The 481,565-nt window shown below is 38.0% G+C and overlaps 42 protein-coding genes and 1 long non-coding RNA gene across 92 annotated transcripts; 25 read left to right on the plus strand and 18 right to left on the minus strand.

The window, feature by feature from the left end:
- Positions 1-483: 483 nt before the first annotated feature.
- cldn15la (claudin 15-like a) lies at positions 484-2,758 on the minus strand. The gene is made up of 5 exons (XM_079453323.1): positions 2,376-2,758; positions 1,499-1,663; positions 1,305-1,386; positions 1,005-1,118; positions 484-901 (listed from the first exon to the last, which is right to left on the minus strand). Exons 1-5 carry the CDS (start codon positions 2,590-2,592, stop codon positions 823-825), a joined length of 657 nt encoding a protein of 218 aa, XP_079309449.1. The 5' UTR covers positions 2,593-2,758; the 3' UTR covers positions 484-822.
- Positions 2,759-6,019: 3,261 nt separating this feature from the next.
- crfb16 (cytokine receptor family member B16) lies at positions 6,020-11,010 on the plus strand. Its single transcript, XM_079453318.1, has 7 exons — positions 6,020-6,327; positions 6,939-7,062; positions 7,459-7,646; positions 7,736-7,860; positions 7,972-8,113; positions 8,563-8,714; positions 8,862-11,010. Exons 1-7 carry the CDS (start codon positions 6,264-6,266, stop codon positions 8,982-8,984), a joined length of 918 nt encoding a protein of 305 aa, XP_079309444.1. The 5' UTR covers positions 6,020-6,263; the 3' UTR covers positions 8,985-11,010.
- Positions 11,011-11,180: 170 nt separating this feature from the next.
- Positions 11,181-14,782, minus strand: parla (presenilin associated, rhomboid-like a). The gene is made up of 10 exons (XM_079453305.1): positions 14,622-14,782; positions 13,962-14,142; positions 13,744-13,857; positions 13,538-13,667; positions 13,314-13,409; positions 13,069-13,218; positions 12,575-12,645; positions 12,192-12,293; positions 11,999-12,096; positions 11,181-11,673 (listed from the first exon to the last, which is right to left on the minus strand). The coding sequence occupies exons 1-10, from the start codon at positions 14,699-14,701 to the stop codon at positions 11,547-11,549; spliced, it is 1,149 nt and encodes a 382-aa protein (XP_079309431.1). The 5' UTR covers positions 14,702-14,782; the 3' UTR covers positions 11,181-11,546.
- Positions 14,783-15,901: 1,119 nt separating this feature from the next.
- mb21d2 (Mab-21 domain containing 2) lies at positions 15,902-26,427 on the plus strand. 2 transcript variants are annotated; one of them, XM_079453302.1, is made up of 2 exons: positions 15,902-16,022; positions 24,266-26,427. In XM_079453302.1, exon 2 carries the CDS (start codon positions 24,268-24,270, stop codon positions 25,534-25,536), a length of 1,269 nt encoding a protein of 422 aa, XP_079309428.1. In that variant the 5' UTR covers positions 15,902-16,022; positions 24,266-24,267; the 3' UTR covers positions 25,537-26,427. The 2 variants fall into 2 exon arrangements, with proteins under 2 accessions (XP_079309428.1, XP_079309427.1); XM_079453301.1 differs by lacking the exon at positions 15,902-16,022 and adding an exon at positions 21,138-21,469.
- On the minus strand, positions 17,759-20,668 carry LOC306892299 (uncharacterized protein). 4 transcript variants are annotated; one of them, XM_079453297.1, is made up of 4 exons: positions 20,472-20,668; positions 20,226-20,344; positions 19,574-19,738; positions 17,759-19,410 (listed from the first exon to the last, which is right to left on the minus strand). In XM_079453297.1, exons 1-4 carry the CDS (start codon positions 20,594-20,596, stop codon positions 17,969-17,971), a joined length of 1,851 nt encoding a protein of 616 aa, XP_079309423.1. In that variant the 5' UTR covers positions 20,597-20,668; the 3' UTR covers positions 17,759-17,968. The 4 variants fall into 4 exon arrangements, with proteins under 4 accessions (XP_079309423.1, XP_079309426.1, XP_079309425.1 ...); XM_079453300.1 differs by having other exon boundaries at positions 20,173-20,310; positions 20,472-20,615; XM_079453299.1 differs by having other exon boundaries at positions 20,226-20,315; positions 20,472-20,605.
- A 1,335-nt stretch (positions 26,428-27,762) lies between the features above and the next one.
- On the plus strand, positions 27,763-55,183 carry fgf12a (fibroblast growth factor 12a). Of its 2 annotated transcripts, XM_079453319.1 has the most exons (6): positions 36,670-37,525; positions 38,214-38,261; positions 40,084-40,194; positions 45,075-45,178; positions 52,343-52,541; positions 53,685-55,183. In XM_079453319.1, the coding sequence occupies exons 1-6, from the start codon at positions 37,330-37,332 to the stop codon at positions 53,798-53,800; spliced, it is 774 nt and encodes a 257-aa protein (XP_079309445.1). In that variant the 5' UTR covers positions 36,670-37,329; the 3' UTR covers positions 53,801-55,183. The 2 variants fall into 2 exon arrangements, with proteins under 2 accessions (XP_079309446.1, XP_079309445.1); XM_079453320.1 differs by lacking the exons at positions 36,670-37,525; positions 38,214-38,261 and adding an exon at positions 27,763-28,133.
- Positions 55,184-59,113: 3,930 nt separating this feature from the next.
- Positions 59,114-62,324, plus strand: LOC306892340 (uncharacterized protein). Its single transcript, XM_079453378.1, has 5 exons — positions 59,114-59,404; positions 59,691-59,723; positions 60,514-60,597; positions 60,707-60,882; positions 61,327-62,324. Exons 3-5 carry the CDS (start codon positions 60,514-60,516, stop codon positions 61,619-61,621), a joined length of 555 nt encoding a protein of 184 aa, XP_079309504.1. The 5' UTR covers positions 59,114-59,404; positions 59,691-59,723; the 3' UTR covers positions 61,622-62,324.
- A 1,263-nt stretch (positions 62,325-63,587) lies between these two features.
- Positions 63,588-67,015, plus strand: cwc25 (CWC25 spliceosome associated protein homolog). Its single transcript, XM_079453375.1, has 9 exons — positions 63,588-63,802; positions 64,100-64,272; positions 64,439-64,675; positions 64,792-64,861; positions 64,950-65,089; positions 65,174-65,240; positions 65,434-65,627; positions 66,069-66,233; positions 66,568-67,015. The coding sequence occupies exons 1-9, from the start codon at positions 63,785-63,787 to the stop codon at positions 66,680-66,682; spliced, it is 1,179 nt and encodes a 392-aa protein (XP_079309501.1). The 5' UTR covers positions 63,588-63,784; the 3' UTR covers positions 66,683-67,015.
- A 191-nt stretch (positions 67,016-67,206) lies between these two features.
- On the minus strand, positions 67,207-67,956 carry sst2 (somatostatin 2). Its single transcript, XM_079453225.1, has 2 exons — positions 67,749-67,956; positions 67,207-67,576 (listed from the first exon to the last, which is right to left on the minus strand). Exons 1-2 carry the CDS (start codon positions 67,884-67,886, stop codon positions 67,391-67,393), a joined length of 324 nt encoding a protein of 107 aa, XP_079309351.1. The 5' UTR covers positions 67,887-67,956; the 3' UTR covers positions 67,207-67,390.
- Positions 67,957-74,154: 6,198 nt separating this feature from the next.
- Positions 74,155-75,672, minus strand: LOC306892285. Its single transcript, XR_013786452.1, has 3 exons — positions 75,542-75,672; positions 75,212-75,330; positions 74,155-74,965 (listed from the first exon to the last, which is right to left on the minus strand). It is a non-coding gene; the product is annotated as an uncharacterized lncRNA (long non-coding RNA).
- A 4,615-nt stretch (positions 75,673-80,287) lies between these two features.
- nyap2b (neuronal tyrosine-phosphorylated phosphoinositide-3-kinase adaptor 2b) lies at positions 80,288-100,552 on the minus strand. 2 transcript variants are annotated; one of them, XM_079451639.1, is made up of 7 exons: positions 100,007-100,552; positions 98,407-98,612; positions 94,645-94,934; positions 88,390-89,481; positions 82,625-83,653; positions 82,439-82,527; positions 80,288-82,355 (listed from the first exon to the last, which is right to left on the minus strand). In XM_079451639.1, the coding sequence occupies exons 2-7, from the start codon at positions 98,583-98,585 to the stop codon at positions 82,125-82,127; spliced, it is 2,910 nt and encodes a 969-aa protein (XP_079307765.1). In that variant the 5' UTR covers positions 98,586-98,612; positions 100,007-100,552; the 3' UTR covers positions 80,288-82,124. The 2 variants fall into 2 exon arrangements, with proteins under 2 accessions (XP_079307765.1, XP_079307764.1); XM_079451638.1 differs by having other exon boundaries at positions 82,439-82,542.
- Positions 100,553-103,257: 2,705 nt separating this feature from the next.
- mffb (mitochondrial fission factor b) lies at positions 103,258-109,803 on the plus strand. 2 transcript variants are annotated; one of them, XM_079453723.1, is made up of 7 exons: positions 103,258-103,809; positions 104,251-104,465; positions 104,561-104,736; positions 104,914-105,002; positions 106,843-107,010; positions 108,675-108,762; positions 108,845-109,803. In XM_079453723.1, the coding sequence occupies exons 2-7, from the start codon at positions 104,255-104,257 to the stop codon at positions 108,974-108,976; spliced, it is 864 nt and encodes a 287-aa protein (XP_079309849.1). In that variant the 5' UTR covers positions 103,258-103,809; positions 104,251-104,254; the 3' UTR covers positions 108,977-109,803. The 2 variants fall into 2 exon arrangements, with proteins under 2 accessions (XP_079309849.1, XP_079309850.1); XM_079453724.1 differs by lacking the exon at positions 103,258-103,809 and adding an exon at positions 103,876-104,109 and having other exon boundaries at positions 108,845-109,505.
- Positions 109,804-109,912: 109 nt separating this feature from the next.
- bpnt2 (3'(2'), 5'-bisphosphate nucleotidase 2) lies at positions 109,913-113,652 on the plus strand. Its single transcript, XM_079452511.1, has 5 exons — positions 109,913-110,714; positions 110,818-110,977; positions 111,318-111,413; positions 111,673-111,834; positions 112,046-113,652. The coding sequence occupies exons 1-5, from the start codon at positions 110,376-110,378 to the stop codon at positions 112,306-112,308; spliced, it is 1,020 nt and encodes a 339-aa protein (XP_079308637.1). The 5' UTR covers positions 109,913-110,375; the 3' UTR covers positions 112,309-113,652.
- Positions 113,653-129,035: 15,383 nt separating this feature from the next.
- Positions 129,036-131,361, plus strand: penka (proenkephalin a). Of its 2 annotated transcripts, XM_079453875.1 has the most exons (3): positions 129,036-129,285; positions 129,549-129,686; positions 130,204-131,361. In XM_079453875.1, exons 2-3 carry the CDS (start codon positions 129,552-129,554, stop codon positions 130,789-130,791), a joined length of 723 nt encoding a protein of 240 aa, XP_079310001.1. In that variant the 5' UTR covers positions 129,036-129,285; positions 129,549-129,551; the 3' UTR covers positions 130,792-131,361. The 2 variants fall into 2 exon arrangements, with proteins under 2 accessions (XP_079310001.1, XP_079310002.1); XM_079453876.1 differs by lacking the exon at positions 129,036-129,285 and having other exon boundaries at positions 129,545-129,686; positions 130,204-131,333.
- A 1,345-nt stretch (positions 131,362-132,706) lies between these two features.
- Positions 132,707-141,865, plus strand: sdr16c5a (short chain dehydrogenase/reductase family 16C, member 5a). The gene is made up of 7 exons (XM_079452534.1): positions 132,707-132,942; positions 133,174-133,513; positions 134,028-134,159; positions 134,305-134,404; positions 135,259-135,403; positions 136,726-136,851; positions 140,876-141,865. Exons 2-7 carry the CDS (start codon positions 133,193-133,195, stop codon positions 140,970-140,972), a joined length of 921 nt encoding a protein of 306 aa, XP_079308660.1. The 5' UTR covers positions 132,707-132,942; positions 133,174-133,192; the 3' UTR covers positions 140,973-141,865.
- Positions 141,866-144,658: 2,793 nt separating this feature from the next.
- slc44a5a (solute carrier family 44 member 5a) lies at positions 144,659-186,510 on the plus strand. Its single transcript, XM_079453473.1, has 22 exons — positions 144,659-144,903; positions 167,445-167,493; positions 174,509-174,582; positions 177,333-177,417; positions 178,284-178,368; positions 178,477-178,605; positions 179,656-179,716; positions 179,905-180,028; positions 180,396-180,479; positions 180,663-180,775; positions 181,023-181,154; positions 181,238-181,337; positions 181,647-181,739; positions 182,030-182,117; positions 182,458-182,720; positions 182,801-182,895; positions 183,553-183,656; positions 183,791-183,864; positions 183,944-184,014; positions 184,182-184,270; positions 184,379-184,463; positions 184,935-186,510. Exons 1-22 carry the CDS (start codon positions 144,867-144,869, stop codon positions 185,045-185,047), a joined length of 2,148 nt encoding a protein of 715 aa, XP_079309599.1. The 5' UTR covers positions 144,659-144,866; the 3' UTR covers positions 185,048-186,510.
- Positions 186,511-187,050: 540 nt separating this feature from the next.
- On the minus strand, positions 187,051-190,716 carry lhx8a (LIM homeobox 8a). Of its 2 annotated transcripts, none has more exons than XM_079451981.1 (8): positions 190,556-190,716; positions 189,419-189,556; positions 189,063-189,184; positions 188,504-188,724; positions 188,319-188,422; positions 188,149-188,244; positions 187,742-187,925; positions 187,051-187,657 (listed from the first exon to the last, which is right to left on the minus strand). In XM_079451981.1, exons 1-8 carry the CDS (start codon positions 190,607-190,609, stop codon positions 187,581-187,583), a joined length of 996 nt encoding a protein of 331 aa, XP_079308107.1. In that variant the 5' UTR covers positions 190,610-190,716; the 3' UTR covers positions 187,051-187,580. The 2 variants fall into 2 exon arrangements, with proteins under 2 accessions (XP_079308107.1, XP_079308106.1); XM_079451980.1 differs by lacking the exon at positions 190,556-190,716 and adding an exon at positions 189,769-190,222 and having other exon boundaries at positions 187,195-187,657.
- Positions 190,717-213,888: 23,172 nt separating this feature from the next.
- On the minus strand, positions 213,889-216,449 carry tyw3 (tRNA-yW synthesizing protein 3 homolog). The gene is made up of 6 exons (XM_079452464.1): positions 216,026-216,449; positions 215,665-215,745; positions 215,490-215,588; positions 215,335-215,406; positions 215,080-215,213; positions 213,889-214,700 (listed from the first exon to the last, which is right to left on the minus strand). Exons 1-6 carry the CDS (start codon positions 216,194-216,196, stop codon positions 214,502-214,504), a joined length of 756 nt encoding a protein of 251 aa, XP_079308590.1. The 5' UTR covers positions 216,197-216,449; the 3' UTR covers positions 213,889-214,501.
- cryz (crystallin, zeta (quinone reductase)) lies at positions 216,285-218,924 on the plus strand. Of its 6 annotated transcripts, none has more exons than XM_079452461.1 (9): positions 216,285-216,436; positions 216,618-216,781; positions 216,854-217,006; positions 217,108-217,271; positions 217,579-217,630; positions 217,714-217,863; positions 217,944-218,045; positions 218,112-218,207; positions 218,363-218,924. In XM_079452461.1, the coding sequence occupies exons 2-9, from the start codon at positions 216,674-216,676 to the stop codon at positions 218,522-218,524; spliced, it is 987 nt and encodes a 328-aa protein (XP_079308587.1). In that variant the 5' UTR covers positions 216,285-216,436; positions 216,618-216,673; the 3' UTR covers positions 218,525-218,924. The 6 variants fall into 6 exon arrangements, with proteins under 6 accessions (XP_079308587.1, XP_079308588.1, XP_079308584.1 ...); XM_079452462.1 differs by having other exon boundaries at positions 216,333-216,436; positions 216,613-216,781; XM_079452458.1 differs by having other exon boundaries at positions 216,379-216,460; positions 216,668-216,781.
- A 998-nt stretch (positions 218,925-219,922) lies between these two features.
- Positions 219,923-224,720, plus strand: lrrc53 (leucine rich repeat containing 53). The gene is made up of 6 exons (XM_079452440.1): positions 219,923-220,048; positions 220,243-220,358; positions 220,523-220,642; positions 220,978-221,796; positions 222,095-222,535; positions 222,718-224,720. The coding sequence occupies exons 2-6, from the start codon at positions 220,352-220,354 to the stop codon at positions 224,067-224,069; spliced, it is 2,739 nt and encodes a 912-aa protein (XP_079308566.1). The 5' UTR covers positions 219,923-220,048; positions 220,243-220,351; the 3' UTR covers positions 224,070-224,720.
- A 91-nt stretch (positions 224,721-224,811) lies between these two features.
- Positions 224,812-228,603, plus strand: fam151a (family with sequence similarity 151 member A). The gene is made up of 8 exons (XM_079452441.1): positions 224,812-225,145; positions 225,357-225,506; positions 225,694-225,843; positions 225,923-226,082; positions 226,230-226,454; positions 226,953-227,089; positions 227,171-227,305; positions 227,398-228,603. Exons 1-8 carry the CDS (start codon positions 224,971-224,973, stop codon positions 228,054-228,056), a joined length of 1,791 nt encoding a protein of 596 aa, XP_079308567.1. The 5' UTR covers positions 224,812-224,970; the 3' UTR covers positions 228,057-228,603.
- acot11a (acyl-CoA thioesterase 11a) lies at positions 228,305-235,577 on the minus strand. Of its 2 annotated transcripts, none has more exons than XM_079452442.1 (16): positions 235,241-235,577; positions 234,553-234,738; positions 234,163-234,232; positions 233,627-233,687; positions 233,381-233,482; positions 232,929-233,076; positions 232,644-232,800; positions 231,941-232,060; positions 231,689-231,827; positions 231,498-231,553; positions 231,146-231,212; positions 230,490-230,573; positions 230,272-230,405; positions 230,047-230,178; positions 229,770-229,896; positions 228,305-229,675 (listed from the first exon to the last, which is right to left on the minus strand). In XM_079452442.1, the coding sequence occupies exons 2-16, from the start codon at positions 234,719-234,721 to the stop codon at positions 229,484-229,486; spliced, it is 1,758 nt and encodes a 585-aa protein (XP_079308568.1). In that variant the 5' UTR covers positions 234,722-234,738; positions 235,241-235,577; the 3' UTR covers positions 228,305-229,483. The 2 variants fall into 2 exon arrangements, with proteins under 2 accessions (XP_079308568.1, XP_079308569.1); XM_079452443.1 differs by having other exon boundaries at positions 234,527-234,738; positions 235,241-235,572.
- A 287-nt stretch (positions 235,578-235,864) lies between these two features.
- Positions 235,865-268,639, plus strand: ssbp3a (single stranded DNA binding protein 3a). Of its 9 annotated transcripts, none has more exons than XM_079452448.1 (18): positions 235,866-236,067; positions 236,537-236,609; positions 236,714-236,775; positions 236,979-237,063; positions 261,749-261,838; positions 263,238-263,312; positions 263,513-263,572; positions 263,676-263,730; positions 263,979-264,052; positions 264,321-264,406; positions 265,157-265,205; positions 265,287-265,322; positions 265,402-265,468; positions 266,615-266,682; positions 266,776-266,845; positions 266,936-266,964; positions 267,108-267,209; positions 267,319-268,639. In XM_079452448.1, exons 1-18 carry the CDS (start codon positions 236,012-236,014, stop codon positions 267,346-267,348), a joined length of 1,167 nt encoding a protein of 388 aa, XP_079308574.1. In that variant the 5' UTR covers positions 235,866-236,011; the 3' UTR covers positions 267,349-268,639. The 9 variants fall into 9 exon arrangements, with proteins under 9 accessions (XP_079308577.1, XP_079308574.1, XP_079308572.1 ...); XM_079452446.1 differs by having other exon boundaries at positions 235,874-236,067; positions 265,269-265,322; positions 267,319-268,593; XM_079452447.1 differs by having other exon boundaries at positions 235,874-236,067; positions 265,287-265,334; positions 267,319-268,593.
- mrpl37 (mitochondrial ribosomal protein L37) lies at positions 268,637-273,265 on the minus strand. 2 transcript variants are annotated; one of them, XM_079452445.1, is made up of 8 exons: positions 272,981-273,263; positions 272,747-272,904; positions 272,021-272,204; positions 270,628-270,743; positions 270,324-270,509; positions 269,926-270,077; positions 269,074-269,277; positions 268,637-268,804 (listed from the first exon to the last, which is right to left on the minus strand). In XM_079452445.1, the coding sequence occupies exons 1-8, from the start codon at positions 273,061-273,063 to the stop codon at positions 268,727-268,729; spliced, it is 1,161 nt and encodes a 386-aa protein (XP_079308571.1). In that variant the 5' UTR covers positions 273,064-273,263; the 3' UTR covers positions 268,637-268,726. The 2 variants fall into 2 exon arrangements, with proteins under 2 accessions (XP_079308571.1, XP_079308570.1); XM_079452444.1 differs by having other exon boundaries at positions 272,747-273,265.
- cdcp2 (CUB domain containing protein 2) lies at positions 273,182-276,643 on the plus strand (the record flags this gene model as incomplete). The annotated part of the gene is made up of 6 exons (XM_079451939.1): positions 273,182-273,239; positions 274,309-274,656; positions 275,154-275,495; positions 275,572-275,925; positions 276,041-276,219; positions 276,341-276,643. 6 exons carry the CDS (start codon positions 273,182-273,184, stop codon positions 276,641-276,643), a joined length of 1,584 nt encoding a protein of 527 aa, XP_079308065.1.
- Positions 273,919-278,049, minus strand: tceanc2 (transcription elongation factor A (SII) N-terminal and central domain containing 2). The gene is made up of 4 exons (XM_079451688.1): positions 277,814-278,049; positions 277,598-277,739; positions 277,311-277,507; positions 273,919-277,043 (listed from the first exon to the last, which is right to left on the minus strand). The coding sequence occupies exons 1-4, from the start codon at positions 277,910-277,912 to the stop codon at positions 276,849-276,851; spliced, it is 633 nt and encodes a 210-aa protein (XP_079307814.1). The 5' UTR covers positions 277,913-278,049; the 3' UTR covers positions 273,919-276,848.
- Positions 278,050-278,229: 180 nt separating this feature from the next.
- On the plus strand, positions 278,230-282,506 carry cdc7 (cell division cycle 7 homolog). Of its 4 annotated transcripts, none has more exons than XM_079452796.1 (12): positions 278,230-278,419; positions 278,719-278,818; positions 278,997-279,083; positions 279,247-279,382; positions 279,569-279,662; positions 279,743-279,885; positions 280,152-280,389; positions 280,638-280,721; positions 280,809-281,032; positions 281,113-281,195; positions 281,328-281,477; positions 281,602-282,386. In XM_079452796.1, the coding sequence occupies exons 2-12, from the start codon at positions 278,743-278,745 to the stop codon at positions 281,922-281,924; spliced, it is 1,638 nt and encodes a 545-aa protein (XP_079308922.1). In that variant the 5' UTR covers positions 278,230-278,419; positions 278,719-278,742; the 3' UTR covers positions 281,925-282,386. The 4 variants fall into 4 exon arrangements, with proteins under 4 accessions (XP_079308922.1, XP_079308924.1, XP_079308925.1 ...); XM_079452798.1 differs by having other exon boundaries at positions 280,152-280,215; XM_079452799.1 differs by having other exon boundaries at positions 278,261-278,419; positions 278,705-278,818; positions 280,152-280,215.
- On the minus strand, positions 282,103-287,053 carry glmna (glomulin, FKBP associated protein a). The gene is made up of 19 exons (XM_079452795.1): positions 286,894-287,053; positions 286,388-286,454; positions 285,910-286,035; positions 285,707-285,820; positions 285,492-285,600; positions 284,972-285,209; positions 284,795-284,894; positions 284,493-284,674; positions 284,347-284,400; positions 284,236-284,266; positions 284,047-284,136; positions 283,892-283,933; positions 283,724-283,797; positions 283,391-283,475; positions 283,189-283,298; positions 283,049-283,112; positions 282,846-282,981; positions 282,697-282,773; positions 282,103-282,610 (listed from the first exon to the last, which is right to left on the minus strand). Exons 2-19 carry the CDS (start codon positions 286,424-286,426, stop codon positions 282,515-282,517), a joined length of 1,767 nt encoding a protein of 588 aa, XP_079308921.1. The 5' UTR covers positions 286,427-286,454; positions 286,894-287,053; the 3' UTR covers positions 282,103-282,514.
- rpap2 (RNA polymerase II associated protein 2) lies at positions 286,382-295,936 on the plus strand. 3 transcript variants are annotated; one of them, XM_079452792.1, is made up of 13 exons: positions 286,382-286,630; positions 286,915-287,073; positions 287,167-287,212; positions 287,717-287,831; positions 287,921-288,019; positions 288,314-288,379; positions 288,495-288,583; positions 288,717-288,752; positions 288,842-289,742; positions 290,412-290,503; positions 290,761-290,841; positions 291,748-291,816; positions 295,382-295,936. In XM_079452792.1, the coding sequence occupies exons 2-13, from the start codon at positions 287,019-287,021 to the stop codon at positions 295,533-295,535; spliced, it is 1,803 nt and encodes a 600-aa protein (XP_079308918.1). In that variant the 5' UTR covers positions 286,382-286,630; positions 286,915-287,018; the 3' UTR covers positions 295,536-295,936. The 3 variants fall into 3 exon arrangements, with proteins under 3 accessions (XP_079308918.1, XP_079308920.1, XP_079308919.1); XM_079452794.1 differs by lacking the exon at positions 286,382-286,630 and having other exon boundaries at positions 286,926-287,073; positions 288,506-288,583; XM_079452793.1 differs by lacking the exon at positions 286,382-286,630 and having other exon boundaries at positions 286,932-287,073; positions 287,720-287,831; positions 295,382-295,719.
- Positions 295,937-296,516: 580 nt separating this feature from the next.
- Positions 296,517-298,796, minus strand: gfi1aa (growth factor independent 1A transcription repressor a; the record flags this gene model as incomplete). Of its 2 annotated transcripts, XM_079453189.1 has the most annotated exons (6): positions 296,517-296,864; positions 297,081-297,246; positions 297,340-297,477; positions 297,590-297,975; positions 298,066-298,248; positions 298,360-298,796. In XM_079453189.1, the coding sequence occupies 6 exons, from the start codon at positions 298,463-298,465 to the stop codon at positions 296,680-296,682; spliced, it is 1,164 nt and encodes a 387-aa protein (XP_079309315.1). In that variant the 3' UTR covers positions 296,517-296,679. The 2 variants fall into 2 exon arrangements, with proteins under 2 accessions (XP_079309315.1, XP_079309314.1); XM_079453188.1 differs by having other exon boundaries at positions 296,518-296,864; positions 297,081-297,477; positions 298,360-298,465.
- A 1,284-nt stretch (positions 298,797-300,080) lies between these two features.
- evi5a (ecotropic viral integration site 5a) lies at positions 300,081-310,023 on the minus strand. Of its 4 annotated transcripts, XR_013786343.1 has the most exons (17): positions 309,590-310,023; positions 309,057-309,203; positions 308,724-308,877; positions 308,426-308,650; positions 308,259-308,333; positions 307,954-308,079; positions 307,583-307,726; positions 307,304-307,393; positions 306,860-306,951; positions 306,722-306,782; positions 306,534-306,587; positions 306,333-306,452; positions 306,082-306,219; positions 305,660-305,810; positions 305,357-305,500; positions 302,908-302,997; positions 300,081-300,855 (listed from the first exon to the last, which is right to left on the minus strand). XR_013786343.1 is itself a non-coding variant. In XM_079451612.1 (16 exons), the coding sequence occupies exons 2-16, from the start codon at positions 309,125-309,127 to the stop codon at positions 300,808-300,810; spliced, it is 1,623 nt and encodes a 540-aa protein (XP_079307738.1). In that variant the 5' UTR covers positions 309,128-309,203; positions 309,590-310,023; the 3' UTR covers positions 300,081-300,807. The 4 variants fall into 4 exon arrangements, 3 of the variants coding, with proteins under 3 accessions (XP_079307738.1, XP_079307737.1, XP_079307739.1); XM_079451612.1 differs by lacking the exon at positions 305,660-305,810 and having other exon boundaries at positions 306,860-306,942; XM_079451611.1 differs by lacking the exon at positions 305,660-305,810.
- A 452-nt stretch (positions 310,024-310,475) lies between these two features.
- Positions 310,476-317,075, plus strand: rpl5a (ribosomal protein L5a). The gene is made up of 8 exons (XM_079453193.1): positions 310,476-310,594; positions 311,046-311,115; positions 311,215-311,330; positions 311,482-311,616; positions 311,833-312,035; positions 314,376-314,553; positions 316,345-316,433; positions 316,895-317,075. Exons 1-8 carry the CDS (start codon positions 310,592-310,594, stop codon positions 316,992-316,994), a joined length of 894 nt encoding a protein of 297 aa, XP_079309319.1. The 5' UTR covers positions 310,476-310,591; the 3' UTR covers positions 316,995-317,075.
- A 91-nt stretch (positions 317,076-317,166) lies between these two features.
- Positions 317,167-325,126, minus strand: dipk1aa (divergent protein kinase domain 1Aa). 3 transcript variants are annotated; one of them, XM_079453190.1, is made up of 5 exons: positions 324,716-325,126; positions 320,723-320,857; positions 319,698-319,805; positions 319,419-319,595; positions 317,167-319,087 (listed from the first exon to the last, which is right to left on the minus strand). In XM_079453190.1, exons 1-5 carry the CDS (start codon positions 324,767-324,769, stop codon positions 318,275-318,277), a joined length of 1,287 nt encoding a protein of 428 aa, XP_079309316.1. In that variant the 5' UTR covers positions 324,770-325,126; the 3' UTR covers positions 317,167-318,274. The 3 variants fall into 3 exon arrangements, with proteins under 3 accessions (XP_079309316.1, XP_079309318.1, XP_079309317.1); XM_079453192.1 differs by lacking the exon at positions 324,716-325,126 and adding an exon at positions 322,815-322,877 and having other exon boundaries at positions 317,174-319,087; XM_079453191.1 differs by lacking the exon at positions 324,716-325,126 and adding an exon at positions 322,795-322,867 and having other exon boundaries at positions 317,174-319,087.
- Positions 325,127-327,059: 1,933 nt separating this feature from the next.
- On the plus strand, positions 327,060-335,663 carry mtf2 (metal response element binding transcription factor 2). 8 transcript variants are annotated; one of them, XM_079452810.1, is made up of 16 exons: positions 327,060-327,401; positions 327,933-328,134; positions 328,854-328,935; positions 329,289-329,363; positions 329,782-329,874; positions 330,006-330,106; positions 331,264-331,412; positions 331,862-331,957; positions 332,051-332,119; positions 332,473-332,596; positions 332,687-332,754; positions 332,836-333,006; positions 333,135-333,237; positions 333,336-333,394; positions 333,460-333,582; positions 333,676-335,663. In XM_079452810.1, the coding sequence occupies exons 1-16, from the start codon at positions 327,397-327,399 to the stop codon at positions 334,061-334,063; spliced, it is 1,908 nt and encodes a 635-aa protein (XP_079308936.1). In that variant the 5' UTR covers positions 327,060-327,396; the 3' UTR covers positions 334,064-335,663. The 8 variants fall into 8 exon arrangements, with proteins under 8 accessions (XP_079308936.1, XP_079308937.1, XP_079308939.1 ...); XM_079452811.1 differs by having other exon boundaries at positions 327,063-327,401; positions 333,475-333,582; XM_079452813.1 differs by lacking the exon at positions 329,289-329,363 and having other exon boundaries at positions 327,114-327,401; positions 333,475-333,582.
- Positions 335,664-335,834: 171 nt separating this feature from the next.
- On the plus strand, positions 335,835-349,556 carry ccdc18 (coiled-coil domain containing 18). Of its 2 annotated transcripts, XM_079452818.1 has the most exons (29): positions 335,843-336,095; positions 336,269-336,390; positions 336,520-336,685; positions 337,366-337,515; positions 337,707-337,816; positions 337,906-338,034; positions 338,137-338,233; positions 338,323-338,444; positions 338,693-338,981; positions 339,515-339,602; positions 339,897-340,114; positions 340,261-340,371; positions 340,469-340,600; positions 340,679-340,813; positions 340,941-341,018; positions 341,196-341,312; positions 341,427-341,594; positions 342,475-342,617; positions 343,233-343,286; positions 343,382-343,545; positions 343,737-343,950; positions 345,543-345,642; positions 345,728-345,844; positions 345,930-345,998; positions 346,936-347,076; positions 347,829-347,966; positions 348,062-348,274; positions 348,462-348,951; positions 349,201-349,556. In XM_079452818.1, exons 2-29 carry the CDS (start codon positions 336,290-336,292, stop codon positions 349,206-349,208), a joined length of 4,062 nt encoding a protein of 1,353 aa, XP_079308944.1. In that variant the 5' UTR covers positions 335,843-336,095; positions 336,269-336,289; the 3' UTR covers positions 349,209-349,556. The 2 variants fall into 2 exon arrangements, with proteins under 2 accessions (XP_079308945.1, XP_079308944.1); XM_079452819.1 differs by lacking the exon at positions 343,233-343,286 and having other exon boundaries at positions 335,835-336,095.
- Positions 349,557-352,508: 2,952 nt separating this feature from the next.
- Positions 352,509-363,087, plus strand: scinlb (scinderin like b). Its single transcript, XM_079453064.1, has 17 exons — positions 352,509-352,631; positions 354,607-354,792; positions 356,107-356,261; positions 356,901-357,062; positions 357,144-357,293; positions 358,035-358,124; positions 358,202-358,334; positions 358,643-358,731; positions 358,931-359,146; positions 359,834-359,967; positions 360,082-360,172; positions 360,463-360,633; positions 360,814-360,988; positions 361,078-361,193; positions 361,386-361,463; positions 361,560-361,620; positions 361,728-363,087. The coding sequence occupies exons 2-17, from the start codon at positions 354,612-354,614 to the stop codon at positions 361,886-361,888; spliced, it is 2,163 nt and encodes a 720-aa protein (XP_079309190.1). The 5' UTR covers positions 352,509-352,631; positions 354,607-354,611; the 3' UTR covers positions 361,889-363,087.
- Positions 363,088-363,880: 793 nt separating this feature from the next.
- On the plus strand, positions 363,881-378,518 carry wls (Wnt ligand secretion mediator). Of its 2 annotated transcripts, XM_079452977.1 has the most exons (13): positions 363,977-364,221; positions 366,128-366,235; positions 366,302-366,400; positions 370,208-370,332; positions 370,419-370,580; positions 370,888-371,024; positions 372,121-372,289; positions 374,980-375,077; positions 375,177-375,240; positions 375,423-375,566; positions 375,708-375,791; positions 375,916-376,069; positions 377,541-378,518. In XM_079452977.1, the coding sequence occupies exons 1-13, from the start codon at positions 364,116-364,118 to the stop codon at positions 377,651-377,653; spliced, it is 1,563 nt and encodes a 520-aa protein (XP_079309103.1). In that variant the 5' UTR covers positions 363,977-364,115; the 3' UTR covers positions 377,654-378,518. The 2 variants fall into 2 exon arrangements, with proteins under 2 accessions (XP_079309102.1, XP_079309103.1); XM_079452976.1 differs by having other exon boundaries at positions 363,881-364,221; positions 366,128-366,400.
- Positions 378,519-379,354: 836 nt separating this feature from the next.
- gng12a (guanine nucleotide binding protein (G protein), gamma 12a) lies at positions 379,355-394,496 on the plus strand. Of its 3 annotated transcripts, none has more exons than XM_079453445.1 (3): positions 379,355-379,443; positions 393,072-393,180; positions 393,266-394,496. In XM_079453445.1, exons 2-3 carry the CDS (start codon positions 393,076-393,078, stop codon positions 393,389-393,391), a joined length of 231 nt encoding a protein of 76 aa, XP_079309571.1. In that variant the 5' UTR covers positions 379,355-379,443; positions 393,072-393,075; the 3' UTR covers positions 393,392-394,496. The 3 variants fall into 3 exon arrangements, with proteins under 3 accessions (XP_079309571.1, XP_079309569.1, XP_079309570.1); XM_079453443.1 differs by lacking the exon at positions 379,355-379,443 and adding an exon at positions 379,553-379,807; XM_079453444.1 differs by lacking the exon at positions 379,355-379,443 and adding an exon at positions 383,495-383,576.
- A 1,024-nt stretch (positions 394,497-395,520) lies between these two features.
- On the minus strand, positions 395,521-397,895 carry gadd45aa (growth arrest and DNA-damage-inducible, alpha, a). 2 transcript variants are annotated; one of them, XM_079453440.1, is made up of 4 exons: positions 397,669-397,895; positions 397,087-397,188; positions 396,759-396,975; positions 395,521-396,317 (listed from the first exon to the last, which is right to left on the minus strand). In XM_079453440.1, the coding sequence occupies exons 1-4, from the start codon at positions 397,707-397,709 to the stop codon at positions 396,204-396,206; spliced, it is 474 nt and encodes a 157-aa protein (XP_079309566.1). In that variant the 5' UTR covers positions 397,710-397,895; the 3' UTR covers positions 395,521-396,203. The 2 variants fall into 2 exon arrangements, with proteins under 2 accessions (XP_079309566.1, XP_079309567.1); XM_079453441.1 differs by having other exon boundaries at positions 397,087-397,216; positions 397,669-397,854.
- Positions 397,896-435,116: 37,221 nt separating this feature from the next.
- dmbx1a (diencephalon/mesencephalon homeobox 1a) lies at positions 435,117-441,227 on the plus strand. The gene is made up of 5 exons (XM_079453855.1): positions 435,117-435,308; positions 438,588-438,753; positions 438,857-439,035; positions 439,149-439,542; positions 439,629-441,227. Exons 2-5 carry the CDS (start codon positions 438,600-438,602, stop codon positions 440,045-440,047), a joined length of 1,146 nt encoding a protein of 381 aa, XP_079309981.1. The 5' UTR covers positions 435,117-435,308; positions 438,588-438,599; the 3' UTR covers positions 440,048-441,227.
- Positions 441,228-444,886: 3,659 nt separating this feature from the next.
- nsun4 (NOP2/Sun RNA methyltransferase 4) lies at positions 444,887-448,331 on the minus strand. Of its 2 annotated transcripts, none has more exons than XM_079453075.1 (6): positions 447,961-448,331; positions 447,522-447,883; positions 447,293-447,447; positions 447,027-447,187; positions 446,736-446,860; positions 444,887-446,604 (listed from the first exon to the last, which is right to left on the minus strand). In XM_079453075.1, exons 1-6 carry the CDS (start codon positions 448,051-448,053, stop codon positions 446,331-446,333), a joined length of 1,170 nt encoding a protein of 389 aa, XP_079309201.1. In that variant the 5' UTR covers positions 448,054-448,331; the 3' UTR covers positions 444,887-446,330. The 2 variants fall into 2 exon arrangements, with proteins under 2 accessions (XP_079309201.1, XP_079309202.1); XM_079453076.1 differs by having other exon boundaries at positions 445,897-446,604; positions 447,522-447,838; positions 447,961-448,088.
- Positions 448,287-457,055, minus strand: pif1 (PIF1 5'-to-3' DNA helicase homolog). 2 transcript variants are annotated; one of them, XM_079453074.1, is made up of 14 exons: positions 456,752-456,817; positions 454,956-455,180; positions 454,615-454,892; positions 454,373-454,502; positions 454,138-454,263; positions 453,575-453,728; positions 453,070-453,184; positions 452,832-452,938; positions 452,405-452,544; positions 452,085-452,191; positions 451,915-452,002; positions 450,996-451,141; positions 449,522-449,713; positions 448,497-449,381 (listed from the first exon to the last, which is right to left on the minus strand). In XM_079453074.1, the coding sequence occupies exons 2-14, from the start codon at positions 455,170-455,172 to the stop codon at positions 449,328-449,330; spliced, it is 1,854 nt and encodes a 617-aa protein (XP_079309200.1). In that variant the 5' UTR covers positions 455,173-455,180; positions 456,752-456,817; the 3' UTR covers positions 448,497-449,327. The 2 variants fall into 2 exon arrangements, with proteins under 2 accessions (XP_079309199.1, XP_079309200.1); XM_079453073.1 differs by having other exon boundaries at positions 448,287-449,381; positions 454,615-455,180; positions 456,752-457,055.
- Positions 457,056-477,325: 20,270 nt separating this feature from the next.
- Positions 477,326-478,896, plus strand: ptger4c (prostaglandin E receptor 4 (subtype EP4) c; the record flags this gene model as incomplete). Its single annotated transcript, XM_079453861.1, has 2 exons — positions 477,326-478,165; positions 478,294-478,896. The coding sequence occupies 2 exons, from the start codon at positions 477,326-477,328 to the stop codon at positions 478,894-478,896; spliced, it is 1,443 nt and encodes a 480-aa protein (XP_079309987.1).
- Positions 478,897-481,565: the final 2,669 nt, after the last annotated feature.

The following is a 481,565-nucleotide window of genomic DNA, read 5'->3' on the forward strand; positions in this document are numbered from 1 at the left end:
TCAGTTTAATCCCAGACAGTCAGTGTCAGCAGTGTAAAACCCTATTGAAAGCTGAGGAGGGATTACCTCAATGAGAGACATGAAGTAATTGTTATCTAACTCTGGATCACAGCTATCGGCATTGTGCATATTTACTCAGAAGCCAAGCAGAGATGTGCACAAGTTTTAGGATTTTAGTTAATTTTGTGTATATACAAAATTAAAAGATTTCTCCTCATTCTACTTAGTTTCGAATATTGCATGTTGATATTTTGAATTCCAGTTTTTGTTTAATGCTTAACATTTAGATCGAAATTACATTTGTTTCAATGTTTCTAAAAGGCCAAAACATAATACTACATCTGTAAAAGCTGTAAAAGTAGATGGCCCGTATAAAAATCAATTACTTAGTAAATGTATTGTTATGTAGCATAACTATTTGAACCATCTTTTCAAGTTTGTGACGTTTCTGATAAAAGTTGTTTAAAAAAAGAACTTCTGAAATGTTTTGTTATATATTTTATTCACATTTATTTGACATACCATCATCACAGTAGATAAAAATAATGTCTAGTAAATTGGATTTTAAATGGTCTCTTCTCTACCTAAGCATGTTTATACATTAAAAAACCCTCAATACATTAAAACCCCCAGATCTAGGTTATCAAAGAATTAAGATTATATTTATAAAAGAAGATTTTGTTCCAAATGTTTGGCATAAATTATATTCCATGATGATTCCATTTGATTAATTTTCACATTTATCATTTACACAATGTATGTCTTATACTAGTAAAAAATAATGGAGTTATATAAACATCAACGTAACATGACCCTGGTAACTCAAACGTAGGCTCTTGCAGTTTCTGATTCCGGAGCTACTGTATAGACTGGCTTTGGTTTATTACTTGGATAATATGCCCTGTTAAAAAAATAGAAAACACATAAACAAACAGACTGAGTTCAAAAAGCAAGATTAGCCAAAAAATAAACCTATTGATTAAAATCTAAAGTGTGAATTTTACCCTTTGGGGTTTGCTGGAGAGATTCTTTTAAAGGCACAGCACAGGAATGAACCGCCCAGTACAGCCAGAGCTACACCAGCCCAACCTATATAGAGACCAGCACCCAGCTCAAACCTGCAAACACAGACATATGGTTTGATAAAGTACGCTTGTGTGTGTGTAAAGTGAGTCAGTTACTGGAGTTACTTTACTCTCATAATTGATATTTGAACCTAACCGAAGACCCATCCCATTATGTTGAAAGCGACACACACTGACATAAAAGTGTTTGCACTTGAGAATGAATGAGATTCTTCTCACCTGATGCCACCAAAAAATGGGTCTTTGAAGTCTGCGATAACCCTTGAGGCATACCAAGATGTAGCCACAATAGAGCAAAGACCTGTTGGGAAAATTGTATGTAATAATGCAATATCCAATTTTCAACAAGGATAAATAATACTAACAGAAATAGTTTGTCAAAATACTGTATATTTAATTCATATCGTGCTCACCTCCAAGGATACAGAGAATGCCTCCAGTGAGTGCAATTTTGCCTTTGGATTGATCGCTTCTACTCCCAATGTTAATGCACTTCATCCCCATGGTGGATACAATTAAAGAGAGCAGACCCAAGATAAGGGCGATGATCATCAATGCTCGACATGCCTGAATATGAACTGAAAATGAGACAAAATCAAGGGCATGTTCTGACCTTTACCAATAAAAATGAACACATGTCCACACATATTTATTGAAATGTATCGGTTTAAGGCTAGAAAAACTTTTATTGAAAAGTATATATTACCATTTATATTTTATACATTACATTTATTTGTATGGTATTTGATAAATACGTGTGTAAATGTGTCCTCTGGTGTGGATGCAAAAACTCACAAACAAAAACTAGCATAAGAGAATATCTCAAATAATATATATTATTTTATGTCATAAACAAAAAAATCTAAAATAATATATTATTATTATTAATATAATGTTTGCTGTCACACCAGAGAAAACATGTATGGTATATTTGTCCAATATCCATATACACTTATTTAAAAATGCCCATCACATTTTCAAGGATGATTTATTATTAAACGTTAGAGTAGTTGTATTATTTAAGATGACAAAACAGAAGAAGGAAATGATCTCCATCTTATCTGGCAATTGCTTCACAAAATGGCTGCCAGAGATTGATGAGGGAAAAGTTTTTCCTTTTAAAAGTAATTTAAAAAATTTCAAATCCAATTGAATTTTTATCCTTCTTGTTGTGCCCATTATTATTCTGAAGCACTTTTACATGTGCTAGATATTAATGATAAACTTTTAAACTGAGTAAGATTTTATCCTTTGACATTTATATCCTTGTTTCATTAAGATGTCGCCTACCTGGCAAGGCCAGCATGGACTGAAAGTCTCGACACTCCGCTATCCCAGAGCTGTCCTCAGCACAGGAATGCCACAGATTCTCATACTGACGTGTAGAAATGATCACACTACCCGAAACAGTAGAAATCTTCCAGTAGTCATTAGCCAGAGAAACGCCAGTGACCAGCCAGCTGGCCACACACATGATGAATCCAGTCACTTCTAACGCTGTAGACATTTTCAACCCCAACTTCTCACACAACGTGAGCGATAATCACAAGTAATATTGTTATTATTATGCTAGACTCAAACTCAGAAAACACAACTCAACAATGAAGCGTTTGTACAGTGGTGCTATCACTGCTCCTGTTACCTGGGTTTGAGTTATCTTTCAGTTAAGCAGCAGGACTTCAACCTTTGCAGAGGGTCATAAAGCCGTTGCCACACCTTAGAATTCACTCATCTTATGATGACAATACCATGATGATGGGTGTGATCGTTTCGTCTGTGGGGGCCAGAGACACACATTTACCCAATGACACGTTTACCATGTTTGGTTATCACCAATAATTAAATCTTACTCATTTTTGGCTCTTTCTGTGACTATAATGGACTTCATGTTAGAGATATGGCAGAAGCCAAAACAAAGGTTGTGATGGGAAATCTTTGCTACAAGTTTGTGGGAAAAAAGATTATCTGGAAAATAACAAAAATACATGTATCATATCTGTATTCTTTCTTATACATTTGAATAAATTCTGGATTATGTTCAATGCATAGTTGGATCAAAAGGAGACAAACCAAGCTGTTGTGTTTAATTAACACAGAAAATGTTTACATTTGACCCAATAATGGGTTAAAACAAGAAACCAACCCAGTTTAATTTACAACCCAACAGTTGTATTAGTCCCTTTTTGACCCAACACTGGTTGAAAATAACCGAGCAGTTTTGGGGTGATCTCTAAAAATGTTTTAGAAATGTTTTATTGGAAATGTTATTGTCACTTCAAGGTAATCTCATTAGTAGTGAATTGAACCTGGGCAATTCCAGTGTTATGGACGTGACATTTCGCATTATGGATGTGACCGGAAAATGCTCAGATAATGAATTTGTTACGAATATATTGAACCATCTGTTTGACTAAACTCTTGTTGATAGAGTCTAAACATAAAAAAATGTAAGTCTATGAAAAAAAAATATTTAAAAAAAAGGAAATAAACATGTGTTATGGATGTGACAAAAAAATGACGCGTTTCTCGGGAGACAACAAACTTTGTAGGATTTCTATGAAATAAAATGCACAATCCTGAAGCAATAATATCCAATGAATGTAGAAGGGATGCCTCTTTATAGAACATAAAATAGTTACTTTATTTTCATTTTCATGTGTCCATTTATGAGGAATGTGAAGCATTGTGGATGTGACAATCCTGAAAATGGCACTTACCTGACTATGTATCATGCACTAGAAATAAAACAAATGCTTTACAAATTTGAAGATAGATCTGACATGGGTATTTGAACCACCAAATGTTCATATCTGTGCTTTTACCATGGTAAAAACGTTGGTCAAAAGTAATTATTTTCATGGTATGGTTGACATTTTCATGGATATGCCCACTTTATTGGGTGATGGGATTACCATGAAAATAATTGCGTTATTATTCTGAGTTTATCTATAGAGAAACTGAAATTTCATGTGCTTAATGACTCATGACACAGAGAGAGAGGTTTATGGATTAGATATCAGCTCACTGTGAACTCCTCCTTCGAAAAGTGGAAGTTGGCAGGATTTGTTTACAGGATATTTACAGTTCTTCCTTCAGTTAAAACAAAGTTTGTATCGTGGAAAATGCCCATTCAAAAAGATACCAAAATTACATCATGTCGATCTACTGAAAAGATCTGAGACACAAAAAGTCTCATGTGTCATAACGTAATCATTTTAGTAACTATATTCCCATGCTGTCAAATCAAAGTGACACGGTTCAGTGTAAGTCAGTGTGTGTCTGTATTGAGGAACATTGAGGAAATAAAAAGAGAGGGTATATGTAGGCTACATAACTACCACATCAAACTCAGCCCTGAATAGTGTAATATTTTTATTTTAATTCTCTTCTCTTACTACCACAAGAAAGCATGTGTCATTCTTATACAAAATACCTGATTTCTATAACTAAAACAATAATCACATGGTTTTCTTAAAATATTTTTGTCAGTTGCCACTAATGAAGGGAATAAATCTGAGTGGACAGAATACATCAAGTTTCACATAGTCTGGTTTCGAGAGTCACTGCCATGTTTTGTAAAGAATATGGCTTTATGGCTTTATGACTTGGCAGTTAGTGGATGATTATCATTTGAGCTCAAAGTCCACAGTCTCTCCATAAGCCTTCAGGTTCTCTCTTTCCCTCTCATTCTTGCTTATATTGATTCACTACCTCACTATCTGTTGAAAGTTTTAGTTTCGATTAAACACCTTAATTAACAGCCTTTGGTGGTTATCCTTAAATTACATCACTGTAAAAAATCCTTAAAAATAGGGAACTATATAAATATCAAGGAACTTGATAGTTTCGAAAGTTACATCACTGTAAAAAATCCTTAAAAATAGGGAACTATATAAATATCAAGGAACTTGATAGTTTCGAAAGTTGTTTCAGTTGTTTTACCTGTATTTAAATTTAGCACATTGCGTGTTTTAACATTAGCGGAGTACAATAAGATACTGCCAGAGAATTACCGGTACATTTTCAGATTTTTTTACAGTGCATACAGTAAATACAGTATACCTCTAGCTTTAAAAATTTCAGGTGTTACAGAAACCACTGCCAATGACTGTTAATGGCCACAGTGGTCATCAAACTGGGGTCCTCGTAAGGATTGCTCAATCCACCCAGCACTTGGTACATCAATAGGATATTTGAGACAATTTTAAAGGTGCCTTAAGGTTCTTCTACTAGGCGGTCTTAAATATGAGTCATAAATTGAGGACCATTCCAACATATTTGTGGCTTTGGCTCATGCACAGCATTTCCTCTGAAAATTAATTGTTCCAAGGAAACTCAATGCAAGACTCACTTCTGCCATCTTTAGTATCAACTGTTTCATTACATGTCACAAACAGTTTCCATGTGTTTTGAATGGGTGATGTCCTTAAGATAATTGGATTTAACTAAATATTAAACATTTTGTTGATATACAAACATTTCTTTACTGATATTTTCTTAGCCTTTCTCACCACTTCTGTATTGGGTTATCTTGGTCATAATTCCTTTTTTCATATCTCTAACTTTCTGCTCTCTCTCTCAATTATCTTCACATTAACACATTGCTGCACTTTGCAAGTTGTCACTCTGGGGATTGTGTTTTTCAATGATTGAATTGAAGCGCATTTCTTTACTTTTTTAAAGTACTTAGATAAGATTTGACACTATGAGATTATGAGCAACATTCCTAAATAAACTACACCTCCAAAACCATTTAACATTATGGCACAGCCCTGTTTTAATCTACACACCTCTAATAGAAGGGACTCGCTTTGTCTATTGTCGTTTTAAATTGAAATCATTATCCATTTCAAACAGGTCCTACTGCATGGCTTCAATTCAGTTGACATGAGGTATCTCACCCAACAAGTCACTCTGTTTCTCAAACCTTTGTCAGTTCTCGGCTTCACACTTCACAACTATGTGTACAGGTACATTTTACAACAGAGAAACAGATAAATATACCTCCCAACACAGAAAGTGTTGTTATGTCTAACACACTGAAGAAATCATCTTACTCAGGTACACTCTGAAAACTTGCGGCATGAAAATCCTCAACTCTTTCAGTTTGAGACCAACGGATGCTTCAGGGCTTGATCAGGACTGCTGATTCACAACGAAAAGGGAGAAAAGGAGGTTATGTTACAGCTCACCCATTTGATTAAGAGCCTATATCTTCTGCTTCTGCATTTCAAAATTAACTGTGAGTATCATTAACCCTTTGATAAATATAGTCACAATAACATTTACAGAATACTTTTACATGTTATATAAAACTGAATGTTGCCCTAATATAATAAGTTCCATTTTCATTTTTATAAAGTTATAAATACAATCATTGCAGATGCATTTCTGGCCATTTACAGTTACATTTGGCCTACATTTGACTTAATATGTTTCAATGCGAGTGGGACGATATTTTAGCTTAATTATCAAAGGTGATCAATGTGTAAATTATTATTATTTATTATTAAAAATAAATGTTGCTTTATTAGATTAAAGGGTAACACTTTACAATAAGGTGCTATTAGTTAACATTATTAAATGCATTAGTTAACATTTGCTAACAATTAACAGCTTAGTGTTTCAGCATTTATTAATCCTTGTTAATGTTCAATGGTCATTTCAATACAGTTATTCATGTTAGTTCACGGTGCAATGTATTAGTAAATGCTGAAATCAACATGAATTTATATTAAGTATTGTTCATTATTATGTCATGTTAATTAATGCATAATAATTGTTAACAAATAGCACCCCATTGTAAAGTGTTACTGATTAAAGTCTTAAATGTACAAAATATATTTCTTTTAGATTCAAGTGAATTGCCTGCACATCTCAACATTTCAATGCAGTCTGTAAATATGAAGCACATTTTGATATGGAGCCCTTGGCAGGTGTCCTGTTCCACTGTCAACTACACTGTGCAGTTTCAGGGGTAAGCACGTTTTTAAATAAATCTTTTTGGCTCTGCAAGTACAAATCATGAGCTAAAGCATTGTATCTAGCCATTTAAAATTGAAGAGATTTTTGATTATATACAATAACAAACTGTCAAGCAGTGTTTTCGTTTACTGAGATGAGCTGTTTGAAGCATGCTTCATGACACACAATAAAACAAAATGAGTTTCTAATGCTTGAGGCATTTTTCAACAATGACGTTTGAACTTTATTCTTCATTGCACACAACCTGGCAGAACAAGTTCTTACACTATCAGTCTCCACCCATCACTTCATGCCAGAGCATGTTAAGGGGATTTCATTAATATAATTAAACATTACAAATGCATACTTTTCCGTTTAGATTAATATTACACTTTTGTTTATAACGCAGAGAATATGAGTTACACAAACTAAACGGAACTTGGGTGGATGCATATGATTGTCAAGAGATCAGTGAAAACCAATGCGATCTAACTTCTGACCTGGCCTCTAACTCTGACTACTGCATCCGTGTGATGACAAAATGTGATAACAAGACGATATGGACACGGCAACCACTAACATTCAACAGGAGAAACAGTTAAGCATTACTGCAATAACAATTCTTGAAGTATTTAGAGACATCAGAAATGAATGCAATGCTAAATTGAATGCTTTTGTTTCTATAGCTGTGCTACTGGCTCCCGAAATGACATTGGGTATAGAGGGAGACCTTGTTCAGGTGGGATTTAGCACAACTCTTCCTGATATGACTGTATACATGGAGTCCTGGAGCGAGGGAGATGATCAAAACGTGAGATGTTGACATACTTTCATTTCACCAACCACCAGTTACCTGCTGAAGCATTGAAAGAAGTCTGATGTACTCACTAGTAAATGTCTGACCAATATGGTTTATTTGCAGGCTCTAATTCATGTGATCAGAAACTATCCATATCATTTTTCCATTGGCACCCATCGAGGAAAAAAGATGTGCTTTAGGGCAGAAGCACTTGTGGAGACCATTAACAAGAGCTGCAGCATTCATCCACAGTGCATCAGTATGCGTGAGTGATTCTTGCTTGGATTAAACAAATAGTTTAAGTATGTAAATACAATTCCATATATTCATAAGAGTGCATTGGAAATACAACTGGCTAGAAGTTAAAGTGCAAAAAGGTAGACCTGAGGATATTATGTTACTAAACAAATAATATTGCGATTCTTTATTTTGTGATTATTTAGTTTGAAGTTATTTAAAACTATAATACATCGCAATCTTTGACTTTCTGGTTTCTTTTTCATCTTCATTGGACGTTGGTCTTCAGATCAATTATATTCGTAACTCGTTGGATTTTGTTGAAATTGTTGTGTTGACCTAATCAGCTATTTTGCAATGCAAGAATTACTTTGAATCTCCCTTTTCCTCAAAACACTGTATAATGTAATGAAGATTCAGATTTATGGCATAACAATAGTAATAAGACAATTGCAAAGTAAAACATTTTCTTTTTAGGGAAGACAGCAGACTTTGGAATAGCAGTTACAGTGAGCATAGCGGTGGTGGTAGTCGTTGCCTTGGCTATTTTTCTGGGATGTTCAGCATCATGTTTTGGTCCATATATCAAACAAACCATATGTCACAGAGAGCTGCTTCCCAATGTACTGGTGAGTGTGTTTTAACCTCATTGATAATACCTGCGCAAATATCTAAGAAACCACTGATATTCTTAATTGAAAAAGTGTGCACACTCATATAATGTTCCAAACTATTTGCTTTGTGTATTGACTGATTATTGCCGTTTGTTTTTCCAGCTTGATGATCGGCCCATCAGCACTCCAATCCTGTATATAGATGTTTCTCTGGAGCACACAGACCCAATTTTGCTGTTCTGCTCAGCAGACAGTCATTACACAGGTGTAGAGGAAACCGGCTGAGTGAAGCCAGTAACAAGAGGCTGAAAATTTAACTAAAGTTTGTTGTGTAGATGGAAAGCTGTTACTGTTTACAACCAAATACAACAAAATAAGTATTAATTTAAAAAACATGTTGAACATAAGGTTGGTGGAACAAGTTACACTTTTAACAGAAGAAGGTCTACCTCTAAGAACATCATTTCGGATTGTGTTGGTCAAACAAATTCTGATATCTATCCACTGCCAAACAAAGTTTTGACTTAATGTTTTTATACTTTATACATTTGTTGCAAATTACTCATCACATGAATTTGCAATCAGCTCTTTGTGCTGATAATTTGCTTAAATTATATCAAGATATCATGCTTTCTGGATGCAATGGTGTACGCACAACAAAAACATAACTGATAAGCACTTACTACAGACATTTTTTTTAAAAAGAATGGAAGGCCAGAATGTCAAAAGGTTTACAAATGTAAAAGTTACAATTATTTTTTGTTGATATTTTTAGTTTGTATAATAAAACACAGGGACGTGCACAGGGGGGTTGCTCAGGTTGCCCGGGCAACTGTCCATATGCCCTTCTCGATTCACGTTGCCCTTCCGAGGTGGAAAATAAATAAATCATACAATGGATGCAGAATTTCACATACGTCTAGAGAAAAAAAAACGCGAAAAGCCTCATTCACTTCCGTATTCGGGCAACAAAAGTAAAAGTCAGAAGGGGAAGGGCAAACTCTGTTTACGTGGGTGCAGCGCTGCACGCGACCGGCACCTGAGCTGAGCCTGCATGAGCGGCCCTAGAAGGAGATTGTCGCAGTTATCGGGTGATACGACTCAACGTTGTCTAGGATGGCCATACTTCTGGATTTCGTCCGGACAGGCAGGATTTTAAGCCCCCTGTCCGGCGTCCGGGGCAGCCTCAAACCAGACACTCATTTGTACTCGTTTTTGGAGTTGTCCTGAATCGGCCTAAACAAAACCCGCTTTAGAACATTTATTGGGACGCAGCAGCATAGCGTCTGACGCCGTAAGATCTCCGGTCAAACAAATGATTGGCCGAAAGAGGTGTCAAATAAATATCTGATATATCATTGGTTAATAACGTAAACAAGCCTCCACGACGTGGAAGTGGAGTCCACATGCTGGCTTCGTCACATCATAACGGTAACTTGCTGAAAGGTCAGACATCATTTAGTCCGGAATGGACAAAAGAGCACAACTTTATATAAAAAAACAGTAGAGACACTTTTCATGGATGTTGCTGTGAAGTGGACGTTTGTAGTCAAGGGACCTGCGACATGCCAGCACAGAAAAACAAAAGTAACCGACGAGCTGCAGGTACATCTTCCCTTAAGCTTAGGTCAAATATTCATAGCCAGACAATTTAAAAAAAACGAGTAGACTGTTTCAGAATCACTGTATCATGAGACCATCGATATGATGCACAAAATTGTATTGAAGTTGCGAGTACACCAGAGTCCTATGCAATTATTCTTGCCTCACTAAATGCTGCAAAGTGTCCTTTTTTGTGTTATGGAAACAGCCACCATAACGTTGTCAGAAAAGGTGAGTTTGTGATGTATAACAAACGAACGATCATCATCATCAAGTTTTATGAAATGAATTAAAGTCTTCAAAAATCCAGGCTGAGTTTGCCACGTTTAGCCTAAATGATAAGACAGATAGCTTGCAGACAAGCAGCCTAGGCTACTATTTTTTGTTGCTAGGTAGGCAAACTAAGCTGCATGTCTGCTGATAGTTAGTTTCTCACATTTCGTTTGAGCAAGAAGAATTAATGATGGAAGCTATGCATCACATTAATTATTTTATTCTAAATGGTTAAATGCCTAAATCCTTTCACTATTTTGGGTATTGTTTGAAGCCAAGATGCCCACTGAAAAGAGGCTGATTCAGGAGAGGGAGAGATATTTCAGGGAGTTATGTTTTTCTGTGATATTATTAGTACTAGTTAAGGTAATTGAGTGCTGCATTTCAGTGTTTTACTTCTTTATATATATATGAATAAAGATCCTGTTATTCTCAGTCCTTCATATAGCCTGTGAGGTTTTTTTTGGGGGGGGGGGGGGTTGCCCTTTTTTCAGGTCAGAGCAACTGCCCCTCAAAATTCCTGTGCACGTCCCTGATAAAACAGGGTTACACTGTTGGAACTTCTCCAGCAGTTCCCTAAATATTAAGTAGTATTCTGCAATGTTTGTACCAAGTTTGTGTCTTTGTTTTAATGTATTTGTACATAATGTGTCAACTTCAGTACAACACTACGAAGTAATATTCAGGAAGTTTAAGAGCAAGATTGTATATAAAAGTCATCATTAAAGTAATGATTATAACAGCATGTGAATTACTTTATTTTACTATACTTCTCTAAATACATCTCCTGAGAATTGAACATTTTCATTTATGTTAATTATCTAATAAATATGTTTTTTAAATTTCATATAAACATATATTATTACAAATTATATTATCATAAAATTTAAGCGAAAAGTTTAAATAACAATCAATATGAACTGGAACATCTGCTTACACTTGGTATAGGTTTTATATGAGTTTACTACCCCTCTAAACTTGCCCACCACCTCCACCTGGACGGGCTCTCCCAGAAGACCCATTCCTTAACTCATGCCAGAACTTCACCAGTGGCTCACGTTTTCTCCAGATCATGTCATTACCATACAGGATGTACCAGCTGAAAGAAGGGAAAAAGGGGAAATATGCTCAATCCAGAATGTAGAAACCATCTAAAGGAAATTTAAATATCACAATTCCTCATGTTCATGCCAGGGGCACTGCTGTGAAATAAAAAACCTGATAATATTACACACTACTTTTACTTTACCTTGCTTACTCCAGCTTTAATCCTCCTAGTAGCATGGCCTTGTTAACTAACAATACTGTTTAGTGTGTTGACAAAATGTATAGATGCTCTCCTAATTGTAAGTCGCTTTGGATAAAAGCGTCTGCCAAATGAATAAATGTAACATCTGTGATGTGGAGAACAATGAGACACTCACGCTCCGAAAAGAGCACCCCCGAGATGGGCCGCATGGTCGAAAAACCTCCAGCCTAAGAGAAGACCAGCTGTATCCATGGCAACAACAGCTTTCAAAGCCTAAAACACATCAAAAGGCATTATTAGTATAGCCCTGCTGCCCCGCACACAGTTGAATGCACAAGATAGACATGAATGCGCTTACACACACTTACATTTCCAGCACTGAAGCTGACCACAGGAAGTAAGATGATGCCTAGTTTAGCTTCTGGTATCTTTGTGCAGACAGCAGCCAATATAGTCATGATGGCCCCCGACTGCAGGATACAGATCAATTACTCACTTCTAGCTTCTATCACAAATTAAATTATACTTGCACCGAAGAACACTGGCTGTACTTAACATTCACTCTTATGAAATCTTCAGATTACTGAACTGTCTAAGCTGCTTTAAGTACATTATTGTAGTATAATTTATTTGAATAAAGCTTTTTGAATGTCTGCCAGTACATAAGGGGACAGATTTACAGCTTTTTCCTGTTTGCACTTATTGAAATGGCATTTAAACTAGATTTTAAATTTAAGATACAGGAACTCACAGCTCCAAGAGATGAGCCCAGACGTCTCGAAGATGTTTTGAAAACGTAACTGGTAAATGTGGAGATAACACCTTCAAATGAGAAAAATAAGGTTCCAGATTAGTCTAAAGCAGAAATATATGTAAAGTCAGCTGGCCTGACACAATGACAGGCACAACAGGAAACGAAGGGGTCTTGTTTCACAATGTTTTTTTATTCAAAAATGACCACCTGACTGTACATTTCCAACTTAAACATCACTACTTCAGGAAAGTTAAAATAATATTATTATGTCAGAAAAATTATATCTACATAGAGTGATACAAGAGACAGGCCAGTAACACAGCTATGCATGAAATCTGTTGCTTGGGAAAATACAGAATGCTGGGACTGGCCAAGAATGATCAAGTTTTTCAGAGACCAGTATAAAATAACAATACAGACAACATTTTGAGGTAAATTATCATTATTTATATTTAACATAATTTATTATTAGAAGAATAAACAATTAGTACCTGCAGACAGGTAAAGGGCCAGAAACTGCTCCTTCCCAAGCAGGGAGACAATGCTAGAGGAGAAGGTCCACAGCACATACATATTAGCCATCATGTGAATGATAGAGTAGTGACTAAAGGAAGAGAGGACCATGGGAAAACATCGTGTCCCTGAAACAAAAAGCAAGAAAACCCATGGCATACGTAAAAAGCAATTAACTCCTAAAATTGTAGACTCCTAGAAACATCTTCCAGTGTTCACTTACTGGACGCAGGGTTAGAGGTGAAGTACTTGACCATGGTGCGCTGCATTGAAGGTATTCTCCAAAAACATAATACCACCGTGTTTATTGCTATGATACCTTAAAGAAAAGGCCAATTGGATGTTATCTCGAATTAGAACTAATACATCAGTTCAGCCCTAGATACAATGGCTTATAGTACTAGCCCTCTTTTTTATCTTGGCACAAGATCTATGAGTGAGCAGAACCTGTGACTGTCTTCTGTCCTTCACTGAGCCCACTCCACCACTCATCGATGCCAGACATGCCAAGAATCACCTGCTTCTGGAAATCGGACAGCTGATTCCACCAGTTGTGCCAGTATGTTGTGTCATGAGCCTGCACAAAACGCAGATGACACTGTAATGATTTTCATGAATTTATTAACTCTTCAGAGATCTGTTGCGACTGATACCTCAAGGAGTTTGTCCTGTTGCTCCTTGTTTTCCTCTTCCATTGCGATTTGGACTCGTGACTTTATTGATTCATACTGCAAGATGGCAGCTGCGCCGAACGAGCAGCCTGTAAACTAAAACAACGTTAGCTAAACCCTCACATGATCCGTCTATCTCCAGAAAAAACATCAATACTCATAAAAATATTTTTGTTTTCTCGGTAAAAAGGAAGAACTACCCCCACGGTGAACACCAGGGGCCTAAAGAGTCGATCTGGTTTCCTGAGCGGTACAGGTGCCCCTGGCTGGGTCCGCACACCATCTTTATATCCCCCCGCACCTGCCTTCTCTGGAGCATTCCCCTTCGTTTCTGATTGCCGCTGAGCTTTCCGGAAGCCACATCTTTGCTGAGGATGGCATCTACCATGAAAACATAGGCCAGCACTTGTGTTATTTTCAGTATGCAATGATTCATGAACGTTACACATTTTCCAATTCGTCCAGCTATCACATCAGTTTGACCTTTAGGTTGCATAAAGGGGTAGGAACATAAAGGCAGCAAAACATACAAAATGTCAATTCAAATAGAATAGATGAACGATGACAAGGTATGAGAAACTATTCAAGGGCATGTTAAAATACTCCACCAATCTTCTCTCACGTAACACACTGCATATAAAACTGTGTTATGTCTTTTATACTTTGCAACATTGGAGATGGATGAATACATATTAAAAGCTTGATGCCAATGTTATAGCAATAGCGACAAAAAGGCTACTTATGCAAGATCTGTACCATGTGTTATTCGAAAATAGTGCAACATTGGAGATCATGTTTGAAATATATTCATCGATGTTATAGCAATAGCGACAAATAGGCTACTTATGCGATATCTGTACCTTGTGTTTTTCGAAAACAGTGAAGATCCATTAATCGAATCTAGTTTTGTCCATTTATTAAAGGAACTCCTCCATGCCATGTTCTGATGAACTACTCTACTAACCACGGGGTCGGAAGTGTTTTGTAATGCGCTAGACACTCTCTGCGTTCCATTCCAAAGTGATCATCCCTACGCCCTACTCCCTTCGAAAAGCTCTTGATGTGTAACTTTAGAGGGTAAAACGGAACTGGACCTCTTAATGTGTCCGTTTAAGATTCACTTGGCAAAAGGAGCAATAAAAGTAACGAAATTTTCTGTATGGTGTCCCCTTCCCGAAGGGCCCTTCGGAGGGCGATCTATCCCGTTTGAAACGCACCATGTTTTGCCGACATCAGGAGTCACGTGGTACAAGCTAACCACAGTTTACCATGTTCATGATGGACATGAGCCTTACGTAACGTAGTGACAAAGTCACCGTTAATAAAATAAGAAGGTGCAATTAATGGATAGTGTGAATGTTTAAGAACGTCATGTCTGCGCAATCTCGTTAACAGTTGGCCACTGACATAAATTATATTACTTTTGGGACTACGGTCTCTAAACCACTGCCTGTATCGCGAAGCCGGTTTTGGGTTATTACCCAGGTAAGTTCACGTTTAGTTTGAGGATACTCCGAGTTTCGGGCGCAAGAAGGTGAGTTAGTTTCGTCGCCATGGTCACTAAAGCTACACGGCTAACCTGCTCCGAAGCAGGTTTTATTCTGGGTTAGAGATCGCAAAACAAAACTGGACCAATCAACTGTGAGAAAGTGACGTATATACGCAGTGAAGCCACTCCCCTATGTATCTCTCGCTCCAAATTAAGCGATGTTACGTTAAAGGAATAGTATTTTGCTGCCAAGTGTTAACTTGTATATTTACATTTATTGATTATAATTAAAAACACATTCACATAATTATTATACGAGTTGATAATATTAATGAATATTAAACATTGCGATTAATATAACTATATTCGTATAAAACAATCTTCTATGTATAAAGCATTTTATAGTAGTAAAGCATACATATTATCTTTTGATCTTATTGTAAACCTATATAAATAATTTAAATTCAGTTGATTTTGCAATGATAGTGTAGCTGCCTTCTCATATTTTCAGCAGTGTTTATTCCTGCCTTGTAAATGTGTTTCAATTCATTTTTCATAATGATCTCTTCATCTTCAACCAAAAAGTGAATTGTTCTGATTCTCGCGAGAAGCCAATCAAACTAATGACGCTTTCCATCTTCCATGTGATTTGCCGTTTGCCGCAAGTGTCACACTTTCAGGAGCACGCGCATCACAAACTCTGGATCAGACCTTAGTTACGGAGAACGTTTATACAAAGCGTTGTGCTACAGCAGATCCTGATCTAAACCAGGTTTGTAAACTCAAAACTTACTCTGCTCTGCTTGACAAGCCTGGGTCTTTACAATTCCTTGTGAAAATGAACAAAATCCCAATATCGAAATTCAATGTAAATGTAGAAATGACTTTGCACTACACGAAAATCGGAAACCATTCAAATCGGTTGAGAAATGTAACTGTTATTGTGCTTTTTAGTCTCTCCTGTTTTTTTGTATTGAATACCAATATTATGAGCAAAACAATTAGTGTAACCAATATATGTGTGACCATTGGCTTAAAAAACTTTCCCACTTTAAGACATTTCAACTTAAATAGATGACTACGCCACTTTTATTATTGAAGATGAGAAAATAGCCCTACTCAAGCAAATTAATGAGAAATCAGAGTTCAGTTATAATTTATAAGAAAAGTTCAAATATAGCTTAACGATCATTAATGGCTGTCATAGCCCCCCCTACTGGTTCACAATTTAACAACAATAGATGTTTTACTGAAAATCTCACGATACATGGCCCCATTCATTCTTTCCTTTACACTGATCAGTCGTCCTGGTTCCCAAAGGATAATGTTTCCACCCCCATGCTTCACAGTAGGTATGGAGTACTTTGGATGCAACTCAGCATTCTCTCCAAACACGACAAGTTGAGTTCACCAAAAAGTTCTATTTTGTTTTCATCTGACATTCTCCCAATGATCCAAATGCTCTCTAGACAGGCCCGGACATGTCTGGCACTGCAGGATTTGAGTCCCTGGCGGCATAGTGTGTTACTGATGGTAGACTTTGTTACTTTGGTCCCAGCTCTCTGCAGGTCATTCACTAGGTCCCCCAGTGTGGTTCTGGGATTATTGCTCACCGTTCTTGTGATCATTTTGACCCCACGGGGTGAGATTTTATATGGACCCCCGGATCGAGAGAGATTATCATTTTTATCATCGTGGATTTACATTTAGCAGACACTTTTATCCAAAGCGACTTACATTGCATTATCCTATACATTTTACATAGGTATCTGCAATCCCCTGGGATCGAACCCACAACCTTGCATTGTTAACGCAATGCTCTGACCACTGAGCTACAGGCATGTTTGTCTTCCAGTTGCTAATAATTGCTCCCACAGTTGATTTCTTCACACCAAGCTGCTTACCTATTACAGATTCAGTCTTCCCAGCCTGGTGCAGGTCTACAATTTTGTTTCTGGTGTCCTTTGACAGCTCTTTGGTCTTGGCCATAGTGGAGTTTGGAGTCTGACTGTTTGAGGTTGTGGACAGATGTTTTTTATACTGATAAGAAGTTCAAACAGGTGCCATTAATACAGGTAACGAGTGGAGGACAGAGTAGCCTCTTTAAGAAGAAGTTACAGGTCTGTGAGAGCCAGAAAACTAGCTTTTTTTTGCAGGTGAAAAATACTTATTTTCCACCATAATTTGCAAATAAATTCTTTAAAAATGTGATTTTCTCATAGTTGAAGTGTACCTATGATGAAAATGACATGCCTCTCTCATTTTTTTAAGTGGAACTTGCACAATTGGTGGCTGACTAAATACTTTTTTGTCCCACTGTAGCTATTTACGAACCTTGGGGGAGTGTATCGAGCACAGAAATATTATGTAAGTCCAACTTGTTTATTGATAAATTGACCATGTCAAGCATGAGAAGACAGCACGTTTAACAATGTAAAGAAGTCAGAATGCATAAAACACTGTTGCGCATCCCCTTTAGAATAAGTACTTAGAGAAACAAACACAATAAAAAGAATAAAGATACTTTTTAATAGATTTCACATATATACAAATAAAAAAATTATATTATTTTAGTCTGGAATGACACAAAACTGTTCTTTTATAACAAAAACGTCTTCCAAATGGCACAGTTAAACCTATAAAACACACCTGACAGTTTGTCTTAAAATCTTCAAATTAGTTAGATGCATTTTTTACATTACCAGCTTCAAATCACAGTCACAGTTTATCTAGCAACTTTGTCATGAGAGCCTCAAAACCCTGTTGAGCAGACCTTAGCTGTGCTAGAGTCTCCTCATGACGCCGTTGACTAGCTTCCTCTGACTCCTGCAAAAATTGCATCAATTCACAGTCCACCTTTTGACGCTTACAAGGAGGTGATGATGTAGAAGTTGGTGGTGTTGTTGGTGAAGTGACACTGCCGGAATCTCCTAATGCTTCAGGTCTGCGTTCCTCCACTCCCACGGACATGCCAACAGCAGGGAATTTTAACTCATGCTGCTCTCCAAAAAGGGCATCCATTTCGGAATAAAACTGAAAGCGGATGGTCCCCTTCCCTCTAGTTTTATTGCTCTCTTTTATTTTTTTGTAGGCATCTATAAGTGTATACCACTTCCTGGCAACCTTGACAGGGCAGAACGGCAGCATGAAATGGCTGGCCAGCTTATCTGCAGCATCTCTCCATAGGTCTTTTTTAGTGCCCCTTGGAGATTTAAGCATTGCATTCAGCTCTTCCAGACTTTTGGGGAGTCTTTCACCTTTACTCTCAATACGCTTCCGCATTAAGTTAATCAAAAATAAAGTTTGATCTTTGTTCAAACCATCATTTTCTTGCGCTGGCGAAATTGATGGTGATGTGCCATCAGCAGGCATGACCACATCATCCTGTCCTCCCAAGAGGCCCTCCATTTCTGTGTAAAACTGGAAGCGGATGGGCCCCTTGCCTGTAGTTTTATTGTTATCTTTTACTTTTTTGTAGGCTTCAACAAGTGTATACCACTTCCTAGCCACCTTGTCAGGGCAGAAAGACTGCATAAAATGGCTAGCCAGCTTATCTGCAGCATCTTTCCAAAGATCTTTTTTAGTGCCCCTCGGAGATTTAAGCAGTGCGTTCAGCTCTTCCAGGCTTTTGGGGAGTATTTCACCTTTACTCTCTATGTGCTGCCGCACAAAGTCTATCAAAAACAAGGTTTGCTCTTTGCTAAAGCTCTCACTTGCTATAATTTGCACAGGTGAAGCTGATGTGCTACCAACTGGGGTGACCACATCATGCTGCCCTCCAAGAAGAGCCTCCATTTCTGAATAAAACTGGAAGCGGACGGGTCCCTTCCCTGTAGTTTTATGGCTATCTTTTATTTTTTTAAAGGCATCAACAAGTGTATTCCACTTTCTGGCCACCCTCTCAGGAGAGAAAGACAGCATGAAATGGCCGGTCAAGTTATTTGCAGCATCTTTCCATAGATCTTTTTTAGTGCCCCTTGTAGATTTAAGACGTGCAATCAGCTCTTCCAGGCTTTTGGGGAGTCCTTTACCTTTTCTTTCAATATGCTGCCGCATAAAGTCGATCAAAAACAAAGTCTGTTCTTTGCTGAAGCTCTCATTTGCTGTCACAGGCTCAGGTGATGTGCTGGGTGAAGCATCATTTTTCTCTTGGCAGATTTCTGAAATACACATAAAAGCTAAATGTTAGTATGCACAACATTAATAACATTATTACTATCGTCTATTATTAAATTTTCCCTCATTTTTATTCCTACTATGGAAAGTGAAGGGGCACATTTTGAAGTGTACTACTCCATTAATTGTATTAATTGTTTATCTCACCTAATTTGGTGTTCAAATCTTCATCTTCAACGATGTTTATCATAACTGTCAGGTCCTCATTCAGGTAGTATGTGGTGGGGTCTGCTTCCTTCTGGTACAAGGGACCAGGGAATGGGGTGCTCTTCTGGGGATCCTTGAACATATTCATGTTGCTGTCCAAATATACTAGAAAAATGCACACACTGTTATCTATTGTTTTGATATAGTTAATTCACTAGATTATTTTGTTCTTTCCAATGAATAAACTTAAACACTTAAGTCAAAAGTCAACAACAGATCAAGTCAACCACATATCAAATTGTGAACAATTTCAAAACCTCTTCCCAGTGGTGGAAGGGTGATTTACTGTATTTTTTACTGGGTGTTTTTACGCAAAGCTGTATTCTGCACAGTTAATGCTTAAACATTGTGCACCCCTGACACACAGCTCATCATGGAAGTGACATCAGACTGTGACAAAGTTTTGCAACAGTCAGTTACAGTTCAGTAACAGTACTTTCTCTTTTTATCCAACTTTTTTACCAAACCATTTAAAACTATTCCCTGACCAAAAGCAGTTCATTCAGTGTAGTGAAGTGTCTCGTCCATTTCCTACCTACCGCAAGCTTGCGTTTTTTGATAACTTTGGAGGCGCGGCTTTAGTTTCACTTACTGTCGACGCTCTCAGCAGCCACGTTGGATTCTGAAGTCGGAATCGTTGCTGTTTCTCCGACTGTTTCAGTCTTTGCTATAAGTTTCTGTGCTGACCGCAACACAGAGGACATCAGTATCCTAAGTCAGAGAACTGTATTTAAGTAAATAATATCTGTCATTTAAATATTACAGTAGCAGTTTTTATTTTTACTTCAATCTCAAGGGCTCTGACTTGTATAAAGTTGGTTCAAAATAAGTTTAGTACCTTCTTCTTCGTCTTTCCTCTTCCATTATGTTTTTTAGGTGGACGTCATATTTGTTTTTTAGTTGTGTGTATTCCTGAACAGCTAGCACAACAAACGTTTGCTTGGATGCATCCATCTTGTCCATCCGACTTGCGGACGAGAACGCGTTCTACTAGGATGTGACGTCATACCCAGCTCCGACTTCCGATGTAAATGGTACAACCCCATTTGTACGTTTCATTCAATTTTTTAACCCTGAAATATAAATACTTCTATATCGTATGATTGTAAATATTTATTTTGTAATGTTGGGGATTTTTATTTAGGACATTTAAATAAGACACGTTTTTTAACAACAATGTTTGGAAGGTTCTTATAAATTCTTGTTATAGGCTATTAATGAAAGGATTTTCATTAAGGAATCAGAAATAATATATCGATTTTACGGGGGTAATTATCGTCAAATTAATTTATCTAAACTATCAAATTATTAATAAACAATCGATAGATTAAATCGTAGCAAGTGGTCTTCCTTAATATTTTCACCGTAGGCATGATGTATGAAAACAAATTCATAATCTTTCATATAGCCTCATTGTATGTGTAGCTATATGCAGTGGATTAATGTAATTTTACGGCATAAAGATGTAAACTGGATGTGGATTGCATGACATCACAAGCCCCATTCAAAGACCACCTGATGTATTATAAAGGACGGGAACCCACGAGAAACGTTGCATCCCCGACGATTTCTATAGTGTGAAGATGGCGGTCCCAGCTCAATACAACCGGACCGAATCCGTTAGCAGTCTGGGAAACAGTCCAACGTCAACACCGGGCGGCTTAAACAACAACCACAAACTGTGGTGCTGTCATGAGCTTGATTTCAGGTCTGGAGTAAAGATTGAGGAGCTCAACCGTCTTATTCATGAATTCAGTAAACAAGACCAACGCGAGTATGATGACCAGAGGGCATTGGAAATACACACAGCCAAGGATTTCATCTTCTCCATGCTCGGTAACAGCATCTCCCATTTAAAACTCTTTGTGTTTGGATAAAATACACATTGTGCATTTGTGTATCATTCAATAAAATCGATTATCATTGTATACGGTGTCTTTCTATTAAGCATGCAGGCTAGAAATCAAAGGTGTGCGCAATAATGTTGTTCATTTGCTTAGGGTATTCATACGGGATTTTATACCTCAGAATCACGAGTGTAACGCTCTCCATCTCACACTCTTTATCCGACAATTGAATCCATTTTGGTTTGTTGTTGAGCGGTTTTATGTCTGACCCTTGCTTATATAATAATTTCACAGTAGTCGGGTACCAGTATCTTCTAATCCGTTTGACGGGATCAGAAAGATTACGTCCACATGTTGAATCTGTTGAACATTTAATGAAAAACTGGAGTTTGGAAAAATTTATCAGCGTTGATAAAGGTCAGTACCATGGACAGAGCAGATGTGCATAAATGGCTTATGAGTGTGCTGGTCATGTTGGTGTTATTTTAAAAAATAGGTGAAAATTATTGGCAATTATGTGTAATCTCCACAGTTTTTATTTACATTTACCCAAACTCTTTCAACAGCTATCATACCGTCTCTTGTTTAAATAAATAAAATAATTTTTAATTTACTCCCATGCCACTCAGCAGATGTTTTTGAGCATCTTATAATACAATAATTGTAGACTTTCCTTCTAGTAAAATAACAGCAATTGTAGTTTGTGGAGCTCTCTTGTTAAGGAACCCTTCTCCTATATTTACAGTGAATGTATATTTATTTATTTATATTCACGTTAAGACCTCTTTAGCATAACATGCTCTAAAAACAGTCGGGACCATGTGGTCTGAGATAGATTTAGTATTGTGAATATTTTCAGTGGCAAATCAACAGGCCTGTCAAGTATTTTTGATTCTAGACTCTGCGGAAATGGTGATAAGGCAGCATTCAGATGATTGTGGGAACCTCATATCCATTGAGGCAGAAGTAATATACAGCCCTCACATTCTGTTCTCACAGTTTTAGTCTCCACCATTCACCCAGGCTCAATTCAGAGAGCAGGAGGCTGATTGGCCAGCAGTGTCTGTGTATGCAAATGAAACAGATGGAACAAAAGTGACACTGGATGTCTTTGAGAAAAAGATTGAAAGGAAAATAGGAAGGGGCGGAGAAGTCGGGGAAATAGTTCACAATAGTTCTTCTTAAGAACTGACTGGGGTCATGGACACATAAGAAGACTTGACGGAACAAACACTAATGCTCATTGGCATCCATAATGTAATTTTATTGAGAATAATCTCTCCTGGAAATCGCAAAATAACAATGTTATAAGTTTTTCACCAAACCAATACGCATATATGGTGTATCTAGTGAATAAACTAAACATCTCACACAGTCTATAATCAAGATAAACAAAATTAAAAGCTCTCTCACATACTTATCTTGAGCATCCATCTTGGATTAAGCACTTCAAAGCCTCCTTGGTTATGTAAAGGGTTCAACTACTGTATAAAGCTCCTGAAAAATACTTGAATTTTAATTAATCTGTGTGTTTATTGCTGGTCTCTGTAATTGTCATGTGATTCAGTGACTATCAACCATAATTTACACCCACAACTGGTATTTTTAGCAAGGAGCTTCTGTTGGTGCAGCGGAAAAATCCCCCCACCCAGAAATTTGCTAAATCTGGCATGTTTACCTCAGCTGTAAATGTCATGAAAACTATACTTTATAGAAACATAAAAAACATACCATTATGACAATGCTGATTGGGGGATGGCACCACAAGTACACACAGTCTTGATGACCTTCCTAAACTAAAGCAAAGTCAATGTTATGCTTTTCAAATCTCTTCAAATTAAATATTTTCTATACTGTAATTAAATATTAGCAGATGGCTTCTTTTCATTTAGTCGTCAATGAAGGAACTAGATAAAACCATAAGAAACCAAATACTGTAATGTGATGATGTAGTTACAGCATCTACCACCAGAGGCCAACAGCCTCATGCCAACCCTCTAAATCTTTACCTCTTCATTAACAGCATGACACTCAATTGAACACACAGTTTATGTGAAAATTATATTTAAAAGGGTTTTTAAAAGTATTGTAAAGTGGAATAAAACACGGCCATATGATTCCAAGAATATGGTTCCAAACTGTCCCATCCAGAGAACAGATATAAATATTTGAGTATATTCCCATCCCTAAAGGGAATAGAGCACAGCTTGGTGTGGGCCTGGCTGTTTAAGAAAGATAAGGCATGCATGAGAACAATAAACTGCTGCCTGTCTATACTCAGCAACAACTGTGTGTATCCCTATATCTCTTGTGCTTTAAAAGCCAGTACATACACCGTATAGAATGAAGACAACAGTAAAGGATGTAGAATTCTCTATTGATCTTGTGCTTCTTCCTAGCACTGGTGTTAGCTTTCAGGGTTCTTTTATTGATCAGCTGGAAATAGATGCAGAGGAGAGTGCTCTGCTGCCTGCAGAGAAGTGGACGAGCTTTGGTCATGTGACAGGAAGTGTTCACTATCAAAGTCTGAATAAGTGGTTGTACAGGAATGCAAATGTTTTATTCTTAGATTCTTCTCGTATTGTTTAAAATAACATTTAGAACAAATAAATAATATGTTTCTACAGAAATAACGAATAACTTTTAAAGCATTCATTTTTAGTTGCGCATTAACTTCTTCAGCATTATAATATTAAAACTACAACTGAAATATTAACAGAAAACTATAAAAAATGAAATTATATAGAAAAGTAACATATCTACATCTGTTTTGTTTCTGTTTCAGGCATGGTGCAAAAGCTCGACCAAAAGTTGCCGGTCGCAAACGAGTACCTGTTGTTGTCCGGTGGTGTGCGAGAAGGTGTGGTGGACATGTATCTTGATGAGCTCGGTATCTATAACCGTGGCTCCGAATATGACATGGCCTTCACTCTGTTGGTTCCTGCGTTAAAGCTACACGACCGGAACCAACCCGTCACACTGGATATGCGTCATTCAGCGCTGGGTCACTCTTGGCTTAGCTTAAGACTTTTTGACGAGGGTACCATCAACCGCTGGAGGGACTGCTGCACACTGTCTGACCATCTGAATGGCACCACTAACTACTTCTTCTCGCCCACGCTGGTAGCTGACTGGTTCCAAGAAGCAGTTGGATTAGTGCTGGCAGAGTTACAGCGCAAGCCGCAAAGGGGCACCCCAAGGGTGGAACGAGTTGAACGACATGGCACGCTGCTGTCCATGGTTTTAGGTGTGGGCAGCAGCCGCATGCTTTATGACATTATTCCTGTGGTGTCTTTCAAAGGCTGGCCAGCAGTTGCCCAGAGCTGGTTGATGGAGAATCACTTCTGGGACGGAAAGATCACAGAGGAAGAGGTTATCAGTGGCTTCTATTTACTCCCTGCCTCCTCAGCCTCCGGTTGCCGGGACAACGAGTGGCGTCTCTCCTTTGCCCGCAGCGAGGTGCAATTAAAAAAATGCATCTCCCCAGGACTCATGCAAGCTTACCAGGCTTGCAAGGCGATTATTACGAAGCTGCTTGCCCAACCTACAGCCGTCAGTCCATATTACTTACGCAGCATGATGTTGTGGGCCTGCGACCGGCTACCTACAAGTTATCTGGCACAGGAAGACTATGCTGCACACTTCATGCTCGGTCTCATTGATGATCTGCAGCACTGCCTGGTTAATAAAACCTGCCCTAACTATTTCATTCCCCAGTGTAACATGTTAGAGCACCTATGTGATGATACTGCCATGTTTTATGCTCGTAAGCTGGTGCTGGTACGATCTGATCCGGCAGAGCACCTGCGTTCTATCATTGAGCAGGCTAAATCAGCCAATAGACTTACACAGGAGATGCAGCGCCGTGGAAGCTCCTCTGGTCTGCCTTCTCCGCTGGCCGATCCCTCCTCTGCAGATCACCAACAGCATGATGACAGGCTGGCCAAGAAGTTACAGCAGTTGGTGACCGAAAATCCAGGCAAGTCGATCTCCGTGTTCATCAATCCTGATGATGTCACACGACCTCACTTCCGTATCGATGATAAGTTCTTCTGAGATCCAAGGTCTGTTTTCCCTTCTTCTTTGCTCTTCTTGTATTGATCATGATTGAACCTGGGGATGTGCATGACACTGTACTGAATACGGAGCCGTGTCCCTGCACACAGCAGAAGTGACTGGATAAGAACCTCTGCAAGACTGTTATGAAGAATCAAAGATGTATAAATCTGGCCTTACTGAATGGAGAATGCCAACCGGCTGTTTGATTGTAGAATCTACAGCTGCCTGTGTTTTAAAGAAAGTGAATTTCATATCACTGAGACTCAGAACTTGAAACATACAGTATGATAGTATATGTGCTCTAGATTGTATTGTATTCTGAAAAAACAAATGTAACAAATATTAGAATCAGACATTCCTTTTCTTGTGTTTATCTGTGCTGAATCTACACTTGTATGTTATCTCTTTGTGTTTGTATCTGCCCTGTTATTTACTTCAAAGAAACAAGGGCAGATCATCTCAGAGGATGCCAAACATTTTTCTCTCTGTAAGGGATTAAAATCATGTTCCATAAGTGCAATTACTAGAATGTTAAGTATCCCTATTCTGAGTGAGAGATTTTGTTTGATAAAAACGTTCAACTATAAGAATGCAGAAAAAGGCTTTTTTTGTAAGGTGTGAAAATGTCTTGATGTGAGGGTAAGTCTTAGCCATACACATTTGCTGCTACAAGAAAGCATATCCTTTGGCTATTTTACATTAGATTTTTTTAAGGGAGATCTATTCACAGTGACGAGCAGCATTTTAAGTATCAAATCCAAGCCCGCTAATGTTGAGGGTGGCACTAACAAAAAATACACAATAGGACATTAGTCATGTAAGTTGTACTGTATCTATAGCTTTTAGCTTGACTGTGTTGTTCTACCTGTAAATAAAGAATTAAAGAGTATTTTGCGAGTTTTGTTTAATTTGAAACATTGCTTAGTTTGTTCAAAATACGTTCTTTACATTTGAGCAATCTATAGTGCGGTAATAGTGCAGTGAGTGCAATAATAAAAATGAATACAGGAATAAGACGGTTTCAAAGCAACAACATAAACAAAAGTTACTGTGCATGCTTTTGTGCCCCAAACTTAATTTCTGACACAAATAACAATAAGATTACATTACCTAGCAAGTTAACAGTGCGTCTAGCCAGTATTATTAAGAACTGTACTTGGCAAAATTTAAATGAGACAAAGTGACACAACCCATTCAACAAATTGTATATTATATTATTAAAATATAAATAAGTATATTATTAGCCAGTAGCCAGACTGATAAACAAACGCAGACCGGATGTTAACTTCGGGCCAGGTGTGTGTGTCAGTCCGAAGAAACTGTCTGTAGGAAATAACCTTTTAAATGTAAATTTAACAACAATATTTTCACTAAATAGTTTTAGTCAATTATTGCATCATTACTGAAATGAAATACAATGAAAACCTTTAGTTTCCAAAAAAACTAGATTTTGCTGAATAAGAAATGAATAATTTTAGCTCACATACGTCACCACAGGAAATTGCCAGAATGTAGTACCATGTATTCGGAACTCTATAGAGTCAGCTTGCTCTGACATAAACAGATACAGTGGACTCTGCAGACACGCTGAGTAAGCGCATTCTGTGACATAATATCCTAGCCTGTTCCAATCCACATAACCACAACAGCAGCCTCGACCCTGATGATGAACAATCTCATACATTTACAGCAGCACAAATAGACCCATCCACTGTCACCTGTCTCTCTGTGATACCCTGACAGTATTTCTCAGACCACTTCCCCCCAAACACAATACTACATGACTTCCTACCCTTCTAAACCATTATGCTTCCACACGTCCTGGAAGACATCGAGAAGTCATTACAAATGACCCTGTTACATATTGGTGTTTGACATTTCAATGGTATCAGAACAGAACATCTTATAGCAGCATCTAGTTATTTTTATAACAGCAGGGCTGTAACATAAGCTGTTATTCCCTTGTCCCTGCATACTGCTGATCATGCCGTTCTGCAGAGTTTGATCAATGAGGCCATTACAATTTTAGCTTACTAAAATACAAAGAGAAAATATGAAAGTTATAGAGAGGATAGAGTGGGCACAATAAAGACTGTCCCGTAATAATTTCAAAATATATTTTTCTAACACGTCCTTTGTGACATTGAATAATAAAATGATTGGACTTTAACATGCAGTGATTATTGAACATTTTGATATGCTACTGGGGTACCACAAAAAAGTCCCACAGTAGGTGAACAGCTCTGTCGGCAGCTGTTCAATACTAACACAGTCTCTCTCTCCCCTCTCTCTCTCTCTCTCTCTCTCTCTCTCTCTCTCTCTCTCTCTCTCTCTCTCTCTATGTGTCTCTCTCTGTGTGTGTTGAACGAAAATACATGCACAAGTACAGAGCACTCCCACCCTCTGTGTATGGGATACAAACTCACTCATACTATTTCATCAATAGCCTCTAACGACTGCTCTCTGCCGCCGGTCCCAGCGAGATTCAGCTTTCTGTCCACTGAAGCGCAGAGGCATCCCACAACTGCTCCCAAGCACAGCAACCGCACAAACTCAATTCCAAAGACAGCGCGACATGGATAAAGGAGATAAAGGTAAGGTTTTTAAGTGTTTATTTGCTCGCCATGAAAGAGTTAGATGGAGTGAATGTTGTTGTGAAAGTGGACTGCGGATCTGACCGACTGGTTCGGGAAGTGCTGGGGCTGATTTGATGCTCAATGCAGTATCCGGAACAAAAAGCTTAGCAGGTGCGAAAAATGCTGTTCACAAGGGTACCTCATCGTGATCATTTACTCATTTGATCTTTGTAAATGTTTTTTTGTTGCTCTTAAGTGGATATATGTGATAACGTTAGCGTTCAGAGAGTGTGCCAAGAAACAGGCAGGGAGAGCTTCCTGTGCAGATGCTCAGCAGAAAAGAATCTTGTCGACATGCTACATTCACGAAAGGCAGAAACCCGCAAATTTGATTGGTTTGTTACTTAAGTTAGCTCAAATCCTATAAGGAGAACTCCGTATTTTTACATTTGAGCATAAGCTGACTTTTGGGGGGAGGAATTATTTCTGCCAAGTAAGGGCTGGGCCAGGTGCTTCTATAAAAAGTGTTGCCTGTCCATTTTTTGGGGGAGAAATTATGTGTGTGATGTGACTTTTGTGACACTGGGCCGCGGATCAGCATTTGCAAAACAGTAAAGTCTCTTTATGGAATTCTCTACAATGCAACATTGCAATTTATGCCAAGGAAGTAGGCTATAACTGTACCATGGGCGGACATTAAGTCATATAGAAAATCAAAAGGTTATGAGTGTTTTAAGTGCATAATGTCTACATAGGTTTGTATAGATCAGTGTGAGCTGGGATCTTAATGCTGGAAAAAGGCACATTGACTGACATGTCAACACATTTACACACATACACAGAGGGAAGGTTTGGGGACATACTTTTTGCTGTGTACAGTAACAGAACAAATATTTTCACTCTGCTTTCTTAGCTTCATTATGCCTTAAATTTTTCTGCTGACCTACACGTTTTCTGTTTGTCCATCATTTTCTTATAAAGAAGTGCACTCAGTCCTCTGCATCTTGCTGCACTGTAAAGTAAAATTGTTTTTCCAAATCCTGTTAAACTGATGGTAAAAAATTCACAAAAATACAGAATGGCATTTTAGTGCATATGTTTCTGCAAACTTTTTATAAAACTAATATAATACCAGCCTGATATACTAAAATATGCTTTCTACCTTATTATACATGTACAGTTAGTAAAATTGAAGACATGATGAAAGTTCTAGTGGCCTTTCCATAGACCATTGACAGTTTTGCACAGTGATCGAACACAGTATAATATAAACTGCAAAAGAATGAACATAAGATAAGGTATATTTACTTGACAAGGAAAGTGAACCAAAATATGTAATGTTGTTTTCTAAAAGAAATATACAATTAGCCTATAAGTAAGTTTATCTGCAGTGGATTAAGAACAATAAACATGCAGCAAGCTTTACATCTTTATTAAGTACTTAATAAAAAAACAACATTTAAATCTTAGTACACGTTTCTTGTAAGTGTTTTTGTACTATAAAACAAGATAATAATACAAAGTAAGAAGTTCATTTTTTGTGCCAAAACACCCAGAAAACTCAGAAATTCTGAAAAGTTACTGTTAAAGTTTTCACTGTAACATTTTAGGTGTCTATTACTGTATATGGTAAATTTAGTGATTAACCAACAAACAAGATTTCACAACCTTCACATTTGTTTAAAACATTTGTCATGTCTTGACATTTGTCATGATTTGTCTTGACTGATCTGTTCTTTCTGTGTTTCTCAGTTGCTTTTGTACATTTCTTAAATCACAGTTAAAATTAAGAAACACATGCACATACATTTCTAGTTTGTCTGTAAATGTATCTGAATTGATGTTAGGTATTTCTGGACTTTCATTAATGAATGGAAAACATTCTGCTCTCATTCCCCATACAGCACTGAATTTACAGTTCTGTTCATGTGCTGTTTCCTATGTTTATCTTTCTACTTTTGCATTTGTTTTTATTTTGTATTGCAGTGACATAGCCTACCAACAGTAAACGTGTAGTGAATCCTGTCCCATCTCTTGCAATCAATATCAAACATACAATAATGTGCAACTTTGCAATGGTAATATATATATGCCATTAATGTGCGACTTTAAAAATGTTCAGTCATTGTCATCAAAACCATAGCCATAATTAATACCAGAAAATACTGACAGCACACAGGTATGTTGACAACACAGCATTTTGACATTTTTGACAAGCATCTTGGTCATGGGTTTGATCACACACTTTTGCACATACTTACACACAAATGTATTGTATAATGCAATGTCGCTTTGGATAAAGGCTAAATGCATAAAAAATGTATAAGTAAATGTTTGTGAAAATGACACAAGGACTCGTTATTGTGTTGGTGACAATATGTTATTTGACATAAATAGGAAGAGTTTGGTTCCAAAATGAGATAACTTGATAATTTTCTTTTTTAAATCATGTTTTTTATTGTGCGGTCCAATTAATATAAATCAAACTGCAGTTGGTTTGTTTTAATTTGAGTTATAATAACACACAAAAACATACAGCTAAATAACACAATAAAAACATGTTAACATAATAAAAGAAACGTTCTTTTTTAAAAGTTACTAATTTTGTAACCAAACTCTTCATAAACTTTTGAGAGATCAAGGATTGTGGGCAAATTACATTCTTTTGTTTTGTCCGTTGCATGGTGCTGATTTTACAAATTGTTTCGAAAACTGCATTTACTGCGGACTGAGGAAATATGCTTATAATGTAGACTGTTGTAATTCAAGATGGATGTAGAGTTAGATGACACTTTGCCCTGTTAGCAGGAAATGATCCTCTCCGTAGCACAATGTTAATGGCTATGTTCATTCTATCCTGTTCTTACTGTCCTAATACATTGTCCATTTTTGTTCCCTATTCACCTCTTCTTCTGTCTCTCTAATGATGGGATGATTCAGTTATTCTGCTGCAGAGACAACACACAACTCTGCTGCAGTTGCAGGTCATGCAGCAAGAAGTGCAATCTCTTTCCTTACTTTCCTTTTGCGATCAGTGTTTGATAAACTATTTCAAACCAACTTGCTCAAAAGGAATGTTGACTTTAGATTAGTTATTTCAGGCCACTACATGGTCAATATTTGCACCTATATTTTGGGGGCTGCATTGTGTGGTCTTGATTGGATTTACTCTCAAATGTGCTATCTGATTGTGTTGATGTCTGCAATGTTGTTATGACTTGAGTGTGGAATATACAACGTAATGAAACACATTGACTACATTAATGTCCTTGCATGTTTCAAACTCGGATACCAATAGGCCTAGTTCTGCAGGACTTTTCTTAAAATTGGGTTTATTACAGGGGTTCATGAATTATTTTATATGATGGTCAGAACTAGTCCAGCATGATTTTCCCTTTTGCTGTCGTTGATCGTTTTAAACTCACACGTGACTTCTCTCAATCACATCTTTGTGGTTTGTAACTCAAAGCGTTGGTTTGGCGCGTCCTCTAGCGGTAGTATTAGCTCACAGCGAATGCGAAACTTCTTGACCATGCGCTAAAAAATCTTTGTCTTTAAATGTAGGCTGCATCTGACGTAGGCTGTACGCCTCTCTCCGGTTCCCCATGGACACGAAACAATTGGCTTTTTAACCCAACTATATTTGCCGCCGGTTGCCCGTGTCTCCAAAATGCATCGCCTCCATTACCTCATCGACGGCTGTCCCGTCACTCATCCCTGCAGTTTAACTTTCGCGTGGACCGGTCACTCATTTCACGTCTGCTAGTAAAGACTAAAGCATGGGCACCAGAATGTGCAAATTACCCTAACGTCCTTGCGCAGCCTGCACCCGAAGCTAACTATGCTAAGGCGAGCACTTAATAGTCCACTACTGGAAAAGAAGAGTATGATGCGCTCGAGATGCCTCGTACGAGACTGTTTCACTATCCGCTGCTCCTTTGCCCTTTGCTGTTTTTGATGCTCTGAACGTAGAAGCCGCACTGTACAACCACTCGAGGGGCTCACAGTCACCCTCTGTTGTGACCCTGTGCCCGTTTGCGTGGATTGACGAGGGACCCATACCAAGTCAAATCAATGAGGATTCTGAGGCTCTTCCTGAAGAAAGGAGCGCATATGCTGCAGTGTCTCTGTGGACAACGATCGGAGCCGACCACAACCACCAGCGGTGAGACATTTAGCTGTGCATGCTCTCCTTTGAGCGATGAAAAACGCTCTCATTGGCCGCTGGCGCTTGTGAGCACATCTTCCGTGTCTGCGGTACTATGCGCTCCCACTCCACGCATTTGTGCTAACTTGTTTGCGAGGGCTCGACTTCAACGACCCGCTCATGTCATTCCATCACACATCTTATGATACGAAACGCATCGTTATCATGGTCATGGGCAAAAGCCGCCTCCGCTCGTTGCAGTCACAGTTTAGTGCCGAAATCCCTATCCATGTCAAGGACGTTCCTTATGCTTACTGGAAACAAAGAATGCAGGGTAAATGTAGGAAACTATTGATGCATATGCAGCAAATGCGGCTCGCGAGGGAACGGCAGACAGAGGCGTCCCGAGCTGCTTTGAGGTGAGCTGAGCTTTCTAAAGCAGGCACCGGCAAAAGAGCTCGGAGGTCTCGTGTGTCCGCCAGGACAGGGAACTTCTGCACGTCATTCAGCACCTTGGACAGCCACCCAATTCCGCATCGCTCCCAACTCTTCCGCCTGTCTCACTGCACATTTCAGTCCATCAGAAGGCCTGTCCTTACCATTATATTATCTAAAAGCTGTCTCAATTAAAAGTTTTAAAGATTCATAATTTTATCAGAACCTTAATACAAGTACTCGGTACAAGACATGACATAAAAATTATTTCTAGCTATCTGTTGCTGGAAAGATGTAATTAATTACATGACAACTGTTTTGATTTACATCCCTAAATATTCCTAAAAGCTTCTGACCTCTTGGTCATAAGACCTTTAGGATTTCACACTCAAGTCTGTCTTTAATAAAGCTCTATTGAGTTACATCAAACAACTATTTTTATAGTCTAGGCTGTTTTCATTTGTATAAAAATATGCCATTAAAATAGCTTTCACACATGTATGCAGTAGCAGAGAGTGTGCATAAATGTGCCGTGTTGCTGCTGTGTGAACCTCCTCTTCATTTGGCTTGACAAGATACACAACTTTTCTGTTTATCCATTGTTGCAGGCAACTTAATTTGGCTAAGGTTCAGTTCATACAGCTGTGCCACACATAATAATTTGGGGATGTGTCAGGCTTTTGTTTGTTTTTATTCACATTGTCATGCGTTCTGCTGATGTGCTGGATATTTCTGATTGTATTATATATAGGTTTATTTGTCCATACGTTAAAGCTTTCAAACATTTTTGAAGTTAGATATTGCAGATCTACTATTTGGCAAATGCTGGCTGAACCTGATTATTAAATCATACTTTTTCAATAGAGATGTAGATTACATTTTTGGTGCTTACTTTCATCACACGGACAAACAGATAGCTGTGAAAACCTTTTATTTTATATACAGTAGATTTTAAATATAGAACTTTTATTTTTAGTTATTGATGCAGCATTTAGGCCAGTCACTGTGAGACACGTTGTATATTGAGGGTTCACCCTCAGCTTGGCCAATGACATGTGATAAGTTGATGAAACACTTTGTGCTCTATCTCTTTGGTTTTTCACTCTCAGGTTTTGATTGCACATGACTCCATGACTAAATGAGGTTTTGAAACCAGGACAGCGGTTCTCAGGAGCATGTTCAGGAGACATACACAAATCACGATGTCTGCCATATGTAATGAGTTACCGCTCTTCCCTTGAATTTGCGTCTTGGGAGACTTCAAAATAAGTGTACCATCAACTGCATATGATGGAATTTCTTTCATATGCTTGACATTCTCATTGCATTTCAATGCACTTAATAAACCGTAGAAATTCCTGATACGATCACCATGAAACGGAAGTTGCGATTTACTTCTTCTCCACATCATGACGTGTATCCCATTGAAACGGCTTCTGAAATTAGATAAAAACGAGGGCGTGGCTTTATTTTGCCCTTCCCTTTTTGATCGGTGTGTTGTGAGTTGGGCCTGGAGGGGAGGGGTAAAATGCATTGGACGTTCAGTATTGTTCTAACTCTTTTTTTGTTGCTGACATCAAGCGGCGAAGAGTTGTTGTTGAGAGGGAGAGGAGCTTAACGTTTTTGATTAAAGATTAAAAGTGCACATTACTAAAAAAAAGAATGGTCTTCATGGATGAATCATTTATAAGAATCAATGCAAAACTGTGTAAAACACTTACAATTGTCCTGTTTGATTGCATGGTGACTTTAATGTTGTTTAAACATTTATGTGATAACATGCTTATCACACTATTGCATTAATACATTATAACAATGATTGAGTAGTGTTAGTTCATAATAATAATGATTGAGTAGTGTAAGTTCATAATAATAATGATTGAGTAGTGTAAGTTCATAATAATAATGATTGAGTAGTGTAAGTTCATAATAATAATGATTGAGTAGTGTAAGTTCATAATAATAATGAATGAGTAGTGTAAGTTCATAACAATAATGAATGAGTAGTGAAATTTCATAACAATAATGATTGAGTATTGTTAGTTCATAATAAAAATGACTGGCTCAGCTAATGCAATTTATCGTGGTACATAATACAGTACACTTTCATTACAATAAAAGCCAATAGGTTGCTGAGCCAGTGCATTCCCCTAGCGTGGACACTAGATGGTAGTGTATACTTTAAGTTGGCTCGACCTCCCTTTGAGTCTATGTGAAATACAGGCTTTGTGTATCTGTATTGGAAAATGTACAGCTAGTACAGCAGCTATCTCTGTTTATTCAATATAGTGGTCAGTTGCAAGCGCTTCTGTAAGCTCATTTTCAGAAGCTGTATTGAATTTATGTTATGAGTGTAATGCACCTCTTGAAATGTAAATCACTACTGTATGTTCAGCTGGAATACACTGAAATATTTTTTGTAATATTTGTAAAGGAAATAGCCATTTACAAAGTATTTCTGCAATGACTTACATGGAAAGATGTCCAAAACACTTGACATATCACTCACAATCCTGTTTCCTATTGATATGATAGTTCAAACCTTTCAAAACAGTAATGGATATAGATGGTAGTTTTATATCCTTAGTGACATAAATATACTGTATATACTGTAATATACACTATACTGTAAAAATATCAACATATTGTTCAACGTAACTTTATTTTGGAAGAGAATTGTGACAAATGTTACCCAATGGTACCCAATCTGTCTCAAAGATTGCTTTTGTGCCAAAAATGAATTAGAACAAAATGCTGTGTCATTCACAAAGACCTCTGTAACAGAGGAACTTGGTTGTAACTAATAAATGTACCATTGTACAGTAGATTACCTACAGTTGCAAATGATGATTTATGATCCATTGCTGTACTTGCTAAATAATTGACAACGGTTAAAAACAACAGTGGCGAAGTGCCTCTGTGCTTAAATGCCATTGTATAGCCCATGTTGATGCAATGAGACTAAAAGTCAATTCTTAGCACCACATTCAATTTAGAAGAATGAAGGAGTGCGCTCTCAAAACGGAGTGAATCTTTAATACTGCACTTTCACGTGAGGCAAGGAGCTTTTCGTGTCCAAGCCATGTGATACACCCACTTGGTGACTGCAGAGTCAGAAGACAAGCTCCCCCATATGAAGACATGAAACCCCTCATTTTTCCCGTCGTGCACACCCTCTGAAAACCAGCTGATGGACGAGAATTTCAAGCCACAGTCAGTGTCTCTGCTGCGTGACATAAATGCAGCATTCTGGTGTTATAGTTGTGATATTTAGTTCTGACTGTGTCTCACAAGGTGTGGTGTTCCCTCGCTGCATCACTAACTAAAGTAGAATGTTACATCTCTGCGGCAGGCTTATTCCTGGATATCTGTGGCTGTATCTTGCATAGTGTTGTCTTGGTTTAGCGTCTAAATACAAAAGCAGTGTCAGTGCAGTGCAGTTCAGTCATTCAGTGCAATCACACATATTGGCATAACAAATCAATTAAATGCTTACCTCTGCAAGCTGCGTTCCAGGCATTTTTATATAAAACGGGAGGTTAGAAATGGTAGTATTTGGTCTTTTGTACAGTGGATGAAAATGAATTTAATGGATTGTATCATTCAGACCTGCAATTATGGGCTTGCCACATTAGAAGCAAATCTATTGAACAATAATAACAGTGACAAACAATCGAGGATGATACTTGGCAGATGAATAAAAGCAGAACTGGAACAGAGATGGTTCTCTGTTACAGGATGTGCCACATTGAACTGAAACAGAGGTGGCCATCTGTTGGACAATCCTTTCCTCTAACCATTAATGTCTCTTGATCGTTTTCTCTCTCACTTGCTCTCTTTCGTTTACCCCTGCGAATTCCTCATCCAAACCTCAATCACGTACGATTGCGTTGAGAGAGAGAGAGAGAGAGAGAGAGAGAGAGAGAGAGAGAGAGAGAGAGTCTATCACACCCCATTCATTGCCTCGCTTCCAGTGTACCACATGCAGCACCAGTCTAGGGGGGATTTACAACATTCCATCAAATGTCTTCGATGGGGTTATTAGCGTTCTCGCTTGACATATGATTTACATTTTGTAACAAAAAAACTCTAGCAGAGGAACTATGAACAGCTTCAACATCATTTGTTCAGAGAGAGCTCCGAGATTAAGCGAAGTTGTAGGCACGTCACTCACATTCCCTTATAGCGCATGAGAATTTGCACTCTTGTGTCATGGGCTACATACATGAACTGGATTCATGCAAAGTTATCTTTACGCGTTTGGAATGAGCAAGACATGTGGATCATGTAGGAGTCGCATGGACGAGGAATTGCGCGTCTGATGTCTTCGTCACCTGGAATACCTGAGCGACAGGTTACATACGTTCACACGGGACGTCTTTTTCTCTAAACTACATTTTTGTAAACATGCAAAACAGAAAACGTGCATGATATAATCTCGTGCGAAACTCCTGGGTATATACAGCCTGAGAAGAAGATGAATTTTCAACCCTAATTCATGGGATCCTCTGGATTTGTCGCACGGGAATCGGAGATCTTGGTAGCGGACAATTCAGTTTCATCTCATTCAGTCCCAGTTATTGCGCTTACAGCCCGCACCAGTCGAGCAGCTCGTTTAATTTGATAGTCGAGATGGCCGCGATCGCCAGTTCTCTCATCCGACAGAAACGCCAGGCGCGGGAATCCAACAGTGACCGAGTGTCTGCCTCCAAACGCCGCCCCAGTCCCAGCAAAGACCCCCGCTCTCTGTGCGATCGACATTTTCTGGGGGTCTTCAGTAAAGTCCGCTTCTGCAGCGGCAAGAAAAGACCTGTTCGCCGGCGACCAGGTCAGTGCTGAATGTTTTTTAAGACTACCGCCCCCATCCGAAGCCTGTGCTGCAGTTCAAATCTTCGTCTACACCGCTGGATGAACATATCCTCCTTTGCATTTAATCATTATTATCGAACAATGAAAAGAAAAGGAAAATACACCTCTTTCACAGTATATGTGCATCAGTATTCACCAAACGTTTCCCATCGAACCAATCTGAATGCACAAGTTGTTTTCTGTCTAAATAGTCAATATATATGTTTGTTTTATTAATGTTATCGTTACTGTTATCGATTTATTCAGTGGTCTGCAAATTTAATCCGAGGCTATGCGATCATGTCTGTAAGAAGTTTGTCCTTTAAATAGTGCAAGAACGCAATTTGTAACAGTCAGAATCCAGAGGCACTGCAGTGCACCAGGGCTTTCTTAGATGAAATGTTTAATGGTAAATGTTTATCACTGCTTTACTGCAGTGGGGAGGGATGGCACGGTTAGTTTTACTGATGGACACTGTTTCATTGCCCACTGAACCATGCTGTCGTCCTTTTTTCGGCACCCAGAAAATGGCACAAGCGTGTCTCTCCTCCCTCACGATGTAGGACAAGCAGAGTGTTTCCCCTCTCCCAAATATATAATCAGTTATTTAACGGCTGTTGCTCTAAAATCTGTCTGTAAAAATGTTGTTTTTCCTTCTCCCCCGTAAGATGCGCCCTCGAAACCTCCACAGGTGTCCCGTAAGGGCGTCAGGCTAGGTCAGTAGCTCAGCCTCCATCCATGTGCTGTGTCGTCCAGTTACCCACCCCATTTCGTGCTCATGGGAGAATAGCTCCTGTCTAACGGCAGTCGCCGGTGTCTGCCTTGTCCTTGCAGTATGCTTTCGAGTATTGTTCTATCTCTCTGTCTTTATATTCTTTTAATGTATGTCTTAACCCTCCTCCTCCTTTGTTTGGTACCTTCTTTCTTCTGATCTCCCTTTTCGATTTCTGTCTATTTATGTTTTATTCCCCTGTTATCTTGTATGCTTTGTCTCCACCGTCTGCAGTGAGGCTCATGTTTGCTCTGTGCTGCTAATGTGTCGTGTTTTTCCTGTTAGTTTTGGTGATTTAAGAAGTCGAGGTGACCATTCACCATTTCATGATCATGACATCATCTCTCAACATATATTCAATTATAACTGTTTCTGTCTATGGAATGGGGCGATATGGATTATATTTGCATTGTACAGGAATATGTCCAAGTGGTGATGCAAATATGACATGGATTATGTAGCGGAATAGACACATACTTAAATCCACAAATGAGATTTTTAACTGTTTTTATTATGTCTATGAAATGGGGCAATATGGAACATGGAAGAATGAACAGAACAGAACTATATTGTACATGAATGTGTCTAAACACGATGCAAATAGGACATGCATTATTCAGTGGCACGTACAAGTGCATTGCCACACATACACTGCATGCACACAGTGAATCAAACCAAATCTGACGATAACATGTCCTGGTCATATTTTAAAGGAACCCCAAAAATTAAAGGAACAAAATCATTTTGAAAGAAAAACCCAATTTAGGGCCATTAAGAGCTTTTTGCATTAAAATGTTTACTGTATTACAATACTGGGAGTATCACTACTGGGAATTTGAATAAAATTATAAATATAGACCACAGAGGTGAAATATCTTAATGCCTTAAACTAATGAGAGGCAGAGAATTGGGGCAGTTTGCAAAAACTGCAATGCAAAAAGTCTTAGTGGGTTATAAATCAGCCGCCATTTTCATGAAATTTCTTTATTTTGTGTTTTATTTTGTTGTGGGAAATATTGTGTCCTGGACATGTTTTTGTTAGATTCCTCCCCATATGGACATCTGATGTATGGACTATTATCACTTTTGTACATATATGCCCATATATCAAATTTCCGTATGGAATCTACAGGCGCACACACGTACGTGAGTAAAATAATAAAATAAAATTCTCCTCAGGTTAGGGGTTATTTCCTAAAGGGAAGTCTTTATTTATGGAGGTGTGGATTGTGTGTGTGATTTAGTAATGTTCTTATGGATGGATATAGGTAGGCTCGTTCGTGTGAGTGATGGCCCTTCCGGCCTGTCAGAGATATTGGGTCTGCAGTGGATAGATGAGGTCCATGATGAATAGCTGATCATGACTATCATGGACATTCACATTCTTTTCTGCGCTCTGGTCTTGATAGCTGTGGAACTTTGCTGCATGTCAGACCATCCATGTGCCCCTCTTCACTTCTACAGGATGTCTCAGGCCTGCCTTCAAAGAGTTATTGTACCTGCTTGTACAGGTCACTGCTCCACCAGAAAACACCTGTTACTGCTCCAGCTGGTCTTCTAAACTCCAGGTGTCCATAGTGAAATTGATTAATGGGGTCACAGAGAGCAAATATTTACAGCTTTATCAACACAGTCATTCATAAGTGCATACACTGCAATCACGGGATAAAAGCTTATTACAATTTCCATGTACAAAAATGCACTGTTATGGGGCGGAGTCTGATAAAAGTGTGGGCTGGGGGCGGGGCTGTTTTTATTTTTTTCAGAGCCGCAGCTGAAAGGCATTGTGACACGACTGTTCAGCCAGCAGGGTTTTTACCTGCAGATGCAGCCAGATGGAAGCATCGATGGCATCAAGGATGAGAATAGCGACCACAGTGAGTAATTGAAACTGCAGTTCCCATCAAGCATCAAATGTGCAGTACATGCAGAGCCATTGTACCCAGGCCCGGATTAAGAATTCAGAGGCCCCTGAGCACCAGTGTCTTATAGACCCCCCCATACACACGTGTCAGCACAATAAAGTTTAAATTAGCCTCTAGGGTTCAACGTGTAGGAACACCTCTATCTTATACTGAATTACATTGATAAGTTACAAACTATGATCACAATCTGAAGGACAATATCAACACCGGCAGATCCTCCATCATACAGGATTTCCACCACATGATTTCAGTATGCAAGGAAACACCACCACATCAATGTAAAAAAGACTCTTACCCTGTACCTTTTAAGACTTAAGACAACTGCGAGGGTAGATCAACTCATTATATTTACAACAATAAAGCCATTCGCATTGACATATTTTCAGTTTCTGTTGTCAGTTCATGACAACTCACCATAAAAGGTGGTGATTTCCCCTATATGTTCTTTCACACAGCCTCATGGTAACCATGAGCATATGTACAGATGAACTGTGTTCACATTTATATATCCAAACAGTCGATAAGAGTGACAGGTTGTTGAAAACGCTGTTTTGTACTCATTTTATTAATGAGTCACCTGTCATACGGTGCTACAGTGTGTACTGTACAGAGTGACGCCAAGAGAATGGATCCCTGCGCCAGGCATAATGCCCATGGGATAATCCGGCCCTGATTGTACCCCGCTAATTTCGCAGGGAGGGGGGATACAGGCAGGGATTTATTATGTGCCCCTGCTCTGTGGGGGATTTTGAGGGTTGCGTATATAAAGCTTATAATCTTATTAATTGACTGTAAAATATAAGTTGAGAGAGCCCTCTCTGCGATTATCATTAAAATGCTGGTCAAACTCATTCTATATGCCAACAGTTTACAAAGCTACATGTGATAAGAATAAAATCTTTCTGTAGGCCTGTGCCCTTTCTTTGTGTCAATATCAAATATCTTCATTTTTTTAATGTCTACAGAATTGTGTGTATGTACCTATGTATTCCCAGTACTTTTCTGTCAAAACTTACATCATTTGGAAGTCGGGCCTTTCTTCTTCAAAAAACGTTGAGCAAGAAGCTGCGCCATGCGTCATGTCTACAACTCCCAAATACTGTAGGCAGTCTTTTCATTTAGGTTTACTATCACTCTAACAAACATATGTTAAAAATATTATACTGTTATTGCCATTATGTGATACTATAGCCTACACTCTAAAATTGATTCGTTGTCTCAACAACCATATTGTATTATGTTAAGTAGCTTCTAAGTAGTTGTTTAAAAATATGCAACATTACTTAAAATCCATCCCAAAAAAATTACAAGGAAAGGTCAAACGTATACATAAAGTGAATGGAAAATTGTGCAAACTACAGTTAAAATGAAGTAAAAACTAACATATATTTCCAGTGCCATGGACTTAATATTATCAGTACAAATGCTATGAGGAATACCCATAAGCCCTTGCACCTGAAAAGTTGGATAATTCATGCTTTTTTAAATAATAAGCACTTTTGGTGCATTTTTATAGATGTTAATAAGATGTATAACGGAAATTTAGATTAGTACTTAATATTATTGATATTGTTTTGTAGTGAATAATCGTTTTCTGTGAAGTTACCATTCAGGTGATTCGTGTTTGCTTTCGTAAGCATAGATCCTTTTTAACTCATCATATTTCATACCTCAATTAGGAAGACACATATTAGAAATGCAGTATGTTGTTTGCGTCTGTGGAGAATCATTCAATGACTGACATCAAATCGGTCATCAATTATTTCAAAACAGTTTGTTATAATAATATACTTCACTATGCTATATGAACATTAAGGTAAATTAATGAAATATTTAAGTACAGCCTACATGAGCACTGTAAGTTGAACTCGTGCTACATAATTGTTTAGGTCAAGAAGGTCTGCGAACCTTAGAAGCGAACTGATATATTTATGTAAACGCAACAAAGATTCTCTTTTTATTTTGACTTGGTGGATCCTTGGGTGTAGAGTGATGTATGGCTTAATATATGAACAATGGCATTTGCTTTATTATTGTGAAATAAAAAAACAGTGTAACTGTCACAGTATTCATAAACTTTGAAAAAATATTTTCGCTTGTAGGCCGTCATTTATTTTGCGTCAAAATGGTTGAAACCTAAACCTGTTCTCTTTCGCAACAGCTAAGCACACAAGTTTTCCATATATAACAGTAAAATATGACACTTTAAACAAGGAAAAACTTTTTACTTGTTTTTTTTTTAAACTTTTAATAAGATCAGATATATAAACACAGAGGGACAGTAGGTGGCGGTATGTCCTCTTGACACAAGCCAGACTGCCTGCCACAAATGAAGAACACGTTCAGTATCAGTAAGCGTTGGCTCAAGGTAAGCCTGCATTAAATCATAGCTCTTAACTACCGCCTTTAAATCATTTAAGAATATTTAAGACATCAGCATCCACCATAATCGTTTACTTCATACATTATGAGAATATACTGATAAACACAATAATAAGATGCTTGCGGTTTGCTTATTTACTCTGTTTTAGAACACACGTGAATATTAGCCCTCCTCAGCTAATGACCGAGGAAGAAAAGATAATAGGCAACGTTAGGCTACTGATGTTGATAAATTAACATCAAAAAGTCGAAATCTGGATAAAATGCATTGTATAATGGCTAAAACATCATGTATATAATAAATTCGAAATGATTTTGGTCATTAATATGTATGTTTGTATTGTTTCTAACAAACAATATAAAAATATATGAAAATACACCAAATAGCGTCTTTATTTTCGTTCTTATTTAAGCATTATATGTATGTATAAAATCTCCTTAAGTTGAATTTGGAAAATGGAAATTAATTAAATAAATAGTATAAAATTCTTACATATTAAACAACTTTCCGTAACATTTAAGAAGAACAGCCCCTAAAATGTATTATACTTAAAAATTTTTTTAATATTTAATATTTAATTTAAGGCACTTTCAATAAATAGGCCATACAATGAATATTAAGCATTTGTGAAAATGGATCATTTTTATGTGTTCTAGACTTTTTGAGCTTCAAAAAAATTCAAAATACTACAAATACACAGGGGAGAACAAGATAACAAGACACACCTGGGAAAGACTAATCAACAAGAAAAACTACAAAAGACTAATAACATGGCACAGGAAAGGAAATAACCTGAAAGTCCACAGACTACAGGGAACACAGACTGAATCATGACATATATATTTTAATGTTTATTTCACATAAATTAACCGCAACTATGATGTATTTGTGTTGTTTTATCTGAAAATAATTATTCTAAGTTGAGTGTAGAATGTGTGACAATATGAATTGTGGGCAATAAGGAAAGGTAGAACTCACCTGACATAAAGCTCTTCTCTGTTGTCAGAAGATCTTTCTATGAGTCATCCTTTTCTGTGGGGCTTCCTTACAAAGCTAATAAAGAGGTCCATAAAAGTGTGAAACGTTTGCATTTTCTGCTAATTGTGCAGCCTCTTTTGCAAGAATCCGCTGCCCAGAGTATTTAAGATATGCATCTCCTGAAGTGAGTCCTGGAGTTTTCATGAAAGGTGTTTCTTTCTATAAGGAACAGTGGACCATTGTGGGTAGTTTTGTGATTATGGGAAATGGCCTTTCACTTGTATGGCCATAAAGGGTAGCTATAACCTTTATAAGAAAACATTAACATCACAGTGGGTATTTAGCACCTACACCATTGCCCTTTCAGAAGACAAAAAAAAAAACAATTCTCTGCAAGACTGGATTCACAACGAATGAACTGTACTCTCAAGGGCCATGCAGGTCAAATCCCTGTCCTACGTTTGTGCAGAAAAGACCTTTCAAAACCTTCTAAACAGTATCAGTAAGTTTCCCAAAGGCATTTGCTAGGAAGGATTTGTCACAGCACTTTCACATTTAAAATTCAACCGGGAAATGGTTTTGCATTACTTTCACATTTCTAGAGAGCGCGAAAACTTTCAGTGTGACGATGATGAAAAACTGTCCTGTTGGCTAGCTAAAAACAAAGAAAGAATAATGAGAGAAGTGAGCTTCTAAAATAGCCTCAAGTGGTTCTTTTAAATTAGATGAAATTTTCCTTTTCTCCTATAATACACCGGGACTCAGCCCAAATATTTTTTGGGGGGGCGCCATACGGGCAGGAGGACCAGATCATCCAGCGGGCCTCCTGACAGTCCGGTGGTCCCGGCCTTCCAGCCGGTGTCAAGTCCTGCACCCAGTCCTGCCCAGCCGGCCTTCCAGCCGGTGTCAAGTCCTGCACCCAGTCCTGCCCAGCCGGCCTTCCAGCCGGTGTCAAGTCCTGCACCCAGTCCTGCCCAGCCGGGGTCAAGTCTATAGGAACTCGCCGTATATGTTTTACAAATAAAAAATAAAGCCATATCCTACTGTATTACAAATGGTCTTGTGCGTAGTCAAAAAATGCACGTCTTCCACCCCCCCAGTTTGGTATCTGCAGCCTTTCAAGTGAATTTACACTCCAGAGCAGAAGGCAGTCATTTTTATCAAGTGAGATTGAATCAACTCAATGGAGTTGTGCATGCTGGCATTGCGCCATGCTCCGCGGCATCCGTAGACCACGGCTCAAAGTGCCTTGGCTCGAAAAATCTTTTAAAAAACATAGAGTAGCCTACGCTCACTACCCACGTATTCACCACTTTTTAATAACCTAACCAACATCATTTTCCGATCATAAATTTCCATTACCAATGCTAAAGCAAAACTTTAGATAATGGAGTCCTGTGAAGAGTTTGCTTGTGAGACTAGCAGTGCTACATTCTATTATATTATGTAACTTTTGCTTATATTTCTCCAGCTCTTTTCAACCTCATCCCCGTTGGCTTAAGGGTGGTGGCTATTCAAGGAGTGAAAGCAGGTTTCTACATCGGCATGAATGCAGAGGGCTTCCTCTACAGCTCAGTAAGACCCGCATTACTCTGTTTGCATGCCTCTGTGTGTGTGTACGTGAGAGAATGCTGCATGCGGTGCATATTGTTTTCCGGGAGCTCATTTATATTTATGCATGTACTCCGTGAGCTCAGCCTCATTAGCACAAAAAAATGAAAGCTCTTCCCGCTGAAAAACCTAGTCTTTAACATCTAAATTAAGTTGTTACATTTGTGCTGTATAAAATCCTAGAAAAAAGGGCTGCATATAGCATGTTTTCCCTGTAGGGTTTAGCTGAGTTATAGTGGATGACAGGCATATGCTCTTGCCCCCACTCAGCCTGCAGTTGAAACAGGTTTGTGGAAGCATGTCAGAGTGAGTTATGAATTCCTGACAGCTTATATAAGAGTCGGTAACAGAACTCTTAATCCTGTTAAAGAGAATCTGAGAAAAAAGGAATACATTTGTTTCCTGTTGCCACCGCCATGCTGTGAGTTGACATGGATTTGGTTCTTTGATTTCTGTTTAGGCCAGATGAATCTTGAACTGCAGCAATTCTCCATTTGACAATAGTATTAAGCCTTAGTTCTGTTATTAATGCATTTCTGTAATAAATAATCAAACTCCACTCTACAAAATATTCATCACATTAAAAAGTTAGTCTGTGAAAATCCATTTAAAGTCATTTTTGGTGGTTTACTGTCTTCCACATAAACTCATCCTATCAAAATACTACCTTGATTTCATTATTATTGACTGAGTGAGGCCATGTCAAAATCATAGTGGTATTAAGGGTTGAAGTAAAACTTTGATGGTTGTTATCTTATAATTAGATTTTTAAGACTTCACCCAAAAATAAAAATTCCCTAATATTTACTCGCCCCAGAACTGTTGGCTGTCCTACATTCTTCAAAATGTCTTCTTCTGTAAAAAATTATCAAGTCATTTTTCCTACTATGGGAGTCAATGAGTGTCGAGATCTGTTTGGTTATAAGCATTCTTCCGAATATCTTTCTCTGTGTTCATAAGAACAAAGAAATGTAAACACATTTGGAACAACTCAAAGGTGAGAAAATTATGACAGAATTTTCATTTTTGGATGAAGTATCCCTTTAAACCTTAAGACACAGAGACTTTCAGAAAATCCAGAAATGTAAAAATGTTTATAGTCGGAGGTCACTTGTTCATATTTAAATCTCAGTTAAACCGTGGATTGTTTGGAGCGTATTTCTTTGGAAACTAAATTGACTGGATTAAAAATAATGTTTGAAGTGCAGCATAAGGCGGGGGTTTACACAGCTTTTACTAAAGCTAAACAGATTGTCACCAAACATTAAGCAACTGGTTTATGTTTATCACCAAGTGGTGTGTTACAGATTGGCACTAGCTAAAGCGAAATGAGAACATTAAGGTTTGTGGCTTGAGAACAACTTTTTAAATTAAAGGCGGAGTGTCTGATTTATCTTAGCTGTTGTTGATGTTCAAATCACCAAATCAAACACACCCCTACCCCCATCTTTCACTTTTAAATGAAAGGAAAACTTTCCTGACATAAGGAGCATCTGTATTTGGGCATTTATTGAGGGAAATTTACATATTGAAATAAGTCATAAAAATCTGTGGATTTCACATGTGCCTATTTAAGTGGCTGATTCCATCACTTAAGTACTACTCAGAATGTTTCTGGTTCAGTCAGATTGAGTACCAGAACAGTCCGTCATATTTTTATGTTATGTGTGTTGTTAATTTCCTTTTCTTTTTAATGTAACACCTATTAAAGCGTGGTTCTTGCTGCAAAAGTGGCTAAATGTCCTTTTTGGGAACCGTAAAGTCTTTCCTATTGGTTTCCCCCCCAAAAAGCACATCAATGATTTTTTAACCTCAGTTGCTTTAAAAGCAGTGTTCAATCAAATACATTTTACAGCAGACATATTTACGCTTATATGTGATGATAATTATTCAGTAGTATTTGAATGTAAGCTTTCTAACTCATTGCCATGTTCCAGGTGGCTTTCTTCCCTAACAATATACTAATTTAACGTCTTTAGTAGTTACAGCAGAATATAAGTTCTTTTTTGCATGTCCTTTGTGGAGGTTATTCAGTAAGACATGGTTAGTTTCCTTTTGCTCATTTGCTCAGTTATTATAACACTGTTGGAAGTTTAAGTGGGAGTATTTTAAAGGGGGAGTCTATGATGCATGTGGGTTCCTAATCTCTTGACATCTTTAAATTAGTGTAGTTATTCATCTATGATTAAGGCACGTTGATGTGTTTGAAATATTAGGCCATACATTTTTTTTTTCTAATTTATACATTTCTGAAATCAACACATTTATTTGTTCAGTCTCAAGCGATAGAGTTATAGTCTGATTGAGAAGATACATCCAAATGCTGCAGGCTTTTTGAAGGAATTTATTTGGTCACTGCAGAGATGCTGTTTTAGTTCTCCAGGGGGGCAATTACTTTAGGAAGTTTCCCCAGCTATGAGTCTCATTATATCTGCCCACCCCCCAACCCAAGCCCCCGAAGAAATGTGTGGAGGAGGCTGTGATTTGTTCCTTCAGGAGCTCAGCGAAGTCTTTGCTGTCTTCTGCCTTCTGCTTTAATGATTTACATATAGCTCCTACTTGCTTTGATCCTCTTCAGCTCTGGATTCATCAGCAACATTCCAAAATCCCAGAGCCTCCAGCTATTGCTGTACAAGGTTTGCTCTATAGCTTTTCTAGTCAAAACAGTTGGCATGGTTGTTTCGATATAGCATTACAATGTCTTTAATCATTTCAAGTTTAGAATGATCTTTATTTGAAAAACATTCTGAATCACTAAACACGGTGGGTCTTATTCACTTATAAATGTATTCTTGCACAGAATTGGTTTGAAATGGATCAATAAAGCAGGATTTTATGAAGCTCTATACACTGGGACTTTGTATATTCTATTGCTCAGAGTAGTGATTCATCAAAGGGATGTCATGATGTCGCCTTCTTTCCTCAGAACATCACTTCATCCATCTGTTTGTCATCATAAAATTCCAAAATCCAATTTGTCACTTGGCTTAAATCTCACCGGAGCTTTGAGAAAGAGTTGTACTATTTGAAAGTCATTAGTGTGAAGAATGTTTTAGAACTTATCAGAGTATGCGAATACATTTCTATCAACACTCACCCTCATGGCCTAGAATATTTACGCAAATTTTTATACCTCACTTTTGGAAAGAAATTGTTTTAGTTCACCACATAATAATAATTCTGTCACTGTTCAAAACATAATAAAAGTGTAATAATCCTTATTTATGGGCTTGTTAAACTCCGAATGTTACAAAAAGAATCCAAAAAAAATTACTAAGCCAAAGCCACAAATGCATAAAAGTGGATTATGTGGGTTGTGAGCTGTGGGTTTTAATGGCTTTTTGAATTAGCCTATTTGGAAAAGTCTGACAATTCTCAAAATATGAAATTAATAAAATGGGCTATGGGTTTTGGAAATAACATATACATCTGGGAGATGTCTATTTGATGTCTGCATTTACATGTGTGAGATGTATTTTTTGACGTCTGCTGTCAGATGTCATATGGACATCTAGAAGATTATATACCACATTGAAGAGAGAAAATTTTAAAAAGTGCCAAACCCTGCAACATGCTAACAGGACCAAATGCTATGATCTGTAAACAATCTAGCTAAGATTCTAAGATTAATTAACCAAATTAAGCAGAAAAGCTCGATCACTTAGACTCAATCCTCCTTGTTGCGAATAGCCACAGCTGCATCCAAGAACCGTCAACCAAGCAGTCAATATTTGCTGGGGGCATGCAGTGCATTTAAACACACATTCTAATTTCAGCTCACAGGCATTGTGTTAGTCATGCTCAGAGCTGATGGTTTGTAGTGCTACCGGTTGGCTTGAGTGGGAGTTTGGTTTTAGCTCTAGTAAGTATTCATCCTTAATTATTTATCGCTCTTTCACTGTGACCTACTTTACAGCACAGCGGTAACCACAATTCTGCCTGTATTTCAAAATGCATCTTTAATTAACATACAAGGACACCCTCTGACGCAGGGACAACGATAATCTTTTCACGTAGTTTACTTGCAGACATACATTGAGCTGTTTTGTGGATTGATCATTTATACATGATATCATGCCAAAACATCTAAAACAATTAAATGGCTCATGGTCCATCATGCATACTCGTAGATAAGCTTATGAGGTAGTTGTGCACAAAACTTTTACGTCCTTGCACCTCAACATTCATTGTGTACGCTCAGTAGTCCAGTAGATTTACTGCATTTCCTTTACTGCGGTACACCCCTCAGGCAGCAGATACGACTTCTAAAATGTGGATTTTAGGTTTCATCTGACATGATTTACATTATGTACACATATGCATACCTTGCATGCAGGCCTGAATATTAGCCTCTCTGCTCTAACATTAGTGGAATAGGTTTGATTAACACAAGGGTTGTAAATGTTGATTGCTGTTAGCATGGAGTACATCAGATGGCTAAGTAAACTGGGCCCCATTAAAATCTTCTAGAATAGACTGGGTGTGATTCAATCTAATAAAGTTGCCATTATTTAATTGTACGCCGAGCCTGGTCAGAGTGGTATGACCCTATAGATCACTTTATAAGACTTTACTGAATGCGTTTCCAGCATTATGGTCATTGGTTAATGTAAGTGTTATACTTTGGAAGTGATGTGAATGATTGACTCGATTTGCAGAATGAATCGTTTGCTGTATTAGCTGATTAGATGATTGACTGGAATTTATGCAGATGAACAGCAGACAGCTACATTAATTACATTTTAGATTAATTAAACAGATCAAAACGTTACATTCATGAAATGTTTGAATAAATCCTCTTATCCCCAGAAAATGTATAGAAGCAATTATTAAGCTTTCAACCTTTACCCCAAGGACTGCTAAATTGGATAATCTAATCTGGCAAACACTTTAATCTAGTTTCGAATTTTCTTTTGCATTCTTAATCCCGGATTTAGTGAGATGTCCTGCATAAAACTATTGTGTGCTGTCTTTGAACTTTCCTTCATTCGCTGAGATGGAACTGTGTCCTTCTCCAGTCTCCCAATGTGAATGAGCCAGCTGTCTAGACGTTGCTCTGCCTGACTTTATCCTTGGAATAGTAATGACCTGTCAGATGAAATTTAAGAATAAAGAATTCATCCTGTTTAAACACCTCTGTCTAATCCAGACGCACACAAATTCATCTCTCTTTACCCTTTTTTATACCTAAAGTGTCAGGGCTTTTGCATTCCTCTCATGGCTTTTGTATATATTAAGCATACATGTCACGAATTTAGCAGTCTATTAGGTATTTCTTAGTGAAATATCTGGGCCATTCTGCAAACTCTACAGCATGTCGTTGGGTTAAGCAAATGTCTGCTGCAATGCTTATGGTCCAATGAATCAGTCTCTTATTCTTTATTCTCCCCCAATTTAAATGGCAAATGCATCGTTCTACTTTGAATTGTTAGCTTTTTCGTCTTATTGGTCCTTGATGGCCTCATTTGCCCGTTCGTAATACACTCTTCAAAACAATGAAAACAAATGCATATAGCATTGTGCTCAGCACGCTCAGTGGCAGGTGAGGAAGATTATTCTTATTCTATTATTCCAGAAAGTGCTAAGGGGTCCCCAGAAAACATCTGAGAAAATCTCAAATATTGTCTGTGTTAGTGAGCACTTCCCCTTTGCCGAGATAATCCATCCACCCTCACAGGTGTGGCATATCAAGATGCTGATTAGACAGTATGATCATTGCACAGGTGTGCCTTTGGCTGGCCACAATTGGCATTTGCAATGTCCACTAGAGCTGTTGCCCATGAATTTAATGTCAATTTCTCTACCATAAGCCGTCTCCAATGGCGTTTCAGAGAATTTGGCAGTACATCCAACCGGCCTCACAACCGCAGACCACGTGTAACCACACCAGCCCAGGACCTCCACATCCAGCATCTTCACCTCCAAGATCGTCTGAGACCAGCCACAATCGGCTGCAAAAAGCGGTTTGCATAACCAAAGAATTTCTGCACAAACTGTCAGAAACCGTCTCAGAGAAGCTCATGTCCATGCTCGTCGTCCTCATCGGGGTCTCGACCTGACTGCAGTTCGTTGTCGTAGCTGACTTTAGAGGGCTCACATTCGATGGCGTCTGGCACTTTGAAGAGGTGTTCTCTTCCTGTATGAATCCTGGTTTTCACTGTACAGGGCAGACAGCGCGTGTATGGCGTCGTGTGGGTAAGCGGTTTGCTGATGTCAACGTTGTGGATCGAGTGGCCCATGACGGTGGGGTTATGGTATGGGCAGGCATATGTTATGGACAACGAACACAGGTGCATCTTTTTTTGGGGCATTTTTAAGGCACAGAAATACAGTGATGAGATCCTGAGACCCATTGTTGTGCCATCCAACCACGACCCTAACCTCATGTTGCAGCATGATAATACATGGTCACACCAGATACTAACTTAGAATGATCTATTTCTGGATACATCGCGGGTCCCCTTACATGGAATTCGTCATGTTTTTTCTACAGTAGCCTTAAACCGACAAACTGCTTTAAAGAGCTGGTTCCCGTCTCCTTCCTTCCCTTCTATGGATTTTCATTACACTCTGTTTTTGTTCTGGTCTAATTTATCCACCCTTGTTGTTTTATGTACCTAAATTCAACAAAATATGGACAAGCTCAGTCTTGTTGGGAAAGGTATATACATGTATTGTCTTTAACTCAAAGGTAATACTGCAGTGAAAAGTACACTGCCCTTGTGGACAGGTGCAGGACGGATCTCTGCCTTGTGGTAAGGTGGAGGTCTTGGGTTCATCAGGTTTGGCAAGGGCCCTCCAAGCCACACTTACCTCTGCAGCATCCCCAGCAGGTAGCGTCTGCTGTGTGACAACAAGTCACATGACCCAGATAAGTGACACTAACTCCTTGTGCCTCTCTCTGACCTCCACAGATCAGCGGCTGTTCTCTACAAACACACACACACACACACACACACAGTTAGTCACACCAAAACACACACATACACTTTAGCTTCAAGCCACTGTACAGCACTTGGCAGCCTCCCTAGGGACTCCCCGATATAACAGTTTGACCGCCTTTTCTCCTCTACTCACCACATTAAGGAGTAAGTTATGTCACATACTGTTATTGTTTTTTATCCTTAGGAGATGTTCACACCCGAGTGTAAATTCAAGGAGTCGGTGTTTGAGAATTACTACGTTATCTACTCATCCACCATGTACCGCCAACAAGAGTCGGGTCGAGCCTGGTTTCTGGGCCTCACCAAGGAGGGTCAAGTCATGAAAGGAAATCGAGTAAAGAAAACAAAGCCCTCTTCACACTTTGTACCAAGACCAATTGAAGGTAGTGTATGTTTTTTAAAAGTGTTAGTTCACCATCAAAATTAAAATTCTGTCCTTTACTTATCCTGTTGTCATTTTAAACATGTGATTTTTTTTCTTCCGCAAAACTCAAAGGAGATATTTTGAAAAATGTTGGTAACCAAAAACACTCGTTGACTTCTATTGTATGAACACAAGACCAATGCAAAGTCAACTTTTTTCAAAATACAAATTTTTGTTCTGCAGAAATAGAAAGTCATACTGTTTTGAAATTACAAGAGGTCAAAATAGGTGAAGGTGAACTATCTCTTTAAAGGAAAAAATAGCTGTTTATCAACTCACCCACAGGCCATCCGAGATGTTGGTGACAGTAGATTTTTTTTGGTAAATCTGCAGCCCTCTTTGCCTCATATAATGGGAGTCTATGGACTCCACCTGTCTAAGAGTTCCTAAAGCACATAATTCCAAAAAGCAGCTCCTGGCGACATGTTGACGTCTTGTGAAGCTAATCGTTCAATATTTTCATAAAACTGAACGTCATTTTTAAAAATATTAGCCATACTGTGCAGCCTCTGCAGACGTCCAGATCGCAATCTTCTTGTAGAATTTGGTAGTGGATGGTATACCAGCGTCTGGTGCGTTTAGCCCCACCTTCATTAAGGGAGTTTTGAGCGACTGTCGCTGAAATTACGCTCAACACTCCCTTTCTGCAGGAGCATTCGCTTCACAATATGTCATGTCACCAGGTGCCGCTTTTTGGAATTATAAGAGCATCCCCATGTTCAATGTGACTTTGCATTAAAAATGAAATAATGACTAAAATACCAAAAATAAATTGTACTTGTAATTAAATGTAATTATATAAATGACAATGAAAACCTTCTGATGAGTTGAGTTCAACACATTACAACACTTGCTTGTTGACATTGATTGAAGATATAAATGATAAGTCACATAAGTAATAATAGATGATTTAATATGTTAATTTAAATAATAACTCTTTACCATTTTAACAAATCTTTCTTTAACCTTCTTTAACCTGTCTTTATGTTGTTTTCTTCTCCTCTAGCTATATTAATATTCACTTTGGGTAAAGGTGTCTGCTAAATGAATGAATGTAAATGTTACAAATATGAATCTCCTGACATATGTTTGCATTCTGCAGTTTGCATGTACAAAGAGCCTTCACTGCATGAGATTGAAGAGAAGCAACGCTCCAGGAAAAGCTCAGGAACTCCAACAATGAATGGAGGCAAAGCAGTCAATCAGGACTCCACATAGCAGGGCCCAACACAGGAGGCTACTACAGCTCAGTAGCCCCTCACCTCTGCTTCTTGGGCCTCCAACCACGGGAACGGAACCACACGCTACAACGAGACGACGATCTGAACTCTTGCCTGTGAAAACTTTTAGAAGAACACAGAGAGGGAAAAAGACACAAAAAAGTTACAGCTCTAATCAGGACTTGAACATTTTATGCAAAAAAAAGCTCAGTGGTTAGTCATGCGATTCACAACGATAGTATTATTTTTTTGGGGGATTTATGCTGCGTGAAATGAGCTTTATAACATTCTTATCTGTTGATTTTCATGTTAATGCTCTAGCATCATGCTTTACTCTTTTACTGCGAACGTTTCTCTCTTTGCTGGGTGTCGTAACTATTAATTTTGTCTTTGGATTTTATGGAGATTTTGCTTTTTGTGTTCTTTGAAAGGCATATGCACTTTGGGACTCAAGACAGGGATGTTAAGTGGGTGAATGTAGAGCTTGTTTTAAAGCAGGACATAGTTACTTTCAAAGAGGCATTTTTGAAGGTTTTCGAAGCATTACGCTGCTTTTTTATTTGGTAAGTGTCACTATTCATGCCACACTTTCTTCAGAAGTCTTGCCCTGATGCACATTATGTCCAGCACAAGTGCGTTTGTGTGCGCGCTTGCCCTATTCAACTCCTCTTAACTGCGACTTGGTTTCAGCTGGAGTGCAGCACTCTACGATTGATAGCTTTGAGTTGAAAGTAGGATGTTTCCTGTGAATTATTCACAATTTCAGTGCGTTAAAGCAAACCTGAAAAAATATGCAAAAAATCAACCCCTTATAATTTAGATCACAATCAGACTAATACGAATTTTAAACTCAAAAAATCGAATGTGTGGCCAATACACTAGCCCTGTCCAGTTCTAAGCACAAAGAAGGCCAGTTAGGTCCCCACAGAGGAGTTTCATAGCAGTCGACCTGGACAGGGCAGGTGAATTGTGGGTAGCTGACCAGGTGAAAAAACCTGTCGTTTATATGTCTTCCACTAAAGATAGCATGAGAGCTGTGGCCAAGTCTGCAGCAACGAGGAACAAAAAAACTATGACACTTAAAATGCATGAGTCATAAGAGAGAGTCTATGCTTAACGGAGAACCGGTCAAATGGACAGTATGTAAAAAGTGTGTTAAAACAGACACGCCACAATAATGTCCAGCTCTGATGGGTTTCCAGACAACACGATTAATGTTAGTGTTTCCTCGTGTACAAACAGAACTCTTTATTTTTCATGTTTGCAGATGTTTTCACCTTATATGCATTATGAATAATGGGATGTACAAAACATGCATTGATATTATAAAGCAGAATGAAATTAGGATTGTTTAAGAATAAAAGTATGATACTTAAAGCTTTCAAGCTCTCTGTTTTTGCTTAACTATTGTCCAAGGACTCTTATAAAAACTGATCAGAGAATTCAAAATAGTTATAGGCGAAAGCACACGCTGGCCCAAAGTTAACTTCTGGTCTGAGTTTGTATAACAACTATTTAACATAATATAAATTGTTATAATATAACAATTTATTTTATATTTAATTTATATCAATATTCATTTATTGTAATATTAATTTGTATATTCATTGTATTCAGTTGCATTAAATCTACTGAACAGTTAGATTCTTTGCGGAGGTTTACTGGAAGTTAAGTTTGGGCCACACAACGTTTGTTTATGTCGCTGCCGCTGAAACAGTCTATTGTTGTATTTATAAACATTGTTCAATGCTCCATAGAGGAGGCATAAATGGATTTACACAGGTATAACAACAGCTGAAGTAATGTTTACTGTTTATTAAATAAATACTATAAATTACTTGAATTTTAAAGGAATAATTGTAAAGATCTGTTTCATTAACTGTTAACCACCCTATTATCTGCTTTTATACAGTGAAACAGCAAAAAATGCATTGCAGCTTTTGTTTTTCAGTGCTTTGCAATGTCTCGAGCACAGAAAAAAGGACAAGTTGTCTGTGCGGACTGCTTTCATGAAACTTTCATTGTGTTTCTTTGAAGGTGACACTACAAATCCACAGAAAAGCCTCAAAGCATCGGTTGTGTTAGAATGCCTCATAATATTAAAATGTATCGATAAATTATAAGTCCTGGTGCAGGAGTGTGAAATCCAAAAGTTAAAGCACTCAGCCACCAGTCCAACTTGTCATTTTGGGACAGCAATCCAATGCCCTTAATTTTCCTTGTTGTCATGGAAACAGACTTTCCCTACTGTCTGTAAGAAGAATGAGGAGGGTGGGGGATGATTTTAGGGAGATTATTAATTCTTCTATTTGCAGACAGCTTGTATTTGTGATTGTTTCAATTTTTGTCTTTTCAAAGTCACAGGCTGTACATGTGGAGGCCTAATGGCAGTGATGTACCACTACAAGTGTCTGAGGGAAAAGACGGTGTGTCTGTGTGTAGCTGTGTGAGAGTGTGTGAAGACACAACCAGAGACAGGTGCCTCTTAAGATATTATATAAAAAATAATGTCCAATTATACCCCTCAGCAAACCTGTTTGAATCTTTTGTTTATGTGTTGTGTTGTATAACCATAACCTGCATTTATCCACAAAATCTGAGCGAAAGTTGAACTGATTCTGTCGGTACCTTCTGTCAGTATCTCAATAAGATCTGGTATAAACCCCAAAGCACTGATCTGACCAACGTCAACCGAAAAGGGTTGGCTGCTTTCCTGTATATCTGGTTGTTTCCTAAACAATATTCACTACGCTCTTCCATTCCGTCATTCTCAAATTGATCTCCAGTCTTTCATGCAACTTTTGTTTTCATCTTTGCTCGTTCTGTTGTTTGGTTAGAGGTCTGATCCTGAGGGATTGCCTTGTTTTGTTTATCAACGTTCTTGGTCCCTCAAGAGGGACAGGAACACCCTTGCAGACTTGGAACATTGAGTTCTTTATTAAGAAATAATTGGTGTCCTTTCAATTAACATGTCTGGGCTGCTCTCTGTGATCCCCCATCCATGTGAAAGAGCATGGAAGATTTGATCATATTGAGATGGTTAGAAGCTACACAGCAACAATGCAAGTTGTGTTAATGACATGTGTTAAAGCTATACTCTATGAATGTTTAACTGAAATAGCTGAACCAAAAGTTTTTATGATGTCCTTTTATATAAAAATACCTCTAGGATTGGAAGTTAGAGCCATCACCATTTTTCTCTTCCATATGTCAACAGCTCAAGAGTAAAGTGAATTGATCCATTACCCACTCTGTGAGGACAAAGTCTGTGTCCTTCCTGGGAGAATAATGGGATATTTTGTCAAGGGTGTATTTTCCTTCATGCAGTCATATTTTACAGGATGGCCCTTTGAGGTTCCATTTACATTCATATATTTGGCAGATATTTTTATCCACAGTTACTTGCATTGAGAATCAAATACATAATATTGACTTTGCCAGCGCAGTATACACAACTGTAAGGAGCGACCATATAACATAAAACCATTTTATATGAAACTACAAAATACAAACTACCATAAGCCAAAAATTACACTTATTTTAAAGACTCTATTACAAAAATTTCTTATTATTATGTTGTTTTAAATGCGCACTAACTTACTGCTAAGAACATATTTATGTTTTTACAAATGATTTTACAATCGACATGTAATGTGTATTTCAAATCATTTCGGTTTAGTATCACCCTTACAAAATTTAGGCAAACTATATGTTAGTGCAAGGGAGGTGCTAGAATAAACAATAAGGGGTTTGATGCGGGGACAACGCACAGAATTATGCAATTTTACCAGGCCACAGGAACATTACTAACAAACGACAACAGCCGACATGACATGAGCAAGCAAAGTAACATTGAAGCAGCAGCTAATGGAGAAACAGTGTCCCAAAATAACTGCAAAGGAAACTTTAACAGGGACAATGGAGCTCTGCAGTGAGAGTCCATGTGACTTCTTTCATACTCAGATTTGGCAGAAACTGCAAAACCAAATATTTGAGGCAAAATGGGCAGCCAAATTTTCTGTATGGGTCTGAGTCCAAGGAGAAATTTCAAGGGAGATGAAAGGGACTTTCCAATTACATTAATTCCACTTCAATATGTAGAGGATTTCCATCTTTTTTTGCCTACTAAATCGCCTCCAAACGCAGTTTGCAAATTTCATACATAAATTTAGGGACTTTTTGATTTAACAATATACAATTTTTCCCAACACCGCTGAACAATGAACATTAGTAAATGTAGGCCTATTCATTATTTAATAGAACAGAAATTAGAACAGCGTCAATTATGATCAAATTATATTTTTGCGATTAAACCCTATAGGGATGTTTTACCTAATTTGAATCTGACAATTGCACAGTCAGTGAATATAATAACACATGCTGCTTACAGTTTGCCCAGGGCACCACAACAGAGAGAGTGAGTGAATGGAAACTGGCACTGACAGATATAAAAGACCTCATTCCCTGCCAAAAATATTCCATTTGTTGCCTGACCACAACACTATAGATCATTAAACACAAAGTATAGCAAAGCAAACAAATGGTATGATGTCACATTTTATTTCAGAATTTAATAAAAATGTTAATAAGACCAACAATATTGTATGTACAATATAATATTTACATTTTGTTGTTTAATATGAATGCACCATCAAAGAAAATATAGTTAACAACATAGTAACATATTTGCCCTAAAAACTGTTTAGACATGACAATTGTCTTCGCAGTGAGACTGATGTGATCAAAACATTTGCAGGACATGGACACCCTCTGCTGGTGAAGGAAGGTGGCTTGGGGTTTCTATCTGCACCGAACACCAGCTGTTTTTATCTCGCCAACATTTTTACAAATATAAGGACGGCACTCCTTGCCAACAATTTTACAAATATAAGGACGGCACTCCTTGCAATGTAATATCCAGGTCATTTGTGAGATATACATATCCAAGCTAAAAATATGCTGGTCAATGTTGATCCATTCAAAGTCATCACATCTTGCGTTTGAACTGGACTCCCCAGAGACATTTACGTTGTATTATTTTATGTTTGTAACATGAAAAACTAACGCCTGATACCTTTTATTCATACCTGCATGCAAGTTAATGCTGCTGCACTGAAAGGCATCAGAGGGCAAATGTCACAAGTGTGATTTTATTGAGCCCCTCGCACACATATACGCAGAGGGCCATTCAAAGGTCAGTCTCAGTCCGACAGACTCTGGCATTGGTAACTGTGTCTAATAAAAGAAATGGGCCCCAGCAGTCTTCTTAACTAAGAGGCTGTAGCTTAACAACCAACACAGCTCAACCCCTAGTTTATAAGAACAAGGTGTCAGACATGCAGCTGAAGGCTCAGTTACATGTAAAAGAGATAAAAGACTACAGTTACAGACACGTTTCTACCGTGCATCTTTACGTTTCCTGACAACATTCGTAAGTGTGATTATGATGGTGATGATGATGTCATCAGAATAGAGGGTGCCGATTGGAGAGTCTGGGATCCAGGGAAATCTATAAAATAGTTATTAAAGGCATGCAGGAACGGAGCAAGGGGAGGAAAGAAGACAACTTTCATGTCAATATCGAATCCTGCGGATGAGAAAGGTGAGAAAATAGCAAAACATTTATTTTTAATGGAGCAGGGTAGAATGAGGAGAAAAGCATTGTCTTGTAATGTGTATAATCTCACCTGTACTCCAATATTGTACTTTTATATTTTTACCTTTAAACTTTTAAAATATTTAAAATATTGTTACTAGAATAGCTGTGATACAAAATCTCCAATAAAACACAATAAATTTTCCTATGCTTTGATTTTATAATGTAACAAAATATTCATTGATTTTTATTATTTTTTGATTTTGTATTTGTTCTATATTTCTATATTTAGGTTTAACTGGATTGTTTCGTATGAACTTAGAAGGTTGGTCTCCACTGCACTGCATGTATTAAAAAATATAAAGATTTGCCATTAATAATAATGCATGATTGTACATTATGATGTCCTAAAATGAAATGTACATTGATTGAAAAACATTTATATCACAAATAGTTAAATATTAGTCTTATATTTTATTTTAGGGCATGCAGTTAAAAGGACATTCTCTAGTTAAATAATTTTTACACTGCAGAAGTAATAATATGTATATGTTACCTCAAAGATCTTTATTTATTCTTTTTCTTTTTAATCTAAACTTTAAAATGACTAATGCTTGTGTAAGTCAGTTTCATGCAATCATATCAAATACCAATTAATCCATTTATACGTACTACATAAGGCACATTCTTTTAAGTATTTCAATATTTTTCACAGCTAATGCCCGAATTGTTCACTCTTGATCGTTCACTTTTTAATCAGATCTGGCTCACTTATTTTATTTCTTTATTAACAGAATGTTCCTGTTAAACTATTTCTGGTCGGAATTTTTGTTTAGCTGATTAGCACATTGTTCTTTGCCAGCGTCTGTGCAGATGATGACTGGATTTATTTGCCTTCTATGAAAGTTGGTCCTCACAAGGGGACTCTCCTTGGGGACACAGTGCCCCTGTGGTCAGAAATAGCTGCATTATTTCCATCTCTTTGACCTTTTCTAAAGAGACATCAGCGGAGAACATGTGCTGGGAAGGACAGTTCCAAATTAATCAAAGATGTCTTATTACTGTGTTAATGTTAACAATGTCACATTGCTGTTGTGTTTGTGTGTATCTTTTAGATGCAGATTTGTAAATGGCTGATTCCCTCTGTTATGTTTGTGGTCACCTCATCTTACTGCAATGCCTTAAGCCTTCCGCAGAAGGTAAAACAGACTAAAGTACAAGGACAATCCTTTTCAAAGTCATTCTGGTAGAGATTCATCAAAGTGAAAATGTATGCAGTATACTTGTAGGTCTTTGTTTTGCCCTTAGAATCAAACTGAACACCTGGCCAGTGAGTCTCCTCTGGCTAATGTTACTGTGCACCAGCAAGGTCACTTTGAGAACAGCTTCAAAGCACAAGGACTACGCAGGAATACCCCTGAGTTCAGTGCACCTCTTGATCCCCTTTCGAGAACCTTTTTGAAAGTAAAGAAAGACAAAAGAAGGTACTTTTTGAATCTCTAAGCTAAATTTCATAGCTAATTAAAATCTATTTGGTAGATCTGATGTGGCCGATATGACAGACGTCCCAAAGGCCATCAGGTCCCAAAGGCCATCAGGTGTTGTGAATGAACTTTCTTTTGGAGAAAACATTTCTTCATAACTTCAGTCATCTATGAATGTAGCTATCACTATGTACCAACACCAGTAGAGCAACTGCTTTGGTCTAAGAATAAAACAATGGATCCGTTTAATATGATCTAATTATCACGGTAGGCATGTTCTTAAATGTTTCCTAAGCTACAATCTAATTTGATTAATACCTAAATGATGATGTCACATGAAATTTTATCATTACAACTTGATATTTTTTATCGAAACTGTCATTTGAAAGAAAACCTGTCTGACACTTTTATTTTGGATAACAAAAATGCATTTTCTCCCTTTAGGCAAAGGACAATGCCTCAAAAACAGCCTGGACAAAAAGGTGGGCAGATTAGGCCTGGAGAGAGCAGCAATTTCAAGATTCTCAGGGCAGGAGACGAGGTTCAACTTGCTGACAATGTTGAAAGCACTCCAATGCAGCAGCCGAATGCTAAACCAAATGGCCACACGGACAAACTAGCATTTCAAAGGAATTCTACTCACTATGTCAGAACAAAGGCTGCAAAAAAGAGGGGCCAGTCAGGAACATTTGGCCTCCCAATTGATCGCATTGGACAATTACCACAACAAAGAGGCTAAAAATTATAGATGTCTGTATTTTCTTTTATTTGAACGATTTTGAATTTCTGTTTGATGTGAAAACGATTTCTGAATATACGTAAATAACTGATGGGTTAAAACCATCTGTAGACAAGGCAGCAAAACCTGCTATTGTTACTATTCATAGATAATTTTTATATTACATCAAAACTTCTATCAAAGAAAACAGTCAGATCAAGTGCATTTTTATTGCGTAAATAATCATAATTTTTCCATAATACCATTATCATTTAAATAGAATGTACAAATCCTAAAGAGAAAATCTGCGCACCGTGACATCATATAATGTTTACAATCAAAACCTGAAAATTTCGGTTACATTTCAACAAGCCGTCCACGTTTTCCAGTATAAAAACCTGCAGCCTTCTTTTCGTCTAGCTTGTTTAATCTTGTTCAAGTCTTCAGAAGTAGAAACAGATGCATTCTCCTCATGTCTTTTCATCGGACCCTTTTTATCCTTCAGAGTTCCTCTGAAGAGTCTGTTAATGCCCTGTTCAGCATCATTTTGATTTAAGAGCAGCATGAGCAGTCCTCGAATGTAGCCTTCGGATTCCTTAAAAAATACATACACAATTATACATATTATATAAAACAAATTGCACGTTGCATAGATATAAATATACATGTAAAGATTGTGTCAAATTAAATACAATTTTCTGAATAAATTGATTTGGACTCTCTGTTTAGATCCAGCATTCATATTACTGACATTTAAAACACAGCCTCTGCTTCAGCACCTTGGAGAGCCACACTTAAGCACGTGTCTACTGAAGATCGTCATTCGCAAGCTCAACTTAAAGAGCATTACAAAAAGTGTAAATCCAACCTGTTTGTCTATTGAAGTCATGTGTAAAGTTTCCATGGCTCTTTTGACCAATATTGGCTTATCAGGTGCACCTCCGACTGGCAGCAGCAGAGAAATAAGTACAAGAGCAACATAAAGCATTTTATCCAGTTGTGTTGAAACGCACTGAATTCTGTTAAGAGCCTCTGTTGCAGTTTCAGGAGTGAGGCTAATTCGTTGATTTAAGCCTTTTTAAAGGGACTGGGCCCATGGTGTACGTTTGTATACTGACGTCATTTGAAGTCTGTTTCGAAAGGGCAGCAACAATCCAGAATCCATCTGCTCTGTTATTGCTGTTGATACATCAGGACATTTGAACCTTTGTACATAAGCTATAAAAGGAAGTTTTGGACCTAATGATAACGATACACCAAATATGTTATTTTTCAAGCCTTAATATTTCAGAATCAGATCATACAATTAATTTACGATATGCAAGTTAAAACAGGTTTCAGCCTGCCTTTAACCTTTCAGCCCCAACTGGCTCACTTTCCATCACAGAGCCATGACATATTCTCATCTCTACAAGCAAGCGGTCATATTTTCCTCATTCCTGGACAGACTGTGTTCATTCATTCGAAATGAATGCCTAATTACCATCCCTATGATGTGCCTCCAAAGTAATGGAAAAAGTGACAGGGACATTTCCCAGCTCATAAAATCTGATGTAGTCTACTTACGTTTACAGAACGACAAGAGGATCAGAGAAATTACTTGTTGTAACAATTGATGTGGAACGGTGACGTAAAGAAGTTGAAAATGGACCAACAAATGGACATCTAACATTTGCTAACGTGGCAGTAACTCTCGCGACAGCATTCTTTGCATTATATCATTATAAAAGTATTATATTTTGTATTATAAATGTATAAAATATAATATATTTTGGGGTCCGTTTGGAAAGTATATGAAAGTTTTACCTGGCGAAGAGAAAAGGCAAGTTCTTACAAAGCATGCTGGGGTGGCCTTCTGTTACCTAAGCTTGTTGACCTTGAAACGTTATGGATTTTATATATTTGTTTGATTTTACATTTGTACTTATCCAATTTTTTTGCTCAACCCAGTTTAGTTTAAATTAAGCAGCGTCCAATACAGCATTTTATTGACCGCAAGCTAAGCATTGTATTGTATTGCATTATAGTAGCAGGGGACTTCTATTTTGAAACCATCCTAATCAAGCGGAAGTACTTCCGCGTTTCGCTTAACAACAAAAATGGACGCATGATCCACGTTATCGACTTTTAAAGAGCTTGTTGAAAATAAACACGTTAAAATATAACTGATTTGAGCTCAACATCATGGGAGGCGGTGATCTTGTAAGTACAGCTTCTTATTTTGTCTCGGTTATGTTAAAACCTTTTCAAGCCAGCTGATGATAACCAGTGTCGTCTCACATATTTTGGGATAAGTTAACGTTACATTGACCCCTTCGCAATCCGACTGCTTATCAAATATTGAATCTTGGCCATGTCAGTGTGCTTGCTTTGTATAAAAGCTTAGGTAAATAATTTGAACTAACGTTACGTGACTAGAAGAAGATCGTCCATTTAAACGTGAGTTGTTTGTGTAGAGCCTTCCTTTACTTAAGTGTCTTATACTGCGAATCTTACCAGAACTTGAAGAAGAGTTGGCACCCGCAAACTCTGAAGAACATCGAGCGGGTGTGGAAAGCGGAGCAGAAGCATGAGGCGGAGAGGAAGAAGATCGATGAGCTACAGAAAGAACTGAAGAATGAGCGTGCACGAGAGGAGATGACCCGATATGCGCAAGAGAAAGGCGCTGTGAAGTGTGTGACATGCGTCTTCATGTTTAATCACAACATTTGTTTTTATTCAAGCTAAACACTTATACCTAACCCTAAGTGTATTGCTTCCCTCTTTTTATACACGATTATGTTGTAAAGCATATTTCAAAATACAGAGTGTACAAACCTCTTTCCTGTCAACTTGCAGGAAGAAAGATGACCGTTTGGACTGGATGTACCAGGGTCCAGCGGGACAGGTCTCTCGGGACGAGTACCTTCTCGGTCGCCCTATTGACAAGCAGATCACTGATCAGTATATGGAACAAGAGAGCGGACCATCTGCTGAGACAGGTCTTCTACCTGGATCCATTTTTAACCCCACAAGCGCTGCCTCCACTAACGATATGGCTGCCAAGATCAGAGAGGATCCGCTCTTTGAGATCCGGTGAGCTAAATTGGTGCTGTTTCACTACAGATGTTAAAAGTACAATATAGGGTTTGTATGGGTAAAAGAAAATTGTGTAATTGTGTTTTAAAGAAAGGACTCACTGTCATTTTCAGCAAACGTGAGGAGGATAAAAAGAGAGGAGTTCTTACCAATCCAGTGAAAATGAAAGAAATCCAAATGATGGTAAGCAGTTTAAATGTAGTTGATGTACTGTACTGGTATAAAAATGATTCTGTACAGTTTGTGACATTCTGGTTCTCTGCACCCAAAGTTGCGTCAAAATCTTGAGAAGGATAAGAAAAAGAAGCGCAAGAAGGACAAGAAAGAGAAAAGAGAGAAAAAAGAGAGAAGAAAGGAGAAAAAGCACAGAAGGAAAAGTTCAAGCTCTGATGATGAGGATAGGAAGCACAGGTACATATTAAGTTAGTTTTATGTTGTATTTTATTCTCTTTGGATCAGCTTTCCAATTATGTTTGTGTGTGTTTTACCAACCAGGAGAAAAGAGGAGCGATCAGACCTCACTGTCTCGAACGGACATCACAAATCAGGCTATGGACTCCAAGTAAGTAATTAATTCTTTGGCTTGTATTTAAGGGGATGTAAGGAGCTAACATTCCTAACCTTCTGCTAACACATTTTAATCCACTGGAAAAATATTTATACATTTAACATATTTTGTCATTCTAACATGCTGTTGTGAATGCATTATTGTGTGCCTTTCTGTATAATTAGTTGTTTTCCCATCTGTCTTTCAGTTACCAGCAAGCAGATCTCATCACTCTTCAGTGTCAAACCACTCAGAGCTCCGTTCAAGAGACAGGAGCCGGTCCCCACTGTCCCACAAAGCAGACAGGGACAATCACTCCAAACAAAGACCAAAAACCAAGGACCCCAGCCCACCAAGAAACAAAGAGCGTTTTCAGAGGCCACAGTACACCAATTACAGCAAGTATGACACTTAATGGTATTGTTTTATCATACTATTACATTAATGTCATATTATTGCAAGGACCTTTTGGGTTAGTCGTGACGGGGCAGTCGTGGCCTAATGGTTAGAGAGTCGGACTTGTGACCAGAAAGTTGCCAGTTCGATCCTCAGGGCCGGCAGGTAACGACTGAGGTGCCCTTGAGCAAGGCACCTTACCCCTACTTGCTCCCCGGGCACTGCCCACTGCTCCGGGTGTACGTTTGTTCACGACTTGCTGTGCGTGTGTTCACTACTCTCTGGATGGGTTAAATGCAGAGGGCACATTTCAGGTATGGTTCTCCATAACTGACAAAATAGGTCACTTTCACTTAAGAATAAATATTTTAACCAACAGTTCTTTGAACCACTGTAGATGACATTTTTTGTAGAATGTAAGTTTAACAGAGTGTTTTCTTTTCACAGGTGCCTCTCAGCTGAAGAGTTAGAGAAGAAGAGAAAAGAAATGATGGATTTTGCCTGTGAAAGAGAAGTGGAGAGAGAGAATAATGTACAGAGATACAAGCGACAAGAAGAACAGGAGAAAGCCAGAGAGAGTACCAAAAATAGCAGTCATGCTGCTTTCATACAGTAAGTATACAGTCAGACGTCCATTAAATGTTGCGTGTTACACAAATAGGTTTATTTGTGGGATGTTTGTCTAATTCTAAGATGGTGGTTAATCATTTGAAATAACATCTGAAAGATCGAAATGAGTAGTTTACACAATAATACAAGTTGTGTGATTTACCCACCTGCTTTTTATAAACCCATTTATTTTATGGTACACTAAAGGCAGATCTTTTGCATTTCCCTAGAATAGATGTAAGTGGTTCGAACATGCAAAGGATGTTTTGGGAGTCCCTATAAATCCACCAGTCTGGTGGGGTTTGTTTCAGTAATTCATTTGTAACTCTGTCAACAGTGACATGAAGCTAGAGAGTGCTGCCACGTCCTCTCTGGAAGACCGTGTGAAGAGGAACATTCACTCCATTCAGAGGACCCCTGCTGCTCTGGAGAAGAACTTCATGAGAAGATGAGACCATCGCAACTGAGGAAATGCATTAAAACATTCTCACTTGTTTTAAAATGATGTATTTTAATGAAATGATACCACCCTGTAAATAAAATTCATGAAGTTGCTACTGTCAAATGTTTAGACCCACCCAACCTTTTCCAGTCACCATTACTTAATGTGTATATCATTTGAAAAAAAAAGATCTGGTATACTTTATTTTAACATGTTCTGTACTGTGTTTTTAGGGGGTGGTTTGGTTATATTTAATTTTTGGTAATAATGCTTATACTTTTTGTTTTACCCTTGATATGTTAGACATTAAGCTTTGTCTCTAAAATAAAGAGACTAAAATGTTCTTTTGGACTCTTGTGCATTTTTAAAACAGATCTGCGTGCTTATTTTACCCTAGTCGGAGCCGAAGCTATATTTGTTATTTTCAACTGAGAGAATCTATTAATACTTCATTTCCAAAGTATCGTTTGGCCTAAAACTATTTTTAAACTTAAAACTCGTTTTAGCAACACACAACATAACACTCATATTTATGCTTAATTCTGTTTATTGCAAGCCTTCAATGCTTCAGAGCAAGATGATAATACTGAGATTGAGAAACACTGGTCACAGAAAGACTTTTATTTACTGAGGCGTTTCATTGAAGCCAATGAGAACATGACCGGCAGTATGTCAATTTTGGTGGAGGCTAAGGTTTAAATCTGACGGTTGCCTTTGGTTAGCATGCTGTTCTGGATTTCCAGAAGTAATTCTTGCAGCCTGGCTTTTTTTCTCCATTGTCTCTTCTCATCAGGTCCAGTCCATTCTGTAATAAACCCAGAGATGAACTGTCAGACTGGATGACTGCTGGATCAGAGTTACTGAGTAGCCACTGGAGCTCTGGAAGAGTGTATCTCTCAGTCATCTGAAAGAAAAGGGTAAGAAATAAAAAGACGACTTCATTACACTTGTTAAGAACATGCTTTAGGGATGGTGTTCTGTCATAAGCGGCATATTGAGCAGCCGATTTAAGACAAAATGTTGGAAGTGTTTAAAGTGATGATGATGTAGTGTCGAGTTATACTAAACAATCTTACCTCTTCATCTGGTGCTGTGCCTCGAGATTCTTCTAGAGCAGGGTTCAAAACCATATGAGACCGGCCGCATGATATGATGCCCGCTGTCATGGCCAAACAGAGCAGGGAGACAGTGAGATGAAGTTGAGAGGAGGCCATCTCTGCTGTCTTGAAGAACTTGGCTTATTCAAACTTGGTTCAAGCCTTTAGAATGCAGTGCTCCCTGTGTGTCTTGTGGAATATCTGGTCTATCATTTATAGTGGTGCCTTCTCTTGCATAGAGTCCAAATTAATAACGCACCAAGAAATTTAACAACATAAATATCAACTGATAATTAAGCTGAAGTGGTCCAAGCTAATGTGTGCGTCATAATCTTCAAACAGAGATGTAACTTTAATTACAGGTCCATCTCTTTTTATTTGTATAGTTTCCTAGAGAAGTAAATTTGTGTTTTCCTAAACAAACAGTGCATCCACATGAAGCGGGACCCCAATAAACTGAGGATTAGCCCTCATTACATTGATCTGTTGCTGGAGTGATGTCTTGGCCAAAATGTTGGGTTATAAATTCTTGGCGGCCATCATTAGGAAATGGATGTTGCTGGGAAACAGGTCAAAGAACATGCTTCTTACCTAGTCTGCATGTCTATGACTCTATGAAACATTGTTATTAAAATGACTCTTTTTTTAGCGTTTACTACTGCTTTTGGTTTATAAATTAATTTAGTAAGTTTGTAATGCATGTATGATGTTGATATAACTTATTTTACACTGAGGTCAATTAAGAGATTCATACATAACAACAATAAAAAATACAGACATACACTGATGTCATCTTTTCTTCTTCTTGATCCTTTTCCTTGTCCCTCCTTCTACTCTCACTCCAAAATTGGCCTCTAATATTGCCAATACAGCCCAAAAATATTTGTATTGTTCAAGCTGTTGTGTATACTGTAAGTGAACAAAATAAGCAAGACGTGTTTTCATACATAAGCACAGTGTGTCTGTAAATGAGTGTAGAATTTTGAATATCAATGAGAAACAAGAGTTTTAAACAGTCTTGGTCTGAAGATTAATTCATTTTATAAATGGACAGAAATCACTCACTCATAAATAGGATCACTCACTCATTCTTTATTGATATTTTTTCACATTTTAGAATAATAGTAAACTCATGAACAGCATGGAATAATACAGTTTCAACTATAGTCAGGAATTTTAATGTGACTAAAAGCATTCAAAATAAATTAACTCTACCTTCTATTCTAGCACCTTCAAATCATCCTTTGACTACAATTTGCAAAATCATTCTCTTGAGACAGCTTCTTGATATCTCAACCTGGGATGCTTTTTAAACAGTATTGAAAGTATTTCAATCAACGCTGGACTCTTATTAGCTGCTTTTTATTCACTAGTTTGTCCAAGTAATTCATTAAAACAATTCTAGAAAGAAATTAATATATTGGCACAATTATATTTTTGTCCGCAAAAGTAATTTCAAACATTTCAGATGAAAATATTTTTTAGAGCATGAGAAACATTTTTGTCAAGTGATCCCAATCGTTTGACCAGTGGTGTAAATGAATAGATTGTCTATTTAGTTAAAACTACATATGAAGGCACAGCTCTTTATATTTTATAAAGAGAGAAAATAATAATAGAAAAATCAACAACATTTATGTGCTTTATGATGCTGTTTTATTTTTTCAATGCAAGCTTGACAGATATAATGGAGCAATTAGAAAAAATGGAAAGAGGCACAAGTCATTTTAAGTTCTGTAAATTCATGACAGGATTCAGTCTGAACTGCATGTAAAATCATCAGGGAATCAAACAGGAATATTTCAGGTGTTTTACACAGTGTTGCAGTGTTTATTATAAATGATTTATCCCTGCACACCATTATTATTTTTTTTATTCATTTGCACTTCTTTTCATCTTAAATCAAAAACTTTTAGCTCCTCTCCCCCTCTTAACAAGCACTCTTGACCACATGATGTCAATAACAAAGAAGAGGTTGGAATATACAATTTTCTAATGGCAAAATAAAGCCCCACCCTACATTTTTTCTGATTTCAGAAGCTGTTTCACATCGTGTTACGATACGGAAAAGAAGTCAATCGTACAAAGATTCATAAGCAGAGCATTTAGCCACCCAATTCTTGACCTCATGTGATATCTTAATACTGTGACAGTTTCTAATATTAGTGCTTTGGCATGTCAAAAAGACATGGGATTTTTGCTAGGTCATCTTCAGCCATGCACTCATAACAAGTGTTCCTTCCAAGGGGGCAACGGTATACAGGGACATTTCCCTCATAGGTATTGATATTTTGAAGTATTTGTAACATTTGCTTCCTATTTGTTTTCCTATTTATTTGTCATAATGAAACAGGTCCTGAAACCCAAAAGCAACCCAGTTGTTATCTAGATAAAGACGTTTAGATATTGTAGAATTCTGAAACAGTGTTCTGGGTCTGCACATTTTGTTCCACATTTACATTTAGGGATTTTGCAGACACTTTTATCCAAAGCATCTTACATAGCATTATCCTACACATTTTACATGGGCATCTGCAATCCCCTGGGTTCAAACCCACAACTTTGCCTTGTTAACACAATGCTCTTATCACTGAGCTACAGGAAAGCTGTAGTGAGTTCAGAGTGGAGAAAACAGTGCATGATGCCTCCAATTGCCATGTGTTTATCAACTTGTGAGAATACTCTGATTAGTTACCAGTAAGCGATACTCAGAATGGTCAGTGGGTCCTTGAACTCTTAACAAAGGCCTGGCTGCAATTACCCTATAAGTATTTTGACCTGTATTGAGCTCCTGCTGAATTTGTCATGTGCCCCTTGGTGATTTGCATTCATGTTGTGGTTAAACAACAGCAAAAGAATATTGATTAGTTATGTTGGCCCTGAAAAAGAATCAACATAAAAATGTATTGTGACACATGTAGCCAGTTGAATTTAGCCTACTAGTCTTTTTACATTCTTCTAAAGTGACTAATTAAAAGACCATTTAACTAAGCACAACGAGATGGAATAAGTAGCCTGCACTGTAACTATAAGTCCCCAGTTTTGATGCATTATCAAAGTCAATCCATTTGTGGTTGAGCATAAAGCAGGTAGAATATTATAGAATATACACATTTCTGATATCACTTATGATGCTTGTCATCACATTAGGATCTATATATCCACTCTGCTTTGTGTCCAGAAACAGAGAAGATGAAACAGTACACTCCTCTAATGATCACACTCATCTGACAGAAAGAACAAATAACAGCACAGTCATAGTGATAGAAAGATTCAAAAAACATCCTGACACACCACAAACATTTTTTTTATTATGTCGCCATTATATTGCATAACAATGTATAAGAAAAATACACAGAAATGAAAAAAAAAACAGAATAAAAAAGCAGAACATATTCGTTGTGGTATCATAGAGATAGCTCATTTTGGGATGTTACCTATTTTATCAGAAACTTAAGAAACAGTATTAGGAAACATTCTGTTACGCAGCAAAGTTCCCATTTTCAGTGCAAGTGCAACAAGAGTTTAAAGAAGTGGTGTAGTCTGGGCCACACGCGCTCATATGCTGGCTTACTTTTTCCACGGCACTGTTTGCGTAACGGAAAACGTTTTACAAAATGCACAGCTTCTGGCGCTTATGTTGTGAGTAACCAGTACATTTTATTTGCATTGCATGAGCATGAAAGTTAGATAATCTGATTGACCAACAGAGAGACACATGCATTTCAACAGGCATACATTTCCAACATGGAGGTCAATGGAAGAATTGAGGGTTGACGATATAACTAGTATGTAAGCACTTTGGCTTTGCAAATGTTCCATTGGATGCAAATTAATTATTGTTTCAGTGAATTTGATCTCTTACAAATGCTTAATTGTTGGTGAAATGCGTGTTTTCTTCTGCAGTGACTGAAATTGTCCACAAGGTGTCTCTTTGCTGCTGAGGGATTGATGTTTGTTGAAACACACCCAGGGCATTCACATAAAACTGCACATCCAAAAACCGCTAGTTAGCTCTGTTTACATGATGAGTGACCTATCTGCCAAAACCTGTTGGAATGGCCACCATTGCATATAGAATGTTGCCAGGAAACGTGCCAAAGAACATTTTTCTTTTATATCTCAATACCTGCTCTGTCATATGTTCCCATTCATTTTAGCATTTGTGAAACATGTTATTTTTTTATTTACTGCTTGTTCACATGTTTGTTTTGTACTGTGGGTGACATATATATAGATTTGTCATGTCGAATAAATATTCTAGTTTCAATTTTAGTTTATTTATATCGAATAAGGTTGTTTTTGTGACATTTGAGATGTCTAATATAATGGCAAGGTCTTTGCTGAGGTAACAGTGTATCTTTCTATCTGCAGGTTGTATCCTGATATATTCTGCTTACAAGTCTTTGGTCTGAAAAGTAATGTCTAGAATTTTATGGAGGAATTATTTAGTCAGAATGTAAACTTAAAGTCTAAAAATAAAAGTCTTAAACCAAAACTAAAAGTCTAAATTTGATCGAAAGTCAAATTTCGAAGTCGAAAATCAATTTGGTATTTAGGATAGGGCATTTGGTATTTAGGATTGGGTATTTCATCATTTAGCCATTTAGGGTTAGGGTTAGGTTAGGGTTAGTTAGATGATGATCTCTAACTAACTAAATGATTAGCTAAATGATTGAATGCCCAATCCTCAATCCTCAAATTCCCAATCCTAAATCCCCAAATCCTCAACCCTAAATGGCTAAATTATTAAATGCCCAATCCTAAATACCAAATGCCCAATTCTAAATACCAAATGCCCAATCCTAAATACCAAATTAATTTTCGACTTGGACTTTTAGTTTCAAAATGAGACTTTTAGTTTTGGTTTAAGACTTTTAGTTTTAGACTTTCAGTTTGAAATCTGACTAATTAATCCCTCCATAGAATTTAATAGAAGAAAATTACTGGTCATCCAATGTTTTATGTCTTAAGGAAACTTAACCAGTTTTGTTGGTTTTGAGACTAGGAATGAGAGGACTGATGCTAATAGGTTATTTTTAGCATGATTTCCATGTGATGTGGCCTAATGCCTGACTGCAATTTTTCATGCCGGTCGGTTTTTGTAAAAAAAAAGAGCACAATTGCACAACTACTCGATCTAAAGTTTCCTAATTCACCAATGTCTACGGTTTCTTAATAAGAGGCTTAATAACGGCCAGTCTTTTTGGACCATGAGCTATTGTAGAGCTAGTGCAGAGTTAATAATATTAAGATTAGGCTCTATTGAAACTGGTAGCAACTCTTTCAAGCTTGCTGTGTATGGGGTCTTAAACATGTTTAGAAGCTGTAATAAGTTAAATGATCTCTTCCTGTTCTAAAGTTAAGAAGCCAAATATATGCATGTTATGTGTAGAGTCCTAACATGAGCTCTATAAAATCATACAATTATTTATGGCTTTATTAGTGTTTAAATAATTTTGATTGGTGATCATTGGAGGGAGTAAAAGTCATGAATGTCACATATCCCAAAGATATAATACATATTTTGGTTTGTGGTTTTTGAAATGTGATTGAAAAGCACATGTACTCACATTTCAGACAACGTTTGCAACCAAATTAATCTTGAGACTGAATAGTAATTGCTTTATGCTGGTGTTTTATTGTGGATCAATGAAGTGATAAAACAAAAGGGAAAAAATGACCTTATTTTTTTTGTCTTGTTCTTCTGTGTTGTATTTTGATGTGTTCCCATATGCAGATGCAGGCGGAGATTGTTTGAAACAGATGGACGGCGCGGTCCCAGCGCTAAAAGATACCAGACATGAACGGCACGCGTTTAGTCAAACTGAGTCATATGTCTGTGTTTTGTTAGCAATCGGTGCGTACATGCATAATGTAAAAAACACAAAGTGATAATGCATCTATTGTGTGCTCGTCGTACTTAAGGGAACCTTTAAGGGTACCACCCCAGCGACAGTGTACTGGAGACATTGTGAAATTTTATTTGTTGAGCAATTCCCATTTTTTCTCAATTTCCTGGCGGCCACCAAAAGCATATGGCAGGAAAAGGGTCAAAGAACATTTTTCCTTTTATTTTGTATTACCTCCTATGCATGTCATGGATCTGTATTTAGTATTTGAGAAACTATTATTTTAATATTTACTGTTTGTTTACATGTCTTTTCTTTGCATTCTATACATGTGGATTTGTAATGTTGTCTTAATACATGTATGTTATGTGTAGAAATAAAAGCTAACAGTATAAAATAATATAACTATTTTTATGGGTGCAAGTCTAAATGTCACATACCCCAAATATGTAATACACATTTCTGCATTTTGACATAATTGAAAAAGCACATTTCAGAGGCTGTTTGCAAATAAATTAATCTCAAGGCGTATTAACTGCTTTATGCTGCTGTTTTATTGTTGATTTATCTCAGTTCAATGAAGTGATCAATCAAAAGGCAAAACAGAAATGTCTGTTTCTATGTATCTGGCTTTGCTGGTACAAAACGTGTGCATATAATTTTAAGACAGCGAGATTAAAAAGCAAGAAACCACAGATGCGTCAGCGGAGCATTTCTTAAACCAGTTTTTGATATTGTGCTGTATGTTAATAATGGGGCATGCCTTCAAGACATTGGTTGGTGACTGGGTTTGGATCAGCCATACAATCAATACAAACATTCCTTCCAAGTGGACAACGAAACACAGGGATATTTCCCCCATTCAGATGGATTCTTTGAAGCAATGCCAACATTTCTACCCTGGTCGTGTAAGTTTGTTCATAATGGAAAATGTCCTGAAACACAAAGGCAGCCCAGTGGGGATCTAGATTGTCAAAAATATATAGATATTGCAAAATGTTATAATGATGGTCTAGGTTGGTACATTTTGCTCCACACGGTGAGTACAGAGTAAAGAAAACAGTACAGGATGGATCTGATTGCCATCTGTTTAACAATTCCCTCATGAGACTGGGTTCATTGGCTAGTAAGCGATACTCAGCGTGGTCAGTGGGTCGATTATCGTTAAACATAGGCCTGGCAGCGATTACTCTGTGTATAGGCGTACCCTTATATATACGACTGATACTGCTGAGTCCACTACGAATTTGTTGAGTACTGTCATCAAAGCTGTGTATCCCCTGATGGTTGCATTCTTCTTGTGGTAAAACAACAGCGAATGAATACTGATTATTCCAGTTGGTCCTGCGAGAAAAATTATGATTTTGATTTAAAATAAAAAATGTGCAGTGGCAGTGCTTACAGCATCATGATGTTTCATAGGTATAGATACAATTAACTGAAGATGGATTCCAAAATCTAAAAGCCATGAGGAGAGTTTAAGGGTTTCCATTATAGGACATCTTATACGACATATATCACCACAAATTATATAATCAAAATTAGATTATGGAGTCAATTAATTGTTAGTTACAAAGCAGATATACTTACACAGCTCTGATATCACGAATGATGCTTGCCATGACTCCAGGATCTATGGCATCCACTCTGCTGTGGGTCCAGAAACAGAGAAGAGAAAGTAGGACTGATCCTCTGATGATCGCATACATCTGAGAAAAAGAACAGATAACACAAAGGATACAAGTGAAAGAATGATTCAAAATTCATTCTGACAGACCATAAAATAAAAGTTATTAGGTCATCATCAACATATTATATAAAAATGTGTGGTTTATGAAAAAACATAAAAGCTAATTTTCTCAGAAACAAATAGACATAATGTAGACTAATATTAATATTTTTAATAGCTTTTCGACTTACTGTAAGATGCTGTCAATAGACAATAATGCAACCAAATAAAGATGTATTCGTTTTGCAATTTGGGCTTACGGTTTTATACATGGTCCTTATCTCCGGTTTTATCTTTAGGAAATTGTGAAATTACTTTTACAACACAGCAAGAAAGAAAGAAAGGTCTGCGTAAGAAAGAAAGTAATAAAGATCAAATAACAGCAGTCAGTCAAGTCATGATGAAGTAGACATATTTATAGAAAGACCAGATAAAAAACATATAGGAACTTTATTTTAGATATAAATCCACCTTGTTTTGGCATTTTAATAATCATTCTAGCTTTAGGAATTACTTAAAAATGCAAAATGAGATTATGTAATGAAGAATGCAACTTAATGAAGCTGTATTTGACTCTGCAATTCAGGGGGCTTTAAAGTGGTGAGAGGCCCCTTGTGCTGTGTTGACATATTTTTTGGGTATAAAATGGAGACATTGTGATATTTATTTGTTATGTAGCAAAAACAGTTCAATGAAACAGTTGAATCAAATGCCCAGGGTTCAATTCTTGGTTGAAGCGTCTTCAAATCATTCTAGGAGTTACTTAAAATAGTGTTTCTTTATTAGGCTATGTTTTTTATTGAAATTATGGCTTAACATGCGCAGTGCACATAGGGCCCAACAACGGTTGTTCTGTTCACTTTAATACCTGTCAGGTTTGCCTCGGACAAGAACGGACAGTCCAGATTGCTGAAAAGATCATTGGTGCTTTCTTTCCCACTTTTGTAAAGTGCAATCATTAAAGACTTGATACACCCTGGACACAACATATTTGAACTGTTGACCTCGGGCTGGTGCGTCCCTCTGGCTGGAGGACTAGAGCATCAGGACATATTGCTTTTAATAAATTTGAATATTCACAAATTATTTTAGCCAAACGGTATATTACTTCTGATCAATTGTCTATTTACAATTTTATTTCATTTATATTTTTATAGAATTTCTACTTTGTTTTATTATTATATGTCTGCTGATGTATTTGGAAGTCTGCACTGGAAACTTCAATTACCAAATAAAAAAAATCCCTGTCTGCAGCAGGCACACCAACAATAAATTGCTGTCTTATTTAGACTTATTTTGGCATACAAATAAATTGTTTAACTTTAATTAACAATTTTTATTTCAGCAGAGACAAGAAGAATCACATGGTAATTTACAACATTTAACCCATCGATCAGTTTCTTTAAGCCAATGATTTAATTCTCTGAAAACTGAAAACAAATAACGTATATATATATATATATACAATCGCATTTGAGTTGAGTTGCATTTACACCATTTTAACTAGTGGATGTCAACAACGTGCACATCTCAATCGAAATGATTGCAGTTATTTGTCATCACAAACGTTGATTATTAGAATGCATTGTCATTGATAACTTACAAGTAAGGATCTAGGATAAAACTATATCATATCTTGAACGGTTAAAATGTTAAACATTGAAATTCTACTTTCTTGTCCTGCCCTACACATTTATTTTTTTTACTGAACACAAATTAAAATATTTTTAATGAAATTTTGTGTTTAAGTCAATGGTGACCCAAAATGACTTCAATACAAAATAACTTCATTTGTGTTCAGTGCAACGAAGAAACGTATTCAAGTTTGTAACAGAGGATGAACAAATTATGACAATTGTCATTTTTGGGTCAACTATTATTTTAAGCACAGTTGCATAAACATGAAACATATTCTCTGTAAACCCCAGACAGCTTGATACGTGGAGCATTTCCGCTCTTATTAATTATGTAGGTTAGTTTGGAGTCACTGCAAGTTTTGCTGCTTTATGATCTAAATAGTCCCTTCCATTGATTGTCTGAGGCCAGTTCTCTGACACGTTAATATGTAGCAATAAACAATGAGGTGTTACACAAATCGCAAGTCTAATACGGTGTACCACAGGGCTCAGTCTTAGCGCCTATGCTCTTCGTATTATACATGTTTCCTCTAGGAGATATAGCCTAATAAAGCGACACCGAGTTAGCTTTCACTGTTATGCTGATGATACGCAACTTTATATTTCCTTGAAGCCTCATGAAACACAGCAATTCCATCGAATAGTGGAGTGCATAGTCGATATAAAAAACTGGATGAGTAACAATGTTTTATTACTGAACTCGGACAAAACAGAAGTGTTACTTATTGGACCGAAAACTGCCATACGTAACAACCAAGAATACTGCTTAACTAATGTCGGATGTTCCATAGAACCCTCGTCCTCAGCAAAGAATCTTGGCAATTTATTCGATAGTAGACCTACTCTGTCATTTGAGAACCAGGTCGCCAACACCTGTAAAATAGCATTTTCCATCTAAAGAAATATATCGAAACTACTAAATGCTGTCACCATCAGATGCAGAGAAGTTCATTCATGCATTCATGACATCAAGACTAAATTACTGTAATGCACTATTAGGTGGTTTCCCTGCAGGCTTATTACAAAAACTCCAACTGGTCCAAAATGCGGCAGCCTAAGATCTTACACGTACAAAAAAGTATGAGCATATTAGCCTGGTTCTGTCAACCTTGAACTGGTTACCTATAAAGCATCGCATTAACTTTTAAATCTTGGTTATTGCCAATAAAGCCCTACATGGTTTAGCTCCTCACTTCTCTTGTATTACAGTCCCTCACGTGCACTACTCAGGCGTCTGATCAGTTGGTAATACCTAGAATTTCAAAATCAAGTGCAGGTGGTAGATCCTTATCCTGTCTAGCGCCTTAACTTTGGAACAGTCTTTCCCGCACCATCATGGAGGCAGACACATTCTGTCAGTTTAAATCTAGACTAAAGACGCATCCTTAATCTTGCATACACTACACTATCATAATATACATTTTTCTAAGGTGAAGTAATCCTGAGTAATTTATTTTACAGAATCATGTTAAATGCATTAATGGTGAAATTCAGCACGAGGGGCGGTGGACAACTTGAAAAGAAGCCATTCAAAGCTATACTATGTAATTCAAGGTAATTTTGGTGGTGTGACATTGAAAAAATCTCTTGTTCCTTGTCTATTATAAAAAAATTTCTATTAAGTGGACTTCTCTGTAAGAACATGAGGTTTTATCAGAAATGCCACTTCGTCATGCTTTTTTTAGGTGCTTTTGCTACCCTAAAATAAGTTTATTCTAGTGTTATTAGTAACGTTTATTGACATACGATTATTCTAGAGAATGGTGTAATACATGTTAATTACAGTCCGACACGTCCCGTCACGGTTGAAAAATAGTTTCCAAAATGAAAGTTGAAATGACGTCAAGTTGTTTTTAACAACCACAGGGAGTCACCCTTACTCTTTACGACATTTAATGTCCGGACCTCGTTTTAACGTCTTATCTGAAGGACGGCTCTTTTTTACAGTATCGTGTCCCCATCACTATACTGGGGCATTAGGACCCCCACATACCACAGGGTGAGCAGCACCCCCTGCTGGCCTCATCTAGCACCTCCTTCAGCAATAGCCTACCTTTGGTACTCCCATCCAGGTACTGACCCTGCTTAGCTTCAGTGGGCAACCAGTCTTGGGCTACAGGGTGATATGGCTGCTGGCTTGAATGCCTTTGTGCCTGTTAACATTTTGTAATTACTAATTTTACTAATTTCAAATTTGCACAGATTTAATACTTATGTTACTACATAGATTAGTTAAATGTCTGCACTAATTTTAAGTGAGCACTTGTCTTACTTCTGGTTACAGATGGCTAAGTTATATTTTTATAGTTATAACTGTACCTTTCTAAAGCCAAATGTCTATATTTTAGTAAGAGTGACATGTCAAATGCCTCATTTTTTCGGAACAGTTCTGTACATTGTAATTTCTTTCAGAGCTATTAAATGAGGCATACGAGATTGGTTTAGACGGAAGCATTGTGTCTACATTTGCCAGTTATTGTGATGTTCCTAACAAGCTGTTTATTAAAAAATAGAAGACGTGTTGAGTGTCTTCGGTTTCAGGCGTATTTAAAAAACATGTTGACTTTACTTAAACCGTTTCCAAAGTTTTTTCAAGTTGTTGTATCGTAAAAAGGAATAGTACATCGGTATAAAGGGTACTAGTGTTTTAATTGAAATATTAAACTTACTTGATATTTAGTAGTTAAATTACTCTAAACTACTAGTTTAACTTAAATTCTTTCTTTAAGTTTGGCTTAAAAATCTTTGGAAACTGATTGACCTTATTTTTTCACTGAACTAATTAGAATTTACAGTGAACCTGTGGATTACAGACTGTTCCCGAATTGTTTATCTTGTGGATTATACTCACCTCCTGTTTCCCAGCGATCTCCCGGTGTTTTTTTCATGGCTCCCAAGCATACAAGGACTCCGTTATCTCTTTCTGTTATACAGCTAAAACAGTTATTGCATGCTCAACAAAAGTTTGTAAGGTTGCCCAAAATATCTTTATTTGTCAGACACCTCATTGTTTAGCTGCTCAGATATGCCTGGCACAGTTTTGATAAACACGTCTTAGTGACTTGCACATCAAAATGATCAGTTTAATTAAAGTTCACACTTTTAAGAGACCTTGAAAAAGAATCTGACAATAGTCAAACATGTATTAATTATTGAATTAATTCAATATAATTCATACTGAATTAATTATTTGTGTTATACTGTAAGATATTAGTGTTATACTGTAAGATATTAGTGTTATAAATTATTTTGATAAAGGTTTACCAGCCCAGTACAATACGAAACTCTGCACATCCCCTTGAAATTTGAGGATCATATTTATTTATCTTGAAAATTCTCTTGTGACATCAGCATACTTTCAAATGTTACTGTACAGATAAGAGAACACTCAGTGCAATAAGACAAAAGACATAGGCTTTCTAACTCTCACAGTGCACATTTTACATACAAAGAGATTGTACATTATTACATTTCTGAACTGCACCCTATGGGCACAAGAGAGTGAATTTCAAACAATCATCTTAATTGTTGATCTGCATACAGTGTAGGCTGGCACACATACAAACGATCAAGCTACTCTGAACCTCCATGTTTTTGACATTGTGTACCAGATGCTACCCTAGGTTGGCACTTTCGCCCAAAACACTTTAGCCATTTATTAGTTTGATTTCTTCTCCAAATCCAAACCTAGCAAAGGATTCACTATATGTCTCTGTGACCTCTCACTCAGTCTGACCCAGTAACAGGGAGCATCGGTCTCCAAGGCAACACATATTGTACAGGCATCGATTTCAAACATGGAGGTCAAAGGGAGGAATGGGGTAGGTAATACTACTAGGATCCAAGTACTTTGATTATGCAAATGTTGCATTGGTTGTGCAAATGAATGACCACTTGAACTGATCTAAGAGGTAGAGGGAGAGTGGCAGGTATCCGGCTAACTAATATGTGGCAGAGGATTGCAAAATCACAGCTCTCTTGTGTACAGCCTCTTTGTTTATGCAGCTATAATCCCTGTTACCAGGCCTCGCAGCCCTGGGTAATACATACGTACAATAGCAAAGAGCTATTGCTCATTGGTTTGTGTTGCTAATAACAAGCATTTGTGTCAGTCGCCTCGCCAACCAATCTCCTCAATTAACTTATGATAAATAATGGCACAGTCATTCGATACAAGACCACTGCACGAAAAAACAAATCTTCATTTGACAAATATCAGTCCGTGTATACAATTCTTAAATAACGCTGAGTTGCAAAAAAACAGCTTTGATATTCCAGATTGTCATTAATCTCCATGTGACCATCCTCATTGTGCACATCAGAGGATTCTCATTGGCCATCTATTGCCACAGACCCAAAGAGGACATCAGATTATTACTCATTATTACAGATTGAAATGCCATACATTGTAAAGTCACAGATCAAACATGGTCCAATTTCACACAGGAAAACTGTTACCTTATAGACTGTGAAATGACCTGACCTTAATTTGTCATTCTTTGCAACCTGCTACTTAAATGGAAAATGGCAAGTCTACATCTTCTATTAAGATTCTGTATTGTGGCAAAGTAAAGGCCAAACAGATGACAGCGTGATTAAAACAGTTGCTAAATTGTTGATCTGTTTCCTTTCTTAATAAATAAATATTCAATCGAATCGAATAAAGTGTGGAAAGGCTGCAAGAAGTTAGCTAGCCCTAATCCAGTCAGCATAACATCCAGTGTTACAATAAATTTCATTCGGTGTGGCACAAAACCCCCGAAGTATTGTCTCTAGAGGTCTTGAAATAGAAAGGCAAGTAAAAGCTATTGATGTGAAGGTACTGATTGTGTTTTGCGAGAAACTTAATTTAAAATCAAATAAAGATAGAAAAACAACAACTGCATCAGGCTAACTCTACATAAACTTTGCAAAGATATTCACTTTAATTTAGAAAATATCTATGGATGCTAGGTCATCACGTGGAGTATAAAAATATTAGATATCGACAACGATACGAAAACCTCACGGAAATATTGCTATGGTAACCCCGTCTCGCATATCCTCTGGTGGGAGCACGCTCTGATTGGCTGCTACAACCCTGCATGATAATAAAGGGTGGAGCGTGACCCAGTAAAGTGCTCATAAGACCAGAAGGTCAAATGGCCGTGTCCCAGAAGACACTGTTCTGAGCGGGGTAGGGGGGCGGCCCGTGCTTCTTCGCTCCGTTGTTTTTTTTCCAGCTGGGCACGTAAGATGGGCTTTCTTTCTCGCATGTGCCACGATCAGGAAGCCGCTGATGGGATCTGATCTCCCGACAGAGTCGCTGTTTCCTCTCAATCTGCTCCAGCATGGTGCTGTCGTCGTACAGCCACGGCATTGGGTGCATCTATAGGACAGAGGATGAATCAGCTTTGTGTCATTTTACAGCTTGATAAATAAAAATGCCTGGTTTGGTGATGAGCACAATACCTGCTGGAGATCGGAGGGGTGTTTTTGAGGTGTGCATATTGGAGATGGTGTGGAGAATGACCGACCTTGCTTGGGAACTGTCTTGAAGTCTGCAAGAACATATGCTGCAGATTTAAATTTAAATCCCATCAAACTGGCATACATTTATATAAATAATGAAAATTTCAGATTTAATTCTGTTCTTACCAGAATTTAAGTTCCCCATCATTGAACTAATGGAAGACCGTCCAGACCGGCTGGAAGACACTGTGACCGAAGATCCAAACCTTGTGTCCCTGTTGTGTGCTTTGGGTGACTCTGTGCTTCTGTCTTTGCAGTCCCGCTTGCTCATTGAATCACAGCCATTGGTGGTCCTTTCCTTCCCCTTGATCTCTGCACCGTTGCTCTTCTCCTTGTCCTGAAAGGATTCCGCACCGTGCCTGCTGCTATCCTTACTGTCCCGACGACTTTCGAGCCCAGTTCTTCCCACATCCTTAATTTCATGTCTGGGAGGCAGTTCTGTCCCGTAGCAAATTTTCTCTTTGCTATCCCGTCTTGTATCTAAACCATTTCGTAGCTGTTCTTTGCTCTTTTTCCTAGGCAAGAGTTCTGGAATAATATTTCTGTCTTTACTCTCCCGCTTGTGCAACGGTTCAGCAGTGCTGCATCCTCTGTCTTTACTGTCCTGTCTGTGCAACGGCTCTACAGTGTTGCAGCCTCTGTCCTTACTGTCCCGTCTGTGCAACGGCTCTACAGTGTTGCAGCCTCTGTCCTTACTGTCCCGTCTGTGCAACGGCTCTACAGTGTTGCAGCCTCTGTCCTTACTGTCCCGTCTGTGCAACGGCTCTACAGTGTTGCAGCCTCTGTCCTTACTGTCCCGTTTGTGCAACGGCTCCGCAGTATTACAGCCTCTGTCTTTGCTATCTCGCCGAGGCAGCGCTTCTGTGCTACAGACTCTGTCTTTGCTCTCTGGTCGGGGAGGCGGCTCTGGACCATTACATCCCCTGTCCTTTATGTCTCTTCTGACTGACTGCTCAATGTTTCCACAACCACAGTCCTTGCTGTCACGTCGAGAAAAGGCATCAATGCCATTCGGTTCTTTGCCTTTGCTGTCTCGCCGATGTGACTTTCCACTGCTGCTGCGGTCCTTGTCTCGTTTGGAGTCTTTGCTGTGATGGCGCCGCTCTTTGTGCTCACGTTTGGATTCAGAGCTGTGGCTCTTTCCCTTTGATTCACCTAGAAGAGGAGATATTAAAGATATTTCAGTGACTTTCATCGCTTAAAAATGCTGAACTGTAATGTGGTACAGATTCTACTGCAGTTATATAATTAGGCCACAAGGTGTCTCTTCGCTAATTAGGGAATCATGGCTTGTTGATGTCGTTTTGACTTTGTGGACTGTGGACTGTATTTTTTCAGACCTCAAATAATGCAAAGATAACAAGTTCATATTTACTTTTAAGCAATAGAGCAGTTTCCTAAACATGTATTTAGGTAAAATATTTTTTATCTGATGACCTCGATTCTTACGGTTCTCACAGTTTTCATGTATGCTGTCAGTCTGTCACATTGCTGTTGGATGACTTGTCCTGAGGTTATATATATATATATATATACGTATGTGTGTGTGTGTATATATATATATATATATATATATATATATATATATATATATATATACTGTGTATCCCATTGTAAAAATTATATAAAAACCATGTAGTCACCATTCGTTATTGCCATTCTTTAAAAGACTAAAATGATAATTCTTTCATCATCTTGTTGGCATATTTTTATGATACAACACATGCAAAAACCAATAACATTTTGAGCTATTGACATGTCGCTATATTTAAAATTAGCATTCCGATGTGTTTATTTAGGTTCCAGTACTGCGAAATGAGCTCAAAGTATGAATACAAGTTGTCCGCCGGTCTCAAAAAGTATTAAAAGTTGATAAATACATTTTGAGAAAATGAAGGCCCTTTAAAAGTATTTAAAAGTCTTAATTTTCCTAATTTTACCATTTACCATTAAATTTTGTCTGCCTTCTGACTCATAACACAATCGGTCAGAGGGTTCATAAATAGGTCACAAACTGAGTTTGTCATCTACAGTGAGGACAGATGATATCCATGTAACACCACAGCCACAAACTGCACGAGACAACATACAGGTGCAGCACAGGTGCGTGCCTCTAATAGACCATATGTAAATGTGAACAATCAACCATCCCCACAAAAACAGATCAAGTTTCATGGCTACCACGAGAAAACTATAAGCCACAGGCCAACCGGGTGGCACCAGCAAAATAAGTCTCTAGAGTGGGGTTGGAAACTTGATTTTTCTACTGAAAAGACCAGTGTAAATATTCAGTGGTTCAGACTGGTTTTTCAGGTCAAGCAGCATGGTAAATCTTATGGTAAAGCTGGTTGACCAATAAGTCTTGCTGGTTAAGCTAGTTAATAAGCCTGACACAGCATACAGTACCATGGTGACCGGCAATGTCCGTCTTAGGATTCAAGGAGAAAGCATCAAACTAAGATGCTAATTAACACCATATATGAGCTTAGAGAGCCCCCAGTCAAAGGCTTAATTATTATTTTTTTTGGTGATGGACAGAACGTGTCTGTACAGGCAGTACTGCGCTGCTGTTCCTCTGAGCGCAGAGAGCTTCACACATTCACTGCAATGGGGCTGCCGTGACCCGCATCATGATTGGTCTTCAGCTCCTCTGAGGGAGATCCCTCCCCCCACCTCTTCTCTTACCAGGATGAATGATCAACTCTGAGTGTGTGCTACTTTATCTAGTCCTCTTTCAGATGAGAGGTGATCACATTTTCAATGATGTTAAGACCACACTTGGCACATGCACTACTAGTTAAAGGTCCAGTTTGTCATTTTTAAGAGGATCTATTGACAGAAATATAATATACATACATAACTATGTCTTCAGAGGTGTATAAAGACCTTACACAATGAAGCGTTATGTTTTTATTACCTCAGAATGAGCTGTTGCTATCTATATACTGCGGGTCCCCAATCAGGGTTCCTACACATTTTCCAATTCGAAATTCCATATGTTTCCAGACTCAAACATACAGACTTCCCAGAATTATTTTAAGACCATATTTAACATCTGAAACATTATAGATTTCAAAATCAAACTGTTCACATGTATATTATTATAAAATGTTGCCTGTAAGCCTTCAACCCACAGCAACAGTGGTGAAATTGAATTCATTGATGAACATGAAAATAGAATTAAAGTCTGTTAACTCGGCCTCTTTCAAAATGTGACTACGTTCAATCCGGGCCGTGCGCAGGATTTTAGATATACAGAGGTCCATAAACAAGTTTGTCCCAAACAAAAAAATATATATTTTCTTGAGCTACAAATGTGCATTTTAGAACAGTTGGAGTGCAAATTAGGTAAAACCATGTCTGTATTATTATGTTTATCAGGGATCAGTAAACACATGGTCAATTGATATTTTTATACAAATATTTCCAATTTGAAATACAATCAATCTTTCAAGAGTATTTGGGTTTGGAAAGACAAATGTAAGCGCTATTCCTTTTATTTTTGTTTAGCTACAGACAAAGACATCAAATTGCAAGTTGAAGACACTTGTTTTTTTAAAAAATTGATTTAAGAACAAGTTTTCATTGACGTGTTTGAAATATTTGCAAATTATATTGTTTCAGTAGGCTAAACAGAGCAATGCGGTTTAGGATGAACTGATTAAGGTCTGGTCATGTTTTTGTCGTGTTTCAGTATTTCGTTGCATTATTGTATATTACAATAGCCTATTTAGTCAGGGTCATTATTTAAATGTTGGCGGGCGTCAAGCACGCTTTAATTGGGAGCAATTTGCACATGTTTTTAGAAGTGACATTTGAGCGACCCCCTAACATTTCTATGATTAGACATTAAACGTTTAGCTACGCGCTCTTTTACAATTAGCTGACCTTGAGCTTCCGGCGTCTTTCATTCGATTGGACAGTAATCCTCGTTAGACAGCTGATGTAGACCAGATCCGAAATCAGATATCTAGGCGTTTTGTACAAAATTGGCATAACTAAATACAGTTTTGTCTTTTATTGCATATCGTGGAAAAATTACCCAGATGTCAGGCACCTAAATGGTGTATACGGCCATGTGTTCAACATGTTTAGTCAAACAGTAGGGGAGCCATAACTGGGTAACATCCAAACGCAGCAAGCAGTCCACCAGCAGACTTGGTTAAGCGTCGATCTTTTGGCATTGGTCGAAACATTCTTCAAACTTTGTAAAAATACATTTGTTATCAGAAATTCTTATTTTATATTTACAATAGGGCAATAGTCTGGAAACTCATAATTTTCTCCATACTCAATTTTCTTTTTTCCATAATAACCCAGACCTGGAAAACAATCAAATAAAAATCGATACTTTTCCATACTTTTCCAAAACACGTAGTGCCATGTTGTTTCTACAGTAGCCCTTAATGGACAAACTGCTCTACAGAACCAATTTCGGAAATACGTTATCTCCTTCGGGAAAGAAGTGAAAACGTGACAACATCTTAGTGCTATGTCAGCTACCGTAGTGCTTCAACAGGGAGGGGTGGAGTCAGCTGTTGGTTGCAATTCGCTAGTTGCGGAAAAGGAGGATTTTTGGCCGGCAAATATGGGTGCTTGTTTATAAAAAAGAAGAAAGTAATATATATGACTGATCCCCTTTACATTGCTGAGCACTTCGGTCAGCCAAAACAACTGGATAGTGTAATACAACCGGAAATAAGTCTACGGACTCTGGCATTGCATAAGCTAACAGACACCAACTTGTGCATCTAGCCCTTTCGCAACCTCACCACTCTTTGCCACAAAATGTTATACACTGGACCTTTAAGTGACTATAAAGGTGCTGGCAGAGGTGTTTGATGTGTCTCCAGAGACACATTCACAGTTAATATTACTGCATAAAGTGACATCAACAGAGGGATTGCAGGCACTGTTTCTCCATAACTGTGATGTGTATCATTAGGCTGTGCAGTTGGATTTAGTGCATTAATAATGCAGAAACATCTAACTACACACACCTTTATTTTTGCCTTCTGCATTATTTAAGTAAGGGATAATCCACAGCTAGTCGTGCATTAAAGTCACCATGAAAGCAAACAGGAAAAATGTGTTTTGCAGTGTTGCAGTGATTCTTTTAAATGATTTATCTGTGCACACCATTATTTTCTCAAAAGCATTAAGCGCCTCTAACCCTCTCAACGACAACTCTTCACCACATGACTTAAGCATCAAAAAGAAGGTAGGACAATACTGACGTCCAATGGGCAGGCATTTTTAGCCCTCCCCTCTTCAGCCACTTCCGTTGGCACAACTCTCTCTCAAAGGCTCTGCTCCAGGTCCAACTTACAACTAACTAATTAAAAAAGGGAAGAGCTAAATAAAGCCCCGCCCGAAAAAAAATCTAATTTCAGAAGCCGTTTAACTTGGATAAATGCCACGATACGGAAAAGAGGTCAATCGCAACTTCGTTGTGACTTTAAAGGATTTTAATGCAAGACATGGTTGCGGAGGATGGTTGCCTCTGCGAAGTGCATTAAACCCTTTAATGCACGGCTAGCATTGTATTATCCCGCTTATACCATGGTCATTTGCCAAGTTAAAACAAGTTAAAGCTGTTATTGATGTTTACATTGTAATTATTGATCAGACAGGTGAAAATGACATCAGTAAATGTCCAGACACAAATTTGCTACATTGGAAACAATCCACATTTCTATATCTTTAGGGTTTTCAAAATCTAAATCTTTATTTTTTGATGGGCCACTTTCTGCTCATTGGTTCAGATGTGTTTCTACATTTAAAGACACATGCTGCTGTTTTAATGCATCAGCATCTGCGTTGGCCTCTAAATCTCTCTAGATTAAATCATATGATCTATTGCAGTACTCAGATTAGAGATATAGACTTACTGTCTCCCGACTCCTTGCTTTTTTTGCTGCTGCTATTCTTCTTCAGCATATTCCTGCCAGTGGTGAAGAGGTTGGTCAGCTCATCAAGTGGGCTTGTAGGTGTCCGTGAGCGGACTACTGAGACATTCTGCATAGAGCCGTGGTGGCGTCCCCCTGAAGCGGCGTCCTGAGGCGGCGAACCCTTTCCGTGAGGCGTTGCAGAGGCACTTCGTGGAATGCCAGCTCCAGGAAACGGGCCGTCAAAAGGTGGTGATCGCATGAGGCTTAGAGGCGTCAGGCAGCGGCCCATGCTAACTGGTGAGGGGCAGGCCGAGTGACTGCGCTGATAGGCGTGTGAAGAGGAGGAACTTTTGTAGTGGGCGCAGGGCATTGGGGGCGCTGAGGATCGCCCTGACACCGTTATGGTAGGAGTAGCAGTAAGTTCCCTCTCTGCACGCCTGGAGTGCGAGGTAGAGGCAGACGTTTCCAGAGAGGATGAGGTTGGAGACTTGCTGTACGATGCGTTCTCTAATGTGGGAATCTTTGCCATGTCTAGAGGCGTGAGCGGAGACTCGTCCGAATTCGGGGAGCACTGAGCCGGGGCTGGAGGGAAAACCAGTAAAGGTGGTCTGTGGCTCAACAGGTTGGGGAAAGGGGCAGGGATTTCACACAGAGACGTCCCCCTAGGTGTGTTGCAACGACTTAGAGGAGCATAGATATCAACTTCAGGTGGGCAGGGAGTGGGACATTGAGAACGGTAGTTTGACAGATCCCATCGTGAGTCGTACTCGTCCAGAGCAGGAAACTTCATCTCTTCATAAACGGCCTCACCTGGCTCGTCATCCTCAACATGAGGGGTAGGTTCACGAGGGGCTGCATTTCCAGACATCTCAATGTAGACAGGTTCATCCATGTCTGAGTCCTGATGTGGGTCCTGGGTCTGGGGAGGAGATGGAGCCTGGCCATTTCTTGAGGATGGCAGAGTGGGCGAACCTCTTGAACCATGATTGCGAATGAATGATTCGTCGAATGAAGTGCTCAGTTGTGTGTTGGGATTTCGTTTGGGTTTTGGTGGTGGAACTTTCCGGCAGTCCTCACTGCAGCCTTGTGTTCCTGCATCATATGAAATAAACATGAGAGGAGATACATGTATTAGCCAATAAGGATTTCAGTACTTTGGGTTGTTTTGGGTCAGGTATTAGCCAACAACAAAACTGAAAAACAAGCTGGCATGAATTCAAATCAATTTCCTTTTTTATAGCACTTAAATAACAATACTGCATTATATCAACGCAGCTTTACAGAAAATATAAGGAAGTGAAGTGCAGGCAAAAATAAAACACAAAATGTAATATATATTGGATATTTGATATTGAATACAAATATACATAATATATTATTTATATATAGATATATACAATACAATACAATACAATTTTATTTATATAGCACATTTAAAAACAACTTGCGTTGACCAAAGTGCTTAACAAGGCCAAAGATATAGAATAGAAGCACATAAGTAACATATTACATACAAATACAACATCACTATAATTTATAGGCTAGCGAAAACAAATGCGTTTTCAAAGACGATTTAAAAAGTGACAGAGTTTGTGCTGATCTAATGTAAAGGGGTAAGCTATTCCAAAGCTTGGGTCCATAGGCTGAAAAAGCACGGTCACCCCTATTTTTCAGTCGAGTTCTGGGGACGGCTAGGGAATTTGAGTCCCCCGATCTCAGTGATCTTGACTGAGATACAGGGTGAAGCAATTCAGATAAGTATTGTGGAGTCTGATTTTGTAGTGACTTAAAAACAAATAGTAAAACTTTAAAATCAATTCTATGTTTGACCGGTAACCAATGGAGCGAGATCAGAACCGGTGTGATGTTTTCAAATTTTCGCTTCCCTTTGAGGAGGCGAGCAGCTGCATTTTGGACTAATTGTAGACGGGTGATGCATTTCTGTGAGGCACCAATGTATAGTGAATTACAGTAGTCCAATCTGGATGTTACGAATGCATGCATGGCAATCTCAAAGTGCTTAGCGGACAAGAATGGCTTAACCTTAGCTAAGAGACGGAGGTGAAAGAAACAGGATTTAACCACAGCACTTATTTGCTTATCAAATTTAAGGTTGTAGTCAATCCAGACCCCCAAATTCCGAACACAGGTGGTGCTGTAAGGTAATAACGTTTGGAGGTCCAGATGATGGGTACTACGATCATTTGGGCCAAACAAGATAACTTCCGTCTTTTTCTCATTTAGACTCAAGAAATTACTAGAGAGCCAGAGTTTCAGTTCGTCAAGGCAGTCCATTAGTGGTTGTAAAGCAGAAGTGTCTTCTCGCTTCAGAGGCAAATAAATTTGAGTGTCGTCGGCATACAAATGGAAAGAAACCCCATGTCTAGATAAAATGGATCCCAGGGGTAGCAAATACAAATTAAACAGTTCCGGGCCAAGAATAGAACCCTGCGGGACACCGGACCCCAGTTTCATTTTAGATGAACCCTGTTGCCCGATGTGAACAGAGTAGCTTCTATATATACACTATATTAATTGTATATATGACATTATATACAGTGTAGGACAGTATATATTGAATCATCGATATGATTACACACATATAAAAACTCTGCATAATTGTAAACAGAAAGTTAAATGTATAGTGCTATAAAGCAAATATGCATATTTCAAATAGAAAAGCAAAATATAAAATACCAAAAAGGTGTATATTAGTGATTGTCTGTAGGACAGTAAATATAAGGTGTAATGCTACACGACAAATTATACAATAATAACTTAAAATATCAATAAAATGTACTTTTAGCATTATCTTTCATCATCAAGTGCATAAACTGTCTAAACTTGAGCCTACAGACACAATGAGTGATCTTCAGCTTGTGTTTGACAACATTTAATAACCTGACAATGTTTGTCTCTACACAGGAGAATTGTATATCTTTTAATTATTCAAATAACAGATGGTCTTTCTATTGCTGAGCCCATAAATGATGCACAAACCATATGTATCAATATTTTATGTGACATACAATAAAATCTACATTTAAATACACACTTGGGCAAACACAATTCAGACACTTGCTCAAAACAGCATGTGTAGATAAAAATCACCTGTGCAGATAAACTGATTCACTGTACTCTGAGAATAGAGATGATAAACGGCCTTGATTTCAGGGCCGACTAAAGATAATATTTTATTGTGTGAAAAAACACTTTTTTCCTCATAAACGCAAAAGCTTGTGGGTGTTTAAAGAAGAGAGAAAAGGGCAGAACTGCATTGCACCCAGATTAAAGTCATTTTCCATGTTCTCTCTGTGAGTCAGAGAATCCCTGTGCGCATGACTGAGACAAAAATTGATTATATGTGTTAATTCTGTTAAAGAAGAGAGAGGTGCATCTTGAGATCCATTTCAGTGGCCCTTAATGTGCACCTCCTCTTGCTGTGTCCCTCTTCCCTACAAGCGGATGTGTTTACCATCGCCCCCTCTCCTCCAGGGGAATTAAATCTAGGTCAATCGCTCCTCCTGAATGAATTCTGTGCTGCCTGGTCCACCCCCCACCCCCCCTAAATACAATATCCACCCCCCCTCCTCGCTCTTCAACACGCAACTCTCCTCTCAATGAGGGACATCCCCCACTCTTTGTAGCTCATTTGCTAAAGCTCTGCTGAGCTGGCTGCTAGATCGTCTCTCATTGGTTGCAGTTTCAATATAACTTCCTGTCACCTCGCTGCTGATTGGCTGAGGCTGATGTATAATGCCTGGATTGGTGGAGCAGCAGAGGGTCTCTGTTTCTGTGGGCTGGTTGCCGTGGTATTGAGGAAGATCTCAGTGATGCCTTGAAATTCTGACGAAAAAAGCAACTCTCATTGCATGCTTCAAGTACCGCATAATGAATTAATATTACCACAGCATGCATCTTTGATTTTTTTAACTTGCGTCTTAAACTTGAAGAGTTTGGGATATTAGAGTGTTAAACATTATGTTGTATCCATACATGTAGAAATAATTAGCATCAACATTTTAATGCTACATGAAAATGTATAAATCACTTTCCAAAATGTAAACATTGGTCCAGAAGCACTTCTGTCGATTTATGCTACCCATCAAATTTTGCTCCCCTCGTGTTGTGATTGGGGGAGGGGTTAGTCCTGTTTTTTATGGAGGTAGAAAAGTTCAACAGGGAAGCAGAATTTGACAGAACACCGGTTTCATTTTATTTTTAAATCTTACATATACTATTTAATCTTAAAAATGTCTGTTTAACAATTTAAATTTAGGTTATAAATGTTCTGTTGCCTGTATTTTATTCACAAGTTTGTGTAGTGTTATACAACTGAAACAGAAAGTTCTTAACGACCAGCGTAGCATCAGAGTTGCCTATGTTTTCCGAAGTGGTCTATAAAATAGAATGCACTCGTAGACCTAATGCCATATTAAATCTTTGTTTACTATTTAAAAATAAAGAGGGTCATCACTGCAGAGATGTTAACTGCAGGACTTGTTGAGATTTGCATGATAATCCTCCTTGAAACAATGTTGATGCAACTGATGACAAGAGTGAGAGTTGAGCGAATGACCTTGACCCCTTATTCATGGCTCCTCCAGTGTTGCCAACTCCTCAGTAAGGAAAGTAGCTATTGGCTGTCCTAAAAGTCGCTAGAAGTCGCCAAATGATGTCATCACATACTTTGCATAATTAACCATGTGCATTGTGCATGTAATAGTGATGGACACTGTAGGAGAGAGGATTTTCCTTCTTTATCCGGGCTTGGGACCGGTAAAAGTGACACAAAAGAGACATTTTTTTATTTTGGCTTGGTTTTTAACCTACAACAAGACATAGTAAAACATGAACATTTTTAACCATACATTTTTTTTCTTATGTTTGGTTTTTAATCTTATGGTTTACTTAGGAGCCTACAAGAAGTCACAGTAAAATATGAAAATTTTTAACCATAACATTAAAAAACTAAATGCTTACACAATCTAGATTTACAAAATTTAGACTGAGACATGATGAGCTAGCAAGCTAATTTAGCTTATGTTACAGAGAGGCACACACAGTGGACGAGAGTATAGTGACTGAGGTTGTTGTGAGTCATAAAAAAGGAAATTAATTTTATATCTCCTGCTCTGACTGCAGCCGGGGGAGGGGCTGCTTCGCGAGGACTGAGCCGCCTGTGAGTGCTTTGGTGCGGGCGTGCGGCTCACGGCAGCACCCGCTGCTCGTTGTGAAGATTAAGAACGATATGTGCTTTCACGTCAGAGAGTCTCCAATAACACCAGAAAAAGTCGTTAGATTTGGCGCTAGTCGCTTTTTTGAAAATGTGTCGCTAGAGGGGCCTGAATACTCGCTAAATATAGCGACAAAGTTGGCAACACTGGGCTCCTCCACTATACACTGTTCTCATGTTTACAATCACATCACCTTTAGCTAATCATAAGACTCTGTCTCCTCTTGGTGAATGAACAATGACAGTTTTTTCCATGGAGAGGTGATGTCACAGAGTCTGAAGATTTATTCTGCCGTGTGAGGTCAGCTAATTAAATGATATTTTTGGACTGTTTGAGATCTTAACTTAGAACAGGTAATGATGACCCCCATGAGTTTGAGTAAGGATGACTGGATCAGGAAACACTGCAAGACAGTGTCATACTACAGTACAGCTTTAGTTCCATTAGTGCCCAGGTGCTTTTCTAGCTTTTTGATGTCTGTATTTTGTTCTTTTTCTTCAGACTTAGAAGTCATAGAATCTGGGCACACTGCTGGACAACCTGCACTATGGCACGATGTCTCTTTTTGATTTTTTTCCCCAAATGTTTCATAGTTTAAAATCAAAGCTTTATAGATATTCTTGTTTTGTAGTCATTCTTTTTTAAATAAATGTTTATCGTATTTCTTTGTCACTGTAATGCTCCATATACAGTAGGCTACACAAAAACCTCTTATACTATTTTTTTATCCAAAGAGACTTACAAATGAGGTAAATCATGGAAGGAATACTAGTTAAACAAAGTGGATTCTTCTGACTATATTTTGAAAGTGTGTGAAAGCTCAACATCGCATATTCATTTTGCGCTCGGTCCAACCAAACCTTCACATAATTTGACTATCCAAATTCATGACACTGACCGCATTGTTGACTCAGGTGTGTTGATTTTGCATATAAGAGGAGTGATTCAATGCAACCAGATATTGCAATGCTAGTGAGCAACAGTTTACGTAAGGAAACCATCAAAACACGCATCTTACCATCAAACCTTTCCGAGTCTTCACCTTTGGTGGGACTGAGGTCTACAGCTTCAGAAGAGATGCTGAGCTTGGTGTTGGGGTCCCGTCTGGGTTTGGGTGGGGGCTGTTTGCGGGATGTGGGGCTTCCCTCCTCTTCCCCTACTCCCACTGAGTGGAGGGACTGGGAGCGAACCGCGAAACCTGTGTTGCAGGGGGGCTGCTGCTGGTGAGGGGACACGTGCTCCGCAGGGGCCGGCATGCTCATGGAGCCCATTCGCAGGTGCTTAACCTCTGTGACCACCTCCTCCTCCCTGACAAGAGACCACACAGAGGAATAACACTGGTTGTGTAGTCTAAAGTCAAGTGCAGAATTGTGTTATAAATGAAAGCAATTTAGATACAATCGCATCTAAGTAATACCCCAAGTAGATTTTTAAGGCTCAGACATCTGCCATATCATGTTTTCTTTAAATATAATAATTTTAAAAGCGCTAAGTTTAGAAGTTGAGTGAGAGCAGGGTAAAGAAAACGTATTATCTTAGTATAATGTGTTCAAAGCGTATGTGTGTATGTGTTTGTGATAATGGTTTGATGCAGTAAAGCTAATCATCTGAATGAATGGTTTATTTAGATCAATTGATTTCTGTTTAACATCCCATCAGACGTAATGACACAGTAAAATCCCCCGACATAGTGTGAATAGATTTTTGAGTGAATTTAACCACCCCAACCCCGGCGTGCTTTTGATGGTGTTCTTGAATGAAATCAAAGCAGAATGCAATCATTTAATAACATTACATCATTCTCTACATAGACCGCACAAGAAAATATGCTCAAACCTTTGTCTCTAACTCTTAAAACTATATAGGCTTGGTATATTCCCTATGTATATCTCTACTGCACTGGGTCTATATCCCTGACTAGTTCTTTTGATGTACAAGATCAAAGATCTCTGTTAACATCTCTCTCTCTCTCTCTCTCTCTCCCTTCAGTTTGTTTAAGTCAAAGATGCAAGTGTTGTTCGTGTTGACAAACTTCAAGCTACTTACGTTTATTACCTGACTGCGTGCACGCGCGTGTTTGTGCAACTTTGTAACTCCCCCACACAGGAGTTTCGAGAAAAGGGTTCATTGGTCGGGGGCTTAACTTTGCCTAGCAACAGGGTACCCACGGAAACCAGAAACAAAATCTCTGCTGCTCCGTGCAACCATTCTCCTCACACACACACACAGGGTCCAACACACACGTGACGGATCAGGCATTAAGCTCTCATTAGGAAAAAGAGTGGAGATGTTGGAGCAGCTGTCTGCGCTGCGTGTGCCTGCTTCTGCTCGTGCACAGACAAGTTTCCTACTGTTAAAAGTTACTGACGCAATGCCTCTTCATAGCATGGCCTCCAGTGTTTATGCAACCTTTTACTGTGAGTCCGTTTTTATTAAATTAAATGTGAAATTCACTTGGTATTTTTTTTAGATTAAGAAAAATGTTTTGGATGATAAAAATAAATCTTATTTCAGCCTAGTGTACACATAAGTATATAGGAAGCTGGCAATGGTAAACTAATGATTTTTGTTCAAAGCTGACTTAAATTTTCAACTTAAACCAACCTGGCTAGAAGTGATTTCAATAAAAAAAAAAATTAAAAATTTGACTTTTAAAAATCTAGTTGTATTTCTTATAACTTTGTACAACTAGATTTGATAGATTTCTTCTATAGATTAAAAACTAAATGATTTGCACATTGAATTTTAAAGAAATTGTGGAAACTGACAGCAACACTGTCTTAGCCGATAGTATGAGTTTGAGGTGGGTTTTCTGTTTATCCAATCAATGGCAGATGGGAGGTGTAGGAAAATATTCTTTGAACAATGTAATTGTAATGCACACATCAAACAATTTGAATAAAAATTATTTTTGCATAAAGGATAAAGCAGACTGCAGCATCCCGTGCCAGAATTTGGTGCAGGTGCGTGACAGGAATGATGTATTATTTATAAAATTGTCCTTGTCCGGTAATAGAATTTGGGTCATTTAAATGGAGCACTGAAGCGATGGGCAGCACATTATCATGCAAAAGCCACATGCCAATTTCCTAAAAACATTTATAAAAAATTAAATGCTTCATATAAATATGATAAACGCATAATAACCTACGCCTTTAAAATACATTTTCATCAAGCCTACGTGGTTCTATTTTAATTCACTTCCATTCATGTTTTACTGTGTTTCTCGCATAGTTGTTGTATGCAAATAAGCACGTGAGTCTGTGCATGGAAAAAATCTCTGCGCTCCCAGAGACACAGTGAAAGCACCAACAGAATGGCAGAGAATGAGACAAGATCCACCTCACTCGCACCAATACAGCAATCTGATTGGTTAGTGGCTCTTCCATCTGTCACCAGGCAGAACCCATCTCCTGCCAGCATGCTCTTCACACTTAATCTCTTTCTAACAGATTTTTTTCTCTCCCTTCCTTCCGCTATCTTCCCATCAGTTCCTGTAAAAATGGGTCGTCTCATTGACCCACTTATATGGCTCATGAAAAATCCAACTATTTCTTTTTCTAACCCTCATCCTCCAGCCATCAAGAATAAATATTTTATATCAACAACAGCTGATATGCAGACCGGGAGTAGAAAGGTTTTAAGACCCTTCTGTACAAGAATGTGACTTGTGGTGTGTACTGACAAAATCTTAAGAAACTTCACACACCCCAACAACTCTTCCATCACAAGCAAGTCACATTCTAGAGTTTTTATGATAAACTTGATGTTTATCTGAAGTACAATCAAAGCACTCCAAAAACATTCAAATTAAAGTAAATATTGGCTTGCAATTTTGGTAAGAATTTAAACACCTAAACATCAAATAAGATTCTGAGATGTTAGATCTAAAAGCATAAATCATTCAAATTAACTTTCCAAAATTAAAGCCGACCCCACTGTGCATTTTTTGCCATGCATGTTACGCCCTGCGGTAGCGGGTGTGTTGCGATTAGCCAGCGTTCCTCGTATGCCCATAAATTACGTCATGCCAGAGCTGCAATAAATGGTTTAGTTAGTTGCAACCTGTGCTAGAGTGATCACTCTGAGAGCATTTGGCTATTATTGCACTTAGAAGATGATGCCAAATGTGATCAATACAATCTATGCCAACTGGTCTGGGCAGCACTCAGCAGTAAATTGCCCACTGACACAATTACAGTCATGATGATGTTAGCAAGGGCACTGATTTGAAGTGTCAAAACCCATTTGACGCCTTGGCTCATGACTACAATCACTTTTGTATGACTCAAATTGCATTACACTGAAAAGCTAGACTATGTGTAATGCGTCTTAGTGGAAGAGTGTGAAATTGATATAAATATAATTACCACAATAGTCCAAAATCTAGAGAAACATTATCCACATATTCCCATTCTGTATCTTATGCACTTTTATAATACCTCCCAAGGACGAAAGTTTATAACAAGAGACCTGAATATGTCACAAATTGACAAATTAATCAACCTCCAGGTATTAAAAAGGACATGGTCATTCCTGCCATCTACAGCATGGCACTATGTCATCAGCAGAGGGACACAGTGTGTGGCAGAACTGCAGGGAACCATATTGTTTCCTTATGTAGCCCTCATATGCATACATGTACAGTAGCAGAAGTATGTGCCAATGATAGTGTGAGTAATTAAATGGTCACATGTATCGTGCTGTCTCGGGAGTTATGTCAACATGCATGAAACGTGTACTTTATCGTATGCGTGCGCGTGCATATGAAACCACTTGCCTTTTAATGCCGTCTTCCTGCTTTCTCTTCTTGTCGTTTTTCTCCTGAAAGTTAGACCTGTTTTTTTCATTCCACACGTGGCCAAAGTTCGGTGTGACCAATCCCTTAAATGCTGTTAGTCCACAGTCTTCAACATACTGGAAAAACTTCAAAGAACCGTCCTCTTTGGAGCTAATCATTGCTTACAGGCATTCCAGCAGGGCGTTCTGAAAGACATAAAACCATTAAACTTCATAAATGTTTGTTAATATTTATTGTTAATATGTCGTTATTATGAAGTCAATAAAATTAAATGTGAAATTAAGTGTTAAATGCAGACTTTTAAAACAGGAAATCTCTGTAACAAATCAGCACATAAGGCTTGTTTTCTGTTCTATTCGTAAAATGCAAGAATTCCAAAATAACTATATGCCAAGAATTGTTGTATTTATATGAAAGAATTCATTCAATACATTCTTTTGTAAATACACAAGCATTCTAGGTCAATGAGATTCTCATCGTCAGCAAATGCACAGATAGATGAGCGCTAAGAATCAGACGTACAAAGAGACGTACACCCAGTTCTCACAGAAAATAGGACAGTGCACTTCCCAGCCTGGATTATGAAGTGTAAGGTAGTAAGCAGCACACTGTTTAGTGGATCAACAACATGTTCACACAGAATGTTCTTTAAGCTAGAGTAACCATATTTATGTCAGAATATATTATGCGTGTGTGGAATTACGGTGATACAGCAATGTACGGCGTGTGGGTGTGCAGTGTGTTGCACTCTACATCTGCAGAAGTCTATAAGAGCAGGAGACAGAACTGTGTGTTATGTAGGTCAGTGTTATCAGAGTGATCCAAGAATATGGGCTCGCTTGTTTACGTGAGGGGCAGTGGGTGTGCATGTGTGTGAGGAGGGGGGGTTGGGGGCCGGGGGCTTAGAGCAGTCAGATGGGCACTGCACTGCCAACACAAACAGCATCATTACCCCGTGTGCATCTTGCATCCTAGCATCTCTAACTGATCTGCTAGTGTTTTGTTTGTGCGAGTTCATATAATGTATGCATTCTTTATATTGCGTTTAAACATGCTTAACTAAACTTCTCATTACCTCATGAGGCATTAAGTTATGTTTGATGGCTGAAGCCTGTCTTAAAGCATCAAAAATCTTCCTTCCGCATCAATCTGAATTTTGACTAGACGAATGATTACACCTTCTTCTTCCTAAACACTCTCTGTTTCTTTTTTCCTTTCCTTAAGAATTCTTATCACTGTCTCCATCATACACCCCCTCAGTCCTTCACTTGACATTACTTGCAAAAGTTGGCTCTATGGGGAGAGGCGACCCTATTTTCAAAACTAAAGCAGGATAGGCATGCTACGTGCATCTAGGTAATGTCTAAAGAGATCTAGACCTCAACATAACAATGAACAACATAAAACAATACAAACAGGGTTTAATCAAGTCCCTGTGTGCATGAGAGTGCTGTGGTAGAATCCTATCAAAGGACTTTATCTAGTTAAATAAATTGATATGAGGTATTATTATGAGGATAAACTGAAGCTGATTATGTTCCAAGGTGAAAAGGACAAGAGCTGAGAGTTTTGTACTTACGGAGGAACTAGGTCCCTGCAGGTTGTGGTGTGAAGCACTTCAGGTAAATCCATTTAGACTCTCGAAGCCTGGGACAAAACCTGGCTGATATCCTGAGATTCCAACTGTAGTCCTGGAGGAAAAATTCAGGCCATTGTGAAGTCACTCGCTAGTCTGCAAACTCTTAAACCCTGGGATCCAGGTGCAGGAGGGCAGAGAGATGCAGCCGTGACAGCCTGCAGCTTCTCGTAGCCAAACAATCTTGAGCACACTTGGTCTGTGCAGCACGTAACTCCCGTCCGAAAATATGCTCTCCTCCTCATCTGTTTAAGCTACACCTACTAAAGCCTGTCAACATTACGATCATAACCAGAGAAATACATCCTTCCTCATTCCCATCCACATGCACTTTCGAAGTCAGGCTACAGCGCAAAAGAGAATATAAGCTCACAGAGGCTTCCAGTATGAATCAAAAGAGCTTCTAAAGTGAAGTCTTCCTTGTTTTTGTGACGGATGTACTTGAGCAAAGGCTGTGCTGGTTCTTGGATGTAGGGCTGCTCTCTGAGTGGATGCCACAGCAGATTAACTCAGGCTTCAAAACACAAAGAACACGCCCCCACCCTCCTCATGCTATTGGCTCTCTCTCAGCCTCCCATATACTTGATTTCACAGTTTCCCGCTCTCAGTACCATGGACAGCTCCTTCGCAGCACTACGGCAATTGTTGGTGTGCTGTTGTAAAAGCGGTAGGAAAACATGTGTCAGTCATGGCACAGTGGGCAGGGTGGGTGATCATGACTGTCAGGGTGTGACCTCATTATGCTCAGCCCCTTGCCTTTGCAATTGTGAACACCACTCCCACTTTCCTCAACCAGTAAACAACACAGCCACAGAGCCAACATGCTTCAATTAAAATATATTAATTTTATTAATTTATAAAAAAGCAAAAATATTGATTTCGTTTTATCCATTGAAAGTGTGTTTATTTATAAATCAAAAAAGTTTTGTTTAAAACCTAAAAGCCAAAAGTGAGGAAAAACATTCAAGTGAAATTAAGAATGAAATGTTAAGGGGTTGGTGTTCTTGACATTTGTTTATTTGATTAATGCAGTGAGGACCACACAGGCTTGTTCAAATGGATTATTACTGTCGTGTCGACACAAAGGGATGAGGGGCAGTGATCTGTTGTTTTGCTCAAACCTACCCTCCCACCCCTCCCCTCACTTTCCCCCTCCCTGCATTCCCCAATCCCTGAGTCTGAACTAGCATCCATCTCAGTGATAGAAAAACTATGTCCCTTGAACAGGAATGCAAAATTATACGTATACTTACAGTCCCATTATACCGTTTACAGACTCTCCTCTCAGAGGTGGCGCTCCGGGGGCTGTAAATTAGGTAAGCATCTTAGTTTTTCCACGTGCTTTGCTTGGCAAACACAAAAGCTTGCAGTTCATCCAATCAAAGGTCCTCACAAAGGCCGGCATGAACTCCCAACACTGGTTTTGTGTTGAGGTCAAAAGAACAGTTCAGAGTCAATGATGACTTGCTTGATTCACATGGGAGAAAGGGAAGACAGCTCTGTCTTGCAGTGTTAATAATGCCATAATAGTAACAGTTAACCGGATGAGACTGGTTACGTTTTTTGAGTTATAAAAGGGAGGTTTTGATGGCCGGATGGGTTTTCCCCCCAGGTCTGAAGAGACATGGAAGCAGCAGGTCAGCGGGTGAGAAAAGGTATTTTATAGATTTTATAGAGGAAAGGCACTCATTCAAATTTCCCTGCACCGTCTTTTCACATCCATCCCTCACCAACTAAAGTGGGACACCCGTCTGCCACATTCTCACTTTGATCAGAACTGTAAAATCACTCACACACTCATTTTATAAGGGCTTGCATAAGGGGACTACAACATGTTTAATGCTATTTTATAAACACTTTGAAAAAAACGATAAATGGGTTCCTGTATCAAGCACATGTTTAAACATTTTAATGATCTCTAGGTGCCAATACAAAAACCGAGTAACACTTAGCACATGTAGATGTGAACTTACACTTCACTCCCCAGAGGGCTTACACATATAGATAAGAGTGTGATATCTTGTAAGAGACGTGATACAGTGGTGAAAATTGGGGTCTGGGCGCCACATTCCTTCAATTAAGCAGCTGATTAAATCAAGGATTTAGCTTCCAGTAAGTCAATAAAGAAGAATAACAAGAACACAATGGCTGCGGTCTCATCCTGCAGACCGATTAGATAAACTTGATTTTGTCTGGTCTTAAGGCAAGTCTGCTAATTTTTTAACCTAATTTTCAGTTTGCCACACTAACCGCCACAGGCTCTATCTAAATGACTGGTGACCTGTGCTGGATGTGATGCAGAGTGATTGTGAGGAAAAAAAATAAGTGACAAAATGTAAGCATGAAGTCATGGTCTATTATTCTGACTCCTATGACCTCACTAGGAGATGCCCGTCTTGTGTCATGTGCCTATAAATACTTAATGACTGAGACACCCGCCCTTCACCACACATATAAACACCATAGAGTGTGGCCATAGAAATGTCATTTGTAAACCCATCTTTGCCTAAACATACATTTTGTTGTTCATATGCGATGACAGGGAACACTCATCTTGTTGTATTTTTAGAGTAAAAAAAGTAAGCAGAATAAAAACACTCTGGCGTAACTTAAAAAATATATAAACAGAACAAAGGTAGATTTTAATTGAAAGCTTGAATTGTTCTCAGAACAAGGACAAGTTGATTGTTTTACTGTTTTGCTAACCATATATAGTGTAATAAACAACTGGCAGTTTGCTGTCACCTGTTATGATAAATGTACCTTTTACCAGAGAAAATATTCACAAGGGAAGGGAATTGCAAAGGAGGGACATTTAATTGCAAAAATGATGGAAATGTATGGCAAAAAATGATCTCGCTATATGCTCTTATCTTATGCGCTTTTTACTAAAACATGATCTGGCACTGTGAAGTTGAATTACAAACTACGTACTTTAGCGCCATCTGCTGATGTATTATTTTCTTCGTACTTCCACTATTTTTCTACTAACCACCACACCTATTGAAGCCAAAAACATAAGATTTGTTAAATAAGCAGCATCTTTTTACCAGGATTCACCGGTCTACTCTTTATTCTGTAATTCTCACACATGCTAGAAATAAATTAAACAAATAATGTTCCCGCCCGGTCTCGAACCGGGGACCTTTCGCGTGTTAGGCGAACGTGATAACCACTACACTACGGGAACTACCAAGTGGAAGTCGTCAGTATTCCTTCGGGGTCGCACAATTCTAGTTCCAGCTGTAAAATTTGTGGTTTATTTTATTTTACATTTATTAAATAATAATAAGGAATTCGTTTCTTGCCCGGTGTAACATCCAATCACAATATGGCGAAAGTTTGGGTAATATAATTATAATACAGTCGCTATTCATAAGCCAACCTTTCGCCATAGTAGTATTCGTAGCAAAAATATGTACGTACGTAACATGCTAACCGGAAGTCAGTGGCACTAGAGGTGGCTAATCAACAACGATGTCAAAAATGTCCAACAACAATGCATGCGACAAAATGTGAACATCACATACAATAACCCATATGACCACTTACCACACATTTTTTTCAAAGGAAGTTCTTTAACATGTAGCCAAAAAGTGCAACATTACAGAGGTGTGTGCTTTACCTTTGTTACCACGGGGATGTATAGTGGTTAACGTTAAATAAAAACACTCACGCTCTGAGGCTGTACTGTGTGGCCGACTCATCTGTTACAACTGAACTGCAGATAAAGAGAAAATAATCGGGTAAGTACCTAAGATGTTTGCTGTGTGTTCGACAAGAATGAAAACGAGATTTTGCTGATAGCAAGCAGGCAAGCATGTCTTCACCAAGGTCCGCGAACTGCTGCTTGTCGTAACATGTAACTTAGAGACTGTCCAACCAGTTCGTAAAAACACTTTTAGAACTAGTTACTTGATGTGGTTTGATTTCCCGCTGCTGTGTTTGTTGTTATATACATATTGTGTTATGAGATGGCTGAGTGGGGCGATGTTTACATGTTTGTAATTAAGCCCCATGTGATAGCGCATTAACGCCAGTTTAAGGTTTGTGTATATTAGACTGCGTAAGCTTATAACTGAATGTAACCTTAACATATCTATTGAAAATCACTTCCATCTTTTTGCTGTTCATTGTAAAACAGATATTCACATTATTGTGTTGGGATTTTCTGTGCATATCTACAGGAGAATGACTGAGGCTGACTTCTTTGCCAATGCTGATATGGCAGAGATCAATCGAATCCATTATGAATTTGAATATACAGAAGGCATCAGTCAACAGATGCGTATCCCGGAGAGGCTCCAATTTGCACCCAGCCTGTCAGAGGAACCACCTGGCTCCCATATACATGGATCCCGCACTTCCATGATGCATGTGCCTGAGTGGATTGTAGTTGCAGGTATTATCACATATCAAATAGATTAAGGATTTTCTTTATGAAAGGTTTTTCAAGAAAACAGCAGCTGACTTTATGCTTGTTTTTAACTGATCAAGGAGATGGCAATGATGCTCGCTTCAGTAGACCAGGAGATCTGGATCTGATTCAGTCCACGCCTGTAGAGACAGTTGAACTGAAGACACCACCACAAGTTCTCACCCTCAACGATCAACCCCTGGACTTCCTGGAGCCAGAACCAGCAGCCAACACTACTGCCCAACAAAGAGAAGAGGTAAGGAAAAATATGCTCGCTATAGGCATATTTTTTATACTGATTTTGCATAATATTGGTCTCTGTGCTTTGATATATTTAATCTAAAGATAGGAAGAACTTGAGGAGGGGAAAGACATGCAGTTGAGATTCTGTAAGTCAACAGTCAATCTATATCTGTGATCTGTTACTTCACAGATGCGGTCTCACTTGAGGTCAAGAAAGGAGCGCTGTAGGAATGAGAACACCTCAATGCGCCACAGTGGGCAAATAAACAAACAAGATTTGTGAGTAAACACGCTCTTTCTATTGTCATTTACTTACCTGTTGTCATCAGCCACATTACCGATTGAAAATGTATATGTAGCCCAGTTTATTGTGTATCAATTAGTTTTTTACTGTAGCTAAATATAGTCTAATAAAATAAAGGGCATTGGAGCTTTAACAAGCAAAGCCAGCTTTGCTTTCCAAACTATATTATGATTTTATGACAGCCCTGAGGCTTTTTAACTATACAACATATAGTGCCTTGGAGTATTTTCCTATTTTTGATACGGCATTACCTCGGATTACCCAAAGAGCACTCTTGATGATATGAAGAGACCCTTGTAGCACTCTTTGCCTTCTGTGTATTTATATTAGGATTTACAGTGCATCTGGCAAAAGTATTCACAGCGCTTGACCACATTTTGTCATGTTATAGCCTTAATCCAAAATGGATTCAATTCATTATTTTCCTCAAAATTCTACCAACGAAAAAAGCACATGTACATAAGTATTCACAGCCTTTGCCATGACACACAAAATTGAGCTCAGGTGCGTCCTGTTTCCACTGATCTTCCTTGAGATGTTTATACATCTTGATTGGAGTCCACCTGTGGTAAATTCAGTTGATTGGACATGATTCGGAAAGGCACACACCTGCCTATACAAGGTCCACAGTTAGCAGGCCTTAATCATGGAGGTGACCAAGAACCCGATGGACCGAGCTCCAGCATGTCTCTGTGTAGAGAGGAGAACCTTCCTGAAGAACAACCATCTCTGCAGCATTCCACCAATCTGGCCTGAATGGCAGAGTGGCCAGACCTCCTCATTTAAAGACACATGACAGCCCACCTGGAGTTTGCCAAAAGGCACCTGAAGGACTCTCAGACCATGGGAAACAAAATTCAAAAAAAAAAGATGAATGCAGCAATGCACAGAGACGTCCTCGATTAAAAACCTGCTCCAGAGCGTTCTGGACCTCGGGCTGGGGCGAAGGTTCATCTTCCAACAGGACAATGATCCTAAGCACCAAGATAACAAAAGAGTGGCTACAGGACAACTCTGTGAATGTCCTTGAGTGGCCCAGCCAGAGCCCAGACTTGAACCCAATTGAACATCTCACCATGGAGACCGACACTCCCCATCCAACCTGCTGGAGCTTGAGAGATCTTGCAAAGACGAATGGGAGAAACTGCCCAAAAATAGGTGTGACAAGCCTGTAGCATCATACTCAAAAAGACTTGAGGCTGTAACTGGTGTCAAACTTGCTTCAACAAAGTATCGAGGAAAGGCTGTGAATACTTGCGTACATGTGCTTTTGCGTTTTTATTTTTAATAAATTTGCAAAGATTTCAAACACTTTTCACATTGTCATTATGTGGTATTGGTTGTAGAATTTTGAGGAAAATAATGAATTGAATCCATTTTGGGATAAGGCTGTAACCGCAAAATGTGGAAAAAGTGAAGCGCTGTAAATACTTTCCGGATGCACTGTATATGAAGAATTTATTCAAGGTGTTATGTAGTTGCAAACAAAGCCACTGATGGTGAATTTATGAGAAATGTATTCTAGCGGATGAAAAGTCTAGTTGTGGTCTACTATGGTACTGATTATAATTATGATATGATAAATAAGCTTTCAAGTAGCTTAGTGGTAAGAGCATTGCGATAACAATTCAAGGTTGTGGGTTTGAGCCCAGAGGATTGCAGATACCTATCTATTAATGTATAGGATAATGCTATGTAAGTCGCTTTCGATAAAAGCGTCTGCCAAATGGCTAAATGTAAATGTTATCTAGACTATACACTGTCTATATTTTGGGAGCTTTTGTAGTATAAAAATGTTTGTTTTTTGTTTGTCAGTGCAAGCCCATCACCATCTCGTGGTCTGGTTCGTGTCTGTCCTCCTCTCATTAGCCCTGAAGACAGTCAGAATCTTTACTGTGCCAGTGGGCTCCTCAACTACATCAAGAACACGACTCGCAGGGCCTACCAGCAAATCCTGGAGGTGCTGGACGACAGTCACCGCAGGTAAACGCTTTCCACATAACAAGATTTGATTATATTTATGATAGCAATGCTACATGGTTAGTGTCAGTTTGTTAATCTGAGTTCTACCGATGCTGTTCTTTTAAAAAGTGGCCATTTTTTCAATTAAGGATTTCAAACGGGACATCTGTACAGCTCTGATTAATATCTATGTATCTGTTTTTGAATTGTCTTTGTAGACTAAAGTGTTCAAGAACTGCAACCATTTACTTAAAGAAAAAGTTCATCTCAAAATCAAATTTGTGTTATTTATGACCGGCATCTTCGGAGCAAAAATGAAGAAATTTAGGTGACATCCGAGAGTTTTCCAGGCCTGGTCATAAGCATCATGGTTATAGTTGTTGTCAAGGTCCAGAAAAGTACTAAAGACATTGTTAAAGGGGTACATCTGCTCAATCTTTAAGGGAGGTCCAACAGGGGCTTGGCCTAAAAAAATAAGCGACTTAATCGATATATTCTCCTCTGTCTTGTCAGTCTATGGTGCATGTTCACAAGAGCACTTCGATGCATGCGCATTACGTTTGGGCAAAAAAGTGCAACCCTGCGTTCCATTCAGCATACTATCCGTCTTAATAGGGAAAATGATGTCTATGCACTCTCTGAGTGGTAAATATGCTCACGTGGAGTTCACGTGGTAACGTGAAGGACACGTCCATAGCCTCTATAGTATTCGAAAGTAGAATAACTGTGTCCCAAATCGTAGTATGTTGAAGATAGTATTCCAAAGATTCCAGGATCGTCTGCTACTTCCTGTAGAAATATGAAGTGCAGAATGATGCACACTCTAATGGCTGATATTTTTCACCGCGAGTAGGCAGAGTTTTGACGCTCCCCTGCTTTAATAAATGATATAACTGATACATCAATAAATTAACAAATGTAAGTATACAGTAAACATTACATACGAAATACTGAATGAATAAATACCTAAATGGAAAGAAGAGCTGTATTTTGATGTGTGTGACAGTTATTGGTCACAATGTTGTTTATGCAACAACGGCCAATTCCACTTCTTGTTAGTATGTCCTAGTGTGTGCAATCTCTTTTGCTATGCACTCAAGAGATCCTATTATTCCAACACAAAACAGTACCTACTATTGGGCATATTATAAGCAGGCGAATTGGAATGCAGGGCAAGTCTTCCTCAATAGTGAAATCATCAGACATTTTGCGTATAACACAGAGATGCGCTTCGAGGTTGTCAGTCAGAAATCTGGCGGCTTCCCTCACCGAATGAGCATGCGTTGAAGTGGTCTTGTGAACACGAAGCATAGACTGACAAGACAGTGGAGAATATGTCAATTAAAGTCGTTATTTTGGTTTGTTTTTTGTAAAAAAAAGTATTGTCATCGCTTCGAAAAAATTCTATTGAGCCACTATGAGAGGATGAACCAATCAAACGATGTCTTGACAACAACTATAACCATGATGTCTATGAGGAGGCCTGGAAATCTCTCGGATGTAACTTAAAATATCTTTATTTGTGCTCCGAAGACGCCGGGAGGTCTTAAAACATGTTGAAAATCATGTGGGTGAGTAAAAAAATAACACAATTTTGATTTTGAGATTAACTTTTCCTTTAAGCTTTTTTTTATGCTTTTGGGGCAAAAAACTTACAATTCAGTTACGTTTTGTTTTTGTTGTAGTCGAACTGCTGTTTTTCATTTTGAGGCTAGTCTGGAGAACACTCTCGATGATGCTGTCTTAACAGATGCTGCATCATTGCGACGACAGGTAAGCGTCTTATTCCTTGACCCTTCACTAGTTTTCATTTGATGGATATACAATTACCATTAATCGTGTTGTGATTGAACAGATCATAAAGCTGAACCGAAGACTGCAGCTGCTGGAGCTCGAGAATAAAGAACGAGCCAGGCGTGAAATGGTCATTTATTCTCTCACTGTTGCATTCTGGGTAGTCAACTCCTGGATCTGGCTGCGACGCTAGAATGCTCTTTGTGGCACAATATTGCGGCTCATATTAAAAGAATTCAGCTAAAATATTTGGATATTAAAATATAATTGACAATTTCGTACTTTTTCAGTTAGCTTCTTAGTAAGTGCGGAAAAAGTAACGCTACTGAATTTTCAGTTGCACTCGCAATAACCAAAAAGTCTAATTATGCTCTGAGAAATATACTGTATGTAGTTATTGTTGTTGCGTTCTCAAAAATGATGCTGTTTTTTTGTAAATGTTTTAATATGTGAAGACAGTTTTGTGGTCCAGTGCGGTGTGTTCCTATGTACTGTAAATGATGTATTATTCTGTTTGGTATTGTTGTTAATACCCGGAAGCTAAAACTTATCTTTCATTTAAAACACTGAATCATTATTTATGGAACAATATGTTTAACATTGTGGGATAACCAAAAATAAATGGTAAAATTAATGCACCATCTATGTCGGTGAATTTCAGATTGTGTTGTATTCTATATATGTGTAGTTGACAAATAAATGTGTCTTATGGTGTGAAAGCCAAAATATAGAAGTAAAACTAGCTTCAGAGAGAATGATCTCTCTTATTTTATTATTTATAATTAGTATTAACAGTTTGTTTTATAAATGTTGGCTATGTCTAAAAAAAGGACACATTTACTGTATATTTGTCAACTACCCATATGGAGAAATCCAGTGACCATGATTATTATTATTTACTATAGTGAATAAGCTTTTAGTTTATCTTTGTATGTGCCACACATTTATGAGCTGGTGTCTTTAAGAGTGATCAAAATGTTTTGGAACTGTGGTTAATGTTATGGTAAAAAATATGATACAATAATGGCTTTTATATCTCATTCAAATTATTATCAGTAGTAGGCTAGTAGTAGTAGTAGTAGTAGTAGTAAAAAATACATATTTAATATGCACATGAAAAAAATCAGTTTCTAATATTAGAGAATCCATCCCTTTGCTCGCTTTGTACAAGCCAAACATTTTTTTCTCAGAGGTTTGCCATGTTTAAACAGTAGTGGGCGCTCTGTCATGTCGAAGCCCTCGCAGCGCGATCTTCATGACCTGGAAGAAAAACGCACGGTGTCAGTTTGGCACGGAACAGCGGACGTGGACTGCAACGAGAATGCACTTGCTGTCACTGTGATGGATAATTCATGGTGACAGGTCATACATTTATACAGAATCAACCGAATAAATCGCCAACACCATAGTGCTTCCGCTCAACCCGATTGTGATTTTCCGGTCAAGATAATCTGTAACTTTCATCATCATTTCTTTCCTTGCGACGTGTTATTCGATCGTATGCGCAAATGCTTTCGGAAGAGCAACACATCCAATAAGCGTTTCGTCGTTTCTTCTTATTCGCCGACTGTGCTCGCTCGTCCGCTGTCGCGATGGCTCCGATGGGCATTCGGCTGTCGCCGCTCGGTATCGCCGTGTTCTGTTTACTGGGGCTCGGTGTGATCTATCACCTCTACGCCGGTGTTTTGTACAGCAGATTCGCGTCGTTCAGACAGAAGAGTACTGTGGATCTGAGGGATCTGCTAGCTCTGTCCATAGAGGCTGCGGAGCTGGGAGGACGGGAGGTGAAGAGGATAAGAGAGGACAACGCTTTGGAGGAGAAGTCAAAGGGGAAAACCAAAGAGGGAGACAACGAAATGCTCACAAAGGGTGATCTGAACTCTCATCGAAAGATGTTCTACCTTATCAAGAACACCTACCCCCATATACAGGTACAGGTGATGGGTTGGTAAAAATGGGCCATGGTATTTTGGAGGAAACCATTGTTGTTGTGATGCACAAATTCAAGTGTTCTTATTTTTCATTTGTTTTCAGGTAAACTCTGAGGAACGTGATACTGCTGAGGGGGAGGCAACCATATGGACACGCAACATCCCTAAAGACATTTTGGAAAAGGTCTCAGAGGGAAAGGAGGTGTCTGCCGAGAGGATCACTGTGTGGATTGATCCACTGGATGCCACACAGGAATACACAGGTCTGGATTAGTGTTTTAAAGGGGTAGATTACTCAGAAATGAAACTTCTTCAACCATTTACTCACCCTCATGTCCTTCCAAACCTGTATGACTTATTTTCTTTTGGGGACACGAAAGAAGATATCAGCACTGGGTTTGGGTTATATTTGCAATATCACACAAAAGAGAGATCAATATATCTTCAATATATACATTTTTAATATTTGACCAGTTCTTATTTATACTCTGTAGTTGTATTATGTAATTGTAGAATGGATATGTTATGTTTCAAGTGTCTAGTAGTATGTATGTGTGTGTACCAGGATGTAAATCCTTTTATCACTGTTTGTTCTTTCAACAGAGAATCTCCGGAAGTATGTCACCACCATGGTGTGTGTGGCTGTGGATGGGGATCCTGTTATAGGTGTGATCCATAAACCCTTCACTGGGTACACAGGTGTGTTTATCTGAGGCTTACAGACATAATCATACCAGACTGACTTATGGCTTTCAGTACAGAAAACCTGTGAAATTTGGATGAAATTATTTACATCAAATTATTAACTAAGCATATTTATTATAGGCTCTAAAATTAGTTTTACTTTTAGTTTCTTCTAGCTTATTAAGTTAGTATCCGTATGTTTGTATTTTGGGCATAGTTGCCTTAACATCAGAAGATTTTAGTTTTGACCTCAAATTTTTTCTCTCATCTTCAGCTTGGGGTTTTGTTGGTGAGGCAGCCAGTGTGGCACCTCGTGCTTCCTATAACACAAACGCTCCTAAGGTGATTGTGTCGCGCTCACACTCAGGAACTGTGAAGAAGTTTGCTCAAACAGCATTTGGCAACAATACTGAAATTATACCAGCAGGGGGCGCAGGTACTGTATATCTAGACTTTTCTCCTGTTTATTGAACACAGATTATATGAAGTACACAAAGCAAAAGCATAATTTTTATGTACACTTATATATAATTAATATTTGCATGATTTTCACAATGAAAAATGTAACACAAAAATAAAAGGCTTTTTAAATAAATATGTAAAAATACATCTCTGAGTTCAACAACTTTTGGGGTGTTTTTCTTCAGGATATAAAGTACTTGCTCTTCTAGACCCTAAAGATGAGGAACACGAGAAGGCTGATATTTATATACATGTGACATTCATCAAAAAGTGGGATATCTGTGCTGGTGATGCCATCTTGAAGTCTGTGGGTGGTCAAATGACAACTCTAAAAGGAGAGCAGATCAATTACTCCGGATCAGAGGGAAACACGGGTGGCCTGCTGGCCAGCATCAAAACGGACCACAAAGCTTTGGTGAAGAGACTTCCAAACTTGGAAGAAAATTAACAATGTATCAACCACAGATAACACTTTCGTGTCAAGATCTAAGGAACCGAGATAAGCCCAAACAGGCGATGGCTTAGCCAGCATCAGTAACTCAGTTTTATGTGTAATAATACCCAAACAAGTTTGGAAAGAGATACATGATTAAAACTCAAAGCAAGTGTCCCATTGGATTGTGAGGGTCATCATTCAAGTTTTGTGCGACATATTTAAAGAATGTGGAAGTGTTAAATGAAGTAAAGTTGTGGGGCTAAATCATGAGGTCAGATAAATTCAATGATTGGATCAGTAGCTTTATATTTTTTAGATTGGTTTTTGAGTTGAATGTTACTGTATTTGAGGCACTTCAAATTGGCAGGTAAAACCAGGTTTAAACGGTACTGATTTTGGAAAAGGATTGAACTGTGAATCCATAGATAACTTGAATATTCTGTCATTGTACATAGCATACATTGTCACCTTCAATGGAATGTTTTCAGTTGTGTGTCTTATATCCAGTCAACTGGTTAATACACTGATAGCTGAATTACTGTGTGATTAGATTACAGAGGTTTAAACTCCGTATGTAAATAATAAATATATAACACATGAATGTTAAGATTAAAAATCTTTTTTTGTTTTATTTAGTTTGAAGTAGATTTGGAAGAAACGAAAAGAAAAAGTTTAGTTGAATGGATACTCAGCAGACATGATATTTGGTGATTTATTCTGTTGATATCCGTCTTAGAGCTATTACACTGTGATGGCAAACTCATTGTAAAACTCCAGTTTTCAAAAGAGAAAGTATTTTTGTATGAGAATCTATACCCTTTCCATGGTTGTGTATTTCTCTCACAACAAAACTTGTGTGCATGATAACAAGAGAATACTTTTTTGCATGTGCCCTTTTACAGCTCTTGTCTGAGATTTGAGGCATGTTATTTCAGTGAGTGACGTCTTTATTTTGCCTTTAATAAATTAAAGACTTGAGTTTTAGAGAGAACATTTGTTTCAATGCAAGAATACACAATGTTTTGCTTGAATTATTTTTTACTGATCGAAAGATCAGGAATGGGGCTATACAAGAATGGGGCTATAGCCTGTTTAATATGCTTTGTATTTAAATACCCAGCAGTTGCTCAAATTCAACCCAATTTTAAAGACAATTAAAAGCAAAAATTCCAAAGAGGAAATCTAATGTACAGTCAGATTTGATTATTTGATAATAAATCAAAAAATAAAATTGAAATAAAATCATACAGAATTTTGTATTTATGCTATAAAAAATCCTATTTTTATCCTATCCATGATTTCTAATTTTGACAGTCATGCTCATTTAAAAATGAAATAAATCAATCTTATATGTTCACAGAATGTTTGTTATATTATGTAGGATGATTTTATGTAGAAAACAGTTAACCGCAAAATATATATAGCTGGGTCGATCTGTTTTTAAGTCTAAAACTGTTCTTTTCAATATTTGTACTAACATCATTTAGATTTTTTTAAATGTAAACTAAAAATTGTTTGATGACAACAAGGTGGCAGGTTAGTTAGTATCTTAATAGCGTATTGTTAAACACCTAGGGGTGGATTACCGCACAGGGATTAGTTTAACACTGGAGTTATTTGGGACATTTAAGTAGTTTACACAAACATGTCTTACAAACAAGCACTACAGTTGTGCATTTTGAGACAAAACAATGGCACTGCTGTATTTGAAGTTGTGTCAGTGCAAGCAGTTTTCAGTTTAGACAGCTCTAACATTTATTTTAGTCTAGGACTAGTTTTATGCCAAACCACCCCATTGTAATGTAAACTATAATTGACAGTCATTTAATTTTCTTTATAGCCACCCACATCAAAACATATAACATTTATGATCTTTGATGCAAAATATGTTAAATATTTGACCATGAAGCAGTAAAACAAAACTATACAGAGACAGCCTTATGTTAAAGCATTACAGATGAATTAGAGCGTTCAGTAGGAGACAGCAGGGGATAAAACTGAGCAGCTTATGGCATTGAATAGGTTTGCACCACAGCCTCTCTCTCATGATCACGTTTCACATTTCAGTAGATGTCTTCAATTAGCACAGCATGTTGTTCTAACCCCTCCGTGACAAATTAAAGCGCCTTCACTCTGAGTGTGTCAATGAACCCCTGCAAGCATGTGGAATTAGACAGAAGTCATAAAGAGGTCTTTAGGGAAGAAGGAACAAATATATTTGCATATGATGAATCTGCAGGACAAAATGATATCTTCAAAACAATAGTTTTATTTTATGTTAGTGTATTGGTTAATGATTGCAACAAATGTGCATTCTATCTGATCAAATCTTTAAAAAAGAACCACATGACCAGCCACTGATTCCAGATTTATGGATTATTGCATTAAACTCACTGGTCATGTTGATTGATTTATTTCTTTGATGTGCTAAGAGGAATCGCCCTTAATGGTGCCTTTATTCCTGTAATTTACTCTCTCCATCTTCAAGCTCTAGTTCTACTGTCGTATGGTTCCTTCCAATAGTCACATAAATAAATGATAATGATAATAATAAATGATCAAACTAAAATGTGTCTGACTGAGCATGTGGAAAATTGGCAACGATAGGGGGAATTTCGTGTCTCCAAACACTGGCTCTGTGCTGTTTAGAAAAACATGGCAGTTCAAATCTCACTTGTCAGTTTTTCAGACTGCTTATCTTGTGCCTTAAAGCTAAGTATTTAACCTGCTTGTTCTCTATAACATGGCTGCCACTTTACTCTGACACCTGTTTGTTACTTGTGCCAAATCAGAGCAGACATATGCAAAGCATGCACGGATACCGATGGAAGCTGGAAATAACTAGAAATGCATTTGTTGAGGTGTGAAATAAAAAACGTAGAAAATAATGTTTCAGTGGCTGTGACAACAGCTCACATGGGAAACAGTCTCTTGAAATAAGAAAGAATTGGTTCAGAGCACAGAACTGAGATGATGTGTGCGTGACATTCCCATAGGCGATTTATTCTGACACCTTCACAACACTTGTTAGGCTTCTGAGGAGTGTGGTAATCACATTGTGAGACGAAAATGAATCTAACAAAGGACAATGAAATAGAATGCTGATACATTGCTAGCAATATACATTTGGAGCACATAGCTCATGTAATGCTTTATATTAAAACTTCTTAAAGGGATAGTTCATTAAAGAATGGAAATTCTGTCATTAGCTACTCAGCCTTATGTCATTCCACAACCTTCTTTCATATTCAGAACACAATTTAAGATATTTTTAATGAATTCTGAGAGCTTGCAGACAGCACTGCAACTATTCAATTCAATTTTATTTAAATATGTAGGTACTTAAAGCTTTCCAGTAGCTCAGTGGTAAGAGCATTGCGTTAACAATGCAAGGTTGTGGGTTCGATCCCAGGGGAATCGCACATACCTATGTATAGGATAATGCTATGTAAGTCGCTTTGGATAAAAGCGTCTGCCAAATGCCTAAATGTAATGAGTAGCCAGTGAAGGAATGATAAAATTGGGGTCATGTGATGGTATTTTCTGGAACTGGTAAGAACTCTGTAACTACAGTTTGTTTATTGATGATGCAGGACAACCACCGAGTAGTGCATTACAATAGTCAAGTCTTGAGGTCGTAAACCAGAAATTTGTATTTCTGGTCAGCAACACAGAATCTTTCGTAGTTTGACAACATTTCTAAGGTAGAAGAAGGCTGTTTGTGACATTTGAGATGTGAGTTCCAGATGACAGGTTGCTGTCTAACGCCACAGTCCAGCCTTCAATTTGCAGGTTATAATCCGAAATATTATTTTTACGTGTCTTTGGTCCAATAAGTAATATTTTAGTTTTATTGGAATTTAAAAGGAGGAAATTACTTACCATCCAATGTTTTATGTCTTGGATGCACTCAATTTGAATAGCTGAAAAAATCATCTGGTCTTGATGAGATATATACCTGGATAAAAGTGGAAGCTAATTTCATGTTTTCTAATAATGTTGCCAAGGGGCAGCATGTATATGGAGAATAGCAAGGGTCCTAAAACCGATCCCTGTGGTAATCCATCATTTACAAAAATAAATGCTTTAAGACCATTCATCTTTTTTGACTTCATAGGTGCGACAGTTTCTAATGTGTTAGAGAAAATAGTTACCATGTTGCTGGCCATATCATCGAGCGTTTCTATGTTAATTGTTTTCAAATGAGTCAGATCTGGCAAGTTCTTTGCGAAACTATCTTTAGTAGTCGAGGTAATTGTTCTACCTTGTCGATAACGAGTTACAAGGCTGGCTTCTGCACTGCATAGTGTCCTGGTTATAAGATGGTGATTTTGACATCGTCGCTTTGAGGTATAATATCTATATTGGTTAGATCGGCTCCGGGAGATATAATCAAGTCTAGTGAATGATTAAAGCGATGAGTGGGTCTATGGATGTGTTGTATTAGGCCTACCCCAAAAGAATGCTCTGTAAATGCCACTGCTAATGCATCTGGATATTAAAATCTTCATCAACATTTACCAGGTCCGATAAGAAGTCCACAAACTCTTTCAGAAAATCAGTGTAGGGACCAGAGTTTCGGTAAGGCAGAGTACATCAAAACTGTTGTCTGAGATCATTTCATTTACAAAAACTGCCTTTGAATACAGTGATCTAATATTAAGTAGCCCGAACTTTATGAGTTGGTTTTGCGCGTTTATTACATTTTCTTCAGGTTTAAATCACGATCATATTTTTTCTCTGACTTTTACAAAGTTATTATTTTGTTTTATTATACGGGGGACAGACACAGTCTCTATGCATTTAGTATCAGTAATATTTTTAACAATTGGAGAAACACATGGTTAAAGTTTTGACTTACTAGTCAGTGTGACTACAGTGATTCAACCTTAATTGTATGAAATGACAAGAATACTTTTTGTTCACAAAAAGAGAAATAACGATTTTATTCAACAATTTCCTCTCATGTGAGTCTCCTATAGGCGCATTGCCATAAGTACATGAGCATGCATATGGCGCTGATGCAGGAGTGTGTGGGGTGTGCTCTCGTGAACGGAGGTTGGAGACTGAAAGCTCTCAGACTTCAATAAAAATATCTTAATTTGTGTCCCAAAGATGAGCAAAGGTCTTATGGTTAAGGTTGAGTAATTCAGACAGAATTTTCATTCTTTGGTACATTATCCCTTCAAAAAACATTTTAAATCTAAACTACTAATGGACAGTTATACTACATATTGCACATTAAACCTGACTTTTAGTGTTATCATAATTAATCAATAACAGTGGGTTCTCGACAAAAAAAACAATTAAAGCAAAAACATTTAGGACTCTGGGCTCTAAAGTTTACATTGCTATAAAAACCTATTATTAAACTCTTTGCATTTTGGAGCTTTGATGCGCTAACTTTATATATTTTTCTGCTACATGCAGTTGGTCATTGATCTCCTTATAGTCTAATACAAGAATACATGATACAGTATATAAACATCTTTGAGCAAGATCCTCCACCAGTTGGTTTAGATGCTACCATGAACCTTTAGTAAGGCACATGTGAGCCGTTGCAAGCTATGTGGTCTTCACCTGTACATATGGTCAGGCTAGAGGAAAGAATCAAGTTTGGTGATTCAGAGAGTGTTATGGAACAGTCACCTCTCTTTGGGCCATTTACGGATAGAGGATAATGGATGAGCAGAGCCTAGTCATTTGGCATGAGCAGTATGGCACTTTGAGTAGGAGGGCACAATGAGCTATATCACATCACTTACAAACAGAAAACTTTGTGAGACACGCAGTTGCGCTGAACTCAGTGCGGTCTGTTGTGATCATCAAAATTCCCTTAAAGCCATAATAAAAACAATTCAGTCCCGAACAGAAGAAACTATCAACAAGAGTTATGGGCATCAATATGTGGTGGTTTTCCACAAGGCCAAACTCGCAAACAGCTGTTTAAAGTGGATGGCTGTGTATTATAGCAGAAATAAAAACTTGTCATGTTGTAATAAACTGTATAACTAAAAGATTTAAAGATTATAAAGATTTTTGACAATAGTTACGGGGCATTTGTGAATAAGACGTTTAGAAACTGACGAGAACAAAGCAAATGATGACAAAGATGACATCACCTGAACTCTGGGAGAAAACAGCAGCTGGTGATGCATGAGAAAATGGCATATGAACCACCTTCATTGATCAGGAGACCATAAACGATGCTTTGTGAATAATATGTTTCCGCAGGGTAGCGTGATTTTTTCCCTTTTTATAGACCAGTGCCATAAAGTGTAAACAATCTGTGTGTTTTGAAGCCATTATTCCCAGCAGATTGGGGGGCAATAAATGACATACTTCTTCACTTAACACCTGTATAAGTAATTATCTTCGAATGAATAAGGTGGCAAATAAAACGTCCTTTTCGTCACCTTTGTGGAGGTTTCCACCCAATCTATTAGTCAGAGATTACAGCGATGCTAATTGAAAGAGTGAACGTGTGTACATGAATCACTAAATCCATAGAATTTAATTAAATTGGCCTTATGTATCAGATAGCGAGCAGTCGCTCAGGAGTATTTAATAAATGTTGCAGGTTCTGACGTTGGCAATCAGGTTTTGCTGTAATTGCAGGTCTGTGCTCCGGCTCAAAATCAGTCACTCATATAATGTGTAATATAATCACTCTTTAGCCTCTGTTATTAACTTTCAAAGTTATTTTATTGAGATTAGAACAGACACCTTAATTCCTGCGAGTTTTATTCCACGCTTAAATAACGTGCCAAGTCGAAAATCCTTGTTCTGAGGAACATCCAAACACCTGATGTGTGAGTAAGTTTTTGACAATTATATTTAACACTCAAAAAATGAAACTTCATCGAAAGTTTTTGCTAAACTCTGTAAGTGAATGTTATTTCAAGTACTTCAATGGCTCGTCAAAAATGGCCCATTGAGTATGTGTCAGAGTTCTCAAAGCAAAATGAAGGAGCCTCTCACATCAGCAAAAACAGACTCGCATATTGTACCCATATCAAAAACACATAAAGTGAGGAGCCTCTCGATGCATCTTGATTCTTCGATGACACAATGTTGTCACACCTCACTCTTGGTGTGATTTAAATGAATGGATGAATGAATGAGGCATTTCGCACTTTATTGTGTAATCTGTACACCCAAAGTGCTTTACAATCATATGAGGGGGGGCAATCCTCGACCACCACCAGTGTGCAGCATCCACTTGGATGATGTGACAGCAGACGGCGCCAGTGCGCTTACCACACACTAGCTATAGGTGGAGAGGAGAGAGATAGAGCTAATTCAAGGTTGGGGATAATTAGGAGGCCATGATTGACAAGGGTCAGGGAAGGAAATATGGCCAGGTCACCGGGGTTACATCCCTTCTCTTTACGAGAAGTGCCATGGGATCTTAAATGACCACATGGAGTCAGGACCTCGGTTTTAACGTCTTAACATCACAATCAGCTAAATTACAACTTTTTTGTTTTGATGCTCACTGTAATTGCGTGATGGAGAGTAGATAAACCCAAAAGGAGAAATTCTAAGCTTCACATAGATACCAAACTTGAGTGAGTCATTTCCAAAGAGCAGGCGGCAGCGAGCAGAATTTGTAGACGTGGTTCCAGACATTTTTGTTTTGCGATTTTGCTGCATCTACTACAAAGTTTTGATATTTTTACAGCAGTAAATTTATTAAATATCTCCATGGAACATGTTCTTTACTTAATATCCTTGTGATTTTTGGCATAAAAGAAAAATGTATCCTTTTGACTTTTTTGTTGGCTATTGCTACAAAAATACCGGTGCTACTTATGACTGGTTTTGTGGTCCAGGGTCACAAATATAATTCATTTTTGGATTTATTAAACATACCATGTGTCTCTGTGATATTAAATGAACATTAGGCCTACACACAAAAAAACACCCGGTCATCATTTACTCACATCATTGCTTTTTGTAATTGTATGCTTTCTTATATTTTCATGCTCTTTTTTAGTCATGTTGGAGGTACAGCTCACATACCATTTAACCTTCATTAAATATAAAAGTATTCTTTGAGAAATCCACAAGTCATACCTTTCAAAAACAACACGAGCAAGAGTTAATAATGACAGAATGTATAATATATGAATAAACTCTTTTTTTTCTTTATAGCACCAGAGCTTTTACCACCAGTCCTGCTTTGCTGATCATACAGGCCAATTTATATCAAATGTTCAACAATGTCAAATCAACACTTTGTCCTTTCTTCAACAGCAGTTATACTTTTCTGTGAATTTTCGGTTCGTGTGTCACCCCTGTGGGCCGCCTGAAGACATTTTCAATCTATGATAATGTTTCTTCACGCAGCGGACTGCATGACTAGCTTCCTCAGGCTTTAAGTAATTATCCCAACCATCTGCCTGCATCTCTGCCACAGACAGGGGGACCTTGACATCCCTGTGTTCTGCCATAATACTTTCTTGCAGCTTAGCTCAAAAGAGTAACTCATAAGGTCATCGGGTACAAGAAAGCATGATGCTAGATGACAGTTGACAAGAGGATTTTCTAATGATAAATAAACATATGCAAAGACTAATCACAATATTCACATGTGTAAATTTCTTATGTGTAAAGTTTTGGTAATGTCCACATTATCTCCTCTCCACACCTCCGAAAGCCTATCAATGGAAAATCAACATAAACTTAAACGTAATTCACATTTATTGTATTAATATTCAGTTCGCTATTTGAGTGGGTTTACTCAAGCTGACAGAAAGTGCTAGATCATGAAAGCCTTTAGAAAAGCAAGTGGGAGGATTTCAGGCATTGTTTGACCACAATGAACATAATGCTATTCAACTTTAATATAAAACGCTCTGTATAAATAGGTATATCATTATAACAGATATGACAGATGATCATTGAACATTGAACATTATAAGAATGTACTAAAATCTGTAGCTCACATTCATCTCTGAGATATAGTTACATACATTTTCCTCTGGAAAAAATGTAGAATGTGATTTATTAATTAAACTTCAAAATTTCTCTCTTCACAGAAATTTCATGAAATAATTTTTTTCATTAACATGTCATGCATTACTTCATTATTCACATTTGCGTAAGCTAGTCATTCAGGTAATGTGATATTACTGCCAGACTGAAAGAAAAACAATATGTTTTTATGTGTATCTAGTAAAATAATCCGTAAGTAATAAGCAAAAACTGAAGGAAGTTCCCACACGGACACGGTCTCTCTGCTTTAGAGCTACAGCCTATTATGTTTTTCTCCATTGGGATTGAAGTGTTTGCACTCAATAAAACCTTTTATAAATGTTCACCCCTTTAAGTACAGAGAGAGAAAGTGTTGTTCCCTTGAAAAGCCTGGTCTTACACAGAACACACAGGTGTCAGTGTAGTTTTCCTGAGGCAATTGACAACATACAACGGGTGTGCATGTGACTTCTGACAGAGTCCGACTGACTGCCAATAGAAAAAAAGTGATGATCAAAGGCTCCCTCAGCATACAGTATTCATAAGGCTCCAGTGGTGCATTTTATGACAGTTTAAATTGCTAATGTGCAAAATGTCCTCACCGGTATAGTAGTAAACAGACTGAGTGACAAGCTTAAAATACAAGTGGGGATGGATTTTTAATTTGATCTCAATGCTATGTTTCATTTGAGGCATCAGTGTTAAATCATCAAAATAGAAGCTCTATGAATGTGAAAAATGCATAGTCATAATCTATTGACTTTCTATCAAACATAGTCAATTCAGGCTTTAAGATTTTAACTTGTCACCTTCACTCTGAAATGTACTGGGTTGTTTTTGACCAGGAGCTGTGTTGAAATAACCGTGCATTGGGTCATTTTTAACCCAGCAGTATGTCCTGTCCAACATTTACCCAGCATGGGTAAAAAACAACCCAACACTTTTGTAGTGTAGCATCAGAGTCTTCCAGTTCAGCTACAGTAAGCATCTTAAAGGGATAGTCTAACCAGAAATTCTGTCATGAATGAATCAGTTGCTAACATTTCCAAATATCTTTCTTTGTATTCAACAGACCAAATAAATTTATACAACTTGAGGATGAGTAACTCATGAATTTTCTTTTTTGGGTGGACTATCCCTTTAATGTACAGTGTCATTGTCTTTTTTTAAATGTATTCTCTACTAACACAACTCACGCATTATGTCAGCAATGCAAAGCTCATGGGTTCATTCCCAGGAAACACACACAATGATTAAAAGCATTCGTAAATGCAGTGCTAGTTATGTTGGATAACAGTGTCCAAATCCTACCCCCAGTCAGAATATCTGCTTCTGTATCGAAAAAGCTGAGGAAGAGAGGACCAGGAAAGGTGAGTCATGTCCCATTATTCTCAAAAATGCAACTTCAAAGCTGCCCTGCAGACAACCTCTATTTAATAAATCCTGCGTACGAAAGTAATAATTAATCAAGCACAATCTACAATGATCTTAAGCGTATATAATAAGATGCAAGTACTGTGGAGGAGCATCAAAGTGTTCCTGTCTATCTCTTTCAGGTCTATGTAAAAAAAAACTCTGCTTGAACACTTGAATTCCATAATCACGTGTTTGTGATACTTTAGTGTCAGAATTTTGTTCTTATTGCCCACAAGAGACTGTTGAAAATTTCCTAGATGTGCTGGTGTACCTCCAGCAACACCTTTCTAACCCTCATGGGCTTTGACGTATAAATGAATGGCCTATCAGGATTTTTCAGAATTGTCTTTGGCTCCCTTAAAAATTAAAGTCTGTCATTATTTACAAAGCCTTTTGTCATTTCAAACCAGTATGACTTACTTTCTTTTGCAGAACACAAAATAAGATATTTTGAAAAATGTTGGTAACCAAAATCCGTTGGTCCCCATTGACTTTCATCGGTTTTGTGTCCATAGAATAGAAGTCACATTCGGTTACCAACATTAAATATATCTTCTTTGACGTGACCTTAATGTGACTATCCATTTGGGGTTAACATACAAGATTGGCCTATATGTTTGAAAGTTATTATAATCTTTAGTTAATAATCTTTGCTCGTCTATAAACTAATGTGTACAATGTACGTATGTAACTCAACCTGTAATTCTAAAAGGTGGTGGGTTTGAGTCCCTGGAAATGAGAATTTATCAAATGCACAAGATCTTAAGTTCTCAGAAAGAGCACAAATATCTGTTGTATGTATAAATAAAAATTGCATTAAAGTACAATACTGACAACACAATAGCATCGTCGTAAGCATTACAGCTTCAAACAGTATAACATCTCAAACCAAAAAATATATATATTTGATCAAAAGCGTCAAATGGCAAAAATGTCTTGAGGAAACAATTACTTTTTGAAATAATAGATGCTGAAGGCATGAAAAGGTTTCATCGCCTTGGGGAAACTGATACGCAGTTTAAAGGCTGTCATTGGTCTATCCTTTATCATCTGAAGCTCTAATGGCAGCTCTTTAGTGTGGAAGCTATGCACACATTTTACGGCTCCCCCTCATACATTTTAATTTGGAAAGAAGAAACATAGGACAGAAAGAGTTTAGTCATCTAGCAAGCCATGCAATTACACATTTTTACATGAATAGAGGGATTTTCAAAGTCGATATTCAATGCAATCATTCCTAATAGGAGAATATGCAAATCATTCTTTTTGACATTTTCCCTTTATTACGCATGGTTCAAAAATTAGGCTATTCAAACTCTTTTTCCTCTGGAGCAGAGACGAAGGCATTTTTGCTGTAGTTATGCAGCTAGTTGCCAGATTTATATTTATCTGATTTATTGGCAACAGTTTGTTCAAAGATAAATGAACATTAAAAACGAACAAGTCTTTATCTTTACAGAAAAAAACGATAAAATTACAGCCTCATGTAAAGCATTCTGGGAACCAGTAATCCACATAAACCTTTTTCTGTTTTTTTCTAATTTTGGTTCCCAGAATGCTTTGCATGAGGTTGTTTTTAAAAAAAAAAATCTGTAAGGATTAAGAATATTTAATGATCCATTATCTTTCAAGAAATTATTCAGAAATTATTTACAGTGTGGTATGTTCAACCTCATTACCAAGTTGTACTAAAACCAATACTTATTATACAATTAGGGCTCATTTCACGTTTTACCAACAATAAATAATACATTTAAAAAATTCTTGACGCTTAACATTCTTAAATGTCAAATGCGGACGAGAGTTGCATATATTTAAATGATTTTTGATTCAATTTAATTTTCATCACTAAAAGGGGTAATGGGTTGTTTTGTTGAAAATTAAGGTAAATTAAGGTTTTGTCTTACATTGGAATTAAAAACACAATGCTTATTTCATACAACACAAATGTATTGTATATATATAATTGGTATATATATATTATGATTTTCATCCAAGGGTGTTGATTTGGGTACAGACAATTTTCAGGGCAAACAACTAATCTATATTTATATGTGATGCGATCTGGGAAAACCCCACATGGTGAAAATTTACATATTACAGTTTTTGATACCCTGTGAAAGCTGGGTTTAAGCCCTTTTCAAATCAGTAGTTATTTTGCTCATACCTTGACAATGCGGTGCAGACCAATTTTATGTCCCCACCAATGTCAAAATCAAATTTACGCCCTTGCTTTCCTCGCCTGCTCAATTCACTGGGGTAAGTATTCTCTGTCTTTACAGCATCCATAACACTGGGCAGAGATAAAGTTAAAGAAGTTATCTAGGGCAGTCATCAGACTCCAGCAGCCATTCTAATGAATAGACCCTTTTTAGCCAGTACACAGTAATTTTATAACATTACACCAACACTGCATCAACATTGCCATGCTTTGATGAAAATGAAAATAATTATAGCAATTGCGTTCTCTCCCATGGATAAACAAGGCCGGTAATGTATTTTGTGACACCTAGGGTCCCTGCTGAAACAGTCACACAGCCCGTGGGCCATACCATCCAGCGCTCAGGAGACCACACGTAAATTGGAAGAGCGCTTTCAAATGATCAGCCAGTGCTTCATCAAAGCCATGCTGTCAGTAAATGTTTTCACAGAAAGGGAAAGGTCATCGAGGTGTGTTTAAGCTGACCGCCGAAGACCGAGTGTAAAATAAATTGTTTTCACTGAAGAAAATGAGAAAATGGAATCCAGGATCCATTATTTTGGGGGTTATTGAAAATAGGCCTTTAAAGGCAAACAAATTTGGCTTTGTTATGGCCTCTCAGACGACAAGGACTGTGTGTGAGTAATGGATTCATAGAGTATGTACATGGTTTTGCCTCTTAGTTTTTATTTATCAAGCAAGAACAATACATCAATATTGTCATTTACAGATGAAAAGTGGAGAACAACAAAAAAGGTGATTATATGCATGAACAAGATTTTAAATATAAAAAGATTATAAAAAGAGTTATTTTAATATATTCAATGGTTTTAAGGCAATGTAAATATCTCTGTTTTAAACAATTAATTTAAAAAAAGAGTGAATTATGTGTTAACCCCTTGCTACATTTTTTCAAGTCTCAAGGCATCACCACTGAAAAAGCACCTAACATAGCATTTTATGCAGCAATAGTGTCTTGCTAAGCCCAGCCCAAGAGAAGAGGAAATATTTTACATTTACTTTTTGCATAGCAAATGTGCATAAATCTTTTTAATCAGGTTCGTTTTAAACAGTTGACAGGATGTTACTGATGCACATGATTTGACCGTGCCATTGCATGTTTTATGTAAATATTGGTCTTTGAAATAATTAATAAAGGCTACATATTGACATGAAAGTACAGATCTAATGTACAATCATTTTAGACATGCATGTTATACTAAAACCAAATGTGCTCTTGTGATTCGTAAAATAGGCGAGATTTACGATTTACGATAAAGCATCTGTTTACAGATCTTTATTCGTACCCCTCTGTTTAATTAATTACCGCAGTGGGCCATAATATTATAATTGCCCACTTGTCCACTTGAGAAGGTGTAAATAAATGTTTTATTAGCTATGATAAAGCAGTTATATGCAACACAGAAGTTCAGATTTCTCTTAAGTATGACAGAATTTAATTAACTATACCTGTCATTGGTTCTGTTCAGCCATAGTCTGAGTGGCACTGTAATTATAGCACTGATATCCTTACTTCACCCAACAGGAAATTGAATATGAGACCTGATTAAAAGTCTGCTTACTCAGACCACAAAGATCATATTTAATCATGCCCAAATTATCTTAAGAAATGATGTGGAAGTTTGACTTTTGTTATTCTAACATGAGCACTTTGGTTTGACCAAAAGTTGAATGACAATCCTAAAAGTTTTTTGTACAGTAGGAAGTTTTTAAATAGCCTAAATATACACTGTAACCATTTTTGCTGTAGTTATGCAGCTGCCAGTAACTTACTGTACATTTATATTTATCAAATTTTTTGGCAAAAGTTTGTTCAAAGATAAATGAACATAAAACATGAACAAGTCTGTGATGTTACAGAAAATAACTAACAGCCACATGCAAAGCATTCTGGGATTGTTTTGGTTCCCAGAATGCTTTGCATGAGGCTGTTATTTATATTTTTTTCTCTTTAAGGATAAATACTTTTTAATGTTTAATGATACTTTATCTTTGAACAAACTGTTGCCAGTAAATTACATAAATGTAAATCTACATTAAATTACTGGCAAACGGCTGCAAGTAAAACTGTAATTTCTACAGAAATTCTCTACAGTGTAGCTATAAAAATTTATAATTTAAAAGTTTATAATGTGTTTCATTACTTGTGGGAACTAAATTCACTATAGGTCACCTGGAAGCATTTTATACATACAATGCATGCCTGAAATTATTGTATTTTAAGGCGTGTGAAAGGATGAGTGCTCCTTCACACTCTTTCATTTGTTGCTCTCGGAGGACTAATTGTACTCTTATTCCTGATGTTTACTAGTAATTTACGAGACTTTGTTCATGACAAAGAGTGCAAGCATTATCACCTTGGACCAACAGGGTTAACTGCTTTGCACAAGGGTACAATGGCCATACAATGGAGTAATCTACTGAAAGTGGCTCAGGATAAAGCATCATCTGGCATCCTTTCATTTCGAGGTCCAGATTTTTCAATTTAATACAGCATACATTTTAACTTTTTAATACTAGAAATAGAATATCTACATAAAGTTCATATCTTAATAATATGAAACTACCATTTTGCTGTAGCTTATAACATGTCAGTTGGTAATAAATAGTCTAGGCCCACTTAACACAGAGTTTAGCATCTCACCAGAAGCCATCATCACCTAGTAATTGCGTTGAATTTTATTGACATAATATAATGCTCTCAAATCTCTAGTAGTGCATTAAATTGGCATATACAGTATGCAAATTTCCACTTAGGACAAGTCCACATATATTACAGCTCCATGGCTTCCCATTTTGTATTTTTATTGAAGGATTGAGATATTCTGTTGATCCACTTCATGCTAAATTGCATTCGTATTTATATTTTGATAAGAAAAAAAATAGAAATGGAGTAGTCAGGATTGTTACACTGATCTATTATTGAACAAAATGTTTTATTTAGAGTTAATCGAAAGCATACACAATTTTGAGAAGCTAACTGATTGATTAAATCCCTTATTAAGACAATGACTAAGTGCATGATTATGCACAGGTCTGGCCAATCTGTTCTTGTAAAATCTGCTGAATTAATAAGAACAACAATCTTAAAAATGTATCATATTCCTGATGTTAGCTTTGCTACCATATATTTCGAGCTCACTTTAGGGTCTAATATTTATACTCACAGTACTACTGTGAAATTTGATTTGCTTATGAAGAGAAGAATTCTAAACTGAAATAAATACCTACATAATATAAATTAAGTTTCTGCAGTTGATAGAATCAAAAGAAAAACATAGAATTTACTCACATGTCTTAAGGTCTATATTAGCGTAAACAGAAATTTCCATTCCCCAGGCCTCTGATTCATGTTCCAGGGACCGTTTATGATAAATATTTTCTTATACTCCGTGCTACATCTGGAACATGCTTGACATAGATCTATAATATATTGTGATATTAGTCCAATTGACCTTTCTGTTGTGTATGAGTTCAATGAAGAGGAGCCTCTGACTTCCAATCCAAACTCTCAGAAAAACAACTTGATTAACTTTCATTTAGACTGTCACTGCACCTTGATGTATTATATTATAGTGCTTACTGTTACTTAATATCAATTTAAATAGGCAGAAATGCCATGTCATTCTCAAAAATGTGTTTTATATAATACATGTCCACATGCAGACCACCGGGGACCAATGGGCCAGGCAGTAGCACATTAGTCCTTATTTATTTATTTTAACACTTTGTCTTGTTGTCTACTTGTGGTGCATTTTAAAAATTGCCATTAAAGGTGAATTTAAAAACGGTTGACCAATGTTGCAGAACAGCAGTGAAACACATTAGAGTGTGGATTATAGAGCAATAAATGCCACAAACAGCAACTGGTAGCAAATAATAGTGAGCAGAATCATGTATAAAATTAGAAAAAGGAACCCACAAGGCTTAGGAGCAGGTTTTGGTAGGCAAACTTAGAAAACTGTCATTACTTTGTGATTTCATAAAAATCCTCCGATAAATCACCTGAAAAAATATGAGAAAAAACACAATTGATTTTGTGTGGGAAAACAGTGTTTACCTCCGTCATTCTCTGCGTGAATTGTCCTGCTTAGCCTATACGTCAGATGGCAAACGGCGTGACATCATCGGGATGCACCGTTTAAAGATGTCAGTGACAGTCACTCTCGATCAGAATAGGGATCCACTTGCGAGAGGCGGTACAGTACATACTAACGACGCTTCCAACAAGCTCCATCAGTGAAAAGTGACTGGCTCTTGATCTTTGTACTCTTGGAGTCGTTGCCTCGAATCTTCTCTTCTTGCAAAGCGGTTTTAAATATCACTTCGTCAACACTACCGTGGAAATCGACAAAGAAAACTACTGTAAACAGGTATGAGAAAATATATCACTTAAATTAAGCTGAAAGTTTCTACGATAGGCTTAATAAACCGGTGGAGCTCAATATTGTACAAGCTGCTGATCTTGTTAAGAACAGTCGATAGACTCTTATAGACATAGTAACCTGCGTAAGCTTAATACATACCTAACCTTTCAAATTCCCTATAATGAAAAACGTGTTATGGTTTATTTACATTATAATACGTTTTCAAAGAATACATAAGTAAATATTTACTTTCATTTTTCTGTTTACAGCCCATGGCGTTAACAATGAATTGGTGGTCTCTGGCTTTGAGCGCCTGTCTCGTGCTGACAGTTCAGGCTGAATGCGGCAGAGAGTGCGCGCTCTGCGTCTACAGCATGTTCCGTGAACACACAGAAAGCGACACACTGGTGAGATTCAGCTCCCACATTACACATTTAACCTGTTTGAAATGATCATAGTTTCTACCTAAAATTACAGAGAAAAAAACAACACCCAAAGTTATCCTATAAATCGAGCACTTGCTGATATGTCCGGCGAAACGAAACCTTTGTTGTGGGTAATTAATTAACATGACCATTAAATGCCTTCCTAATAGGCTGATCTGACTGTATAGATTTATTATAAAACAAACCTCGCTTATTTTATTTTGTAAAGTAGATTTTTTCAAAGAATAGAATTACTATTTACATTACAATAGTGCTTTAACTTTTACTTACAGTTGTTGGTCTCAGAGAATTCATAGCAAGTAGGTTTATTTATAAAAAATAACTGTTCAGATTTAAGCAGTGGAATAAAAGATTTTTGAGTATAAATGTTTTAAACCAAATGTGTGTAGGATTGGATTTTTAGAAGACTGCATTTGTGTGCCCTCTGGTGGGCTAATTTGGTGGACCTTTCATTTCTTTGTCATATTTTTACCCATAGACTTGCACATTAGAGTGTGATGGAACAGTGGACTCCAGAAAGCTGGAAATCTGCAAAGACATCCTGACGGAAAACGAACGTCTTGCGGCTGAAAGCCTCAGACAAGAAAACAGTGCAGACCACCTTCTCACCAAGAAATATGGGGGCTTCATGAAGCGATATAGGGGCTTCATGGTAAAGAAGGCTGCAGAGATTGACACCCCAGCTGAGATTGATGGCACAGAGACCATAAGTAAAAAATATGGAGGCTTTATGAAGAAGGACAGAGAAGAGGGGGACGTCGAAGACAGAGTGGAACTGCTCAAAGAGATTCTCAAAATTGGCCTTACCTCAGAGTTAGAGAACCAGCAAGAAGGGGGTGTTGTCAAACGCTACGGGGGCTTTATGAGGAGCATACAGGGCAACAGCGATCTTGAGGAGGCAGGAAGAGACCTGCACAAACGCTATGGCGGGTTTATGCGCAGAGTGGGAAGGCCTGATTGGCTGGATAGCCAGAAAACCAATGGGTTTCTTAAACGCACTTGGGAGGATGGAGGCGAGACAGCACTGCCCGGCATGCAGAAGAGATATGGAGGATTCATGGATTAGAATCTAGCATCATAGATTAAAAATGGACACTCATCCAAAACCTGTTCCTACTTTGTGTAGAGCTTGCACTGTATCAATTTCATGTGAAATCCTTTTTAATTTAGATTTATTTTTGTCTTAATTTTGCTGCAAAATGTTCCTGCATTATATTAAATGTACAGTATATTTGTGATTTTAGTAACTAAGGTTTGTGTAAAAAAAGTGTCCTTCTCTGTATTTGCAATGAAATCGCTCATGAAAGTGAACATTTGGATAAAGATGCCATATTTAGGCCTTGCTCATTTACTATCTATTTATGGGTTACATAACCACAATTCAAATGTACTTTTCACAGTGTTGCATAGTTCTCTTAAGAAAACATTAGATTGTCTGCTTCACTCATTGAAAATTGTAGATGAGGCTAAATCTCCGTTCTACCATATTTTAATGATTAATGCATTTCTTTTAACGTTTCAACTGCTTTTGTACTTGTTTAAATCAAAGCAACATCTCTGAGCAATTACCTGTGCAGAATATAATAAATTCATCTTACTGCAGAACTGAAATGTCTCAGTGAGATATTTATTACTCAAGAGCCCATTAATTCTACTTCTCCATTATTATGATGTCATCGCTACCTTATTCAGTAGCTTTAGATGCAATACCTGCTTGTATGTTAAACATTATGGCACAAGGTAGTGAAATATTGTGACTATAGAAACAGCCAAAGGGTGTGGTTGGGTCCAATTCAAAGTAAAGTCGCAATATAGCATACCATTGAGTGCCTTGTGACTTTGTTGAATAGTTACTACATTTAACTCAGAACACTTTATTATATAAATTATTATTAAGGGCATTACTTAAGTATGTGCAATTCTTCCATTAAAAGATTATCCTCGGTAACAAAACATTGCTATGCAACAGATGGTGAACATGTGTTTTATGTCATAGAGTAAATATTAGTACATTCAGGATTTTAGAAGATACTTTTATACTATACTAAACACTGTAAAGACCAGTCAGCATCCACCGACCTGTTTTTCATTACGTGGGTTTCTGCATTTCTAATCCTCTGCGTCTCTACAAATAAGATAACACAATTTCAATCAAATAAACATTTTATTTCCATATCCACTTACATTTACAGTTTAGGCCTACCTTGTGCAATTAAACCAGAAATTGTCAAATGGTGAATGTTAGAGTATTAAAAAGCACCAACAATACGATCTTGAAAAAGCTTCATAATGATACCAAATAATGTTTGTTTGACAATCTACCAATTTTGAATGGGTAAGTTTATTTGGGGTGGGTGTTTAATTAAACTATTTGGTATATTGTCATATGCTGTATGAACTTGTGTAAAAAGGTTTGACATCTTACTAGGTAACGACTTTTGTCACGTTTTCTTTGACACAAGGATTAGTAAATGATGACAGTTTGTCATTTTTGGGATTAGCTAACATTTTACCTTTATTCTCTGCGGAATGTGACTCGATCGGACTGATACAAACCGTAGACACGTGAACCTGTGATTTGTGCAGCAGGCCAGCAGCCTTCTTAAACCATGCTCAGATTAAATGGTCATGACGTATAATTATTTTAATTTATAAACAATTAACGTTATCGGTGACGTACATACACAGTTTTAATCAAGTAGAAGAAAATCGGCGAAAACCAAAGATATTAACTTCGTATTCGTTCCAAGACATTCACACCAGAAAACAACTCAAGCATTTCAGTTCTAGCCGCTTCAAAGTTTCAGTGTTTACTAAGAAATTAAAATACTGATATTTACCTGTCGCACACACGAAACATCAAAGTTCGCGAGAGCGATTTGCGGTAGTTTGATGTCATACGCCGGTCAGCCTGCGCAAGCAACTCAGCACTGAAGTACTTCCTAAAAGTAAATCTTATAAGCCAATGGGCGGTGTGCGTTGAGTCATGTGACCGTGTCGCTGCCCGTAGATATGCACTGTATCAGGTAAACTCCTACATTACTGTACTGGTGAAGTACTGCAGGTTCTTCCTCATGTATGAATCGGAGCAGAGGACAAAAAGTAACACGTGCCGCCGCACTCACGTCGGGTTCCTCATTTAAGTTGGAATAACACATCTATTTGGCAACTGACAGTAACTTCTGCTCGGGAAGGTCGAAATTAACCGAACAAGAAGGTAAACAGAGCTATAATATTGCATTCCCAGGTAGAAGGTTTGCATACGTTGAACGTTTCACGCCTTTTTTAAGCGCTGCCATTTGCCTTCATTAATCTGAGAATCACTCTCCTTTTTAATTAGAGTATTGAACTAAAATAATAACCACACGCTTTTCTGTAACTCTTGTGAAATCTGATAATGAGTCTGTTTTAGTCACACTGTGATTTATGTGATTATGTCATTCATAAGGTCACCTGCACATCTCAAAATGAACTTCCTCTTGGAGACTCTCCGCCTGATACTTTTTACCATATACTACAATGTGGAAGCCCTCATAAAATTACTCATCCCACTCAGGATGAAAGATGTGTCTGGCGAAATAGTGCTCATAACTGGGGCAGGCAGTGGTATCGGTAGGCTTATGGCCCTCGAGTTTGCCTCACTGGATGTTTCGCTGGTCCTGTGGGACATCAACGAGGACGGGTTAAAAGAGACTGCCAGGCAGGTGAAAGAAAAAGGAGCATCAATGGTACATTACTACCAGTGTGACTGCAGTGACAGGGCAGTGGTCTACAGAGTGGCAGATCAGGTAAGCCAGGTTCAAACTTGCTCATGTGCAAGAATGACCTGTCGGTTTGGAATGAAGAGTATTCAAAACAAAAAAATGTCTTGATGTTAAATGTTATTGGAGTGACCGCTGGCATTGAGTAATGAAACGAGATCTTTACTGCATTCCCTGCTGTACACAATAGACATTTTGCTAATATTGTTAAACATAATAGAAGGTGTTGTATCACACAGCTGCAACACCTTTAAGCTTAAACTGACTCACTTTAATGGTTGAAGGTTAATAAGAAAAACAGCACAGAAGACAATGCTTTTTTTTACTTTGCAGTGTTTTCGTGGCAAAGCACAATAATGTTTGTCACAGTATTGTGAAAGTATTATTTGTATTCATCTAAAATAACATGTTTAGAAATCAGCATGGCACACTTTGGGCAATATTTTGTTTTTTAAGTGCTAGTTTGGCCTGTTGCTTAAGGAAGGTAAGGATCAGCTGAAATGTGATTTTGTATACTTGAGTATCTTACTTGTTCTTTTAGGTGAAAAATGAAATTGGTGATGTCACCATGCTAATAAACAATGCAGGCATTGTGAGTGGCAAGAAATTCATGGAAACTTCTGACGCACTCATTGAGAAGACACTCAGAGTTAATGCAATGTCCCACTTTTGGGTAAGAAAATTACTAAATATATCCCCATAAATGTATTTATTTAGCAGTTGTTTTGCTGAATGTCACACACAAAGTGCCATAATGTAGCCTTATAACCCCATTTTCTGTTTCTGTTCTCTATGTGCTCATAATCCATGTGCTTTAGACATATAAAGCATTCCTGCCCAATATGATAGCTAAGAACCATGGACATCTCGTCAGTGTTGCGAGTTCTGCAGGCTTAATAGGGGTCAATGGACTGGCAGGTAATAATTTACCATATGACCTCTGATCTGTTACACAACAGTTTTCTCTTGCCAGGGGTGCTTTCGGGTGTAATAAAGCCTTCCATGGCTTAAATGTAATTTAACAACCTAATTTGGAAAGTTGACAGATCTCAATATTTAAGTGTCTTAATGACATCTGTCATTAGAATGATAGTTTGACAAACAGGTTTGAGGACAGCTGATAGGTGGGATTGACATCTGAAATAATTAAGAGAAGGTGGGAGAATGTGTTTGGAACTGGTCATTATCAACTGTATTTTTCACATCCTTTATTGTAGGGCTGTGCAATTAATCGAAAATGAATCGTAATCGTCATTTTCAGCCTTCATTAGTTACAAAAACAAAATAATCGATGCAAACGATTATTGTGCTTTGGCAAGGATCCTCTCTTTTCTTGTAGTATAAATCCACAGCGAACCCTTTCCTTTACAGTGGTTCAGCAGTGCTATTTCTTAAAAAAAAAAATTCAGTTAAATTCAGTTTAAAAGCCAAGTTTTTAATTTTTTTATGCTGTTTTAATGGTTAATGAGTAATCGTGTTTAATAACCGGCATCTGAAAATTTGCCAAAATAATCACGATTAGGATTTTTGTCATAATCGAGCAGCCCTTCTTTATTGGTTTATGTTAAACACAAAACATAGTCTGTGAATTAATTCACGAAACAGAGGATAAGAGACTACCAAAATAAACTGTCCTGTAATTTTTCTGTAGTTTGTCTATGGTTTTGTCCCATCACTCATTGCTACAGACAGTACTTTTCATTGAGCAGCTGTTTTAAATGCCTAAAAGAACTTCACCTTGAGGTGTCACTACCCACCCTCTCCCCACACAGATTATTGTGCAAGCAAGTTTGCAGCTGTTGGTTTTGCTGAGTCGGTAGCTCTTGAGCTAACAGCTGAGGGAAAAGATGGAGTCAAAACTACGATCGTCTGTCCATACTTCATCAACACAGGGATGTTTGATGGCTGCGAAACAAAGTAAGCTATCGCACAATTTACACACAACCACATTTTTTCTTCGAAGTCACCGGGGTTGTTTAAATAAGCATCAGTGTTTCGTTATAATATAACAATTTTGGGCCACATAATGTTCTTGCTGTTGAAACCGTCTATAACCTTTTTCCTAAAATTGCTACCTTAGCAGTAATGGTATCTCTCTGTATGACATCACTCACAAATTGTCAAGAGGACATTATGTCAAGGCTGCAATCTCAGTTTTTAATTAGGCTTCATCAGAATCTCTGTAGGCATGATTTCGCACACTGTTTTTAATAATTATGCAATCCAAAGAAAGACACAGACCACAGTGGAAATGCCTGTGCTTTATGAAGCAACACAAAACGTAGCTGAATTTGATCAGATTGAAGCTAGTGACTTATCAGTTTAGGACTGCTTATTGAACAGGGTAACTCACTGCTGTTGTCAAAAGTAGGAATATTGCCAGGGGCTGCTTCTATATTGCAGTGATGGAGTCAATTGTCGGACTATGTTATTTACCAGTCCTGCGTATTCAAAATTTGGAAGGACGAGGGGAACAAACTGTTTTAAAAGTAATAGATTTTATTCATCAGATTTAAAAGTTTCTTTCAACAGCGCTGGGTTGCCTTCTCCTCACGAGTCAACAACCCCCCAGGAAGTTTTACACACACAATTTATACAGAATGTGACGTCGTTCATGTCTTCGTGCTCCCCCCTCCGTCTCCGGGTAGCATCTTCCCTTAGCAACCAATCAGGTCCTGTTGAACTCTTGCTGACCACATTCCGTTCTCTGCAAAACAACATCTGGCAACTGGGGAACTCTCAGAAACTAGCCTTTGTTTGCAAGTTTCCTTGCCTTTTGTGTCAATGGAATTAAACAAAACATCATTTCAATGGTTATATAGCACACAAATGGTTATATGATTAAAACATATCTATTAAACTTGAATCATTTCACGTAGGAAAATACATTTGATTAAAACTAAATTAATCATCCATTTCTATATCGATCTATATTGATCTTAATTCCCAAACAATTGTCTTGGTTTAAGGACATTCACAAGACTGTTGGAAAGTAGAATTATTCATTGAGTTCTTTTGTTGGAACGCTTCATCCATATGTGCTTTGAGACAGAACTTTTCACTAAAATTACACCTACATGACAAGAATGTTAATAATAATGAGACTACCATGGTTTTGGATGTATATCATGTTTAAGCATTTTTTGTTTGGACATGTACCATAGTAGTATTTGTCAAAGTACCTAAGAATTCTGTCAAAAGAGCAATAAGGGAAAAACAGTATTCTTTACTGTGTGCAGGTGGCCCCGACTTCTGCCCATCTTGAGACCAGAGTATGTTGCCAAGAGGATCGTTAGTGGGATTCTTTCAGATCAAGTTTACATTTTACTTCCATGGTCCTTGTACATTTTGCTGGCTGTGAAATGGTAAGTTCCCACTGAATGGTTATCTTTAATCTGACAACTATGTTCTCTCCTTTCTGTAAAGCCTCTGACTTGTCTAAGTCAAAATATTGGTTTTACAATGTATGGTCACCGTCGGACTGAAAACTTGTATTTCCATTTTCCACAAGTTTTATTTTTTTCCATAAATATTAGCTACTATTGGTCACCCTTCATGTTTGTCTGTGAGTTTTTGAAATTTTAAGCAAAAATGTTATTGAAAAGAGGTTGTCAACACGTTGTTGAATATTGAAAACAGTTTATGTAAAGTATCAGTTTTGGAGATACAAACTTTCAGTCTGACAACGACAATGTTATACTTTGGCAGAGGTATGAATGACAAAGCCTTTCTAAGACATATGTAAGATATTCTATTTCTACATGAAGATAAACAATAACAGTACATTCCAAACATAATTTTAAAGCATGGTTCAGTAAGCAAATAAATAAATGAAAAACATGGTGCAGTAGGTACTCAATAAGAATTATCCTTCTGCCGTCGCCATCTCCGCGGCAGTACTTCTTTAATGTGTGTTGACTTTTGTTTGACGCTGAGTGGCAGTCTATTCAGAGATCTTCACTCTGCACGAGTTGACTCGTCAAGCTCATTGTCTCACTCAGCAGACGAGCAAGCGTTTAGAGGTTTAGGCGTAAAAGACAAATGCTGTCTACAATATCAAAGTTCCAAGAATTTAAATCCACAGGCACTAACTATTTAATACTAGTCATTAATACATAATTTCATTTTACAAGGGTTTACATTTAAAATTGCTCTATGCATTCAATCAATGCTTTATTCGGTTTGAATAATTTTCAATAAATAAGGAGTTTCTTTTTTTCAATTTATTGCTAGGTTGCATACACAGCTTTAATGTTTGTATTTGCTCTGTGCTTTGTGCAAATTGAGAAATACAGCGAGCGAGATCAGAGTGCCTGTGCAACACTCTGTTTGTGTATTGCGATGCGCGTCATTCATAAAAACTCCAACATGATTTCCTTGAAAACGGAATGTGCTCTATAATATCGTTGGATTATCAGCATTTATCCCCCATATGGCATAAACACCGCTGCAAACAGAGCTTGGTTTCTCCGATGTTAAACCCAGGATGCTACATTCACACACATTGGGGATATGTTGTCATAAATCAAGAAATGTCACCAAGCCTAACCCCTGCAGGTAAGACATTAATTCTAAACTCTGCTGTTTCAAAAAGAGAGACATTCACACCTCTCCCAGTCCCCATCCCCCGTGAACAGAGAAGTGGAATCTGTTTTTAAAAGCCTGTAGCCTACTGACATGGGAAGAATTAAAACATTTGAATGCTTGTCATTTAAACGCAGGTCAATATTTCATCACACGTTAATTTATTACAGATGAAATGGTATATGCCAATGTAATTCCCAAACTTTGCAGCTTGTATGTGGCCGTTGGTCTTAGCAGCCTGAAAAACAAGTTTTATACAACTCTGAATAGATTATATATAGGGCAGAACAAGCACTCCCTTTATAATTACTAAAAAGCTGTCACTCCTCTTCATCGAGATCTCTAGCACCCCAGGCCTAATAATACTTTTCGCAAGGAATACAAAAGCTCCGACATTGAGTTGATAAATATAGTCGAAAGATATAGAGAGAGAGAAAAGGACCCCTCAAAAAAGTAGAAGCTTCCTCTTCCCGACTGCGAGTGGAGGTTTATTATTCAATTTTTTTTTGCTGAAATGAGCTTCACCGGAGCGACGCCAATCAAGGAGTCATGTCAATGATGTCCTGCGGTTACCGGGCAAGCCTCACTTCAATTCGAGCACCTGGGTATGTTACATTTTCGCCTGCTGCAGTTTACTTTCTCCGGTTTAATGAATACTGTTTAATGTTATTATAAAATGTAATACTGCATTTCATTGCCTTTGCACTGTGATTGAAAGGAGATTCTCCACCTATATCGCTTTTTTTGTTAAATTAAAAACATGTTGCCTCCTGTCATGTAGTAATGAATTTACCACATTGAATTTCACTGTTTCACAGTACATGTGGTTAAGTACTGAAGGCGCAAACTCTCCCTTTGCACCTCCTGCGGAAATTTTGCGAACTAGTTTCACATTTAATGTATTTTAACTGCCGCCCTTCCCAAACGGCGGGACTCAACGCGGCGGTAGAGAGCATGCTGGTTGGTACCTACTGTATGTATTTTTATGTTTCATCTGAAGCTACAGGCTTCTTTTTGTTTTTCTTGCATCATTCGTTACACTAGGAATGTAACTGCCTCTGCACATCCTGCAACCTTGTATAAACAATGTGACAGTCTAATTTTCACTGCAGAAGCAAAACTGCATAACAATGCATAAACCAATAGCCATTGGTTAAATGGTAATACACTTTTCAATGACTGCGGATAAAAACAGCAGAGCTGTGCCCTCATGTCAAAACCAATTGAAAGTTAAAGCTGTATGTTTGGTGTTATCTTTGAAAAGACTTGGGTCAGGGATGTGAAATGAATTATTCTATTGGTGTCTATTCGTGTCAAATAAAATCTGACGTTTGGGGAAGAAGAGGACAATGGGTCTGAGAGATTGTCTGGAGAGAGAACTAAAGGTCTATATCAGAATCTAACCTTGTAGATCTCTGAAACACAACGTTTGTATGTGTAGATTTACTCATATGTGTGTTGGCATTAAACAATTTGTATGTTATTCAGTTTGAAGCAATCTTGTAAGTTATTTTGTGGAGAGGTCTCATTCTTATATTAATTAATTCAGAAGATTATTTTATTCAAAACTAATTTTGTAAGTCCTTGCATTCCCCATGAATCGAACATATGACCATGGAGTTAAAGGGATACTCCACCAAAGAAAATGTAAATTCTGTCATCATTTACTCACTTTCAAGTTGTTTCAAAATATTTCTTTGTTCTGATGAAAACAAAGAAAGATATTTGGAAAAATGTTATCAACTGACATTTCTGGGACATTATTGACTACCATAGTAGGAAAAATTACTTTCTTTTTTGTTGTTCCGTTAAACACAAAATTTGATATTTTGAAGAATTTAGGAAAGCAAACCATATTGTCAGAAATCTCCCCCCAACATTTTTCCAAATATATATATTTTTTGTGTTCAACAGAACAAATAAATGTATACATGTTTTGAATAAGTTTCATTGTTGGGTGGACAATCCCTTTAAATAGAATATAAAGATAAACATTGCTGTACATCCTACTGTAGATGGCATTTGTATTTAATCCATGTATTAATATGGATGAATAGGTGCATTATGTGAATTGAGAAACTCATACAGCATCATAAAGGAGTTTTGAATTGATGCTGCAACCAGTTCCGCATGTTGTGGGACTTGCACGTGTAATGTTTTCCAACTAATGATGCAAAGAAGCCCGTCCTGGGTTTCATAACACCTCCAACCCAGTTGTAGCCTGAAAACAGGCCTCTTAAAAACCTCTTATTTATGCAGCAGTGACAATTACTGATGCCAGTACTGGCAAACTCGGGCAGATAAAGCAACACCTGTTTGCGTGGGCTATGAGGCCGACTTCAGTGCATAAAATTGCCCAATTAATTCCAGCCTCTGTTTGGTCATGAATGTGTTCTGGACAGCAGAGCCATAATTATCAAGGTTCCAGTATCTGAATAGGAAGTAGTTTTATTTACTATTATAATGTTCTCTGTGTTTTGTAAAAGAAAAACATATTTAAAACTGACTGTCTGACTGTAATCATATAATTAAGTCATCGAATAACACATTTGCTGTAATAATATTCTAGTATGAGGCCGGGAATTTAGAATCTGTCCATTAGGTGATAATTAGGAGTAAATGTTCTAATTTTCAGTCCTGGTTATTATTTTCTTTCACATATTTCTGCCGCTGTGCTTAAATTTAAAATTATTGCAACACATGCTCTTTTAATGTACCAAGGCATATGATGTTTCATCAGTTCCTTTGATGTCATGTGAGCTGTTTCTTCAGAGAATACTGAATTATACTGTTGTTTCTTCACAGTTTGGTTCCGCACAAGCAATCAGTCGTCCTTGGTATGTACTTCGGAGCCTTCAATTTCATGGACGCGTTCAAAGGAAGAGAAAAGAAACAGGACTAAACAATGTAATAGATGTCAATTATTGTGATGCTTAATAAAGATTGCATGTAATTTTTAATAATTTGAACTACAATGTAGTGTATGGATCATTGAGAGGAATACCATAACCCCCCCCCCCCCCACTCCCTTTTGTTCTGGTTCCTTGATTGCCATCATCAAAGGGCAAACCCTTTTGCTTCTCCGTGGGGTATTTACTACTCCTAAACTTCAAAGCAAGCAAAAGGAGATATGAGAAGACTCTGTTTGCATTTGTAGTTTGTCCAGAGGAACTTTTCAAGATCAAAAGAAGTTTTATGAGAAGACCCCATCACCTTCCACAGACAAAGACAAGTTACTTTCCCTCCAAAGGTGCCACCGTCTGATTGGGTCAGTCACAGCTACAGTGCGTGACCTCCTCACAACTTAAATAAGAGATCACTCTCTTCACTTCTCGCTCTCTCTTCCTTTTTTTTCACCTTTGGACCTGCCTCGACCAGAAACCAGTTCTTGGAGTCTCTTCGGAGATTGCCTTCACCCCCATTGGGGGGTGGGAGAAGGAACAATGGACTGCGGCCTACCACTGAGCCACGGGGCCAGAACTTTTCCATCGAGATCGCATCCTGAAACCAATTGCAACCTTGCCATTCCTCCAAACGCTACGGATACAAATACAGCACAGAGCTCGCAAGTATTCCGTCCTATTCATAGAATAGCTGCGTTAAGTTTGTGACTCTGTTAAAGATGTTTTATTGGTGTTCAGAAGCTACTCTCCATGCTACTCTCACAATCTATTCTTCTCACATTTCTATCTCTCCTCTCTCCATATGTGTATTCATGTTGTGTGTTTATTTGTATTTGCGATCGTTAAGTGTACCATTTAGATATAGTTTAATAAACAACCATATATTCATCTGTGATGGGTTTCTGTGATCAATGCTCACAACGCAAAGTCAATTCAACCGTGTTATATCCAGGCTACCTCTGCTCCAGCCTCTGTTTAGTGAATTAACGTAACTTATGGCCATGAGATAACGTAAAGTGTATTAATAATAATTGATGCATTCGCTGGACGAATGAATACCAATATTGTTATACTGTACATTACTAATCAGAGACTGTAAAATATGTATATTTAATAACGATTATTATACATTTTGTACATTGAGCTAAACTAATTCCTTGACTGTACTGATGTTTAAATAACTCAGTTCATTATTTTGATCTAGACAGATCTGGTGGAGAATTTATTTGGTGAGCTAAGCTCGTCATTATTTTAACATGCAGCTAAAACTGCTACAACATCTACCAAGCAAATATGTGTTATGACATAAGTTATAAGGGTCCAATACAAAAAATGCCTGAATACTGTATTGTTTAAATACATTTAGTATTTTATGCTGAATGTACATCACATGACAGCAGTTTGAAGTTATAGCTGCTCACAGTTACATTATGCGATTACTATTTTCCCTGCTTATTTACATTTCTCTGTTGTCTGATATCGATCACAAAATTGGACCTAAACAGTTTCTACATTCTTAAGAAGATTAAGTATGACACAGTTGTCAGACTTCTGAACTGAACTGATACTTGGTTGGCAACGGGAGAAATACCTGTCTCTTCCAAGTTCACTCCAAGCACAAGGTCACATACGAAACTCTGAGATAACAATAAATAAACATAAAGACATGTTGTACAACATACTGTTGAAGAAACACCAAGATAATGTGCATGAAAATATTTTAGAAAAATGGTTTACGGAAGTTCAACCAGCTGAAGTAAATAATGATTAATGCTAATTAAGATACTATGGTTAATATAATATATATTTTTAATATTTCAACTATCCTAAATAATTGGTAAAGCAGATTTCCATAAATTATATAACCATAGAATATCTTATATTATTTAAAAAATATATTATTCAAAACAGTCTGAAGCTTACCTGTGTATTGTCAGTGAGCCTGCTGCAGGCACCTCAGCGGGACTGTTAAATCGGAACTTTCATTCAGGACAAACAACCAATCAGGAGGCAGCTTCTAAATAACTGATTTACTCTAAACCAAAAAACTCTAAAGCGGAAATCAAGAACCCTTTTCCAATACAAAGAACCATTTCAGCAGAAAAGGGGTTCTTCAGAAGACATGGTTCTAAATGGAACCTTTGCCATCATTAAAGAACCTTTTAAAAAACATATATTTTTTAGAGTGTACAAATGAAATTTTCCTAAATCACAACTAATAAGTTCTCCTTATATTTCATAAACATTTACTCAGTAAAATCAAAGTCACTGAGTGAAGCTGTGACAAGTCAGAGGGGACCTCTGGAGTTTGGGTTCCTCGCCACAGGGCCTTGTTGGCTTGCTCACCGGGAGACTGAATTTATTAGGTTTTATTAGCTAGAATGATCCTGCTTGTTCTATTAACACCATGCACTGTGCTGTGTTTTTCCTTTTCTGTTTTTCTCCTGTACATTTTCTTTGGAACAACGCACATTGTGAAAAGCACTATATATAAAAAATTATTGAATCAATTGGGTTTTAAACTTCAGTTTACAATATAATATCAGTAACGTCAATGTCAGATTGGTACACATGACTGAAAAAGCATTCAGTGTTCGAGCAGTGGCTTTAATGTTCCTTTTAACCATGTAAAAGAAAACCCCGATTTAAAAAGTAAAAGGTTTCGTTTTTAGAGCTTTACGTTGTATTTTATTACAGGTCTAGAATTGCGTGCAAAGGGCACCATCTAGTGTATGTCCAATGACACTTGCCTTTCACAAAAGATATGCTGAAAATTATAGCAAGTTCAAATGCATTGGTGTATGATCGTACAGGTCTGTCTGCAAACACATACTATCTTTTACACTAGCAGTTTGCCCAAAACAAAGAAATACAGTTTAGAAAGCAAGTTGTGCATGAGCATGTTCACTATGAGCTTTCTATAAAAAACAAAATATTTATACAGAATATAGAATAAGCCTTTTTTGGAGTCATGGAAGAACTCAGACCGCAGACTGCATAATGCCATATTTATGTCTTCTACCATCCTTCACAAAGTGATTGACATGCATCAGATCTGGCCCTTCTTTTACGTTCCACAGATACAGATGAAATAGAGGAACGGCGAATTGGATAAAGGCAGAGATTTAAATGTGTTGCTAAGGTTGGATTTGAGATGGAGCGGAGCATGGACCTTTTGGAGGAAGACGGGTTTTCCATTTATTGTTGGCCGTCACATCATCTCATTCCACAGCTCATCTGTCAGTCTCAGAAAATATATTCAAATCACAGCACCAGAGCAGCAGAAGTTACAGAACACAGTAGCCTACGGTGTACCACCCGGTTTGTAGGTAGGCTGTTATCTCAGAACGCATTTAAATTAAACTAGTAAATCTTCTCAACACAAAGAAACGAGAACGAGCCAAAAAGCCAGATTATAACGTTGATTTATGTGTGGCAATGTTCCTTGTTTGCCACTGGAATGCGCTACAGTCACACGTGAAAGACAAAGAAAACCAACTAAATGGACAAAACATTAGCATAGTAAACAATATGTCTAGCCTGCCAGTCTTATGAAAAACAAACGAGCTGCACTTTTGCCAAAAGTTACTAAATGTTTTTCTTGGAATAAAAAACGTGGCAGTATCATTCTGCAAAGAGCATTTGTAACTTTAAGTGTGGTAAATGTTTTGCACAGCACTGTTGCAGTAACCGCTTGCCTGAAACCCCACTCAGTAGTGCGCACACTGGCTCACTACAGTGACAGTATGAAGAGCGTCGCGCGCTCCGCTATTAACATCATTGACGCGTCAGTCGCGTGAGGGAAGCTATTAAACTTGGAGGTTGATCTTATTTTCTCAATTTATTCTGCGCCTGCAAATCCGTCAAACCGTGATTTGTCTGTCCACGCTGAGATGGCAAGAAAATCCGAAGTCCCGTCGGCGTATTATGGTAAGTTGCTACTCACAGCGTACTTGGTGCACTATAGAATTAACGTTAAATCTCTCTTCGCGTGCTGGATGTTTTTTTCATTTCCGCAGTGGCAATTTATAACATTAGTCGAATGTATTTGTTCTTACGAGTCTCTCATCCGAGTCAAGTTTGAAGGTGGCTTTTTATGCAAACGTGGAAAGAACTAATGCACTTCCACACTTCCACATATAGTTAATAAGGGTTATTAAATAAGCATTATTATTGTTTATTGTTGCATGTACCTGCATTTTCAGCATTTCCTTTTTAAAAGCACTATGCCTAGAACAAGACTAAAACAGGGGAAGCAGCAACTTTGTGTTGCCAAGGGCATGATGTGCTATTCTGGCTTTCATCATAGCAGAACAGTACAATTCACATCACCTGAAATCTCTCACTAATGAAATATCTCAATTAAAACCACAGTCCACACAATGTAGGCTACACATTGCAACAGCCTATGTCAGGAATGCATACAAATTATATAAAAATATGTTATTTTAGGATATTGAAGGAAAGGAAGACATTGCTTTTTGCTTTTCTTGTGGTGTTTCTACTTAAGCGGGTGTTTAACATGTTATATCTTTATCCTTTAACTCCTTTAGGATAAAAAAATTCTATGATTATTTTGTTGTAATACGGTTGTATTACACATTTATGATCACAGTTATTCTTTCCTTACTGGAATGACTAATGTTGTGAGATTCTATTTAATGTCGGCTATATAAACTACACTAACAGTGCTAAAGCTCTCTACATTTATGCATATTTTAGCTTTGCCCAGTTTGACACCATTTCTCATGTGTCACAGGGAGATTAAAGTTGAGCTTGTCTGGTGATTGCAGAATACAGACAGACTAGGCACATATGCTGTAGCTCTAATCTATGCAAGATCCTGTTCATGGGTTTAGATAATTCCATGGAAGAGTGACACATATTTATTTAAAAGCGCCAAAACCTTTGGAAGGATGTTGTAATTTTTTATTAGATTATGGACGGTTGGTATAATTTTAATAGCAGATAATACGATTTATTTTAATGTTTTCATTATATTTTTTGTAAGCGTTGTGAATGCCTGCATGGCACACAAGAGCCGGCTGGTCCATGTGATCAACCAATGTACTAAGGAAAATTATATAATATTCATAAGGCATAAATATGCAGGAAGGAAGCAAAACCTTGGGAAAAGGTCACTTGGTTTCCAAACCTGCTACATTAGCATCCTCGTCTTTTAGGCTCCTTCATTGACACTGTCTTAAAAATAATCAGTTTATCATTTAAATGGAAAACACTTCTGAAATGGAAGCTATGTGGATGTTAGATGTTCATTTAATTTTTGTGCAGTAATATATTTATCACAAATAAGAACCATTGCAGAATATTTTCTACAATTACTTGGAAGGCCATTAACAAATGCCTTCTGATGTGTCTTGAATTCTGTTCATACTGTTCGCTTTAATTGTGACAGGTGCCTTTATACTCTTGATTAATGATCCACATCCTTACTGCTATAAGATCATCTTTAAAGATACCTTCAGGAACTCTAAAAGTGGAAGTCAATAATTATGTAAAAGATTTTTTCATTAGCTTCACTATGTGAGTTAAATTGTTCATACTAAGCAAAAACAAGCTGTATCTATTTTTAGTCAGACTGCAGTAAAGAGCATAAATAATTCAACAGGGTAAATTTGGGACCACAGGATACAATTTTCATGACGTGCCATGAGTAAGTGATGTCTTACACCTTTTTTCAAACCCATAGCCAAGGCTAAGGAATGTTAATATGAGACAATTACCACTTCATGGTCTGAGTGAAAGCAACCAACGCTAAGAGCGTAAAGCTTCTGAAGGTTAAGTTCTCTACAGAGAATCGTTAGTGACCTATAATTCAGTGTATCAAACCAGCTCATGTTCTAGAATTAAAATTGCTGAATTTCTTTTTACACTATCAATGTACTGCTCTTTTTTTGTAACTCCAGTGTTTTATAGACCCCATGATATGAGTGTGTATACAGTAGCAGTTTAGTTCCAACCCCGAATTTCAACTGTAACAACATATTGCTTACGAGGTGTTTAGATGGCAAGCATTTTATGTCTCTGTTTGCCTTTAGAGCAATTGATGCTGTACAGTAGAAGTCCAGGATTTTTTGGCCCACATCGGCCCTCCACCATTTCTGTCGATGGGGGGGGGGGGACAGAAATGGTGTCATCCAAGATGTTTATGTATTTTTTTCTTTAATCAAAAATAAATTAAGGTTTTTGATGAAAACATTCCAGGATTATTCTCCATATAGTGGACTTCAATGAACTCCACACGGCTGAAGGTCAAAATTCCTAAGGGCTTTAAACATTTTCAAAATAAAATAAAAATGTATATGCTTTATAAACACAAATGCTCGCCTTGCTCTGTTCTGCAAAGCGCGTTGACGACTATAGCCGATTGTTTCGCTAGATAAGACCCTTATTCATCCTCTGGTATCGTTTAAAGCACTATGAAGCTGCACTGAAACTGTAATTTTGACCTCTGGAGTCCGTTGAAGTCCACTTTGGAAACCGTTTGGAGTCCATTGAAGTCCACTATATGGAGAATAATCCTGCAATGTTTTCATCAAAAACCTTAATTTCTTTTCGACTAAAGAAAAAACCACACAAACATCTTGGATGACAACAGGAATGAGTAAATTATCATGAAAATGTATGTTGAAAGTGAACAATTATTTTTATCCTGTTGACGGGGGGTGGGGGGATGCTGCACGTGGTTAAATCTGTCGACGGGGGGGGTTAGCGAGCATAAGTTTCGTTTGCATTCATACCGGCCCCAAACGATAGCTGCACACAAGGAAAATGCCCGATACGCCAGATGGAAAGTCCGCCCCTTGTGTTGACAGCTCCTCACTGTCCTAAAGGGGTACATATGAGTACATTCAATTAAAGTCACCACTATTATCCATCACTTGTCTTCTGTGACTGAGTCAGACAGTATTCCTTGGCTGACAGAAGGAGAAAATAAATTTTTTTATCATTCTTTGGGGCTCCTGCGATAACTGCTTTTCTTATCTGGGATATTCATCAAATCAGAGATGTACACATGTGAAGTCACATCGAGCAACAAAGTTTTAGTGTCACAGTCTCACTTGTACATTTTTGGTTAAACTTGGGAAGAGTAACAAAGGTTTGATGCTGTACTGTATGCTATTTTAAGAATTTCTGTTTACATTGTAGGATAGTCATTGTTATGAATTTGAATGAAAACGGAATAAAAGTATTTTCATTAACATAGACTTTAGCAGTAACTTTGTTATTTTCTATACATAAAAAGTAAGAGGCATTTTTAAGAAAATAGAGAACGACATTTAGAGATCACAGGGTACAAATATCATGATTTTACCATCCCTACAGTCCTTGACTTGCGATGAATTGTGTCATCTGTGCATAAAGCCACTGTATTTGCATCTCCTGCAGGATGAATATTTCAAATGTCTTTCATTGTTAATACATATCATTCAGCTTTTAGAGAGGGCAGACAAGAGTTTTGTTTGAGACATTGGGATAGGGTATATGCTCCTGCCCTTGGACTGCTAGCGTATTATGCTCTATGTCTTCAGACCCCTGAGTGTGGCCTTCACACTTTACTAGTACTTTATTGATGCAGCAAAACTAGTTCAACACATCACATCCTTATCTAAAGGGGAAGTGGGTAACGAAGTTAAATAAGCTATTTCAATCAAGATCAGCTTCTGTATGTTAAAGCGATAGTTCACACAAAAATTCTGTCCATTTACTCACCCTTGTATCATTTGAAATCTGAAATCATAAATATGTAGGTCTCCTGTTTCAGAATTGCTCGCACAAAGAGGTCTTGGTTTAAAAAACTGATTTGGAGGCTAAGAGCGGGGCGCCAGACTGATACTGTTTTCAAAACAGCACGAGCATTTTGCAAGTACTTGTGCATGTGCAACCTGTGTTATTTCATGTGGAAAGATGAGTAGAATGCGTCCATCCACTAGTGCAGGCTCTGTGTAATAGTCGACTGCAGGGAATTAACTCGCGTCACTGATGTTTTCTGCAGATGCACACAATACAGGTCTTCATTGACAAGTTTACACACACAAATTCAGATGACAGTCTCTATTTAGCACAAACTTCTTTGTAGACTGCCTCTTTTTAAATATGCTGTCACGGTGTGTGAGGAGAACCCAAGTGCAGACAGTCAGGTAGCAAAAAAGCGTTATTTATTAAAAACAAGGGGAAAAGCAAACAGGCACACAAAACAGGAAAATAATCAAGCCAAGAGGGGCAAAAGGCCGATAAAATTTCAGGGGAATAATCTACTTGGGAACGGGGTTTCCCAACAAAGGTAAGACTACTGACATCGAATACTAACTAGTCAGGACTAGACACAGATAATAGGTGCTCACGGGGCTGGGGTGAACCTCCAACAAGAGGCAACGCTCATGTGATGCAACAACACAGGACAGAGGACAAGAGGGACTTAAATAGGGAGATAATTACAGGACCAGAACACAAGGCTGGCGAGGGGCATTAACAACTAATGAGGGACTAAACGATGAGACGACGAGGAGGCAAGGCTAACACGTGACACCGGAGAGAACGCATGTTATGTCATGATCCTACCACTAGATTAGAAAATCAAGACAAAAGGAGGCAGAACCATGACATAAGCAGAAACAAATCTGCGGTCATCAAGTAACTTATTTGTCAGTATCAGTATTACAGTTATTTTTGGGAAAAATAATGAAATAATTGCATTGCAGGCTAATTTAAGGTGTGGCCCTAAATGTTTTGCTTGTGTACACTCATGCATCAGCCAGCCAGCATGAGAAAGAGCACGCCCATCAATGCCACCTCACTCGGCTGACAGAAGTTTAGCTGTGTTTGTTTGCTCACTGCATTTCGATAATGAATGTTATATAAACGGTGCATATAATGCTGGATTTAGAGATTGAAATACAGATGCCAGACATAAACATGCATGATGTAAACAACACGAACTTATAGTTAATCAATGTGATGATATATTGTGTGCTCCTGCTGTCTTTTCTGGAAATAATCGTACAGCTTTATATGTCTTTTATAAATGTTATCAAACTAAATACTCTTCGAAGATACAAAGTATGCAATACTACTGTATACTGTAGGTAATCAAGATTAATATGAGATTGGCAGAAACTGCGTGTGTTACCTCATCTTTAATCATTTCAGTATGCATTTAGCTGCCGTTTATATTGTTGATGTTAGGTTTGCCCGCAGGCCCTGGGACAGGAGTATTTATATTTGAGATACCATATAAATAGCATGGTACATAAATATGGTAAATAAAATACACATCATAACCATAGGATTCTGTATATTATAACAGTTCCATGGCATTACCTATGGATTCCAGTGTATACTGCCACAGTTCTTTCTTGTAAGGTTTAAGTCTGTGCGCATCTGGAGTTTGTGAAGTGTGTGTGTGAGTTATTGTAGCGTGGAGTACAGTGATGCTGACTCACTGGGTTTTGGTCAGCTCCTCAATCCTCAGGCAGCAATCTTCCTCCTGCTATAGGCTGTCAGCGGGAAAGCTAAACAAAAGCACTACCTTTCTGGCCATCCTGTTTTGAGGCAGGCAAAGCGAAAATTACTTCTGGCCCAAATTGTGGCGATTACTATCCATTTCTCACATGGGTTCTCAGAAACTCACTGACAGGAAAGAGACGAAAACGCTAAAGAAAGAAATACACAGAAAGATGAGTAAAAGTGTAAGTCCATCACGGTTGGACAGGGCTTAAATGCTAGTAGAACTAGTAGCCTGAAATAACTCCTATTATCCTTTAACCAACATATGTTTCATAGAGAACAGAACAGACTGGATGTAATTTTTATTTTATTAGTTTATTTCATCCACAATTAACTGCCCAGTTATTCTGGTAGAAAACACATCATGCTCTCCTTGTGAAGGTCAACGCAATTTGTGTTAAATACATAATTAGTCTTGAGAACTTTTGTGCTATTAAGACCTTTTTAACGCCTGGTTAATTAAAAGATTTAACATTTTACCCTACTGTAAATGTCTTTTAAAACCTGTGTGACTTTCTTTCATAAAGAATTATTTTAAGACAATGAAAGTAATTATGATGGAGGTTGTATCACAATAAATAAAGTTTTTTATACACGGAATGCCACCTACAGTACTGTATATTAAACATAAATATTTATAAATGAAAATAAACAATGTGTATAATTACATAGAAAAAAATTCATTCAAATGTCAACAGAAAATATCTGTATCAGACTTTTCACAAAAGTCAATGGCAGTACCCATTGACTTTCATTGGTTTTGTGTCAAAACAACAGAAGTGAATGGGTTGTTCGTTTTCGGTTACCAACATTTTTCAAAACATCTTCTTTTGTATTCTGCAGAAGAAAGAAAGGCATACAGGTTTGAAATGACAAGAGCGTGAGTAAATTATGACAGAATTGATATTTTAAGGTGAACTATCCCTTTTCCAACCTTCATGTTTGTGAGCGAGGGAATTTCCTGCTTTACAAGCACAGATCGTGCAGGATTTATTCAAATGTTTATGTTAAATCCAAATCTCACTACATCACACTGTAGTTTTATTTCTACCCAGATGTTTCTTTGTGATTGTTTTTATGGTCAATTTGATGAGAAACACATCTGTGTTGTGTAACCCATCCATCATGAGTCCTGTGTTTAAGCACCTAACACACACTGCAATGCATATAGATAGCTGCAGCAGGAAGAACCCCTGCAGTGAAAGATCCTTATATGCCCTGTGTGCTTCTTAACAGAGGAAATTTGTTGGAGGTGACCAGTGGCGTACCACAAATTGGTGAGAATCTGGGGTTTTCCCAATTTTTCCGAATCACTCTTGTTTAGACAAAGTCGGGCCGAGTACCAAAACAACCTTGTAGCCAATCAGCAGTAAGGTGTACAGTGCACAGGACGGACACATAAGTCGAGCCGAGTGCTGAAAAAAACAGATGGGGTAGCGTTGTGTCTGTTTTGATGATTTGAACATTAACACCGGCTAAGAGAAATCAGACACGGATGTATAGTCTATTGTTTACCATTACGTGGACGGTAAATTATTTCTGCACATGTTTATAGTAGATGGAGATACACACAGGCAATGTTCTTGTTTAAATGGAAGCGTGTTTCAGAGAACGTAATTCAAAGTCGACAGCAGAAAGTAAGAGGTCACTCTTTAATGTTGTTATAATGCTGCAATGTTTTTGTACACACAAAGCTCTATTGTACAGTCCCCCATTGCTTTTCCGCCACCTTTTCTTCAACGCCTGCTTTTGACACACCTGCCTAAATTAATAATCTTCATTTAATTAACTTCCACTGAATTGTATGTATGATCTGTATATTTCCAGTTCTTTTAGCTATTTCCCTCCTCTTATACATGCTTCTTGCTGGATTAGGACATGCCTTGCACTACTTCAGATGCAGACAGAACAGTGTATGATTTTAATTGCCTTTGATAGAAAGCTTAGTCAATTCCAGGATTTTTTTGGCAAGTGTGCCACGGTGAATTTGTCACTTCAGCATGAGATGAAACCGAGTGTAGTTGTACGCCCATCCCATAAGGATTGAGTATTGGTGTGACCTTTGTGTCAATAATGTACTGTATAAACTGAATTTATTCTTTTAACTGATACAATAATTCATTTTTATAACATGCCAACATATGGTTCTTAATAAAAATAACAACCTTAAAAAACAACAGAAAACGTACTTCACTAGTTGTTGTCCGCTCTTCAGGGAAATGTTTGCTAGTCTCCTTGTGTTGTGATGCAGTGCTCTTAGCCAGGGGCGGAGTCCGACGTTGTAGACATTGGGGGTTTAGCCCAAATCTATGGGTATGGTCCCCCAAGGAGATTTTTCACCATTTATTGCAGCTATATTATAATTTTCTCAGTTGCTTTATCATCTAAGTTTACTGTTTGAGTGAAGCAACTCTCAAACACACAAGCTCAAGCGTCTTCGCGAAGATATATGTCTGCTTAATTTGAACCAGATAATAAAATAATTAACTTGTAGTAAATTTATAACTGTAGTATACACTATAGTGTACTTAAATATTTATTATAGTTAGGTTCAAATATACTACACTTCACAAGAATTTTACTGCAGTTTACTGTAGTAAATAATATAGTATACAGTGCTTTTATGGACAAATGTATTTAATACTTTTTAGTAAACTCAGAAAATGTGAGAAGGAAGAAAACTAATTTGGGTAAAACAAAAAATTAAATGGCCCCAAACGTATACTTGTGCTACAACTGTTTGGCCTGTGCTACAAAACTTTAAAACTCTGTAGCACCGGTGCAGCCCTGAACATGAGGTACCTTCAAGTGACATATTTATGCACAATTATTTGCCATTTTGTATACAGGAGGAGAGGTGCGCCTTAAGTACCCAGATGATGCACTCCTTCAGTGAAGTGGAACGCTGGACACTTCATGCATTCAACAGTGACATCAGAACATTCAGTGTTGAGTCATTGCTACCTATATAAAATAATACATTAGATGGTTAAAAACATAGTGTATAGTTTAAGGACATAGTGTATAGTATGTCCTATGGATACAGTTAGGGGGCTTCCAGGCCCAGAAAAAGACTAGTCATGCGTTCAAAACCCCCTACTTCCATAATATATACAGTATATGTATAAATCAGTTTACAAAGTGACTAGTATGTCTGAAAACTCAATATGCTATGATGTACCTGGATGGTCTCCTGCTTTTGTGTTATTCAAATGGAAAACATTGTTTCATTCCATGAGGAAATGGGAGCAGCATTCATAAAATTACAAATTATTCAAATTAACTTTTCAGAAAAAATAATTTGATAAAAAGAAATAAAATTAAGTTAAATCAATCAAATTAAAATTAAGTAAACATCAATAAGCCCGTTACTTCGTAAAAGAAAAGGTCATACTGATTTGTTACTGTATGGTATATGAGAGTAAAAAGTGAATGACAACAGAACCTTTCCTTGGTGGTAAACTCTACCTTCAAGACATTCTTATATACTATATGATATACTAACACATAGCGGAGTGTAGGATGTGACCTTGCTGATGAGACCTCGCAGCAGGAGCTGCCAAATGACTCATAGGTAGTTGGCAAAGGCTGACCTCCTGCCGTTCAATGAAACAGATTCTGATTTGAATTTCAGATTCCCATATCTGAAGGTCTTTCATAACATCACTTATCAGAAAGGCAAGTTTTAGAAATAATGCACTGTCAGGGAAAGTAAACTCAAAGAGGTTCTTGACTAAACTTTGTGTACTGTTCGAGTCCTGTGCATCAGAGCATTTCCTTGAAATTAGCTTGACTTCAACGACGATTATTATTTGTTTGATTTACTTATCTGTATTATGAACTGTTTCTCTCAAAGGTTTTTGTCAATGTTTAATGCTTTTCTCTAAACTTGTATGTAACTTTGTGTGCTTAAGTTTTATATTAAATTTATTTAAAATTGATTTGTAAATTAATTTCACCTTGCATACTAATGTATATGTAAAACAAACGGTGCAAGTGCAAATTACCTCTGTGAATTTCTACCAACCTCTGCTCTATGACTTAATTTAAGGTATTTCCCTTAGCACGGTCCGTGCACTATTTTCTCATTGTCTCCCCCGTCTGCCTTTGAGTATTACACAACATTCTGCCTCTGACTTTTCACCCTCCTGTGAATATTATGAGTATATAACAGATTCTTCAGAATCTGGTGCTGGATTGTTTTTGCCTCTTGCTTTTGAAGGTGTTTCTGCTTTTTGACCCATGTCTTCTCCTCTTTCATCTCATCCATGTTCATTTAAGTTTCAAAAGGCACAAACTGACAACAGCAGTCTTGGGTTTCCTTGTCTCCTTTTTTTCTCATCTGACACCCAGTAGAATTCCCTCGGGTTGAAGGGATATATTATCCTACAGAACCATATAGTTACTGAAGAACTGATTAGTGTGTTTAGTTTGGCTGTCTAGCTTTGCATGCAACCATTTTACGTCATCAAAAAAGAACATGGCGGCCTCCTTAGGTTAAAATGAGTATTACATTTAGGATTTTAGGTCAAGAATTGAAAATGTTTCATGTGTTTCTAACGAAAAATGCTAGCAGTCTAAGGCTATTACGGCTATTACAACATGTCCCTATACACTGTATAGCCTTTAATTGCATACTGATTTCAGTATTGTTGCATCAGATTCATGAACCGCATTAATGTGAAGACTCACTGTAAGTCTGCCAGCTATTGACCTTTCCGCTGGGCATAATGAGTTAAGATGTCATGGTTACTTGAATTTATTTGTTTTTGCGCTCATAATCCAAACAATTGCTTTGAAGCTGTAGTTGTAATGGTAGCAATCTTCTGTTTTACTGTAATTCGAGATGTGGATGCTGAAAGCAAGGGGTGCTGTAATGGACAGATGTTCCAGAGACGTGGTTCCTTTGTTCTCTAATAAAACACCCACCCACAACATGTGTTGTGTTTGGGGATGTAAGAGAGAAAATTATCATTCTGAATCCACCTATATAAGGATAATCATAAATGAACATATTTCTAACATATTTTAAATCTGTAACATGTTTTGCTGTATGTCATTTAAAGTTTATTTTGATTTATCTGTCAAATACAAACAATGTAGATGAAACAAGAAGGCAACAGCTATGACAACATTAAATATCGATGCAAGAGGCATTTAAAACAGTCTGTCACATTGCTCTAGTTTCATCTCCTGTCATCTCTGGAGGTCACACAACTCATGCATGGGCATTTTACATATCCTATGTGGGTCTGTCAGGCCATTATGTCTGTCTCTGTGTTGTCAATGTAAGAAGGGCTCCTGAGACACCTTCTGAAATAGATTTTTCATTGTTTGATTCCGAGAGGACATCTTAGGTTCTGATGGGTAGAATCCTTCTGATTGATAAAGCACTTCTGTTTTGAAACATGGTAGCTCGCTATAAACCAGTCCAAGCTAGTCAGTGGTGGGTCTACTCTATACTGGTCATTGATTGATCACGTGACTTGCTGGCATTTGGTTTGTTGCTGATAATAAACAACTTGGAAAAGTTGTTTAAAGCTGCAGCTAGAATGTTTCAAATCCCATAATATCCGTGTCCCATAGGAACCACAGATAAGCGTAGTATCCTAGGGGATCAATCATAATAAATAACTTGTACATATATATGCTTGAATTGCATTTAGTCTCAGGTCTCAGCATACACAGAAACCTATGTCTGTTCTATTGGTGGACGATGCACATGCACTTGTTCACATTAGGAAAATTTGCACCGAATTACCAGAGAGGCTCTTCTGGTGGTTGACCATAAGTAATGCAATTTAACACTTGTCCGCTGTGTATTGGCATTCAGCGTTTCAGGATAATCAAATCGATTTGTATTTAAAATGTCCAAATGGATACATTCATTTTTTAGTTCCTGGATCAACTTGCGTGGCATGTTACTGAGGCAATATGTTGCAATTTTTGTGCTAAGATGAAAATGTGTCTTTACAGCTGTGGAATTGCACAAGTGGAATGAAACAACTCCATCTTTGGAAATTAAACTGAAATCAGTAGTGTGAATGCTGCACAATAGGTTTTAAAAATGAATGTAATTTATTCAATAAAAAAATCAAAGATAAAAAATCTTTTGTGTCAGTAACCTCAGAAGTTGTATTATTTTTAAATGTTTAATCGAATATACTCACTCCATCTCGAAAACTGTTATTGTACTGTTGTATTGTTGAATTGTTATTGTGGAATTAATTAATGGTTGACTGAAGAGCTTTGTTCTTGCCCATTTCATTGATACCGTGTCTAGACATGTCTCAGCGCATCCAGGGTGGACAAAATGTAAAATTATAATGGTTTTTAATGCGTTCTTTTGTCGCGATGCATTGCATCCGGTGTAGACACGGTGTTAGTATTTGCTCGTGACCCATGCATTCTCTGTTTCACTCTCTCTACTCTTGTGTATTGTGATATAACTTAACTTACTAGCCCAACAGCTATGGAAATGCAAACTCAAATCAAGCAATTAGTTTTGCTCTTTATGCAACGGTTTTCTCTAGAGTTTTGGATGAATTGCGTTTGCAGTCCTCTTTGTTCTTTTGCTCTGTCTCTCTCCCTCCCATCTGTCTTTCTCTCATGATGTTTTTTAAGGTTGCATGAATGCAAGCATCAAGTTCATTTCGACCTGTTTGTACTTTGATAATGCAAATGTACAAACATAATGAAACAAGAATCCTGGCATCATTTACTCATCTTCATGTTGTTCCAAATCGCTGCTTTAGTTGGACATTTAATAAATACCATCGTATTATGCTACGGTGTCCATTGTACTTCCACTGAAGCCTCTTTCTGCTGGACGGCGAGTGAAAGCATTTTTGTTCATTTTGTTGGCTTAGTTTGATCAGCAAAATGTAACATTCTTATGAATATTCATTGAGTCACAAATGAATACGCCAGCTGCACATGTTGTGTTTTGAATGCAGGAAAAGATGCTGTGCTTTAGTCTGCTTAACTTAGTAGTGTCATTGATATCCTGGTCCACCAGGACATAAACCAGCCTTGAACAGCATGAAAAGTAATGTTGTTTTTTAACAATGCTGATTACATCTCGTATTTTTATTTAGACATATATTGACAGCCCTGCATAGCTATAATAATTTGTCAGATGCTAAAATGTGAAAGTAGTAAATGAGTATGACAAATAGTGTAAGTGATCGGAATGGGCCCTAATTATGACTAAATCTTTTTTTTATTTAGCAAAATGCAACAGGCAACGTTTAATATTTGAATACAATATGCAAGAGTTGGCTGTCTGGCAGTGGGTGTTTCCCTACTTTTAGTTTTGAGAATGTTTTCTCAGGGGAAGACAACATTGTTCCGAGTAATAACTGTACTATCTCAGATTCACAGTGATGTGGCAGTGCTCTGCCTGTTGTTCATTGCTTTTCCCCACTCAGGGAGAGATTGAACCGAAAATTTTTCATAGAACTGTGCCTATTATTAGGCAGTCATCTGTAAACGTTAACGCTTACAGAAATTTTGACTTAATGTGTGAAAGCCTAAAAATAAATTTGCTTATTTCAGCCTTTTGATGATTCATGATTTTGCTCTGAAATGTATTCAATTGTTTTTTTATTATTTCTACCAGACAGCCATTGAGTTTTAGATCTTTATTACACTTATCAATCTTATCATATATTTTCTTTGATATTTTCCTTCCACATCTGTCAAATGTCATCATCTGCTTTGGTGTTTAGATTACAGTTTAATTAGAATTGAATGTCACTCCAAAGTTTCTCAAAGCTGTATTGACACAATATATAAATATATATTCAAGCATTGCCATACTTATAATAATTAATGCTTGCTGTTTGAATGTAACAGATACCTCTGTGGACTGAGGCTGATAGCATTGTTACAGTATTGTACAGTAAAACAATGGACTTGAAAAACTCTTGCTCTCTTAAACCCCTCGAGGTTCAGCAAGATAGACAGATGTAACTACTCCACAACAATCTCCACCTAATGCCAAAGGTTGGATCTTGGTGCTTCAAACTGAATCTCAATGAAGGATGAATGATGTATAGTTATTTATTTATTTCTCTGTGCTTTTATAACAGTCACACTGTCTCCTTTATTATAATAGGCCAATCCAAGCTTCACATTACACCGAGGAATGTAAATTTGCATATAATGCAGTTATATAGATGCAGTTATAGACATATCTGTGTTACAACCAATCATCGTTTGATTCAGAAGTCTTGTTTCTTCTAAACCTTTTGTGCTATTACAGACTGCTCAGTACGGAGAGAAAGATGAAAAGTCTGTCAGGGGTACGACATGTGGGCCTGCGATTTTGAGGGTGTTTCCTCTCTGTTACATAAGACCTTGATGCTTTTATGTGCAACATAGGAAGTAACTTAATAAGAGGCAGATGATGATGCTGATAATACAGACTTGCAAAAAAAGAGAATTAAGAGATCACGCCATTTTTGCTATTAATCAGCATTTCTGCATGTATTTTGACTATTCCAGTGGAGAAACAAAACTCAGGAATGACATAACTTCATGAATGCAATAACACATGAAAGTCGTGAAAAAAGTAGGCTATTTTTACTTATACACATACCTATAAATAGTCAAAACTATTTTGGAGTGGTCTCTGAATTTTTTCCGTGATCGCATGTGTTTAGCAATGCTACTTGCTTTCAATAAACAGTCTTCATGCTCAGAGGCACAGCGTGTAATAATTCAAGCTTTGTTGAGAGCTAATACAGCACATCCCCGTGAGACTTAAAAAGCAGTTCTCTTGGAAAAAGTGCTTGATATGTTATGAATCAAACTGTCTTCATTTAATAAAGAACAGGCTTGCTATAATCCTGTAATATTACTCTAAGGGAACATTTTATTCCGACCAATTTCTATAGTGGGAGATGGAGGTTATTATCAGTGCAGCAGGGTGCGTCACCTCTAGAAAGGAGAAAAGAGTTGTATGTATTTCAGGGTGACCTGTAAAATCCTCTCGTTTGGCTGGTGGGAAAAGCAACGTGATTGGCATTCTTATATGGCTCAAAGTGTTTCAGCATTGTAATAGTTTTCTGTGTCTTGAAATAAAACAAAAGAAGCAATGATATAATGTTAATACATTGATCAGAAGTATGCCAGTACTGAGTGCCTATGAGCAAAGATGGCAGAATTGAAATAGTGGAGTCTTTTTCTATGTGCATGTTGATGCTGTAGGCGGATAACATTTCATTACAGAGGAGCCCTTAATGTTTTATCACTCTATATCCAATGTTACCTATCTACAGGAATAATAAATCACAAATTAGATTTCTTTAATGCCAAAATTATAAAGGGGGATATATGAAGGTAAAATGATGGTAAAAAGATTTGCATGCGCAGGATAAAATTTGTGAACGTGTACATGACATTGCAAGCATAAAATAAATATACATTTGCAAAAAAGTTTTGTAAAGGTGTAAATTATGCTGCAAGTGATATAAATCCATTTTTGCAACATTGTAACGTTTTTCATAAATGTAATTAATGTGTTGTGAAACTGCAACAAACATGTTGAATGCAAACATATGAATACGTAATGAAACTAGTGAGATTAAGTCTGAAAGACGAACCATTTTTCCGTGCGATCTATCAAAAACATGAAATAAGCAGCAAAGTAACGTATTAAAAACCCATCCTGTTAACATTTAGGGACAGATTCAAATTGTGGGGAAGTTTTATATTGCAGCTTTGGGATTTATTTTGCGTGGTTGTCACATTTCTCATTCATTAACATTCAGGAACTTCTGTCAGTCCATCTGCTCAGATGCCTGACTATTGCTTCTCCTGCTGGTCACCATATTCCCCTGATCTGGCCAATCAGAGTTTTAATCCTGTCTGAGGGCGGCGGCACGCCGGTGTGAAGCAACTCATTGGACCTGAGTACTCAATCTGGATCAGGCAAAGATCCAACTAACAAAGTCTGACCTAGACTGTCTGGCTACAAGTACTGCCAGACCATTCAATGGGATGTCATTTTAAACTGATCTGAGGTCAGTTTTGTAATAAGCCAAGTAAAGATTATTGTAAGAGTTTGGAAAGGTGAAGCTGGTTCCGTGACCCACATCATTGCTGTTTTCTCCTCTCATGTCTGTGCCAACCGATAAACCTCCTCACCTGCAACAAACCCATTCATGCACACAGAATCTGTAATTAATGTCATTGTTTCTGACAAGCAATGATAACGGTAATATGTTTAACTGCAGGGCATTTGCTTTAAAGAGATAGTTCACCTAAAAATATAAATGATGTTGTTGTTTATTCATGTTGTTAAGAACCTGTATATGACTCTTTATTTGTGGAACAGCATAGAAGATATTTCAAGTAAGTTAATTGATGTTAATTGTGGAGAGGTGGTAGTGCATATAAAAATGAGCAAAGGTTAAGTTTGTGACATGGAATGAAAAGAAAACTGGAGATTCAACACCAGCAGACAGTGGACCTCAAGTTTACTATTTTGTTTGGGCGATTGGGGACAGGTGGGGCTCTGAAACCTTCCATACTTTCAAAATGGGGAATGGCAGAAAAAGTTTGAGAAACACTGCTGTAGCTTGTGAGTCTCATTCGCAGTAGACCAATCACGGCAGACTAGATCTTCTGACCAATCAGATCAGAGTAGGCTGGCGGATAGGAGGGAATTAGACGCATGATTCACCGAACAAATCATTTGACAATCAGTCAAGAAGTAAGGTAGAAAAACTGCCTATTATAACAAAAGAATAGTATTTTTACACATTGCATGTACATTAACTAGTTGTTGGACACTACATAAACCAAAATAGGACCTTCAAAATCAAGGAATACTTAGTTTTTATAAAACTATTTTAGACATCAGAAACACACATCAATAATATACTTTTATCCTGATCAGGCCTCAGCTTTCATATTCACCTTTTTACACAGTGATCCTAATTACACTATTAATACAAAGTATTCATGTTACAAAAAATAATAACTGTCCTATTCCATCTGAAGATGTTGCAGTTCTCTGCACTGACACACATAACTTAATTAAACCTCCCACTCAAATTAAATGGGAATTAAGTAGATAGGCCCTCACTGTTGCCATGGCGCTGCCTTGCACATTGTCAATAGTTAAGAGGACATTAAAGACTCACAAAGGCTGTTATGCAAATGATAATGTCTTGAAGTTTGCTTCTGATTTGCACACAAATACGAGACCTAGTTTTTTCAACTACAGGCAACTTTTCTATCCAGAGGATGATTTTCTTATTAAAGATCCAGTGTATAGTTTTATGGAGGATCTATTGACAGAAATGCATACAGCTACCTCCCCTGGGCATGCATACTTCAATACAACATCATATCATGCTGAACAACAGTTAATTCATATTTTGTATTATTGTAAGGTTAGGTTTGGGGTTGGGGTAGGTGTAGGGGTTAGCTAACTTGTGTGAATGAGGCTAAGAAATTTAAGGTTTGTGAACATAATATAATTATGCATCCTTTGATTATGCATTCTTTTCAATTAAATAGTTATAATGCGCACATATCCCTACACGTAATATAATTTGAGATGCTGCGGAAATTACTGTTAATGTTCTCAGTGGATATATTTATGAGGTTAAATATCAAGTCAAATCGAGTCTGATCTACTCAAACCCCTTTGCAGATTTCTGAAAGTTTTTGTGGCATGCTGAATTGGAATTGGCTATGGACAGCAGGTCATTTTGAGTTTTCCATATAGTCTATGTAATTTCAGACTCAGAGTTTTGGTGAGCGTATCGATAGACACGGATCCTTGGATCGATTGAAATGCAGCAGTGCTTGAGACAGGGGCTAGATTTTCACCTACAGAGAAAATCAGTAGAGCAGACCTGCAGTCACTGGCCCGACAGAAGTAAACAGTGTAGAGTTTTCCCTCTGGTTTCATAGGGATCAAGAGTGAGTCTGTCCAAAGTAATCAATATTGTCTCTGAGCAGTGCTCTTCAGTACACTAGAGATGTTGGGTCTGTTTAACAGGAGAGGCGGAAGGGGAGGGTAGTGTTTACAACGCTCCCCTTGACTCCGTCATACTCCACAGTATACTTTATCTGACAGCCTCAGACAGTCTTGCCTTCATAATAGAGCATGCTTTGTTATGGACTAACGCGAGTTGAGTTTGCGAGTTGTTTCTTTGTGTGATCTGCAAATGCAGACACACGCGCAACGTGGAAAAAAAGATAACTCAAGTCTTAATAATCAGTTATTATGTTCCAACTGCAAACCTTGCCTTTGACCAATGACCTTTACCTCCAATCACTTTGAATAACTGACAGACCAATGACCTAAAATGTTGCTCCAAATGACACAAAACAAGAAATGAGAAAGAACGATTGCACATTGACTAGATGTGCGTGTATTTTTTGAGTCAGTGAAGTGAAGCATCTCTTGCTTTTCTTCACAGCCCAAAACTTGGTAGATTAAGTAGACTAACTTTAGATTGTGTTTATATTGCTGGTGGAGCATAATAGTCCTATCATTCTGAAGTGCAGAAGCATATCAGCAAGGAAAAATTGAGTCACGCTTTATGCCTCGAGGTCCATCTCATTCATAATGCAGGAGAGGGTCTAGTTATTATGGGCATTTTCAAGCTTTGTGCTAATGAACCAAAACACACTACTTATGAATATACCTCCCACACATATGTATGAAACTGGAGCTCCGTGAAGAATTAAAATATATCTAATGGTTCTCATGTGCAACTCTTACCATACCAAGTCTTTCTTTAACTCTGAATGCCCACTCCAACAGAGCTCAACGCCCACCCACCTGCCCATTTATGCACATTTGAAGCCCTGCAAAACTCAGGATTTCCTGGGCTATCAACATCTCTGTGACTGGACCAAATCCACTGAATGTTTACCAGCGTAGATTCAGTGAGCTTGTGTTCTTTCCCATGGCAAGAAGTGCTCTCAAGACATGAGAGCACTTCTAAGAGAGGTAAAAATATCAATGAAATGTATTATGTTGATGAAATAAATTATATGTGTTGTTCATGGATGAAACGGGGCGAATGCTGGACACAGTGTTGAGTTTTTAAATATTTTAAGGAGACCAGTCATGCAGACCATATTTAAAACAATGCTGCTGTGTATTTTTGTTATATCACTACTATGCTTTAACCCAAACAGACATCTTAAACCAAACCAAAGTTTTCTCAAGAATTTGTATTTCTTTTAATATTTGTGCTGTACCAGACAAGCAAAGAAATAATTTACAAAACCCAGATGGCTTTATAGAACGGTATTATAGTCTAAACTGTTTTTGCAGTGTATTATTGATTGTGTTGTAAAGTTATATAGCTACAATATATAATACAATAATACAAAAATCTTATTCTGTCGCTTTCAAAAATGGTCGCGAGGGTGGGGTCACAAGACGATTTCCAGAAATATTTTAAATAGAAATAGTATTTAAAAATGTAAGTGTAACAAAACATAAAAAAGTAGTTTAGATAAAAATAAAAGCATGCAAATAAAAAGCCATTAGCCTTTGGAATTTGCTCCCCCTCGATAGTGACCCCTGATGTGATTAAGTTAGTCTGACTGCGTCAGACTTCATAGTTCTGGTCAATTTCAGTTCGCTTCTGTACTGTCTACGAAGCAATGTGAAGTAGCAGAGTTTGGTATTACCAGGCTATGATTACATCACATTTGCAGCCGCATTAGGTTAGGTGCAGCAAGTCCATTTTCAGACCATGTTAAACATTCCCATACAGGTATGTTCAAGCAGATTATTTTTCAGACTTTAAATTAAGGATATTTGTATTTGTCAAAATGAAACGTTGGGTAATATCGACCAAAGCTTTTTTGGATAGACCTAATTAGCTCATTGTTTGTATACTTTAGTTACCTCCGAGGATAGCGGGGGTCTCGAGTCCCTGGCACTGTTATTTTGGCGGCCGCGGACTGAAAAGTTTGGGAACCCCTGCTATACATTATGCACTCAACCATCTAGTGTATGAATTTAAGAGGAGTATCGTCCCAAATGGAATACTAAACGGTTTTATACCAACCGGAAGTGTGTACTGTTTCCCAGACAAGGGCAAATGACGTCAATCTCACAACACAATGCTTGTTAGATTTGAATCTGTTTTCCTCAGCATGACTTCAGTCAGCATTAAATTGAAGCGTAATCACTCTGCAGGAGAACTTCGTTCGAGCAGAGTTTGATAGCTCGTCCACTTCATAGTTCCACACTTCATATTTTCGGTTGAATGAGTGCATCATCCGGGTCCTTAAAGTGCACTTCTTTTTTTTATCAAATTTTAATGTGAATGTACCACTCACACTATACTACAAAATGGCGTAGAATAGTGCATAAGTGCACGATTTGGGGCGCATTTCTTGTTTTCATCATATTGCTAAGCTAATGCAAAACTATCAAAAAAATGCAGATCACAAAAATGTTTGGTAAAATAGTAGTACATTTTTAATAAACTGTTAAGATTGATCTGTTCTGGTATTGAAATAAAGGAACAATGTGGAGATTTGAATGGCACTAAGGTGGTGGACACAGAACAAAGAAGTCGTCACGTTTTTGCTTCTACTGCTGAAGGAGATAACGTATTGACAAAAATCGCAAGTAGAGCAGTTTGTCCGTTTAGAGCTACTGTAGAAACAACACGGCGTATGCCATGTAAGGGGATTCATTAAATTATTACAAACATAATGCTTCATTATGTAAGGTCTTTGAAGACATAGTTATGTATATTATATTGCATTTCTGACAATAGACCCTCTAAAAAATGATACACTGGACCTTTAATTGGTAATTAAGATGGATTCTGAAATGCTGCTCTTGTAGTAAGCTGAACAGGTTTTGGAACAGAGCCTTTCTATAAGAAATGAGTGGTAATTGTCTCCTCATTTTCAAGCTTCCCAAGGGTGTATGTGTTAATGTGAGCTACATTCTGTTTTGCATGTTCACTTCTTTGTGCGTGATATTGACTTTCTTACATGGCTAGGTGCCTAATGGGGTGTATTGATTGAATACCAGTGAAGCAATAGGTGGAGGAAAGTGAACGCACAACGACTTTGTTTGTTTACTTTAATCACTGTGTAGTGCTGAAAGCCTCATGCCAAATCATGAACCACATCTCCAGTGAATTTACTTTCTTAACTCTAATTACTCTCAAATCGTAACTCTACTCCGCTCTGAGTTGGATAGTCACAAAGAATTTATAAAGAGGCAGACCGGCCCTTGCATTCATTTATAACTAAATTGAATATTCATTGCAATTATTTACATGTTTTCAAATGTTAGACAGTCGTGAATGCGCATGAAATTAAGTTCTTGATCTGCCTCTGATTTTGACAGACAAAAGTAAAATATAATTAAACAAGAGAGACACTACAGCGATATTTAGTGATAAGAGTTTGACGTTAAGTTGTTGAGTTCAGTTACAAACCTGTGGCAGTATGCATTTGAAGCATTTCATTCAATTACCTTGTAGGAGTGACGTGCATCTATTTAGTATATATGTAAGACAATATATTCATTTTAAAGTTTTTACAGTGGTGTGTAATAGGACACGGATTTAAATACGGAACTGAAAACAGAACGTTATTTTAATAAACCACTTTTGTGTGAGGTTTGTTCTTTGAATGTTTACAAAGAACAAATAATGCTATTAATTTTTTTTTTTCAGCCTCAGTCATATTTTAATTATAAATATTTGATTGTCAAGATAAACATGTTTTAAGATAGAATTCTAATTTTTATGTTTTTGCTTTTAAAAAAGGACTGGTACCTTTTTTCACAAATGTGATTTAAGTGTGATAAAAACAAATATTACCCCAAAATAACCTTTGTTAATAATTAATAGTAAAAGAGCTTCAAGTTGCATTCAAGATCCAGAAATCCCATATTTGAAAAGGCACACCACTTCGGTCTACAGCGATTGCAGGAGGATTTTCCAGCATCTTCGGAATCTTCCCTCTGCTCATTGTTGCATTAAAGGTGACTGATGGGAGAAAAACCCATTGTGTTGAGGTGATGGAACGCTCAGTCAGTCTGCTAAATGTGCCACGCCCGTCTCCATCGATTTTCTGTCACATCTCAGGTGACAGACCAATTCCGACAAGGTGTACAGCATGTAATACGATTTGGACTGGAGAAACACAATTGAGAGAATACCAGGAGGCCAGTTTGTGTTACATCATTTTGAGGAATGAAAGATTAATGTAACGTTGATTGTGGTGCACTAGGTTTAATCATATTTTTACGTTGTTGTTTTGTTGTTTACAATGCTGCATTGTGGCACAGTATATTTTTTCAGAAATGGTTGAATGTTTCAGTTATTGAACCAAATAAGTCCATCTATGCCTACATGTATATTTAATAATGGCTTGTGTTGTATTTTTTCAACTTTACCATTAACATTTTTATGCTCACAAACAAATTTACATTAGATACATTTTATCCCTTGCTTTATTCTCCAAAAGTGTATGTAGTCACATTCCAAAGTCACAAAGCGCTTACGGCTTTGGAGGAATACTGTAAACAGACTTGACTTGAGTTTAGAGATTCTCCAATGACAAACAGCCTGCAGGTGCAACGACTGGGAATAAAACTATAATATAATACACAAGCAGGCTTCTGGATTTGCATCCTCTCTGATACTGCTACTCTATCTGATTATATCTGACCAGCCAGTTACTTATCCATGTTTGTTTACACCAGGAATCATTACCATTGGCAAAGGAAATCAGATTTCTGCAGAAAGCTGGACTTTCCTTTTTCCCATCTGTAATTCCCTTTTTTAGGTTTATTGATGATATTTGTTTGATGACCATCGATGTCTATGGTACTATTTTCTGAAAGTCTCAGCCTTTGCAGACAATATAATTATAGCAGCTCATTAATCTTTATTAACCTGTATGTTTTCTTTTGATTTCCATAGGTGAACCTCGCAAGTTTGACCCAACATTTAAAGGACCAGTTTATAACAGGTAAATCAACCTCAAACCCACAGATGCACACGTGATACGTTAGTCACAGTCAACATTTTTTTGTGACACCAGTGACTACTCTATGATAATTCATCTTTATTATAAAGAGAAATAACGTTCTTTTTGCTTAATTTTGGTTGTTGACCGATATACTATTCATATGTGCTTTGTTAGTTTGTAAGTTTTTATCATCACATCACAGCAGGAAACATTTAAACAAATTTTCTCAACTACCCATTGGCAAAATTATTTTATAAAAATTCACCACTGTCATTGAGATTATATCCCTCGTATATGTAATGTAGGCCAAAATATTTTTAAGGACACTATTTCCAATCCGTACGCCTTTTTCCAGCATCAATAACACAACCAATACTTCACAGCAGGAGGCTTTATAGCTCTTTTACTAGCCTGAAAATGAGGGTATTGAAAAAACAGCATTCAGAGCTTAGTTTAGCAGTAACTTAATTTCATTTTGTAGAAAACCTGTGGAAAAATAGAACACATCAACGGCATTTACTTGCTTATGTTAGCATGAAATTAAAGGAGCTATAAAACCACTACAGCGGGTCAGCAAAGGCACAGTAATCCACATAAAGTGATGATAGGTCATTTAATAAAGAATGAGGACAGTGCTCACTTCCCTTATTGTGTCTGACTGTGCAGTGGAAGGCAGACGGTGTTTGGGAAGTGAAAGTGTGGCGAAGGGAAAAAGACAACAGGAAAAAGCTGTTGTGTTTCATTATCTTTTTCCATCAGATTACGGTCTGCCCATGTTCAAACCACAGTGGTGTTTGTGAATAAAGATTCTAGCACAGATATGTATGTATTAAATTCATTTAAATTGAATTGTAGAAGATGTACCAATGTTTTCAAATCCTTTGCGGTTCATAGAAGATTTATAGAATGATTGAGAGAATGAAATTGTACTCAATTACAACACAAACTTTTGTTCTGTCTGTCTGTCTGTCTGTCAGTCATGAGCTCAGTTTTCCAGTTAAAACCATTTATGCAATTCCAGCACTGTTCAATCATGTGTACTAGGCCCCATAATGCAGATATTAACCATAAGAGCCCAAAATACAGCATGCACATTTGTTTTGCTAAAAGTGCATATGGATTAGCAATGAAAGGACAGCTGTATGGCAGCTGGTGGCTCCTTTACTCAACCTCAAGCCCTCCACGATGTATGTGACAGGAAGAACAGTAATGGTATTTACCTGGAATTGTGGTCGATGGTCTTTCATAAAATGCAATTGGGTTCATGTCTTTAAAAATTCCAAATGCAGAAGTAGGCCACATAAAAGTAATCCCTGCGGCTTCTGGCTATCTATTAACGTCTTATTAAACAAATCGATCAATCTGTGCAAGGAACGTTAACAATATAAATTGCAATGTACAGTTTGTGAAACATTCGTATTCCCTATCACTAATAAGGGCAGAGCCCTTGATGAAGAGACTCTGGAGAGAGATGGACTATTGTAACTCATTATATAATCATTTGGATGACACTTGGCGAACGGAGTAATACAGAAACACAATATTTCTCCTGATTTTAGGATTTCAATGAGCCTTCGTAGTGTGTCCCTTTCCCGCAGTGCATTTAAGGTGTGCAAAACCCCCGTTTGATGATCCAACATAAGCATACTGATTGCTACACATGATCGATTATAATGTGTAAATAATGTTAAGTTTGTTATAAATCATGTGATTCGCTTCATAAGACATATATTGCAGGTAGCAGGGATTGTGTTTGTGTTGCCTGTGTCTGCTTTATGAACTTTTAAGCACACAGCACTTGTATGAATGACCAAAGCTCACGATTTCAGATAAAGACTTTCTTTACTGTTATACATTAGCAACAGTGTCATCTTCATGTAGGATGGCACGAGGAGGAGTTGATGAACAACTATGTGGTGTATCTCTGTCATTTTCACTGTATTTAAAGTTGCAGTCTTGAGTATCAACATGCTTGTTTCTCTGATCCTATTTGTCTGAGCTCGGGATCTGCTCTACAAATCTCCCTGCATGGATTGCATATTTTGGCTTTTGAATCCAAAATCTATTGGTCCGTTTACGGGCGGATATCTAGAATGCCTGTCAAATGTTTGAATATTAGAGTCACTGTGTGATTTTAAATGTAGCGATGTAGTAGTATTAGCTTAATTTTAAATTACAGACTTAAAATTACTGTAAACTACAAGTATAAAACACGACTTCATTATAGTAACGTGAGTTGTTGTAATCCGTAACTTCCATCTCTGCAAACAAGCCTGTTAGCAGTCTGTTGTAAATATTTGCATGAATTGCTTTAATTTGTTCTGAGGTTTTTAGCTACACGAAGATGATTACATATTTGTTACAAAATAATTATGCAGTAAGAGTCACGTCACAAGACATTATGTCTGGCTTTCTATTCCAGTGCTTTTCCTCATTCAGTCTTTCACAGAAAAAAATTGAAATTATTTCTCAGCAGACGCGTCAATTCTTCATCCATTTATATTCCTAACAGCTGCTCTTGGATTCCCTTGAAGTAGAACTAGAGAGAGGTGATTGGCTCTTGATAGCTGCAGATGTAATTATAGATGGCCCATGTGTAGAAAAAAAGTAACACGTGACTTTTTCAGCGTTTTAGCTAGAGCAGATGTTTTTGTATGCATGTTGGTTCAGGTTCGGTTTCGGATTGGATGAGGTCACTGGGGATTGATAATGGCAAGTGGTTGACAGTCAAATTAGAAGTACAGAAGTGAATTGATTAATTTTTTCATTTTTTTTATTTTAGGCAGTTACCTTTAGACCAGTCAAATATTTTGTAAGGTTCCTGATCATAAGCTTACTTTTATTATTGCTGTTGAAGCTTGTGTGTAACTGCGTACATTGCAGTCATCATGAAACAAAAATTATAATTCCTTTTAAGGGAATATTGCAGTGTTAATTACGAATGATTTATCAGTTTGTTTTCCATGTTGCGTATGCTGATAGCTGTGCAGACTTTGTCAAGAGCATCAGTCAAAGTCTTGGCTTCTTACGGTAACTGTCCTGGTGAGGTCAGAATCAATGACGATTTCAACGTCAGCTAGGGAAAGAGCTGCATTTACTTTAATGTAGACATGCAAGAACCATTGAGATTATTGAATTATGTAGTAAAACAGCAATTCCCCCAGCAATCATCCATGTTGCCTCAGGATATCATTCATTTCTTGACTTTATAGAATTCTGTGCTCAGTTAAAATACTCTAGAATATATTAAACATGCACCATAAGTTACTCTAAAGGTATGCCACAAGTAAAATAACCAGCAAATATAACTCGTGTCTAATGTGCTCAGAAGCAGCAGACAGATCAGATATGATAGAAAGATGAAACACGCTGTGAGCGTGAGACCTACAGGGAGGGGAGAACCTATTTAGAAAGACCTTAGGGGAAGAGTCTGAGTCTGCCAATGAATAGAGAACCATGAAGGACTGAAAGGTTGAAATACAAGGATTGATAGTTAAGAGGATACTCCACACAAAAGAAACATACAGGTCAGGGGAGAGTTAAATTATTCAGTGAGATGTGTGTTTGCCAAAGCTGGGATGCATTTATTGAAGACATCAGCTTTTCACAGCTCTCTGATCAGCTGATGCACTTCTCTACTGTTTCTGTGTTCATGCTTCAGATCTCTAAATTACATTTCCACTTACCAAACAATAGATAAATTCATACCCAAAAATCACTGTCAACACAAGCCAGAAAACATCAGAACATCAGTTGGAGAAATTCTGGAAGATGGATTCTTCCTGGTTTCCTGGCCAGTGGTCTGTAGCTGCTGCCATATGAATGACTTGGTGTGATAGAGAGCCTGTGGTGTAATGACGTCTCATCATAGGATTTTAACTGTCATGCACTTGTTTTAAATGTAGCGGCGTCTAGTGATGAGGTTGGGATTTGTAACCAACAGCTCACTCCACCTCTCCCTTTTTGACACAGCACTACGATGTCATCACATTTTAGCTTTTTTGCCAAAGGAGATAACGTATTTATGCTCTGTAGAGCAGTTTGTATGTTTAGTGTACACTAGAAACAAAATGGCGAATTCCATGCAAGGGGACCCACCGTGTATGTAGATAGATATTGCTCATTCTAAGGTAATAAAAACATAACAGTTCATTATGTAAGGTTTTTATACACCTCTGAATACATAGTTAGCAGTGGTGTGCGGTGGACTTAAAAAATGAGGAGGCAGATTTCTACCCATGTCATTTTTGTTCATCTCTGCACTATTAACAAGTGTGATTGTCAGAAAACCAGTGTCATTTCAGTGTTTATGTGTGAAAAATTCCTTTTAATTACTACAAGTTCATTACAGTATGTACTTCTGATTTTTTTAGTTTTTTATTTTCCCTGCTTTGGGAAAAGGTACATCAACACCACCTTCATCTTCCTCTGGAACTTTTGGGATATCCTATATAAGAATAACATCATAAAAATATCATCAATTTAATTATTAGCAGTCCCAGAAATACTCAAAGCATTTAAGAGATCAAATCAAATAGATGTGACTTACTTTAGCCTTGCTGCTGTCCTGAGCAAGCCTGATCACAAGCAAACGTTTTTGAACAAATCTGAACCACGTAATATTCTGTCAACAATCGATAACTCCTCTGCCTCCGCTATCTCCGACACGAATCCTAAACTCTGATTAATAGAGCTAATAAAACAATTTAATTAACGTTCAGTCTAATTTAGCGCCCGCAGTTTAAAATGAATGACGAAGACGAGCAGGAAGGCGGGATCTCGCTGATGAGTTAATCCAATCATAGCCCGTTGGAGGCATTGCCTCCTCTCACGTGACTTTTCTCCATTCTTTTCAATTACCCCCACTCAAACTCACGGCACGCTTTAGCGGGTATATGTAAAGTCAATGAGCTTAGAGGAGGCAAGAGAAACGCTGCCTCCCTTTGGAATTCTTTCGAGCGGGGTCGCTGTTTCACACTGTTTTACACGCTGATTTATCTCATATTTAGCTAAATACATTATATCCGCTGTCCTATTTTATTTCTGAACTGTTAATAATATTCTCCTTCGATTATTTTCGAGGGGGAGGGGAGGACTGCCTGCCTTGCCTCCTCGGAGGAAACGCCCCTGATAGTTAGGTCTCTTTTATTGCATTTCTGTCAAAAGATCCTCCAAAAATTACACATTGGACCTTTAAGGGAAGCATATGCCAAAAAAGAAATTACTTATTTATGGTAAATGTGGGCTACTAATCTCGGACCTTGGTATGTTTTATCACGCAAATTCAACATTATAACCGTTGGATTTACAATAACGTGAAATTAGTTAGCTCTTAAAATAAAAATTTAAAATTGCGGCTACGTGAAGCTCAATATCTAGTAGTGCATTGACCCATATGCTGGAATTGATAATGAACTCTAATCTGCTTATATGTTTAAAATCTCTCTTGTCCTTTGCTATCTGTTTACACAGCCGGTGGGCTTAAGGTTTTACATTTGAAGGGCAGTGAGATTGACCTCAATCAAATCAGGTTTTACATTTGTATGATCTGTACAAAAAAGTCTGATAAATTTGCCTCATCAGGTGTTTTTATATTAAAGATGGTCGCAATACTTGCCTTGTGCCTCTAAGCCTTTAAACAGACCCATTCTTCATTTACAACTCAAAGGGCATTCCAGTTTTTGAGTCAAGGTTACACTATTGCAAGCTTTTCTTTTTTATTTGACACGAAGACAAACATCTTCTCTCAAACATTTGTATTTTACTTACTAACAAATAGGTTTTATCTGCTGTATAACAAGAACAGATTTACTGTATGAACAAAAATTTTCTGAACAAAGTGTTGTTTGTTGTGAGATATACGACAACCATTTAACCAAATCCTCTGAGGGGCAAGCAGAGTAATTTGTTAGCAGCTAATTCGAGTTAGACATTTATAATTACTTTCTGTTTTTAGTGCTGCAATTTCATCCTGTCAGCTCGTATTCACACTCAACTTATGACAGACTCTTATGAGTTTTGAAGAAGTTCTTTCAGCTGAAGTAGCTTCAGCGTGGCATCCAGATGCAGTTTGCTTACTAAGAGTGTGTTTATTTTACATGTTTGTTTGTTCTGAAACACGCAAGGAAGGAAGAAGCAAGATACCATTTTTGAAGTTCAATGGATAAAGGTGTAATGTGTAATATGTTAAAGGAGGAACACTGTGGTCCGGTGAGGCACAACATTTTGTTTCTCTGTACGGTTGTACATAAAGTGGAATGAAAATAAGGTTGATTAGATAATCGGAAACATTTTTATGAAACTAATAAGACGAGTGAAACACATAATGAAATATGAGTAATTGATCTGTTCTGTTAGAATGATTGAAAATATATTTTTGAAGAAAATACTTAATAAAAACGTTTTAAAACGTTTTGCAGCAATGTCATTTAGGAAATAGTTTGGTCCCCAAAGAAAACGCAAGTAAAATGTTCAACATGTTTTTTACATTTACATTTATTCATTTGGCAGACGCTTTTATCCAAAGCGACTTACAAGTAGTTTTATACAGTGGCACATTACTGCAGAGCAATCAGGGGTAAGGTGCCTTGCTCAAGGACCCTTCAGTCATGACCTGCTGGCACTGAGATTAGAACCGGTGACCTTCTGATCACAAGCCCAACACTCTAACCATTAGGCCACAGCCTAATGTTCAAAGAACATTTTTCCACCATAAAGAATCATTTTTGAATAAATATTGTAGGTTATATATACATCTCTTATAAAATATTTACATTTATATATAGGATTTAGAGTTAACTTTTGCATTAAACATTTAAATATACCATTCAAATTCAGGATTTCAGCAGGATTTTCAGCTGGATTTTCAGGATTTCAAATTACAGCAATAAATGTGAAATAAACGTTTAAATTAAAAACTATGAATGAATAAATTGAAAACATTAAATCAGCCCGAATGAAGCTGAAATGGTTGAAGCTCATAAAATGAGACTTTTTAATTGTCTTGTCTTTCCAGAGGCTGCACGGATGTGCTGTGCTGTGTGCTCTTCATCATTGTCATCTTCGGCTACATTGCACTGGGCACTGTGGGTAAGTGCTGCATCTGCTTTCTTGAACAATACATTTATAGTAATCATTTCTTTTTATGGCGTTGTTAACAGCAGCAGTCGGGCTGGATCACCTCAGTATCATAAGAGCCACTATTATGAAGGACAATATTGTGTGTGATGTAGAGGGCGCATTTCACAGAAGAGATAATGTTACCCAGACTATTGCCAAGGCCTAGGCTGCAAAGCCATTAAGCATTGTGTCAGTCATATAGGTAACCACACTACAAACTATATCAGAAATGAAGTACCTTGAAGTAAGATATTATGCCTTTTTGATTATTGTCCCAGCGTATGTAATGCTGCGAAATAAAATGTGATAATAAGAGATGTCTTAACACTACCATCTTGATATTAAACATGTAGTTAAAATAGTTTCTCCCCAACTCTGTTCTAGCCATAAGGAAGGTAGTTTAACTGTTGGCCGGTTGGATTTATTCCTCTATATCATGCAATGGTTTTAATTACTTTCTCTCACCAAAAGATTAAAACAGGCCTACAGGGCAGAAACCTACATAAGAACCTTTGATCATGTGAGTCCTCCTCCTCTGATTCTGAACCGTCCCTGCTTCTCAAAAGATAGATGAACAACCTCATCGACAGCAAATGAAACATCATTCAACGTATCGAGGTGCTAATGTAGGATAAAAGTCACAAAGAGAGATAGAGCAGGAGAGAAAGAGCGAGAGAGCATCACTCTTTGTGAGGAATATTTTTGAGGAGAGCAAAGGCTTCTGCGTTCCTTGTCAGCTCCTCTGATGTAAGCTCGTACATGAATATTTTATGATGCTCAACCCCACGAGGAGCTCCTCCACATTCTTCCCTCCACATCAAAGTGTAGCTAAAGTTAACGCTAATGCTAATACCGCTCACTGCACTTTTTACACTTTAGCATTGAAGCTGACCCAAGACAGAAGCATTGCCAACGGCGGCGGCTTTGTTCTGTTAGCATACACTCTTTGTTTCAAGGACAAAAAGACCTTGGGCGTAAGTTTGGGAAAGTGGCATCACTTCACCATACCCGTACATCAAACTGATCTTCCTGATGTCAATTGATGGTCATGCTGACACAAATACACCCTCGTAGCATACGCTGTTAGCATCTGAAGTGCAAAAGCAAAAAAGAAGGGGCACACAGATCCCTTTGTTTGAAAACCCTTCAGACAGATTCCAGCTAGCTTCACACAGCGTGATGTACCCATTGGAAGGGGCAATTATATTCACTTTGAAGGTTTGCCGTGGATGTAGGGCGCAACTGCACCACAGAAAACATAACTACAGGCCACTGTGTTTCTCCAAAGGCCATATCATCATGACCATAGTGGTACTCTATGTCAAGTGTCTGTACCTGTTTAGATTGTCAACAAAGATTTAGCCTCACAGCCGATGGACTATACAACCTGCAAAGTGCTGCTCAAATCCCTCCATGAGTCATTTTTACTATAGCTTTACCTTTATATCACTATTTGTAGCATGGTGGTCTAATCTTGCAGCATGAGCTCATTCAGCATGAGGGTCTGGGCGCCAGTGGTGTGTGTTGATGCTAATGGGGGGTTCGGGAGGGGACATAATTGCATTACTTCATTTTGCCCCTGGTAAAGGAATGATGTCACCCCATTCCTTACTCAAAAAAAGCCCACTCCAATCTTGCTCCTTTCAGGGAAAATGATGAAATCACCAATGGTATCATCCTCTAGGAACACCTCTAGTGTGTTCTTGCTGACAGTCATATCTGGAGATTTGTGTGGGCACAGAGAAAATGTTACTTGTGTCTTGATGCATATTAGAACATAAATGGCTTCGTTTAGGGATAATAATATCAACTTGTTGAATTTTGTATCATGCAAACAGTGGTACAGTTTCAAAGGCCAGATTCAAAGTTGTTATTGCAGCTTAACTCTGGCATTAAAGCGAGGCATTGTAGTGTGAAGTAATTTCACAGCTCTGTAAATTCATCTTTAATAGACTTCGCTCGGCGGGTGACTTCACGCAGAGCTGTTGAATGTTGGATTTCTTGAGTTCAGTTTCATTCAGAACAATTTTTACCAATTTCTGTATCAATTTCTATTGCACATTTAATTTTTTCTGATTCTTATTTTTTTTATGTTTATAGTCATGTCTTTATTAATATCAATATTGTAATGAATCTATTTTTTGTGGGATTACATTCCTTACATGTAACCCACATGCAATGAAGTTTATTCTGATTCATCACAAAATGGAACTGAAATGTGACCCTGCCCGTAAAAACCCACCTAAAGTCATTTTTTTGTGATTTCATGTTTTCTACAAATTGTAAATAACATTCTGTGAAAATTAAACTTTAAAACGGAGTAAGGTCATGTCAGCGATTTAAATCAGTTAAATGAATGATTGCAATCAAACTTTTTCATTCTCTTACAGTATCTCAAATTTTGATTTTAGCCTGGGTTTCACAGAGAGGTTCACAAATTCCCCCTATATTTATGGGTTTAATTTTCGTGAGCTGTACAGTCAGTGCTATTACCTAAAGTTATTTTATGCTTAAGTTAGATAGCTGCAAAGATCCCGGGTTGTGCACTCCTGAACTGATCTCATCCGGTCCAATATAGCTGTTGAATTAAATTACAATCGAAAGCCGCTATTTCCTTGGGAAAGATTCATAGGATCAGGGCTGGAATGTACAACACAAACTCTTAAGTTCAAACTGAAATAAGAGGTTTGATCGACTACATTAACCTCTCTTTGTTATAGCTTGGATTCATGGGGACCCAAGGAAAGTGATTTACCCCACAGACAGCACGGGTCAGTTCTGTGGGCAGAAGGGCACACCTAATGCGTAAGTGTGAATTATAAGCTTTCGTGTAAGAAGCAACATAAAGTATACCCTATCCAATAAAAACATCAGCTTTCATCTGACTGTCCGTATGCTTTCATTTATTTAAAGCTCATCATTCTTTTTTTCCTGCCTTTCAAAAACCTACATTACATGCATTAGTGCAGTGGAGTTTTGAGTTGACTGGCACCACATAACCTTGGGGAAAATAAAAACCTGCTCATTAGGAAAGCTGGGGCACAGCGATAAGAGTGTTTGTTATGCACAGCTATTGAAGGAGAGATGTTTTCTCTGAAGATTTTGGATCTGTGCAGTTCTTAATTAGGAGATGCCCTCGGTGGCTTAGGGGATTATGGGTAGGGGGTATCTGACACAAGCTCTTAATGCTGTCCTTTGTCCAAACATAATGAGGTTTTATCACCATTTTAAACATTTCATTCTAGTTTCAGTTATTGAACAGGTCAGGGCAAACTCTGTTCCTTTAGCTCAACTGGAAAAGCACTAGTAATGCCATTGTATGGGGTTTGATTCCATAGGAATGCCCATATCAAAAATGTTGTGTCTACTTAATACATGAAAATGAGTATTTAGTCTTGACAAAGGGTTGACTGTTATTGCAATTTTGACACTGTGGAGAGTTTCAATAAAGAATAAAAAGCACCAAAGAACAAAAGCAAGTGATTTCTACCCCAATACACTCCACAAGTCAATGTGTAAAGGTCTACTGACACCTACTGGCCAAACAACAAATGTTGTCATCTGTGAAAATCTTTCAATGTAAAAGAGCACCAGATAACACATATTAGTAGATCTGGTTAGAGTTTTAGTGGATCACGATATGATTCGCATGTTGGTCTTTTTCTCCATAGAAAGAAAGCCATATTATTCTACTTCAACATACTTAAATGTGCCAGCCCATCTGTACTGATTAACCTCCAGTGCCCTACTACTCAGGTAATACTGTACATCTGTCCTCGGATCAGAATTAATAGAATTCTCAACAGACAGTAAGAACAGACATTAAGAGCCCTAAACATATGTTTTTTTCTCCACCATCACTAGATGTGTGTATCCAAGTGCCCAGATCGATTTGCCACCTACACTGATATGCAGATCCTAGACAGTTTCAATAAGAGCCACTGGGACTACTACAAGCAATTCTGCAAACCAGGCTTCAACAACCCCAAAAAGGTAAATCACTAAACATCCAGATGAGATGTGGAGCTCAATAAAGGAAACGGCACCAAATGGAGTGAGGATGAGGAGTAATGAAATGGGCTGTTAAGTTGTTGTTCGTTTGTTACTAAAGACACCTAATGATGTGTCAGTCACTGTGACAAATATAAAGCTACAGACTTTGGCCATGATTAAATGATAAAAATATAATTATCTGAATAAAAATTCAAACAAGATTCTTCTCAGTTGTTTGTCATAGATAGCAATGAAGTTCAATTAAAATCACATTAAAACTTTAGTCTACTGCTTTTTAAAGTTTTAATCATATCATTTTTTTATTCTAATCTAGAGATCTCTACCAGATGTCAAAGTGTTCACATTTGAATATGAACTCATTTCTATTCAGATGCTTCAGTACTAAATGATGTGAGCAATATAATCCACATAAATGCTACATTTTAAGGAATAACATCACAAAACAAAGCTGACAGTTTATTTGAAAGAACTCAAATAACAAACAATAACCAACCTCCAAGTAATATAATTTATCCTAAAACATGCATTTAAAAGATTTGTTTTTGTAAGTCAGTATACATCTCTTCAAAGAACTATAAAAAATAATACCACAGTGTCTCTTTCAGTTCTGTATTTCACAGTCATAAGCATCTGAAAAGTGAGCGGTTTTCTCCAGTCTGACAAGGATAATTCCACAGGCTCTTTCGGGGCTTTATAGATGTCACTCTGAAGTGTATTTTTGCTCCTGGATGGTTTTGTTCAAGGCGTATTTAAAGAACTGTAAACTTTGCTTTAAAGTGCTTCATATTGGAGCTGATGTCTGCTGTCATTCAGCATTAAGAGTAGATTATGGGGACATTATGTCCAGGTGACGTATGTATATTGATTTTGACACCAACAGCAAGTGTTTTGAATCAATTACAGTTGCCGTGCTGCTTATGTTTCAGCGATGTCAGGTATTTCACTGTTGGGGATGTGTAAGGCACACATCAGCTTTGACAGTAATGTGCTGACATACAGTACAGATGTAAAGAGGTTTTCTCATTTCAGTCTGTTGCACAAGTACTAAGAGATGAAGACTGCCCGTCTATGATAGTGCCGAGCCGACCATGTAAGTGCAGTCTGTTTGTTTCTTTTACAAATTTTATTAGTGACTTGATTAATTGAACATTTTGTGAGTAGGCCCACAGTATATCACAGTTGTGGTTTAGCTCATTAGGGCTACTTTGCATTGTAAATGTTCAGCTGTTTTAGTACGTTTGCACTGATATACACTCATATATTTATTTTTCTTGGCAGTTTTGCAGCGTTGCTTCCCAGATTTTATGACCAGAAATGGCACATTAACAGTTGCTAACAAAACAGCTTTTAAAGATGCACTGGACACAGCAAGAAGTGTGACTGAACTTAGGGATGCAGCTAAGTATGTATATCAATCACACTGCATACTACACACTTGACACATTTCACACAATTTGAGTTTGTCTGACTGGTTGCCTTGTCTGTTCAAAGAACTTTCAATAATGCATTTGTCACTATTTAGTTGTGTATTTCAAAGCCAAGAAATCCCACATGCTCAGGGTTCCACAAGCGCATGCCATTTAGTGGCATCTTGTGGTGAGGTTGCGAATTTCAACCAACTGCTCACTCCATTTCCAATGAATTATGGACACGATCACATGCATTAAAGCAATACTTCAAGAGCAATTGTGTGTCATGACCATATATGAGCATGACTGGGATTAAGCTATAGCTACAGATAATGATAGTTTGCACACATTTGTTTGCAGTGGTATTACAGGTATCCTTGAGGCCAAAGAAGTTGGAATGAAGATCGTGGAGGATTATGCCAGTTCTTGGTACTGGATAGTGATGTAAGCACTTTTCACCTCAGCACATAATTAATAGAAAGATGTTCAGAGCATCGAATCCATAGAATTGTATTGCACAAAACTGTTTACAGTGGTTAATGGTAGTGTTATCCAAATGATACACATATTTGGTGATGTTTTCGTGTACTGTATTTACAGTATGAGTTTTTATTTTGGGTGTGACAGAGGGCTGGTCCTAGCGCTGGTCATCAGTCTCATCTTCATCCTGATGCTGCGTTTCACCGCAGGCTTCCTCCTCTGGTTCATCATCATCGCTGTTATCCTGCTGGTGGCCTACGGTCAGTTTTCATATCAGTACTTGTGTCATGTTGGTCAAGGTAGTGGAGGAAAAGTTCATGAAGTTCAGTTCAACATAAAACAGCATTCGTAAAACGTTGTAACGTTTGATTGTAAAGGCAAACCTTTTATTCCTCTGAACAACCTGAAAACCATGCAAATCAATAGCAGGAATATGTCAGTAAACAGACTGTAATGGGAGGAAATAAATTTGGACTATCATTTCTAAAGTCCGTCTCTTATTTGTAGGCATCTGGCACTGTTACTGGGAGTTTACATATTTCAGGGAGACCCCTGAGGGTGATGTCACTATCTCTGACATCGGCTTTCAGGCGGATCTTCACGTCTATTTACAACTCAGCCAGACCTGGCTCATCTTCTGTAAGACACAAAGACTGCAAGTCATGGCTTTGACATTTGCACTTTCCTCCTTGTTTACTTGTTCTGCTGTCTTTTCTTCTCAGTGGTCACCCTGGGTCTTACGGAAGTCTCTATAGTCATCATGCTCATATTCCTGAGAAAACGGGTTCGTATTGCTATCGCTCTGCTCAAGGAGGGCAGCAAGTGAGTCTCTTTCTCTTCCTTTTTTCAACCAAAAATGAAAATTATTTTTTCATTTGCTCCCCATCATGTCACCTGTGTGACTTTCCTCTGTAGAACACAAAAAAGATATTTTGGAAAACGCTAATAACCAAACAACATTGTAATCCATTGACTTCCATTGTATAGACACAAAACCACTGAGACATTTCTCAAAAAATCTTCTTTTGCGCTCCAAAGAAGAAGGAGTCACACAGTTGAAAGACATGAGGGTAAATAAATGATTTAATGGACGCGCAAAAAAATCACGTTCAAATGTTTGTGTATCTTCAGGGCCATCAGTTACATCACGTCTGCTCTGTTCTATCCCATCATCACATTTGTGCTGCTGGCTATCTGTATCTCCTACTGGGCCATGACTGCAGTGTATCCCCAATTTAACATTTATGGAACAAAACTGTGCTTTAAGAGTTTAGAACAAGAATCTTACTTTTTTCAAAGGTGTTTACTAGACAAGACAGATTTACAAATCTTTTGTTTTTTACGTCCACTAGATGGCAGTATTGTAACAGCTACTAATATGAACTTCCTACCTTTGATGTCTGGAAGGATCACAGCAGTAAAACGTAAAGTACAAGTTCTCTTGAGAGAGGTAATGTCAATATTAAAGTTAATTAGGAATATCTCACTTATTTAGTCCTTAATTAAGTCCAAAGATTTCTTGCATCTTCTGGCGATGCTGTTTACAAAGTTACATCACCTCTTCACAACTGCAAGTATGCGAATCTGACCTGCAGTCCTGAGGTGAGACCGTTGCTGTTCCAAATTTAATAAAACAATAATACTCACATTATTACTATTTTTCTCAACAGTGAATTCTTTTAAAATCTGTTTCTAGTTAAATTTTTACTAATCTTATTGTAAAATACAAAATGTGTTATAAAATGTGTCACTTTTAGTTCAGACAGAGGTATTAGCATGCAATATGCATTAAATTGGTATCATTTACAAGCCAATTTAAGTTATGCAAACAGAATCAAGCTGACATTTGTCCAAGCAATAGTTCACAACTATAAATATAAGGTATTGTACTAAACAGTTTATAGAATATAATAAACTGTTTGTGTTTGTTTATTGTCACCAGAACTTCAACAGAACTAACATCACCAAGCAATGTCCGGGCGCTCAGTGTCTTTTCGCATTTTATGGCGGCGAGAGCCTGTACCACCGCCACATCTTTATCCTGCAGCTTTGTAATCTGTTGGTCTTCCTCTGGCTGGTGAATTTCATCATTGCGCTAGGTCAGTGCACCATCGCTGGAGCTTTTGCCTCCTATTACTGGGCCAAGAAGAAGCCTGCAGACATCCCTCCCTGCCCAGTGTTCTCCTCCTTTGCCAGGGCCCTACGGTACTGCTTCAACGTGCCCTATTATATCAATGCTTTGCTTAAAATCTGTCTTCATATACACTCACCTGTGCTGTTCATAGGTATCACACAGGGTCTCTTGCATTTGGATCACTCATCTTAGCTGTGGTCCAACTCATCCGTGTCATACTGGAGTACCTGGATCACAAACTAAAAGGTCGGTGATATTCACAAGTAGTGATTAGGGAATATTGATATATAATAAATAGAGGCGCAATAAACCACAAAAGCTTTAAAAGAACAAAATACTGTATTCCGAAAAATACTGTATTCAGGATAGGTTCACCCAAGAAATAACATCTTGTCTTAATTTACTCACCTTCAAGTTGTTTCAAATCTTTATAAATGTCTTTGTTCTGATGAGCACAGAGAAGGATATATAGAAGAATGCTTATAACCAAACAGTTCTTGACCACTATTGACAACCATAGTAGGACAATTTACAACAGTATTCAAAAGTGCCCCAGAACTTTGTTTTCCTGCATTCTTCAAAATATATTTTGTGTACCACAGAACAAAGAAATGTATTAACTATGGTAGTCAATGGTGGCCAAGAACTGTTTGGTTTCAAGCATTCTTCCAAATATCCTTCTCTGTGTTCATCAGAATAAATACATTTTGCAACTTGAAGATAAATAAATTATGACAGAATTAAAATTTTAGGAGAACTGTCCGTTTAAATATCTTTGGAATCATTATAGATTATTGGCTTTTTTTGGTGGACGAAGAATGATTTATTTGAGATGCGTTTGCAGTGTCCTGATGAAAGTTAATCACTTGCTGTTTGTTGATTCTGAATTGTTTGTGTGTTTAGGAGCTCACAATGTGCTTGCACGTTTTCTGGTCTGCTGTCTAAAATGCTGCTTCTGGTGTCTCGAACGATTTATACGCTTCATAAACAGGAATGCTTATATCATGGTGAGAAACGCCTATTCTGTTGTTTCCAATAAACAAACAAGTGCGCTTGGAAGTACCAGTAACATATTTAGTGTTACTCAAGGTAACATCCCTGTATTGATGTGATGAAATTACACAGTGTGTGTTCATACTAGATTGCCATTTACGGAAAGAACTTTTGCACTTCAGCGCGGGAGGCGTTCTATTTATTGATGAGGAATGTAGTGAGGTGAGTGTGTATTTTAGTGCACTAGAGGCTAGATGACTATTGGTCAGTCTGTTACTGAATTTATTCACGTGTACTGCAGGGTGGCGGTGTTAGATAAAGTGACAGACTTCCTGCTCTTCCTTGGAAAACTTTTGATAGCAGGAAGTGTTGGTGAGTGTTGGTGAATCACATCTCTCATGTTTATTGTTTCTCTTTGGTGCATTGTTTGAGCATGCAGTAATTTACCACAAGGGGGTGTATGAGTGTCAAAGCACACACTGAACATTGCAGCAGTCTTCTGGGCATTGTGGATGAGCTGTCCATCATGTGTCTTGCAGGTGTCATTGCATTTCTGCTCTTTACACGCAAGATACCCATCATCCAAGACGAAGTTCCAGTGTTGAATTACTACTGCGTGCCTCTCCTGGTGAGAAATGCCTCTTTTTATTTATGTTACAATTTCGGGTTTTTTTTACTTACAAAAGTTGCTTGTTCAGATGGTGTTTTGACTGGCTGTTCTCTCGCTCTCCGACAGACAGTAATATTCGGTTCCTATTTGATTGCACACAGCTTTTTCAGCATCTATGCAATGTGCGTGGACACATTGTTCCTTTGTTTCTGTAAGTATTTCGACTTGCATTTATTCTGTAATATGATAAATTAGAAATATAGATAATGTTGATCATCAATAAAGCAATCATAGAAATCCACCATTTATGTAGTCACAAAGTCGTTCAAACTAATAAAACGTTAGTGTGTAAAACAGCCATCATGAGCTGAACATATTGTAAATTTAACCTCACTGAAACGGCAAAAATATAAATTTTAAAGTTTTGGATTGTTTGCGGATAAATATTAAGCTTAATACTGTTGAAAGTATTTTGAAGCACTTATTTTAAATCCCCCCCAAAAAATATGCATACATATCTTTTTTTACTTAACTATCATAGCAAGGGTTTTATGGGTTGACAAAGTAAATCTAAAATTCATTGCATGTGCGTTTGATTGCCCATCACACTGCAAGCAAAAATTTTCCTCACTGTTTCCCATTACCTCCATCTCAATCCCACTGCACTGCGTGACCTTCACAGGCGAAGATTTGGAGAGAAACGATGGGACACCAGCCAAGCCTTTCCTCATGTCTCCTGGCCTGAAAAGGATTCTGGGAAGGCCCGAACAGAGTCCCAAAAAGACACGTGGATAAAATTGAGTACAAGAGAATACCTTTGCTTAAATACTTAACATTCATCGACTTACATATTGGCTGTAATGTACTGTAAAGGGAGCTGTGAATTATGGAAACGGAAATGTGACCACCCACCTAAAAAGACCAAAGACTCTCTGCACTGTAACAGCAACTTATCCAGGACACAGACCTTCGGCCTTTTACAGACACTACACTGCAAACTAGCACATTTGCCTATTACTAATGAGTGCTGCCTTATATTACGATTGTCGGAGCAGTTCTTTTTTGGTCAGTCAATAACTGAAATGTAGAAAACTGCTGTAGACTAAACACTCTCAAAACTGAAAAGAAAATGAGTAATTATGGGGTATTACAGTACATTTTTATAACTTCTCAAGTACAGTTTGGGCTGGTTTTACAGCCCTTAGATGAATCTTGATCTGAAGTTTACATGTAGCGAAGAAAAATGCTGATTTTAACAAACCAGCCATGGCTACCTGCTTAGGAGGGCACAGATACAGTACTTTATACCAAAATGCAAATGATTTTTAAGGTAAAGGATCATTCACAGCATTATTAACATTAATTTGTAGTAACCAATATTTTTGTGCAATGAAAACGTTAATGGTTTTAAAATAATCTACAGTCTGATGATCATTTTGATTGTTGCACTTTTTAAAATTCAGTATTACAGCGGGGATGCAAATCATTTAAAAGCCCACAATCTAAACCTAATGCAAAGATGCATTTTAAGTATAACTTTGCACCTATTGAGCCACTTTTGATATTCTATAGGAGTCGCAAAATCCCACTTACTATCAGTAAATACCATAGCACATTGTTTTGCTATAGTCTTCCAGATCATCATTTTTAATCACGTGTTAGGAATTTGGGCAAAAGAATAAGTCTAAGCCACATTTATAAGATCATCGCTCCAGTTCTACTCAAACTACACAGAGGTAGAGCTGTTCTTGCATAGCTATTCAAATGTAAATTTAATTACTGAATGATTCTTTAAATATATATATTATAGAGAAACCGTATTAACCATTAGATGCATGCATGTCAATTTTTTCAGCTGAAAATTCAAACATTAACATATTGGTTTAAAAGATGTTAAGCACTCTATATAAGCAAAGGGCTGTTTGTGTAGTTCAAGTTATTGAGAGGTGGTGGTGAAGGACAATAAATGTACATGTATAAAGTTCTGAGTGTGCATACTCCAACTTCCTAAAAAGCATAAAGACCCAAACCATTATCAAAGGTCTTGATTGTTTGGGTTTTTGACAATTTGAAACTAAGGAAAGGACATCTAAATTATTGTACTGTAAAAGTCAAGCTTAGTGCTAGAGTTTTACAATCCTGGATTTAACCACTTTTGTAATGTTCTTCCATTTAATATTTATTGTATTTGTACTTTTTGTACCACAAAAGTAAAAATGACAACTTTTATATTTAAATAAAACTATTTAAAGAATGGCACATTCACAGAATTATTTCCTCAGGGGCACTTTTTGCATCCTAAATTGTCAAACCACACCGCACAGCTGTGATGAATCTCTCACCAACAAACATTTCTCTGGTCTCTATTCCCTCTACCAAACAGCCATTATGCTGCATTAAAACATCAACACCCTTGATTTGAAGAGTTTTGCAAATCGCTCAAACCATTGGCTGGCTTGCACACTTAACCCAGTTATATTTTCAGGTCCAGATCACCTGTGATGCTAAAACAAGTTAAGTTTGTTGCTTACAGCTTTAGACCTGGAGAAAAATTACGGATCTGCTACACAACCATATTTTAAACAACCAGCTCGCTAAAGATCCTCAGAAACACAATCACGCATCCATATGTGCCATTTTAGGATCTGTAGACTTGTTTTCTTCGAACCATCATATAAAGTTGTGCATGCTCTTGATTTGAACAATTTTTTAAAACGTCAATGCATTTTTCTCTGTGCTCAAATATATTTTTTTGAAGAAGTTATGCAAACATCGGTGTGAAAACAGAAAACTAGTATGACAAATTGCAAACAAGTTTAATGTTTGATTGTTACTACCAGCATTAATTAAACCATATTATTTAACAGAAACCCAAGATACCACGTAAACAGAGTAACCAACAAACCCTCATGGAAATTAGTTAGAACAAGAAAAACTCCGCTCTGTTGTAACTTAGTGGATTTTTATTTGATTTTCTTCAGCTTTCAGATCCAAACCACCAAACAATGTGCATCGACTAAACCAGAAACCAAGAATTCCATGGTAAATTTATTTTAAAACAAAGTGCTGAGTCACATACAAGAAATAAATTAAATGCCATTTATTCCATCACTATATAGATATATAATATATATTAAACAAAAACTTCAGGCTCTTTTCACAATTATTTCAAAACATTTTCTTTTTAAATCGTCGCACTATAGATATCCTTCAGTAAGTACCCATGAAAGATGGAGTAACTTGGGTCTTAGTCAATACTCAGTCAATAGAGGAGCAAATATTTCCCATCCCATCATCTGACCTGACCGACAATGCGGCGACGGGCATCTCAGGCGTGGCCGATAGGCAGCTGTGTCATCGAGTGGGGCAAGAGAGGCTGCAGCACCAGCGAATTGGGAGAGTGCACTACAAAAACAAAATTTCACGTTTAGGTACAAAAGGTCAGCTCATAGAACCAATTATGTAATATTCCATCGGAGCATAATGTACCATCCAAATATGAGTGAAGGGCAGTCAGCATAGGAGTGTCCACAGGAGCAAAAGCAGTGTATTGAAGTTCATCTAATAGAGAAGGAGAGAGTCTGGCAGCCTGCAGAGATGACACTGGCGCCGTGGAAGAGTGATTTGGGCTGACGTGCTTCTTATGACGAGCTCGACAGTTCTGGAACCAAACCTGAGATGCAGATTGACACCGTACAACATTGGTATAAATTATGTTTATGAATGTACACATTAAATGATAAAATGTATTTGTGTCAAAGACTCAATCCAGCAGTGGGCTCAATGACCAAACCAGACTTCCCATCGAGTAAGGTGGGACAGTACTAGCAATACATGCCAAAAACAGCATACAAACCAAAAAGACTTAAGTCTCACAAAAATAAACTGCAATATACCTGAATAACCCTCCGGCTAAGACCGGTTCTTTCTGCCAACTTTTGTAAAGTCTGGGCATCTGGATTGTTGTCCTGAGCAAACTGGGCCTGCATTACCTAGAGGAAAGAAAAATGAATCCGTGAACTGGGTACAGTCATTGGCAAAAGAACGTGTGGATTTCAAGACGAACCTGTAGCTGATCAGCTGTGAAACTTGTGCGTGCCCTCTTGGCTGGTTTGGGCTGATTTACTTCCTGTTCCGATGGAACTGCTCCTTCAACGTTAACCCCTTTACCTACAATAACGGAGACGCAATAAAAAAAAACTCCGTTCCGTGAGCGTCAGCAGAAGCAAAATACGCGTTTGGGTATCTAACCTGTTTCCATGGCCCGCTTCAGGTTGTCCAACATGCAGTCGTAGTGCACGCGACACAGGACTCTTTCATCCACCAGTGCAAACTCTTCTCCAGTGGACAGTTGCCTTTTGCAGGAAAAGCACGCAAAACACGCCAGGTGGTAGGTGTTGCCTTTTGCTCTACGGACCCAGTCATTTGAGTGGATGTTTCTGCCGCAATGAGCACAACGCGTTCCGTATTTCCTACGAGAAACAAATCTGCTATAAGGCCTTCCATGCTTAAAAGGTAAACAAGCTTTTGCGTTACGTTTTAGTGTTGTTGTGTCCAGGAGAAAGTGGTGTATTATTGTCGAATCTAGGGAATACAAGTAATCGAACGTCATGACAACGCAATGTAGCATCAATAGTTTAAAAGGGAAGTAAACAAATTGGACCAAACTGTGTTGTGGACCAACAACGAGGTCAAACGATTAACTCCACGTTAATATATATGGTCGCCTTTGTTGCGCAGTGGTGCCGACTTTTAAAATCATTTAATACGTGCGAATATAAAGAATAAATAGTAGCTACATTTTCATTACCTGAAGTAATCCAGTTTACAGAATATCTCCTTCTCTTTTATATAACAACTGATGTGTCTTCCCAGAGATGTTTGGCACACGCTGCAAGACAGGCATCTCACGTGCCAGCACATGTCGTTCACCTGAGGTCAAAAAAACTTTAAACGATTACGGCAACATTATTAAAGTTAAAAATGACTTGAAAATCAAGTGTCAATATTCCGTTCATGACTTTCTTGGAAATGACTTTTAAATAAAACCACAAACACGTAAAACTCCTGGCATTTTGGTAGCCCGCAGCGTCACGAGTTGAAAAAATTTGTAATGTATAAGAAAAGCATATAATTCTTTGTCGGTGGACAGATTTTTTTCTTTACCTTTAGCAGATATTTGTCAACTATCTCAGTGCCACAACTTGTACAGATGGCTTTCTCTGTCATGGCATGAGGTGAAGAGCTGGGCGACGAAGACGACGACGAGCACGATACTTCTTCAAACAGTTCTTCAGTTTTATCCTTAAAACAAAGCAAAACAATGCATAATATAAATATCGCATCACAACATATACATTAAAAATCGCCAAGACCTTTTTAAATGAACATTAGCAAACAATAGAAAGAAGCTATTTGGAGCACCAGGTCAAGTAACTTTCATAAGCCCGAATCACAAAAATAGACATTCCCCAGCTCCACAAATCCATAAAAATAGTGTTGTCGTTGTTAAATACCATTTGGTCTTCCTCGGTATCACTTATCGTGTCAGGTGTGTAGAGGAGCGAGCCTCCACTGCCCGCGGGCATGATGAGAGCAGCTCAAACACACAGTATGAGCGCTCGTCCAACGCAGCCGCCTTTTAACCTCGAAGCCCGAGCGACCCATTAGCTGCCTCTCGCTCTTTTTACCATGACAACCTCTCGGTGTAACTACAAGCCCATGCAGACTTCTTGAAATACACGCGCTTTCCAGGCAAAGCTTCGTCCTCTTCATTTAAACACTTTAAACGCTTCAGGTAGCCTAATCGGATTCCTTTCTGACACTTTCAATAGCGCGTTGCCCTTATGCCATTTTCCCAAGTTCATCAAGTAAATTTGCCTGATTTTGTTTTAAAACTTTGTAGTAATATGCTTTTAAAATATTTCTATACTCCCATTTAATGAACCGACTGTTGCCTCGATAAAGGAAGAAAAAGAAATCAAGATGACTCAATTTATATTAATTGCACGCAGGCGTTGCCTGAGGCACAGCTGAGGATGGTACCGTAATTCACACTCAGTCAAGTCATGGGTATCAGAGCTGACACATATAGTAAATACATCGGAGACATACAACAACATTTTAAAATAGTCCATGCAGCTTTGTTTTTAAAAGATTATTTTAAATAAACTGTTCAATAATCACCTACAACATATACCCTGAACAAAAAATAAGATCACCTATCAGGATTTATTTTTAAAACAAGATAAAAAAGACGTGATACATTTTAAATGTAAGTAATTTACTAGATTGTTTACATACTGTGCTTTTGCTTGGGCTATCTTTCGATGTGGTTTGTTCATTTTTCCAGTACATTGTCCAGTAGCCTGTCCACCTTCAGATTTCCTATGATACGAGAATTAATCCATATGGATCCAGTAGCTGAATGCACGTCGTGACCATGTTTTAACTCTAATTTTTGTTTTCCTTAGCGAGGGTGGTACTTTTTCTTGCAATTTCTCACTCCCCTGGCCGCACCTCCCTGTTACATTTACACACGCCTATTATTCTGAGAGTTGCAGAAGAAAGAGCCAAACTATTAGTGGCATCATATTTATTACATTTACAACGCAACATAGTTTTGTTGAAAAAGTATTTTCGACACTAATTTTGTGTTAAATATAAACAATCTGTATGTATTTTCTAAGTTTATTACACGTGAAAGTTATGTTTTTGCTTTAAACTCATTACATCTGCAATACTTTTGTAATTATTTTTATCATTATCATTGTTTAAATATTGAAGAAATATTGAAATATTGAAACGTTTTGTAAAATTGACATGATTCTGGTTGCAAACAACTATTTTTTTTCGTCATGGCAGTTTCCCGTGTTATTTCGCAGGTTGTCCAGCTCATAATAAGCTGTTTCCTTCGCTGCTCATTAACACATACCGTACACAACTTAAGTGTACATTCCCATTAAAATACATTATTGCTTATTTTATGATATATCATTATTAATATAAACTTTTTTTGTTTTATTAAAAACGTTCTATATCAAAGTTTTATTATATAATATTACTTATACTAATATTATTTGGAATTCTTCATTTTTGTTTGACATTATTCTTTGTTGCTCTATTCGTAATTCATTTTATTATTTTATTGATATATTTTTACTAGTCTTTCTAATGTCTGACTGAATAAATGTTTGCACAATTTCATCTTAAACATGATCTGCTCTGTCCTACAGAATAAGGTAATTCAGAATAATTAAATTATAATACTACAAAATAAAAATAATTAATTATATATTTCAATCAACATTATAACGAATTGTTTCAAAGCTTTCACTCATACCTTTCACATATATAATATATATATATATATATATATATATATATATATATATATATATATATATAGCTATCTTTTCAAACAATTGATATAACCTTTTTGTCCACCACTGTTAAATAATTCTGATATTTTTTGGGGTTATATTAATTATCTCTTGGCATTTAAAATGAACAGAGGTTATTTAATTTCAGTCATCTCATATATCTGAATTTTAACAGACTATGACATCTTAATTACAAGAGCAATAATATCAGCTTCCATACAGATTATTCTTGCCTATTTGGATTGGTTTGTTTGACGTGGAGGATGTAAGGCAGTCTGGGTATATTTGAGATGTGTCAGTCAAGTCAAAGAGGGTGACCTTTTTACTTTGACTTTCTGTTTTGACTTGAGCAGATTTAAAATATATATTTTTCTTCTCGAGGGAGACTTTCTTTTCTTGTGTATACTTTCAAATGAACAAAGCAGTTTTTGTGTGCTTTATTATTGCTTTTTGCAGACAAGTTTCATGTTGACATTACCATAAATGAAAAAGGAGGGTGGTCAATACAATGTGATAATTTTGTTGTGTTTGCATTTGAATGTGAGCTGAAATATTACATCATTGGCTAAAATGGTGTAGTTCTCATTTATTCTCATGCTTCAACGTTTAATCTTATCTCTCAATAATTCAAAGAACTGCGGCATTATATTACAGTACAATGAAGAAATCCTAAACTTTGGCATTTGGGTTAGTATTCTGGAATGCTAATCCTAATCTAATTAAAATTCTAAAAATAGAATTTTTTATGTTTATTCTTGCTTGAATTGTTTTATGATTTTCAGTTGTATTGGACATGCTACGCCGTCTTTCACAATAAATGCCCAGATGCATGAATGATTTCATGTAAGAACAGATACACAGGAAGTCTCATTGTAAAATCGATAGCCATTTGCAGCCACTTTTGTATGAGCAAGCCTTATCGCTCATCTTGTTTCATTCCACAAGTCAGATAAACTTTTCTGTGGGACATGGCAACATCTCTTAACATTTGAGAATCACACTCACCGAAAAATATAACTGAATCTTTACTGAAAACTTTGCCTCTATCTCTGTCTTGAGATGGGTGGAAAGATTGTCTGGAGCTGTCAGGAGAGATACAACTAATACAAATTATTTTAATTATTAATTTAACCAAAATACATTCTATTGTAATGCCAATCTCAAAATTTGTTTGTGAACAGTACATCTTCCTTATCATCCTGCACTTTTGAACTTGAAGACATCCTTATATTTTCCCCGCAATGCAAAAAGAAAAGAGAAAACAAATAAGATTGCAAAAAAAGGAAACACATCCAGCTTCAATCATTAGTTTTTAAAATGCTATTCTTTTATTCATTAACTTTCATTCATGAAGTTAAGATCAGATGGAAGTTTGGGGGTGGGGGGTATTTTGTGCTGAAACATGACACTGAGGGTCTAGGAGGTGAGGGGTCTCAGAGCTCCTTGACTTTGAGTAAATGGGGTCTGACAGGTTGATCGGGAGCGCTGTGGTCATGTTTCCTCGCCAGTTCTGCTGGCATTGCAGCTACGGCCAGCGCAGAAAAAGAAACCTCCTTTGGCAGATGTACGACAGTCTCCAGACACTGAGGGGAAAACAATGTGCATAAAACAGTAGTGGTAGGGAAAATGTACTGAAGCAACTGTGCATCATGACTTTAATGGTAGTCTAAAACATTGCAAGGATAATTCATCATGTTTGTTAACACCGGAATGTCTGACTTAAACCATTTCCTGCAATGTCATTGAAATAGTTTCTGTTTGACCTCTTCCTATTTATTGAAGTAATTAATGTCTGCCTCCTTACACCAAACCATTAAGTTGAATTAAAATAATTTATTTGATATTTTGAGAATTTGTTTTTATTGTCAATTGTTTATATTAGATTTTCTTTGATTAAACATTTGATTGTGTTAATATATATGATCAGTGACCCAAAAATAAAAAGCAGAAATTTTATTTGCATCTTTTAACATGTTTTTAAAGTTGTTTATTTTCATGTTTGCATTTATACCGTATCTGCAAATACAGATAAGAGGGTTCAATCCCCATTGTGTCTAGTGGTCATTCATGTCCCATTCCAGATAAAATTGGCATTGTCTATCGACATCTTTGTGATTGTTGCGTGTCAACAGAGAGCAGTCCTCAGATGCTCTTGTAGCTGAGGAAATGGACCCGATGACAGCTCCCCATGCAGCTAGTGGGCTCCGAGGCTCTGCTATCATGCAGAGCACAGGAAACAGAGATTTACAACCTGCACGACAGGGAAGTAATACCCAAAACACATACATTTAAGTCTCTGTTGTCTCTCTGTCTCCCCTGTAACTTTCGACTCCATCCAAATGCTTTGTCTCGTCGCCAAAAAGGAGGGGTGACTCACCTCCGGTACAAAGTGTGGTTCTGAATGACCTTGTTAATAGTATTAGGATGTGGCTTAGGTCAACATCATTGGGTTTGGCTGGTTAGTTCACCAAGCCTCTTCTGGTAGAACTACTGTATGCCAGTCTGCAGCAAGTAGCAATTTTACATATATGCATTAAACTGTGCATAAAACCTTATGTCCAAAAAGTTTTTCAGGAAATGGAAAAAACAGTACTTTTACAATAAAGAAAGACTGTATGTCGAAGTTGACTAGCACTTTTTAATAATTTTCATTGGTTATGGTTATAGATATTTGCAAAACATGAAGTGACTGTGTGACAAACATGAAGTGTGACTTATAATAACGATTTCTGGCAACAACAAAAAAATATGGAGGAAATAAGAGGTTTGAGAAGGACAACAGTGATACAAATCACAAAAGTATACTGTATTATATTAGATTTTTTCCAGTTGACATCAAAGCTCAAAATAACAGGCACTAATGAAGGACTTTGGATCAGCCGAACAGCTGTGTTTAAGAATGAATGAAAGACTTCCTATTGGATGATTAATGTGTTTGTAAAGTTCAATATGATAGCTTTGAAAAAAATCTTACTTTGAATGTTAGCCTTTCAGAAGAAATAAAAAAATCCCTCCAATAGGCTTTGACAGACCTTCCGTGGCCAAGCTTCAGTCCTGACAGGCGAATGACGTCTACGGCTTTGAAGTCATCCTTACTTGTAAAAGGTAGTGTAACAATGAGGCTAAAACATGAACCCCAAAACCATTTTGCAAAGATCTGCTGTCTCTTGAGACAACCCGCAATATGTGAATGGAAATACTCCAGAAGAAAGGCTGGATGGAAGCAGGACCCTTTGGGCCAAAACTCTTTTCATCTACCCGAACTCAATGCTCTTTGCATTCAGAAATTAATCCATTGAAACCTCTCTGGAAAAGCAACATGCACTACTCAGTTACAGCTTGGATTGAACTTGAACTCATTTGAATAAACAATGAGATGTGCATTCCTCTATGATTTATTAATATTTAAAGAGCTAGCCGGCCTTTTTACCCTCAAGTGAACTTCGTTGTTGACTTCAGAGTGGTTCCAGTAACCTCTGAAAATCTTTCCTTTTCAGAATTTGAACAGAACAAAATATACATCTGAATAGGGTGTTTGATTGAAATGGACCTTTTTACACATCTTTTTACCCCCTGTTAGGTTTCGCTTGTGTCCGTGACATAAGACAGTTAAGTCAGCGTGTATTAATATACTCTGACTATGATCTGTGAGGTTTATGTCTTTGTAACTCTTGCAGGGTGCTTAAAATCTGGCAGGGCACTTAGCCCCCCTCTGAGGAAAAAAAGAAAGGAAATGCACAGTGTAAAGCCCCCCTGCTCTCATCTGGTAGTGATTTGTCTTTACCATTGGCCCTCATTCAGCATTGCGTCTAACACAGTCAGAGTCAGGGGAGTGCTCTGATTACAGCCGTGATGAGTGAGAGAGAGTGCCTGGGACTGTTGGTGGGCAGATCAGCAGGTAAAACTGACCTCAGACCCCTAACAAATATGTGGATGTCAAGGACACTTTGAGCGACCCTCGGTCTCATCTCATTGATGGGACACAGTTACGGGTGATGTTTTAATAATTGTGAGAGCTCGTCCTTCAGAGTGTTTATGTGGTACGTTTGTACACTTCTTTTGACAGACACACACAGACTTTCTGAATGTTTTGTTATTGGAAGTCCTCGCTAAAATGAAACAAACATCCATCCTTGTTTGACTTTTTTCCATTGTTGACAGCAATGAGAATGAATGGATAGCAAATGTCTCCTTCTCTTCATACTTTTCTCATATGACTTAAGTAATGTCGTGTGACTTAAATTTAGAGGCAACATTCAGATTCGGAAGATGTTAACAATGTTCCAATCTGAGATTAGCCACAGCAAAGAGAGGTAGAAGTGTAAGTGATTTCTCATGATAGTTTTATATTTTCTTTAATGTGTTTAAGAAAAAGTGTGCTATCAATACATTTATTCATTCATTCATTTTCTACCGCTTATCCGGGGCCAGGTCGCGGGGGCAGCAGTCTAAGCAGAGATGCCCAGACATCCCTCACCTTAGACACTTCCTCCAGCTCTTCCGGGGGGACACCGAGGCGTTCCCAGGTCAGCCGGGAGACATAGTCCCACCAGCGTGTCCTAGGTCTTCCCCGGGGTCTCCTCCCGGTAGGACGGGCCCGGAAGGCGTCCAGTAGGCATCCGTAACAGATGCTCAAGCCATCTCAGCTGACCCCTCTCGATGTGGAGGAGCAGCGGCTCTACTCCAAGCTCCTCCCGGGTGACCGAGCTTCTCACCCTATCTCTAAGGGATCGCCCAGCCACCCTGCGGAGGAAGCTAATTTTAGCCGCCTGTATCCGGGATCTTGTCCTTTCGGTCATGACCCAAAGCTCATGACAATAGGTGAGAGTAGGAACGTAGATTGACCGGTAAATTGAGAGCTTCGCCTTGCGGCTCAGCTCTTTCTTCACCACGACGGACCGGTACATCGACCGCATTACCGATCCGTCTGTCAATCTCCCGTTCCATCCTTCCCTCACTCGTGAACAAGACCCCGAGATACTTAAACTCCTCCACTTGAGGAAGGAAGTCTCCACCAACCTGAAGTGGGCAAGCCACCCTTTTCCGACTGAGGACCATTGCAGATTTTCATTGCAGCCGCTTCACACTCTGCTGTAAACCGTCCCAGTGCATGCTGAAGGTCCTGGTTTGAAGGGGCCAACACGACAACATCATCCGCAAATAGCAGAGACGAGATCGTGTCGTCCCCAAACCTGACACCCTCCGGCCCCTGGCTGCGCCTAGAAATTCTGTCCATAAAAATTACGAACAGAACCGGTGACAAAGGGCAGCCCTGCCGGAGTCCGACATGCACTTGGAACAAGTCCGACTTACTGCCGGCAATGCGAACCAAGCTCCTGCTTCGGCCGTACAGGGACCTGACAGCCATTAGTAAAGGACCACAGACCCCATACTCCCGAAGCACCCTCCACAGGATGCCACGAGGGACACAGTCGAATGCCTTCTCCAAATCCACAAAACACATGTGGATTGGTTGAGCAAACTCCCATGAACCCTCCAGCACCCTGTAGAGGGTGTAGAGCTGGTCCAGCGTTCCACGGCCTGGACGAAAACCACACTGTTCCTCCTGAATCCGAGGTTCTACTATCGGCCGTATTCTCCTCTCCAGTACCCTGGCATAGACTTTCCCGGGAAGGCTGAGAAGTGTGATCCCCCTGTAGTTGGAACACACCCTCCGGTCCCCCTTCTTAAAAAGAGGGACCACCACCCCGGTCTGCCATCCCAGAGGCACTGTCCCCGACCGCCACGCGATGCTGCAGAGGCGTGTCAGCCAAGACAGCCCCACAACATCCAGAGACTTGAGGTACTCAGGGCGAATCTCATCCACCCCCGGTGCCTTGCCACTGAGGAGTTTCTTGACTACCTCAGTGACTTCGGCCTGGGTGATGGACGAGTCCACCTCTGAGCCCTCAGCCTCTGCTTCCTCAATGGAGGACGTGACGGTGGGATTGAGGAGATCCTCGAAGTACTCCTTCCACCGTCCGACGACATCCCCAGTTGAGGTCAACAGCCTCCCACCTCCACTGTAAACAGCGTTGGTAGGGCACTGTTTCCCTCTCCTGTGGCGCCGGACGGTTTGCCAGGATCTCTTCGAGGCCAGTCGATAGTCCTTCTCCATGGCCTCACCAAACTCCTCCCAGGCCCGAGTTTTTGCCTCCACAACCACCCGGGCAGCAGTCAGCTTGGCCTGCCGGTACCTGTCAGCTGCCTCAGGAGTCCCACAAGCCAACCAGGCCTGATAAGACTCCTTCTTCAGCTTGACGGTTTCCCTTACTTCCGGTGTCCACCACCGGGTTCGGGGATTCCCGCCTCGACAGGCACCGGAGACCTTACGGCCACAGCTCCGAGTGGCCGCTTCGACAATGGAGGCGGAGAACATGGTCCACTCGGACTCAATGTCTCCAGCCTCCCTCGGGATCTGGTTGAAGCTCTGCCGGAGGTGGGAGTTAAAGATCTCTCTGACAGGAGACTCGGCCAGGCGTTCCCAGCAGACCCTTACAGTACGTTTGGGTCTGCCGAGTCTGTCCAGCTTCCTCTCCTGCCATCGGATCCAACTCACCACCAGGTGGTGATCAGTTGACAGCTCCGCCCCTCTCTTAACCCGAGTGTCCAAAACATGTGGTCGCAGGTCAGATGAAACGACCACAAAGTCGATCATTGACCTGCGGCCTAGGGTGTCCTGGTGCCACGTGCACTGATGGACACCCTTATGCTTGAACATGGTGTTCGTTATAGACAAACTGTGACTAGCACAGAAGTCCAATAACTGAACACCGCTCGGGTTCAGATCAGGGGGGCCGTTCCTCCCAATCACGCCCCTCCTGGTGTCACTGTCGTTGCCGATATGGGCGTTGAAGTCCCCCAGTAGGACGATGGAGTCCCCAGTCGGAGTACTTTCCAGCACCCCTCCCAGAGACTCCAAGAAGGTCGGGTACTCTGCACTGCCGTTCGGCCCGTAGGCACAAACAACAGTGAGAGACCTAACCCTGACCCGTAGGCGCAGGGAAACGACCCTCTCGTTCACCGGGGTAAACTCCAACACATGGCGGGAGAGCTGGGGGGCTATAAGCAGACCCACACCAGCCCGCCGCCTCTCCCCATGGGCAACTCCAGAGTGATGAAGTGTCCATCCTCTCTCGAGGAGTGTGGTTCCAGAGCCCAAGCCATGCGTAGAGGAGATCCCGACTATCTCTAGTCGGAACCTCTCAACCTCACGCACCATCTCAGGCTCCTTCCCCGCCAGCGAGGTGACGTTCCACGTCCCTAGAGCTAGCTTCCGTGTCCAGGGATCGGGCTGTCGAGGCACTCTCCTCCGACTGCCGCCCGATCCACTACGCACCGACCCCCTATGTCCCTCCCGCACGTGGTGAGCCCACGGGAAGGCGGCCCCACGTCGCTCCTTCGGGCTGAGCCCGGCCGGACCCCGTGGGGAAAGGCCCGGCCACCAGGCGCTCGCATACGAGCACCGACCCCGGGCCTGGCTCCAGGGTGGTGCCCCGGTTGCGCCATACCGGGCGACGTCACGGTCCTTATGTTCTTTTTCATCATATGGGGTTTTTGAACCACTCTTAGTCTGACTCGTTGCCTAGGACCTGTTTGCCTTGGGAGACCCTACCAGGGGCATATAGCCCCCGACAACATAGCTCCTAGGGTTACTCGGGTACACAAACCCCTCCACCACGTTAAGGTGGCAGTTCACGGAAGGGTGGCGATACATTTAATGACTCTATATTCTTTATTGCTCTTTACTGTATATCAACATTTGTCTCATTTGTGTCTTTTTGTATTTTTAGGACAATATGAGGTAAAAGTAATTTTTTCAGTTGGTATTGTATTTTTTGCTGTCTTGTATAATAAACAGTCCAGTACAGGATGTACCATACTGTATGAATAAAACTTTAATAATAACAATACACATAAGAATCCCAACCCTTCTTAAAATAGGTAATGTGCTAGGACACATTTCAAGAAACACTTACTTTTAATATATTTTAAATGAGAGTGCCATCTGGCATTTTAAACAGATTAAGTGTATTAAGGGAGCATCACACAATGCTGTCAAGGAAAAAAACGAATTCACTGTGAATTGATGTAGCTAAAAATAGCAGATTTTTTTCTGGGTTTTTAAAACGTTTAGACCTTGAAAAATCTTTTAGGATTTTTGACAACCTTTGCATCTCAATATTTGCAAACTATATTAATACAGTAACTTAAATAAAATAATAATGCTTTAAAATAATAATGATTTTTTTTGCACTTTGTTTAGTTTAATGACACTAAAGAATTAGAATTTTTTTCTATTGTTCCTATTCCAGTTATATATCTTAGATAACCATTATTACATTTCTAATTAATATTTTCTATCAAAATCTAAAACTGTATAATATTTGCCCTGCAGATTTATTTCTGAACTGTCAGAGAGCTAGTAATATTTCTTTTCATGCTGTGTTTCTGTGTTACCATGGTTGCCTTAACATTTATGAAAACAAAATTGAGAGTTTAACATGTGATGCAGTCAGCATCTGTACAAAGCTAAAAGAAAAATAGACACAACAAACACTTATCCCATTGCACATGCCATACATTCAAAAGGTGTTTCATTCCTTACATTTGGGAGCTTTATTTAAAAAGAGCTCACCATACATGCATGAAAAACTCCATTTACACACTTTTCTAAAAGGGTTCCTGACGTGTTCTGCATTCTCTTGCTCTTTGACATCCCTGTGTAGAGACGTGAAAAAGAAACAAGTGAGTGAGGAAGAAAAGGCAGCTTTTGAGTAGAAGGCAGGCGTGAAGCAGCAGCGGTGACAGTAATCTACTCAATTATTTCAGCTACGACAACAGAGACGCTGAGAGCTGAAGCCCTGCACCTGTCCCAGCAGCCTCCTCACCTCACTGCAGCTGTATGCACACCAAACACATGACATCACCACACACACATATCTTTCCAAGCAAGGGTTTTTTCCCAGTACTGTGTTGACGTAGATGTCGGATGTATTTTCATACTGTTCCCCACAATGGTGAATAGTTTTAAACCATATGTGGTTTGTTATGATATCATATAACAATACTAAAATAATACACTGGGCACACCAACGTCCACATATTCTGGATATTCACTCCAGTGTTCCCTTCACCCTGTTTGACTTTAAGTAAGAATTCTACCCTGAAGATTTTTTAAAACAAACCGAGCGTGCATTTGCGTTTGAACACGCTTCTCGTGTTTATTTATTCCAATTTACTCAAATACATGTAACCTATGGGATGTTTTAATAATTGCAAAATAAATAAATAGTGAATTAACCTGCAAACAGCTGTTCATTTTTGCAATTTTGTGGTTCACACTGTGTTTTCCAAAGCACATATATTCGAATGACAAGCGTCTTTGTGCCTTTTTGGGATAATTTAATGCTATAGCTGCCAAGAAATTTGTCCTACCAGAGGGTAGGTGATAAAGATCAGGGTCAGTAGCATAGTGAACAACCGTTTCTGGGTGAATAGCTTAAAAAAAATCACACCAGCAGCTAAAGATAAATACGGTGCATAAATAGGCTCCTGAGAGGAGGGAAACCAATCTTTCAGAAATCGAAACGATCCGACTTGGCTTCCCCCTTCTATCGGCCCTCCTGACTTCAGGCATGGCAATGCCCTCTCACGCTGGGCCTCTAATTATTTCATCATGTAGCAGGAAATCCTGCCAGGCCTACATAAACAGCTTGGGGAAGGGGGTGGGGGGGTGATCTCCCATTCAGAACCCTGGTGACATCTGACATGTGTACGCACACCCCCCCCCCCCCTTACACCGGCAGCCGGGACCTAGACCCGCGCCTTCAGACACCCCCTAGATCAACAATCTCTTTAGGTCCAGCTTGACCACCAGTAAACAACTTGTGTTGTATTTTTATACGGCAGCCGGTTTTAAAAGTTAAGTGGAGTGACAGAGGTTGTTTTCAGATGAAAAATCATGCTCGGTGCTGAGCATAAATTACATGGTGTCTAACCTCTCGGCAGGAAGCTTTTTTACACACACTGTGTTTTCATAACAGACCGAACACTTTTCTAGTCTGGTCCAGTCGTGAACTGCGCCGCTGGGGATTCACACCCAGAAGTGGCTGATGCTCTGACCAGTAGTTGTCTTAAAAGTCCAGTGTGTCATTTTTTATGGATCTACTGACAGAAATGCAACATAATACATAATTAAATCTGCAGAGCTGTACATTATAAAGACCTTACATAATAAAGCGTTATGTTTTATAACCTTAGAATGAGCTATTTCTATCTACTGTACATACACCATGCATGGAATTCATCATGTTGTTTCTACAGTAGCCCTAAATGTACGAACTACTCTACAGGGCGTGTTTCGTAAATACATAATATTCTTCTCCAAAGAAGCGAAAACGTGACCACATCTTAGTAATGTGTCAGCCATTGTAGCGCTTCGAAAGGTATGGGGAGGGGTGACGTGAGCCGATGGTTGCAATTTGAAACCTCGCCCCTAGATACTGCTACATTTCTAACACTGGACCTTTAAAAAAGGACTGAGGTAATCTAAAGTCTTTTAGATGTACTGGCAGACTTGAAATGCACAGTAGGTAGAGAAAAAGTAAGAATGGTTCTGGTATGGGAGAGGTTGAAAGAATGGGTCTTTAAGTAGCTAATGCATTAAACACTTCAACTTCTCCACTAGACATGAAGTGACCACACATGTTGTCTCAAAAAATGGGTTCCCGTGAATACATAAGAGATATTTATGGCAAAACCATCTACGAGCTGTGAGCATTACTTACCTCGTAACGAAAAAAGAGGCCCGTTTATCATGAACCGCCATCTGTCAAAATAGTTTGTGCTGACGATAGCATGCCTCAGCCTGAACGTGGCAATAGCTCCTAAATCGACTGTTTGCAGGTCAGAAAGTAATCGTTCCTCTCCAGGGTTCTGTCACCTTCTGTTCAAACTTTGGCAGACCCTCGAAACGGAGTCATTTTTATTACAAACATCAAAAAACGTATCCTGAAAGTGAATGTCAAGTGAAAAGATTGAACTATTTTAGACTGTCAAAAAAGTATTAGTTATTAGGAAGCATTTTACAACATAAGTTACATTTACACAGCTCATTTGGTCAAGTCTAAAGGTTCCCGAGCTGGTTTCTTCAATGCCGCCACAACAATGCAGACAAATTTTATGTTATGAGCAGATTGCAGATTACACAAACATACACACAACCCTTATTTTCAGAATATAAAGATAGGCCCCGCTGACTCAGGGGATGTCCTGTATGTGCCTGTATGAAACTGCATCTGTAGAGACTGTTGACAGATGGGCAGACAGACTTGACCAGATAACAGTAGACTTCCCCAGCTAGTAACCATTTCTTTTAGACAACGACTCACTGGGGGAGATTAAATGACATTACAAAGAGAATAATTTTATGCCCCAATGGGTTACACAAAGTAAAGTCTGAGGGCTCGATCCTGTAAATAAACATTGTATCTGATTATTTAAACCAGGGGTATTAAATTAAAGTTCCAAGAGGTCCGGTCTTTATACTTTCTTCAAAACCAGACAATATGTTTTTTTGAAAATAAATAAATATTTAATCAATTTAGCCCAGTTGTATATACTGTATAAAAGATATGATCTTTTATCTGGCCATTTATTTAATATTTTGATATATGTAGCCTATGTATAGGCTCTATGGTTTTAGGGGAATTCCCTGTTAATAAAAGTCTGATAATTCATATTTGTAAATAAAAAAAAACTACTGACAACATGCCGCAAATGTAATGTAACAATTCAAATGCTATATAACAATTAATATCATAAACAGAGTTCCTAACTAAATTAGCCTTTCCATGCCATTGTCACCTTTTCACTTTCATACCAGAACAGTAATTTTCCAATTAAAACGTTGTTCATTACAAAATGAGAACCTGCTTGTGACAACCCAGCAAACGTCCTTTTATAAAATCATCCTACAGAAAATTCTGTGAAAATGTAACAATATATTCAATATTGACTGAATAATATCAAAATCAATGATTGAAATTAATCTTTGATGCTTGTTAGTCTGGGTTATCACAGGGTCACAAATGTTTGCATGATGATAAATAATGCTAGTGCTAAATGTAGATAACAACGTTATGATTAATAAAATATCGCAAATCTGGTTGAAAGGTTGGAGACATATAGCAAACAGATAAACGGATACAAATGCTTTAATATTTGCTGCATTTTATTTACTGTTGTGTGTCCATTTATGTCTGCACTAGTGTTGTTAAAATAAGCACGTGTTTGCTGCTCTTCAAGCGGCGAGTCTTTGGCGCGGAGCAGAAAGGGTTAAAAAAGATATTAGAGGATATAAGCGGCAAAATATATATTACATAAATGTTCCTGAGAGCCTGTGGGCTGTGATTCTCCGTTCTGAACTTTACTTATTGATCATCATTAATACATAAATTGACATCAAAAATACATGTAGAAGAAATTGTTGAGTACACATTTTTCTGTGTAAACAAAATCAAAGATTCACAAGATTTAGCTACAGGCAACTCTCAATCTGATCTCTTATCTCGTTGAGATCTTAAAAGCAATTATTTTGTGACCTTTTTCAAAACCGTTTAAAATTAATACAATTAATACATACAATTTTAACCCAAATCACTGCAGTATAGTCTCCAGACCCATTATGTAGCGTGTTGTTACAATTCACACTTTCTGTGTCAACAGAGGTAACGGTAAATAAAATAACATTTGGTGGAGGCATGTCAGAGCATGTGTCAAAGTACATGCTGAATTGCTTCACATAAGAAATGAAGTGTGACACATGGTAGACTGGGTACAAAACACAACAGTTCCTTTCTTTTCCTCACATTCCCCCTGCACACCTGTCATTAGACTAAACACAGCACGGGTCAACACTCCATCAGTGTTTTAACATAGCAAGTTTTCTGACAGTTTAAAATTCCATAACATCTGACCTCTCAATGCTGAGGAAAAATGATAGACAAGACTGGGCAATTTAATCAATGCGGTAGGTCGTAGAATTTAAGGGCCAACTTAATATATCAAGTTTGATAGTATTATAGTAAATTATAATCAATGATTTATTGATTTACATTCCAATTAATATAAATCAAACTGCAGTTGGATTATTTTGATTTAACTAAGAAAAATACAGCTAAATAACACAAGACAACACAAGAAAAACAGAGTTAATTCATTTTGGAACCAAACTCTTCATATATTTGATATAAATTTCAATATTGACATAAATTTCATTTGGATGTGAAACTCTGAATTCCTCAAAAAATGTCTTCAATTCCATTAAGTTTCACACCACATGTTGTCCGATCCTTCAAGGTGTCTCAATCAGAATGATGCTCCACTCTTCCAGTGTGCCTGCCGCCTCCAGCTTAGCTCTGATTGTCCAGGAGCGAAGCATCATATCAGGGGGCCTCATCAAACAAATAATAGTCCCAAATTGACAATCAGAACAAGAGGGGCCTTCTTCCGGCGAGCCTGTGAGCATCACCTTGTGATTAGGGAGTAAAAAAAAGCCCATAATGCAGCACTTTTCATATTGATCCTTTAATAAACCCTAATTCTACTCAGCCTTCCCTCCAGCTGCAGTTCACAGGATGGATTTAACTGGATAGGAACCAACATTACTGTCATTTTGTGTTCTTAGTGGAAGTTGTTTTTTAAAGCACAACTCATCAATTTGTATTGCATTTCAACTGGTAGAGAAATGCATGGACGTCTCAGAGTGAACACATGTAAGTGAAATGTGTATAGATTGATGTGTCTCAAATGCATAAATGCAATTATGTCGAAAAATACTCGCACTTGTGGTGTAGTAACAGCTGACCTAAATGTCATAGGAACACACATTTTATTGACGTAATCATGCTGTTATCATGATTTTTCGTTACTTAAATCAAAGCATGATTTTTTCCATCCCACTTCCTGCCTTTAAAGACAAATTATGTCCGATATGAAGTCACTTTTATCTCAGAAATACAATGATGCTGGACCGGCTGAAATCCTTCTTATTCAGATAAGTTAGCCATTGTACACCTTCAAAAACACAAAACCTGAATAACACAAAGACTTCCGAATGCCGTTTCTGTCTCCTTCCCTGCTTACTGACCCTTTTGTCTCTGTGTCCATAGCGCAGGAGCAATATCTATGACTAACCCGGATGTTAACAATATAATTTTGGTTTGTTTAGACCGTTTACAGGGCTAAAAATAGCCCAATCACTTACCACCTGTTATTTACCAATTTCCGCCAATTGCGTGCCTGAAAGCATGACTTGAAGGCTGCTCGGACCGGCCAATGTTAAACAGGATAAAAAATACAAAAACATTATTCTGAAGTCGTCTGTCTCAAAAATATGTGAACGTCAAAAGATACGTCAAAGGTTAGCCTGACTGCAGAGGGAAGAGAGTGATATTGTGCCAAATCATGCCCACATCAAAGACTTTAAAGAGTATATATTATACTGACAGGAAACGGGTGCAGATATGGAACTGTATGATAAACAAATAAGCCTTTCTTAAAAGGGACTACAGAAGATTAAAGTTTGCACCATGACAAATGTGTCTACACACTTTTCGCGGGGTTTCAAGTTTTTGCTTTTCCCTTTTAGAGTATTTTATCAACTGTCCTGAAATAACAAAACAATGCTTTGAAATCCTGAACCCATCAACACTCTTCTTTTGGAGTGCTTACAAGAATAGAATACTTTTGGAAAGATTAGAGGAATATTTATGTTTTGATGTTGGCACTTCCAAAGTGTTTGAAATAGAATTGTCACGGTGTCTCGGTTCATTTAAAGAGCAACAAAAAGTAGCAGATATGAGAGTTATTACTTGTGCTTTAAATGATGGGTTTTGGATACACATTTCTGCATTGCATGTAAATGTTTGCACATGAATACTGTAACACAGTTCAATGTAAGGAAGGTAGAAGGCGGGACACGCAAAACACTAAAACACAAATAAAGTCCAGGCCTGGTCCTCTCTCCCCCTTCCCTTTTGTCGCTCCTCTCTTATGCCTCCGGAGCTCCTCCGTGAGAGATGCAAGACCGTTGCATGCGCAGCTGACGATCGTTTTAACTCACTTCACCGGCCTCGCGCCGTTCCCTCACGGCTCTCGCCCGGCACTGCTCGCCACAAATACATTTAAGGGAAAAGTTGACCTTGGGGCTGTCATAATGGATCATCATGGCAAAAATTATTTACAATAAAGATAATATTCCAATATTTCAGAAAGGTTATTTCTTATTTTGTGTTTTTTCATTTTTTGTCCAATGAATCATAAATATGTGTGTGAGTATAGGATAAAAGAACGACTGTAACCATTGTGTCTATTAAAGTGATTGTTTAGCCAAAAATGAAAAGTATTTCATCATTTACTCATCCTCATGTCATTTCAAACCTGTATGACTTTCTTTCTTCTGCAATAAGATATTTTGAAGAATGCTGGTAAGGTAACCAAACAGTATTCTGTTGTATGAACACCCAAAATATCTTCCTTTGAGTTCCATAGAAGAAAGAGTCATAGTATAGATTTTAAAGAGTGTATAAATGATGACAGAGTAGTTTTAAGACAATTTTAATATCACAATTATTGTCAACCCCTAGTTCACCCTAAAATGAAAATTGTTTGCCCTTTTGTTGTTTCAGTATTGTTCGAAAAGTAAAGCAGAATGTCCAAACTGGACATTTCTTTTTCAGACAATATAAGTCAACAGTAACAAACTGTGTCTATTTTCCTTTCACTTGAGCTAAATGGACAAACTGCAGTTTATCTTGGACACTAGATAGATTGAGTAGCCTGCCTTAAAAATAGGCCGACTGAAATGTTAAACATAAAGCAGTTCTAACCACACTTACATGAAAACATCATACCCAGAGCATGAGGACATCACGCCATTGGGATGTTTATGCACAGTCAATTTCAGCAGTAAAGCAATTCACACAGCCCCTCCACACACAAACAAACACACACACACACACATTGTCAACTATCACGCGAGTGCTCCGGAGAGACCAGTGTGCCACACAATCTCAGGGCTGTTTTCAGAAACCTGCCCTGACATGAAGGATTTTCCATATCGTTTGGTCTTGCCCTCCCCACAGATATGAGGTATAAAAGGGCCTAGCGTGCCTTGATCACTCCAAGGCTTGTTCCAGCCAATGAAGATGAATGGTTGTTATCACAGATCCCATCTGAAAACATGGCACTCCGCTGTGGCTTCTTTGATGCAGCTCCCATGTAGGACAACCACCGAAATGTCCAACAACGGGGAAGTGCCAATCAGATTGGCTTTGGGTGCAACAACAGAGGACTGTAGCAATGTTTTGTTATATCTCATGATGGTGATGGTGCGGGCGGTGCTTACAGCTGTGAGAGGAAGTTTGTGGTGTTCAGCAAGATGTCTAAAATCCCCATCCAATCTTTTTAAATGGTACTCATTATAACATCTAAGCACAATACATATGCCCTTAAAGAGGAGGATTACTGTGTAAACCAGCATTAATTCCTTTCTAGGGCTGTAAATGTTCTTTTTTGAAAAAGCCATTTGACATTTCAAGGTCAATGTTAATTGATAGTATATTGGTACTAGTTTGTTAATAAATATTTTCTAGCTTCGAATGTTTATCTATGTGGATTTTTCTAGATATTTCTCAGCTGTGAGGTATTTTGACATGAAAAATGACACATTTTAAACTCTTAAAATGTAATCTACACATCGCTTTGAACACTGAAAGATTGAAGCAGTTACAGAGGTGCACGGCATGCACGAATTTGCTGGCTTTACGATTGGTTACATTTCTGGATTCCCAAAAAAGCAACACGTCAGTGGCGAAAGAAAGAACATTATTATTCTGTTTAGCAATCTGCATCTGTTGTTTTCAAAAGGACGTCCCTGATAGACTTTTTTGTCATGTGAAATGAAATCAAAGTGTGGTTAGACTGCTGATTAAGAATACATTAAGAATACATTAGCAATTGATGAGGGGCTGATGGCAGAGCTTGTTTATATGTACAGTATAACAGCAGTCAATCTCTCAGCTCTGTTCCAATCACACTTGATTAGCTCACAATGCATTCCATTCGTCCACCTCCATCACCTGTGTATGACTAAAAATAATACATTTAGAAATCCCTCTGAATGGTTGTTGTTTTATATACTTTCACGGTTTGAAGAGCTAAGTATATGTATACAATATAAGTAAGCATCATAATCCTTTAAGATTTTGAGAGAAAAATGGAACTGAGCTGTTTGCTTTGGAGGATAAAGATATATCCAAGCTTTTGAGCTGAGATTCTGTTTTTCATCTGAATCTGTGTACGACAGCTAATTCACATTGTGTAGTTGGTTTGAATTTTTATAAAAATGTTTTATAATTAAATAATCAGACTTACTGACAGTGTATTTTAGTGATATTTTGAAACATTTATTTAATTCAGCATTTGTATTTTTATTTATAATTATGTTATTATAAGAACAAGATATTTGATTTAACCCCAAAAGAAATAAATGAATACAATTAATTGTCTTTGCAGTTTCTTAAATATATTTAACCAATATTAAAACGATAGTTCACCGGAAAATGGAAATACTGTCATCATACTTAAACCTCTTGTCATTTCAAACCGCCATTGTTCGGTTACCAACATTCTGAAAAATATTTTCTTTTGTGTTCTGCAGAAGAAGGAAAGTCATTCAGGTTTGAAAGTGAGTGGGAGTAAATGATAACAGAATTTCCATTTTTGGGTGAACTATCCCTTTAAGGTCAGTCCCAGTCTGCTGATTCAAAAATTTGTCCTGGACTGTATTATAGCCTATTTCGGTTGATGTCACAACATGCACTTTGTTTGAATGCGAATATACGTTTACTAATTCACAACGGCTGGCCATCTTGACATTTGACCTCTTTAGGGTGCTCTACCTCTAAAGTGAAACCGGTCAGGTCAGGAGATGTTTATGGCCCTCGATGCTCTATTTCGCTCTTTTTTCCTTTCATTTCTTTCTTTACTTCCTGTGTAATTATTTCCTTCAGAGTGATGCGTGAAGTTGAGAGAGGTCAAACAGGGAAGGGCCCTTCAACCTCCTCTGCTGTCTCCACCCCACTACCACTTCAGAAAGTAGCAGGAAATTACGGGGATCACATAAATTACAGCCGGCCCACCAGCGAGCGGCAGGCAGCACGCCACACATCACCGGGGTAAAGGAGGGGTCGACCCCATAAGGCCTGAGGCGACTGCAGGTACTAAATGAGTATGTGAAATGTAGACACACACATGCACCAAGACAGAGGATGAGAGGAGCTGACAAGTTAAAGGGCTGGTTAGAAAAATATACCTTCCTTTGAAAATGTACTAGAAACTTTAAATTAAATCTTAATAAATCACAAGAAAATCTGTAGTACAAGATGAGTCATTAATATATTTTGTCTATCCGTATATCTTTAATACGTTCATTTTATTTTTCCATAAGTATTTCATTGTTATTTCACTCTGTAACATTAAAATCTCTTTACAACAAGTTGAATAATTCCACAAAAATTAAAACAGGAACTTTTCAATAGCATATTCTTCCACATTTACATTATCTTTTTAAGAGAACAGGAACCTGTTTCGCCACATCACTGAGCTCAGTTTAACATGATGCAAACTCTAGACAGGCCTTACGCTGACATACGTATGAAGTCCTTATGGCCCGCTTTGGTCAGATGATGTCATTATCGCGCGTCACATTCGAGTATGCCCGCCTTGTATCTGTCGTTAGGCCGAATAAAACTCATCCGTCATTCACCGGTTGATTAACGCGCTCCAGATGTTTCTGTCCTCGTATTTCAGAAGCTCCCTCCTCCAGCCTTTGTTGTGATAATGATACAGTACCCTGTGTGCAACTGTTTATTTTTCTTTCCGATGGGGTACAGTTGCATGTTCAGAGATTTTCGGAACACGCAGGGCTCTTTGAATGTAATCGAGTGCCGGAGATGAAAAGGACTCGAATTAATCTTCCAAATCTGTGCGTTCTAATTCGTCATTTCAATTCTCGTGAGACCCGGCCTGTTTGGACCTCATCTTTCAGACATAACTTTAATGGGGTTCTACCACTGGCAATTGTGCTGTAAGTTGCAAGATGGAAAGGGCCACCACGTCTGCATATGTAATCGATATATGAATGTCACAGCTGTTATAAACCGGCATGAGAAATGTACTTCCTACAGAGGACACTGCTAGAATCCAGTGTATAGTTGGAGCTGGTTGGTTTCTAATTGATCCAGCAACCAAGTTTTTCATATCCGACCAGCCATCATGTTCTAAAAAACAGTTTGACCATCTGGTCTACCAACTTAGATGCGCTAATACCCAGTTTAGAATTCCAGCATATATTCTAGCAAGGAAAGTGAACAGCACAAGAATGTCTTGAATATGTCACGACCAGAGATCATCATAGAAAACATGTGCTGATGTCATTCATCTCCACAAATGCAAAGAATAAAAAAACATATATGAAAGCATGGTGTGATGAGGTATTGTTCGTATTAAAATTAGAAGTTCAAACTGGGCATGCATGTCAATTTTGTCTTCTCTTCCATCAGTTTCTTGGCAGTAAGGAAACTTGCTGTAGTTTAGCAGAAACCACAGTTTTGATAAAAGTGCAACTGCAGACAAACACATTGGTGAGTTATTCTGGAGGGTCTGACCCCTCATAATCTTGTTAGCCCACGCCGTGCCTTCGTAGAATAATGGACATCCATAATGGAGCTAAAAAAACTAAAAATGGAGGTCTCATAAAATTACTGAAAAATCAGAACACTAAAGCTTGTGCTCAGAAAAAATAAGAGATACGATTTGAATGTATACATCCGCAAAATCTTGATACTGCCAGAAGAGATCTGATTTAACATCATACCACATGGTATTGCGAAAATAAAACTGATTTAATACATGCAACAACGTTTTATTTAATAGAAAATTATACTAATATACTATATATATAGAATAACTCTGCATAAATGTCACCTCATTTTACTAGTAGTTGGTAATCAATAAAGCAGTTTTTTCGAAATGAAGCATTTAATTAAAACTGCATTGATCTTTACCGATTTGTGAACGAGAGATTAAGATATCGAGATTTGGATTTAGATACACTGCTTAGAAAATAATATCAAAGCAACGGCTATTTTAAATGTATTTAAACAATTTCAATTCTTCAACAATTCATAGGCTATTATATAAAATAGAAATAAGGTTCAAATATATGAATAATATTTTATTGTCAACCTAAACATTGTGCGCAGTGATATTTGCTTTATTAAATAATTTTCCCTGAAAAAATATCTAACACGACAATAAACGATTTTCATCGGTCTAAAAAGCTAGTTTTTAAAGTTTTAATAATTCTTCCAATTTATATGATTAGATTTATATTGTTTTACTTTTTAATTTGGTCTTGGTCCCCAATGATGTAACCTTAAATATATCAGGCGATGTAAAGATAAACTGTTTTAACTGGTGTTAAAATGTAAACAAAATAATATAATTTATTCTAAATCTCGACAACAAATCCTCGATGGAACATGTTTTCAGCTAGCTTAGTCAGCAGACGAAATAGTAGGCTACATATTTATCTTCTCGCTGCCTCAACAGGCCTATATGCATCTATTTAGCCCGTATCCGTTATTCTCTCTCTATTTTAATATTAAATGTTAATTTATTAAACGATTTCCTTTTCTAAAGTTAAATAATAACAATAATGAATAAACTAGTGAGTGTATAGTTGCAGAGGACACAGGGGTTGAGCTGTTTCTTTTTCTTTGGGAAATCAGCGGGCCTTGAGTGACAGTAAGAGGCAGTGTGATTGCGCAGGGAGACCTGAGGACGCGCAGTGTGATTGCGCAGGGAGACCTGAGGACGCGCAGCCGCTAAATCAAGCGGGTCTAATCAGAGGCAGAAATGGGCCACTTGACAATCACGCGGGTACAAAAGCCCCCAATTCACCTCTGATTGCGGCGGTGCTCGTGCCCTGCCAGCACACCCTCTCACTCACTTTAATGCCCCTTCAACTTAACCTGCCAATCAAGCGCCCCTCCTCCCCCTCACCCTTAATGTCTAGTAATAATTATGAGAGATTTCTAATCATTCCTTAGTCTTTCAGCTGGCTAATTGATGTTATTTTAAGATTATCATTAGGAGCCATTTGCTTGGCGAAAGGTGCATTTGTGGTTAACTTGGATCTGAATGCAACTTCTGAAGCTGGGAAACAATAAGAGAGCATGACAATTAACAAACGTGTGTTTGAAGGTGGCTCGTGGTTTTAGTCGTAAATTGTAATGTGTTCAGTTTAATGACTCCCAGTTTATTCAGTATTTAGTCAAGATTAAACTTCATACAGCCTAAAACAAAAATAGCAACAATTTTGTAGTAGGCCTATTCTTTAATAGGCTTCAGGCCTATGTTATATTATTTTATATAGCCTACATTAAATCGTGCATATTGATTAAAAGATAACCTAAACTAGATTTGACTACATTGAAACTGAATACGATTTGAGTTATACTTTTAAATTATGCAATATCTACGAAATATTATCTTAATTCATAATCACCCCGTGACGAAGTCTTCATTAAAAAGCATTATAAGTAGGCTATTGAGGGTGTAATTACTATCAATGTTAGCTTGGTTTAGTTTCTCAATCCAACAATAAATATAGATTATTGGACTGCAGAAACAGTTATAGTCGCAAACAGAGTGATGTTTTTAAAGGTGCATTAACCCCATCTACTGGTGTATTGATGTAGGTCACCAACAATCCGACAGCTGAGATCACTGTTCAGTGTTTCTCGTCATTTCACGTTTTGCTGGTAAGGAAATATGTATTAACTCGACTGATGTACTCGCGTGTTGAGAGATGTTTTTTTTATTTGTGCAATAGCAGCTGGTAGTGTTCTTATCGTTAATGAAAACTACACCCAAACCTAAACCAAAATGTAAACTGAAAGAAAATAAAATATAACTTTCATGACTCTTATGTCAAATAAAGATGACAAAATTATGCCTATAGTTTACTGTAAAAATGCAAAACCTTAAATACACCTTGATAAAGAACGCTAAATAACAGTTATACTTAACAAGTATTTGACAATCCTGTTGAAAAGTTAAACACATGCTACTTGATTTTTAAAAGTTATATAATTTTAACATTACAAAAACTCTCATTCAATATGTCATGAAACCACATAATGTATCTTTATTTAGGCACAAGTCTTCTATGAAAAAAAGGAATCAGAATGAAGCAGATCCACATGGCAGAGACAGGACCGTTAATGAGGCAAGCCACCCAAATGAGCCGTTGCCGGACTAGGCCCAGACGGTAATGCCAACTAATCCGTAGGAAATGGGCTCCAAACCACATCAAATTTTCATGATGATGCCTGACAAATGGATTGTCAGACATGAAAAACATGGTTTATTTCTTCATTGTAGAGAAAAGCAACTCTGGACAACTATTTTATTCACAGGCAAAAAAAGTAAGGAATTACACAAAAAAGGCTTTTGATGTTATGGAATGTTAAACTGAAGCAGATTCACCAAGAGCATGAGAGATAATGAGGCATGTGAAATAGAGCTGTTCAAGAAGCAAGTGTGAAGGTTTTCAGAGAGGATGTGGGTTTTAGTCTATTTCTGTTTTGTTATCATTAAAAACATTTGGTTGTCAGTATTTACAAATGTTTTAATAGGCTAGTACTTGAAACCTAAGGAGTTTATATGTGCGTTGTTGATGAAATCTAAGCTAAAATCCCAATAATGATGATAAGATGATGAAAGGGTAGATTTCCTATGATAACAGCATTAGATTCCAGTCAGTTTCTTCCTGATTGCTTTCATTTTGTTCATTGACATTTTGGCTGTCTGTCTCAGAACTGTCCTGTATCCGTTTCCTCCTTCGCCTGTACACTGGTTTCTCGTCCATGTCCTCCTGTAAACTACATTTCTCTTCTTGAGGTTGCAGAGCAGCCTGTAAGCACTCATCAAATCTGTTAAAAATAAATAAAACATGACTGAGTAAAATCAAGAAATATTTAAGAATCTTCAATAGATCAAATGTAAGCAAATTTGTGACATGTTAACAACCTTGGGACATCAGATCATGCTTGTTACGCTCATACTTAAGGAGTCTGCTTACATTAAAGCAAAAGCACTAACTTATAAATTCTACTAAATCAAAAAATAATGTGACTGATACAATCAGTAATTTAAAAGAATAATATTACATTTCTATAGAAAGCACAATGAGAAAAAGATCTTCACTAATGTTCAAGACTTTTAGATTATGTATATATTGTATATAGTTTAAATATATATAATCATAAACAAACAAGAAACACACAGCCAAGACTACCTTTGACAGCATACCTTTCTATTCTCTTGAGATTTTCTTCCATCTTCTGGTTACCAACTCCAACAAGGAAAGCAAGGTATTCATCACTCACAAGAACTTTACCCCTGTGGCTGAGAGGAACCTCAAGGCAATGTGTGCTGCGCACTGCCTATGTGCACCGAATACATTTCGAAGGATTTTCAGACCGTAAGAATAACATCGTTGCATCTTTATCATTTAACAAACAGCAGTTTGTTAATAAGGAGTGATATGTTCTGGAAACGCCCTACCATGATTATCTTTCCTTTCTTTCCCACAGTTATTCCAGAATTCCTGAAGCCAGAGTTTATTGCAACCTTGTGCTGAAGAGAAAGCCATGAAAATCCATTTATTTGTCAAAACTCCTACAATGGAAAGTTTCATTCTAATCCAATGTGACACTCACCAGTAGTTGAGCATCTGCAAGGTGTTTACACTGAACATGGAGTACAAATGGCTCAAATTTAAATGTGGCTTCTCCAACAGACTTCTCCAAACCTGTGACCTGTTCGAAACAGTTTATAATCCATAATCAATGCACATTTACAAGAAATATTAAATGCTGACTATGTGTTTCTTACCACATCTTCTCGTTGACACTTCTGGTGAGTAACAAATAACCAGGAACAGTTTTGTTTTTGCACATCGGGGCAATCTGAAACCTTAGACCAAAACCAATGTTATTGCATAATATGCACATCATATACACAAACAACAACAATCAGAATTTGGACTGCAGTTATGTTTCCTATTATTATAAAAAACAGGTTTGGTAGGTTTAAGCTTAAAATGGCTAACGTTACTTGACAATGATGATAACGTTCTGCTTTTGTATTTATTTAAGGCAGCCAGAAAAATCATACAGTAACGTTACATGGGACCGCCTTCCATATGAGTCCCCTGTGAATAATTCATGAAAAAGTGTCTCAGTCTTAACGTTACCCCATCAAACAGTATAATTCTTCCGGAACAGGAGCTTGTAGTAAAGTAGTTATCATGGCTGTTAATGAAAGAGACGATATCTGAAATGTCTTCATCAACACTCCCCTTCTTACTGAAATCACTCTTATTAAGACATTGATTCTTCCATTGCTGAAACGTATCGCCTTCCATTTTAAAGACTCTTGTTTTATTGTGTTTAGTGTCTATCGATATTACTTTCGAATAACAGCATATTATCTGTAACCTATTAATTTAAGCTGACTTTTAAAATAAGCGTGTTTTATAGATTCGCAGTGCCGCACGCTTCATGCTGTTCGGCTGTAAAGTATACAGTCGTCCGGTACGGTGGCCGAAACCTGCCAATATTCATTCCGTACGGAAGCGAAGAGCGACTTCAGTCAGCTGCAACCTGTGCGTACGGTGCACGTGAACTGTGTAATGTATCTTATTTTATGGCGTGTTTTGTTTGTATCAATTGCAACACAATGCATATGTTTACCTTTATCTAATATATACCGTTATATATTGTTTTAAGAATGCTCGTTTTACATCATTTCGGTTCGTCCTAATTAATTTGTTTACTACAGAGCAGATTCCAGCAGCCAAAGTTTATTCCGCCTTGTCAATCCACGTGTTTTGTAGAGCGACATGGCCACATGTACATTAATGAGGGCCATCAGAGTGTCAGAGTTTGGAGCCCCTTCAGTTTTAAAACTTTGCAAAGATCTGCCTGTGCCAAGTCCTGGACAGAAGCAGGTAAAAGACGATAATCATTTCATGTTGTTGTTTTTCTAAAAGCTGTGTAAACAGGTATGTCTGCTGTTATAGGTTCTGATTCGAGTCCAGGCATGTGGCGTGAACCCAGTGGAGACCTACATCCGCTCTGGATCATACTCTCGAAAGCCAAATTTGCCCTATACTCCTGGATCAGACGTGTCTGGTGTGATTGAAGCTGTCGGAGAAGGTGTTCGCCTCCTACGGGTGCTGGGATTATTTAGTTGTCAGATTGTTATCCTTTCACACTGACCACAAAGTGTGGCTCGATTACTTTGTATGGATTGACATGATTTGTGTTTTCTCAGGCAGGTGACAGAGTCTTCGCCACAGGCACTGTGACAGGAGGATACAGCGAGTACACTGTTGCCTCAGAGGACACTGTTCACAAACTTCCAGATTCGCTGGATTTTAAACAGGGTGCAGCAATAGGAATCCCATATTTCACAGCATATCGGGCTTTATTTCATAAGTATGATACAAAGTTTGTTGCGTTCTTTTACACTTTGTTGCATGGATATGGCACTTGATGTTTTTATTGAGGTTTACTGCATATGTATTATTTACCTTTTAGTATCACATTTTTATTTATTTTATGCCTTCCTTGACAGTATATAAAGCAATTAACATAGAATTTAATGTATACATTGTGTGCACTTAATCTATAAAAATACAGTTTGAGCTATAGGGACACTATACATAATATAGAATATATAGGATGAAAGTAAATAAACCTAAAATGTTTTAAATGGTATGCCATCTGCTTTTGTTGTAAAAAGGGCTCATGCTAAAGCTGGAGAGATTGTACTTATCCACGGAGCCAGTGGTGGGGTAGGATGTATGACATTCTTTGAATACATTATTTCCAAATCTATCCAGTTCACACTGATCTTGTATTTTGCATGTACTCATAGGTAGGCATTGCAGCATGTCAGATTGCGCGAGCATTTGGACTTAAGGTGCTAGGTACAGCAGGTACACCAGAGGGGATGAAGCTGGTCCTAAGCAATGGAGCACATCTTGCTTTCAACCACAGAGACAAAGACTACCTGGAGAAAATTAAGGTTTCGATTCACTTATTATAGTTTTTATTTAAACTATGTCAAGTTATTGTTTGACTGATTATGGTTATTTTTGTTTTTAGGCAGCTACTGACCATCAAGGTGCGAATGTCATCATCGAGATGTTGTCCAATGTCAACCTCAGCACTGACCTACAGCTGCTTGACTTTGGTGGCAGAGTGATTGTGAGTGTCTTGTGTTTTAGCACATTATTAGCACTAGTTTATGTCTAAAGCATGCTTTACTTTAAGATTGTTGGATGTAGGGGTCCTGTTGAGATCAACCCCAGAGACACCATGATCAAGGAGTCAAGCATCATTGGCGTGGCTTTGTTCTATGCAACTAAGGTAGGATACATAAGGCATCCTGTCACTGCATTTCTGCATTATCTGCAGTCCGTATGAGAGCATATGGAGTAAAAGTCTCTATTTCTGTGAATGTAATATTTTTGTTGAAAACATGTAGTATTTTAGTAATTTAGGTTTAATATTTATTTTCACAGGAAGAAACATCTGAGTGTGCAGCCGCCCTGTTTGCAGGGATGGAGGCAGGCTGGTTAAAACCTGTAATCGGTTCAGAATATACACTTGATAAAGCTGCACAATCTCACGAGGACATCATCAACAGTCCTGGAGCCGGTGGGAAGATGATTTTAATGATATGATTTCTAGCAATGACAATGGGAACATCAGATGTAATTAACACTAGCTTGCAGTCTTTCAATTAACTGCCAAATTTGTTATTCAGCGTTCTATTTTGATTGTACACAATGTTTTCAACAAACCTTTGATATAAAAATAAAATCGTAGAAACATTAACTTTAAACATTTATAAATTAAACATGAATAGACTACTGACAAAATATTAGGAAAATAAACTGAAAACTGCATTCATCACTGAAAATGTATTAATCTATTTCATAAACAAGGACATATTTGCAATTTCAAAAGCAACTTCGGTAAAATCCATGTAATTGCATGGTGCAATTTACAGGCCTACACTGGTATTGGTATTCAAACATTCTGTTATCATTTACATACCTATTAAAAATAATTGGCTGCTGATTGCTTTTTTTTCAAGTACTCAGAGATGATGTATTTTTGTATGCAAAACCCGAGCGTGTTAGCATTTTAGGATTTCCGGTTCCATCGCTCCAAAGTCAATGGTTTTTTTAATAGGTTTATGGTAAACCGCCCGAAATAAGGTCCCGGTAAACAAATCCTCTAAATATTCACGCTTTATTCCATGACAGAAAACACCAATTATAACCCGCTTGTGATTTTTTTTTAAAGCCTATTGTGTCTTAAAAATGCCGGTTGCTAACAAGTTGCTCGCAAATAATGCCACATGGGCACAAAGGATGGAACAATGTAAGTTGAATTTGTGTGTGTTGTTGGCTGTCAGGTGTCAGTTTTAGACACCACACCATGTGTCTGAGATCAGGTAACACATTGGTTTAACGCATGCTCCGTTTGCACTGAACACAGCCATATTGTAGATATGGGATACATGAGGTGATTGTAGGACACTGGGACCTGTGAGAACCTAAAATTAATAGTCCGTTTTGGAACCAGGACTTCTGGACACAGTTTCCCATCAGGTGTGGTAAGCAAGACATGTCTGTATGTCACCATCTTGTGTAATATCACTTGTGTAGCTTAAATGAGCAGAAACAATTTAAACACATTTTTTAAATAATAAGATAATAATAACAAGTTTTTAATTGCAGACCTGTATAACTTTCTTCTGCATAACACAACAGGATATATTTATTTCATAATTTAATTACACTATGCCATTCTACATATGACTTCTGTATATGGCATTATTTCTACAAACAAATAATTTTGTATGTTATCATTTTGTACAAATAATCATGTCAGGTTATAGGGCTCAAAATAGAGGGCTCCAAAAGTTTGTCTTTTATTAGTCTTTTAACTAGTAATACTGGTCTTGAGAATACTGATAATTGAAAGTTATCCATGTTCTGCCGATTTTGTATTCAAGCTCTTGCAGATAAGAAGAAAACATGGCAACATTTTCATATAAAGGCATGTGACATGGAGCAGAATCATCTCAACAGAAGAAAACCGGCGGAAGATCATGCATGTTTTATAAGTTTACCTTCTTCATTCTGTCTGGCAGTTAGTGTCTCCAGGCAACAGAGGTCAGAGGAGCACAGCATCAGGTGCTGTTGCAAAAACAAGAAATAAACATGGCGTATAAAAGAACTGTAGTTATGACCCTGTGCTGGTGTCGGTGGGTTGGGTAGCTTGACTGGGAATAGATCTAGATAAAGCAACTACATCTTATATTCAATGATATAAATATAAACATTTCAATGTATGAAATATACAACTCTACTCTTGCTCTTTGTTTTAGAGAATTAGAAATAATGGCAATGACGTAAACTAAGCTGATCGATCACCATGGATCACACAAGCTGTCTTAGAAGTCAAAACAGAGGCCCATGCAACTTTAATGGCAAACCATGAGAAGTATGTGCTCACATGTGTTCTCACAGAGCTGATTCTTGATATATTTGTTATATATATTTGTGATATATCTGTGATAGATGTATAACTGAGATGTATGTCAGAATTGTATTGCTCATCCATCAATGGCAAGATAACACTACAGACATTATGGTATTATCTCGCAGGTATCTACCTTACACTGATGGTGACTGTCACTCAAATTAAGCTCACATTACTCTGCCCTTCTACCTGTGTGGTTTGTTCTGAAGATGTCATCATATGCAATAAGCTCTTAAAGATCATTGGTAAGTTATAGTATACTGTACCTATTGAGGGTTGCCAGATTTAGGTCACAAAACAAGCCAAATGGCCAGTCAAAACTAACCCAAAAAAACATTCCAAATCTCAAAATCTACCAATATTTACACGTTTTACAGTCACGTTTATACTTGACACTTTATTTAGTTTCTTAGTAAAACTGTGGATTTGGCAACTTGGACCATGATTGTCTTGTACCCTTTGAAGACATTGAATGATGCTTGGAAATACACACTGTAGACTGTTATTAATCCTTTGAAAACATTTTAGCCCTCAGATGAATTTGTGGATGATGCACACTGTTTTTATCTGCCCTGTTCAGATGCACCAGACACAATAAAGGTTTTGATGCTTACTGATGGAATCATCAACTCTGTGGACAACAATGCCCTCTCTGATTTATCCAACATGAGTGTATTGGCACTCAGCAACAATGGCATTTCCACCATCATGGAGAATGCTTTTCGGAACCTCACATTCCTCACAACACTTTCTTTGGACCACAACCACATCTCCAGCCAATCCCTGTACAACTCCACGTTCTCACAGTTGCAGAGACTGGAGACTCTTCAGCTGGGTAACAACAATCTAAAGTACATTGATGGCTCCTGGTTCCAGAACTCCAGAGCTTTAAAAACCCTTCAGCTAGAAGGAAACCTCCTCACCAGCCTCAACTACAGCATCTTTACCCAGTCTGACCTGAGGAACCTTGAAACTTTGGATTTATCTGATAACCTGATAATGTACTTGGATCGGAATAGCTTCCGAGGTTTACCTCGTCTCCGCAGCCTTGATTTGTCCAGAAACTACTTACGAAATTCGCCGGATGCATTCTCCTATTTGTCATGGCTATCAATGCTGAACCTTGATTTGAACCGCTGGAGCTGCACTTGTGAGTTGAGAGAACTCGCCTCATTCCTCAACAGCTACATTCAGGCTCCAGACAAAGTGTTGTACAATGGGCAGCGGATGGTGTGTGTGAATACAGATAACCTAGCAGTGCAGACTGTGCTAGAGCTGACCGAGGCTAACTGTGTCCCACCAAACCAAAACATTACGGTGAAGGTTGTATCTAAATGCAATATCAGTCCTCAGCAATATGTTCAAAATGTTGCTATTGCTATTGTGTTTTCATTTTTGGGTGAGTATTCAATTCCAAAGCATAAATGTGATAGTTCACCTAAAAACATTGGTACATGTTCACTATGGACACAAAACCAGTGCAAGTCAACGATACCACTGTTGTCCGGTTACCAACATTCTTTAAATATCATAATTTTTTGCGTTCTGCAGAAGAAAGGCAGTCATACAGGTTTGAAATGACAAGAGGGTGATTGAGTGATGACAGAATTTGCATTTTTGGGTGAACTATCTCTTCAAACAAATAATTGATAATTCTTTGCTAATATGATTATATAAGTTCTGTGTTGAACTTGTAGGTGGTGTTTGTGTTACTCTGGGAATAATTGCCATCGTTTACCACAAACTCAGTAAGGAATCCACACTGGTGCAGGAGGAAAATAAAGCTGATGAAAGGGAAATGTCCAGCCCAGACTCAACCCAGTGGAATTTTTCTGAAGGCAAAGACACTCTGTCTATGAGCCATGCTCTGTACAACAGAAACTACAAATCCCATCAGCCCCAGGATGGAGAAGACTCCACTTATCGTACGGGGCCAGACCCACTGGAGGATAATTTCACCTGTCACAAATGCAGCTCAACAGCTCTAGCCAACAGAACGCAAAGAAGAGAGATTGTCCTGCAGAGAACCAATCACATGGGGGAACAACATGAGAGAAATAATGATTGGCCAGCCTATGTGGCTAGTTGCCAATGTAAAGGCCATGATCAACATTCTGTGTTGCAACAAAGGATCAAAGGTAAACTAGCAAACACACGCTTCATTTCAAATCTATTATTCTTAGGACTGTTACTATTTTATAGATAAAACTTTAGGAAAAATGTGTGAAGTATTACATGTTATTGTGTGACTCATCCTGCCACCGGACATTATGAACATGAATGATACTGCATTTTTATTTTCCCCTTTTTCAATTGACAGACAAAAGTATGCAAAAACACATCGAGAGGGGGCCTGGAAATCTGAGCAGCCACAATTTGGGCAGTCAGGATACTTCTTCCCAACATCGTGGGCGTTCAAACGACATCTCAGCTGTCCGAATACAACAGCTGTCCCTAAATAATCATTTCTCAGCCCATCAGAGAGGCCCATTTAGACCCAATAACCCGCTCATAAAACGGCAGTCTCTGCACGTTGGCCCTCAGCCAGTTTACAGAACCACCAGCTGTCTGCACTGCCATCAGACTTATGAATATAAGCAAGCTGGGAGCAATAACCAGAGCCTTCCATTTCAAAATCACTCAGAGAACAGACATCAACATGGAGAAAAACTGTATGACGCTATGCTATACAGAGACATCTTGGGATATAACTCCAATGTTGGGGAATTTGGTGAGAGTCCAGCCAGTGAGCTTGGTTTCAAGTTAGCCTCTCAAAGGAGTGTTACATTTGATCTGTCTGGATCTGAGGAACGTGTCCTCACCACACCAGCTGACAGACCCAAAGGGGAGAGTAGGAGAAAAAGCTCTAAAACTTCTGCGGAGAAGAGAGACCGAAAATCGGTTAAGATTAAAAGCAGCACCCATGGGCATTTAAAACCCTACAAATCCAGAACACAACCCAAGAAGAAGCTGAAGGTCAAATTAAACTTGAACCCTCTTAGAAGAAACAGGGTTCATCCCAAGTCTAGTGGCCAGGAAGAGAACGAGGAAGACAAGATTTTGTTCAAAAAGGCCAAAAAGGAAAAACTGAGGGGTAAAAAAGATCTCAAGCACAAATCCAAAAAAGAGAAGCCCATCAAGAAATCCAAGAAGAACACTGATGGCCCAGAAGATGAGGAAGAAGAAGCTGCTGTGAACTGGGATACATCAACCTCAATTAATCATGCTAAAAAAGCAAAACACTCTAAGAAAGAAAACAAGATTTCAAGGTCTAATTCTAAGGATATTGATGATGTTGCAAAAGAAAGTTTACATAATGTAAATGTTGATCCTTTTGAAGGGGAAACTTTGCTAACTGAGAGTGTGTTTGAGAGTCTGGTCAGCAGTTCCCTACAGAGCTCAATGCCACTAACCCTCAACACTTCAGATGTAACCGGCACTCAGCAGCTAAATTATCCAGATTTGACACTTTCTGCTAGTGCCTTGGATGAATCCACTGCTCCACAGGACACGGTTGATCAGACCAGCAGCTCAGATCTGAGTTCTGCTGCACCTGTTATCCAAGAATACGTCTCTTCAGATGAAGGGTCACCAAAGAGAAAGATAAGACTCATTCTACCTGAAAAAACATCCAATAGGCCTCCAACAGCTCTGGATAAGAAAATCAGATGACATCATTTAATTTGTCCATTTTACATCTGTATAGTTTTTTTAGTTTAAAGCGGATATTTTATAGACCGGGTAAAGAGAAATCAGATAATTTTTTCGAAACATCATAAATGTTAGAAATATATTGCTGAAACACGTTACAAAGACTTAAGTAGTATATAGTACTGTATTGTGGTGTTAAACCGTTTAACAGTTTTTCACCAATTCTGCGTTCAGGATTTTCTGGGCGGGCCTAAAACGGTTTCTCAATGACGAAACGGGCATCCGAGCATGCATGGCCCTGCCCCTAGCGGTATTTGACAGTTGGGAAACGCTTTCCCATGGTTTTAGTGGCGACAGCCGACACGCCCCCAGCGTTTGAGGGCAGAGTCCTGCCTAAAGATTTTGATAACTTATTTTATTTACTTGGATGATTTTTCTGAATTCAAATTTGACTGGGTGGTTAATAACACACCTTTCTGTTGTGTGAAAAACTCAGAACACATATTTTAATCTCACTTTACTCTGACTTTAATGTATACATATGTAGCATGTATATTTAGATATAAGATTCTTGCTTCATCTGCAAACCAAAGATATGTAAAACCTTTCTGTATACATTGTTGAATGATTATAAATCTGTTTTACATAAACATCAGGAGTTGTCTTCACAGTTAATGATCACTTTATTCAACCAAAGAAAATAAATCCACTCCACAGTCAGTTTCCTCATGGCAAGAATCCAAAGTGCGGCCAGTGTGACTTCACACCATTTTATGGTCTTCTGATAAAAGGCAAAGGAATCAGGATTGGACCTCAGGAAAAAAACTGTGCACCGAATGTCATTGCATACCTCACATGCATCGATGCAGAACAATCTGACTCTCACAGAACAGACATTCAGAAGGTCTGATATTTCAAAGCAATGAAGGATGGTAAAGAAAAGAGCAGAGGGAGAAAAGAGGGACATAGCAAGGAGTCAAAAGCAATTCTGGGGATCTTTACGAGAGAGCATTTCATCATGTTATGTGTTGGGATTGGTCTGATTCTACTACTAATCATCATTATTATACCCTCAGTTATTCTGACCACTCGTTCAGGTACGGACCCACTTCAGTGTGGCTTGTGTGATTGATTTGTTACTGTAACTGGTTAGACATGGAATATTGCTTAATATATATTTAATGACATTCATTTATAATACACATTAAGAAAAATGTCATTTTTTTAATGATTTATTTATTTCAGAAGGTCAAATACTGGTGTTTAAGTAAAATATGGTGTCATTTGTGAGTACTGTTTTTTGACCAGATGGTTCAGTCAAATTGGAGCCTTTCCCATCTGATGGAGATATGCTTGACTTTCTTCTCCAAATTGGAAAAATTAGAGAGAAAGATGGTCTGTACTCAACCTGGTATCACGCGGCCAACAATAAATCGGAGATGATCAAGGCCCTGAACAGTAAGAGTGATAATGATAAGAATATCAACCACGGTTTAATGGAAAGATCTCCTTTATCTTGAACTATAGCTCAAGGTTGAGCTTTAATTACATAATAATCTGATACCAAATCACGATTTGTATTACGAAACGATTTCACACATGAGTTTTTCTTAAATGACATGTCATGTAAACTGTTTATGTACAGGTGATGTTATGATCCTGGAGGCTGATGTGAATGTACAAGGTCATAACACAGCTAATGAAACCAATATTTCCATCATGGCTCATCCACCGGACATATACAGTGACAACACTCTGGAAGATTGGCTGGATGCTGTACTCAAATCAAAGAAAGGTGAATCCTGGACTAGTGGAAACTCTGATGTCATGTTGATGACACCAGTTTAGTAACTGCTGTATGCTTATCCTTATAGGAATAAAACTGGATTTTAAGAGTATTAATGCAGTGGAACCCTCACTGGAGCTGTTGAGAGTGAAAAACCAGACGGGAATCAACCGGCCTGTGTGGATAAATGCAGATATTCTTCCTGGTCCCAATGTCCCTAATTTATGGCCAGTGATCAATGCTTCTGAGTAAGATCATAAGAGCACGAAGTCGAATTTGACACTATTGAATTTACATTATTATTTAGACTTTTCGTAATATTGCATTCTGTTTTGTGACTTGTGAAATGTTTATGGTTTTATATTTGAGTTTTCTTTATTTACTATGATAATAAGATTTTTTGGACTCATTGAGAGGATATTTCCTGATGTCACCATCTCTCCAGGATGGAAGGTTCTTTACCTCTCCATCTTTCCAAATGTGGCATACACTCGAAGCATGGTGGAGCAGATGTACTCTATTGTCAGACACCTCCCTCAGAAGATCACTTTTCCCGTCCATGCTTTGATGGTCAAGAATGGGTGGCCACATCTGAGCTGGCTGCTTAGTCAGTCTTCAAGGTAACTTTAATGTATTGCAGATAATTCATTATTGGTGTTTGCTAAGGCTCATAGGGTTAGGGGTTTAAACTTAAGCTTTAAGCATGCAACACGTTCCACACTACAGACATGAATCCCTTAAATGATATGGCCTGTTTGATGAGTAGTTAAGTTAGTAGGTGTACTTAGATCTGAAAATCAAGTATTTTTTCTATGAGTCAAATCTACACTCTACATGGATTGTTTCAACCCACGGTTGGATAGAATTTGGACAAACCCAACCATTGGCATAAATTAACCTAATTATCTCACATTTTTCACCCAAACATGGGTTGAAACAACACAGCAGAATTTAATAAAGACTTGAAAACCCTTGCAACCACCCCAAACATCCGAAAACCAACCAGAAGACTTTATCAGATTATTAGATTCAGAGAGTCTGACAACCTATACAACCTCTATTCACATTTGGTTCCAAAAAATAAATGATTCACTGTTTTGTTGATGGCTGTGATTCAGGTTCAGCTTAACACTCTGGCAGGGTAAGGAGAACCCCACTGTAAATGATCTTCTCTTCATCAGAGACAACAGCAACCCTCAGCGTATCTTTTACGACATCTATGAGCCTGTGCTGTCGCAATTCAAAGAAGCTGCTAGTAAGTAGCATCTTGGTGTTGCCTATTAAACATCTCCTGCTGTGAATATATACAACAAACATAGACCTCTTCATGTTTCAGAGCAGAGGAACAGGCCCAGAAGATTCTATCCAGGTGGAGACATAGTTGACTATTTCAAGCCTGTGAACGGTGATGGGCTCGACATTCAATGGAAGAAAGTGATAAACAAAGATTCTTTGATATCTTTGCTCAGAGGTATGATTGTATCATCCCAACTCACAAATGCTGCAGAAATACTAATCAACACCATTGCATAGATCTTGTGAATAAAAATAAACATATTGCAGACAGCCACGGAGGTATGCTGGTGATTCCTGTTGTTTCCAGTGTAGGCCAGAAAAATATTCCTGTCGTTCAGGGTTCCCAACCTGATCTGCTTCTTCAGGACTGCCTGGATCTCATTCTTGCCTCCAAGAAGCCATGGGGACTCTACGTGAGGATTAAAACCCAGAGTCAGCTCATTCCTACACTGACGCTTCTCCGACAATCCTATGACACAGATTTTCTGCACCACCCCACTTGGGTCAACATGGACATAGCCCATGGAGCTTTCCATATCCAAGGTTACATAACGGGAGAGGAGTTCTTGAGATCCATTGAAGAAATCTTTCCATATGTGACTCTGGCTCCTGGTTGGCCTAAAGAGGTTCTTGATCAAGGTTACACCACAGAACTGGTGGATGACATGTTGAAGCTTTTTCATGGAACTTGGCAAGATGTTTCACTGCAGCTGCAGGCTGAGGCCCTAGACAGGTCTGTGGATGGATGTAGGAGCCTTGTGCGTGCTCAGTCACGATTCTCACTTACTCTGGAGCGTCAAACAAATGAAAGACACCTTAATACGGGAACTAAAAGCTTAATGTCTATCAGAGCAGGAAACAGGCAACAGATCTACTACAACATGCCTGATAAATACAGAGAACATATAGCAAGGCTGTCTGTGTAAAATTCATTATCACAGTATGACAAAATGGGAAATGTCGTGTAAAACATTCAGGAATGTGTGGTTCCTTTAAATGTAGCTTTTTAATCTCATTGACGAGATATGTGCATCAGGTCTTAAAACCTGAAATTGAACCTGTACAGAGATGTTATATTTTACAAAGTTTAATTATCATATCGTTTCATTGAGACTTTACAGTAAGGTTGCATTTGTTAACACGAGTAAATGCATTAGCTAACATGGACTAACAATGACCCAAATAGTTTGAGCATTTATTAATCTTTGTTAAAGTTTGATGCCGAAACAATTGTTCATGATAATTCAATAAAGTTAACAGTTACAATGTTTACGGTATAAAAATGTATTGCTGAAATTTTAAAACTTTTATAAACTTGTTAGTTTTTAGAAGTGCAGTATAAATAGAAATATATAGTAAACATGTAAGCATTTTAACAAAAAAGCTTTCTCGTGAAACGTCGGTCTTAACATTTTATATATTGAACCAAAATGATTGCAAATATACACAGACCCAATTAAAATGTTTCACGTTGTTGTTCGTTTTACTCTTAAACATTTGTTCAGTAATAAACATACATTTTCGGCACCAATACATTACAGCTATGAAAGGACATAAAACACATCTGAACAATGTTAGTGTTAAGAATACATTGTTAAAAGCTTACAGGAGAAATAAAAACATGTACTTTGTAAACATTCTGAATTATTCCAATGTGGGAAAGGAAGCTGTTATTTAGGGATGTAAAAGTGCCAGATATAACAGACCTGACAGAAACCATGCAGCATGTCAGTATTGTTACTCATTTCCTAAGCAGAGAGGTTAGCAAACCATAAACAGAGATTATGTTACTATATTATGGATTGGGATGTTAATGATTTCAGTGTCTTTCTGATTAAAAAGTATGTAAGTACATGTCTGGAACACCATATTATACCATGTATATATACACGATATTTTAAAACAGCCAATCTAAAGAGGACAGGAAACTGCAATGAATGTGTGCTCTGTATATAGAAAATGTTAAGAAACATTGCCAGTTTGAAGTTTGATTTTAATAGTTATTATATGAATTCATAATATTTCTAAAGTTAGAAAATCATAAATTAATATTCAGAAATGTTCTAACTTTAATAATAGACTATCGGTATCGAGAAATGTAGTATCGGTACATCTCTTATCATTTATTAAAACACTTATCAGTAACATTTATTACAACAAAGCCCCTCAATACAAATAACACCGTAATGGATGGTTTATTTTACTGAATATTTAAATGAAAGAATGACTGATTTAATAACTACTCAGTCCTCACTGGTCAACCTGTATAATTCTTGTTTTCACTGTGATATTTTGTGGTTATGCAGAAATGTAGACAGAGGTATGTATGGCCATTAACACTGGGTTGGCTGCATCACAATGGTGTGTTTAACCCAACAGCAGATTGTGATGATGCATCAGATGTGTGTGCAGACGGACTGACTCTGTTCTCCAGCAGATACCGGCTACATGCACAGAACGTTGAGTAAAAGGTGGAGGACAGCCCTGCAATATCGGTGGAGATGTATGGCAGCACTCCTGGACTAGCCTGATTATAATAGGAAATCTGAGGACAAAAAGTGAAAAACGTGTCAGAAGACTTCCTGTGCATTCTGGCTGCTTATGAAGACTTCGACCTTTCATGTGTTTTGATGTCCTACCTTGGAGTCACTTTCTGACATCACATAAATAGTGAAACCAGCGCAGACCACCTCACCCCTGTTGAAGCCCTCTATGGGTGGATAAGTAGGCAGAGTGACTGATCGTAGGGCAATGACATACGGATCCCTAAAAAAACAACGGACACAATTTCTCAATACACTTTTTGGTTTAAATGTGTATAAAATCCTATAAGGTTAATATAAAGGTTTGTCATATTATGAAGATGAAATGGGTTGTAAATGCTGTTAAATCTGGACTAATTAAAAGTGTCGTAACCCGCTATCACAGGGTGGCCTTCTAGAAGCCAGTAAAATGAAGTCCTGAGCTTTTCCTTTGTCACCAACCGAGGGTGTGACAACTCGATAGATGAAATCATCCTCATCCACCCTGATGAGCAGCTCGCACAAACTAAAACATAATATAACACACACATAAAGTATAAAGTCACTGGGAAACTGAATGCTTTTCTAGAATGACATGATAGTTGTAATTTTGTCTCACGTGTAATGTTGGTCCCACTCGTGTCTATGGCTGAGATCTGAGATGAGTGTGAATGCTCTGTGTGCTGGGACATCCACCTCAGACTCCACCCTGAAACACAAGCTCTGATTTTCCTCCACTGTATACAGACTCACCTGCCAATGCAAAGTAATACAGTACAGTGAGTTTCTGCTGCTGTGTGAACTCTATGATGTGTAATATATAGAACCGGGCCTTACGTTGTTCTTCTTTGAGCTGAGAACCCAGTTGTTTTTGGCTGCAAGCATCTTCAGAGCAGACACGTTGTTGTAACTCAGATATATCTGAAAATGAGAATATGATTAGCAATTCTGTCCATATACACAGGAATGATGTTATTTAGAGAACTAGCTCAGAGAGGAGATACTCTACGCTGTAAGCAACACGAGTAAAACACACTCTAAACAATGTGTGTAAGTGAAACATTTGTTGTACCAACATGTTCTGCCAATGTAAACCACCAAGGTGTAATTTAATACCATATCTGATTACACGCAGAAATAAACATTGAGCTAAGAGTAACTGTAGTAAAATTTTGGCTGTCATTGTGTTATTTACTTTTTTGCTTGGCGTGATGTCAACCTTCAAGAAAAATTTGAGGGAGTTTAGTTGTTTTTGACTGTTTCTTTTGTTCAGTTTTTAGAGGTAAATATTTCTAAAGATCCCAAGAAATCCGTTTTTTCTTCCTGTGAAGAAATATTTACTTCCGAATACTCATACTTGTTTTATAAATATTTTTTTACAAAACAGTGTAGTATACGAGTCATTGATTAACTTTTAGTAGTACACTATGCAGATGGCTTAAAAGCGAACAGACAAGGACAAAAACCACAAAACTCATATAGGGGAGGGTTACCTGGTTACTGGGGTCCCAGGCGACAGACAGTGGCACTTCAGTCTGCTTGCATGTGATGATGTACATCCTAAAATAGCCACAAAACAGGTAAGATTGATAGTTTTGGGGAGAAACTGAGAGGTAAAAATATTTTCCAATGAAATTCTTGAATTATTCAACACTTCCTTATTAAACTAATAAAATGCTGACCGTAAAATTGCTATATTATATGGATCTACAGCATGGTTATTAATAATATGCACTGTGACAGTGCCATCTGTAGCTCAGCTTTGGATACTACAGTCTCTTCCTGTATGGTTTTGTGAGATTATAAAAACAATCTTGCTACAAATGTTTATAAAAAATATGTTACCTATCAAGTCGAATCTTCTTCCTGGCAAGAGCTTCTTGGTATCTCCTCTTACCCTCCTGTCAAAAAGGGAAAATCTTCAATTTAAAAATCTTTTACACAGTCCACCTGAGAAAGGCATTTATTGAGGTTTGTAAGTAAAATTTAAATGCTTTCTGATACAGAACCAGCTGTTAATTACTGCAATTCCTCACCTGAGGTTCAGGTTTTATAGGAGGTAGTGGGCGTGGCCTTCCATTTTCATCCAGCACCTCAAATGTCATGAAAGCACTATTAATGTGTCTCAGAGGTTCCTCTCCTTGATAGGCTTCAGCACATACGCCTACTTCCATACTATTTAACCACAGATAAACTAATTGTGTGACATGATACACCAGTAGTAAGAAATGACCGTTACTGTGTAAAAAGCTAGATGTAGTGCTTATCTGCCTCAAATGCAGGCCCACCTGTTCTTGAATGTGTTGTTGACAATCGCTTTCAGAATCAACCGATCTCCAACTTGAGAAGGTCCTCTGAAGTAGAACATGTCTATAGTCCTCAAAGTGGGATTTGCATTGCCCAAACGACTGTTTTAAGGAGAAATGTAGAAATCTTTAGAAATGTTTATATGAAAATTATTATTATCTCATCTACTGTTGTTTTGTCTGCTGTCTTTGTCAACTGCCTTTATTGTTGTTTGTTTATTGTAAAGCGTCCTTGAGCCCTGGAAAGGCGCTATATAAATAAAACGTATTATCATTATTATTATTATTATCAAGACTGTAGGTAGTAAAACGTTAAAGTAGTAGTATATTTCAAAGTATTGAGAAATTACAATTATATTTACACGTTCCCATTATTTAATTTTCTGGAAAATAAGATTGATCTTCATTGACCACCTTTTACAAAAACACAAAATAAAGCATTGCAGTATTATCATGCCGTGCAGATACTGATATATCATCATATTCTCACATCCCTTCTTATTCCCGCTTTGTATAAACATAAGAGCAACAATACTGTCATTAAAGTGTCTTTTGCAACGTCTTTGTGACAACATTACAAACCTTGGACCCTGATCTGATATTGGATAAACGTTTGACCAGGCTAAAAATTAACTGCTGTATAAAAGTGCACTTTGCAAGCGTGCAGCATGTTGATTCCACACACCTAGCTGCAATAGTAGCCACATTTTCCATCCAGGCCATAATCTGGCCTCCAAATGTATTGACCTGATGATTGGCATGAGGAGGGAGAACAAGCTCAACGCTCTCCACACGAGTCCTTTCTGTGTCCACTGCCTCATCTTCATCACAGCTGTCTGCCTCTGACACAACCACAAACAGTACAACATCTTTAAATGGTAAAAGTTACTCATGGCTGTGTACTGTATACATATATAAGTACTGTCTGCGTGGAAGGAAACGTAGGAAGTTGCACTGTTACACCACATACCCTCAGTGATACTCTTCTGGAAGTTCTTGTTGTTGAGCAAGTCCTGCATGATGTCATGGTGAATAAGTCTCATTCTCCTTCTCTCAGCTGCTAAACTGTGTTCCACCTGCTCTCTGTGTGTGCGAGGAACCACCTGCTTTAACTGCACCTGCAGTCACAGTTTAAACAGATTTGTGACATACATATTAAGATCATTGAATTCTAATTTACTGTTAGTCATTTCAGCAAGCAGATCAAGACAATTTCGTATTCAGTTTCAACAAAATTGTAGGTAATTGAGTTTATTAAACACTATTTAAAAATATACAGTATATATCATTTTAAAATATTATTAATATTATATTTTCTATATTGTAACTTAATATATAAACAATGTACTTTTTAAATAGTACTTTAATATATTCCATTGAATATAGTTAGCCTTATCATTCTTGATCGGCATTAGAGATTACCTTACTTGTCCCTGTGCGTCTGGCAACAAATGTGGCGAAGGCCTGACAAACTCTGGAATGACGACCACTGTAGAGATCCTCACAGTTCACCTCTATTCCCACCTCACACACACACCAACATATGAGTCAAAAGGTGAAAATACCACCTTATACAGACAAAACAAATTTGATGTATTCCAAACACTACTTCAATTTAACAATATAATATATCCCTTTATGTGACTTAGATTAACCTTCGGCTGTTACCTCCATACTTGAATTGAAGGCTCTGTTGACTTTGGCTTTTATGTTGACCACTTGTCCCACACTAAAAATATATTTTAAATCAGAGTAAACTGTCAATATCGCAACATAAACCCAGCACATTGTTCTGTGATAATCTCCTATTAATGGCATATTATCCATTTTACTGTCAAGACTTGCCATCTAGCACATGGCCAAAGATGCAGAAGTCTTGAAACTAATTACATGGCTACTTAACATATAAAGATTAAATATAAATTCTGATATTTTAGTATTTTTTAGAGATTTGAGATAATACAAAAGTACAGCTAGAATCAAGTATTCCAGAGAGCTGTGTAACAACAGTGATTGTTTTACATTAGTCTGGAAAATCTATTCAATAGAGAAATTAAGTCTTTTGTCTAATAGTTGTTTAATAACACTAAGAAGAACTGCCAGTATTCCCTAGGGCAAAATGACATGCCGTTTAAGATTTCTTTTCGAAAGAGAACGAGATGTGGCTATAACCATAACAAATATAAGAGAAATTTCTCGGGTACCCAATGGTGTGCTCGAAATAGATGTCATCAACAGAAGCTGTTACACAGGGACATCCAGCATGTCTCTCAGCTGGAATAGAACATAAAATTACAGCGTTCAATTACAGTGTTTGACATTAATGTCACACCATTTCCTTTTAGATTTACCTGTCTGACACTACATTATATAATACCACCCTGTTTATGACTTATAGGTTATATTCTCACAAACACCTACATTAGTTCTATGCCGTGTCAAAGTAACGTAAACGTAACGTAAATAGATAGATTTTGTTTGCTGTTAGTTAGCTTAGCCATTGCAAACAGATCCTGGGTATTATACGAACACGCAAGACCTTATATAGCAAACTTCTGGAGCCTTTACCGTGCAGGTCAGAGATTCAAACTTGCCAGAGAGACACGCAGTGCAGTCCATCCATTTCAGAAGCTGTCCGACACTCAGTTCCCCACAGTGGTTGGCGTGACAGGGCAGCACAATCTGACTCATCTTTACCTTTGTAGAGATGTGACGCTGCTCTTCATCTTCTATTTGCAGGTCCTGCAGACATTCTGACGCCATGCTTGCTTTGGAGAAATCTAAATGTCACAACCCAAAAGGAAAAGAGCATAGTATTTTAAGTAAGCATTCCTTGTCAACTGATGTATTTGTTGTGTTTATTAAGTGTAAAAACTGGCACATAAAAAGTACATGTATATACTGTCCATTTATTCCTAAAGATTTGTATCATTATATTCCTCTGTTACGGAAATAATAGCGATAGGACATTGTATGAACAAATCTCACAACACGTTACAACGTGATACGTAGCTCTACCAAAGGAGTTTACTGAAGGTGATTGCGCAATCGATAAGGCACACCTCATTCACACCCTTTTATTTCACGATTAAATACAAGTAAACATGTGCCATAAGAGTTCATCTACGAAATCAATTCAAGAATACACTCCAAGTGTTAAATACACATGTGCGCTGCGCGGACTGCTTACTTGTGATGAATAGCTGTGCGAACGTTACATGAATGAATGCTTCAAGAAGTTACAAGAAGGGTTAAGCCGAGGTATAAAGTAGACCCTCTTACCGCAATGTGATTCGAGAGGCTGGTTAAGTTAGAGACGGCAACGGTATTTGCAGGTCCAACACCAAAAGAAAAACAAAGCGCGTTCACGGAAGTCCTGCGGGGCTCATGAAAGCTCAGGCGAGTGACCACATCGCACGCTACTGTTTACAGTATTCACGACCCCGCCCCACGGCTCCGTTTACTCATGTTTCATTCATGTTTACTGGAGTTAACGAAACTTTATTTCAGAGCCCTCCTTTGTAGGTGTACAAAAGAACCAACAAAAACCTAAATATTGTTTTAAAAAACAGGATCGAACGCTCACGAGCGTCGACACCTGTCTGAGTGTTGTCAACATGGTGTCCGACAGGTGGCGCAACATTCAAAGCTTTGCGCGGCGCTACAATCGGGTGCAGTCGATAGTTGTTCTTGTAAGCAGCACGGGCTGTCCACGAATCAGACACGTTCTCTTATTAAAAAATGTTGGCGGTTAGTTTTTTCATGTTCTCATAGCCACCAATCGGCCTCAAATGTATGATCGACACATTGCTTTTCACTGTTTTAACTTCTGTGCAGATCGGGGGTCGTAAGGTCACGTCAAACTCATTCATTGGATTATAAAGCTGTCAATCAGACGGCCCGGGTCCCCCGCCCATAGTTCATGATCTGGCTGTGTCCAGGGTCGGTTGAAGCGGATGGGGTCAGAGGCGGGCTACACACTGACAGCTGGATCATAAGGAAACACATCGCACGCAGTCAAGCTGGCAGACGCGTTTATATACAGCGCGAGACATGTTCGCTAAAGGTAAAGGGAGCGCGGTGCCGTCGGACGGGCAGGCTCGGGAAAAGTAAGCGCGGATGTCTTACTCCATACATGTTTAATGTGTACATGCACAGATGATTTAAAGATCCTATTATTATGTTTTCACGTACAGCGATTGTTCATGTTCAAGCTATTGCGGGGATATAGTGAGGAAAATGTTTGATGTTTATTCTGTGTTTTAGTTGCAGTTCATCTCGTTTACCTTTACTGTGTTGTTTATTGTGTGTATATTATACGAGAGAAGTATTTCTCTAGCTACATTTCAATTTGCAAACGCCTTTGTGTGACGCGCTGTATATCGTTTTATTGTCGCTCTTGATATTAGACTTGTGAATCATTGTAATGTGTCGTTGCTCTGAGAGTTGCCTGGTCATGTGGATGCCAACAGTTGGGGGATGCGAAACGTTTCTCGGATCTCTGAAACCGTGATGAAAACGCATTCTCAATGAGCAACTGGGCAGTTTTAATTAATGGAAATCATTTTTATGTTACAGGTTGGCACTATATGTGTATGAATATTTGCTGCACGTGGGAGCTCAGAAGTCCGCGCAAACCTTTTTATCAGAGGTGTGTACGTATACATGAACCCGAATGCATCTTGAATCGCACGGGTCTGTTGGCCAAACACGTGTTGTTGAAATATCGTCATCTTGCATTTTCGTTATGTTTAGATAAGATGGGAGAAGAACATAACGCTTGGAGAACCACCAGGCTTTCTGCACTCATGGTGGTGGTGTGTATGATCGCTCTTCTTCGACAGTTGCTCTCATTCATCTATGTTATGTTTTTGTTGACATTATGTTTGGAAATACGAATGATTGAAAATACCTTTAATTAACTCTAATATGCATTGCTTTAAATAACCCATATATTAACAGTTGCTATTAGTCAATGTAACTATTGTGACAGCGCAGTCTGCTCTCATTATGAACACAGTGTGTTTTGGGACCTGTACTGTGCAGCACCTGAGAGGAGGGACACGTGTGATCACTCCAGTGAAGCAAAGGCCTTTCATGATTATGTAAGTAACTTATGCCTAATTCAACCCACCCTTCCAGCATATCACGATAAAAGATCATAAACCAAAACGCTGTGAAACATACCTCTTTGGTGTGAAACGGAATATTGAATGCAATTATGAGACGGAGGTTTATTATTTTATTTTGGTTCCAGCTGAGTTTTGCTTTTCAATTTTAAATGTAAAACTAGTATTGATTACCTTTTTGCAGATTTGCAAACTTGTGTGGAAATTGATATAAAAAAATGTCCTTATGGATCGTTGAGGCTACTTTGATGTTTTGACCACAGTTGGCTGGGGTTGGAAGGTCATGAATGGATGAAAACTTCTGTTATTTGAAACGGAAACCAGTCTTACACAAATCTCTTCAAATCCCAGAGTTTTTAAATGCTGTACATGTTCTTAGACAAGATTAAGTTGAATAAGCTGTAAGGGTTTATTTTGCAGTTGTGGAGCTTTGGTCCCCTCCACAACAAACACGCTATCAGTTTGCATAACTTAAACTCTAGTGCAATGGCACTAGAACAACAATTTATTGTAAGAGCTTCTCAAAAATACTATTGCTAGTCAGCTGTTCACATTTCCACGAAAATGATACATTATTTTCAAGCATATTGGTTTTTATACATATTTACATCTTAAAAAGAAAAGATGCATCAAAAGGTTCTTTATGGAACCAAAAGGTTCTTCTATGTCTGAAGAACCTTGGAAAGAGCACTGAAAAATCATACAAAAATGTAATGTGAGTAAGGAGAAGTACCTGTCCTAAATATTAAAGTATGAGTAAAAAGTAGCCCTTCTAAAAGTACTAAAAAGTAGTGAGTATATGCTTTGAAAGTTTAGACCTTATTCCGCGCAGATTCAAAATGTAGCTTACAGTGTGTTTCTCTATTAAGGATGTTTCTCAGAAAGGAACAAAAAATAAACAATATTTAACCAACACTTTTAATAATCATTTTATAACCATTGATAACTTTTTCTTGCATTATTTGAAAAATAAACATGATTGTAATATTAAACTGATGTTAAATTAATTATTTGACATTCATGGACTACAATTTTAAAACACCATGCGTACTTCAATTTGTGCATGTATTAGAAAACATAACATTCTGCAGTGCTTTTAGTAATTGTTGAAGGCCATTTTGCGATTTCAGTTATCATACAGTAACCAACAACCACTCCACCCCCTCCCTCTTATTAACGACATAACATGCAGTCTAAACAGACTCTTGTTATCTTTTTTGGGTCTTCTGACACTTATGATGCGTCCACACTGCAGACATGTTTGCTGCATTTACTTAATGTTTGGTAAAAGTTAGTTTTTTGTGCCATTTTTGTCTGAATAATTTTGGTTGACAAACATTTGGTGCATACCTAATTCACACTGGCTCAAAAAACCTCTACCATTAACATATTTACCTAGATTGTGCATCAATACTCCCCGTACTTAACTGATTGTGTGACCCATTGAACATATTTAAGAAAAGATATGACACTTAAGCTGGGAACACACATACGATTATGAATGGAATTTGATCATAACCAGTATTCGAGCCTGGTCTATTACAGTTATTCGTTGTTTAGCTGATAAAATCATTTAGCTAGTCTTAGAATTTATGAGCCAGTCGTTGCGAGTCATCCGCACTAAAGATTTTATTAAACGCGTTTAATATTTATGACTGCCGGCTGCAATCGATGACATCACAGACGCACCGGAGACGGTATACAGGCAAAAACAATGAGAGAAATGCTGACAAAAGTCTGTTATATTGCTAAAATCATTTAAGTTCTTTTTTTTCTGATTAATGTACACACAGCACCCCATATTGACAGAAAAACACAATTGTTGACATTTTTGCAGATTTATTAAAAAAGAAAAACTGAAATATCACATTGTCCTAAGTATTCAGACCCTTTGCTCAGTATTTAGTAGAAGCACCCTTGATCTAATACAGCCATGAGTGTTTTTGAGAAAAAAGATTTGGGGATCCTCTGCCATTCCTCCTTGCAGGTCCTCTCCAGTGCTGTCAGGTTGGATGGTAAACGTTGGTGGACAGCCATTTTCAGGTCTCTCCAGAGATGCTCAATTGGGTTTAAGTCAGGGCCATTCAAGAACAGTCACGGAGTTGTTGTGAAGCCACTCCTTCGTTATTTTAGCTGTGTGCTTAGGGTCATTGTCTTGTTGGAAGGTGAACCTTCGGCCCAGTCTGAGGTCTTGAGCATTCTGGAGAAGGTTTTCGTCCAGGATATCCCTGTACTTGGCCGCATTCATCTTTCCCTCGATTGTAACCAGTCGTCCTGTCCCTGCAGCTGAAAAACACCCCCACAGCATGATGATGATGCTGCCACCACCATGCTTCACTGTTGGGACTGTATTGGACAGGTGATGAACAGTGCCTGGTTTTCTCCACACATACCGCTAAGAATTAAGGCCAAAGAGTTCTATCTTGGTCTCATCAGACCAGAGTGTCTTATTTCTCACCATCTTGGAGTCCTTCCATGCGGGCTTTCATGTGTCTTGCACTTAGGAGAGGCTTCCGTCGGGCCACTCTGCCATAAAGCCCCGACTGGTGGAGGGCTGCAGTGATGGTTGACTTTCTACAACTTTCTCCCATCTGCATCTCTGGAGCCTAGCCACAGTGATCTTTGGGTTCTTCTTTACATCTCTCACCAAGGCTCTTCTCTCCCATAGCTCAGTTTGGCCGGACGGCCAGCTCTAAGAAGGGTTCTGGTCATCCCAAACGTCTTCCATTTAAGGATGGAGGCCACTGTGCTCTTAGGAACCTTAAGTGCAGCAGAAATGTTTTTGTAAACTTGGTCAGATCTGTGCCTTGCCACAATTCTTTCTCTGAGCTCTTCAGGCAGTTTCTTTGACCTCAGGATTCTCATTTGCTCTGATATGAACTGTGAGCTGTAAGGTCTTATATAGACAGGTGTGTGGCTTTCCTAATCAAGTCCAATCGGTATAATCAAACACAGCTGAACTCAAATGAAGGCGTAGAACCATCTCAAGGATGATCAGAAGAAATTAGGAGCACCTGAGTTACATATATGAGTGTCACAGCAAAGGGTCTGAATACTTAGGACCATGTGATATTTCAGTCTTTCGTTTTTAATAAATCTGCACAAATGTCAACAATTCTGTGTTTTTCTGTCAATATGGGGTGCTGTGTGTACATTAATGAGAAAATAATGATTAAATGATTTTAGCAAATGGCTGCAATATAACAAAGAGTAAAAATTTAAGGGGGTCTGAATAGTTTCCGTACCCACTGTATATAAAGTTCAAATGCAAAACCCTCTGAATCCAAATTTCTTTTAAATGGGCATTTTTTCATTCAGGCTCCTACATTTATTGTCATTGATATCAGATATTTCAGACCGGGGAGAGTGTGGTTTTTAGTGGGTTTTGAAGGGAAGTTCATTGTTAAATTTGAATAACATCTCTGTGGAGAGCATTCACTCAACATTGTGAAATAATATTTGACGGAGTTTTGCATCTGGACATTTTATATTTTTATAATTGAATACAGAACAACAGGTGCAATTAGAATGAAGTTTTTCCTTTAAAAAAACGGATAAGCTACACATTAGATATAAATTGTCAAATGAAAGTAAATAAAAGCTAATTGTTCTGGATATTTATGGAGCTTCAATACAAATGACAACGGAACACAGAAGAGTCTAATTAATGAAACTATAATAAGCCAACATCTGTGCAGCAATACAGCAGCTGTGCGAAACGAATGTAACATAAAAAATGCTTGAAATAGAGTATTGGGTATGGCATTTTCATTAATTTAATTCCCGTAATGTTACCTGAAATAAGCTATATCCTCATATTCTAAGTTTCTCAATCGAAAATATGCAGTGTGTTAATAAAGGGATATGTTACAGAAAGTACATAATGCCTGGGTTAAATTTGGGTCTGTTGAGGCCAGCTGCAGAGAAATGCGCTGGACTGCAGGAATAGGTTATATACAGCCTTGTTTTAAAGGTTACTAAGTGATCAAATGTATTAAAACGCTTTGTATTTTCGTGATATCGATTTTGATTAAAGTAATTTTCAACTTTAAAGCTGAATGTAAAGACAGAAGATGCCGCTTTTTTTATCTCAGTTCGGTCTGGGGTGCAGTTTAGGACTTATGCATACTGCATTATGTAGGTAAATGCTATGTTTTATACTTTCACGAATGATAATTAACTCTCTTAACTCTTGTTTACATTACTATCTTGTTCTACCTTACTAACCTTTATTATGCATCCTTGAAGTCTAAAACAAAAAGTGCATAACTTTATTGTAAAAGGAAACGTGTGAACATCGTGGTTTCTTCACCCTGCGCTTTTATTACTAACAAAACGTAAAATAACGCTGAGCTTGCTGATCTATTTGGGTTCATCGATCGATGGATTTTATGCTTCGGCAAAAAATCCACTCGTGGCTCAAAAATTGTTAAATGTGTGGTGTAGTTGTCTGATGCAGTCGTTTCTGACTGTCAAAGACTAGAATTGGTTCCAGTCTCAAGAAAAACTCTAAGTATGTTGTGTCGAGTCTTAGGCCTAGTCCACATGTACACAGGTATTTTATTAACCGAGTTTTCCTTCTTCGCTTTTTTGCGTCCACACGAAACCGCAAAAACACGCTATAAAGCGCTGTCAAAAGCATGCCAAACCAATAGGTCGCGATATAAACCTAACCATAAAACCAGAAGCCTGGAATCTGACGCTAAACAAAGGAGATAAGCATTCTAACGTCATGCCACAAATCTACGGTTTCACAGTCTACACGACAACATTGAAACCGGAGTTTCTTAAAATCATCACCCTGGCCGGAGTTTTCAAAAAGGTTCAGTTTCAGTGAACAGGTACTGTGTTTGCGTGTAGACGAACAGCCAAACCGAATAGAAAAGCTAAGGATTTTGAAAATACCCGTGTTATCAGGACTGATTATTCTCCTTAGCTAATCACATGAAAATTTATTAAATATATTAAGGAGCAATAACAATGTGAGGAAATTGCGCAGTTAAAGTACCAGCACTAAAAACAATTGCACTCATTTTTAAATAACTGAAAAAAGTGTATATTTCCTGAAAAAAAACTACTCAATTACATTAATTGGAGTATTTAAAATGTGTTACTTTACACCACTGTCAAAAGGTTCTTTGTGGAACCAAAAATTCAAAAATGCAACCAATTTTTGAGAGTGTTTATTCTGTTCTTTGTTTCTTCGAAATGTAAGCCACCTAGAACCTATTGTATGAACACGTTTTTGCTGGAAAACAATTATTTGTTATAATATTTTACCATTTCACTGGCGCTTCCAAGACAATTCCAATCATTGTAAAATAAAATAATAAACTATATGCATAATCAAGAAACATATGAGATAGTATGAAAGCATTTGCCCAGAAGGACATGTGACAGTTCCATCATTTGACCCCAAACTCTCTCACACTGGCCCCGGGCCATCGTGTCACCCTTTTACTGCCCTCTTGCACATGTGTAGAAGTTATGTTTTTGCTTAGTTATTGTTAGTCTTAATTTAACCAGTTTAAATATTAGGTCTGTCTGTTTGAAAACAGAAAAACATAGCCAGTTATCATTAGACCACCTGGCCCTTTAGAACTTGTGCTAAATGGTGGTTGATGTAGCGAGATGGGGGAGGGGTGCTTACAGGATCAGATAATATGGAGGCTTTTTCGCATTTTAACCCTGACGCAGCAGGAAAGTGTGTCACACCCCTTCCAACTCCGTTTGGGGCAAATTAATAAAACCTGCCAGGAACCAGGCAGAGAACAGACATTTTATAGTAGAGACTATTTGACTTAGATAGCAAATTGAAGATTGGCAAATTGTTCCGGTCAGTTGTGTATTCCAGGAATACCACAGACACAAACAATTGTTGAGTTACATCCATACAAGTGTGGCTTTCTTCTGTATGACCAGACAGAATTAGCAAGTGCAATGTTTTTTAATCAACAGCTGAATACATAGAAGCAAATGTATATTAGGAACCATTGATTAAATATTGTCAAATCTTTTCACTGCTTAATTTTTTTACTCAAAGTAAAAAATATTATGGGCAGCCATAATATACTTCAGGTGGTTTAAAGTTTTACTCTTAATAGGGACACTGATAAAATGTTTTCTTTGCATTGTAAGCTGCTTTAGATAAAAGCGTTTACTCAAGTATATGAAGACAGACGCTCTTAGCTACTCAAGCTGGATTTGCATTCTCAAGGCTGAACATCTGTTTCAACCGAGTTTTGCTAAGCAAGTTAGTTGAAATTTAAATTCATAAAATTGAAGTTAAAGCGATAGTTAACCCAATTCTGAAAATTCTGTCATGAATTACTCGCTCTCCAGTTGTTTACCTGTATACATTTAATTGTTTGGTTGAACGCAGAGAAAGATATTTGGAAGAATACTGTAACCAAACAGTTTTTTGACCCTATTGACTACCATGACAAAAAAATGACAAAGGTAGTCAAAAGTGCCTCAGAACTGTTTGCTGTCCTGCAAAAAAAAATTTTGACTATTTTTTACTTACTATAGTAGTCAATTGGGTGCAAGAATTGCTTGGTTATAAAGAAATTCTTATAAAGCAAGATATCCAAAATATCTTTCTCTGTGTTCATCAGAACAATGACGTTTATACAGATTTGAAATATCTCAAAGGTGAGTAAATGAAGACATTTTTTTGGTGAACTATATCTTTAAACTGTGTTGCCCTCTTGAGTTGTGAGGTTGGTTACAGCCTGATCACGCTGCATTTGCATACTTGAGTAAAGTATGTTTTTGCCTAAAAGTAAATGTGCTTACTTTCCATGCCGTTACGTTTAGGGCTTTAGAGTAGCGTATCCATTTCAACAGGATAAACAAGTTAGCATCATTATAGTTGTGTCTCTGGAAATATTTACAACCCTCTCTTCTGATGCTTTTATTATTTGTATACAGTTTCTCAAAGGTTTGCATAACAGTGTGCGTTTACAGCCCAGGGAGTAGCAGGGGAGTGGAGAATACAGGAAGGAAGTGAAGAGAGAGATAGAGAGAGAGAGAGAGAGAGAGGTTTTTGGAGGCTGGGGGAGGGGTGTTAGGCCTTGGCTGAATCCTTGGCTTTTTTCCTGTGTGCTGCAGAGAAACAAAACAAAGTGAGGGCCAGGAACATTTCGAGGGGCCGCCATTTGTGTTTTCGTATATGAGCCTGGGGTCAACGGCACGTATCACTCTTTGCGAGTGTGTGAGAGAGAGAGATAGAGAGACAGAGGGTGGGTTAATTAGCTTGCTTGCCGATAAGAAGCACGTAGGTTGTGTGGACACGCTGCGACAGGAGTGGTTAGAAAGGCGGCCCTTTACTTCTGAGCTATTCCTGGAATTTCCTTTCTTTCTCTCTCTCTTTCTCCTTGCTTGGCTGTTGTCTTGCCGTCTAGGTGGAGTGGGGACATGTCTTTGAGGGGGTTGGAAAGTAGCGCTGTGTTCTTGAGGGAAGGCTTAAGACTAACATCTACTTATCAGCCAGAATTCCTCATGATATTGCTCTTTATGAAAATGTTCGAGTCCCCGTTCAACGATAATAGACAATCCTCTCTTGACATTCCAATGGTGGATTGTTCAACTTTTTTGAAAAAATACCTTTTTTACAGCTAACCGACCTGTCATTTCCATAACGACATGCGAGGAACGTAATTGGTCAAGCTCGAAAAAAGAAAATGTCAGCCGATACACCCTTTGGAGCATAGTTTTGTATAAATGTAAGTTTAATTTTCACTTTAGAATACTCTTGATTGCATTTATATCGTGGAATTAGTATTGTAGTTCTTAAATATATAATTTGTTATTGCAAAAACGCAATCTGTTTTTAATTCCAATAGAATTCCTTTACTCTGCCTACGAAGCCTGTCTCTCTAAGGCCACATCCACACGAAGCCAGAGCTTTCCCTATCCGATATTGTTTTTTCCTTTTCACTGCATGTCTCAAGAAATATCTGCGCACTAAACCAACTCAAAACAATGTAGTGTAACGCCAAATCAGTATGTGGCTCTGTAATTCCGCCACAGCGATACACTAAAAATGGAGAAGCAGACTTTGAGCATGCACATAAACTTTGCGCGCTGGGCTGATGACATCATCATATAGAAAAATATAATTAATAAATATATGGATCAGCTGTACACATAGAAACACAACGGTGGCGTTTTCAGACTTATCAAATTTGTGACCTAGTTTAAAAAAATAGCGGTTGCCCAAAACACTGGATCCGTGTAAAATCTTTACGTATACAGCTTCATCAAAAATGAAGCCAAATCTGAACACAGCCGTAGTCTGTGCTTTTATCTACAATAAAAGTGTAGCACTCTTCGCTCTGTTTAACACATCGAAAGTAACAGAACCGAGCATGGCATGTCTTAATTAGCATGGCACGTAAAGCATTTCGGCCCATTCACTTCTCTCCATCTTCTCACCTGAATGTGGTTGTTTGGAAAGGATATGGTTGCCATGACAACAACCCAGGTGGCAGGTGACCTGGGTGGTCTGCCTCAAGCAAACGCTGCCTGTGTCTGCATGCATGTGTCTGCTCACGTTCCCCTCCCCCTTCTCATAACCGACATGGTGTCATAACAGATTTCTTTATGAATTTGAGAGTAAAAAGAGACTCCTGCTATTTAACTGCCTAAGGCATAGCCTTAAACATTTTAGTAGTTTAATATTTATTCATAATTTTAGTTTCGTTTGAATTTCTTAAGGGTAAAAAAGGCATTATTTGTCTGTACTGTCACTCCTCCTTGTTCAGCCTAAATGGGTGTGTCATACTCTATGGAACAACCTTTCCGGTACCAAGCATGTACTGTAAGAATCATTTATTTCAAAGCTTAATGAATGACAGTCTATGCTTTTGCCCTGTCTTTTGAACAAATTGTTAATAGTAGTAGTAGTAGTAGAAGTAGTAGTAGTACTTTTAGTAATAGTAATAATAACCTAAAATAAGCGTATTCATTCGTAGGCTACTTTTGTCAGCATTTCTCTCATTGTCATCGGTAGCAGGTACATTTTCCTACTCTGTGGTTGCTTATTCACAGTTGTTTATTTAATGTGGTTTTTGTGGAAGCTGAGCCATGACCAAGCATTGTTTTCACATACTGTCCACTACTGTACTATCCGCTAATGTCCTGCTGATTTGTTGATGGTGTTTTGTGTTGCGTCTGTCAGATATGAACATGCACGTATATGTGTGTAGGCATCACGCTAATGCTTTTCTTATCGTTATATTCTTAGCGCTGTTATAATGAAATTCAGGTATATGCTCTGATTAAACAGTGGAGTATTCAAGCAGGTGAAGTTGTCTATTTTATGCTCGGCCCACCTGATTTTCTCTGGGCCCACCTACATTGTGATTCCTGGCTATGTCACTGGTTTGTGACGTTAAACACAGTTCCGCCCATACCCTGCCTGCAATATAGTTTCCAAACAACGTTTCTGCATTTGCCAGTTCCATCAGCTTATTAAAACAAATTTACGTGTATTGTGGTGCCCTCGAGAAGCTTATACAGCGACATTTTTTACAACACTGGTAACCACATGCGGGAACCCGTGAGCAAAAGTTCTAAAATGTTGCTTTAAAGGGGTCATATGGCGCTATTAAGTGTTTTTATGTGTCTTTGGTGTGTAATAAGTTGCCCATGCATGTATTAGACACGGAAAATTGCAAAAATGTAAGTACCAGTTAGTAGTATGTATATGCAAGTAAGGTGGGCGTACCTGTCAATTAAATTGCTTTGGAACCTGTCAGTCTTTCACATTGCTGTTAAATGACTTTCAGATTTTTGTTGATATTCAACCGACACTGGACTGTAATGAAAACAATACATCAAGAAATGCTCCTTAAATGAATATGTGGAGGGGTCCCTTTTTTTTCCGTGGGTGAATATCTAAAAAACAGAGATACATACAAAGATATCTAAACATCTATAAAATAAGATGCAAATACCTTTTTCCATTGACTCTATTTAATTAAATGATTTTTGCATTTAGTTTTTATGAAAATGCTTTTCTTCGCAAAATTAAGTTTGCAAAACACACCAGTGTTATAAAAGAGCCAACCTGCTCAAAACACACCTTTCAGAAAAATGATAATTTTGCGGTTCTGCAAACGCAGCGTTTGTTTATTTGTACAAGCCCCGTCGCTTCATACACAACCGCTCGTAGATTCTCCTTCCAAAGATGCTTGTTTTGCATCTTGTGGTCTAATTGCCAGTAATGGCGCTTTTATCAAGGAGGTCAATTGGAGAAGGGCAGCAGAGAGCTCATAAAGCACTCTCTCTGACTAATGACTTTACCTCCGAGTCCACACTAGAACTCTTAAGAGTCTCTCAGCCTATCAAACCATTGCTCAAAATAGTCTTCAGGTCAAACCTTGTGCATTAACCACAGAACCCACCATCTAAATAATTTATTGAGATGGGAATATGTTTACAAGCTTATTGAAGAAAACATTCAGAGACTGATGGGTTGGATGAGTTGGACAGAGGACCTGGATAGAGATTCCTAAAGACCTCTTTTAACAGCTTGCCATCATTTTTAGACCACATTGTTTGTCAGCTACTATTATTGTGAAGTAAGTTGCATCATTTTGCCAAAGTAAGCTCATGGGAGGAGCGGCAGCATGCAGTCAAGGCATCGGTACAAAGCCCCTGAGTGCAGCGAGTGTGTGTTTGCCTCTTCCGTCCGAGTACTGTGTATTCCCAAAGATGAAAGCATGCAGTGTGAAAGCATGTTTTGGATTTATGTTGTGACACTTACAGTTCAAAATAAGAGCAGTGTGTTCAAAAAAAGGGAGTATAGCTCAAAATCCTTATAATAACTTTTATTTCAATACATAAATGCATTGGGAAAACTACACATTCTATTCTAAATCAAAACATTTACTGTATAAAACGAAAAATGCTTGAAGATTTAGCGTCCTTGTGAATCACTGAACTTATATTTAGCTGTATAGCCACGGTTTCTGAGAACTGCTTCACATCTGTGTTGCATGGAGGTATTCCTGCTGAGGACGATAGCACTAAAGACCACAGTTCCTCTGCATTTCTTGGTTTTGCCTCAGAAACAGTGTTCTTGAGATCATCCCTTAAGTTTTCTATTGGATTAAGGTCTGAAGATGGGCATGGCCACTTCATCTGGAACCAAGATGCCGCTTGCTTACTGGTGTGTTTGGGGTCGTAGTCTTGTTGAATGTACTCATTTATCGGAATCCGATAAATAGGCTCAACACCATAGTATGAGAAACATCCCCATATCATGATGCTTGCGCCACCATGCTTCACTGTCTTCACAGTGTACTGTGACTTGAATTCGGTGTTTAGGGGTTGTGTGACAAACTGTCTGCGACCCCTAGACCCAATGCTTTCATAATGCCACAAAATATTGCACCATTTCTTTTAAGGCCAGTCAACGTGTTCTTTGGCCAAATGTAAACTCTTCAGCACATGTTGTTTTTTCAAAAATGGGACTTTGCGGGGGCTTCTTGCCCATTGCTTGGCTTCACATTGGCGTCTTCTAATTGTTACAATACTCACAGGTAATATCAGACTTTCTTTGGTCACCCTGGCTGATCATTGGTCTTTGCCATTTTGGCTATTTTTCGGTCCATTTGAAATGTATTTTTCCTTTCACGTCTTTCTTGTTGCCATTTTAAAGCATTTGATATCATTTTAGTAAAATACTTGCCATATACAAATATAATTTCTTCCAAAAGCATTGACTGATCTGGTTAGTTATGTTGGACTGCTATTGTTTTGAACATAACTGTACCTACAAAATACAAATTTTATGATCGCGATGTGAGCCGTTGCGATTTGCTAATCGCATAAGATGTGAAAATATGAAACACGTCTTTATCTATGCTTTGAGTGGCATTCTTGCTAATCAAATGAGTGTGTGCCCTTATGTTAAGCCCAATCAGCACTGCCCTAGCCAACTGCGTAAACCCATCATTAAAAAAGCAAACAAATAGAAAGCGGGAGAGAGAGAGAGATTATGGTGTCTGCAGAGTCAGATCAATCATATTAGGCAAATAAGTACTAAAGAAAATTCAAAAGACCGCACACACAGCTTCTCATACTCCAGCGTCTCTGCCCCTCTAAAACACAGTCTGTTTCGTAATGCTGGTTTGTACTTGTGTCGGATTCAGACCACAAGTCTCCACAAGCGCATCTGGCAATATGGACGAGGCTTGACGCACGCGCATACCCTGTCAACTCATGCCTGGCTCCGTGTTTCAAACAAATGTAAATTCGATCTAATTGTGAAATTGCTAATTTCACTTAGATGAAATGGAACATTCGGCACATTTTCTACTTGTTTTTAAAATCTAAAATACTTAAAAATCAGCCTATGTAACCTATGTACTGTTTTAATAATTGACTACTCAGAAAATGTTATGGATTTAAGGGATATAATGGGAGTTGTATTTGTTTTATTGGAAACTATAATAGTGTAAACTGGTTTTTGGATTCTATTGATGTGATGTAATCCGGCAATTGGGAACCAATAGAACAACAGTAATTCCTATTCGAATAATGGCCAAAACACACATCAAAAGGAATTTTGTAGTGGTTTAATGGAAACAATTAGAATTTCTGTATTGGTTTTTATTATTTTCTTTCAGCAGGGTAACAATACCCATACTGTGCTTCACACTATAGACCATATTGAGCTGAAGCTTGAATTAGAAAAATCAAGTCGCATTCGCAATGTCAGTAAAAGAAACCGCAATAAGATATTTTCCCCAAATTGCCCAACCCTACTGGACATTCCAGATTAGACCCATTTAGTAAACATGAAGCTGTGACATAAATAAGAGACTCTTATTGAATTTTTCCTTTGAATCATAGAAAAGCAGTTGAACTGACACACTTGTCGGATCAATAACCAACATTCCTTCGCATGAACATGATTCTTGTGTAAATACATCTAGGATTATTCTGTCTGGCATTAAAACTTAAAAACATTGTATATTTCTGTTATGATCTGTCCTCCATGCTGAGTAAAGTAATTCTAGATTTGCTCCAGCTTTTACTATATTATATTAAAGGGGTCCTATTTTTTATTATGTTTATCATGTGCTTAACAATAGATGTTCATGTTTCTATTAAAAATGCTTTATTTATATTTCACCTGTGTGTTACACCGTCATCTCGATTCTCAGAAAACAGGCTGCTGAGTTCCTGATTCTGTGAAGTCCCTTCTTCCGAAACATTCTGATTGGTCAAGCTGAGCCAGTCTTTTTATGATTGGTCTACCACTCAGAGTGTGTGTTGAGATATCACGCCCATTACCCTATCCGTGTTCCAGGGGGCAGGGTCAATGTATATATCGGGATTCATGATTCCACTTACCCAGGAAAAAGTTTGTTATAGTCCCAATGAGCTGTTCATTGTAGTACTACTTGCTAACTACATTTAAAGAAGGGAAGTCCTATCATACCTCCCCTTTAACAGCATTAGGGGCTAATATGTATGTACTTCATTGGTCGTCATTTCTGAATGCGTTGGTTTTGTGTAAAATCTTTTGCCAAAAAACATAAAATTCCTGGTTGATATTGTTTCCGGTCATTGTGTGGGGTGTATGATTATAAAAGGGTTATTTCACAGGCAAAACTAAATTTCCCCATCTTTTACTCATTCAGTCAGGTTGAGGGTGTGACTTTCTTCTTGAAGAATAATGCAGTCAAAGTTATAATACCACATATAATTTTACTCCCAAGCGGTAGAATGGGAGTGAATGGGTGTCTACTTGTTAAAGCTCTAAAAAGTGCATCCTTCAATGAACTGATCGACAGGGCTCTGTGGTCTTAACAAAGGTCTTCTGAAGCGAATCGATGAATTCATTTATTTCTCATACGTAGCACCTAAACTCTGGAACCTTTGATTGTACTGACCACATTCGGCAAGTTTCATTGATATTTTATGTAAGTTGTATAAAGATAATAAATGTGGATAAATATGCACATGCTCCATACTACAATTTTATAAGCACTCTATGGAACTATGATTTTCAGAACACAGCCTTGGGCACACAGGGAGGGGGCTGCTTGAGCAGATGCCCCTTTTATAACAGAGAGGATTGTGGGAGGAGAAGAGCTCAGACCCTGTTTGGACACAGAAAGAGAAGCTACTGGAGATGGTGGCAGATGGAGAGAGCTTATTGCCTGAAGTCGAGCATTTTCTGCTGTATACCAGCCTGAATCCCTAAGGAACAGATGTCAAAAGCCATTAAACTACAAGCCTATCAGTTTTCAGTTTTTCAGTGGTCTGATGGAGTTGCTCTTGACAGTAATGGTCTTGGTTCTGCTCATAGACAGAAATCACTGATCTGTTTTGTTGATTGTATCTGAATGGCTTGAGAATTGCAGAGATGGTCCATTATTGGTAGATCAGATGCTTTTCTTCAAATTTGTCTGAGGCGGAAATCTGTCCTACAGCTTATAGTATCATATATCACACCTCTATAGATCTTAGCGGTTTATGGTCTCTTCATGTCCTAATGCAACCTCCCCCTTTTAGGGGTGTTGTATCACAAAAGTCTCTGTCAGTGTGTCTCTGGTAATCATTAATGAATCTCCAGGGGAACTGCTGACATCAGACAGAAGGTGTTGCTTCAGGCTGTGGTTCGGACCGCTTTCTCACTCTCTCTCCTCTCCTCCCGATTCCTTCCCTTTTTAAGACAAAATTCATCTCGCATGATTAGGACACATGTAGTGAGCATTAATAAATGAGCTGTTTATTTTTCAGTATAAGTATTTTTGGTAAAACTTTACAATAATATTTTATTATTTAACTGCATTAGCTAACATGGGCAGAGATGAACAATACTTCTACACCGTTTATATTCGTTTCACAATTTACCAATACATTTTTAAAAATCAAAGATTTTAACTGTTAGCACACAATGAATTATCATGAATAATTGTTTCTGCATTAACTAACACCAACAAAGATGAATAAACGCTGACAAAACTATAGTGCTCACTGTTGATGTGTATTAGCTAATGCATTGACTAATGTTAACAAACACAACCTTATTGTAAAGTGTCATCATATTTTATAATAAGCCATACAACACAATGCATCATAGAAAAATACATGCATTGCTGCTTAAGAATTTTGTCAGAAAACCTCACACTAATCTAACAAACAATGCATTCACAGTTTGTATATTATGCACTCCACTATTATTGGCACCCTTGGTAAATATGTATGAGCAAAAAAGAGGCTGTAAAAATCAATCTTTTGATCTTTTTATTAAAAAATCTACAATATTCCAACCTTTGCAATTTGAAGTGGGGGAAATATCACATTATGAAAAAAAACTTTTCTCTAATAGGCCATGGTCACAATTATTCGCACCATTGTATTCCAAACTTTCTGAGGTTTGAGAATATATGGCAAGTCGTCCGAATCCATTCCTTCATACAGAATCTCTTAAGATCCTTCAAATGTTGGTGCTCCCTCTTCTTCAGTTCATCCCAGTCATTTTCTATAGTGTTCAGATCAGGGAACTGGGGTGGTTATTGCAGAATCTTGATTTTACGACCCATTATAATATTTCAAACAGAGCAAGTGAGGTTTTGATTTTCTTTATGTGTTGGTATTTGATATAAAACATGATGCCATGTATCTAAACAGATGTCCAGGACATCTGGAATAAAAGTAGGTTCTGTAAATGGAATAAAGTAGGTCCAGAACAATAAAGATCTGGCAACATATTTAACTGTGGACATGGGGCATTTTTTTATCCCTGTGTGCACCAAACCTATCTTGTGTTATTGCTGCCAAAAAACTATTTTTCATTTCATATGGCCATAGACTCCAGTCCTACTTGAAGTTCCAGTATGGCAGATTAATATGGTTGAGTTTGTTTTTGCATGGGAGCAGAAGATTTGTTTATTGAACAGTGTCCCAATCAACTTGTGGTGATGGAGGTGCTGTTTTCCTTTATTTTTATTAAATGCTTTGGCCACATAAATTCTTCTTCTCGCTGTGTATTGAGACAATATAGACACATAGATTCATTCATTGATTCAAATCCTGTTTCAATCCGATTTTCTCTAGTCCATTAAAACTTCTTGATCATTGCATTGATGTTGGAAATTAATTAAATGTTGGAATATTGTAGATTTTTTTAATAAAAGATCAAAAGGAGAATGCAGATTTATTTTTACAGCCTTCTTTGCTTATATTTACCAAGGGTGCCAATAGTAGTGGAGGGCACTGTATATGTATTCAATAAAAAATATGTGTACATATTTTATGGTTTTTAAAAATATTATGTATCGTTTTTGAAATTGCTCAACCGTTGTCGTCTAAGGGTCTGTTTACACGAGACCGTTTTCAAGTGAAAGCGCAAAACATTTTATGCGATTTGGCTGTCCGTACACACAGAAACAGCGTTTTAGGGGACTGATAACGCAAACTTTTGAAAACGACGGTATTCTCATTTCCGTGTAAACCCCTCAGTACGCAAGAATGAGAAAATGACATAGTGCGCATGCGTATTAGGTGTGGGGGGGTGGTATGCGCATGTGCACCCAAACACAACGAAGAAGAAGAAACAAATACAACAATGGCGGATTACATGGGGTTTTTTTTGTGCTGCGCAATAGTTTGTTAGTGCTTCTCCAGCAAAGTGTAGATTTACTACACCAGTGCTATAACCATCAGCGGACACTAATTATTTTCCTACAGCAAAATCTTAACACTCATTCACGGCGACAAAGGGTTTTTAAACGGCGCTTTGGGATCAGACCCGGGAGGACGAGAAGATGGAAGGAAAACTTTAGAATGTCCAAACTTTTCGCCGTCTTGTTTGTTTGTATATGTGCGCTCACTTCTCTTCACTATGAATGAGGAGAAATGCCGCGTATTGTATTGAATGTTTCTTTAGCGACGGAAGTCCGCTTTCCAATAAACCGTCAATCAATCGTCAGGGACTCTTTTTTTTACAAAGTGATGTCACCAACTTCTGGCATGGCATGTTTAATACAGTGTTTTAGTATTTTTTGCGGATCTGTGTAAAAGCGGATTGTTATGATAACGTTGTCGTGTGTACATGAAACTTTTTCAGTTTTTCATCGTGTAAACGTGGCCTAAAGCAGAGGTTCCCAAAGTGTGAAATCCCGGGGGGGGTCGCAAGATGATTCCCAGAAATCTTTTTTATTATTAGAAATAGCGTATGCAATCAATAAGTGTAACAAAATATTAAAATACTTGTAAAGTTAAAAATAAAACCAGGTAAATGAAAAGCCATCAGCCTTAGGAATTTCCTCCCCCTTGATCATGACCCCTGAGGTGATTACATCACATTAACAACATTAGCAACCACATTAGGTTAGGCGCAGCAAGTCCATTTACAGCACCACGTTAAACAGTCCCATGTGCACACAGATTATTTACAGGCTTTAAATTTTGGATATTCTTATTTGTCGAAATGAAACGTTGATTAATATCGACCAAAGACAACGCAGAGGGGCCATCGTCCTCGGGTATGAAAAGAGGCCCATCCATCTGCACTCGGCACTATGCGCGTTTAAGTTGAATAGGTGCATGTGCGCATTTGCGAATGACGTTTGTATACTTCAACCACCTCCGAGAAAATATTGTGGGTCTCGAGTCACGGGCACTGTTATTTTGGGGGTTGTGGGCTGAAAAGTTTAGGAACCCCTGGTCTAAAGCATTTAAGGTGGCACAGCAATAGATATAATTTTATTGCAACTTTCAAATATTGTTGTATTTATGTCTTCACAGTAATTAAAACATTATATTAATACTGTTTTGTACAAAATAGCCCACTGGCTTCACTAGCTCCACTAAACCTATTTTTTCTAGGTATCTATTTTAAGGTATCTGTTCTACCTTAAAGCATCAGCACACTCGGAATCCTACCGCTACCTTCACTTGCACATAACCTGATTTTTATTTTATTGAAACTTTTTGTAATTGCGATGATAGTGTTTAGCTTTTGACAGAAAATTGACAGATTAAAGAAAAGGGTTTGAAGTCATGACTACGGTTGTCTCAGCTGGCTTTCTGATTGGATATCGTTTTGTCCCATGTGACAATTAACAGAGTTCTTGTGCATTTGTGCTCGGGGTTTCCCCCACACATCAGGATTCTTTTCATTCAACATATTGAATATTTACGATTTGCGATCGGGGCGACTTGGATGTTCTTCCGATCAGGTTCAACAAAATTCACTCCTAACACACATCATCACACCACAGGAAAATCTTATAAGATAATCTTTAGAGCCGTTTACAATCATCGGGATTGTAAGAAGAGGAGAAATCAGCCCTATTATCTTTTGGTGAGGCCCCGGCATTAGATTTATAGATCTTAGAATGTTTTAGACCTGTGGATTTTCCAAGAGACTCCAAAAACAAAAGACTTCATCCCAAACTGTTGCCATGACAATGAGGTTAGCCCCCTGCCAAAGAACACTAGAATTAGAGCTGTCAAATACAATTTTCCTGTGTGAATTTTTCTAAGAATACATACCGTTGAATATACAGCCACAAAATCAATTAAGAGACCATTGCAAATTTTCATTCAATCAGCATTTCTAGATGTATTGTGTTTATTCCAGTCCAGTGAACAGTGTTGGGCAAGTTACTCTGAAAAAGTTATGAATTACTAGTTACTAATTACATATTCAAGAGTGTGAATAGATTACTGTACAAATTACTCTTTCCAAAAAGTATTTAATTACTTAATACTTTCTATATATATCCTCTATCAACCTTGATTACATGATTCAAGGATAGATATGAAACGGTTCTTTTAATTAATTAATTTAAACATCACAGGCAATGCAAATAGACTACCTACTTTCCCCACACCACATGGGTTTATTCTTGGATGTGTAAATATATCTTTGGAGCTGGTCAGGAGTACTCTGATGGAATTCTGTTTACTGAAAATCTACAGCTTTAAAACACATGGCCATAAACGTATTAAATCATTGTGAATCATCCTTATAGAGTAAGCTCAGTAGGTTTTGGACCGGAGCGAGTGTTTCCTCTGTGATGTCTCTCTCTCAGTCTTCGTTCAGTATTTGATAATCATTCATTTAACCCCTGTGCTATTGGATCTTATCTGGGTTGAGGTCAGATGTATGGATGGCATCAGATTAAGAGGCTTTGTTACCCGGCAGATGGCACTCATCTCCTCACTCCGTGGAGACAGACGAGTTCATAAGCTGGCTGACACTCCATGTGGAAAGTTAACGTGCAAATACAAAAACCAGTAACACCTGTCCACCAAGTGACAGACAGTATGAGCACAAAGAGTGTGTTTTGACTGTTAAATGGGCACTGTGTGATAAGCTTTATGCAAAGTAGATTGCACGCTTTAAAAGACAAGTTCATCTTTAAATCAAAATTGTGTCATTTTTTTACACGCCTACGTTCATGCCTCAAAGTGCTCTTGTGAACGCGCACCATAGACCGTTGCATAGACTAAGAAGACAGTGGAGAATATATCAAAGTTGTTATTTTGGTATGTTTTTTGCTCATAAACTATTGTCGTTGCTTCAGAATAATTCAGTTTAGCCACTATGAGCGGATGGACCAATTTTGGATGGACAGGAGACCTGGAAATCTCTCAGATGTCACCTAAAATATATTTTAGATTTTGTGCTCCGAAGACGGCGGGAGGTCTTAAAACATGTCGAAAGTCATGTGGGTGTGTAAGAATTGAGTTGAGTTGAACTTTTCCTTTAACTACTAAGATGTAATAGTTTGGGATTAGCCTAATTCAATATTTTTATAGGTCTTTTGAGTGGCATGAATAGTAACTTAATAGTATCAGGAATGGCTGTCGCCGTCCATAATCTTCAAAAGGTTTTTTATTGGATTTTCTTTTTTCAGTTGCCTTCTATATTACCCGGGTAAGGTCCAAAGTACCATAACCACAATAGGTTCAGTGTTCTGTTCATTATGAGGATACAATTTTTTTAAAATAAGGCACACTGGTATACAAACAAATAAAGCTAATTTTGAAGAGTAAAATAACATTATGGATGTTACATTTTGCATTATGGATGTGACAGAGAATGTCAGTCTAAGAAAAAAATGTCTATCAATAGACATGCGTTATGGATGTGACAAAAAAAAGCACGCGTTTTTTTGGGAGAAGACACATTTTGTAGGATTTCTGTGAAATAAAATGCACAATCGTGAAGCAATAATTCCCAATGAATGGAGAAGGGATACCTCTTTATAGAACATAAAATAGTTACTTTATTCTAATTTTCATGTGTCCATTTATGAGGAATATGTAGCATTATGGATGTGACAATCCTGGAAATGGCACTCACCTGACTTTGAAAAATCATGCACTAAAACAAATGTTATGAACAGATATCTCACATGGGTATTTAAACCACCAAATGTTAATATCTGTGCTGTACAATAGTAAAAAACGTTGGGAAAATTGTTGTCATGGTAAGGTTGACATTTTCATGGAATTGCCAGTTTGCTTATATTAAACACAGACCTTACAAAACGAATAATCACAGCACACGTCAAGCAAAAAATAAAAAAGAGACGAAAATAAAAAACAATAATGTTAGATAAGTTGCCTATATTAACAAAACAAGTAATCATTGCACACATTGTGCCACAAATAAATAAATAAGAAACCAATAAGCAGAAAATACGAAATGAAAAACGTTATGTTAAATCAATAAATAAGAAAGGAATACAAAAGAAAAATGTTTATGTTAAATCAATAAATGAGCTAGAACAACTAAACTAAAAAACGTTTATGTTAAATTATTGTCAAAGCACCGGCATTTGAAAATTAGAACAAAAAGAAAATGAAAACTTGACAGTGCTTATATATTCTAATACAAGTTCTTTGCCAGAAAAGCCTCCGCCAGCACTTCAGTCTCATCGGATGATCAATAAAATCAGACTCCTGCTGCTGATCTTTGCTGCGACACTGCAACTGTAGTTTGGTCTTTAAAAAAAATTATTTCTATAAACATTACAATTTCAAAATGACGGTGGGGGTGGGTGGACAAGTAATGTAAGCGGTAGGCGGGTGGACACTGTGTATTACATGTGACACGACTATCGCAACAAGCCTATTGTGAATATTCAAAGACTTTGGTTAATGCAGATAGCAAAGAAACTGATGAGACAGAGTTTTTTTTCAATATTGTACTGCATAATCCCATACCTATAATACTTTATCTAACATTTCAAAGGTCACGCAACCACAGTAAGCCTACTCATCTTTTCAAATACCCCACATACGTCCCACCAGGACGATCAAGTACCCCTCAGCCCAGGATCAAATGAATATATTAGTTTTAACAATCATCTAGCCAGATGCATCTTTTGTGTACTGAGGTCAGAACAGGACCTGGATTTTCGTTTAATGATGTCAGAATGTGAAGTGCAGATTTGTCCGTGGTGCAGGTCCGCTGTCTCAAGTGGCATCTAATGTGCGGCTCCTGAGCTTCATCAAACTCATATCAGATGAGAGGGAAACACAAACATATAATGTTCTTCTTAGACACAGCAATAAAAAGCAATAGTATGGCTGTCACAGTGGTGGTCACTCCGCGAGTATCACTCAGCGGACCACCGTGTATTCTGTGAGAATGACTAGAGGCAAGAAATGAACGAAGCTTAGCTGTTGACTGGTTGTTTAAACTGATTGGTATTGCCGGAGGGCGTGTCCTGAGATCCCCACGGGGGTTAATGATGGGCTGATAAATGAGATTGACACAGGAAGTGGGTTGTCGAATGGGGGAGAAAAATAACTATGGCTGTGGTCAGATTTTTATTTGGTTTAGTCAGAAATTGCGGTCAGGTTTAAACATTACAAAACAAAATGTGTTTGGAAGTGCACAATGTCTACTGTAAGTTAATTATAAAGGCGAACTGAACAAATCAATAATTTTATGTTTAGTTGTTCATGGTGAAAATTTTGGGGGCTTTGTCTCAGCATTGGCAGTCAGTGCTAACTCTTCTCTGACTGTCATTTTAATGAAAAATAATTCATCTGATGTTCAACAAAAGCGGTTCATATGGCTTAAGATTCATACAAAAATGTTGCAGGTCTAATCATTGTGCATTTTTTTAAAGTAACCAATGCTCGCCAAAGGGTACTGTCTGTTTAACATTACCTGGCAACCGGGGAGGCGTCAGGACTTTTTTTCCCTGGGGGTGCTAAGGGGGGGGGTTTAACAGTTTAGAGGGTGGGCTAATAAAATTATTAAATTAATACATTTCTTAGCTAGACAACATGCAATTTTGCAGTTTAAATATGCTACGGAACAGCTTCTTAAAAATATTGTTGTTCTGTATTAGCCTACTACACTTCTCCCATGGGTGCACTTATAGTTAATTATTATATTTATTGTTAATTATTTAAGATTTTGTGACCATTTTAGAACAAGCTTATATTATATGCTGTGCTTTTTTGTTGAAAACATTCATCAATGTGTAAATAAGCCTATGAAACATACGTCGGCGAATGGTTTTGTTATTACTTCCCAAGTTTCTATTAAGAAAGAAATACATATCCACAAGCAAAATGTTTGAGTCCTTTCACTAAGGGTCCTTCACTAGACTAATTATTCCTTCTTTAACCAAAAGTAAACTAATTAATGCTATACTCTTCTGTTCTTTGTATTGAATTCACAGTAAACGCACTTGTTTCAGCAAAGATCACGACGTGTTCCCATTAAGTTCTGATTAATCAAAACGTTGAATAAATTCACAATTGGCCTGAACTCCATATAGTATGTTCTGTAACTACAATTTAAGCTCAGATAGCACCTGTGCTCCACACACAAAAACAATACATCTGATTTGCCACAGCGGGCATGCTTTACCTGCTCTTGAGCTGCTCTCTGGGGTAAAATGGAGAGATTCTCTTCCAGGTCAATGCGATTTGTTTTAAGTAATGTTTCATTGAGTATGCTGCTATCCAAAATTCACAATTTCTTACACTAAAGTACTGGAAAGGATTGACTGGGCAGCCAACCACAAACTCACAAGCTAAGTCTTGATAACAGATGCCAATCTTATCCAAAAAATTAAAAAATATATTGATTTCGGATATTATCAGCTTGTCTGTAATTATATAAAAATTAACAAAGTAATGATATTTTAAGAAATAAAATATATACAAAATGTAATTTGGACTATTCATCATTGGTGGGAGAGACAATATGCCCACCAGGTCTATTGTAGTTACGTTGCCAGTCGTTCACCCCAACCTTACACTACAAATTCATTATTAAATCTCAGTGCTCTGCAAATTGGGCATATTATAAAAAAACATATGATAATAACAAATGAACAAATCAAATATTATTTTGTCCTTCTTTCAGTCTGTAGTATATGTATACTGCATACATATGATATAGCCATAAGATAAATATAAATAAATAATAAATCTGATTATCAGAATTTAATTTGATATATTTATTACTTTTGTATAACTTGCCTTCATTTTAACTATGGTGAGCATTTGAATGAACAGTAATAAATTAATTATTTAAATCAATTAAAACTGTAGAATTAAAACGTGAAATATGTCGTTACTGTGAAATAAAACTATTCATTCCTTGAAATAGGATTTTTGGTCATTCCGCCCACCCCTAATTTCAATAAACAGAAATTCTTAAATAGTTTTACTTAGCTATAATAACCTTGGTACATATACGGTATGTTGTGTGGATGCTTATTATTAATTATCTGTGATTTAAATGGGATGTTTTTTATAGAATTTAGAATTCTAGTTCTCTCTGTATGGTGTCTGTCTGTCTGCCTTTTGAAGAGCACTTGCGAGTCTTCTCTTTTCATAAAACTGAATTGTGATAGGATATTCAATTCTCAGTTTGTAAGGCATAAATGTACTTCTGGCTCATCAACAACAGACTTTCCGTCTCATTTTTGTCCCGGTTGGATTCAAGTGTTGTGCACTTTTTATTTTTGTCCACTTATGTTTTATATATGCACTCTTTTGGTGTTTGATAATCTCACACGTTAATCTCTGCTTGCGTTATTTGGCCGCAGACGTTACAACAGTGTTGACAAAGGAACTAAATTATGTCCCACTTGTCTAATTCAGTGATCCGAGAAGATTATCAATTGTCAATAAACTGAGCAACAAGTGCAAAGTGTTTATAATAATGATTTTAATACTTTATGTATACAAATACTGCCCCATTTGTTTTTACAAAATCAAGTTATAGATACAGATTATTCATTTTGAATGTGTTATTGTAAAGAGGTTCAGCATTATCTTTCACCATCTCCACTCTCCAGTAGGAACGGCTGTGTCTAGATGATCTGATTAAAGGGATTTCTGAGTGAGATGTTGCCTCACCTGTCTTAAATCTCTTAAATCCTAACCTGTCATGTAATCAGCTTTCACCTGCTGACCCAGAGCCGATATTTTAACAGCACATTAGATTGAACTGGAGAGACTGGCCGAACGTTCACCCCTCAGTGAGAGCCTGATAGTGAGCGATTGCTGATGATGCATCTTTATCCAGGGTTATGCCACATTAATGCAGCATTCAGGCATTCAGACTTTTCATATAATGGCACAGCTCCCCACACAGATCACTTCAGGATCTCTCATATTGTTTTTTTACCCTCCACAGAGCGCTGCTGCTGCACCGAGTCCAGTCCTAGGCAACATGCCCCCTGGAGACGGCATGCCAGGCGGCCCCATGCCTGCCGGATTCTTCCAGGTGGGTCACCAATGTTTCTCTCCTCCTCAGCCTTTTACTCTCCTCCATTAGCCATTAATCACAATCCAAACTGAGCTCCTCAGGTGCACAGACATGTGCTGCTGGTTGGAAATCTGTGCACACAGAGGAGCCATTATGCTACAGAGTCTCTGGTCATCTGCCAAGCCCAGCGTCTGAAGGGAACCGGTTTGGTTGCGACCATTAGCTGCTAATGGTAGGCAGGGTTATGCGTGTTCTCAGAGAGCTGAGTTTATTGTTACCCTGCTGACTAGCGTTTAATACGTTGGTTAGATGCAGCAGTGGAGTTACAAGTTCATCACTCCGGAGGTTTCAGAGAGGGTGACTCATCAAAATCTCTAAATGTGTTCTTGGAAGATTTATGGTTTATAGGATGTTTATAATGACCTAATGAAGGGAAGCATTTGGAGAATCTTTCTCAAGCAGATGGTGTCATAACCCTCAGAGGATTTTGAGATAAACACAAGGCAAACATTCTCAGATATTGAGAACTGTAGGACGTGGAACTGGTTTATCCCACTCGTGAACTGTGGGCATCGGTGCATAACGGAAAACTTGAGTTCAATGGTACAGTAGTCTTTTGGTGTACCCTTGAACCTCATTGCCCTCTAGTGGTTACATTTATTCAAAGTTTTTGCTTGATTTTTAAGCCATATGTAATCCATATGAAAAAAGGCATTATACAACTGAAATTCACTTTTAATAATTGTTTCTGCTAATGCCATGATATAAACATTTGCATACATTTGTGTTTCTTTTTTGCATGTTTTCTCTATTAAAATACTTTTCTTTGTAGAACTTCTTGTACATGACAGATTAATGATCTTACTTATACACAGCAGCCCGTCTTTAATTTAGCGGTTAAAGAATAATAACCAAGATCTTTCGAAATTAACATCCTCCTAATCATCCCCATATGTACTAATTGTCTCCTCTTCACCAATAAACTGGTGTGTGGTGGGCGTTCTGGCACAATATGGCTGCCGTCGCATCATCCAGGTGGATGCAGCACATTGGTGGTGGTTGAGGAGATTCCCCTCTTCCACGTAAAGCGCTCTTGAGTACCCAGAAAATCGCTATATAAATTAAATTAATTATTATTATTATCAACTAATCAGATTACAGAATTAGTTTAAAAAGACATAAGCATATCATAAATTTATGATACCTTAAAAATGTTTTTGAAATAAATCTGGATGTGAGTCTCCACTGATCCTATGTGAATCTTTTTCTTTTTGCACCGTTGATTGTTTTCTCTTTATCTGCACCTGACGCTTCCACCTGTCCTGCCTTTGACTTTGCTTTGTCTGTCTCTTGGCATTTGTCTCGCTGCTGCTGGCACTATGGCAACCTCCTCTTTCTCACCCTGCCCTCTCTGCAGGGACCACCTGGTTCCCAGCCTTCCCCTCACGCTCAGCTACCTCCCAACTCTAACATGATTGCGGTACATGGACAGGTAATCATATACATATTAACACAAAAATATCTTTCCTTTCCTTTAACATGCGTTTTTTAAACACACATTTTGGTCTGCTTCTGCTCAAATATCCCTGTTTTAATTAATTCAGTCTACGTTAGCTTTATTTTGGCTACATACTGTTGCAATGCAACAACATGGGGTTGTATATTACTGACTGTTTCTGTTCTCATCACCAGCCCTTTATGTCTCCACGCTATGCTGGAGGTCCACGGCCACCCATCAGAATGGGTAACCCGGTAGGTCCAAAATGATCACATTAAAAACTGTTTCAACAATGTGTACGACCTATTTTTTGGTTGGACTTTCACTTATGTTTTAATCAAATTTCTGTTTTTTAAGCCTCCGGGAGGGCAGCCTTTACCTCCAAATATGATGGACCCTACACGACCAACAGGTATTAAGATGAACATCTTTTCAATTTTAGGAACTACTAATTTAACTAAATAAGAAACTTGATTTACAATTAATACATTCCCTCAAACTATAGTTTTTTTTGCTTAATACAATAAACATTCATTGCCATGTAAGAATTGTATTGCTTTATTAGGTAAATGTCATAAGAGATATAAGCTAAATCTGATCAGGCAAACACCCTTACATTCACCAAAACAAAAGAAAACATTTTTTTCATTATTTGCTCAGGCCATCCAAATATGGGACCCATGCAGAGAATGAATGCTCCCCGAGGAATGGGTCCAATGGGACCAGGACCACAGGTCTGGAACATAAACACGTTGAAATAATTTGTATTAACTGAACATGAACTGCCATTAATACTGTAACTAAACACATTTAAGCTAAACCCACCTCTATAACTGTTTCTCCATATTGAAACTCGTCAGTTCGCTTAACTTTAATGCTAATTTCTTACATTCACATGTCTGTCCTCTTATCACCCACAATCCTCTCTGTGTTCATTAAACTAATCGTGTTCTTGTTCTCTTCCCTCTCGTGGTGTCTTCTTGTGGATGCTGGGTGTCACAGTCTGATCCGTGGTTATCATTACAGAACTATGGCGGAGGTATGAGGCCTCCGAACTCCATGGGCCCTGGAATGCCAGGGGTGAACATGTAAGTTTTTTCCTGGTCTATCACAAACGTAACATTTATCACCATTACGGTTTATATTTTAACCACACCTCAGTGGTTTGGGTTTATTTATTGAACAATTTAAATATTGTGGTTACACTTAAAAGAATAGTTTACCAGAAAAATATTGTGATATCCCCACAATAATAAAAAAGGACAGTATGGATATTTGCTCTTAGATATAAGTAACACATTGCCAGATGTTCTGCCAATTTACTGTGATATTCTGTGTTGTAGCAACCAAAGTGTATTAGGTGAAAAAATGCATTTAAAAAAAACACTTTTGTGGACACACGGCCTAATTCATTATCCACTTAAAAACTTCAGTCATGTCAAAGTCCTGTTTAGCCTTAGTTTGCATCCAGACTGCAAAAGGCAGATGAGTTGTATGGTCAATTTTTAGTCATTTTAGAAAACTGTATTGTAAAGCTTATTTTGTGTTCGACAAAGATTTTTAAGGCTTGCGAGTCTTGTTATAGTTGACAAAAGGAGGTAACTGTGAGCAATCACTTCAGGAATAAATCCTTCTATTCTGAAGTCTCGCTTTAAAGAGTTTTATGAGAAAAAGCACATGTAGACTTAGATTGTGGGTGAATTCAGATGGACAGAACAAGATCGATGATGAAAAGCTTGTCAGAATCTTGGACACGTCATTCTGTCTGAGCTCACATACCTGAGATTTATTTGATGTTCTAAATGAAAACTTAGATCTTGCTCTGTTTTTCTCTGCAGGGGAGCAGGAGTGGGCAGACCGTGGCCTAATCCTAATAATGGAAACACAGTAAGCAACTGCTGGAAAGTGCACTTTGATCAACTCAAGTCCATGATTTCTTACCTGAAAAAGATTTCTTTGTTTTCACAGATGCCATACAGTTCCACATCCCCAGGAAGCTATGTGGTACGATCTGATGTTAGTAGCAGTTTTATTTTTTGTGTTTACTGATTTGCGTACCAAAAATACATTCCTGCTTCAACAGGGACCTCAAGTAGCAGCAGGAGGAAGTGGCTGTCCTCCAGGAACACCAATCATGCCCAGTCCAGCAGGTGAGAGCTTTTCACATCTCTGCCCACATCTCTGTCAGAGATGTTGCTGGTACGGAGAAAATTAGATACTCTCCCAGAACAAGCCTGTGTTTTATGCAGTTAGCCAGATTACTATATAAGCTTCTGCATTGCTGTCTTAGACATGACAGTCAAAATAATGTAATTGTGAATGTAAATATTTTCTAGATTTGTTAGCATCTTTCTTGTTTCCCGTTCGGACCAAAATATGTGCTTTCTTGCTTGAAACCATGTTGTTTGCCGTAAAACAAAACGGCTGTCCACTGCCCTGCATGTGTGTAACCCGTCGCAAAGTGCCGCGAAAGTTCCCACGCGCGGGTAATAGTATGATTAAGGTGTGCACATGTCTATACCGCACTTTGATAATGTGACTAAAATAGGAGTACTCCACCCGTCTTAATTCGATTTGTGTTTACTTTGATTATGAGTTTAGATGTTAGAGATTAAACTAGAGTTAGGATTAAGCTAATCAAAAAACTCTGTTTACATGGTCCATTCCTAATCAGAGTATTGGCTTAATGCTGTTAATATCGGATTATTGTTGTCCATATAAACGTGGTTATTGTATGGATACAAATGCCCTTAGCATTTCAATATTCCAAAACTGTTCTGTTTATTTCAGATTTTAAATCCCAGATTTAAATTATGGTGACTGTGTAACAAATAAATGAATTCATAACTAGCAATTCACGCATGACATACAGTATGTACATAAATGGTTCACCCAAAAATGAAAATTCTGACATCATTTACTCACCCTCAGATTGTTCCAAACCTGTATAAATGTATTTGTTCTGCTAAACACAAAGGAAGATATTTGGAAGAATGTCAGTAACCAAACAGTTCTCATCCCCCATTGACTCCCATAGTATTTATTTGACCTACTATGGCAGTAAATGGGGGATGAGATCTGGTTGGTTTACTGAAATTCTTCCAAATATCTTCCTTTGTCCTCAGCAGAACAAATACATTTATAGATTTGGAACAATCTGAGGGTGAATATATTATGTCAGAAGTTTTGGTTGAACTATCCCTTTAATTCAATTAGAAGTCCAAAATAATATTTGAGTAGAGGTCTTAGGACCCCAGTGTATGTGATAAATCATCACGGCTCTTCTGTTTTCACAGACTCCACTAACTCTGGTGAGAATCTCTACACACTGATAAACTCAGTACCTGGAGGGAACAGATCCGGCGTAAGTTACTATTGTGGTTTTCCATCATTATGTACATGATATCGGCCTGAAGCTGACGTGGTCTCATTTTCTCTTATGTATTATGGCCCATAGTTTCCTATGGGCCCCGGGTCAGACGGTCCAATGGGAGCACTGGAGCCTCATCACATGAATGGCTCATTAGGTAGAACTCGGTTCTCTATAGCAACTAGAAAATTATTTCAATCACTTTTACCATTCAATTTATCTTACATTTTGACTCATTTTCTCACAGGTTCAGGAGACATAGATGGAATCCCAAAGGTATTATTAAAGCAATTATTTAAAACGTTTTTGTTGGAAATCTGTAAAAACTAGCACATCGAGACTGCTCATGTCTGAACATGCTAATTCATACATCTGAGATTAAAGAATGTCTGCTTTGTTGTTGTGGCTTTGCATTACAGAATTCCCCTAATAATCTAAGCGGCATGAGTAACCCACCAGGAACTCCACGAGACGACAGCGACCTGGGAGGAAGCTTTCTTCACTCTTTCCAAAATGAAAATGTAAGCGGTAACAAAATGTTGAATGTTTTTTATATGATTTTTGGTTAAATGGCCCTTTCAAGTCAGTTGTGGTGAGTGTCTCCTAATGCGCTTTTCTTTATTCCTTCAGTACTCGCCAACAATGACAATGAGTGTGTGAATATGAGGTGTACATCAATTCCAAGACATTAAAGCCTCTTTACGACCAGGGACCAACAACCCAACATCACGAACCAGAGTGAGGTCTAAGTTTAGTTTCTCACATTCATGTGAACCAATCTTAAACCAGCTCTGGTTGAGGTGACTGCTTCTCATTTCAACACAGTCAAAAAGGACTCTGTTTATACGCAAGGACCTATTTGAGATGGGAGCCCCATCTGGCACAGTCATTTAAGTTCATATTTTTGTAATCTGTAGTTTAAAATAGCAGGCTGAAGCTTTGCCCTGGTTCCTTAAAGGAGCCCACACAAGATGAGAGCAGAGAAGATAAATGCTCCTTTGTTTTATATGAGAGTGGATGGAGAGGGGACTGTGATAACATCTACACTCTGGATTTAGAGGAAATACTATCTAAATGGCTTCTTGAGATGCTTCTTGTGTAACATTCCATTTGCAACTTTCTAAATACACATTTTTAACAGCCTCAATAGATGTCATACTGAAATGGACTTCCAAAAGTGACACATCCACACAGAGCATAAACAGCTTAATTGAATACACGGAGCATTTAGACTATGAAGCGGAAATAAACAACTGTCCTTTTTCATTGCCTACTTGGGATTGCAATGGACTATGAGCTAATGTTCTATTTTTATGTCACGTGGTTTTTAACTTATGTATTTAACAATGACATTCACTGCTGAAGCCTTTCTATGTGCTTTATGACTATTCTGAAAGTCTGTAGCATTTCCACTTCCATGGAAACGAGAGCGGACAAAGGAAACTAGCAAGTTGACTATAATCGAAGTAAATGGGGGATAGGTTCACTGTATTTACATCTATTGGAATGGTAATCTGACAGAATTGCTATTTATTGGATGATTGTGATGTTGCATACTTTCTTTTTGGCCTCCTGCTTTTCCTCCCATTCGCTTAACTCTTTATTTTTTGCATGTTTGAATTTTCCTGCCTTTTTTACTTTTATTGCTTGGTTTTAGTCACAGATGTGCCACAGACACCCAAAGGACGATCGTTTAATTTATGTATTTTTCCAAGTTTCCAAGTGTTAGTTTGTCACATTGCTGTACAGCCAAACTTGACCTGTTACACATGTACTATGTTGTTTAGCCTACAAATGTATATTACGTTCTTCAGGAGAAATAGTTAAATGAATGACTTGTGTAATTCTTATGATTAAATTATTTTTCTGTTCATACCGAAATGTTGTAAACTATTTCTCCTTCTGAAAATAAATATTAACAAAAAACATATAAATGAACAGTCATCTCTGGTCACAATGATAAAGTTTTTATTCACAATTTTCTATTTGTGGAAGAAGGATTAGGAAACAAGCATCATGACAGTCTGGTCTCAGCTGTTTACGCTGCTCCGTGCAGGTAGAGTGCCAAGAACTTCTTGAAGGTGTTAGGCTCATATCCTGACAAACCAGCAGGGACCTACGATAAAGAATCCAACATGTTCAGTAAACATGCAACACCAAAGATCACACAAAACAGCAACTTCACACTGCCTTCACAAATTTCACATGTGGATTCCCATAAGCAAATTCAGAATGACCAAAGCCAGTAATAATTGCTACAGTAACCAGTAGCAAACAAGAGATCCAATATACATGAAGTGCAAAATTAAACTTTGACGAAATTAATGTTAACAGCTAAATGCACTTTATCATGTTATATTTATTTTGATTTATTTGAGGTGTTACCTGAACAACTTTCTTCTTGATCAGAGGCCGCACTTTGGCAAACTCGTATAAAGGCTGGTCCTCATCCACCCATGCTAGATTCTTCACCCTGTTGTCAGACTGCAGGTCAGTTGTGTTGAGCTGGAACACCACAAACTGGAAGAGACGGCCGTTAGTGGCCACACTCTGTACCACAATGGGCTTCTCCAGAATTCTGGGCTCCTTCTGTAGGACAAGGACAGTGTTTACAACTTTATTGTCTGTGACCAAATCAAACATCTGTGTTTTTTTTAAGTAATTTTTGATAACCCAGATCTAAACATCCAAGCTTATGCAAAGATGACTGTATGATTAATGTATGTAAAATTTGGTTCAGTTAAAGCATCTATAGTACTAAATGCATACACTATGGCCCGGTTTCACAGACACAGCTTAAGCCAGGACTATGCCTTAGTTGAATTAAGATATTATGTCACTTTTATAAAAATGCCTTAGAAGAATACATTACTGGTGTGTATCTTGACACAAAACAATGGCACTGATATATTTTAAGATATTAAGATATATATAAATTATATTGAGTTAAGACAGGTCACACATTCATTTTAGTCTGGGACTAGCCTTAAACCTCGTCTGTGAAAACAGCCCTATTACTACAAGATGTTTATGTTCACTTGATTATTAATAATTAATATTTCGCCCACATTTTATAATAGATCAAAAAAAATATTGTTTTTGTCTACAAAACATCCTAACATTTAAGCATACACCTTCAGATTAAAAGATTTTTAAGGTCATGAACAGGAACATTTCACAGTGACAATTTTATCATCAGACATAAACAGATTTCTTTTTTAAAAACAAGGATCTTACCCCATACAAAGCTTGGGCTCTGGCCAGCGCGTTCCCAAAAGCAAACATTAACATCTTAGCACGGAGCTGTTCTGGATAGAGTTTTGGGGCATTCCCCATCTCCATAATGAAGAGAGTATGTGCATGAGGGAATGGGTAGTCTGCTCTAAAACCTTGAGAAAAAAAAAACTTTAACTATGTCAATTCTTTATTGTCATTATGTGAACATTACTTCAAATGAGATATGGTAAGAGTCAAAAATTGTATGCCATCAATGCTCATTTGCATAAAGATCAAATCTGCTCCACTTTGTTGCATCGTCTATGATAGCCATCACCCATGTCGCCTCAAATAATAATTCTTATTGAAGATAAACCACTGTCAGTGTGAATGGCCGGTACATGTATTAAACAGCTGACCTGTGTCACTTTTCTCCTGGTAAACGTGTGTGCGCTGAAGATCAATGGTGGGAGAAATAGGGTAGAAGGTCTCCAGAGCTTGGTCTGCTGTGCTCTGAATGAGCTCATCTCCAGCCACCACTGGCACAGAGGTCATACTGTTCAATAACAGCCCATTCTGACCCCTCACCTGAAACACATCCTCTCCTATTATCAGAGATTAGTATGACATTGTCACATAATACAGTAAAATGTAAGCTTTTTAAGTGAAGTTTAGGTGTCCATATGCTTTTGGTGTGCACTGAATGCAGCCTGATATACCCACCTCTTCTCCATGTGGCTGCTAAACTGTATTTATCAGCAAGAATCCTCTTGGCTAGTTGCGGATGAGACACCTGCAGGCTGTCACACAAGTGAAGCAGGTTGTGCACTAGTGAAGGGCTAGAGAGAAATAAAATCACACAAAACTGCTTATTCGTCATTTGAAAACGACGTTATAGACAAATCAGTTATGAACCTTCTCAATTCTTTTCACCAGACGACTCATTTTCCCAAACGTAATGTCATTTTGTGTCAATGTCAATATGGCCTTTTCATGCTTGTGGTGCGACGGATTTTTGCTAAAAGGAAAATGTTAAGGGCCAGCAGTAGCTGAGAGATAAAACAGCCATCAAAGGGCAGACTTTAACTGGGGAGATGAGAGATATCAAAGAGGCTCTTATGAATGGCAGACCTCCCAGGAGCAGAATTAATTAATAAAGGCTTTACTGAGCTGCTCCCTGCTGGGGAGGCAGACTGGCCTGTGTTTAATGACCGTCATTAAATTCAACACATCGTCAGAGGAACAAGGGCCTGGGCCAAATGCCACCTTTAACACAGAAGCCGTTGAGCCAATTATGAAGTACTGGGTGAGAAAGGACCATGTGTGGGTCTCTTTATGATCTAGAGATTAAATTAACAGGCTTTGCGTTTTTAAAGTAGCACTGCAGCATTGTTTTCAGTGTAATAAATATGTCATACTTTGTATTAATAACATTGTAAATACTCATCTTAATTAAAAAAAAGTTAATACAGGACTAGAACTAAAAATGGCTCCGCTCTCCCAATCCATGAAAAGGATGGAGCATCACTACACTATGCTTTACTTAAAGGGATAGTATGACTTTTTTTCTTCTGCAGAACACGAAAGAAGATATTTTGAAGAATGTTGATAACTGAAAAACGGTGGCAGCCAGTGGAAGAAAGAAACTTGACAAGAGGGTGAGTAAATGATGACAGAATTTCCGCTTTTGGGTGAACTATCACTTGAACTAAAATAAATAAAATTAATATGTTTATAAAACATATACATTCTTGAATGTATTTGATAAGAATACATCCAACACAATGTTAATGCAAATAACAAAAACTATGTTAATGTATTTTTTTATATTTATGATGTAAATATTATTGCTTTAATATCACACCAATAGAATCCATCACATATAAATAGACACCATTATAGTTTCCATTAAACCCATACTTTCCTATTTTAACTAGTAAATCCATTACAATTTCTATTTGCGCAGGGTTCTATTGATTTTTTTTCAGCAGGATTGTGCCATAATGGATTCAATTTCAAAAGTATATCAAAAATGGCTGAAGATGCTTTTTCTTCCACAAACAACATGCTTTACCAACAAATGACCTGAATGAGGAGCAGTAATGATGTTACCCACCAGAACCTTTCTCTGGGTGGTCGGTGTTCAGTGGTGTCCCACAGTCTGGAGTTTTTAATGGCGATTTGGACTCTTTCATCCTGATTCTCAATCTGATTGGCTGGATCTTCAGCCAGGTTCAGAATCTGAGCAGGTAACCCTTTGATGAGGACGGACTTGCTGAGCCAAAGAGCCTGTCGAACACCTAGAGATAGATCAGAAATTGAAAATGATACATTGTTAATGCAGGTTGGAATTATATAAATGAAAATAAAAGCTTATTAAGGAAAACCTCAACAATAGCATTCAGTCATAACAAATGATGCTTATTAAATGTCACACATTTAAGCTAAAAAAATAACACAATTATTAACATTCACCTGTGCTGGAAAAAACTTGTAAAATCAGTTGTAAGCTGGTTGGCTGGTTTTAGCCACATTTATTTAGCTTGTCAGGCTGTTTAATGCCAACCTGGTCCCAGCTGGTCAGGCTGGGAGGACCAGTTTAACCCAGCTACTTCCAGCTTGAACCATCCAACCAGATTAGGCTGGTTTTAGATGTTTTTTCAGCGGGGAGTTCATTTCTAATAATGGCAATGCACAATAAAAATAATATTGAATAGCAGTAAAAAAGTATTTATTGTTCTGTCAGTTAAAGAATTTGGAAAATCCTGAATATTTAGGTATTATATGACATTAAATGATAGTGACACCCAAACACAAAAACATTTATAACAAATTTAAACACCTTCCAGCACATTAGTCCTCTGGTTGAATATATAACAGGGTTTATCTTTGTGCAGCGGCATGTCTTCTAGTGTAGGTGACTTATAGTGGCGAGGCTCCTTCCATCCACGATCCCATTCAGGAAATGTCGGCTTTGCCAGTCCGGGAACATAGTGCATCCTGTCGGCATAGGTGATCGGCTCCAGTCCGGCAATTTCATGCACCAACCGAGGTTTTTTTCTAGGAACAACCTTACCACGTAAGCAAGAGCTGGTTGACAAGCAGCGATGCCCATGAGCGCTCATATAAAGGACATTGAGACGATCCTTTGATTTGCATGTTTGAGTTATTTTAGGAGTCGATTTCCTAATACTTTGCACTGTTGCGTTCAACATTTTACGAAATATATAAATAACAGTTACGAAAAATGAATCATACAATCAGCTACAGAACAAGGATGCTCATCGTTGTGACATTTTCGCTCTGCACTCAGGAGGCGGCCATGACTGTGTCACGTGGGCTCTCTGTCTTCCTCTGTGATAGTTTATTTTGACAGACATTGCGCATTATTGCCTTCTACTGGTTATAGGGGGTTATTACAGGTGTAACACTGAAACATGCATCAGCTTATTTATAAAGCAAAGTAAGATTTACAAGACTAGAAAGTTACAAGAGTAGATATCATAGTTAATAACACAATTAACCATAAAATAAACCTTCCTTTAAAAACCTCCCATTGTAATAATCCGGCCAGGTAACATATATCTGCATTGTTAAATTAAATACTTTAATTTCTTTATTCTTTCTTGACTTCATGAGCCTCTGTTTAAACTCCAAAACAGAAGTAGCCCGCAGGCTGCATGTAAGACATGCAGTCACCAGTGTGTTCCTTCCTCTTACCAACTTAAAACACAGCAGTTGTTCCATGCGCATGATACACCTATTAACTTTTCATGCCATTCTCTCCAAACAGTGTCTTGACAAGCCACCGGTGTGCATCTGATAGTCCTCATTAAAATTTAGTGGGGGAGGCCCCTATTCTGTAAAGGCCACAGAATGAAGAGCTTTCTTCCAGAGCTTTAACATCACTCGTATTCTTTGAATCAGTATGCACAAAGGAACTTAAACACTACACACTACACGAAAAACATGGTTTGGAGGATGACGGTTTTCATTCATGTTTTGTTTTTTGTTGGAAAGGTCACTTCCAAGAAAGGTAGGACCGTCTCCTACCTTATGTGTGAAAGTGCACACCTTTTCCGTGTTGTAACACTACACTTTAGGTTCTTTACAGCTTTTTTAATTCAGCAACAGTATATTTATATTTTTGTGTTTGTGCGTAACTTTTTCTGATAGGCTAAGCTAGTCTAATGCATTTTCATGACCTTGGTCTTACCATAAAGTGTAAACTCCAAGAATCCATCATCACAAATGCCATTATATTAAAATACTATACAATTGGATAGCATCCTCTTGCTATATTCTAAATACTGCCGTAATTCATTTTCCTGACATTTATAAAAACATCAGAATAACCGGCACAGCATTACTTATTTATTTCAATGTATTTGTATGTTTGTTTAGGTGTTAAATGTGGTGGAATCATCTCCTCAAGCAATGGCAATATATCAAGTCCTAATTTCCCAGGCCTGTACCCTTATAATACAGTATGCACCTGGCTGATAGTGGTATCAGAGGGATCATCAGTACTGTTAACCTTTCATCACTTCGAGCTGGAGTACCATATAGACTGTGCTTATGACTACATAAAGATTTACAATGGCATCTCAGAGGACGAAGGAAACCTGTTGGGGAAATTCTGTGGTGATGTGTCTCCTCCTCGGTTCAGCTCCTCCTGGAACGTCATGTCCATCATCTTTCATTCGGATCGACATGTTGCACGCAAGGGCTTCTCTGTGGGCTACAGGAAAGGTGAGCTTTGTCATTGAAGACTGAGATACCATCTCTGCAGACACAAAAACATTTTACAATTATACACTTAAAATAGAAGTCTATAAGAAAATGGAAATTTCTAAATGATATGTACAAGACCAGCTTTGACATTGTTTGTGTAAATATGAGACTAGTGTCTCATGTTGCTTATTGGCCATGCCAGCACAAATTTCTTCCAATCTTTAAACTTCATTACCGCATGTTTGAACAGTAAAATTAAACCAGGTTTTTGTAGGCAAAAATAAATTAAAATAAATTAATTAAGGAAAAATCCATAAATGTGATGTTTTTTCTATTCAACAACATGCCATAGTACACTGTATATCGATAACAGACTTTATTTTGTAATGAACAGAATATTAATTTGCATTGCCACAAAAGTTAAACACAAATGTAAAAAATTGCATCAAAATGTAGCTTTCCACTTCAACAACATCACAAAAAAAATGTATATCTTCCTCCTCTTTACATCTCAGATATGTGTGGTGGGGTTTTGACCGGTCTCTCTGGAATAATCTCAAGTCCAGGTTATCCACTAGAGTACAGTAACAATGCTGACTGCTCCTGGACAGTACACGTGTCTAATCAGAGTGTCGTCAGCCTGGTGTTCCTTGACTTTCAGTTGGAAAACAATGAAGGGTGCAATTTTGACTATGTGGCTCTTTTTGATGGCCCTACCATTTCACACCGTCACCTGGGAAACTACTGTGGTAATGAGAAACCTCCCAACAATATCACCACATCAAACCAACTCCTGGTGGTCTTCAAATCTGATTTCAACATTGGGGGGAGAGGCTTTAAAGCCTACTATTACTCAGGTGAGACACGTATTGTCGTGCAAAAAGATCGTTTGCATAGTCATACATTTTCAATTGTGTTTTGCTCTTTTGAAAGGCGAGTGCCAGCAGGTCTTTAAAACCATAAACGGGAACTTTACCAGCCCTCACTACCCAAACATTTACCCCAACAACATCAACTGTCATTGGACTATCACTCTAGCAGCCGACTACAGGATCAAGCTGTTTTTCTTCTCTCTGGAATTGGAGGATCGAAACAGTCTGACAGACATTTGCGAGTATGACTCTGTGGCTGTGTATGATGGGGACAGTGAGACAGACACCTTGTTGGGTCACTGGTGTGGAAGTGAACAACCTCCACCTTTGACCTCTAAGGGAAGTAAACTGTTGGTTGTTCTGAACACTGATAGGAACTATGCCTTTAAGGGCTTTGTGGCATCCTATATTGGAGGTGAGGGCTTAGGTTGAATTCATTTATCAAACTAATGAAATCGAAAAGATGTGGACTAAAGATTTACACTCTGTTCATGGAGTATTACTAATTATGTTTTGCTGTTGTGTCACAGTGGTGCCAGTCAATGTAAGCTGCACTAGAACAGAGTTTCAGATTCAGATCGCTAGACAGGCTTTGCCACAGATAGACCGTGAGGGCATTTATCTGGGAAATCCGTCCTGTTCTGCCCAGCTAACCGAAACATCCTACAAAATTCTTGCCCGCTTCGTTAACTGTGGAACTGCTGGACAGGTATATAAGAGACACTTCATCAGTTTTTATATAATTCATTAATATTTCCTATATGACATGGAAAAAACATACATTGCAAATGGACTGAGATAAAAACAAATTAAATATCTATCCTCTGCAGAAACGACAAAACATTACCATGCTGGTGAACTCACTCTATATTGACTTAGACGGAACACAGCAGAATATGCAGGAATATGAGGTGCAATGTGATGCCCAGAGGAAGGTGGCCATGGTCAACATCATCTCAGTGGAGGAACGCAACCGGCTCAATGAACTGGCACGTCTGGCCAAGGAATCAAGCACGAAGAATAAGGATGATGAAAGCGAACCCCATGAGACCAGTGACATCATTTTCATCAGCATTTGTGTTCTTGCTGTCATCCTCATGTTAATTGCTGTTGTGTGGTTGGTGCTCCTATAGCAGCCATAAACCTTTATTTTTGTACTGTTTTATATGTGCTATCAATAAAAAACATACTGATTACTGAAGTGCTAATAGACAAATGTTGTATTTAAACAAGATCTTAAGTAAAAAATGGTCCCAAGTTATTGGGTAAATTACACAGTTTAAAAATGTTTAAAAATGTGAACATTAAAAAAGGCCCAAATTGGAATAGTCCTTTTCTTCACCGTTTTTTCTTGTGATTGCTTACAAATGTATTCACAGGTATTTTTCCATCCTTGACTTGTGCTCTCAATTCGGGCTTGTGTTTCAGAGCAAAGACAAGACCCCTAACAGTTCTTCTGTATGCACCACTAATAAGCCGAGAGCTTTGGTGAAACACCTCTCGCTCAATGTTCTCCACCAGTCCGTGCTCCATCTGAAAAAATAGGAAAGTGAGATTTTTATAGCATTCATGGAGTCAATAAACTAAACATAAAAATGACTTTTCAATGACAAATTTCTTTGTATTCTGCACTATATATTAATATGCCTACGCCAAACCGGATATGACCTTTATAGAACTAATATCCAAAAATGTTCTCAAAACAGAATCAAATGGATTTCATAAAAACATTTATATGGACTATATCAATACGAGGATCAAGTGCACTGCATATGTCTCCTGTAGAAAAATCTTCAATACCTTCAACTCCAATGCTTCAGAAAGGAGTCTCCTGGCATTAATCCTTAAGGCTTCAGTCTGCTTGTCACAGCGTACTTCTATTGAGGGTTTGTTTGCATGCTCCTCAATGAATGTCCTCCAATGTGTGTACACTTCCCCAGAAAGTGATTTGACTTCAGCATCCTCAGAATATTTGCGAAGGTTGTTAACAGTGTGCCCTAAAGATATAAAAGTGGTACGAAATGGAAAATATTTGTCACTTAACAGAACTAAAAGTAGAGTGTATGTTTGCCTACACAGGACCTTACCAATTTTAGTAGTCTTTAGCACTTCTTTGGAAGGCACTTTCTTGTCTAATTCTCGCAAGGCTTCTAATATGTTCTCTTTAGGTTGCCCAGGCAGTTCAAGGATCGACTTGTACCTTTCTATATCTTCAATTACAACCACTCTCTGAAACAAATATTTGGATTTCCATAAGAATGCAGTCAATGTATGATGGGCCGTGTAAAAATACCAAGACTTACCCGCAGGGACTCTAATGTTGCTTGTTTGTAATTCCTCTCTTGTTTCGGATCCTGTTTCACCCTATCTGCCTTTGGTACACGAACGACAAATTTATCCATAATTCAAACTAAATACAATAGAGAAAATGGTAAATCTACATTAACCCTTCAACCTTATTGTCATTGTCTACATCGTATCTCTGAAAATGTTGTTTGTTTGATTCATAGTTTGAATCTACATAGCACCGGAAGAAAGTATGGAAAGGTTTATTGTTTTCAGAATAAAGGTCTCTATATTAGCGTAGAAAAAACTGTCAGAAAACATGCAAATAAAACATTTATAAACTTAAATAAATATAAATTGCACTTTAGTAACATTTAATCTACACAATCTCGATCAACAAATCTGTAAAAGGTGATTAAATACGATATGCATTGATGGACCTAATGTATGTTGTCACGTGACCCGTGTCTCAATTTTAGCGCCTACTTGGAAGTCGTCAGAAAGAAAAGAGTTGACAAAAGCTGTTTAATACGACAATAAAATCCCGGAATATTTTCTCTTAAACATAAATGGGACTTTAAATCTTATAAACTGTGAGCTGAAAGTGTTTTGCGCCCGAAAAGGTAAAGTGACGCTGTTACCCGTTCTTTTATTTAAACTCTGCCTCAACTCATTGACGGGAAAACAATAACAGATGTAACGTTAAGTTGTTTTATTTATCGCAGTCTAACTTTGGTTTTAAATGGGATATTTTTACATGATATGTTCGTATTAACGGTATGATCGAATTAAATTAGACGCAAGTGATTTAATCGTATACGTCTTGAGCTGTTTTACAGTAACGTTGTTAGCTACGTTAACTATTACGTTAAACAGTAACCGTATTAACTTTCTACTGTACCTAACAGTGACACATTTGCAGCTCTGCAGATTATTTTTGGATTAAATGGAAGCTGTGCCGAATCAACAGGGAAACAGCCAGCAAAATGTTGAGAAAAACAAAGGCAAAAACAAAATCCCCAGTGAGTGACCCTTGTAAATATTCTATGGTCTAAGTGTGAGAGTGGTTATTTATTTATAAGTCTTATTTCAATTAAAAATGTATTAAATACATTTATTTTAAATCAAATGTGTCCAGTATGGTATTTCATTTGAATGATTTTCCACAAGTGAAACTTTATCTTTCTCTGTTTTGTTTAGATGATGTCGAGATGGATATTGAATACCTGTATGAAGCCCTGCCACAGCTTTCTCAAATCTTTCGTATCAAAGACAAAATTGGAGAAGGTTTGTCATTGCTGCTTAAATACTAGTTGTTTGAAATGCAAAAGGACAGATATGAAGATTCTGCATTGATGGCATGCTTTTGTAGAAAGGATATGATTTTCATTTACCATCTGCTGGTTGACTTGAAGGAATGAACAGTTAAATAATATGGTTGTCTTTACAGGTACTTTCAGCTCCGTTTACTTGGCAGAAGCGCAGATGAATGACGGTGCAAGAAGGATGTTTGCGTTAAAGCATTTGATTCCCACCAGTCATCCGATGCGCATTGCTGCTGAACTCCAGTGCCTGACTCTTGCTGGGTGAGTGGAGGATTTCCTACCATATCTTTTTTCTCTTATCACTTTGGGTGTTCCCTGGGAATCAAACCCATGATCTTGGATCTGTCACTCATTTTAATTTTTTCTGTGTCAGAGAGATTCCAAAAAAGATATTTCAATATTTCTTTCATTTGAATTAAATTTGACAATGTATCTCATCGTTTACAGAGGGACAGAAAATGTGATGGGGGTCACTTACTGCTTTAGGAAAGAGCATCACGTGGTCATTGTCATGCCATACATGGAGCATCAAGCGATTGGGGTAGTGACTGCAATTCCTCTGCTTTTCACCCACATGATGATGATAATGATAGAATGAAATAACCCAAATCTTCCTTGTAGGAAATTGTTGGATCACTGACTTTTGAGGAAGTGAAGCATTACATCTTCCATCTTGTCAAAGCTCTGAGCCACATTCATAAATTTGGCATCATCCATCGAGACATCAAGCCGACAAATTTCCTGTATAATCGACAGAGGAAAGAGTACGTACCTGATATTTACATTGCTGTGGTTACATTACATTCTCTGTCAGGTATACAAACAAGCACCACTTTACAGTGACAATAATAACTTATCTAATCACGATTTTGGGTAAAAAAAACGTCACTCTTTATCAGGTGATGCTGCAATGCCCCATGTAGTCTCATTTAGTATGAACTGCATGCAAAACCCACATGTATAACATTTATACACGAAAAATGGAATTTACAAAAGCTGGCTGATATCCATCTGTATCTCTTTCACGCAGGTATGCTCTAGTTGATTTTGGTCTGGCGCAGGGCACTCCAGATACCCAAATAGAACTGCTTAAGGTGGTGAAATCAAAAGCTTATAAAGGTGGTGGGTCTTTAGGGATGGTGAGGGATTCACTTGGAAAACAGAAACTTGTCCCTTTACCACCCAACAACAGAAATCCTGCTGTCCACTCCAGCACTAAAGCACCTGTTAAAAGATCCTGCCCACCCTCACACGTTAAACACACCAAGGTGTCTGCACTGGTCTATTTGTTTATGTATTGTGAAAGTTTACACTCTTACGAGATTCCCACTTGGTGTTTAATTTTGAGAAACAGTTTTATTTATTCATTTATTGACATTAGACAAGTGCACTGGAAAGAGGGAAAGTGAGATGGGCTCACTGAAGTGTATAGTAAAAAAATTATAGTGATAAGGAAACCCATGTAAGAAAAAGTAAAATATAGTAATAATAAAGTACTCTTTCCTTCATTTCAAAGGAACTGTTGGAAACAAGGTCTGTATTTGGAGAAAGAAACTTAAACAACACAAACTCTCATAAGCCCAGTGCTGGGAACGTTGAGGTTTGTGTGTCTTCACACTCACAGTATCTGAAAATCTTTATTTCTTCTAAATTTTAGATTTCATTCATATGTTAACTTGTGTTTCAGGGTCAGCTGTTAAAGCCGAACAAAGAGGAAGCAGTCCCACGCAAAATTATTTCCACAAAACGTCGTTTAACCCCTTTGAGAGCTCCGCTGAATGGTCAGAGGCAGAAAGACACTCCTGTATCTCTGACTCTGAGTGCTCAGAAACCCAACCCCCCCGCTGTCTGTCAGGCACTCAGCTGCAGCTGTTACATGACTGACCGCATCTGTAACATCTGCCTGTCTAGGTACACACTCTTCATCAGCTCCAAAACTGATATCATCGGAATTGTTCAGTGTGCTCAATGAAGTGCTTCTTTTTTAACAGGAAACAGCAGGTGGCTCCAAGGGCTGGTACCCCAGGCTTTAGGGCACCTGAAGTCCTTACTAAGTGCCCCAACCAGGGAACAGGTAAAGCTGACCAATGCAATTCATATTATTTGCATATTTTTATTTGGTGTGGATTTCCAGTTTGATACTAAGTTACATGCTAAATGATGCGCTGTGTAATCATCTCTATTGATAAATCATACATCTTCACAGCTATTGACATGTGGTCGGCCGGTGTTATATTACTGTCACTGCTGAGTGCCAGGTATCCGTTCTTCAAAGCCAGTGATGATCTGATTGCTCTAGCTCAGATCATGACCATTCGAGGATCTAAAGAAACGATTGAAGCTGCCAATAAGTTTGGTATGTTGTTGTCTACAGACTCTCAGATTAGTTAAAGGACTACGTATGTTCCCTTTTTTATTTTATCTTGTTTAAATCAATTTAAAGCTGACTGTATGTTATTTTTTTATCTGTTTGAATGCAGGTAAATCTATAGTGTGCAGTCAGGAGCTCCCTCGACTAAACCTGAGGATTCTCTGTGAGATTCTGAGAGGTTTGAGAATGTGTGATGGGTCACTTCCTGCTGAGTTTCAAGTGTCACACCACCCAGCAGATGCAGGAAGTGGAGCTAATAGAGGCTCACTCAGAAGTGATGAAGAGCTGCAGGAGATGGGTTGGTACAAAGTGCCTGAGGAAGTATATGACCTCCTGGATAAACTCTTAGATTTAAACCCCGAAACAAGAATAACAGCCGATATGGCACTGCAGCATCCACTCTTCAATGACATGATAGATTCATCCATGTAAATCCTTGTTGATTTTCTGGGCATGTTACAAGAAAACAAATATTTGTAATTTTACTGTACAAAGTTGATGTATTTATGATTTTCTTTTTGCTTCTTGCATCACTTTTGTGAATCAGTTTACCTTATAAGGTGTATGTACATTTATATCCCATAAATAATTTTACAGATTATATCTGATTGCCCGTGTTAAAACCTACTTGACAGGTTGCAAGTTTCATTTTTATTTTAGAAATTCAATTATATAGGAAAAAATGCATCTGGGAAAATTTTTCATTCAAGGCTTGATGGATCATTTCATGTAAAATAACAGAACAGGAGAACAACACGGCGTGACATATTTAAATTTAGTTTTTAACCTGCAATGTTCTTGCATAGTTAACTGTTTTTATGTAAATGAGACACGCAGAGATGAACATTTCAAGGTGTCGGCAAATAATAATAAACATTTATCATCATGTAACACAATTGACAAATCAAGATTTAAATTTCTACGTTAATATCAGATTATATGTACAAACAGACTTATACAATGCTGTCAATCAAGTGATTTAAGTCCTTGAAAATGTCATAAAAAGTTAATTACAAACAAATTCATGGCAAGGGTCTGTCCTTAGCTTCAATAATCTCCTCGATTCTTGCCAACACACTCTCTATCAAGTCAAATGTGAAGAGAGCTGACTGCAGAACCTGAGATAAAACAAAGCCACGAGTTGTTAAATTCATCTCCACTGTATTACACAAGTGCAATGTGATTAATACACAAAAGAAAGTACCTGAATCTGCATTTCCGGTGACATGTTTGGTAGCTTTTCATTGCCAACGGTTACTGTGCAAGTGGGTGTTTTAGAGTCTGCCAAACACAAAATGAATCAGTAAACCTGGCCAAATACTCTAAGTTTACACTTAGGTTTAACATAGTTACCTTTTGAACTAAGCTTCTTATTGTCTATAGTGCTCTTCAGTTCAGCCTCATAATGTGCTTTAGACATGTTGAGATCAGTGCGCAGCGGCTTCAGATAGTTATCCTCAATCTTATAGAGCTCAGTCCATATTCCTGTCTGTAAAACATTACATGGTGTTCATATGAGATCAGAATCATGTAATTACAGAATAGTATTAGCTTACCTCATTCTCCCATTCTTTATCTCTGATGAGCATGTATCGGAGGAGATTGAGTGATTCCATGATCCTGTTGGATACAAATAAAAATATGCCAAAAAGTATGACTAGAAGAAAGAGTCAATGGTTTGCAAAGAGGGTGTCACCTGTCCAAGTTCTGCAGAAGGTCTGTTTCTGGTCCCTGTGGAAGGCACAGCACTAGTCGTAGCAGAGGCAGCAGATGTTTACCCAGGAACCAATCATTACCGTTACACGGCTAACAAATATAAAGACAATCAATGGAAGTTTAGTACATTATTTTCATGAATGTTAACTGTTAATCATTACAACGCTTTATTATTACCGTACCTTAAGGGAAAAGTCAATCTGATTTTTGATGTTTTTGATTAAATATCCCTCCACCCCTGCATGGTGACTTGTTTTCAACATACCTCTGAAAACAGAAGGACATATATTAAACATTGCCAATATAAAACACCTGATATCAATACTGATATCTTTTGAAATGCTTGGCCATTGACGTTTTAGAAATAGAGATATGTTTTTGGACATGTGTAATGGAAGTGCATTTGTATTACAAAAGTACAGTATAGTACCACCTGATGGTATCGTTGTTCTGTGGCACCATGCTGTATCTTCTGTTACAGCTTACAACATATGTTTGTGTGATAGAGGGCTCACCTGAAGAACTTGTATTTGGCCTCTGTGCTGAATTTGTCGATACTCAGCTGGAACACTTTAAGGCCTTTAGTTCTCTGTGGTTGTGTTGCAGAAACAAGTAAAAATCAGCAGTTGCACTCCTGTCAATCTGATTTTGCAAATGACATCCATTAAAAAGAACTCACTTACCAAAGTCTGATCTGGACACAATGTCATAACTTTAACTAGGTTCTAAAAGAAAAACATTTTAGAATTAGAATATCAGAGCTCACGAAACACAAATGTATAAACCTGTTGTTAAATGAATAAGTCACAGAAGAATTATAAAGCTCAGCATTGTGTACCTGTGGAACGCTGAAAAATATTTTCAGCTCCAACAGATCCACAGGCAGACTGTTATCTTCAACTCGAACAAGAGTTTTCTCATATAATTCCTGGATAAAGAATTTAAAAATATTTTGTAATAGGATGCAATACATAATTGTCATAATAAGAAGACAAAACAAAATTGTAATGTTTTAAGAAACACTTACTAATCCTTTTTGCAAACGTGATTCTTCAGTTCTTTGAAATGAAAAAAAAACAGACCTGAGCTTCATACACATTCATATTTTACATTTATTTGTTATAACTCCCATCCTTACCTGCTTAACAGCAGCTCCACATATTCCATGTTGCATTGAAGAATAAAAACAGGACTATAAAAACATGCAAAAATAAAATTATCAGTTAGATTTATAAACATATGTAAATTAGAAGTTATCATATGCCTATTAATATTTTACTGTACCTGAGAACAGCAGGAAAAATGTCCATGCCAATATGATGCACAAAGAGTAGGTGAGACATGCAGGCCAATGACTCCTTTGGATATCTGACCTCCTCTTCAAGAAAGCCTGGTACCTCTTTTCTCTTCAGTATATTACGACTTAACAAATCAGGGAGTGACTCCCCAATATTTGACAAAATAACCTGTAGACATTATATACATAAAATAATATCTGTGTTTGAATACAGGAACCCATACGTTTTGTGTTCATATTTCAATTTGCATGCAAAACTTTATTAAAGTTAAGAAAAAGTTTTTTTTACCAGAATCTCCGAAGCAAATTCTCTCAGAGGGGACTTCTGTAGTGTGTTTGGATCTTTCAACAGCACCTCTAGAAGCGGTTCACTCAAACTCTTCATACAGCTGGTTTTAAATAAGAACAACCAATTAGTAATGATGTGAAGATTATGATTCTGGCATTACGTCACAATCAGACCTACAACTTAAGCAGTTCCACTCTGAGCTCATTGCCCTTCGATAGTCTGTTGTTATCCTTGATCTCTAGAACAAAGGGCTTCACAAATTCTAGAAGAGCTGTGCAGCAACGACACAAGCCGAAAACATCGTCTTCCTCCTGCTCTTTGGTGACGGGCACCGGCAGTCTGATCACCTGACTGAGCAGCGTGGACAGAGCCATGCCCACAGATGAAGACTTCTTTACACCCATCCTCAGCAGTACTGTGTGGGGTTTCAGGATGTAAATTGGAGAAAAAAAGAGGAATTTCAAGTTAATGAAACATTTTTAAAAAATCAAATACAAGAGTAACAAGACAGAGCTTTATGTATTGAATGAGATTAAAGGTCTAGTGTATGAAATTTATCTGCAGTTTGCTATCAGTCACTATCTAGCAGTGAGGTTTTGCAACCAATCTTCCAATTTCACTTCCCTTATATCACTTATATTGAAAAGGTTTAGAAATTAGACGATTAGATGCAAATGAGAACATTAAGAACATTCACCTGTTTGTAGTGGCTTGAGAAGAATGGTAACTGTGTCAGCAATAGAACTGGAGTCAGCATCCTCTACCTGCTCCAGCAAACCTATCAGCAGCTCTTTAGGACTTGAAACCTGTTTCACAAAACATCATTGCTGACTAAGTTAAAAGCAGCATGGAAACTTCCCTTCATTCATGACCAAATCGCTCATTACAGTTTAAGAATAAGACGGAAAACACCTCCAGTAGGTGTGACAAAATTGCATGACAGTGCGGAAGGTTTTTGTCTTCCTTCTTCAACAGGATCTGTATCAGTGGACCCAGCAGATTCCAGCCCATGCATCTCACAATTTTCTTCAGTTTTAAAAGAAGAAATGTAGAAGTTAACAACATATATCTATCAAAAATTCCTCTTCATACACCACAATATAGATCCTGCTCACCTTGTTCTTCTCATCGACTAGAATGCTGAGAACTTGTGCACCGTCACCTTGCTCTATGCAGGTCCTTCCTGCAGTAAGGAATAAATCGTAATCCTCTGGCGGGAAGCTTTCATCCTTGATTACTTGCTAGAAAAAAGACAGAACACAACTGGGAATTCTTAAGGTTCCGTGGTTTTCAACTTGGGGGCCCCATGATGGGTCCAGGGAGGCCACAGTTTTTGTGGCATTTTAGGAAAAAACTGGCATTTTCTCATAAATGTTTGACAATCGAACAGAAAAATAATACCACCAACAAAAATAATTGATGTCCCAGCACTGTAAAATTGAAAATGTCTTTGGTTAAAATTAAAAATCTAAATTTAAGATCATAAGTTTTTGTTTGGGGGGCCACAAAGCAATGGTGGGGCTTACAACGAAAAGGTTTGAGAACCACTGCCTTAGATGACATTTCGGGGGTATTGTACCAATACACACTTACACATCTCTGGACTACATCAGTGAGCTGTTCCAGAGCCATCGCAAACGTCTTCTCTGATCAAGACCCTCTGCATGAAGAAATGATCATGTTATAATAACGTTTGCTATCAGTCCCTGAGATGCGATTCGTATGGTAAAGAGACTACAGTGACGTTTTTACGATCAATCATTGCATCTTTATGAAGAGACGAAGAGCAAGTCACTGTCAAGCTCTTTCTCACGATCAAACACAACAGACTCAAAGGCAAGTTGGAATAATGAAGTCATTCATTGGTTCAAATAATTAACTGAACCCCCAGTGCTTCAAAGTGATAATGTTTTCAAGTTTGTTTACAAGCTGATTTTTAAAGCTATTAGCCAGAGGGCTAAACATCATTGTACGACTGGCTTCTTAAAATCAAATGTTTAACGGCGTAGCATTTTATAAGCATGTTTGATCATTTACTTTGTTGTTTGTATGTATAACTATCGATAAAACCAAAAGACGAAAAGAGCGCGTGTACTTACGGCTATATTTTGAATAAGCAGCACCGCATGTTAGGGAACGACGGCGGAGTCAAAGTTTGTCTCTGGTGGCTTGCCGTAGTGCAGTGACGTACGCGGAAGAGTTTTTTGGTTTGATTGAACGGAGCATGGAAGGCTGTGAAGTGACTAGAAAGATCCAATCCTCAAAACCAAAGAAGAAAAGTACGAAATAAAGAGTCATGTGGAGTTTATGAACAACTTAAGGCAACAATTCAAATGGATAACACATCTTTGTCTTCCTTTTTCTGAATTTAGGTGAAAAAGGCTCGCAAGTGAGGTCAGCTGAAGATGAAGCGAGACGGTGAGTTGACGCAACGTTTACATTTAGTCATTTAGCAAACGCTTTTATCCAAAGAGACTTACAAAGAGTTGCAGAAGACATGTTTTAAGTAGTTTTTCTAAGGTTATGAGAGATGTGGTTGACGGGACTGGGTAAGGAAGGAGAACGAGGGGGAAAGCGATTTACTGCCCTTATGGGAAGGTAATACAAGGCGCCGCTCGTTTGCTGAACGCAGGGTTCTTGCTGGAGTGTAGGAGGGTGTGAAAGTATGCAGGTGCAGATCCAGTTATAGTCCTGTAGGCAAGCATCAGTGACTTGAATCTGATCCGGGCTTCAACCGGTAGCCAGTGGAGAGAGATGAAAAGGGCTGTCACATGAGCCCTTTTGGGTGCTGCTGCGTTTTGAACCAGCTGGAGTGGTTTGATAGTAGCTCTAGTTCAGCCGCATAACATCAATACGGATAGTTGTATGATCTGTGTACAATGTGAGTACTTGAACTGAATATTGAACTCTGATTTTATACAGTAGAGAGGCTCTCAAAGAGACTCTCGGACTGAAGCTAGAACTTGAGCGCAAAGCACTGCAGATTGTTGAGAGACTCTTGGAGGACAACGTCACAGAGGAATTCGTCATCAGCTGTGTAAGCAATGAGTATATTTAATAATTGTTTGCAGTCATAATGTAAAATTACAAGTTATGAAAATAGTGTCCTTTTATCTTCTGTTGTAGGTATGGTACATGACTCCTGCCAACTACAAAGACACTGTGGAAGAACGGTCCATTGCCAAACTGTGCGGATATCCTCTATGTTCAAGTAAACTCAACAATGTAAGAGTCATTTCTTACAGCATCTTTAAATGCACAATTCATCCAAAAATAAAATTGCCCTCAAGTAGGGCAAATCACAATGGTAGTCTAAGCGCCCCAGAACTGTTTGCATTCATACATTCTTAAAAATGTCTTTCTCTGTGTTCATCAGAACAAAGAAATGTATACATATTTGGAACCACTTGAGTGTGGGTGAATGACGAATTTTCACTTTTGGGTGAACTGTTCCTTTAAAAGTATATCTGATGTAATTACATATTTCTTTAACTAGAGTTTAATTTAAATGCATTCCAGGTCCCCACCCAACAGTTTAAAATATCCACCAAGACCAATAAAGTCTATGATATCACAGAGCGTAAGGTATGAAACAATTGTTTCTGCTTTTTCTTTTTTGTCTTTGCTATTTAATAAGTAGTTAAAACAGAAACAAACGACTTTGTCAAAATTTCCTTTTGTATTCATCTCATTTTTTAAGTGCTTTTGTAGTAATTTCTGCTACAAAGCCTCCAAATGTTTAGAGCTCCAGATATCAAAAACTCCACTTTGGCTCAGAAAGCAGGAAAGGTAAGTTATGAATCAAATGAATGATTTAATATGATTGACTATATAATATGCTGTAAATATTAATATATCATGGGAACTCTGAAATTTGATGGATTTTAACAGGATTTCATTTTTAACCCCCTCCCTTCTAAAGGCCTCCTGAGATTAAGCTGATGAAAGAAGGAGACAGGTTTGTATGCAAAGTTGTATTTTGTAATTTCTTGTGGAAGAGATGGTGGATTGTATGTGTATGAAATAAATAAAACATTATCTCCACAGAGGCAGCTCAGGGCAGGAAGTAAAGTTGGTTGACATGCCTATAACAAAAGCCAACATTGAGAATCCTGTTCAAGATGTTGTTGAGCCTTCAAGGGATTCACCTCTCTTTGGTCAGAGTGACAGCAGTGACATTGAGCAAGACTTTGTCTCCAGTGTCGTTACCAAGCCTCATAAACATTGGGGTAAACACATACACTGGGGTGAGCTGCCAAAGAAAGACGGACATACTGATAATGATGGATCAAGCTGTGAAGAAAATGAAGCTCCATTTCCTGAAAGAGCAGCCAGCGAAAATATTGTTAAAAATACATTTTCAACACAGAAGGACCCAGAGATATGCAGTACAGAAGTTACATCTGTTAATTCCCATGTTGACGGAACTCTGGAGCTCTTGAAAGATTGTAATCTAGAAGATGGTCACACTGTAAGCCATCAAGAGACTTCACAGCCCGAGACTGGAAACACCACCCTTGCCTCTGGTGGCCTGAACATCACTCAGGTGGGTATGAGTAAGAGAGGAGCCGCAGGCCTCAAAAGTCTGTTGAAGGATGATAATAAAGCTAAGTCAGCTTCAAAAGCCATCAATCTGTGTCTGGTAGAGCATCTAAGGAAAACTTTTATGGAATGGAAAACTGAGGAAACAATGAAGTTTCTATATGGTCCTGGTTACGCCTCAGAAACAGAGGCTAAGATACAAGCGGAAGAGGAACTGGATGAGGATGACCTGGTTGAGGAAGACTTAAGAGTTCCGACAAAACCGAGTGCAACAGCTCCTGATTTTAATACGCTGCGACAAGAGACCGAGCAACTGGAGCTGAGAGTGAAGGAGTTTTATAAAGGAGTTTGTGTTCTGCCTGAGGAGCTTGAGACCAATTCAGTCAAAGAGAGAGGAGACAAAGAGGTGAGAAATTTTACGTCCTTTGCGTTTTTGGTCACTAATTGTAACATCAATGAATTCACTGCTGTCATAAATGTTAGAAAAATAAGTACAGTTTTGGCATCTGAGTTTTTATAATTTTGTTTTCAGTTTTATTTTTTCAGTTGTATTAATATTTTGATTTGGCTTTTTCTTTCATGGGTATTTTATTAAATCTTTTGTAATGTGCTTATGTCATTTATTTATTTGTTTTTTTTATATAGCTTTTTATTGTACTTTTTCTTTATTTTCAGTTAATAATTTTAGCGCCTTAAGTATTGCTGAGATAAAACCTCTAATTTGAAGTTCATCAAATAATCGACCTGATATTTGATTTGAATTAACAGAAAAGTTTCAGGAAACTATAAAAGTCTTGATCTGAAGGAATATTATTGGGCTTGTGTTTATGACAAAAAGATGATCTGTATTTAAATTAAATGCAGTTTGTCATTAATTGCAATGGCATTCATATACTTTAAATGCTGGTTTAAGAGTCCTGTTGGGACTGCTGCATGTACCTTGTTGATTTAGTTTGTAGTTACTTAAACAGTCCTGTTGTGGGTGCTGTATCCAAGCATGTTGGAACTTATGTGAAAAGATCAACATTTCATTCATTTGTGGTGCTTTTGTTTTTTTATTGATATGATCCTGCAGGGCAGTGGAAGGGATCCTCCTCTACCTTTAGTGGATTCACATTCACAACACCTGATTCAGAAACGCATTACTGTGGAGAAGCTGAGCAGGAGGTCAGTGTTAATAAGCAGTTTGTGAATGAGTGTAATACGAACTTGACACTTGGAGAAATTTGCCTTCACTGATTATATATACAAATTTAGATTTGTGACGTGACATACAGTGCAATGAATATATGCATTACATGTTCTCTGGGACCCCAAATATTGCAAAAGTGATAGCATTTTGTCTAAAGCAAGAGTTATAAATAGTAGTAACTTATTACATTCAGTGTGATATTTAACTCTAACCTCCCTCTGTCTTTCCAAAGTTTGAGAGATGTTCTTGGCCCCTTGCGCCTAACAATGAATGATGTCATCAATGACATCAATAATTTGATCAGGACTTTCAGGTGAGCTACATACTGACTATTTAGCAAATGTTATGTACCATTGCTTTTCAGAGGAATTCTGCAGTTTTCCTGTGTTCTTGCAGTCTACTTTCCAAACTTTTTCGAAACAATTATTTCTTGTTAAAATCAGTGTTTATGGTTGTTTTTCAAATAGTCAATAGACTTCTTTGTCCTGAACTATGAAGATTTGAGTTTCACGGATAATAAATTATAATTGATCTTAGAGGTGGTGTCAACAGGAAGTAGTGTGTCACACTATGAACGTGATTTACCATGTTACTGAAGCGGTACTTCATCCTTGCATCGAACCTGCTTCCAGGAATTCTGTTTCTACTGTTGACAGCCGCCAAATCCAGCACCTCAACTACAAAGAGACACTGATTTAAGCCATTTAAAGGGAGAGTTCACCCAAATATGTACTCGCCCTCGAGTTGTTCCAAATCTGTGTAGATTACTCCGTTTTGATTAACTCAAAGCAAGATATTTGGAAGAATGCTTGTAACCAAAAAGATCTGGGGCACTATTGAAACCATAGTAGAAACATTTACAATGGTTGTCAAAAGTGCCCCAGAACTGTTTTCTTTCCTACATCCTTCAAAATATCTTCTCTTGTGTTCAACAGAACAAAGAGATCTATAAAGCAAATTTTCAATGGTGCCCCAGAACTGTTAAGTTACAAACATTCTTTCAAATATATTTCTCTGTGTTCATCACAACACAGAAATGTATACAGATTTGGAACAATTAAAATCTTATTATGTAAATGATGAAACTGTAAATGATGACCGATTTTTATCCCTTTAAGTTCGAAATGGCGGTTTATTATGACTGGTTTCTCTTATAAATAAATGCCATTTAAGTTTATTTTTCTAAATGATGCTAGTAATTGTTCTTTTTATATTCTAGGTTCACAAACAAAAATATAATTCACAAAAGGCCCGAGTGGACTTTAATTGCAGTGATTCTTCTTTCAGTGTAAGTATCAAATAAAGACTGGTCAATACAGTAAAAATAAGACCTGCTTTAGAAAATATAAGTCTTTCTTCTTCATGTAAAACTCTTCACCACAATACCAGGGTGTGGTGGATGGTTACTGAGTGGCCTTAAAAGTCCACTCCTAGTCTCCATGACAGTCAGATCTCTAGATTGGCACATATGGCTCTGTCAGTGTTTCCTTAGTTTATCACTTTACACATAAAAATGTTGATCAGATCGCTTCGAAAATGATTACAGAAATAAAACACATTTTGAGGATTCGCGCATATCCTTATTACAAACAGTGTGGGATGAGTCAAATTGTTTGAAGAAAGCAATAGCGTATGCAATAGTACTAGTAATGCTGGCATTAGCAAACACTACTAACAAGTTAAATTCCAAAATGTGAATACAATTCAGGATTCTGTAGAGACCTGTCCGTTATTCCCCACCCATCAAAATGTATTTCAAAATGGCATATGTATTCTGATTGTTTACAAGTGAACATATTTGATATGTTTCAGATGTCAAACACCGTTGAGCTAATTATCTACCACCGTTTTTTTTTCTTCATTGCTCATGTATGGGAAAGTGCCACATGTGTTGGTATTTGTCATCAGAGGTCAGCACGGCTGTTCTGCAACCTAAGCTAACGTGTACTCGTATAAAGGCTCAGATTATTGCAATTGGAGATAATGCTTTGGGTTTATCTGATGACGGCTGTTGATTGGGGCTTTATGGCATCTCGGTGGCCTGCTGTGCTGTGACAGTGAAAGTATGTGGAAGGGAGATGAACAGCTGGAGGGCCTGACATTAACAGGAGTGGACAGGAACAGTACTGAGGAAATCAGGGAGCATTGTTTTCTCTCCAGGAACACACACTCTGCAAAGCCATAAGACATGTGATTTATGTCTGTGTGTGTATGATTTGGAAGCCTTTGCTCTTTTCAAGTTAATATTTGTCTAATTGGCAAAGATTTGTGATTCTAATGAGGATGTTAACAGTAATGTATTTAGCAGACGGTTTTATTCAAAGCCACTTATAGTGAAATTGACTTCACAAGTTTTTAAGAGTACATGGAATTAAACCCATGATTTTGCCCTTGCTAGTACCGTGTTCTTCCAATTGAGATACAGGAAAGCTTATTTTTGTCCCATAAGGCTTTTACGGTTGAAATGACTATAACTAGTCAAATTTAGCATTGATAGTATTAACTGAATGCTTAAATCTTAGTAAAGAAATCAGGAAATTGATTTCCTGTATGTGTGGTATAAAATGGCAACAGAATCATGTTTGTACTGTGCCAGGTGGTGTGTATGACTTCCCTCAGGTTTATGAATGCTTGACAGAGCTACTAAACTGTGAGGAGAGTTCCGTGCTGCTCCCTGTCTGTGTAAACATAAGCTTAAATCTTATCACGGCCTGATTGCTGTTGATCCGTGATGTTGCAGTAAGAGCATGGGAAACATTCCACCTGAAGAGCCATCACACAAGCCAGAGTAAACCACTCCCCGTTTAAAGATCTGCCTTAAAAACACGACTTTGATTTATAATTGACTGGCTAAATGATTTTGGTAGGTTAACTCCGTTTGTTCGTCTATAAACGGTATAGTTTGTTAGGTTTGCGTTTCGTGCAAGTGATTCATCTAGTTAAAGAGACACCCCCCAACATGTTTTGTGTGTGTAATTTGTAACTTTAAATAATGTGGGTTTTGATTACATGCAACCTGTCTATGTAGATAGAAATAGCTCATTCTAATGTAATAAAAACATTATGCTTCATTATGTACACCTTGCCGATGCACTGATATGTAAATGATGGCCGATAATGATAACCAATAGTTCTTTAACATTGGAAGCCAAAACTAATATGTTGGCCCATATACAATATTTAAATATAAATATCAAATTCTCTGAGACTGAAACAAAAGGCAATACGTGGACAACTGCTTCTATTTGAAAATATTTACTGCAGAAAACAAGATAACAACATTGTTATTTTGTTTCACTGAAAATCATGTACCAAACCTACTTTTCACTAAAGAAAGATTCTTTAAGATTTAAACGAATTAAATCTTTAATGAACAAACTATAGATGTACTTCCAGAGCAAACCAGAGAAGTGTTCTCAGTAGCCAAAGGTCTAATAGGTTTTAAGACAATATGCTTTTGTTCCTATTATTTACACATTCATAAATATCTACACACTGTACCTACATCAACAATGTTTAAATATCTACACACCTACATCAACAATGTTTTGCTAATAGCAGTAAGTGATTGATCTTGACGGAAAGACAGTACTGTACTACATTTTAACTGTGAGCAGCATGCACCCGAAGAGGTTAAACAGAGGAAGATAATTGGCCTGATTTCATTATCGAGCCAATGCCGATAACATTAAAAATGACCATTTATCGGCAGATATGGCCGAAAAATGATTGTGCATGAATTATATTATATTGCATTTTGGTCGATAGATCCTTTAAAAAAGAACACAATAGACATCTCAAAGCAAATGTTCAAATTATTTGCGGAATTAGCTTCAATGTTTGCATCAAGTATTTTGATGTTGCTTTATTTTACAGGCAAGGCTATTCTGACAATCGAGACAAACCTGTTGCTAGAGCACTGCAAACAACATGTTTATTCATACCAAAGCTTTTGTTTAAAGGTCCAGTGAGTACTTTTTGGGATGATCTATTGATAGCTATGTATAGTAAATTGCATTTCTATGTCTTCAGATGTGTATAAAGTGCTTACACAATGAAGCGTTATGTTTTTAGAATGAGTTATTTCTATCTATACACCGCGGGTCCCCTTGCATGTAGTTCGCCATGTTCTTTCAGCCGTCATAGTTTTTCGAAATTTAAAACCTTCCCACTAGATACAACTGACTGGACCTTTAAAAGATGTTGTTTGTTTTATGATTTTAATATTCAATAATCTCAGTCGTTTTAGGCTGTGTCTGCTAATCTTTTTTTGGTTTCGGGGTTTATTTCAGGCTTTCAATCTGTTTATCAGCAGAGAGCCTGTTATTTTCCCCTCATGAATAATTTGAATCTGCACTTTTCTCTGCCTTATGTCAGGTGTGCCATTGGCCTGTGGTCTTTTGTCGAGAGCAGTTAAATAATATATAAAGCAAGAGAAACAGTAGAACAGGTTGAATCCGAGCTGCCGCAATAACCCATTTTCCTTTCAGCCACAGGTCTATGGATGGGTGATCTCTAAAACCAGCCTAATCACACATGTTTAGACATTTCCAGTTAGCATACAAGTCATTATTTCATGGAAAATTTGTTTTACGCAACATTTAATTTAATGTACTGTTGTCTTTAATATTTAAAGTATTTGTGTTCCGTGATGAAGAGAGATTGCATTCAAAGAATGTTGACAAGTCTGCTTGTGTGAGGAATGAGAAAGGTCTATAATATTGAAATAAGCACCTCTATCAAATGATGTAATGACTCGACACGTTTGCCTGTGTCGTTGTTATTTTCATGTTGTTGAATTATTAGTAAGGATCCATGGCAGTGCTGCTAACACTAAAAACTTTGTTTTGTAGGTTAACAGAAGTGTCACCATTGCTGAAAGAGTCCCTTGCAATGCCATCATCAGTTGAATCCATCTCCTCTTTGATGAGACAAATGAACCTGAACGATAAAGATCTGCACAGACTTGTTTTGCTCTTCAAGCCCCAAATCATTTCACAAGCATAATGCACAGCATCAAAGATTGAGCATTTATAATAAATGTCAGTCTGTTGCACTGAATACATGCGTTGTTTGTTCCCTGAACTACACTGGATTGAGATTGAGTCTAATTCATTTTTTATTATCAAACGCATGGTGTTTCATTACTATTCTTATAAGGGCAGTTTCCTGTACAAGGATTATTTTCGTCAATTTAAAAAACATACTTTATGAAAAACATGACTGGTGTGCATCTTGATACAAAACAAGCGCATTGATATATTTCAAGACACCTCTAAAATGTAAAATAATCTTTGCCTATTAAACCCTGTCCGGGAAACTGCCCCATGGTAGTAACTAATCTCTTTCTTATTTATCTTGTATTTATTTAATTTATTTTGTTTGGTACATAAACGTATATTATGGAAGATATATGAGTACTCTTTATTATTAATTAAATTAAATAAAAAAAGTTCCATATGCTTATATACTTAGGATGGATATCAGCACTGTAAGGTGAAAAGTGTTTTGCATATTTGACCTAAATTAGTCATCTAAAATGCTTTTGATTACAAATGTCATGTTTTTTTTAATCGTTTAAAATCTGGTTCTAAGTAAAAAAGCATAGATAGCCCAGGTATACAGAACCCAACGAAACCTATGTGCATGTTCCTGTACAATGCACTTAAAAGGTGCTACAAGGGATCCCAGCCATAGCAAGGGTGTGAATCCCGAATAAACAAAACTCCTGCACAGAGTCAATACTTGCACATATATATAAATCTTTTTTTCTTAACTTTTCAGTCCCACGACCTTCAACAGCCATACAAAGAATTTCTTAAATGTTCTTCTCGATAATAAAATAGCCATGTCCACTTGTGAATAGAAAGGTTCTTCTGAAGGTTCTTTGTGAAACAATTTAGTCCAAAATGCATGGTGAACGTGTCGTTTAAATGAAACACCCAATGCAGTGCAGGCCTAATACAAATTGATGGTAAAAGTCAAAATGGTATGAAATCATTTGTATCAGTTTATTCATGTTTTACACAGAATATATTCTCATCTTGTTATAAAATGCTGCAAATAATTTAAATAATAAAACCACAAAGCAAACCATCTACTACAGCCTAGTGTCACGTGTTCAAACAAAATAAAACAAATATATTGTCCTTTAGCCTAATTTTAGACCATGCTGCGTTTCTTTGTGTCTCCTCAGATCTACTTTGCGCTGAAAGCCTTTGCTGCACAGCTCGCATCCGAACGGCTTGAACCCGGTGTGTTTTCTGCTGTGTGTGATGAGGTTTGAACTCTGACTGAAGGCCTTTCCACACACTTGACACTTGTGCGGCTTTTCACCTAAAAAGAGAGAAAGAAAACGTGTCGTAGGTCTGCTGTTACGGTTTAAGAATCTATTCTTTTGGCTCATTTCATTAAACAAGACAGATTCTTTATGCGTATATGCCAAAACTAATAAGTCAGGTTGGTGGCATGCCTGCACAGAAATCGCAACATCCAACTTATAGCCTCGTTTGATTTTCAACGCAGCATCATTTTACTCAAAATGTAAATCACCTGTGTGAATGAACGTGTGTTTCTTCATATCTGATTTCTGGTGGAATCGTTTGCCGCAGTACTGACAGGGGTATGGTCTCGTGTCAGAGTGGATGAGAAGGTGCGTGGACAGAGTGGACGACCTCTTAAAGCTTTTGTCGCATATTTTGCAGCTGAAGACTCTTTCCTGCGGGAAAGAAATAATTAGCAGGAGCTTGTAGCCTAATGTTTCGATGCTTAATACATGTAAACCAATGCTGGTAAATGAATTCAAACCTACTTGTGAATGGACAGCTTTATGTTGCTCCAAACTGACTGCATGACCAAAGGTTTTGCCGCACATCTCGCACGCGAAAGGCCTCGTGCCGCTGTGTGATCGTCGCACGTGAACCTCTAACCCATGAGGGGTCGAAAAAACCTGTTTTAAACAATAAAAGTTCATTACCGCATTTTATTGATTTATCTTAGTTTGTGGGACTAGACCTGCTGCAGCCAAAAGCTTGGACACACTAAAGAAATAGATTATATACCTTAGTGCATTTTACGCATTTGTACGACGCGTTTAGCTGAAGTCGAGTGCACAGAATATTGGATTCTGAATCGATCTCTGATCCTTTACTTGATATCTTGAAGTCTGCGTAAAAGCTACTATCCAATAGGTTAGTGTTCAGAGATCCATAGTCCTGATAAAATCGTCCGGATGGAGTTGGTTCAATGAGGCTGTGGGAACCTGGTCTTCTTTCTATGGAATCATACACCCCCATTGATGTCTCTGGATCTACAGAGACAGGTACTCGGTTGCATGATTGAATGAGGTGCCTGAGCTCGGATGTTGAAGGGGCCCAAACATACGGGCGGAAAGTCATGTCAAAAGGCTGAGAGTCGTCTGGAGAAGGCACCGGGCATTTATCCAAATCTGTGAAATGTATTGTATAAAGGAAGATGTAAGAAACGAGTGTTACATGAATGTGCCCAGGCATAAATACACGTGATGAAAACCGCCAACCTGGAGAGTCTCCAAGAGGTCTCCAAAAGTCCTCATAGTCCGATGCGCGGTCACACACACTGCCCTCACAGCTCAGCTGCGACTGCTGAGACGAATGATCCGCCGTGCACACCATGCTGGCTTTAGGGGAATGATTCCCCGGATCCTTTCCCGCATCCACTGTGCTCTCAGAGACCGGACTTTCTAAGTCACAAAAGTACCCAAAATGCACAATTTATAAATTTCATTGACTGCTGTTTTTTTATTGTCTGCCTGTTATATTAACGTCTACGGTATTTGGAGTTCGCAGCCTACCTTGGCATGTGAAAAGTTTCTCAATTTGGATGTAGTTGTCGTCCAGATAACGGGGTTGGTGATAACTGTGCGCCCGTTTGCTCTTCACTAAAAACGACCTCGGCATGTTTAATCTTCAGGTTCAGGGTCACCAATCACTCACTGCGCTCCAATCCTACCAAAAAGTGAATTTTAAGACCGGTGTGAATGAAGACACCTGCTCCTTTTACTAAATTTGCTCAATGCGCCCGGTCTGGCAAAATCTCTGTATCGCGTAGCGTTTGGCAATCTAAACCTCATAAACCAACGCAAAGCGATTTGAAGTTTAGGTGCTCACTGTTATTGTGCTCTCTGGGCAACTTGATCTCAAAGCCTTATTTAGTAAACTGATCCTCATTGTGCATAAGATATCAGCCTCACGTCACTGATGCACACACGTCCAGCAACAGACTGGAAATGGAGACCAGGGTATTATTGACCACGCTGTATAACTAATTGGTTTTGTTTTGGTCCATAATAACTTGATGTCAAACTGAACATTGAGTTCGAAGCAAATGAGACCATCATATTCAATTAACACGCAACTTTTTGTCCACGGTGAAATATTCATTCATAATAATCTGTCTCTCGTACAGATTTGTATTTGTATATTTATTCGATGGTTGGAATATTTATAGCAAAACTTATGCACATATCATTTCCTCACTGAAGCAATGATTGCAGTACAATGTTGCAGAAATTCTACTCAATTTAATTATAAAACTATTCAAAACAATTATTATAACTAGACTATAACTAGATCAAACTAAGATTTGAGTGAATCTGGAGAAAACTTCTGCACAGATAGCGCTTAAAATAGAGTTCTCCACAAATCTGACATTAGTAATCGCAGACATAACAACTCTCGTGCACAAACTAACATGCCCCCTTTGCCTACCTTTTAAAAACAGACACTTTATCCAAGCTGAAAATGTATTTGCGTCTCTTGCAGGAAACGTTATTGTGTCCTATTTGCACCATAATCGACATTAATAAGCCTAATGAAGTTCGTTGCATGAAACGCATTCATCCTCACTGAGCTCTGTTGATAACTTGACACTCACCTGTTGCGCTGTGCTAATGTGCTCCGCTGGAGATGACTGCGCTTTGAGCCTCAGCAGCCTAAACACTCGCCTTAAATAGTTCTTAACTTCCTGAATGCGATGTTTCATTGTGTACGACAAACTTTTCGCCCCGTTTCTAAAGGTAGCCTCGAACTACAAAACCCAGTGGATATGAACGTGGTTAAAACAGAAATGATAATTTTATAAACTGGTTTAAATGCTCACAGAGATCTAAATCAGATTAGGATTTTGCTTGTTTGTGTAGGACGATTTTATATTTGTTCTAGGAGTGGTATTTGTAATTGTTCTTCCAGGAATAACATCTCAGCCAACGCAGGGTGTTTTCTATATATATGTGTTCTTTAGATAGTTTCTGGTTTGTATAGTGACATGAAGAGTAAGTGGATGAGTTGACTTGCAACCACAGCATAAAGGGATTATGAAAATTCTGTTATCATTTATTCACTAGTAAGATTGTAAATTTCTCCGATTTGCGAAACACAAAGGAAAATATTTGAAAGAATCTCACCAAACAGATCTCATCCCCCATTGACTCCCATAGTATTTATTTTCCCTACTATGGCATTAAATGGGGGATGAAATCTGTTAAACACCTGCTTAAAAAAGGGAATAGAAGAAATCAATTAATGATTTATTATAATTACAACAAAATATAAGAAAAAAACAGAGTACATTAATATGTTTTTAAATAAATGTGCACGGCATGCCCAAATACCAGAAATGCTTCTATCTTTAAGAATAACTTGGTTCTATTCTTAATGTTTATTACATGGACATAGAGGACATACACATTTTGGCCTTGGATACCTCTTGGTTCCATTAAGAACTTTTATCATCTGAAGAAACAAAAGGTTTTCATAAAAGGTTCTTCGGGTAATAAAAATGTACGAAAGAGATGGTTCTTCAAAGAACCTTTGGAGTGTAGGACTGTAAAGAAGGGTTCTCCTGTAGTAGAGAGTAGACAGCCTTCAAGAACAGCATAACACTTCTGTGTCTCAAGTGCTGTATGAGTTTCTTCGGATCTTAGCTTGCATCCCAGTTCCTTTTTTGGCAAGAATGAGAGAAATCTCTTTGTCACTTGTAAGTGTTGATGGCAAAACTGTCACAGTGTGGCTCCTCACTCTGGCAGTGTGACATGCACAATGTTTAAACAATCATGTTTGCAGCCCTCAAAGCTGCAGTTGTAAAGACACTTGCCCAGAGAACACAGTAGCTGTAGGTAGCGCTGTTAATAGCACATCTTCAGATGGACTCATTGGACGGCATCTGGAGACAGGATGACGGGACGTCAGGGCAGCGGTCCATTTTTAGGTGCCATTGCGCAGAGAGGTGGATACGGAAGGTCTTAGCGTGGGATGGGAAATGATGTTGTCCACTTGGAGTGGTTATGAATCTGTAGAAAATGAAGAACACTCCTGTATAAGGTTATCACAACATTATCGTTGGTGTCCTTGCGAAACCTCGTATGTCCAAACAAAATGTTTACTCTTTAAATGTTTAAGCATTGTTGTCAAGGTGACAAGCATTTTTAATACTTTGGTTAGTTATTTGCAAAACCCTTCAGTAACAAACATAAAGGGTGACTTATAATGATTGATGACAAAAAAAGTAATAATGAAATATAGGTTTAGTCAATTTTTTTAAACAGAAAACTGATTTAATAACTGTGCTTTAGTGTTGATAACGAAGAATAAATGCATTCCCTTTTAACGTGAAGTAAATACACAATACAGGCCTATTTCTCATTCATAGCACAGTACGCAGTGTAAATGTGTCAAACCTCTTCTTCACAGCATGAACAGGAAACCAATGACAGACTTAAACAGACTGTATCACCATGGCAAAACATTAAGCTGTTTTCAAAACCTCTGTAACACATTTCTTTTATCACAGCCATTCTGGGTTCTCTGCATTTCTTTAAAGAGTACGAGATTGAAATAACTGTATAAAGCAGCGGATAATGGTTTGAGGTTTCTAGGTTCTTACTGCATTAACTTTCGCAATCGCGCTGAGCCCCTTATACCATTTTAAAATATCCTATGGGGCCCCTGAGCGAATTGCACATTTTTAGTTATAGCCCAAAGATCTTAGAATTTATTTCACTACACAAATCTCTCTACAAAGCAGTTTCCTATTCATGCGCAGACCCTGCAGTCCACAACCCATGCAGTGCCATCTACAGCATAGCAGATTATAAGAAACAAACACCAATCGAATTTATCAGACAGGTTCCACTTGCCACCTTAACCACAGAAAAGCAGACAGAGAACATGAGGTGTAGGGCTGATTACATATACAGGTTATCAGATAGTTTCTCACTCAACCAAACTCGACCTCAAACCACTGGCGACATATCTGTTAGCTGCAGATAAAGAAAAGGTTTTTTCATTTAAGGGCAAAATATATGCATTGGAATCAAAACTACTGAGCAGTTTCTGTACATAATGGTCAAATCAAACATCTTCAATCACAGTATATGTAAACATCACGTACATTGAAAAAGTAGATGTGACTGTATCAAATGTGATGCAATAATTTAATTGCCTTGAGTGCAACAAATGTGATATGTGAAACTGTTGTAAATTAAATTAGAAATGCAAACAGAACATTTCTGTTTCCAAACCAGATCACTCCTGCATACACATAACTGTTTGTTTGTTTGTTTGTTTGTTTGTAAATTGATTTTTGTGCAAGCCATGTGAACAGCAGTCTATCTCACTAGCACTTTTCTGACAATGCAATGTAGGCAAACAATAACGAACCAGACGGCACGGTTAACTTGTTACAATAGGAGGTGGTCTTCCGTTATCTTTGTAATCAGCTATGCTCATCGTGAACCTCCAAGCCTGGGCTTCTGGTTGTAAATCTATTAAACAGTGGAGTGCTACAAATCACATGGAGGCAGACGTGTTGAGAAGTGCTAAGAGCTTCCTGGCTATTGTGTGGCTATTTGAGAAAATGTTCTCGCAATAAGCAGAAGTTTTGGTATCAGGGGGTTCCATAGCAGGCATGTGTGACCACGCTTCAGATGACTTGCCAGTGACCAGTGAATTTATGTAAAGATGATTCATTAGATGTTTTGACAGATTATATCAATTTAATGTTTAAATAAGGTAGCTCTGTATACTATTGTTGAATCGGAAATCTGTAGTCTTATGGCAAGTTTCAGTCTCATTGGTGGACCACCTCAGCCTGACAAGGCGTGTATGTTTATATCTCCTACTACACAAGTACATAAACATTTTGAAAATCTTGATATCGTGCTTCAGCTTGTAGAATAAGTGCAGATACATACGTTGCTACATGTACTACACATTTTCCAACCACAAGTATCTGAGCAAGATATTTCTGTGACCAGTAAAGCTAAGGATAGATACAGTGCTAAACCTTCTGTAGTTCAAGAAGCAGAAATGATCTTAGATGTGCATTCATGAGTCAAACATACTTGAGTTTTTAACTTTGTGATTTGCTTTTGAAGATCTGCAATGACGGTCACGTCTTCTGCATCTTCTGTCTGCTTCTCTTCAGGGGTTGGCTGGAGAAAACATAATGTCTCATATAATCAATGGCGTATAAAAAGTTGGAAAGAGTATTACTTTACCTGCTAACCAAGTTCACATATTAAGATAAAATTTAAATATGGCTGCAAGCAGCAATTACGGGGTCAAGTCCAGTTATGGCCCAAAGAGAAATATTTTGGACAGGAAAACCGGGTTTAAAAACACAGGAAAAAGAAAATCACTATGTGATGCTGTCACCGAGTGACAGAGGAAGACTAGATGTGCCAGTCAAGATACTGAGCAAGTTTCGTGTTGCGAAGATACAGCCACATGACCCTTTGGCGAGCTCGCCTCAGAATTAGTTGACGGCTTGACGCTGTATATGATCAATCAATTTGATCAATCAATCTTTTAATAACTTTTTGACAGTACTGTCTCCAGATGCTACATAGCAGATTTTGTGCAAAACAAGTTTCGTAGCGATAGATTATTGTGTTCTTAAAAAACAGGGGAAGAACATAGGGTATGGTTCAACTCGCCATGCGTCAAGGAATCAAACACTCTTATGATTTTAGACCAAATTCAAACGTTATAAGCAAAAATAGCAATTTTTTATATCTCTGTACCAATAGGTGTCGCTGTGCCGAAACTGTTTATGTTACCTCAGGCCATGACTAAGATGACATTTGTCAATATACACAAATGTTCTCGTCGTCACATTCGTAGAGGCGCTATGTGAGAACAGAACGAAAATATAAAAAATAAATTGTCTGCAGTGACAGTAGTTGCTTTACCAAATTGCGTGCAAATCTCGCAAACCGTTTAGGAGTTCGAAAAAGTAGGCTTTTCTAAAAAAATTCAAAATGGCTGCAACATTTTCATGACGGAAAATTACGTTTAGTAGGCTTCAAATCAAGGGTTAAGAGGAAAAGAGAATTTTGTTTCTATACGTTTCAAAAGTTATACTCAACAAACATGTATGTGGGAGTCCTGTACCGGTCGGGTTAAACGCTAATATTTGATGTAACTGCTGGAATAATTATTCATGTGTCGGGAAATAATACGCGCGGGAAGAACGCGGATACGGTCACTTTAGCCAAGACTATTTCGACTCGCCTCTGATAGCTGATATAGGTATCTGCTTTTACGCGTAAGCCTACTGTGCTTATTTGTGTTCAAAGCTGTCTGAAGAGCTGGTTTCTAATGCAGAGTGCACGCTTTGCAGCGTTGAGCATTGTGGCCAATCGCGTGCAACTGATGGACAGCTAGTGATGACTCGATACTCTTATCACAATTTAAATAAACGTTTTAGCTCATCATGATGGTCCCTTTTCTGCATTAAGCTTTATTTAGCCTTGATGGCAGCTTAGCCTTTGGTATAATTTTACAGAAAAAAGCTAAGAGAAACTTATTATCAGGCAGTAAATAAAAACACATTTCATAAATCACTAACCAAATATAGAATAGCTTCTCTGCCATATTGAGTTACTACATATGTTTAAAAATGCATTAAGGAATTCCTTATATTTTGTATTCATTGTAAACATTCATTGATTTAAAATCAGGTCTTAAGTCATTTGCTTGCTCGCTTCAACCACTATCATGCCAGACTAGCTCATCCGGCGGGGAAGCCTTGCACAGCGTCATGAATACAAGCAAACGTTTGTTTCTCATAACTGCAAAGTGAGATACAGTTTTGTTGGTTTTTTGCAAAATCACTTCTGCATTAATAGGCTGAGAGTCAAGTGTGAAGCATCAAGCATTTCTCAGTGTGAACTACGCTGGCATATGAAGGACAGGTCAGCAAAGTGAGAAAGATGTTATCATTCGTTAGCTTCTACAATAAAGCGGAAGATACCGGTTCCTTTAAGCGTGTCTGGCGATAAACAGATCTCAATAGAATTCTTGAAGTCATCGTGTAATGATGAAATGAGTTAGCAACTCTCTGATCAGAGTTTTGGAAGTGTGATTGCACAAGCTTTGTATTTCAAAGATTTTTTTTTCTTAAAAAGGGCCTGATTCTTTCTACTTCTTCATTGTCAAATGCCATTTTATACCGAATATTTAAAAAATAATTGATGTATAATTTGATGTGTAAAGCGACCACGGAATGCCCTTAAAACTGCTTCTCCTTTGATAACACTTTCTTAAGTGTCACTTTTGCTGTGAGTTGTGCTGGTACACATACTGTGGTACTACTTTTATTTGCTACACTATTTAGTCAGTGACTTTATACTGGAAACTAAAGAGCTGGGCTAAGTAAGAAAAGTGCCATTAAATGATGGTTGCGCTTCAAGATTGATTTAGCCATAGGGATGTCTGAGAGGGTTAATGACAGGGTCATTAGCCACCTTCAGACTGCCAAATAGTGGATGATGTCAGGTGAGGTGTTACCTTGTATTCAGCAGCTGAAAACTGTCTGCTCCGTTGTAATTGGTTGTGTAGATGTTGGTTTTGTGATGTCAGCTCCTGCAGATGCTCTCGTTGGCTGTTAACATGTGCCCCAATACGCTTCAGCTGGTTACTGTGAATTTCATTCTGAATTGTAAAGACCAGAAATTAGCCACAAACTTATGTGTTGCTTGTGCAATGCCCTACCAGGGGAGTAACCGAAACACCTGTAGCATTTCATATTCATTTAAATGTATTGAAAATGTTGAAGTTATTATTTTTAAATGCAATGATGGTAGGTACAACTTCAAATGTATGAACATCGTCACATTTGTCTGTGACGACTCTCTTTGAGTGCGGCTTTACTGAGACTTTCCTTCAGTTGAGCGCTCAACAGCTCCACCTGCAGTATATTCTGCACACTGCCAACTTTTTGCTGACCCCCACAATGCACCTGCTGATTTTGAAGGAGTTTCGATTTGACCACACATTTTACTACATAACAATACCCAGTGAGACAGTATATAGTTACAGGATATTGACATTATATTTTTTATTATAATTCACCTAAATATTGTTATGTTATATAATTATAAAATATACTATACTATTTTACTAAGAATATTAAAATACATCACAACTTGTACTCATCCACTCCACATAGGAGCTTAATGGGCCTAGTGTTGCCTTGGATGCCATCTCTTACTATTTTTATTAAGGTCACTTACCTGCCATTTCTCATCCATGTGTTTAACTTGCAGTTTGAGCTCTTTTAGTCCTGTCAGAGCTTCTGCTTCCCGCAGTCTACAGCTGATCAGCTCTGTCTGCAGATATTCCACACTGTCCTCGTTCGGCCCTGTGCTGTTCTACAAAACAGCAGAGAAAGAGATAAAGGCCAGAAAGGCTGGGCATAATGCTCGACTGTCACTAACAAGGGAGAACAAGGAACTGTGCTAAATTTCTTCTGGAAAGTCTTCACCACTTCAATCTGGAAGATCTTAGCCTGCATCTCTTTTAAAGTGTTGTATGACTTGGTAGCATTGAGCCGAGTGGTCTCCAGTTCTCTCTTTAGCTGTGACACCAGTTTTTCAGAACATCTCTAGGAGGACATGCATGGACAAACATTTAGATAACAGTTCTCTTTTTTATTTCTCATTGGTCGCAACATTTACTCACTCACTTTTTCCAGCATGGCAAGTCTTTGCTTTAAGAGCTTGTTTTCTGAGTATAGCCCCTGTGAGAACAAACTAAATGTGAAAAAAAGAATAAACTAAGCAGTTGCAAACGGACTACACAATGGCTCGAACTAGCTATTGATTTATAATCGCTCACAGACAGATTTTAAGTGAGGGAAAAGCAAACACTAACATTTAGTTCCTCTTGTTCCTCCAGCTCTTTTGCCTTATTAGATGCATAATATTTTCTCAACCTGAAAAATATTGAACAAACAAGATAACTTAATGTGCAAAACAAATAAGGAAGATACTGTTGTACTGATAAACTTACTCTTTCATTCTTCTGGGGTTGTATTTTATTTGATAGGCTTCTTTAATCAAACTGTCAGGATCTGAATCTTGTTTTACTGAATTCTGCAAGCACTGAGAACATTAGAACAGTAGATCTCAACCTTTTTGACTCCACAAAACACAACAACACAACAATATTTGAAGGCCCAAATATCACAATTCATACCCAGTTAGATATTATGGAGTTTGGCAGAACCAATGTTTTTTGTCTTACAAATAACCAAAATACAAATAAATGTCCAGATTTTGAGTAGATTGTGATTATTTGCATTCATTTATTAAATTATTGACTAACAAGTAAGCCATTTCAAGGCCCACTTGCAAGTTTGTTGAGGCCCTGTCCCCCTGGTTGAAGCATTTAAGTCAACCATTTAACATAAAAACAACTGACAAACAAAACATGTTTGTTTGAGCAAATTATCACCTGCATCATGCCTTCTTCATCAAACTTGATAAGTTCTGCTTGCTTTAGGTAAAGCATGGCCAGACCAACCCGAAAAACAATCTCCAGGCCCTTGAACATTTTCACAATAACACATTATGTAAAGTTTTCTACTTGATTTTGATATGTTTTGCCCTCACACATCATTGTTTTTACGTTATACAACCATTACACACCGGTCATAATAACCTATTGAGAAATGGGATTGATAAATAATGTGATATAGAATGTTATGGACTGTGATGATGTGGTTTAAAGTACCTCACAAATGAATATGTCGAAAATCCTCAGGGCAGTTGTGAAAGACAGGGAAGACAGGAAAATATGGAGAAACCATGTTGAGGAGAACATAGAGGTGTGGAAACCCTGAGTCTGAAAGTGTGAGTGAAGCTCTGGAAGCTGTTCCTATCGGAGAGAGAGAAAGGTCTTCAGACAGCACTCAGCAGTCTGTTGTACAAAACACCAAATGGAGTTTTCAGCAAATGCAATTCTTTGAAATCAGTGTCAAATTTATTTTAGGAAAGGGTTGTGACAGAGTTGATTTGGCGTATATCACTCAGCTCTAAGGATTGGGAAGCGCCGAAACAAATAGTTAATGTTCCTTTAAATAGAGCAGGATTATAGTGGTGCACCTGAATCATAGAGTCTAACTGATAAATGCAGCAACCAAGTTCAGCCATAGTGGATCTATAGAGCTCCCTCATCTGAAAGTCCTTCATAAGCCTCACAAACACACAGAAGGCCTCTTCTTCAGACATCTGAGAAAGATGACAATCATACAAGGGCACCAAAACCAAAGCGTTAAAGTTAGATATTCACATTTTAAGTGACATTTCAATATTTTTAAAAGATATCTGTTAAAATATACCAGCACTGTTGGTCACCATCTGTGTATAATGTGTTTCTAACTATAATTTCTTAAAAATAAATGAATTACCTGTGTGATCAACACCCCCACAATAAACACACTTCCCTGACAATAGCCAATTTCTCGGTCCAAGGCTGAGTATGCCTGTAATAAAAATGACATGATGTTAATCAATACCCTTAAAATGTTAATCTTTTACTGTAATTGGGCGAACTGGATTCTAAAATCTGTTTGACCTTCAGAACATTAAAGAGAGCCTCCTGGCTGGTGCTGTCCAGACTCTGAAACAGCTGGTGTTGTGGAAGGATGCGCGTCATGTCTCTGCGTATCAGTGTCTCAGAGGGAGTGGAGGTCTTTAGCAGTTGTGAATACCGCTGCCGATCGGCCACATTCTGAGCATCACACAGCAGCTGCCACAGGTGACCCCTCAGGTGAGCCGGGATCCCTCTCCTGATCAGCTCCTAAAGGAGGTTGATTTGATCCGTTCCAATAAATGACTGATCTATTATTTTAGTGAGCGACCTCTTTAGTTACCTTGAGCTGTCTGACTTTATTTTTGCTCCAGTCCTCCCATTCTTTTACCACCTGATCCCATGTGTCCTCCTCAAAAGAGAGGTTCTTGGGTGAAGAAGGACTTTGCAGGACTTCTTTTACAGAGTAAAGCGACTTGCTGTCTTTCTCTAGCAGCCTGTTGAAAAAAAACAGTCCATTTGGAAGTGCAGAAAAAGTGATCTTGCATGAGCGGTGGTAACTTTAAGTGTACAGAAGAAAATACAAGTTGACCACACAGTGTACAAACAGAATACAGTCACTAATGTAAATGTGTAACATTAGTTTATGTTCAATTGTCAGTTCTGGGAAAGTGACCTGTTCTGTTCTTCTAGTTTAGCAAGTAACTTCATCTCGTCTGGACAGAGCTGTGATGCTTGAGAGTTCATTTGTTTAACTCAATAGCGAAGCAGTGAACTTCTTCTGATCCGAGTCTTCTTCAATGAGCCCCACAGCTTAAAAAAACTAACAAGAACGTATGGATACAAGAATGAAAGTTAGACCTCACAATGTGAATGCTATTGCATTCAAAATATCAAACATCGAACAAATGGCATTTCCACCAAGCTGATTTACTGTAATATGGCAACAGGACAGGTCCACCTAAAATGCTCTGCTTAGTTGGACAAACAGAAAACATCCAAATGCATTTTGTCTTCATTTTAAACATCTTATTTAAAACGAAACCAACCCCAATTTGTATTTTTCTGATAAAAGTTTTGCTTAAATTTAAATGTGTTAGATTGGTTTTATTTAACATAATTGCATTATTTCTATGTGCATTTTGGAGTGTGTGCTTCCTATCATTTTGTCATACCGATTACAGCATGAAGAGAACTGTCATCTCTTACCAGCATGCAAGAGTCCTTTCATTCCTTTCCTTCAGGGTGCACTGATCTTTAAAATCTGTCCAGTTAGTTGAATCAAGCTTGTTCCAGTGACACCGGCTGTCACACCAGGTTCTTCCATACCGCAGAATGAAAAAAATACAACGAATCACATGCTGCTTTACAGCAGAGTCTCACAAGCTGGTCAAAGTTCCTCAAAAACAACAGCTCAGACCTGACTGAGCAGCTTCCTCATCTCACAAACTTTACTTTGACTTTCACCCGAGTAACAAAACATGTTTGACAGCAGAAAGAGGTTAATCTTTCTCAGTGTGGAGCAAATTAGACAAAGTTTGATAGAAAAGCAACTCTTTAATTTGAAGGTATAAAACAGTTATTTAAATGCTAATGAAGGTGCCCATAGGCTGTATATAGATGAGGGACAGATACATTGTCTTATGCCCCACCCAGTATTTAGAGAGATATTAAGGAAGTTGACGGTTGAATGAAGTTGCATGTTTGACGGGTGTGTACATCCGATCATTTATGAAGTTTCTTTTTACATTATATCCACATCTCTAGAAAATGTTGTTCTAATGTAACTTTGCAAGCACAGATGTTTTATTACAGAGCAACTTTAAGCTTTACTTATAAAATGATCATCAATACTCTCTGTGATACTTTATTCAAATGGGAGATATTTGTATTGTATTTTCTATAAGACTGTGCAGAATTGTGGTGTGTAAAATGAGATGAAATGAAACGAAAGAAAACAGCGACTCGTGTCAAGATTTTGAGTGTGTCTTTAAAATAAAATGTAAGCCAACTAAATAAAAAAATGAAATCGTGTTCCGGGTCCTGCAATGACGCTTCCAGGACACTGGAGGCGAACACGCATTTGTGTTCGAGCGCGTTGACTTTCCGCTCGCAGCGCAGCATGAACTTCCTTTTCTCAGTGCAGCGGGAGCAGTATCGGAGTCTGAAGACTTCAGTCTCCCTACCTAAAGGGGATAAAACGATTACAAAATGGTCAGTAAATCCCCAAAATACATTGTTCTACTCATTACGTGTCATCTCCCGCTATTTCACTGCAAAAGCCATAAAGGATGAGCGATTTGAGCCGCAGGATTGTGCTAGATTGAAGCGATCAGGTCCCTTCGCTGTGGCAGAACGTGACCAAAAACGGCATGTTTACTTCCCTCGGTGGTCCAACAATACGTTTATTGACGCAGACAGAGCAACAATACAATCATGTCATTTAAGTGCAATTTAAATACTTTTAATTATGGCTGATTAGATTTCATAAAAAGTTGTGTCTCATATACTGTCACTTTATACGTGGCTGTCATTTATCAATACGCAGACACGGTTTTATTGTGGGACGTTTGAAATGTGTTTTTCATTATTTATAAACATTTTGTCTGTTTACTGGTCCCCTGGTTGGTTTACTTAACTTAATATCAACATCATTTTTTTGCAGGGTTTCGTAAAGGTGGTCAAGAACAAGGCGTATTTCAAGAGATACCAGGTCAAGTTCAGGAGGAGACGAGGTATTTTAAATGTTGTATTGCTTTGTTGTAACAATAAGTTAAAGCGTCGCTTATTTTATGTGAGTTCATTGACCTGAACATGACTGACATTTTTTCCAGAGGGAAAAACTGATTATTTTGCCCGCAAACGCCTTGTCATCCAAGATAAGAACAAGTACAACACACCTAAGTACCGGATGATCGTTCGATTCTCCAACAGGGATATTGTTTGCCAGGTATAAATATACTATTTCATAATTTGTGTTATTGGATGTATAAGCATAGCTTTAATAACTTTCATTACTTAGCCACCTTTTCTTGGTTTTGTTTGTTTTGCATTGTTCACGGTATCAACGATTTTTCTGTTTTATCTTTTGTCTCTGACAGATCGCATATGCCAAAATTGAAGGCGATGCGATCGTCTGCGCTTCTTACTCTCACGAGTTACCAAAGTATGGAATTACTGTTGGACTTACAAACTATGCCGCTGCCTACTGCACCGGTTTGCTGTGTGCACGCAGGGTAAATATTCATATTCCGTCAAGTGTTGTAGTTTTTATGTGATGATAAATTTGCCTCAAAGTCAGATTTGGTTTACATTTTAACGTCTGAAGAGCGAAAATGTCGATTGTTTCCAACCACATTCATACATGATTTGAAGTAAGCACATTTTCATTTGTGCACATGTAAACATCCATTGTTGGTGCTAAATACAAGGTTTTTTAATTTCGCATTTAGCTCCTGAACAAGTTTGGTCTGGATAAGGTGTATGAAGGCCTACTTGAAGTGACTGGAGAGGAGTTTAATGTGGAAAGCATTGATGGCCAGCCAGGGGCTTTTACCTGCTATCTGGACGCTGGCCTCGCTAGGACCACCACAGGGAATAAGGTGTTCGGCGCTCTTAAAGGAGCAGTCGATGGAGGACTGTCCATCCCTCACAGGTCAGTTCATACAACAGCTTGCTTAATGCTGAGCGATATACTGGTTTATATCGAATACCGATGTGTATTTTTGTTATGATATTAATTTTTAATATACCGCATTACCGGTGTATGTCGCTTAAACAATGCGCGGATGGCGGCACGACACTGTTTCAGTAGGGTCTTGGTATTCATTTTTGGGTGGGTGCTACTAACTCAAGTTGGGAGATGAAGTGCTACCAAGGAAAACAGTTCATTTCAAACCCTGCTCTCTATTTATTAGCTTAAATATTATGTATGCAAGTTACCTCTGCATGCTATTAATTTGTTAAAGAAGTATAAACTAAGCAGTTATTATAGGGGAAGGGGATTGTTTACATTGTGTCGTTACAAAATGTTTGTGAAAATTTGCACAATTAAAAGGTTCTGTATTTTGACTGCAACTGTCATGCATCCTCATTCCTTCACTTTATCATGTATACCACCTCACAGGATACTAACATTTTGTATACGCAAGCTCAAATTCAAAGTCTACCAATTTGACTTATTTTATGTTATTATTTCTCGAATAGGCTATATATCACATTGATAAATCCATTATAGTTTCGTAAACAAAAACAGCAAGGGAAACAGAAAGCATGTGGTCTGTGCATAATAACACCAGCATATTAAACAGTTTTAATGCTCATCAAACAACATAAAATGAAGACAAAACACACTCACTGCTCCTGACTGATCAACTTTAATAACTTGAATATGGTTTGATCCATATTTCATTACTGTGAAGACTATGAAGTGTTATTTTGACTCCTATATGCATTTTCTGTACCTAATAACCACAGTTGTACCAACCTGAGACACCTAAAATGCACTGTTAATTTTATTTCTGCGTTTGCTTTATTACATTTATATTGCATTTATTTGTGCTATTGCTCATAATTTAATAATTTGTTCAAATTTTATTACTAACTGATTGACTATTATTATTAGAGGCTAATAGTTTTATGGTTTTATGAGCTTATTTATTAAGATTGTATAGGTGAAAAAACTAACTAACTAACTAATTAGGCATTATAAATTTTTTTGTGGCGGGCAAGTACAATTTTTGTCAGGGCCAGTAAAAATGTAGAAATGAATTTATGCGAATAATCTTGCAATCGTGATTATTCCTCAGACTATATTCGTACCAACAAAATCTTATTGTTACATCCCTAGAACTGGAAACGGGTATTAATCTTGAAAATTTCTTTATATTAATTTATGGTCATACCGCCCAGCACTTAAAATAAAACAAGTACTGGAATGAGTCGAACAAGCTGTGCTGGGAAATGTTTTTGTCAGAGACAGCTTTGCTAGCTTAAGATCTTTGAATGAAGTCCATGTCACAACACTCAATCATGTTTCAGTAGGATGGCTAAATGCATGATCTGAGACCTGGGGCCTGTTGCATAAACTGCTTAGACTAGTCTTATCTTCGAGACTGGTATAACGTATTTAAATAACTTAAATAAAAAGGTAGATTGGGCTTATTATAATATGAAAAGTTAGACTGATTAGTCCTACATAGGGATGCACCGAAATGAAAATTCTTGGCCGAGACACCGAAAGAAATGATGCCAATTATTAGTACCATTGCATGTATGGCTATGACCTTGTACTAACTTTACTAAAATCAAGGCATTGCAATTGCATAAATTAATATTAAAATTTCAAAGAATAAATCAATTACAAATTATGCAAATATTTATTTAGAACATTGCAACAATGCACAGTATAAAATAAAATTCAAACTAAAATGTTTAACTTGACTCTACTCATTAAATAATAATGTACAGCACTTCTGGGGATGGGGACTTCAGACAGATAACCGTTGAGCGGTTGAGCTTGTCATCTGCCTGATATTTGAGAAAGATTTGAGAGAGTGTATTTAAATAGGGCCAGTGCATAAATAAAATTTTTATCAAATAAAACAAATATCTAGCAGAAATATGGCTACAATCTTCACATATCACATGCATATAGTCACATATATAGTACCCTAAGAACAGTATAGACTACCCATTATTTCAGGCACTTTCTTGCAGGATTTCACTGAACATATCAGACAACGAGGGTGCATGTCCCTCATCTGGTGCAGAGAGACAAGTCTTTTTCCCCCCCCCGCTTTGATCTCTTGCACTTTGCGCTTCTCTGTCTGCACGCGGGTTCTCTGTATAAAATTTTCGGTGGCCGAATATTCGGTGCATCACTAGTCTTAACAAATTGCTAGTCAGTGAGATGAGTTGCAACAAGCCTTCATAAATCATCTTTGGCCTTATCACATATTTGATGGAAGTATTGAACCTGTAACTTCTTTTCTAGCACTAAACGGTTCCCAGGCTTTGATTCTGAAAGCAAGGAGTTCAATGCGGAGGTGCACAGGAAGCACATCATGGGCCAGAATGTGTCTGAGTATATGAGCTATCTGATGGAGGAGGACGAGGAAATGTACAAGAAGCAGTTCTCTCGTTTTATCAAGAACGGCGTGACAGCAGACTCTGTAAGTGAACATGCTACTATATTATTGCTAATTCAACTGCAGCCCTTATTTTGTTTAAATAAGAGGACCGTTCACATTATAACGATAACTACAAAAACTAAAATGCGGGTTTCACACCATAACTAACGACACAGAGAACGATATCATTGGGATCATTTCAGAATTTTTGTTCCAGCAGATGAATGATAAAACTTACTGTCAGACAGTTTCTGGCATATAACGTTTGACTATTGGTGATCGCAACGTGGGTTTTATGTCAGAATTAAAGACTGTAGTGGTCGGAAAGCGTTGCGTTTACAGGAGGATATTATATATAGAAAGCTGGCAAAATATATGCTTTACATCCCGGACACGAGCGCACCTTCAGGCTTCAGAGAGAGAATCCGACCTTTGCCGTTATGTTTTGGAGAAAAAACGATCCAGAATGAAAACTAAAGCATCAGCAGGAGGTCATCTACATTCATTTTAGGTGCTGATGAACTGAATATTTTTACCAGATGTCGGTAACAATCCAAATAATCAGTACATTCAAAGAAAACACAACAAATTAGTTCACAAATTAAGTTATGTATAATAAAATGGAATGAGACGGAAAAAGTATTTGAACACACAAAGAACCGGAGGTGGAAAAGCCAAGACACCAGCTGAAATCGATCAGTAATTAGAAAGCAATCCTGCCCCTTGTTAATGGAAATGAACATCAGCTAGTTCAGTTCCAACTGATGGCATATTAAAGGGTGTCTCATTACCAAGGTGTCATGTCATAATGGGTAAAAGCAAAGAGCTCTCTCAAGACCTTCGCAACCTTATTGTTGCGAATAAACTGATGCCATTGGTTATAGAAGGATTTCTAAACTTCTGAATGTTCCAGTGAGCACTATTAGGTCCATAATCCGGACGTGGAAAGAACATAATGTTACCATAAACCAACCACGCCCAGGTGCTCCTGACAATATTTCTGACAGAGAAGTAAAAAGAACAATCAGAAGAGGGGTCCGATAGCCAAGTATCACTTGTGGAGAACTTAAGAAAGACTTGCAATTAACAGGTACAATTGTTTCAAAGAAAACAATAAGTAACACACTCAACAGCAGTAGCCTGTATGCACGCTCACCACGCAAGACTCCATTGCTGAAGAAAAAACATGTTTCTATACACACAGCCAAGCAAACTCTCAATTGGTTTCAGAGAGAGAGATTAAAGCTGCTAGAACGGCCCAGCCAATCACTTGAATCCAATCGAAAATCTATGAAAAGAGCTAAAGATCAGAGTTCATAGAAGAGGCCCACGGAACCTTCAAGATTTGAAGACTGTTTGTGTGGAAGAATGGCCCAACATCACACCTGAGCAATGCATGCGACTAATTTCTCCATACAGGAGGTGTCTTGAAGCTGTCATTACCAACAAAGGCTTTTCTACAAATTTTTTAATTTCAGTAACTGTGTTTAATACTTTTCCGCTGTGTCATTCTATTATTACATAAAATTTGTGAACTTATTTGTTTTGATTTCTTTGTATGTATGGATTATTTGGGATGTTAACCACATCTGGTGACAATTTCATGTCAATAGCACCTAATTGTATAGTTACAGTTATAATAATAATGTGAACGGCCATTTACACCGGCACTATTTAGTCAATAACACGGTTTTACTTTTCACTTTTTGATAAACCTCTTGAACTCAAGTGATGTCAGATGATGACTCGCATGAACAGATTGTTTAATATATAGGATTATAATATAACATCATCTCTCTATCTGTTGTAATGCAACCGTCTGTCATCCTGCAGATCGAGGAGATGTACAAAAAGGCTCATTCTGCCATCCGTGAGAAGCCGGTTCATGAGAAGAAGCCCAAGAAGGAGGTTAAGAAGAAGAGGTGGGTTCTCTTCTTTGACTGGAAATAAAATCGTTGTAGCCATGTTAATAATAATATGCTAATCTTAAAGTTTTAATAGAAATGTATGGTAAGGTTTGTCATGTTGCTCTTAACATGCAAGTTGTGTTATAGAATAGATTTAATTAAAGGAGCCTATCAAACCGTCCATTAAATTTGAATGCAGAGATGATGCACTAAATACTATATTTACATTTTAAATATTACATTTTGTGCTTACACTGTCAGAAAAAAGGTGAAGGTACAGTTTTCTTCTAATTAAATTTAATACAAAAGGAACGCTTCAAAGTAGTTTTGTACTATTTCACCAATAGGGTATTGCTTTAATGAAGAACAGTTATTTACATGCCTGCAGTTTTTGCTGTCTACACTATTCCGAACAGATCTGAGGATCAAGAGAGATATTATTCCTCTTCTCATCACTAATGAATATTGTGTTGTAGGTGGAACCGTGCCAAGCTCACTTTGGCTCAGAGGAAGGACCGTGTGGCCCAGAAAAAGGCCAGCTTCCTCCGGGCCCTGGAGGCTGAGGCTGACGATTGAAGAGATAACTGATAACTGTCAACTCCTCCAAAGAAAGCGTGCACCTTTTCCAAATAAATCATTTGGAAAGAACGCAGTGTTTGTGGTCATTGATACAAAAAGCAGGTTTCTTCATGTCAGTAGGGTCTGATAGATAGCACTGGACAATGGCAAACAGTGATACAGACTGGAGGTTATTTGAAACCTTTTTAATGTGCAAAGTCATGCAGTCAAATCTTATAAACATTTGTCAGTTTAACGCTTGAACGGCAGCAATGTGTTACACTTATTGAAGCAAACTGACAATGTACAATCCAAAACATCCCTCTGAAATTTTTTTATATAATAACCACAAACATAAACCTCTTCTATTCATTAGTACATTATGAAATATGCCATATTAATGAACGTGTGCAATCTGTGTCTTCAGAACGTTACAGAAAGTCACTCAAAGTTGAAATGTCTATAATTATCTTTAACACATTACCCACTACTGCATAATTTAAGAAAATGTACAACTTCTTTCAGCTGTTGCCATGTTTAAATTATGCAAAATCAGATTGTAAATTGTAAAAACGGTCCATCTTGGCCTCCTTTGTCAAGACTGGTAAGTCAAAACCAAAATGAAAGTAAATAATGTATCACCAATGCTGATCAATCAAAAGCATCATCAGACATTCTTGTAAACATTTGGGTCCTTATTGTGCGATGGAGACTTGCTCCGTCAATATTTTTCTTATCATTCTTTAATAATGATTGGTCTCTATCAGTTGTATTTTGAGTAATGGGGAATCTTCACACACAAGCATCGATTAGAATGTTGAAACACTCCGTCGACATGCATATCAAGGCATTTGATTCATATGTCCATGGCTCCTTTATGGCTCTTTTTGCTGTGCTCATTAATGACATTACAATACAGAATTTACACAACCACAGTTGGAGAGTGTATTCCTTAGCTTTCTATGTTAACATCCAACAACGGATGCAAAATTATTGTCATCTGCTCCTTCAAAACACTAGAAGGTAAAACAAACATGATCGCTGATCAAAGTGTGGAGACAAAAACACAAATAGAAATGTGAATTTTATGCAAGATTATGTGCCTGAGCAAAATTTGTCACAGGTTTAATGCTATTTCTATTGTGGAAAACAATTTGTGAAGAGTACCAGCACCACTCATTAAACTTATTTAAACACAACAGCATTGCATTTTCCGACCAGATTCCTAATGGTCTAGCCAAGTGCTTTAGACTGGCATTCAGGAAGCTGTATGTTGTCACCAATGTAGCTTATTTTCTTCACGAGTCATTAGTGTGTGAGATTTGTTTCCACAGCAATGTTTTAAGGTTGTTGAGAATGAGCGAGTGTTCCATTTCCATCTGCTCGGCTGAACCCTTGAGGGCCATGCAGGCATATAACTGCTTCTCCAGCTCTTCCTGTAAATGATAGGGAGCTCCTCGTAGGAGGTAATCTTTAAGTGCTCCACAGGCCCTGGCCAAGTTAGGCTGAGCCACCTCGGCTGTGCAACGGTGTTCTGCACGGTCGCATGCAGTCCGACAATCCACGCCGTACACGCAGTCCTCGTCCTCCTCGCAGCGCTGGAGGATCATGGCTTGTTTGAAGGCCTCTTCGGCTACCACGTGTCGTCCGTCTACCAGCCTGAGGTCATGCCGATCATTGTAACCAAAAGAACTAGCTCTCATGTCACACATTAAGAAGCTCCCAAAGGTACCGTGGAAAATGTCTTCTATAAGTTCCAGCAAGCCGATAAAGATTTTAGCCTTACGGGGCCAGGAAGGTGTGAACCACTGGTCCATGCTTCGCTGCATACCCGTAGGGATCCAGAGTTCCATGGGCCACGGGAGGCTGAGTCCATACAGTGGAGCGTAGGGCACATGCTCCACCACGTACAGGTCCCCACAGAAGCCTAAAAGTCTGGGTGTGTGTTCTCGTCCTTGGAGCACCACTGCAAGCAGAACCTCATTGAGCTGCAATAAAGCCCAAGCAGATTTTGCTTCAGGGAGTGAAATATGGCCATCTTTATTGCTGTCTGCGACTGAGAGAATAAGGGTTACCAAACTGGAGAGGTTGGCTTGCTCTCCAACCTTTGCCTATGGGAAAATATGATGGGTGAGCAAAAGATTGATGCTAAAATGCATTACATTATTAATGCATACATTAGTTTAAAACAGGACTAGGCCTTGGTTAAATTATCACAAGATATGTCAGTGCACGTTGTTAAGACACCTCTAACATTTATGTTAGGCTTAAGCCCTGTCAATCGCCCCACGGTTGTGGAAAAATTAAGAGACTGTTTGAAAGACCATCTTCAGGTTTTCTGAATTTACTATTAATAGGTATGGGTTAGGGTAAATTAACTACTGACATTATTTCTCGCAAATTTCTGAAACTAATAACAGAATCTAAGATTAATGTAAATACCTTCAAATGACTGGCAACCATCTCCTTGAACTTCTCTACAGAGGTTCCACGAGTGGGTTTGTCAAACAGTGCTATCTCTTTCTTTGGCTCCAGCTCCTCTCCCAGTTCATAGTGGAGAACGTCACCTAGCTGGCACTTAATAACACCATCCTGGTCACCCCAGCTGCTTGTATACACCTGAGATACCATGCAAAGCAGCAAAAGGAAGGTGACGTCAAGATGACAATAAAATAGATGTTAAGGGTCTATGGTGAAAGTGTTAATGTGATGAAGCCATACTTGATTGTTTGGCTTGGTGGAGAGACACCTTCGAAAGTACAGTGAGCTTTCTTCACACAGGCTGCTACAGGCAGAGCCATCAATAATACCTTTAGTGTATTTGTCACACTGTTGGAAAGGGATGAACCATTGCAATGAGTATTAAACTGACTTCTAACCAATTGGGTGGAAGTAAAGGCATGCTTACACCAAGGTCGATAAACATATTACTTGGGATAGTTTTCTGAGCGTTTGTTTCCCGCTGATCAATGTTTAAACAGACAGCCAATCAAAATCTAATTGTATTTAAAGGGGTCAGGTTTAAAATAAACATACGATTTTCAACCATTGATGTGGACTCCAATACAGTTCTTGTTATATGTATCTCTACAGTTAACGTTCTTGGTGAGAACAGGCCTTAAGAGTTTAAAAGAAACACACAGATGTGTATTGGTTTCTTCTGGTCAAATACAGAAGAAACACCATCACCACAACACCAACAGGCGGAGCTGTGGAGTTTTTGTTCTGATTCATAGAAAAAAAAAGTTGAGTGTTGAAACTACATTGAATATTTTTTAGAGGATTTACATTTCCATTTATTTACATAACCATTATTTAAGAATGTCTAATTCTTTGATCCACATGAAAACAACATGAGGATAGGTAAAAAATTACGGAACTTCGGTTTATAAAGTTTATAAAATGTTAAAAATATTATATAAGTAGTCATGTCACAGAAATGAATTAATGTAAATTGATAGTTCACCCAAAAATGAAAATTCTGTCATCACTCAATCACCCTCTTGTCATTTCAAACCTGTTTGACTTTGGTTCTTCTGCAGTACACAAAAGAACATATTTTGAAGAATGTTGTTAACTGGCCCCCATTCACTTGCATTGGTTTTGTGTCCATAATAGTGAATTGGAGCCAGTGCTGTTCGGTCGCCAACTTTCTTCAAAATATCTTCTTTTGCATCCTGTGGAAGAAAGAATTTTATATTTCTGGGTGAAATATCACTTTAATAGACACAAAGATGTGTACTCACAATGATGCTCTTGCATTCACGTCCTCTGCATAGCCCAGTGTAAGTGGAATACTGCACGTAAACAACCCAACTGCCAACAAACACCACAAGCCACATGAGGAAGAGATATTTCACTCGAATGTAAGACAGCCGAGCCTGGGGATAGAATAAGCATGTGTAAAACATCAGCCCAGGAAAATATTTACAAATATTTGCGCTTACTATTCTGTCAAATTTCAAAATAGAAAAAACATCAATACAGCACATGCCCACCATAAAATAATCATCAGTCAGCTAACCACATAATTGCTAACCAGTGCCAGCCAATGGGTCATGAAATGAAACCAGCCACCACAACCTGATGGCATATCCCTAAAGGCCATTAATTATCTGACAGATTACCTCATTTTAATGCAGCCATTTTGATGGAAACCAAGAGGAAGATTCTGTCGCAAAAGCAGAACTACAGACTGTTATGCAACTGTTGTGAATGTTAAGTCCACACTAGAGGCTTAGTAACTACTAGCTAAGTTGTAACTATTCTGTATGTTATTCGGTTGCACCATTTGGTCTTAAGGCAGAACCTAGCCAGTAGTTTATAACCTCTCAATAAAGTAATGTGTTTAGTCGCATAATATGACGTTTACCTTTAATAGTCCAATAGCAGCCTTTAAATTTGTGAGAAAAAGTTGTGTTGAAATGCTGTGAATTTCAAAACATTCTTAATTTAAACTTAATAACGGTGAAAAAGTATTAAATAGAATACTACCTATCATGAATAACATATTTTACATAAGATTAATTAACAAAAGCTGATTTAAAACAATACAGCCTAATTAACGCAATAATAAATGACATGCAATATGGGTGATTTCATTTTACTGCCAACCGAAAATGAAATAATAGATGATTTTATTTGGACATGCAGATATACACGCAGGTAGATATCAAAAACTAAATGTCATCACATAATGTTCTCTATTTTAAAAGGTAAGTGACTGTAAATGTCAGCATTATCTTGTGTCTAGATCATTGAAGAATGTCGAGAGCATATTCAGATAGTTATGTCAGTATGTTGAATGGTGCTACTAAGGTGTAACTTATGCACCGCTGGTGCAACCGGCCCCTGGAGAACCAGTCAAACACAAACATTCCTTTCAAAATGCTACGTGACTTTCTTCCAAACCTTTCTGGAATAAGAAAAGAAGTGCTAAAATCCCATCTTATATTTATTATAGTTGTATATAAACTAAAACAGAACAAGGTTAGGAAACGGCCAAGAAACACATTGTCAGAGACTAAACTAAAGACTAAACTCCTTCCTGCCAAATCTCTCAATTCTGTGTGTTATGAAGCAGACTAAGGTCATTGAGGATAAACAGGGTTGTGCCGGTCTAATTATAGAGGAATAAATCTATGACCAGCCCAAACCTCCAGATTACTATGAATAAAGTTTCCTCCAAGCAAGCCCTGTAAACTCCTAAAGGACTGCTGCTTGCATATATTACTGGCTTTTGATACAGCTTTATTAACTGCTTTGGCTTCCAAACATCCTCAGCCTTGTATGATTATCTCAGCAGAAGTTATTCAGACAATTCAATGTATCCTTGCGTCTGCTTCCAAAAATCAATCTGACATCCCTATTCAGAGCCAATCTAGACACAGTGCTAAGGAGTACACCTTATTTAAAACAAATGCTTCGATTACCAAACTTGCAACAGATTTGTCTTTTTAATCGATGGCATCATTTAAACTGGTTGTCTCTGTGGTGCACACATTTGCAAAACAAATGGGTATAAAAGTCGAGTACAGTGGGCTGAAGTTTAATCGCTTTGTTTCTGTGCATTTTTATTAAATAAAAACTGACCTTAAACGTTCCTATCGCATGCTTTTGGTCATATTGTGCAATATTTAAAAGTACACTTTATTCCAAAAAACACAATGCTTGTCTCTTAAACTGTATTCATTAATTTGGAAAACAGCCAATGCTGACACAATTAGATCTGACTGCAAAAAACTATAACTTGTCACTAATAATATAGCAATAAATAGTAAATATCAATAGATTTGGAAAATAATAACATTTACAATACCATTATAAAGTAAATCTGACCTGGAGGCTCCACAACCCAGTCAAAAACAGTAACTGATGGTAGTGTTTCAGGAGTCTACACTCACAATTAAGTGCAAACTTGCAGTCACTTCTGTTTCCTTCCCAAAACGGAACGCCCACTTTTCAAGATCAAACTGCTTCTGCCCTACATTTTACTTTTTGAACATTCTACATCACTGCCTACATTACAGAGGTATGTGTTTCAGATGTGGTTTCATATTGAATTGAAGTCTCTGATGACTAACTTTAGAATACGAGAATACACTACAATTTTTTTAAACTAGACATCATACACTTGCAGACTTTTTGAAAGTTTCAGATAGAAACACACTAACTGACCAAGTGTGCAGACAGAAGTCCAGACTAAAAAGCTGAGCAAACGTCTTTTAGTCATTTTAGCCTGAAGGAATTTTTCTTATTTGCTTAAGGAACAACTGCCGTGGTTGTGAGACGTGCAAGATCAAGCCTCAGTCCTTTATCAACAAATCGACAGTCCATCATTTATTTGTTGCATGGCTCCCTGACACTAGATGAATCTGACACCACATGCTTCCCATTCTTGCACAATGTGCCAAGTCATGAAGCATTCTGCTGAAACAGCCTGGTTCTTTCTAGACTAGTGTAAGCATTCCCGCTTGGAAGCACCGGGTCAGACACTGTCAGTACTGAGCTTGAGTCAACTCATCATGTTGCTTATCACTTGTGATGTGATTCACTCAACTACACGCAACTTTATTTTCACCTTTTTGATACAACTGTGGTGTGTGGCTGCCAAGTATCACGAGTTACGAGAAACATCTTTTCACATCGATGCAAGAAAAGAACATCACAGCTGTAGAGGAAAAACTTGATCACTTACAACTAAACTGCAACAACTGGAACTTAAATGAAGTACATATATTTCAGAGCAACATTTGTATAGTCCAGATGATGAAGACAAAAAGACCAAACCCTGGAGGTGTGTCCAAGAGAAAAAAACTTCCTCCTTATCGAACTGAAAAAGGCGTGCACATGTTTAAGAATCCTGAAAAACGAATTATTGGTAAATACTGAAAACACCATCTGCAGACAACAAGTCTTGACTGGAGGAGAGTGTACAAGAACGTATTGTCTTTATTACCTTATTATACTGTGTCTAATAGCATTATGTCAAACTTGTTGTTTATATTTAGTCCTTAATTGCATGTCTCAGACATTATTTTGCTATACTGTTCACATACTAGTGAACGTGACATTCCAGGAATTCTTCAGATAATGTGCCTTAGATCATGTGAACTAATTATTTTTACATTTAAATTGACATTATTTCACTTTGTACACTCCGGCTTTACCTATGAACCATAAAGAATGAATCTCAACCTGTAAAATACTGAAACGGTGCACTGTTTGTTGTCTGGCTGGAAGCTTTGCATCTCTTTTAAGCTCTTAGACATGTTGTGGAGTTTTGCGGCTGCCATGGCACCACAGACCCAGTTGTAATTTACCCAGAATGGGGGATTATTCTCACGCAGAGCTGGATAAAGAGCTCATGGCAACCACAGTGTCCATTCGAACAAAAAACAAATCCTTGCACAAACAGAAGCAAAATACTAAAGCATTCATGTCTCTTCTTTATGATACGTTTTAAAAGTGCAGTGGCCACTTAAATTGATGTTGATAATGATCAGCATGCACACAGGATAACATTTAAAGCGAACTGCATTAGTGAAGCGCATTCGTGTTTATGTCAATGCCGTTTCCAGCGCAACCGCATCGCGTCTTTAACCATTATAAACCAGAATACAACATTTGTGTATATTGATCCCACTGAACTATAGTTTCCCCTGAGACTGACTGAAACCATGCAGGCGCGTATATTAACGAAGACCGTGAACCATATTAATTCGCGAAATAATCATTACCTGAAAGTGATAAGTCTTTAACATCCAGGCCCGTGAAAACAGACCCCTCGCCATTGCAGAAATGGATCATCTCAGAGATCTGAAGGTTATCTAGAGCGGACTGTCTTCATATGCCAAAGAAAATGAAATATCGTCCAGCGAACTTTGAGAGGATCGGCTCGTCCTATGCATTACGTGTCAGCGCTCACGGTCCAAATACATCGTAGACTTCGCCGGGACTGGTATGTGTATACATTGGTCGGGAATTACTGTTATTCGAGTCGTCTTGGTTGACATCCAGCGGCTAGCACTTTCAAGTGCAGCTGTTTTAAAAGCAGCGAGACAGCAGCATGTCAAGGGCGCAGGCGTATCGATTACCGTGCCGCGACTACATGTAGTGCCTTCTTCATGAAGCTGTGCGTCATGTTCACTGGCGCCATCTATTGAACAATACGCACAACTGTAGAAATATTTAAGATATTTTAAAATGCAACGACATCCGTAACAAAAAACAGCAATATACGACAAATAAAATATAATCCGTCTCTGTTATATTGATGCGATATTTTGCTTGGTTGCTGTTGCACTGCGCATTAAATTTGATATGCAAATATTATTCTTTACAAATTCTTTGTAAAGCTATAAAGTATTTACATGTATTTTTATATAGGCTCGTTTGCTTGACTTATTTTCCATGTCTTTTTTTACATTTTATCATTTTATTGTACAATGCCTAATGTTAGTTCTGTTTTTATTTTAATTTTCAAATACATATCAGATTGTTTTAACTAAAGGCTAAAATACACATATACAAAATTAATTTTGCTCAGATTTGCCCAGATTTTCAGTCTAGACTAGGTCTTTGCCAGTCTGCCGATTTGATCAGTGAGTGTGTTTCTATCTGAAATTTTCAGTCTGCAAGTGTATGATAAAAAAGCTGTTCAGATTGTAAAGGTCTTGTAGTGTATTCCAGCCATGAAGTTAACAAATTTGTAAAAGTGTTGTAAAATGGCAAACAACACTTTTTAAAGGAGCACACAGTAGGGATGTTGAGTCTATTACATCACAGGTTGGTTGGGGTCAAAGGTCTCGAACAGAACATTTCACAGGACTACAATACATGTCTGGGCTCAGACTTTAAAAGCAAAGTCTGTAAGCTCCCATAAATGACACTGCAAACTATTTCAAAAGGCTTGGAAGAAACCCATTTTAAAAACATTTTTGCTTCTTCTCATCAGAAATCTTGGATTTATGACATGCGATTGTTTGTATTGCTTGCATAATGGATTCCTGCAACCCTACTGCATAAATGTAATGCATTTACCTGTATATTATAACTTGTAAGGCAAACATCACAATAATTTGGTGCTGATGTTGTATAGTATGTATTTGCTTATAATAACATTTGTTTATGACATGTGTTCAAAAGGTAGAATTTTTTTACTTCTTCCCTCTGTGAATTTTATAAAAACTGTTTTGCAATTCAAGTCCAAGGAACCCTGTGCTTTTTATTTTGTATATCTATGTTATCAATCATAAATGCAAAGACTGTGCCCACATATTTGCAAAAGCTTTTCAAATAAGCATACATTTTCATCTGAGTGCCAAAAATATGTAAAAGCTGTTGATCATCACACACATGCTAGAAAGTATCATATGACATATCATTTGGGTGCGTCATATGTGTGTCACAAATGCATACACATATCGGACACACCCTTACTTGGTATTAGCACCTATTGTATTATTGCTCCTGCATGACACATCGCTTTCTTACTCACTGAACTCTCTGTAAGTTGCTTTGGATAAAAACGTCTGCTAAATAACTAAATGTAAATGTTATTAGACCCACATACTATCGGACTTAGTAAGTATCGACACTGTAAATTGTCTTTATTACCACTTGACCTTTTACTTGTACATTATTGTTACCTGCACTGCATCACACTGTGCAAGTTTTCATTGCTAATTGTTATTTCACACAGGTTCTCTTTATATCTATAAATAACTTTTTCTTATTGTGAATTGTATATGTTTAGTACGTCTATTGCATATTTTGTATTGTCTTTGTAATCTATTATTTGTTGCCTTATCCACGTTTTTCACAATCGTTTAATTGTACAAAAGTAACTTACATAAAAAATAAAGATCTTTAATTACGAAATCCCTGCCAGCTACTGACAATAATGTCATAGATGAATAAACTAACGTTAAATAAAAAAATCTATTTTCAGTTAGCGTCTACAAATATGATTTCCTTATGTAGCCAATGAATAATTTAACGTCCCAAATCAATAAAAAAAGAGTAGTTTTACATAAACAACGTGTTCTGACTGTGTAAAATGTGTCATTATGGTAAGGCGGAAGTGTGATGGGAGGGAGAAAAGTGTAAAGTGACGGTGTGAGTGAAGTAAACATCCTCCCACTAACGCTTTTTCAAATTTGTGAGGGAAAGTGAGTCCGTGCGGAGCGCGAGCGCTTCCCACAATGCACTCGCCGCTCAGCGGGAAACAAATATGGCGAGAGCAAGCGAGCCAAATCAACCGTTTATCACAAAGTAAAAGTACTACATGCTTTTGAATTATCCCTTCATAGAAATAGCACATCGGTTCAACGCGTTTATCGGGAACGCAGCTCCCGTTTCTCGTTCAAGTCGCAGTTATTCGTGTTTGTGAGACATTGTAACCCGGGAAAGTGACCGAATGAGGTAAGAGAGGCAGACAGGAATCAACATATCACTGTAAGAAGGGGGTGTATGGGGGTGATTTCATTGTATCAGTTGCCGGTATGGAAAAATGATAAGAATCGTGCGTTTTCTGAATCCGGTAACACGCATCCTTTAACTTTGTCTTTAAATTGATGGCGCATTGTTTTGAATGAGAAAACCTGTTAGCGCTGTCCAGCTATGCTGCTAACAAAAGAGGCTTTTTGCGTTCCCTGTCATTCTGTATGGGGGCTTCTTCACTGACTGATCAGTACAGAGTGCTATCTGTCCAGAAGATAAACACACTCGAATAGTGCATGAGAAATAACCCTCAAACCTCTCTTTTAATAATGGTTCAGCACGTATTGTCTATTTAAGCGCGCGCGCATGCATATATTTAGCAATTTCTAGTTGTAACATGGCTCGTTCCACTTTTTCCTGACGGTAATCAGTGCAACCAAAAGTTGTTTTTTGGTGGAAAAAAAGATAATTGGTGATTGTGTTTCTCATGAGCTGTGTTTGCTTGTATGACAGAGACTCAGGAGGTGCAGAGAACCTGGGCGCCCATCAAAAGACACCTCCAAATCGGCAACACAAGTCACCGGTGCCCTCATCACAGTTTCCTCTGAAAGATGGGCTGACCGACACGACCAAGCTCGCCTGCAAGTTTGAGGAAGGGCAGGACGTCCTAGCTCGATGGTCTGATGGACTCTTTTACCTGGGAACTGTTGAAAAGGTAACATGTCCTGGTGTAGCACCAAATGACCCACCGTATTCAATAATACAACACATTGCCCCAATGAATAACATACAGAAAAAGTGTTTATTTTCTTTAAAAAAATGTGTTTACACGCACATCCTTGGCCATCCTAAGATGACTTTGCCCCAGGCTAATATGTATAATATCTATACCAGTTGTTGTGTGTTCATTCGTCTGCTATGGTTAAGCACTGGTATACTATAATGGCTTAATAAAAAAAGACGTTACTGTAAAGTATTACTAAATTTTTATTTTGCTTCTCCACACTGTATCTCTGTTGCCTCTATCCAAGCTTGGTTTGTCATGAATTATATTAATACAACTAGTTAAAAAAGACGAGTGGCGATTGCAGCATAGATCAGGTGGTCTACAGGCACCCTAGTGTTTAACAATATGCAATTTTTAAGTGCCAGAATCATCTATAACTCTTTAACAATTATGTTAATTGTGGTGGTGGTGGTTCTGGAGCTTTGCCCAACTTATACAAAATTCTATTTGACTTTCCCTTGAAAGCCATTGGTCATTAATAATGACCAATAGGAAATAAAATGTTGATTTATTATTGTGACAAATATTTCAACAACCAATTAGAATACAATGTTTCAGAATATTCTAAGGAAAACAAGTTTTAAGCAAACAAGTTTTTAAACGCAAGTAATCTGAACTGCTCTTGATTTGATTTATGCTTTCCACAGATAGATAAACAAAAGCATCGGTGCTTTGTGATCTTTGAAGATCAGTCTAAGTCCTGGGTTCTGTGGAAGGACATTCAGACAGGTAAATGCAAATAGTTGCATCAGTTGTGATTGTCACTGCTATTTGTCTTCTAGCCTTCATGGCATCTTTAAAGTGGAATTCTTGAAAGATTTGTTGTTTGGTTTATGGACTCTTATGTCCGCACCTTCTGCTGACTTTAAATCTAACACTGGTCTACTTTACTATACATTAGTTCCTCTTATAATCCTTTCTTTCTGCTGAAAACTTTGAAAGAGGACGGGTCAGTTTTTTATTAGGGTTCACTCATTTCCTCTATGATGTATGAGTTGTGGTTTTGCTGTTTGCCGCCTTTTGGTTTCTATTCCCTATCTCTTTTATTCAGCCTGAGTTATCTCTTAATTTGTCCCTGACAGTTGACAGACCACACAGTCTCCAAGCTTACACAAACTGTAAGTTCCACATCGAGCCAGGAGACGAGAATAGGGAAGGTACCTATGGAATCTGTCTGTGTGTTTCTTGGTAACAGTTCAACAAAGGGAATCTGTACATAAGCCAGTATAGTATTGTACTATATTTATAACATTATGAAATTGGTTGGTTTTAGCTACAGTTTAGTTTAAGAATTAAGACAAGTGGTAGTTGCAATCATATTGTATTTAACTGGGGTGTACATGTACACAAAAATTCATGATGGTTGTCACTAATGCACATCTTCTCCTTTGACCTTCAGGGGCTTCTATGCACGGGTCATAATTGCACCGTTTTCATTGATCAGGGATTATATTGAAAAAATATCTGGAGCTTTGCCCAACTTATACAAAATTCTATTTGACTTTCCCTTGAAAGCCACTGCAAACACCACACTTGTTTATTTGTTTATCTGTTTGTTCCCTCTCTCTATTCTAGGGGACAGTGGAGAGGAGATGCTCTGCTCAATATGCCAGAATGAAAGCTCTGAGCCTCCCAATGAAATAGTCATCTGTGACAAATGTGGGCAAGGTAGTATGAACAGTACGCTCATTCGTTTAGCTTGTAAATCGAACAAAGAACATGTGCTTGTTAATTAAGTTAGAGATATAATATCAGAGATCGTGTTGCGAATTCCACTGCTGACAATAGCTGTTCTGCAGGATACCATCAGATGTGCCATGCTCCTATAATCGACTCAAGTGTCATTGCATCTGATGACAAATGGCTCTGCAGGCAGTGCGTGTTTGCCACAACAGCAAAGGTTTGTTGGTTCCACATTCACTCCCGCTATAATGTGTATAGATAGGGATATATTAGATGGGGAAATTCAGCAGCCGGTTTATGACTATGACTTCACTTTTGCAGTGCTTTCAATATGCAAACAGAATGCTGCAAATGTTTAGACATATTAGATACTCCCACAGAACTGTGTTGTTTTCACAAATTAAATGACATGAAGGAGAGCACTAAGCTACATGTCTTTAAAAGCTGATTCCAGTAGCAGTTGTGACTGAAACAAAATATTTGGACTGCAGTACTTGGAAAACCACACCGTAAAAAAGTCAACTTAAAATAATAAGGCAACCTATCACTAGCGCACTATTGAGTTAACTTAAACGATATCGAAGTCCACCCAATTTAGAACATTATGTTTAAGCCAATAGTTGTCACAACATAGTCATGTTTCCCTAATGAACAACAAAAACAAAAAAATTGTGTTGGCTGAAATTAAATAGAGAATATAGATTGGTTATTTCAATATAAACTTTCTTTTCTTTTGTACGTCTTTTCTGCCTTAAACAGACCAAAACTTGGATCAAATAACTGTTTTAACAGTTTGTGTTGAGTGCATTTATACCGGTTTTAGCATGGTGTCATGCACATACAGCTCAACATTGAACACATAAACCTCAACTCTGGCAACAATCAAAAACCATCATTCATTAAAAAAACTCTAAACTCAACAGATAACTAACAGTAACAACAGTATTTAAGTATAAATTAAGCCAGCAAGAACTAAAACAAATCTTTAAAAAAAAACTTATAAGAAACACATACTTGAACATGCTTGGGAACTTTAATACTCTTGCAATGATGTTTGTTCAGTACACACTGTTTTGTAAGGTAGGAAAGCTTTTTGGGACATTTTGGTCAAAATCTTGAGAATCTAAGCCCAGTCAACAAAATAATCTTTGTTAGAAACATGTTTAGGCTAATTTTGTTTAGTATATGTAAAACAATAATTTGACTCCTTTAACTAAAACGTCTATGATCAAGTTACTTATTTATCTTTTGCAAGTTGGATTTTTTACAGTGATGAGAAAAAAAGAGTTTTTGTTATTAAGTGACTCTGTTTGAGTCCAGGCCAGAGCCATGGTTATCTATTGTAAATTGTTGTTTTTTCTGTTGAAATCATAGAGAGGAGGTGCACTGAAAAAGGGCCCCAATGCAAAAGCCCTACAGGAAATGAAGCAATCTCTGCCATACGCCCTAGAAGATTTAGTGTGGGACCAGGGCCACAAAACCAACGTCCAGCAATGCTACTGCTACTGTGGAGGACCTGGAGAGTGAGTGAAAAATTGAAAAGTACAACAGTTATGCAAACTAATGTGTTTTAACATTTTTTTATTTAATTAAAGAAATAGTTCACCTTCACAATGAAAATTCTGTCATCATTTACTCACCCGGATGACATTTTAAACCTGTGTGTTTTTCTTTCTTCATGAAGAAGATATTTTGAAAAAAACGGCTTGTCCCCATTGACTTCTTTTGTATGGACACAAAACCAATGGCCAACATTTGTCAAAATATATTTTTTGTGTTCTGTGGAAAAAAGCAAGTCATAAAGATTTGAAATGACAAAAGGAGTTAATAATGACAGAACTTTCATTTTGAAGGTGAACTATTTCTTTAAGTTGTGTTTTGGATGAACACGATATTCAATCAACTCTAGCGTTTAATCATTAATTGCATACTATTGCCATCAGAAGTCTGATGCTTATCGTTTCTCCTTTAGTTGGTATCTGAAAATGCTGCAGTGTAATAAGTGTAAACAGTGGTTCCATGAAGCCTGCATCCAGTGTTTTCAGAAGCCAATGCTCTATGGAGACAGGTGGAGTACTGTTATCAAACCACCTACTCCAAATTCAAAATTGTTGTTGTGCCTTGTGAGTGCAGTCTATTTTGTGTCTGTTATTCTTTTCAGGTTCTATATATTTATTTGTTCAGTTTGTAATAGTGGACCAGAGTACCTCAAACGTCTGCCTCTGAGATGGTGAGTTTAAGCCCGTTTCACCAGCTGAACCCATTATTTGGTCCGATCCAAAGATTCTCCTCCAGTTTTCTGTTCACATTGGGCTTCTTTCCCTGTTTAGTAGTTCATGTTAAGTTGTACATGTAATAGTGTGAGTATCAATGTGTGAGGAGATGTTTACCTTTGTAACTACTCTGCAAGCGTGGTCATCAATTTCACTGTGTTGTCAAAGCATTTGTACTTTCGGAAATGCATTGCAAGAAATGTGCAGAATGTGAGTTTTCCACTCTGGTATGCGTTAGAAAATATTATATTTTAGTCAAATATTTAAGATGTAAATTAAAAAGAGTCGTTTCTGTGTGTCTTTTTTACAGGGTAGATGTTGCACACCTGAGCCTCTATAACCTTAGTGTAATTCATAAAAAGAAATATTTTGACTCCGATCTGGAACTGATGGCTTACATCAATGATAAATGGGACAGGCTACAGATTGGCGAGGTATGAATCTCTTCTTTGGATTTTCAAATTGCTCTAATAGATCTACTTATGTTAATGTCACTCTGGATCATTTATTTTTTGTTCAACCAGCTTGCAGACACCCCGAGAGCTGAGAGATATGAATGCATTCTGGAAGCACTTAACAGCAACCTCAACATGTAGGTTCATATATATTTATTCGTCATTGGAGATGTTGTAAACATCTCTGATTAACATATAGAAAATGAAATGGTTTCAAGGTTCATGTCAGGGAAGGAGATAAAGAAGAAGAAGCACCTGTTTGGATTACGGATTCGTTTCCCACCGGCCCCCCAGAGCTCCGAGCTCCCATCAGACCGAGAGCAGGAAAAAGCCTCTCATGAGATTAAGATCAAAGGCAGGAAGGCTACTAAACCCTCTCATTTATCCAGGTCAGTCATAACTAATTATGTCCCAATGGTTCTACCATACAATGGGACTACTAGATGATAATGCGTTTTCAGTGCTTCAAATGAAGGTCTTTATTTGGCTTTGTTAATATCTGTGTAATTGTTTTCAGCACTGTCACTAACGGAGTGGTAAGGAAAGGAAAGAGGAAACCTCGCACACACTCCTTAGAGACACTGGCCAAATTGAGAAGATCAAGTGAAATTTTGGCACAGGTAAAATAGTGAGATGTTATGTTCTTCAAAAAAGTTTTTAAATACTTTCGTTGGTGTGGATATTTATAATTAATTGTTTAAACTTTTAATAAATCAAGAATGATATGAAGCTTCCAACTGTAGACAGCAACTCACTGGACCTGATGGCTTCAAAAAGGTAAAACTGAGATCAACACAATTCATTTTTGTGGTGTTTGAAATAAAGCTACATTTTAAGTGCAGATTTGTTTTCTTCAGTGCCAAAAGAGAAAAATCTTTGCCTTCGTCAAGTACCTCAGATGTTGAATCCATTGGTGCAACCAGCACCAGTGAAACTACCTCAACAACCATCTCAAGGCAGTCCAGGTATTGTTCCATCATCAAATGGTTACATTGCATGTTTGTGCTTTTTATGGATACAAATTATAAATACAGTGTCTTTCCCCGTTCACTCCTCAGCTTGGGCAGTCCGAGTGGACCACGCACTGGTTGCCTCTGGCCCACTGTAACGCAGCCTCCGATTAAGAGACGGAGGGGACGGCCAAGGCGGGCACTGCAGCCCCCCAATCCTGAGATCCCCCCACCATCCAACCGACCCGAGCTACAACCCAGCAACGATGTCCCTGAAACAAGCCCAGTCCCCTCATGCTTTTATGGCGGCATGGACATTATGCAGGACCTGGACCCCAATACTCAACTCAGCCACCTCAAGAGCTCAATCACCACTTACTTTGGAGCTGCCGGTCGCCTGGCATGTGGAGAGAAGTACCGTGTACTGGCCCGCCGCGTCACTAATGACGGCAAAGTACAGTACTTGGTGGAATGGGAGGGGGTCACTGCCTCGTGAGCTTATTACGGGTGTGGTTACATACTGTTTACCTTGGGTGAAGGCTGGGCTTCAGTAATGTACTTTCATTTGTGACATATGTAAGTCAGATGGAGGAAAGAGCAGTGATTCTGTTACAGAATGTACGTGGTTGCCTCAAGACTGCTGCAGAGATGGAGACAAGATAGTCGACTTTGTATTGTTCAAATGGATTTGATGGACACATTGAAAAGTTTCAGGTTCAAGACATAATCATTGCTATGTGAACATAACCTGAGTCTTTGCTTTTTGCCTCTGATGTGCAGGTGCCTTAAGTGTTGTGAAACAGATACTATATATGCTGCTGGAGACTTAAGGATTTATTTTTCCTTATTTAGTCTAATGTTATCTAATTTCTTCAAATTGCCAAGGACAGAGAGAGCTAATGTCAGTAAGACAGTACTTTTATTTACATTTCAATTCATTGCACATACGCTATACATCCAGTATTGTCTCATCTCAGTTTAAATGACCTAGTGTATAAAATTTGTTTATGAAAAAAGACTGACATGAAAAATGGTTAACTGTTCTCCTGCTACAATGTGTAAAAGCATAAATACGGCATTAACATCGTCATAAGGTATTAGACATTTGTACATTTTTAAGGTTGGCTAATTTAAAGAGGTTTCTTTGGTTTGCCATTTTGGATTTCTTTTCCTTAAGGTAAATATTTAGTGGATATTTTATGACAAAGTGCACCAGCATTAGTTCCCCCCCCCCTTTGTTCAGAGCCAGTTTTAGTTCTGCAGATCAACAGAATTTTAAAGCAGATATGTATTTTTTGTTATACTATGCAAGTAATTCAACAAGACTGTGTTTTGCATATTCAGCTTCATCTTAATAAGAAAACGGCAGCAATATTTTTGTTACAATTGACTCAGGCTTTTTTAAATGTGGTGCTATTTATTGCCTTCAGAGAACAGTGTACACTATCAAACTGTCCATTCACAAGAGCACTCAGGATGATTTACAACTTCAATGTATAATTTGATAATTTTCAATACAATATTGATACAAAATGGGTCATGAAAGAACTTGCACGAGGTTTTCAATTCTGAGCTGTGTATTTCCAAACATTTATACAATTCTTTATTTTAGTTATACTTATACTCTCAAGTTCAATCGAGGTGACAAGCTATTTATGTTTGTATTTTGACCTGAGAATTCCCTGTACTTAATAACATTAACAATTTGCAACGGTTGAAGGCAGCTTTGGTTAAAGGAAAGTTTTGGACTTCGACATTATTACCTCCTCATTTTGATAAAATTAATTATTATAAATATTAAGCTCTTGGTATGTTATGCATATGAAACTTTTTTTCAGTTGGTGAACAAGTGTTAGTAAAGCTTGCTTTGTATTTTCCTGGCATTGAGCAGGCACCTTTAGCCAAAGAATAAAGATCTCAACTCTTATTGGTGTAACTGTCTCTTTATGCAACTCCTCAAATTTCTCCAGGAAAAATGTTTGTTTACAGAGTCAGTTCTATAATGCTTGGCTCCAGCCCTTGTCATTTATTTCTTATGGCATAGTGGAGAGGCTGCCAGCCCGAATGTAAACTGTATAACTTCAAATTAAACACCTGATGCCAATAAATGTGGTACGTTTTGCAATATATAAATAGAAAATATTATTTGGGTATAATATAAGCCAAAATGTAAAAGAAAATACTGTGTTTGATCATTCGCGGTTTGTTTCCCGGCCCTCTGACGTCAAGGTGACGTAACGGCCAATGAGGATGTTATTTTTCCTCTCAGCCAATCAGATGAGGCAAAGATGGCAGCGCTTTTTGTTTAGATCTCAAAGAACTGTGTATGCTAAGCTAAACGCACTGGAAGTAAAAACACATACACGTTCGTTGCTTAAAACTACGTCGCATGCAGTTATTCAGTACTGTAAAAATATAGTGTTTAAAAGCAAGCGTGAACGCTGTGGAAAAGTGATAAATGTCAGCAGGCGGCGGCTCCTTGACAACCTGTTGATACCACACCATGTCTCCAAATGATTCAGTGTGAGGTCAGTATATTACATGTACGCGTAACTATATTAGTACATCCTCATTGAGGGAAGCACGTTTCAGTGTTAAAATGTTTTCGGAAACTATGCACAAAGTGAAAGGACCTGTAAATAAAGTTGAATTGAATATATAATACAGAAATACACATGTAAAACTTCACCTTAATTTACAGGGTTTGTTTTAACACTCACCAATGTTCAAAGACAACAAAGGTCTGGTAGAGGATGTGGTCTCCTTGAGAAATCAGCTGCTGTTAACAGAACAAAACTTACAATCACTGGGAGAACAATTAAGGTAATGCATTCAGTCTCAATGGGTTTGATATGCCTTTTGGATTCAAGATTCCATGAACTATTTCCCACTAGTATTGTCCAAATCTCTGCGTCATGTTCATTAAATTGCTCTTGTTGATTCTTACTTCAGTCATTCAGGAAATTACATCATCGTTGAGGATAATGACAGGAGTGGAGCACATGACTTCCATGGTCGTATTACTTTAGAGAACCTTCAGAAGCCAGAAAGACATTCACGCCCTGACAAAACAACAGAGCGGAGGGAATGTGTTTGTATATCCACTTGTGACTGCATGGTAAGAAGCTAAAGATGCTGTGTGGTAAAGAGAAGATCAGTCATGCTGATATGTTCCAGCACGCAGATGTCAAGTTTATTTTAGGATTCAGCAGTGTGTTTCAATGTTTTCAATGCACAAATATAATTGTGCCAACATATTAATTTATTTCATTAGAAAACCTTTAATGGATTATTTGGACCAAATAATAAAAGAAATGCAGTCAATAAGAGTCCAGCATAGATGGAAATTCATTCAGTAATGTAGAAAGATGCTTTAGGATATAACATTGCATTTATTTGGATGCTTTTAGTCACAACATAATTCCAACAGCTACTGTTCAATCACAAGCATTATTGTCTTTTTCAGTGCAGCCACAAATGAAGCACTGCATGGCGCTGGTTGCCCTTGTATGGAACAGTGTTGCTATCTACAAAAGAATGCAGAAATGCAATTTCAGTTTGCATATTCAACTGTCTATGAATCACAATTTAATTAAATATAAATCTTTATTTATTTATTTATTTGTTGATGCATTAAAATGCAGCATAACACCGGGCTATTACTGCATACTGTGATAAGTCCTAGCAGTTATGATATTGAAAAATGATACCATTATATCTCTAGTTTTGTAGTGCTAAGTGTTTCAAAAGGCCGTTTAATATTTTATTTAAGATAATTGGTTTTGTGTCTGCCCACAGCCAAAGAGAGACATGGAGACAGAGACGTCTGTGCTTAGGAGGAAGCTTAATTCCGTCAGGCAGGAGAACACTTCTCTGGTCATGGAGAACAGACAGCTCATCGGTGATCTGGAGGCTGCTCAGCTTGACTTAGCCAGCTCAAGGTCTAAGGTAATGCTCATTGATGAGAGATCTGTTATAGCTGCCTATTTTGGTAGAATACTGAAAAATAACTGTTGCTATGAATGCAAAACCGCCCCCAATTTACATTGTAAATAATATTTTTTCAATTTAAACTTGAATGAATCTGCAAGATATTGCATACTGTTTTTGCAAAATTACCTCCGCTATTTGTCCTATAGATCCGTGTTTTGGGATCTACTGTGGGAGCCAGGACCTCCAGTGTGTCTCTCATGAATGAGCAGATAATCGATCTAGAGGCAGAACTGGACGCTCAGACGAAAGCTTTGGAGTACGTATTTCTCTCTTTACCGCCTAATTCATTCTGCAAAAAATCACGTTCGGACCGAAATATTGACTGATCTGCTCTGTTTTCTTTAGAGCTGCTGAGCAGAAGCTGGAAACAAGTGAACAGATAGTGATTGAGAGTAACAGACTGGTGGAGAAGCTCAGAGATGAGCTGAGATTAATTAAAGCCGAGCTAACTGATAGAACACGTCTGGGGAAACGGTACGATCGGAGTTACGCTAATGAAAACAATAAGTATTAATTGTATTTGTAGTTTGAAACCTCACAACTTCAGTTTTTATAAAATCTTTATTGCTTTGAAAGGGCGGAGCAGCAGAGAAACCAAGCACTTCTTAACGCTGAGAAGCTTACAGTTACCTTCAGGGACTACAAGGAGGACGTTTCTAAAAAGCTAAAGGAGGTAAACTTGCTTTTGTAAAAACAAGTTTTTACCTCTTAAATCCTTTACAATGACATTTTTTTGTTGTCTTTGTCATGTGTTTTTAAAAGGTGAAGGAGAGTGAGAATCAGCTGAAGGCCAGTTTGATGCAGTGTGACGGAGAGAGAGAGGAGCTGGAGAGGAAATGTGCAGGGTTTGAGAGAGAGAGGGAGGATCTACGTCACAACATCTGGTAAAAGAGCATTCCAAATACTATTCTAAACCCTTTGTTGATTTGTTTAATTTGGGGTTAAACATATCATTCTTGAACAGTGCACGGAATAAGGACAATTGCAAACCCTTTTTTCAGATTTTTGTGAAACTGTTTTCTGATTATTGCCATCCAAAGTGACTACAGAATTTGAATAGTTTCCAGACTGAATGCAGAATGCAAATGGTTGTGATTCATTTTAACTGGCAATTTTGTTCGGATGTATTTAGTGAACTGAAGGAGGTTCATGGTCGATTAGAGTCCATCTCCACTGAGCGTGTGCAGCTGCAGTCTCAGATGCTGCAGATCTCAGATCAGCTGAAAACACTCCAGAAGGAGCTGGCTGAGAAGGAGACTCAGCTGCAGGCAATGGTGAGCGTGAGAAGAGAGAACGAGGACCTGCGTCTTCTCACGGCCTGTCAGGAGCAGAGGGTGGCTCAGGCCCTCAGAGAGAAAGAGCTGGACAGAACTGAGCTGACCAGCCTGGAGGGCATACTGGACTTATTACATCTCAGAGAGGTGCTGGATACAGACACAAAGATTAAACATCTGCTTGTGGATTTCTGCTTCTGTAAACATTTTGTGATTTTATTATATTTTTTTTAAGGTGCTTTGGTTTATAGACTGTCCAACAAGAAGTTTACGTACATACACGGTGTAAAAACACTTTCATATTCTAGTTATAGGCAGTTATTATTACCTCACTTCCTGACTGGCAAATGATTCGTTCGGCGATGCATCTGTCTAATCCTCTCCTTTCGATCTGCCTACTCTGATCTGATTGGTCTGACGGTCTAGTTTGATGTGATTGGTCTACCGCGTTCAGTGTTTAGAACCACAGATGACTCGTTTGTGCGATTCAGAGTCAACTCCTTTTTTTCCCAAGCCAATAACGTTGTTATTTGTTCAATTTCGGCTTTACAACTTGGTAGACTGCTTACATTCACACAGCAACATTATACATTGGATGAAATGTAATTTAAAGGACATTGTAATTGTATCTATTTAAAATTTAGCTGGAAGGCCCCTTAATGGAATGACTTGTGTTTCAGAACCGAGATGGTGCGCTGTGTGTGAACCCTTGTTTGCTCCCATCGCTCTCTTACCCCAACACCACTGAATCTGTAAAACAAAAGTCTGGTGAGTGTCTAAAGGCTAAAATACACGACTTTTGCTCAGATTTTCAGTCTGGACTTGTTGCTGAAAGTCTGTGCCAGTCTGCAGATTTGATCAGTTAGTGTGTTTCTATTTGAAACGTTCAAAAAGTCTGCAAGTGTATCATGTCTAGTTTCTTGTAGTTTATACCACAAATAACTCTCATTTTGTCTCATTATATCCTCCAGCCTTAAACTTGGGCCAAGTTTAATTTATTAATTCCCCCAATTAGTTTTTTATTAATTTTCCAACCTTTACTCAAATCTCATGTTCATTTAGGTGAGCGCTATCAGAAACTGTTAGCAGTGTTGCAAATGGCTGAGCTGGAGAAGACCCAGCAGGCCAGCGCTGCTCAAAGCCTTCAGGAAAGACTTACCCGAGCTCAGGAGGAGATTTCCTCCCTGCAGGCATCCATCACAGAGAGATCCTCTCACTACCAGCAGCTTCATAACCAGCTGCTGGAAAAAGCTACTCAAGCAACCTCCTTCGAGAAAGAGGTGAGAATGCCATCAAATCTGGAACCTTGCAGGGTAGCCCTTACCGTGAAATCTTGCATCCAAAATCTTGCTTTGCATAACTGTGACATAACATTAAATAGCTTCTTATTGAGCCTTTGTGTCTTTCTCAAAATTGTGTTTATTAGCTTAAAAAGAAAAGCTTGCGTGTTGCTGTGCTGGACAAACAACTGCAGGAGAAGAGTTCGGCTTATTCTCAGGCTGCAATAAAGACCAGCCAGCTTGAACAAGAGCTACTGGTAACACATACAACAATATGCAATATACTATAATAACATACAATCTAAAATTCAATTAGCAGACCTATGAATGTTGTCTTTTTAAATGGTAAATAAGGAAAAGGCCAGCAGTATTCAACACTATCAGTCGGTCTTGAGCAAAAAGCAGAAGGAATATCAGCAGTCTATGGAGAAATCCAATGTTTCACAATCACACAAATGCAAGGAGCTGGTGGACAAAATAGAGGTGGTAAGTATGCAGATATTTAATAATATTGCATTTGTTCAAATACGATCCTTAGTCTAATAACACTGCATGTGTTTCCAGCTCAGGTTGTCTTTGGCTCAAAAAGAAACTGAAATTGAGGAACTAGAGGAAAATATGTCTGAGCTTCTACGTGAGAAGCAGGCATCACAGCAGAGAGCCACTCTTCTGCAGACCTCTATAGAACAGCTCCGTGAGGTCAGATCTAATTTATTCACATAGAAATCTGACATCATTCAAGCCATTCATTCACTTAGGCATTAATGTGTGATATCATAGCTAATTGTTTAATCGCTAATTAAATATATTTATTTTTCTTGAACAGGACTTCCAAGCCAAATCTAAATGTAGTGAAGAGAAACTTATAGGTATCGAAGAGCAGGCTGCTGACTCTGCTTCAAAGGTGAGACCAATAAACCTTTTTGACACTCTTAAGGAACTCCTCTAAGGTCATTAGAAGTGGTCAGACACTTATCTAAAGTAGTGCATTGCGTTTGGGAAAAACATTTTAACAGTCCGTGCATGGCAATATGAGCACTGTACTTACAGGTAGGGGTTCTGCTTATTGACTCTCTTCTAGGTGATGAGCTTGCAGACAGAACTATCCTGTTGTAAAGAGGACCTAAGTCGTTGCCTCCAGCAGATGGAGGACGTGAAGAAACATCATGAGAGAGAGCTGGAGCGGAAAAACGTTGAGGTCAGTCAATATCCGAGTCTGAATGACACTTCCTTTTCCTGTTTCCTTGCCATCTTTAATGGTGATAAGCAAGTCATATTTGTTAATATATCGCTAAGTGATTCCGTTTATTAGTTCTCTAAGCTGCAAGAAGAGCTAAGGAGGAAATGTTTGGCATATCAGCGCTCAAGTGAGGAGAACCTGCAGCTGCAGAATTCCATCCAGAACCAGCACACCATGCTGCAGGAAAGTACATCACGTATTGCACAGCTGGAGGAGAGTCAGAGTCAGCTGCAGAGCCAGGTACACAAGCACAAACCTTTACCAGAGGTCTTATTACATACAATTTCAGCCCCACTTTATATTAGGGTGTCTTGTTTGATGTATTACCTGCAATAAATATTTAGAATTCAATAATATTACTTTGTCTATGAACCACTTTTATTTTTGTTGATGTCACCAGAAGGTTTAGCAGACTTCTGGCAACATAATTCAGAAAAACTTTGATAAATTGTTTGAGAAAACTATGACTTACTATAGAGCAAACTGACATGATGCTATAAATATACCTTCAACATGACATGCACGTCGCTTCTGATATGAATAACCACATAATGTGCCTTTGGGTCTGATCATCTTTGCATGTTTCCTATCTATATACCAGATCATTACCCAACAACAACAGCTGATCAATGAATAATAGAGTCATTCATGTGTGTGAAGATATATATGGCAGTGCCTGAGGGTTGTTCTGCTCCGACTCAAAACAAGCTTCTATTTGAGTATAATAAAAACTCATATTTGCAGTGTAACACTAGAATGTTAGTGGGTATCTGTCAAATATTTTGTGTGCAGATCACAAGGAATTTTCGTATAGAGTCATACATCATTGTAAGTCTCATGGTGGCTAATGGGCACTTCCCCACTGTAAACACAGTTCTTTCTGTTTGTGCAAATTCAGGCCACCACCTTATGTAGCTGTAAGATGGCTCACTAAACTATTTTTCAGGTTAGGTTAGAGAAAACTAAAACAGGTTCTACAATATATTGACAATACTGCACTATTCTTTTTTGATACGTTTCTTGCAATTTACACTATACAGTACGTCGGTCCACATGGTGTTTGTGAAATTGCTTTAGAAATATGGATGATGGTGATATTAGCATCTACCGATAATCACAGGTGTCCCAGTTGGAACAAGATTTGGAAAAGGAGTGTTCCGCATTGTCTCAGGCCTTGAGGAGGAGGGAGAGAGAGGTGGAGGAAGCTACCCAAGAGGTGCAAAAGAAGCAAAGACAGGCAACTGAGCTCTCTGGCTCGATAACGTGAGAACATCTAACATTTTATTTCATTCATCATTTACCTACTTCCTGAAATTAATGTTATCAACATCTCACCACACACGTTCCGCATTAAATTACAACTACTCCATTGTGGTTTTGGGGTTGATCACAAACTTAAAAAAAGTTCAACATTTAGCATAAAATCTGGGCTAGTTTATAGCTTATTCTGGCTAAGAATCACAGAGTTAGTCAGAAAGAAACTGTCAAGAAGTTTGCTTTTTACATAATGTCTAGTGGCAGGAAGATCTGATAGAAGTGATGCCACATTTGTGCATCAAATTCATACAAACAATGGCACTGCATTTTCTGTGACCAGAAGACAACATTTGAGCTTGTCACATGACATCAGAGACCAAAGCAATTAGTGGCAAAATACAGATCTGCATTTCCATAGCAGACCTCTTTAGAAATCTAACCAGAAAGATTTAGGTCTCAAAACTATGTTCTCTTGGGCACTCTGTGTCTTGTCCTGAGGGTGTCCCTTAAGAAGGTCTTATGACAGCTTCAGTGATCTTATTTGTTTTCATAGCCACTCCTGCAGCTCTCGCTCTCTATATATACCGCTAACAGTGTACCTTCATTCATGCTTGCATTTAGAGAGGGGCCGAAAGAACTTCAGTTATTGGCTGTTCACCTAAAGGCCAAGCCTAGGCAAGGTTTTAACACTGAATTTAAGGCCAATCTTCTTTCACGAGTCATTATTTTGAGGCAACATTTTTGAATTCATAGTACCGTGTGTTTTTCAGGCAGCTGAGCTCAGAGATGAATAAGTGTCGAGTGGAGCTGTCAGACATGGAGCTGGAGCTGTTGCGCCTGCGGAGAGACAGTAGCGCTAAAGCCTCTCAGCTCGGCCAGATGGAGGAGACACTCAGGGAAACCAAAGGCGTGCTGGATGAGAAGAGTGAGATGGGTATGCATTTCCCATAACTGGTGTTTGAGTGGAAATAAAACTTTCCATTAGCTTAAATAATGATTTTTTACATTTCAAATAATTTTGATCAGACAAATACTGAACTAGTATCCATAAACACCCAACAATATGCCCATAAACAAGAGTCTTTTCATATGTCTTTTTTTACATCAGTTTCATTTTGTTCCCAGTCATAGACCTTGAACAGAAGCTCCATCGCAGTGAGATGGACAGGCGAAACTCACTGCAGCGGGCGCAGCTGCTAGAGGGACAGTTGCAGGAGGTGCGCAGTGAATTGACAGACACGCTGGACCACCTGCAGGAGCTAAGAAATGTGTTACAGCGCACACAACAGACCTCAGACCAGCGGACAGCAACCATCGATAAGCTGGCCGCAGAGCTCAGGTGAGCCATTCTTCAGCTTGACTGCTGGAGTGAATGCAGTCTGTCAGTCACTATATACAGAGCGCGTCTGAGACTCCTGTCACTTTTTCTTTGGGGAAAATTAGATGTTATTAAAATAAATGATGAGGCAAGGTCTTTTAAGATGGCCTACCAGGTTGTCATCAGCAGGTAAACCAGCTGTATGGCCACAGCAATGTACATTATCAATGGCTTACACTAAAGGTTGAATGTTTTTGTTACATTCTGCTTCACTGGCTGGTTCTCTATGAAGGACATGGATGCTGTAGAGACGTTCTCTGTTATTTCCGTTTCTTTCGTTCCTTTATTCCAAGCGTATCCTCTTTGGGTATAGAAATGCAAGCCATGTTATTCTGCTCTTATGTATTAATGTTTGAATCTGTTATTTATTTGTAAATATTGTAATTTGCATTAATAGTTTTTCTGTATTATTTATGTGCCATAATGTGATGAGTGTTATTTATTGTTTAAAGGTTTGAAGCATTAATAATACATAATTATTATTACCTATATACCATTTATATATAAACTCTTGAGTCTAAGCGGATATGTAGTAATACACAAATACATTGTCAATAATTATACTGTGGTTAAACTGTAAACACAAACCTGTTCTCTTACAAACTGGTCTTTCAGACTGAGCCAAAACATACACCGTACATATTTACTCAAATAAAAAACAGTAAAGGTAAGGACAGAAAATGTCATCACATCAATATTAATGCCACGGTTACCTTCATCTGTTTTAAAACTCAAACACTGACTAAATAAAATGGCTTTGGAAATACAATATAAGCAATGGTGTGCAAATTACAGTTAAGCAGTGACATAAATATTTAATCATCCTCTTTATTTATACAAATAAAAATAATAATCATGTTCTACCCACACCATCCATGACTATCTCCTCATGTAATGGGTTTTATGGGCAGTCATGTGTTATATTTTCCCATGTTACATGTCACATCTGTAATAGAACAAAATGTGCACTCGGAGACGTTGCAGCTTGTGACATTAGCAGTGGTTTACAGGATTACTAACTGTTTATCAGTTTGCTAACACATTTGCAAAATATGTTTGAGTGTCTTTTGCACCCCAAAATATGAATGCAAAGTATAATGGATCTGATCAAGTACCTTCACAATACATTATACTCTTCTTACTGTACTCCACGCACAGAGTCCATGTGCATAAAACATAATTTCCCAGTAGATCAATGAATTGTGCTTTATGCAAGTTATGTAGTTTCTCAAAAAGGTTTCCCAAACCCTGTGATATTGGCCAAGCTAACAGTTAGTCCTGTCCCAATTTAGTAAGACTACCGGTTGAGCTAATGTTGTGGTGTCTTAACAAACATACCAATGTGTTTAAAGCAGAACAAAACAAATGTCTGTGTTGGCTTTCTCTCCTCTGGAACCTACGAGTTTGCTTTAAGAAAGCAAATTTTTCTGATACAGAGCCCTGTTTTCTACCCAACCCCTTAATTGAAAAACATGCAATGCTTCACTAACTGTATTCTGTGCACGTTCATTAAACAAAAGTAAATTATTTTTTATCATTTTTTGGTTTGATAGGGAGAGTCAGAGAGAGCTGGAGGAGAGGAACCATGAGGTGATGGATCTGCATTCTGCTTTGAAAGAGAGACAAGGGGAGCTCCAGCAGAGAGCACAGCTGGTACCTCACAGACATTCTATGTTTTCTATCTTCATAGCAATACCTCTAGTCTACATTCTTTTAAAGCATTGTTTTCTGTCTTCAGCTGGGGCAGCTCGATGTGGTCATCAAGGATCACAAGGTGGAGATGGAGAGGAAAGTTGAGTTTCTACAGGACAGTCTGGAGAAAAGCCAGAATGCGATAAGAGAGAGAGACCAAAAAGTGAGTTGTTCAGTATAACTGCTTCAGATGGATATTCTTGTTTATGGAAACATACACTGATGAGGTGTTATTGTGTTGTATGCAGGTACAGTTTCTGACGGAAAGACTGGAGATGCTGAAATCACAGCTGCAGGTTAAGGAGGAGCTGGAGAAGGTATGACTCATAACAGACACTACAGGGAGGCGAGACGAAATTCACTCTGTGAAAGACTGTTAGGAAGAATTTCGCAAAACCGGTCAGGACCATATGAGTCATGTGCTACTCAAAAATGAAAAGAAAATTTGATGTGGAAATTATTAAAATATTATGAATAATGGTAGTATTAAATGACTATAAATCATATAAATCAGTTTTTCCACCTGGGCACAAAAAACATTTTCAAATACTAGGAGCAGCTCAACTTTAGTAGCACACTATGAAGTTTTCTAAAGATTTTAACCGGTAACCCTGTGATAATCTGTATAAAGTGCAGTCCAGCTTTGTCTAAGGAAATAACATATTTACGAAACGCTCTGTAGACCAGTTTGTCCTTTTAGGGCTACTGTAGAAACAACACGTCGAATTACATGCAAGGTGACCCACGGTGTATGTAGATAGCAATAGCTCATTATAAGGTAATAAAAACACAACGCTTCATTATGTAAGCTCTTTATACACCTCTGAATACATCGTTATGTATATTATATCTCATTTCTGTCAATAGATCCTCAAAAAACTTACACATTGGACCTATTGTTTCGTTTAGAAATGTTCTTTCGGTATTCTGTTCAAATGTTTGTGGAGTTTTAAAAATTGAAATAGGAAGTTAATCTGTCCCAGCATTAGATTAGCATTGTTTACAGTGATTTTACATAGCTATGACCAGGGTTGTTATTACCTCTTATTTATTAATTCGATGTCTGTTTGTCAGTTTAAAGATAATATGGTTTCTCAAAGCAATCCAATGCATATAGGGCTTACTGTTAATTGCGACATCAAACATGAAACATTTTGTTTGAACAAATGAATACAGCACTGCTCAAAAGGTTAAGGAGCGAATTAAACCCAAGTCTTCATATGTAGTTAATATAAATGTTGTTGTGTGTGTCAGGGTGCTTTAGAGCACGGGCAGCAGTTACGTGTGTATCGAGAGCAGCTCCAGAAGACTTTGCATGACCTTCAAGATTCACACACACGCTGTGATGCTTTTAACACGCAGCTAAATGATGTCACCCAGCAAGCACGTCAGAAGGTGAGATGCATCTGCAATTTAAAACTGCAGCTTCTATATTCTTGACTTTACACCTTATGCAAGTGTGTACGGTATAGCACATCAGTACTATCACACCCATGGGCCTATTGATTTGATGTTGTGGCTTGAAGGCACATCAGCATGGTTTTAATCCTACCAGATCTGTAAAGGGAGTTGTCATTACATTTTTCATTTCAACATAAAAACCTACGACACACCCATTCAAACTTGTCTTGATCAACTAGACTCATGCAGTTGAATCTCTTTTGTTTCAAATTCCTCAAGCATTCATGGTTGCTGAATGCAAGTTACCGGATCGTTTATATAACTTTAAGTAATTTTGGATCCACCTATTTTGAATGTTTTGGTCTTGTCACAAACAGAGAACACATACAGTACATGGAATGCACCTAACACCTTATTGCTAAAAGGGTTAGTTCGCCCCAAAATAAAGTTCTGTCATCATTTATTTACCCTCATGTCGTTTAAAAAAAAAAAGGGAATCCAAAAGAAGACTTTGACTTCCATATAATGGAAATCAATGGGGGCCAACGCTGTTTGGTCACCAAGGTTCTTCAAAATGTATTTTGTGTTCTGCAGAAGAAAGTCATACAGGTTTGAAATGACCAAGTAAATTATAATTTTTTCATCAAATGTTGGGTGAACTGTCCTTTTAAATATCAACCTCACACAGAGTTTTATTGTTCGATCATTTCCTGATGGACCTTCATTCGGTTGCTGTGTTTCTGTAGGAGAGTGAAGTTCAGCACCTGCAAGAGGAGATGGCTGAGATGGAGAGGAGCTTTACACAGACTGAGGTCAGACTCCAGGCCACCGTCACTGCCCTGCAGCAGGAACTTGAGCAACAGAGAGAAGAACACCACAAAGAGGTACACTTCTGCTAAAACAGCAACTTCGCTTTTACTCCCATAGGACAAAATTCCTGTTTCCATCCACAGAAACTCAATGTCTGACCCTCTCGTAGCTTTCAGCACTACAGCAGACGCGTGGGCAGTTGCTGAAGGTCTCGGATCAGATCTCCAACAGCCTGCGTAACTCTCAGGAGCAGCTGATGCAGCGGCTGCAGCAGGCCCGAGATCAGCTGGAAGAAGCAAGAGCTACCTCTGGTCACCTACATGCAGAGCTTCAAAGCAAAGAACAGCTTTTACAGAGTGCTAATGAGACACTGCTTATCAAGGTACCAGATTTAGTGTATGGTGTAATGCAAAAACCAACCACTAGGAATGAAAGTAAATGGTGTTTAAATCATTTAATCACCCTCAAGTTACAAATCTGTATAAAATTGAATGGTGGCCAAGAACTGTTAGGTTACAAGCATTCTTCCAAATATCTTTCGCTGTGTTCAACCCCATTGTTTTTTATAGGAGTCTGAGCTCACTCGTCTTCACGCCAAGCTCTCCAGCCTCGAAAGGGCCACGGAACTACACAACATCACACTTCGTCACAAACCCAGCACTCATCCCCCTCTTTCTCCTCCTCTCAAAGACTTAATTCTTCAAAGCTCCTTGTCCCCCTCCAAAAAAAACCCTTCTGCACATTCAAGCCTCTCCTTCTTGCACAAGGCCTTCTCAGACACCTCTCTGGAGCTTTCAGAAAGTTTGAAAGCCGATGTGCAGGCCACACTACTGCCAGCCCCCTCCCCAGAACAGGCCTGGCAGGGTCTGAGCACGCACGAGACCATCTCCTCTACAGACATGTCCTTTAATCCGCTCACATACATGCTGGACCGAGAGGAAACAGAGGAACAAGAGGAAACTGACCTGGAGAGTCTCTCAGGTATGCTGAGGTTTGTTAACCAGACGTTGGCCCTTCAAGAGCAGAAGTCACTCTGTGACACCAGCACACACAAACCAGGCAAGTTTTACTTGGAATTTTGTATGTGTCTTTTGCCTGTTGTCTTTAGCTAACTATTACAAATGACAAACTTGTAGTTGCAATATTCTCCTAACCCAAGTATTAAACTATATTGTGTAGCGTAAAATAACTTGCTTTACCAAGAATAACACTTTAGCAACCTCACCATAGGGACCAAAATATGGCTGTTAAATGTCACTCATGTTCTTCAAAACAAAATATTGATATAATCTTTTATTTCGTCTCCAGGAACGTAATGAATGAAGCTACACCTCTTAACCGATCAGGGACTTATTTTCTCATCACTAAATCACTACATAAAAGTTCAAGGTGCTGATTCATTTTGACGTGAATGTTTAGTTGGAATTTGAAGTCTTCAGCTGGAGCTGTTTGAACTTGTTTAGGGGAATGAGAACGCCTTCTCATAGATCTTGCAGAAGTATTTGAAATATCTTTGTCGTGTAGTTTTTGTACTGGTGTATTTTGTTGTTACTATTAATTGTATATTGTATAACTTTTTAGAATGTGTTAATTTATAATTTTTGTAATATATTCAGATTTTTACAGTATGAATGATTGATTTCCAATAAATTGAGGCTTTTGGATATTCAGAAATATCTCTTTTTGTTCCATACATTTTATTTGCTGCCATGTCATGTATACTTCAAAGAGTCTAAAATGCAAAATGGGTTTTACAATTAAATTAAAAAGTTTGTCATAGGTTGATACCCAAAACTATTCAAATAAGGCGTAATGTGTGAAAACATTTAGGCTGAGTGTTGATAAATAAACAAAAAGAATAGTGTTTCTTTCGATTCATGAACATTCCTTTATGTTTTACATGTGTCTGTGTTCATGCTCTTGTTCTCACAGCATAAGAAGCATTTGTTTAATTTAGTTGTGTGTGTGTTTGGGGGGGAGGGGATGTTGTGTTTGCTAGGGGCGGAGATAGGTCTGCACAAATAAGAACTGACAGGTCTTTTGTGTTTCTTTTGCTAACCACCGAGCAGTCTAAAAGCTAAAGTTGTAAAAGCTAAGTTTGCTAAAATATAAGATTATAAACATGAACATTAGCACTTCTTTTTGTAATGTTGGAGGAGTTTGCTTTTGCTTGCATGAAAATAGGCTTTGGTTTGCAGTGATGAGGATGTGGTCATAAACCTAGTGATTCATCACATTGAGCGCACGCTATGTGCATTTTTTTTAGGTGCTTAAAACTCCTAGTTCTTTCAAAAAGTATTTAGTCATTGGAATGTGATCTCTTAAAAAGATGTTGTGAGATGTTTACATGTTTTTAGTTTACATATTTTCGTTGTGCATCTTTGATTTTTTTTAATGTGCACAATGATATAATCATACCAGCTTATTTTAGGCGTTGCATGTCGAAACATAATATTAAAACATGTTAAAAAAATGCTATATATGCCTGCCTGTGAAACAAGACGTAAAAACAGGTAACCGATTCTGTCTGCACCAAACAGATATCCTATACTTAATGACGGTTTGAGAGGTCAGTGGTCTTTAAATTCGTCACAGCAGGATGTTATATGGTTTTCTGGCACACGACACGAAATGTGAAAATCTTGTAATTGCTTTTGATATCTGTATCAGTTGTAGATCAGTTACTTTGCATGGTATGTTGGGTTTTCAATGTAACTCGATTACTTAAAACTGCAGCTAAGCATGTACATTTTTTTATTAGTTAGGAAATGTGACCGTGAAGACATAACAGGAAGTGAGGGCTTGAGAAAGACCGGACTCATGTCTCCCACATGCTTGATGAAAATTTCCGAGTCCATCTGGTAATGGATATCCCACCATCATCCAGACTGGGTTTACAAGCAATTACTCTCAGATCAAGCTTTGAACGGTTGTCGCATTTCATTTGCAACTGCAGGCACCTCCGTTTGTTTGTCTTACGTGTGTCTCTGAATTATGAGGCAAGACTCGATACTCTTCTCTTTGACAGTTTCTTTGAAATCTCATTGAACCCCCTTCCTCTTGTTAACTTGACCTTTTCAATAAAAAGGTCCCCGATGGCAGCCATGACAACAGTTTCCATGAAACAGTGAAGGTCTCTAGTGATTGCCACTCTTTGTTTGACTATCAACGTTGCCATAGCTGAAAACTAGCACATAAGCGTGAGCCATGATTTTATCATCCGCTATTTATGGTCAAGATTTTCACACTTCTTCCTGTGTAGCCTGCAATACAGTTCACTCGTGTGCTTGTGCATTCTGCTCATTATCTTTTTAGACTGATCTGTCAGTACAATGTTTTAGTAGTGCACTAGAGTTTAATCCAGTGTTGGTATAAGCTCTTTGGCTGTCTGGCTGCCAGAGGAGGTTGTTTTTAATGTAACTTGACAGTTTGGCTTTAGCAAAGCTTGCCTGGGCATAACCTGAACCTATAAACCTCGTAATCATTGTCAAAATCTTAAAACTTAAAAACGTTATGCGCAAGAACAGATACGTCGTAAACGTTTTGTTCCGTGTGGTTAATGGTAATGATTTCACACAGTCACTGCACCCAGTGGTCAACCTTAAAAAAGAAGCTTGTTCTTTTGCCTGTGAAGTTATTTTGAGTATTTGTATGCACAAAACGGAAACTAAAGCATCTGTTTTTTTACAGTCAAGCTATTTCTTTTAACAAGTTATTCTTTATATAGCAACAAATATGAGGACATTATGCAGTTTAAGAGTTGTAAATCTTACTATCTCAAACAAAGAAACCGTTCAGAAAAGTGTAAAATGCAGTTCATCCTTAATTAAATTTCCAGCTGTTCTTTTAAAGTGCCTGATGTCCTTCTAGGCTAATGGCAAACACATGGTAGTGGGGGAGATGAAGTCTGTTCTACTGTCATTGTCGGGCAACCACTAAAGCAACATCCGATTCTTGTTTTTTTATTATACACTGGGCTGCCATTTTGTCAGTTCCTTGGTGACATTTTCTCAAAAAAGTACACACTTTGTCAGACACTCAAAAAATAAGTTTATAAGTTTGCTAATAGTGTTTGCTAATTGATGGTATTCTGCAATGTTGTTTTGTGGGGCCATTGCTTACTGTTGTTGCATTAAGCAAACACAGGGTATACTTGTAACACCCCTGCCTTTCTAAAGCATGAAAGTTATGAAATCATCAGAGGGACGCCTGTGTAAGATGTTTCATTTACAGTTTTGTGTTTTGCAGGGCAAACATATTGTTATTCTTTGATATTGTATTTAAATTAATTTATTTGTATTTAAGCAATTCATGAAAATATAAATGAAGTATAAATAAATATTTAGAAAAGAAACACTTGTACAGAGTTCCCTAAAATGTTTCACTTATGTATTAAATGTTCATGTTCTCTGCCTGAGTGCAGATTTTGACGCAGCTCTTTAAACGCACATTAATGGGCGCAAATTAAATTTTGCTGGCTGCGTCTAAAGACCCAGTGAGCTGCCGACCTAGAGAGCATGCACGAGCTCCAAGTGCTTCTAAATCTAATAGCACAAATGATGCCTAGTTAGGCAGCTCGCAGTAGTTTTGACGCACAGACGCCCATTCATCGATACACGCCCCCGTTGTACAAAACACTCCCTCGACTAGTACGTGGGCTCGGAAAAGAAATGCTACATTTTGTCTAACCCGTCGTCTTTTCTCGTGCACTGACATCTTTCTGCATCTACCCAAATCTCGTAAGTTGTCTTTTCATTATTCTGCTCTTTTCTTTTCCATTTTCTTTGCATTGGTTGCTTAATGACGATTAAACGAATGTAATAATGTTACTCTCCTAATGCAATAATATGTAATGTATTAGGTTATTATGTAAAGCTTTCACTGTATATATAACGTAAGCCTATTTGAAAAACAAATCTTGAATCCAACCGGAGTGGCACAGAGTATCCAGATGTGAAAGCAGTTCGTGCGCACGCCCATTTTTTCCTTTATAAAACAAAGTCCAACTTTTGCTGTTTTCGCCGAGGTGAACAGACTTTGAATATAGGGAAAATAAACGGGAAAATATTTGTAGTTATGCAATATCCATGTGGAAATACATCCGCGTATCATCATCATCGTTATATTTATGATGCTTTATTCTGGATACAGGGCATATGTAGTATTACTGTCTTGCCAATAATGTTACTGTCTTATGACATATTTTAGATACATATTTTAAATCCCATGAGCACAGTTTTGAACATTTATTGTATATTATTCAGAAATACAATTCAGTAGATAACCCTCTGACTACGCTGAGGCGCGGATCAAGGCACAGGCTTTTCTAGGCTGCAGGCTAGGGGCCACACCTTTTAAGGGGCATTGGATTGGCAAGATTTTTTCCAGGAGAACAATTGGCCCATAAGAAATAAAACAAAACATAAGCCAGTGATTGGATATATGTGACATTTGGGTCACATCTGTCCATTCAGTTGCTGGTGAAATCATGTCACTCATTTTCATATAGGTGACTTAATGCATCTTAACTCTGGATGGCAACCGCCACAAAACAAATAGAAGAAGAATGTACGTCACTGCTACTGCTATAACGCAGCATTGGTTTGGTGTCTCAGCTTGATTCTATCCTGTCTCACTGACTAGCAATTATTTAGGACTAATCTTATTTTTCTTATTTCAATAAGCCCAATCTACCTTTTTATGTAACTGATTTAAAGAATCATTACGACCAGTCTTGAAGAAAAAAATGAGACTAACCTCTAAGACTAGTCTAAGTATGTAATCGGCCCCTAGCATTCATCTTACGTCATCACGAACGTGCATGATGCTGATATATCAAAATGAGCATTATTGATTTTCATCATGTTGTTATTGCACAGAGGGATGCTTAGCCTTCATTTGCTGCAGGGAATATGTAAACATATACATTTGCATGTATTGTGGTATTTTGTGCAAAAAGTTGAAAGCCTGTTCTGATATTTATATTTCCTGTTTCCAATGTACACACACACACACACACACACACACACACACACACACAAAAGGTATAACATGAACCGCATTTGCACAGAATCTTATTTGACATACAAATAGCTTGCCATGAAAATAACTGCGGATGATGCTGAATGTCCTGTAACAACAACATCTTTCATAACTCAACCATCATGATTTAAACATATCCAGTTACAGTTTACATACATTTCTTACATTTACATAAATGTCCTATTTCCTGGTCAGAGCTTTGCTTATAGAGCACACAGTACTGAGTTATAAACATCTGAAGCAGAACTTAGGCCAAGCTTATCAGCTCAATCATTTGTTTCCCTTATCAGCGTTGTGTTATAGTTAACACTACCATGACTATGATCCTCTTTTCATAGAAACTGATTGTTTACTTACACAGTCTTATTTACCCCACAACCAACCCACCCATTCAGGTGTGATGCATTAGGCTTGCACTGGGCATTTGCATAGGCAGCACACACAGACTTTGTGTGTTTTATGGGACTCTTTGTATATAGAATCACAGAAGTAAAAATATTCACACAGTTTCGGGCCAACAAGAGCTTCCTCAGTTATTTAGACTGGTAGAGGAACCAATACATCTTGTGTTTACCTTCTTGTTCGTGGAAGATGAGAAGTTTAAAATTTTTCCATTATGACGTAATGCTATAAAAAGACATTCAAACCTTTCATCTTCTGCTTTCCCTCCAGTAACTATGGTGTCCCATAAGGAGTTTGAGACTGCAGGAAAAGCTCCTGGTCTGCAGATATGGCGCATTGAGAACATGGACCTAAAGCCGGTCCCTAAAAATCTCTATGGCAATTTCTTTACGGGTGACGCTTACCTCCTGCTGCACACTACCAAGGCACCATCATATAACGTACATATGTGGATAGGTAAGTACACACTTTAAGGTCTGTCTGGACACATTCGTGCAGGAAACACAATGGGTGCATTTTTGCTAGTAGTTACACTAAACAATATTTGCTCTTACAAAATACGTTACTTCTTACCTACATTAAGGCTGATTCTCATCTTATTTGTCATTTGCATAATTTAGACAAGGAAGGATCTGGCCAGTCTATTGTTCTTCCTGTTTCTATAGTGTCGTTTTAAAGAACAAGACATTTGGTTTTGTAATATATCATGGAAATGCCATGGACCAATTTTTTTTATCCATGGACTTAAACATAAATGCACAAATTGAATGCATTTACGACATTTCATACAATGTTACAATCATATACTGTTAGATGCTATATGTGTATCCAGTGCTTTTTTTAAATATACTTTTCAACTAATTTGTTCCTATGAGTTAAAACCAATAATCATTGCTTATGTAATATGCTGACTGAGGGCTTTTTGCCATTGATCCATTGAGGCAGACAGTGAAAGCATTTGATCCGTTCAGAAAGTGCACTTGCACATTTCTGCTAATTACTTCAGAACATCCGTCCTTCCCCTGAGGAGAAACGTTCAGCCAAATACACACGGCATACCAAGGAAGGGTAGTAACCTAGTGTAAACGATGTGCCTTTACTTGTTTGTGTGACAGTACTTCGTAAAATGGCTTATATTCTGCATACATTTATCATTTGGCAGACACTTTTACACCCCTGGGATCGAACCCACAACCTTGCGTTGATAACGCAATGCTCTTACTACTGTGCTACAGGAAAGATTTATATGTCTAACTGCATAAATCCAGACTTGATGTGCCTGTTTGCCTGCTTTTTTGTCACACCCAAAGGTTGAACATAGTCTTTATGCCCACAGACATAGTAGTTCTCAGAAAACTGACTTGAGCTCTCTGTGAGAAGAAAAAGTTTATATGAGGACACAGAATGGAAAAAACTTCTAATGTGCTCCATGTGGCCTCCATGTGGCCCATTACTGCCAGTTTTGCTTGGGAAGTTAGCTCAGTTTTTTTAGTAAGTTATAAAACAGTTATTTTTTGCAAATGCTTTTCTTGCAAAAAAGCAAAAGCTATTTTCCATTAAAAATATCTCAACTTCTTTAAAACAAAGCACATTATTAGAAGAGCAAAGTTGCATTTTGTATTCAAATGATTAAAAACAAGAAAATATTCAATGCTAATAAAGCAAGAAGACAAAAGAGTTTGTTCCTCAAAATTTTTCCTTTGTTTACAAATCTCACAACATGTAAGGTTTCTGGGGAAAAAGGCTGATTGTGTTTGATTTGTTTCTTAGGTAATGAGTGTTCTCAGGATGAAAGTGGAGCCGCGGCTATCTTTTCTACACAGTTGGATGATTTCCTTGGAGGTGGTCCCGTCCAGTTCCGGGAGGTCCAAAACAGCGAGTCGCTCGCCTTCATGGGCTACTTTAAGTCTGGCATTAAGTATAAGGTGAACATTCAGTCTGTAATGCTAGAGGCACTTCCCAGAAGCAGTGTTTATCATTAACTACCAGTGAGGATGTAGAAGTGTCTTGCTGTTTTTCTTTATAGCAGGGCCACGAGTCTATTATGGCTTAAATCCATTACTGTTTAGTCATGCTACATTCTTTCCAGTACATTCAGCAATTTGATTACCTCGATAGTTTGCGTGGCCCTTTAAAAGTACTTTGCAGAATGGGCCGCATTTAGTTGCTGTATTTTAGTTTGTTTTGTTGGAGGTCCAAGAATCTGTTTCTCATTATTCTACAGAAAACTGTAATTGAAAATGTCCAAATAGTTATGTTATCCTTTATATAGTCATATGTGGATATGAGTATTTATCCTATTTTATACCCTATTTTAATATAGCATTATAGTATAGCACTTACTGTATTACTGTGTTTTAAGTGTAGATTTCTGCTTTCACATAAGCGGAGCTTCCAAGAGTTCATTCGGCAGCATGTTCCTGTTGCCAGATAATATGGAATACATAAATCAATATATCTTAAATTCAGTTTTGCAGATAATATTTGAAATTCACTTTCGTATGTTTGAGACTACCGAGGTTTGCACTGTATGATTAAATGGATTTTGTACTTCCGGTCTCCAGCAAGGTGGGGTTGCATCTGGCTTTCAACACGTGTCGACCAATGATGTCGATGTGAAGCGTTTGCTGCACATCAAGGGCAGACGGGCTATTAGAGCCACTGAGGTGGAGATGACCTGGGCCAACTTTAACAAAGGAGACTGCTTCATCTTAGACCTGGGGAAGGTAGGAATGCCTGAATCGACCACACTGAATTTGAATTGAAACATTTATGACATTTATCATAAACTACTGATTTCTAAACAGGAAATTTATCAGTGGTGTGGAAGCGACTGCAATCGTTTCGAGCGTCTGAAGGCCTCCCAGTTGGGCATTGATATCCGGGACAATGAGAGGAACGGCAGGGGAAACCTGCACATGGTGGAGGAGGGAGAAGAGCCAGAAGCTATGACTAATGTGAGTGAAAGATTTAAGCTCTTTATTATGCACGTTTCCTTGTTCTATAATAATACCCATCTTAGGGTTTTTCTGTAAAATAAGCAAACGACCGCTGTTTTGCTTCTATTTTGCCTTTTTCTGTTTTCTTTGTTATATTATCAGCATAACAGTTAAAGTCATAGGTAACATTAAATAAAAATTATGATTACTTTTACATTCTCCATCATGCACCTGAGTTGGCATGGAATTGTTGCAAAACCTGATGATCCAGGTTTTCTCAGCATATTTTGACTGGAAACAAGAGAATCTGAGTTTTGTTTAAATGAATAACAAGGTCAATGTCACAAATTTGTCTATTTGATAATTGAAAAGTGTGGAATCGTTGTATATCTTTTTTAAATGTATTTTCTTAAATGAGAAATATATTTTTAGATTCTATTATGTTCAGATTTCATCATCATAGAAACTGTTTTCCCATGTAGTAGGATACAGAAACAAAAGATGTTGTTGAGTGAAATGTTGCCAGGTTTGATGTGTACATCTTAGCACCATAGCTTACGTGTTTCTATACTGGCTCTGGTTAATCTTTTGTTCTGTTAATGAGAATGGGTCCGTCATGCATTTAATGACAGAGGAAGAGTTTTACATGCCAATTATTCAGTCTGCAGTTAGGCCATTCAACACAGGACTTTGGTTCACTTGGAATCAGATACTGTAGATTTTGGAAATAAAGCACAGCAATCCTATATCCTCATTCAGGTTCTTGGGCCAAAATCCAGCATTGCCCCTGCAACTCCAGATAATGATGAAGTAGAAACCTCCAACAAGAAGAAGGGATCTCTGTACATGGTAAATATCTGGCAAAAATCTATTTTTATTTTACATTTGCTGTCCTACCGTATTTTACATCACAGTTCTTATTGTAGATCTCAGATGCATCTGGTTCCATGAAATCAACTGTTGTGGCCCAGACCAGCCCGTTCAAGCAGGAGATGCTCTCCCCTAATGAGTGCTACATCCTGGATAATGGAGTTGATAAGAATGTGTTTGTGTGGAAAGGTGTGTTTCAATATGCCAGTACTAATTAGTTTAAAGTCAACATGAACTCCAAGTTGAGCATATTTACTTTAACACATTGGTAGTTATACTGTGTATATAATGTATGTGTATTTAGAGTAGCATGTAGAAATGTAAAACTGCTCCTGCCCAAAAACGGCTTTCTTTTTTAGCTGAAAGCACCTTGTTTTTTTGCCAATTCGGAAATGAAACTCAAATCACTAGGCCCCTTATTTGAATGTACCACAAAGTTTTCATAAAGATGAAAGAGCTTCATTCAGTCTATAACTAGTCTTTTCCTTTCCAAACAGGACCAAATGCAAGCACAGAGGAGCGCAAATCGTCAATGAAGGCAGCAGAGCAGTTTATCAAAGAGAAGAACTACTCCAATAAAACCCAGGTAGATACAAAAACAACCACTGAACACACTTCATTTAGAGTAGACAATGCAATTCACTCAAGTCTTAATCATCAAAGGTTTTTCTGATTTGATGGGCACTGCATAAAGGGGGCCATGTCATATTTTACAAGAAAAAAAGATGTTAACTAAGCTTAAACATGTGAAGAACTGTATTTACTGACACTGTTTGAAACTGTAGATCCAGGTGATGCCTGCAGGGGGCGAGACTACGCTGTTCAAGCAGTTTTTCTCAAACTGGAAGGACAAGTACCAAACCACTGGACCCAGCAAGGCCTACACCATTGGCAGCATAGCCCACGTGGAGCAAATTCCTTTCGATGCCTCTACCCTTCATAGTAACAAGGCCATGGCAGCCCAGCACAACATGGTCGATGATGGTTCTGGAAAAGTCCAGGTTAATGCTATTTTGGTCAACATGCTCTGCTGTGTGTGAAAGATAAGGCAGCTGATTTGTTGCCTTCCTTCCCTATTTGGTGAAAAGCAGTCCAATACTAATTTTCAGTAAAAATGCAACCAAAATGTAGAAAGGAAGAAACCTCCAATGTATTTCTTGCCATATACAGTATATTTTTATGGCTATAGACCCTACTTGAGCAGTCCCTTTGCCACAGTCATGCAAGTAGAGAATTGTGGGATATCAAAAGCCAGGAAAAATACATCCTTGCTGCCGTGAAAAATAGATCAGATTGTCTCAGGAGCAAACATTGGATTCAAATGTGCCTTGATGCCTTCGTATCTCCAAAAGCAAAATGTCTCATTTTCAGACGCAGCCTGATAAATTGATAAACCTTGCTTAAATCTTTTACAATTGTATTTATTTGGTAACACTTTCTTTTACGGTATTGTGTGTATTTACTCTAGTAGTAACTATAATTTTATGCATAATTACACGTAACTTACCCTAAACCAAACACTAACCCTATAGTAAGTACATGTAGTACATTTTTATTACTCAGTATCTAAATGTATAATTACACTGTAACATGGGCACTGTATAATAAAGTGTAACCATTTATTTTCTAATGAACCAATATGATAGGAACCCAAAGAGGGAGAATAATTCACATTGCTTCCTCATTAGATTTGGCGTGTGGAAGGAGGGGCCCGTGTTCCTGTGGACCCTTCGACCCATGGTCAGTTCTTTGGGGGAGACTGTTATCTGATCCTCTACAGTTACAAGCAGGGAAGCAGAGAGCAGCATATCATCTATACTTGGTCAGTCCATAACAAGTTTGTTTTATTATTTTTTTTAAATTTTGAGTCTGTTTGTCTCATTAATTATAGAGAATGATGCTGGTGTCATTGGATGCATATGATATTGTGTTACAGGCAAGGGCTGAAGTGCACACAGGATGAGCTGGCAGCTTCTGCCTTCCTTACTGTCCAACTGGACGACTCCATGAGCGGAGCTCCAGTTCAGGTAAGATTAACTGCTTTGTTTAAGAAAGAAGAGTTGTGATATGGCAGCAAAGAATTGTGCATTATAGCATCAAGTTATTACACATTTTTCTAATAATGAATACTTAAAAACTCCTCAGATCTTAAGCCAAGATGATTTAAAACTCCCACAAATTTTGTATCTTTTATAGTTGTAATTTTTATGATAATTATCCGACGTCAGTCATCAGATGTCAAGTTATTGTTGCCAAGTTTGGGAAGTGCCAAAGCTATATTCAATTTCTGTCAATTTGACTATGTTCATCCCTTCAGGTGCGTGTGACACAAGGTCAGGAGCCGCCTCACCTTATGAGTCTGTTTAAGGGTAAAGCCATGATAATTCACAGTGGAGGCACATCCCGCACAGGTGGCCAGTCCCAGACGGGCAGCACACGCATGTTCCACATCCGCCAGAGCTCCTCCAAAACTGCTCGTGCTGTAGAGGTCAGTCCTAATACACCTGTATTAGCACCTATCGTACTATCGCTCTTTTATGACATATCGCTTATTGCTCCCTGAACTCTTTGTAAGTCGCTTTGGATAAAAGCGTCTGCTAAATGACAAAATGTAAATGTTCCACTGTGGACACCGTCATACATCTCCTGATCAATGTATTTATCTTAGGTTGCGCTCTCTGCATCCAACTTAAACACCAATGATGTGTTCGTGCTGAAGTCGGCAAATGCTGTGTTTGTGTGGAAAGGTACTGGTGCCAGCCAGGAGGAAATGCTGGCTGCTAAACATGTGGTCAGTGTCCTGGGAGGGAGTGCCACTAATGTTGCAGAGGGGAAAGAACCAGGTGAGAATCCTTCATGTTCATGTCCTCCACGGGGGAAATAATATAAAATCTGATTTAAATATACTTTTCATGTGTGGTTTTCCCTGTAGCTGCATTCTGGACAGCTCTGGGAGGAAAGAAGGATTACCAGACATCTCCAAATCTGATGAACACGGTCAAACCACCACGCCTGTTTGGCTGCTCCAACAAAACAGGGCGGATCGTGGTAAATTTCATTTGGTTAATTTCATTTTCCATCTCAAATTGTTGAACATTGTGCATACGATGGCGATGATGTGGATTTCTCAAATGCATTGTACTTCAATTTGTTTTGGAAACGCCTGCCAAGTAAATAAGTCTAAACGTATCCGTTCTTCTGATCTTCAGGTTGTTAAAATGTTGATATTGATGATTTTAGGTTGAGGAAGTCCCTGGAGACTTCAATCAGACAGACTTGGCCACAGATGATGTCATGTTGCTTGACACCTGGGATCAGGTGAGTTGACATACAGTATGCAGTCAACGTGAATATAATTTTTGCTACCACACACAGTTAATAACCTACAATCGTAATACCGAAACCTTTTTCTAGATCTTCCTTTGGATTGGTAAGGACGCCAATGAGGTAGAGAAAACCGAATCACCAAAAATAGGTAAGAGACGATCTTTTTTAACAATAAAACTTTCGCATCATTATTAAGCAACACTTTCCTAATAATTTAACAATGTTTAGTGCAACTGACTAAGTTTTTCTCTGTAGCCAAAGATTATGTGGCCTCTGATCCCTCTGGACGTCGTGGGTTGCCCATCACAACCATAAAGCAGGGAGCTGAGCCCCCAACCTTCACAGGCTGGTTCCAGGCCTGGGAGCCAAATATGTGGGACACTGACCCTCTGGAAAGAATCCGAGCTCGCTTTTAAATCCAGAAAAGTTCATTCACATTCCTTGGCACATATTGTAACTTTCGCATTTTTCCAAACAATTTATTGAAATATCCAACTAATTTGAGTTTTACAGATTTATTGAATATTATCTTATCAAATAATATAAAATTGTTTAGCTGTGTGAAGGAGAACCAGATGGCATTTTATAGAACAAATCTGAAATTATTAGCACTTACAAAATAACAGTAACATAATCCCTTGTTGAGGGTTGCCATGTTTGACCCTTACTGTGTACTTGGTGGCCATACTGCCATTAACTTCTTTTTTTCAACAAATGACAAAAATGTCTGGGGGACCATATCTTCTTTATGATTATAAGGGAAGCATTTATGCAGGCATATGGCTTTTATATGAGGAATGGAATTATTTTTAACTGTATTTTTATTTTAACTTGAGCTTTAATAAATCAGGATTTCGAGAATATGAATCTAATATCTCTTTCCTAGCATCCTCCGCTGTAATATCTTGGGGTCCTCTTGAAGGAGGAGCATACACTTATTATGTGTACTTTGTAGGACTTTAGTTTTATACGTTTTCATGGTTTGATGCTTTAGAATATTTCAAAACTGTACTTCATATGAGTGTAGAGCCAAGATATCTCTTCTGAATAAAATACATAATTTGTCATCCTCATAAAATCTCCTAATTTGGATGTGAAAATGTGTAACCTGTAGTGACCCTATGGGGGGAAATGACACATTATTTAACTCGACATAGATATTGATATCTCTCTCCTGAAACTATAAAGCACAGAGCTTGTATTGGATTAGGCTAGAAAAAGAAAACAGCCTTTTTCCATCACTGACATTCATTGGGATGTGATACATACAAGATACGATTATATTTTTAGGCAAATAATGGAAGGCAAACAATGGAAAGCAAAAAGCTGTGGTTTTTAGTAAGTGTAATTTCAGGAACGCTCTACCAATATATTGTATAATTATTTTCTGTGTTTTGTATCAGTCTACTTGTTATTGGTTTGTGGTGTGTTGTTGAATAATGCTGTCTCAGTATTATGAAGTGTTTAAAGAAACATAAGGGATAAAAATTTTTTAGCAATTCTGCTGCCACCAATCATACAGAAATTACACTTACCTTTAAATTTGTAATGCATTAAATTGTGACCAACAACATTTGAAATTAAGTAACACCCCAGTAGCACAAAGCTGAAATGCAGCAGGTCTGTTGTCACATTTTGGATGCCAGCTGCTGAGTCTCTCAGACTCTCAATTGCCTCTGGCACAATCTGAAAAATGTATGAAATAGTATAAGTTTAGCCACACCCCAGGGCCTTTGAGTTGCTGGAGGACATTTTTCATCCTCTTTTTTTATTCCTGAGGAGAACAAGCATCATTCTGGGAGAAAAAAATATATTCATCATGCATCAAAAGTCTGAAAACTAATCATATGGGTCATAATGAATTTGGAGCGTCATAATTCCTTGGCCTCGATTCAATGTCAATACAAAGCAAAAGCCAGGATATTATTTAATATAACTCTGAGTCTATTGAGCTGAAGAAGGGAACTCATAAACAGTAGATACACATAAGACACGTGTGCTATGTCTTTTTCACAAATGCATATAGCTCTAAAAAAAAATTTAGTAGGCAAGATTTTACAGTAATTGCATTTGTTTTTAAATCTACCATAGGAAATATACACTGGAGTTGGAAATTTTATAAATAGTCTTCCCTAATGCCAATCCTCCCAAAGACGGACCAAATGTTAAAATGTATAGACCATTATGCACCGATGCCCTACAACTGTTTAGCAAGGCCCCAAAACAAACAGTTATACTTTAAAAACAAGTTATATTTGATCATTTTACCACATTATTAAAGTGAACGTGATTTGTAGGAAATAAAAAACATAGAAAATCTTATGTTTTGAGCTGAAGTGTTACAGCAAATTGGAAAAGCCTTGGGTTTTGTAATACCTTATAAAAGCTCAAATCCGTATAGACATCTAGGAGGCATGGCTGACCTGCACCCTCAGCCCTGTGTGACGTCACCGACAGTCTTCTCACACGGTCTGCTCGGGTCACGTGATCGTTCCCTATCAAGAGCGCAACGCAGGCAGCTCACCAAGGTTTGAGACGCAGCCCGTGCGTGCTTCCAATCTCGGATAGCGCACTGGTTCACCTGGATGCCGTGATTTTCCTTTCATTTTATCACATCGCACCGCCAAAAGAGACGCGTTGAAAATGGCTGGAGCAATAATAGAGAATATGAGCACCAAAAAGTTGGTGATTGTGGGAGTCATTCTGCTTTTATTCCAGGCGTTCTCCTTTATGGTCGGAGGACTGATTGGTGAGTAGTTTTATAAATCCGGCGAGATATTTATAGTTTAAATACTGCATACAGCGCGGGTATTGGATCTAGTTTTGAACAACAAGAGTCTTGCTAAACAACATCAAAGAAGGGAGATCGCTCTGGAATGGAGTGAAAAGTTGCGGAATCGCTTTGTTACAGTAGTGTCAAAGATGGGCGCTTATTTTCACCGCGTCGACTGCAGTCTTTGTGTTGCTGATTTCACGTTGTTTTCGCTCTTTACTTTTGCGCCTTTGTTTTGTCCCGAGTCTCAGATGCCTAGAGGAAACGAGGCGAAAAACATTTTAAGGATTGCTTGAACCCACTAAAGCCTAAATTTGAACATGCGAGAGTTTGTCGCTCGGTGTAGTTTCAAGTCAAGACAAGACCTCTCACTCACATTCTAAGATAATGAGTATTATGTTTATTAGTTTACCCTTCTAATATTACAAAACCTGGTGTTTGTCTTCCACTCATAACTTATTTGGTAGCAACTATATGTTGTCCATTATAAACTTTAGTTGGCTAATTTTAGTTAAATGAACTAGTCAGTTGGATAATCTAGTGCCAGTCTAATAGTCTTCTTTGAAAGCAACCATTCCACTTCACATCAGCCAATAAAGGGTTAAATGAGGTGCATCTCTTAAACTTTCTTTGATCTTACATCTGAACAGACAACATGCCCACCACCCCCTCTCTTATGTGCCTCTCTGTGTCTGTGTTATCCACAGGCTCTTCTCTAAAAACTACCTTGTGATTTTTTTTTTCTCTCCCTCAGACAGTTCCCCTCCATCTTGTGTCTTTAATATCTCTTTCCATGTAGCTTGTGGCACATCAGAAACATTAAAGAAAGCTATTTTTATCGTTTTCCACTTTGTACATTCCTCATGATTGCCATTTTTGTCTGTCTCTCGGAATGTGGAGCGACTGCTGATAAATTGGCTGGTTTTGGCCCGTCTTGCCTGAGATTGATTTAATGAAGAGAGAGATTCTTTTGTGTTTGCCTGCTGGCTGGTGGCAGTCTGGGTAATTGAGTAGACGCGCACTGTTCTGCCTGTTATTGGACATCTTAAACACGACGTGAGGTCACCATGCCGAAAGGCCACTGTTGTTTTGGAGTTTTGAAGAGTGTTTGTTCCCAGGATTGTGGGTTAATGAATAATTGAACACTGAGATATGTAGTGCAGCTAATTTTATTTACTTGGAGAGGCTTTAACCCTATAAAAAATATATTTCAGATAAAAATTTTTTTATGATTTCAGATTAGCTATTGCTCCATTAAATACTTACGTTGGCTGTTTTTTTATAAACGTGGTTGCATTGGTTTGTGTTAATCTGGCTTGTGTCCTGAAGCCATAGGCTGGTTCACATTATCTCTCACTTCCTGGTCATTTACAAACTTCAGATGTCCTCACTAAGCCAGAAAGGGGTCTGCTAATTCAAAGTTAAACAACCAGCACCAGTCTCCTGAATAACAGAGGAAATATGTCCTTACCATCTCGTGCTAATGACCCCCTCATTGCAAGGGTCACTTTAAGTCTTGTTTTCATTTTATCGGCCTTGGTGCTTTATTGCAAACACAGCCCGATTGTTTTGCCTTCTCGCTAGTTTTGTGGCCGTATGTATTGTTTTTGGTTCACTTCATAAACTCGAACGTGTGAATTGTTTATAAAATGTACATAAATCATCACATTAAGAATAAACGTGAAAATGATTTTCAAACAGTTTAAACTTTGATTTAAAGTGGGAACATTGTTACTCATGGCTTTATGTGACTCAAACGTCTTGGACTCAAAAAAAAGTTTCCCTAGTTTGTGAGATTTATTCAAAGCTATCACAAACATATGTGTGAACCAATACAAGTAATAAGTTCTCAAGCTGATGATGATCCATTCTCTCTCTACAGCTCCGAGCCCCACCACAGCCGTCCCCTACCTGGCCACCAAGTGCGTGGACGCTGTAAAGACCAGCCAGAAGGATGAATGGTTTATGCCTTGGGGTCCGGACCAGTGCAGTAAGATCAAAGACTTTGAAGAGGCCACGGCCAAGAGAATCGAGGCCAATAACATTGTGTTTGCAGTCCACATTCCTTTACCTCACCGAGAGATGAGTCCTTGGTTCCAGTTCATGCTGGTCATCCTTCAGTTTGACATTGCCTTCAAATTGCATAACCAGATTGGTGAGTAATAAAAATGTGCGCGTTTGATAGTGTGATTTCTGTCCAAGAAAATACATATTGTGTGCTTGCATCGCTTATTCAAGCTTAAGAGAGTATTTCTATTATCCTGAGAGGATTGAAGCAGTTGCATGAACACACAGAGGAATTTCCCTTTTTATTCGCCCAGAAGTAGATTGGATTTCTCACATGCTGTGAGAGGACTAACACTGATGGATGGTCTGTTTTGTCTTTGTTGTGGCTGGAGCCTGAGGCACCTCAATAAGGATTTAGTCACCATGCAGGTAGGGGGGATCTTCTCCATGCTTTGGTCCTGACAATTGGAGGATACAGTGAAACCTGCCATTTGGTTTCATTCCATTTTAGAGTATGTGTACAATGATGTAGCAAACAGACTGGGATTTTCCTTTTTATTTTTAACATTGTTTCACTTACACATGATAGGGATGCTGTCAAAATGATCTGCATTTATACAGATCCAAGAAGTAAACACAAGTAAAAATGCTTTATCATACATGCCGGTCTGGTTGTAACAGGCACTTTGTAAAGAAAAACCTCATGTCTGTGCACAAACGCATACCTAGGATTAACCCCAAAGTACTTTTGAAAAGCCTTTTTTGGCTTATGTAAATAATATGTCAGAACTGGTCATAGTGGTGTGGTAAATCTACACTTTGCTGGCGAAAAGTAGCACAGTAACACAGTCTTGTAGGACGCGATAGGTTTTACCTTGTCAATAGACATTCATTAATTCATTCATAAACAGGCAATATGCATAAAAAGTTTCCCTTTTTAGTTGGAAACGTTGTGTCTTTGTTTGAACCTGAAGGGTTCAGTGCTGTTGTCTGGACTTGCGTAGTAATGTTGCCATTTAATATTATCTGGTTGTGGGAGGGTGGCGCTCTGGAACGTCTCCAAGTTTGCCCGTTCAAAGAAAGAGTAAGCGGATAACACTGGCCACTAATGAAGAGCCATTGTCGAGCTAGAGCAGTATGGGAAAGTGATCGGAACGTCAGCTCCTTTTAGCAACAGGAGGGCCATTGCTGGCTGTCTTGAGAAATGTAGGAGGAGTTTTTAAAGCATTAACTGCTAGTGTAGAAGTTCCCTTGGTCCTGCCATAATCTTCTCCATCCCAAAGCACGTGGTTGAGCATTCTATGTAAAAACAAAGTGTCCACTTAAATGCGATTGTTTGACACCTTGATCTCTTCTATAAATGCACATTTTTACCAAATGTTTACCACAGATATGCGTGTTATTAATTGTGTATTTCATACTTAAAGACACTTTTTGTACCGTTTGAAGTTGTGCGGCAGATGGTGGATTACCTTGAAGAGCCTCCTCAGCCAGATGTTAGATGTTTACCACAAGCCTTCGATCTACTGCCAGCTGTTTATCTCAGTGCATGCTGCATCCTGAGCAATATCCTACAGCAGGGGTATTCAATTAAACTTCCAAGAGGTCTAGTCTTTATAATTTCTTCCAAACGGAGGTCCGGACAATGTTCTTTGAAAACAAATAAATATTTAATCAATTTAGCCCAGTTGGATAAACTGTATAAAAGATATGATCTTTTTTCAGGCCATTTATTTGAACCTAGGGGAATTCCCTCTTAATAGAAGCCTGATAATTCATATTTGTAAATATATATATATATATATATATATATAATCATATATTCAATATCGACTGAATAATACCAAAATCTTAGAGTAATTAATGCTTGAATAATAATAAATTCAATTATGAGACGATAGTCTGGATTTTCACAGGGTCACAACTGTTTAAATGCTCTCTGCTAATGCTAAATGTAGATGAAAACGTTATGGTTAATAAAATATCACAAATCTGGTTGAAAGGTTGGAGACATATAAGAAAAAAACCGTAAACAGACTGACGGATACAAATGCTTTAATATTCGCTGCATTTTGTTTACTGTTGTGTGTCCATTTACCTGCTCTGCGTGTCTTCACTAGTGTTGTTAAAATAAGCACGTGTTTGCTGCTCTTCATGCGACACGTCTTTGGACAGAGAGAAGCCGCGCGCGCTGAGCAGAAAGGGTTAAAATGGGGCTAAATAAAGATATTAGAGGATATAGCGGGAAAAGAACAGCACATAAATTCTCCTGAGAGCGAGATACTCTGCAAAGTGTAAATAAACTTTACCGTTTCTGTTATTAAAGTGATTGTTCACCAAAAAATACAACTTTGTTTTCTATTCTGGTTCATTAACAACAAACTAAGAATTTAAATAAATTTTTGGATTTTTATCTGTCTACCCATGTTGTTCTCACCACAATATTTTCCCCGATTTAGTGTAAATTCAGGCTTTTCTGATGGATCACATGACTGTCACCAAGATCAAAAGCTCCTGTGCTTCATATTCAATGGGGTGCCTTTGGTTCTCGCTTTCAATGTGTCTCTGGCTACAGCAGCACAGTTTGGCCAGTCTCCAGCAATAACACAGCTGTTGAAATGGCTTAGTCGCCGGGGTGATGTGTGCTGCGCCCGGGCGGAATGTTTGTGTGTGCTAAGCCGTCTTTCAAAGCTCTTTGGCACAGCCGTCTGTATGTGGGGGCTGTCGTAGACACACTGGAGGAGAGAGGACCGGGCTAATAATGTCTGCTGCACTCCCTCTTTTCCTAGTGCCCTCCCTCCGTAAAACCTCTATGTCCAGGAATTCTCTTTAGTGCTTTCCAGCTTGTTTCATAATACAAGAATCACTTTAGGGAGGTGAAGTGGAACACACAGAGCTGTGCAAAGCGATCTTTCTCGGCTATCGCTGCTTTCCCAACATTCAGAGGAAATATGGCAACGTTTAACCCCTTTTTTGCAAGAGTGTATGCAGTTGCATAAAACTACGCGCTAAAGTTGACTGAAATCTTTTTGGACTGCTTTGTGTGTGAGCTTTTGATTTATTGGAATGGGGTGATCATAGGTTGGATGGCTCATGGGTTACCTTGTGCTATATTTAGCAATTGACAATAGAGTTATTCACGAGAATGTCTGTCATGCATCTCATGTTATATGTCTGTTTGGCCTTTAATAGAAAAAGTCCACTGCTGTCCTTCAGTCAACAGGCACTAATTTCATCACCCAAAATAAACATTTTAAAGTTCATCCAAAATATGATTCTGTCATTACATTTATATCAGTCTGGAACCACATGACTGGATTTCTGTGTAAAATATGGAGAATTATGAATGTTGACATTGCTTTTATGCTGCATGAAACAGCCTTAAAAAGTTCAAAAAACGTGTTTGTAAATAAACGACCTCATTTACATTTTTAGGTTTCTGTAAGATACTGTTACGGTTTTATTTTTTTATTGTTCTCACTGAAATATGCTTAATATGGGAAATTCCAGCATTGTGGATGTGACAGTTTCAGTCAAAACTTGAAATATAAATAAATTTTAAGAGAATGTATTAATATATTTATTACCAGTATATTGAATCTTTTTATGTCTAACTTAACCCCTGATGATAGAATATAGACATCCAATTTCAGTAATTTTATTTTAAAAGAGTGGAAAAAGTATGTGTTATGGATGTGAATAAAGGACGCACATTTTTAAATAAACACCATACTTTGTAGAATTTATGTGAATTAAAATACAAACCAGAAGCAAATACCCAACAAAAGAAGGATAGCTCTTAATTGAAGATAAAGTAGTTTAAATAGTTAATATATTTTTATATATTTTGTGTTCCCCTTTATGATAATATGTACTGTTATGGATGTGACAATTCACTTACCTGACTGCATCTTTGTAATAATCCAAACTGAAATAAGTCTTTGTGTGTTTGTAGAGGATGGAGCTATGGCTACAATGGATGTTCGTCTGGCCTATAGGGATGACCTTATGGGTGCGTGGACTGAGATGGCCCACTCCATAGAGCATCGCAAACTGAACTGCAATTTCACCACTTCTAAGGTAAACGCTGTAACCTCATTCCAGTCAACAGCGGCTTGAACTCTCTTCAAAATCCCAAATTTACCCCAAAGTATTTTGATTCTCAGACCCCTGAAAATGACGGGCGCTACTATGAATGTGACCTTTTGCCCTTCATGGAGGTCGGCAGCGTTTCCCACAAGTACTATCTTCTCAATATCAGACTGCCCGTCAACGAACGTAAAAAAGTCAACATTGGGATTGGAGAAATCAAAGACATCCGACTAGTGGTGAGTCTTCAAACTGTACTGTTTTTAGACAAATACAGGTTGAGGATGCAAGTCATAAATTACTACTTTGAAATTAGCTCATGTACAAAGATTTTGGCCCTGTCCTGGCTTGTTGCATTTGGCACACATTTCTGGACAGGGAAATGGTTACACAAAGACGTCTGGACTCTCTCATCTCTTAGTCTTCCCTAATGTTTAACTTACTCTTATTTAACTCTCAACAAATAATCATGCCCATCTATTAAGTGCCCTTAATGTGTTTGTCTTGATATCGTTTTAATGCTTCTCTTCATGTGTGGCTTTCCAGGGCATTCATCAGAATGGTGGATTCACAAAGGTGTGGTTTGCTATGAAGACGTTCCTCACTCCCAGCATCCTCATCATCATGATCTGGTACTGGAAAAGAATCACCCAAATGACCAGACCACCAGTTCTACTGGAGAAGTAAGGCTTTGCTTGTCACTTCTTTGGATTAAATGAAACTATTGCTAGGTCAGAAGATACAACACAGGAGTGGAATGTTTTGTCTGGATTAATTGTTATGTGGAATCCTTTCCTGTGGCTCAGTGGTTAGACCATGCCGCTAGCAACGCATGGTCATGGGTTTGATCCCAGTGGATTGCACATAGTCAGAAACAAATGTATAGTACAATGCAATGTAAGTTGTTTTGGATAAGATGTCTGCAAAATGCGTAAATGTAATGTGAGTGGATTTTCGCCCATTACAGTTCACACGTACAGCACAACCCCATACATCCCACACCTTCTGGACACTAGCTGTCCCAGAAGCTCAAAAAAGCTCTTATTCTAGTCACATGGATGATTATTTTTTTACGTTGTAAAAGCCTTGACGAGTTGACCTCCATAGCTTTTCCACTAGAGTGCAAAATGGAAATCAGAACCCTTTTTATACCCCATAGACAAGCCCAAGAATGTATAACATGGGCTCCCTGCTGGCTTTCTTGTTTTTGGAATGATGCCAAAATAACATTTCATGTCAACAGAGTTGACAGTGACCATGATACACAACAGTTAAAATGTGAGAGTGACACTAGTCTCTGGACAGCAGCTAATTTTTGTTTATATTATGGATTCTACCATCCAGTTAGCTTTTTGTGCCTTTGATGTTTAAGAGCACATTTTTTCCTTATTCTTAAGGTTCTTTTGAATTGGTCGAATTTTACTTAATTTTTAGCAGATGATACAAACATACCCCACAGGAGTTAAACTCGCATCGCATTCTTGGCATTCCAACACAATATGGTCTTTCTCTACCCTCATCATTAAACATGCCGAGACGTTCTGGCAGGATGGAATGCGATTCACGCTTTTGAAGTCAGATTACACTCTCTAACTCAGTCTCACCAATTTTAGCCTGTCCTAGCATGCATGCTTTTAAACACAAAAGAACAAAGAACAGCATAATGCCAAATCAGTTTGAGCCATTTTTATATTTTGACTATGTTTTAACATTTAGGTTCAGTTGTTAAAGTGATTTCAAGAGTTGATATATTTATTGTATAATAATTTATGTTTTCAGGATTATCTTTGCTCTAGGTATCTCCATGACCTTCATCAATATTCCAGTAGAATGGTTCTCAGTTGGCTTTGATTGGACTTGGATGCTGTTGTTTGGTGACATCCGTCAAGGCATCTTCTATGCCATGCTGCTTTCCTTTTGGATCATCTTCTGTGGAGAACATCTTATGGTAAGAGTCTTTCTCATGTCTGCGTATGCTTAAAGTCAATGCATTTTATTCTCCACAGAATTTAGCAACCAATCAATTGTAGTGATATTAAAATACTTTTCTCTTATTATAGAGGCAATGTGCCAGATTTACTACAGAAAAAAACTACTGTCCGTATTTACTAAGACATGCAGTGAGAAAGTGTGTGGACAAAGCTGTTTTTGCGACTGACCTTATTGTATGTGCATTTGTCGGAGTTTCCTCTTCAGACAAAAACTATATGGGAGGGGAATATTTAAATGAACCACACAAAACATGATTTACTAAGGTTTGCGCCTGTCATTGAACAGGTATTTGTGGCTTTATTGAACAGCCAAAAAAGCATGTCTTAAACCCTGCGCTGATTTTTGCTGCTCTTAGGAGATTGCGCTGGTCATTATGGGAATGAATACGATTTAATTTGCGCCTCATTAGTAAATTACCCACAGAAATTTCCACTTCCAGCTGCACTTTTTTTAAATTGCCCTGTTTTTTATTGCCCTGTTTAGTAAATCTGGCCCTAAAAGCGTAAACTAGTTATGCGTAAACTGTTTTTGCAATTTCGGTTGGCATCACTAGGGGCTCTGAAATTAAGTTCTGGTACTTCTGCTACTTGTCTTACATTAATATGTCAAGTTACAATTTATATTTTGAGTATGTTTACATGATAAAAACGGAAAAGCTTTTTCTTTGTGTTTATGAAAACGCTGTCGTATGCACGTAAAAGTTATCAAAACGATCGGCCCTTACATGGATCTGGGAAAACGAGTAAAAACGCTGTAATATGGTTGCCAGGCCAGTGGACGGTGCTGTTGTGCTATAAGAGGGAAGGGAACAAGACATTGCGTGAAATGCTAGGGGAATCCCCTTCTCAAAACCATTACTGAAGCCTTATTGCACAACACCAGAAGAAATGAAAACTGGGCAATTGTCTGTCAAGACTGCACTTAGGGTGAGGTCACTGCCCCTAAATACTACATAGTATGGCGTGCATACCCTCAGAATCTTTTGATTGTGAATGTACAGCGCAACAATCTGAGCACACGAACACGTCTGAGGTCTCTCAACATTGCGTGAAACGCTAGTGGAACCGTATAAAATCACGCTGTGAGAGCAACATTTAGAGTGGAACCCAGTGCTCTCCCTGCTTAATCACAGATCAAGTGTGCGGGGAATCCCCTGAGCCAAAACTGCTCTTAGCTCTAAGCTGTTAACATGCCACTGCTTCTCCGACCTGGAGCCCGAGGCTGGAACGACGTCGCACAGGGCAAACCATCCCGTCAAAGACGTGTCTGTCATAATCACTTTCTGCCCGGTGATCAGACCCAACTGGATGCCACGGTCATATATGTCGGTGTTGCGCCACAGCTTCAGAGCATTTAAAAACCTGTCTGTAACCGTAACCCTCCCTCAGCCAGAGCTGGAAGGGCCGTGTGAACCGCAGACGGAGGTGGCATACCTCGCCATCAGCCCCAAAAGTCTCTGAAAAACTTTAGCCCTATAGAGTGCCCCAGACTGAAAAGGCTCAGAGCCGACATATTTTGTATGCGCTCTGGGCACAGGTGAGCGTGAATCACGATTCTAAGCACACTCTCAAATCAAGCATATCTTGCAAGGAGAGGGGCTTTCTGAACATAAAAGTATGCGTCCTTCAGATCCACTGAAATAAACCAGTCCCTAGGCCGAATCTGCACCTGTCAAGGCGGATCTGTTTTAGTGGCATCTTGAAAGAAGGTAGTAGTTGGGCCTTGAGTCCAAAATTGGCTGGAAACCTCCATCTCTTTTTGGGAAGACAAAATAACGTCTGTAAATGGCCGCTCTCCATCTCGCCCGGGGGAACAACTTCTATCACCTGATTGTCTATCTTTTTGGGGAGACTACGGATGGCACCACGCCATTGAATGGGGGTGGCCTGCGCTGAAACTGGACCAAGTAGCCGTTCTCTTCTATTCAGCACCCAGGGTCATCCTGGGATGGACTGCTATTGTTCCTTGTAGAAGCACAAGGGACGAAGCGCCTCGTCCTGCACTCTCCTGCATTCATAGGAGGCGAAAACCCAAGTGCGCTGCAATCGCCTACTCGACAGGGTAATGTGCGCATAGCCGCAGACTTCCGCTCCGCTCCTGCTGGACGATGGGCCCGGAACATTAGGCATAGCAGAGGGATCCTAGTTCTTCCTCTTCTCCTGGGTGTATCCGTAACAGCATACAAAGTAAAGTGAAGGAGAAAGATTCTGAGGGTATGCGGCGGTTCGTTCCATTTTAATTTCTGTATTCTCCTAATGTTTCACGCAATGTTGAGAGGCCTCTCTCAAAAGTGTTTACTCGGAAGCGATAATGGTGTTGTTTTCAAAAACTTGCTTTTTCAGTCCCCCAAAACACTGTTGTCGTGTAAATGAACAGCCAAAACTCATAAAAAGTTTTCTGTTTTTAGTTGAAAACCGTCCTGTGTAAACGGCCTCATGATAAAAAATGGAACTCTTCAGATAACGTTTTTCAGTTGACCACAAAATGCTTGAATATTATTGCTTATTTAAAAAAAAGTACAAAAAGGTAAAATCTTGTTTTTTAACACTCTAGCAAAAAAGAAATAACAATGTGATTGAACCATTTCATGCATTAATTATGACAACCGCAATGTTATCTAATATTTTGTTGTTTTTCTCAATCAAGGACCAAACAGAAAGAAATCGTTTGTCCGTGTACTGGAAACAAGTTGGACCCATTGTGTTTGGGTCCTTCTGCCTCTTTATCTTTGACATGTGTGAGAGGTGAGCCAGTGTTGCCATTCCTACATTCTTGGCATATGGATTTGTCACAGTCCATAAGATTTGTAGTGCTGAATAAAAAAAAATTTCTTTTCTCTACAGAGGAGTACAGCTAAAAAATCCCTTTTACAGTATTTGGGCATCAGATGTTGGGACAGAGCTGGCTGTATCCTTTCTTTTAACAAAAGAGTGCTTTTGCAGCCTTACCAAAAACAGCTCACATTTAATAGATTTTGCCCATATCATATCTCAACCCTCTTTTAAACAACATAACTATATATTTGAGTGCTTTTGTGCAATTAAAACTGAAATTAATAAGAAAACTCACCTTGACTAAGGCTGATACAGATGGCCTTCATCATTGTGGCTGGAATCTGCGCATGTCTCTACTTTCTGTTCCTGTGCTTCATGGTATTCCAGGTGTTCAGAAATGTTGGCGGGAAAAGGTCAGCCTTACCTGCTATGACAAAGGCGCGTCGGCTGCACTATGAGGCAAGTGGAAAACCTTAACACAAAAACAACCAAGATTCAATGAATGTCAGAACACTAACCTTGTGTTCATCACAGTGACATTACAGGTGACATGAGTCCTGACTGGATGTGTGTAATGTTTGTTTATCATCTCTAATTTAGGGCCTGATCTTCCGGTTTAAGTTTCTGATGTTGGTCACGCTGGCATGTGCTGCAATGACTGTTATTTTCTTCATCATAAGCCAGGTATTAATACCCTCTGCTTTCTACAAAATGTTACATTAAAGGTATTTGTGGATTGGACCTTCCAATACAATATCTAAGAATCTAAATGTCTAAGAGCTGTTTTGGATGTGTTTTGTGTTGGTAGGTAAATGAAGGACATTGGCACTGGGGCGGGTACACCGTTCAAGTCAATAGTGCATTCTTTACTGGCATTTATGGCATGTGGAACCTCTATGTGTTTGCCCTTATGTTTCTGTATGCACCGTCTCACAAACGTTATGGGGATGGCCAATCAAGCGGTAAGACTCCCGTCAACACTTCACACACACAGTCTACATACTGACGCTTTGTACACTCAGATATTTGTTTGTTATATTGTTTGATTTATGCTCTTAACACTGTACTGTAGTTATAACTGTAGCAGTGATTACAGTTAAAGTATAAACAAAAACTCTGTAAGTTCATAGAATTATTCATGTTTGTTAATACAGTACTCATATTTTGTGTACGGTAACCGAACAGTCACAAAACATGCACTATTTATTTTTTGGTGGCTAACTAATGCTGTAATGTATGTTATACATGTTTTTCTTTTTGCTGAGGGAAATGTACTATCTTGCCTAGCATGTGAATTATTTGGTTTTCAGGCAAAAGGAGTCTGAGCATTTAAAGGCACACCCAAAACCACTCAGTTTTAAAACGGATGCATGATTCATGGGTTCTGTAATGGAAAAAGCATGTGTAAAAATGCGTTTTACATCTACAATTTACTTGTCTTGTAATGCACTGAAATTTTTTTTAATACATGAATTCATGTCTGCAGGGAAAAAGTGTACAGTACAGCTATACATTCACCCAGAAACACATTATAGTTCAGTTTGTGTTAAGACAAGCTCATTTCATACAGTGATATCTTGATGCCAGGAAATGGAGGAGATTGAGATTTTTCTCTTTGGGGAAATGGGCCTCTTTGGCAGCAGTGGGTGTCTTTTATGTAGACCAGGCTTCCTACCAGAACTGGTGTAATGAAAACAATCTATCTCAGTCTTGTCGTTATCCTCAAAACTTTCTGTACTGGTTTTGTGCCCAAATGGCATTTGACCTTTGTGGGTTTCGTTTTAACTTGGACTATTTTATACTTTGTTTTATGAGTGTAAAATGAAGGTGTTCTGTGCCAAGTGGTAAACCGTGAGTGTCGCCTCAGCTGTGTGATTAGTGACATTTTCCAGACCACATAAAAATAATTTACATAACACCGGCAAATTAATTGCAAAAGAGCTGGCACTTTTCTTTATCCTGTATTCATTTATACTGTTTATATCACTATTTAGATGTTTGATTTAAATAAGCGCTTTTTATTGCATCTTCCTTTCATCACGCTGTAAATCGGTCTGTGCTTATGTCTTAGGCAATCTAATGAAGAGCATGGTTTCATGAAACTGAGAGATTCAAGTGTATTGTTTGTGCACCAATAGTAACAAACACACAATGGAGAACTTATGTTTATATACAAATATAGCAGAATAGTCTATGTAGAGGAGTAGATTAGAAATGGTAACCAGGTACGTTTCTTCTTTTGTATTTTCTTTTCATTTTTCTTTGAATTTAGCCTACTTGAAGCCTTAAGTTTTGCAACTGATCCTTTATCCTCCTCTTGAATGTTTGTTTTGCGGAATCATTCTGAAATGTTATGCTTTGTCTTCAGCTGTTCCTATTATGTCTTGATGAACTGTTAGTGGTTTATAATCATCTTTATTTTTCCATTTACAGTTGGTGATCAGGGTGGAAACAGTGGTGAAGACATACAACTAACCACTACCATCACACATGTGGATGGACCCACAGAGATCTACAAAATGACGGGCAAAGAAGCTCAAGAGTAACAATTCTGGTGGCCCTACGAGATTTCTTAAACCCCTCTTTTGAACAGTACCCTTGTCGGTAAACTGTGTGGTCCCTCTAATTTCATAAACGCTAATTTATAAATGCTAAACCCACATTTAACAGGTCATGAACAACTCATGTCACCTGTCAGACTATTTCATTGTTATTTAGACAAACAAAGAATTGCTGCTTGTGCTGGATTTGAAAATGAGTTGTACATCTTGTAGGTGTTTGGAAAGTTATGCAGTTCAGATTGTACTGCGGATTGGTAAAGACACTGACACAAGGACCAATACAAAATATTTTTTTAAAATACAGGGAGAGGGCATGGAAACAAGGTCTATTTTTTTAAATAATGCAGCGATAAGTATTCCTGTTAAAGTATTTTGTAGCTGTTTTTCTCTTGGTCTTTGTCTGTTTGAAGGTATTTTTGTAGTGTGTATACAAAACAGGAATACAAAAGGCTTCTGTCCTTGTCATCATACTATATAGGTTTGTGTTTCTGTTGGTTCCTCATCCGACTTCCTTAAACACTCCCGACCAAATGTAAACACACTCCCAGGCAACCCTTAACACAAATGACCGAGTTCAAAAGGTTATTTATAAACAATGTGTTGGATAACTTTAAGATACATAAAGATAGATTCAGGTACACATAACCTGAATGGAAAACAGTAAGTTCAATTTACAATGTAGATATTTTTTTTTATAAAATGCTTATAGCGTGTATGAAAACTTTAGCTGTATATCACTGTGTTGGTAAAGAAATATAATTTGTACAATTGTATCACATGTGGAAATCTAGGGTTTTGTTTTGTCATGCTTTTTATGCTTATTTAAAATAAAACAATGTTTGGATCTGTTTGTTTTTGTTGTTTGACAGACAAGTCATTTTAAAGGTTAATATTTATAAAATAATTGTTTGATAACTATCATGTTATCTCAAACTGAAGTTTGCGTAGGTTAACTGAGATAAATATAAATTTATAAATTGTATTCAGTGGTAAATAATGAAGACAATGGTTAAACTTAAATTCTTTTTAAAAAATGTGGGTTCAATTAATTTTTGAATTTTTGATTTCTTTTTAAGCACCAGCTTAAACTCAATCTTATTCCCATAGGAGAAAATAATGCTCTTTTAGGAGCATTAAAAAAAGGAAAGCCTGCCAAGATGTTTTAATGCTTAGTATGCAGAAGTTCTCTTCCTCCAGCCCATCTCTACAACACAGACAGCCTTTCAGTTTATCTCACCCCTAACAATCTCCTGCTGTATTTTATGACCAGGTGCAGGTTTGTGTTCCAATTGTGTAATTAATGTTCAGTCATTATGAAAATGATATAACAGTAGTTGTTATTAATATTTTAGTAAGGAGTTTTACAGAGTCTTTTAACAATACAGCTAAATATGATTTACTTCCAAATTGGGCCATTATTTCTGTAAAATTGTATATAGATTCAAATCATTAATTAATCTCATGTACAATGCTATTGCAAAGAAAAAAAACCTTATGAAAGTTAACAATTGTTCAACTACAGTACGCTTATACCATAGTTGCCACAAATGTACTAGTGGTATAGTGGTCTTTTCATACTAACCATACTTTACTATGATATTTGTAGTAAAATGATGGTAATACAAATGGTAACCCGTCTGCCAAAAACGTGTTCTACACTTTTATTATAATTAAACCAAGCTTTACAGGGACTATGACAACGACGAGCACCTGGAACTCAGAAAACCACACTGTCCTGGATAGAACAAAAAAATGTCTTTCAGTGTATGATCAAGGTAAGAAATTCATTGTCCCCCGGGTCACGCAAAGAGAGCGCCTGAATGGAGGAGAAATCGGGGTGGAAGGGGCGGAAAACAATCTGCGGCGGCGTCTTTTCTCTGCGAAAGGTCGAATGTGTCGTCATGGCGTGCGGTGGCGGCGATTGGTCAGTGTAGGTGGAAGTGATACAAACGCTGTCATTCACAAAGTAACTAGAATTCTTTTCAATCGTTATAAAGAATGCAATTAACTTTAAAACACGATTGACTTCCCATTTTCCGTCGATTTTTCACACGGACTATTGTGAAAGCAATCCGAGGACGTGTTTGACCTTTTCTTCAGTGATTTTTCGTAAGACCACAGTGCGAGACTTTGTTAAAGGTAAGAGTAAGCTGTCGACGGCAGATGGACTTTAAGGGCTCACTTCGGCGTGTTTTTCTATGTATACATGACAAGATGGTGTGGGATACTGCTTATTTCGGTTGCCTTGATACAGACTTTTGTGGAAAAGATACAGTTGTCGCCTTGTAATCGTTTAAGGGACAGTTTGTGTCAAGTTGTAAAGCAGTTTATCAACTACGGCTCTCAACAGGCCATACACGAGAAATATTTTACGCTCGATCAATAGACTGCTATAAACCTTCTAAACTTCAAAAAAACAAAGGATGTCCACCCCTGAGAGAGGAGGCTACACCCAAAATTTAGTTTTTTGTAAAATGATTATAGCATAACCATGAATAGATGTTTTAGTATGAGGATACACAACATATAGACATACTTAGTCCGCTTGTAAACGATTTCCTGAGTTCAATAAACAAGTAGAGACAAGACGATTGAATTTAGTTAATAAACGACAGTGACACCATAGGGGATGTGCTCCTCATAGGGGTTACGAGAGCCAGGTCGCAGGCTTGTTTATGAAGTATTCAATATTTAGTCTTTCCCTGAGCAAACTGTTAAAGACCCTCACTCAGTTTCCAATCGAGCCTTTCATTTCTCCATAAGATCCCAGAAGGTCCTTCCCAAGTCTTTGTTTTGTGGGCAGTGCCTGCTGCTGTTCATCCATCACTCCTCGGATGCCATACTGTTTGCAGTCTCTTATTCCTTGCCTTGTAGCCACATCCAGTTCTTTCTAATAAGAAGAGTGCCTTACATTAAGTGTGATCAAGTTTGGTTAATGCCTTTTGGTGATATTAGAACTTCCCCAATCCACAAATATAAAAAGTTTAACAATATTTGAACATTAAACGTTATAGTTCCTCTATAAATAAAAAGAAAAGTTGAAGTCCATAGAATAACTTTTTATCATGACCAGCCCATGTTGGTGGCATGAAAATATTGATTACTTTTAAAGATCTTTTATGCTATTATTGACACACACAGTCACTATGCACCGTAATTGTATGACACCATGTCAACATTCTTTAGAACGTCCCCTCCTGTTATCAGCAAACACACATGGTATGGTTTGTGTTAACAGTTCAAATGTGTCTTCTGTTCATGTTCTCTGTTAGTCAGAAGATGTTACTGGACACAGAGCTCTCAGCTCTTATTAATGTATGTATCAGAAAATACCAAGCAGATTTACATTTTTTTATGCATTTGGGAGATGCTTTTATCCAAAGTAACTTCAAGCTATGAATTGTATCATTTGGTGTGCAACTGCACAGTTCTCGAAATACCCAAACTAATTGTGAAATAAAGGAAACTAAGGACAAAAGAATTTCTGTCAAATCCTCTGCTGTTTTCCCATTAAATCAGGAAATGTTGCATGCTCTGGCACAGTTCTTATATGACACAACCGTCACTGTCAGTGTAGTTTGTCTGTTTTTGTTGTTTTCGAGTTTTAAGGTTTATGTTTTTAATGATCTTTTATGTTTAAGTCTGATGACGTGTTTATAGTTGTAATATGAGAGTATAATGTTACCTAAATTCAGTTTTTAGGCTTTTTGTTACCATATGTTTCTGATTGTTGAAATAGTTTATACTTCTCAATTTGATTGAGAATGTGGTGCACCCTTTTGGTTCATGCAGAAAGTAAATCTCATATCTTCAAAAGTATAATCCATCAATGTCTGTATCTAAATGGCTGCTGTGTAATACAAATAAAAAATGTCGTTGTTGTTCTCGTTGCTAAAACGTCACAATGACACAAACACTTTCATAAAAGTGGTCTATTTAAACAGTCTTCTGATGTCCCTTCTGTCTTCTCAGAAGGTTGCCAAATGTTGTGTTTGGATGGTTTGTTCAGCCTTCATGAACAAATTATATCTGTTTCCAATTGATCTGATCTTTGGAAAGTTCTGACTCAAATGAACAATTTGTGCACAAATTGAAAATCACTGTTAAGGAAAGATCTACATTATTATGTTGAAGCAACTGCTAGACATAGAAATAATTATTTGGTCCAGTCTTATGCACAGACAGTTATGCCATCAAATTATTTTCTTCCTTTCCATGTCTTATATTTAAACTTACTGTCAAAACTGCTGTGTTCAGTATTGCATATGAATATTGATTTGTTGGGAAGGTAATAGTCTTATATGGCAAATCATTAAAGTGCATCATTAAAATAAACATTGTTGAGCTACAAATAAAGTTGAGGACATAAGCAATTAAAGGTATTTTCATGGCATGTCCATTTATTAGTTTTATCTCATGTGAAACGTGAAACTTGTAGCTGAGCATTTGATTCTGAGAGGGGTAGTTCTTCTGTCCACAAAAAGTCTGAATGCATATCAAGTATGTAATAATGTTTAACCTTTATGTGCCACGTTGACTTTCTTTGACCTGCCTAGTTAATCATATGAGCATTAAATGCTTGTTTGCATAGAGCAATAAATGTTATGTACAATGCACAGAACTAGGTTAAGATTAAAGGATATAAGACCTTGTGAAGCAGTACTGTTTGGATGAACAGATTTTTCTTTAAAAACTTTCATCATTCACTTAGCCTCAGATTGTCCCAAACCTGTATATATTTCATTGTTCTGCTAAACACAAAGGAAGATATTTGTAAGAATGTCAGTAACCAAATAGATCTCATCATACTGAACATAACAGTCTGAAATGGTTTGTAGATGCAGAAGGGTTGTAAAGTTTGTAGTATCTGCTTTAAAGATCTTTAAACAAACCAACAGTTTTTACTTCTGTTGGTTTTTTTTTAAAGGGACATTCCATGTCAGATTTGTGAAGTAAACCACTCTGGTGCCATCTAATGGTAATATGTGGTTTTTACGCAGGGGTTCTCAAACTTGGGGCTGTGACCCCATGGAAGGCTCCAAGATGGTTCCAAGGGGCCCAATATTTTGTGCCATTTTATGAAATATAGAAATGTATCATATCATAATCATCAGAACAATAAGACCACCAACCAAAATAATTGACAGCATTTCAGCATTGTATAACTATATATGTTTTTGGTTTAAGTACATTTTAAGATGAATATTTTAAGACTATAAGTCTTTATTTGGGGGGCCGCAAAGCAACGCACTCTACAGAAAGGGGTCTTACAAAAAAAAGTTTGAGAACCACTGCTTTATATTCTTCAATGTATGTTTTATGTAATTAACTTCAGTATTTAGTTTTTCATTACAGAAATCTGTTTTGGGCAGGGTATGCCTTCCCTCTAATGTATGGAAAAATGCATAGATTTTGAAAAAGATGTGCTGTCATGGAACCAGGAGCTTTCAAATGTTATCTGTTAATTTCAGAGAGATGGGTCGGACAGTGTTTTTGGTAATACTCTTTGCTTCTAAATACAAGCTGGTATTTGACACCTCTGTCCCACAAACCTGATCTTCTGGATTCTTGCCTTAGCTATCTTTTTGTTTTGGAAGCAGCACTGCACAAACATTGCTCTCCAATAGATGGCGTAAGCTATTCACATTTAGTCATCTTTATGCTGTCCATTGCATTTTTAATGCTGCCTTTTGACACAGTTTCCATTGCAGAGTGATCTTGGGGTCAGACATGAGGTACGACATAATATATAAACACTCATTAACCCTAACAGATGGGATAATGGTATGTCCCTTTTTTCAACTCGACAAGAGCAGTTGGGCAAAGTTTGCATTGGTCTATGTGTCTTTGCTGTATTGCAGCAACGCTCACGCAATAGTGATTAATGCTGAGTATCACAGATGTTCTGGTAAGAATAGCCACTTCTCTGAGACTTTATATCTGCAAATTAACTACTCTTGAATGTCTTTTGAAACTAAGAGAAAAAATGTAATAGGACTTGTGTTACCAAAAATAGTTTCTTAGGAAACATTAAGAGAGATTCTCACAGATATGAATATCGGATTGCACTTCTGTTACTCTATAACCTGGTTATAGTGCTGCTTTATTTGGTTTTGACATACTTTTTTTCTTTATTTGGTGGAATGCCAGTGATAGCACTATTACATTAACATATAAGGAATTTAGCAGGCACTTTTATCACAGGTGACTTGCAACAAATGAGTAAAATATTTACCAACTGTTCGTGGGAGGCATCCTGTAACGTAACCTTCTTTCAAGTTAAGGTGTGTCTTTCCTGCAATGACCTTGCAATATAGCCTACGTGTACTTACTTGGACTTGACTTCCGTTTTTATCACCGGAGCTCCTCTGCCAAAATAACTTCCTTCTGGGCAGGTAGGGAAAGTATAGTTTCCCACGAGAGCCGGGATGGGCAGGACTCAATGAAGCGGCACCATCTGTGTCAGCTGATGAATGGAAGACATTGATCCTGCAAGGTGTCTCATTCTGTAAACTGAGAAATGTTTGTTGCAGTAAACAGGCCTCAGGTGGCTGGGATCTGTGTGGTGACAAACTTCTCAAACAAAGCTCTGTGCAAGTCGAGGGGAAGTTCACTTTGAGATGGGACAATGCAGGGATTGTGAGAAGTTTGGGAAGCTTCCTCGAAGACCTGGGCTTGGGTTTAAGGGGAAGGGAGAGGATGCATGTGAAGCAAGTTCTGTGTAAGAGAGAGAGACATTCTGTGTGGGAGAAGCTTGCACCCAGGGTGGCCGTAGGGCCCCACAATGTTTTGTCCTTGGATTCTCTTTAAGCAGAAAGGGGCTTGCAGGTGGCAGAGAGCTTACAAGTGCTCTCTGTGTTCAGATGACCATCTCACTTTCTCTTCCTGCTTTGTTAGGCCACCCCTCAATTGGTCCAGATATTAGGATTGAAGCAAGTGCTCAATTTGGATTCAAGGGCGTTTGATAACCAGGAACAAGGGTTCAAAGAAAAAAAAGCTATTATTAACAAAGATATCATGAGTTACTAAAAATGTTAATGGTTCTAATGTTAGACAGAAACTATGATTTTAAGATTTAAGAGATTTCTTGTAGGGTTGTCAACCGATTAATCGCATCTGGAATAATAGTTTGTGTTTACGTAATATATGTCTGTGTACTGTGCATATTAATTTAGTATTTTAAACACAAAAGTATTCAGGCCTTTATTTAAGAAAAATATAAAATATAAAAATGTATAAACGTTTATATAATAAAAATAATTGGTAAATACATCTGAATATTTAATAAAATATACATATATATGCATGTATGTCTATGTTTTTGTGTTTATAAATACAAAATGAATATCCACATTATTGGACATTTTTTAGTGAACACAAACTTTTATTTTGGATGCAATGAATCGTTTGACAGCTCTAGTTTCTTGCAGATTTTATTCGATAAAATCAAGAGTGTGATTGCTCAGATACCAAGTTTATAATGCCTATTATTCATTCCTGTATTTTTGCATATTTATGTATTCTGTCCAGACTTTCATTTTAATTATTCCTTTCATGTATAGTTTTTTCTGGGCTTTTTGCCCTGTCTCACTGCAACATTGTAAGAGAATTTCTATTGATATGTAAATTGAAAATTTATTAGAAAAAGTCCACTGTGTGATTTCCCAAGAAAAGCAGCTTTGTATGTTGTTAAATGTTTATAGGAACAAAGGCACTTTCTCTTTTCATTCCCTCTCTGTACAGGTACTTTCTATGAAGTCACTGTGTGTAACTCCTCCCCTAGTCACATTCTACATTTGTCCTTGACTTTGTCTCATCTGTGACCCAAGTATGTTATGGGCCATTTTTTCCTTCCTTTGTCAGCCGTAAAATTGTAATGACCTAGTGTTGTGTCACAATCACCTCTGACTCTAGATCAAAGGTTGTGTGTTGTCAGATTTTTGTTTTGACACCTTCAAAGTGTTCTCTTTTGGCATGAATGTCTAAGCAATATGGCATTTGAAAAGTGAGCCTTTGTCTTATCCATAATTTTTATTTGGCCCAGAGGCTGATGTTTTATCACTGTTTAGATCATGTTTCAAATAAGAGAATTTAGAAAATGTGTCCATTAATGCTGAATCATAGGATAATGTTTATTGTACATCTTACATTCAACAGACTAACATTACAAGATAAATTTTCTATTAAAACAGCAAAGCTTATTAGACATTGTGCTATTTCACAGTTAATGAATAAATAATTTATAAATAGCTTGTTTTAGGATTGTTCCCAAACACTCCCAACAGTAGCAACTGCATGGCAAATTATCTGGGAACCGCTTACAACACCATAGCATCATGAGAGTTTTGTGTGTGTGTGTGTGTGTGTGTGTGCGTGCAAGTACCACTGTTGTTTTTCTCAATAGTTAGTTCAAATCCATTTCTAGGGTAGTGGGTTGGAGCGCTCACCTGCTGATGAACTCGTTTTAGCTTTGACTCGCTATTTACCAATGAAGAGTTTTTTTTATGAATTTGTGAGATCCTGTCATGCAGTGTTTCTTTCCATATTACAAGTGGCTTACTAGTGTTATAAAAAACATGACACAATATCCTGTAGGCTTTCTTCCATAAGTATATGGCCCGGTGTGATGGGCAGTGTGATTTATCATCCGGGTGTTGTCGTGCTGATGAGTTCATGGAAAGAATCTTTGATCCCCTGGTGACATAGCTGTTCATGTGACAGACATATCTGGAGGTGTTCATGTGTGGAATTCCTTAACGTGTGTTCATGGGAGGCAACTACACAGGGTTTCTGTGTAAAACCAAAGCATGCAGTGTGTGAAAATAAAAGTTCAGATGAGTTTTCTTGTGAGATATTTGAACTTTGCTGTGGTGTTAGTGTATTCTGTACTACAGAAGTGGAATGTGTACTGAAGTAAAATTCACTGTTATGCTACAGACAAATTTAAAGAGAAACTCATTACAAAAAGCTTTTATATATTAACACTAAAATAGAAATACATTTTCACAATAATTTGAGTTAATCAGTGCTTTCAGTATTGTATTGAACCCTTTTGTAAAAGGTTACCACATAAAGTTAGTTGACTCGCTGCTTTTGGATAATCCCCGGCTCTGGGGGTTCTGAAGAGTTTATGCAAATACATGCAAAAATCTCGTCTAGCATGTCAGATATAGTCTCAGTTTGATTCACATCTCATTTCAAGTAATAGCTTGTTTCTGGGTTGTTAAGCCATTTGCCATTTCATATGCAAACCTCTTCATTCAGCTACTTTGGTTTCTCATGACTGTACATATGAGATGACCACACATTGCTGGGATTGGGGGATTACACATTCAACCATGTTAAAATGTAAAAAAATCTAGTAATTTAATGCTTATTGAAAAAATATTTTGACTAGTTGTATATTTTTCAGGGATTTAACTTTTTTTCACATGTGTTCACACGGGACTCCCATAGGACGGGATAAAAAAGGTTCCAAAACCACGTTTTTGCACGTTTCTGCATAGGTCATCTTTAATGTTTCGTTTTGGCCTTCGTTTGAAACTGCCATTTTATTTTCCAGTCTTGCACGTTTTAACTTATTGCTTGTTTTTCTATCTCACTTTTCATACAGAGGAGCCCCCTTAATAAAACGTTACAAAGACCCTCCCTGTAAAAACACAAACCCGTCCATCCATTGCTCTTTGGCATTACAGTGTTTTCACTGTTATTGAACCCGCCAGCATATCAACTGGGTGGAGCCAAATGCAGACCTTTGGCCTTAAAAAGCGATATATAATCTGTTGTACTCATACACAGCCAGCCTGCCTGTGGCTTCATAAAGACTGCTTTGTTTTAGGGCTGTAGAGCACTGTTGGGGTGAGTTTGTTGTTTGGAGTTGAATAGTTGTGCATTTCTCAGCTGCTGAGATGAATAGGGGCATTTAGTGGGAGGTGGCAGGCAGAGAACACAATGGTTGCGAGTTTTATTGCACCTCTGTTGCACCAGCATATTAGGCATCGTGCCAACAGATACACTCAACCTCCACACCACAGCTGCATCCTGTCCAATTCATTCTCTACAAACAGCAAAAAACATACAATTCTCCAGCATTTAAACTGTTGCTGCCCTGCAGAATTTTCCTGGGTTGCCTTCTTTTGGAAACTACCACCGTACCAGTTTCCCCCCTCGCGACAAAGCCGTTTGTTTCCGAAAGGGTGAACCCCTTACGCAGCTCCTGGTTATCTGGCCGCACGCATGCTGACGTACATGAGACATTATCTCCAAGAGCTAGTGTTTGTTTAGGCCCCAGGCCCTGGCTGATAATGGCCCATTATTGTAGTCCCAGCCCTGTGCTTTTCACTGTGGATTGGCTGTTTGTAGACTTGTTCACATATTCCCATCTGCTGGGAGTCACTACACAGTGGCTATTTTTGACTCGGCCTGTTTGCCCAGCAAGTGCATGTCATTACCTTTACTCTTGATATTGTGGGCTGTAAAGTCCATGCTTTAGCAAACTAGCCTTATTGATGGTGAATTTAATAGTTTGATGTAAAACTCCCCAGTCATCATGTGAAAAGCCTTTATTGAAGGATGCAGTTCCATTAATAGACAATTACAGTAAAGCAAACTGCACTAAATTTTTGGTTCTGTTTATCACAGACAAACAGTTCTTGGACTCCATTGACTACCATAGTAGTTATAATTACAATGCTAGTCAAAAGTGCCTCAGAATTGTTTGCTTTCCTACATTCTTCCAAATATCTTCTTTTGTGTTCAACAGAACAAAGAAATTTGTAAAGCATTTTTTCGTTCTATGGTACTCAATGGTGACCAAGAACTGTTTGCGTACAAACACTTTACAAATATCTTTCTTTTCGGTGTTCATCTGTACAAATAAATGTATTATTTATTTGAAACAACTTGACTGTGAGTAAATAAGGACAGAACATTCATTTTCGGGGAGTATCCCTTTAATATAATACTATGTAATTCAAAATATGTAAAAAAAAGTTTTTCTGTAAACAGACACTGGGGGTTCTGTTTTTGTCGAAGTAGTTGAGTGTTAGGAACTGATAACATCTGCATAACATGTCTAGAAGCTGTTGGTGACCTTGGGGCTAATAGGGTCAGAGAGGAGCCACCAGGACCTTTTCTTCAGTTAAAAAGAAAATATTCTTATCTGTTTAGATTGCCTGAATAGAAATCCAATGGTGTGGCTGTGACATTCTTATTCTTTATACTGTAAATGATGGTATCTGGAATTGCAATGTACTTTGTCTAAATAAAACACTGGAACACACTGACTACATATAGTAACAGGATACAGTTTATTAGACAAATGTTTTTTTTCCTGACTTCATGGTTATATTCCTTGCACAAAGGTCTTTTTCTGAAACATTGCTAATAAAGATTTGCAAGCTATGAACGTTTGCAGTCTTTACCTGTTCTTTCCAACGAATAGCTAAATTCTTCCCACATGTGATCATTGCTTTAGATCCGTGGTTCTCAAACTTTTTAGTTCAAGTACCAATTTAAATAAAATTAGCTGTTCCAAGTACCACCAAATGACCGCCATAGAAAATCACAACAAATTAATAGTAGAGCTGTGAATCTTTACTTGCCTCACGATTGGATACATCTCGTCCTCCAACCCTTTTTTTTTATTTACCAGCTGTTTTCAAACTAAATAACATTTTTACCTTTGTCAGCAGTAATAAGGGACACAAAACACCTTTATATAGTGCACAGGGCTCCGTAAATGACTCTTATGGGGGGTTAATTAACTTTGTGGGGACTTGCAGAAAGACTACAAAGCTATATTATAGACAGACATTTTACACAGAATATTTAACACAGAAGTTAAGTGCTTAATCATAATCATGTCAAGCATGAGAAGCCAGCATGTTTAACATTGTAAAGAAGACAGAATGCATGAAAAACTGTGGCACCTCCGCTTTAAAAGTCGGTCTTGTTTACTTTTTATTAGACCAACATTTTAGTGCAGTGAATCTTGTCAAAGTGGTTCATCAAAACTAAATTGCAATGCGCAGTTCACAAAATATTTTTTTTCATTACATATGCTGATATAACATTGACGACTGTGCAGTTTGCCTCCAAACACAACCGTGATGGGCAATAGACATTAGAACGCCACGAGACAAAAAGAAACACACCTGATCGCAATAGCAGCAACAACGTGGAAGCGAGGTCAGGTGTGAGTAACAGGTGCGTCAGGGGTAGATCGCTTGTGAATGGTCCAGTGAGCAAAAAAAAAACTCAAAGGCCACACACGGAAGTCTTCTTTTTGGCTACATGTTTTGTATGTCAATAGCTGTGTTTCGATCAGCTCCCTTGTTCAGTAGTCAGGGCACTGACCAGGGAGTCAGCCATTTTATGGGCTGTCTCATTCGCAGAATCCTTCCAGTGCACTGAAACGTTCGATCCCTAAAAATTCCCACAATGCACCCAAAAAAAACAGGGAGCATCGATGCTTCCTATGTTCACTTACTGGAAATTTTAAGAATTGTAGCCAACCTCCCTGCAAGTGGAAAATTGAACCTAGATTGAATAGGAGGATAGTGCGAATATTGCGTAAAAGAACCAAGGATCATTGCCAAACAGATACTGAACTCCAAGGTGAAGGTTCCTCAGTTTCTGAGCTCCGTCTCAAGTCACAGGTCATGGGTCCTCCAACAGAATAATGACCCAAAACCCACAGCTAAAATCCCCCAAGAATGGATAAAAACAAAACATTGGACTATTCTGAAGTTGCCTTCAATGGGTCCTGATCTGAATCTGATCGAACATCTATGGAAAGAGGTGATTCAGAAGCATGGCTTCTCCTATCACTGCTATGCGGATGACACACAACTCTACCTGTCATTTCAACCGGACGATCCGACGGTCTCTGCTCGCATCACGGCATGCCTGAGTGACATCTCACTTTGGATGAAGAATCTTCACCTGCAGCTAAACCTTGCAAAAACGGAACTGCTTGTGATCCCAGCCAACCCAAAGATTCACCACAACCACAACTCTATTCAACTAGGCTAAACAACTATTACACCGTCCAGCACAGCCAGAAACCTGGGGGTGGTAATTGATGATCAGCTTAACCTCTCAAGTCATGTTGCCAGCACCACCCGGTCCTGTAGATTCATCCTCTACAACATCAGGAAAATTAGACCTTTCCTATCAGAGCACTCTACGCAAGTCCTAGTCCAGGCTCTTGTCTTGTCCAAACTGGATTAGTGCAATGCGCTTCTGGCTGGACTTCCTGCTTGCACAATCAAACCTCCCCAGATGATCCAGAATGCGGCGGCAAGAGGGGTCTTCAATGAACCGAAGAGAGCGCATCACATGTAACTCGTCAGGTTACACTGGCTCCCTGTTGCCACCCGCATAAAGTTCAAAGCTATGCTCCTGGCCTACAAGACCACCACCGGGTCTGCACCAACATATCTTCACTCGCTAATGCAGACCTATGTTCCTGCCAGATCCCTGCGGTCTGCAAATGAACAACGATTAGTGGTACCATCCCAAAAACGAAAAGAGTCACTCTCGTGTACCTTCTCTGGATCTGTTCCACATTGGTGGAATGATCTGCCTGCTGCTACAAGATAAGCAGACTCGGTTGCCATCTTTAAAAAACTCCTGAAAACGCATCTCTTCCGTCAACATGTAGCTGATTGATTTTAACCTCTAATTCTTTTCTGTCTTCTTATTAAAAAATGTATGTACTAACCCGACTATTCTTAGCTTTGTATACTGTGCTAGGCTTTAATGGACTAGTTTTGATGCACTTATGCATTTTGTTGCCTATGTTGTTATAATTGCTTCCAATGTTTTCTCATCTGTAAGTCGCTTTGGATAAAAGCGTCTGCTAAATGACTAAATGTAAATGTATTTATTCATAATAAGAGTATGCCTTCTGGTAAATAACAGGTGACTTGTGATAGTCAATTTCATAACATTTAGTAATTAATATCTTCTCTTTGGAGCAATTAGACTAGAAGCAAAGGTAACACACAGTTTCTGCCCATCTCTTATTAATCTTGAGTACGGATAGTTGTACTGCATATAATTTTCCGATCTTCAAAGAGTTTTTAATTTGATCACATTTATAAAAGATATATACAGCTTACGATAATTTCCAAAAACAGTCACTCAGGATATTCCGGGAAGGTCCTTCTAATTATGTAACTTGACCATGTGGAGGGCACCGTAACATCGTTTTTTACTGCAGACAGGACATGACAACCTGCTTGTTCTTAATGGGTTCTTAATCATTTTAAATTATAATGGGTTCTAAAGCGTTTCTAATGTCTTTTGTCATGACGCATCGTGCCTGTTGCGCCCAAGGTAGACATGGTGTCACACTTCTTTTGTTGGTATGTGAGACAACTCCACTACCAAACTTCCTCAAAGGCAGGTAACTCCCTTCTGAATCAAAATGCTAGTAAACCAAAAACTATCAGAGGATAACGCTGTGATATTTCCTCATCTCTTCCCGGTTGCCAGTAAAAAGGTTTTGTGATCTTTGGTCTGCGTTGTCATATGGTACATTATTCAAGAGTGATAATTGATTTGGCTGCCACATTGTCCTTTACTCGTAACGTAATGCACAATCCGGATTCCAGCTGTCATTCAGGGAATACAGGAAACTGTTTATAGTTACAGGTATAAGCTATCTTGTAAAATCGGTCCACCTCGTCCTGTCTGTCTGGCTTACTTAATCAAGAAACTCAAAAAATTCAAGTCTTTCAGGATGGATATGTGCAAGTAATCTAAAAAATGTTAGAAATGAAGGGAGGGTTTGACAGAAATGCACATGCCCACAAGACTACAGAACCAACATGGTCCAAAATCACTCTGCTTTTACCTTTTTCAGAAATTTATAAAGGATGCTTGGATGCTAAATTTAGTTTTAGTCAGGTGTGTACGATTACAATGATACTTGGCACTCATGTCTTTTCCACTTGAAAGGCATTTTAGGATCAACACATGAATGTTCCACAGTACACACATTTTTTTCCTGGTTAATTGTTGTTCCATAGAAGATAAATACATTTTCCTGATTAACCCTCACACGAGTGCCTGATATTTACTGTTGCATGCAGATTGCATATCTAAACCTCACAGAGCATGTCAGACACTTAGCGAGCAGTTATTTGAAGCAGTACATGTTCTAAATACTAACACAGCAACATTAGATGTTCATTTATTTTGAAAAATCCCAAACGTTTTTTCTTGTATTATAACATATTTCTTGTTTGGATGTTTTTTTGGAAACTACTTTGTGAGTCTAGATTTCTTTTACTGTACTAGTAGTGCGTTTTTTAAATGGGATTGGGCTTGGAAACAGGCATACTTTACTCTGTAACTGACATGTTTCGTGCTGTTTTTTTTTTTCCGTCCCCAGATATATGGTTTCAAAAATGTCCTCTAAAATGGCCGGCTCAAACAACCTGATCAATGCTAGGAGGACGGTACAGCAACTGAGAGTTGAGGCCAGTATTGAGAGGATAAAGGTACAGTACAGTCCATAATTTATTGATTTAAAAGTATAAATGCATTATGCAGAAATGTCGGTTAATTGTGACACTTCTCATCCAGGTATCAAAGGCCTCCGCGGACCTCATGCGCTACTGCGGAGAGCATGCCAAATACGACCCCCTGCTCATGGGCATCCCTACCTCAGAAAACCCTTTTAAGGACAAAAAGCCTTGCACTATATTGTAATGCATGTACATGTGCTACATGCGTCTTATTTTATTTCTGCTACTCAACTTTACCTTAAGTTCAATTCTTGCTCTTTAGCATAAGGTTGTGCCATGATTTAACAATAGTGAGCTCTTACAGTATGTTTATTACTGTAAACAAACATCATTCAGTACTAATTAATTGCCATTTTGGTGATTATTAGCATTGCTATTGGATCTTGTTTTTATCACCATTCCTTGCATTTTGTTGGTTTTGTGGGTTTAACTATCGTCATTCCAGGACACATTCCCATAATTCAAGATCATTTTGTTTGAACAGTGTTGAGGTCTTTCAACCAAACAGTGCCAGTTGTTGCGTTTGGAGCTTGCGACTACACTGACTAAATCCCTCTTATCAACTAGGAAGTAGATGTTAGTAATACATTTTGTAGTAGCACAAATTGTCAGAGAGACTGACAAATGAATTTCAAAAACATTTAGGTACATGCTGGGCAAATAAAGCAATATAGAAAGTGATAAGACACGGGTACTGATTTGTTTTTATAGAATGCAGTAGCACTGTGTTAAAGCATTGCAGAAAGTTATTGTGATGGTTATATTGCTTTATGGGGAAATATATGATTCATTTAACTCAACCATTCCATTACTTTACTCTGCACTTTTAACCTGTATGCCTTTAGTTCAGATGTATTAAAATAAGAGTTATCTGTGGCCCCCAAGGTTGTTTATTCCTTTTTTCTTTTTAATCTTTGCAATGGCTTTTATTAGTTTTCCCTCATCAAGGCACATTTTCAGAAACTAAGACCACTCCTGTTTGATGCCACTATTGCTGGTGAATTTCATACATGTCTTAAATAAAGGTTAACATTTAAACCTCAAAGGCACTTGACAAACCATATATATATATATGTATATGTAGCGACATATTCGTTTTTGAGACATCAGAGAGGTTATGCAGAATTTTTTATGCTGGCTTCTGTATCTTTGTGAAGAATTGTTTTTTCTTTTTGGTTGTTTTCTTTTCTAATTTCTGTACCTTCTTAACACATGTACATATTATATGTACTGTACCTTGAAAGATTTGAGTAAAATTGTGAAATAGTAAAACGACAAAACATGTTGGATGTGGGTGTGTTCTGTTTTCCAAAGTACATTGTAAGTGAAACATATTCTTTGTTTGTTTTTTACAAATTCCTGACAAACATTAACCTTGAGGTTATTTTGGTGTGGTGTAACATGCTAGGCTTTTTTCAAAGTAAATGAATGCAATATAAGTGCGAAGTTAAAATAAATATATTCTAGCTATAACAATTTAAAAAGTAAATGATAACTAAGGGTGTGGCATATTTAGGGTGATGTTTACAGGTGATATCGTTCTAAAAGAAAAGAGTGGGTTATGATGATGTAGGTTGTGGCTATTACATCACAAGATACTTATAATACCTTCAATCTCAAAATAGCTGCTTCTAAGATTTGAAGTGCTGTAACTAAAAAAGGGTACTAATGCCAGTTCCATTGAGATAAAGGTTTCTCTCTACAAAGGTGCCTGTTGTCTCGTGATTGGAGTTTCCCTGCCTTGCATAACTTACTTTAGCCAAACCTTGCTTCATCTTCATCCTGTAATGGGAGTGGGTTATGCAACTGATTCACTGGTCTTCAAGAAATCTGACCTAATGCCAATCATGTGACATGTCACACCTTCTGAACTAAAGGGCAAAAGAACTACAGTTTACACGGGCCATTCTCTTAACACTTGTATTCTTCAGATAGGCTTGGGTTAATTGCAACTGCATTAAGCTGTGACTAGTATTATGTAAAAATAGCATGATTAAAACCCAAATTGATTAACAAATAATGTTTCTTATGCAATCAGTACAGCAAGTCAAACCTGTGCTTGCTATTTGTTTCAGTTGTAAAAGGAACCCGCCATGATGAATAGACCTCGTGATCACGCTGCCTAAAGCAGAACAAAGAAAAGCTTGGATGGCTTTTGTCTATTTGTAATATAGAGTCACGAAGGCCACCGAGTCCCGAGTGACCTCACTGATCTGTAATGGGCGAGGGTTGTGTAGCCTTGTCTGGTCAATTCTCTTAGTCCTCTCGCTTTTCTAGAATGCTCCAAAAGAATATCTCCACTTGGTGACCGTCTCATGTTCAAATCAATTTTATTACAACACACAATACATCCGTAGCAATTGTATATTATAGTATAAAAAGTTTTAACATAAATAGTTTTTTTTAAATATAATAGCAATAATTTAAAGACCACGGAAGAATAACTTAAGTATAAAAAACTGTTCTCACAGGATACTGTGACGTTTTCATCTCAGTGGTTTAGAAGCAAATCCCTTTAATAGTAGTTTCCTTTCCAACATTAACAAACATGTAATGATAGTGTACTATTCAAAATGATGGCAGAGATACAAAGGATAGTAGGCAGCGGGTTATCCAAACAACCAATGATTTGTTACCACCTTTTTCATCCTGTAAATAACCGAGCTTTATGACACCCCACCAATAATAACTCTCACAAGATACTTAAGTGCAACCGATGTGCTTTATGACACCCCACCAGTAATACATCTCACAAGATACTTAAGTGCTCACTTCCATTCTCAATTAGCTTCAGCTGACATCCTCAAAATGTCCCACAAACTGCTCAATCATCTCAGATAGCAAAAACGTGTTCCACCTCCACATCATTCTGAAGGTTAGTCCCCCGCTCCACAGCTGTCGACTGTCAGTCCTCTCTGTGACCATGTTTTTAGCTTTTATGATCTTTTTATTTAGATAGTTTTATCCATGTTCTCTTCTCTTGGTTAAAGTCATCTTCATCGTTCAGGAAGGTTAATACATGGCACCCACTGATCCATACAGCGACACTCTCTGCAGAAGCGGTTCACTTTTCCCAGAGCTGGGTTTTTCCATGCAGATGCACGTGGAACCTGTGAACGTCAAAAATATGATTCGTTTAAATTTCTTTAGAGTAGATGAAGCATATCGTACTAAACTTGTGCTTTTGCTAGTATGACGACTCTTAACAATTCTGAACAAATTTGGATTTTAGAAATATGCAAATATTTACAAAACACATTAAACCTTTTCAGTTATAATACAATGATGCATACCAGATTGTTCATTTGATTGAGGTAAATTTAGCTGGGAAACACCTGTATTTGCATACGAATAAGTACAGAACAAGTTTTGATGTGGATGCCTGACAGTGGCATGTGTACACTTGGGCATGTCTTGGCAAGTTTACTAAAGCGACACTGCGTGGTGTTTACTGACCTATTTACACTTTTGCATGCTTTTAAGATTCCTAAACACGCTCGTAATGAAGTCTTGACACAAACAACATACTTATGCAACTAGGTAGTACTCACAGTGACCAGGATGCAGTGGAGATCCATTTGCTCGCTTCCGTGCTTGCCCGCGCCCCCGAGTATGTGCGCGAGGCGGCGCGTGTTGTTCACCCGCAGGATGTTGATGTCATTCTCGCAGCAGAAAGCCTGAATGAGAGTGAAGTGAATCTGAAGAGCAACATCCTTCACATCGTCATCATCTGTGGCCAGGATGCATAACACCACGTTATCAGGATCCCTGCATGGAACAGATAAAATCAGAAGGTGAGTAAAGTTCATGAAGCATTTGGTGCGACTACCACTGTGACTTTTGAAACAGTAAAAAAGTTGACAGGAATACGAAACTTACACATTGAGTGACTTTGCAGCCTCGTAGACCCCAACTGTAATACAGCCCTGCAGTAATGCGGAGCGCAGGACCTCCTCTACAGCTTTAGATACCGAATCCATCCTTTAAAGCCCAAATACGGATATGTTATCTATTGATATTCATCAAATAGGAGAACATTTATGGCAACAGCGCGTGCATCTAGTTTAAATGTAACTTAAACAAGGCAGTCATAAGTGAATAGCAGTGTTTTAAACTACTATTTAAAACACATGACTAACTTGCCAAAAGAATTATAGGCAGATAAAAGTCAAAACAACAAATAAATACACGAAGTTCTGCTGCGGCTCGTTGCAAGTCATAAAAGTCTCGTGAGAGATCCGAGTCTCGTGAGCGAGCTACCGTGACTCTGCCGCTGACATTCATTAATTATGTCAGTGAAATAATTCAACAACAATTTTTTTGAATATTGTTTGATAAGAAATGACTGTACATTTAATATATTCCCTTTGGCTGTTATTTTGTATTAGGGCAATATTATATCCAGGCAAATTCCTATATATTAATGTTGTTTTGCCTGGATCAAATAAAATACGAATTTACCTTTCAATCGAGTAATCTCCACTTAGTTCTTCAAAAGTCATGTTGCACGTAAAATCCAGAACGAACTGCAATAGCTTTCCACACAGAGTAATCCACGCTAGTTCAACTTGTTCTCTCTTTCACTGTCACCGGGTGTCTGACGTTTGCGCGGCGTTACATTAGATTTAATTTTCCCCAGAACAGAAACGAATGCAGTTTCGGTACACTAAACCTTATTGGACATATGCAAATAAAAAGAGAACATGGTGATTGGTTATCGATGCTGCACTTACAAAAGTCGAGAGTTTACATTGGTCCATCTAAGTTGGTAGGGCGTGTCCAGTCCCTTACCCGTCACGTTGGCTGACGTTGTTTTTACCTTGTTGGAAAACTTCGCGCTGACATGACCGGTCAATGAGAGGATGATGGGGTTTTACCGAAAGGCTTGTGCCGTATGCAAAAATCATTTATCAAAATAAATATTTGATTTGACATGTATTCATAAGCGTTCTTTTACAATCGATCAACGAACACGTTTACCTTAAAACGACTCATTTGTGGTGGTATTTTGAGGTTGTTACTTAATGACGCAAATCACTGCTGATGTAATCGAGCTGGTACGAACTGTTACCCAACAGTGACACCACGAGGACAAACCCACAAATGCGTTCATTTATCTGTTTGAAACAGAATCTCCTTACCTTACCACGCATTGCGACTATACACTTCTAATAATTTAACTCTAATATTTTTTTCTTAATTTGACTTCCGCATTTTGTAAAGTGAAGAAATACTAACGTTACATTAAGTACAGTAAAGTTGTTCAACAAAAGATATAAGCGAAGATCTGTGGTGAATTTATACTTTTTTTTTAGTTGTGATGCCCTTTATTTAACGGTAGCTAATATTTATATTCGTTGACACATTTGTCGGTATGATTTCCTAGTTTGGGTTGTTGGTAGTGTATTTCGTGGCCTAATATTTATTAACACGACTCAGAAGCATTTTCATCTTTTATGAGCTTTTCTAGCTGATTACAAATACTAGTCCACAATTGATATTAATAGTTTTATGCCTTGAAATCGTCCACTGTCTTGTATGGTATAATTACATTCACATTTATTCATTTGGCAGATGTTGTTATCAAAAGCGACTTACAAGTAGAGCATAAACATTTTGTCAACACGCTGTCCACACCGCCACAAGGCCTTGCTACTAGGAGGATTAAACCTTGAGTAAGTAAGTAAGTAAGGGAGAGAATGAACAACAATATATTTTTAGACACTGACAGTTATGGGTTAGTCAAATAAATGTGGAACAGGAATGCTTTGAGTTGTTTTTGAAAGTTGTGAAGGATGCTGCAGTTCTGGTGGAGCCTGGCAGTTAATGCCACCACAGGGGAACTGAATGATCAAGGGTTTTGCTAGCGATTTGGTGACCTGCTGTGATGGAAACACCAGGAGTCGCTCCTTTTCAGAACGAAGATGACAGGAGGGGATGTAGACCTGGAGCAGTGAGTTAAAGTAAAGGGGCGAAATTGCCGTTACCATTCTGAAGGCCAGCGGCAGCTGGAAGCCAGCGAAGTGAAATCAGGAGGGGTGTTATGGTTTATTTTAGGCCGATTGAAACATAGACATATGACTGCATTTTATGTCATTTGCAAGGGCTTGACTGCATTGTTTGGAAGGCCGGCCAGTAGAGAATTGCAGTAGTCCAGTCTTGATATGACCAGAGCTTGACACAAAGCTGAATTATGGATTAAAAATAAATCTGCTGATGAAATGTGCTAGTGTCCACCCGTAAAACTATTTAGATGTTAAAAAAACAACGGGTAATAAAAGCACTACAAAAGAAAAATGAAACAGGAATGTCGATTTAGCTGCTTAAAGTGATTATTCACCCAAAAATTCTTGAATAATTTACCCATCCTCAGATTGTTTCAAACCTGAACACATTTATTTGTTCTGCTAAACACAAAGGAATATTTGCAGGAATGTCATTAAGGAGCAGTCACCAATTTACTGCAAAATAAATGCTATGGGAGTCCATGAGGGACGAGATCAGCTCGGTCACTAACGTTCTTACTTTGTGTTTAGCAGAACAAAGAAATGTATACAGGTTTGGAACAATCTGAGGGCGAGCAAATGATAACTGCATTTTCATTTTTGGTTGAACTATCCTTTAAAAATGCAGATTGATAGCTGCACTTTTAGAGTTGACCACTAGATGTCATCAAAGTCTAAACAAATCAAAAGTGAAAATGATTGAGCCCGTGTCACCTGTCTGAGTTTATTGCTGGAATGTTTTTTATAGCCGGAACCCTTGAAGGACTGAAACATGTATTTATGTCAGATAACTCTTTACAGACATTATTTTAATTACGGTGGTCCAACATGATGAATACACTGATATTCTCAGATTCGCTATGAAGACATTATTGCTGTTTTAATAGAAAGCTGAATTCTAGATTCATAATAAATTCGCCAATGAAAAGTGCTAGTGTCCACCCGTAAAACTTTGTAGATAAAAAATAATGGAAAAAATGGAATACTATATAATGTAATAAATAAAATAAAAATAATATAAAAAGAGTGCAGGGAATGGCTGTGTGCTTGTTACAATTTTACAGTTTGATGTGCACTACACTACTAAAAAACATTACAGGGAAGACCAGGGTGGTTGTCACAACTGAAGAAGGGCTATTTTTAAAATAAATTGTAATCCAAACTAAACTTACAATATAATTCTTATTAATCAGTTTATATTTATCAATATTTTTTTATGTATCTATAAAGAAGTTAACAAAACAAAATAATTAAAACGTAACATAAATTCAGTCAAGGGTCTGAAAATATGTGTCAACGTAATCAAACAAATTAAGTAAACAGAATAGATGTGTTTGCTGGACAAGGACATTTATTGTAAATCTGTGGTCTGTATCTTCAGAAGAGGAATGTGTATCATCATTTAATTATTAAATATTCACATATGAATATATTCATAACTGAATCAATTATTTTATTAATATTAATAAATTAATTGTATATGGAACATTACTGATGTTAAAATGAATAAAAATAATTACAATCCTGATAAGGTTAGGTGAGATTTCCAATTTTAAGGACAGAATAAATTAAAAATAATCTATTTTAAAAAGCACCATCATTTGCTACAAAGCACATATTTCCTGGATGTGCTAAATTAACGATGAAACGTCATTCTGTCTGTAGCAGTATTTAAAATCTGTTCACGTTAAAAATAAATACAACAATAAAACATAACACAGTAATTTGTAATGTCCTAGAGATGAGGGAATTGCAATTTTGTTGTTTATCTCATTTCATTCAGTTTGGTTTAACAAGAGAAAACACTGAATTCATAAAATAGAATAAACAGTGTGAACTCATGTTTTAATTTAGATTAGTTCATAACAGCGTTCATGGTTATGTCTTTTATAAAGCTGCCACAGCATTGTGCTTTATAGGGAAAAAGATAAAGCTAAAGTTAAGGTGGCGATAACTATTTTCAAGCATAGCGAATGTAAAGTTGATAGACCCTGATAGAAACTTACAAAAATAAATCCGACTGCTGACTATGATACAGTGTAAGGCTGATGAATGTGGGCCATGGAATAATGCCACCTAAGATATGTCTTTGTCATGGACTGATTGCTCAACTAATTCAGCAGTTCACTCTGCGCTGAACTCTTTAATATAGAGACAGCCGTATTTCGTCTGAGATTACTATAGACACTGTCTGACACACTGCTCTGCTCAAGGTATTTGGCCAGCATAATTCATTCATAATGCCACAATGCACCCCATCCATCATTTTATTTATTTTCCTCTGCCAGTGTCTCTCTCCAATTCACTTCTAGGCTCTTGGCTCTTTATTGAAGCAGGTGGACCAGCCAAGGTGTGTGCGTGGACATTTAAGCTTGTTTTTGTAGCAATGGTACAGTTGTTGGACAAGGTTGGGAGGTCAGCACTCTTTTGCCTGCTGATGTATTAGTTGGCATATGCAAGCGATAAATTACCAAGCGAAGGGAGTCAATTATCCATCCCTTGAAGAAACAGGGCCTTGGTGTTCCAGTGGCCTTAGGGTCCTTTTTCCAATTGAGAGGACGCTGTCTGGCATTGCAGGAGACGGAACTCATAGAGAAGAGGAGAGGGATGAAGATTAAATTGAGAAATGATGTGTGTCATTATCCTCACGATGCCACTTTGTATCTTTTTAAATGTTCATTAGAATGCGACACCTAGAAATGCAAAATTCCGATTGGCACGTGATGGAACAATCACTTGTAAAATGGCATCCGTTTGCCTCTCATCACTACAACGATCTCCTTAAAACTGCTTAACACATCAAAAGCTGTCCCTATTTTGACTACTACTCCTATTAGAATTGAAGGTCAATCAGTGTATCAGAAACGACACACGTGGGCTCCCTTACCACCAAGCTTTGTCATTTTCCATAGCCTTTGATTTCTAAGAGCCTTTTTTTCTTTTCTTTTTCCTCAAAATAGGACGGTGGGGGATGTCCCTTAAGAGCGTGACACTACTTTGAACGCTTGCCAGAGCAAGTGGCCCCACTGCTGACTGACATGCGTGACACTTAGGGAAATGAGGTCATTAGCTGGAATTACAGAGGGTTTTGATAGCTCAGTAATGGGTTTTAATGATAGAATTTAACATACAGCGCCACCAGGGACAGACAGCAAAAACAGGCAGACAGGTCATTTAATAAAGAGAGCGAGAAAGACCTCACTCTATAGAGTGTGCTAGAGAATTGGGACTATGTGTGTGTGTTGAGGTGGCTGTCTAAAAATATAATATACTTTTGCTCAGGACTCTGAATCAGAAATCTCAAAAAACATTAGTTTCTGAAAGAGGCAAGTGGCCTATTTCATTTATCCTTCATTTTCTTCAATATTCAAATTTCTTTCGATATAAAAACATTTTAAAGATCCAAAAATAGAGTTGCAGAGGAACTTGGGCACGATTTTCCGCCAATTCAAGAACATTCGGGTGGCACATTGTGTGCTTGTGGCTACGCATTAGCATTGCATCAGATATAGTTAGAGTAGGCAAGTGATTAAGTTTCTTTTGCGTTTTAAAACAAAAACCTTATTTACATATAATTTGCACAAAACATACGCTATTAAAGAGACACTTTTTTACAAACAAATGTACTATTTAAACTGTTTAGGCAAAACTATATTTTTTTAAACTACTAATAATATTTCTTTCAAAGTTCAAATAAAAATATTGTTTCTATTTGCATTTATTTGCAGAAAATGAAAACTGGAGAAACAGGTGAAAAAAAGATGCTCTGTTTTTTCAGACCTCAAATACGACAAAGAAAACAAGTTCATATTCATGTTAAAGCAATACAAACAGTAATGTTTGTACATGTGTTTAGAAAAAGTGCAAAATTATTTTACTTATGTGATAAGCTTTCTTTTATCCTAGTTTTCATTTGCTTTCACATTGCTGTTGGATAACTTTATTAATCAGTCAGGAGGTTTGATTTAGTTGAAATTCAACAGACACTGGACTGGTATGGCCACAATACATCTAGAAATGCTGATTAGATGAAAATATGCGGTAGTCTCTTATTTCTTTATATATGGTATTAGAATTGGTTGGAAAAATATTGAGTAGTGAGTGTTAAAAAATAAGAAAAATAAACTCTGAGGATCCTCTGTCTGTCATAGTTTGACAAACAGAAAGTCCTACCACAAACTCACATCACGCAATATTGCTTGAGATGCAGTGTTGTGCAGTGCATTGATAATGTTTATTTAAAAAAAAAAACGTATTAGCTCATTAGAGTCATTGCATTCAAGCTGGTATAGGAGAAAGCACTGTACCATGAAAAAAAGTACACGTCACCTTTAATGACACACATTAACCAGCAACAATCACATTAAAAGTTAAATGACACACACACACACACATATATATATATATATGTAAATATATATATTGATTTATTTTTGGGTGAAAACCCAAAATTGTGTGTTCATACACCATGTGTCTGATTCTCAGAGCAGTGGTACGAAAAGAGAAAGCTGGACTCAAAGCAGATCCAGTCACTAAGCTGTGGAAAACAGTGGCTGTAATGGTTTGTTGAGCTGCTGAGGACTGTAGCAGCCATATTTCAGAGAGTATCGATCAGACTCTGCCTATCGCCCCTAGCCCTCCCTCCCCTCTGTCCTTGATCCTGTAAAGTAATAACTGAACTCGTGTCAGGGAGGTAATTATCATTGATCTGCTGGAAAAGGTGACAAATTTTGCTGTCGCAACAGTGCGTGATTCATGCTTGAGCGTTGGACTAACAGTGAGGGTGCCGCGACTAAATAGCCTCCTCCAGCTAATATATACGCAGTGTAACCTTTATCTAGCCCAAAAGAGAGAGATGCGATCTTAAGTCAGGTGTCTCAATTAAAGTCAGCTGTAAGCAGTTCTTTCTTGAGCTGTCTGTGTAAGCTCACCGAACGATTAGCATCAAATCACCTTTATGGCTTGTGAGAAACTTCTCCCTCCCTGAACATTGATCGGTGACTTCTTCATGACTGAAACTTTAAACTTTAAACTTCAAAAGTGCGCATGAGGGCCTGTATGTTATCAGCGCAGATGAAAGTTTACAAAAGCAAGCAACTACTGTATGTGTCGTTTGATGTGACGAGAACAAGAATAATTGGAAGCCTATGTTTGGCAAAGTCTGCTATAGAGTTCTCATCCTACTTAGCTAGTGGTCCCCACTGGCAAGAATGTAGCAGAAAGCAGCCGGCATGTCAGGTCATAACAAATGAGTTGGACAGGGCAAGGGGCTGGAAGATTGCCACATTCATCATGAGACAAATGGATGGCATCAGGGCCTTGTAACGCTTACTGCCAGGATGGAGGGTGGAGAGGCTGGTGAAACAAACTAAGCTTCAGATTTCTTTTAATGTCTTCTTGATTACATCATATACTGGGCTGTGGAAATGAAAGTTTCTGTAAGCTTTCTTCTTCTGGAGAGTTCAGTTCAGTTCAAAGTTTTCAACTGAAACTTAATGATAAAACTGAAGGTAAATTAATATAAGGGACTTTATAATCGTGCTGAGCACCTGCTGCAGTTAGAATATGAATATATCTTTATGTTAGGCTTAAAATCACTTTCAGTATTTCAGTAATCAGATTTCAGTATTTTCACATATTAAGCTGTATTTACTCTTGTAATATGTATGTAATAAAAATTGTCTCAGTAGTTTATTTTCTTTTGTTGGCACAACTAGCTGACATATAGTGCCAGTGCACTTGGTGCCCGACCCGAGTTCGATTCCCATCTTGAGTGTCATTTGCTGGTCCAGCTTAACCATGTCTCTTTCCAATGCTTGCCTGTCCTTTCTCCATGGTCCTTTCCAATAAAAGGCAAAAGCCCCTAAAATAAATCTTTAAAAAAATCTTATTTGTGTTCTGCAGAAGAAATAAAGTCATACTGAAAGAAAGTCATACAGGTTAAAAATGACATCACGGTGAGTAAATGATAAAAGAGATTTCATTTTTGGGTGAACTATCCCTTCAAAAATATTTATTGAGCAAATTTATACAGAATGTAAAGACATCATTCATTGTAAAGACACGTTTAGAAAAACAGGCACTTTTTTATTCAACTTATTTTTTTTAAACGTTAATAAAAAATAATCTACACTTGCAAAAATGTTGCAATGATTTTACAAAAAGACTTGACAGTAAGTTTAAAAAGATTTAACAGCAAACACGTTTATCTGCATAGCTGTGATAAATTATTCGATAATCAATTACTGTAAAGCCTCTGGATAATGCAAGGAATGTTGGCTATTTTCTTGTCAAAGCATCTCTCAGCATAACTCAATTTGACATGGCACACACACTTACATACACATTTACTTTGTGTGACTTTCCATACTTTCTTGTTAACGGACACCCTCCCCTCACTTCTCTCTCTCTCTCTCTCTCTCTCTCTCTCTCTCTCTCTCACGCGCTTTCATTCGCTGTCACTAAGTTTTGATAGATGACTGATTGCCGAGCTGTGCAGGAAGATTTATTAGTGTTTATCCAGCGCTCGGTGGTCACCTGCGGCTTTGAGACCTGGGCCCTATGCAACCTGAATAGGGAGGGGGTGTATGTGTGCACATGTGTGTGTGTGTGTCTGTCACACTTAAATTTACACATCCATTGTACATGATTATATGTGTGTAGTTTTTGTATGTGGTTGCATCACTAGGTGGCAGAATAAGAGTAACAGTGCATTTAATTTCTACTATTTTCCCCAGGATTTATATCTGTTGGCATGCTAAACCCTACCCATGGAAAAACAAACTGAGGATAACCTAACAGATGTGACTTGTCATGTAATATCATCTGACCATCCACAGGCATTACCCATAACTTGTGATCATGGGTTAAGTGGGGTTAGATTTGGCCGGGTGCTGTAATTGTAAGGTTGGATATTAGTTTGACACCAAGACACCGTTCTGTGGTCTCACAAGCATTGGACGATGATGCTAAGAGGGATAGACGATAGGACTGTGCTTTAAATCTGGTGAGGTCTTGCAAAATGCTTTCAGTAATCTGTTAATTTCCATATGTGCATAAGAAAAGATCTGGGTTGAACGGACGGTAAACTGTATTGACAGAATTTGTAGCATGCTGTCAATTACAACAGAAATCAATATTTTAACTTAAAAAAAAATTGACAGTTAAGCAGTTACAGTGAACATCTATAGTGAACAATAGACATCAAACAGTAAACATGTTTAAATAATGTTTTCATAGTTTCGTAAGGACTGCTGCGCTGTCTTCCATTGTTGGGAGAAACAGTTTGTCCCCGCAGGAATGTGTTGTTTTGTTGGAGGTTTGTTTTTTTAAGCTTAGAATTATGTATTGTTGGTCACATCACAACCATAAACAGCTAGTATCTCATTTTTAAAATATATATATATATTCGAAAATTGTTTCATAGCTAATAAGCGATAGTGAAGAACCCCAGAAGCTATTAGACTGTAGTCAATTTGAATCAGATTGCTTAGAAAAACTTGACACTCAGAGCCTGATGTGTAGAACCAGTCTGTTATAGATAAATCAAACAAGAACAAATGAAGTTGCGTAAGTGTTTAAAATCTGATGCGTGTCTGAGACAGAGATATTACCGCTCTGTCAGATGAGATAGCGCTGTCCATCAGTCATAGTTCTTTGCGTATCTGTGTGTGTGTCCCTCTGCACATTCTGTATAGTAAAAGAGTGGCCCAAAGCAGCTACACGGTCTTCCTGTAACCTTTCCTGTGTGTTGCAGCTATGCTTGACGAGTGAGTGAGATGGAGAGAGCGAGGAAAAGAGAAGAGGCGAGGGTGAGAAAGACAGGCAATCATTTCTCTCTTTGAGGGCAGTGGAGCGCAGAGGCGTGCAGATGAAACCCCATTTTCCTCTGATTAAGTCCTCTGAAAATATTCCATTTGTCAGTGCCAGCGTCCTGACGTCTGGCCCCCTCACAGTCAGCCGAGTGTGTCTGTTGACTATGTATCGCTGTGATTTACATCGGTCACTGACAACATCATCTACTCACTAATGTCCTCCACTCCTGTCTGTTCTCTTCCAGTCAAACCACCTCTCTCTCTCTCTCTCTCTCTCTCTCTGAGCACTCAACAGCCTATTTTAGCTTGATCTGGCCTCATTGCAAGGTTGGCTGCTGTGATTTCCTCAAAAAAAGAGAAAAGAATAAAGGGCCTGACTCTGTCATAGTCACTCTCAATGTCATCAATTTCAATTTCCAATCTCCTCTCCTTTTTTTCTCGCTCCCACCTTAGCCAGCCTTTCCTGCCCCCCTTTCTCTCAGGGAATATTCTCGTTCAGTTTTTTCCTCCCTTGCTTTCTCTGCCCCACGGCCCTCACCTCCGTTCTTCTTTCTACACCTATTACCCATTACCTAGGCCTGTGTTTTCTTAGGCTTTGCGAAATAGAATGCAATTTCTCCTCGTACGCCTCGTGATGAGAGCCAAATGAAAGATCATTAATATAAAAAAAGAAAAGAAAAACGGAATTGCCTCTTGCATTTGAACGTTGTGTTTGTTTCCCCCTCCTTTTCTCATTATTATGCTCTTTTACACCTTTGTGCATTTGTTTTACACACTCGTGTAATGATCGACCTTGCCTGTGCACCCCCTCCCACCCCAACACTGAAATAAACAAAACAAAAAAAAACTCTGCCTGCTCGGACGTGTAAAGGGTTTTAAGATTGAAATGAAGCCAGCAGCGGAGATGGGGCTTTCTGCTTTGACAGGACGCAAAACAGAGTGATAACATTAGTGGCCCTAGACAAACCTAGCCCAGTATGTCATTTGTAAGAGGTGGGAAATGGAATCACCTGACAGGTTGATGAGGTGTCCCGTGCCGCTATACAGCCGAAGACCTGGACATCTTCATGTGTAGACTCATGCTTTCTGAGTGTATGTGTGAGATATCTTCATTTCAATGGCCAGTCAATGGTGTGGACTGTCCTGTATCTAAGATTTATTTGCGGTTTCAAAACTAGCTGAACAATATGCGTTGAAATTTGTTAGTATAATTAAAGCATGTGTGTTCGAGAGAGAATGAAAAGGAAACGGAGAGAGAGTCGGGAAATTTAATTTGGAAATCAATCAGTATTCATTAGCCCACAGGGCATCCATTCACCCCTCCCTTCGTCCCACACTTTCTCTCTGTCTCACTATCTCTCTCTCCTGCGCTAATAACTTTCTCTAGTCAGCATGGCACCAGTCGTACTCACTGCTCACCCAGCCATTTCCTGCGTTCTCGCTGCCTCGCTCTCTAACCAAACTTTACCCCTACATACCTCCCCGCAGTTCTCATTAGCATTATATTAGCATCTCATTTGCATGGCCTTTTTTAGAACTTCCCTCGTCTGCTTTAATTATTTTTTGTTCCTATTTGAGGAGGATGTCAGAATGGAAAGTGGTGGGAATGTCTGTATGATGGTGCCGCTGATCTTGAATGACCATCCGAAAGAAACCATATGCACAGCGCTCATCACAAGTTTTGATGAGCAAATCAAGCAAGTGAAAGAATTATGCTCAATTATTCTACATTAACATTAAGTAAGGTTCTCTACCAGGATTCAACAAACATCATTCCAAGATTGTTGATTAGATTTTTTTGAACAGTATGCTTCTCCATTTGTATCGACATGTGTACTTAAACAGCTTTTCATTGGTGGCGCTAAATTAAATAAATAACTTTTCATATTGTTTCTAAATTTACAACGCTGGAGAAAATAATACAAACACAATTGTTATGGGGTCAATATTAATTGTGTGGGCTTCCGTGAAATTCTTTTTTATAAGAAATTGGTGAAATAGGGGACCTGTCACGTTTTTAAAGGGCACAAATCATAGAAGCCTCTGTAGCAGGAGTATATCATTGCTGTCCTTCTGAAACCTCGTACCTTCAAATTCACAGTTTTTCAGGAAATGGAAAAAACACAGTACTTTTTAAAATATTTCATACTGTGCTGTCAAAGGTGACGGTCTTGTAAAGCCATGTCGCGGAGACAATGTGTGTTTCATTGTGAAAATAAATCCTCTTTGTTTGCCCTTCAGATTCACAGCCAGGAAGTATATTTTCATTGTAAAATAATTTGTTATGGACTAACGCGAGTTGAGTTTGATGTTGTTGTTTCTTTGTGTGATCTGCAAATGCAGACACGTGCGCAACGTGGAAAAAAAGTCCTAATAATCAGTTATTATATTCCATCTAGAGGAAACAAATGTAGTGTTTATAATGGGGTTTATTGTCTTTGTTGAGTCGCGACGAGACATGGTATAACACTGGTTGATCAAGAAGGGCTGAAGCACTCGCTGTATTTATTATGTTCCCATCCCCTGCTGTAAGGCGAGATTGTTTCTATCTTATATCGGCTTGATCTTCATTTTCCGGATCAGATTCGGGCTCGAATTGATAAGGAAGGATCGAGGCCATTTTACAACCTGTCAGTAGTTTTGGAACCTGATGTTCCTAATATGGTAAGATGCGTTACATTTCCATGCATTATTCGACCAATCACTATGCACTAGTGAACTGGCCAATCATAGCACACCTTGCTTTTCAGAGCGATGAGCTTTGTAAAATATCAGCGGGTTTCGGAGAGGCGGAGCAATGAGGAGATACAAACATGCACCGTATGTGGGAAATACAGCGTTTTTAAATCGTGTATAGACATTGGATTAAATCTGGAGCAAACAAAAATATTTGTTTTAGCCACGTCAAATGACCCCTTTAACAGCTTGACTTCTAACAGTTATGAAACAAGTGAGAAGCTTTGATGCCATATAAATGGCGATTAGAAGTTAAGCACCTCATTCATAAAAAGATATAACTTGTTTTTCCATTGCTCGCATTATTTTGTCCAACACCTGCTATGGTACTCAATATTAACAGCTGACGCATAACTGTCAAGTGTAGAATTGTGTAATATTACTTAAATGATAAACTTATTGTTGAGTCTCCACAAGTTGAACTTTGCTGTTAATTGTTAAAAGATCCTAAATTTGATCTGAATAATGAATTCATTACTTGACTGATTTTATTATTGCTAAAGGAATAGTTCATCGAAAAGTGAAAATGCTTTCATCATTTACTCAACCTCATGCCATTTTAGACATCTTTTGCCGTCTGCAGAACACAAAAGAAGATATTTTAAAGAATGGTGTTGATCAAACAAGACATCCATTGACATTTCTCAGAATATTCTGTGTTCCACAGAAGAAGGAGTTATATACAAGCTTTGAATGGCACTGTGGTGAATAAATGATGGCAGAATTGACATTTTTAGGTAAACTATCCAGATATGGTATTTTGTGTAAATACCTTATATTCTGTGACCAAAGTTGCTCATGAGTGATTTTCATTCTCAAACACACACACACACACACACACACTTGCTCTCAGAGGGGGTAATTAGCAGGCTGTCAAGGAAGGAGGTAGGGTCACACAGGCAATTAAGAGTGTGACAGCTTTGTGGAGTGTGTGGTGCAATGTAAGGTTTCTGCTGTCAGACTGAGGCCTTTTCTTTTGCCAATATGTGAGCAACCACACACACACACCTGAATGGCAGGAACATCTCTCATTGATTAAGAATCTCAGTCATGCTGTCTCTCTCCTTCATAGCACTTATCATAGGCTATTCTAAAAGGAGTATACTGTCAAATATGTAAAAGAGTCATTTAATCATAATTATATTTAAAATATAGATTCAATTAAATACCTTTGGATCGATTAACATTAAGAAAACTAAATGATGCATTGAGAGATTCTGTGTCATTGTCTTGCTGTGTTGTAGGCACGGTTACATGCTGTGCAGTAATGCCACTATAATTTGTCAGTCATTGCCTTACATCTCAGAGACACTTATTTCAAGCTCACAAAACCATCAAAGTCTCAGCGAGGAGCCGATATGCCATAGCATGTGTCTTAACGATCAAATTACTGCCAATGAATCATTATTAAACAATTACACTTCACATTCACCCGCTCGGTCAGTTTTTTTTACTGAACAAAGCTGATGTGTAAACCTCAATTCATTGGTAAGTTAATGAGCAATTTTAAAGAGGTTTTGAGCTTTTCAAATGTTAAATACCAAAAGAACAACCTTTTTGTCAGTGTGCCGCAAAGATCCCTAATCCATCAATAACTCAACTCACTGGAGGGTATGAGATAAGTTGACATTGACTGCAGATGCAGTTTAAGAGCGTCCCCTAAAACTCCATTAAAAAAGCGATGCTATAGTAGGTACACATTCGGCATGGTTCAGGGGGGAACGCTTTTTCAATCTCTTCCCTATCATTTTTGAATATCATTAGTCAAGAGCATTCCATTTTCCATGCTTGCCAGCTCAAGCCCCAGAGAGAGACGCCAGAGAAAGAGAGAGAGTTGGGGGGGCGAGCGAGAGAGATCCAAAAGTCTGGTGATTTATGGCTGTGTGTCTGAGGGCCGGTTCTGCAGCGACATTAGTAGCTGATGAGAAGAACATGTTGGAGGATATTAGCAGTCAGTTATCATTTCCAATCACACACGCGCAGGCGTCCACAAACACACTCCCCTCAACCTCCAGCGCCCCCATAAGCGCGTGTGACAGGCGGCGAGCCGGCGCTCTCTCTCGATGACTGGACTCGATCACCTGTGACAGTTTTGATTTGATGTCACTTCTCCCCCCCACACGCCGTTTGTCTGAGCGGTTAAAAGGTAATTGTGTGACATTAGCATGGAGAGGGGGCTCTCGCTTTGTCTCCGAACGTGGCAGAACTTGGGACGTGTGTGTGCGTATGCGGCAGTTATAAATGGCCTCCATTTCCCATACCACTCCGTTCTCCATTGTGGAATGCGTCGCCGCAGGGCAGAAGGGGGTGTGTGGGTAACGGGAGCTAAATGAAGGGCTCTTGCTCTCAGGGGACACGTGGTGACAACACAGGTAGTCTGGTATCAGTCAGAACTATGTACATCTTTCTCATCATTATCTGTCTGTAGGTGCGTGGCTCTCTGTGTATGCCTGTGATCTGAACATTGTCTAGTTTTTTTTGTGCTATGCGGTGCATTGTTTTGCACACAATTATATTTATACTATAAGCAAATAATCATTGGCCAACTCTTGTGTCAACAACACCATGTGCAGTGTGTAGGCACAAACACAAATAGTTATTTGGATTAAATTAAACACTTTTTCCATATCTATCATATTTGACCTGTTTTACCCATTAAAGGATTGTTCAACCAAAAATAAAAATGATGTCATCATTTATTTACCTTCATGTCATTCAAAACTCGTATATTACTTTTCTTATGTAGAGCACAAACAAAGATATTTAGAAAAATGACTCATTACTCATACAATGAATGTCAATGGGATCCAGTGTTGTCTGGTTACCAACATTCCTTAAAATATATATATTTTTGGTGCTGCAGAAGAAAGTCATACAGGTTTGGAATGACATGAGGGTGAGTAAATGAAAATGAATTTTCATATGGTTGAACAATCCCTGTAAAAAATGTTCAAGGCATTACAGGCACAAAGATGCCTTGAGTCCTGCTATCCTCACATAACACGCTCACGTGGTGAAAATCCAGGTTAGGTTTTTCAAGGACACAAGAAAGCCCCACCTGAGAGCTGAACCTAGAATGTGCACTCCAAGCACTTGTTGTTTTGAAATCCTTAATCTACATGTTCTCCAACAGCTTGAACGAACCATAACACTGTACAAAGATACAATATATGCATGCATCTCTCATCATCTAAATTTACCGAATCTATATCACCCCATGGATCTTCTGACTCTACAAGACAAGCTTCTTAAATATTGATGAATTTCAATAGGTTGATTAGGCTTCTGGCCCCCCATAAGCTTCAGGCGGGCGGGTGATAAACTGTCAGCCATTAAACACACCATGCAGAGTGTGAACAAACATCTCTAATCACAGCCTCTTAAAGACTCTTAATGAGCTGATGTAATTAGCCAGCACAGGGTAAATCTTTTCTGTCCCAATCATTTTGCCAGGCTAATTTGTCTGGTATAGATTAGTGGATGGGAAGAGAGCTGATGGGGCTGTTTGTGTGTGTTTGTGTGTTGCTATTCACTGCCATCGATCTGATGGAGATAAAGAAACACAACACGGACATGGTCCTGCCTAGTTCAGATATACTTTTTATCTCTTTCACGGCCTGCAGGAAACACCAGCACGCGAGAAACGGCTCACGCAGCTGCACGGTGTACGTTTATGATCCATCCCTTTAAAAAACACCAATGCAAATCTGATAAGAGTAATAGTTCTATTGTGATGTGATTTATGCGCTCAAGTCCTGCCTTGATCCTTGAAAATGTCCTCTTTTCCTCCACCCGTATGGATTGTAGTGGAATAAGCCACAATCCTCCTTTCTGCTTGAAAAAAGAGAGAAAGGAAAAATCCAAGAGGATCAAGTGCTGCAGGAGAGGATCGGGCGGCAAGGAGAGTTAACGAGTGGCCTGTCCTATTTCTGACTGCATTCCCTCGGTCGGCCACAGAGCCGTGCTAGCCCACTTCAGGCTGCCGAGAACACATTGCCGTACATCATAGGCTCATCCATTTGTTTTTTCAATCTCAATCCTGGATTTAGGGAGATACAAAGCTGATTAGGCAACAAAAGCATATGGAAAGATAAAGGACACTTAGGTAATAGGTTTTGACAGCCTCAAAAAAGCCTCATCCTCTTTCGCATTCTTTGCTCCAAATATGTTTGTTATTCTGTTTCTTTGCCAACTACTTTTGAGATGGTTGGGGTGGGGTAGACGATGAAAGTTTTTGGATATGGCTTAGCAAAGAGTCTCTAAAGTCCGTAATAGTTGTGTACAATAAAAAATGGAGTGGAAAAGATTATATTATCTGTTGGATTTTTCAGAACTGAGTGTCATTAAACTTTTGAGAGACAATTTAATAAATAAATTATATAATAAAATAAGACCATCACCCAATGTGGTTCGTGCCACAGCTTTCCCAAAACTAACAGTGTTGGTGAATACCCAAATATTTATTTTATGTTTCTGTAATTGTTAATCCAACAGTATGTTTAAGTTCCGACACAAAGCACTATTTCTAATTCTAAACATCTCCATGAAAATAAAGAAAGGTTGAAAAAATTGTCAAGGATCAATTTCTCAATTACAGTTATTTTCCTGCAGTACTTAATTTAAAAGTAATTTTGAATGTTAAGATTCTATCATTTCTTACTTATGAGGGAAGTTAAATGTGTAGTCTAGAATTTGCATAATAAATGACAATGCAATTTTTGACAGATTCCACAAATATTTGTGTTTTCTCTGTATCATGATAGGTGGTCTAATAAATTTGTTAACCCTTGTGTGGTGTTCGGACCCATTTTCAAAAAACCTTCTACCTCAGCGACCTTTTTTACACGACTCAGACTTTATAGTTTTTTGTACATTTTTACAGTAAACAAATATCACCTTTTTCATAATGTTAATGACAAATATTAACGGTAGCCACGAAGGACTATTATGCTGTTGTAATTGGAATAGTAAACATCTCTAAAATGTTTTAATATGATTTTTATGGATGTATTGATTAAGAAATAAATTAATCTGTGAATAGATCCACAAACACTAGATAAATAACATGAACACCATACAAGGGTTAAGCAATGCATGTTTATATATATATATATACTGTATAAAACTCACTTTATGTGAAATGACTACACTGAAGCTTTTTTGCATTAGGGGTCTGTTGGTTTCTCAAATGTAAGCTTGTTTATTATTATGAGCTTGAATTAGTTCCCATACCCAGATTTAAGATTGAACGAAATGTAAGTAATGTATGTCTATGTGTATTCCTAAATTCCATATATATACAAAGCAATGTTTTGAAAATAACAGTCAAAAACAAAATATTTTACATTATCCTCTGCCAAAAAAAAAACCTTTTGCCAGTGTAGTTAAAAGCATTTACACAGGATTCAGACTAAATGTACAGTACATTGTTGACACTAAAGAGAAACAACATTTACATCATCTTAATATTTCATCCACTTATCACCACCAAATCAGACAAACCACATGGTCAGTCAATTATAGGTAATGCTGCAGATGTGAGGCTTTGTAAGAGGCAGAGCAGAAAAAGCATATTTATCTTATGCCCCATACATTAGCTTGTTGGAAATAACCCCATGAAGATGCTTATCCACTTAGAGAGAGATAAAATAATGTGGATTAGAGCATGAGTGTTGGCTGTTTGTGTCCCTGTTTGAGTGTGTGGAGGGGTTGGCTGGGTGGGTTGCTCGGACTAGGGCAGTGAGAGAGTATTAATCCACGCTCAGTGGGAGCAGGACCTCAGCAAACAGCTCAAGCAGACAGAGCTTAAGGAAGGCCAAGCCTGAGAGAAAGTCCTAAATCTTCACATTAGCTCCCTGCGTTTCTTATGCCGAACTCGTAAGCTCTTTTTCTAAAGGGGAGCACAAACAAATCGCAAACCTCCCCCCCAACCATTCCATCAGCGGCTGCAACCTCCGTGAGTAGGCACACCGCCCGAAATCGACCCACCACCCAACGCCTCCTTTCAGGACCCCGCTCCTTACTCGCTGAGAGTCATGAAATCGGAGGGATTTAGACTGAGATTGCAGTGGGTCTCTAAACCCTCCAAAGCAGGAGAAATAGGGAGGGAGGAACTTTAGATCTCCAAGAGTCCTCTTCCAAAGCGAAAGGCACTTCTCAAATCGCATCATGCCTCTCTAGCTCTGGCCCACTTTACATATTAGTTAAACCCGAGTTCAGGTGATTTTACAGCGAGGGCCAGACCCTCGTTCTTTGAAGATTCAAGTGCACTGGAATGCTGCAAATAATGCAATTTATAACAACTGATTGCTGAACTGAAAAGCTTGATAGTTATATCAAGACTTCTTTTGCAATTCACAAAAAAACAAATACTTTGCAACAATGAACGTTTCTGGGTTTTAATCACAAGGCAACATGCATATTTACTTACATGTTCATCAAGTAGTGGAAATTAGGCTCAGTAGCACAACAACATGAAATGATTCTGCTTCTGCAAAATCAAAATATAAATTGGATTATCGCTTCGGGAGTATGGAAGTCACGGCTCATTTGATCCATTTCTCGGTGAATGTTACATTCTTCCTAATGATGGGATGTATTAAGCACAGAGGCATCTTGAATTAAAATGTTCAGTGTCTTCTAAGGCAACTATTGTCTTTTGATTCAGAACAATGTGCAGCTCATATAAGTTATCATAGTGCTCATCACAACATCTAAAACAATTACCAGGAAAGTAAAAATGATTGTCATATGATCTAATAATGTTAAATTATAAAACAACTTAAAAATAGCTAAAACTGACACGCCTTTACAGCTTATTCCATTATACCCAATTTTTTACAAATCCTGTACCCTATTTAATGTTCAAATTAAGGAATAATACAAGGCCACATAAACAGACCACATCTTAACACACTTAAAGGGATAGTTTAATTTGTTTGAAAATTCTGTGCATCATTGACTCACCCTCTTGTCATTTCAAACCTGTATGACTTTTTTATTTCACAGAACACAAAAGAAGATATTTTGTATACATTGTTGGTAACCCAACATTGGTGGTACCCCAACAATTCACTTTTATTGCATGACAAAAACAGGGAATACCGCGTTGTTTACCAACATTCTTCAGAATATCTTATTTTGTGTTCTGCAGAAGATTTTGAAACAGGTTTGAAATGACAAGAGGGTGAGTAAAGGTAGACTGCATTTTCCTTTTGGTGTGAACTATCCCTTCAACAGGATTTCCCGTAACAAAACCAGAACATTACTAAATATTTGCGTCCATTCATTGCAAGTATTTAAATACTATTGATGAACTTATTTGCAGAGGAGCGCACAGACATCACTGCCATGATATTGATCACAGAAAGAGGGCAACAGAGGCCGAGGGTTGAAATATATTTTTTTGGATGGAAATGACTCCATTCGGGAGACGAAGAGGGAGGAGGGGAATGCGAGAGGAGATGGAAATGAGAGTGGATGACACTGGAAGAAGGACGAGAACGGCGTCGGGCTGAAATGAAGGGAATCCATAGAGATTGTGCCGTCTATCTGCTTATCGCCCGGGGCGACTGTGGGAGTAAAGTTGCTAATGATCTCATCGACGTCAAATCTCTGCGATGTCAAACGGCAAGGAGGTACATCAGGGAAATGAGACATTGGACACCACATGTCCTGAGGTGCATCAAGGGTCCAAAGTTACTTTACAGCCAGAGAGGCAGCCAGATTAAATAGAGACTGAGCAGATTCTCACAGGATGCACAGGTCCCTTACACGGCACTCGTTCAGTGAGCTGATGCTAATAACTAATGAACTACATTAAAATCACACTGCAATGTAAGTACAAAGGGGGCTATTTAAAATAGGTTGTTAAAATACTATACTTTATCATGGACGTTTCATTATATTTCATCTTTTAATGTTACTCAAAAATACCAAAGGGGCTAAAAAGTCCAAGACCATTAGTAAAATGCTTTTAATTTAACAATTTATACCATCAATTAATAAAAAAGGTAAACTGAAAGGTTGACATGGATTTGGTATTTACATAGTCTCGTAATATAGAGTCTTGTGTTGTTCAATAAAAGCAAAACCTACATGTTCAATGCACAATTTGCTTACATTTTATAAATGACTTATAAATTGTGTTAAATCAATTGAAATGTTTTATTTATTTATTTCACATGTTTTATATAGTTATATATACATTATAAACTAAATTATATACAGATTATACATTTATAAAATGTTATGTATTTCTTGTAAAAATGTAGTCTATAATCATATATTATTTTACAAACAATTATAATGTACATTTGTTTTTATTTATACAATAAGAAATGCAAAACAAATGTGTTTTCTGGTCAGGATTAGTATAATACATTGCAATCATATACAAATTTAAGAAAACAGAATTCAGTTTTTGAAAACATGAGTCCAGATGGACAAGAGAAAACCGGTTGGTCAGTGGTGGTCAACATCCATAAAACATGTTACTCAGACCGGACGTTATCACTAAGCTGGAATCTGTTATGTTTACAAAGATTAGTCAGAGTAAGAAGAGAGAAATAACCTACACACATAAATATCTGTGCTTGAGCTACGAGGCACTCTTTTTTTCCACAAACACATTTAAAAAATGAGAAGAATATTAAAAACTTTAGTTTGTCAGAAACGAAAACTAATAAGAAAGCGTAGCTCAACAAAGTTTCAGGCAAATTATAAAGTGCCAGTGCAATTCAGAACGGCCAGCTCTTCCAATTCCTCTATCCGTTCCAGTGAAATGCTATTTATTTATGCATATTCCAATGATGACCATAATTTCTTCCTCTTTGCTCCATAAGGAGTTTTTCAGCCTAAAGCTCAGTTCTGAAAATATTTTTATGGCCTATATTCATTCACACCCAATCTATGCAAAGCAGAAAATTCCACAATGGGCATATAAATAAATAAACAAACAAACAAACAAGCAGATGCTCTAAATAAATAGATGCCTTAATAAGGTTAACTATTTTGGCTTTTTGAGAAGCTTCTCATATTTTTCCAAGGGCCTGGCTAAATTAATGACAGTATAATGCCATTCCAGTACTTCGGAGTGTGTCCAATACTTTAAGGCACGCCGTTAATATAGACTTTGAAAGAGATTGATTTGAACATCAAACAGTACCTTAAAGGCCGGCCTCTTTCAAGCTAGTGGGGTTTAAAGTTCTGATGTCAGCACTGGAGCTCAACCTGCTGTGTAGATTAACATAATTATGCTGGGATGACTTCAGTGGTATAGTAACCATAACCACCCAACCCTGTGTTTAGGATTGGGAGGAGACCTGACCCTATGGATCAAGGATCAAGAAATGGTGATTACCTAATAAATAAAATGCTGTGGAATCAATTTACAGCGTGAATTGCTTTTCTGGCACAAACTTTTTGTGCACTCAAAAGTAGTCATTGCTGTGGGTATTTTTTGTTAATTTCATAAAAATATCTAGTAACATTCTTAGATACTTTCTGTAACTTTATATGATATTTCCTTGATTAAGACATTTTTACCCCAATTTTTTACATCTCAGAAGAGAGATTAAGTCTATGACCCCTGTAAATGTAACACCATGTGCTAATGGTAACGTTTTACAATAAGGTATTAGTTTATATTAACTTACATTAACTATCGATAAACAATACTTCTACAGCATTTATTCATAAGAGTTCATATTAAATTCAGCACATACTAAAACGTAAAAAATCTAATGTTGTAACAGTTAACACTAGCTAATGCACCATAAAATAATATTGTTCATTGTTAGTTCATGTCAGTCCATGAATTTGCTAATGTTAACAAATACAACCTCAATTGTAATTCCAATTTATACTTTTCAGAATACTATACTGTATCTGAAGACTGATGTGGGAAACTGCACAGCAGAAACAAAACTGGATATCTTCTCATCATTTAGCTGATGGATGCAATAACCAACAACAATTATCAACCCAATGTACAGCTAATCCCATGTAAAATATATTAACAATGAAGAGGTTAACTATGAGACATCAAATATGCTTGTTAGTAAGCAGCTGCACATTATTCTCTATAGATTCCTTTTCAGTGCCTCATATCTAAAATCTTGGCTTTTTCTCCAGGTTCCCCTTAAATGCCATGCTGCCCTCCATCCCGGTAACCCTCCAAGCACTGGGCCCACAGCTGCTCCTAAGCATCCACCTCTCCTCTTGTGCTTCGGCCTCAGGCAGTCCCGGGTTGAGCCAGCCCTCCACGGCTAATCACCCTTTCCCAAGACACTCCTCATCAAGACAGCCTTTTCAACAGATCAATCTTCTCCTGACAGTTCATTTAGACTGAATTAATTTGGAATTAAGGGCCATTACTGAAATTGGCAGCCACAGATATTCCCAAGACTCTGTCTGTTATTCTCTGTAAGAGCGCCGGCTTTTGATTTGACTAGATAAGGTTATTTTCTCGTTTTTTAAGTGCTGGCTTACTGCTGAGCAGAGAATTTGATTTTTACTTTAACCAAGTCATCACTGTGCTAAATTAGCTGTAGGTACACTGTTTCTAGGAGAACCTTGTTGTTTTAGTTTTTTTTTCTGGTTTAGAATAGGGCTGTTACAATATACCAGTGTTGCCAATAACCGCGATATAAAAACCGTGATTATTTATATTGTGTTAATTCTGAACCTATATGCAATATAATATAATATAATATAATGTAACATAATAATCTTTATTTATACAGGATCTGAGTTATGTTCTCATTGGTTCATGAACTAAAAAGTGGGTTTGTTGCTACATGATGGCATTCTATAGGGTTCATGGTCAGTGACCCAGCATGCTGGAGCCCAAACAGCATGGCGATACTCCTTTAAAGAGCTTAACTTTCAACAGCATCCTTAATCTCTTTTCAGAACGGGCCCAGGGAACCCCTCTCCCCTCAAAACGGGATAGGGTGGAGTTCACTTTAAATATCTCACCCACCATATTGCACAGCAGGTCCTAAAATAAACATGTATATATAAGAAGAAAAGCCATAGTGAGTAATGGTGATAATTAAAAAGGAGACATTTACTTGGTACATAGAAGATACAAGAACGATGGCATATACAACCTGACCGATGCCCAACAACAGGAACACAGAGTTAAACAATGAATTGACTTGTTTACTGCTCTACAACCAATTTATTGCAGATCAATGAGTCAAACACTCTCCAGACTGCTATTGTATAGTAAAGCTTGTCAAAACACAAACAGCTTATCTGAGTTAGGTTGAGAGAGGTGTGAAAATGAGAGAGAAGGTGAGAGGCTCCTGGCCCCTCAGAAGAGGTAAATATTAACACTGACACACTCTTGTAAGGTCACTCCCAAGGCTGCCGTGCAGGAGAGCCTTAACAAGGAAAACTGAGAAGAGCATCTGATGACAGATCCCCTCAACATGTACTGAAGATCCTACAAGACAAACATGATGAGCTCTTTCTCACTACTTGCCCTTCTTGTGCAGACCCACAGAGTAAACATACGCATAAATCTCAAACATATATCATTCCTCCAGCCTAACATACCGCTGGGCCCTTAGAAAAACGTCATTAGATGCTAAGACTCCAGGTGATGTCTCTGACCTTTTAACCTCTACAGGCACACTTCCTGTTAAGGATGAAACATTTTCAATGGTAAATGAAGGTAATATTTGATGTTTAAAGCTTGTACTGTTAAAGTATTAAAATCTAAACGATACGGTAGCATTATCAATTTGTTCTCCTTTTGAAAGGAAATTATTGTCATTTGTAATTTATTAAAAACTTTTATAATAAATATAAATCGAGCATCTATTTAGATCTACACTTAAAAGAGATTTAATCACTTTTATGAATGTAACCTCAACAACAACATTTCTAATAAACTAAAACTATTCATTAAATTGAGTCTTTCTTCAACTAGACTGTTATTTAATTATATCTGGAATAAAAGTAGCTAATTTAAAACATGACGGATAAACTTACCAAAAATTAGCAAACGGGCTGAACTCTACCTGCACCTCAAACAGAAATCTCCAGAAGACTGAGTGTATACACACTGTACTTCCAGGGACAGGGGAATTTTTCAAGAGGTTGTGAAATTTTATAGTATTTCCAATGAATCCTTTAATGTTTAGTGCTTCAGTGCTTGAGATCTGTGTACTGAACACATATTCATATGACAGAGAGACAGACAGTGAGGCGTTACAGTGAAGTTCATTGCAAGTATTTTAAGTCCATGTGTCACATTTTGACACAGCCTTGATAATAATCGAGTCAACACACACTACATTGGTTTTGAGCTGAGATGATGTATATGAGGAATCTGCACTGGTAGCTACGAAGAAAGGCACAACCTCAAAACTGCTTTTATAGCATATTTAAATGATTTATACAGTATTTTCGTCCAATGTTAAAATGTTGTGTGCATGTTTCCAAGCTGATCTATAGGTTTAAAAGAACAGTTCACCCAAAAATTGAAAATCTGTCTTCATTTACTCACCCTAAAGTTGTTCCAAATCTGTATACATTTCTTTGTTCTTATGAACACAGAGAAAGATATTTAGAAGAATGCTTGTGACCAGACAGTTATTGGCCACCATTGACAACCATATTAGGAGAAATTTCTGCATAAATGTCTTTGGTCTGTTGAACACAGAGTAAGATATTTTGAAGAATGTACAGTAAGAAAACATAAAAGTTCGGGCACTTTTGAATACCATTTTAATTTTTCCTATGGTATCAGAACAAAAAATGTGTACAGATTTGGAACAACTGGAGGGTATGATTTTTATTTTCAGGTAAACTGTCCCTTTAATTTCTCTGTTGTTTGTTAATCTTTTTTGATTTATTTTCTTCTCCATCACTCACTAGGATGAAAATGAAAAGAAAAAATTACACAGAACACATTAATTTGAGATAGGCTTATCAAAATTTGGAATATTTAACAAATTAAGAGGCTTTATCCAAAATGCTGTAGAATTTTAAGATTCGTTCTGGTAAATCGGTAGCATTTAGCTCATCAAAACACCCAGTGTTGAGAAACAGCTTTATCTGTTTTTGTAAGTCAGAACCAGCACATTTCGGAGAAGCTTTTGTGCTCTATTTTGTGCATTCCTTCCAAAGCCTTGGAAAGGCTGGCGGATAAACCAGGATTTAAGATGTATTCATCATTAACACCAGCGATTCATGGGAATTTGTCAGGATTATCACAGTTTTGAGTCAGGAAAACACCCTGTTTATCTTGTCTAATGATAAAATCTCCCCACAGGGCGTCAGTATGTAAACCAGCTACTCTGAGGATTTCCGCCTTTTCTCTCATTCAAATAAACATGACAAACCTTGATTTAACTAATCATCTATATCTAGTCTAAGAATCTAATTAAAACCCACTCCCCAAAGATTACCAGTCAGGAATATCACACCAGTGTCTAAGTCTCAGTTGTAACTAGGCAGCTACTTAACCAGAAGGCATCTGCTCTGAATTCACATTTGCATTCAGCACAGCAGGGGTCTGAGAAATGTGAAAAAGTTTTAAGTAATGATGGAACATATATAAACATAGTATCCATTAAAGAGATTTACCCCAAAATGCAAATTCTGTAATTATTTACTCGCTCACCCTTATGTCATCTCAAACCTGACTTGCATCGGTTCTACAGAAGAAAGTCATGCATGTTTGAAAAGGCTGTGAGTAAATGATCACAAAATTTGAATTTTTGGGTGAACTATCACTTTAATACCAGTGTTTCAAAAAGCTACAATATATTAACTGTTTGTTTTATTAACATGCCATTACCAATCTAAACAAAATCTACAAAGAAACAAAGTATATATATATATATATATACGAGTCTTAAGTATTATATTTGCCAGGTCTTAAATACTCAAAAGTGCAGCTCAAGCCTGGGTTACCAGCTCACATATTTGTCTTGAGTCAAGGTAACGTATAGGGACCATGTAATTGTCCTCGGTTTTAAACATCTGAAGGAATTTCTGTGTATTAGTAACTAAATATGACACCTCCACCCCTCATTCACAGAGGCCACAAGTCTGTGTCTGCTGGGAGCACACTAGAATATACTGACCTAACCCCTATTAAGTTCTTAAAGTTACATTTCAGATCACGACACACAAAATGTGTGCTTCTGAATTAAACACAGGGACGTTTATAATTGCAGCTTAAAAATCCATTTGATTCTCAAACCATTTGAGACGGAGGGCCATAGAGAACACCCGGCTCTCTCTGGGAAACCAAGGCCTGACTCAATTACATAAATATCAATTAGCATGAAGCTGGGGGATTGGGGTTGATCTGCCCCTAGAGAGGGTGAGAAAATGTGGGGAGCAGCAGAGGAGGGAGAGAGTGGGACTGAGGAGGAGCATCTGGGCCACGGAGCACGTTCAGGGAGGAGGCAGCGGTGTCATTTAAAACAATCAGCCGTCACATTTAATTTGACACACTTTAGAGGCACTCAAGATTCAATCGTCACAGTTGAAGAATGATTTTTTAAAAAGTGAAGTAAAACAGTGCTGTTAGAATGTCAAAATAAATTCAATTGGCATAAAGTAGAAGCCACGTTAATTGAATAGCTGATTATCAAAATCTTTAGTCCAAAAATGAATGTCAAATGTCTCTGAGGGATTGGGACACAAGTGTCAAAATTCAAAGGATGCCCAAAAAATTGAATAAAAATGCACACTATCGTAATGTTGGATAAGGCGAAGGCTTAACCCCCCGCTGGTGATACCCTCTTTAATGTTTAAACGGACGATGGGTTAATAAGGCTGACAGTTAAAAGGATTATGATCAGTTTGGACCACGGTTGATAGGGCAGTAAGCACGGAACAGATTACCCCTAACTGCCAGTACTTGTATATTCATTATTGATCAACACTAAGGTCTTTATCCGTCACAGTTTGAGGGATTTAGACACCAATAAAACCCTCTCGATCATTATAATGAGGACTATTGGGTGCCATATTGTTATCCAGAATCTGTGAGTCCCTTCTCCGGTGATGTGTCTGTGAGTTGTGAGAAAATCCAGTGGCCATTAATCCACAGCTCTGGGTGGGCGAGATTGCAGAATCCAGTCACAGTTTGGATGAATGTAGAGGTATGAGGAGGAGCTTATGGAACAAATCATGAAAAAGTAAGGCATGTCTCCATACGTAAAATTGCTCTATCAGTTCACGGTCTGGGATTTGGTGACGTTAAGGTCTCTGCTAAGCATATGTAGTATGTTTTTGACTACTCTCAGGGCTTTTCATGGAGTTCAAATATTATATTTCATAGGAAGGGATGTCACACATGCTGTTTCATATTTACTACAGATTTGGTCAGTGCTGTCACATTTCATTCATTGTATGGATCTGCAGTACATCAGAAATGTCTATCACAACCTATCTGTCTAGCAGTTCAAGATGGACCAAAATTTGTATTATAAAACGTTCAGTTCCGGTCCTTGATTCTGATTGGCTAAGCAGAGTTCTATGCCGTCATAAAATACCCAGATTTATAATGGCTGACCCCACCACATAGCCTAAATATAATTGTATTTACTTTATTTTATGAAACCTTGCTACGCATATGGAATAACCGTTTTATAAAAGCAATAAGCCCCGTGAAGCAGTGGATTTTATAACAGCTACAGGCTTCGCATCGTGCCATAACACCCTTAGCTGTTATAAAATGCACTGTAACCCCCTGCTTCTTGGGGCTTATTGCTTTATTGTTTATACACACCTGCATCCTTAATTTAAAGGTCCAGTCAAGTTTTCTAGGAAATAATACAGTGGTTATATGTGTGCGTTTAAAAGGAACCATGAAAAGACAATCTGTGTGCCTATAGCACTGTGTATACAGTACATTGACATCACTAAACAGCTGCTTTAGAAAAACCATTTAATCAATTTAACTTTTCCATTTTTAACCTTATTTAACTTATTTAGCAGACATTGTTTTAAATTTTGTCTAACATTTCAACATCACCACACACCAATAATACCAACTATCCAATCTACCAAATGAATGTTCAATTCAATTCACCGGACATTTATTTGTAGCATTTTTTACAAGTGTATCAAAGCGGTTTTTACAGAAGAAGTCAAACATGACTATCTGTCAATCAAGCCGTCAATCAGTCAGAAATTAATACTCGTTTAGAAGTTTATCTATTGAGCACTACATTCATTTTAAACATTTCAAGAAGGTATTGTATCTCCCAAGCAGATCAAACCAGTCTGATCTGCTTAAAACCCTTCACAACAAAGTATACAAGAACGCTGGAAGTATGTGAGCATCCCCTCTATGCGGATATATATGGTCACCCTGTGTTGCAGGTGGGCACTGTGGCCAGGCAGTAAAAATATGAGCTCAGAGAAAGCGTGATATGACACTAATCAGCTTGTGTGGTGCATTTCTCCAGCACCGCTTCCAACTGAGGCCACGCTTTCCCAGGAGCGGCAGTAAACGGGGCCATGACAAACTGTATTTAGCAGAGCAAGTTCCATGACCAATTGAGCCACATGAGGGGCAGTGGCAAACCAAAATGCAACAAGTGCACACAGAGGTAGAGAAATCTGAGGTTTGTGTCATCAAAAAGCTTACTTGAATGTAATCTTTGTTCCTTTCTTAAAGAAGAAATATCTTTGATTATTCTGTAATACATACCTAGATGCTTAATTCTAAGATCTAAGACAGAATCTGATTTTATCTGGTGTTTTCATGCTCTGATCTTATTGTAGGCCAAGAACATTTCAAGTCACATGGTTTTTACATTGCCTGATACTGTTGAAATGCCGTTTTAAAGCTAAGAAAACAACCCTCTGTTTGTTTCTTGTTGTCCACCGGCTGAAGTCCTGCGCTCTCTATTAATGCTTATCTGACATGCCTTGAGTGTTTTCTACCTGTCTACATTTTTTTCCGCTGCTGTAAGCTCAAAATCACTCTGCATCGATCGGTCCATATCCTCCGAGTCTCTCCTGTCTCACTCGCTAATTCTCCCTTTTGCCCCTTTCATCCGGATTGAGCACGATGAGGTGGCGGAAAAAAAGAAATCAATAACAGGGCCAAGTGGGAGAGGTCAGAGTTCAACAGGGTTTCTGACTGATGTGTCAAGAAGGGCTGGACTTTGAAACAAGAAGCAGGGGGAGAGGCCATGGCTCGAGCCCGGCGGCTGCCTAGATGGAGATCAAATTTACAGGCTTCGATCGGAACGGTGTGTGTTGGTGAAGGGATATTAGAGGAGGGTTTAGAGGGTTATCAGATCAGCCCCATTAGAGTGCGTCGGGGAGGGCTTTGTCTGGCTCAGGGCCAACATGTGTCAGAGATGAGGGCAAATGACAGTGTCACGAAAAACACCTAACATGTACCGATGCCCTCTGAAGAACTATTGGATAATGACTCTACTGATGAAGCCCTGTCTGGGATAGGATGGAAAAGAGTAAATGCATAGGTCAGTAAGGAAGGGGTGTTTATAAATGCAAAGGATATCACACAGAAATCTGTATTGTTTAAATTGGCATTACATAGGCAAATATTTCTTTCCTTAGGCCATATATTTCTTTCCCTTAGGTGTATTCCAATTATTTGCTTTTGTGTGAAACTATCATAATGTTAATAATATTTTAGACCATGCACTTTGGCATGTCACATGGTTCAAATTGTCCAATAGCTAATGTAATTGATGAAATGGAAACTATTCTGTAAGACTTTTTATTTATTTGTACAACACTGGTGTTTATACAGGAAATATAAAAAATATATATTATATTACAAAAATACTATAAAAATATATTTTTTATATTATGGATAGGTCAACTAGGAAAGCATCATATAAACTATTTCTCATATTTGAATCATGTATATTTCTCAAAACACAACTTCTCATTATAGCACATTTTATAGTATAGCATTTACACTGCTACATCAAAGCAATATTTAGAAACCAAAATCAATTGCAAATAATTATTGAAAATATATGTAATTTTACTCAACAATGTATTCCCAAAAAAGCACCAGACAATGAAAATCACTGTTTATGCTCAAATTAGAGATTAATTTAATTCCGCCCATGCCCCACTGGAAAAGAGGCTCTTCAGTGCTCAAATATAAAACTGTAATCATTTATTGTAATCTCTGTAGTGCTGTTTAATCGCAGGGCTTCTCCATAGAGGAATTAACTCATTTTCTTCTCAATATGCTATATAAAACTGTGTGTGATTGTGTGTGTGTGTGTGAGGGGTTTGCCATGAAAAGCAAATTAACTGCCGGTTAAATGACTGACATCTTCATGATACGGGTAATTATCACCACTGATGTTTTCAGACGGGTTGAACAGATCTATTCACCGCCCCTCTTCCTGAGGGATGCTCTGTTAAATGATGAAAGGAGGATGACAATACATGCCACCTATACACACGCGCACAAAAAGGTTTCTGTAGCTTCTGCCATTTCTGGAGTATAATACAGTATGACATGTTTTCAGTACTGTAGAAAATGCCCCTGATCCTCATTATTGACCGTCCTTATATCAGCAGAAGTGAGCGTGAATTATATTACGTGAGGGATAATTTGATCACATTTTGCGAGCTATTACAAAGCCCTCTTCATTCAACAGGAACAGAGGGAGTAAAATGCTCACACGAGCCCATGCGAGTACATAAATAGAGGTGGTGGTCTGGCGAGGTTGGGGAGAAATCCATTTGCAATTTAAATGGAAATTTAATGATCCCACGGAGGCAGTGAATTAGCCTCCTGATCAATTGATCATGTCAAGGACAAATAGGTAAACAAACATGTCCATTAATTCTGGCCCTCCCTCTGTCCTAACGTCTCCTCCCTGCTGGGGAAGAGTGTTGGAGGATTACCAGGGAAGAGGAGCAGGAGGCGAGGGGGAGGTACAGGAGCTAACAAGGCCCTGACAAGCTCCCAGCCACTGAGGGGGAATGTCACTTCATTCCTATCCCACCGAGATGGACCAGCCCACCTCTTTACATGGGCAGTTGGGCCCAGCAAGTCTCTGTTCACCACTGTGGAGAGAACAAATAAAAAGGGCCATAGGGATGGAGACGGAGGGGGACAGGTGGAGGTTTCTTGGATGTGGTGATGTCACAAAACCTACTGCCAAGTCGGTGCTTTAGTGTAGATGAGGATCGGGGCACAGCTGTCTCTGTGCCAGCTCTCCAATGACTGATCACCAACGTTCAATGAATATTGGTTACAATGTCAGCAGCACATGCCACCCTACATCTGTTTGAGCCTGGATGGCTGTGACTGTTCATTCCTGTTACTGTAACATTGCAAAAAATAATTAAAGTCTGTCAAAAATAGACGCATTTACTTCAACTTAGCAAAAATATAAATTTTAACTCACTTCCTAGATCAGTGGTTCTCCAACTTTATCGTTATATGGTTATACCCTTTGTTTAGGGTGCATTGCTTTGTGTCTCCCAGATAAAAATTATAATTTTAGATTGAACAGATAGACTATAATTCTCTCTTAAATAGACCAAAATGTATGATAAACCACTGTCCTAGATTACACTGTTTAATATAGCATTTATGTGTTAAAGAAAGGTCAGAGGTGAAATCAACAATTAGCAAAGAAATAAATGCTTTAATTCTCTTTATATAAGCATTGATCATTCTTCTTCAGGCCATTTAAGCCCTCTAATGTGGAGTCTTTCTGCCAAACATTATCTTTGCCAATTGCTTCTGCTAATTAGCTTAATAGAAAGAGATGATGAGTGTTTATAGCAAGCAGGGCTCTCTATTGAAAGTCTATCCCGACATCTTAATTACCACTAAATAGCTCTGGCCCAAGTCAATGGGACTCTAAGAAAAAGACCTTTGGTATTTTATTGGTTCTTTGGGACAAAATACAATTTCAATTTGAAATGAGTGATCTGTGATCTCACACAGTGCATGAGATAAATTTGTAAAGTCTGCACGGATAACAAGCAAGCCAATTTCAATAATAAACTATTTTTTGTATTTGCAGGTGGGTTAGATATCATAGAATGAAAACGGGTTTAAAACTCACTGCATGAGTTATAATGTGGTCCATAGGCTGCACTTCAAAACAGGGATTTTTTGTAAGGATGTCCCCATTAACGTTCAAAGCAAACCGATTCCTTCACACCTTAAATTCCCACTTAAAACCTTTACAGAACTTTTTTTATGAAGCACTGCCTTTCCCAGAGCAACATGGCAAATGCGGGTGTAGAACAGCACGCATTTATAAAGTCATCTAAAGCTCTGAAGCAAGATGCAAAAGAAACGCATACCGGGAGCTTTAACAATGCCAAGAGCAGTGGAAAAGCTTTTTAAAAGGGCCATTTGTAAAACAAGGAGTTAAAACCAGATTATAGGTCAACAATAACACAATCCCTTATGCTCATTCCCGTAATACCCGCAGAAGAAGAGGATTTATACTTATTGTGGGCGGCTAAGCATCAGGCAACCATACTGCAAAAAAAACATACAGTGAGGCCAGGTAATCCTGTATGGAGGTGGTTCAGACTCCGCACTGAGCGTGAATGGAAAAAGAGGAAGTATTACTGTTATCAGAGACCTCAAATCTCGGCTTTCCAGGTGCTGGTAATGCGGGAGCCTCCCTATCCAGCATTTTCAATAGATTGCGGCGGATTTGGCTAGTTGGCTCCCTAATGAGTCAATTGTTCTCTCTGTTTACGCTATTAAAAGAGTATTAGCTCCGTTAAGGTGCGGGTGCCAAAGGGAGATGCCGCCATGAGGTCTAAATGTGGACCCCTGTGAAGAGCTCATCAAACACAGCTGCATTGTAGAAGCATTAGCCGAGGTCCAGCAGTTAGCTAGCAAATTCATAGACGGCAAAATTGTTGACTAAAACGCTTACTAGTCACTGTCTACTTACTAGAGGAGCGTTAAAGGCGATAGTGTGGAGCGCAGGTACCCCAGATAGTCATCAACACCACCGCAAGCTGTATTGCTTCTCATCAGCCGTACATTACGTCTCAAATACTCTCATGAACCGAGACAATTTAGTTTTTTACACTGAGGTGCCAACAGTTCTAAGGTATCCTCTTTAATTTAATGATGATGTAAACTTCAGTCAGGAGCCCGCTTAGACCAATCCTGGGTCATGTTTTAAACCTCTTCGCCCAAGTGCCTCAATACGAGTAGAGTGGTGAGAACCAGATTACGGGCTGATGGTACAAAACCCAGAGCTGATACAGAGGGATTTACAAAAGTAAAGACAGATGTTTTAGTCGTGCAAAAGAGAACAATCCATATTAAGGGGGAAGGAGTTAATGGGGAAGCGTATTGTTGTCATTTGAACTCATCTTTTTATCTGAAAGAGGACTTTGGCTGTATTGAAGCATGTGGCAATCCCTTTATAACAGCAGGGTCAGATCAAATAATAGTTCATATCTGAGGTTATCTGTGACATCACAGCTGTCTGTAAGGTCAGGTCATTAATATAATCAAACTGACACGGCCAGTGACCATATTCAAATGTGTTAGAAAAATGCCTCTAAAAACAATTCTCTTAGTACAACAATATAGAAACATGGATATCAATCTGTTGATGAAGATTGATTTTAAAAAGAACGTTATACACATTCTTTTGTCCTAACGTTTTGTCACAGAGTTGCCAATAAGCCACACATTGCTGGTGTTTATTTTGTTTTATTGGAGTCTGCTTCATTCACTCAATAGTCATCAAAGCACTAAACAGGAAGAACAGCCACTTTATCCCCTTAATTAGCCAATTACAGCCAACAGCAACCATACCAATGATAATGATCTCATCTGTGTCTGCTCTATTGAAATAATGACAATACCTTATTAATTATGAAAGGCATTACAAACAGCATTATTTTATTATAGTGACTTTTTTCTATAAACTGCTATACAAATGTAGCAAGGACTTCAAAGGCTACTGAACCTAAGGGTTGATTGTTTTATAGGCTGTATTAAAGCAATAGGACAGGACCTAAACAACTATCTATAGACTAATTCTGCGCTTTACTTAAAATGAGTGATCAACATTGTCTATATATGCTAACATGACAATTCTTTACCTCAAGTTATTCATCTGTCTATCTTATTGTGTCCACAGGCTTCATTTTCACTTGGTAGCAAAAGCTCGTCAGAAGCAGTTAGTTTCCTTTAGTAAAAATGACTCCTGGTTCTTAACTCACGGTTCAACTCAAGCTTGCGATTTTTTAGCGCCTCTTGTTTTTTCCTTTTCTTTTTTTATTTCTGCAGTGAAGGTGGATTAGGGAGAGGGGCTTTTGTTTAGATAAAGCGAGGGATTAGGTAGAGATTTGCCCCCATAAAGTTGTGGGCTTGATGGGCCTTTTATCCCTCCATGTCGCTAAAGCTGTGTTGCTTCTGGATTAGGACGATACAATGGAGCCCCTTGTGCTGGGGATCCGGGCCAAAGTGAGTAAGACTGAGAGAAAGAGAGAGAGAATACAAGGTGGAGAAGAGAGACTAGGAGACAGTAAAGAGATGGAGAATGAGAGAGAGAATAGAATTGCTTTTGACAGAACTGACAGGTCAAAAACTTTCAGCATGGGGATTTCATAAGAAGATCTTGGGATTTTGTCAGAAATGATGCGATTTCCAAAGGTATTGGTGGTACTGTGAGTAGAAGTAAAAATAAATTAGGAAGTAGCACTGCCCCTTTAATACAGGTATCTAATTTAGAGAAGGAAAATGGTTTTAAGATGAAGGTGCTGCTAATAACGTGTCTAAGAGATGGCTCCTGGCAAATTGCTTTGTTATTCTTGTCAAAAAGGTCTCCTGGAAGCAGTCGATTTTAAACCATACATCAAAATGATTAATTGCTCTGGGAAGAACAGATGCTGAAATACCCTTGGATTGAGCCTGAGAGGCTACAGCTTTGTGGATTGCAAACGTAATGTATTCATGAAGTTGCAGAAACATCATTAGGTCTATTAATTAGCTAATAACAACCATCTCTGGATGTGACACCAGACAGCATACGTTCCTTTCATTATTTCCACCGAAAACTATGATAGGGCTATGCCATTCGTAAGTGTAAATAAAACTCGGGATTATATGATTGACTTGTTTTTAAAATACAATAAGCAGCCAGAGTCGCTCTAGATAAAATGATTTAGGGATAAATCCTCGACAGTTTATCTATATAAATTCCTTGGCAGATTCGGAAAGAATGTATAAAACAGGGTTTATATTTTGTTACACGTAGGCATATTTTACAGTGAAATAGAATGTAACAGAAATTAATTGCAAATTTGCATTAGAAATAACCGGCAATCTTCCACAATCTTCCACAAAATCCTACAATCAATCTTCCACAAAAACGCAAAAGGAACACTTGAGACGGCAGTTAAATTAATTTGAAGTGCAAATTTTCCCCAGATTACTTCGACTAAACCGAGGGCTTCCTCTGTATAGCTCCAAAAGGTGGGTTACTGTGGCACTTTAAATTGAAGTCATTTAAAGCTCTCAGATGTGCTGGACAGTAGTCTTCGTTTAAGCAGATTTAAAGAAGAGGCGCTGAGAGGAATTCTTTCTCAGTTTAATTGCTTTAGAAACGCTCTTCACAGAGACGTTGCCCAGATTTACCTCCCGTTAACGTTCTTATTTTCATCGGTTCACAAGTTAATCCTCTTTCTATCTCAGACCAAACAAACCAAGTGGGGAGAAAGGATGGGAAAGACGCAGGATTGGTTATAGAAAGGTAAAATAAAACAAATAAAATATGACTAATATAAACAATTTTAGTGTTTTCTTTAAAATAGTAATAAAAACAGCATTTACCCGAAATAAAATGCTATAGTCCACGTTTAGTGAAGAAATATGTACAATTTTAAGGTTGAAGATGTTGAGCTTTAATTGCTTAAAATCTTGTCGATTTGCATATTTGATGTATTAAAATTATTTCATCATAATCATTACTGTATTTATTTTATTGCGGCGTCGTATTTGTAAATTGTAGCACATAAGACACGAACAAATTATAACATTTTAAAATGGCATTCTGCTATTTTCACATATATGAAAATTACTTACTTACTTATAATGCAGACTGTAGCTAATAAAGACTGCATTAACTAAAAAAAATTATAATATTGGCTAAACCATGCAGTTTCTGTAAATCAGAACCAGTGAAATATCAACCTTGCACATGCAGATTGCACACATTACACTGTGAATGGCTTTCGAAGACATGTAGTTATTTTAAAGGACAGCATTTTATTACATTTTGAATAAAGAGGCAAAAGTCCACCGTTTCATTCAATTTCCACTCGTTTCAAATTCCTCTAGATGATAACTATGGTCATATATCAAATTCAGGTAGGGATTTTCACCCTGGCCCGCTTTCGGTGAGCATCTTTTACAAATTATGCAAGCTTTACATTAAAAGGCTACTTTGCGCTGCCCTTAATTCCAACCTAAACGGTTTTGCTCCGGGAGAAGAAATCTTTTCTGAAAACCCTTCAAGAAGAGAAGGGCATTATTGTTTTAATCCTCTTACCGGCAGTCATTTCAAGACAGAGGTTTTTTGGAGGCTGAAATAGCGTCTTGTCTCCCCTTATCCTCACCCAAATCCTTCAAGGCCGGGAGAGATTGTGAAGGCAGTAGCCTGGCATCTATTAGAAATCTCTAAAGTCTCTCCAGTCTCTCCTGCAGTGGCATGACAAAGCCCAAAAGCAAACAAAACCAACGCTATTCGTTTTTTTTTTTAAAAAACTCTCGGGACCGGTGCTTCGCGCAATAGTTCGAAAATATGCGAAGATACCCTTATACTTGCCATCATTTTAACTCTCCTAGCTTAGGCGATATTTAACTAAATATATTATTATATATATATTGTGTATAAATATGCTCTTTACAAAAAAGTAATTTTGAAAATAAAAGCAACTTTCATACAAGAACAAAATCCCAAAATAAAGAAAACGTTTTTGTGTAAAGATCTTCCAAATCAACAAACATAGCCTACTTATACATATAAAAGATGTCTAAATTTGTATATAAAAATCATCAAGTTTATTTGTTTAATCAAACTCAGTTTACAGCCCCGATTACAGGAACAGTTTTCATTTGTTGGTGATAAACTTCATAGCGATGTCAATAATTTCAGTTTGTTCTTGCATTTGGATATTATTGTTCGCAAGCAGTACTCTCTCAAGTGCTTGATTTAGGACTTTAAAGTATAGGGTCAATTGGCTGCAAGTCCTCAAGCAGCCAGAAAAAAAGGCGTCGAGTTTTGATTGACATCTTCAAGGACCAGTAGCAAGCCTCCGTGACATTACGCGGAGTGCTTTAAAATCCCTCCTCAAAGCGCGAGTCAATAGATGGACGCGGTGTGCTGAGAGGAGCACCGGGAACGATTTGGAAGCTGGTGATACTTAGCGGATACATTTGAATGGATTCGCAGACTTTGAGAACAAAGTGAAGGACAACTGGGAAATACTTCAAGTTACTAACAGAATATCAGGTGTTCCTGCCGTAAGAGACCGGATACATTTCGAGAATAAGACCGAGGTAAGAATCGTAATTGTCTATGCAAAACTTTACGTACTAAACTAAACAAGTATAATTTATTGTATTTAGCATATCTGACATATAATTAAAACAATTTATGCTGACTGTGCATGACAAAGAAGTTTTAATACCTTAAATAGGCCTGTTCCAATAATAAAAATGTTATCCACAAATTTGATTTACTGCACACTATTCACAACGGGGATTCTTGACTGTTTCAGATAGCATAAAATAAAACAAATTAATTATGAAAAGCATACTATAACATTTATTTTATTAAGCTTTTTTCCAAATATACTGAATATTTCAATAGTAGTCTAAGCATTCAATAGTACGCTGAGCAAAAATCATCAAAACGTTGTTTAACATGCTGCTGCGTAAAATACTCGCTGACATGGCTCTCGAGTTTTAAACTTGCGACAAATTGTATTAATAAAATACGGGGTCTTGGCTCGGTTTAAAACTGAGGCTACAAGACATAACTTGTAAAGTTCCATGAATCTTACATTTATGGTGGATTAAAAAACTTAAATAACTACATAGGGCCTAGTTCTCTATTCAGAATGATTAAAATACAAAATGCTTTAAAATATAGTTAAGTGGAGACAGCTAAACAAACTGGGACAATATATGCAGAAAGCATTCTGTGACGACTACATGTGGGGCCTTTGACAGTGAGGGATACAAAAATATGAGTGACAATATAAATATATGCCACAAAGCATACAAGACGCGATAAATAGTCCCCCCGGGTCAAATGGCTTTTTAATGCTAACATTTTTCCTAATTTAGTCGGATCAAAAAGTTGCACTGTACATGCCAATTTGCATAATGAGGTTTTAATAATCGAAGCATGGAGTGTCACACTGCCTGCAGCAGTAACAGGCGGATGAACAGACTACAATAGTAGCTTAAAATAAGCTGCCCTTTGTGTCACACATCAGTTGGCCTGTGGCAAAATTTTGACTTTTAGATAGGCCACTTACAATAACCTATTCACATAGGCGAAAAATGTAACGTTTGTGGTGTCGAAATGTTGGCCCTTCCTTAATTTTTAAACGTTAAAAATGAAGTAGCCTACTTTAAATATGAATAATATTATTAATAGTTTTAACATTCACAATTCACACTGAAGTTCTGTCAATATTCTCATTATCTTTTAGCAACCTAGGTATACAACCTATTGTATATGTTGTATACAAGGATCCCCTATATATACAACATAGGCTAAGATATGATTTGATTTTTCGCTATACTACATTTTTGTATAAAGATGGAATTAATAAACTGAATCAAAACGAAATACATAACACGTCTTCAAAAAATACTTTCAGGAAAGCATACGCGAGCATTTTCTGAATACACCCCCCCCCCAAAAAAACACACACACACATCTAAACTCACTGTACGTACGTCCGTGTCAGCGGTGATGATAAATGGAGGCCTCCACAGTCGAAACCTATTTGCACTTCCATTAGACGGGGACCCAAATGGGGATCAACATGCATATTTTACCCGCAGAGAAGCCATACATCTCAGCCAAAACTTGGCCCCGGGGCGATGGGATAAGGGGCCGCGAGAGAAGGGAGGGAGAGAAACGGAACCCCTTCAATTCAAATACTTGGGGGAGAAAAGTAAATGTTTAGCAAAGCACCTTCTGTCCAGGCGAATTAAACTATTCCCTCTTGCCCTCTGATCACATTCATCAGACGTCGCACTGACTTAATAGTCTGGGAATGGGCACTGGCGATGTCATTCAGGGGCTTCCGCACAGAGGATGGGACAAGCGTTTCGATTGCTAAAAGTGATAAACATTGCAGATAGTTAAACATTGCAGATAGTTCAAAAACACAACAAACGAACGAGCCTGTCAGAACACCATAGAACAGGAATGCCACGCAACATTTCATGGAATAAAGAGCATAAAACAAGTATGCATGCCGTTTCAATAATACCAGTAATAATAATAATTCATAATAAAATAAGCTAATTTTAATGCACTTTAAAAGCGTATACACAAAACTAATATATACAAATGAATACTGCAAAAAATAAATACAAGTAAAAACCTAACTTCGTCTAAATGCATAGTATCAACTGTTAGATCAAACTAAATGAAAAAAAATCGTTTTCTTTTATATCAAAATATACCTTGTTGAACAATTTTATTGTCTTATTAAAATCAAACCTGTCATAGTTTAATACAAAATTATCACAATGTAGCAGACACAAGTGGCCATTATTCTATCCTCATGGTAGTCAATAAATCTATTGCGTTGTTTCAAGTTAATACAAACTTGTTTGTGATATGTTCCTGATAAAAAAATAATTTTGTTTAAATTGTTTTTAAGACCCTTTGCACGTCCTTCTCTCAGTGTATTAACTACATTTTGAACATATGTTTTAGATATTTAGTTCGATTAAGATCATGCAGGCCCGCAAAAATAGGCTTTATTCGAAACTAAATAGAACCGGATGGAAATAAAAATCTAGTTTAAATCTCGAGGCTGTTAAACGTCCCCTGACACCTGCCATGCGTGGGAAGATTTACTTTCTCTCTTAATAATGCTCACTGCCTCGGAGATATTCTTGACTGTCAACCACTTCCATACTAATACATATCTAATCGTTTCCTGGAGCCTTTCGTTTGATCTACGAAAAACTTTAACCGGCTGTTAAAAATGAATCTCCCCATCGCATGGAACGGACATGAATTAGCCAGGCGGTAATGAAAACAGAGGAAAATGTAAATAAATGAAAACGTATTTTGAGTAAATTACAATGACTATTAGTAGCCCCACTTTAGCTTAAGATTTGCCTTTGTGTTCATTCTAAATCCAAATGATAGTTTTTTAGAGGATTTACTACGGTAATTTGGCTCCGAAGCGATTCATCTAATGTAGTAAGCATAAATCGCACCCCATTAGGTAAACAAGTGATAATTGCACCAATTAATTCCTTTGTATGACTAATGGATTGGACAAACAATAATTGGATATTAATGAAAGCAGTTCCGCTCCTGAAAGCGGATTTCTGAAAGTCGCTGATTCAAACTCCCGGCTATAAATTCTTTTTATTAGCCTATTTGAGGTTGTATCATTAGTAAATAAATAAACAAACACAAAGGAAAATGTTAATTAAATTCTGCATTAGACACGTGACTAAAGTAATGTAAAGTTCGCTTCAAAGTAAAATAGTAAACAGCCTATTTACCGCTAACTTTTTTTACAAATGAAAAATAAATTATGATTCTATACTCGCAATCTTGTCCTTTTGCAGATATTTGAAACCATGCAACACTACGGAGTAAACGGATACTCGCTCCACGCCATGAACTCACTGAGCGCCATGTATAACCTGCATCAACAGGCGGCGCAACAAGCGCAACACGCACCTGATTATCGGCCGTCAGTACACGCGCTCACCCTGGCAGAGAGGCTGGCTGGTAAGTGCGTTCTCTCGCTCTCTATAAGCAAGCATTCGTCTTGTCTGTGCAATGAATTAAATATGCCGTGTCTTGTTCTTTTCCAACGGCTGTACATTTCAAGATATCATACTCGAGGCTCGGTATGGTTCTCAACACCGCAAACAGCGACGCAGTCGTACAGCATTCACGGCCCAACAACTGGAGGCTTTGGAGAAGACTTTTCAGAAAACTCACTATCCTGATGTTGTGATGCGGGAGCGCCTGGCCATGTGCACTAATTTACCGGAGGCACGTGTGCAGGTATGTCATTCTAATCAATTTCACAAATTTTCTTGTAAATTGAGGAATACTAGTTTGCAAAAGCCCATGGTAATTTTACTTAAAACTTTTTTTATTTCGTTATTTCACATCAGGTGTGGTTCAAGAACCGCCGTGCAAAGTTTCGCAAGAAGCAGCGAAGCCTTCAAAAAGAACAACTGCAGAAACAGAAAGACGCATCAGCAGATGGAAACCTTGCAACAAGCGATAAGGAAGATTCACCATCCACCATAAATCTTGAGAACCAGCCACCCTCGTCCTCTTCCTCCTCCATGGAAGCAGAAGCAGCTCCCCATGCCCTCGGATCGGAGCTTAGCGTTGAGCTAAATGTGACATCTGCAGAGCAATCGGGTAGTGAGTCTGCCACGGAAGACAATGCTACAGACAAGGAAGAAGAGGTCAAGCAGCATAGGGAAGATCTGAAAGTTGAGAAAGAACCAACACCTGGAAACCTGTCCCCTCTCTGCAAGCGTCTCAGCCCGAAACCAGGTACATTAAAAGACGTTACTAAATAACAAAAGCTAATTTTGGTAGTGTCTCAATTTTTAATTCAGCAACCCTCTTCATGCTTTTAGATTCACCTCTTGGTTCCCCAGCCATCACATCTACCTCTGGAGGTATCACCAGCGGGATCTCTCAGAGCCACGCCTACTCTTCATCTCCACTCAGCCTCTTCAGGCTGCAGGAGCAGTTTCGCCAGCACATGGCCGCCACCAACAACCTGGTTCACTATCCCTCTTTCGACATGGCGACCCCCTCGTCCATACCGTACCTGGGCATGAACGTCAACATGCCAGCGCCACTGGGCTCCCTCCCCTGCCAATCTTATTATCAGTCTTTATCTCACCACGCACAACAAGTTTGGAACAGCCCACTGCTGCAGGCCTCCGGAGGCCTCCCCAGTCACAACAGCAAGACCACCAGCATTGAGAATCTACGCCTGCGGGCAAAGCAGCACGCAGCGTCACTGGGCCTGGACACGCTGCCCAACTGAGCTGAAGACTGAAAACTACCTGCGCAAGGGAACACCTCTCTACCACGTCTAACATGCCACATGCACGGCAATTCTCTAAGATGTACAAAAAACTGTTTTGAAAGACTCCAAAGACTAAAAAATTTAAAAAAGGTGTGAAAGCATTCTTTTGAGGTTCTCCTGTCTGCAAAATGTGCCGAATACGAATTCGATATCTTACTCATTTGAATATACCGATAATTATCTTAAAATTGAACAAAACTATTTACACAGTATTTTATTGAAAATACTACATTTCTCAATTTATTTAAAAAACATAGACCCTGGTTTAGTGTTATGTTTTGTATGGGCATAGACGTTTGATAAAAGCACTTTTTGGAGAGGATCTCAACCCGTTGCATGCACTGTACACCAGAATCTGAAAAGAACTTAATTTAATTATAATGGCTTTCAAATTAGACATCACACAAATTACCTTGTAAATGTAAATCTTGCACAACTACATAGATTAATTAAACCTAACCTGTTTAATGGTCAGGATTAAACCACAGAAAATTGAGGATGGTTAGGTAATGATGAAATTATTTCATTGACTACATATGCAAAGCTGTTAATTACATGTAGCCTTGGGCACAGAGGAAGAAATGCAATTATAGACCATGCATATCATTTGAGATTGCCACATCAATGCTATGAGGGAAAATACTCTCAACCTCAAGAAACTAGTGCTTATATGCACATAAACATTGCAACAGAAAACAACACAGAGTAGTGGTTGAATGGGAAGACAAACAGAAAGAATGCAAAGCACTTCCATGTACGGCAGCTTTTCCCCTCTACACTCAGTGCTGAGTTCTCATTGTGTTCGTAAGCTGTTTTAATATGTAAAATACACAAAGTCTTTATCTATAAATGTTTACTGGTAAGGCAAATGTAAAAGTTCTATGTTTTAGATTGAGAAGAATTTAACCCTGTGATGATTGGTAGCTGTCCCTTGTAAGATTTTATTGGCTGGCCTGTAGCCTGCCTGCGTTTCCCCAGATTATTTAACCTATACAGTCTAATCGTCTATGTAACCTCTTTTATTGTCACTGTGGACATAAAATGTACACAGAGTGGTGCATTTGTAGCCTATATTGGTGGAGAGTGTTCCAGACGTGTACACATCTTTCCCTATGTCACAAGTAGATTAACACCTTGTAAAATAAAACATTAAAACATGACAAACTGAATGTTTATTCTCTCTTCTCGAGCCACTAAAGATCCCACTTTATAAACAAAACGGGCAAATAAAGGCTCCCTGCATTAACTGTAAAACAAAAACAAAAATTACGAGACAAAGACATCAGAGGGAAGCGCAAAAACAGGAATGAGAGCGAGGAGAGTGGGAAAAACAAGGTAATCTTGGGAAATAAAATCGTTGTGGGGACATAAGCCATGACAGATGAATAAGCAGGCCATTATGCTGAAGAATGACAGCCTCGGGCCATGATTATGCTGCTATTATATCTTAAACAGTGTGGTTTGTCAAAATGCATAAGCCCTTTGCTCACATAAAGAGGGTCTCCCCTCTGTATGCATTTTACCAGAGGCTTGATGCCACTGCCACCACGTTCTCGGTCACCTTGATACGGCTGCTAACTGCATTTTAAAGCGCTTTATGCCACATTTAAATACAGCTGATTGTAATGCTTTCTAACGTTCAACCTTTTTCTGTGGATCAAAACACAGGGGAGGGTATATGTTTCATTATGAAAAACAAATGTTATCATGAATAAATAAAAACCATGTTATCAATATCTTTCTGAACTTGTTTAACAGTGCAAAAAGTATTGCTAATAAATAGCTTCTGGGCACAGCCTCCCTTAAACAAAAACCAAAGAGACAAACTGCCTCTGATACAGATTGTATAAAAACAATGTCAAGTTCATAGAAGTCCCTTTACAGAGAAATGTATGTTCATCTGTGTACTATGTTTTAGATTATGGACAATAAACACTTCATATTATGTAGGAAAACAAATAATAAGTATAAAAAACTGGGAATAAGTATTGCTAACAGGCCTACAATACTTGGCAGCATCTGGTGAGACTATTTCAATTCAGTTATGCAATCAGTTATTTTGTTCACCTAAAAATTGCTGTCCTTCAAAAATTTCGAATGTCCAAATTCACAATTTTTCAGGAAATAGAAAAAACTCTGTACTTTTTAAATGATTAATTGTTAAATTCATGTTAAATGTATTATTTTTGTCGAAGTTTAAAAGCACTTTTTAATACTTTTCACTGGTAAGACATGTCCAAATCTCAGTGACTAACATTAGGGTGACTAATAATAATGATATATGAAAAAATTGGGGATATGAGGTTTTAGGACAGCAATGTTATATTAAATAGATACTCAATCCCAAAATTAAAAATCTGTCACGAACTACCACCCCCTAAAGTTTTTTAAAACCTGTATAAATTACTTTTTTCTGTTAAATACAAAGAAAGATATTTGGAAAAATGTTAGCAACTGACATGTCTGAGACATTATTGATAGTAGGACAAATTTAAATGGTAGTCAAAGGTGACCTTGAACAGTTAGCTTTTCTAAATTCATCAATATATCTAATTTTGTGTTGAACAAAAAACGATACAGTAATTTTTCCTACTATGGTAGTCTTTTTTTCAGTCTAATTTCAGTCGCTAACATTTTTCCAAATATCTTTCTCTGTGTCCATCAGAATAAAGAAATCTATACAGATCTGGAACAACTTGAGGATGAGTTAATGATGACCGACTTTTCATTTTTGGGTGGAGTATCCCTTTAAATAAGGTATCACTGTTGTAGTTCATCAGACAGTTCCTCGCAGATGCACGGACCTCGAGCATGCCTAGCACAAAAATCACAGTGAACCATTCAATCAGAACTTTTTTCCTCTTGCTTTCCTTTTGGTTGAGCTGAAGGTTTTAGCTGCATGGAGAATGAAAGCTGCCACCATAAGGAACCCCAGCCCATTGAGGAAGTGACAGGCACTGCCATAATATGATCCTAATCCTGTTCCCAGCATTCTTTTAGCCTGCTGGCACTGCAATTTTGCCACATTCTCTCCGAGCTGTCAGCTGGGGTAAATCTCTCTAATAGCACTATGTGCAGATACACATCAAAGAACTCTTAGAAAGACAGCTGTTTCAATGGCTTACTTTAACCACAATTAAACTACAATGCAACCACAGGAGCCAAAACACAAAATGACATAAAAAACATGTAACATCACAGGTTTGTAAAAATAATATCTTCGACCAAAACAGATGAATGTAGAAAATGCTGATAGGACGATGACAACAGGTGTTTGAACTCCATTGCGAGAGGTCGCCCTCTTTGGTCCCCGGCTCTCTTTTCTGATTCAATTCTCTCCTTTTTATCCCTCTGTTATCACAACCCCACTTAATCCTCTTAAGAGCAAAGAAAACCCCTCTTTTCTGGGGAGAGCTAACCCAAGCCAACCGCTGCACCGCAGAGCCTGTCACCAAGGCGCTGTTTCAGTCACACGTAATTACACATCAATGCCACACTACACATACCTTTCAGAAGGGAAGAGTGGCATTGTGGGCATGTGGAGGGAAGCTCAGCTCTCTTTGAATGCAGGACACAGCCGTATGGATTAAGTCTGCGCTGGACACTCGAGAGTTTTAGGCGAGACACTTCGCTACTGTGCAAGACTTAAGGAAAGCAGAAAATCCCAGGCAAAAACGACCGTTGCCTGCAAGGATTTATTTTCTTTACGGCAGATTAAGGGGAGAGATGTACGGTGCGGTAATTTACGCTAAGCACCATGGGACAGATCAGAGATGGGATACCAGGGGTTGACAAAATAATGGCAGTAGATAAAGCGAAGCTTCGGCAGAATATATTCAACCGAGATGATCTGAATGCTGCACTGTATCAGTTACGAAACATCTACAGACTGAAGAATCAAAGCGGAGACTGCGGCCTCATGCTGGGCTCTTAAGATACGCTACTCATACCATAAACATCTGAGCAGTAGGACATGCCTTAGGCCACAACTTCATGCCACCTGAGACAATCAGATATATTAACACTGAATTGCCTCAGGTTAGGCGTTACCTTTATGTGAATACGGTGTTAAGGGTGTTGATATGATGTAACAGCATAACAGCTAGTATGAAACTGACTGATACCCGTGGCTTCCTGCACTTGAAGGTGAAAGGACTGGAGGCAGCAGATCTGTACACCTACACTTACTGACCAATTGCAAATGCACATCATGTGCAAAGAAGTCAAAATCAGGTACCGTTCTAAAGACATCAGTTGTAAGGGCAGATTATTTTGCTGTACAAGCACTTGTGGATTCACAGTCGCTTGTTGAATTAAGGGGGTGTGTATGACCCCTGTAAGGGGCCCTGCAGTTTCAAAACAAACTGCAAAAGTTCTAAGAAAAAACATTATATTGCGTGACTGAAATGCATTTTTCCTCCACTGAACATTGCCATTTGCCTTTTCCAGGGGAAGCCTTTATGACTTTCACCCACCTACGGACATCTCTGTCATTACAGGGCCTCTGTGTCCAGACGATGCTTTCCATGTTTCTGTCATTACACAGATCTACATCAGATTTACATCATTGGCAAGGTGTATGCCAAATGATCAGAAGGCAGCATCCACAGCAGTGTAAAAGTCAATAATGAATGAAACGTATAGATGAAAAGAACTCGTCCCTAATGGTCCCCTCTGTCTCCTGAGTGTTAAAAAATGTAAATTTATGTAAAAGCCAATAGGAAACACATATTTACAATACGTTTAGGTAATCACAAGATGCAGGCATGGAGAAATATCCCGGCCGAGAGAAGCAGTCAATGCAAAAATAGTTTTTATGTGTCATTAATTCTCTTTGCATTCCCAAATAACCACATATTACCGCGGTAATACAGTAATCACTCACAATCGCACAGAAAATTATCTGCACTCATCTGTGGAATAAAAGGCGAAGGGAAAACGAGGGGAAAGCATCCCATTTCAGTATCCTCTTGCGTCCTTAATGTTCAACGAGAAGCCGCCAACTAAACGACCGCTCGGCCAATCTCGACTCTGGCACCGATGGAGCACTTTCCGAGCAGCTTAATGATGGCGGGGAGTCGATGGCTCCGTCAGCCCCTCTTCTGACAACGCGCACACCTTTTCATGCTACATTGCCCGGAATAGGCGCAAGGTTCATGGACATGAGGGGGGAAATTGAACCTTTTACACGCCGCCAGAAAAGAAAACACTCCTCTGATGCCAAGTCTAAACGACGCACTTAAAGCTCTGACATTAGGTGTAGAAGTGATGTAGACGCATAATCTCATTGATGACATTGATATGACCGCTGCTCGTCTCTAGTTTGTTTGTTTGTTTGTTCGGCATATTGTTGCTCAGCTCTTTATCCATATAATGAATGCAGGGTATTGGTAAATAACGTAATCTTACATTGCATAAAATCTTAATTGCCTGTATTATCTGGAAAACTTTTTTGGAAACAAAGTTGGTCCGTAATAGTTTTACTGACCTTGTTATGTAAAACCCTGAACCATTCTAACATGTTAAAAACTTAGTAATGCTTTAAAAAACAAAACAAAATTCCCGAAGAAAGCTGATTGATAAATAAAAGCGTTTTTAACACTTTCATGCATAAATTATATTTGCTTTGTACACATATTTACCGCATCCACCTGTTTGTCTTTAGGTGAAGGTGTATAGGATGGTGTAATCTAAAGTGTCCCCTCTAGTGGTTGGTATGCACTTGACTTATGTCATCAAAAAAATGCATTCGCAAGATATGGCCTTTTGGATAGCATCCACTGTAGTGATGAGAGTGGAAGATTTTTTAAGCAAATAAAATTAAGGTAAATTTAATATTAAACGTTTAAATAGACATAATCAATACATATAGATGTCTTTAATTAACGTACATTTTCTGTTAGTTCAATTTGGCACTGGGCTTTAACCTAGAGTCAAGATTCGTATAACGAACCGTCGCCGCCCTCTACTGAACAACACTGGTATAACACACATTGCAGAGAAACAACAGAAAATACATTTTTACAAAGATCAGCGAAGAGACCAATCTCTCCTGAAAATGCAGATTTTCAAAGATATTTTGCTGGCATTCTTTAAAACAGTTTGCGGCTATCGTTTTTTTTGTACTAAATTGAAGTCTTCAGGGTGTGTTTAGTTATTGAGGACATGTCTAGTCGCTAGAGTGCAGTCTTACAGTAATTTGTGGAATTTCAGAGCTTCACAGACCGATAGAAAAAAACAGCTAGTTACTTCGTCGTAATTTACACAAATAAATTGGTCCAAAGTTGGCACATAAATGTGGTAAAACCAGCTCACCCACACTTAATTGTGGAGCAAAATAAAAAGTATTTGAAAAGCACTGTGTTAACCATCCAAGATCCTGAACCTGCACTGAGATACCCATCTCCTGAGCCTGACTGATGGCCTGCTGCACCACACACTCATTCTGCAGCTGGGAAAGTGAACATGTGGAGTAGACTATGTCTCCTCCCGGCCGTGCTGTTTGGATCCCAGCCCTGATCAGGGTAAGAAATGTCAGATTAATACAGGAATCTCAACATATACTGCACCAAAAACCCTCCTAAGACTTTAAAGAAAATGTAAACTTAACAGCAAGCTTATTGTCTCTTATAAACCATTAACTTACATTAGAAGCTGTATTTGCAGAAGAGGAAGTCTTTGTCTCTCTTTGGTCCTGGACCTGTTAAACATATTGTTGTCTTCCACCATTACAGAGTGTCTGTCTGTGGTGCAAGGAACATCTACTAAGACCTGTATGAAAAAAAAACATATCAAAACAATAGCACAATGCCCATATATAAACCTAGAACACACCATGTACTTGTTATAGATGCATGTTTTCAGGTTGATACATGCATATTCGATTTTCCATTTATTAGTGACAATACTACAATAGTAGTATCTTTTCAATACTAACTCGGTCAAATCGTTTCTCCTCTGTTGGGCCCAATTTACAACCATCAAAGGAACTGATTTGGATCTTGTTTTCCTCTAGATGCTCTCTGGGCAGGTAACTCTGCAGAGTCTTGCGAAGCCTTGCAGTCCGAGAACCTGATAAGTCGTTCGCCCACAGAAAACCTTATAGATGAATACAAGGATGTTTTGTGCTTCAAGGATCACACGATAAACATGGACATATCTGCTTTGCCATTCAGCGTGGTTTACATAAAGCAATTCACATACTGACTGTGTGCGTCTGCAGGAGAGCAAGTGTCTTCCCTCCAGGAGCGGCACATAGATCCAGCACTGTGTGTCCCGGCTGGACATCCAAAGCTAACACAGGAAGCACTGATGCAGCATCCAGTAGATAATATCCTAATAAGCCAGTGCTGTCTGGTCTAAAACAATAAGATAGACCTATTAAGCATGGTCATCTTGAAACAGCATATATAGAATTGTTAGTAATCCTCACCTTGAGGGTTTAAATCTAGATATGCCCCCTTGCGGGAAAACAAGACATTTTATATCAGGACTTATTCTGGGTTCGTGAGCAGCAGGTTTGGACACATCAACCTCTGCAGGATCGTTATGTAAAGGCCTGGAGTCCTTTGAATGTTGACGTGATCCGATAAAATCTATACATCCTTCTTCTTCTAATTCCGCTGTTATCATGCTGGATGTTGAAGAGAAGTTGTTTATCAACGCTCCATACTTTTGTTCAGACAGCATGGCCACTCGTACTGACGGCCAGAGGCTTCCTAACTGCATACTGTAGGTTGTATCAAAATCCTGCAGAGCAATAGTCGTGGATGGAAACTTTGCCTTTGTTTGTGCCTGATGAAATAATGTCGAATAAAATATGTATTAAAATGTATGCATGTTGTCCTAATAAAACGAATCCCATTACTTACCCATTTAGTTTTAACTCGATATCTTTGCGGAATAAATCTAATCGAATCCTTGAACTTGTTTACACAGAATCTCGTGCATATGTAAGCCGCCATGTTTGTGTACCATTAAAACGCGTCCGTCGTGCTTCCCAAGGTTCCACCGTGAGGTGTTTTAATCGATTTTTCCTTATTGATCAAACTTACAAATCGAGCAAGAGGATTTCATTATCAGCCGAACAACCATAGCCGATTTTAGATTTACCAGCAAGTTGCAGCATGAACGAGTCTTACTATTGTAAAGGCAGATCTCTCGTCATTACGCGTCCTACTGTTGTTTGAAAACATTACGATACGCAACTTACAGTCGGAAGCGTTCACGTGCACTTTTATCCATGTCATTTTCAGCATACAGTTATTTATAAACATACTGTACTTGGAAGTTCGGAGACTCAGAACATGCAAATATGTGAGTATAAATAAATGTTAACTTTATCCACATTTTTGCCTTACATTTAATTCGACAGTTTTTTAGCAAGCTGAAGGCCCCGAGACCAGTAACATAAAAATTGTGTAGTTTTTTCTGCTTGTGCTGCAATTCCACTCAATTCCACTTGATGGCAACAGAGTTAACGCTTAAGCCACAGGGGTATATAGGAAAGTGATAGTTTATGTAACTGTTCTTTCAAAAATGTATTAAATTAATGGGGAAAAATGACTACCAGTCTTCCACACATGCCACAAAAACCTATATATATGGATAGTTTCTCTAAATGATCTTCGGGACAGTTCACCCCAAAAATGTAAATTCTGTAAAGTTCTTCCAAACCTGTATAAATTTGTTCTGCTAAACAAAGGAAGATATTTGGAAGAATGTTAGTAATTGTCAGTTCTTCACCACCATTGCCTACCATAGTAGTAAACATCTAATGCCGGGAAAGGTGCCCAGGACTGTTTGCTGTCCCACAGTCATCAATATATTACTTCTTTTTTCAACAGAACCAATAATATAAAATAATTTTTGCTACTGTGGTAGTGAATTTTTGTCTTTTGCAGACTCGACGTAAAAAAAGTGTCACTGTTTTAAAGCATTCAATGGCATTTCTATTGCAGTCAAAATATTGCCTGCTCTCACATTTTTATGTAGCTGAATAGATTTTTGCAAACCGAGAAAACTAAACCCTTACAATATACTAAATTATAAATAAACACCATCAAATTTTATTAAAAAAACATGGTCACAAAATATTTAGGCAACATCCGAAAATAAATATACATCAGAAAAAAATAAAGATGTGAATAGCATGCAAATCATGATTTATGAAAATCAAACACAGTTAAAATATTACACATGCACACAGTGCAAATGAAAATTGGAGCTTGATATCCCCTCACCAAGGAGCGTTCTCCTTATTGCGCTGTCCAACAAACTCATCCATTGAGGACTGTAGAAAGAGAAGAGAATTACAACTAGACAAAAATAGTTATAAAGCTCAAATTACTGAATTTTATGACAGTTTATAACTTAGCCGGTCTGATCTAAAACGGCATGCGTCTCAGGAAAATAATGAATATTGGCAGTGACCTGCATAAGAAGCCTTTCCTTTCTCAGTTTTTTATAAAAGAGCAGCACGTCCTGGTTGGCCTGCACCACTCGTGGATCAAAGTCCATCAAACGCAAACCTTCCAGACTCCGAGCACGGGACAGAGCGACATATGCCTGGCCGCTCTCAAATACACGGGCCAGGGAAATCTCCACACAATCCAAAGTCATTCCCTAAACACAGATAAAGAAAACAAAGGATTACTCCACTCAAGAATTTGCCAAAAGAACACATTGCTCTACTGCACTGCAGAGATTTAGCAGAACATCATCACAGTGAGGAGTTGATTTAATAAGGCCTATTCATCAGTTCCTTTACAGAAATGGCAAAGGAAACCGACAATTAGCCTCAAACAGGTCATAAGCGCAATTAGTCTGACACTTTTGCCGATAACATTGAGATATTCTGACAATCCTAATTGGCTGGTGGCACCACGAGAACACACAGAGTCCCAAAGCCTTCACTAGCAAATGTCAGAAGCTGCGACAACACATTTTATAGAACCCTCAAAAGACAAGTTAAAGGATGAAAATTCTGCGATTTACTTCCCTTCGAGTTGTTCCAAATATCTTTCTCGGTGTTCATCAGAACAAAGATATGTATACAGATTTAGAAGAATGCTAATAACCAGACAGATGACTATCATAGTAGGAAAAAATACAATAGTCAAAAGTGCCCCAGAACTGTTTGCTGGCCCACATTTCTCAATGTCATCTTTTGTTTAACAGAACAAAAAAATATGATGCAGTAATTTTTCCTACTATGGGAGTCAATGGGGGGCAAAATCGGTCTGGTTGTAAGCGTTCTTCCAAATATTTTTCACTGTGTTCATTAGAACAAAGACATTTATACAGATTTGGAACAACTCTAAGGCGAGTAAATAAAAAAAATTTGGGGGGAGTGAAGTATCCCTTTAATAAAACCCTGAATTTTTAAATGGCTGTAAAAAAATTGTATCACATGCATTGCAAATTTTGAATGGCCATCAATTAAGAAACACTGCCCGGTGCGGATACAGAATCTATGTTCCAGCAGAGGCTAATTTGACTGTTACCCCACAAACCTTGTTCCCCTGGAAACACTGAAAGTTGACAAATGCAGAAGCCACACAGTCCAAACACATGGGTGAACACAGGGACAAGTTGATGAGTCAAAAAACAGAGCACAATGACGCTAACACACTGTTTGTAAAGACGCATGAACGGACCGTTCCAGCAAAAAGTAATTTGCTGTAATATTGCTTTCACAAAACATTAAATTGCAGCTGCTGAGAGGAATCTTATTTTCATTCCCTCCCTCTGAGAAATACAATGGGTAACCAAGACGGAGGGCCAACAGAATAATTCTGCAATATTAGATAGTTTTAAGCATGCCGGTTTGAATCAGAGGCTTAACTGAGCATCTGCAGACACGGATGCATAATGACTCCTGATGGGATGACTGTGTAGGGCTCACCTGACTCTTGTGGATTGAAATGGCCCAGGCTAGTTTGAGCGGCAGCTGTTGTCGGCTCAAGTAAAGACCCCCTGATGCTTTAAACATCCAGCGCTCTCTCTTCATTACCTCAACAGCCCCGCAGAGGAATTTCACTCGTGGGAGACCTGAGGGAGGGACAATCACGAGCAGGACTATGTCATTATTTCTCACATCATGTAGCGTTTAAAGGTGCTGCATGTAATTTTTTTGTGGATCTTGACAGAAATGCAACATATTCATAACGGTCTTCAGAGGCGTATAAAGACCTTTACTTCATAAACTAATAAAGCATTGTGACAAAAAAGTTTAATCTTGCCAACATAAGCAAACATTACTGCGCTTGTGCACTTTTATGACCCCAATTTAATTTACGGTACACATTCACAAACAATAGAGTGCCTGTAGATTCTGTCTGATAACAACCAAAAGAAACCGAGAAGAAACATTACTTGGCTAAAATTATCTCTCCAATATTTTGAATTTAGACTGCGATACCAAACACAACCGCTAGATGTCAACTTACCATATGTTTTTTTTAAATGCATACTTAACAACAGGACCCATTCCACATATTGTTTATTTAGAAAAATTCCTTTACTTAATACAGTTATTATACAATTAAATAATATATTAATATTAACAAACTAAATACAAATAGTTATATTATTAGACACTAGTCAAACACAAAACGGAAGTTAATTGGGGATCAGGCGCATGCCTGTCTGATGAAACAATCTATAAAACTAAATATTTTATTTAAATTCGCTAGTTGCACAAGTTGGCACCGGTCACTTTGTGACGCCAAAGTCAGCAGAGTAATAGTAATTTCCGGTGGTAAACACTGTATGGGAAATTTAGGATTTTGGGCAAACAAATATCTAATTTAGAAAAGTCATACCATGATTTCCCGGCTGGAAGTCAATCACTACGCCTCTTGCTCCATTCACTAAACCTCTTTGGACATCCAGGTTTTTAGTAAGCATGACCTAGTTTTTAAAATATCACATTTTCACTTGACATTAAACTTGAGGGTAAATGTTCGCTCTGATAGGGTGGGGTGCCTATTACCTGAGCTCCCACTTTAAGCTGTAACAAGCGACTCACTGGACTCTGAGAGTCAATAGTCTGAACCAGCATAGGGTCACTGTCCACAGCCTCAAACACACGCGTAGGCCCTGAAAGACAGGCAAAATTAGATCTCACATCCTGCAAATTATTTAAAATGACAACAGTGGTGGACAACTGCACGTGTTGTCACTGCAGGATCCAGACGCGCCAGATGGATTTCTAAAAAAAAGTCAATTTCCGGTGATCTTACTCAACATGTGGCAAACCCAACACATGCCTCTTCTAGTTATTTTTAAGTTGTTTTTCTTTCTAGGACAAACCTGTTAACTGTTTGAGTTTATTCTCATTAGTGAGCTCCACATCATCCTTGTGTGTGCACAGTCTGGTTGCTAGGATACCATCCCTCTCGATGCAGTGATTGGCACTTTTCAGGAGCAGTGCAGTTACTTCCTCCGAGACCCTACAGAAGGGCGATTCAGTGTTACAGGCACTTGCTTGAATCCCAGAGGAAACAATGAAGGTGGGACAATGTGAAAATAGATTAACTGAATCAAAACTTTAGTGATTACAATATTCCAGCAGTTGTTCTTCTAACACACTATAACACTTATAAATAAACACGAATGAACAAAACCACCAAGAATCTTGGGTCATGCTCTGAACCAAAGGGACTTCTTCCCAAAAAGACTCAAAGCCAATGACTCACTGCTAAGAACAATGAATGTGTGTGTGTTAAAATCTCAGTACCTGCCCACTCTCACAGCCTGGAGAAGAGATATGAAGGTCTTATCGGTTTGTCTGCGCACCTCCATCAGCTCCATATTCATATGGATACATTTTCTCCAGCTTCTAGACTGCAAGTAAAATGAACAAGATCTTATGACTCCAAAACAAAATGCACTGTGGACACAACGGAAATTTAGATATTCAAGTTTTTGAATCATAAATAATGCCAACATATGGAACTTGGCAGTTGCAGCCATACCTGGAAACAAAAATGAGGTTTGTCTTTTCCTTTTGTTACAGGTGGAAGTTGAAGAAAGTCTCCACACACTATAAGCTGAATCCCTCCAAACGGTTCAGTAGATCTTCTGATAGATCTACAAACAATGTTGAAGATCAATCCTCTTATAATGCAACCCTGGTCTAATGTTTATGAAGAACAATTAAATCAGCCTCGACTGGGATCTACAGTGTCTCACAGAAGTACACCCCTCACATTTGTGTAAATATTTTATTATAGCTTTTCATATGACAATACTGAAGAAATGACACTTTGTTACAATTTAAAGTAATGGGTGTACAGCTTAACTATAACAGTGTAAATGTACTGTCCCCACAAAATAACTCGACACATCAGAGAGAGATAGCGATAGAAAGATGCAGAGAGAGAACCACATTTAACACACCTGCTTTGAAATTGAGTGAACTGAAAGCAAGATCACATACCATGGTCATTAAACTCGTTTCTGACATGAACAATTTCTTACCTGGCTATAGCTTCCAGTTTGTCAAAAAACTCAGCTTCCACCATTGAGATTTCATCAATAATGAGATGTTTACAAGTGGTCCAGTGCTGCAACACTCCAGGACGTTGTGCAAGCTCAAAACACTGTTCAAGAGGAGCAGAGCCAGACCCAATACCTGATAATAAGAGAGAGATGAAAAGGACTCAAATTCACACAAATCAAAACCTTTCTATGGATGTGAGAAATGTGTTATTACACTTCGAAAAATAGAATGGAGCATATTGAGTTTCGTAAAATAATCCCCCCCATCATGTGTCTTGACTGTTTGATCTTGAGTAACAATATATTGCAAACTATAAAAGAACTGCCATAAATTATATATGGTGAGCCATTCTTTGGCATGCATGACACGCTATTTGCCTACAGAGAAATGTAAATGAAGCCATTTGATCCATACAAACTCATTCTGATCTGAATTTTCCGCATTAAGCAGATGCTTTTATACTTGCAGTGCATTCTTTCAGGCTATACGTCTTATCAGTACATGTGTTCTCTGGGTTTTGAACCCACAACCTTTTGCTAACCTGCAAAATTGTGCAGTGTGGTCCCTCCTATGTGACAAGCTGCAACACCAGTACTTGCAGTTGCAAAGGTGCTTTTGGGAGGCAGAGAGCCCACAATCCTCTTTAGCAAAAAGGACTTTCCTGTACCTAAGAAAGATTTAAAAGAAATAAAATTGTGACAATACAACAATAGATTATCCAAAAAATTGCAAAATAACTATGCTTGTCAATATGTAAAAGACAAAACGTTGGTTACCTGCACTACCTGTGAAAAACACATTTTTGCCACTCAAAACTGCATTAAGAACTGCAGTTTGCTCCTTGCTTAGCTTCTGTGCCAGAGGCAGAACCAAGACAGGCTTTTTATTAGGGTGAAGTGCTTTAACCTACAAAATATAAGAAAATGTAAAATGCATGATGGTGAAATCCATGTTGGGGTACAGAAAACAACTCAATCAGATATAGAACAGAAAGACAGAAATAAAAACGCAAACATACCGGGCTAGCGTCACAATCAGGTCTGGGTCTCTTTACTTGTTGCCTTTCACCCAGGATCCTATTGACAGATCTTTCTGAAGGACCTTTGAGTTGGATCGGGGCATTGACTTTACTTCTCAGTTCGTTCGCCTTCTGTACATCTCTCAGCTGTAGAGGACTGATGGTCTCAAATGATCGAGGAAGACCAGCTCGTATTTTAGCTCTATCACTCGTTTGTTTGACGCTTTGGGATGCCTGGTGCTTGATGCTGAGCGTCTTCAGGAACATCTTCAAACGATCTGGCGGACAATCGGAGATCAGAACCTGTGTGTTCTCCGGTGCGAATTTAACTGTACATTTACCGTCCTTTGCAAACCGAGTGAAAAGCCGAAAGTCACGCAGCATGAAGCTTTGAGGAGCTTTGCCATCGTGGACACGCATAACGATTTCCTGAAACTCGTTGCGACCTAATACGACGGTGGCTTTGCGTATGTGCTGCCGTTTGATGGCTTGACCTGCCGGATTCAAGCGTTCCACTGCCACGGTACACTGAAGCTCAGCTGGCTCAATGTTACTCATATTTGTGCCTTAGGAAAACACAGAGAAAACGCAATATACATTATCCATAAGTAGGGGAGAGCGGGGTAAGTTGTCACATGGGTAAGTTGTCACACTGTTCATAACTCCAACACTAGAGGCACTATCTCAAAAATCAAATAGCCACTTTGTGTGACTTCTTCTTCTATAGTAAATTTCCTGTTCACATGTGGTCAAGATCGCTCTAATCTGAGGTTAGCACAATTTTCTTTTTTTTCTGCTTAAAAAGTAAAAAATTGGCACTTTAAATTTTATGCAATAGAGCTTTATTAAATAAAATTGTTTAAAAATATTATTTTGCACAAAATAAAGGAGACAATAACAAGTCTTTTGATACTTTTGCTGCCGTGCTATGTTGAGCTAACCTTGAGATTTAGCCAACATTAGCACACATGTCAGTTTGGGGCAGGTTGTCTCAATGACTTTGGGGCAGGTCGTCACATGTGACAACTTGCCCCAGTACAAATAAACACATAAAACATTGTGATATTCTTATTTATTTGTAATTGCAATACAGTTTTGGAAGAAAGGAAGGAAAGGCAGGAAATATCACAATAATCAGCAATTCTCACTGACACGCCAGTGAAGCAGCAAATAGAAATTGAAAAGAATAAGGCTGAATCTAGCAAAAAGCTGTTTCAAAAGAAATGGAAGCAAGGGGGGCAGTCAAAATCTGGACCTACGAAGAACAAGGCAGCTAAAAGAAGAAAAATCATACAAGAATCATCATCAGATGATGAAGAGTGCTTCTGCCTCGTCTGTGTGGAGCCATTTTCAAACAGTCGTCCAAATGAGACCTGGGTAAAATGTGTGAAATGCAACAAATGGGCCCATGATGCTTGCACCTCAGGCCAGGCAATTTATGTGTGCCAGAATTGTGACTCTGAAGATGAGTCTGATTAGTCAGATACAGGATTTGTTCAGATGTTAAAGATGTTAAGTTAAGAGAGTTATCTGCTGCATTCCATTCAGTTGTCATGGATAAAGTTCAAAGTAAAGTGGTCTTGCCACTTTATGTGTTTTGATTCAAATGTGTATTGTTTGGATTGAAATAATTGTTTTTCCAAATTCTCTTGGCCTGGTTGTTTATATTTCCAGTTCTGGATTGTTTATATTTCCAGTTCTGGATTGAATTTAAAAATTAAAATCAATATTCACAATTAAGTAGTTGTTCTTTTTTTCAGATAATCTATGTGACAACTTACCTGCCGATGGGGCAAATTGTCACAAGTGCACATTCTATATTCAACAGTCTACAACTCAGTAATGAGATAAGATATGAAAATGTAATGAATACAAATTATGTGCCCAAGACATTCTTCTTTCATTTGGTATGACATTTATACAATTGTGATGTATGGTGCTCAGTAAATGTTAAACAGTGTGAAAAGTGTGACAACATGCCCCGCTCTCCCCTACTTCTCATTCGCGTGCCATGTGCTTTATTGAAAGATTTAAATGTTTTTCTTTTGTACATTGTTAAAAACGCGCGAATATGCTCGGACCTCAAGTAAAAATTAAAATGATTAATTTCTCGTTTTTAAACAGAAATCTGACTTACCTTTCTTACAGACTTGAACAGCAAGTCACTGCACCAGCTGTTCATTATGATGCGCACGCCTCGATTTTCAAATCCTTTCACTCTGCATTGATTGGTCAAGACTGCCAAACCGCTCACCAATTAGATCGAGGGCCTTTAAACATATACCCAATAGCCGGATAGCGGTTCTAAACGTCATCGGGTATGTCCCGCCTATAAATGTGCTCAACAAATGAAATTAAGCTTTAATGTTTTTAGCTTGTTCGACTTGATGCGGCGCAAGACCCGACAGGCGTATGACATCACAGTATCGCGAGAGCGATTCGAAAGCAAACTTTCTAAGGCTTTTCGAATCGCTCTCGCGGGACTTTGATGTCAAACGCCTGTCGGATCTTGCGGCACCGCACCTAACAAGCCTTTTGTTTCGTAGTGTTATGTTCGTGCAAAGAAAGGCGAATGAAAATACCACTAATAAAGAAATTAAGTGTGTACTTTAGTTTATTCGTTGTTTATAAATTATTTGTGTGCCTTACGTTTCTGCATATAGTTGTTAATGTATAGTTTGTTCATAAACAAATTAAATATGATCAGCGAGTTGGTTTCAATAAATAAGAAGACTGTTGAACTGTTGACCAATGTATCCTACATACATATGTACCGTTTTACTAAAAGCACTTTGCTCAAATGTACCATGGTTTAACAGGAGTAACCATAGTTTTTTGCCTTTATTAATAATAAAATCACAGTAAACACAAATGTTATATTGTTTCACCACAATAATCATAGTTTAACCACACTTTAAAACTTTGCTTTAGTTTTTACAGCAGGTTTTCCAGTAACTTACTGAAGATTTAATTACTACTTAATATATTTTCCAATTTGTACTGTTTTCAATGACTTTAATCAAAATTAAAACACTTTGACTTTTGAGATTCAAAATGAGCAAGAAGAGACTTGCATTAACACAGCAACACAGCAAAAAACTGACATTCTTACTAAGCAGATGCTTTAAACAAAATTGTACATTAAATCTACAGCAAGTTACTGGCAAACCTGCTGCACAATTGCAGCAAAGTTTTACAGTGCACGGTATATGTAGAAAAGCCATTTATATAGATCAGTTAGTAAAACTATGGTATCTGAAATGTAAATCAATTGACCAAATTTATTTAATTGATCTACAATCAACATTACCTAATCTGGGATATTCATGCACTAACGAATGTTTTATGCCAGCCAGTAAAGAGGTTAAAATTTCCAGTATAACATTGGAGTGATGGGTTGGTTTATTTACCAAAAACAAGCATTGCGTAGGCTCAGACAAAATTCCAGGAATAGGTCACTGTCCTGCATCATTAAGCCCTACTCAGTACATGTAGGCTTAATCTACACCCATTGGCAAAACGACAGCTGGGTGAGTTATCGCTGCGCTCAGGAGAGGTGGGCAGAACACAGGCTAGCTAACAGCAAGAACTGCCTTCATCATGCATTCACAGCCAGCCCTTTGAAGACATAGTGAGGTAGAAGAGTAATAAACGATGCATGAAAGTGAAATAGACTGAAAGATAATAATTTCCCATAAAGATTCCATTGGTCTTCATCTTTCATTCTATTTAATTACATATTATTTGTGATATGCAAATATGGTTTTCAGTGAAACATTAGAGTCTTGATTGCAAATGTAATTAAGAATTGCATATCTGTTTGCAAACCTGTGCAAATAACTTTTTATAGGTGCATAATGCAAAACCGTTTAGAGTGAAGATATCTGGATAAATGTTAGTAACCAAACAGATCTCATCCCCATTCACTGCCATAGGGATAATAAATACAGTGGGAGTCAATGGGGGATGAGATGTGTTTGGTTACTGACATTCTTGCAGATGTTCAGCAGAACAAAGATGTTTATATGGGTTTGGAATAACCTGAGGGTCAGTAAGTGATGGCAGAATTTTCATTTTTTGGGTGAACTATCCCTTTAATCTTATGGGAACTCAATCTATTTAAATGACCTTCGTTAGTAAAGAATACCAGCTGATTATAATTTAACATCCTATTTATGTATTGTATGAAAAATAATTTTCAACACTAGGTTCATATAAATGAATCACGGGGCATAAACAAAATAAAATATTTGTTATATTTGTAATACATGTTTCATTTAAAAAGAATCTCACATGACCAGAACTTTCTCATTATGTTGAAGATTATTTCTTCAAAATGACTTAGAGTTTACTTGCACTCTGTTAACATCTAATACGCTTTCCTGTAGCTCAGTGGTAAGAGCATTGCGTTAACAACGCAAGGTTCTGGATTCGATCCCAGTAGATTGCAGAAACCTATGTACAAATGCTATGTCAGTCGCTTTGGATAAAAACATCTGACAAATGCCTTAATGTTAATGTAAATGTTATAACATTCTTCAGGTTATAGGATTTCCCACATATACATTTAACGATTATATATAATGTTATTGTTAGATTTTCAGCTGTTGGTCTTCTATTAGTTTGATAGTATACATTTACATTAGAGCCTTCAAAACCATATATCCAAAGGCAACAGACTTCCTCTTTTTAATTTTTTTAGACTCACTCCTCCTTTCTAAATTAAAAAAGTAAATCCTCTTGTATGGTGTCACAGTAAAGGCCATGTGTGAACAGCCACTCAGCAATCATTATCATTCCTGTTTAGTTCAAATCTAAAGGGTATGAATCCACCTTTTGCTAAATTAAATGAGTGGATGACTCACTCCAGACCGGCGTTCTTTACTCACCTCCCATGCATTGGAGTGCTATTGTGGAAAGGTATATGCTTTGTCATTTTTATAAGTTAAAGGAGAATTTGTGTCACTTTCTGAAAGCAGTGCACATGCATTATAAAACGATTCAGCTGGTGGAAGAACTCATCTCTATGAGATACTGGTACATATCTCATAGAGATGTAATCTTATTTCTTCACTGTTTTATCAAATGGATATTTTTAATTTCTTCTATGTAAAGCACTTTGAATTACCATTGTGTATGCCTTGCCTACATACCCCAAAATGTAAAATTTAGTGGTAAACAAATGCATGTGACGTCCGGCCAATATATATTGGATTATACACCTCTTATCTATTAAACAGTTTTGCACATAATTACAAATGGAATCCTATACAACACTGATGTAAATATGACTGGATTGCACATGGAATTCCAAACAGGTCACTAAGGGATCATATCTTGTGGTGTCATCCCAAAAAGGTAAAAATTTGCTCTTGCGTACCTTCTCTGGATCAGCAGATTCTGTAGCCATCTTTAAGAATCAGCTGAAACACATCTCTTCCCTCACCAAATGGCCGATCAGTTCTGAAATCTATCTCTTCTCTACTCTTTCAAAATAAAACCTTAGCTCTGTATACTGTGGTAGGCTACAAGAGAGCAGTTTTATTGCCTTTTGTTGGTGTATATTTTTCCAATTGCTTCAGTTATAATATTGGATAAAAGCGTCTGCTAAATGACTAAATGTAAATGTATATTGGTATATGCCTTTTAGTGAATGTCGGTGACTGACAGCCACTATGCTGCATATTAGTTGAAATAAATAGTTTTAAGGACATACATCTTGATCAAAGAAGGTTTGTTTTCTGTCATAATCCTGCATATCCAGTCCACTGTTAGACTTTGCTGTAATTTTTACAGTTACTTAGTACAAAATGCCCAGTAAAATACTGTAATCTTATTTTACTGTTAATTACTTTATTGTGCATTGCATTATGGGTATCTTTATTTATTTCACCCTTTTCATCTCTCTTCACTGGCTACCAGTTGAAGCCCGTATCAGATTCAAGTCACTGATGCTTGCCTACAGGACTATAACTGGATCTGCACCTGCATACTTTCACACCCTCCTGCACTCCTACACTCCTAGAATCCTGCGTTCAGAAAACGAGAGGCGCCTTGTATTGTCTTCTCATAAGGGCATTAAATCGCTTTCCCGCTCGTTCTACTTCACAACTCCTTCCTGGTGGAACATTCTTCCTAACTCAGTCCGGTCAACCACATCTCTCACAACCTTCAAAAAACTACTTTAAACCAATCTCTTCTGTGAATACTTGACAGACAAATGACAAAAAAAATACACCAACCCTCTCTCTTTCTCTTAACAGATAGTGGTCTAGCTTTTGTTGAAACAAGTAACTTGGTATTAGCACCTATCAGACACTATCGTACTATTGCTCTTGTCTTTGGATAAAAGCGTCTGCTAAATCACTAAATGTAAATTAAATTAATTAAATGTTAAATATGTAATCTTTACTAGTGGTATTCAAACTGTCTATTGTTGTATTATTTACAGAAACTACATCATATGCTCACAAGTTTATGTGGTCAATATGCTGCATTATAAAGGCAAAGAATCATCTGATGACTCCACTCCCTGACTCCACTCCATTTGTACCGAAGAGGTACAAATCTTTATTTTGACAGCTGTGATATCCCCTTTAAACAGTTACTCTTCAATAGAAATGACTTATTATGGCAATATCTGAGAGGGTTTACTTTTTGGGTTTTCAGCCAACATCAACCAAGATGCCTGAAGTGACAACACAGATCAAGAGGGTCAGTGTGATGGTACAGAGTTGAGTAATTCAATCCTGAAGCTATTATATAGGTTATGGTACATTTATTTTATATATATATATGAGCAATCCATATATTGACTTATAAAGAGACAACATTCAGAGTAAAGTGTATAGCACAAGTCTGCTATGGCGTCCATATTAAGTATCACAGGGATGATGTGTTTTATATGCAAAACCTACAGTTAACATTTTAACACTTCTGGTTGGATTGCCCCAAATAAAGTTTTTTTAATGAGGCAAATGAAATGAATATTTTCACATCTTATTATAAGACATACAACACACCGCCGTGCAATTTTTTAAAGCTTTACCATACTTGCTTATTAAGGAACATGTCATTTTTGTTGTTAAATTAGAAAGTGTTTTTCAAGGCTTGGTGGTGGTGACATTAATGTTGAGCAACCGTGGTATAGTCGGTTTATGGGTAGTTTGCAAATTAATATGCATATCTAACTAAAATAACATCATCCCTGTGAGACTTGCACACATAATTATTCTTATTAGGTTATTTGTGTGAAATGGTAAAAAATATTAAAAGAAAGAAAATGTGCTATGTTTTGTATGTTTTAAAGAATAACATAAGTTTGGTTTATATTCCAACTAAATGTATAAACTGTATAAAGTGCTGCCAGTGACTTACCGCAAAAACACGATGAAAAGTCTAACAGTGTATATATAAATAAACAGGAAATAATGAATATGCATATATAAGAGATTATAAGCATCCAATGTTTAGAATAATTATACATTATGTATAAATCTGTATTCAGAAATACAAAACTTGACATTTGCAGTATGTGTTGTAAGGCTGACTTATCATAAAAAATGGTCAATAGGAAATGTTAAGATTGAACGCATCCTATGAAGATGTACGTTTTGGCCGTATCATTCTAATAGAGCGGTGGCTTTATGATGTCATGAGCAATCCAGCTCTTTATATAGATTGGTGCAGAACACACACAATTCAAAATTATGAGCAGATGACAGGCCATTGTTGCTTTAAAGAAAATATACATACGAAATTTAGCTTCTCATGTATTTGACTGGTCTTTTCATGTCTTGTGCAATACTCTTTACATCTGGACATTTCTGGACCATCTGGACATCTTCCCTTGACAAATACAACTTGCATGTGTTTTTCAAAGGGAAAATCGTACATTATCACATGAGTCACTTGCTCTGGTGCTTCTGATAACTTTAGATTACCCGTTCACTCAATAGTGCTCTAAATGTCAAGCAGTTGTACATCACAGTTCAAAATTAAATTAAATTATTCGCCTTGATCAATGAGCTGTAATCTTGGTGAGACTTTACTGAGAGCTGAGAACAATGTGCTGGATCTTTAATATGAATATACTTGATAGAAGGGCAGAAAAGAGCAATTCAGTAACCGTTCAGTTAAAAAAGCCATTTAGGGCAAAATGTTCAGTTAAAGCAACTCAAAACCTAGAACTAGAAATGTCAGACAAAGGAACATGTTAAATTTAATTTGTTGATATTCATTTTAATAACGGAGCAAAAATATAACTAGTAAGTCATTTGGTTGACTAAATATACCACTAAAGATTTCACACTGTGGTGTTGGGTTATAAGCAAAGTCTGTTTGAGCAGCCTGCTTGAGACAATAACAATGATGTCTTGTTTTCAGACCAACTGCATACACGTTTTTGACACACAGCTCTATTTTCATGTGTGGTTTTTCGTTAAATTCTCATAAGAAACTTGAGAAACAGTGCCTCTGAGCCCTCTTTACACATTGCTGTTTAAGATTCTGGACTGCAGTAGCATCTATAAAAGCCTGAGGGTGTCAGATTCTATCCACAAACCGTGCTTCCCTTGAGTTTTCTCAAGTGTTCAGACAGCTCTCAGATTACTTCGCATATTATTTAATAGAGTAGCTATTAGAGTCACTGCATGTATTCTACTAATGGTTCTAACACACTATGAGTTGTGTGACAAATAATTGTCATGATTCCGCTATCATGTCATGTGTATTCTTGGTCTTACAGCGGAGTCATGGCATAGCCTTAGGTTTTGTGTGAGAAAGACATGGCTTTGTTTTGAATCTGACTTGCCATGTGCTTTCTCGTGTCTCGTCAGTGTTTCCCGCCCTTTTGTCTCGTTAACCTTCCCTGAGTGTTTCAGTACCCGCACCTGACCCTTGTTAATTATCCTTTGTCCGTCTCCCTTTAAAACATCCTCGTGTTCATTGTCCTGTGCTCATTCATTGTATTTTGTACCTTGTAGGTTTATGCTGTTTTCCTTGAAAGCCTGGTTAAGTCTTGCATCGTGTCTAGTTCTTGTTACCTCGTGTTTTTGGTTAGTTTTGTCTTGTCCTTAGTGTTTATGTTCCTAGGTTAGTTAGTCCGTGTCCTGTTTGTAACTATTGTTTATCTTGTCTTGTTTTACCCCCTCGTGGGTTTTTGTTTTCTGTTTATCATATAATAAATTATTGTTAACCCCGTCATCCCCGTGTCTGCCTGCACTTGGGTTCTTCCACCATGTCCATCCTCCATGCTCACGACAAATAATATAGATATAAACTGAAAATAGAAATGTGGCATAGCACTATAATAATAATAGTGACATACAGTACATTACAGTAGGGTTTTTCAATCTAATAGAGAACCCCACCACACTTAATTCAACATCTTCTTTTCCTGGTGAGTTTAATCATGTGCAGTTTATTAGGAAGACATCTTTAATGTTAAGAACACCAGGACACCAGGCTTATAGAAATATAAAGCTGAGGAACAAATTAAGAAACTATTCAAATATTTCATTTAAGTGCTATTTCTAGATGTACAGTGGCCATTCCGTCCAGTGTTTGTTGAATTTCAACAAAATCAAACCTCAGGAGTGAAAAAAGTGATCCAACAGCAATGTGAAAGACTGACAGCATGACAAGACACATGAAAAATGTTAGAAATATCCAGGTTAACATTGAAACATTTATTTTATTTGTTTCCAAATACATGTACAAATATCATTGTTGTATTGCTTAAAAGTGAATATGAACTTGTTTCCTTTGCATTATTTTGGGTCTGAAAGAATACAGAGTTTTTCTGTTATTTTGACCAGTTTCTTCAGTTTTAATTGTCTGCAAATAAATGCAAATAGAAACAATATTTTTATTGTAATTTGGAACAAAATATTGTTAGTAGTTCAAAGAACGAAACAAAAATTATAATTTTACCTATACATTTTCTTTCCCGCGGTGTTTATGGAAATACATTTTGACAGCATAATTTCAGTTAAAATTATCCAAATTGAGGACTTACTTTGGTCTGGAAACAAAAGATAATGCATGAAATGGAGTCCTTAGAATACAATTAGTGCAGGTTGTATTCAGTTTCCTGGTTACTACTGTATGTGCTGTCACCATCAATGCAGTAGGTAATCTTTACCTTATATTGTATTGATGATGTCAGCAGAAAATGTCAGGCAAGTCATGTCATGATTTGTCCTCCGTAATTGAGACAAAGTCCCGGTTTCTGTTTTAAATTAGTGATGTACAGACAGTATCATGTTTTTGTGCCTGAAGCAGGCGTGTTTGAATCAAGACCACTACGTCTTTTTCGGCTGTGTTGTCTGTGGTAATTGGCCTGCCTGTTAATGCACTGTTGTTTGTGTCCCAATGGAAACGAGGATCTCTAATTAGATGTGGACAATGTCAATCTGCAATGCATGTGGTTGTGCTTAGCCTCTGAATCCCAAAGAGCCGCAATGAAAGAGGGAGAAAATTGCTTAATGTCCTGAGAGGAAATTAATTCTGGCGGCATCCACATTCTACTGTCAATAGTAGACAAATAAAACACTGTGGTCTGATAAAACCCCCGACTTGTGTTTCTTTCTATTTCTAAATGTCACTAGCCTGACTGAGCTCAATTGGTCAACTTGATGTGTTCTTTTAAACAGATGTTCACTCTTTTAGTCTGCATTATTTGATCGTTTTCTTTCAGTAGCTAGTATTTACACCACATTAAAGGTTCAATGTGTCATTTCTTGGGGGATCCATTGACAGAAATGCAATATGATATACAGTACATGTCTTCAGAGGTGTATAAAGACCTTGCATAATAAAGCATTATGTCATAGCGAGCTATTTTATATTATATTATTTACATACACCGCGGGTCCCCTTACATGGAATTAGGAATGTAGTTCCCTAAACAGACTTATAACCCTACAGAGCATGCTTTATAAACACGTTATATCCTTCGGCAAAGAAGTCAAAACATGACGACATCTTAACTCTGTGTGAGCTTCAGTAGTGCTTCAAAATGAAGGGGGAGTGAGCCGTTGGTTGTGATTCGTTACCTCACCACTAGATTCTGCTAAATTTCATACACTTTAAATGCATAACTAAATTACATTAACATAAGGCCTCTGTTATTGGGCTATATTACAGTGATATTTAAACTTAAGTCTTTAATAAAGCATAATTGGAAATAAAACTGCAAACACACACGCACGCACACACACACACACACACACACACACACACACACACACACACACACACACACACACACAAACACACGATTAAAAATAAGAGAAACAAAGAGCTCTTCTTAGCTACAGGAATAGTAAATTCAGCACTGTGACTAAATGGAAATCCTTCTTTGTATCTGTTATTATTTATCCAGCCAGCCAGCTGAGGAGTCACAAGATGAACAATTCTAATATCTCTCCCTGACCAGCTGCTAATATTACCACAAATTCCATAGAGGACCAATAACGCGTGGCAGGGTCTTAGTCACCCAAGCCAGCTATTATATTCCCACCTTTAAATGATTAATGTCTCTTCATTATATTGCTTACATAACGCAGACATCTTTTAAACTGTGCCTGAGAAACAAAAGCTATATGACAACAGAGATATACACTACGGAAGGTAGTCATGCTATGCAACGTGGGTGACAGCCTAGGCCCGTCAAATTGTCTTTAGGTGGTTTTGTGAGCTGGTGCTCAAATCAGATTCAGTCCAATTTGTTGAGCTTTAGGGAAGGCCAGCATTGTTTCACGCTAACTGGTTAGTGCGTAGGTGGCTCCAAAGTTCACTCTGTCCATCATATAAAGGACTACAGATTCTGTGTGGGTGAATGAAGCAGAAAACAACCACTTGAAAATCTATGCCCTTTTTCTGCAACTTTCATTTAACACCTGCTAAAAAGAGCACGGGATCATGATCAGACTGCTGAGGTTGAGATACTGCGTCACAGCACCTCCATCAGACAATCGATCACAACACATGATCCAGATCCACCGCATAAGAACATATTTTCTCTGTGCTTCTTTCTCTCCCTCGTGCGGTGATGACATCACAAACACAGTTATTTTAAACGTAGGTGCTGCTTCTTAATGACGACAGCTGGATGGGGGGGGGGGGGGGGAGAGAGAGAGAGAGAGAGAGAGAGAGAGAGAGAGAGAGAGAGATTGACTAAGCAAGCAAGCATGAGAAAGATTGTGAGGGTGAAAGACAGAAAGAGACGCTTAATGAGCTGCATGTACGGAGCACGATGACAGGGCGAGAGGCAACAGGAGAGACAATCACTTATGCTCTTCAATGAGACACAATAAGAATTCAGATCATTAGATCATTACATCACTTTTAAGTCAAGGTATAATGCGATCTGTGCATTCCCCTCCCCTGGCAATGTAGAGCACTCAGCACAGATTACGTCATACTCTTGCAGACAGCACATCGTCAGTTTACAATTAAATTTAACTGTCAACTGAGATGTTACTTTTAGTTTAATATTGTCAGGGTTCCTGTCTAGCGTGTCTTTGTTTTTCTCTGTGTTGATGTTTTCTTTTATTGTGAGCACATGGCCTGTTTGACAGTCAGCCATGTGCTCTATTCTCATCGTGTTGTGACCCCGTCCTCTTGTTACCCTATTAATGATCTTGTTATAGTTTCACTCTTCTCACCCCTCCTGTTCCTCATTTGTGTTCTAAATTTCTGCCTTTTATATTCCCTCATTTCTGCCACTGCTCCAGCAGTTCCAGCTGTACCCCACAGGGAGAGAGTGGGGGATTGCGGCATGGAGGGCTTGCATGTCCTTCTGCAAGATTTTTAGGGAGTTCCACAAGAGGTTGCTCAGGAAATCTGCTCCACCAGTGTTCGGGTACTCTTCTGACTCTGATTCAGACTGGTTTGAAGCCTAGAGCCATTTCGAGCTCCCAGAGCCAGCGCCACCAACCCCACCTAGGGCTTCCTCTGGATCTTGTTGCGCTCAATGTCAGTGAGACCAGAGGCAGAGAGCCGCAGAGAGAGATAGGACTTCTACAGTTTCCGCCGAGCCAGCCACCGAGTCAGCTGCAGCCTTCCCCAAGCCGGCCACCACATAGCGGCTTCCCCTGAGTCTAGGCCTAAGCCAGCTGCTTTCCCTCAGTCGGTCTCCTTGTTAGCAGCCTCCCCTGGGGCCCTGTCCAAGTCATCATTTGGCAGCCTCACCAGAGTTCTGTTGTTTCACCCTGTAAAATGGCAGCTTAACCAGAGTTTTTACCCTTGCCTGCAGCCATCCCCTCTCAGTTAGGCCCTTTTGTCCCCCCACCTCTTTCTCCTTCGTCCACTTATGGCCACCCAGTCCTTGCCTTGCCCCCTCTGCCTCACCACAGGTTGGTTTCCCTACCTGCCCTTCATCCCAGCCCTGCTTACCTAGTCCCAACCTAGCTTGCATCGTGTACCATCTCTGAAGTGTTTGCTCGAGTTCCTTGTGGCCTTTCAGGTTCTCCAGTAACAGTGGCAGTAACGTTTTGTTATCCCAGCGATTGATTCCAAACTCCCTTTCTGATAAAATTAGTGGAGAACGAGGCTATTTGTGTTTGTTTCTAAAACTCTGTTTCAGTATATCAGAACCTTAACATTTATATTTTTTTTATTAAAAACAGTCTGCAACTATGAAATGGCAAAATGGAAACTATAAACCAATGTTTTCGTACAAATATTCTTAAAGCATACTGCATTACAATGCTATATATTACTACACAAACTACACTTATAAAGTAAAAAGTAAAATATCTTCGTCCTAAAGGCACGATTAAACTTTTTGGTTACAGTCCTTTATTTTATGGTTGACAGTTGCTTGACGATATGGTTGTGTGGTTTGTATTAATTACTTTGTGATAATATTAGAATTTTGTACAGCATCATTACATTATTCTTACAAACATTATTCACGATTACATAGAGGGCTTACTAAAAACATAATTTTCTTAAATTTATACTGAAATATTGTCAGGATTCCCCCGGTAACCACGCCTCTTTTGCCCTTCACTCCGCCCACTCGTTCGTCATCACCCGAATTCTAATCACCACGACCTGGATCCCATCTGCAACTCACCCTTTATAACCTGCACTCACTCTTCAGTCCTCGTCTGGTCTCGTCTCTACATATACACACAGACTCACCTCTCTTCATCTGGATACTCTAGTTCGTCTTCAACCAGCCATCATCATCAGTTTCGTTCCATCTTCCATCGATGTTCATAAAGACTCTATATCTCAAGCCAAGTCATCCTACCAGCTCTAACTCTGTTTATTCACCATTATATTTGGAGTTCGTTCCATTCTGCTGAATAAATACATTACATTCTACTCTCTGTTGTCTTCCTGTCTGTAACCTGACAAATATAGCCCTTGCAACAACTTTCCAATGTGGCTATCCCAAACCTCCCTCATCACTATCTCAAAGGTATAATCCAGCATAAATACTTGTTTAACAAACAGTAAATCCTGAATACAATTAATATCCAAAGGCATAGTTACATGTAATCATCAAATCAAAACATATTTTTTTATGGAATCGAAATAGATGGCACAATTTATGAACATAAGCTCAATTGGGTTATTAAAGGTCTATCATCATGATACAAAATACATCAAGTCCATTGACCACGAGTCAAATGTGTTTTTGCAGTAAACAAATGTGTAAAGTGTTGCAGTGTAGCAAACCCGACAACTTGCACCTAACACAATGACTTTTTTATAATCCAATTTAACCGATCAAAGTACACATGAGTTGCTTAATCAGCTAATGTCTTCCACATGCTGAAAATAAAATGAAGAATTCTGAAGGAATTCTCTTTTAATCGTTCATCCCTCTTCATTTTACAAAGTAAATTCCTATAACGGAATAGCTATACAGTACACAAATATGTGTCATTACTCAGTGTCAGAGGTCATTTTAATTTTAACCCTGTTACCATAGCAACTGTTGATAGTAAAACGAAGACATAATTCAGCTATGCTCAGGTGTTCGCCTGATATTTCTATGGCAACAGCTAATCTTGTAATTTGTTAAAACGTGCTTCCATTTAAGTAATTGATTTTTATCGACATTCTATCGATTGATTGTGTAATCAATGCTTTCTTGTTTCACACTCAAGGGAATCTCATCACAAAACAGGGGAAATTGAGATGTTTTAGGTGCTACCGTTTGTGCTAATCAGCACTGTTTTTAGGCATAAGCAAACTAGGTGGTTGCCTAAGGTGCCACCAGATAGGGTGCCTAAGGTACCACCAGACGAGTCACCCTCCTATAAGATTGTTCAAGAGCATCTCCTAGGCGTTGAATTCTCATAATTATTTCCAGTTGGTCACATGCATAGAGTTGAAAAATGCTCAGCTTTGGGTAGGTAAATTCACTGCGTGCTCCTCAATGTCACATTTTACTCTGCTGACAAATACCAAACCCACCAACCAGCACATCCTGCTTGTATAACAATATAGGCTATATTGCTGAGTCCCAATTCGCCTACTTATACTATGCCCTTAAAGTATGTACTATTTTTGTTATGGTAAAGTATATACATTGGAGTGCGCTGAAAACAGTATGCACGCACTGGGACATACTAACACGAAACTGAAGTGGCTGCTGTTGCCTAGACCAGGAGTTCCCAAACCTTTTCATTCCGGGGCCCACCTAGTCAAGTAGGCATACTCAGTATCTCAAGACCCACCATAATATTTTTAAATGGAAAAAAACACATCCTGATTTACAACAGAGAGCAATTTTTATTGTATTTTTCATATGAATTAAATATACCCACACACTTTTCCCACTTTGAGCCCTCTGTCTGTGTATCCATTCAAGTAGTCAAAAATGTCAGCAAAACTTAATATACTCTTTACCGTGTCATATAGTCCTACCAGCGTGAAAAAAACATATAAAATAAATGTACAGCGTAAATACCCAGATTATCCTACCAGCAAAAAAGAAGGATTAATGTAGGATTCATTTACAGCGCAATTCCCTATGAGATTGTACTACCATTATTAAATAAACAAGTTGAATGATTTAACAATGAAAATATACAATCAGATTCCCGTTGCAGTATAAAATAAAGATATATGATGATCTTATAGCGCAAAAAAAATTACGTAACATTGATGTGCGCATGCCTAGTAGGATAATCTGCCTGGAAGGATGAAATATCGGGACACACTAGCAGAAGAAGCTCCTCTCCAATGGTGTGTGGCGTTGTGGATTTTGCGATTCGATATGCAGCTAAAAATGGGGCTCGCAGTGCTTTTCCTGGGATGCTGGTTGTGCCTTTGATTGTCTTTTTGCGGACAAAGATACTAATCTCTTTTTTTGTAGAAGAAACAGAGATTGGCCTTTGTTGGCGTATGCAGAATGGTTTGTTGTGTGTTGTCTGAACGCTGTAGTGCATCCTACGTTATTCACGTAAACACGTGACAGTTCAACACAAATCAATCAGATGATTTATTAATTGAGTCATTCAATGAGTCCTGTGTTGATTCAGACTTCTGATTCTTGTGTGTGTGAATGTGTTTTAAGTTAAATTATTCATTTGGAAAAAGAATCGTCTCTTAGTGGTCATTAGCTCATTATCTGGTTTTGTTTCTTTCAACATAACATAAATTTAGCGGCAGCAAAGTGACTCTGTGCGACCCACCTTTTATCACTGTGCGACCTAAAAGTGGGTCATGACCTACAGTTTGAAAACCCTTGGCTTAGACGACACTGTGATTGTAAATAGTCAAGACCATAAAAATACATTCCTTCTTTGCATTTAAGTATGTATTTATTCATTATTTCCTATTCAACATTTACTGTATACTAGTTCATTCTCTGAAGCATCACTTATTTAAGTGTAATAATGCAGTGTAGCGTCACTAAACTCTGCCTATTCGTGGTGTGTTGTGGGTAATATAAGCCCTTTGAGTGTCCATACACTTTGAATTTATTCCGGAAATCAGACCATCCGGGTTCTTGCAGACTTGGACTCAGGGCTAGTCTATGTACAATGACTAAATTCATACATTGATATTTGTCTCAGATTGTCCATCATACTAAATAATTGTCACGTGTTCATGTTAGTTTCTGTGGACTTTTAGTGTGTACCTCTTGAGTTCCTGTGTCCTGTATTGTGTTGTAGTCTTTGTAGTTCTTTTGTGTATTGGTTTCCTTGTGATTGTTTCCCCAGGTGTGTCTTGACAGCTTGTTACCCCTGTATATATAGCCCCAGTGTATGAGATCTTATTTGTCAGTCTTTGTCTTCGTGGTGTTCAGTCTTTGTCTTAAGTTGTATTCAGTTATTATTGTTTTGTTCTGTTGCTAACATAGCAATTTTGAGGGCCAGAAATGTCTGTGCTTACCTGGTTTATGACATTCGTCATTACTCAAAATCATCATTATGGAAAAAGAAACAAGGAAGAGCAGAAAAAAAGCCTAAATATACAGGTGCACGGCTAGTTGTGACAATGAAGTGGTCAGCTGGAAAACAGCTTAATTTTTACAAGCACCAGCTCAGAAAACATTCACATTACTGAGTGAACAAACAGCACTTAGGAAGTAATTGAAAAATGACAATGGCTAGGAATTGCTCCTAGGTTGCCAAAATGGCCAGAAACAACCATGGTGCTCGAGGAGCCATTCGTGTGTTTGTTCATAGAATGGATATCTGTACAAAGACACACACAAGCACACACCCCCTTCAGTCCATACATGAGAAGGGTAGAAGGGGTTAAAAAAGGGTCCCTCTGTTTATAACGTGGGCGTGTAGGCGTCTCTGACTGAAAGGTTATTTTATGATATGAGAAAGCTGAATGAGGTGGACGCCTAGAGTGCTGGGCACTCACCACTGACTCCAGCAGCATTAAGACATAATCTATTTACAGAGACCAAGACTGCTTACAGGTTATATCTGCACACTGTTTGTGATGGCCTTTGTATTTGGTTCATGTTGATAAAAATCATAATGAATTGTATTTTTGTAATAATGTTATCATTGACTATAGATTAGTGACTGTAGGTTGAGCGTAGGATTTAAATTCTTAAAGGTCCAATGTACATTACACATGCAATTTTTTGGAGGATCTAGAATGAGATTACAATGAGCTATTTCTAGCTATATAAACTGCTGGTCCCTTGCATGGAATTTGCAAAAATGCTGCACAGAGTGATGGTTCATAAATATGTTATCTCCTTTGGCAAAGAAGTGAACACTTTACAACCTCCTAGTGCTGTGTCAGCCACCGTAGTGTTTTGAAAGGGAGGGGCGGAGTGAGCCGATAGATGGTATTCAAATTCACACACTGGAACTTTAAGAGTTTAGTTCAGGCTTCAGTCCTGCAAAAACACAGGTTGCAGGTGCAATAATGGATGGCAGTTATAAAACAAAATCACCCAAGACAAATTAAAATATCAAAAATACAATGCTGGAGCAGACAATAGCACTGTCAAATAACAGACATTGACCCTGAGAGGATGCATAACAATGTGGTACAACACTGTATTTTTTGGCGGATAAAAAGGATGCAATATTTATAAAAAACTAACAACATTTTAAAAAAGTAAAAAAGAGATGTGACCCTGACTGTGAAAACAGTATTTGTAATTTATTGTTTTCAACATAATTTTTTTTTTTCGCATAACGGAAACTCAGCAGACGGTTGATGCGTTGTCCGCTCTGGTGAATGATCTTTCGTCCCGGATGGAACTAGAGGTCTTCACGGGTCCACTTAGATCCGAAAACCCGAGGTCCGGCCCGAGACCCGAGCGGGTTCGGGTCTAAAAGATTCACGGGAGCTTCGGACACGGGTTGGGTATATTATTAGTGTCTTCGGGTCTCGGGTAATATAAAGTAAAAATTGTTTTGCTTAATTGACCCGAGGAAGACCCGAACTATCCTGTACAATAACAGCGCGTCGCTTGTTGTGTGTGTGTGTAGTTACCAACTCTCCTCAGCCGATCGGTTGAAAGGCACGCAAATCCTCTGAAAGTCGCGGTGATCTGAAATCACCTTAGAATTGAAATCAAGAAGTTTCCAACGCTGCAGGGGTTTGCACTCGATGTAGTTACCATCGTATTCAGGAAAAACATACTTCCACCAGGCGGCCAGAAGTAGATATTAAAAGACGCGCACATTTCAGTACTACGCGGTTTGGGACACATTGTTGAGACAGAATGTTCGCGCGAGTGGTTGCCATGTCGTCACTTATTTAGATTTGATTCAGCTAAAATTTGCACAACCCATTTAGCCTCAGTTTGCGCAATTTGCCAGAGCAAAACAAGAGCATCAACGTGTTCATTGCCATATCAATTTCATTAATACACGTAGGTTTACATTTAGGTCTAGTCGGGTTTAAAAAATATATACGATGGGTCGGACTCGGGTCTAACGTTATCGGGTCTGTCTCGGGTTGGGGCTTTAAAATAAAAACGTTATCGGGTCTGTCTCGGGTTCGGGTAAAAAGTGATTCGGGTCATTTCGGGTCGGGTAAAGATCTTTGGCCCCAAGAAGACCTCTCGATGGAACACACACTACAGCTCGATGGGACCTCTCAAGGACTACCTCCAGAGCCCCGGGTAAATAACCCACCGTTGTACGACGGTGAGCCCACCCTTTGCAGAGCATTCCTCACGCAGTGTGAAGTTGTGTTTTGCCTCCAGTCTCGCACCTACTCTTCAGATAGAGTCAGGGTGGCGTTTGTGGTTTCCCTTCTTACCGGACGGGCTCGCGAGTGGGGAGCAGCTATGTGGGAGGCAGAGGCTCGCTACAGGCACGACTTTCAGGATTTTAAGGCGGAGATGATCAAGGTGTTCAACCGTTCAGTCTTCGGGAGGGAGGCTTCTCGACGCCTTGCCTCACTGCGACAGGGCAGTAGGTCGGTGACGGACTATTCGATTGAGTTTCGTACCCTGGCAGCCACTTGCGCCTGGAATACCGAAGCCCTGATGGCACGTTTCTTAGAGGGACTTGTCAGTGAGATCAAAGATGAGATTTATGCCCGGGATTTTGACGGACTGGTGGAGTTGGCCATTCGGCTGGATGCGAGGAGAGAGGTTCGTCAGCGAGTCAAGTCATCCTCTACCGTTCAGTTGGATCCGTGGTCTTCGCTTCGCAGACCCCCAATTTCGGATGAAACCGAACCCATGCAACTCGGTAGACTTCGCCTCTCGGCCAAGGAAAAGATGCGTCGCATAAACGATGGAGTGTGCCTCTACTGTGCGGGACAAGGACACCAAGCGGCTGCCGGCCCGTTAACAGCAGGCGCTCGTCTGTAAATAGGGGAGTCCTGGCGAGCGGCACCTCCATCTCCCCCATCCTGGGTTGGCGTACCCTTCTACTGGTCGTGCTAACCTGTGCCAATGACTCTTTCCGTGAGTCGGCCCTCGTGGCATCAGGAGCGGAAGGCAACTTCGTGGACGAGACCTGGGCTCGTGAGAGAGGGATTCCCCTTTTCCCTCTCCATCCACCCGTTCTCGCCCACTCACTGGACGGCAAGGTGATCAGCGCGGTATCATTTACCATCACTTCGGTAGGTCTCATCACCTCCGGCAACCACCGGGAGGAGCTCACTCTCTTTGTTCTAAAGTCTTCTGTCGTTCCTCTTATTTTGGGTCACCCGTGGCTATCGTTACATAACCCCGCCATTAACTGGGCAGATCATTTTGTTTCTGGTTGGAGCGTGTATTGTCATGCTCACTGTCTTGGTTCTGCTTTTTCTTCTGTTCCTTCTGTGTTACATGATGAACAAGTTGACCTGGCTCGTGTCCCGGAGGTTTACCATAGCCTGCGAGCGGTCTTCAGCAAGTCCCGGGCCACATCCCTTCCTCCGCACCGTCAGTACGACTGTGCTATCGACCTCCTCCCAGGCACTTCTCCGCCGTGTGGCCGGCTTTTCTCCTTTTCCGCTTCCGAACGGATAGCCATGGATAAATATTTGAGGGATTCTCCGGCAGCTGGTGTTATTTATCCCTCCTCGTCTCCGGCCGGTGCAGGGTTTTTTTCGTGAAGAAAAAGGATGGCTCCTTGCATCCCTGCATAGATTACCGGGGGCTGAACAACATAACCGTTAAGAATCGGTACCCGTTGCCGCTTATGTCATCGGCCTTCGAGCTATTGCAGGGCGCAAGGTTCTTCACGAAACTGGATCTTCGCAATGCTTACCATCTGGTCCGGATAAGAGGGGGGACGAATGGAAGGCGTTTAATACCCCTACAGGGCATTTTGAGTATAGAGTCATGCCTTTTGGACTCTCTAATGCCCCGGCCGTCTTCCAGGCGCTCGTTAATGATGTGCTGCGGGATATGATCAATAAGTATTTCTCACCCACTGGGATACAATAGCAAGTGCAAACATGTAATGTTAATTAATGTGGTGTTTCTAAGTGATAAAGAGCAGATTTACAAAATACATAACTCTAAAGTTTTTTCAATAAACGCGCAACCTACATTTTACTACACAATTATATGTAATAACTAATTATATAGTCAAGTCAGATTTATTTGTATTGTGCTATATTTGTATTGTATCAAAGCAGCTGCACCCAAAAAGGCAAAAACAAAAGAAAAACACATGTTAGCCAAACATAGAGTAAATAAAGATATAACCTTAAAAAAGTAGTTGTGTGGCTTTCCACAGCATCCCGCGAGTCCCAGGCAAAAAGTCTCCTAATATATCTAGAATGTGACGCATGATGGGATACATTTAGCCCTGAATATCACTCGGAAGTGGTATTCAAGATAGTGTGGGTTTAGTGTGCATTGAGGGCACTGCACATTGCCATTTTTAAGACATTGGACAGACTTGCACTCTTCCTGTCGCATGCACGCGCTCTCAAGTGGCCAAGACCGCAAGTGGGGGTATTTGGACGGAGCCTTATTAGGGAGGTACAAGGTCTAGAGAAAGCGAAACGGCTACACGAATCATGTGAGGCACCTCAGCCAATAATATAACAACCTGTAGCCTGCTTTCCACAATTTTTTAACTTAAGGTTCCATGCTTTCCATCTAGTGTCTTTGTTAACCAAGACGCCATTGACACTACATTTACAATTTTCTCACGATTTTAAAATAGTGGCAAATATTTGAGAAATTCTTAGTACTCAAATTTAGAAAATATAACACTGGCCTAGTGGTTTCAGGATATTTTATAGCAAAAAAGTTACGAACTGCATCTTTAAAATAATTTGAAATACAATAATTGGGAATGAGTACATGGTTAGAAAATTATCAACATAAATTGTGCCTTTGCATTTCACTGATAAAGAACATAATTTGTCTAGATTTCTCATTCATTTACCACATGTGTTTCCCTTCATACAGAAATAGTAAAGCTAGAGAGGATGCAGGTTATAAGTTAATCTAGTAAAGCTACGAATCTCACCACATATGTTATTCATCAGTAAAAAATGCAATCTATAAACCACACACCTGCGTTTACGGTGATGTTTGGCTCCATGTGCAGCATCTCACGTCAGACGTTTTGCCCGTGGCGTCACTACTCACCGCTGACGTCACACTGTGGGATGAGAAGTTGTGGATTCGTATAAAAGCAGTGACATATGTCTGCAGCCAAGGAAACAACACACTGAGATGCGAGTAAACCTTAAAGGTAAACAATTATTTTCTTTATTTTGTGAATTGCCCTCTGTTTATGTGGCTATAGTGTACGCTTTCAGTTTTTGGACACACAAACTTCTCAACCTGTCAGATATGAATGATTCATTTTTGAACGTGGGCTTCAATGTGTCAGACGTTGTTTTGCCTGTCACCAACAGCTCGTCCCGTGTCTTGAGCCTTGACTACCGGTCTCTCATCATTTCAGCCACGATGTTTGGCTTCGGAGTCCTCGGCAACCTCGTGGCCGTCGTAGTACTTTGCATTTCCAAGAAGGAACAGAAGGAGACCACCTTCTACACTCTGGTGTGCGGAATGGCCATCACGGATTTGCTTGGTACCTGTTTCACAAGTCCAGTCGTCATCGCCACATATGTTGCGGGTAGCTGGCCAGGAGGAGTGCTTTTATGCAATTTCTTTTCTTTCTCCATGTTGTTCTTCGGTTCAGCTGGGATGTCCATTCTTTGCGCAATGTCCGTGGAAAGATATCTGGCGATAAACCACGCGTACTTTTACTCGCAACATGTGGATCGGACTATGGCTCGGTTTGCGCTGATGGCTACATACCTAGCCAACATCGTGCTGTGTATAATGCCCAGTTTTGGTTTTGGGAAGCACAAGAGACATTTTCCGGGCACTTGGTGCTTTTTGGACTGGCGCGCCATGGACTCTGCCAGTGCCTCGTACACGTTTCTATATGGGGGCTTTATGCTGATTTTGATCGCCGTTACCGTCCTTTGTAATTTCGCCGTGTGTCGATCACTGGTTGGCATGAGTAAGATGACCCGCGTGGTGAGAGCAGATGTGCCTGGGCACATAGGGTCGAGACGGAGATTCCCCAAATTAACATCAGTTACATCTGCGGCTGAGATTCAGATGTTCTGGTTGTTAATTTTCATGACCATCGTGTTTCTGACTTGCTCCATTCCTTTAGTGGTAAGTTTCACACTATTACATTAACTGTTCATATGAAGCTTACATGACATTATATATGTAGATGTACAAATCTTGAAATTGCAATATTGTAATATTTAATGCGCCTAAATCACTTTTGTTAAACCTAGGTGCGCATCTTCGTAAACCAGCTGTATGATCCAGCATACATATCATCAGGTGGAAACCCAGACTATCGGAGTGATCTATTGGCCATTCGTTTCGCATCCTTCAACCCCATCCTTGACCCATGGGTTTATATTCTGTGTAGGAAAAATTTATTGACCAAGGGCTGCGCGGGTCTCAAACGCATTATCGGTCTGAGAAAAGAGGATCACAGTCATGTCTTGGGTTGGACAGACAGTCGGCATTCGCCTCCATCGTTTGCGCAAAGTAACTGCACAAGTTACGCCTCATTGCGGACGGCCACCTGTAGACACGACGTTGGAAAACAAATCTGCACAAATACTAATTCGTATATAAACCTGACCCTCCGTCAGGCATGGGACTTCCATACAGCCTTGGCTGACTTTCATCCCTTCAGCGTTGAGCAGAACGATGTTATAGGTTTTGACGAAGATGGGGCATCAAGTTCCAAACTGGACCTCGCCAATACCGTCGGATGCATTGAGGCGCTACCAGGCACTCAAATATTAGAGAATAGAGTTGAAATGGTGACTTGCACTTTTAGTACACCAAGTTCATGCGATTCAGAAAAGGGCATTAGACAATGACCTAATAATGAGTTTACATTTAATTGTTTTTTACTTATTGCCATAACGTAAAAGGTTAATGAGCACTAAAAAGACATTAGACACAACTTCTGTGACCGTGTCAAAAACAAAAAATTCTGTGAATTTAGTTATAGCCTAATTTTGACCTGAAATGATCCACTTTTCGGATTAAAAGACGACTTGCATGTGTATTTTCCATAAGAGGACATTGGATGTTCAGGCAATGAATATGCTGCTTCCCTCTGTACCATGCTTTGCCATGTTGCATGCTGGGCTGTATTTGACTGTGACTGGAAATCTGTGAATAATTTATTAAAGAGATTTCATTTTCATACGTAAAACGGTGTGTATTGGACTAAGAGTAAAAATTCTGAAATGTCAATAAGATGCTTGGTTAAAACAAAGTTGAGTTTTCTCTTATTTAAAAAACATATTTTACGATTAAAATCCTAGATACTATAAGCCCATTTAATATTTATGAATGAGTTAAATATTTTCCAACATCAGCATAGGGGTATGAACATATACTGTACCATGGTTTTTCTGTTTTTTAAGACAACAAACGGCTTCAAATGATAGTCCATACAATCCATATACGTATTATCTACATATACGCATGAAGTCAATATTATTTAACCACACATCCTAGTGACATCACTAGTTAATGAATGGCATCGTCCTGCTGAACCATGTAAGCTGGGGGCAAGACAAATTTATCTTGACATTTATTATTATAGTAACTGCCACTACACCAAGCTTATAAATTATTAAACATTCTTAAACAGGGTCTGAAATTACTCTCTGGCACCAATCGATCTACACTGGTGTTGAATCCGGTCTCAGATTTAAACAGAGATATATACACAAAACTAAAATAAAAATGAATTCATATCTCTTTTCAGTTTAAGGTATATAGCCTAAACCTTGTTTAAAGACCAGAATGAAATATACATCTCTCACAGGTCATGCAGAGATCTACAACATCCCCTCACAGTTCTCACCCAAGTCCCAGACCTTCATTTACATGTAGAGTTAGGCCTTGGACTGGGCCCGTGTATTGATTTCAGTACTCAAATTCAATCAAGTTATCAAACATCCCACACGATCACTACATCAGCCACGCGCTGAATGACTTTCTTACTGAATGAGACACATGGGGAATACTCACGGTCTAATGTGACATGGATTATTGAGATACTTGCTCCCTTGAGGAATCACACTTCCCATTGTTCTCTGATATTGCTTTCACCTGGATTGTGTAACACAGACAGAGCAATATTATAGTAACAGGATTAAAGATATTAATGTTAAAACTGAATTATAGTTACAATAGTAATTCTATACCCTATAGCAATTTATCGGTGTTTCAACATTGACTCGAGCTGCACATTAAGCGTTGTCTAATACTGACCAGCAGGTGTCAGTATCGCACAATTGGAAAAAAGTTATCAAGTACATAACCAAATATTTGGCTAGACAAATCATTGCAGCTCTCGAATCCAATATGGCGCCAGACTCACTTCACATGACAACCAATGCCTTGCTGCGTGCACTGTAGTCATATAGACTACTTTTAGTACTTTGTGTGTTGTGTATCATTTGATAGCTTTTCAGCTTGCGGTCAATATTAAGCCTATTTCATGGAAGAAAGGTAGGCCTGTATTATAAAATAATATAAAATTCTGCTTTTGTGCTCTGCAAAAAATAAACAGCAATGACACCAGAGTGAGTAAATATTTACAAGCTTAATTTTTGGGTGAGCCAGTGACGGCGTCCTCCATAGGTTAAAATGTGCATTACATGTTGAGGTGTTCAAGTAAGATAATATTCGATGTTGTAATATAATACAACACAACCCTGCCCTCCACCGTCCAGATGTAGGCCTACTAACTCAATAGTGATGACGCCCCGTAGGCATATGATCTTGGTGCAGTTAACCCTAAAAAATTCAGAAGAGGCTCCAATCTCCTGTTAATAAAGTTCATCCAGGGCCTGAGAGGTGCAGACACACCTCCCAGAGGCCCCTGAGCAACAGCCAGGCTGGTCTGTGAGAGGTGCACTCATTAGCAGCTCAACAACAGATGGAAACGTTCTTTGCACTTTAGCAGATGAGATGTTCACCTAGGGCCTAATGGTGCTATAATGTACATACATGTCTCCAAGCAGTCTACCTGACTACCTGATGATTGCCATTAACTGAACTGAATCAGGAGGTCAGTGGAGGGAAAACCTTGCGGATGAACAGATTTGAAGATTGGAAAGTGTTTACCGTACATTCAATTATCTCTCCTTTCATAAGCAGTTTCATCAAACTTAAACATACAAGTGCTAATGTGATAAGGTAGACAAAACTGAACTTCAATATTGTTCTATAGGTGGAGTTAAAAGTACATATAAAGGACAATTATTTTAGTTCACATTATGTATAAACAGTTTTATTCCTATACAGGAAATATGAAATACAAAAATAAAGAGTAACTTTGCCAACAACAACAATAGATAAATAAAACATGTAAAATACTGAAGCAAAGCAATTTATTGATATCAGCTTTTAAAGACAATATTTTAAATGTCTTTTCCGAGCAGCTTTTAATAATAAAACTGAATACAACATCAAAGCTCATCGAGGTAAGCAGGTTTGGCAGACAGATGGACTAGTCAAACCTTTT

This window comes from Barbatula barbatula (genome assembly GCF_947034865.1).
Source record: "Barbatula barbatula genome assembly, chromosome: 3".
In the NCBI taxonomy this organism is placed as follows: domain Eukaryota; kingdom Metazoa; phylum Chordata; class Actinopteri; order Cypriniformes; family Nemacheilidae; genus Barbatula; species Barbatula barbatula.

Excerpts from the sequence above, each read along its gene's own strand:
- cldn15la (XM_079453323.1), bottom strand. The coding sequence starts at position 2,592 with ATGTCTACAGCGTTAGAAGTGACTGGATTCATCATGTGTGTGGCCAGC. Across the intron at positions 1,387-1,498 it reads CATTCTCTGTATCCTTGGAG|GTCTTTGCTCTATTGTGGCT; the intron begins GTGAGCACGATA and ends TTTTCCCAACAG. Across the intron at positions 1,119-1,304 it reads CCATTTTTTGGTGGCATCAG|GTTTGAGCTGGGTGCTGGTC; the intron begins GTGAGAAGAATC and ends CTGTGTTTGCAG.
- crfb16 (XM_079453318.1), top strand. The coding sequence starts at position 6,264 with ATGTTACAGCTCACCCATTTGATTAAGAGCCTATATCTTCTGCTTCTG. Across the intron at positions 6,328-6,938 it reads TCTGCATTTCAAAATTAACT|ATTCAAGTGAATTGCCTGCA; the intron begins GTGAGTATCATT and ends TATTTCTTTTAG. Across the intron at positions 7,647-7,735 it reads AACATTCAACAGGAGAAACA|CTGTGCTACTGGCTCCCGAA; the intron begins GTTAAGCATTAC and ends TTGTTTCTATAG.
- parla (XM_079453305.1), bottom strand. The coding sequence starts at position 14,701 with ATGGCATGGAGGAGTTCCTTTAATAAATGGACAAAACTAGATTCGATT. Across the intron at positions 12,646-13,068 it reads GGCCCTTTACCTGTCTGCAG|GTGTTATCTCCACATTTACC; the intron begins GTACTAATTGTT and ends TCTCATTTGAAG. Across the intron at positions 12,294-12,574 it reads TGGGCTCATCTCTTGGAGCT|TCGGGGGCCATCATGACTAT; the intron begins GTGAGTTCCTGT and ends TGTATCCTGCAG.
- LOC306892299 (XM_079453297.1), bottom strand. The coding sequence starts at position 20,596 with ATGGACAAGATGGATGCATCCAAGCAAACGTTTGTTGTGCTAGCTGTT. Across the intron at positions 19,739-20,225 it reads GGCTGCTGAGAGCGTCGACA|TATATTTGGACAGCAACATG; the intron begins GTAAGTGAAACT and ends GCATTTTTCTAG. Across the intron at positions 19,411-19,573 it reads AGATTTGAACACCAAATTAG|AAATCTGCCAAGAGAAAAAT; the intron begins GTGAGATAAACA and ends TGTGTATTTCAG.
- mb21d2 (XM_079453301.1), top strand. The coding sequence starts at position 21,217 with ATGGCGGTCCCAGCTCAATACAACCGGACCGAATCCGTTAGCAGTCTG. Across the intron at positions 21,470-24,265 it reads TTTCATCTTCTCCATGCTCG|GCATGGTGCAAAAGCTCGAC; the intron begins GTAACAGCATCT and ends TTTCTGTTTCAG.
- fgf12a (XM_079453319.1), top strand. The coding sequence starts at position 37,330 with ATGGCCGCGATCGCCAGTTCTCTCATCCGACAGAAACGCCAGGCGCGG. Across the intron at positions 37,526-38,213 it reads ACCTGTTCGCCGGCGACCAG|ATGCGCCCTCGAAACCTCCA; the intron begins GTCAGTGCTGAA and ends CTCCCCCGTAAG. Across the intron at positions 40,195-45,074 it reads GGATGAGAATAGCGACCACA|CTCTTTTCAACCTCATCCCC; the intron begins GTGAGTAATTGA and ends ATATTTCTCCAG.
- LOC306892340 (XM_079453378.1), top strand. The coding sequence starts at position 60,514 with ATGCAGATTTGTAAATGGCTGATTCCCTCTGTTATGTTTGTGGTCACC. Across the intron at positions 60,598-60,706 it reads CCTTAAGCCTTCCGCAGAAG|AATCAAACTGAACACCTGGC; the intron begins GTAAAACAGACT and ends TTTTGCCCTTAG. Across the intron at positions 60,883-61,326 it reads GTAAAGAAAGACAAAAGAAG|GCAAAGGACAATGCCTCAAA; the intron begins GTACTTTTTGAA and ends TTCTCCCTTTAG.
- cwc25 (XM_079453375.1), top strand. Across the intron at positions 64,273-64,438 it reads CAAGAGAAAGGCGCTGTGAA|GAAGAAAGATGACCGTTTGG; the intron begins GTGTGTGACATG and ends GTCAACTTGCAG. Across the intron at positions 65,628-66,068 it reads CAGTACACCAATTACAGCAA|GTGCCTCTCAGCTGAAGAGT; the intron begins GTATGACACTTA and ends TTCTTTTCACAG.
- sst2 (XM_079453225.1), bottom strand. The coding sequence starts at position 67,886 with ATGGCCTCCTCTCAACTTCATCTCACTGTCTCCCTGCTCTGTTTGGCC. Across the intron at positions 67,577-67,748 it reads GCACAGCACCAGATGAAGAG|ATGACTGAGAGATACACTCT; the intron begins GTAAGATTGTTT and ends CTTTTCTTTCAG.
- nyap2b (XM_079451638.1), bottom strand. The coding sequence starts at position 98,585 with ATGATTAGCTCCAAAGAGGACGGTTCTTTGAAGTTTTTCCAGTATGTT. Across the intron at positions 94,935-98,406 it reads CAGGAAGACGGCATTAAAAG|GGAGGAGGAGGTGGTCACAG; the intron begins GCAAGTGGTTTC and ends GTCTCTTGTCAG. Across the intron at positions 83,654-88,389 it reads AAGCAAGGAGTCGGGAGACA|GTGAATCAAAGGGAAAGAGC; the intron begins GTAAGTCTATAT and ends CTCCTCTTCTAG.
- mffb (XM_079453723.1), top strand. The coding sequence starts at position 104,255 with ATGACTGAGGCTGACTTCTTTGCCAATGCTGATATGGCAGAGATCAAT. Across the intron at positions 104,737-104,913 it reads CTGCCCAACAAAGAGAAGAG|ATGCGGTCTCACTTGAGGTC; the intron begins GTAAGGAAAAAT and ends GTTACTTCACAG. Across the intron at positions 107,011-108,674 it reads CTGGACGACAGTCACCGCAG|TCGAACTGCTGTTTTTCATT; the intron begins GTAAACGCTTTC and ends TTTTTGTTGTAG.
- bpnt2 (XM_079452511.1), top strand. The coding sequence starts at position 110,376 with ATGGCTCCGATGGGCATTCGGCTGTCGCCGCTCGGTATCGCCGTGTTC. Across the intron at positions 110,715-110,817 it reads ACACCTACCCCCATATACAG|GTAAACTCTGAGGAACGTGA; the intron begins GTACAGGTGATG and ends ATTTGTTTTCAG. Across the intron at positions 111,414-111,672 it reads ACCCTTCACTGGGTACACAG|CTTGGGGTTTTGTTGGTGAG; the intron begins GTGTGTTTATCT and ends TCTCATCTTCAG.
- penka (XM_079453875.1), top strand. The coding sequence starts at position 129,552 with ATGGCGTTAACAATGAATTGGTGGTCTCTGGCTTTGAGCGCCTGTCTC. Across the intron at positions 129,687-130,203 it reads ACACAGAAAGCGACACACTG|ACTTGCACATTAGAGTGTGA; the intron begins GTGAGATTCAGC and ends TTTTACCCATAG.
- sdr16c5a (XM_079452534.1), top strand. The coding sequence starts at position 133,193 with ATGAACTTCCTCTTGGAGACTCTCCGCCTGATACTTTTTACCATATAC. Across the intron at positions 134,160-134,304 it reads ATGCAATGTCCCACTTTTGG|ACATATAAAGCATTCCTGCC; the intron begins GTAAGAAAATTA and ends CATGTGCTTTAG. Across the intron at positions 136,852-140,875 it reads ATTTTGCTGGCTGTGAAATG|TTTGGTTCCGCACAAGCAAT; the intron begins GTAAGTTCCCAC and ends GTTTCTTCACAG.
- slc44a5a (XM_079453473.1), top strand. The coding sequence starts at position 144,867 with ATGGCAAGAAAATCCGAAGTCCCGTCGGCGTATTATG. Across the intron at positions 180,776-181,022 it reads TATCCTGCTGGTGGCCTACG|GCATCTGGCACTGTTACTGG; the intron begins GTCAGTTTTCAT and ends TCTTATTTGTAG. Across the intron at positions 183,865-183,943 it reads TTGATGAGGAATGTAGTGAG|GGTGGCGGTGTTAGATAAAG; the intron begins GTGAGTGTGTAT and ends CGTGTACTGCAG.
- lhx8a (XM_079451980.1), bottom strand. The coding sequence starts at position 189,840 with ATGCCCGCGGGCAGTGGAGGCTCGCTCCTCTACACACCTGACACGATA. Across the intron at positions 189,557-189,768 it reads ATACCGAGGAAGACCAAATG|GATAAAACTGAAGAACTGTT; the intron begins GTATTTAACAAC and ends CTTTGTTTTAAG. Across the intron at positions 187,926-188,148 it reads TTAGCCGGAGGGTTATTCAG|GTTTGGTTCCAGAACTGTCG; the intron begins GTATATTGCAGT and ends TCTGCATCTCAG.
- tyw3 (XM_079452464.1), bottom strand. The coding sequence starts at position 216,196 with ATGGAAGGCGATACGTTTCAGCAATGGAAGAATCAATGTCTTAATAAG. Across the intron at positions 215,214-215,334 it reads AGAAAGGAAAGATAATCATG|GCAGTGCGCAGCACACATTG; the intron begins GTAGGGCGTTTC and ends CGGTGCACATAG. Across the intron at positions 214,701-215,079 it reads AATCTCAAGAGAATAGAAAG|ATTTGATGAGTGCTTACAGG; the intron begins GTATGCTGTCAA and ends TATTTTTAACAG.
- cryz (XM_079452461.1), top strand. The coding sequence starts at position 216,674 with ATGGCCACATGTACATTAATGAGGGCCATCAGAGTGTCAGAGTTTGGA. Across the intron at positions 217,631-217,713 it reads TCCACGGAGCCAGTGGTGGG|GTAGGCATTGCAGCATGTCA; the intron begins GTAGGATGTATG and ends ATGTACTCATAG. Across the intron at positions 218,208-218,362 it reads CTTTGTTCTATGCAACTAAG|GAAGAAACATCTGAGTGTGC; the intron begins GTAGGATACATA and ends TTATTTTCACAG.
- lrrc53 (XM_079452440.1), top strand. Across the intron at positions 221,797-222,094 it reads TATTGTGTTTTCATTTTTGG|GTGGTGTTTGTGTTACTCTG; the intron begins GTGAGTATTCAA and ends TTGAACTTGTAG. Across the intron at positions 222,536-222,717 it reads GTTGCAACAAAGGATCAAAG|ACAAAAGTATGCAAAAACAC; the intron begins GTAAACTAGCAA and ends TTCAATTGACAG.
- fam151a (XM_079452441.1), top strand. The coding sequence starts at position 224,971 with ATGAAGGATGGTAAAGAAAAGAGCAGAGGGAGAAAAGAGGGACATAGC. Across the intron at positions 227,090-227,170 it reads GCAATTCAAAGAAGCTGCTA|AGCAGAGGAACAGGCCCAGA; the intron begins GTAAGTAGCATC and ends TTCATGTTTCAG. Across the intron at positions 227,306-227,397 it reads TTTGATATCTTTGCTCAGAG|ACAGCCACGGAGGTATGCTG; the intron begins GTATGATTGTAT and ends AACATATTGCAG.
- acot11a (XM_079452442.1), bottom strand. The coding sequence starts at position 234,721 with ATGGCGTCAGAATGTCTGCAGGACCTGCAAATAGAAGATGAAGAGCAG. Across the intron at positions 233,077-233,380 it reads GACGCACAGGGACAAGTAAG|GTGCAGTTAAAGCAGGTGGT; the intron begins GTAATCTCTAAT and ends CTGTGACTGCAG. Across the intron at positions 231,554-231,688 it reads CTATAAAACCTGAACCTCAG|GAGGGTAAGAGGAGATACCA; the intron begins GTGAGGAATTGC and ends CCTTTTTGACAG.
- ssbp3a (XM_079452446.1), top strand. The coding sequence starts at position 236,012 with ATGTTCGCTAAAGGTAAAGGGAGCGCGGTGCCGTCGGACGGGCAGGCT. Across the intron at positions 261,839-263,237 it reads TGCCTGCCGGATTCTTCCAG|GGACCACCTGGTTCCCAGCC; the intron begins GTGGGTCACCAA and ends CCCTCTCTGCAG. Across the intron at positions 263,731-263,978 it reads GGACCCTACACGACCAACAG|GCCATCCAAATATGGGACCC; the intron begins GTATTAAGATGA and ends TTATTTGCTCAG.
- mrpl37 (XM_079452444.1), bottom strand. The coding sequence starts at position 273,119 with ATGTTGAACGCAACAGTGCAAAGTATTAGGAAATCGACTCCTAAAATA. Across the intron at positions 270,510-270,627 it reads AGCAGCCACATGGAGAAGAG|GAGAGGATGTGTTTCAGGTG; the intron begins GTGGGTATATCA and ends CTCTGATAATAG. Across the intron at positions 268,805-269,073 it reads TCAAGAAGAAAGTTGTTCAG|GTCCCTGCTGGTTTGTCAGG; the intron begins GTAACACCTCAA and ends TCTTTATCGTAG.
- tceanc2 (XM_079451688.1), bottom strand. The coding sequence starts at position 277,912 with ATGGATAAATTTGTCGTTCGTGTACCAAAGGCAGATAGGGTGAAACAG. Across the intron at positions 277,508-277,597 it reads GCTAAAGACTACTAAAATTG|GGCACACTGTTAACAACCTT; the intron begins GTAAGGTCCTGT and ends TTATATCTTTAG. Across the intron at positions 277,044-277,310 it reads CTGAAGCATTGGAGTTGAAG|ATGGAGCACGGACTGGTGGA; the intron begins GTATTGAAGATT and ends CTATTTTTTCAG.
- cdc7 (XM_079452796.1), top strand. The coding sequence starts at position 278,743 with ATGGAAGCTGTGCCGAATCAACAGGGAAACAGCCAGCAAAATGTTGAG. Across the intron at positions 280,722-280,808 it reads CCAGTGCTGGGAACGTTGAG|GGTCAGCTGTTAAAGCCGAA; the intron begins GTTTGTGTGTCT and ends CTTGTGTTTCAG. Across the intron at positions 281,196-281,327 it reads GTGCCCCAACCAGGGAACAG|CTATTGACATGTGGTCGGCC; the intron begins GTAAAGCTGACC and ends ACATCTTCACAG.
- glmna (XM_079452795.1), bottom strand. The coding sequence starts at position 286,426 with ATGGCTCTGGAACAGCTCACTGATGTAGTCCAGAGATGT. Across the intron at positions 284,267-284,346 it reads GTGGAGCTGCTGTTAAGCAG|AACTGAAGAATCACGTTTGC; the intron begins GTAAGGATGGGA and ends TTCATTTCAAAG. Across the intron at positions 283,798-283,891 it reads TGTGTCCAGATCAGACTTTG|AGAACTAAAGGCCTTAAAGT; the intron begins GTAAGTGAGTTC and ends ACACAACCACAG.
- rpap2 (XM_079452792.1), top strand. The coding sequence starts at position 287,019 with ATGGAAGGCTGTGAAGTGACTAGAAAGATCCAATCCTCAAAACCAAAG. Across the intron at positions 287,213-287,716 it reads GCTGAAGATGAAGCGAGACG|TAGAGAGGCTCTCAAAGAGA; the intron begins GTGAGTTGACGC and ends GATTTTATACAG. Across the intron at positions 288,380-288,494 it reads ATGATATCACAGAGCGTAAG|TGCTTTTGTAGTAATTTCTG; the intron begins GTATGAAACAAT and ends TCATTTTTTAAG.
- evi5a (XM_079451611.1), bottom strand. The coding sequence starts at position 309,127 with ATGAACTCTCAAGCATCACAGCTCTGTCCAGACGAGATGAAGTTACTT. Across the intron at positions 308,878-309,056 it reads AAACTAGAAGAACAGAACAG|GCTGCTAGAGAAAGACAGCA; the intron begins GTCACTTTCCCA and ends TTTTTTCAACAG. Across the intron at positions 307,727-307,953 it reads AGTTAGACTCTATGATTCAG|GAACAGCTTCCAGAGCTTCA; the intron begins GTGCACCACTAT and ends TCTCTCCGATAG.
- rpl5a (XM_079453193.1), top strand. Across the intron at positions 311,116-311,214 it reads CAAGTTCAGGAGGAGACGAG|AGGGAAAAACTGATTATTTT; the intron begins GTATTTTAAATG and ends CATTTTTTCCAG. Across the intron at positions 316,434-316,894 it reads AAGGAGGTTAAGAAGAAGAG|GTGGAACCGTGCCAAGCTCA; the intron begins GTGGGTTCTCTT and ends ATTGTGTTGTAG.
- dipk1aa (XM_079453190.1), bottom strand. The coding sequence starts at position 324,769 with ATGGCGAGGGGTCTGTTTTCACGGGCCTGGATGTTAAAGACTTATCAC. Across the intron at positions 319,806-320,722 it reads GTGAATGCAAGAGCATCATT|TGTGACAAATACACTAAAGG; the intron begins GTGAGTACACAT and ends CCTTTCCAACAG. Across the intron at positions 319,596-319,697 it reads CCACCAAGCCAAACAATCAA|GTGTATACAAGCAGCTGGGG; the intron begins GTATGGCTTCAT and ends ATGGTATCTCAG.
- mtf2 (XM_079452807.1), top strand. Across the intron at positions 332,755-332,835 it reads CTTAACAGCAACCTCAACAT|GTTCATGTCAGGGAAGGAGA; the intron begins GTAGGTTCATAT and ends AATGGTTTCAAG. Across the intron at positions 333,395-333,459 it reads GACCTGATGGCTTCAAAAAG|ATTTGTTTTCTTCAGTGCCA; the intron begins GTAAAACTGAGA and ends TTTTAAGTGCAG.
- ccdc18 (XM_079452818.1), top strand. The coding sequence starts at position 336,290 with ATGTTCAAAGACAACAAAGGTCTGGTAGAGGATGTGGTCTCCTTGAGA. Across the intron at positions 336,391-336,519 it reads TCACTGGGAGAACAATTAAG|TCATTCAGGAAATTACATCA; the intron begins GTAATGCATTCA and ends TTCTTACTTCAG. Across the intron at positions 345,643-345,727 it reads TCCAGCAGAGAGCACAGCTG|CTGGGGCAGCTCGATGTGGT; the intron begins GTACCTCACAGA and ends TTCTGTCTTCAG.
- scinlb (XM_079453064.1), top strand. The coding sequence starts at position 354,612 with ATGGTGTCCCATAAGGAGTTTGAGACTGCAGGAAAAGCTCCTGGTCTG. Across the intron at positions 360,989-361,077 it reads TGCAGAGGGGAAAGAACCAG|CTGCATTCTGGACAGCTCTG; the intron begins GTGAGAATCCTT and ends TTTTCCCTGTAG. Across the intron at positions 361,194-361,385 it reads ACAAAACAGGGCGGATCGTG|GTTGAGGAAGTCCCTGGAGA; the intron begins GTAAATTTCATT and ends TGATGATTTTAG.
- wls (XM_079452976.1), top strand. The coding sequence starts at position 364,116 with ATGGCTGGAGCAATAATAGAGAATATGAGCACCAAAAAGTTGGTGATT. Across the intron at positions 375,792-375,915 it reads TTTTCTTCATCATAAGCCAG|GTAAATGAAGGACATTGGCA; the intron begins GTATTAATACCC and ends TTGTGTTGGTAG. Across the intron at positions 376,070-377,540 it reads TGGGGATGGCCAATCAAGCG|TTGGTGATCAGGGTGGAAAC; the intron begins GTAAGACTCCCG and ends TTCCATTTACAG.
- gng12a (XM_079453445.1), top strand. The coding sequence starts at position 393,076 with ATGGTTTCAAAAATGTCCTCTAAAATGGCCGGCTCAAACAACCTGATC. Across the intron at positions 393,181-393,265 it reads CCAGTATTGAGAGGATAAAG|GTATCAAAGGCCTCCGCGGA; the intron begins GTACAGTACAGT and ends CTTCTCATCCAG.
- gadd45aa (XM_079453440.1), bottom strand. The coding sequence starts at position 397,709 with ATGACTTTTGAAGAACTAAGTGGAGATTACTCGATTGAAAG. Across the intron at positions 397,189-397,668 it reads GGAGATTACTCGATTGAAAG|GATGGATTCGGTATCTAAAG; the intron begins GTAAATTCGTAT and ends TGGGCTTTAAAG. Across the intron at positions 396,318-396,758 it reads TCCACTGCATCCTGGTCACT|GTTCCACGTGCATCTGCATG; the intron begins GTGAGTACTACC and ends TGACGTTCACAG.
- dmbx1a (XM_079453855.1), top strand. The coding sequence starts at position 438,600 with ATGCAACACTACGGAGTAAACGGATACTCGCTCCACGCCATGAACTCA. Across the intron at positions 439,036-439,148 it reads TACCGGAGGCACGTGTGCAG|GTGTGGTTCAAGAACCGCCG; the intron begins GTATGTCATTCT and ends ATTTCACATCAG. Across the intron at positions 439,543-439,628 it reads GCGTCTCAGCCCGAAACCAG|ATTCACCTCTTGGTTCCCCA; the intron begins GTACATTAAAAG and ends TCATGCTTTTAG.
- nsun4 (XM_079453075.1), bottom strand. The coding sequence starts at position 448,053 with ATGGCGGCTTACATATGCACGAGATTCTGTGTAAACAAGTTCAAGGAT. Across the intron at positions 447,884-447,960 it reads ATCGAGTTAAAACTAAATGG|GCACAAACAAAGGCAAAGTT; the intron begins GTAAGTAATGGG and ends TTATTTCATCAG. Across the intron at positions 446,605-446,735 it reads CTGCAAATACAGCTTCTAAT|GGCTGGGATCCAAACAGCAC; the intron begins GTAAGTTAATGG and ends TACCCTGATCAG.
- pif1 (XM_079453073.1), bottom strand. The coding sequence starts at position 455,172 with ATGAGTAACATTGAGCCAGCTGAGCTTCAGTGTACCGTGGCAGTGGAA. Across the intron at positions 452,939-453,069 it reads AACCTCATTTTTGTTTCCAG|TCTAGAAGCTGGAGAAAATG; the intron begins GTATGGCTGCAA and ends TTTTACTTGCAG. Across the intron at positions 451,142-451,914 it reads CTTCCAGCCGGGAAATCATG|GTCTCCCACGAGTGAAATTC; the intron begins GTATGACTTTTC and ends TCCCTCCCTCAG.